Raw genomic sequence first — 576,716 nt, forward strand, 5'->3', positions numbered from 1 at the left:
GCGGTCCGCAGGTTAGATGCATCACGCACTAGCCACGCCCATGCCCAGTTTAGTGAAGGAGGGGGAGTCACGCTATGTCATGTGACAATGTCGTGATAACGCAAATTTGACACCACTGCTTTAGACCATAAACAAATTATCAGAAACAAATTATTTGATATTCAACAAAAGTCAAAAAATAAATAAACATAGAAACATAGAAGATTGACGGAAGAAAAAGAGCTCATGGTCCATCTAGTCTGCCCTTATATTATTTCATGTATTTCATATTAGGATGGATATATGTTTATCCCAGGCAGGTTTAAATTCTGTAAGGTAAGATAGAATAATGTGTGATAAAAGGATTCGCAACTGGCACTCAGCATGTAGTATTTAATGGAATTACATCTACATAGAGGTAGGCATGCAATGGGATACCTCAACATTCTATTGAAGAGCACTGGCCCTTGTGTGCTTTATGTTGCAGCAGAATGAACACATTATATTAAGGATCAATTGGAATATGTTAGAGGGCATCCAAGTAGCTCTTTAATCACACTTAAAACATAGAATCATAGGGCTGGAAGGGACCTCAGAGGTCTTCTAATCCAAACCCCTACTCAAGACAGGGCACCTTATACCAGTGTTGGCGAACTAAAGGCATGGGTTCCTATAGTGGCATGTGGAGCCATATCGGCTGGAACACAAGCTGTTTCCCTAGCTTAACTGCAGGATGCTGGCCAGTTGATTTTCGGATCACGTGTCATGGAGGCTCTGGGAGGGCATTTTTGGCTCCAGAGGACCTCGGGGGAGCAGGGGAGGAAATTTCTGCTCTCCCCAGGCTCGATGGATGCCTCTGGAGCCTGAGAAGAGTGAAAAACGGGCCTAGTTGTCCCACTGGAAGTCAGGAAATGGGCCATTTCCAGCCTCCAAAGGGACTCAAGGGGCCTCGGGAGAAGCCATTTTCACCCTTCCCAGACATTGAATTATAGGTGTGGGTACTTGTGCGTGTGTGATAGCGTGCATGCACCAGCTACCAAAACCTGAGGGGAAAAAAGGTTCACCACCACAACCTTATACCATCCTGATCAAATGGTTGTCCACTCAACTCTCTTAAAAACCTCCAGGGTTGGAGACCCACAGCTGTGGGAGGCAAGCTATTCTATTGATTAATTGTTTTCACTGTTAGGAAATGTATCTTTATTCTAGGTTGCAGCCATCTTCAATGATCTTCCATCCATTGCTTATTGTCATGCCCCCAGGTGCTTTGGAGAATAAATCTCTGTGACAGCCCCTCGATTATTGCAAGGGAGTCATCATGCCCCCCCCCCAATTCTTCTCTTTGATAGGCTAGGCCTATCAAAATGGTGAAACTTTTTTGGCTCAGGTGCCCAAAGGGTACATGCGCACACAAGCCCAGACCCATAATGCAATGCCCTCCCCTGTGCATGCATGCGCACAATCCCCATGCTGCCCCTCCCCACACATGTGCACAGGCCACAATGAAACCTCCAAAGTTCTGGTTGGCCCATTTGGCCATTTTTACCATCCCCAGGCTTCAGGAGACTTTCCTGAATTGTGTGATTATTTTATTATAAGAGTTTTAATTGTATTTTTTAAAATTGGATTTGTACACTGTTTATGTTTGTTTGTTTATTCATTTATTTATTTATTTATTCATTTATTTATTTATTCATTCATTCATTCATTCATTCATTCATTCATTTATTTATTGGATTTGTATACCACCTCTCTCCAGAGACTCGGGGTGGCTAACAACAGTAATAAAACAATGTACAATAATAATCCAATAAATACTAAAAGTGATTAAAAACCCCATTAATATAAAAAACCAAACATACATACAGACATACCACACATGAAATTGTAAAGGCCCAGGGGGAAACAGCATCTCAATTCCCCCATGCCTGGCGGCAGAGGTGGGTTTTAAGGATCTTACGAAAGGCAAGGAGGGTGGGGGCAATTCTAATCTCGGGGGGGAGTTGGTTCCAGAGGGCCGGAGCCGCCACAGAGAAGGCTCTTCCCCTGGGTCCCACCAAGCAGCATTGTTTAGTTGATGGGACCCGGAGAAGACCCACTCTGTGGGACCTAATCGGTCACTGGGTTTCGTGCAGCAGAAGGCAGTCCCTGAGATAATCTGGTCCGGTGCCATGAAGGGCTGTTGTTGTGAGCCACCCTGAGTCTTCGGAAAGGGGCAGCATACAAATCTAATTTATTATTATTATTATTATTATTATTATTATTATTATTATTATTATTATTATTATTATTATTCCTGAACCCTGGAGATGCCAAAATGGCCTGAAGCCCAACCAGAAGTTCATTTCCAAACTTCTGGCTGGCCTGTTGAGCCGTTTTTCGCTCAACGGAGGCTTTCCTGAAGCCTGGCTGAAAAGAAGTCTGAAAACCAGCTGGCCAACATACACATGCATACTGGAGCTGATATAGGGCAATGCCTCACGTGCCTCAGATATGGCTCTGCATACCACCTGTGGCACATGTGCCATAAGTTCACCATCACTGGGCTAGGTATACCTAGCTCCTATTCAAGAGTGTTCCCTTTTTAGAACCAGCCATGATGTTTTAGTTACTACAGTCCTCAGTGAGAGATTAGCCCAAATTCCTTTTTCCACAATAATTTGTTCCTGCAATTCAGATCCAGAAGAAACCACCCAAGATGTGGTGTTATATACTGCTCGTATTATCAAAGCAACTATCAATCTCTTACCTCCCTTGCTGGAACATATGCCAGGTGAATTAAGGAAGCCGTTCTCTTAGCATTACATATAATAAGAAAACTAATATTATTTGTCATGGATATTAAAGCACACAAAACAAATTATTACTGAATTAAATCTGTGCCTAATGAAGAATAAATATTTTTTGCCTGGGTGAGTTATGTTACATGCTATGTCATTAGAATTTTACATACAATTTTAAATCGGTTTTTTTATTATGCAAGTTTTTTTATTGTTCTGATCATTGATCAAATAAATCTGTGTGCCTGAATATAAAATAAATCTGCCACGGGATTCAGTGGAGAGTGTGAATTGCAGTGATCCACTAATAATCTCTCTCTCTCTCCTATTCTTTTTAATATGTTTGTGAGTGACATAGGGGAAGGTTTGGTAGGGAAGGTTTGCCTATTTGCTGATGACTCTAAAGTGTGCAATAGGGTTGATATTCCTGGAGGCGTCTGTAATATGGTAAATGGTTTAGCTTTACTAGATAAATGGTCAAAGCAATGGAAACTGCAGTTTAATGTTTCCAAATGTAAAATAATGAACTTGGGGAAAAGGAATCCTCAATCTGAGTATTGTATTGGCAGTTCTGTGTTAGCAAATACTTCAGAAGAAAAGGATTTAGGGGTAGTGATTTCTGACAGTCTCAAAATGGGTGAACAGTGCAGTCAGGCGGTAGGGAAAGCAAGTAGGATGCTTGGCTGCATAGCTAGAGGTATAACAAGCAGGAAGAGGGAGATTATGATCCCGCTATATAGAATGCTGGTGAGACCACATTTGGAATACTGTGTTCAGTTCTGGAGACCTCACCTACAAAAAGATATTGACAAAATTGAACAGGTCCAAAGATGGGCTACAAGAATGGTGGAAGGTCTTAAGCATAAAACGTATCAGGAAAGACTTAATGAACTCAATCTGTATAGTCTGGAGGACAGAAGGAAAAGGGGGGACATGATCGAAACATTTAAATATATTAAAGGGTTAAATAAGGTCCAGGAGGGAAGTGTTTTTAATAGGAAAGTGAACACAAGAACAAGGGGACACAATCTGAAGTTATTTGGGGGAAAGATCAAAAGCAACATGAGAAAATATTATTTTACTGAAAGAGTAGTAGATCCTTGGAACAAACTTCCAGCAGACGTGGTAAATAAATCCACAGTAACTGAATTTAAACATGCCTGGGATAAACACATATCCATCCTAAGATAAAATACAGAAAATAGTATAAGGGCAGACTAGATGGACCAGGAGGTCTTTTTCTGCCGTCAGACTTCTATGTTTCTATGTTTCTCTCCCTCCCTCTAATTAAATGGCTTATGTTAGCAGAAGCAAATAGAAATGTGCATCAAATCCATCTCAACAGCAAAACCACCCAAAAAGCAGACTTTTGTTAGAGATGTAGAAAATGTTTCAAGATCAAAGCATCCTCTTATTGGAAGCAGTCCAGCTTTGCAACATGGCATGTTGACCTTACTGGAAGAGGCTTTTTCACAGTGGGAGTGGTGTCTTCTAACATCAATAAACTTCAAGTGAATTGAGAACAAAACCTGGAGGGTCAGAATGCTTTGACCTCAATCCTTCATAATCATCTTTAGTTTGGGGAGAGGTGAATTCAAAAAGGCACTACTTTAGGGAAAGTTATGTACAAAAAACAAGAATTTCTGCACTTTTAAAAAAATACAGTATTTCTTATGGACAGACATGTAAAATCTCTGGGAAAAGTGAAATTTTTAGTGAAAATTGTATGTATATGAATGGTTAGGTCCCACAGAGTTGGCCTTCTTCGGGTCCCGTCGACTAAGCAATGTCGTTTGGTGGGACCCAGGAGAAGATTAGATTAGATTAAATTTATTGGATTTATATGCCGCCCCTCTCCGCAAACTCGGGGCGGCTCACAACAATAATAAAAAAGAGTACATAATAAAAATCAAATGCCCACCAATCTAATTACAATTTAAAATTAGTAATTTCATAAAACAATCCCAATATATATATAAAAAACAGGCACACAGTCAATCAATCAACAAAACAACATGGGCAAGGGGGAGGTGTTTTAGTTCCCCCATGCCTGACGGCAGAGGTGGGTCTTAAGGAGTTTATGAAAGGCGGGGAGGGTGGGGGCAATCCTAATCTCGGTGGGGAGCTGGTTCCAGAGGGTCGTGGCCCCCACAGAGAAGGCTCTTCCCCTGGGTCCCGCCAGACGACATTGTTTAGTCGATGGGACCTGAAGAAGGCCGACTCTGTGGGACCTAACCGGTCGCTGGGATTCGTGCGGCAGGAGGCGGTCCCGAAGATATTCTGGTCCGGTGCCATGAAGGGCTTTATAGGTCATAACCAACACTTTGAATTGTGACCGGAAACTGATCGGCAACCAATGCAGACTGCGGAGTGTTGGAGTAATATGGGCATACTTAGAGAAGCCCATAATTGCTCTCGCAGCTGCATTCTGCACGATCTGAAGTTTCCGAACACTTTTCAAAGGTAGCCCCATGTAGAGAGCGTTACAGTAGTTGAGCCTCGAGGTGATGAGGGCATGAGCCTTCTCTGTGGTGCCCGGCCCCCTGGAACCAGCTCCCCCCAGATATCAGATTTGCCCCCACTCTCCTTGCCTTTCGCAAGCTCCTTAAAACCCACCACTGTCATCAGGCATGGGGGAATTGAAATTTCCCTTCCCCCGAGGCTTATAGACTTTATACATGGTATGCTTGTATGTATGAGTGGTTCTTTAAATTGGGGTTTTTTAGATTGTTTTAATATTAGATTTGTTTATATTGTCTTTTTATATTGTTGTTAGCCGCCCTGAGTCTTCGGAGAGGGGCGGCATACAAATCTAATAAATTTATTTATTTTATTTATTTTATTACTTAGATTTGTATGCCGCCCCTCTCCGAAGACTCGGGGCGGCTAGAAATACAAATACAAATACAAATTTGTTGGGATATTGGAAAAGTACATTAAATGTTCTATTTTAGTCCTGAATAACAATAAACAGTCTGACCAAATGAAGCAGATGTCATAAATTTTATAAAAATGGAGGGGCGTGTGAGGGCAGAATGGAAAGGGACACTCCAATAGTAAATCCTCCGTGTGACATTGTGAGTCTTATGACTTCATTTCCTGTGATGTCACTTCCTCTCCCACTTCTCTCAGAAAGATAAATAAATAAATATACAATCTATTCCAGTGATGGCGAACCTTTTCAGCACTGAGTTCCAAAAAGGTCATGGGGAAACATTGCTCCCGCTCGTCGGGACCAAGCTCGGGAAAAGTCAGACTTCCAGGTTCTAGTATGCATGCCTGTGCTCCTCACGATCAGCTGACAGCACACATGCACAGACCAGTTTTTGGCACTGCCGTGTGAGCGAAGGGATTGTGCTCTGGAAAAGTCAAACTTCTGGGTTCTGGTGCACATGAGCATCTGGGTTCTGGTGCACATGAGCACTTGAGTCTACGGAGAGGGGCGGCATACAAATCCAATAAAATAAATAAATAAATCTGACAATCAGCTGGCCAGCATGCATGCACATATAGCTTTTCAGCACTGCCACGCATACAAGGGACAGTTGATTGTCATTAATTAATTAATTAATTAATTAATTAATTCATTCATTCATTAATTCATTTATTTTGTCCAAAGTTTTAGTGGGTATATATATATATATATATATATATATATATATATATATATATATATATATGATGTTCTTGGTATATTCGGGTTTCTTCCCGTGTAGGATTTGGAAATTTCTGGCGACGTTTCGACGAGGTCTCACTCGTCATCTTCAGGCTGGTGTTTCTGTCCTTCTTCTCAGGCGAACACTGCGAAACACCAGCCTGAAGATGACGAGTGAGACCTCGTCGAAACGTCGCCAGAAATTTCCAAATCCTACACGGGAAGAAACCCGAATATACCAAGACCGTCATACCTGTACCCGTGAAAATCTACGAAAACAAATATATATATATATATATATATATATATATATATATATATATATATATATATATATATATATATTTTAGTGGCCGAAATGGTACCATCCTAGTCTCCCTTAATTTTGGTTTTGCCCCGTGTAATATTTTGAGTGTCTATGCGACGTTTCGGTGAAATCACATTCACCATCATCAGGCTGAAGTTTTAAGCTTCGTGTTGCTGTAAATATGGAATGTTTGTAACTGCCATTGTTTGTAACTGAATTGAAAAATATCAAACATCCTAAGGAACCCAAAAGATAAAATCCGACTAGAACACCAAGGAATCTATGAAATCCCTTGCAAAACATGTGCAGCCACATACATTGGACAAACCAATCGAAGAGTGAGCCAACGCATTGCAGAACATGAGAATGCAGTTAAAAAAGAAGAAAAGACTTCCTCCCTTGTCCAGCACATTAAAAAAACAGGGCACGAAATTGACTTTGAAAAAACTAAATTACTTTCCAAAACAGAAAATTTATACAGAAGAATTACTAGAGAAGCTATAGAGATTGAGAAACGCCCCCTATGCATGAATAAAAGAGATGATACGTCCCGCCTACCAGAGATTTGGAAACCAGCCTTAAACAAAAAAACATATCAGAATAATCACCATATCAATCTTTCAAGTAAGTGTGATTCCACCAACCAATCAAATCACTAAAACATAGTCACCCAATCTATTTGCTACATTCAAACCAAATCTCCACCCCCAACACTATATACAAGGAAGAAATGGCAGTTACAAACATTCCATATTTACAGCAACACGAAGCTTAAAACTTCAGCCTGATGATGGTGAATGTGATTTCACCGAAACGTCGCATAGACACTCAAAATATTACATGGGGCAAAACCCGAACTCAGAACAATCTACATACATATACCCGTGAAAATCTACGAAAACAAATATATATATGTATACACACACACACACACACACACACACACACACACACATAGTAAAATACGTGATGAAGGTTATAGAGGAGATACTCATAGTAAAATATATCTAAGAAAGAATAGAAGAGAAGGTATAGGAGTAAAACATCAATGAAAGAATAGAAGAAGAGATATAGGAATAGAAGAAAGTTATAGGAGACATAGGAGAGCAATAGGACAGGGGACGGAAGGCACTCTAGTGCACTTGTACTCGCCCCTCTTAGGAATCTGGATAGGTCAACCGTAGATAATCTAAGGGTAAAGTGTTGGGGGTTTGGGGATGACATTATGGAGTCCAGTAATGAGTTCCACACTTCGACAACTCGGTTACTGAAGTCATATTTTTTACAGTCAAGTTTGGAGCGGTTAATATTAAGTTTAAATCTGTTGTGTGCTCTTGTGTTGTTGTGGTTGAAGCTGAAGTAGTCGCCGACAGGCAGGACATTGCAGCATATGATCTTGTGGACAATACTTAGATCTTGTTTAAGGCGTCTTAGTTCTAGGCTCTCTAGGCCCAGGATTGAAAGTCTAGTCTCGTAGGGTATTCTGTTTTGAGTGGAGGAGTGAAGGGCTCTTCTGGTGAAGTATCTTTGGACGTTTTCAAGGGTGTCATGTATACATGCGTGCCAGAAATCTGGAAGGCAAACAGGTAAAGCTTGACGGGTAAGGTTTATGGAATTCACTTCCAGAAGAGGTCGTGACAGTTGTCAGCCTTGATAGCTTCAAGGCAGGATTAGACAGATTCATGGATGCCAAGTGTATCGGTGGTTATTGAAATGAATGTCTATGTGCCACCTCTATGTTGGTTGAGGCAGGCAGGATTCCCTTGAGTACCATTTGTTGGGGGTCAATGGAAAGGGAGGGTCTTGCCTTCTCTTTTTGCTCAAGATCCCCATGGACAATTTGTGGGCCACTGTGTGACACAGAATGCTGGACTCGATGGGCTTTGGCCTGATTCAACATGGCTCTTCTTATGTTCTTATGTTCTTATGCCACACCTAACAGGGTGACAAGACTTCATGTGCCACTTTGGGCACACATGCCATAGGTCATCATCGCAGATCTATTCTTTGCAATTGCTGTTGCCTGCTTTGCGTTTGAGATGAACAGAATATGACCCAGGGGGTAAGGAATCAAAACAGTCTTTATTCAAAACAGGATAATCCAAAGTTAATTGAATCTTGATTTATTAATTAACCCAATTGCTTAGGTGTGCATAACACACTGCTGTATAATCATGCTGTCTGGTTGTGAGTAATAGCCCAACCATATTTCAGATGGGCATGTTGTGTGAACGAAGGACAAGCAAAGCATTTCAAATTCAAAACAATTCTCTGGAACTCAAACAAGAATGCTGCAATGGTGCAAGCTGTATTTCTAGGCTGAAACAGGCCTTCCTACAAAACAGAGTTCAAAATTCTTATCGAAGTGATTGAAACAAGTCGTTTAGTGTAGATTTTATCCTTGAAACAAACCAAGGTATATTCCCCAGCATAATATGAAGAAAAGTTGGAATAGGACATTTTTGCCCATCAGGTTAGCAAATGGTGCTTGTTTGAATTAGATGCTTTGATACTGAAAATATGCTGAAATGTATCCTTCACATTTTTTTGTTTTCTGTTTATTGTTGTTTCGCAGTTGGAGCATTTAAGGACATATTTACTTTGGAGAAACTATATGCTTTCTTGGGGAGGGAGATACACAATTTATATATCATTTCTAACTTTATAATTCCTTTCTACAAACACTATCCAGATCATATCCAATCAATAGAAGAGGTAATAATAAGTATCCAATACTCTAGTAAAACACATATGACAATAAAACAATTTGTAGAACGTTATATTTGTTTATTGCTTTTTTTAAAAAAAAGGTGGGTAATTTCTGATTTCAAGTCAATAAACTCTGTACCATGCTTGTTTATACAAGAGCATATTTTTTTAAAAAAATGGTAGGCCCCTGTATGGTGCAAAATAATGTAGGGATAACAGTGTGTCCCTTCTTTCATTTCTATTCTGCTGCTATTATGTTTAAAAGATTAAAGTCTATATTCCCTACCCAAAAGATTGTTTCCAGTGGCAATGAAAAGTTCTGTACCTTTCAATAAAATATGTGTATAATAATTGCTTTCTTGTTCAAATCATCTATCCCATTTGGTCAGTTAAATATTGTTGTTGCTTCTGTTGTTGTTTTTTATAAATAAACATCCATCTATCTTTATTTTTGTTACTGAACTGAGTGGTATAAGAGTTTACTCTACTCTGAAATGGAAATTAACTTGAAGCCTGATAGGTGCAAACTAAAACATAATTTTCTTGTCTCTTCCATTTGCTCTTTTTTTGTTGGGACCTACCCATATTGCTTGAATGTTGTTTCTTTTCATATGTTTTAGAATAAATTGAACTTACTCCATTTTCAAAATAACATTAGAAAGAAGAATAGTTCAGAAGATAAGTCATCCACCAACGTGAAAAAGAACTGAGGGGGGAAGAGAGGAGAATTGATGCTCAGGTGTGCTCTTTGTTGAGAAAATTGAAGAACTGTCTAAATCTTTATTGTCACCCATAAAATGACATCATCTATTCCATACAGGGAACCAGAACGATTGGGGGGGGGGGGGGGAGAGACTAGGAACAAGTTATCTACATCGCTTTAAGTCAGATTAAGATGATGTAAAATATAAGTCAAGAAATTTGATTAAAATGAATTAGGACAAAAATTTAAGGAAATAGCAGGATAGACAGAGCAATCTTTTATGGGGGGAACAAGAAGAAGGAGGAGGAGGAGGAGGAGAAGAAGAAGGAGGAGGAGAAGAAGGAGGAGTAGGTGGAGGAGGAGTAGGTGGAGGAGGAGGAAGAGGAAGAGGAAGAAGCAGCACAGCAGCAGCTATAGGCTGTTCCTCATTCCACTGCAATTCCTAAATTCAACTACTCAAGCCAGACCAGACAGGAATAATTTATCCCACTCAAGCAGGAGTCCCTATACGATTTCAAACAAATGGCAGTACAATCTCCCCTTGAAAGTCACAAGTATTGGAGCAGTCACAACCTCCTCAGGCAAGCTGTTGATCGCTCTCACCATCAGAAAGTTTCTACTTTGACCCATTTCTTCCAGTGGCTTATTGGGCATGCAAAGTTCCTTCTTTAGATGGAGGAGGAGGGAGGGAGGGAGGAAGGGAGGGAGAGGACCAGTCCTTAATGGTAGGTGAGATTAAGAAACATATTCCATAAGAGCTGAAGTGGCACAGTGGTTAAAGTGCAGAACTGCAGGCTACTTCAGCTGATTGCTAGCTGCAGTTCGGCAGTTCAAATCTCACGTGCTCAAGGTTGACTCAGCCTTCAATTCTTCCAAGGTCTGTATAATGAGGACTCAGAATGTTGGGGTCAATATGCTGACTCTGTAAAACTGCTTAGAAGGGGCTGTAAAAGCACTATGAAGCAGCATATACCATATTTTTCTGAGTATAAAACGCACCGGAGTATAAGACACATTTAGATTTTAGAGGTGGAAAACAAAGAAAAAAAGTATTCTGAACCAAATGACGTAGTAATATACTATTTAATAAAATACCAATGTAGCAGAATATTTTTACAAACATGTATATTTTTTACAACTATGTACACTTTTTACAAACTTCAAATTTGACAGCTTTAAAACTTATAGACTTCAACTCCCAGAATTCCTCCTCCAGTCATGCTAGCTCGGGAATAGAAGGTGAAGTCCAGAAGACTTAAACTTGTCAATTTTGAATACCCTTGCACCCCAATCCTTAACCCAGGGGTCTTCAAACTTGACAGTTTTAATACTAGTGGACTTCAACTCCCAGAATTCCTCCTCCAGTCATGCTAGATGGGGTAATTAGAAGGCAAGAACAGCCCTGTTTTTGCAAAAACCAGGCTGTTTCCCACCCTTTTCCTCCACAAAAACAGGACCATTTTTGCCATCCCCAGTTCCCAGGAACTCTCTGCAGGCTTCTCAGACCCTCTGTCCAAAAATAGAGGCTTCAGGACAGCAAAAACGGCTGTATTTGGTGTATAAGACACACCAACATTTCCACCCTCTGGGGGGGGGAGGTGTGTCTTCTACTAGGGAAAATACAGTAAGTCTAAGTGCTATTGCTATAAGAATAGATATTAGGATATTTATAGGTATAGGATATATTAATAGAAACTTAAAATTTTATCCAAAATTTTCACTGCCTCCTTTCAAAGTTTAAGGTGGGATTGTTCTGTGTCTCTCATGTTTACTAGTTTCCTTAGTTTCATTCTGCCTTTCCATTTCATTCTCAAGAGTAGAACTACATTCCTCTACACGAGTGTTCCTTAATCTTGGCAATATTTATATGTCTGGACTTCAGCCCCCTGAGTTCCCCAGCCAGCATTTCATACCCAACTGATACAAAACTATTTGTCATCTTCTCTCCTTAATATATGGAGATACTCACCTGCTCTCTCCCTTACTTCTTTTTCTTATTCTTCAGCTCTGCTCTACATTGAATAAGAGTTATTTCTTATTTAGTAGGCATAGAGAAACATTCCATCATGTGAACCCCCATCTAGAATCTAATTCTAGCTTGTTTCTGGTATGGCTTTACTGTGTAATTCTACATCATAAATTGAGGAGAAATGTGGGTTGCCGTGATCTTCTCAAAGACAAAAGGGCATTATCTCAGGGACCGCCTTCTGCTGCACGAATCCCAGCGACCAGTTAGGTCCCACAGAGTGGGTCTTCTCTGGGTCCCGTCAACTAAACAATGCCGCTTGGCGGGACCCAGGGGAAGAGCCTTCTCTGTGGTGGCCCCGGCCCTCTGGAACCAACTCCCCCCAGAAATTAGAATTGCCCCCACCCTCCTTGCCTTTCGTAAGCTACTTAAAACCCACCTCTGCCGCCAGGCATGGGGGAATTGAGATACTCTTTCCCCCTAGGCCTTTACAATTTTATGCATGGTATGTGTGTATGTATGTTTGGTTTTTATATTAATGGGTTTTAAATCGTTTTTAGTATTGGATTATTATTGTACGCTGTCTTGTTATTGCTGTTAGCTGCCCCGAGTCTCTGGAGAGGGGCGGCATACAAATCCAATTAATAATAATAATAATAATAATAATAATAATAATAATAATAATAAGTAAAACTATTCGTGTATTATATACACACATACATGTGTGTATGTATTTGTGTGTGTGTGTGTGTGTGTGTGTGAATAGTCTTAATGTTACAAACTATGTACTGCTTTTCATTCTTTCTTTTGTTCTGCATATAATATGTAAGCCACAGATTCAAATAAGTGATCTATTCACCTTAAGTTCCTGCATAATAAAATTTCAGTACATTTTCTTCTGTTTTCTTTCTTTTCTATAAAACAGAAGAAGGAAGAGACAAAGAATGGTATAAATTAACAAATCATTTTTATTTTATTCCAAGGACAGTTTTCCCCCTGTTCTCCGGAAAAGTTCTCTCAATAAATAAACCCTAGCAAATAATAATACCAATTACTCTTCTAACTCACACAGCATTTGACATAACCTTTCTATGTTTCATATTTGTCAAGGATCCTTTGTATATTCCAGGAAAAGGAATTAAACCCTTGTTCAAAAGAATGACAAAAGTGATAAAACACTAGAATTCTGATGAGAAGAATGGGAAAAGATAGATTTTATGTTTATGTGTGATCGGAATGGCCCATGTGAACTTTGGTCTGAAATTCACCTTGAGCTGTACCAGTTTTCTACCCCAATAAAACTTGTAGGAGCAAGTGATGTAGGGATGATTAGGAGACAGACTCTGTACTTTATGTCTCCTTTCCTTGTCTAAAAGACTTAGTTGGCTATCTGCATAGCATGCTTCCTATTAGTTAGATCTAGGATTTAAATGACTTCTTTATCTCTGAGTTTGTCTCTTTTTTTCTTCCAACTCTGACCTGTGCAATTCAGGTTGTCCTCTTCCTTGCCTCAATAATCAAGAACCAGGGGTGGATTTCTCCCAGTTTTGACTAGTTCGCCCAAACAGGTAGTAACCCCACTGGTAATAAATAGATAGGGAAATTGTATCTCATTGAGGCCCTTGAGGCTAAGAGAGCCAGGCATCCCAACCCTAACCCTAAACTCTTGACGTGAGTGATGTCAAGTTGGCCACGGCCACCCAGTCACATGACCACCCAGCCATATGATCACCAAGCCACCCCCACCCAGTCACATGACTGCCAAACTACTTCCACCCGATCACATGATCATCAAGCCACTCACACAAAATTAAGCCACACGAACAAAATTAAGCCACAGCCACAGAGTGGTAGTAAAAAAAACATTGGACCCACCTCTGAGGTGGATGCACAACAGGCTCTTGGCTACATACAGACTTAAATTAATGTAAGCTTTTATACCAGCAGCGAATCTTTACTTTCTTACACAGAAGCACCAAGCTCAGGTGTATGTGGATGCTTTCAAAGTCCCTAGTGAGGGCTATGTCCTCAAAAGGGCAACCCAGCCGTGTGGGGTCACCCACGAACACTAATCCTAGAAAGAAAAACCTGGACCCATTCTCTCTCTGGGTGAAGTGACATGGTGTAGAGCAGTGATTTTCAACCTTTTTTGAGCCGCGGCACATTTTTTACATTTACGAAACCCTGGGGCACATTGAGCGGGGGGGGGGGGGGGCGACTAAAAAAAGTTTGGACAAAAAAATTCTCTCTCTCTCTTCCTCCCCTTCACTCTATTTCTTTCTCCCTCCCTCTTTCTCTCCCTTCCTTCCTCTTTCTTTCTCTCTCTCCATCCCTCTTTCTCTTCCATCCTTTCTCTTCCTTCCTTCCTCTTTTTTGCTCTTTTTTGCTCTCTTTCTCTCTCCCTCCCTCCCTCTATGTCTTTCTCTCTCTCTCCTTCCCTCCCTCTCTTTCTCTCTCTCTTGCTTTCTTTCTCTCTCTTGCTCTCTCTTTCTCTCTCTCTTTCTCTCTCTTGTTCTCTCTCTCTCTTGCTTGCTTTCTCTCTCTCTTGCTTTCTTTCTCTCTGAGCTTCGCGGCACACCTGACCATGTCTCGCGGCACACTAGTGTGCCATGGCACACTGGTTGAAAAACACTGGTGTAGAGCCATGTACCCCTTTTTATTTAGGAACATAAGGAGTCTTCGGAGAGGGGCGGCATGCAAATCCAAATAATAAAATAAATAAATAAATAAATAAATAAATGGGGTATAATTACATATACATGTCAAATGATACATCCAACAACACAACTTCAAACGTATTTTTTGAGTTCTTCCTTTTCCCATAGATATCAAGAAACAATTTCCTTGAAAACTCTTTCCAAGAGCAGATGTTCCTCACACCTAATTTCTCTGAAGTCTTCTGTCTTATCTTGCTAATCTTCCTTAATCACCCTGTCTTGCTGTTGTATGCTTCAGGCAATGTAAATTCCCCCTTTGATCCTGTGGTGAAAACTTTGTTTATTGTTTATTTGAGCCCTTTTGTTTCCCTGTTGTAATTGCCAGGAATGCAGATTAGGCAGGTTAGTGCCCTTCCTGTCCTGGGTTATAGAATCAGGGTAAGCAGAGTATTTTTATGCTAGAGGTCCAGATTTATAAATCCTATTTCTAACATTTATGCTATACTGCAACAGGTGTATTTTTGATATGTGTTAATATATTTCCTTGTAAACATTTATTTTACACTATCTCCTTTCCAATATCTTCCCTTCTCGTTTTTATTTCCAATAAGGTGATGCTTATCCAACTAAAGACTACATTAACAAATATGGTTGTGCTAAGTTGCAAACATCAAGAAATCGATCTGCACCATTGTGGTCTCGGAAGCCATTACATTAATAGCACCCAGCCACAACAATTAGTGCAGCTAGATGGGCATCAAATCACCATCTACTCTTGGATTGTGGGCAGCAGTGCAGTTGGTTGAATGGAAAATAGAAGCTTCTCCTTTCCTGCAAGTAAAATAGTAAAAAAAAAAAAAGCACCTGTTTTTTTACTGTTAATGGCATCAGGAACCCCTCTCCACCAGTGCTAAAAGCTAAATTTCATCAGTTCCCTCTTTTATAGCTGGAGATGGAATTAACTAGCACAGCTTAAAAATACTATATTGTAGACCTGCAGCAGGGTGGGTGTGGAATCTCTAGGAAAAAAATTGCTTTCTTTACTACTTTTATTTTATCTACAAGTAATCAGCCAGGGCCCTTGATGAAGGTGACCTTCTCTTGGGAAGGGATGAATTTAGGAATCCAAAAATGTGTTGTGTTAGTCAGTTGGATCCATTCAAACTTCGACACAGACTGGATGAGTCACTTTAATTTTACCAAGATTGTTTATCTAGAAAGAACATTTGATCTTGTAAGAAAATGAATACTTGTTACTACTAACCCAAACACTTGAACATTAGATCCAGAAAGTGATACATTTTTGGCTCCATGTGGTGGTAAATGCACACACATTGAGTGTGGTAATTGTTCTGCAGAAGGGAGTCTACTCAGCAATGGTTGCACTTACCTGCATATTGGTGTGCTATGCACACATCCTTCTGATTTGAGCATGCCCCTATGTATGCCCACGCACACGTCCTTCATGCACAGTAAGCAAAAATGCACTAAAATCTCATGAAGGTACACTCTACTGCACACAATTTTGATGATTTTTTGCTCCTGTGCATGCACAGTGTTATGCCGGGCTATTGGCAATTAGTCCCCAGTGAGTTCAGAATAAGTGTCAAACACACACTGTCAAAAGGAATAAAGCAAGTTTATAAAACAGTCTTGAAACACAAGCTCAGAGAGAAGTCAAATTACTCTCACTGGAAAGTCCTTGGATGCAGAAGCGTGCCAAAACAAAGGAGTAGATAAGACAGCTGTAAATCCACACAGCCACACACACCAAAAGTCCTCAAAAGTTCTTTAACCATGAAATATCCAAAGTTCATTAAAAGTCCTTGAATACTACAAGCTGTCCACGCTGTAGCAATCTTCTTTCAAAAGTCTCTCTTTCCTGAATGGATAAATGCCCACAGCCCACACTTCCCAATACCCGTATTTACCACAAACTCATTAACATAATTACCCCTTGAACAGGCGTGCTCACTTATCTTCTGAGATACCTGTGCAACTGTTTCCTTCATGCCACAAGCCTGTGCACACAGGCATCCACAAGTGGGTCCTCCTCCAATTCTGATGGCTCACTAATTGGAGCACTGATTGGGTGGGCTGGCTGCACCCATCTCCCCAACTGTTTCCTCTCCCCCACTGTCTGACCCTGACTGTGAGCCAACTTCACTGTCTGATTCCACTGGCAACAAAACAGATCTCTGATAAACTGAGGATTCCCATAAATCAACATCAAAATTCCCCACTGCAGGAGCTGACCCAGAGCCAACCACAACATGCAGGAAGCAAAAAAGGCCCCAAAATTCAGAAAAAACAATGGTGCCATTTGACAGACTAGTGAAGATAGCACTGGAGCAGTTGCGTGAAAATTGCACGATCTCGCGGCCACTACCGGAATGAAGTCACCTAGCGCACTGGTAGGAACCCACCACTGAGTCTACCCTGGTTTGATCAAGTGAATTTTGTCAAAGTCTTATCCCAATGCGTGAAGGCTGTTTTGGATGGATTGGGAGGAATACATGTAAATGAAAATATTAAGGTGCTATGTGTTTATGAATAGTGTTAGATAGCCAGCCAATTGTTGGCTGAAGAAAGACTCAGAGGGGCTGACCGGACAAGCAGAACATTTATTCAGCACTAAACAACTGTGACAGCAAAAACAACAACCTGAGGTTTGACAGCTCCCTTTTATAGTGAAGCTGTCAAGCCCTGAACCAATGGGAATTGTTTATTCTCCTGTGCTCTGACTACTTGAGCTTCTACGAATCAGGTTGAAGCTGCAGCCAGTGTGGTCGTGAGTCATAGACCAATGAGGTTATAAGTTGAGGACTTGAAGGAGGTTGTATGTCGAGGATTCAACAAAAAGTTTAAGGTGCTGTGTGTTTATGGTTTTCCAGGAATCGTGGAGTTAGTAAGGTAGAATTAGTGTCCAAACTGGAGGTCTTTCTGGATTTAATTCTCCTGTTTAAAAAGCAGGTATCAGTATGGGCCAGAATGACTTAATTCTGTAATGGTAATTGTTCTCCTTAGTACAATTTGTGTTTGGATATTTTGGTATGCAACATGTAGTACAAATTGTAATGTGCAGTGTGCTGTGTATGGGGTGGCTCTTGAAGGTCACTTAGTAGCTGTAGCTGTTTTAGCATATAGTGATGTAGCACCTCTGTACCCAAGAAGTACTGATTACCAGCAAGTGTAATTCAAGGCTAAAAAGCCTTTAATGGCATAAGTCATAATCACTGCCTTTCTGAGAGAATGGTGATGCTACAATTTCCAGATTCTATGAAACCAGATGGAGCTGGCTGGTGTGTTTTCTCTCTTACACAACTTGCTCTTTGGAACAGCTTCTCCCCAGAGGTATGAGTGGCCCCCAAACTTGCAAGTGACTTTAAATGAGTTCTGAAAACTCATTCTGTCTCCCCAAATAGTGGAATAAGGAAAATCAATAGCTTCTGTGGGGTTTTTATGCTGGGCGCATTTTGGCATTATTTTGCTTTTATGGTATTGGATATGTTCTCATTTGTGGGCCCCCACGATCATTAGAAGTATTAATTTATTTAATTTATTTATTTTATTTTCTATTTGTCATACAAGTATAGAATTATAGTTTGTATTAACATAACAAAATATAAAAAGGTGATAAATCCCAGCGACCAGTTAGGTCCCACAGAGTGGGCCTTCTCCAGGTCCCGTCAACTAAACAATGTTGTTTGGCGGGACCCAGGGGAAGAGCCTTCTCTGTGACAGCCCCGACCCTCTGGAACCAACTCCCCCCAGAGATTAGAATAGCCCCCACCCTCCTTGCCTTTTGTAAGCTCCTTAAAACCCACCTCTGTCGTCAGGCATGGGGGAACTGAGATATTCTTTCCCACTAGACTTCTACAATTTGTGCATGGTATGTTTGTATGTATGATTGGTTTTTATAACAAGGGTTTTTAGCTGTTTTACTATTGGATTGTCACATGCTGTTTTTTACCACTGTTGTTAGCCGCCCCAAGTCCACGGAGAGGGGCGGCATACAAATCTAATAAGTAAGTAAGTAAGTAAGTAAGTAAGTAAGTAAGTAAGTAAGTAAGTAAGTAAGTAAGTAAGTAAGTAAGTAAGTAAATAAACAAACAAATAAACAAACAAACAAACAAATAAATAAGATAATAGGACAGAGGGACAGGAACGGTAGGCACAACACGCCCCTTAGAAAAGGGGAGTGGTCAACAGTATGATGTTCTACAGATTTGATTTACAAATATTTACAATATCCCAAGCTATGAAGTCTGCCGTTTTTCTGAAGGCTTGTCAATTTTTTTTCAAAATCAAACTTTTAAAAAAAAAACCTAATCATTAACTAAGAGGCAGCAAAGCAACAAATACAATTTAGAGGGCAAGGCAATGAGCACACACATACTGCCTGAATATTGATAAATATCATTCTTTCTATTGTAGTTTAGAAAATGTGTTAATAACACCCCTGTATTCATTTGAATAATAATATTTATTTATTTTAAAAAAATCTTTTCATTAAGTTTTGCTGGAATCCTGAGGTTCCATGGAACATAATTTGAGCAATCCGATTGTAACCTAAGGAGAATTGTGTATATTCATGTACGAGGTAAAGAAAGGTGCTAGTGTTATGATTCTGATATGGACTTTTATATAGTACCATTGTATTGTACCTAAATTTGGTTTTGAGGGGCTTTTACTAATGGTAGCTGTTATCTAAAAATTCTTTGACATGTACCTTCCTGGCTGCAGGAACTAGGCATGACTAGTTTAATGGAAAGAAGGACTAGGGAGACATGATAGCATTGTTCCAATACCTCAGGGGTTGCCACAAAGAAGGAGTCAACCTATTCGCCAAAGCACCTGAGGGTAGAACAAGAAGCAATGGGTGGAAACTAAACAAGGAGTTAAGTAACTGAGAACTAAGGAGAAATTTCCTGACAGTTAGAGCAATTAATCAGCTTGCCTCCAGAAGTTGTAAATGCTCCAATACTGGATGTTTTTAAGAAGATGTTGGATGAACATCTGTCTGAAGTAGTGTAGAGTTTCCTGCCTAAGCAGGGTGGTGTGGTGGACTAGAAGACCTCCAAGGTTCCTTCCAACTCTATTGTTGTTGTTGTTGTTATTGTTGTTGTTATTATTATTGCTGCTGTTGTTGTTATTATTTATTTATTTATTTATTTATTTTATTTATTTATTTATTGGATTTGTATCTCCGCAGACTCGGGGCGGCTAACAACAATGATAAAAAACAAGATGTAACAATCCAAACAACTAAAAACCCTTATTATAAAAACCAAACATACACACAAACATACCATACATAACTTGTAATGGCCTAGGGGAAGGAATATCCTAACTCCCCCATGCCTGGCGACAAAGGTGGGTCTTGAGTAATTTGCGAAAGGCAAGGAGGGTGGGGGCCGTTCTAATCTCTGGGGGGAGTTGATTCCAGAGGGCCGGGGCCACCACAGAGAAGGCTCTTCCCCTGGGGCCCACCAAAAAACATTGTTTGGTCGACGGGACCCGGAGAAGGCCAACTCTGTGGGACCTTATCGGTCGCTGGGATTCGTGCGGTAGAAGGCGGTTCTGGAAGGCGGTTATTATTATTATTATTATTATTATTATTATTATTATTATTATTATTAACCAAGAACATTGAGAACATTGATATCCTTGCCACAGGCAGGTCTTCTGAGGGAAATGCTTATGAAACGGTCTTATCCTGAGTGAATGTTTGAAGTTCCTTTAAACAGACTTTGTTCATCACAAGATAATATTAAGAAAGAGCCAATTATTTAAACAGAGTTTCTAGAAAAGCTGAAATTCCGACCTATATACAGAAACAAAGGCAATGAACTGGACCCTTTACCAAACATATTCATTTTATGAGGCACTGTGCAAAGATCTGATTAGCTGGCAGCTGGTGAGAGAACATGTTGAAAATAAGCCATAAAGGCCTGACAAAAAAATTCTTATCAGGCCCTCATAAACAAACCCAAACCTTTAATATAATTAATGTATATGAGAAACAGGTGAAGGTTGTATATTTCGTCATTGAATTTACAATTATTTATTTGATTCATTGTCAAATGTTCCTCTGTGTTGCAAAATCTGAAGGGTTGTATATAAACAACTAATTAATTAATGTGACAAAAGAAGGGAAGAGAAGAGAAGGAAGAATTGAGTTTGAAGATAATATCTACAGTTTAAAACATTCCGGGCCCTTTAGAAAGTATTGTATTTAAAAATCATCCAAATATTTGAATGGACGGGTAATTTCTATATATTTGCCATTAGAGACTCCTGAAAAGAAAAAGTAGCATTACGTAATAGAGTATTTCCACATACCAGTCGCCTCTCATAGACAAGCTGATTTGCATTGCATCTAAGCCAGAACAATGTGGAAGCGAGAAGTGAATCAATTTAAAGCAATTTACCATTATGGCTTGCATTCAATTAGAGCTGTAATATTTCTGACAATCACAAAGCCCATAGCATGCAACTGCATCCAAATTTGGGCATTAGACATATACAAAAATGTTTCCTAGAAAATAATAAAACCCAACACATTCAGTTTTAAAATGATAATGTGTTTAAAAGTATATGGGACATTTTTGTCTTTGCAAAAAAGACAATCAAAAGGATTAACATATTTTGTAAATTACCCCTGTAATGCTTCCATTTCAAAAGGATATAATTTGCTGTCCTATTTTTCCATAATGAATGGATACAGGGCTGCGTTGTTATGTTTTGTTTGTTTGCATTCAGTAGCAATATGGAGCATCTTAATCCAAATTGAATCATTAATTCTAACAATGATTTGGAAAATAATCCACCCCTCTTTCTTGCTGTCTACTGTCATCAATGTTTTCTTCAGGTTTTAATGTAGGATTGGTCAAGAGCAATTTCCACCTGGTTGAATATTTTTTTTTTTACAATTGAAGGCTGACTTTAGAGGCACTCAGACATGGTGGTGAGATGACTTCCGGGGTGGAGTCACAACGAGTGGGTAAAAGAGAACAGGGCTCTGCTCCCTGAACTTGAATTTCCGGAGATCGGAAACCCAGACCAGGGCGCATCAATAAGTTTGCTAAACCGAAATGATTCAAATCTCCCTCCCTGCAAGCTGCAAACCATCGCATATTGCTGACTTGAGACTGATCTTTATCTTTCCGTATCTACAGAAAAGATAGTCCATTGCTCACAAGAATATTGATTTAACATTAAAAGATAGTATGATACTGTGGTGCAGAAATATAGGCAAAGAAATTGATTTAGACACATGGGAGAAAGTTTGGAAGTGTAATTGGAAGATGACAAAATCAGTTTCTTTGAAAGAGAATCAAATTAAAATGTTCTATAGATGGCATCTCCCACCAAGTAGAATAGCAAAAATGTTCCCTAAGACATCACCTTTGTGTTGGAAATGTAAGAAAGAAATAGGATCCTACTACCACCAATGGTGGACATGTAATAAAGCCAAAATGTATTGGAAAATGATAGAGAAAATGACAAAAGAGATTACAAAGCAAAAAATAGAAATTACCCCGGAGTTCTGTTTAATAGGAATTACTAACCAAAATTACAAAAAAGAAATCTTGTACTTAATCATACATATTTTTACAGCGGCAAGGATTATTTACGCGCAAAATTGGAAAGGGAAAAATATCCCCAAAGAAGAGGGAGTTATTACAAAAATATTAGACTGCGCGGAGATGGATATGATGACAAGACGCTTGAATGATCAAGAAGAAACGAAATTTTATGAAACATGGAACAATGTTTATGAATGGATAGATAAGAAAAAAAAATAATAATAGAAGATTAATAATAAGTATAGATATTTTGGTTTAAATCTTTCTTTTCTTTTTATTGAGATTAATATTAGATTTAGTTTATATATATAGAATTGACAAAATTGTTTGACTTTATATTAGTTATAACTATTTTTCTTTTTTATAATATCACCTTTTCCTTACTAGATATTTTTGTATTAGTAGTATTGAATTACGCATTTAACCATGTATTCCTTTTTCTGTATCTGCATTTATACTTTTGAGAAAAGCGGGGATGATACATCCCCACATTCTATGTTGAATGTTTGTAAGTCTGTCTGTCATTTTAAGAAAATTAATAAAAAAATATTGAAAAAAAAGAAAAAAAAGAAAAGAAAAGATAGTCCAAGTTGTTATAAATAGTCTACGTAGAACCTATTCAGTTTACTTGTGAATCAGTCTTCAGCTGTAAAGCGAGTGATTGGCCATGCTTGACCTCTTGATGTCATCAGCCATATTGATACTGCCAGCTGGGGAAGGCCCAGGAAAGGCATGCCCAGAGAAAGAGCTAAAGCCACTGGAGCAATTGTGGCACAGCAAAAGCTGTTTGATTGCTTAAAGAGAGAGAATGTGCCAAGTGATGTCAACCTGGCCATACCCACCCATCCAATCACATGACCATGCCCACCCATCCAATCACATGACCAGCAAACAGATTATCTCAGGGACCGCCTTCTGCCGCACGAATCCCAGCGACCAGTTAGGTCCCACAGAGTGGGCCTTCTCCGGGTCCCGTCAACTAAACAATGTCGGTTGGTGGGGCCCAGGGGAAGAGCCTTCTCTGTGGCAGCCCCGACCCTCTGGAACCAACTCCCCCCAGAGATTAGAATAGCCCCCACCCTCCTTGCCTTTCGTAAGCTCCTGAAAACCCACCTCTGCCGTCAGGCATGGGGGAATTAAGATAATCTTTCCCCCTAGGCTTCTACAATTTATGCATGGTATGTTTGTATGTATGATTGGTTTTATAACAAGGGTTTTTAGCTGTTGTAGTACAGTGTTCCCTCGATTTTCGCGGGTTCAAACTTCGCGGAAAGTCTGTACCATGGTTTTTCAAAAATATTAATTAAAAAATGCTTTGTGGTTTTTTTCCCTATACCATGGTTTTTCCCACCCAATGACGTCATATGTCATCGCCAAACTTTCATCTGCCTTTAATAAAATTTTTTTTTTAATAAACTTTAATAAATAAACATGGTGAGTAATAATCTGAATGGTTGCTAAGGGAATGGAAAATTGCAATTTAGGGGTTTAATGTGTTAAGGGAAGGCTTGTGATACTGTTCATAGCCCAAAATAGTGTATTTACTTCCGCATCTCTACTTCGCGGAAATTCAAGTTTCGCGGGCGGTCTCGGAACGCATCCCATGCGAAAAGTGAGGGAACACTATATTGGATTTTTACATTTTGTTTTTTGTCACTGTTGTTAGCCGCCCCGAGTCCACGGAGAGGGGTGGCATACAAATCCAATAAATAAATAAAATAAATAAATTCCCACCAAGCCACACCCACAGAGCTAATAGGGAAAACCCCTGGGTTATTTGGGTTTTTTTCCTTCTCACTTTTTGAATGTTTTCTGGAGAAAAGTATGAAAAAGAATGGTATTCTGTAGAACATCTGCAAGTTTCTGCCATTTTTGCCAAGGTGGCTGCTATGCCTTTCCTGTAATAATTTGGAACCATGTCAAGATAGAGGATTCTGTTAGATTAAAATGTTCTTAGGGGAAAACCAAAAGAAAAGAAGAGGAGAAAGAAGAAAAAAGAGAAAGAAGGGAAAAAATTAAAAAGTAAGCTTTTCTTTCAGCTCCTGCTTGTTGTCCTTTTTCATAGTGGTAGCCGGAGCTGCAATGAACAATCATTTCTCAATTTGTATGGAAAAAGTGTAAGGGTTCCAGAGGGAATCCACATTAATTACAATTCCATTTTAGTTGCCTGTCAGCTTTGGACAAACTCCATAGCAGGGACTGATTCACAAGTAAACTGAATTGACTACGTAGACTATTTATAACAACCCGGACTGTCTTTTCTGTAGATATGGAAAGATAAAGCTCAATCTCTACTAGTTGCATTTATAATAAATCCTATGAGAGAAACTGCTAGATATTTTAATACGAGGCAGATAGATGTTATTTATTATCCCCCTCTCCCCACTCTATTTTATATGATTTTGGAAAAGCATCTTTTTGATGTTCACTGTTTATTGAAACAGTTATTGACCAATGATTACTTCTCATTTATAGTATTTTAAAATATAGTTTCTTCATCTTCACTGACTTACAGTTATATAGACTTGTTTTTTCCAAGTTTAACCACTGAGCTAATGACTGCATACGGCCTTCTTGCTCTTCACCTTGGGTCAGGGAATGCATTATTCCCTGGCTCCGGTCTTGCCTTGGTCCTGCCACCTGATTGCTCATGCCTTAGCTGGGTTGGGGGATGCCTCATTCCTTGGCTCTGGCCTTGTTCCACAGCCACCACCTACTCACCACATGCTCTTCCTTCAGTCACCCCATCTCCCCTCCTTCCTCGTCGCCAGATGTTAAATCCTTGCAGAATGAAGGACTTCATTCATAGGGTAAATAACTGTTCTTTATTAACGAGGAGTAACGGTTACAGAACTATACAAAAGACAACATGGTCGTGCCCGGCAGCTATATATATGCCGGGTTGCCAACCAATAACATTATAGCATTTTCCCGCCCAAGGAATATGGAGCGGGTACAATGCCTAACTGTCCTCTGGACACAACACAGGACCTAGCCCCACTTCTTCCCCCATGATTACCTCATTCTTCAGGCCTACCTTCTTCCTGTGGTGGCTGATGACAGAGGGGAAGGCAAGCCAGGGCTAACCCTTGGCTGCTGGGCACCTTGCCAGCCCGCATCTCACCCACCTTGGCACAAGATGGTGGCCTGCTTCCTCCCCCACCACTTTTTTTGAGCTTACCTTCCTCCCACAGCAGGTGGTCCAGACTCCAGAAGCCAAGCTCTCTTTTTTGGTGCTCGAAGCTTCCTAGTAACATCTCTTTGCTAGCTGTTTTCTGGCAGTGGCAGCTGGCTGAAAGCTTTTTGTACCAAGAACTACCGGAGGTCTTGAACACACCAAAAAAGCCACTACCCTCACTTCTTTGCCATACATCCCATTGACTGCTGCATTGGAGCACAGGGACTTGCACAAATAAGTCCCTTCGGTGCAGCAGACAATGGGGTGTGCATGTATGGGCAGCGCAAAGAATAGAGTGGTGATGGCAATGGCTTTTGCAGCAGAGGCGGAGTAATGACACGGACACAGAGCTGGATTTAAAACTGGGTCATTTTTATTAATTAAATTAGCATAAATTTAATTAAACCTAACAGGGACCCACAGGGTCAAACAATTACTTCCGGGGCGGAAATGACATCAGAAAAACTTCTGGGGGAACATATAGGCATAGCTCCATGCTGATCCAGGTGAAGGGCCACGCCCTCACCTGGATTCCAGCCATGCACCTGCATGTGGGAGGTCTCACCGTCTAACCCCTGAAAGAGGATAGAAATGGGCGAGACCCAAAGGCAGGTTCCCCTCAATTGCTCAGATCGAACTAAAGGCACCATGAGCCCTTGGAGAGAACCTGCCAATCAACCCCAAAGATGGCCAATGGAGAACATGCATTTGCTAAACACCACCCAATTTCCGCCCCTAACCTGCCAACCCAATGACCAAAGGTAAGCCAATTAAACTAATCAGGGAGCGAAGCACCCCCTAACCATCCATCCGTCACCACAGTGTGGAATAGGTGAAAAAACGGTCACAGAAAATACTGAGACCGCCAAAAATTCCCATTCGGCCCCCTAAGGACGACCCACAGTAGCACACTGAAAGATAGGGAGGGCACGCAAGTGTTCGCCTGCTCGTCGTCGGGGCGAAAAGGAGGCCCCAAGCCTGCACAGCCTCCTTTATAGGGCTGGCAGGCTCCGCCCCCCCGACGACATCATCGGACTGGGCCGATGACCCAAAATGGCTGGGATCTCGCAAAATCTCGTGAGATCCCGGGATTCAAAATGGCGGCTACACCGGGAGCCATGTCTCCCTGGCCCTGCCGCAAATCCGGGCCGGGGATGAGTCACCGGCCGCACATTTTGGCACATTCGGTGCAGGAAGCCTTAGCCAGCCACCACTGCCGGGAAGCGGCTGGCAAAGAGGTGCTACTGGGAATCTTCGAGCACTGAAAAAGACAGCTTGCATTCCTGAGTCTAGACAGCCGCCACGGGAGGAAGGTAAGTCTGAAGAAAGAGGTGGTTATGAGGGAGGAAGAGGGACTCCTTCCTCTGAAGGAAGAAAAATGGGGTGACGCATGCGACTGATGAAGGGAGAGCAGGCAGTGAACAGCTGGTGACTATTGGGCAAGGCCAGAGCCAGGGAGTGGGACTGGTGAGGGGAGAGCAAGCATTCAGGAGGAGGCCTTTGATAGATTAGGCCAGGCTTGGGCAGAAAATAGATAAGTAGAAATTCATTTTTTTTTCTTATCGAATTCTGTGGCTGTGGCTGGGTGGAAGGGTCATGTGACTAAGTGGGTATGGCTCTGAGTGATGCTGAGTTGACTATACCCACTCAGTCACATGACCCCTCAAGCCATGCCTACAGAACTGGTAGGGGAAAAATTGAATACCACAAGTAGTACAGTAGTAAACACGCTGGGTTAGAAACCAGGAAACTGTGAGTTTTAGTCCTCTGCACCTGGATAAATTTGAGCTCTCAGATTAAACCCTCTCATAGAGTGGTTGTTGAAGAAAAAATAGGAGGTAGGAGAATTAGTTAAGTATGATGCTTTGAGTTGCACAAAATGAAGGTGGGATACATTACAATTTCCTAGGATAGAAGTTGATGAAGACCCACATAAGTTAAAGACCGGCAGATGTGACTTCATATTTTGTGAATAAATAATAATAAGTCATCAATAATTGTCAATCCAGTTATAGACAAACAACATAATTTTTTTTAGCACAGGTATAGCATTCCAAATTTGGGCTAGAGAAATATGCTACAGTAACAATAAATTGGGGTAAAATCACAAACATTGGTGGAATTGAAATGGTGAATGGCCAAAGCATCAGGAGCCATCTGAATGAAACTTATGAGTATCTGGGCATTTTGTGGTTGGATAATATCAAGCATGGCCAAGTTAAAAATGTGATTAAAAAAGAATACACAAAAAGTGCAAAACTTGATGAAGACAAAAGGAAACAGCGGAAACACCATCAAACCATCAATGTCTGGACCATATCTTAGATGCAATTACTGCAGGAATTATTAACTGGACAAAAGCTGAACCAGTTTGGACCAAAAGCAAGAAAACTGATTACCTTTCACTATGCATTATCTCCCCATTAGTGCAGGGGTGTCAAACTCGGTTTAATTGAGAGCCACATCAGGGTTGTGCTTGACCTCCCTTTTTGGCTGCCATGATTTCATTGCAACCCTCTGGCAATGAAACTAGAGCTTGGAAGTGCCACATGTGGCCCACCTGAGCTCCATTGTCACTGACAGAGGGTTGCAGGAGACCATAGCAGCTGAAAACAGAGCTTGGGAGCCCATTTTCACTAGCAAAAGCATTGTGGGCCAGTCCTTTGCTGTTTCCAGGATAGCCCCTCAGGCCAGATCTAAGTACCCTACGGGCCAGATCCAGTCCCGGGGCCTTGAGTTTGACATTCCTGCCAAAGTGATATTGATTGATTATCCCTCCTTGTGGAGGTATGGAGGCAGAGGTTTACAGTGTTCCCTCAATTTTCGTGGGGGATGCATTCCAAGACTGCCCGCGAAAGTCGAATTTCCGCAAAGTAGAGATGCGGAAGTAAATACACTATTTTTGGCTATGAACAGTATCACTAGCCTTCCCTTAACACTTTAAACCCCTAAATTACAATTTCACATTCCGTTAGCAACCATTTAGATTATTACTCACCATATTTATTTATTAAAGTTTATTAAAAATATATTTATTAAAGGCAGATGACATATGACATCATCGGGCGGGAAAAACCGTGGTATAGGGAAAAAACCCGTGACGTATTTTTTAATTAATATTTTTGAAAAACCGTGGTATAGACTTTTCGCAAAGTTTGAACCCGCGAAAATCGAGGGAACGCTGTACTTTAAATACCACACCAACACAGTATCAATTTGTGCATATTTGAGTCATTATAGAGCACAAATGCACCCAAAGCCCAGTTTTACTTAAATATACTCAAGTCACTCCTTGCAAGCAAAGCTTTGCAAGCCAACTACTGCCTCCATTCCACCAGCTAAAATAGGGGTGTCAAACTCAAGACCTGCAGAACGTATTCAGTCCATAGAGTGCTTAGATCTGGCCCCTGGGACTGCCTATGTTCCGTTTCCCCTGGTCAAGCGCTCGGGACACCACAGGTATCCCCAACATGAGTGATGTCAAGCTGGCCATGCCCCCCCACCCTCTGAGGTCAAACACAACTCTGATGCAGCTCTCAATGAAATCGAATTTGACATCCCTGAGCTAGAATAGACTGTATGCAGTTCAGTGACATCCTTTTAACGTGCTTTGCCTATCGTTCTTTCCTACTTACTCCATCTTTCAGTTGAAATTGTTCTTACATGCAAGGCTATGTTACTTTGGGGGACAGACAGGAATACCTTTCCATAAATCCAAATGCATTAAAATAATTGATGCTGGCCAACTTGTGCAAGCCATATCGAGCATATCGTTTGTCAGGCAAATGACTTTTTAATGATCTAGGATGTACTGAGAATGATTCACTTATACAGAGAAACCACTCTAGAATCTCTAGAATGTGAGACTTACTGTGGGAATCCTAAAGGGGGCAAATCAGAGCATTATGGACTCTAAGGTTGCCTGCATATTTCCATCTATTTTCTAGCATTCATCTCTGACCAGTGAAAAATATGTAAGCAAATTTTCTGAAAATACAGGTAGTCCTTTACGGAAATATCCTTGTAAAACCAGTTGCCAAATCATGTACTGTATTATCACTTCAGGAAAGTTTTCTATGCAGAGTTTAGTCACTTAAATTAATACACTAAAGAAGATAAACGTGTGGCTGAATTTCTCTCTTGATGTTTAAGTGAGAGATTAAAATAAAAAGTCAAATTATTTGTGAATACATGGTGATTCTGGTTTTTCTTTATGTTTTGAAATGCCAGCGTCCCCCTGTACGGCAAAAGCAGAGACTTTGAAAATGAAGGGGCTTTCTATAGCAGTCTGTGCAACATGCTCAGTAACTACAAATACAATATACCATATTTTTTGGAGTATAAGACGTTTTATATAGTTTTAGGGGAGGAAAACAAGGGGGAAAAAATCTGCCTCTGCCTCCCAGCAATTTGCCTCCCAACAAACAGCAAACGGTATGGATGATATACACTGTTTGATGTGTATTTTTCTTCTTTTTTCTTTAATAATCATTTATTTCAGTCATGCTCCTTGAACTATAGGGGGGGGGGAAGAGGGTGGAAATGTTGCTGCGTCTTATACACAAATACAGCCATTTTTGGCATCCTGAAGCTTCACCCCTGCATCCATTTTTTTCTGAAAAATGGGGCACGTAGAGGGTTTGGGAGGCCTGCAGGGTGCTTCTGGGGGCTGGGGAAAGGTAAAAACGCCCCTGTCTTTGTGAAAATGGGCTGTTTCCCCCCCCAAAAAATTAGCCTTCCCCTAGCCTCAGGACATTTTTGCATTCCTCCAGCCTTGAGAAGAACTCTGCAGGCCTTACAAGGACTTTGTGTGCCCTGTTTTTCACAAACATGGGTGAAAAATGGACCCATTTTTGCGAAAAACAGGACTTGCAGAGGATTAGGGGGGCTGCAGAGTACTTCTGGGTGTTGAAAGAAGGAAAAAACAGCCTGGTTTTCCCCAAAATTGGGGCATTTTTGTCTTCTCTCATCCCCCAGAGTCACTCTACAAGCCTCCCAAAGCCTCTGCATGCCCAATTTATTTGCAAAAATGGGCCTGTTTATCACCCTTTTTGCAAAACCATGGGGCACAGAGAGGATTTGGAAGGCCTGTGCTCCTGGGGGCCAGGGAGGAGAAAACCTTTTTTTTTTCCCCTTACTTACCTCTTTGAAATCTCATTGAGATACAATGGTGTATCTTACAGTCTTAAAAATATGGAATATAATCAAAAATCCTACATTAACTTTGAAAATATAAGAGAACTTTATGCGTATAGACATTTCTAACTTAAGAGTAAGGCAAATACATTTTGCAAGTGGTGATTTTACAGGGCGGCATCTTCAAACTTGTTTTTTCCCCCCTTTTATTTCTAATTCCAGTCTGAAACCTATATGTGGAAAGTTATATTGCATAGTTAAGTTTCTAGTAATCTTCCTGGTAAAGGAGGATCATGTTTATACTGAATCAGAGATGATATTCAGCAGGAGAACCTGCTGGAGAACCAGTAGTGGAAATTTTGAGTAATTCAGGGAACCAGTAAATATCAACTCTGACTGGCCTCACCCCCATCTATTCTCTGCTTCCCGTATCCCAGCTGATCGGAATGGAATGGAGATTTTACAGTATCCTTCTCCTGCTATGCCCACCAAGCCACGCCCACCAAGCCACGCCCACCAAGCCACGCCCACCAAGCCACACCACGCCCATTAAACCACACCCACAGAACCAGTAGTATTTTTTTTTAATCCCATGGCTGTTTAACTGAATGTATTGTATATGGTTTTAAATCACCTACATGCTACTTTAAAGATGTCTTCATCTTCAGTTGGTTTAAATGTGAACTTTTGCTATGGTAAAAAGAATCTGTACTATTTGCTTTTCAGTGATATCATGTCAGGGTTATTAATTTCCGCCTTTGCAATAAAAAGCTGAAGAGACAGCATATAACTTTCTTTGTTAATAAAATATTTGTTTTCAAGATTAACATGGAACTATTGTGAACTAATTCTGAATGAAAATGTATTTGCAAATTTCACAAAGGGAAAAGCATGGACACAATCTCACCAAGTTTATGTCTTTAATTAAAAAAAAAAATTGTACCGGACAAATAACACTGGTGAAGCAAGGATATTTTTAGAGAATGTGAGGGACAATAGATTTTAACAGAACAGGAAATGTCTATGGAAGAGGAAAACAATTTTGCCATGAGGTAGAGTAAAGTTCTTTTACTTAGGACATCCTTCTTTAACATGGTGATGCTTACCAAATTTACAGTGTTTTGATCCTCGTAATTCTCAGCCGGCAGTAGCAAAACTGTGTTTCCTTGGAATTGTGAAAATTGAAATCTCATATATCTGCAGCGCTTCAGACTGAGGAAGGCTGATCGAAGATTTCTTGTCTATACTACAGCTTTCCTGCTGTGTGTTTTACAATTGGATGTTTTTCATTATTTAGATTAGTGGTGTTTACTTGTAGCTCTTTTGATAGTTGTTGAATTATAACTTCCAAAAAGTCTCTACCCAAAATGCTAGGAAGGATTTTTGGAATTGTAGTTCAACCATATTTGAGAACTAGGGATTTTCATTCCTGTACATACAATCCATGGTGGGAGAATGAATGGATGGATGAATGGATGAATGGATGGATGAATGGATGAATGGATTAATGGATTAATGGATGAATGGATGAATGGATTAATGGATTAATGGATTAATGGATTAATGGATTAATGGATTAATGGATTAATGGATTAATGAATAAAATGAATTAATGGATTAATGGATTGATGGATTGATGAATTGATGGATTGATGGATTGATGGATTATACATGTATTCTGTTTTAAAAATCTGATATACTGTAGATGCAGGGTCATTTTTCCAATTGATGATATATGTACTTAAACAAACTATTCCATGAGCATGTTTACAAGAGGACTTCACATTTGCTATGATTCTGACTGATTCTTCATATTTTTCATTTATTTCTGTTTTAGTTTAGATTATCTTACTATCTAAAATGGAACAAAGTTCTCACATGCAGCTCTGTTAAATCTGTGGTTGTATCTTTTCTTATTGACAGAAAGAATATCTCTGGTCTTCAGGGAAACCATTATTCTCCCCCTCCACATTAAATGGTGTATTAAATAAATGCAGCACTATTTACATAGCTGAACTCAGGTGGACTATCTTGTTATGGGCTTGGACCCTGATTGGGAACATCCAGATTCAAGTCCAGCCTCAGCTACAGTAATTCAATGGCAATTTAGGGATGGTTATTTTCTTTCATCTTATCTTCCCTTTCAAACTGTTTGAGATAACATGAAGGGTGCTCCCCACGTAAACAATGATGGAAGCTAATAAACATGGAAGAACATTCAGTAAAGATTATAAAGAATATTTCTAACTCACCTAAAGCAAACACATAATGTTACTTTTGTTATCAATTTAAACAGACAAGGTTAATATACAAGCTTTCTTATTTCTGGATTTTTATTCTGTAAACTATTATTTTCCATTTTCACCTTTTTTTCATGCTTTTTTTCCATAACTGCCATCAATAGAAGCAAAACTGAGGAAAAAGGCAGCACATTTTGGAGACATTGTAAGTCTTTCTGCCCTGGAAAGAAGGCATCATAATTTTAGGTGGTAACTCAGAGAATATATGGGTTAACTTTGGCAGATCATTATTTCATACCATTCACCAGGTTTCAAATGCTTCACGTTCAGTAATTTTTGTTGTGGAGTGAGCAGGAAAATTATAAATCTTCCTTGGGATCAGTAACAAGCTGTGAGATATCTGGACCAAGGCCAAAATTTTAAAATGAACTAATAGAAAAAATTCTAAGAAATACATTCAAAAGACTAGAATATTTGATATATTGGAATATAATCAGGGGTGGGCCCCGAGGGGTTTGGCAGGATCCAGGTGATCATCTAACCAAGGATCTCTGGTGTTCAGTGAACCCCCAAATGCCATCCCTGGCTGGCAATGCCCACCCCACCCTGCCCCTCCTACCCCACCCCTCCCTGGTCATCATTCCACGTAAGTGAAGGGGCCACATAGAGAGTCTGGGAGGGCAAAAAACAGGCCTAACAGAGGTTCTAGATGTCCAGAAACTGACCTGTTTCTGGCTTCCAGAGGGCTTCTGGACCCCAGGGGAAGCAGTTTTTGCCCTCATGGAGGCTGGAGGAAAGCCTCTGAGTCTGTCTTCTCTATGCCACAGCGTTCAACATGGTTGCTTCTCTCCTTCTCAGATTCATACACACAAAGCAAACATGAGAAGGAAATGAGAAGCAGCCAGTTGAACACCAGAAGACTTGGTCAAACATTTCTAGTGGGGATGGGGTGGCTTGGTGGAGTGGGATGATGCCAAGTTGGCCATGCCCACTCAGTCACATGATCCCCCAAGCCATGCCTACAGAACCAGTAGGGAAAATTTTGAATGTCACACAAGCACGTAATAGATTCAAACTCAATTTAAACCACTCCAAACTAGACTGGAGAAAATATGACTTCAGCAATAGTGACCAATGCCTGACTCTGTTGTTTCTTCCCCAAACCCCAAAACCTTCAACCTTAGATTGTCTGCAGTTGACCTCTCCCCTTTTCTAAGAGGTTTGTAAGGGGCATGCATTAGCATACCATTGTGCTTACCATCCCTGTCCTACTGCCCTATTGTCTTCTTTTTCATGACTTTCTATGTTACTATCCTATACTACTTACTATCCTATACTTGATTGACAAATAAATAAAATAAATAAAAATAAATAAAATAAATTTACATTAAACTCATGTCATCAGTTGCTAAACTATGCTTACTGAGAGTTATTCTGTGCCTGTATATTTGAAAGCATAAAATATCTATTTTCTACTTCTACATTAGGCTACATCCAGCTGTCATTCAGAAAGGGGAAATGGCTTCAGGAGGATGTAAAACAATTAAGGAGGATAAGAATTGCAGAAGCACAGCTGCTTGACTGTTCTGATAAAGCTTGGCAAAAGTGGTGCGTGTTTTGCTTGTTTCTTGCTAAACATCTTTTAAAAATGAGACTCTCTATGGCCTATTTTCTTTGAATCCATGTACATGAGTTATCAAAATGGCATCAGGTGTTCAAATTTATGTCTCCAAAGAAGATTAATTAAGCTCAACATCTCCACTTCTAAACAATACAGTTGTTAAGTGATGTTTGGCCCATTTTATGACCTTTCTTGGCACACATGTTAAGTGAATCGCTGCGGTTCTTAAGTTTAAAATGGTGGTTAAGTGAATCTGGCTTCTGCATTGACTTTGCTTGTCAGAAGGTCACAAAAGGAGATTAGATGACCCTCGCAGTGATGGGCTCCTATGGGTATGGTCAGGTATGCAGAACTGGTAGAAAAAGTTTGGTCAGGGATGCAGAACCAGTAGAAAAATTTTGAATTTTTTTCTTTTTTTCCATTCTGGGCTCTGGGTATGTTTTTCCTATTGCTATAGTTGAGGTTGAATGTGTATAATTTTAGACTCTGTGTGTATGTACCTACACATACAGTTTATATAGTAGATAATGTATATTTTTGTGTGCCTGTATATAATATGCATGTATACGTATGGCATATACACATAGAATTAAATAGTAAAATATTAAAAACACGATTTGAGTATTGCCCACAAGATCATATGCTGCAACGTCCTACTGGTCAATGACTACTTCAGCTTCAACCGCAACAACACAAGAGCACGCAACAGATTCAAACTTAATACGAACCGCTCCAAACTTGACTGTAAAAAATATGATTTCAACAATCGAGTTATCGAAGTGTGGAACTCATTACTGCACTCAATTGTGTGAACCCCTAACCCCCAACATTTCTCCCTTAGACTCTCCACGATTGACCTCTCCAGGTTCCTAAGAGGCCGGTAAGGGGCGTATATAAGTGCACTGGTGTGCCTTTCGTCCCCTGTCCAATTGTCTTTCCTTTCTCTCACTTATCATATATATTTTCTTTCTTTCACATATCCTCTCCTCTAAGTTCACTTTTACCCTTATATATATTACAACATGTCTATTTTTCTTCCTATGTATTTGTGTATTGTACAAATGAATAAATAAACAAATAAAGTATATTTTGGACATTTAGAAATAGTAAATAGATAGGGAAATTGTATCTCTTTGAGGTGAAGAGAGGCCAGGCACCGTAACCCTAACCCAAACCCTTGACGTGAGTGATATCATGTTGGCCACCTTTAAGCCAGTCACATGAACTTTAAGCCCCCCAGTCACATGATCATCAAGCCACTCCCTCCTGGTCACATTGTCAGCAAGCCACACCCACAAAATAAGCCATGCCCATAGTGTGGTAGTAAAATTTTTTGCAGCCCTTCATTGGACTCTGGGACACTGCAACTGTCATAAATATGAGCCAATTGCCAAGCATCTATGAGAAGCTCACCCCTCCCAGAGAATGAAATGTTTGGGGGAATATGAAGAGGCAGAATACTATGTATATTTCCCCAAAGAAGAAATTGAAAAAAAAAATCTTAAAGGCAGACAGCAGCCCCAACAGCCTCCAGCAGATATCTGGAATCTTTAGAGATGGATATTTTGTGCCCATTAAGAAAGACTGAGCCAATCTATTCATAAACAAAACACATTCAGACCCAGGTGATGGGATTAAGAAGGACAGGACCTTTAGGACATAATAGGATTAACCCAACACCACTGAAATAGCAAGAGACACAAAAGCCCCTTCACTGCACAATCCAAGAACAGTTCAAAGTCACAGAAACCTATAAAGACTCATCCACCCATTCAACCAATGTGTCAGCTGTCCCAGAACTACATGCTGTTGTTGGTTTTGCTCACCAATAAGCAGAGTCCTTCTTTGCAATCAGCCTCCATTTTATTTCTAGCATCTTTCTCCTGGCCTGGAACCAGAATGGATTTTTCCTCCAGCACATCCAAATTTTGATCACGTGACTGGGTTGTTTTCTTCCCCCTCTGCAATGGTCATGTGTGAAAAATGATCATAAGTCAGTTTTTCCCCCATAGCCCCATTGTAACTTCAGATGATCACTGATCAAAAGATTGTAAGTTGACAACAACCTGTGGGGAACTTTTTTCTTAAGTTTGATTCATACTTTTCACCTGCACTACATGTTTCAAAAGGAAATACGTATGGTTTTTTTTAGTTGCCCGCTTAAACAAATCATTCAAATATGTTGCATGCCATCAGACAAATGCACACAACATAAAATAAGGATATGGGCAAGCAGGTAGAAACTCCCTTTATTTCCTTCATTCTTCCCCATGGAGAGAATTTTTATTACTCCTGGAGCTGTCTCAGCTCAGAGAGGGCAATGATTAAATGAATTTCTTTGCTCTTTGTTCTCAGTGTTTTGAGGCAGAAGTAAATATAATCGTAGATTACCTTCAGATGGTTTTTGAGGGATTGTGGTGTGGAATCTAAGGCACTGTAGGAATATTGTGAGTTAAATAGACTAGGAGGATTGAAAAGAAAATATTGAGTTGAAATCTGGTTTCCCTTCTAATCTGTCTGAGCCAATTCAATAAAGAGGAAGTAGAACATTAATATATTTTGCTTTTTTGTTAAGTGACCTTGATAAAAGCAAGTAGGTGAATCCAAAATTAGTTTAATTAGTGGAATTTTAATATCATCTAAGCCATTCAGACCCTTTACCATGCTGACCATTTAAGTCAATTTCACTAATGGACGAGGAGACAGGAAGGTACACAGAACAAAACGGTGTGCAGATGTCTAATTCAATAATTTTCTCTCTCTCTCTCTAAAGCCCCTTTAGCAAATTGCATATCTTGGAACTGAATTGCATATCTTAAAATGGAATTTCATTTAGCATTCTTACAACTGCACCAAAATGCAGGGGTTATTTCTGACCTACTTGCAGAATGAAAACGGCATCCCAAACTCTGTAGCATAGGGATTCAGAAAAGCTGGGTTGGCGAAAGAGCTGTTTGCAAATCTGTGAAGATGTGTAAATGTTTTCTCTTGATGCATCATACAAATAAGCAATGGCAGGCTTCTAGACTCGCGAGGACTCCACATGCCAGCAGTTTGTGAAGGAATCTGAGATATTTTGCTGCCTGACAGAGTGAATTAGAAGCAGTGGTTTTTGCACAACTTCGATTCAACCATTGTGGCTTTCTTTCACTTGGACCTTTTTTGTTTTTGTTTTTTAAATATTTTTATTAATTTTTCATAAAAAGACAAACAAAACAAACAAACATCGAACATATACAGGGGCTACAATTGCCCCGCTCAAAATAGAAGTCTTTCTAATACAGAAAAGAAAACACTAAAATTTGTAAGATCAATACAGAGAATATAAAAAAAGAGAGAAGAAATTTTTAGTAATTTTTCATATATTAAAACTTTTGTAATAGAATCAATTCATATACAGCATTCCCTCAATTTTCGCGGGTTCAAACTTCGCGGAAAGTCTATACCACGGTTTTTCAAAAATATTAATTAAAAATACTTTGCGGGTTTTTTCCCTATACCACGGTTTTTCCCACCCGATGACGTCATATGTCATCGCCAAACTTTCATCTGCCTTTAATGAATTTTTTAAAATAAACTTTAATAAATAAACATGGTGAGTAATAATCTGAATGGTTGCTAAGGGAATGGAAAATTGCAATTTAGGGGTTTAAAGTGTTAAGGGAAGGCCTGTGATACTGTCCATAACCAAAAATAGTGTATTTACTTCCGTATCTCTACTTCGTGGAAATTCAACTTTCGCGGGCGGTCTCGGAACGCATCCCCCGCGAAAAGCGAGAGAACACTGTATATATATTTATTTCTATTCAATTCATTTAGTATTCTTTTTATTCAGCCATATATAAATCCTTTCCCAAATTTTATAAAAATCTGATTCTTCTTGATTATGGTCCTTTTTTGACCATGCCTTGTGATCACCTCTGATCTGAAAGCACCCCTGGCTTCAAAATTGATGATGAAATTGTGTTCCTCGTGATGCTAAAGGCAGCAGATGAGGTTAGACCAGGGGTAGGCAAAGCTGGCTCTTCTATGTCTTGTGGACTTCAACTCCCAGAATTCCTGAGTCAATCATGCTAGTACAGGAAGTCTGGGAGTTGAAGTTCACATGTCATAGAAGAGCCTACTTTGCCTACCCCTGGGTTAGACAGATGCGGCAGTAGAATTCACAGCTTCTTTTTCCATAGAGGAGAAAAGTAGTAGGTTCAACAGCAGCAGGCAATCCTTGCTGTTCTAAAGACCTGCCACTGAGCTTCCTGGTAGATTAACTACCCATAGGTGCAAAGGGAGGTAGATCATATATATCTTATATCACAGCACTATTATGTTCATGCTAAAATTAATGCAGATGTTATCAGTTAGCTTTCACGCTTAAGTATTGATCTGAATCTTCAAAGTGCAAAATAGCTTCCAGTCTATCTGCTGAGAGCTTTCCATTCTTGTTAAGAACATATAAAGAAATCTTAAGAATTGCAGATGAGACTTATGACATTGATTTAATTAATTCAATTTATGTACCTTGTCTATCTCATTTACATGACTCTGGATGGCTCATATACTTAGCAGAGATGACGCAAACTAGAACTAAGGAGAAATTTCCTGTCCATTAGAACAATTAATCAATGGAACAATTTGCCTCCAGAAGTTGTGAATAGTAATAGCAATAGCACTTAGACTTAGATACAGCTTCACAGTGCTTCAAAGCCTTCTCTAATTGGTTTGCAGAGCCAGCATATTGCCCCCAACAATCTGGGTTTACCCACCTCGGAAGGATGGAAGGATGAGTCAACATTGCGCCTGGTGAGATTTGATTTGCCAAACTGGTGACAGCTGGTGATCAGCAGAAATAGTCTGCAGTTCTGCACTCTAACCACTGTGCCACTGTGGCGCTGTGCTCCAACACTGGACATTTTAAAGAAGATGTTGGACAACCATTTGTCTGGAATGATATAGGTTTTCCTGCCTGAACCAACTAGAAGACCTTCAAGGTCCCTTTCAACTCTGTTATTCTAACTCTCATTTTAACAATATGTGGGTCCATTTGTGATTTTAATTATAAGGTTAACTGCTTCTTTTTTTAATTGCTTCTTTTACTTTAATTCAAAGCTAGAACTGTGAGCTGTTGTGATGATTTGGTTATACAGAAATCAGGGGGATGTACAGTTTGTCGAATAGATACCAGGTTTGGAGAGGAGTGGTTATCAGGTGGCCATTGTGTTTAAAACCTTCAGTAAAACACTGTTCTTTTTTCCCATCATACTGTTCACGTGGCAAAAAAAAATTACACATTGCTTAAGGATGCTATGTGAAAAACATACCAGTTCTTCTGTGTCAATATTCATTAAAGGTAACATCCCAAGTCTATTTTATACTGAGATGAATGGATAACTTTCATTATTAATAGAACTGGCCATAAGCATGAAATAATATTGGTGGTGTGAAGACGTTCTGATCGGTAAAGAGTCCAATGACAATATTAAAACAGACAACATTATAGATGCGTAACCAGGATCCAGTTTTAAGAACTAAATCCTACTGAAAACAATTGTGTGTGTGTGTGTGTGTGTTCCAAACTTGCAAAAATCTTCAGTGAGCATGTTACTGGAAACTTTCACCATCTCTTTTGAAACGTTTTTCATAGGATATTCAGACATTCTGGGGTTTTCCTATGTTAACGCTCACTTGCAATATTTCTGGGATGAAAGTAGAGATTGAAATGTATGCAGGGGTGGGCTGCTGCCCGGATGAGGGGGAACGCAGTGGGGTAGTGAAAATGGAGCTCCACCCCAGAGCACCCAATTTGCAGTGAAAGATGTTGAAAGAAAATGCAGAGCGTCATGCATAAGCCACGCCCCACAGTGGGGTAGCAAAGAATTTGGTAACCCTTCACTGATGGTATGGTATGCATGCATGCATGCATGTATGTATGTATGTATGATTTTGTCTGTCTGTCTGTCTGTCTGTCTGTCTGTCTGTCGTCTGTCTCTCTCTCTCTCTCTCTCTCTCTCTCTCTATCTACAGTATCTATCTCTGTCTCTCTCTCTCTCTCTCTCTCTCTATCTATCTATCTATCTACAGTATCTATCTCTGTCTCTCTCTCTCTCTCTCTCTCTCTCTCTCTCTCTCTATCTATCTATCTACAGTATCTATCTACAGTATCTATCTATCTCTGTCTGTCTGTCTGTCTGTCTGTCTGTCTGTCTGTCTGTCTGTCTGTCTATCTATCTATCTATCTATCTATCTATCTATCTATCTATCTATCTATCTATCTACAGTATCTATCTACAGTATCTATCTACAGTATCTATCTATCTATCTATCTATCTATCTATCTATCTATCTATCTATCTATCTATCTATCTATCTATCTATCTATCTATCTATCTACCTACCTACCTACCTACCTACCTACCTATCATATTTCTAAACCACTTAGCTCCCTCCTATCATGTATCTTCCATTGTGCATGTAAGCAGTTTCCGTGTGAGGTATAGCCTTTTAAAGTTTTGTATACCATTTAAGTAAAGGCATTTTTCAACGAGATTGAATAGGATTAGCCCACACAATTCACACTGAAGGCTTAAGAGGAGCTCGCACAGTGGTACTGTCAAAGTTGAAGGGCTGTTGAACAACATGTTTTCTGAGAAGTGCCATCTCTTGCTTAATCCTGTACTACAACTGGATGGATGGGTGGATGGAAGAGAGAGAGATATCTCCTTGGAAGACGAAAGGAGCTGTTGTGTTTTTTTTCTCTCTCTCTCAGCTAGCCTTCATTCTGAAGGAGAATAGAGCAATGTGGAGAAAAAGGGGAGGGAGGAAAGAAGAGCAGTTACTCATCCCAATACTACTACTACTACTACTACTACTACTACTACTACTAATAATAATAATAATAATAATAATAATAATAATAATAATGTATCAGGGATAAAATTGATTAGGCAATTGCTATAGATATTTGTATTTCCATTGTTTGAAAGATAATTGAGTAACTCAAAAGCTTCAAATCCCTAAAGCATGTTAAGCTTTAGCTTAACATGCCTTTGAAGATTTGTTTTGTTTATTATTTGTTTATTTATATGCTGCTCATTTCCCTGTAGCATCAATTCTGCATTTTGAGCAAGCACAAGGGAATCTAGTAGCTATTAAAGGTTTTGGGGGAGGACACAGAGTATGGAATAACTCACAAGCAGCTCTGAAACATTTTACAGGTAAACCCTGGGCCCAAATGTTGCGTGGTGCTCATCAGGGACCATTCCCTCCCTGTAAATCATTCAAAGCCATCCAAATAAAATTTTTGCAAAACCCTTTTCAAGAGGCCAAATATGATGCTCAGAAGCATCAAAAAGTGAGAAACTGAGACCATGGCTGTCAATACTCGCAATATTGGGTACCTTCCCCCATTATCAGGGTAAACTTCATTTGTTCTGACAGATTAGTTATGATCTCCATGGCAACAGGCAATTCTGAGGGACCTTGCCCATTATGGCTTGCAACTTAAGCAACTGCCTCCTTTGGAATTATTATTATTATTTATTAGATTTGTATGCCGCCTCTCTCCGAAGACTCGGGGCGGCTCACAACAGTAATAAAAACAATATAGTAGTGGAACAAATCTAATATTAAAAAACATATAAAACCCTATCATTATTTTTAAAAAAACCAAACAGCACATTCATACCAAACATAAAACAAAGTATAAAAAAGCCTGGGGGGAAAGTGTCTCAACTCCCCCAAGCCTGGCGGTAAAAGTAAGTCTTGAGTAGCTTACGAAAGACAGGGAGGGTGGGGCAGTTCTAATCTCTGGGGGGAGCTGGTTCCAGAGGGCTGGGGCCGCCACAGAGAAGGTTCTTCCCCTGGGGCCCGCCAAACAACATTGTTTAGTCGATGGGACCCAGAGAAGGCCAACTCTGTGGGACCTTATCGGTCGCTGGGATTCGTGCGGTAGCAGGCAGTTCCAGAGGTACACTGCTCCAATGCCATGTAGGGCTTTAAAGGTCATGACCAACACTTTGAATTGTGACTGGAAACTGATCGGCAGTCAATGCAAGCCACGGAGTGTTGAAGAAATGTGGGCGAATCTTGGAAGCCCCACGATGGCTCTCGCGGCTGCGTTCTGCACGATCTGAAGTTTCTGAACACTTTTCAAAGGTAGCCCCATGTAGAGAGCATTGCAGTAATCGAACCTTAAGGTGATGAGGGCATGAGCGACTGTGAGCAATGATTCCCTGTCCAAATAGGGCCGCAACTGGTGCACCAGGCGAATACACCCAGGCTAAAAGAATCATTAGGGGAAAGGTCCTAGATATAGAATTCCAGAATGAGGTCAGTCAAATTCTATCCAAAGTTAAGCACAAACAACTTCTAGGTGAGAAGTGGGTCTCTCCTGCTCAACAAACAGATTTTTGGACTTCATATTTTGACGCTCTTCGGTTCTGAATGGAAAATTTATCGAAGTCCACATGTGGGGAGAAACTTGTCCATGTAACATGAAGGCTGTTGAGATCACCATACATACACTTCTACATTGTTTCTATTACTAGTGTAGTTGATAAACTTTCCTCTTCTTTTATTGACATGTATTATAAGTAGTGATGGGGGAACCCAACAGGGTTCGGGTTCGGCAAGTTCGGACGAACTTTAAGCAAAATTCAGCCGAACCCGAACCGAATCCGAACTGAACCCGAACTTGAACTCGAATGGGGAATCCCTCCCATGGAGAGATTCCAGGGGCGGAGCTTTGACGTCACTGGCAGGTTGCTAAGGATGCCAAAGTGATCACTTCCTGGATTCCATGGAATCCAGGAAGTGATCACCTTGGCATCCTTAGCAACCTGCCGGTGACGTCAAAGCTCCGAATACCGAACACGACCCTGAACTTTGCCTGAAGTTTGAAAAAATTTCGTGTTCGTGTTCGGCATACCGAACAACGCAAAATTCAGTATGGACCCAAATTGTGCGGGTTAGGTTTGCCCTTCACTAATTATAAGGTCACAATGAAAATTTTATTTTTTTATTTTCTTCTCTCAGATAAAGAACCACCTACATAGGTAGACTTTGCCAAGCCGCAATTAAAATTTGCAAGCAGATAATTAAGGATACTGGCATGGGTACTTTTAAAAATCTTTTTTTGTCTAATCTTCACTTGTTTTTATATAATATTGTGGCCTTCAGAAACCTCTTTTCAATTTACTCTTAATACCAAATAAGAAATTTTATAGATATATTTAAATGTTATAAAATGTTAATAAATTTTATAGATATATTAAGTGACTGTTATTGTCTTGTATTAGCAATCCTAGTATTTAGTTATTCTTTATCACTTACAGGTTTAGAATTATTGAATTGAATATAATTTTCCTTGTTTATATTTTATGCTGGTCTGTGATCAAAAATAAACATTTGTTTTTTGTTGTTCATTGATGTATATCTTATGTACAATTTATATTTTAACTGGAATAAAAATATATCACTTCTCATTTTTTTCTAAATATAGTTTTCAGGAGTTTATAAATATAAAGCTATGCAGGTGTTTGTAATTTTTCCCCCTGAAATTTTCTTTTTTCTAGTCCAAAGTTGCCCAGGGTGGCCAAACTGTTACTGTCAGTTATGCCATCTTCATCTTGATGCCTTACTGGCATCCTGCCATCAAAAGCTAGGGTTGAGGGAGCGAGGGAAACAAATGAGCAATAAACATGTATGGAGATGAGATGAGAAATAGGGTAGGGGAATGACAGCTTGACAAAGACCAGGGAAGCTCAGAATTGTTTGTGTCAACCTTCAAGGTCACGTACCCTGAGAATGGAATGTGGATTGCCCCAAACATCTCAGTGATTCTCAAAACATCTATACAAAACATCTATACAAAACATCTACTATATAGCCGTTCCGAGTCTCCGGAGAGGGGCGGCATACAAGTCAAGTCAAGTCAAGTCAAATCAAATCAAATCAATTAAAATAAAATAAAATAAAATAAAATAAAATAAAATAAAATAAAATAAAATAAAATAAAATAAAATAAAATAAAATAAAATAAAATAAAATAAAATAAAATAAAATAAAATAAAATAAAATAAAATAAAATAAAATAAAATAAATAAAATAAAATAAAATAAAATAAAATAAAATAAAATAAAATAAAATAAAATAAAATAAAATAAAATAAAATAAAATAAAATAAAATAAAATAAAATAAAATAAAATAAAATAAAATAAAATAAAATAAAATAAAATAAAATAAAATAAAATAAAATAAAATAAAATAAAATAAAATAAAATAAAATAAAATAAAATAAAATAAAATAAAATAAAATAAAATAAAATAAAATAAAATAAAATAAATATATGGCTCCTTATTGGATGGAGTTGAACTGGTTAAAGTTGGAAGACTGGGATGAAGGGAAAAATCTGTAACCTATTGCATCAGAATCTTAGTTCTAGCCTTACTTTACTGCAACCAGCAAACTTTAGTAAAAGAACCTATCATGTGTCATGGTGGCATAGTGGTTAGAACACAGTACTGCAGGCTACTTCTGCAGTACTGCCTGTAATTTGGCAGTTCAAACCTCATCAGGCTCAAGGTTGACTCAGCCTTCCATCTTTCTGAGCTTGGTAAAATGAGGACCCAGATTGTTGGGGGCAATATACTAATTCTGTAAACAGTTTGGAGAAGGCTGTAAAGCACTATGAAGCAGTATATAAGTTTAAGTGCTATCATTTCACCTAAATGGAGTCAAGAGTCTCCCTTTTCTAAGAGACCTGACAGGCCTGACAGTTACTGAGAAGACTTCATGTCTTGCACATTTACTTCTATGACCTAGATCAGTGATGGCGAACCTATGGCATGAATGCCATAGAGCCATATCTACCGGCACACGAACTGTTGCCCTAGCTCATGTCCAGCACATGTGTGTGCCAGCCAGCTGTTTTTTGGCTAGCATGGAGGTGCTGGAAGGCAATTTTAGTTTTCTGTAGGGCCTCTGAGGGGCCAGGAGAAACCTCTGGAGCTTGTGGTGAAAATCGGGCCTACCGAAAGTGGGAAACAGTCTGTTTCCAGCCTCCAGAGGGCCTCTGTGGGGGGCCATGTTTGCCCTTTCCAGGCATTGAATTATGGGTGTGGGCACTCATATGTGTGCAATAGCAGCATGCATGTGCTTTCGGCACCCAAGGGAAAAATGGTTTGCCATCACTGACCTAGATAGAATTATCTATAAACTCACTCCTTGTCTTTTCTTTGTATGGTAGGGAAATTAGGATTATCCACTCATTTTTAAAGGAAAAAAGTAGGGATGTCCACGGAGTATGGTCAGAAATGGTCAAATGGTGTTCATAGCAGTACAGTACAGTTAAAGCTCTGCCCACTTTTTGTTCTGCCGGGCTTTCTGAGAGGAGCTTCCCAAAAATTCAAGGGTACAAATTTCAGACACACACACATTTGAAAATTCAAAACAATGTTCTTTATCACAAAAGTCAAAATAAACTGAGCACTCTTTGCAAAGAGCACTCTTCCCAAAACAACTGGGTAGTCTGTACAATTTCCCTTAAGCAGTCATTAAGTACTTAGCCAGCAGCTGTGGAGAAACTTCACACCCCTTCTTCTTCCAACGAAGTGAGGCACACACACACGTTGCTCTGCTTTGGTTTCAAAGGTGTGAAAAAGCAACAAAGTCCAGCACACAAGATTCCTGACGAAACTGCTAACAGATACTCTTCCACAATGGCCAAACCCACATGCTGCTATTTATAGCAGCAGCCCTAATTACTGGAGCCACACCCAAACACAGGTGGCCTCCCTTATTTCCTGTAATATGTTCTTACTTGGTCTCTTCTATGCATAATTCTGTGCTTGCGTGGGTCCAAAATGTCATCATCTGAAGCAATAGAAGATAAGGAAGATTGACTGCCTTGGCTGTGTGCCAAGCCCTCCTCTGCCGAGCCACTCCCACTTTCTTCTTCGTCCGAGGAAATTAAACTCTGAACTGATTCTGTCGGCAATAACACAGGCCTGTGACATGTTGGATTTTCCCCTGCATCCACCTCCCCATTCCCTGGGGCAGGAGCTGGGCCAGAGCCAACCACAACACTTTTTATGTGCAGTGCACATAAATTAACTGGCTTTTGGGGGGAGATTACCCATTTTATGTGCTCACCTTTGGACCAGTGTTTAGGGAAGATATCAATCCCACCCCCCATTGCCAAATATTGAAAACTGCAGGCTCAGGTGAGGCAAACGTATCTGCATTTCCTTACAGTCTCTTTACTGAAGACTTGTTAAATTCATATTTTACACCATCACCATTTATATGACATATTACAATATAGCAGGGTGGCAAGCATTAGTATGTCTATGTAATTAACCTCATCCTCATGTAAATAAGATTAATTAGTCATTTTCTCCCCTAATCTGGTGGGAAACATGGATAATTATAGTTGTATTGTTTATGCAAATTTCACTGAAATATGCAGAAGGACAGAACAGGTTGCAAAGTAAAGTTCAGCTAAATGACTAGCCCCGAATATACCTCCAAAAGACAGGTAAGCTAATTAAGTTTTATCATCTGCAAAAAATTGTGTGTGTGTGTGTTTGTGTGTGTGTTTGTGTGTGTGTGTGTGTGTATCTTCCTTAGCATGCTCCCTGCCATTTATTTCCAGCTGTCTAACAGGATACACTAACATTCTGAGGCCACTCACTGAAAATCCGATGTATTTTAGTACTGTATTTAATGCTGACATTTCAGTGACTCATATTGTTAGATAGCTGAGTCTTTACACTGACAGAATTTAGCCGAGGCTTGACTTTTTAAATGGAGAACTTTTATTCTGCCTTTTCCAGCACCACTGCAGCTCAATTTAAATAGAACAGTGACCAGACTTCTGAAAGCTCCATTTATAGCGTGGCTGTCAGACACCCAACCAATCACAATGTTTTAACTTCGCCTTCAAAAGTATTTTTTTGTACTTCAGATATATATATATATATATATATATAGAACCTCTAGTAATTATAAGTTGATACTGGATTAATTAATCGAATGTAGAAAAGAAAGTTTGAATTAAGATTGGCATAATAAAGAGTTTGATATTGTTCATACTGATGTAACGTAATTTTTTTTTAGTGTAAGGTGGGAAAAAGTTTGTGGGTTTTTTTGAGGTTTTCTCATTTGATAATATTATATAAGTTCTATATAACGTTTTTTAATGGAAGAAAGATAAGCCTCCGTTGAATTATTAATAGAAAAAGAAAAAAAATTATATATGTTTTATTTCAAGCATGAGTCTACGGAGAGGGGCGGCATACAAATCTAATAAATAATAATAATAATAATAATAATAATAATAATAATAATCATAATTAGTGGTTATACTTATGTACTGTTGTGGTTAGCTCTGGCCCAGCTCCTGCCCCAAGGACTGTGGATGTGGGGGAGACATCCACATGCTGCAGGCCTGTTTTGCCCCCGGTGGAATCTGCTGATGAAGGCTCCTCTGACCAAGGAGACATGAGTGACAGGGAGGAGGAGAGTGTGGCAGACAGCTCAGAAGGAGATCAATTATCTAGCTCCTGCTTGGATTCAGAACAAGAGTTAATGATACAGCCATGCATGCGGAGAGCGATTCATAGGCAACAACAACTGAGATATTATTATCAAAGAAAATGAGGCCACCTGTGGTTGGGTGGGGCTGTGGTAATTAGTGAGGCTGCTATAAATAGCAGCCTGTGGGTTTGGCCATTGTGGAGGATTATCTGATTATCTGATTATCTGTGTTTCGTGACTGCTTTACTGACTTTGACCTTTTGTGTGCTGATTTTCCCCCGCTTTGAAACTAAACCAGAGCAAAGTGTGTTTCACTTTGTGAAAGAAGAAGGACTGGGAATTGCCTCACAGCTGCAAGCTAAGTATCACAGAACTGATAAGGGACTTGTACAAATTACCAGTTTGTTTGGAGACGAGTGCTCTTTGCTATACAGAAAGAGGGCTTAGTTTAAGTGAATTTTCCTTATAAAGAACATTGTTTTGAATTTTCAAACGTGTGTGTGTCTGAAATTTGTACCTGTGAATTTTTGGGAGGAGTCTACCAGAGAGACCGACAGAACATGTACTGTTTTTTATTCTATGTTGGAGAAAAATAAAATTTGTATTTGGAAAAAAAAAGGCCTCTTGTGCTTAGCCAATCAGGCTTTAGCATCAGTCTTCCTGCCCAGTTGTAAGCCAAAAACTTTGCATTTCTTGCGGGGTGTGTAAGGACTTAACACATATGTCATCTGCTGACACTCCTCCTCACAATGCAGAAGAAAACTAGCTACGATGGGAAGCAGTGACAAACAGCAGATGCTGCAGCTTTCAAGCTGGTTAGTGTTAGAAAGGGTGAATGGAAGAAGCAGGCAGAAGTGGCTCCAAAACAGCCGCTTTTTATTTGGCAACTATTTACAATCCAGCAAACTCAGTAGTTTTATAGGGAGCTACCAGACAGTCTAGCCAATCTTCAGTCAGTATTTTCCCTCCAGAATGGAGGACCTGACTGAAGCCTATGTGCTTCAGACTGAGAATGTAACAGTTAGAAATGTTGAAGGGGAAATGGAAGCCTAAGTTGACTCACCCCTGAATGAATATTTAAGAGGAAGCTACAGGCAAAGAAAGAGAATAAGTCTTTTCTCGTTCATATTTTTTAATTAGTTTATCAAAATAGAATATGTAGAAATATTTTTTAAAAATGAAAATATTGGGATATGGGGAAAGAAAAGGGGAAGAGGAAAAAGTACAGGATAAAGGGGAAAAGAAGAAGAATAGCATTGACTTATTTATTTTATTTATTTATTTATTCATTCATTCATTCATTCATTCATTTATTTATTAGATTTGTATGCCCCCCTCTCCGTAGACTCCCGCTCTTTTTGGTGCAGTAGAATAAGGTAAACATAAAACCTCCACTTTTTACTTTCATATGATAATATACATTAGGTAGGTCTTTAGCAACAAATCTATCTAGTCAGCAAGACCCAAAACCAAAGCTTTATTTTTCCCCTCCTCAAGCACAAAGTCCAAAAATGGTTTCCCAGTAGAAACAAAATTAATTGTGATTTCTTCCCCCGCTTTAATCAAAGCAGTCGCTTCAGCCATCTCTGCTAACTCCATCAACTTTTGCAGATATTTGTCCATTTTTGGACTCGATGTGTCCTTCCATTTTTGGTGCATAAGTCTTTTTCTATGATCATGCATTCAGAAAATGTTTAGGTAAATAGAAGATACAGGGAAAGGTTGGGCAGGAAACTCTTCTGTCCCAATGATACCCCCCATCCCATCCCAGGAAATAGGCCTCCCACACACAGTGATTTTATGAGATTTAAGATTTTACTTCTAACATTTTATGACCAGTGAGGTTTGATTTTAAAAGTTCAGAAAATCAGGAAATAAGTCTGTTTGGTGCCAGCTGCTAATTGACGTTTCCATAAAGGGACAAAGTCCAAGCAGAAACCAGAACAAACATATCATTTATTTGATCACACAGATCTCATTCACGGACTTACTCTGAGTTGGCAGGAAGCCCCAATATAATTAGTCCAACTTGCCAGTTTGTAATTCATCATTGAAACAATAATATCCAAAAGAAAAGTCCAAGCGAATAGCTGGAACAACATGAAAGTTGTCTTCCACAATGAATCATGATGTGACTAAGCCTTAAATAGTCTAAGAGTGTGGTCAATTGTTCTACAGATCTATTCATGCAGAGACCTCCTCTTGCTTAACCATTCCTGCCTTCTAGCAGCTCTGCATGCCCTAGCATCAAGAAGAGGCTCCTCCTCTTCTCCTAAGTCATTCATGCGCACCTCAGGAGATGCAGAGGGCCTTTAACACCACATCCTCTCCAACCTCCTCACTATTGGACTCGAGTGCTAGATGCAGGGCCACAATCTCTCTCAATTGTCGGGATCTCTGACTAGCTGTGCGGGAGGCGGACAGGCCACAGCAGAAACTTCTTTCTTTCATCTTTGAAGGAAGAAAGGAAATAGGAGGGGCTATTTGCAATGAAACAAACAAGAAGGAAGGAACAGGTAGATAAGCATAGATAAATTGATGTGAGGCTGTTGAAAAAGTGCAGAAAGGGATGATAGAAAGATGGAAGAACATAATAATAACAACCAAGGACAGAGTTTAGATCTTTGTATTTTTTTTCTTGTTATGGAGTTTCTCTGATCTTATGGCACCTGGCTGAAGTTGTGTGACAACCTCTCTCCATCCCACTCCAGTTTCTCTTCACTGGCCAGAGAGACATTTGTTCCTTACCCTATCTCTTTAAATGTACCATAGTAAAACAGTAAATTAAAGCTTATTTGCAGAGGAAGACGGGGCCCAGGGGAAAAGCCTTCTCTGTGGTGGCCCCAGCCCTCTGGAATCAACTCCCCCCAGAGATTAGAATTGCCCCCACCCTCCTTGCCTTTCGTAAGCTCCTTAAAACCCACCTCTGCCATCAGGCATGGGGGAATTGAGACATTCTTTCCCCCTAGGTCTTTACAATTTATGCATGGTATGTTTGTTTGTATGGATGTTTAGTTTTATAATAAGGGTTTTTTAGTTGTTTTTAGTATTGGATTTACATGATGTTTTTTATTACTGTTGTTATCTGCCCCGAGTCTACGGAGATACAAATCCAATAAATGAATGAATGAATGAATGAATGAATGAATGAATAAATAAATAAATAAATAAGACCCAATTGTTAAAGAGCTTCCAAAAAAAGTTCTTTGCATCACTGCTACCTGGCTACAACTCCCCTCCTACCTCTCTTCAATAAATTGAGAGCACACTGCATTGATTTTAAAGCAATGCAGAAGGAGTTAATCTACATATGTGACCTACCCATTTTCAGACGGATTTGTCCTACAGAGCTTAATTTCCTGGCAGAATATTAACAAAGAAAATCCTTTAAATTGAAAATCTGTAAACTATTTAATATTTTTTTTAAAAAAAAATATTTCTGAATTAAGTCTAAAATGTAATTATCAACTGAATCTTTTCGTCCACATCTTACAGCGTGATCTTGATTCTGGGCAATAGTTAATATAGCTTATTATGCAGCAATTGGTATTATAACATGACATTCTGAGCAAGATTCCGAAGAACCCCAAGAAATCTAGGATTGAGATAAGAGCAAATTCCTTAAAACATTAATTTTTTAAAAAGTTGCTAGTGCTCTCACTAATGTTAAAGATGATTCACTAAACATTAGAAATCCATGCCTATAAAAATGGATGGAACTTCTCATCAATTGGAATGAAACCAGTAGCAGAACATCTGTAGGCATATATTTAAAAAGTTTAATTTTTTTTCCAAGAATAGCCGTCTGTATGTCTGGTATGGATTTTGTCAGAGTTTGCAGCAAATCCAACCAGCACAAAAGGAAATGAAGTTCAGCAGGATTTAATTATACTGTATATAAGTAACTTCTTTATATACAATACCATACAGCAGAATCCATAAGTGCAGAATTCAGAAGCACAGAAGTAATATTAACAGAAGCAATATAATAGGGGTGCTCATATCTATCTGTCTGTCTGTCTGTCTATTTCAGTGAACTAAGCCATGCCCATAAGTGAAGGGCTGCAAAAATATTTACTACCACACTGTGGGTATGGCTTATTTTGTGGGTGTGGCTTGCTAGCCATGTGGGCATGTGGGAGTGGCTTGATAATCATGTGATTTGGGGGGTGGCTTAAAGATCATGTGACTGGCTTAAAGGTGGCCAACTCGACGTCAACTTCATGTCAAGGGTTTGGGTTAGGGTGCCTGGCCTCTCCTCACCTCAAAGAGATACAATTTCCCTATCTATTTACTATTACTGACTATCCAAAATATACTGTTTAATTCTATGTATATATGCCATATGTGTACATACATATTACACACAGGCACACAAAAATATACATTATCTACTATATAAACTATATGTGTATTTACACACACACATGCACACATAGCTCTTCTAAAATTATGCACATTCAACCTCATTTACTGTGACAGGAAAAAAATTCCCAGAGCTCAGAAGAGAGAAAAAAAACCCCACAATTTTTCTACCGGTTCTATTTAACTGACCCTATCTGTAGGAGCCCATCACTGACACCCCGGCTCTGAGCCATCTGAGTCACCAAACAGTCCCCATTGGCTGATTTGTTACCATGTCTATCCCAGTTCATGAATCCTTATGTTCTGATAGGCTTGCTGTAATTGTCAGATATGATTTGAGGAATGTTGTAAGAGCAGAGTGGTTGTTAAAGGATAATCTCTGCCTTTAGAAACATAGAAGTCTGACGGCAGAAAAAGACCTCATGGTCCATCTAGTCTGCCCTTATACTATTTTCTGTATTTTATCTTAGGATGGATATATGTTTATCCCCGGCATGTTTAAATTCAGTTACTGTGGATTTATCTACCACGTCTGCTGGAAGTTTGTTCCAAGGATCTACTACTCTTTCAGTAAAATAATATTTTCTCATGTTGCTTTTGATCTTTCCCCCAACTAACTTCAGATTGTGTCCCCTTGTTCTTGTGTTCACTTTCCTATTAAAACACTTCCCTCCTGAACCTTATTTAACCCTTTAACATATTTAAATGTTTCTATCATGTCCCCCCTTTTCCTTATGTCATCCAGACTACACAGATTGAGTTCATTAAGTCTTTCCTGATACGTTTTATGTTAAGACCTTCCACCATTCTTGTAGCCCGTCTTTGGACCCGTTCAATTTTGTCAATATCTTTTTGTAGGTGAGGTCTCCAGAACTGAACACAGTATTCCAAATGTGGTCTCACCAGCGCTCTATATAGTGGGATCATAATCTCCCTTTTCCTGCTTGTTATACCTCTAGCTATGCAGCCAAGCATCCTACTTGCTTTCCCTACCGCCTGACTGCACTGTTCACCCATTTTGCTCCTCCATGCTTACCTCCCTTTTTCTTGTCCCAGCCCTCTGAGATTCACACAGGGTTAAATTTTCTTCTTTTCCCTGCTCTTCACTGAGAATGGTCCTAGTGGGAGAGATATCTTCCCCCCACCCCTTCTTTTCCCAGGAGAGGCTCAAACCATCCAGTGTTCTCTTCAGCAGACAGCTCTCAAAGCTCCTAAAAAATTTAAAGGAAGAGCAGGCAGACCTCTTTGCACAGCTCTGGAGAAAATTATACATAAATTAATAAAAACTGGCAAAACTGCATACATAATGCATCGTAAAACATCATGGATTATGTCAAAAACAAGAGGAGGAACTCTTTTCTCGGCGAGAAGACTATATGGAAAGAGTATTTTTCCACCCATTCTTTTTTTTAAAAAATGCAGTGAGGTTGAAAGAGAGGTCTCCGAAGGAAGCATTATAAAAGGAGCAATTTTCATCAGTCCATTGAATAAATAGCCACCATATCCTTCTCAATAAGTGGGAAGGTGCTTAGATCAGGAGAGGTGATCAGTGCTGGAGCTGATCTGTAAGATAAATTAGTTAACACAAGGTGCTTTTTTCAGGAGGCAACTGGACTTTGTTGTTGTTGTTTTTTGAAGACGTTTCGCTTCTTATCCAAGAAGCTTCTTCGGCTCTAACAGAATAGTGGGGAATGAAAGGATTCATATTCCTTCCAGACAGCAGGCTGTTTGCATCCTTTGGGAGAGTTTTGACAGAGCTTATTGCATGAAAATCATTTCCAGAAAGCACATACAAACAAACTGATTCAGCTAAATTCATTAACTTCTTTGTATACATAATATATTGTATGTCTCTGTCCATGGAGAGCGGCGGCATAAAAGTCCAATAAATGAATGAATGAATGAATGAATGAATGAATAAATAAATAAATAAATAAATAACAGAGGAGTATTTCCAATATAACTGGCAGAGTTCTTCTTATTTAGCAGCAGTTACAAGCAGTTCCTAGTTCAGAGTTCTGAGCAGACAGAGTACAGAGTGGGCTGAGCTGTGCCCAGTCTTCTAGCATACGTTTCAGTTTCAATTCTCTGCACAGACTCAGATTAGATTAGATTAGATTAGATTTATTGGATTTATATGCCGCCCCCCTCTGCAAACTCGGGGCGGCTCACAACAATAATAAAAAACAGTACATAATAACAAATCCAATGCCCACCAATCTAATTACAATTTAAAATTCATAAATTCATAAAACAGTCCCAATATATATAAAAAACAGGCATACAGTCAATCAATCAAACGGCAAAACAACATGGGCAAGGGGGAGATGTTTTAGTTCCCCCATGCCTAATGGCAGAGGTGGATCTTAAGGAGTTTACGAAAGGCAGGGAGGGTGGGGGCAATCCTAATCTCAGGGGGAAGCTGGTTCCAGAGGGTCAGGCCCCCCACAGAGAAGGCTCTTCCCCTGGGTCCCGCCAGACGGCATTGTTTAGTCGACGGGACCCGAAGAAGGCCGACTCTGTGGGACCTAACCGGTCGCTGGGATTCGTGCGGCAGGAGGCGGTCCCGAAGATATTCTGGTCCGGTGCCATGAAGGGCTTTATAGGTCATAACCAACACTTTGAATTGTGACCGGAAACTGATCAGCAACCAATGCAGACTGCGGAGTGTTGGAGTAATATGGGCATACTTAGAGAAGCCCATAATTGATATGTTTAGCTCTCATTGGCTGACTTAGTTGCTATGCCTATTCATTGAGTGAGTCAATGGCTCTCCCAGTCATGAATATTCTAACAGTTATTGAGGCCATTTACAGGTTTTTCCTGTGTCCTCAAGGTCACCTGAGTAATACCCATGGTTCTTATAGTCAGTGGTGGGCTGCCGCCGTTGTGAGCGGCTCTATAGAGTGGTTGTAAATTTGAGGATGCATGCACAGCCCCCATGCAAGATTTGGCTTTTGTGCGTGCGCAGAAAGCCAAATCTGACGTAAGGATGCTTGCCCCTGTGAGATTTCAGTGATTTTCACTAATTTTTTTGCTTCCGAGCAAGCACAGAAGCAAAAAAATTGGCAAAAATCACCAAAATCTCATGCGTGAGCATTCTCATGTGTGTGAGTGTCTTTGTGCAAGATTTGGCTTCTGTGCATGTGCAGGAAACTGAATCTCACACCCGGAAATGCGCACGTCCACGCCCACCTCTGGGAGCGCACTGCTAGTGCAAGTGGCGGGAAGCCCTCTGCTGCCTATAGTCCTCTGGAAGTCCATTCCTATTCCTGCACTATTTATACTCAGGTGACCCTGGGGATATAAACCTCCAAGTGCTTCAACAACTAGCTGAAAGGATGCAGCTGACCAGCTGTCTGCAAGGAATATAAATCCTTCCATTCCTCACTACCTGTCAGAGCTGAAGAAGCTTTTTGGATGAGAAGTGAAATGTCTTCAAAAGGAAAAGTAAGAAAGTCCAGTTGCCTTTGAGAGAAGCATGATCAGGATGACTGAGAATCTTTACAGAAAATAGTTATCTGACCTGTACAGTTGTTTGGATTCAAAGGTCAATATGTACTTTTTATATCTATAATTTTTTTAATTGATTTTTATAATAACAGTATAACATTAAAACATTCACCCAATACATAACAGTGTGCTCGGTGCTCAAAGTACCGACCACCAAACAACATTCATACCCCTCCACCAAAATGGGAGCATATTTTCTGTTGTGGTTAGCTCTGGCCCGGCTCCTGCCCCAAGGATTGTGGACGTGGATGTGGGGGAGACATTTACATGCCGCAGGCCTGTTTTGCTCCCAGTAGAATCTGCCGACGAAGTCTCTTCTGACCAAGGAAGCGTGAGTGACAGGGAAGAGGGGAGTTTGGCAGACAGCCCAGGAGGAGATCAGTCATCTGTATCATCCCTGGATTCTGAACAAGAATTAATGACACATCCACACATGTGTAGAGTGATGCATAGGAGACAACAACTGAAGGATTATTACAAGAGAAAATGAGGCCACCTGTGGTTGGGTGGGGCTGTTGTAATTAGTGCTACAGATAAAAGTGCAGCCTGGTGTTTTAACCTCATGGCAGTTTATCTGATTCATTGTTTCATCAAGATCGTGGTTTTTGCTGTTCAGGATTGTGTGCGTGGACTCTCTGGACTTTAGAATTGGACTCAATTCCCCAGTTATTGGGTGAGCAATTGGACTGCATTTAACCTGTGCCTTGTGTGTACCAGAAAATCCCTTTGACATTTAAAAAGGGAGCTGTTTCTGTTTTTCTGTTTATAAAAACTTTTGGGTTTTCCTTTTATCGTATGGTGTGTGTCTTCCTGGACTAATTACCCTGTAATTACGGGCAGTTCAGACATGTCCGCAGAACATTTTCTATATACCATTTTAATTGAGTCCTTGGAGAGGGGTGGCATACAAATCCAATTAAATCTTAAATTAAATCTTAATTTAAGAGCAGTATATCTGTTTACATGTTATAAAGTAATTCTAATTTATTCTTTATATCTTAGTCTTGAATTCTACTAACCACATGTCCTCTTACCTTGTCCCATCATCCCATCAGTTCCCGCAGATTTGTTTCATTGGTCGAATTCATCCTCTTCTCCAAAATCTCAAACTGAATATGATCTACCATGTACCGATCCCGATTTTGTATTGACCATTTTGTCCAGCCTAGGACTATTACTGCCTGAACACTTTCTATCACTGCTTCTTTTATTTCTCTAAATTCTCCCATCTCATTCCTTTTGACTAATACCACCATTTCCTTTGTAATTGTCTATAGTATATTTAACAGGTCAATATGTACATTGGAGCACATGAAGGTGTCACATTACTTCTCTTGGCCATACTGTAATGATGGACTCAGTACGTGTCTGGCAGACAGCAAGTTTAGTGCATTGGTTTTAATGCACCAGGACAGAAACTGGAAATTCTACTTCTGTCTTAGTCACAAAGCTGGGTGGCTGGGCTGTTGTGGTTAGCTCTGCCCCAGCTCCTGCCCCAAGGACTGTGGATGTGGGGGGAGACATCCACATGCTGCAGGCCTGTTTTGCCCCTGGTGGAATCTGCTGATGAAGGCTCCTCTGACCAAGAAGACAGGAGTGACAGGGAAGAGGAGAGTGTGGCAGACAGCTCAGAAGGAGATCAATCATCTAGCTCCTCTTTGGATTCAGAACAAGAGTTAATAATACAGCCACACATGCAGAGAGCGATGCATAGGCAACAACAACTGAGAGATTATTATCAAAGAAAATGAGGCCACCTGTGGTTGGGTGGGGCTGTGGTAATTAGTGAGGCTGCTATAAAGAGCAGCCTGTGGGTTTGGCCATTGTGGAGGATTATCTGATTGTTGTGTTTCGTGACTGCTTTACTGACTTGGAGCTTTTGTGTGCAGATTTCCCCTCACTTTGAAACTAAACCAGGGCAAAGTGTGTTTCACTTTGTGAAAAAAGAAGGACTGTGAATTGCCTCTCAGCTGCAAGCTAAGTATCACAGAACTGATAAGGGACTTGTACAAATTACCAGTTTGTTTCGAGACAGGTGCTCTTTGCTATCCCAAAAGAGGGCTTGGTTTAAGTGAATTTTCATTATAAAGAACATTGTTTTGAATTTTCAAATGTGTGTGTGTCTGAAATTGTATCTGTGCATTTTTGGGAGGATTCTACCAGAGAGCTCAACAGTACATGGGCCAGTCACTTCTTCTTAGCCCTAGGAAGACTAAGACAGTGGAAATCACTTCTGCAAATCTTGCCAAGAAAAGTGCAGGGATTTGTGTAGGCAATTGCCAGTTGTCAAGAATGTCCATAAGAATGTGCACTCACATACAGAGATACACAAAGGTTATTGTATGCTAGAATCACTGTTGCGACACCTTAACTGAGTTAGTAGCTGATTAGATAAGAGTGTAGAGGGAACAGAGCCAAATAGACCCCTTCTGTTGTAGCTTAACGATCACAGTTGCTTTCTACAGTTTCCTAATGTTAGGTAAGTGATTGCAATGGTGAAGACCCTATGATTTTATTACTAAACACATGAAAGCTAGATGTAAATAATGACATTGGGTAGATGTTCCAAGTGTTCCAAGTGCTGGCAAGGAAAGCTGGCTCTTAATTTTGGACATATGTTCTGACCACCTACATAGAGCTGAAGAGTGGATAAAAGCCAGCTTCTTTGGCAACGGGAAATATCAATGAAGAATGTACCTGGCACTGTTTGCATTTGGGCTACAAAGAATCTTTGTGTTACTACAGACACAGAAAATCGTATAAGAACTGCCTTATTTAAAGCGATGGAATCTCAGACCAAAATAATGTGTGAAATAAGTATACTAAATATTTATGTTGGGAATTATTTATAATGCATTTACATGACTGTAGTCCTCAGAGATAACACAATGATTTTCTGTGTATCAGCACAAATGGTTTAATGATGTATGTACATGGGGTTTATTCTGCATTTTTCTATGATGACCTGTTGTGGTTAGCTCTGGCCCAGCTCCTGTCCCAAGGACTGTGGATGTGGGGGAGACATCCACATGCTGCAGGCCTGTTTTGCCCCCGGTGGAATCTGATGATGAAGGCTCCTCTGACCAAGAAGACATGAGTGACAGGGAGCAGGAGAGTGTGGCAGACAGCTCAGAAGGAGATCAATTATCTAGCTCCTCCTTGGATTCAGAACAAGAGTTAATGATACAGCCACGCAGGCGGAGAGCGATGCATAGGCAACATCAACTGAGATATTATTAACAAAGAAAATGAGGCCACCTGTGGTTGGGTGATAATTAGTGGTAATTAGTGAGGCTACTATAAATAGCAGCCTGTGGGTTTGGCCATTGTGGAGGATTATCTAATCGTTGTATTTCGTGACTGCTTTACTGACTTTGACCTTTTGTGTGCTGATGTTTCCCCGCTTTGAAACTAAACCAGAGCAAAGTGTGTTTCACTTTGTGAAAGAAAAAGGACTGTGAAATGCCTCACAGCTACAAGCTAAGTATCACAGAACTGATAAGGGACTTGTACAAATTACCAGTTTGTTTGGAGACGAGTGCTCTTTGCTATACCAAAAGAGGGCTTGGTTTAAGTGAATTTTCATTATAAAGAACATTGTTTTGAATTTTCAAACATGTGTGTGTCTGAAATTTGTACCTGTGAATTGTTGGGAGGAGTCAACCAGAGAGCCCGACAGAACAATGACCTTGGAAAGTGTCTTCTACGACATTTAAGCCAAGTAATGGCAATGTTAAGTGTAGAATTTAACATTTGTATAAATCTTAAGCACTGCTGGAATATACTTTTACCTCATTATATCAACAGCCTTTCAGTCTGAGCCCTCTCTGGGGTATGCAAAATGTCATACAGGTAATCCTCCACTTATAAACACAATTGGGCCTGGAATCTTGGTTGTTGAGTGAAGTGGTTGTTAAGAAAGATGGATGGTGAGTTCTTCATTCTATCCTTGGTCTCCAAATGGTCATTAAATGACTGTGCAGGCCATTAAACTGAGTGCTGGGGATTAATTTGAGTGCTGAGGTGTGTCTTCCAGGCATGGTATGGCTTGGGAAGATCCCAGCCTCCCACCAAATCCTGGAAGCCGGGGCCATCTACCTATTCTACTGGACAGAACGATCATGAGAATGATCATGATGTTTGCTAGCATTCTCAGGTTTGTGATGTGTTCCTCCTAGGTGCCAAGGGATTAGAAAATCTGTTCATATAGCCCTACGTATCAAAACAAACAAAATTTCTAACAAATTATGGCCCCAGATTAGAGGAGAAATGTAAAGTTTAGCATAGGACAGAGGAGTAAATTGTTGAGTGACCATGGTGGAATACATGTTAGAATGTATTCTGTATTGAAACAGAAGTACTCAGCCAGTAGATGGCAGTGTTTGTAAGTTTGCTAGGTACGATCTATGATATCTATGATCTATGAATCCTATCAGGGAAAGCTAGTGTTTTGATCCTTCCAGAAAAATTGTGTTTACTAGTTGTTTCACCAGATTTGAGGTCTGTTATTCCAGTGAACCAAGGGATTTCTTTTTCACTAGATTTGGTGTTAGAAACCAACCCAAAACTTTACTCTTAGACTATCCACTGTTGACCTCTCCTGATTCCTAAGAGGTGAGTAAGGGGCATGCATAGATGCACCAGCGTGCCTTTCGTCCCCTATTCTAAGGTTTCTCTCTTGCTAGTATCAGGTACAATAAGCATTGTTATATCTTTGTATACTACCAATACATATTTGACTAAATAAGTAAGTAAGTAAGTAAGTAAGTAAGTAAGTAAGTAAGTAAGTAAGTAAGTAAGTAAGTAAGTAAGTAAACAAACAAACAAACAAACAAAACAAAACAATAAAATAAAATAAAATAAAATAAAATAAAATAAAATAAATAAAATAAAATAAAATAAAATAAAATAAAATAAAATAAAATAAAATAAAATAAAATAAAATAAAATAAAATAAAATAAAATAAAATAAAATAAAATAAAATAAAATAAAATAAAATAAAATAAAATAAAATAAAATAAAATAAAATAAAACAAAACAAAACAAAACAAAACAAAACAAAACAAAACAAAATAAAATAAAATAAAATAATAATAAAAATTCTATTTATATAGCCCTACAGATCAAGCAACATGTACAATCACCATAGGCCCTGCTGCTTAACTAACTAACTAACAGGAACCTCTCCTCAGAACAAAAAGGCTATATATAATAATAATAATAATTAATAATAATTTATTAGATTTGTATGCCGCCCCTCTCCGAAGACTCGGGGCGGCTCACAACAAATGATAAAACTATATGTATAGGCACAAATCTAATTAAGAAAAAAACCTAAAAATCCTATCATAATTAATTAAAATAGTACAGGGGTGTCCAACCTTGGCAACTGTAAGACTTGTTGTGGACTTCAACTCCCAGAATCCCTCAGCCAGCAGCTGGCTGAGGAATTCTGAGAGTTGAAGTCCACAAGTCTTAAAAGTTGCCAAGTCTGACATACCCTGTATATATTTACAGCATTTCCTGAAGGATTAATAAAATATAAATGCAAATCGGTTGCCAAGTCTGTGAAATGTGATCAAGAAGCTGACACAATGTTTTAAAATGTCCAGAAATCCTTTCTGGGTTGTTAAACATCCATTTTGAGACTGGTGTGTCTGCGAATGGTCATTAAATGGTCATAAACTGAGGACTACCTATACAGTACTCCAAAAAAAGAATGGGTTGGGGGAGGAGGAAGATTTAATTTAATTATAATTTAACCTCTCTTTATCCTCTTTTTTGTCACAAATTCATTTCCTTTGGAGAATAATGATTTGATTTATTATGCTAATTAGCATAAGTATGGGGATTAAAGCCATATCTATGCTTGCATTATATACATAGCATATTTTCATAACCTCAGAAATAATTAAGAAAAGACTATATGCCTTAAATCAGCTGTTTATGATAAAAAATAGTTTTATGGACTGTCAGTATGATCAAGTTACAGTTTATGCTAAAAATAAGTATGCTTAAATGGTATACATATCAATGTCTATAATTTTGGGTTTAATACTTTGAAAAATTTCAAGATTTTATATAGCTTCTTTTTCTTTAAATAAGGATAAATGAATGAAAGATGAATGAAAGAGAAAATGAATGAATGAATGAATGAAAATAAATGAAAGGGGAATACCAAATAAAATGCTAATGAGTCTCTAAATTCAGAATTAAAGACAGTTACATGAAATATTCACATACTTTAATTTGCTTGTAACAAAGTATACATGTTTATACATATAATCTTCATGCAGTGGATGAAAAAGCCATTCCAAATTTTAAAACAAATCAAGGGATCCAAAAGGATGACTACTGGACTACTTGCTTCAAACAATAAATATACTTTAGAATTATTAGGCCAACTCATGACTGTTTTGGTAATGTGTTGGTAATGACCTTTAAAGCCCTTCATGGCATTGGACCAGAATACCTCCAGAACCGCCTTCTACCGCATGAATCCCAGCGGCCGATAAGGTCTCACAGAGTTGGCCTTCTCCGGGTCCCATCGAGCGAACAATGTCATTTGGCGGGCTCCAGGGAAAGAGCCTTCTCTGTGGTGGCACCGGCCCTCTGGAATCAACTCCCCCTGGAGATTATATTGTTTTTTGCAAGTTACTCAAGATCCACCTATATCGCCAGGCATAGGGGAATTAAGACATCTCCCCCAGGCTTTCTTATATTTTATGTTTGGTATGTATGTGCTGTATGGTTTTTAAATTGTTGGGGTTTTTTATATAACTTTATTATTAGATTTGTTCCATTGTTGTACTATTTTTATTACTGTTGTGAGCCTCCCCGAGTCTTCGGAGAGGGGCGGCATACAAATCTAATAAATTGAATTGAATTGAATTGAAGTTTTAAGTCTTTCTTTTAAAAACAAAAAACAAAAAATCTAAAAAAACCCACCCTTTTTTCTATCGTTATAGGATTGTGCAAACAATTTACCTCTTGAATTTTCTTCACAAGACCAGAGCTAAAATGGATTTAGATTGGTGTGATACAAATTAAATATGATCCTAGAATAACATGAAATAAAAAAAGTGATGACATTTGAGGCCCACATGTAACGCTGCATCCAAACACCCCTTTTCATTTGCTTTGAAAAATCCACTTGACATTATTTCTATTTCTGATTACAGAGCCACTGCACCATTGCAACAGGCAGCAATACTTGGAAACTAAGAAAAGTTGGGCCTGTGTAAAACATGGATGGGAGACCCCCAAGAAATCTTGAGGGATAGATTCAACCCCAGAAATGAGATTGAGAACAATGGAACAACTACACCTGCTGTTCCACTGTTAAAAAAACAAAACAAAACCCTGTATGGATGTCTCCATATAGTCACTGCTAGATGAGCTGGATTAAAAATTGTATTTATTATTGTAGATGACTAGACGCCCTAGACATATCTCACAATAAAAGTAAGGCCTCAGATCTTTGCCAAATAAATTGATAAGATGAGACAATATGTAACACTTTGCAAAGATGACAAGACATTAGATCATTGTCTGGATGAACAGCATCCTCCTTTTCTCAAATGATATTTTCCCCAAAAGGCTGACAAAATATTGCTTTTATAAAAGATGCTGGCCCATGATGTCACTTTTTATATTGTCAAGCGGCTGGCTTTGATCTTGCTCCGATAATCTTTGCCATGTAGTTTTAATCAAGTGGCAAGGAAGATGGCATTTAGGATCCACAAGCTAAATTATTCATTGCATTTCAAACATTAAATTGTCATCAAATGCTTTTCACATCAGGTTGAGTATCAGGACTATATTGCCATGGTTGCTAATGTAATAAAACCCTTAAAAGAAGCTTTTCAATCACCACCATATATTTGGAAAGCATCAAATACATTCTTTTGAAGAATAATGCAACTGTGAGGCATCATTCTTTTTTGTGGGTTTGTATATATTCCAGAGAATCATAGAAATAGTGATTAGTCCTAGCTGGTTTTAGATGCAAAAGAATTTGACTCATTGTGAACTAGATAATATTATTTCTAATGAATTGTCAAAAGGGAGGTTTCATCCCCCCAAAGAAAGTTTAGATCATGGGTGTCAAACATCACATGATGTTTCGCGATGTTTAGTTTAAGGTATAAGTATATACATAAGAGCCGGGGTGTGTGCAGCAGATAGAGTGCTGTACTGCAGACCACTGAAGCTGACTGTAAATCTGTAGGTCAGTGGTTCAAATCTCATCACCGTCTCAAGGTTGACTCAGCCTTCCATTCTTCCGAGGTGGGTAAAATGAGGACCCGGATTGTGGGGGCAACATGCTGGCTCTGTTAAAAAGTGCTATTGCTAACATGTTGTAAGTTGCCCTGAGTCTAAGGAGAAGGGTGGCATAAAAAAATGAATGAATGAATGAATGAATGAATGAATGAAGGAAGGAAGGAATGAAGGAAGGAAGGAAGGAATAATAAATGGGAACAGTAGGAAAGGGATGAGAACATAAGAACATAAGAAGACCAATGCTGAATCAGGCCAAAGCCCATCGAGTCCAGCATTCTGTGTCACACAGCGGCCCACCAATTGTCCATAGGGATCTTGAGCAGAGAGAGAAGGCAAAACCCTCCCTTTCCCCTGACCCCCAACAAATGGTACTCAAGGGAATCCTGCCTGCCTCAACCAACATAGAGGCGGCACATGGACAATCATTTCAATAACCACCGATACACTTGGCATCCATTAATTTGTCTAATTCTGCCTTGAAGCTATCAAGGCTGACAGCTGTCATGACCTCATCTGGAAGTGAATTCCATAAACCAACGACCCTCTGGGTGAAGAAATATTTCCCTTGATTTGTCCTCACTTTCTTACCTATGAGTTTTAGGGAGTGACCCCTTGTCCTAGTATTGTGTGATAGAGAAAAGAATTTTTCTCTATCCACCTTTTCTATCCCATGCATGATTTTATACATGTTGATCAAGTACGCCGTCTTTCAAGGCTGAAGAGACCAAGGCATTGCAACCTGGTTTCATAAGGGAGGTGCTCCATTTCCTTGATGGTAGCTCTGCTGGTGCGCTTATGCATGTCCCCTTATGGATCTCTTGGGAATGGGGTGAGGTTCACAGTAGACAGTCTAAGGTTAAAGTTTTGGGGGTTTGAGAATGTAACAACAAAGTCAGGTAGTGCATTTCAACCATTGACCACTCTGTTACTGAAGTTATATTTTCTGCAATCAAGTTTGGAGCAGTTTACTTTGAGTTCGTATCTATTGTTTGCCCGTATATTATTAGGTTTGAAGCTGACACAGTCATTGATACAATGGTTGGTTCCTACCGGTTCGCTCCGGAGCTCTGTTCTGGTAGGGCCCTGAGGATTGTCTAGTTTGCAGGGCTACCAAATTTTTTACTACCGCACTGTGGCCGTGGCTTATGCAGGATGCTCTGCATATTTTTTAGCATCTTTCAGTGCAAATTGGGTTCTCTGGGGTGCGTTTCCCCCCTGTCCGGGCAGTAGCCCACCCCTTATTCTGTTATTCTTTTCCAGTCACATGGTTTTATTACCTTTTGGGTACTTGGCAGTTCTGATAGGACCCTGGTCACACTTTCTCCATCTAAAAAAAAATATGGAGAAAATATCTGCAAATTCAGATGTGAGGGGGTAAAAAAATATTGCCAGAAAAATCCTCCTCATCCATTGCAGGAATTCACCCATATCTTTTCTGTTGAAGAAGTTATTAGAAAAACCAGTATGTGACTCTTGCAATGGAAAATACCCGTATCAGATGAACTGTTTTCTGTTGAAAACAGAAAACTGTTGAAATCAATGGAAATCTGTTGAAAACTGTTGAAATCAATGACACCCCACAATTTCATGTATGATTAAACAAATGGCCCATGGGAGTAGAATTTTCCCATGGGTGCTACTTTTACTATACTTCCAATAAACCACCCAGGTTTGGATGGTTAGTGGCTGCAAGTCTGGGTTTGCTTTTCTGGCAAAATCCAGTTTATTACTCCTGTTATTGCAAATCAGCGACCTTGTGTGATCCCTTGGTTTTAGAATTTGATTTGCATTCTTTTTGATTGTGATCTTTGGTTCACCTGGAGCTGCCTCACTAATGGACTTTTTAGAGCTCTGTAGAAAGAACTGAAGAAAATATGCTCAAAGCAGCCAGAAGATATGGCTGCTTTAAACATACAGTGGTACCTCTTCTTACGAACTTAATTCATTCCGTGACCAAGTTTATAAGTAGAAATGTTCATAAGAAGAAGCAATTATCCCCATAGGAATCAATGAAAAAGCAAATAATGCGTGCAACCCCATCCCAAAAAATCACCCCTTTTGCCTTGCGCCGCTGGGAATTCCCACCTCCAGACTTCTATTGCCACCTGAAGTGCCTGTTATTGTGTTGATGGGATTCCCCTGAGCCTCCCCTCACTGGGAAACCCCACCTCCGCACTTCCGTTGCCAGCCCATTCTTGCGTTGTTGGGATTTCCCTGAGCCTCCCCTCACTGGGATTCAAAGCAGCGTCAGCAAAAATGAAGGGAATCCCAGCAAGGAGAGCCTCAGGGGAATCCCAGCAACAGAAGAACGGGCACTTTGGCTGGAAACGGAAGTCCGGAGGTGGGGTTTCCCAGTGAGGGGAGGCTCAGGGGAATCCCAGTGCTTCAGTTGGCAATGGAAGTCTGGAGGTGGGGCATCCCAGTGGTGTCGGCTCAGGTTCATAAGGTGAAAATAGTTCAGAAGAAGAGGCAAAAAAATCTTAAATACCGGGTTCATTAGTAGAGGCGTTCATAAGAAGAGGTACCACTGTATTTTGCTCTTGTGATCTGGTTCTAAATAGTGGGGTTTTTAAGGTAAGACACTATTATTGTGCAAGTGATGCTAGACACCAGAGAATGCTAGATAGTCAGGCTATGCTTTCCCTTATAAATCTACTAAACATTGCTTGTCTTATAAAAACTAACCAAGGCCTGTCAGAAAGTCATTCAATAGCAGCAGGTTACAAGAACCTGCTCAAGCCCAATGCTTACAACATGTAATTAATGAAAAACTCTCTTACAATTTACCACTTATAGAAACCTGTTCTGAAAAGCAGATGCACTTTATAGATTGTTACAGCTGTACTTGGACTGAAAACCCAGAGAGATCAAAACTGATTGAAGTGCTACTAGCTGTCTTTGTCAATTCCAAAGGAGCAGGTTTCTTAGGTCTTGTTCAATCTGTTCTTTGCTTGCATACTATCACATGCTGTCTGTAGTCTGAAGGAAGAAGTGTATACCAGGTACTGACTAGATGGCTTTGGGTTTTTTGACTGTTGCTGCTTGAATGCACAAAGTGCTTTAATTCATCATTCAAGAGGCTAAAACATATGAAGAACGGTTGCAGGAACTGGGCATGGCTAGTTTGATGAGGAGAAGGATCAGGAGAGACATGATAGCAATGTTCCAGTATCTTGCTAAAAACAAGAAGTCAACCAGTTCCCCAAAGCACCTGAGGGTAGGATAAGAAGCAATGGGTGGAAGCTAAACAAGGAGGGAATTAACTTAGAACTAAGGAGAAATTTCCTGACAGTCAGAACTGTTGATCAGTAGAACAGCTTGCCTCCAGGAGTTATGAAAACTCCAACACTGGAAGTTTTTAAGCAGATGTTGGATAACCATTTGTCTGAAGTAGTGTAGGGTTTCCTGCCTAAGCAGGGGGTTGGACCAGAAGACCTCTAGGGTCTCTTTCAACTCTGTTGTTGTTGTTAATCCTCTTTAGTAGATAACCTTGTTCTTCCCAAAATAAGACGTATCCGGAAAATAAGTCCTGGCATGTTTTACACATGTGCCCAATACAAGCCCTAGCCCCAAAATAGTCTCTGCAAAGAATGTTTTCCAAGCTCTAAGTCTTTGCAGGATTTTTCCCATTGTTCTACTTGCTCTGTATGTTTCTTTCCAGTTGCTAATGATGTTCCCGGCTCTTACTGTCTTGCAAGTTCTTTCATTATTACTCTCTCCGAATAAAGTTTTTTTAAAGCCCTAACCAGGGGATAATATAATGTGCTGAAGGTGATCAGAGATAAGGATGCTAGCCAAATGAATACTGTTCTGTCGGGCTCTCTGGTAGACTCCTCCCAAAAATTCACAGGTACAAATTTCAGACACACACACGTTTGAAAATTCAAAACAATGTTCTTTATAATGAAAATTCCCTCAACCTAAGCCCTCTTTTGGTATAGCAGAGAGCACTGGTCTCCAAACAAACTGGTAATTTGTACAAGTCCCTTATCAGTTCTGTGATACTTAGCTTGCAGCTGTGAGGTAATTCACAGTCCTTCTTCTTTCACAAAGTGAAACACACTTTGCTCTGGTTTAGTTTCAAACCGGGGAAAAAGCAGCACACAAAAGGTCAAAGTCAGTAAAGCAGGCACCAAACACAATGATCAGATAATCCTCCACAATGGCCAAACCCACAGGCTGCTCTTTATAGCAGCCTCACTAATTACCACAGCCCCACCCAAACACAGGTGGCCTCATTTTCTTTGATAATAATCTCTCAGTTGTTGTTGCCTATGCATCGCTCTCGGCATGCGTGGCTGTATCATTAACTCTTGTTCTGAATCCAAGGAGGAGCTAGATAATTGATCTCCTTCTGAGCTGTGTGCCACACTCTCCTCCTCCCTGTCACTCATGTCTTCTTGGTCAGAGGAGCCTTCATCAGCAGATTCCACCGGGGGGGGGGGAGGCAAAACAGGCCTGCAGCATGTGGATGTCTCCTCCACATCCACAGTCCTTGGGGCAGGAGCTGGGCCAGAGCTAACCACAACAAATACCTGGTAAGCAGATTCTTTTCCCTATTTTCCTCCTCAAAAACTAAGGTGTGTCTTATACTCTGGTGCATCTTATACTCTGAAAAATACAGTAGTTCAGCTGCCTTTTCTTGCTACCTTTCCTTGCTCCAAAACAATTTATTATTCTGTACAAGAGAGAGACGGTGGGAGGGGGAGGCTGAGAGGGGGAGAAGATTATTCCTTTACTTGCTGGGTTCTAATACAAAGTACAATTGGCGGTTTCTAAATTCTTGTATTACAAAGTATTCTGCTGTAGGTGACATCTGAAGGTAATCTTTTATTGTAGCTAAAGAGATGTGAATCATGAAACATTTAAGAGCGCCGGTTTTCATGTTACCCAGTTAAGGAATTTAGCTGCAGAATAGATTGCCTTTTGATACCATCAACCTTTGTTGTTGTTTAAAGTTTTAAAAAGAAAATATATCTTCTTTGCGTGGGAGAAAGAAGAGCTGGTGTGCATAATATCTACCCTCTAGTGTATCTTTCTTTTCCATCTGAGTCAGATTCCAGCGAGGCAGACTTCCCCTCCCACTACCAATTCTATGGGAAAGTGTTATTATCCCCTTGGTGAAATTTAGATTTTAAGTGTTAAAATGAGAGGAACTAAAGATCAAGCTTATCTCTGGGATCATTCTAAATCTCCTAGGATTCCTAATTATTCCTTTTGGAGTAACTCCAAAATGCCAGAAAATTAGGCATTTTTTTGGTGTGCATTTTGTTGTGATCTGATGGGAGAAACAGAAAAAAATACTGTATAATCCCCTGGTTTTCACATTTCTTTAAACGATTTAATATAGCTCTCTAGCATATGCACGCATATATATTTCTGTCTGTCTTTCTGTCTGTCATCTTCTACAATCTACAATATCTTTCATCTCTCCCTTCTCTCTTATCTATCTATCTATCTATCTATCTATCTATCTATCTATCTATCTATCTATCTATCTCTGTCTATTTCTATCTATCTATCTATCTATCTATCTATCTATCTATCTCTATCTATCTATCTATCTATCTATCTATCTATCTATCTATCTATCTATCTATCTATCTCTGTCTATTTCTATCTATCTCTATCTATCTATCTATCTACCTATCTATCTATCTATCTATCTATCTATCTATCTATCTATCTATCCCTATCTATCTATCTATCTATCTATCTATCTATCTATCTATCTATTTCTATCTATCTATCTATCTATCTCTGTCTATTTCTATCTCTATCTATCTATCTATCTATCTATCTATCTATCTATCTATCTATCTATCATCTATCTATCTATCTATCTATCTATCTATCTATCTATCTACCTACCTACCTACCTACCTACCTACCTACCTATCTATCTGTCTAGCCCTATCTATCTATCTATCTATCTATCTATCTATCTATCTACCTACCTACCTACCTACCTACCTATCTATCTATCTATCTGTCTAGCCCTATCTATCTATCTATCTATCTATCTATCTATCTATCTATCTATCTATCTATCTCTATCTATCTATCTATCTATCTATCTATCTATCTATCTATCTATCTATCTATCTATCATCTCATCAAGATGTTGGTTATTATCTATAAAGCCCTACATGGCTTAAAGCCTGACTATTTATGGGACTGTCTACTGCCACTTCCAAAAGATACATTAGGTTGCACAGAATCACCCTTTTCTGGGTCCTGTTGAGTAAACAATGTTGGTTGGCGGGACCACGGGGGATGGCCTTTTCTGTTGCTGCCCCAGCTCTATGGAAACACCCCCCCCCCCCCGATGTTTGCACTGCTCCCACTCTACTGGACTTTCGAAAAGCTCTCAAGACCTGACTTTGTTGACAGGACTGTAAGCCTTGCTGTTCTGTTCGAAAAAACTCCCTAATGTTATGTTCCCGGGTCTATTTGACCCGGACTGCAAATTGATCATTTTAGGTACTTATATTTGGTCTTTTTGAAAGCTTTTTTCACCTGGAAACAAGTTTGAACATTTCTGCACACAATGGAATGAAAATTGAACTGAAAAAATTAATCCTTATTGGTTTATTTTGCACATAAATGTGCCTCCCCCCCCGTTTTTGTGAAAGTTTTTTCAATTTATGGATAGTTTTGCTTGCAAAATCCATTCTATTTTACTAAAGTTGGTGTGGGATTGGTAGCTTGTACCTTTCTGAACATAATGATATGAAACTTGAACTGAAAAAAATGATCCTTATTGGTTTATTTTGCTCATAAATGGGCCCCCATGCTTATACTCAAATAGGCTTATACTCGAGTAGGCTTATACTCGAGTATAAAATGATATGGTCTTATATTCAAAAATAAACCAATAAGAATCATTTTTTTTCAGTTCATTTCTATTTTTCTTATGTTTAGGATTGTTCAATTTAGTATATCAAAACTTTTGAGTTTATTGATAATTTTGCCTGCAAAATGCATTCTATTTTACTATTCTATTTTGGTGTGGGATTGGTAGCTTGAACCTTTCTGAACATAATGATATGAAAATTAAACTGAAAAAATGATCCTTATTGGTTTATTTTGCTCATAAATGGGCCCCCATGCTTATACTCAAATAGGCTTATACTCGAGTAGGCTTATACTCGAGTATAAAACAATAAACCAATAAGAGTCATTTTTTTCAGTTCATTTATATTTTTCTTATGTTCAGGATTGTTCAATTTAATATATCAAACCTTTTGGGGGAAAATTCCTTAGGGATTTGTAGCCTTAAAAAATATAAATTGACACGAAATTCAAAAAGGATGGGGGGAGGGGCTTTTTGATCAAAATAAAAATATAAGTCTCAATTTTTCCAGTTCAATTTTCATATCATTATGTTCATAAATGTTCAAACTAGTTTTCCAGTGGAAAAAGTTTTCAAAAAGACCAAATTCAAGTACCTAAAAAAAATCATTTTGATCCGGGTCTATATGACCCGAACAGAGTAAACGTGACTTTTTTTTTGCCAAGAAAATTTTTTTTCCCCCACCCCCACAAATATTTTTTTGATGATCAGCATTGTTAAATTGAGTAAATGAATGCGTAAGATTTTAAAGAATATTTCGGATTTGGAGCATAAAAAAATAAAAAGTGAAAATTGTTGCAAGCAGCCAGGGGGGGGGGGGAGGCCTTATTTCTGATGTTAAAAAAACAGTAAGAATCATTTTTTTCAGTTCCTTTATATTTTTCTTATATTCAGAAATGTTCAAGCTACCAATCCCACACCAACTCCAGTAAAATAGAATGCATTTTGCAAGCAAAACTATCCATAAATTGAAAAAACTTTCACAAAAACGGGGGGGAGGCACATTTATGTGCAAAATAAACCAATAAGGATTAATTTTTTCAGTTCAATTTTCATTCCATTGTGTGCAGAAATGTTCAAACTTGTTTCCAGATGAAAAAAGCTTTCAAAAAGACCAAATATAAGTATCTAAAATGATCAATTTGCAGTCCGGGTCAAATAGACCCGGGAACATAACATTAGGGAGTTTTTTTTGCCCAGCAAAAACTAAGCCCCCCACCCCCCAAAAAAAATTCTCATAGAGAGAACCCCTGAAATGATGAAAAGTCATGAAATTTCAAGTTTCAGATATGCAGGGAAAATGTTTTACAGGGGACTCAAACTTGGTTTCGGGTCACATACGACCCGAACAGAACAGCAGGGTTAAACCTAACATCTGATGCCCAAATTTTGTTTGATTGGTATGTATGTCATTTTAGATTGGATTGAGGGTTCTATGGTTTATTTTAGCGGGGCTGTTAATTGGGGTTTATAATTACTATTGTATTTGACTTCTTTTTATTATTGTATTGTATTGCTTTATTCTTGCAAGCCTCCCTGATTCCTATGGGATTGGGTGGCAGAGGATACCCTTGGGTGCTTCTTTCATGTCCCTGTTAATTGCCCATCAAAGTGGTACCTATTTATCTACTTGATGGTATGGTTGGCTCTGGGCCAGCTCCTGCTCCTAGGACTGTGCTGGTTGGTTTGGGAGTATCCTCATGTTATCAGAGACTGGTTTTACTGCCAACAGCTTCAGGCCGTGAAGATTCTGTGTCACGGGAAGATTCTGGGAGTGAAGCAGGATTGGATGATGAGGGAGTTACAGGCAACCCATTAGCTAATGACCCCATTAGTGAATCATCATTAGATTCGGAGCAAGAGGGATTCATAGATGCTCGCAGGTGCAGTTTTGTGATGAGAAAGGAACAACTGTGCAAGTATTATAGAAGATAAGGGAGAAAACCTGTGGCTGGGGCAATTAGGCTAATGGGGCTGCTGATAAATTGCCAGCGTCGCTGCCTCTTGGTGTGGGAGATTATCCGTTTGGTGAAAGATGAGTGCTGTTCGCTTTTGAACTGCTCTAGGATTTACCAGGACTTTTGGAATAATTCACAGTTAAGTACTGCTTGAGGACTCTTGAAGGGGGGTGGCTGTGACGTCTTCACAGCTGCCCTTATCTGCTCTGCTCTTGTTTTTGCTTTTCACAGCATTTCAGGCTTGTGGTTTGTGGAAGAGCACTTTGGCTGAGTAAAGTGTGTGTGTACAATATTTTTCTGTTGATAAACCGACTCTTTTTTACTTTACAACAGTGCGTGTGTTTGAATTTGTACTTCGGACTTAATTGGAGCTTGTAACAATGAAGCCCGGCATAACATTCATGATTGCTCATTTTTGAACTGCTAGGAAGACAGGACCTAGAGTGAATGACAGGAGATCATCCCATCACCCAGCCACACTCGCATCTCAAGTATGGGCTTATTGATTACCAGCCTAAGGTGCTAACCACATGAGCCACCATGCTCAATGTCTGTCTAGCTAGCTAGTGTCAGGCTGAAGTCAGAATGCTTGGAGGTTTTGGCCTGCCACATTGTGCTATGTTCTTTTGGAATGTTTCTTGATGTGGGAACATGGAGGGACTGGGGAAGGTTGCCTGCCATTACACATTCCTTTTAGGTTCTCAAGATTAGCTTTTGTTCAGCAGCTATCTGGAAGATGCTGGGTGCTAGGTGAAGATACTCTCATAACTTCAGATTCTGATTTCTCCAGTTGTCTTAAATGGTCCTGTTAATAAATTTGAACTATGAAGAAGGTGAAGCCTTGGACTCTGATTTATTTCTCGGATGTGATTTGGAATACTGACATTAACCCGAATCTCTAGCTCTGCCCATCTGTTGTGTCCATTCATCCTAGGAAAAAAATTGCGTATGAATTAAAAAATAAATTAGGCATTGTGCAAAAAACCTTTCATATGTTTCATAAAAATAAATATTTATTTTTTAAAAAATGGATATTTGCAGGAAGTTTTGGATTTTTATGAAATCAGTCTGTCCATAATAAAAAAAAGATGCGAAGAAGAAGAGAATTAATTTGCATTTACCAAAATAGCAAAAATGATGGAAAGTAACCCCAAAGGATTTCTTCACCTTTTATTCTTGCATCTGAAAAGGCATCCAATTGCAGAAAAATGTTCACTCTGCACCTCTGGGGAAAAAAAAGGGCTCTAGTCTTTGAATTGCAACTTTCAAACATACAGTCGGTCCAGGAATCACTATAACAGCCTTAGAATTGGCCAAAGATAAGTGCTAGAGCAGCAATTTAAAAGGCCAAATATTTTAATTTTAGAATTCCAGGTAGGCTTGGAAAGAATCACATCTGAAATTCTGCAGGAGAATTGCCGTTCAGGGTAGGTAATATTGAACTGTACCGACTCATTCATCATATATATTCCTCTGCTCCCTAGCTCAAAATAAAGCTGAAATACAGACTGAGATGATAAAAGCACCACTTCAATATTTAACTCATCCTTTATACCCCAAGTTATGCAGAACTAAATTAAGAGCAACTGCAACTATTATTGTAATACTCTTCCCCACAGTTCAGAATGACACTGGAAGGCATTTTAAGAAAATCATTCCTATATCATTTTTCAGAAATAATAAGCATCAGCTGCAGATACAGTGATCCCCCGGTTATTGCGTTCCCGACCATTGCGAACAGGCTAATTTGCGATTTTTCAACCCGGAAGTCAAAACACCATCTGCGCATGCGTGCCCTTTTTTCTATGGGCACGCATGCGTAGATGGCGCCGGGCAGATCAGCTGCTGGGCGGCTTCCCTGGGTCTTCCCCCTCTTGCTGGCGGGAGGGCGAAGCCCCCCCAGCACCCGCTCGCCCACCGTTCGCCCGGCCACCTGCCGCTCGCCCGCCCTTCGCCCGGCCACCCGCCCTTCGCCCGCCCTTCGCCGCTCGCCCGCCCTTCGCCCTTCGCCCGGGAAGTTCGCCAGGAGTCAGCGGAGAAGCGGCGCGCCTGTTTTAAAACGATCGGAGCCAGCCTGGGGGATCGGAGCCAGCCTGGGGGGATCGGAGCCAGCCTGGGGGGGCTTTCCCTTTCAGGGCGGGTGAGCGGCGGGCGCGGCAGCAGCAAGGAGTTTGCATGGGCGGCGGGGAAACCCCAATCTTCGGCTCCTCGCTGCTGCGGCGGAAGTAAAAACACCATCTGCACATGCGCAGATGGTGTTTTTACTTCCGCAGCGCTACTTCGCGAAAACCCGCTCATTGTGGGGGGTCCTGGAACGGAACCCTCGCAATGATCGGGGGATCACTGTATACCTATGGTAAGATATACTATTCTTTCAATCCTGGGCCTAGAAAGTTTAGAACTAAGACGCCTTAAACAAGATCTAAGCATTGCCCACAAGATCATATCCTGCAATGTCCTGCCTGTCGGCGACTACTTCAGCTTCAACCACAACAACACAAGAGCACACAACAGATTTAAACTTAATATTAACCGCTCCAAAGTTGACTGTAAAAAATATGACTTCAGTAACTGAGTTGTCAAAGCATGGAACTCATTACCGGACTCCATAGTGTCATCCCCTAACCCCCAACAGTTTACCCTTAGATTATCTACGGTTGACCTATCCAGATTCGTAAGAGGTCAGTAAGGGGCGAGTGCAAGTACACTAGAGTGCCTTCCATCCCCTGTCCTATTGCTCTCCTATATCTCCTATACCTTTCTTCTATTCCTATATCTCTTCTTCTATTCTTTCATTGATATGTTCTATTGTTATACCTTCTTTTCTATTATTTCTTAGATATATTTTACTAAGAGTATCTCCTCTATAACCTTCATCATGTATTTTACTATGTGTATAAAGATATATACCCACTAAAACCCTCATTGTGAATTGGAATAAATAAATAAATAAACAAACAAACAAACAAACAAACAAACAAACAAACAAGTTTTATTCCAAAAAAAGTATTCCAGAATGCATAGGAGTCAAATGTAGACCTGGATACAGCTCTTTAAGGTAGGCACATATATTCCCAAGATTGTTTGGCCACTGCACAATCCCAGGAAAGATACGGCTGCTTTAAAGAACTTTAGACAGATGTCCAACAAGCAAGGATAACAGGACTGGTAGTACTTGGAAATCAATCAGAAGAGGTGTTTTGGAGTTCTAGAAACCTCTTAAAATAGTTGTTACAAAATTTTTCATTTCTATTCATTCTGTTTGGGACCAAAGAACATTTAGTTCCATATGGAAGCTGCCTTGAAATAATGGAAGACAATATATGCATCTAACAAACAAGCAAGTACATAAAAATACACCTGATTTTATCTGAATGGTACTCTGACTTCATGGGCTATCTTGAAAAAATTGCCACTAAGGAACAAAGAAACATCCCTTGGATTATTCTGTCTTCTGGGAGACAAAAACAGAGATATTTCTTCAGAAGAAGAAAAACACATATAGCATGATGTAAAAGAGGGAAGATTTCTATTGGCATTTTAGATTATTCTGCATTCCTGATATATTGGTCCACAAAGCTACTTGGCAAGTGAATGCGAAAGAAATGGATATGGCAAAGAGAAGCTGAGAAAATGTAATTCTACAAGAATTAAGGAAATTGATCTCAAATAATCAACAGTTTTAAACAATTTTTCATGAGTCAAAAGGTCCCTCTAAGAGACTTATTAACACTTTTTAAAAATAAAGCATTGGGAATGAAATATCTGGGGAAACGTTATGTTTTTCTGAATATTAACAAAGCTGTAGCATTCTTTTGTGATTTCTTCAAGGAATCACAAGGAGAGATGATTGAAGAGACACCTTTGACCTGAAAGACATTGAAAAGCAAGATTTGTTCCCCCGCCAAAAAACCCTGGTTTCCTGTGAGTATTACCAGAAAAACAATGTGCAGTACTTTGGACCTGGTGGAGATTTGATATTATGAATGAGTATGTCAGGGGTTCTGTATCACCAAATTCATGATATGGTATCTGTGAATGTTCCTGCTTTAGACCAAGGCAAATCTTTATAGAATCGTATATTTTATAAATGGAAGCTTTTAAATCTGAACTCTCAGAAGTTAAAGGTCAGAAGGAAAACCTTTAAAAGGGTTTTTACTATGAGGAAGACCTTACTCAAAAGCAGATCATTACTCAGAAGTTTTGTTTCTCGGTGAACTCTCTTCCCTTAGCCATTAGCTGAGCATATACCGTTTCTTTCCCATACTTCTAAAGTTCTGCAATAGATCAGCTGACAATTTTGCATGAGAGGGAAGCTCTATGCATTTTTAGTTGAAGGCCTTAGAGGATCTTCCCTTAGGAATATTAAGATGAACACAGGGTTTCTAAGACTAATTATTTTCATTCAGATGGTCTATATGTTCCCTGATAATAATCCTCCTGGAACAAAGGGATGGGGAATATAATTTTCCAACCACGCTCAACTGTTGTCTGCTAACATATCAAAAGCAGTGGGGAGATTTACCTTATTTATTTCTCTACTATTATCCATTAAAGAATCAGTGCAGGAGGTTCGACTACTGTAACGCTCTCTACATGGGGCTACCTTTGAAAAGTGTTTGGAAACTTCAGATCGTGCAGAATGCAGCTGCGAGAGCAGTCATGGGCTTCCCCAGGTATGCCCATGTTACACCAACACTTCGCAGTCTGCATTGGTTGCCGATCAATTTCCGGTCACAATTCAAAGTGTTGGTTATGACCTATAATGACCTATTCATGGCATCGGACCAGAATATCTCCGAGATCGCCTTCTGCCGCACGAATCCCAGCGACCGATTAGGTCCCACAAAGTGGCCCTTCTCCGGGTCCCGTCAACTAAACAATGTCGGTTGGCGGGCCCCAGGGAAAGAGCCTTCTCTGTGGGGGGCCTGACTCTCTGGAACCAGCTCCCCCCAGAGATTAGAACTGCCCCTACCCTCCTTGCCTTTTGTAAACTCCTCAAAACCCACCTTAGTCGTCAGGCATGGGGGAACTGAGATATCTCCCCCAGGCCTATACAATTTATGTATGGTATGTTTGTATGTATGTATGCGTAATAATGGGGTTTTTAAAAATATTTTAAACTGTAAATTATTAGATTTTAGATTTGTCATGAACTGTTTTTATTGTGTTGTGAGCCGCCCCGAGTCTACGGAGAGGGGCGGCATACAAATCTAATAAATAATAAAATAATAATAATAACATATTAGCGTTTAGATTAGTTTTGTCTTTCATCCTCTGAAAGACCCTCCCCACCAAAAATGATATCTTGAACACTTGTCAGAAGGTCTTTCCAATCTCGATAGTTGCAACGGCTCTTGCACTGTAAAGTAAATATGCATGTAATATAAATAACTTCAGAACTACTTCCAAATCTTTGAAAGATGAGCATCTCTTCAGACTGCATGCTGATCTTTCAGAACAGGGTCTTCCTTTCTTTAAAGATGACAGATGGACTGGTAAAAGGTCCTCCAAGAGAAAATGGCTTCAATCAGCCTAAAGTTAGGCAGTCTTAGTGACTAAAGAGCTCTTCTAGCAAGATGACAGCTGTCAGTTCTTGCTTCTTAGTCACCTACTTTTCTTTCTGTAAATGCAACATCCTTTTACCAGGCTGGACTGGGAGCAATGCTTTGACCTTCTCATTTTCTCCATAGCTACAAGATCTCTGCTGCAAAATTTCAAATCATTAGATGGCAGCAAAGAGATACAGAAAATGTTTTCAACGTTTTCTTGTCCTCTAGTGATTGTCAAGAGGTTTGCAATGAAGATATGATAGCCCCTATCTTCTTCAGCATCCCAAGTGGATTGTTATTGTTAGTTGTGAAGTTGTGTCAGACCCATCACAACTTCATGCACAATGTTCCTCCAGGGTTTCCTGTCCTCTACTATTCTCTGGAGTCCATTTAAGCTCATTCCTACTGTTTCAGTGACTCCATTCATCCACCTCATTCTCTGTCGTCCTATTGTCCTTTTGCCATCAATCTTTCCCAGCATTAGGTGTCAGAATTCCAATTAACATCTGAGAAATAAATCAGAGTACAAGGCTTGGCCTTCTTCCAAGTTCCAATTTATTAACAGAGTCATATTGGCACAAACTGTAGGCAACCTGAATCTAACTTCCCCTACTGTTCTCCACCCAGTTTAAAGTTCATCCCCTGTCCCCACACCCACAAGTTCATCACATGGACCACTCTGGTTCTCCCAACATCCACGATCCTCCCATTGACTTCTGGCTTGTGCTGAACAAAGGATGACCTTGAATCTCTGGAAAGAATTTGTTGTGGCTAGTATTCTTCCCTCTCAAGCAACCATGCCTCCCAATTTCCCATAGTACTATTGCATACTACATTCTAGCTTGTGACAGGCCAAAGTCTCCAACATAAAACCAATGGCTTCAGCTTGACATTAGGCTCTTCTCCAATGAGTCCTTCCTTCTCATTAGGTAGCCTTTAGGTTGAGTTTCACTTTCAGCATCTGGCCTTCTAAAGAGCAGTCAGAGTTGATCTCCTCTGGGGCTGACCAGTTTGCTCTCCTTGCAGTCCAAGGGACTCGGGGGAGTCTTCTCCGGCACCATAGTTCAAAGGTCTCAATTCTTTGGTGCTCAGATTTCCTTATGGTTCAACTTTCACAGCCATTCATTGCAACAAGGAAAACCATCACCTTGACTATACACACTTTTGTTGGCAGGGTGATGTCTCTGCTTTTTAGTATGTTGTCTAAACTTGCCATAGCTTTTCCACCCAGGAGCAAGCATATTTTAATTTGATCATCTGTGGTGATCTTTGTCTTCATAGAATCCCTGCCCTGGAGATTGTTGGGTGTGAGTCTTTTATCTTGAGGCTGGACACAGGGGTTCAGTTGGCTTGTTGTTAACATACCTGCCTCCCAGCTGCATTACAACAGCCCTGCTAAAGGCGGTATCCAGATTGGTGGTGGAATTCCCTAGTTTTATGGTGCTGGGGGAGTTCAATTTGCCATCACTTGGTGATCTCTCAGATGGAGCTTAGGATTTCATGGCTTCCATGATGACCATTGACCTGACCCAAGTAGTTCAGGGTCTGACTCATGGGACACACACACTTGACATAGCGTTCCTCTCAGGGCAGTGGAGAGATGATCTGGAATTAAGGGGTATAGATTCTTTTCCCTTGTCATGGTCAGATCATTTCCTGCTGAGGTTAGACTTTAAGACGCTACTCCCTCACCGGGAGGGAGGCAGAGCCAATTAAGTGGTTCCACCCCAGACCCCTAATTGACCTGAAGGGGTTCCAAAAGGAGCTTGGGATGATACTGGACTCCCTAGTTCCCAATCCATCTTAGTTTCTGATGTTAGCAATAGCACTTTTTAACAGAGCCAGCATATAACAAAATTAAATTAAATTAAATTAAATTAAATTAAGTTAAGTTAAGTTAAGTTAAGTTAAGTTAAGTTAAATTAAATTAAATTAAATTAAATTAAATTAAATTAAATTATTAAATCTTGGAGCCCAGGGAAATAAAATTTGTCACTACCTCCTTTTCTTCCCACACAAGCAAAGGCTTTAGCCTAGTCAACAAAGCAGCACAATATGTTTTTCTGGAACTCCCTAGCTTTCTCCATGATTTTATTTTATTTTATTTATTTTAATTGGACTTGTATGCCAATATAATCCATCATATGTTGGCAATTTGATGTCTAGTTCCCTGACCTCTTCAAAATCCTGCCTCTACTTAAATGGACCTTTTGCCTTCTAGCTAGTCAACTGCAAGGCAAACATTTTTTTTTTCAGAGAAGCTGGGAAATGCTGGCATCAGAGCATAGTGCTTTTATGAAGACATCAGCCCTGCCTATAATATTGCATGTAATACAAATAACAGGCTCCTACATTGGTTACTCAGTAAAAGCATTCTATTGGATTATTGAGTGTGGAAAATCCTGGGAGGATGCTCATTAATTTTTACTTTCTAGATTCACTGCTATTGATGCTACTCTACCTTCCAAAGATCAGTGAATCAAATTCAAGTTTCATTTGAACAAGAAATTATTACACCAAAGGGATGATTTTAATGGAAATCGTAAGTACCTGAAGCTAAGTCTTTAAAATGTGAAAGACCAATTGCAGACGGATTGTACCGTTATAATTAAATAATGGGTCAAAAAAGCAAGAATGAAGAACACCACAGTAGCTGTCATTTGCAATGAGATAAGTGAAAAATTCCACATGCTATTTCAACCTTCTCATAACTATTTTTGCCCAGGTTCGACTGGTGCACCAGTTGCGGCCCTACTTGGACAGGGAGTCACTGCTCACAGTCGCTCATACCCCCATCACCTTGAGATTTGATTACTGCAATGCTCTCTACGTGGGGCTACCTTTGAAAAGTGTTTGGACACTTCAGATCGTGCAGAATGTGGCCTCGAGAGCTATTGTGGGGCTTCCCAGATTCGCCCATGTTTCTACCACATTCTGTGGCCTGCATTGGCTGCCAATCAGTTTCCAGTCACAATTCAAAGTGTTGGTAATGACTTTTAAAGCCCTACATGGCAGTGGACCAGAATACCTCCGGAACCACCTTCTACCGCACAAATCCCAGTGGCCGATTAGGTCCCACAGAGTTGGCCTTCTCCGGGTCCCATCGACAAAACAATGTCGTTTGGCGGGCCCCAGGGGAAGAGCCTTCTCTGTGGTGGCCCCGGCCCTCTGGAATCAACTCCCCCCGGAGATTAGAACAGCCCCCACCCTCCTTGTCTTTCGCAAATTACTCAAGACCCACCTATATCGCCAGGCATGGGGGAACTGAGACATCTCCCCCAGGCTTTTATATTTTATGTTTGGTATACATGTGTTGTATGCAAAGTTCCCTCTAACCGGAGCAGTGAGCAATCGCTCACTTAAAAATCATCATCAACTCAGAGTTTTCCAAACCTGCCCAGAAGCCGAGATGGAAAGAGTGAGAGGGAAGGAGAGAGAGAGGAAGAGAGGAAGAGAGAGAAACAGAAAAAAGAGAGGAAGGAAAAGAGAAAGAAAAAGAATGGAAGTAAGGAAGAGAGAAAGAAAATCAAAATCTAGTTTGAAACTAGCTCAACTATTTAAGTGGCATTTTGATATTGATAGAGTTGCCCTATTATGAGCTCACTGTTATCGACACACAGTACAGTATTTTATTTTGAAATTCTCTGAGGCAAAACAGGGTGGGTTTCTTATTTATTTGTTTGTTTGTTTGTTTCTTTGTTTGTTTGTTTGTTTGTTTATTTATTTATTTATTTATTTATTTATTTATTTATTATTTCTGTGCCGCCCAGTCCCGAAGGGACTGCCGCTCAGACACTATACTTTTCTGCCCACCCCAAAAAAAAATTAGAGGGAACACTGGTTGTATGGTTTTAATTGTTGTGGTTTTATATATACTTTTTTTAAATATTAGATTTGTATTACTATTATATTGTTTTTCTTATTGTTGTGAGCTGCCCCTAGTCTTCAGAGAGGGGCGGCATACAAATCTTAGAAATTATTATTATAATTATTATTATTTGGTTTATAGATTAGTCATATGGATTTGCTGCAACAGAATCCAACACTCATATGAAATTTTCCAATTCAAAAATGCCTATTAATGAGTTTGATGCACAGGTAGGTTCCTCTCGATTGGGACCAGATCACCTGACATATTAGCAACCTGCTGGTTCGGTGACAATGGTGTCACAGATCTGGTTTGGTTGGTGCCAGGTTGTGGGCGCCACCATCTTTTTTTGGGGGGGGGGGATTTTTGGCAATATCTTTCTGTATTTGGATGGCTTCTCCTCTTCCACTGCTTGAAAAAGAGCCCTGCCACGTGCCCCTGGGTTTATACTGATGTTCACCTTCACCTGACCTTATTTCTTCACCTGAAGAACAGCTGATCAGCTCCTCAGCTGTGTTTCAGGCTGAAACCTGCATGTGTGGAAGTAAACTTGCATGAGGGAACATGTTTATGGGTGCGAGCGTAGCAAGTGTGTGAGCATGAAACTCCACCATGAACTGGTGGAGAAGGTCAGTGGAACCCACCCCTAGTTTGATGTAGTGCAATTCTTTTTTTTCCCAGTAAACTTAATTAATTTTTCATAAAAATTAACATACATACAAACACACATTTAACATAAAATTGGGGTTACAATTCCCCCTCTTATCATAGAAGTCAAAATTCCATACAGAAAAAAGAATACAGTATTAATACCTTACGTCAACATATTAATTTAAATGAAAAGAAGAAATTTTGTTTAACCTGATATAAAAAAAAACCCTTCATATATAAACAAGATAAAACCAAAACAAAATTTAAGTCATAGCAATACTTCTACAGTTCTCACATAAGTTTTATTTTTAATTCTTCTTCTTATTTATCCATATACTGTATATACTTTATTCCAGATCACATAAAATTCTGATTCCTCTTGGTTATTTAACCGTCATGTCATCATATCCATTTCAGCGCAATCTAATATTTTCTTAATTACTTCTTCCTCTTTGGGAATATTTTCCACAGTGATGTAGTGTAATTCTTAAGAAAGGTCTGTTCTAGAGCAATATTTGAATCTTGGTGGATTCCAGTCAGTATTGGGCTGCCAAAATTTTTACTGCCATACTGTGGGCGTGGCTTATTTTTGGGGTGTGTCTTCATGGTCTTGTGACTGGGTAGGAGTGGCTTGCTGGCCATGTGACCAGGTGGGAGTGGCTTGACAATCACAAGACCCAGGATGGCTTAAAGGTCATGTGACTGAGTGGGAGTGGCTTACCGACAAAGATGAGTTTTCTAATAGGTGCTTGCACTTTTTTTCAGTTGATTAGGTCACATTATTTGAATAGCCACAAAAAGGACAAATGAAAGACAGCATTACTTGTTGAGGAGCACAGTAACATTTGAAGGTTTTGCACTGAACCCACAAGGTTCAGTATGATAACAGGTTAGGCAAGTAGCTCAACTTTCTTTAATTGCTATAAAAGTTCATTTCTACATAATGATTAAAATGATTAAAGCGTTTATGGGTAAAAACATACTATTTAATTATATATTATTTTAAAGGTAATTAAGGATCATACTAAGGTACTAGGGAAGAAAGGACAATAAAAAAATTAAGTGTTCAATAAATAGTGCATAAACTTACCATACCCACTGCTCCCCTCACTAGTGATGGGCGAACCCAACGGTATTTGGATTCGGCAAGTTCGGCTGAATTTTACGCAAAATTCGGCTGAATCTGAACCGAACCCAAACTCGAACCTGAATGGGGAATCCCTCCCATGAAGAGATTCCAGGGGCGGAGCTTTGACGTCACCGGCAGGTTGCTAAGGACGCCAAGGTGATCACTTCCTGGATTCCATGGAATCCAGGAAGTGATCACCTTGGCATCCTTAGCAATCTGCCGATGACGTCAAAGCTCCGCCCCTGGAATCTCTTCATGGGAGGGATTCCCCAGCTCCTTCAAAGGGAGGTTTTCACGTAAAAATAAACATGTTTATTTTTATGTGAAAGGACGCAGCAGCAGCACTGCAAGCAAAGGGCGGTCCTTTCACGTAAAAATAAACATGTTTATTTTTACGTGAAAGGACCGCCCTTTGCTTGCAGTGTGGCTGCAGTGTCCTTTTTCGTAAAAATAAAAATGTTTATTTTCCATGGAATCCAGGAAGTGATCACCTTGGCGTCCTTAGCAACCTGCCGGTGACGTCAAAGCTCCGAACGCCGAACGCGACCCCGAACTTTGCCCGAACTTTGGAAAAATTTTGGGTTCATGTTCGGCATACCGAACACCGCAAAATTCGGTACGGACCCGAATTGTGTGGCTTCAGTTCGCCCATCACTACCCCTCACCCATGGGGGCAGGCACCCATTACTGATTCCAGTGCCAAATATGGGTCCTTTTATTCTCTGCCATAATTATGATGGGATGTGCATAGCCATCAAAGATATTGCTTAGACTTTTTTGACTGTCAATTCTCTGCCCTTTTTAAGCTTAGATATTTAGCATCCTTAATATCCTTCTTTGATAGAATGGGCCACTGGGACCTGAATTGTAGACTGTCCTATTTTCTCCTGAGCAAAACTGCTAAATTTATAGTCAAGGCAGTTCACTTAATGTGCTATATCGATCAGGGTCTCATATAAAGGTGATGTATTTATCTGAATATCGATCCTTTGAATATGTATTTTATTACTGCACTTTATTTTTTATCTCTTGTATCCTGGAATTAAAACTTACGTTTTACTTTTGTTTTATTTCCTTTGATATGCTTGTAAGATAAACTATTACTATTATTAATTCATATGCAATTAGGGGTGAAAAACAAGAGAAATGGAAGGTAAGAAGAAGAATGGCTATCAAATTGCCAGCTGTTGATTCTCTAAGGCATCTAATACGAATGTGTGATGAAAGAGCTATAAACTGGCTACATTGAACAATGGGTTGGATCATTTAGCAAATTAGTTCAGGGCAGGCAAGACATCCTAGCTGGAAGCAGATTTTTACACACAACATTTTCAAGAAGCTGAAAGGCCTGGTTTGAGATAGAATAGAATAGAATTCTTTATTGGCCAAGTGTGATTGGATACAGAAGGAATTTGATACGTATTTACATAAATGTCTCCAATCATCAGTCATTCACTGAAAGGAACCTCTTTTGTACAAAGTAACTTGATATAAGCCTTTAGCAAAATAGTTACCCTAGTCTTACTCTTAGTCTATATTTTATATAGAGCAAGGAAGATTGGAAATATTTTAGGTGTCGTCTATATTAAGCAGCATTCAGGGATATTTTAGGGGACTGAGAATAAAAAGCCAAGAGGGTGACTGGGAGAGATCAAAGCTCCGTTTTTTTTTAATGTAAGACATGCATAAACCCTGCCAGTGTCAATTATTGTAACATGAAAACAAAGATTATCTCATCTCCAAAATGCATTTGTTATACCAAAACCTACAGAAGAATATTACATCATATTGGAAAAATAGGGCATACTTTTCATCTTATTGGAATGCAGAGAAGCTAGATAAATATTTAAGATTCCAGCTGATATCTTCCTAATCAGATCTGGCTCCTGTAAAGCCTGGAGGAGTTATTTTATTAGCCTTACAGTAAAGTTAGGAAACCAAGCTTAAATTCTACAAGCATGAGTACACATTTCTGAGTATGGATGAAAAGTTCCCCAGGCTAAAAAGGAGTATCTCGGAAAAAAAGGAGAAAAATCTATAGTTTAGCTTATATCAATGTGCACAAACCAATGTGCATATCAATATGTTCAAATCCTGCACCGTGCCACTCTCAATATTCAGGAATATGAATAAGCAAGCAAGCAAAAAGGCAGACAATATCAACTCAAATCTTTATTAAAGTAATAGAGCAGCATAAGGAGGATGAGATAAAAACAATCAGCATTTTTTTTAAAAAAAAACCTAAAAAAGTATAAAAAGTATAGTGGTACCTCTACCTACAAGCGCCTCTGCTTACAAACTTTTCTAGATAATGTTGTGGTTAGCTCTGGCCCAGTTCCTGCCCCAAGCACTGTGGATGTGGGGGAGACATCCACATGCTGCAGGCCTGTTTTGCCCCCGGTGGGCCAGAAAAGGTGGGGAGAAGCCTCCATGGGGCCTCTCTAGGAATCTCCTGGGAGGAAACAGGGTCTCCACCCTCCCTGTGGTTTCCCCAATTGCACACATTATTTGCTTTTACATTGATTCCTATGGGAAAAATTGTGTCTTCTTACAAACTTTTCTACTTAAGAATCTGGTCACAAAACGAATTAAGTTTGTAAGTAGAGGTACCACTGTATATATCCCAACATAAGGAAGCATATATCTCAACATACCCTTTACTTGAAAGAGTTTCAAGAAACATAAGAGTCCTGTATTAAAGAAGTAACTACATATGATAATTTAGTAGATCAGATGCCAGGTTTTGCTTCTTAATTCCTTTGCTATTACAACCTTTTGTGATTTCAAGATTTTAAACAGTTGTTACTGTTTACTGATCTTTTCAACAGGAACTCATTAGCTTACCATTGTTCTGGGGTGTTTATTTTATCATTGGTTAATAACTACTTTCCCCAATCTGAAATGTTAAATACTCTGTGGAACCTTTGCTTAAGGCGTATGCTACAGATCATTGAATAGTTTAATTAAGACTCACTGTTGGATGAGGTGTGAATGCTGTTTATTGTGTTAAAGTAGAAAAAAAAAAACCTCATCACTGGAATGCAATTTACAGCTCTCAGTGCAGGATAAGATACTATAATCTATGGAACCCAAATATATTGCTTGGAGTTAAACTTTGCCACTGTTTTATCAGTGTAGGAGGGGAAAATAGGAATTTAATGCATTCCAAAAGCCCTCTACCATTCAAGACTTAATTAGATTATAATTTCTAAATGCATGAAGAATTGTATTGCCTAACTCAGATAGAGCAAAAGTGCAAAATCCCACTTTGAAATTGTTGTATCCAAGCAACATTCACTTTATCAAAAACATATGCAGCGTTTTGAAAGAGTTTTCACTATGGATGATTGCTATCTACATTGCTGTAACTATATGAGTCAATGCAAGTGTCATGTGGGAGGCATCCATATGCTTATACTCCTTCACAGAACTGTATTTTCCTGATTTCTGGAGTAGAAATGTTGGGATAGAGGAAGAGGAATTATGAAATGATAATCGCTAACAGAATCTGGATTTTTTTCTTGTTTTCCAGATGGGAATTCGACTGACTTCCCTGGTATGTACTTCACCAAAATAACACTAGATCTTTGCCACAATGAGCTTATAGAACCATCAATAGTTGTTTTCTGCTCTACCGTGTTTCCCCGATAGTAAGACACCCCTGATTGTAAGACATATCGGGGGTTTCAGGGGGGTCGGCTAATATAAGCCGTACCCCGAAAGTAAGACATATGTCTTACTTTCGGGGAAACACGGGGGTATTGCCGGGGGGGAGCCCGATGACGTTGCTTCCAAGCTCCCCGCGCGCCCCTCGCCTTTGCTTCGCCGTGGCGCCACCGCCTCTTCCCCTGCTGAGGCTCGGCTGCAAGCGGCCAGCGAGGCCGACCGGCTCCGAGGCGAGCGGCCGGAGCTGCGCCCTCCCTCACCCGCCTCCTTTCCGGCAGCTCCCTGCGCACCCCTCACCTTCGCCTCGCCGCGGCGCCACCGCCTCTTCCCCTGACGAGGCTCGGCTGCAAGCGGCCGGCGAGGCCGACCGGCTCCGAGGCGAGCGGCCGAAGCTGCGCCCTCCTTCGCCCGCCTCCTTTCCGGCAGCTCCCCGCGCACCCCTCGCCTCCAATGTAAGACATACCCCGAAAGTAAGACGTAGTGGGGCTTTTGGGGGTAAAAAGAAAGTAAGACACTGTCTTACTTTCAGGGAAACACGGTAGTACCCAAAGAGGTTATGATATCTGAAGGCGGTGAAGGGCTGCAGATTTTTTACTACCACCCTATGGGCATGGCTTATTTTGTGGGTGTGGCTTGCTGGTCATGTGAACAGATGGGAGTGGCTTGATAATCAAATGTGCCTGGGGGGTGGCTTAAAAGTCATGTGACTGGAGGATTTGGGTTAGGTTTAGAGTGTCTGACATCTCCTCACCCCAAAGAGATACAAGATATTTACCATTACTGAACATCCAAAATATACTGTTTAATTCTATGTACATATGCCATATGTGCACGTACATATTACATACAGGCGCACAAAAATATACATTATCTACTTCCAGGGGAAGAGCCTTCTCTGTGGCGGCCCCGGCCCTCTGGAACCAACTCCCCCCAGAGATTAGAATTGCCCCCACCCTCCTTGCCTTTCGTAAGCTTCTTAAAACCCACCTCTGCCGCCAGGCATGGGGGAACTGAGATACTCTTTCCCCCTAGGCCTTTACAAGTCTGTGCCCCGAGTCTGCGGAGAGGAGCGGCATACAAATCCAATAAATGAATGAATGAATGAATGAATGAATGAATGAATGAATGAATGAATAAATAAATAAATAAATAAATAAATAAATAAATAAATAAATAAATACATACATTTTATGCATGGTATGTCTGTATGTATGTTTCGGTTTATAATAAGGGTTTTTAACTGCTTTAATATTGGATTGTTATATGCTATTTTTATTACTGTTGTTAGCCGCCCCGAGTCTACGGAGAGGGGTGGCATACAAATCCAATAAATAATAATAATAAATAATCTGTATGTGTATATACACACAGCTCTTCTACAATTATATACATTCCACCTCATTTACTGCAATAGGAAAAACATACTCAGAACCCAGAAAGGGAAAAAAAGATAAAAATTCAAAATTTTTCTATTGGTTCTGCATACCTGACGGTACCTGTAGAAGCCCATCACTGTCTGAAGGTGACTTTTTTACCTTAATAAGTATGCCTCAAGTACATGAGAAGCACATGACTAGAAAGCAAAGTTGACCATTGGATTTTAGATAGGATGACAGTATTTTATTAGGCATTCTTGCTCCATTGTAGCTTGATGTGAGGAGGTGATCTCTGAGCTTGTTTGATTTCTGGAAGTTGTTTCATTACCCAGAAGTACCCTATTTTCCTGAAAATAAGTCACCCCCGAAAGTACGACATGGGAGAGGTTTTGTAGAATTGCCTAATATAAGGCATCCCCTGAAAGTAAGACGTAGGGGATGTTTCATTTCGCAGTATTCCCGAACAGAACATATATAACACTGCTGTCCATAAATTGCAACGCAAAACGCTGTATCAATCAGATTTAAAACACATCCAATACGCATCCAACATGCAGCTGCGTGTTTGGATGCATTTTTGCTGCAGCAGGATACAGGATACAATTCATTGGGAAAAAAAATAAGACATCCCCTGAAAATAAGATGTGGCACATCTTTGGGAGCAAAAATTAATATAAGACGCTGTCTTATTTTCGGGGAAACATGGTACTAGTAAGCAGTGTGATTTATAATCTAATAGCTTGCCCTGCCAGTGATAGGGATTTGTCATGTATTGTCTACAATTTGACTACAATTTCCACAATGCAAAATATGGATCAGAGATATAGAAGACACCCTCACCATAATAAAAAAGGACCAATTACAGATCAGTCAGAGAATCATCAACAATATTTTTAAAGGAAACCAGTTTACTAAAGAAGAGGAAAACAACAGCTTGCTACTCTTCCTGGACAATAGTGAACATCCTGATCAACAGAGACCACAGTGGCAAACCAGAAACACAAGTGTACACAATAACCAGCCATACTAACCGGATGCACCACTATCAAAGCAACAACCCAAACTCCCACAATAGAAGCTGTGTAAAGACTTTATTTAGATGAGCCCAAGTGCATTGCAGCAACCCAGAACAGCAGAAGAAGGAAATGGAGCATCTATATAACACATTCCAACAAAATGAATACTCATGCAACTTTATCAAAGTTATGTCCTAAAGTTCACTTAACTTTGAAGTTAAAGTTAAAAGTCATTTTCATTTTGGATGATGAAATATCTGCAAGGAAACAAGCAAGCTAAGAACCCAGGAACTCTCATTTCAACTGTGAGCTACAAATATTCTCCATCATTAGTAGGTTGGTGTCATTATCAACATTCCTAGGCATCTAGCCATCTCAGCTAGAATTTACAAAATATATGAGTGTTTAAAGGTTTGAAAATAACTTTGCACAAGCCTCCTAGCCTCTGGCACTAAGCTGCCATCTTCACCAGATGCTATTGCCTGCTTATTCACAAGACTCCTAAACATCAAAAATGTCACCCTTGTGAAGCTCAAGTTATTAGCTATTTTTTCTTCGGGTTGCACTTTCAATTCACTCTAGGGATGATGCTGTTGGGAGCGGGATTAATTCTCCAACTTTTGGGGACATGGCTTAATGGAAGTTGTATGGCATGCAAGTCTCTCTATTTCGTCCCATGTATTCATCAACACCTTTATACGGAAATGTGTCAAGAGGAAATGGGATTAAGGAGCTAAAGTAGAACAGTATTTGCCTTGCTGGAGTCTCCCAGCAGCAAGAGAGACCAATTTCGAGGTCAGCAGGGACCTGTGCTGAGCAAGAGAAAAGATTGATATAAAGAGCAACCATGAATTAGTTTGTCAGAGCAAAGCCATCTTTGATATGCAGACTTTGGCCTGCCATACCTTATGCTTTAGAATGTATTCTTGCTGTGGGAACTTGGGAGGGGCTGTAAAGATGTAGCCATAACAAATTCCTTCTAGATTCTCAAGGTCATCCTTTGTTCGGCACCTGCCCGGAAGCTGATGGGAGTAGCAAAAGATGACTGATCAGCAAGATGAACTTGTGGGTGTGGGAGTGAGGGAAAAAACTTTAAACTGGGTGGACAAACCCTTGTGGCTTTAGATCCAGGTTTCTCACACATGTGGCAAAATGGCTCTCAACATTGGAACTTTGAGGAAATCCTTGTCTCGGACTATGATTTGATTTTGGATGCTATTTGGAACTCTGACATAGTTAGTCTTTCTTCCTAGTTGTGGCAAAGGGGTTGCTAAGAGAAACCAGGTATGTGCTACAAATTTTCCTCAATTTTGCTTTGCTTTGCTTTAGAGACCTGCAAAGATCTCAAATGCAAGGACAGGTTGCAAAGTTATTTTTTCATCGCTATTGTACCTGCAAACTGTCACCAAATGAGACATTCAATAAATTAGGATTACCTTAATTCAATCAAATAGAAAAGTATGCATGTTGCCTCCCCATTGCTTGAAAATGTAGCTCTTTATAAAAAGCAAGACTGGAGATTTAAGTGTGCTGATTATCTTTCACCCCAGCAGTTCATTCATCATGTTTGGTGGGATCCGTTTAGCAATTTGCAGCAACCTGGAAGACTGAAATCCATGTCACTTTTATTCCCTTTCTTAAAAAATGACATAGATATGAACATGTCTGGGCATTATTCAGAAAATATTTCCTATGGGTTCATTATTTATCTAATAAATATGCTTAGGATTGTAGACAAATAATTGCTAGTTACAACTAAGCCAGAAAAATCCAATTTTTGATACCTGACTAAGCAACTTCAATGCTTTGTGAGTGCAAAACCTGATTTTGTTGAAATGAAATTTGTGCTAATTAGAATTTCATTAAAACAATTGCACATTAACAATTAATTTACATTTGCCAAATTGCCATGCTAATGAAAACTGCAATTTATTTTTTTTAAAAAAGGTGGATGAAATTAATTTACATTGTTTAGGTTTTCACACCATAAAGAGCATGAAGAAATAAAAAGAAAATCCTGAGCTTACGTGGTAGGCGGAATTATTAATTCATTTTAAATTAATGTAGCACTTAAAATGTCTTCATATCATAATACTATTTCTTCATGGAAGAATAAGTATGTCTTAGATCTGACAGAATAATTTTTGAGTTTCCACTGGTACATCTGGATCCAAGTAGCAATTTCGCTGGGCTGTTTAGTAAATAATAGAACCTAAGTAAATAAAAATGTTTGCATTAACAACTTGAAAACATTATTTACAGATAGTTGCTGGCAAATATTGTTGCAAATATTTCTTCTTACAAATAGCCATTCCGAGGCTAAGTAAAGTCCTGTGAGCCGTACAAAGAACAGCTATGTAGGGAAAATTGGAAATCAAAATTTTATAAATATTCATGGACAGACACTGAAGTAATATACAACAAAAACTAGCATCCAGGGAAAGGTGTCATCAGAAAAGAAATGTCAAAAAGTAATGTATATATTCGGAATGCCATCCTACCAAATCAGTAAGGCCATTTCATCCTTCTTGTTCTTCCTTCTTAGCAGGTTTTTGAATGCAGAAATAAACTATGTATTTCTAGCAATAGTTTAAAGATTGGCTGGCCCTCCGCTATTTCACTCATGGGACAAATGCCATCTCTTGACCCACCATATAGCAATTCTATCTTCCAGACACTGATTTCTGAACTGAATGGAATGGAATAATAAACTGGAAGGATTTGGGAATGTGTGAACATAGGTGCTAAATAGGATTTTAGTAACCGAGTAGTTGATGCATGGAACTCACTACCAGACTCTGTAGTATCATCACCTAACCCCCCCCAAAAAACTTTACCCTTAGACTGTTGACCTCTCCTGATTCCTAAGAGGTCAGTAAGGGGCGTGCATAAGTGCACCAGAGTGCCTTCCATCCCCTGTCCTAATGGTTCTCTTTTACTAGTATCATGAATATAAACATTGTTATATCTTTGCATATCACCAATATGTATTTGACAAAACAAACAAATAAAAATAAATAAATAAAATAAACGGAGAGACAAAGGTGAGGGTAAAAGAGGAGATACTAGACAAATTTCACAGTGTTTATGCTCCTATCTTTGACTGTCAACAAAAGAGACAGGAAAAAAAAGGGGGGGTGAGTAGGTAGGGCAAGACCAGCTAAGCGCTCCCAACTGGGCAGTAGTTCAGAGGGCTTGCTTGGACACTTGAATGATCAGGCCATGCATAGAATTTGTGGAGCGTGCCTTAATGTGTTTCTGAGAGATGGCACTCCAGCATCATGTGCTAATGATAGCCATCTGGTACACAGCAGCTGGCCATACTTGCCAGCCTTCCTAGTGGTACAATTAGATTTCCAGGAGTTCGTAACAAAATCACTCCAGCCTTCTTTTCCCCACAAATATCATTTGTTTTAACTTTTCATTTCGCAACGTTTGGAAGTCTGTGGAAAAAAGATGAGGAGACGTGAAATCTTTTCTTTTTTTGCAGGGAAAGCAACCTTATACAGCATAGGTGTCAATATCAAGACCTATGGGCCAGATCCACCACACAGGCTTCTTAGATTTGTCCCATGGGGTCAGCTTGGAAACAGCAAAGGGCCGTTTGCTTCTGCCAGAGAAAACGGAGGGAGGAAGCTGTGTGTAGCCTTCCCAGAGCTCCATTGTTGCAGGCAAAAGGCTTCAGTTGTGGCTGAAAATGGGGCACAGTGTTCCCCAGGGCTCCATTTTCACTGACAAGGCTAGAAAAACAAACTAAAAGCAAAACAAAAGGAGAAACTTTCCCCTTTTGTGAAGAGTCGGACATGGTTGGTTGGAAGGACGTTTATTTAGATAAACAAGAGAACAGAACAGAACAAACTGCAGGCAAGTTAACTGCTACTTATAGTCCCAGCTGGCTGAGGAGAGAGCCAATAGTACTCTCTAGATTTCCCGCTCACAGTTGGCTCCACCCCTTTTAACTAACCAATCCAGTTAAACGATAGCTCCACCTATTGATATTCATCTCTATGCAAATCCTACTTGTTGTTTATACAGGGACATTACATTTTGCATTTCAGCGTGCAAGAAGGGACAGGAAAGGAGAAAGGAAAAGAGAAAAGACAAAGACAAAGAAGGAAAGATTGGAAGAGAGCAAGGAAGGAAAAATAAGGAAAGAGGGAAAGGAAGAAGAAACGAGAACGAAGAAGGAAGAAGAGTCTGCGGAGAGGGGCGGCATACAAATTCAATAAATAATAATAATAAAAGAAAAGAAAAGAGAGGGAAGGAGAGAGGAAGGGACGGAGGAAGGAAGGAGGAAGGAAGGAAGGAACTAAGACGCCTTAAACAAGATCTAAGTATTGCCCACAAGATCATATGCTGCAACGTCCTGCCTGTCGGCGATTACTTCAGCTTCAACCACAACAACACAAGAGCACACAACAGATTTAAACTTAATATTAACCGCTCCAAACTTGACTGTAAAAAATATGACTTCAGTAACCGAGTTGTCAAAGTTTGGAACTCATTACCGGACTCCATAGTGTCATCCCCAAACCCCCAACACTTTACCCTTAGATTATCCACAGTTGACCTCTCCAGATTCCTAAGAGGTCAGTAAGGGGCGAGTACAAGTGCACTAGAGTGCCTTCCGTCCCCTGTCCTATTGCTCTCCTATATCTCCTATACCTTTCTTCTATTCCTTTATCTCTTCTTCTATTCTTTCATTGATATGTTTTATTCCTATACCTTCTCTTCTATTCTTTCTTAGATATATTTTACTATGAGTATCTCCTCTATAACCTTCATCATGTATTTTACTATGTGTATTTATTTATATATGCCCACTGAAACCCTCATTGTGTATTGGACAAAATAAATAAATAAAATAAAATAAAATAAAAATAAATTATAATGTGAGTGAGTGAGGGTCTCGGGAAAGTCCTGCCATACACACCCAGCCCTCCCTTCTGAGCTGTGGAAATTACCAAGCTCCAGTCGCCTCTTCTTCCAAACATTTCCTGACCTGCTAATTACAAAAATAAATACTGGATAGCCTAATCCTGTATGTTCCAAGTTGTAAATCATAATGACCCCAAGGAAATCCCTTTGATTTTTAGGAGAGTTAATTGGAGCTAGATTTGGCAGGAGGGCATGCACATAATGGCAAGATTGGATCAGTGAAGTGCTGCAAAAAAATTTACTATCACACTGTGGGCGTGGCTTATTTTGTAGGTGTGGCTTGCTGGCCATGTGACCAGTTGGGAGTGGCTTGACAATCATGTGATTGGGGGGTGGCTTAAAGTTCATATGACTGGCTTAAAGGTGGCCAACTTGAAGTCACTCATCAAGGGTTTGGGTTGTTAGGGTTAGGGTGCCTAGCTTCTCCTCGTCTCAAAGAGATACAATTTTCCTATCTATTTACTATTACTGAACATCCAAAATATACTATTTAATTCTATGTATATATATGCCATATGTGTACATACATATTACACACAGGCACACAATAATATACATTATCTACTATATAAATCATATGTGTATATACACACACATGCACAGCTCTTCTAAAATTATACACATTCAACCTCATTTACTGTGATAGTAAAAACATATGCAGAGCCCAGAAATAGAAAAAGAAGAAAAAAAACCCAAATTTTTCTACCGGTTCTGCATACCTGACCAAAATTTTTCCACCAGTCCTGTCTAGCTAACCGTACCTGTAGGAGCCCATCACTCGATCAGATGCATATATGCAATATAGCTGGAGCTGCCATGCCATAATGTCCGAACACATTTTACAAATGGATGTGAAATAACGTAAATGGAAACATGATAATTATAAACAGAAGACTAGAAACATAGAAACATAGAAGATTGACAGCAGAAAAAGAACTCATGGTCCATCTAGTCTGCCCTTATACTATTTACTGTATTTTATCTTAGGATGGATATATGTTTATCCCAAGCATGTTTAAATTCAGTTACTGTGGATTTACCAACCACGTCTGCTGGAAGTTTGTTCCAAGCATCTACTACTCTTTCAGTATAATAATATTTTCTCACGTTACTTCTTGTCATTTCCCCAACTAACTTCAGATTGTGTCCCCTTGTTCTTGTGTTCACTTTCCTATTAAAAACACTTCCCTCCTGAACCTTATTGAACCCTTTAACATATATGTTTCGATCATGCCCCCCCTTTCCCTTCTACAAATTAGTATACTGCGAGTAACTTGTCTGTCGTTCTGGAAGCACAATCCATTAATCTATAAGAAAAAGAAAAACCAGAAACTGCTTGCTGGATTTTCAGGGAAGCTTCTTTTTTTTAACCTAATCTTCTCTTCATTCCTAGTCTTGTGGGATCTTCACAGTAACCATAAGTTATAGCAGGCATTTGGTTACTGCCAGTAGAGCTTCTTCTTGCCTTCTAAATTAATAGCATTACCAATACGCCCCCTGTGTAGTGGTTCACACATAGTCAAGAAGAAAGATAATGTAGCTCCTGCCTAATCAGACTTGACAAGATCATGTGCCACCTAGAACTTGCTGTGTGAGCAGATGTAGCAGGAGCCTTGACTAGTAGATTGCATGTCATGTTTGTGGCAAATCGAAGAATCATTTGACTGCAAAAGAATGTCATTGACTCTGCTATGAAGGCTATGTGAATGAAGCAGCCTTTGTAGAATGCAAGTAGTTTATACCCAAATTTGCCTTTAAGTGTTTGGGTGCTGTTTTCTTCCTAGCCATAGCAAATAACCCTCAGAATTATATACTGCTTCACATTACTTTACAGCCAGTGATGGGCTGCTAAAATTTTACCTGCCACACTGTGGCGGTGGCTTATTTTGTGGATGTGGCTTACTGGTCATGTGACCAGGTGGGAATGGCTTGAAAATCATGGGACCGTTTTTGGCTTAAAGGTCATGTGACTTACCGACCAAGATAAGTTTTCAGATAGGTGCTTGGACTGTTTTTTTCAGTTGATTAAGTCACTATAGCCACCAAAAGGACAAATGATAGACAGCATTATTTGTTGAAGAGCACAGTAACATTTTAAGGTTTTGTACTGAACCCACAAGTTTCAGTATGATAATAGATTAGGCAAGTAGCTCAATTTTCTTTAATTGCTATAAAAGTTCAGGTCTACATAATGATTAAAATAATTAAAGCGTTTATAGGTAAAACATACTATTTAATTTTTCCTATTTTAAAAGTAATTAAGGATTGTATTAAGGTAACAGAAGGACAATTAAAAAACTATTAAGTATAACTAGTGCATAAACTTACTACTCTCATTTGCCCCCCTGTGGGGGCACCATCCCATTATTATTATTATTATTATTATTATTATTATTATTATTATTATTATTATCATCATCATCATCATCATCATCATCATCATCATCATTACTGTTTACAGCCCTCTCTACAGAGTCAGAATGTTGTCCCCAACAATCTAGGTCCTCATTTTATTGTCCTTGGAAGGATGGAAGGATGAGTCAACTTTGAACCCCATCAGGATCGAACTTCAGGCTGTGGGCAGAGATTACCTGAAGTTCTGAAATTTAACTACAGTGTCACCAGGGAGTTCAACTAGAGCAGTGTTTCCCAACCATGGCAACTTGAAGATATTTGGACTTCAACTCCCAGAATTCCCCAGCCAGCATTCGCAACTCCCAGCATCCTGGGAGTTGAAGTCCAAATATCTTCAAGTTGCCACGGTTGGGAAACACTGAACTAGAGGATAGGAAGTTGGCATCCAATTTTGCAAATATGCAGTGTGACAGTGGGTTTATAATAAAGTAGAGTGGCATAGCCAATTCTGCTTTCCCAAATATAATAAAAGAAGAGGAAAGAGAAACGAAGGAGGGAGGAAGAATACATTTTATTCTCTTTGATGAGCTGAGATATATTTTGAGATGGCAGTCCTTTTCCAAAAGTGAAAGGTTTTTTTTCCTGATTATTATAGCATCAGGTTGTATCTTGGAGATATGTGTACATTCTTCTCCTATTTCTTAGCTCTTGCGTAGACAACAGCTGGAGGATGCCCTTGAGGAGAATGAGGCTGTGGGTGGATCTTTCAGTCTTACTTTTTCAAAAAAAGCTTTCTTTTTGATTTCCTGTCCCAGTTTGAAAAGGAACATTTCATGTTTTACAGGGTGGAAGCAGGGGTAGGCAGCAGGCAGGATGGGGTGGAACACAGTTCCACCGGTGGAAATGAAGATGCCTGTGCAGCTCCAGCTGATCAGCGGCTGTCACTTCCTGGATTACTGGCTCTTCTTTTTTTCCCTGCTGCTGTGTCTACGCTCCTTGCTTTTTTCCTCTTTCCTCCTTTCTGAGCTTGGACGAGCTTCCCTCTTTCCTGCCCTGCTCCCCTCCAGCCTCATGCAGCCACCTCCCACCTGAGTTCCAAGCAGAAGGTGTGGGTAGAAGCGGCACTGGCAGCATTTATGCTTCTGGCAGCACCCGTTCGCCTAGCTACCCAGCCTGATGTGGGTGACCCAGGAAGGAGAGCGCAGGAAATGCGAAGCAAATGGTCACCCCAGCGAGCGACGCTGGTAAGCTTGTAAGTCAAGGACTTAACAGTTCACTTGAACAATGATTGTTCAAGCCACTCCCACCTGATCACATGACCAACAAGCCACTCCTGCCTAGTCACATGACCATTAAGCCACACCCACAAAATAAGCCACACCCACATTGTGGCAGTAAAAGTTTTGGCTGTCCATTACTGGGTGGAAGAATATGTGATTTATGTTCATGCTTTTTTTTTTAGGCCGACAAAATGCCAGAATCAGGATGCTTAAAAGTACTCAATGCTTAGGAAACTGAGCTACTCAAATTTAGCTTGGACCTTGCCTCCTTCTCTCATAAAAGTACAGCAGTTCTTTCTGTATTCTGCTAATCGTACTGATTCCACTTACTCTTCTTTGTTGTTGTTAGTTGTGAAGTCATGTCCAATCTATCACAACCTCATGGACAATGCTCCTTCAGGCCTTCCTGTCCTCTACCATCCTCTGGAGTCCATTTAAGATCACTCCAACTGCTTCAGTGACTCTATCAAGCCACGCCATTCATTGTCGTCCCCATCTTCTTTTGCCCTTAATCGTTCCCAACATTAGGCTCTTCTCCAGTGAGTCCTTTCTTCTCATTAGGTGGCCAAAGTATTTGAGTTTCACCTTCAGGATTCAGCCTTCTAAAGAGCAGTCAGGGTTGATCTCCTTTAGGACTGACTGGTTTGATCACCTTGCAGTCCAGGTGACTTGCAAGTTACTCTTACTCTTCTAGTGTTTCACTAATACAGTTCTTTATTTTTAAAATTTTTTAATGTATATTCGACAATCTAACACTAAAAGAAAAAGAACATCATTTGTCTCTTCCACATGAATGGATGCAGAGTAACGCAGGAGGATTAGATAATGTATCAGAATATATATTGTGAAAATTTAATGAACCAGATAAATGATGAAGACACATTTGTATAAAACAGTAGTTTACTCTTCAGTGAAAAATATCTTCAGTCTTCTATTTACAGGAATTCTACATCAGCTATATTTAGCTTACTTACAAGCAGATATTCAACCAATCCAGGTTTCTATTAGTTACTAAACCAATCTAGGGTTTTTTTTGTATCGCTTTCTCAGTTCTACTCAATATTTAACTCACGCTCAAATTGCTCCAGCCAGCTAACTAACAACCACCACCAACAGTAAACGACCACAAGGGAATGGTGAAGTTGATTTGCATCTTATAATGCCCTGGCCCAATGCGGTTGCAGTTCACATTCAATGACTCAGCATTATGAGACCGCCTTCTGCCGCACGAATCCCAGCGACTGGTTAGGTCCCACAGAGTGGGCCTTCTCCGGGTCCCATCAACAAAACAATGTCGTTTGGCGGGGCCCAGCCTTCTCTGTGGCGGCCCCGGCCCTCTGGAACCAACTCCCCCCGGAAATTAGAATTGCCCCCACCCTCCTTGTCTTTCATAAACTCCTTAAAACCCACCTCTGTCGTCAAGCGTGGGGGAACTGAGACATCTCCCCCTGCCTATGTAGTTCTAGTGCATGAGATGACTATATATATGGTTTTTTTATATATTGGGGTTCCTTGGTTTTAGATTTTTTAAATGTACAATTGTTATTTTAGACTTTAATTATTAGATTTGTCAATATATATTGTTTTTATCACTGTTGTGAGCCGCCCCGAGTCTGCGGAGGCGGGCGGCATACAAATCTAATAAATAATAATAATAATAATAATAATAATAATAATAATAATAATAATTAGCATGCTTGCATTCTACCTTTTACTTTATATGGAAATACATTCTACTTTTCACCTTATATGGTACTACAATGAAATATCGCCCAGTATGGCTAAGCCTGACATGCTCATGTTAGTTTCCCTTTCCCCCCACTAACTAAAAGGCTAGTTGGAAACCTCCACCCCCTGGGATGGTTAGGAGCATAGTGCATCTTTGGGCTACTTGGGCATCTATATTCCTGTCTCCATTTGTGGGTGGTTTTCTTTTCTTTTTTAAAAGATTCTGTATTTTTTAAAGCATTAAATAAAAATAGGCATGCTCTGAATACATAAAAAGGGATCTATATTGTTGTCATCATTATCATCATCATCACCATCTTTTAACGACCCCATAATCCCTTGTGGGGTGGAGTCTGGGCAACTGAATGGAGTGTTTTAATCGCCGGATGCCCTTCTGTCACCAATGTGGAGTTTTGTTCAGTAGATATATTTTAATTGTGCCCAGAGAGAGAAATAGCTGCCTCGACCTAGGATCAAACTCACAGCTTTCTGATTGTGAGGCAAGAGCTCCACCTCTAGGCCACTGCACCACCCCTATGTCATTGTTGTCATGATGCATACGAACAACAAGTACAGTTTAAATTACATTGTTGTGACCATCATCTTGACTTTTTTGGACCAACAGGCAGCTCAGACTAGTCACCAGCATCATCATTATTTCCAAAAATGCCTACGTTTTGATATTTAACAAAATTGATTGGGAACAGCAATTAGGTGCTTTTTAAGAGCTCACAATTTCATGTGGCAGCTTTCTGACTTCTAATCTACTTCCTTGTGAGTTTAAACCACTGCTTGTGACTCTGCTTTCTAGAGCCACAAAGAATAAATTCAACTCCTCTTTTTCTGTGACAATTCTTCAGCTACCGGAATAGTGCAAACCTCTCAACTCAATTGCCTCTTCTCTAGCTTAAAAATAAAAGAGATTCTTTAAACCATTCCTATAAGGTGTGTATGTATTTCCCCCTCAAAATAAGACCCTGTCTTATATTTTTTTGAACCCTGAAATAACCACTTGCCCTTATTGCCATGTGCTCAAAAGTCCGATTGGTCAGGGGATGTCTTATTTTGGGGAAAATAGGGTATATATCTGTCTGTCTGTCTGTCTGTCTGTCTGTCTGTCTGTCTGTCTGTCTGTCTGTCTGTCTCTCTCTCTCTCTCTCTCTCTCTCTCTCTCTCTATCTATCTATCTATCTATCTATCTATCTATCTATCTATCTATCTATCTATCTATCTATTTATCTACCAATCATACTTACGAAGAAGTAATAAAGAAATAAAGGGAAACTAGTATGGATCTATTTCAAGCTATTTAGTTCTTATCAGCTAGCCGTACCCTTCTAGTATTTGAACTATGCTCCAGCCATATTTGGATATATACCAGGTAACTCGAAAGGAAAAACATCTCTCTCTCTCTCTCTCTCTCTCTGTCTGTCTGTCTGTCTCTCTGTCTGTCTCTCTCTCCCTCTCCCCCCCTCTCTCTCCCCCCTCTCTCTCCGTATTTGTAGGTGTGTATATGTGTGCATGGATATGGATATGAATATGGATATGTGTATATGGATATATGTAGATTGTTGTGAGTTTGGGTTTTTCCCCGTGTGGAAACCCGAACTCACAACAATCTACATACATATACCTATGAAAACAAATATGAATATGTGTATACACACATACACACACACACATATATAAATATTTCAGAGTGAGCAAATGTACTCATATTTTTGTAACATAATGATACACAGATATGCATTTGTAACATTAGGCTAGAATTTGTATTTATAGTATGTATCAGTTTGCTCCGTTTTTCTCCAATTTATTCAGACGTTTAATGCTATCTGTTACTGCTACTCTGTAAATCCTCTTGTAAGCGGATAGAATTTTGTTCTGTGCCTGTAATAAATGTGTCCCGTCTTCTATTTGTTTGCCGAAGAGGCTTACCTATAAGTTATGCCAAGGAATCTACCAGAAAACTAAAGCATGTGGCCAGATGACTAGGGACTCTGGGTTTGTTTTAGCAAATGCTTTCTCAGTGGTTTAAAGACCCAAATTTACTGTTAGATGTCACCCTTGAAATTGATCCAGGGTGTAAATGATTTTGATTTCTAGTGCTTTTCAGAAAGGAGTGATTATATTTATTCAGTTCTGACGGGCAGAATAAAGGCAGGAAGGCAATTTACAACTTCTTAATACATAGTTCAGGCTGCACGCATACAGAGATACACAGAGGGACATCTTGTAATCCATTCAGGGAGGCTCGGTCAATCATAATACTTCTTCTAGAGGAATTCTCCAACCAGGCCTCCAGTGCACAGCAGAGTGTTGAGATACAAAGAATGTAATTTAAACTAGTTCATTGGTATAGCTGTGATGAAGTCACAAATGCCACCGAGCAGGTGTGAAATTACAGTTATTGACTGCAAAAATCTCTGGCTAAGCACCTTCCCCCCCTTCAAAAGGTTTTCAATGTTTTGAGGCAGCATAGGATAGAATAGAATAGAATTTTATTAGCCAAGTGTGATTGGACACGCAAGGAATTTGTCTTGGTGCATATGCTCTCAGCGTACATAAAATAAAATATACATTTGTCAAGAATCATGTGGTACAACATTTAATGATTGTCATAGGGGTCAAATAAGCAATGAAGAAGCAATATTAATAAAAATCTTAGGATATAAGCAACAAGTTACAGTCATACAGTCAACATGGGAGGAAATGGGTGATAGGAATGATGAGAAAAACTAGTAGAATAGAAGTGCAGATTTAGTAGAAAGTCTGACAGTGTTGAGGGAATTATTTGTTTAGTAGAGTGATGGCATTCGGAAAAAAAACTGTTCTTGTGTCTAGTTGTCTTGGTGTGCAGTGCTCTGTAGCGATGTTTTGAGGGTGGGAGTTGAAACAATTTGTGTCCAGGACGTGAGGGGTCAGTAAATATTTTCCCCACCCTCTTTTTGACTCGTGCAGTATACAGGTCCTCAATGAAAGGCAGTTTGGCAGCAATTGTTTTTTCTGCAGTTCTGATTGTCCTCTGAAGTCTGTGTCGGTCCTGTTGGGTTGCAGCACCAAACCAGACAGTTATAGAGGTGCAGACGACAGACTCAATGATTCCTCTGTAGAACTGTATCAGTAGCTCCTTGGGCAGTTTGAGCTTCCTGAGCTGGCGCAGAAAGAACATTTTTTGTTGCGCTTTTCTGATGATGTTTTTGATGTTAGGTGAACATTTTAGGTCTTGAGATAGTGATGGCAATAATAATTAAATGACATCCATGGTAATGTATTGCTGTCCTTCATAGTTTGGAATACTCCAATGAAAGTGAATAATGTGTTTGTGTGTGTGTGAGTGTTTCCGACCTATATGGTCCTCCTGAGCTTTCTTTTGCCGATTGCGCCCACAATACTTGCTGATGTTGTGGATCCACCTTGTTTCATGGATGCTTTTAATCAAGTAGAATCCATTACAGTAGTCCCTCACCTATCGCTGGTGTTATGTTCCAGACCTGGCCGTGAAATCCGCGATGGGGAATTTATCGACTGATAGTACTTATTTAAGTATTTATATTGTAATTGTTTGGTAAGTTCTCATTGTTTTAAGTGTTTATAAACCCTTCCCACACAGTATTTATTTTAGATACAGTATTTAAATACAGTATTTACAATTTTAGATATATTTTTTTTTGAAAAAATTGCCGATCGAGTTCGGCGGGCTGTTTAAATCTACCGATCGACTTCCTCAGAAACCCGCGAACCAGTGAAGATCCGCGAATGATTTTTCTCATTAATATTTCTTGAAAACCTGCGATGAAGTGAAGCCGCAGTAGGTGAAGCGCGGTATAGCGAGGGACTACTGTATATGAATCCATTGGTCCACCTGCCACCTGTTTTTCTTGCTATGTGACTAGCCCATTTCTATTTCAATTATTTTACTCTTTTGATGGCAATATATATTTTAGTTTGTTCTCTAATCCATACGCGGGTCTTTCTAACTTGTCTTGTGATGCTGGAGGAGCATGTATCTTTCCACGACTCTTTGCACCACTCGCAGCATTTGTATTGATTGTGAGGTTAATGTCCATGTTTTGCCAGCATATATTAGAGCAACAGGACCGACACAGACTTCAGAGGATAATCAGAATTGCAGAAAAAACAATTGCTGCCAATCTGCCTTCCATTGAGGACCTGTATACTGCACGAGTCAAAAAGAGGGCGGGTAAAATATTTACTGACCCCTCACATCCTGGACACAAATTGTTTCAACTCCTACCCTCAAAACGTCGCTACAGAGCACTGCACACCAAGACAACTAGACACAAGAACAGTTTTTTCCCGAACGCCATCACTCTACTAAACAAATAATTCCCTCAACACTGTCAGACTTTCTACTAAATCTGCACTTCTATTCTACTAGTTTTCCTCATCATTCCTATCACCCATTTCCTCCCATGTTGACTGTATGACTGTAACTTGTTGCGTATATCCTAAGATTTTTATTAATATTGCTTCTTCATTGCTTATTTGACCCCTATGACAATCATTAAGTGTTGTACCACATGATTCTTGACAAATGTATATTTTATTTTATGTACGTTGAGAGCATATGCACCAAGACAAATTCCTTGTGTGTCCAATCACACTTGGCCAATAAAAATTCTATTCTATTATATTCTAGGTAGCACAACACTGATCCAAAACCTTTCTCTTTAGGCATAGGGGGAGATGGTTCTTGAAAACTATGCTTAGCTTGCCAAATGCCTGCCAACCACATTTAACAGGCCTTAAGTTGTCTTTTTATTGTATAACCTTCCATTGAGATCCATTAGCCAAGGTATATGTAAAGGTCTATTATTCTAGTTTTTCTCCAGATATTTTTTTCTTTCTTTAGTGAATTTATTAAACATAACCTGACTGTTTTTCAGATTTATTTTTCAGCCAAATAGTTCTCCAGCTTCATGCAGGTCTTGTACACACACACAAACACACACAAAACCACACACTTATTATTATTATTATTATTATTATTATTATTATTATTATTATTATTATTTATTGGATTTGTATGCCGCCCCTCTCCGTAAACTCTTATGCTTATACTTATTCACATACATATGCATTTATGCATGTATGAAATTTATATATATGAACAGGTTGGCCTTTAAGACAGAAAATCATTATTCTGGTTTCCTTTTAAGTGGGAGGGGGAAGGAAACTTAGTTTAAATAAATTTAAAATCTGTGCACCCTTAGCATATCATTGCTATTACCGGCAGTTCTTTGAAATACTGAATCTCAAAGCTCATGGATTTAAAATAGATTGTCTGGCTTTTTTTACTGACACAAGAAAAGGTTTCTTTGACATCATTACAGAAAAGAATATGAAAGATATGAAATTCCTGGCAGACATCCAGAGGAATCAATTACTTATTGGTATAAGCTTTGGGGAGGAGTGATATTTAACTATCTTACTTTCAATGCCACACATGCAACAGAGTTTTATCAGAATTTCTTTACAGGGCTTTATTAGTATCCATAATTCTTTCCAGTATAAAAGAATTGTGTGCTAATTAATTTTAAGTCTAAATTTTGGCAGTCTGGAAGTCAAGAAAGGAGGCGTAGAAGGTGAAAGAAAAGGGAACAATGAAACAGAGAAAAGGAATAAAGGAGAAAAAATGAAACATGAGCAACTACAGTTACTTATTTATTTTAAAATATTTACATGGAGACAGCTAACATTATTCAAAAGAAATGAATAATGACATGCTTAATGGAATGAAGAAGAAAAACCAAACCAGTTAAGCAAAGGAGTCAAAGTGGCAAATGGCCTGGATAAATTCAATCAGAGAAATAAATATATTTTCATTGGGAAGGTCTGGATAGAAGGGGCTGTTCTTTGGGGTATTGAGCACTGACCTTCTAAGGTCAACAGAAGCCCTCTGAAGTGTCCGTATGATTTATTCATTGGGTGGACTTCTGAGCAAATGAGAGAACAACTGGGAGTAAAGGAAATTCTGTTAAAAAATGAAGTAGCCTTCAACCCCACTGTGGTTGGAGGTCACATTCTGCACCAGTCAGTATTGATGGCAAATTTTCCGAAGACAACTCAATGATGATAATGTTGACATCTCCATTTGTAAGCTGGGCATTGTATCACCTGCTTTCAAAATGTTATTGGCCTTCATATCTTATCCTAAAGTCAGGTGCCAGAGGTGGGAGTCCATTACTCAACTTTGCTAATTGAAGATTAGTGATGGGCGAACCCAACGGTGTTCGGGTTCGGCGAGTTCAGCCGAACTTGCCGTGAATTTCGGGTGAGTTCACTGAACCCGAATACTCTGTGATGTCAAAGCTCCGCCCCTGGAATCCCATTGTGGGATTTCCCAGATCCTTTTGCTGAAAGGACCTCCCTTTGTTTGCTTAGAAGAGAGGGCAGAAGCATCATTGGTTCTATAGTGTAATGGTTAGCACTCTGGACTTTGAATCCAATGATCCGGGTTCAAATCTCGGTGGAACCTCCTTTTTAAAATTTATTATTATTATTATTATTATTATTATTATTATTATTATTATTATCATCATCATCATCATCATCATCATGCCTCTTTATATAATAAAAGGGGGTTGGGTCCTTTTAATGCTTTCTTAGTTGGAAAAAAAGAAAGCATTAAAAGGACCCTCCAGCTCTTTGGGGGCAAAAGGGAACCTTCCCGATGTGCCCATGGAGTTAATTAATAAATGATGATGATGATGATGATGATGATGATGATGATGATTACAAGTGGAACACTCAAAAAGGAGACAGAAGGACTAATACTGGCAGCACAAGAACAGGCCATTAGAACAAATGCTCTCAAAGCCAGAATTGAAAAATCAACAGACGATCCAAAGTCCAGACTCTGTAAAGAAACAGATGAAACAATCAACCACATACTCAGCTGCTGCAAAAAGATCGCACAGACTGACTACAAGCATAGACATGATGCTGTGGCACAGATGATCCACTGGAACTTGTGCCGTAACTACCATTTACCAGTGGCAAAGAACTGGTGGGATCAAAAGCCCGAAAAAGTGGTCGAAAATGAGCAAGCAAAACTACTGTGGGACTTCCGACTTCAGACTGACCGAATTCTGAAGCATAACACACCAGACATTGTGATCGTGGAGAAAAAGAAAGTATGGATCATCGACATTGCAATCCCAGGAGACAGCAGAATTGAGGAGAAGCAGCTAGAGAAATTAGTGAAATGCAAAGATCTAAAAATTGAGCTACAACGACTCTGGCATAAGCCAGTGAAAGTAGTCCCAGTGGTATTTGGCACGCTGGGCGCAGTACCAAAGGATCTCAGCGGACATTTGAAAACCATCGGAATTGACAAAATCGCCATCTGTCAATTGCAAAAGTCCGCTTTACTGGGATCGGTAAACATAATTCGCCGCTACATCGCGCAGTCCTAGGTGCTTGGGAAGCGCCCGACTGGTGATGAAATACAAAATCCAGCATAGTGATCTCGTTTGCAGTGTTGTACTGACATAATAATAATAATAATAATAATAATAATAATAATAATAATAATAATAAAAATTTTATGTCATGCCATGTACAGTCTTTTCTTACACGCTAAGGAATCTATCATCATAAAATTATTTGTGAATTGCATGATGAGATTTTTTTCATAACAATGTGTGCTATTCCAAATATTGAAGCTCTGTGGACATTATAGAATATGAGGGACACCTATAGAAAACAATATCTATCTCACTCACCTAGATGAAATTAGCAATGATTAAGGCAAACATTAAAAGATATACAGTAGTTGCATCATTGGCCCAGTGGGAAGAAGAGCAAACTGGTAATGAATGCAGGAAAATTATTTAGGGAAATAAAACCTAATGCCTGGAGAGATGATTTTCTAAAGAATGCACTGCAAATGAGAAAAAAGCAAATAACACTTTCTAAAAAGGAAAACACAGCTATTTGATCCCAATCTGTAAAGATGAAAGCTCTATTTAGTAGAAACCATAGTCTATGCTTTTGATTTCTTATATTCTATTTTTAACTTTTATTAGTGCTTTGAATGTTCTTCACAACACAAAGACATGTTGCATGCTGCATAAAACAAATAAAATACAAGCAACTACTTAACAAACATGTCAAGTATGTTAACATCAAGTTATATGGTACCTTTCTGAAGCTGGATTTTCTGAATACTAAAACTGTACAGGCTGTGAAAATATGATAAAGAGATCTTTTCACTTATAAAGGAATGTGGAGACAGCTACCCTTTATTCAAGTTTAAATCTGAAGTAGATTGCCAGTACCAATTTTAGAATCATAGGATGGAATCATCAAATTCTTGTTTGGTCAAATGTGATTGGACACACAAGGAATTTGTCTCCAGTGCATAAGGTCTCAGTGTATATGCAAGCAACAAGTAATAGGTCATAGATTGTAATAAACAACACTTGATAAATCATAAGAAACCAATAGGAGAAGATAGTAGGAAAGATGAGAGGATGAGAAAAGTTGAGAAATGAAACAGTGCAGTCGGAATTAAATGTTCAGCAGAGTGATGGCACAAGGGAAAAAACTATTGCCATCTGTTAGTACAGGGTACATGGTTGTTAGGGATTGCCAATGTAAACTGCATATTGTACACTTGTACCAAACTTGTTAAGAGTTAATGTGCACTCAAAGAGTTAACTTGAAGAGTTAATATTCAAGGCTGTTTCGTCACTTCCTCATTGAAGCTATAAAAGCTCATTATGTTGCTCAGTCACTTCCTTTTTACTTTTGCCTGAGAAGGGGGAGTTGTGTTTAAGCTTCGTGCTTGTATAAGCTTCGTGCTTATTATCTATATTGTATTTTGCTTTCTGCTTCTATCTTGTGATTGCTCAGTGCTTATTATTCTGTATTCGCTACGTGCTTATTCTGGATTGTTTATATTTTGTTTATATGTAAATAATACTTATTTAACTAAGTTTGTGTCTTGGCTTTATCACACATCCACGCTCTGTTAAAATTCTCTGCTCGGTGTATGTCGAAGGTCTCATACCTTAGCTAAACCGAGACATGCCAACAATCTAGTACAAATTTTCTTTCTTTCTTTCTTTCTTTCTTTCTTTCTTTCTTTCTTTCTTTTTTTCTTCCAACTAGTATACATTTTATATTTAGTACCCTGTTTCCCACAAAATAAAACCTATCCCCAAAGTAAATCTTAACATGTTTTTACGCATGTGCATAATATAAGCCCTAACCCCAAAGTAAGCCCTACCTAAGTGCCTGCACAGCCACTGGTCCACACATTCCATCTGGTTGCTCTGATACTACCAACACGAGGTGAGGCAAGGGGGGATGGAGCTGCCCCATGCATCCTGCACAGGCTTGCCTCAGAGCCCCCACAGCCAGGCCACCCATGCCTCGAAAATTGTCTCATGGCCGCAGCACTGGAATGTCACTCAGCCTTCTACTCTGTTGTGGCCGTGAGTAAGCAGAAGTGAGCCAACAGCTTTGTGGGGTCCTGCTGGACAAGGTTGCCAGAGCCACCATCATGAGGCAAGACAGGTGTTGGAGTGGGGGTGGTTTGGATGTGGGGGCCCTGAGGTAAGCCAGTGTGGGGTGCATGGGACACTTCCATCCCCTGCCTCATGGCAGCAGCACTGACACACCACATGCCCTCCTGCCCCACCATAAACAAGCAGAAGTGGGCCTCCCATACATGGGGGGGGGGGAAATAAGACATCCCATAAAATAAGCCTTAGTGCTTATTTCAGAGCCCAAAAGAAAATAAAACTGGGTCCTCTTTTTAAAGAAACATGGGTATAAATATAAATAAACAAATTCATGTGTGTCCAATCATACTTGCTCAATAAAAGTTATGTTCTTTTCTGTTCCGTTCCGTTCCGTTCCATTCTGCTCTGCTCCCCTCCCCTCCTCTCCATTCCATTCCATTCAGTGAAGGGCTCCACTTACTTTTTCCCACCAATACGGGACTGTGGATGTGGGGGAGACATCCACATGCTGCAGGCCTGTTTTGCCCCCGGTGGAATCTGCTGATGAAGGCTCCTCTGACCAAGAAGACATGAGTGACGGAGGAGGAGAGTGGGGCAGACAGCTCAGAAGGAGATCAATTATCTAGCTCCTCCTTGGATTCAGAACAAGAGTTAATGATACAGCCACGCATGCGGAGAGCGATGCATAGGCAACAACAACTGAGAGATTATTATCAAAGAAAATGAGGCCACCTGTGGTTGGGTGGGGCTGTGGTAATTAGTGAGGCTGCTATAAATAGCAGCCTGTGGGTTTGGCCATTGTGGAGGATTATCTGATCGTTGTGTTTCGTGACTGCTTTACTGACTTTGACCTTTTGTGTGCTGATTTTTCCCCGCTTTGAAACTAAACCAAAGCAAAGTGTGTTTCACTTTGTGAAAGAAGAAGGACTGTGAATTGACTCACAGCTGCAAGCTAAGTATCACAGAACTGATAAGGGACTTGTACAAATTACCAGTTTGTTTGGAGACGAGTGCTCTTTGCTATACCAAAAGAGGGCTTGGTTTAATTGAATTTTCATTATAAAGAACATTGTTTTGAATTTTCAAACGTGTGTGTGTCTGAAATTTGTACCTGTGAATTTTTGGGGAGGATTCTACCAGAGAGCCCGACAGAACAATGCCTGACATGTCTGTGGGCCGCCCATGTGAGACTTCGCTTTTGTGTACGTGGCCGAAGTGATATCTCATGCGAAGATGTTCGCACAGGTGCGATTTCAGCAATTTTTGAGGGCAAAAATTGTTGAAATCTCACCCGCGCAAACGTCCTTGCATGACATTTCTCTTTGGGTGTATGCGCAGAAACAAAATGTCATGCAGTTGTGCACACACACAAGTGGGGCATGCACACGACTGGGCTGGCTTCTGGAACCCATCAAAAACTGCTAACAGATCGCCGATTCCATCTGTACCGGGTGGAGCCCATCACTGATTCCATTCCATTAGTTTTGGCATGTAATGCTCTATATCCTGAGGGGAGAAGTTGAAACAGGTTATCTCCGGGACCGCCTTCTGCCGCACGAATCCCAGCGACCAATTAGGTCCCACAGAGTTGGCCTTCTCCGGGTCCTGTCGACCAAACAATGTCATTTGGCGGGACCCAGGGGAAGAGCCTTCTCTGTGGCGGCCCCGGCCCTCTGGAACCAACTCCCCCCAGAGATTAGAATAGCTCCCACCCTTCTTGCCTTTCGCAAGCTTCTTAAAACCCACTTGTGTCGTCAGGCATGGGGGAATTAAGATATTCTTTCCCCCGCGGCTTCCACAATTTATGTATGGTACGTTTGTATGTATGATTGGTTTGAAATTAAGGGTTTTTAGTTTTTAGTATTGGATTGTCGCACGTTGTTTTTATTACTGTTGTTAGCCGCCCCGAGTCTACGGAGAGGGGCGGCATACAAATCCAATAAAATGAAATGAAATGAATGAAATGAAACAGATTGTGTCCAGGATTTGAGGTGTCTGTAGATATTTTCTCAGCCCTTTTTCATGCAGTATGGAGATCCTCAATGAAAGGCAGCCTGGTTGTGATTGTTTTACACAGCATTGCCAAGCTAGTCCCTTAATTGAAAGTCTTATTTTACAGATAAATTGCTTATATGGAAGCATCCAGCTATTCCTCAGATACTTCCACAGATATTTCAGCCCATTACAAATAGAGCAATACAAATTTTAAGGAATTATTCAGTAATAACCAGAGTTCTAAAAGCATGGGAAAAATTGAAAGGGGAAAAAAAAAAAGAACTAGGCCAGATGTATCCTTTCTTGCTTTGATTTTGAAATATTTATCTTCATGAAAGATAAATACAAAGACATTTGTTCAATGGAGGGACAGTGATTCATATAAATTACAACACTTAATTATTAGTCAGACAAATATGAAATTCTTAGAGATTACAATAGGTAATCAGCTCACTGCTTTCAATAACCTATAAATTCAAAAGGAACACCAAAAGATTGGACTGCGTTAAAAAAACAACCCATCAGCAGCATTCAGATTATTTATTAGGGTTTAAAATATATATTTATTTCTGGTGAATATCATTCAGAACTTGAACAAGTCAAAGTCCATTTTATTAAATGAATATATAATTTAAATTCAGTTGGAGAAAACTCCTTAATCTTATGTTCCCGGGTCTATTTGACCCGGACTGCAAATTGATCATTTTAGGTACTTATATTTGGTCTTTTTGAAAGCTTTTTTCACCTGGAAACAAGTTTGAACATTTCTGCACACAATGGAATGAAAATTGAACTGAAAAAAGTAATCCTTATTGGTTTATTTTGCACATAAATGTGCCTCCCCCCCCGGTTTTTGTGAATTATTTTTAGGTTTATGGATAATTTTGCTTGCAAAATGCATTCTATTTTACTAAGGTTTTTTCAGTTCATTTATATTTTTCTTATGTTCAGGATTGTTCAATTTAGTATATCAAAACTTTTGGGGGAATATTCCTTAGAGATTTGTAGCCTAAAATAATATAAATTGACAAAAAATTCAGAAAACATGGGGGGAGGGGCTTTTTGATAAAAATAAAAATATAAGCCTCAATTGTTTCAGTTCAATTTTCATATCATTGTGTGCAGAAATGTTCAGACTACTTTCCAAGTGAAAAAAGTATTCAAAAAGACCAAATTCAAGTATGCAAGCAAAACTATCCATAAATTGAAAAATATTTCACAAAAATGGGGGGGGGGGGCGGCAATCTATCAGCAAAATAAACCAATAAGAATTACTTTTTTCATTTCGATTTTCATATCATTGTGTGCAGAAATTTTCAGACTACTTTCCAAGTGAAAAAAAGTATTCAAATTGACCAAACATAAGCACTTCAAATGAAGAGTTTTCGGTCCGGGTCAGGGTGACCCGGGAACACAACAAGTGTGACTTTTTGTTTTTCAGCAAGAAAGAAACCCCCCACCTCCTCAAAAAAATTCTCATAGAGAGAACCCCTGAAATGATGAAAAGTCATGAAATTTCAAGTTTCAGATATGCAGGGAAAATATTTTACAGGGACTCAAACTTGGCACCGGGTCACATACGACCCGAACAGAACAGCAGGGTTTTAAACATAACACTTGATAGGCAACAATGAGTATCAATAGATGAAAACTCTAAAATATATGGTTAGAATTTATGCTAATCTGTGACTGTAATTAAGATTTAATTTGATGGTTACTGTTAGAAAAATGATAGAAGATGTTTTATTGATAGTGAGGATTGCAAACAGACAATTCATCATCTATAATAATGACGATGGTGGAGGCTAGACTAGAAGACCTCCAATGTCCCTTCCAGGTCATTCTGTTCTTTAATCAAATGGATGGAAATGGAACAAACAAATTGGATCTTTCTTCATATTGGATGGCAATATTGAAAATGTCCACAATTTTGCAATGTGATACTGAATAGACCCAAACAAATGTTAAATGTGGATTTAAAATTTATTTTTTTCAGTATACTTTTAAAAGAAAAACATTAAGCAATACTAAACATATTTCTCCAAAGAATAGTGAACTAGCTTGTGTATTGAAAAAGCCATTGGAATTATTATTTTTTCTCATTGGAGAATATGAAAAAAAAATCTTCCATAAAAGAAGGGAAAATTAAATTATTTGGAGTGTGTGCTAAACAAAAAAAGTTCATTCTCTGAAAAAAAGTATCTTAGATTGGATTTAAGTCAATACGGAAGCCATTTTTATTAGTCTAATAAACAAGTACCTACAATTGTCAAATATACTTTTTTCTAACTTATGTTTTAAATTTGTAGTTGCTTCTGTTTTGCTACAGTTTCTAAATGTTCCAGATTATGTAGAAATGATGCAACTCCTTTATCTTGCTTTATAATCTATTATTTGGATCACTTGGAGAAAAGATAAAGAGAAAAAAAAGGAAGGAGCTACTTACAACTAGCATATTGAAATTATATAGCCTGATTTACAGGTATCCACAATGATTGAATATGATGCCATTGTTCCTTGGGGAAGAAAACACATCCTTTGGGAAAGAAATGCCGAATATTTTGAAGTATAAAATGTACTTGAGTATAAGACACACCTTAGTTTTGGGGGAGGAAAGTAAGGGGAAAAATCTACCTTTGCCTCTCAGCAATTTGCCTCCTTGAAGTTTTAATTTCACTCCCATATTAGTGCATGGGCTTGCCTGGAGCCTCAATCATCTGCTGGTTGGGAGGCCGATCAATTGCTTGTCCTAATCAGATTCTGCGCTGTTTGCTGCAAGGAGGTAAATTGCTGAGAGGCAGAGGCCAAAGGGTGGGGGTGGCTGGATAGGTCTACATAGAGCTATATAAGATGCACCCAAGTTTTCTCCCTCTTTTGGGGGTTAAAAAGGTACACCTTATTTATTTATTTAATTTATTTATTTATTATTTAGATTTGTATGCCGCCCCTCTCCGCAGACTCGGGGCGGCTCACAACAAAGTGAAAACAATTTACAACAAATCTAAATTACTATTTAAAAATATTTAAAAGACCCCATTTTCTAAACACACATACATACAAACATACCATTCATAAATTGTATATGCCCGGGGGAGATGTCTCAGTTCCCCCATGCCTGACGACAAAGGTGGGTCTTAAGGAGCTTACGAAAGGCAAGGAGGGTAGGGGCAGTTATAATCTCCGGGGGGAGTTGGTTCCAGAGGGTCGGGGCCACCACAGAGAAGGCTCTTCTCCTGGGTCCCACCAAACAACATTGCTTAGTAGATGGGACCCGGAGAAGGCCAACTCTGTGGGACCTAACCGGTCGCTGGGATTCGTGCGGCAGAAGGCAGTCCCGGAGATATTCTGGTACGGTGCCATGAAGGGCTTTATAGGTGATAACCAACACTTTGAATTGTGACTGGAAATTGATCGGCAACCAATGCAGACTGCGGAGTGTTGGTGTAACATGGGCATATCTTGGGAAGCCCATGATTGCTCTCGCATCTGAAGTTTCCAAACACTTTTCAAAGGTAGCCCCATGTAGAGAACATTACAGTAGTCGAACCTTGAGGTGATGAGGTCATGAGTGACTGTGAGCAGTGAGTCCCAGTCCAAATAGGGCCGCAACTGGTGCACCAGGTGAACCTGGGCAAATGCCCCCCTCGCCACAGCTGAAAGATGTTTCTCTAATGTAAGTTTATATTCTGGAAGATATGATAACTAAGTGAATATTTTGCCAGGATTTGGTTTACATGTTTTTTTTAATTGATTGTGTGCCATTAGCTGAGTGTCAAGTCTTAGTGGTCAATAATTCCATAGATGGAATTATTTTACTATATGAAAACTTCCTTACTGAAATGAAACACATGAGATGTTAATAGTTATTCAGATTAAGGCAGTTAAGGAAGCTCACAGCAATCTCCGCAAATATATTTCCAAAGGGTGTGTGTGTGTGTGTGTGTGAAATTCATTGTTTCACCTTAATTGTAGACAAGCCGCTTTTGTCTTAGCATCAACAATCAGTGACCTTTCAAAGTTTGTTAATAAATGGCTCTCTTATAATGTCAAAGCACTTAATCGATACCCACAGTCAAAGCTCTTCGTAAGACAATACCACATTACACACAAAAGCCATCAGTGGGTTTGGGATCTTCTGCATTAGAAACATGAGCTCATGAATCAATTTTCATTTTTAAAAAAAGCCATCAAGTTTCATTTCCTTGCACTTTTCAGTTGCAGATATAAAATCTACAATCTAGGACTGAAAACATGTTTACGGGCTGTATCTACTAGATCATGAATGCTACTTAATCTGTTGAAGTTTGGGCAGATATCATTTCCCCTGTTACCATCTCTATATTTTGTTGTGGTTAGCTCTGGCCCAGCTCCTGCCCCAAGGACTGTGGGTGTGGGGGAGACATCCACATGCTGCAGGCCTGTTTTGCCCCCGGTGGAATCTGCTGATGAAGGCTCCTCTGACCAAGAAGACATGAGTGACAGGGAGGAGGAGAGTGTGGCAGACAGCTCAGAAGGAGATCAATTATCTAGCTCCTCCTTGGATTCAGAACAAGAGTTAATGATACAGCCACGCAAGCGAGAGCGATGCATAGGCAGCAACAACTGAGAGATTATTATCAAAGAAAATGAGGCCACCTGTGGTTGGGTGGGGCTGTGGTAATTAGTGAGGCTGCTATAAATAGCAGCCTGTGGGTTTGGCCATTGTGGAGGATTATCTGATCGTTGTGTTTCATGACTGCTTTACTGACTGACTTTTTGTGTGTGCTGATTTTCCCCCTGCTTTGAAACTAAACCAGAGCAAAGTGTGTTTCACTTTGTGAAAGAAGGACTGTGAATTGCCTCACAGCTGCAAGCTAAGTATCACAGAAATGATAAGGGACTTGTACAAATTACCAGTTTGTTTGGAGACGAGTGCTCTTTGCTATACCAAAAGAGGGCTTAATTTAAGTGAATTTTCATTATAAAGAACATTGTTTTGAATTTTCAAACGTGTGTGTGTCTGAAATTTGTACCTGTGAATTTTTGGGAGGATTCTACCAGAGAGCCTGACAGAACAAAATACCCTCAGGGAGAAACAATGGATAAAACATAAAACAATTTTTTTTAAAAAGGACTGAGAGGGATCTTACTTCTTTGAATTTGATTTAGAAATAAAACGACATTTAATTTTACCAGTTATCAGTATGGAATAGAATTTTACTTCTAGTGATCTAGAGACATTTTGGGAGGTAAGGCTGAACTAGACAGAAGTTCCAATATGTTCTTTGCCTCCTAATAGCTGGAATATTTGGGAATTCAGTCCCAAAATTGGATTGAGAAATCTCAGACTTAAGAGATTTGCTTTGTAAAAGATGTAGGTGATACTTTAAATGAAGTGTAGAAAAAAATTACACAAATGCAGTGTTTGGCTTTGACTGAAAACATATAAAATAAAATACTTTTCTGAACTATGTATGGCTATAAATTTAAGGGCAGGGTGGACATTCATTTCAAAGATTTAATTTCAGGTAGATTTAATTGACTCACTGGATCAATTCATCAAATTGAACTTGATTCAATGATTCCATTGCAGAAGTACCTTTTCAAATTGATTTGAAAAAAAAATCAAATCAAATCAGCTCAATACTATTTTGCAATACTTATACCATGTATGCCTATATATAAACCTGCCCACAGCTATTTTGACTCTTATATAGTGAACATTGATAAACATGAAACATGCAGGTTAGTTTATTTGTGAATGGCACATTTTCATGGTATTTTGGTTAAAAAAATTAGGGTCAGTTTAGCTATGGGTGGTAACCTTACCAACTTCCCAATATAGAGGACCTCCCTAATTACTAAAATCTCATCAACATAAAGTCAAATTTATGAATTAAGTAGTCTTATATATAAACCTTTAAAATAATAATTATAACATTCCAACAATTTCAATAATTATCAATAATTCTTTTCAACCTTAAATCAAATTTATGCAATACTCCTGATTTATCATCTTTTTCATTCTCAATATTTAATTTTAAACCATCATATACCAATCTAATATAAAATTATTAACTTATATAAAGCACCTTTTAACATTATAATTATACAAATTTTATCACAAAATTATTTGATAATACTAATAATTGCACTTACTAAAATATGGCTTAATATCATCACTTTTCATAAGTATTTCATCATATACTACTCTTCCATAATTAATTATACACAATACCATTGATACAAATAAAACTATTAACATATGTTTTATCACCCGCTCTTCCATTCCACTAACCTTCCCTCTTCATCTATTCTCCTTTAGTCTCTTAGAAATTCCACTTCTTGTGAGTTTTTTTCCTTTCCTCCCCTCTTTACTTTTTCTTTTTCTTTCTTTTATTTTTATAGATATAAATTCTGTTCTTTCTGAATTCTGTTTCTTCCTTTTAAGTATGTTATTTGTTGAATTCTCATCACAATTCTGCCTAGTCTCTTCTCCACATTGACTCCTCTGTCTTTTGATTGGTTCTTGTGGAGGTGATACTTCCCCCTTATCTATTGTCTTGTCATTGAAAATCCCAGTTAAATAATTTATTTGTTTGTTTGTTTGCTCTATTTGTATGCTGCCCAACTCCCTAAGGACTGTGGGCAGCTCACAGTCAAAAGGAACAAACGTATTAGTATTAAAATATCTTAAAAAGGAACAATTTAAAAAGACAATTTAAAACCCATAATAAAACCATGCATATCTTTTATGGCGAGATCTATATGATGCATTATTTGATCAACTTGGGCCCCAGGCCTCCTAGAAAAGCCAGGTCTTGACAGCTTTCCAGAAGGCCAGTAGGGTGGGGGCAGTAAGGATCTCAGGAGGTAGTTGCTTCCAGAGAGCTGGACCCACCACAGAGAAGGCCCTCCCCCATTGTCACGGATTGTAAAAGTCTGTTTGAACTTTACACCGCGGAGGTGATGGATTTAAGAGATTCAAGCATGCTATTCAAAACAAGCTTTCTTTTATTATGAAAGTAAAAAATAAAACATTGTCTGGATAGACAAAAGAACAAACCTCACATCATGGAGTCTTAAAGGCAGAGAACAATAAGAGAGCAACAAGACGGAAATGACAAGGCAGGATATTACATAAAATATGGGAGGTGATTAATGACAAGGCACACATGTTAACTCTTTAATTACTGAATGTCTCTGAGGCTGGCAATATTCAGCGTGACACCCATGGCCCTGCCAATTGACATTGTTTAGCTGATGGGACCCGAAGAAGGCCAACCCTGTTGACCCTTATCAGTCACTCGGAGTTATGCGGTAGAAGCCGGTCCCAAAGATAGTCTGGCCCTAAGGCATGTAGGGCTTTATAGATGATAGCCAACACCTTAAATTGCATCTGGAGACTGATTGAGAGCCAGTGCAGCTCACGAAGAGTTAGTGTGATATCATCTTGTTTTTCATTATCAACCCCTTTTTCTTCAATATGCTTTCCTTAGTTTTCATTTTTTGTTTTCCAACCCTGTAGGTTCTATGTATTCCAACTTTGCTATTGCTTTCTTATTGCCTCTAATTTCCAAGAGGTAAGTTTTTATGTCTTCATTTATATATTTTAATAACCCAATTAATTCTTTTGTCACACAGTCTTCCATAATTAAGTCTCTTCTTAATTAAAGTTTAAATCCATATAGTCTCTTTATATTGCACTATTCTGGTATCCACTTTTAATGTATTCCATTCCAGTTCACAATCTTATTATCTTCCATCACTGTATCTCAGCGTACGCGCCTTTCAGATTCTCACAATTTCAAGGTTATCTTTTCTTGTAAGCAAAGTCAAGCTCAAATCTGCCAACCAACTTTTCTTTTTTCCATTTTTTTTCACAAGTTGTTGCAATGTTTCTTCCAACTAGCAGATGGTGTTACCGAATTTCCAATGCAACGAGTTTCACAAAACTCTCCAAAATGCTCTTTAAATCCATACATGGGATATTTTCTTTAAAGTTTTTATTCTTTTTCAGTTTCTTTTATTTCCACCAAGTCCAATTATAAAAACATCCTGAAATTTCTTGGGCATTTATCTATCTATCTATCTATCTATCTATCTATCTATCTATCTATCTATCTATCTATCTATCTATCTATCTATCTATCTATTAGATTTCTCAAAGAGACTCAGGGCGGTGTAAACTCTGTTCCTTTAACTCTCTCTATGGTATTTTCTAATTGCTAGATAGAAGCTAGCTCCAATCTGAAATATCTTTTAGTCTCCTTTTAAACTTCTTCTTTTTATAATGAAATTGAACAAATACTCACCCAGCTTCAATAAGATCTTTTTATTCCTATTGTTCTGATCTTGGCTGTCCCAGCTAATGGTGATAGAGTCCACAGCTGCTGGTCAAGAGGCTGGTGCTAGCTCCCTAGGAGGTTAGCAAGCCCACCCAGATCACCGACCATTGCCTCTTGTCTTCACCATTCCTCCAGGGTGGCTCTGACCCAGTTTTGGTCTGATTCTGGGTCCCCAAGCAGCTGGGATTCGGGGGTTTACATGGAGCTACCGTGGGAGGCACTCATAGCATAGCGACATTGGCCATGCCCCCAACCTGAATAATTTTTTGATATTTATTATTTTTATTTTATTTTTATTAATTAGATTTGTAAGCCGCCCCTTTCCGAAGAGTCGGAGCGGCTCACAACAGCAAAACAATACAAATCCAATAATTAAAACAATTTAAAACCCTTAATATAAAAAGCAACCATACATCTCATATAAACCATACATAAAGTAGAAACGGTCCAGGGGAATCAATTTCCCCATGCCTGATGACAGAGGTGGGTTTTAAGGAGTTTGCAAAAGGCAAGGAGGGTGGGGGCAATCCTAATCTCCGAGGGGAGTTGATTCCAGAGGGCCGGGGCTGCCACAGAGAAGGCTCTTCCCCTGGGTCCCGCCAGACGACATAGTTTTGTTGACGGGATCCAGAGAAAGCCAACTCTGTGGGACCTGACCGGTCACTGGGATTTGTGCGGCAGAAGGTGGTGTCGGAGATATTCTGGTCTGATGCCATAAAGGGCTTTATAGGTCATAACCAACACTTTGAATTGTGACCGGAAACTGATCGGCAACCAATGCAGACTTCAGAGTGTTGATGTATACCTGGGGAAGACCATGATACCTGCATACCTGGGGAACACCATGGTTGCTCTTGCAGCTGCATTCTGCACGATCTGAAGTTTCCGAACACTCTTCAAAGGTAGCCTTCAAAGCTCTTACTGGCTTGCAAGCTCTTTCATTGTTATTCTCTCCAAATAAGGTTTTTTTAAAGCCCTAACCAGGGGATAAAATAATGTGCTGAAGCTCACCAGACTAAGGACACTAGCCAGATGAACATCTGGTAAGCAGATTCTTTTCCCTTTTTTCTCCCCCAAAACTTATACTTTGAAAAATATGGTAAATATTTAACTATGGATTATTGAATTGTGCTTCTTGAATAAAACACATTACTTGGATTTATAGAACATCTTACACCAGAGACTGCAGTCTAAAAAGCATACCCATGCTAAGATAAAACCAAACAAACATCTGAATTCCAGTCACCAAGTTTACATTTCCTCAAGGGTCTTTGATAGTGCTGAGAAGGTAGGAGAGGCAATGAGAAACTCTTCTCCCCATTGAGATTAAACAACTTGAGAGTTAGCATATCTGGCATTATATTCACCATGAGAAATCAATTATTTCACAATTCTTGTAATTTTGTCTTGCAATTCAAATTTAGAAAGAAAAACCCAGGGGAGCTATAGAATTTTCAAATGATATTTTAATTCAGCTGTTAAGATACCCATTCTGCAGGCTGGAGATCCCAAATTTAATATCTACAATCTTTTCAATGATCTCAGCACCGAAACACACATGATTTTATTCAATTCAGGGGGGGGGGATTAATAAGTAGAATGAAGGTCCTTGGCAATAGGAAAATGATATTGGTTGAATCTTTCAGAATGTAAATAGAAAACCAAAGAGCTTAGTTTAATGGTAGACTATTTATTGAGTTTAGGGCACATTTTGACAGCGTGTGATTGGATGAATATCTATGGAGATTCTCAATCATCCAGGTCATGGTTGTCCCAAAGGCAGTTCTCCAAAAGGCAACTGGACTTTCTTGGTTTTTTTTCCCTTGAAAACATTTCACTTTTCATCCAAGAAGCTTCTTCAGTTCTTGATGAACTTCTTAAGAACTTCAAAACATGATGTTTATCCCACATAGAATTAGTTTCAATGGTTATACTTAATTTTGTAGATTACATTGTTTCTTTCATCCTTCTATATTTGGTTCTGGATAATTCCTAGCAGTGCGCGGCTGTGGGTTTATGGGCTCTCATTATTCCCAGGAATTTGAGGATTCTAGTTGTCATTTCCAACACCTCTTTTGTGAACTGTTTTCTTTATTTTTCATCTCAAGTATCCAGATGTTGCTACCCACATGCCCTAGATTGTTTGCCTCTTCTTCTTCTTGTCATTCACCTTTGGAAAACATTACCAATAGGGTGCCGTTTAAGAAATGTATAAGTTCCCGTTACTTGGAAAATTCCACTGTCTAGCATGATCCCCTTCCCTCGCTCCTTCCATTGCATGCCATTATATATAATTAATTTTACGTTATTTTAATTGCAATGCATTCCTTAATGCACTTTGCTTTCTTTGGCTGTACTTTAATGAAATACTGGCAAGCTTCTCAAGGAGCAGAAAAGAAGGAAGAGAAAAGTAACCTTGAACGTATGGCATTCACCTCCTCCACATGAAACACTCTTCGAAGTGTGAAGCCTTTGGGATGAAGCTGAAGTTAGTGCTAAGATGATTTGATTTTTCCTGGATAGAAGAGACACTGAAAAAAGTGGTTTTTTTTAAAGAAACCCATCATTCTCTTCGTCTAAGCTGAAAACAATGTTGGCTATAAATTAACCATTTCTAATTTAATAAATTATTATTATTATTATTATTTATTAGATTTGTATGCCGCCCCTCTCCGTAGACGCGTAGAAATTACCTTCCTCCCAAGATGAGCCTAAAAAAACCACTTTTGCCAGACCCATCCTTGAATACAGTTCATCTGTTTGGAACCCATACCACATCTCAGACATCAACACCCTTGAAAATGTCCAAAGATATTTCACCAGAAGAGCCCTTCACTCCTCCACTCAAAACAGAATACCCTACAAAACTAGACTTACAATCCTGGGTCTAGAAAGCTTAGAACTACATCACCTAAAACACGATCTAAGTATTGCCCACAAGATCATATGCTGCAATGTTCTACCTGTCAATGACTACTTCAGCTTCAAACACAACAACACAAGAGCACACAACAGATTCAAACTTAATATTAACCGCTCCAAACTTGACTGTAAAAAATTTGACTTCAGCAACCGAGTGGTCAAAGTGTGGAACTCATTACCTGACTCAGTAGTGTGTCAACCCCTAACCCCCAACATTTTTCCCTTAGACTATCCATGATTGACCTCTCCAGGTTCCTTAGAGGTCAGTAAGGGGCGTGCATAGTGCACCAGTGTGCCTTCTGTCCATTGTCCAATTGTCTCTCCTTATCTCATTTATCTTTTCTTCCTTTCAAATATGTTCACCTATACTTTTATATCTTTTTTTCTATTCTTTTCTTTATTTATATTATTACATATCTATTCTTTTCAATGTGTATTATGTATTGGACTAACTAACTAACTAACTAACTAACTAAATGAATGAATGAATGAATGAATGAATGAATGAATAAATAAATAAATAAATAAAGATGACCCTTCTCCTTGCCATAAAAGAAAGCAATAAACACCAGAAAATCCTGTATATTGCCCAATTTCTCCACATTGTTGACCTCCATCTAAAATGAATATGGAGAAATCTTTCTGAGAAAATAAATATTGTGTGTGAGTCTGCACATTATATATAGAAGTCATACAAAACAGAAATGTATTAATTGGATTAATAGTTTTATAGGTCAAATGAATGGGCTGTAAGATAGAGTATGCCAATTCCTCTCCATCGGATACCACTATTCTATGACACCCCAGTTATCAATTTATGCATGTAAACTCAAATGAAAATAGATTTACAGAAAATGTCAATTTCACACTTTTTTTCCAATCTTAAGTAGGCAAAACCTGTAGTTATAGAGGAAAAGTGGATTGTAAAGAGCTGCCTACTTGAATCTGGTTATATCAGTTTTACTTTCAATTGCCTTCAGTATTCAAGATTTCTGTCACTATAATTGAATAACCTATTCAATGGCATTTTTCCTCTTGCATGTTTATTTCTTCCCTTGGCTATTGGCTTGGCTCAAAGTAAAGAAAAAGATTCCCTGAACTATCTTGAAAAGCTTCGGAGAAGCAAACATGATGAGGCACATAAGGATTCATTTTTAAATATATATAAAGCCTACTGAGGTAATTGCCTAATTATACAGAAACTTGCTGCCTGGCTGCAATTTGTATTTAATCAGTACTTTAACACAAAATAACTTCCTTTCTGTAGCAATCATTCTAAATAATGTATTTTTTTATTCACAAGCTTATCACAAAGATTGGGTCCTTCCTTCCTTCCTTCCTTCCTTCCTTCCTTCCTTCCTTCCTTCCTTCCTTCCTCCCTCCCTCCTTCCTCCCTTCCTCCCTTCCTCCTTCCTCCTCCCTCCTCCCTCCCTCCCTCCCTTCCTCCCTCCTCCCTCCCTACCTTCCTTCCTCCTTCCCCCCTCCCTCCCTCCCTCCCTTCCTTCTTTCCTCCCTCCCTCCTTCCTTCCTTCTTCCTTCCTTCCTCCCTTCCTTCCTTCCTTCCTCCTCCCTCCCTCCTTCCTCCCTTCCTCCCTCCCTCCTCCCTCCCCCTCCCTCCCTTCTTCCTTCCTTCCTTCCTCCCTCCCTTCCTCCCTCCCTCCCTCCCCCTCCCCCTCCATCCCTCCTCCCTCCCTCCCTTCTTCCTTCCTCCATCCCTCCCTTCCTTCTTCCTTCCCTCCTTCCTTCCTTCCTTCCTACCTACCAACCAACAAAACTGATTTTCCTGTTTTATCTTTTTAAAAAGCTGTTCTACATTGTGGCAACACAGCCATTTATGTTGGATGTGCAAAATTTCCTTTAAAAAGATTGTTTTGCTTCACAGTAACATTATTTCAAGATTAACATCAGAGTTCAATATCACTCTAATTATTCCCTGACTTTTCAGGGGTTAACAAACTTCCATTATACTGAAAATGGTTAGGCCAGTGAGAAAATTCTCAAAAAGCCTCACTGTTTTGACCTCTCTCTTAACGCTCACAGCTTTTTTCTTTTAATTATCCTTTTAAAACCCAGACCCAGGAAGACTCTTATCTTCTAAAACAGGCCAACTCAAAGTCATGTTTGTCGAAAAGAATATATAATAAACAATATGAAGCTGTCAGTTTGTATCAATGTAAGGTAAAGGTAGACTCAGTTAAGACAACAAAGGATACAGAAAGCACATTTTTAATATGAAATTTTACACCATAGTTTCAATCAAAGATAATCAAATGTATTTGTTTATTCTCATAATATGATAAACCTAAATCTTTAATAATGAAAGGTTAGAGTTATCATACTGGGGACTGCAAAAATCATTCAGATCTAGGATGTATTATTTGAGTGTTCCCCCCTCCTTTTTTGAGCAGTTTATATTCTGTATATACAAAATATATACAGAATTATGTGTATATATATTTTACTGGGTTGTCAACTATTTATGATGGCTCATGCAACTATTATATTAAGCACAGAAGTCTTAGTAGGAATGTTATTTGTAGAGCTCCAATCAATCAATAAGCAACTAAACACCATCATTCCATGCAATCAAGATCTTCCTCCCTAAATTATTTGGATCTGTATATCATAACTATTGCAGTAGTCTGAATATTAAAAAAAAAAAACCAACCCTCCAGTAAACTCATCCACCATAAATCTGCACATCAAGTTTTTGTTCCTTCTCGGTGCAATGCTCGTCTAGTATGCTTTGATCAGGATCATAAATTTGTTTGTATAAAATGTCTGAGACATTTGAAAACCAACATCCATCTAATGACTCTCAAATCAGATCTAAAGAGAATTAAATCAAATCAAATAAATAAAGTCAACTCCTAAAATTTTGTTTGTGGTTCCATCTGTCATCGTTTATTGTGATTAAGAATGTAAATCCATGCTGGGCAATGCTGAGGAATTACTAGGCTAGACAAGAGGGATAATATGTGTTCCCGGTAAATTAATGATAGGTTGCAATTCTAAAGAACAAAAATTCAAATCATTAAAAAAGTTAACAAATACCAGATCATACAAAACATTAGGCATGTTTTCACAGATTTTGAACTGTATTTGAATGATTCAAATTATAAATTCAGTTACTAGCACTCCTCCTTGCCTAAGTAACTATGCTCAATAAGTTAGCTTATTTCTTACTTACTAATGGTAATATAGAAAAAGTTCAAAGAATCAAAGGGGAGCTGTGGTTTACTGAAGTGTTGGGCTAGCAGAGTGGTTAAACTGCACTAATTTAAAAAATGAAGCAAGGTGGCAAAGAGAAAATTTGGAAATAAAAATAATGACAAAACCCCCCGCTATGGTGGAGATTCAAACCATCAAGAATTATGTGTATATATTTTTACTGGATTGTCAATTATTTATGATGCTTCATGCAACTATTATATTAAGCACAGAAGTCTTAGTAGGTGTTGTGGTTAGCTCTAGCCCAACTCCTGCCCCAAGGACTGTGGATGTGGGTGAGACATCCATATGCTGCAGACCTGTTTTGCCCCCCCCCCCCGGTGGAATCTGCTGATGAAGGCTCCTCTGAGCAAGAAGACATGAGTGACAGGGAGGAGGAGAGTGTGGCAGACAGCTCAGAAGAAGATCAATTATCTAGCTCCTCCTTGGATTCAGAACAAGAGTTAATGATACAGCCACACATGTGGAGAGCGATGCATAGGCAACAACAACTGAGAGATTATTATCAAAGAAAATGAGGCCACCTGTGGTTGGGTGGGGCTGTGGTCATTAGTGAGGCTGCTATTAATAGCAGCCTGTGGGTTTGGCCATTGTGGAGGATCATCTGATCGTTGTGTTTCGTGAATGCTTTACTGACTTTGACCTTTTGTGTGCTGATTTTTCCCCGCTTTGAAACTAAACCAGAGCAAAGTGTGTTTCACTTTGTGAAAGAAGAAGGACTGTGAATTGCCTCACAGCTGCAAGCTAAGTATCACAGAACTGATAAGGGACTTGTACAAATTACAATCAATAAGCAACCAAACACCATCATTCCATGCAATCAAGTTAGTCTAACTAACTGCTATTATAATTATCTACAATTATCTACAAAAAAGATTTGTTACTTAGTTCAAATGGTTTATATGGCCCACAATGATTTCTGGTGTGTGTGTACAAGAATGAAGATATCAAAACACATTATACAATTTCTGATCTTGAAGGATAGAACAATGACCCCAATGAAGAAAAAAATGCACCCACAGTAGCAGAGGTTCATCCAAACGTGTGAGTCGAAGAGCTAATGTTAACACTGCTCAACAGAAGGGATGTTTCTTTCTCTGCACAGCTGACAATAAGCCGTTGAGATTATCCTGCAGTCGAGCAAAAGTGCTCTCACCCAAATGGACAGGCACGCTTGAGCAGACACAGGGAGGGAAAGTATAGTTATGAAAGAGAGCAGGGACATACAGTGTGGAGCTTGCTTTCGGGTCAGGGGATGATCAGTAGAAGGTGAATCATCCATTTCTGCCCTCCATAAACAGTTTCCAGCCAGTTCTGCTGATGGGGCAAAAGGTTGAGTCTGGATCTGCTTTAAGTCGGTGTCGTGGGAAAATACTAAGAAAGTTTAAAAAAAATAGATGTTCCCATCTTTAATCCAATCTTTGCTTACTTTGGCATGTCCATAATTATCTGCTCCTGTTGAGTTGTGTGGCTTCTTGGCGGTGTTCCAGATTGTACAGGATTCTTCCAATTCCCCCTTCAGGGGTGTGAAATATGGCTCTATGGATATTTACAGGATGATGATGGTTAGTAAGGGTGATGTTACCTACTTTACCTTTCTGAAGTCAGAAATTGAAATGCTGTTGAAAGTTTTCCTGTTCTTTTAAACTATGCTCCTGCTCAGATTTTAGGCCAGTTTTACTGCTTGTCTAAATATATTGTTTCCAAGGGAACTCTTTTAAAAAATAAACAAATAGACAAAATAAACAATAAACAGTGAAATAGAGCATGTACCACATTAAGCTGCTGCCTAAAAGGCTCTGGGTTAGTTTGACTAAAAGGACTTCTCCTTCAAATTATTTTGCTCATCATTTCAGTTATATTTGGACAGGCAATACAAATGTGATCCAAATTGTTTTTTCCCCTTTGATTGCAAGTACTTGTTCACATTTAAGACATTCACATTCAGATTAGTATAATACAAGCCTCATTCAATAGAGCTTGCAATCAACTGAAAGGCGCACTCTAATTAATACTGATTGTAATAATTTTCGAGGCAAGAAGATCATGTGGCCCTATAGCTCCCTACAAGAATTTTCACTGCATTTGTCAAACCATGATGGAACACAATCTTGATCCTCAGAATAGATAAGTTTTGCTGGCTTCTTCCAGCCTGATCTTTTACAAAGTACAGAATGCAGAATACAGACATTGGAAGTCTTCTAGTCCAAATTCTGTTTGAGCAGGAGTCCTTATACCATTCCAGACAATGGTTGCCCAATCTCTTTTTGAAAAACTCCGGTGATCAGTTGTAGTCTACTTTGTCAAATGCCTTACTTAAATTCTAAGTATACCATATCCACAGCATTTCATTGGTCCACTAATTTAGTCACTTTGTGAAAGAATGCTATAAGATTTGTCTGACTTGATCTTCTTGTGTTGGCTTCTAGAAATAGCTTTACTTATTTCTAAATTATTATTATTATTATTATTATTATTATTATTATTATTATTATTATTATTATTATTATTTATTAGATTTGTATGCCCCCCCCCCCTCTGTAGACTTGGGGCGGCTCACAACAATAACAAAGACAATGTAAGAACAAATCTAATAATTTAAAAAACACTAAAACCCCATTATTAAAAGCAAGCATACACACAAACATACCATGTATAAACTGTATAAATGTTGTCATATTCATTGCTGATTATATTCCAGAGTTTTCTTATTGATATTGATGTCAGGCTGATTGGTATATACTTCCCTAAATTCATATTTTTGAGGGTATTTGAAACTTGATTAGAGTTATTGTTGATTTTACTGAAATACTGGAAGCTATAAGAGATAACAAGAGGAGATAAAGGGTGGAAAATGTTTGAAGGTGCTTGAAATCAGGACTTATGTTAGAAAAGTAGACATAAAGACATGTGGAATCCAATTAGGGTTTCTGGCCTTTAAGTTGCTAATTGAATCTCTATCAATTACCATAGATCTGACTAGAATCTTGGGACATGTGGATAAAAGTATAGCTATCAATTACCATTGTTCTGTTTAGATTCTCTGATGCAGTCTTTTTTTTTTTTTTAAAGCAGACCAAGGCAAAGCTATATAAGAGATGGTTCTAAATTTTAATCAACACCTAATCAGAAATTCCCTTTTAAAAATATGGCATGAGGTCAAAAAGAAGAACTACCCCAAAATACCAAGATGGCTTTCAATTATGGAAGAGATAATATACCCAAATCTGATAGACACAACTATAACCTTAAAATATAGTGACATATTAGTCTCAGCCGGAGAACTGAAAAGTGGAGAACAATTGGAGATACAAAAAATTTAAAAACTGACTGGTGGCCTTATTTACAAATAAAATCTAGGTACAAAAAAGACACTGAAGATGTCTAACATACTAACATACAACAATTGGGTAAAATTCTAACAGGCCCAAGTGAAAAAATGATATCAAAATTTTACAAATATTTATTAGAATTATGACAAAATAGAAGAAATAGTTTAAGGAACCTACGATTGCCTGGGCAAAAAAAATGTTAGATATAACATACATCTGTCTAACTGGGAGAGAAGCTGGAACATAAATTATAAAATTACCAAATCAGTTGCATTTAAAGAAAATTACTACAAAATGTTTTACAGATGGTATCTAGCCCATCAAGATTGGTAAAAATATATCAAATTCTAATTCAAATTGCTGGAAATGTAAAAAAGAGTTACGCATCTTCTTCCATATGTAGTGGATGTGCCCCAAAGTGAAGGGCTGTTGGAAAACAGTATACAAATGGCTACAAGGCATAATGGAAACAGAAATAGAATACATCCCAGAATTTTTTCTACTCCGAATAATGAAGAAACAATACTGCAAGAAAATAAAATACATAATAATGCATATTATAACAGCCATGAGGATACCATGAATGCAATATTGGAAAAAGGATTCAATCCCACCAGAAAACTCACTTATAGATAAAATATGCAGGTTAAATAATTCTGATTACTATGAAACTTGGAACAGATGGAACAGATGAGCCGGGGTGGCGCAGCAGGTAGAGTGCTGTACTGCAGGCCACTGAAGCTGACTGTAGATCTGAAGGTCAGCGGTTCAAATCTCATCACTGGCTCAAGGTTGACTCAGCCTTCCATCCTTCCGAGGTGGGTAAAATGAGGACCCAGATTGTGGGGGCAATAGCCTAGCTCTGTTAAAAAGTGCTGTTGCTAACATGTTGTAAGCCGCCCTGAGTCTAAGGAGAAGGGCGGCATAAAAATTGAATAAATAAATAAATTGAATAAATAAGATTGGATTAGGAAAAAAAGAGATGACTGTGAAATAATGTGAAATGATTTGGAAAAAAATAATAAGAATATGAAATATGTAAATACTGTATATGATATAATGTATATCAGAAATATAGATATAATGTAAGAAATATTGTGATGTTCTAAAAATGAAAAACCAATTAAAAATTAAAAAAAGAAAACACAATGTGTCAAACTAGTAAAAATATATACTTTTAAAGCCAAGATTTATTTCAAAAGAAAATATGGTTTGAAATATGGTCATACCCTGTTTCCCCGATAGTAAGGCACCCCCGATTGTAAGACATATCGGGGGTTTCAGGGGGGTCGGCTAATATAAGCCGTACCCCGAAAGTAAGACATATGTTTTCGGAGAGGGGCGGCATACAAATCCAAATAATAAATAAATAAATAAATAAATGTCTTACTTTCGGGGAAACACGGGGGTATTGCCGGGGGGGAGCCCGATGACGTCGCTTCCAAGCTCCCCGCGTGCCCCTCACCTTCGCCTCGCCGCGGCGCCACTGCCTCTTCCCCGGCTTGGCAAAGCGAAGGATGGCGCTGGTCCGAAGCAAGCCGAGCGGGCGGCGGCTTGCAGCGAAGGCGCTCGTCCCAGCAACCGAGTCCTGCCGAGGCTCGGCTGCAAGCGGCCAGCGAGGCCGACCAGCTCCAAGGCGAGCAGCTGGAGCTGCACCCTCCTTCGCCCGCCTCCTTTCCGGCAGGCAGGTGGGGCTGCCCAACTGCGCAGAGCGGCTCCTCCCCTCCAGACACACGCTTCCCCGACACGCGTCTGTGGCTCCACGCGTGCATGCCGCTTGGAGCCCTGAGGTTGAACTTGGAAAAGGGCTCACGAGGCTCCTGTCCCGCGGCTGCCCTTCTGGACTCTGGGGAGATGCCTTCGGGAACGCGACCCTTTCAATTTTTTTCCAATGTAAGACATACCCCGAAAGTAAGACGTAGTGGGGCTTTTGGGGGTGAAAAGAAAGTAAGACACTGTCTTACTTTCGGGGAAACACGGTAAATACCTGTAACTGAAAACTTTCCAACGGATTGTTTGCCTTGAAGAAATTCTGATTTTGGTAGGAAAAGTATGGAACAAACTCTTAGTGAATAGAAGCAAAAGCCACAAGCAGGGAACAAACTAATTCACCCATCTCTACCATTGCAGACCCTAGATTTAATTTTGAGGTGAAACAGCAGCCAACTTTCATTATTCCTTTCAGCCAAACTTCCCTGCCTGGCGCTGTCTTTTGACATTTGTTCTTATGAAATTAACTTTACAAGTTCAATTTGTTTCAAAAACATTAGACAAGAGGAAAAGACAATCTCTTCTCTTAATGATCTTTTCTAAACTGTTTGTGTATCCTCGAAGGAACACATGACGCAGCTATACTGTGTTCATTGAAAGCAATTCTTTGAATTTGCTGGTCTGATCTTCAGCTGCAAATTGGAAATTGGAAGCATTTTTGAAAAACCTTGTGAGGAGCTTACAAACAGTTGCTTTAAAAAAGAAATGCTAAGTTTTCAGTGTTTCCTGAATCGTTCTTACTAGCACGTATTGGAGGCTTGTGGCACTGTATCATGGACTAGTCATGGGAAAAAAAACCAACTACAACCTTTTCTAGGGCTCTTAATGTTGTGCTATCATCTAAGTGTTAGCAGCCATGGGATGGTGTTTAGTTTCCATAATATCTGATGTCACTTTTGCTCCAATGCCTGCATCGTAGCCCAACTATACTAGACAGTGTAAGAAGAGTGTAAGAAGAGTGGGAAACTGAGAAGGAGAGAGAGAGAGAGAGAAAGAGAGAGAGAGAGAGAGAGAGAAGGAAAGAGGGAGGTGACAGCCGGGCTGGGGGGCTTCCCAGCAGCCTCCCGAACCCCGAACCTAGAAGTTTGGCAAAAGTTCGGGGTTCGGGAGGCTGCTGGGAAGCCCCCCAGCCCAGCTGCGACCTTTTAAAACAGCCGGGCGGCTTCCCTTCAGCCTCCCAAAGCCGAACGCCAAACCCGAACTTCCGCGTTCGGCGTTCGGAGGCTGCTGGGAAGCCGCCCGGCTGTTTTAAAAGGTTTGCCTCTTCTTACGAACTTTTTTCGTGTTACGAACGCCAAACCCGAACTTCCAGGTTCGGCGTTCGGAGGCTGCTGGGAAGCACCACCGCCTGGCTGTCACCTTTTAAAACAGCCGGGGGGCTTCCCAGCAGCCTCCCGAACGCCAAACCCGGAAGTTCGGGTTTGGCGTTCGTAACTCGAAAAAAGTTCGTAAGAAGAGGCAATTTTTTTCTGAACCCCGGGTTCGTATCTTGAGTTGTTCGTAAGATGAGGGGTTCGTATCTTGAGGTACCACTGTATTCAGAACAAAGTATATAAGAAAAAATTCAGGACAAAGCAGACCCCTAATGAAAAATGCTGCTATCGGTGAATTTGTCTAAAATACCATTTTCACTTCATAGGCAGTCCTTGACTTACAACAGTTCATTTAGTGACTGTTCAAAGTTACATCAACACTTTAAAAAGTGATTTATGACCATTTTTTCACACTTATGACCATTGCAGCATTCCCATGGTTGCATGATCTAAATTCACGCATTTGGCAACTGATGGTTGCAGTGTTCAGAGCTAACGTAATCCCCTTTTGTGACCTTCCAACAAGCAAAGCCAATGGATAAACTAGTTTCATTTAACAACCATGTTACTAATTCAAGAAGTAGAATGATTCACTTAACAACTGTGGCAAGAAAGTCATAGAATGGGGCAAAACTCACTTAACACATTTCTTACTTAACAACATCAATTTTGAGCACAAATTGTGGTCGTACTTAGAGGATTACCTGTACATCTTTAATCAGTACATGAAAACAATGTATATAAGCAGATATTATGCAATATTAGTTTCGTAGCCATAAAAGTTTGCTAAGAAGTGTACAATAGATACAGTAGATAGAACCAAATACAATACAATAAGGCTCAAACAAATAAAATGAAGTTCAATTTGGAGAGAAAAGTAAAATCCTACAGTTAGGTAAGAAAAACCAAAGACATACATACAAACTGGTTGAAACCACACTCAATAGCAGCGACTGCGAGAGGGATCTTGGAATCTCGGTAGACAACCAACTGAATATGAGCCAGCAATGTGCAGTGGCAGCCAAAAAGGCCAATACAATCCTAAATTGCATTAACAGAGGGATACATTCTAGCACTAGGGAGGTACTAATACCACTCTGTAATGCCCTAGTTGGACCACACTTAGAGTACTGCATTCAGTTTTGGACACCATACCACAAAAAAGACATTGAAATTGTAGAGAAAGTACAGAGAAGATAGCAACCAGGATGATAAGGGGAGTGGAAACTAGAACATATGAAGAGAGGAATTAGGCATGGATAGTCTAGCAGAGAGAAGGACCAGTGGAAATATGCTAGCAGTCTTCCAATACTTGAGGGGCTGCCACAGACAGGAGGGTTTTAGGCTGTTTTCCAAAGCACCAGAAGGCCAGACAAGGAACAATGGATGGAAGCTGACCAAAGAGAGATTCAACCTGGAAATAAGGAGGAACTTTCTGATTGTGAGAGTGATCAACCAGTGGAACTGCTTGCTTGCGGAGGTTGTGAATGTTCCAACACTTGAAACTTTCAAGGGGAGATTGGACTGCCATTTGTCTAGGGTGATATAGGGTCTCCTGCTCAAACAGGGGGTTGGACTACATGACCTACAAGTAGTGATGGGCGAACTGAACCAGCACAATTCAGGTCCATACCGAATTTTGCGGTGTTTGGTATGTCGAACCCGAACCCGAAATTTTTCCAAACTTTGGGCAAAGTTCGGGGTCGTGTTCAGCATTCGGAGCTTTGATGTCACCGGCAGGTTGCTAAGGACGCCAAGGTGACCACTTCTTGGATTCCATGGAATCCAGGAAGTGATCACCTTGGTGTCCTTAGCAACCTGCCGGTGATGTCAAAGCTCCACCCCCGGAATCTCTTCGTGGGAGGGATTCCCCAGCTCCTTCAAAGGGAGGTCTTCACGTAAAAATAAACAGAACTAATATCAGGAGACTTTTGAAATGTGATATTCTTTGGGTCACGTCCCTTAGAAATAAATCCAGTTTTAAAAAACCTCTCTTAACAATTCAGAAAGCATTGTTGGACTCTCAGCCATTCGCCATCTGACAACCTGCAGATGTGTTGGCTCACAACTACCATCATTCTAGCCAGTGTGTCAGTCACATTTGCTGGGGATGATGGAATGTTATCCAAATATGCCAACACGGTAATCTGTTAGAAAAGGCTACATTTATTATCTCCATCTGTTTTTAAAAATAATCATCTGCTTTTGAAATTCGGCACTGAATAATCCAAAGGTCATTTTATTATTTATGATTTTGAGTCCTGAAACCAGATGAAAAATACTTATTCTCCCCATCACAAATCCAAGTAATTACAGCTAAAGATTTTTAAGAGCCCACAGGAAAAATCTTCTAGATCTTTTATGGATTTTAATCACCTGAGCTCTTTGTAGCTTGTATCCTCTTATGATAAATGAATGTTTCATTTAGTCAATACAAACTTCAATTAATCTTCACTATTGAAAGATCCAAGAGCTCTGAAATGAGCAAGACATGCATTAGAAATATAAGTGAGGATTATAGGAAGTTTCAAAGGAATATCCTATGACATAATCTCCTCTTTTGATCTACGCTTTAGTAGTTTGATACATAAGATAAAAAGTTTCCATCCTACATTATTGTATAATTGGTTAACCCCAGCAATATAGCAAATTAAAATCAGAGGATTACCACCTGATTTGTTAACAAGTATCCTTGTTATGCAATGGAAGAAAAAATGGTAATAATAAAGAGTAGTGATGGGCAAACCCAACGGTGTTCGAGTTCGCCTCTCTCATCTACATGAAACCACTGAATGAGATCATCCAATGACACAGGGTGAGATATCAGCAACATGCTGGTGACACCCAGTTATATATCTCCACCACGTGTCAGTTCAGTGAAGCAGTGGATATGATGTATTGGTGCCTGGAGGCTGTGAGGGTTTGGATGGGAGTTAACAGGCTCAGACTTAACCCTGACAAGACTGAATAGCTGTGGGTATTACCTCTGAAAGACTATATCGAATATCCATCCTTGGTTCTGGGGGGGGGGATTTACCCTCCTCAGAATGGGTCTGCAATTTGGGTGTCCTCCTAGACTCACAGCTAAGATTAGTCCAACATCTGACAGCTGTAGCTAGGGGGGACCTTTGCGCTAGTTTGCCTAGTGCACCAATTGTGACCCTCCTTGGATCAGGAGGCTCTTCTCACAGTCACTCATGCCCTTGTCACCTCACAGTTAGATTATTGAAATACGCTCTATATGGGGCTATCCCTGAAGATCGTTCGGAGACTACAGTTGTCCCAGAATGCAGCTGCGCGAGCTGTGGGTGCCCATAGGTACACCCATATTGCACCAATCCTCCATGGACTGCACATTGGTCTTCGGATGCAATTCAAGGTGTTGGTCATTACCTTTAAAGTCCTACATGGCTTAGGGCCAGACTATTTTCAAGACCTCCTTTTACCACAAAGCTCCAGCGATTGTTAAGGGCCCACCAAGTTGGTCTTCTCTAGGTCCTGTCAGCTAAACAGTGTCGGCTGGCAGGTCCCTGGGGGAGGGCCTTCTCTGTGGTTGCTCTGACTCAGTTACCTCCTGAGATCTGGACTACTCCCCCACCCTTTTCTGGCCTTCTGGAAAGCAGTAAAGACCTGGATCTTCCAGCAGGCCTGGGGCTGTTGATCTCATGGTGATATCCATCGAGATCCAGCCATAAATGATATGCATGAGCTTAACTGTTGTATTTAAATTGTTTTTAAACTGTTTTAGAGGTTTTAGTATTATTTGGGTGTTTTATATTTTTGTTTGTGAGCCTCCTAGAGTCCCTAGGGAGTTGAGCCGCATAAAAGGTTAATGAATAAATAGATAAATAGATAAGTAAGTAAGTAAGTAAGTAAGTAAGTAAGTAAGTAAGTAAGTAAGTAAGTAAGTAAGTAAGTACGTACGTACGTACGTAAGTAAGTAAGTAAGTAAGTAAGTAAGTAAGTATGATATATTTGTCATAATTAGGATGATTATGGTGTTACAGCTCATGAAAACCCCAAAGCCACAATCTCTGAAAATTAGAATATTACATGCAATCAATACAACAAAGATTGTACATGCTCAAGTTGCATTACTGAAATAAATGAACTTTTCTAATTTTTTGAGTTTTGCCTTTACACTATCTGGCTAGTGCCCGCCTCTTTCCTTATACTTAATTTGTCCTCATGTTGCTATCAGTTCAAACCAAGAACAACAATAACAAAAAATAGAACTCTATAAGGGAAAAGTTACAAAGCTTTCCCTTTTGCTAATTTTTTTTTTTTAAAGAGTGGGGAGGGGAAAGGAAGGAATAGACCTGAAAGCCAAGAAGCAGAATATACTTTGCCACCCATTGATGATCAGTGTTATCATCATGAAACAGTCGTTGTGGCAATTCCTCCTTCCACAGCTAAACTGGATACTAACCAATGGGACTGCTGAAGGGAGATGATGACATGGAACTCATAGCTCTGTCAGACAAAACAGGGTCCAGGTGGGATATACACATCCCTGCACCCCGTTTTTGGACTGAATGGCCTCCTCCAGCACTTTCCCTGCCAAAATGCACACAGCCCCCTCACCTCCACCCTGGCCAGAAATACAGTGCTGATCTGGCCCTCAAAAAAAAATCTAGTTTGACACAGTGATGGGCTACCAAAATTTTTACTACTGTGGGCGTGGCTTATGCATTTTGTTTCAACATCTTTCAGTGCAAATTGGGTGTTTTGGGGTGGAGCTCCATTTTCGCTAGCCCACTGCGTTCCCTCCCCCATCTGGGCAGTAGTCCACCCCAGATTATCTACTATATACAGTGTATGTACACACATACAGAGAGAGCTCTTCTAAAATTATACACATTCAACCTCATTTACTGCGATAGGAAAAATATACCCAGAGCCCAGAAGGGAAAAAAAGAAGAAAAATCAAAGTTTGTTTGTTTGTTTGTTTGTTTGTTTATTTATTTATTTGTTTGTTTGTTTGTTTGTTTGTTTGTTTGTTTGTTTGTTTATTTATTTATTTATTTATTTGTTTGTTTGTTTGTTTGTTTGTTTGTTTGTTTGTTTATTTATTTATTTATTTATTTATTTATTTATCAATCATTAGAGTTGAAAGGGACCTTACAGGTCATCGAGTTCAACCCCCTGCCTGAGCAGGAAATCCTACATCACCCCAGCCAAATGGCAGTCCAATCTCCTCTTGAAAGTGTCCAAAGTTGGGGAGTCCACAACCTCCGCTGGCAGGCCGTTCCACTGGTTGATCGCTCTCACTGTCAGGAAATTCTTTCTTATCTCCAGGTTGAATCTTTCCTTGGTCAGTTTCCAACCGTTGTTCCTCGTCCGGCCCTCTGGTGCCCTGGAAAACAGTGTGTCCCCCTCCTCTCTGTGGCAACCCCTCAAGTACCTGTATACAGCTATCATGTCCCCCCTAGCCCTTCTTTTTACTAGACTATCCATGCCCAGTTCCAGCAACCTTTCCTCGTATGACTTGGTCTCTAGTCCCTTTATCATTTTAGTTGCTCTTTTCTGCACCTTCTCTAGAGTCTCTATATCTTTTTTGAAGTGTGGTGACCAGAACTGGATGCAATACTCCAGGTGCGGTCTGACCAGGGCCTTATAGAGTGGTATCTTTAAGATGAACCAGCATATGTAATGCTTAAAACACTAGTCTAGAAATAAAGATATGGTGATTTGAAGTCCTGTTTTAAGAATAAAGCTAACTGGATGATTCTGGGCCAGTCACTGCCTCTCAGCCCAAGAAGCAGCCACCGACAAACAACTCCCAAAATTGTGGCCTAGAAAACAGCAGGGTTTTGTCTAGGCAATTGCCATGAATCAATGCTGACTCGAGAGCATAAATCAATATAGGCATAAGTTTTGTTCCTTGGAGCTTTGCACTTGGAAAGAGAAAATGTCTCAGCAGTCGGTGCTGCTCAATAGAAGCCCCATCCTCAAGAATCTTTGCTGAGACACCAGTCCCAGCTGTGCTGATCTTTTATGAAGCTGGTGGGACAAGGGTTGCACCACAGCTGGGAAAGGCTGTCTCCTGGAGTTTGCATAAGCTTTGCAGTAAAACCCTGGTGGACATCTGTAGAAAGATCAATTTTTCACTTAATCTTGAGCTATGTTAATCCTGTTTCTCTCCACAGCTTTTTAGTGTTTAGACAGCAGGGATAAAAAAAAAAGAGAGAACTTAAACAGCAGTTCATTTTTGCTTCAACTAGAACTGAGAGATAGCAAGCATTCAGATTTTGTTCCCCTTATGCTGTTCATCTCTGCCCTTCCGTCTTCCTCTTATTTAAATGCTGGATAGCAAACCATGGGGTTTTTTTGTACTTTAGTTTCGGTTTTATTTTATTTTTTTCCTATGAAGAAAGTCTTAAATCTCTAAACATGTTTGCTTGCTCATAAAACTCACGGGACATTTCTGTTTTCAAAACAAAGTTTGCATTCTAGGAATGGTACCAACAGGAAGCCTATACGAATCAGCTCCTGTTTTGTGCCTTGAACCTATGTTGTTTCCATCCGTAGGGAGCTTTTTATGCAGCAGTTTGCTAATCAGTACAATGAATAGCTAAATTGCACAACCATGCAGATATTTCTTCTGCCTCATGCATCCCAGTGGCTGGTTAGGTCCTGTTGGCCAGACAATGTCATCTGGTGGGAGCCTTCTCTGTGGCGGCCCCAGACATCTGGAATGAATTCCCTCCAGAATTGTGTACCTCCCTTTCCCTCCTAGTCTTTCATAAAGCTCTGGGGACCATGAGCAACAAGATTGTCCCCCGCCAATGTGAATGATTGAATTGGATGAATGCAGATGACTGTACAAGGAGTATTCTTTACTTTGTCTAGTCAATAGTTTCCTGACTAAACTCTAAATGAAGCATGATTCTAAAAAAATCATTACAATTCTAAGGAAAATAAATCTACCATATTTTTCAGAAGTATAAGATACACCTTTTACCCCTAAAAGAGGCTAAAAAGTTGGGTGTGTCTTATACTCTGAATGTAGCTTTTTAAAAGCTTCTTCCCCCAGTCCTCTAGAGGTGCTAATGATCTTCCCAGCTTGCAGGCTTGTTTTCATTGCTACTCCTTCTGAAAAAGGTTTTTTTCAGCCCTAACGAGGTACTATCTCCCCAGCTTGCAGGATTTTTCTGTTCCTACTCCCTCTGAAGAGGTTTTTTCCAGCGGTAAGTCTTTGCAGGCTTGTTTTCATTATTATTATTATTATTATTATTATTATTATTATTATTATTATTATTATTATTATTATTATTAAGATTTGTATGCCGCCCTTCTCCAAAAACTCATTGCTACTCCCTTCAAAGAATTTTTTTTCAGCCCTAACCAGGGGATAAAATAATATGCTGAAGCTCACCAGACTAAGGACGCTAACCTGGTAAGTAGATTCCCCCCCTACTTTCCTCCCCTAAAACTAAGATGCATCTTATACTCAGGTGTGTCTTATACTCAGAAAAATATGGTATATATGCTGTTGATTGTAATGTGTTGCTTTATATGTGATATGCTATTTTATATGAATGGAATAAGCATGTTTTCTGTGCTTTTTAAGTAGTTATGCTTACATATTCTAAATCTTTGCAGGCCTCTTTCTAATGAATAACCCTTAGACTTTGATCAATTATAAAACTACTTAGTTTTATTTATTAGAATATCTGCATAACTGTCTTCTTCCTCCATGCATGCATAATGTAACTAAACTAAATAGAAAAAAACTGTGCATGTGTTAAAACATAAAATAATAGGGATGGGAGGGACTTTGGAGGTCTTTCAGTCCAAACCCTTCTTGAGATGAACAGAGATCTTACACCATTTGAATCAAATGTTTGTCCAATGTCTTCAGTTATTTCATCTAGCACTGTGTGTGTGTGTGTGTGTGTGTGTGTGTGTGTGTGTGTATCAGGTGGGGATATTTGGGGAAAGAAAAAAAAGGCATTGGCTTCCATTGTTCTTTCTGTGTAGAATATCCACTAAGAAGGCACTCGAGGGCCAGTTTGTCCAGTGGTTAAAGGCATTGAGTTAGGAACCAGGAAAGAGCTACTTAGGCATTCTAGACCGGGGAAGGCTTCAAAGATAAGCAAAGACCATCATAGGAGTGAAAGAAGCCAACTTTATTTCCATGAGTGAATCAAGCCGTCAAGCCATCAAGCCGTCAAGAAGCCGCCAAGCCGCCAAGCCGCCAAGCCGCCAAGCCATCAAGCCAAAGTTATTTTCCAGCCAGCTTAGGAATGTTATCTCTATGCAACTTTTAACTATGTACATGCACAATTTACATGATATGGTAATTCATGTACAATGAACAGTATAGCATTCATACTGTTGCAAAATGCAAGGGCAATATCTAGGGAAGTCTTGGCAACAGGCTTTGAGGTGTCAACAAACACACTCCTGTTACATTTTGCTACAAGCTAGAATTTCCCCGGGCTAGCATTTTCCCAGGCCTACCAGAATTCCGTGTTTGCAAAGCCTGAGCAAAGCCCATGCTAACTTATGCTAACAGCATAATGTGAACTGAGCATTCATGCATGGCTTTGTGTCACATCTGGGCTTGCCCAACCATGTGACCTTAGAAACTTATTTATTTATTTATTGAATTTGTATGCCGCCCCTCTCCGGAGACTCAGGGCGGCTAACAGCGACAATAAAACAATAGTACAATAGTACAATAGTAATTTGGTATTAGAAATGATTAAAAACCCATTAATATAAAAACCAAACATACATATATACATACCATGCATAGAATTGTAAAGGCCTAGGGGGAAAGAGGATCTCAATTCCCCCATGCCTGGCGGCAAAGGTGGGTTTTAAGTTGTTTATGAAAGGCAAGGAGGGTGGGGGCAGTTCTAATCTCTGGGGGAAGTTGGTTCCAGAGGGCTGGGGCTGCCACAGAGAAGGCTCTTCCCCTGGGTCCCGCCAGGTGACGTTGCTTAGTTGACAGGACCCAGAGAAGATCCACTCTGTGGGACCTAACTGGTCGCTGGGATTTGTGCAGCAGAAGGCGGTCCCTGAGGTAATCTGGTCCGGTGCCATGAAGTGATACTACAAGGCATGCAGCCAGGTGGGTGGCTTTAGACCAGCCACTTCCTGTCAGCTCTAGGAAGATTGCAATGACAAGCCACTTCTGAAAAATGCTGCCAAAAAAAAAAATGCTGCTATCCAGGCAGTCACTAGGAATCAAGACTGACTCAAAAATCCTCCCTCCACCTGAAAAAAAAATTAGGAAAAAAAGTCATATAAAGAAGCTTCAGTGGAAGATATTAAACTAACTTGAGGAGAAAAGAAATAGTCCATCAGGTAGAGGGGATCCTTAACCAAATACCCAAATCACACCTAATAATGGAGAAACATATTCAGCTGGTCCATGAGGAGATCTAAAAATATTCTGAACACTTTTCCAGTTGCTTTGCTTCCACAAATCCAATCGAGCTCATCTTAAGCCAGTATCAAACAGCCAAAATCCACGGATAATGAATATGTATGAAAAAGATGATGAACAGAAAGGAAGTTTGATCATGACCTAACCTCTTGCTTATCCGTAGCCTGAAAAGAGCTTTAGAAAAGCCCAAGGGATTCTTTTTCTTATAAAGAAAGATTCGAAAATAAATCTAGCAGAAATGGAGAGGATAGAAACTTTGAAATCCCAAATAATCTGTGCGGGACTATTCATAGACGAGACACACAAGAAACCACTTTAATATCCATTTGGATTTAGTTACTCATGAATTTTTCCAAGGCACCGAACAATTTGAAAAGTTTAACTCACAACTACAGAAAATCCACATATTGTGGATTAAATAAGGGTCATTTATTAAATTAACATAAATTTGAATAAATTTGAATACGTAAATTTAAATATTTAAATTCAAAACGAACTAAGGACCTGCAGAGGCGGAAATTCCTACCAGAAAATTCCTTGGCAACATTGGGCAAAAACTCCTTGCTGAACCAGGTGAAGGTACCACCTTCACCTGGATCCAAGCCACACCCCTTCATCGTATGGGAGGAGTTCAGCCTCCAATCCCTGTGGGAAATTGGATCCGGTGATTCCCATGGACATCCTCTCTCCAATCCCCAACGTTGCTCCAACCTCTAGTTCCTGGAGAGAGGCGGTCCATCACCCTTTAAGGATGCCAAAGGAGCATGCGCAGTCGCTTCTAATTGCCCATTTCTGCCCCTAACCTGCCAAACCCCAGTGACCAAAGGGAGGCCTATCTAACATCTAAGTGTGCCGCACCCCCTAACCAATCCAGTCCGCACCGTCACTGTGGAATAGGTGAAAAAACAGCCGCCTCTAAAGGGGAGGCCACAAAAAATTCCTATTCGGCCCCAAGGTGACCTCCTTAGGACACACTGTTGATAGCGGAGGGTGGGCGGGTGTTCGCTTCTTCGCCCATGGAAGCAAGGAGGAGGTCCTATCCAGATCGCCCTTAAATAGGGCGATCTAGGACCTCCCCTGACCAGCAGGCAGCGCACTTTCCTGGCGCGCTGCCAGAAGCCGAACTTCCAGGTTCCAAACGAACCTCGGAAGTTTGGAGCTCTAAAAGAGCTTCATCAGCGTCCCCCCGGTCCCGTAGGCAATTTCGGCCAGCGGTTTAAGCCACCGGTTGTGCATTTACCTCAGGAAATGCTGAAGCTCATATAACATTGCTCCCCGCAACTTATTTTATTGTTATTTGGGATTCGTCAGTGTATCTCATGACTTTAATAAGACATCTGAATCAGGCCAGAAAGAGAGTTAAAGTATACCAGCATGTTGTCCATGAAATCATATAGTTATGAGACACAATGAGTGAAATGATTAAAAAAAAACCCCTCTGTTCTGAGAATTCCCCTCAAAACATACTGAGATTATCATAGATGCCAACTAACCAAGAACCCCCTCTTCAATATTTGTGATTTTCATCATAGCAATTTCTTAAAAGCTGACTGCCCAATTTTTTAAAAAAATTCTAAGATCACAAAATGACACCTTCATGTAGGGTGCAAGAGTAAATTCACGTGGAAACTGAAGCATTAATATCAAGAGATGATTCAAATATAGCCTTTGTTTTTATGGTAGGTACAGGAGCTGTAACAATAAAGCTCAGATTTAATCTCATCTCTAGTTGAATCAAGCAATCAATTCCTATTTATTTCCCCCCATTTCCCCCCATTTTTATCCTATTATAGTGCAACATGTCTTAGTATCTTCCACAAAGTGTAAGGACAGCAAAAAGTTAAAGCATCCAGAATATAATTAAAATTTTAATAAGACAAATCCCCAAATTAAAAACAATAATACAATATAACCAGAACGAAATAAAAAAGACTGTAAATTAAATTTTAAAAATAGTATAGTGCATTAAAATACAGTTAAAATACTTTCCCAAATAATTACGATTTTAGTATCTTTCTGGAAATCAGCTAAAGAGACTAGGCCAGTGTTTTTCAACCAGGGTTCTGCAGAACCCAAGGGTTCCACAAGGGCCAGCCAGGGGCTCCGCAACTTAATAAGAAAAGTTGATTTAAAAAAATAGGGCAAAACCGTATCACACCTAACCTGCGTACCTGCACCATGCTATGCCTGCGCACTATGTGGTTATTAGTTGTTGTACTTGTTTACCTTCATACTATTTCCTTTTCTGTTGTTAAACCGTACGGTGTCGTATGCATTAATTTTCAATATAGTTTAAATCTAATTATATTTTTACCACTAATATGGACTAATTTATTAAAAAATGAAAGTTAGATGAAGCTGATGTTGCTGAGCAATCGCCTGACGTTGCATCCGAATCCACAGAGCTGTCAGTGTAGAAAATTGATGCTGTTAATTCTCGTCGTAAGATTCCTCAGTACAGTAACAATTATTTAGCTGGCATGATCAGTGATCTTTTTTTGCTGTGCAAACCGCACAATTATAGGACCAGTGGCCTAGTTTTCTGAAGTGTGCGAGGAAAAAATTGCAGGCATGAAATATACTATAGCAGAGTATTGACTTTTTTGAAGTCAAAATGGTCTCCAACAGTCCAACTCACCTAGAAACATTTTTAGATAGGGGGCTCACCTTCAAGGGACATAGATGGTAGCGGTACATGGTACAGGTTCTGCCAGAAATCTGATGACACCAAAAGGTTCCCCTGAAGATAAAAGGTTGAAAAACACTGGACTAGGCAGATTTTCATTATACTGGGTCTACTTTGGGCAGGAGTTGCTACTACCTTTGCTACCATTTATTTATTTATTTGTTGGTTGGTTGGTTGGTTGGTTGGTTGGTTGGTTGGTTGGTTGGTTGGTTGGTTGGTTCATTCATTCATTCATTCATTTGTTTATTTATTTAGATTTTTATGCTGCCCTTCTTAGACTCAGGGCGGCTATAGCGCTTTTTAACAGAGCCAGCATATTGCCCCCACAATCCGGGTCCTCATTTTACCCACCATGGAAGGATATAAGGCTGAGTCAACCTTGAGTCGGTGATGAGATTTGAACCGCTGACCTGCCAATCTACAATCAGCTTCAGTGGCCCGCAGTATAGCACTCTACCTGCTGCGTCACCCTGGCTCTGGGTCTTTGGCATGTGCACATGTGCATCCCAGTGAGATTTTGCTTCTGTGCATGCGCAGGAAGCAAAATCTCACAAGGGGACACATGCGCAAGATTTAGGTGGGTTTTTTGTTCCTGCACATGTGCAGAAGCCAAAAATTGCTGAAATCTCACACATGTGTGCATCACCTCACAAGATTTCGCTTTCTGCGCATGGGGCATCCTCATCTACCAAAAACCTTTGGTAGGCCTGTTGGGCCATTTTATCACCCTCCCACATCCTTCAGGAAAGCCTCCTGAAGCCTGGAGAGGGCAAAAATGGCCCAACAGGTCTACTGGAAGTCCAGAGGCTTTAGTGAGGCCTGCCAGCATGCATGCATGGGGGAAGCATGAGAGGGAGTGTGGAGGTTTGTGCAGGCATGCAAGGGACAGAGGGCATTGCATTATGGGTGTGGGCATGTGAACATACGCTATAGCACACATGTGCACCCTTTTGGCACCTGAGCTAAAAAAGGTCCACTATGGCTGGTCTAGTCACTACCAAGAGCTAGTAAACTTGAAATATGTGATTGCCTTCAAGTCCTCCACACTCCATAAACCAAATTGTCATTTCTTGCACTCAGCAATATCAGAGCCAACTCCAAAGTATTTCCAGCACAAGCAGAAGGCCAAAGCGCTACTGTTTTTCCAATGTCCAAAGGTCCATAATACCCATATAATAATCACAAATGCAAAAGGACAAGAAATATGCATGGCAGGGAAACATCACAGGAGGACACACTTCTGTGCATAAGTCACCTTAAAAGATAATAACCATCCTTAGTTTTAATTTTGAAATATCTCTTTCTCTCATTGTGCTAACTGAACTTTTATCACTGGTCTCTCAGCCATGAAAGTGAAGGGTTATATTTTGGTGGTCCTGTTTGGTCTCAGACTCTGCTTCGGGCTTTGTCAGCCTCAGTCCACATACATGAGTTAATCTTGCTGAACTATCCATCCACCTCTCCACAGACACACACAAAAAGGATTTTTAAATGCTCACAGCAAACAATGGAAACAGCAGTTAAGCAATAGCTTTTCTGCAACATAGCCTATGAACCAGTTTACCTCTAATGTTTACCCCACTGTCGATCAACACAGTATTTGTATGCTGTACTATACCTTTGCACTTGGCTGCCTGTGTGAAAAAGAAACAACTGCAAATAGAAAACACACAGGAACAACATTCTCTTATGGCCTGTGTGCTCTCAGTCTGATAAAGTTTTAACTGGCTGCTAGGTATACACACAGCTGCAGATTCCTATATACTTTCCAGTGAACCATAAAGTTATGAAATGAAAGATTTAGAAAGTCTCAAACCTGATGCGCATTGAGATACATTGAGTCCTGGTTCATTGACTAGAATTCTTTTTTTTTAATATAAAGGTTTTTTTTAATTATATACAAATAGACATTACAAACCATACAAACACACATATATAGCAAACAAAGTTCCTATTATACTATAGCTCTAGATCAGTCTATTAGTTTTTCTTGCATTTTTCATTTAGTTTTAACATTTTTTGTACATTTGTGGTTTATTTCAGTTTTCCTCCATATATCTCCAATTTCTGGGTTATTTTTACAACACGTTTATGCGATCCTCGTATTGGATTTTGTGATACACATTTAATTGTCATTTTCTCTTTCTTTGCACATTTTTAGCTGCTTGACAAACTGACTCACATTTATAATGATTGCAGGGTCCCTGCAATCATGGGATCGTCTTTTTGACCTCCCGAAAAGCAAAGTCAGTGAGAAAGCCACAATTCACTTAACAACCGTGTGACTAGACTAGACTAGAGAACTGCAGAACTGCAGAAAAAACAATTGCTGCCAACCTGCCTTCCATTGAGGACCTATATACTGCATGAGTCAAAAAGAGGGTGGTGAAAATATTTACTGACCCCTCGTATCCTGGACACAAACTGTTTCAACTCCTACCCTCAAAACATCACTACAGAGCACTGCACACCAAGACAACTAGACACAAGAACAGTTTTTTCCCGAACGCAATCACTCTACTAAACAAATAATTCCCGCAACACTGTCAAACCTTTTATTAAGTCTGCACTTCTACTTCTACTAATTTTTTCTCATCATTCCTATCATCCTTTTCCTTCCACTTAGGACTGTATGACTGTAACTTGTTGCTTGTATCCTAAGATTTTTATTAATATTGATTGTTTCTTCATTGCTTATTTGACCCCTATGACAATCATTAAGTGTTGTACCACATGATTCTTGACAAACGTATCTTTTTCTTTTATGTACACTGAGAGCATCTGCACCAAGAAAAAAACAGCAACTTTGTATGCCGCCCCGAGTCTGCGGAGAGGGGCAGCATACAAATCTAAATAAATAAATAAATAAATAAAACTTATTGACGTCATATTGATGCAAAAAAAATCCCCTTAGCTTGGTTTGAGATCAGCCATCTTTATCTCTAGTTGGAAAGTTGATAGGATAGTAGTTTAAACATTAATTAATGAGATGTATTTATTATAGTCTGGTGGGGAAAATTTTAATTAATTAAGACTTTTCCCAATAGGCCATAGCGGATATATCTCATTATTAATATTTAAATGACTATCCAAAGTATTTATGCTATTGTCATTGCTAAAGAAGAGTCCTGTGTTTAACAAATTGTTATAAAGTTCTCCCAATCAAAATTGGAGATATTATCCCCACAAAATTGGAGATAGAGTTTTGATAGGCCAGTTTGTGTCCACATCAAGAGAATATGGTATACCAGGAGCTGAGAAGATAATGGCCTTGATTTTCTAGAGAAATTAGCAACATAAATAACATTATCTCAGGGACCGCCTTCTGCTGTACGAATCCCAGCGACTGGTTAGGTCCCACAGAGTGGCTCTTCTCTGGGTCCCGTCAACTAAACAATGCCGCTTGGCGGGACCCAGGGGAAGAGCCTTCTCTGTGGCGGCCCCGGCCCTCTGGAACCAACTCCCCCCAGAGATTAGAACTGCCCCCACCCTCCTTGCCTTTCGTAAGCTCCTTAAAACCCACCTCTGCCACCAGGCATGGGGGAACTGAGATGCTTTTTCCCCCTGGGCCTTTACAATTTCATGTATGGTATGTCTGTATGTATGTTTGGTTTTTTATATTAATGGGTTTTTTAATCATTTTTAGTATTTATTGGATTATTATTGTACATTGTTTTATTACTGTTGTTAGCTGCCCTGAGTCTCCGGAGAGGGACGGCATACAAATCCAATAAATAAATAAATAAATAAAATTAGCTGAAAGATATTTAGGGGAAACCTTCAACCATTCTTATAGTTAAGACACTATGACATGGCAGGAAGATGCAAAATTAAACTAAACTGCAGTTTCAAACTCTATCGTGTACACAAGGGTGTCAAACTCTATTTCATTGAGGGACGCATTGGAGTAGTGTTTGACCTCGGAGGGCTGCAGTTGAGGTGTGGTGTATGTGGCTAGGTGGTGGGCATGATCATGATGGGCATGACCATGGTAGGTGTTTGTCACAGGCTCATGGTGCATTCCCCCAACCCCCCTGGTTCTCTTTATTCTTTCCATACTTCTTTCTTCCAGATATTGCTGGCAAACATTTATTGCTTATTCTTCATACTCCACTAAAAATTTTATTTCTAAATTTATACCCCATTGTTCAATAGTAAATTGTTTTTCCAAGCAGAAAAGATGTCTATGCTATTGTATTTTTATTATTCAACTAATAATAAAACTACAATGGCATAAATAACATGATAATACAAGATCTAATAGGAGAGGTGAATTTCCAGGTTAGTAAATAGAAATGGCTGTCAGTTACAGATTGTTGGTTGTAGATTACATGGATCTGGCCAGGGAGACCAAAAATGAACCTCATGGGGGCCCTGTCCACCTGGAGCCCATTTTAGCCAGCAGTAGCACAGCAGGCTGGTCCTTTGATATTTCCAGGCTGGTCCCATGGGCCTTGAGTTTGATACTTCTATTGTACACTGTTTTGAGTTTATAATGAAGAAATAAATAAATGCATGGACGATTTAACGTCCGCTCAAAATTGTGCTGAGGCCAATTAGGCTGCGATCTTGCGACGTATCTTGAGATCGATGTTGCCTGGCTTTGTGCTCCTGCGCGCTGCCTTTCAAAGATTCGCCTCAGGCATTCTTCCTTCTGCCCTCGGCTCCTGAAGAAGCGGACATCTGCCCTCCCTCCCTATCTTACAGTGTGCCTTGGAGGGGTTGCCCACGGAGGCCGAATAGGATTTTTTTGTGGGCTCAGCATTTTAGCAGCGACCGTTTTTTCGCCTATTTCACACTGGGGAGTGAGGATGGACTGGTTAGGGGGTGTGACACATTTAGTGACAATTTCATAATTGGCTTCCCTTTGGTCACTGGGGTTGGCAGGTTAGGGGTGGTAGCAAGTGTATGTTCTCCTTTAGGGCATCTTTTGAAAGATGATGGGCAACCTCTCACCAGGAGCTCAAGGTACCGTCCGTCTGGGGCAATTGGAGAGGGGGTGCCCTTGGGACTCACCTATCCCAATAACCAGAAGAGGATGGGATGGTAAGTCCTCCCAAAAGCCAAGGCATAGCCAGGACCCAGGTGAAGGCGTGGTACCTTCACCTTGTTCAGCAAGGAGCTACGCCCATATTTGCCCAGGAAGGTTATTCATCAATTATTTCCACCCCAAACTTTTTGGTGGCCTCTACAGGTCCTGGTTATTGATTGATAATCAGTTAAAGTTCATTTAACTTTAATAAAGTGACCCATTTAAACCCAGCTCTTGGTGTCTGTTTTCTTATTCCATCTCCAGTGCAAATGGTTTTTGTTAGATAGATAGTGTGCATGCTATGCGTACAGTTTCCATATCGACTTGAATATAGCTTGAATGTTTTCCCAAATGCCACAAATTTCTCAAGGGCTTCTCACTTTTCCGAAGTGCTGCAAATTGTATTGCTGCACAGGCAGTAAATGATATGTACTTTGTTAGCAATTCATCAAGAAATTACTAAGGAGTTTCTTGCTTTACATTTAAAAATAAGAATATAATTTCTTTAAAAAATGTTTCTAATGTTGTTGTGGTTAGCTCTGGCCCAGCTCCTGCTCCAAGGACTGTGGATGTGGGGGAGACATCCATATGCTGCAGGCCTGTTTTGCCCCCGGTGGAATCTGCTGATGAAGGCTCCTCTGACCAAGAAGACATGAGTGACAGGGAGGAGGAGAGTGTGGCAGACAGCTCAGGAGGAGATCAATTATTTAGCTCCTCCTTGGATTCGGAGCAAGAGTTAATGATACAGCCACGCATGCAGAGAGCGATGCATAGGCAACAACAACTGAGAGATTATTATCAAAGAAAATGAGGCCACCTGTGCTTGGGTGGGGCTGTGGTAATTAGTGAGGCTGCTATAAATAGCAACCTGTGGGTTTGGCCATTGTGGAGGATTATCTGATCATTGTGTTTTGTGCCTGCCTTGCTGACTTCGACCTTTGTGTGCTGATTTTTCCCCGCTTTGAAACTAAACCAGAGCAAAGTGTGTTTCACTTTTTGAAAGAAGAAGGACTGTGAATTGCCTCACAGCTGCAATCTAAGTATCACAGAACTGATAAGGGACTTGTATAAATTACCAGTTTGTTTGGAGACGAGTGCTCTTTGCTATACCAAAAGAGGGCTTGGTTTAAGTGAATTTTCATTGTAAAGAACATTGTTTTGAATTTTCAAACGTGTGTGTGTCTGAAATTTGTACCTGTGAATTTTTGGGAGGAGTCTACCAGAGAGCCCGACAAAACAAATGTACAGAAAACAAATACTCTCCAGTACAAGACATTGTGTGGGAGGGAAGTTATTAGCCATCGGGAAGAATTCTGCTTCCCTTTTCAGTAACTCTGCTGAGAACTTTTAATTTTAATTAATTTTTTAAAAAGAAGAAATACAATCATTGTTGTCATTGCTTTTACAAAGCTAAACTTCTTCCCGGGGTTTCAATCCATTAAAAAAAATTCCCTTGCCCCCAAATCAATTTGGTTTTGAGGACTCTAACATTTCATCATCAGCTTCCGTTTCAAAGCAAACCATAAGGGGAATATTATGCTGGATGAGAGAGACATGATTGACCTCCACAAAGTTTTCTCTGTGGCAGAAATGAAATGGCGTATTCTGTGGAGTTTCACATTTCTCAACAGTTTTTTCCTCCTCTTCCTCCTCCTCCTCCTCCTCCTCCTCCTCCTCCTCCTCCCTCTTCTGTTTAAAAATGTGAAGTTTTTAAACTAATTTTCAGATTTTGCAGAATTAGCAGAAGATCAGTTTCAACGCATCAATCATAGACTAATAAGGAAAGAAAAAAACAAAAAAGGATAAAAATACATATACATTGATACCTCGTCTTACAAACTTTTCGAGATACAAACCCAGGGTTTAAGATTTTTTTGCCTCTTCTTACAAACTATTTTCACCTTACAAACCCACTGCTGCCACTGGGATGCCCCACCTTCGGACTTCCGTTGCCAGTGAAACACCCATTTTTGCGCTGCTGGGATTCTCCTGAGGCTCCCCTCCATGGGAAACCCCACCTCTGGACTTCCGTGTTTTTGTAATGCTGCAGGGGCATCCCAGCAGGGAAATCCCAGTAGCACAAAAACGGGTGCTTCGCTGGCAACGGAAGTCCGGAGGTGGGGTTTTCCAGCAAGGAGAGCCTCAGTGAAATCACAGCATCGCAAAAACACAGAGGTCCAAAGGTGGGGTTTTGAGGACTTTGGTGTTTTTGCGATGTAGTGCAAAAACGGGCGCTTCGGCTAGCAAAAGGGGTGAATTTTGGGCTTGCACGCACTAATCGCTTTTCTATTGATTCCTATGGGAAACATTGTTTCGTCTCACAAACCTTTCACCTTAAGAACCTCGTCCCGGAACCAATTAAGTTTGTAAGACAAGGTATCACTGTATTAGATATGATTTTGGCCATTGAAATAGGTTTGTTTTCAAACTAAAGACCCGTAGAGCTTTGAAATAGAAATATATTTCTATCCTAAGGTCAATTCTGGGGCCCCAATCTATTACTACAGGGGTAGTATCTGACCATATCATAATTGCTACTCACCAGACACATAACACCTACATGCTCCAACAGTACCTATTATGACTTCTTGACCCTTTAGTACAGTAAATGCACAGCTCTGGTGAACTGACTTTAATAGCAACAAGCCACACAGAAGCAGAAACTCAATGTTTTCTAAAAGAATAAGAACACGGTGCTGGAGTAACTGCAGATCTCAATTTGAAGAAAGACGGAGAAAACTGAACTTTTCATACTTTAAGTTCTGCCGAGGTTGCCTACTCATCCATTTCTTCTTCCTTCTTTTTTGTCAGTGAGCTTTCAAGTTTCAAGTTTATTGGATTTATATGCCGCCCCTCTCCGAAAACTCGGGGCGGCTAACAACAATCATGAACAATATACAATAAAATCCAATACTAAAAGCAAATTAAAACCCCTTAATATATAAAACCAAACATACATACAAACATACCATGCATACAGTTGTAACGGCCTAGGGGGAGAAGAAGTCTTAATTCCCCCATGCCTGGCGGCAGAGGTGGGTTTTAAGTAGCTTACGAAAGGCAAGGAGGGTGGGGGCAATTCTAATCTCTGGGGGGAGTTGGTTCCAGAGGGCCAGGGCCGCCACAGAGAAGGCTCTTCCCCTGGATCCCACCAAGTGGCATTGTTTAGTTGACGGGACCCGGAGAAGACCCACTCTGTGGGACCTAACTGGCTGCTGGGATTCGTGCGGCAGAAGGCAGTCCCTGAGGTAATCTGGTCCGGTGCCATGAAGGGCTTTATAGGTCATAACCAACACTTTGAATTGTGACCGGAAACTGATCGGCAACCAATTCAAGCAAAGCTGCAAAGCCTGCCTCACCTTCTCTGAAGAAAGCCGGCAAAAATCAAACAAATGTTCCTTGCCAGGCTCTCGTGCAAACAAACCCACCCCAAATAAGTATTAAATAACCCAGCAGAAAAATAAAGAACCTCTTAGGAGAATGTGTTAGGGGATTGTGTCATGTGTCTAAGCCAAGAAATGACAAGAGGATTAGATATTTTCCTCCTCAGCACTTTTCCTCCCCTGTGGCACGATAAAATTGCCTCATTTAAAAACACTTCTTTGCGATAGCCCGTCTGCTTCCCTCCTTCCTTCATTGCCTTGTTTGTTTTTCGCGTTCAACTGCTTGAAGACTTTTGCCTGATTCTGCTGTTTGCTGAATTAATTTTATTCATTTAATGGGAATTGTTTTTTTTTTTATGTCTATTTTGTTAGTCTCTCTGAGGAGTCCTTTTTCCACGGCTGAAGAAATTATTTATCAGTCAAGCTATAAATAAATAATAAAACATTTACGCGGATGTCACATATGGTTTAAACAGTGAAGAAATTGGAAGTTTGCTCTACAGTCCTACGGGGATAAGGAGGGGAGGTTAAGGGAGACAACTAACAACTGTCAAAGCAACTTCGTTCAAATTCTTTGAGGTTCTGCACATTTTAGAAATGTATTTTACTAATTTGTTAAGAAAAATTATATGGCCACCCAACTCACTCATGGTGATTCAGTGGAGCTTACAGGAATAAAACCTCAATACAAAGCCCAATAACCCCCCATTTTCCTGGAGATAAAAATCAAACCAATAACTTGATGGCTCCATATCATTATGGAGGCCCCTGGCCCATTGGCAAAACCATGCATCCAAGGTCTTTTAAAAGGTTGTTAAAGTGGGGTCAGTCTTATTTCCTTAGGGAAGTATTCCACAGGGAGAGAGCTACCACTCCTTAATAGTTGGGACCCATAACATACTGTTCTGTCGGGCTCTCTGGTAGAATCCTCCCAAAAATTCACAGGTACAAATTTCACACACACACACGTTTGAAAATTCAAAACAATGTTCTTTATAATGAAAATTCACTTAAATTAAGCCCTCTTTTGGTATAGCAAAGAGCACTCATCTCCAAACAAAGTGATAATTTGCACAAGTCCCTTATCAGTTCTGTGATACTTAGCTTGCAGCTGTGAGGCAATTCACAGTCCTTCTTTCACAAAGTGAAACACACTTTGCTCTGGTTTAGTTTCAAAGTGGGGAAAAATCAGCACACAAAAAGTCAAAGTCAGTAAAGCAGTCACGAAACACAACGATCAGATAATCCTCCACAATGGCCAAATCCACAGGCTGCTATTTATAGCAGCCTCACTAATTACCACAGCCCCACCCAACCACAGTGGCCTCATTTTCTTTGATAATAATCTCTCAGTTGTTGTTGCCTATGCATCGCTCTCCGCATGCGTGGCTGTATCATTAACTCTTGTTCTGAATCCAAGGAGGAGCTAGATAATTGATCTCCTTCTGAGCTGTCTGCCACACTCTCCTCTTCCCTGTCACTCATTTCTTCTTGGTCAGAGGAGCCTTCATCAGCAGATTCCACCAGGGGGGGGCAAAACAGGCCTGCAGCATGTGGATGTCTCCCCCACATCCACAGTCCTTGGGGCAGGAGCTGGGCCAGAGCTAACCACAACACATACCCTATTTCTTTTCTCTGGTTGATTGGGTAGATGTAACTGGGAAAAGATGGTTCTTCAAATAGTCTGTGAATAGAAATATTATTATTATTGTTTGAACTCTATCACCATAAATCAACCTTGAACCTGAATTTTCCTCTATCATTGTCCAGTTCTGTTCATGTAATGTTCTTCCATAGGAAGAATATTTTAGACGGCCTGAATCCAAAACTGTTGTTTAAAGAATGATGAACCGACAGCTAGGGAATTAGCAAACTATAGTATAAACAATGCCTGAAACAGAACAATGTATCTACTGATTTTCTAATGAAACAAAACTGTTCTTTGCCTTTATTTGCTGAAATGAAGTATGGATCCACATACAGTATATTTAATTATCCCTAACAGTAACTTTCTTGCCAATCTAAGTCCTTGGGTTGGTAGTCATTTTCTTTGTGTGAACCCTACTAATGGAATTACATTTTGAGAAGAAAAAAACAAGTAAGCATTTTCTCTTATCTGATTCATACTGAGCTATAATCTTGAAGTAGCAAAAGAATAGCTTAAAAAAGTTAAATGAAATATTTTGTGCGTATGATTCATGAAGCTCATTGATATGAGTTCACAAAAGTTCAACTTAACAAAAAGGACATTATTTAGTGACATTAAAGCAGGCATGTCCAACTCATGGCCCAGGAGCCACATGTGGCCCTGGAGAAGTAGTAATGCAGTTCCACAAGATCATAAGCTTTTAACATTATTATGTGATTATGTACTCTATGCATTAACTCTATTTTATATTTTATGTGTGGCCCAAGACAACTCAGAGTGGCCAAGACAAGTGAAAGGTTTCCATTTTAGCTGCACTAATACCATCTGGCTTTTGAGAGCAATTCAAGCGCTGATTGTAATATTTAAAACTTTCTTTAATAATAATAATAATCTCCGAGTCTTTGGAGGGGGGCGGCATACAAATCTAATTAATAATAATAACAATAACAACAACAACAACGATGATGACAATAATAATAATAATAATAATAATAATAATAATAATAATAATAATAATGTATTAGATTTGTATGCTGCCCCTCTCCGAGGATTCGGAGCGGCTCACAACAACAATACTTTTAAATACTTTAAAAGAAAGCTTTTAAACGCCTATCGTCTCCTTCTTTTTGCTCAAACCGGCCTCTTCCCGCGAATCTCGGCTTTAACTTTCCGAGCGAGGCCGAGGCCTCCCTTTTTTTCCCTTCAAAAACCCCCATGGCGGGGCCCTTGCGGCGAGAGCTGGGCCGCCCCTACCCTTTCCCGATGCATCTCGGCAAGTATTATTTTACTGAGAAAGTATTATTTTACTGAAAGAGTAGTAGATCCTTGGAACAAACTTCCAGCAGACGTGGTTGGTAAATCCACAGTAACCGAATTTAAACATGCCTGGGATAAACATATATCCATTGTAAGATAAAATACAGGAAATAGTAAAAGGGCAGACTATATGGACCATGGGGTCTTTTTCTGCCGTCAGTCTTCTATGTTTCTATGTTTCTAATACACAATGTACAAATCTAATGTTAAAAGAATAATTTAAAACCCTTGCTATAAAAACAATCACACAACCTAACAGACCATACATTAAAAACCATAATAGCTAGGGGGTATATCAGTTTCCCCATGCCTGGTGACATAAGTGGGTTTTCAGGAGCTTTCGAAAGGCAAGGAGGGTGGGGGCAGTCCTAATCTCTGGGGGAAGTTGATTCCAGGGGCCACCACAGAGAAGGCTCTTCCCCTGGGTCCCGCCAGACGGCATTGTTTAGTAAACCTGAGTTTGTTTGGGACAACCTGTCCCCTTATAGATTCCTCTGAGTCAAAGACTGAAGGGCTAGATCAGGTTCCCCAAACTCTTCAGCTCATTGATCTCTTCATAGAGTTTCAGATTGTTCATCAACCTTCAGATATTTATTATACAAAAATAATGTAATGAATACTACTTTAACTAATACAACTAGCAATAATAACCACCATCACAACAGGGTAGTCTCTTTGACCAATGGAAATTTATATTAACCACTTTGAGGAATCCTGGGTGAGGTAGATCAGGTTGTCAGCTTCAGAAGTTGGCAAACAACAATCATTAAAGCTGATTCAGTGAAAATATCAGCAGGAGCAAATGCAGGAGGATTCAGGTGATAAGTACATGAGACCAAGGTATCAGATGAACCACTTTATCTCAATGGGACTAACCCACCCTACTCATTCCAATGGAAAGAGCCTGCCATAGATCTTGTCGACCAAATAATTTTAGCCAGTTGGATCTAGCAGAAGAGGTTTTATTGATGCACTTTCCTGCCTCCCTGTCAGAGGTGAGATCCATCCCCATACTCTTGGCCTTTCAGAAGAGCCTAAAACGTGGATCTACTGCTTGTTGTGGGCCTGGACATGGGTTTGCTACATTGGGGTAGGTGATGAGATAGAAAGACTGCCCTTCACCTTGGTGTTTTTTTAAAAAAAAAAACACCTCTAAATGCTTAACTGTTTGTTCTAATTTCAATCATTTTAGCATTTTTTAACTTTTTATATGTATTCATTCATTCATTCATTTATTCATTTATTCGTTCGTTCGTTCGTTCGTTCATTTATCTATCTATCTATCTATCTATCTATCTATCTATCTATCTATCTATCTATCTATTTATTTATTTATTTATTGGATTTATATGCTGCCCCTCTCTGCAGAGTCAATGCATTATTGAAATTTAATCAATCAATCAATAAGGGGAAATTACTGGCAGAGTGCCCCATCCTACATTGTGTCAGACATTTCAGAGACATATAATTAAGCAATACCTGCATCTGGGCTATTTATGAACAGCTGCCAGAGATTGGACTCTGTTGGAAACAACTCACCAACCTTGGATCTGTGTTCTTGTTTCTTGCTCTGCTCTTTGGCTCTTGGCTTACATTTGGACTAGCTGACCAATTAATTAGGTGGGAATGACAGTCATGGACCATGTTTGCTTCTCTGTTGCTACTGCATTCCATTTCCCTGAACATGTGCTTGGTTGACTCCTGCAGCTTGAGTTTGGACCAAACTCTCTGACCACCGGCTACCCGGGAAGATCTAACTTTTCTATATATTTTTGGAGCAGAGAACCATATACTCCCTGGGAGTTCCTAAGCCAAGGGTATGTCATCATTAGGGGTCACGGAGACATGCTTCTATACTGTTTCTCCCCCTTTTTTGGAATAGGTTCAACCTCGTTTTTAAACTGGCACCAACCCTATTGCACTTAGGAAAGCTATTAAGACTTGGCTGTTTCAACCAGCTTGGGACATGATAATGTAACTAAACACTTACAATAAAGATTTGTGTTATTGATTGTAGATTGTTGCTTCTTAATATGGTGTGAGAACTTTTCTTATTTTGTATTTAGATATAGAGCAATAGGTTGAAAAGCACCTTGGAGGTCTTCTAACCAAACATAAAATTGTGTATTATTTTAATATTTTAACTTGTGTGTCTCTGTGTGTGTTACATATTTTTGCTGATAAGTGAAAAGGAAGGGAGCCTGTTATAGATCTATTTCAACTTTGTTCTGGTCTCATCAGACAGACAGTGGGAGGAGATGGGTGATGGGAATGATGAGAAGATTAATAGTGCAGACTTAGTAAATAGTTTGACAGTGTTGATGGAATTATTTGTTTGGCAGAGTGATGGCGTTCGGGGAAAAACTGTTCTTGTGTCTAGTTGTTCTGGTGCACAGTGCTCTATAGCATCATTTTGAGGTTAGGAGTTGAACCAGTTTGTGTCCAGGATGTGAGGTGTCTGTAAATATTTTATGGCCCACTTTTTGACTTGTGCAGTAAACAGGTCCTCAATGGAAGGCAGGTTGGCAGTAATTGTTTTTTCTGCAGTTCTGATTATCCTCTGAAGTCTGTGTCAGTCTTGTTGGGTTGCAAACCAAACCAGACAGTTATAGAGGTGCAGATGACAGACTCAATAATTCCTCTGTAGAACTGTATCAGCAGCTCCTTGGGCAGTTTGAGCTTTCTGAGTTGGCACAGAAAGAACATTCTTTGTTGTACTTTTTTGATCACATTTTTGATGTTATGTGTCCATTTTAGAACTTGCAATATGGTCGAATCTAGAAATTTGAAGGTCTCTACTGTTGATTCCACAAAACATTCCACAACTCTTTTAAAAATTCCACTTATGTTTAGAAAATTTGGTCTGTTATTTGTTTTGAAAACCTGGGCTGTTCTGAAGTGCTGATCATAAAGAAATGCTCATAAATTTGGATGCTTTCCCAGAGATGCATTGCTCATAAAGAGCACAGCTCAACTTTCATAGACTTCCATGGGACTTATTTGGTGGGGAGTGGATGGTCTGAGGAAGATATAAATGCTTTCCAGAGTGAGTGCATTTAACTGGCAGCCAAGAGGGGAAATCATAAACTCATTGGAATACCGCTGATGAGATGAGAAGCTAACAGTTGCGTGTTAATGGAAGGAAGAGAACGATCAATAGGCTTTGAGGGTTTCATAGGAATTCAAAATAAAATGTAACAATGAAAAACTTTATTATGTATCTGTGAATATTCAGTTCAGAATATTTTAATTCAAATAAAATGCTAATTGGAATAAAAACAAATTGAATGTTTTTACTCAAATACAACACACCACCCCCTTCTGCATAAAACATTTCACTAGAACTCAGCCTGACATGATTTTCTAAGCCTGGAACTCTAAGTTTGGAACTCTCAATTATACATTTATTGTTGTAAACCTGCCTTTATTGGGGAAAATTTTGGGGACAAGGAATCCTCAATCTGAGTATTGCATTGGCAGTTCTGTGCTAGCAAAAACTTCAGAAGAAAAGGATTTAGGGGTAGTGATTTCTGACAGTCTCAAAATGGGTGAACAGTGCAGTCTGGTGGTATGGAAAGAAAGTAGGATGCTTGGCTGCATAGCTAGAGGTATAACAAGCAGGAAGAGGGAGATTGTGATCCCGCTATATAGAGTGCTGGTGAGACCACATTTGGAGTACTGTGTTCAGTTCTGGAGACCTCACCTACAAAGCGATATTGACAAAATTGAACGGGTCCAAAGACGGGCTACAAGAATGGTGGAAGGTCTTAAGCATAAAACGTATCAGGAAAGACTTAATGAACTCAATCTGTATAGTCTGGAGGACAGAAGGAAAAGGGGGGACATGATCGAAACATTTAAATATGTTAAAGGGTTAAATAAGGTTCAGGAGGGAAGTGTTTTTAATAGGAAAGTGAACACAAGAACAAGGGGACACAATCTGAAGTTAGTTGGGGGAAAGATCAAAAGCAACATGAGAAAATATTATTTTACTGAAAGAGTAGTAGATCCTTGGAACAAACTTCCAGGAGACATGGTAGATAAATCCACAGTAACTGAATTTAAACATGCCTGGGATAAACATATATCCATCCTAAGATAAAATGCAGAAAACAGCATAAGGGCAGACTAGATGGACCATGAGGTCTTTTTCTGCCGTCAGACTTCTATGTTTCTATGTTTCTATGTTTATTTAGTCTTTCAGTAAAAGAAAAAAAGAATACACTAGACTTCATGACTTTCATGAATCTCACTGCAAGATCTGTAATAAAAACATAAGCATATGAATCAGCAAACTATGATGGGTTGATCACTGAAAAACATTGCTGACATCTGTCTTATGCATCCCAATATTCAATAGTGAAATAGAATGCGCTAGCAGAACGTGCTTCATTCTCCCATCCCCTTTCTATAGTTATACAGCCTCTTAATCGTGCCATCCCATCAGTTTGCAGAATTTTACTAATATGGAGTTTTTACAGTCCATTACACTGGTGCAATCATAATTATTGCTTTAAAGGTCAAAATTAAAGTTAAACGTTGTCATCAGCCTGTTTTCCCACATTTCCGATACTGTGGATAGATAGATGGGATATAAATAAACAACAGCGGGATTCTTTTCTACCTTCCATTTCAACCCGTTCCAAACTACCACTCTCCACTCCCTACCAGGGGATTATTGGTTTTGAGTTTCCTGTATGAGCCCAATTGAGATTATAATCTTTTCTTCCTTGGACCCTTTGTTTATATTTACCTGTTGGGTGACGAAAGGCAGACAACAGGCAGTTCACTTATACTGTAATTTTTTTTTCAGCCCTTCAAAATAGAGCAGACTACAAAACCAAAATTAAGAATGCTAATATTACTTTTATTCCTATGTTATAGTAACTGGCTTCTGCAAGTCTAAATATGCTTCCCATCCTTCCGTTATCTTTGTGAGTCAGATCAGGTTTGAGACATTATTTCAAAGTACATATCTGCCTCCGACTTAAATTTCTTTTATATGACCATTATCTTGGTTCTTTTCTCCTGTACCTCATGGTTACTGCTACTGACCATTACAGTTTTAAATAAAACAAGACTTTCCACTACGGAGGTCTTTCTGTTGCATAAATTTACTCTCCAAATGCAAGAAGGTGGAGAAAAATAGCAGAGGGACCAAAATGAATTCTACCTCTCACACCAAGCTAGCATGTCATTACAATACTGGAGGAAAACTACGGTATTTTTAACATTGATCCCCTGATAGCAGAATCTTTTTTCCTTTCAATTTTTCCATACAGGTAGTCCTCAACTTATGTCCGGTCTCTTATTGACTGTGCAAAGTTACAAGAGACTCTGGAAAGTTACTTATGACCCTGTTCAGAAGTTACAGTGGCTGCAGTACCCACGAGGCAGGTGAGGAACAGTCTGAGTGCTGCAAGTGCCTGAGGTGGCAACATGAGTATTTGGCAAATGCCTACAGGCCATAACTGCCATTTGTATTAGTATAATTGGTGGTATTACATGGGAGGGCCTTCTCTGTGGTGGCTCCAGCTTAGTGGAATCAACTGCCCCCAGAGACTCATACTGCCCCCACCCTCCTAGCCTTCCAAAAGGCTGTGAAAACATGGCTCTGCCAGGCCATTGAGCATGACCAACTAGCCCCGCCCAAAAGTATGAATATTTGTTGAATGATTGTTATACTTCGGGGGTTTTTTAATTGTCTTATATTGCCATTGTTTATTATGTTGTCTATCATTGTTTACATTACTTTTATATATTAATATTTTTATTACTGTACATCACCCAGAGTCCGCAAGGAGTTGGGCGGCTTAAAAGTCATTTAAATCAAATTAAATTAGTAGCTTCTTTAGGGTCCCTGGTGTGACATGGGAGCTGGCTTTGATCTGGGCAATCTCAAAAGACAGGGAGTGGAGCATTGGATGCCTCAGGGGGAAGCCTTTGGAAGCTTGGAGAAGGTGGGCCTGGGTCTGCACTAGGTCCACAAGGGCCTGCCTACTCGTCAGTCACCCAATGTTCCACTTAATGACTTGCACATTTGTTTCATGATTCATTGGGGAGAGCAGGGTTGGGTGTTGTTGTTAGGTTTGACACTGCACTTAATGACTATTGTGACCTACTGTAATGGATGGGTTCCATTACAGTCCAGAATATCCCCAGGACCGCCTTCTTCCACACGAATCACAGTGACCAGTGTAGGTCTCACAGAGTTGGCCTTCTCCGAGTCCCGTCGACTAAACAATGTTGTCTGGCAGGACCCAGGGGAAGAGCCTTCTCTGTGGCGGCCTCGACCCTCTGGAACCAGCTCCCCCCAGAGATTAGAACTGCCCCCACCCTCCTTGCCTTTCGCAAACTCCTTAAAACCCATTGCTGCCATCAGGCATGGGGGAACTGAGACATCCCCCCCAGGCCTATACAGTTTATGCATGGTATGGTTGTGTGTATGTTTGCTTTTAATAATGGGGTTTTTAGTGTTTTTAAATTATTAGATTTGTTGTACATTGTTTTATTGTTGCTGTGAGCCGCCCCGAGTCTGTGGAGAGGGGTGGCATACAAATCTAATAAATAATGATGATAATAATAATAATAATAATAATAATAATAATAATAATAATAACTGCAATGGTTCATTTAATGGATGTGGCAAGAAAAGTTGTAAAATGGGGCAAAACTCACTTAAGAAATTTCTCACTCAGCAACATAAATTCAGGACTCAATCGTAAGTTGAAGACTACTTCTACTGAGTAAATAGGATTGAACCTGGTTAGTGGTGTGATAGGACACCAGAAGATCTCAAATAAATTTATTTTATTCATATTATTAATCAGATTTATATCTCAGGACTGAAATTGCAAAATACTACTACTACTACTACTACTACTACTAATAATAATAATAATTTATTGTTGTTATAATAATAATAATAATTTGTTGTTGTTGTTGTCGTTATTACCTCTACTGAGTAAATAGGATTGAACCTGGTTAGTGGTGTGACGGGACACCAGAAGACCTCAAAGAAATTTATTGTATTTATTTTATTAATTGGATTTATATCTCAGGATTGAGATTGTAAAATACTACTACTGCTGATAATAATAATAATAATAATAATAATAATAATAATAATAATAATTATTATTATTATTATTTATTGTTGTTTATTTATTCATTCATTCATTCATTCATTCATTCATTCATTCATTCAATTTTTATGCCGCCCTTCTCCTTAGACTCAGGGCGGCTTACAACATGTTAGCAATAGCACTTTTTAACAGAGCCAGCATATTGCCCCCACAATATGTCCTCATTTTACCCACCTCAGAAGGATGGAAGGCTGAGTCAACCTTGAGCCGGGGATGAGATTTGAACCGCTGACCTTCAGATCTACAGTCAGCTTCAGTGGTCTGCAGTACAGCACTCTACCTGCTGCGCCACCCCGGCTCTTATTAATAACAACAACAACAATAAATCATCATCATCATCATCATCATCATCATCTCAGAAAATGATTCATATCAAGTCCATGTTACTGTCAAGGAAAAAATATATGGATAGTTTCACAAAGCCCTTAGTCTATTTTTTTTATTGAACTAAATATGTTATATTAATGTCAAACTTTATTGTCCCTAAATATATTATCAAAGATTGAAATCCCCTTTGTTTCTGTTTCTGTTGTTCTTCTTCCCAGTTTTCAATGGTTTTATTTGATTACTTCTAATCTGTTTAAGATTCAGCTTATTATCTGCCAGCTAATGGGACAAAGAAAACAAACACATCTATTGTTAAACAGACTGCCCCACTCAATTCCTCCGTGCTTCGCTTTGCTTCCCTTAAATGTTAGAATGAGCAATGGTTGCTTTCTCCCACAACCCGAGTCTTTCATTTCCACAAAAAATCTTCCTGTTTCTTTCTTTGTTAAATACCTCCCAAATGTGCGTTTGCTCTCTTTATTCATGTCTGCCCAGGTCTTCTCTGAAAAACATATTCTTTGCCTCACCATCAGTCCTTCCAGAAAATCTGGGAGACTATAAGGCCAAGCTTATTTCTCTCCTACCGCTATTATCTTATCCGACCTTCTTTTTAATTCCCTATAATGGCTCTCTTTGCCACTGTACTTTAACAGCAAGCTTTTAGACTCTGTAGTCAGGCATGTCAGCCTTTTTGCTGGCTTCACTGCTGAGCCATTAAGAGGAGTATGTGGGACACAGCATTAGGTAAAGCTTTTCCTAGCACTGACCTTCGCAGATCCAGAGCTTTCTTGAAAAAGAATATTGCAGCGAGAGAGAGTGGGGAACGGAACAACCGTAACTCTGCAAAGAATTAAAATATAAATTGCAGGAGGCTAACATTAAATGTGAATGAATTTAGCATTCAATTTAACATATCTGTCAGATCTGCCATCTTCTGCTGCTTTGCTTTGCTTTGTTGGTATCATGGCATAAATGGAAAGAGGTGGAGAGGAAGGAAATTCGGGGAACTTTGAGTTGGAGAAAAGAAGTCTGATGAAAGCCGGGAGGGAAACATATTGACAGCAAACAGTGGTGTCGAACTGGAATAAGCCAGTCATGTTCGTTTTCCGGTCACAATTCAAAGTGTTGGTTATGACCTATAAAGCCCTTCATGGCATAGGACCAGAATATCTCCGGGACCGTCTTCTGCCGCAGGAATCCCAACGACCAGTTAGGTCCCACAGAGTTGGCCTTCTCCGGGTCCCGTTGACTAAACAATGTCGTTTGGCGGGACCCAGGGGAAGAGCCTTCTCTGTGGCGGCCCTGACCCTTTGGAACCAACTCCCCCCAGATATCAGAGTTGCCCCCACCCTCCTTGCCTTTCGTAAGCTCCTTAAAACCCGCCTCTATTGTCAGGCATGGGGGAATTGAGATATTCCTTCCCCCTAGGCTTATAAAATTTATGCATGGTGTGTCTGTCTGTATGATTGGTTTCTTAAATTGGGCGTTTTTTACATTACTTTTAATATTAGATTTGTTCATATTGTCTTTTTACTGTTGTTAGCCACCCCGAATCTACGGAGAGGGGCGGCATACAAATCCAATAAATAAATAAATAAATAAATGAATGAATAAATGAATAAATAAATAAATAAATAAATGAAGGATGCTTGGCTTGGGAAAGGAATGTGAAACCACTTTGAGGAAGCAGTTCCCAAAACATCACACCAGAATACCATTGAACCAGTGAAGGGCTGGAAAAATGTTTGCTACCACACTGTGGGCATGGCTTATTTTGTGGATGTGGCTTGCTGGCCATGTGACCAGGTGGGAGTGGCTTGATGATCATGTGACTGGGGAGGTGGCTTAAAAGTCATGTAACTTGCTTAAAGATGGCCAACTTGACATCACTCACAACAAGGGTTAGGGTTAGGGTGCCTGGCCTCTCCTCACCTCAAAGAGATACAATTTCCCTATGTATTTACTATTACAGAACATCCAAAATATACTATTTAATTCTATGTATATATGTCATATGTGTACATACATAATGCACACAGGCACACAAAATTATACATTATTTATCTACTATATAAACTGTATGTGTATGTACACACACACACACACACACACACAGAGGTCTTCTAAAATTATACACATTCAACCTCATTTACTGTGATAGGAAAAATATGCCCAGAGCCCAGAAGGGGAAAAAAGAAAAAAAAATCATTTTTTTCCCTACCGGTTCTGCATACCTGATTGTACCCATTGGAGCCCATCACTGCACTGAACCCTGTTGAAATGGTCTAGGGAGAAATGGATAGAGAAAGGGGAAAATTGTAGTTGGCATGGGAATACTCTAGCTTGACTTTCGCTGCAACCACTCATCTTTAGTAAAAAAAAAACCTGTTTCTTCAACCAGATGGAGTCAAGTGTCTTTCCTTCCTAGGGATCCATCTGGGGCAGGTCTAACAATATCACAATTGCTGGAATAATTGTTAGGGACCTCACGTTTGTGCACAGTTCCCTAGGGAATGTACATACTTACTGCATATATTTTATTTTTTTTCTTTTATCCATTCTGTGTCATACTACTAAGTAAAAATATCCCAGGAGAAGGAAGTTGCAAGCCATTTTTGTGTTGCTGTCATGGCATGGCAATGAAATCCCCAGGCATAAAATCTAGCTTTTAAAAAAAGTTACTTTTAAAAAGTTTATTTTTGAATAAATTTCGTTTTCTGCTGGACCACTGGGGTCCTAAAGTTTTAGATGTAAAGCTGTGCATTTAGTTAGAAGGACGGTTCAAATTATAAGATCTGTTTCATTTTATTTTAGATCATTTTACAGAATTGTTGAACTTTTCAGCATTTCCACCAAATACAAAAACATTATCCAACTTAATTACTGATCCAGGAAGCATAATAATTCCCTCAACACTGTCAGACTTTCTACTAAATCTGCACTTCCATTCTACTAGTTTTTCTCATCATTCCTTTCACCCATTTCCTCCCATGTTGACTGTATGACTGTAACTTGTTGCTTATATCCTAAGATTTTTATTAATATTGCTTCTTCGTTGCTTATTTGACCCCTATGACAATCATTAAGTGTTGTACCACATGATTCTTGACAAATGTATATTTTATTTTATGTACGCTGAGAGCATATCCACCAAGACAAATTCCTTGTGTGTCCAATCACACTTGGCCAATAAAAATTCTATTCTATTCTATTCTATACCTTCTCATCGACCTTTAGGGAAGTTTAATAAAGATGCCAAAGAAATATTACCTTTCAGTTTATAGATCACTGAGAAAAAGTAATTATTCAAGATGTGTTACAGTTTTAGGAACCCCCAAAACAAAAAAAGCAAACATTTGCAAAATACAAATTATTTTATAACCCCCCACCCAATTCGACTTTTTAGAATCTACAGTTGGATTTCTAGATTCACAAATTACATTAAGCCACTGGATTCCTTGCTAATCACCTAAGTCAACACAAGAGACTAAAACATATGGACATTTACGCAGATGATACCCATCATAGCTGACAGAGGAAAGCAGCTGGCAGAATTCTCTGGAAAAATTATTACTCCTTTGATGTATTTATGACAAATATGAAGGTTTTCAGTTCTGGTCTGTTATTGTTGTTTTATTAAAAACTGAGGAAAGTGGATTTGAGTTTTGAGATTCATTGAACATTCAGGCAACCAAGGGGTTAGCTTAGAAAGTCCCATCTCCATATTCACTTAACTCAATACAATTTGATTGGGCTGTTTGGACTAGGTGACATTTTTTTTAAAATCAAATATTCTAGTGGGAAGTGTTTTTAATAGGAAAGTGAACACAAGAACAAGGGGACACAATCTGAAGTTAGTTGGGGGAAAGATCAAAAGCAACATGAGAAAATATTATTTTACTGAAAGAGTAGTAGATCCTTGGAACAAACTTCCAGCAGATGTGGTTGGTAAATCCACAGTAACTGAATTTAAACATGTCTGAGATAAAGATAGATCCATCCTAAGATAAAATACAAAAAATAGTATAAGGACAGACTAGATGGATCATGAGGTCTTTTTTCTGCCATCAGTCTTCTATGTTTCTATGTTTCTAGTGACATCTATCTATGTGGTCACTAAGTGTTGGCAATGACTTAATGGCACATAATCAATCAATCAATTTAACAAATATCTCAAGAAATCAGTAGAAATCCGAAGGACCCTCAAGAGGGTTAATATCTTCCAAAGTTTACTGAATAACATATTCGAATATGTTTCCTAATCATTTAGTTTGAATGAACATTTTGATCAGGCTCAAGTCTCTTTCTTCGGTTGCATTTCTTCAAGATGTGGATCAGATAAAATCAGATACAATTTACTGGATTAGCATTTCCAGAGACTGAAAATGACTATATGGAATTATCACAGCAGTAGACAAAGATAGAGGAGAAAAGCTCCTTTCTTCCTTGGAGCTTAGCTAGTTAAATGAAGAATTTTGGTGCAGCTTACTTCTCCTTCACTTTTATCTAAGTTAAGGCTTAACTTTACTTACATAATTACTGACCATTAAACAGTTTCTTTGGGGGGGACGGAGGACCCAAGGAAACTTCTCCTTAAGTTATTGCTATAGGTAGTTCTCAACTTACAATCCTTTGCAAATGAAGGGAAATATGTGTGTTGCAAGATCCAGTCTGATTCGGTCACCGTTTATTCTTTCAGGCTTTGGGACTCATGGTAGAGCTATCCTCAGGTGGAGGGTTTTTATGACAACTCACCATGGCCAACTTGCCAAGGGGCAAGATGTACACTAGTATTGAAGAAACAGTGTATCTAGTATCTGTTCTGTCTGGGTCACTCCAGAAGCCAATACCAACCCAAAAAGAGAAGCCAGACACGCTGGTAAAAGGCAAAGGCAGTTTATATAATTCAAGGAAAACACAGGTAACAGAAAATGTCCTGACAAACAGGAAAAACGCTGGAACTTCAAATATATACACGAAGGGAATAGTCCATGAAGCAATACCAGATTCTTGCTGCCAAGACGAAGCTGTAGATAGCAAACAGATGCCTCCCACGAGTCTTCCAGACTGCGAGGCCACAAGCCAAGATCAGAGATGCTGAGAATCAAAACAGATCATCGCAACTCCAATTGATAACACTCCACATGGCTTCAAGGCCTTGCCTGCCTTTTAAACCCTGCTGATGAGGACCACACCCAAACCCAGCTGTTTCTAATTCAATGGTGATAATATTTCTTTAACTGCTCCTTTCGTTGCTCTGAACATCTCTGTCTCATGTCAATGACAGCTTGTGCGTCATCACCTAATGACTCCAAGCTACTGGCTGGGGAGAGCCCCCCCCCCCCCGGGGCTCTCATGCTGTTCTCCTTCATCCCATTCCTGACTCTTCTCTCCCCTGTCCGACTGTTCAGCCCCCTCCTCTGCACTGTCATCCTCCTCCGGGCATGGAGCCAGCAGAGACACAGCTGGTCCCTGAGCAGCCTCAGGCTGAATCACAACAGTATCATTAAAGAAAGGATGCTAAAGGAAGGATGACATGAAAATTTAACAACAAAAATTAAGATATTTTAAAAATTATGTTAAATAAATTGAATTTTTGAATTGTCCCCCGTGACTTTCAGTAGAGTTGGCAATGGTGAGTTCTCCTGTAGCAAGTTGACCACTGGGGAGTTGGGTGTGGTGAATTGGCTATGTTGCAGATCCCCTCCCCGAGGGAGATACACCTGGTGGGACCTAAAAGAAGGGCCTTCTCCATGGTGGCTCCCTCTTTCTGGAACATCATTCTCTCAGGGATTAGAATGGCCCCCACTCTAAAACTCTTCTGGAAGATGCTGAAGACCTGGTTCTGTCAACGGGCTGGGGAACCCAGAACAGGATATAGCCCATTAAATGGCTCATGTGATCTTGCTGGGGCACAGGGTGTATGTGTGTGATTTTATTATATTTTACTATACTAATTTATTTGATTCTCTTCATTACTTTTATTGTTTTAAATTTGGTTTTATGCGCAGTAAGCTGCCTTGAGTTGACATGGGTGAATGGGTGGTAATATAAAATAAACAAACAAATAAATACAAACACATAAACACATAGAGAAATAAATAAACAAATAATCAAGCAAGCAATAAATAAGGAAAAAAAGAAAGGAAGGAGGGAAGGAATGAGGGAGAGAGAGAAGGAAGGAAGGAAGGAAGGAGGGACGGAAGGAAGGAAGGAAGGAAGGAGGGACGGAAGGAAGGAAGGAAGGAGGGAAGGAAGGAAGGAAGGAGAGCCCTGTTTTAATAAGATCTTCCAGCAGTAAAAGTAAAGATTGTATTGTATTTGGAATTTTTTCTTGAGGATTGGACTTGATAAAGGCTTTCCCTTCCAACAGGTTTCCCTTTTAATGCCCCAGTTTTAATAACACTGCTCGCTTAAAATGAATTGCAGCTCTCTCAAACTTCCTTCCTTAAACAGACAGAGATAAACATTACCAACTGTACTCCAAGGCATCACATTTGCCTGTGGCATTTCCTTAAACTCCATACCAGTATCCTAAGTAAATCAGAAAGTGATTTCTCTGAAAGGATTGTCTTCCCATAAGACCAGTTTGTGCGAAAAAGCAGATTCCTTCTGAAATCTCGGAAATGTTGCCATTCAAACTATCAAGGAACGAAAGTCACTGCCTCCATTAATCAGGACAATCAAGCCCTGCTACAAAAACCTCCTAGTATTTCAGATGTGAAGAGTTTAAGGGCCATTTGACATAAAATATTTTTTTTCCTTCATGGGAATAATTTGCAGGAGAGCTGAGCAAAACAAGTAGCCAATGGAGAAAGGTAGGGGAGATGTTCAATTGAGCTTGGCTTTTACATCTGTCTGCCTTTGGCTGAATTGGTAAAAATAGATGAGGAAAACTCAGCCTAACCTCTTTTCTCATTGGAAACATTATTTTATGACTCTTATGCCCTCGCTAGCTATAATTCCGAATCACAGATATGAAATTCAGAGGCCAGGGACAGTAGAAATAATTGGTGTTGATAATTAAGATCAACAACAGATAGATGTTTAATTCAGTAGGGTTTTCTCCTTTTTAAAATTTCTTCTTATTTATTTATTTTATTTGCATTACAAATAACTGAAGGCAGTGAACATGCCCAACATAACTTTCTTCTGTTTCCTTCACAACAACAACCCTTTGAGGTGAGTTGGACTGAGAAAGTGACAACTTCACAGTCACACAGCCGGCTAGAGCTCCCAGTCTCTGGTTTCTAGCTTGGTGCCTGTTGTGGCCCAGCTCCTGCCCCAAGGAATGTGGAGGTGGATGCAGGGGAAACATCAACATGTCATAGGCCTGTTTTATTGCCGACAGAGGCAGGTAGTGCAGTTTGCTTGGACGAAGAAGAAGGTGGGGTTGACTTGGAAGAGGGGGGCTTGGCACACAGCCCAGGAAGCAATCTCCATTATCTTCGGTTGATTCGGATGAGGAAGTATTAGACCCACGCATGCACAGAATTATGCATAGAAAAGACCAATTGCAGAAATATTACAGGAGATAAGAGAGGCCACCTGTGTTTGGGTGGGGCTCCAGTAATTAGAGCTGCTGATATAAATAGCAGCATGTTGCTTTGGCCATTGTGGAAGATTATCTGATCGTTGTTCTTCAGGACTGTGCCTTGCTGTTTCCAGACTTTGTTTGTTGATTTTTCATGACTTTGAAACCCAAGCAGAGCAAAGTGTGTGCGTGTTTTACTTTGTGGAAGAAGAAGGGCTGTGACGTTTCTTCACAGCTGCTAGCTAAGTACTTAAAGACTGATTAAGGGGATTGTACAGATGACCAGGTTGTTTTGGGACGAGTGCTCTTTGCAATACAAAAAGGGTGCTTTGTTTCTTCTGAATTTTTGTGATAAAGAACCTTGTTTTTGAACTTTCAAACGTGTGTGTCTGAAATTTGTACCCTTGAATTTTTGGGAGACTCTTAGTACAGAGCCCGGCAGAACAGTGACTTAACCACTAAACCAAAGTTGTCAACTCTACAGTTTCTTGTGGGTATATATTTGAGATCCCCATTTCTGAGGAGAGGGGAATAATAATAATAATAATAATAATAATAATAATAATAATAATAATAATTGTTATTATTATTATTATTATTATTACTATTACTATTACTATTAATTGGATTTGTATGCCGCCCCTCTCCGTAGACTCGAATTATGAGAAGGGAGGGGAAAATCTATTTTAAAAAAGGCTGTGCAACCTAAATATTAAAAATATATATTTGAAAGTTCTGAATGGTAATTCTAGGAGGTATATAATGCATATAATATTCTTTATTTTTAGGGCCAGTTCCAAATTTCCATCAATGCATCCAGTACAATAGTAGCTAGAAAGCTTGGGAAATCACATTAGGAGGACCACAAGTTCCCTATAACTCTTTTAAATGGAAAAGGGCAAAAAATATCACAAAAGAAATAACACTGAGAAGTTACCATCAATCACAATTGTGGCCTGATGTACTAGGAAAGCAAAATGATATGGTGAAATAGAGTTGGGATACCAGCTGTTCTGCTGATGTTTTGGCAGACGTTACTAGGCAGGCAAGAAGAATATGTGACTCTTGAGTCACAAGAGGGGTTTTAGATCATTAGGTCATAAAGAGGGGTTTTTCATGACCAGGAGTCTATTTCTTGCTTCTGCTAAGGCTGGGTCAAAACATGGGCTGAGCAACAGATTCTAAGAGATATAGACCCTGGACACACATACAGCCTGGGAGAAACCTCTCTCAGCAGTAGTGACGGCGAAAGAGATCTCGGAGTCTTGGTGGATAATCAACTAAACATGAGCCAACAATGTGCAGCAGCAGCAGCAAAAAAAGCCAATACAATCCTAAGCTGCATCAACAGGGGAATACACTCCAAGACCAGGGAAGTCTTAATACCACTCTACTACGCCCTGGTCAGACCACACCTGGAGTACTGTGTTCAGTTCTGCTCACCACACTTCAAAAAAGACATTGAAACTCTGGAGAAGGTGCAGAAAAGAGCAACCAGAATAATCAGGGGTCTAGAAACCAAGACCTACGAAGAGAGACTGCGGGAACTGGGCATGGATAGCCTAGAGAAAAGGAGGACCAGAGCAGACATGATAGCAGTCTACAGGTATACGAGGGCTTGCCACAGAGAGGAGGGGATCACTTTATTCTCCAGGGCACTGGAGGGCCGGACGAGGAACAACGGCTGGAAGCTGACCAAAGAGAGATTCAACCTGGAAATAAGGAAGAACTTCCTGATGGTCAGAACGATCAACCAGTGGAACGACCGACGTTGTGAACTCCAATACTCTGGACATTTTAAAGAGGAAATTGGACTGCCATTTGGCTAGGATGCTACAGGGTTTCTGCTTAGGCAGGGGGTTGGACTTGATGACCCGCATGGTCCCTTCCAACTCTAAAAATAAATAAGTAAGTAAGTAAGTAAGTAAGTAAGTAAGTAAGTAAGTAAGTAAGTAAACAAACAAACAAACAAACAAACAAATAAATAAATAAATAAATAACAGTGGGTGAACAGTGCAGTCAGGCGGTAGGGAAAGCAAGTAGGATGCTTGGCTGCATAGCTAGAGGTATAACAATCAGGAAGAGGGAGATTATGATCCCGCTATATAGAATGCTGGTGAGACCACATTTGGAATACTGTGTTCAGTTCTGGAGACCTTACCTACAAAAAGATATTGACAAAATTGAACGGGTCCAAAGACGGGCTACAAGAATGGTGGAAGGTCTTAAGCATAAAACATATCAGGAAAGGCTTAATGAACTCAATCTGTATAGTCTGGAGGACAGAAGGAAAAGGGGGGACATGATCGAAACATTTAAATATATTAAAGGGTTAAATAAGGTCCAGGAGGGAAGTGTTTTTAATAGGAAAGTGAACACAAGAACAAGGGGACACAATCTGAAGTTAGTTGGGGGAAAGATCAAAAGCAACATGAGAAAATATTATTTTACTGAAAGATTAGTAGATCCTTGGAACAAACTTCCAGCAGACGTGGTAGATAAATCCACAGTAACTGAATTTAAACATGCCTGGGATAAACATATATCCATCCTAAGATAAAATGCAGAAAATAGTATAAGGGCAGACTAGATGGACCATGAGGTCTTTTTCTGCCGTCAGACTTCTATGTTTCTATAAATAAATAAATAATATATAAACATATAAATATATATTTCAAATCAAATTTCTGTTCCTGGGTAGTTCTTAGTTTGACTATAGCCAGATCTACCAGTCACAACTTTACATGAATAATGTTGATAACATTATCAACACTGCAATATATAGGCCTGCTTTTGAGAACCAATGGACACTTTATTTTGCCAATAATGACTGCTCACTAAGCATGGACAGACCAGATGGTTGCATTGATTTGTTATATGCGGTGGCTGCCGGTCCATTTCTAGCCCAGGTTCAACTTATTTTTACACAGAAACAAGGAGTGTCTCTTTTCATATTCACCTACTAAGAATCCCCAAATTCCCAACTGACCACCTGAAAGAAAAAAAGGCCTTTCTGCTAAATTTTATATCAGGGGTCTCCAACCTTGGGAACTTTAAGACTTCTGGACTTTAACTCCCAGAGTTCCTCAGCCAGCTTTGCTGGTTGAATAAGCTGGCTGAGGAACTCTGGGAGTTGAAGTCCAGAAGTCTTAAAGTTCCCAAGGTTGGAGAACTCTGCTTTATATTATTTGACAAGTCTCCCCTTTCCTTCTCCCCAAGAATTTTCAGAACAACGGTGTTCAAGGATATTGATGCCATTAATATTTTGTGCGACTTACAATGTGCGCGTTGTGACATGAGTCCGTGTTCACAACTATGCCAGCTGGCTTCCCAGAATGAAAATACACACCAGCTTGCCTCACAAAACCAGTATCCAGTGTTCTCAAATCACATTGTCCATGCTTTTAATGTTTTACCCAAGCAATACGTTGAGTTGGTTGAGAAGGGTGACATAGAAGTCTAATAAAAAACAAATAAATATTTGAACACAGGGTTAGCACTTTTTTAAAAAAAGAATGATAAGGGCTTAACTGACATGCTACAGGTGTCAGTGAACACCTCCAAGCTGGCATACCTTTATCTGAACGATCTGACAGGTGGCAAAATCTGCTATTCAAAGCACTTACCTACTCTAACTCAACCCTATACATGAAACATTCAGGAGAGCAATTGATGGCTGTTTTTCTCACTGGAAGGCAATGCTCAATATGAGTGGAAATAAAGCAAGCAAAATCCACCAATCACTTTTCTTATCCTATTAAATATGTTCTCTTTGTTACCCAAAGAGAATAGGATTTTGACTTTTGGGGTACCAAATTTTATGCCAGCATTTTTTTTAATAGTCTTTATTAATTTTCCAATGTTCAAAAAACACAAATGCAAAATACAAATACGAAAAAGGCAAATAAAAATAAATAAATAATAATAATAATAATAATAATATTAATAATACAAAAATCAAATTGAACAAATACAGAATACGTACAAATATCAAGAACACTATACAATATATTTTACAGTACAGTGATACCTCGTCTTACAAACGCCTTGTCATACAAACTTTTCGAGATACAAACCCGGGGTTTAAGATTTTTTTGCCTCTTCTTACAAACTATTTTCACCTTACAAACCCACCGCCACCACTGGGATGCCCCACCTCCGGACTTCCGTGTTTTTGTGATGCTGCAGGGGAATCCCAGCAGCGCAAAAATGGGTGCTTCGCTGGCAAGGGAAGTCCAGAGGTGGGGTTTCCCAGTGAGGGGAGCCTCAGTGAAATTGCAGCATCGCAAAAACACAGAGGTCCAGAGGTGGGGTTTCGAGGACTTCGGTATTTATGCGATGATGCGATTTCACTGATGCTCCCTTCGCTGGGAAACCCCACCTCCGAACTTCCGTTGCCAGCGAAGCACTCGTTTTTGCGATGCTGGGATTCTCCTGCTGGGATTCCCCTGCAGCATCGCAAAAACACAGAAGTCCGGAGGTGGGGTTTCCCATGGAGGGGAGCCTCAGGGGAATCCCAGCAGCATAAAAATGGGCTCTTCGGCTGGCAAAAGGGGTGAATTTTGGGCTTGCATGCATTAATCACTTTTCCATTGATTCCTATGGGAAACATTGTTTCGTCTTACAAACTTTTCACCTTAAGAACCTCGTCCCGGAACCAATTAAGTTTGTAAGACAAGGTATCACTGTATTTCGTGTCAATATATATATGCAGTGGTACTTGTACCTAAGAATGCTTCTACTTACGAACTTTTCTAGATAAGAACCAGGTGTTCAAGATTTTTTTGCCTCTTCTCAAGAACAATTTTCCACTTACAAACCTGAGCTTCCGAAACTGTAACCGGAAAAGGCAGGGAGAAGCTTCCATGGGGCTTCTCTAGAATCTCCTGGGAGGAAACAGGCTGGAAAAGGCAGGGAGAAGCCTCCATGGGCCCTCTCTAGAATCTCCTGGGAGAAAACAGGGCCTCTACCCTCCGTGTGGTTTCCCCAATTGCACGGATTATTTGCTTTTACATTGATTCCTATGGGAAAAATTGCTTCTTCTTACAAACTTTTCTACTTAAGAACCTGGTCGCGGAACGAATTAAGTTAGTAAGTAGAGGTACCACTGTACTTATTTCCTACTTCCCCATTTAAGTTGGTACATGTCTTTTTGCCATTAGTAATTTAACTTATAGTTTTATATATACATGAATAATTTATCATTCAGGTTTTAGTTTTTTCTGTTTCTTACTTTAATTCCTAATTTCTAGCCAACAACAAAATATATTCCAAATTCTATAATAGTCCAATTCCTCTATTTCTTTTAATTTCATCATCATCCTATCCATTTCAGCACATTCTAAAATCTTCCTGATTACCATTTCTTCTGGGGAATTTTGTTTGCTTCCAGTATTGTGCAAAGGTAATTCTGGCCACAGTTAATATGTGAAGTACTGTTTTCAATTTTTGAATCGAATATTCCCAATAAATACAGTTCTGGTTTCATTTGCATTTTATACTGCATCATTTCTCCCAACCATTCCCTAACCTTTTGCCAGAATTTCCTTGCATGTGAACAAGTCCACATGTGGAAAAATATTCCAGATGGCTCAGAAACTATACTTCAATGCGGCCACATACTGGGTTCATTCATTAAAGGATAAGAGTCCTCTTCTATGGGACATATTACATTGCTTAAAGAAAATCACTTGAAGTTAATTGATAATTAACTTAAGTTAATGTTAATAATGCCTGGGAAATCATCAAAAGCACTAAAAAGCGAAAGTTATGGATGTATAATTGGAAAATAACAAAATCAATTTCCTTTAAAGAAAACCAAATTAAGATGTTCTACAGATGGCATCTTCCACCATATAGAATTTCCAAAATGTTTCCGTCTGTATCGCCTATTTGTTGGAAATGTAAAAAAGAAATTGGTACATATTATCATGCGTGGTGGACATGTTCTGAGACAAAAATATTTTGGAACAAAGTAGAGAATTGGATAAATGAAATAACAAAGGAGAAGATAAAAAAATCTCCTGAATTCTTTTTATTGGGTATTTCAAACACAAAGTATAAAAAAGAAACTTATTATCTAATGATACATGTATTGGTTGTGGCTAGAATAGTATTTGCACAGAAATGGAAAGAAAAGACAATATCAAAAGACACTGAAGTATTTTTTTTTTTAAAAAAGCGAAAGTCTCCAAGTCTGCGGAGAGGGGCGGCATACAAATCTAAATAATAAAATAAATAAATAAATTTTGGCACCTGAAAAAATATGCCATACTTCACTTAATCCTCCAGCATAAAGTTGAAGGCAAATGAAGTCGAGGCAAAAGAAGAACATCATAGCAATAGCATTTGGACTTATATGCTGCTTCACAGTGCTTTACAGCCCTCTTTAAGCAATTTACAGAGAGTAAGCATATTGCCCCAAACAATCTGGGTCCTCATTTTACCCACCTTAGAAGAATGGAAGGCTGAGTCAATCATGTCTTCAAAATCTAAGGGATTGGTTCAGACAAAAGTCAGCAACACTACTTTGTGTGGCCGTTGATGAAAATAGGATCGCCAACGTGATCACCAATGTCCAGTGATAGATATGGCAGAAGAAAAAGAAGGAGGAGGAAGAGGAGGAAGAGAAGTTAATGATGGGAAGCACCATGTTGATTCAACTGATTGCTAAGGATGCATTTGACTGTTGAATGGTTTAATATTTAAATGAAATTAGTTCTCTGAGTATCAGGGGAAGAGCAAATGTTTTTTTTAAAAAATATATATATTTATTAATTTTTTCCTTTTTTTTAAAGTACACAGTCATATTTACAGATGAATCTACATCGTATATACATTCCTATCGACATTGTCTTCTAATTACTTTTAGATTTCTTGATGTTTTATTTCAATGCTTCTTTTAAGTTTCTTTTTTTTTGTCCATGGTTTCATAATAGTCCGATTCTTTTCGATTATTAAGTTCCATTGTCAATCTGTCCATCTCTGCACAGTCGTATATTTTCTTGATGATCTCATTGTCTTCAGGTATTTGTGGATTTTTCCAGTTCTGTGCAAATACAATCCTTGCAGCTGTTGTAATATGCAAGCTTAGATATTTTACATTTTTAGAATAGGTACCTCTCATAATACCCAGTAGAAAAAACTCTGGCGTATATTCTATTTTTGTATTTGTTATTTGACACAACCAATTATTTATTTTTTCCCAGTATTTTCTTGTCTCTGGACATAACCACCATAGGTGAAAGAAGGTGCCTTGAGTCTTTTTACATTTCCAACACGTTGGGCTGTAATTTTTGTGCATTTTGGCTAGTCTTTTGGGTGGAAGATGCCAACGGTATAGCATTTTATGTTGGTTTTCTTTATATATCGTGGATTTTGTTAATTTAATATTTCTCAGGAAGAGCAAATATTTTGAGCAATGTATATATTAATTACTCCATTGACATGAAAAATGGCCTTAAAAATCCTACTACATCTTTTTGTTGATTTGAAAATGAACTATTTTATTAAAAGATGGGAGCTTTAAACAACTTGACAAATTCTGCATGTAGTTTCAACTTCCTGGTAGAGATTCCAATAAACAGAAAACTTACCACAGACCATTCGTCTTGCTGAAAGCATATTGGAACGTAATGGATTGTTGCAAAATGGATCAGAAATCTGTCTATAGATCTGTCTAAATTTCTCCCACACACATCCAGCCAGGTGGCATCTATTTATATGCTAGGACCATCCTCTACAAACATGAAACTTTGGAAAAGCTAGAATGCCATATGGCGAACTGAAGATCTGCCTAATAAATCTAGCTAAGCAGACCTTTCCTTCAAGCTGTTGCATATATGTCTAGATTTTTTCTTTTTCCTTTTTTTTATGTAGTCTACTCATTGTTTCAAACATCTGGGCCTCACAATGAGGATACTGCTCATCCCACAAACATATTCCAGTCCTCTATTTTCTGCATCATTGACTTTGAGTGTCTAAAACGGTATTTTGCTGCTGCCTCACAGCTATCTTTATGAGACATGAGAGATATAAAATGGAAAATGGAACGTAAGCATTGAAAAGGTGGCTGTTTTGGCGGGGGGACACTGATTTTTTTCCCCAGTGTTGCAATGAAAGGGGAAATATTTTGATAATAAAACTAAGCATTAAAAAGTAGCAAATGAAGCTGGGTTTGTGAATGAGTGCATAGATATGAACACAAGGAGAGATAGAAATAATTAGGAAGGTGCTTTATATAATTATTTCACATGCCGTTAAAAAAAACCTGCCATGTAAATTGTGTGTATACTATTTGTCCAAAGATATTTTACCAGAAGAGCCCTTCACTCCTCCACTCGAAACAGAATACCCTACGAAAATAGACTATCTATCCTGGGTCTTGAAAGCTTAGAACTGCGGCGCCCACAAGATCATATGCTGCAACGTCCTTCTGGTCAATGACTACTTCAGCTTCAACCGCAACAACACAAGAGCACACAACAGATTCAAACTTAATATTAACCGCTCCAAACTTGACTGTAAAAAATATGACTTTAACAATCGAGTTGTCGAAGCGTGGAACTCATTACCGGACTCAATAGTGTCAACTCCCAACCCCCAACACTTCTCCCTTAGACTCTCCACGATTGACCTCTCCAGGTTCCTAAGAGGCCAGTAAGGGGCGTATATAAGTCCACTGATGTGCCTATCATCCCCTGTCCAATTGTCTTTCCTTATCTCATATATCATATATATTCTCTCCTTATCTATCTATCTATCTATCTATCTATCTATCTATCTATCTATCTATCTATCTATCTATCTATCTATAATATATATATATATCATATATATTCTCTCCTTATCTCTTATATCATATTTATTCTCTCCCTCCCATCTACTTCTCTTCTTTTTTACTTTCTATCATTATATATATTACTTAATGTCTATTCTCTTCCATATGTATTGTATATTGGACAAAGAGAATATATATATATATATATATATATATATATATATATATATATATATATATATATATATGTATATATGTATATATGTATATATGTATATATGTATATATGTATATATGTATATATGTATATGTATATGTATGTATATATATATATATATATATATATATATATATATATATATATATATATATATATATTCTTTGTCCAATATACAATACATATGGAAGAGAATAGATATTAAGTAATATATATAATGATAGAAAGTAATATTCATCATCTTCAGGCTGGTGTTTCTGTCCTTGTTCTAAGGCGAACACAAGGACAGAAACACCAGCCTGAAGATGATGAGTGGGACCTCATCGAAACGTTGCCAGAAATTTCCAAATCCTACACGGGAAGAAACCTGAATATACCAAGACCGTCATACTATATATATATATCCAGAATCAACTGAGAAGAAATTATACAGGCCATGTTCCTCTGTAGATAAGTTCATTTATCTCACTGTGCCCAGATGCAACACCCCTAAACTAAAGACAACTAATTATGGCTTATAGCATTCCCTATTTTATTCCTAAAGTAGGTTTCTATTTGCCCAATGGAATTCTGTACAACATTTCATCGTGCTTTTACAGCCCTCTCTAAACAGCTTACAGAATCAGCATATTGCCTCCAACAATCTGGGTCTTCATTTTACCCACTTCGGAAGGATGGAAGGCTGAGTCAACCTTGAGCCGGTGGTCAGATTTGAACCCCTGAACTAAAGTTAGCAGTTAGCTGAAGTAGTCTGCAGTGCTGCACTCTAACCATTGTGCCATCCCGGCTGATGTTCACTTCATCCTTCTGTTTGGGATACCTATTTCCCTGGAAGGTGTTCCTCCAAATTTCTTTCACTATACCAGTGTCTCCCAACCTTGGCAACTTGAAGATATTTGGACTTCAACTCCCAGAGTTGGCTGGGGAATACTGGGAGTTGAAGTCCAAATATCTTCAAGTTGCCAAAGTTGGGAAACACTGCACTATACCATGGTTGCCTTCGTGCCTCATAGCAATCAGCCCAATTTGCCTGTTTTCTATACTTTCAGTGTCACATTCTGCACGATCTGGAGTTTCTGAACACTCTTCAAAGGTAGCCCCATGTAGAGAACGTTACAGCAGTCGAACTTCAAGGTGATGAGGGCATGAGTGACTTTTCCACCTATAATTGCTGAGATAATCTCAGCCATATTAGAGGCTATTCCTGGTGTCTGGCTTCAGGAATAATAACACAGACATATAATTCGATTTTTTGGGTGCATGTTTCTATGAAAGTAAGCAATATTGTTCATGGTCTTTCATCTTTAAAAGCAAGCATAATGGAAGACATTTGAGGTGGCTAACAAAACTCTTCATTTCAGATCATGTACGGGTCCTTCAAACAGCAGTATAGAAACATAACTTTTATCAGCATCCTGACCCGGTTAATGCATAATTCATTTTTTGTTTGTGTTTGGCTCATTAGATTCCTGTTCGATGCAATAAGTCTCCTTCCAGCTGTTTGAAGAGCTCCTTGAGATTTCTGTTTTAGGAACTGTGTGCGGTGATTTTTTAAAAATACTCTTAACCATATTTCTTCAAGACCTCTTCAACCGAATACCACTGTCAACTAGTCCTTCATCATCCCTCAGAAAATATTTTCCCTGCTTTGTGTTTCTTTGCTTAGTGTTTCAGACCTATAAAAAAAGTAGTAAGGAAGACACAGCCCTTGTGGACTATTACATGGAAATGCCAGATTACAAAACCCATCCTGAATAATAGATCGAAGAAAATTGACAGGATTCCCTTTTACCTTCATTGAGCTTCAACCAGGCTGGTGGGGCTGCCATGACAACTAGAGCTGGCTTTGTCTTCTCTCACTTTAATCAAGCTTTTCAGCAGCCTGAAGCAGGAGGCCAGCCCTTCTGTCAGGTAGGTGAGCAGCTGTTTCAGCTTTATTCTTTTACTGTCCCTTGGAGTCCTGTTCTACTTAGTTTGGAGTGCCTGGTCTACATTATGTCAATAAATTGTCAATTACTCCTTGGGGCAAGACATTGTGGTTGGATTTAATCCTTAGACTGCTTTTACTTCCATCCGCTTTTTTCCCCTTTGATAATGGCTTTGGTTTTGTTTTTTTAATAAAAACACCACAGCATTTTGATGGAATTAATTTCAGGAGGTTCCCCCGCCTGTTATAATGAACAATTAGAAATGTCGTAACATCTTTCTGCTATCCTATGGTGACTTGACCCTTTTTTGTATTCCCTTGGGAATTAAAAGCTCCTGAATTCTGAGGATCTGGTGGCATGATAAGGTGCCAGACACAGAAGTCATCTCCAGAGCAGGCCTGCCGTCAATTCTCACCCTGCTAATGAAATGTGACAGAAAATTTTGTGCCCGTATGAGTTCTACAGATGGCACCTGCCACCGGCTAGACTTGCAAAAATGTATCCAAATTTATCACCACTATGTTGGAAATGTAGGGAAAATCCAGGTACATATTACCACATCTGGTGGACATGTGAAACCACCCAAAAATATTGGCATAAAATCAAAATTATACTAGAACAAATGACCTCCCAGACCATCCATGCAAAACCCGAACTATTTTTATTAGGAACCATAAGACAAAATTTTAACAAAGAAAACAGATATATTATAATTCACATTATTACAGCCGCAAGGATTCTATACGCACAATACTGGAAAAAGGGGAAAAAAACCAACTGTTTTATCTCTTTTGATTAAAATAATGGAATGTGCAGAAATGTCCAAGCTAACAATGGAACTGCAAAACAAGGATGAGACAGATTTCTACAAAGCATGGGACAAATGGTACCTCTGGTTAAAAAAAAGAAATTACTTAAAAATTATACATCAAGAAAAATTTCCAACTAAAACAACGTGTAAAACCAGTAAACAACGACATGAATCATAATACCAAACTGAAACGATAAAATGTAAACATCGATCGACACAAATTTTGAACTACAAAGAATCTGAATGAACAAACTCATAAATCACTGATAAATGATAGCACTAGCAACTACGTCAAATACATATGGATAAAACTTCACGAAAATCTATACCACCTATATGTTTAACCACAGGCCGCAAAACATAGAAGCCCCAGCTCTAACGCTGGCCCTCCACACTCTTCTTACTACTCTTTTCTTGTTCTGTTTTTCTATTCGTCCTCCTCTTGTATTTCTTTCCCTTCTTTCTAAATCCTTTTCCCTTTCTTTCCCTCTCCTTCCCCAATCATGCATGTTATATAAGTAAACTATAATTGCTAGAATGTACATTATATATATTCCCTTTACTTTTCTGTACCCTGTTTTTAATGTATATAACCAATAAACATTTTTTTTTTAAAAAAAGAGTTTGAATCCCATTCTCGTCGCCAATATTATATATTACAGCTCTTTATTGACTTAAACAAAGGAACAACAATACAAGCATGAACATGAACTGAAACTAAAGAACGCCTCAGCCATGCCTTACAGCTCTTTTATAGCAGCTGACAGGCGCGGCAGCCAATCCAGGCTCGAGAAACTCCCACTCCTGGAACTGGCCAATCAGGAGAATCCCTAACTGTTGCTAAGGATGCAACACTAGCCACCTGTGACACATCATGGACAGCCCACAACCTGTTAGATGCCAAGGTCCTCTTTGAACATGATGGACAAACATCGAAAGCTCCTGTCTTGGTTCCAGTTAACACACCCAGTGGAATCAAAACTCCAAGGTAGACATCTTCCTAAAATATAGATTTATTAGGCATCTCATATTGGCATGTCTGAGAGTGTATTACTACATTTCATGCACCCACCCACTACACATGTACACATGTGCATGCATGTCCCCTTGTGCGATTTTGCTTCCGCACATGTGCAGGAAATCTCGTGAGGGAAATCTCGTGAGCAACCTTTTGCTTCTGTGCATGCATGGAACAACAACAACAACAAAAATCGCCAAAATCGTGCACGCACAAGTTTCCTCTCACAAGATTTTGCTTCTGCACATGCGTAGCTAGCAAAAAAAAAAAAAGCCCAAAAATTCTTTTAAAAAAAGATTCAACAGACTGGCAAAGATGTCACCATAGCCATCACTTGCAAATTGTGTAATTGGCAGGCCACTACCACTGAAAATAATAATAATAATAATAATAATAATAATAATAATAATAATAATAATAATAATAATAATTCCCACAGAGTTGGCCTTCTCCGGGTCCCGTCGACTAAGCAATGTCGTTTGGCGGGACCCAGGAGAAGAGCCTTCTCTGTGGCAGCCCCGGCCCTCTGGAACCAGCTCCCCCCAGATATCAGAGTTGCCGCCACCTTCCTTGCCTTTCGCAAGCTCCTTAAAACCCACCTCTGTCGTCAGGCATGGGGGAATTGAAATTTCCCCTTATAGAATTTATACATGGTATGCTTGTATGTATGAATGGTTCTTTAAATTGGGGTTTTTTAGATTGTTTTTAATATTAGATTTGTTTACATTGTCTTTTTTTATTGTTGTTAGCTGCCCCGAGTCTTCGGAGAGGGGCGGCATACAAATCTAATAAATACAAATACAAATACAAATACAAATAATACTAATACAAATACAAATACAAATAATAATAATAATAATAATAATAATAATAATAATAATAATAATAATATTAATTAGATTTGTATGCTGCCCCTCTCCGAAGACTTGATAAAAGAGAATATAATTCATCAGAAATCAGACGTTTGGAAAACATTAAAAAATTAAATGAGTCCTGCCCCCCCCCAGTTTATGTAGATTAGGATTTTTATCCCATGTTTCCCCCAACCCCCCAACCCCACCCCTAATAACAGAGTAGGAAGGGACTTCGGAGGACTTCCAATCCAACCCCTTGCTCAAGCCAAAGAGTTTATATCATTCTGTACATGATATATCAATCTCTTAAAAAACCTCCAGTGATGGAGTACCCACAATTTAATCAGCCATTTCACTGATTAATTGTTCTCACTTTATTGTTGTTCTGAATATTCCCCAAACATATTCTTTAAACATCAAGTTCTCCTCTCCACACCTTTTCAAGCAAACAGGTCGGGATGGGGGATAGCGTTTTCTAAATCAACAAGTTTGCATATGGAAGGTTAACCCTCCAATCTATTTAGTAGTGTTTAAATGTTGAGACATTATTCTTGACAGTTGGACAGAGCAATTAGGAGATTCAGGCTAAGCTGTCTTTAGATGTCCTCTCGCCATGACAGAAACGAGCAGCAAATCTTGCTGATTTCTGGTTTTGTTCTTTTGTATCCTTTTTAAAATTATGCCATTAATCACACTGCAAAAGTTCATACTTCAACCATTCTAACAGTCAAGCTCAATCTGGTGTTAGGTTGGAGGATGGAAGAGCTGAGATGTTTACAGTGAAATATCTTCCTATGGTTACTATAACCTTCTACAGAGCAAGGATGATATGGCTTCAAATTATAACTATTGCATTTCAGAATTCAGAACATGATAGTTCATAGGTACAGCAATCAATCTCTTGCACTTTTCTTTAGCAATGGCTGCTAGTTTACATTCTTTGATTCCTGTTATCTTGTTCAGATAAGATCTGGAATACTCCAGACCAGCAGTCCCCAAACTATGGCCCGCAGGCCGGATGCGGCCCGCTGAGGTCTTTTAACCGGCCCGCGGCAGCACACAAGATTTTACCCATCGATATAATAAGAGGGAGAAATAGAGAGGGAGAGAAAAATGAAGAGGAGAGATAGAAAGGGAGAGAGAGAAAGGGAGAAATAGAGAGGGGGGAAGGAGAGAAAGTGTGAGAGATACAAAGAGGGAGAGTTAGAAAGAGAGTGAGAGAGAGAAAGAGAGAAGAGAGAGAAAGAGAGAGATAGAGAGGGAGAGAGAAAGGAAGAGGGAGAGATGGAAAGAGAGAGAGAGAGAGAAAGAGAAAAACGAGAAAATGATGGAGGGAAAGAACGAGGGAGAGGAGAATGAAACAAATGAGAGAAAAGGAAGAGGGAAGAGAGAAGTGGAGAGGAAGGAGGGAGGGAAGGAGGGAAGGAAGGAAGGAGAAATGGAGTTTGTTGATTTAAGTTTAAATTTACTTGTTAATAAAGAAGTATAAATTACTTTATTACTTAATTATTAGTTTAGTTTAGTTTAGTTTATTTAGATTTGTATGCCACCCCTCTCCAAAGACTCGGGGCGGCTAACAACAATTAAAAAAAATTACTTAATTACTTATTACTTCTTTATTTTAAATATTGTATTTGTTCCCATTTTGTTTTTTACTTTAAATAAGGTATGTGCAATGTGCATAGGGATTTGTTCATAGGGTTTTTTTATAGTCCAGCCCTCCAACAGTCTGAGGGACAGTGAACTGGCCCCCAGTGTAAAAAGTTTGGGGACCCTTGCTCCAGACATTAATTGATCATCGAGAATTATTCCTTTTGATTAGATTCTGATATTTGAATGTTCCAATGTTATAAATAGCCAATTACAGAAACAACAGGGCAACGAAAGGAGACTTTGATATAATACTTCCTCCTTTTCTGATCACAGATGGCAGGACAGAATCTAAATATGGCAAAACCAAAACACATATTCGCATCTATATTTTTGTGAGTAAAATACACGTTTAAATAAACATGATAGAGGACAAAGAAGATTCAAAACTGCCGAATCTCTCTCTTTTTCTGCTACAAATAGTTCATTGGCGTCAAGTACTTGTGGGAACAAATTAGAGAGAAAGGGTGAGGAAGGCAAAGAGCTTCTCAAAACATGGCTCCAGACCAATGTTTTGTCTTAGGCCAAGTGACATTAATTACTTTGTTACAAGGACTTCAGAATTTATGGGTCTTGGGGAACTGGAAGCATCGTGGAGATACTGGCTAGAAAATAGTGAAATTCTGATGAGTTTCGTGAAAATCCAGCCAGATAAACTGCCGTCGGGAGGTCTTCGAACCAGAACCGTTCTGGAAGGACAAGGAAAGAAGAAGAGGCATTTCAGAGGGTTGATATACAGGTAGTTCTTGATTTACGGCCACAATTGAGCCCAACATTTAACATTTTTTAATGACTTTTGCTCCTAGTTTAGGACCTTTCTTAAGAACATAAGAAGATTCATGCTGAATCAGGCCAAAGCCCATCGAGTCCAGCATTCTGTGTTACAAAGTGGCCTACAAGTTGTACATGGGGATCTTGAGCAGAAAGAGAAGGCAAAACCCTCCCTTTCCCTTGACCCCCAAAAAATGGTATCTGAGGGAATCCTGCCTGCCTCAACCAACATAGAGGCAGCATTCAGATATCTGTTTCAATAGCCACTGATACACTAGGCATCCATGAATCTGTCTAATCCTGCCTTGAAAGCTATCCAGGCTGATAGCTGTCACAAACTCTTCTGGAAGTGAATTCCATAAACCAATGACTCCCTGGGTGAAGAAATATTTCCCTTGATTTGTCCTCACTTTCTTACCTATGAGCTTTAGGGAGTGCCCCCTCGTCCTAGTATTGTGTGATAGAGAAAATAATTTTTCTCTATCCACCTTTTCTATCCCATGCATGATTTTATACACTTCGATCAAGTCACCCCTTCAACGGCGTCTTTCAAGGCTGAAGAGACCAAGGTGTTGCAACCTGGTTTCATAAGGGAGGTGCTTCATTTCCTTGATCATACTTGTTGCCCTTTTTTGCACCTTTTCCAGTTCCATTATATCCTACTTGCCACAGATGATGATGATGATGATGATGATGATGATGATGATGATGATAATAATAATAATAATAATAATAATAATAATAATTTATTAGACTTGTATGCCGCCCCTCTCCGAAGACTCAGAGTGGCTCACAACAAAATGCAAAGCAAAAATCTAATATTAAAAACAATTATAAAAACCCATTATAAAAAGTCATACCATACAATTAAACCATACACAAAATGAAACAATTAAGGATCAGTTATGTCTCCCAAGCCTGGCAGCATAGGTGGGTTTTCAGTAGTTTGAGAAAGGCAAGAAGGGTGGGGGCAGTCCTGATCTCCGGGAGGAGTTGATTCCAGAGGGCCGGGGCCACCACAGAGAAGGTTCTTCTCCTGGGCCCCACCAGATGACATTGTTTTGTCGACAGGACCCAGAGAAGGCCAACTCTGTGGGACCTAATCGGTCGCTGGGATTCATGTGGCAGAAGGCGGTCCCGAAGGCTGATAAGTAAATCACTGCAGTTGATAAGTTGGTAACGTGAAGTGAAGGGAATCTAGCTTCCCCTTTGCTTTTGCTTGCCAGAAGGTCACAAAAGGCAATCACGTAATCTTGGGACACAGCAATGGTCATAACTATGAACTAGTTGTCAAGCATCTGAATTTTGATCATATGATCATGGAGATGCTGCAATGGTCAAAAGTGTGAAAAATGCCATTGTAACTTTGAACAGTTACTAAACGAACTGTTGTAAATTGAGAATTACCTCTAATAACATTAATATTGTATTTATTTATTTTAAATCTGGAAAAATATAACTAGGTACTGGTGTCTTCAGATTTCCCAGAAAGGGATACACTGTTTATTTAATAAAGCAACAGGACTGGAGATTGTTCTTTACATGTCTTGCAGCTATTTCCTTAAAATGAGATTACTGAAATTATCCATCTGATCTTCCGACTACCCACTGATAGTTCTAACTGCGCCTGAAAGACCTGCGGTGTAGAAGTAAGATCTATACTTACGCATTAGTTCCTCTTTAAGCTAGTTGGGTTCAATGTTTTTCGTATTTGGCTCAGCAGGCATTTTTGCTTAGCACTCTCTAATCAAAACTCATCTAGCCAATCAGGCTTGTTTACCAAAAGAGAATGAGATCATTAATCAAGAAGGCAGCCATAAGAATATTTCCCTTATACATCCTTTGAACAAGGGGGAGGGGTTGGTCATGGAGAGGGAATAATTTTGAATGATGTTGAATTGTGAAAGAAATTCCTTTCTTTGCTCTCCTCTTCAAAAGCTCAGCAGGAGCAAGTAAAACTTGGCATCTCCTGTAAGTAAGGCTGCCATCTGCTTCTCATTCACCTCCACTGTCTTTAAAAACAGCCTGTCAAACAAAAATTAAGCAGCTTAACATTTTAATTTCCAAGGGGTATGTTAAACATACAAGAGCTGGAGAAATCCCACCCTAATGCTGGAAGATAAGGGGGAAATGTATGATGGGGGAAAAAAGTATGCTTTACTCAGTAAAGGGCTGCCAAAATTTTTACTCTCACACTGTGGGTGTGGCTTATTTTGTGGGTGTGGCTTGATGGTAATGTGACCAGGTGAGAGTAGCTTGATGATCATGTGACTTGACCAAGGATTTTCCAAGAAGCTCAAAACAATACCCATATCAATGGACTCAAAACAAGCAGGTCATCGAATTCATCCAGAGCAGCTATAAAACAGTGAAATGACAGAAACATCTCACTTAGAATTTTGAAAGCACATTTTGAGCATTGTCATAAAGGTGCCTTCATGATTAAAACGGTATTTTATTATGTGTGTGTGTGTGTGTATATATATATATATATATATATATATATATATATATATATATATATATATATATATAAACACAAAGTGGTCCCCCGCTCGTTGCGAGGGTTCCGTTCCAGGACCCCCCGCAACGAGCGGGTTTTCGCGAAGTAGCGCTGCGGAAGTAAAAATACCATCTGCGCATGTGCAGATGGTGTTTTTAACTTCCGCAGCGCTAGCGAGGAGCCGAAGATTGGGGGCGGCGCGGCTGTTTTAAAACGTCGCCGCCGACATGGGGGGCTTGCTAGCACCCCCCTGAACCCCCAACCCGGGTTTGGGGGGGTGCTAGCAAGCCCCCCCATGTCGGCGGCGACGTTTTAAAACACCCGCGCGGCTTTCCAATGAGTCCCGAAGACAAACGCGGACGTTTGATGTTTGTCTTCGGGACTCATTGGAAAGCTCCGATCGTTTTAAAGCAGGTGCGCCATTCTCCTCTGACTCCTGGCGAACTTCCCCGCTTTAGGAGTCAGCGGAGAACGGCGCGCCTGCTTTAAAACGATCGGAGCCAGCTGGCTCCGATCGTTTTAAAACAGGCGCGCCGTTCTCCGCTGACTCCTGGTGAACTTCCCGGGCGAAGGGCGGGCGAGCGGGTGCTGGGGGGGGCTTCGCCCTCCCGCCAGCAAGAGGGGGAAGACCCAGGGAAGCCGCCCAGCAGCTGATCTGCCCGGCGCCATCTACGCATGCGTGCCCATAGAAAAAAAGGGCACGCATGCGCAGATGGTGTTTTGACTTCCGGGTTCAAAAATCTCATTGTGTATTGGACTAACTAACTAACTAACTAACTAACTAACTAACTAACTAACTAACTAAACAAACAAACAAACAAACAAACAAACAAACAAACAAACAAACAAATAATCACTTACTCAAAGGCAACAATCTAAAGTGTTCCTTGCTACTTTCACAGCCTAAGCAATATGCTCCATTTCACATAAAAGTCTTAACCATCCTTCCTGCAGACTACCAAACAAACACAGGGTTTCTGGCAAAACATTAGGTTTTTCAAGCATTATTGATTTTATTTTCTAGAGTGGGGGATCCCCAAACTTGGCAACTTTAAGACTTGTGAATTTCAACTCCTAGCATTCTCCAGTCAGCTATGAAGACAGAAGTCAAGAGAATATTATAGCCATTCAAAAAGGCAGAAAACCAGGTCACATAGAATTAATTCCAGAACTTATTTCCTTATACTTTTCCTAGACACTTTTGTTTGTAGCAGAATCGCCGGCTTTTGGGTTTTTAAACACTTTCAGGAAGAATGCAGAGGACACCTAAAGAGGACACCCTTGATTTTCTTTCAATTTTTTTTATGCAAATTGGCTGCTCTGGGGTGGAGCTTCATTTTTCCTACCACACTGCATTCCCCCCACCCATCCAGGCTGCAGCCCACCCCTGTGTATGCCTCCCTTCACCCCTTGCAAATGCCAGGAGTGCCAAATTGTAGTGGGAAAATGTGCATGCGAGCATGAGCGTGAAATTTGCCACTATGGAGCAACTTCAGATCGTGCAGAATGCAGCTGCGAGAGCTATCGTGGGCGCTCTTAAATACACCCATGTCACACCAACACTCCGCAGTCTGCATTGGTTGCCGATCAGTTTCCGGTCAGAATTCAAAGTGTTGGTTATGACCTATAAAGCCCTTCATGGCACCGGACCAGAATATCTTTGGGACCGCCTCCTGCCGCACGAATCCCAGCGACCGGTTAGATCCCACAGAGTTGGCCTTCTCCGGGTCCCGTCAACTAAACAATGTCGTTTGGCGGGACCCAGGGGAAGAGCCTTCTCTGTGGTGGCCCCGACCCTTTGGAACCAACTCCCCCCGGATATCAGAGTTGCCCCCACCCTCCTAGCCTTTCATAAGCTCCTTAAAATCCACCTCTGTCGTCAGGCATGGGGGAATTGATACTTTCCCTCCCCCTAGGCTTATAAAATGTATGCATGGTATGCTAGTATGTATGATTGGTTTTTAAATTGGGGTTTTAAATTAACTTAAATTTAAATATTAGATTTGTTTACATTGTACTATTATTGCTGTGAGCCGCCCCAAGTCTGCGGAGAGGGGCGGCATATAAATCTGATTAATAAATAAAAATAAATTGCCTTTATTTATTTTATTTTTATTTATTTGCCATGCAAATATAGTATTGTATTGTTTAACGTAATATAAATATTAAGTAGAGATAGAAAAAATAAAAAGACATTAGGACAGGAATGGTAGGCACGAAGGTGCACTTATGCATGCCCCTTACAGACCTCCTAGAAAAGGGGAGAGGTCTATTGTAAATAATGTAAGATTGAAGATTTTGGGATTGTGGGAATCAGTCTAGTTTGGAGCAATTTACATTTAGTTTGTATCTATTGCGTGCTCTTGTGTTGTTGTTGTTGTTAAAGGTTAAGTAGTCACTAACAGGGAGTACAATGTGAACAACAGTTAAATCATTTAGCTGTAAATTTTCTAAACATAGTAATTGAAATCTGGAGGAGTAAGGTAATTTGTTGCGTGAGGAGGAGTGGAGGACTCTTCTTGTGAAGTACTTCTAGACTCCTTCAATTGTATTAATGTCTGTTATGCAGTGTGGATTCCATACAGTGAGATATATTCAAGAATTTGTCTGACAAATGTTTTGTATGCTCTGGTTAGTAGATCGTGTTTCTAGAGAAGAAGCTGCATAGAATTAAGTTTGTGACTCTTAGTGATTTTTTGGCAATGCTGTTGCAGTGGGCTCTGGCACTTAGGTCATTGGAAATGAGTACTCCAAGGTCTTTGACTGAGTGAGGGTCTTCTGCGAGTTCAGATTCTTTTTACCAATGTGTAGGACAGAGCATTTGTTGGATGAGATTTGGAGTTGCCAGTTGTTAGACCATTCAGCTACATGGTCAAGGTCCTTTTGAAGGGTAGAAGTATTATCGGAGGTATTAAATAGCTTAACATCAGCAGCAAAGAGAACACAATTGCTTGTAATATTGTCACAGAGATCATTTATGTAGAGTATAAAGAGAGTAGGTCACGGGACACTGCCTTGGGGAACACCACTGTTAACTGGAGCAGGATTAGATAGGGCATTATCTATTTTGACCACCTGTTGTCTGTTTGACAGGAACGCTGATATCCAATTGTGCAGTGGTCCTGAGATGCCATAAGATTTTAGTTTCATAAGAAGTTTGTCATGAACTACTGAATCAAAGGCTTTGCAAAAGTCTATGTAGATTGCATCAATTGATTTATCCTTGTCAATTTGGGTATCCATATGTTTTTGCAGTGTAAAAGTTGCAGGCCACAGGATAATTTTTTTTCTGAAACCAAATTGTTTATTGGAAAGTAGGTTATTTGTTTCAAAGTGGAGTGTAATGGATTGGTTAATGATAGATTACTTCCTCTTTACAATTGCCCTGAGCTGAGCTGGTGCAGTTCTTTCCCTGGGCAGCCCCAAAGCCTCCATTGATAAAAGACTGCAAGGGAGAAACAGCTTTTTCTGCAAGCTTCATGAAACTCATTCTGTTTATGCAATATTTAAGATTTGGAAAACAAAATCAGAGTATCTCCAAACACCCAGCATTAAATATGTAAATATTCAGAATATGTAAAATATACGATCTGAACAAAAAAGCAAGTTGCATTTTATTTAAAAAAAGTTCTTTTGTTTATTTAGGGAGCAAAATCTTAAAACAAACAAGGCAAGCAAACAATTAAATATAAGCCATCCTTATGTTTGTCTATTCAGAATCAAATCCAGGTTTGGCTTTTGTCTGGGTGACAAAAAAGTTATTATGAGCTTAAATCATTGTTTTTCAGCTGCATTTAAACAAGACGTTTATCCCAATGATTGAATTAACACCCCATTTTTTGTATTTATGCTGTAGGTAGACATTGAATCAGCTAAACATATTGAATCCATGTAAAACAATAAAACACAAAATAAACAGAGGATTAGCCCTAATGGAGTCCAACAAGTTCTGCAGGTTCAGTTATTGGGGTCTATAACTGATCTGGTTATGCTTATTTATGATTTCTGTGTAATAAAATTAGGTGCAAAGTCTTAGGCTGCATTCCCAAGTACCATCAAAGCAAGGATGAAGTACAGGGAAAGGAGACATTTCATGCTGGGCTGGAGAAAAGCAGCAGGTGGGTTAAATTTCTCTGCTTCCTAGAATTTTCTTATGCAAATCCTTCCGTCGCCTATTAAAATCCGGGGTTATGAGACTCAGCAATCCTTGCAGAGATGAAGGGCAATTAAAATGATTTGTCCACGGAGGCCGATGTTTCATGTTCCCCTGAAGGAATTAGAGATGGCCTTTTTCTAGCTCAGGAAGAAATTAGTTTTGGGTTTAGAATATGGCCAGAGGTGGTATTCAGCCGGTTTGGACCAGTAGGGACATGTGGGTGGGCCCACCTCACCACCCCACTGCCCTGCTGCCTAACCCTAACCCTAACCCTAACCCTAACCCTAACCATAACCATAACCCTAACCCTAACCCTAACCCTGCAACTATGCTGTCTAATTTAGGCATGATTGGAAACTTCACACATGCATGCACTCCGCAGTCTGCATTGGTTGACGATCAGTTTCCGGTCACAATTCAAAGTGTCGGTTATGACCTATAAAGCCCTTCATGGCACTGGACCATATTATCTCTGGGACCGCCTTCCGCCGCACGAATCCCAGCGACCAGTTAGGTCCCACAGTGTGGGCCTTCTCCGAGTCCTGTCAACTAAACAATGTCGTTTGGCGGGACCCAGGGGAAGAGCCTTCTCTGTGGCAGCCCCGGCCCTCTGGAACCAGCTCCCCCCAGAGATTAGAATTGCCCCCACCCTCCTCGCCTTTCGTAAGCTCCTTAAAACCCACCTCTGCCGTCAGGCATGGGGGAACTGAGATATTCCTTCCCCCTAGGCCTTTACAATTTAAGCATGGTATGTTTGTGTGTATGTTTGGTTTTATAATAAGGGTTTTTAGTTGTTTTAGTATTGGATTGTTACAAGCTGTTTTTATCATTGTTGTTAGCCGCCCCGAGTCTATGGAGAGGGGCGGCATACAAATCCAATAAACAATAATAATAATAATAATAATAATAATAATAATAATAATAATGCTTGCAAACTCTGGCCATGAGCAAAGCTCATGCGCGGAAAGCTGTGTGCATGCACAGAAGGCTGCAAGCATGTGCAAAAGGCGCACACTCTCACATTTGTAAACCAGTAAGGAAAGTAAGTGAATATGACTCTGACTTGCTGCATTACTTGCATTTAATTATTTTTGGAGTAGATACCTCTGACATCACTGGATTCAATATCCTCTCCCTCAATAAATATGAGGTCATTCACTAGTTTCCTAGGAAACTCTTATTTATGTATTCGTTAGATTTATAACCCATCATCCCTCCCTCCCTGAAGCAAATGTTCATCTATCATGTTCGAGGAGGGCCTTGACATCTAAGGGGGTGTGGCCTGTACGCGGTGTGTCCGCAGGTGGCTGGTAAGGCCTATACGGGCACAAAATGTTCTGCCACACGTTGGTCAAACATGTGTGGGCACCATTGTCACAGCATTTGCATTTGCAGCCCCAGCATTGCGGAGTGCTCACTTCTGCTGCACGAATCCCAGCGGCCGATTAGGTCCCACAGAGTTGGCCTTGTCCAGGTCCTGTTGACTAAACAATAATAATAATAATAATAATAATAATAATAATAATAATAATTTATTAGATTTGTATGCCGCCCCTCTCCGAAGACTCGGGGCGGCTCACAACAAGCGATAAAAACAATATTGTACAGGCACAAATCTAATATTAAGAAAAAACTAAAAAAAACCTATCAATTAAAAACCAAACAACACATACATACCAAACATAAATTATAATAAGCTTGTCAGTTGGTGAGGCCCAGAGGAAGAGCCTTCTCTGTGGCGGCCCCGGCCCTCTGGAATCAACTCCCTCCAGAGATTCAAACATCCCCCACCCTCCTCGCCTTCCGTAAAACATTGAAGACTGATCTTTGTCGCCAAGCGTTGGGATGATTACCCTCCCCCCTTGTTGTTTTTCTGACCTCTGTGATATGATTAATTGGGTTGAGTGTGTACGATTGCGTAGTTGATGATATTATGATACTGACTATGTTATATAAATGTTTTAATTAACTTTTAAAATTTTAATATTAGATTTAGTAATGTATTGTACTATTGCTATGTTGTGAGCCCCCCCCCCCGAGTCTTCGGAGAGGGGTGGCATACAAATCTAATAAATTATTATTATTATTATTGTTATTATTATTATTATTATTATTATTATTATTATCATCATCATCATCATCATCATCATCATCATCATCATTATTATTAGTCTTCGGAGAGGGGCAGCATACAAATCTAAATAAGAATAAGAATAAGAATAAGAATAAGAATAAGAATAAGAATAAGAATAAGAATAAGAATAAGAATAAGAATAAGAATAAGAATAAGAATAAGAATAAGAATAAGAATAAGAATAAGAATAAGAATAAGAATAAGAATAAGAATAAGAATAAGAATAAGAATAAGAATAAGAATAAGAATAAGAATAAAAGAATATTCTCTGTTGTGAGCTGCCCCGAGTTTGCAGAGAGGGGTGGCATATAAATCCAATAAATCTAATCTAAATCTAATCTAATATTCTCTACGGCTCTGAATGCTCTTCTGGTCTCAGATGTCTGGCAGCCTTGGTGAATTATCATGAGCCATGTTGGTTGATGTTGTGCCAGGGTTTCCTAGGAGGATCTGTCAATATTGAAGGACTTGAAGGAGGCTTTCAATGTGTCTTTGTGACACTTCCTTTGTCCCCCATGCAATCGCTTTCCTTTAGATAGCTCACCATAGAGGAGCTGTTGAGTTAAGGTTGCATAAATAGAACCTTCTCCTCCATCATACTGAGAGATGTTGAGTAACCTAATGTCAGCTAAGGGTTTCTGTGGGTAATGGTATCATAGTCATACAGGTCTCATTGGTAAAGAAAGATTTCTGGAAACAAAAAAAAATGTTCTGCCTTAGGGCTGGATGAGAAGACCTCAAAGGTTTTTTCCAACTCTATGATTCTCAAGTACCCATAGCAAGTCTGAACAAATAAATCTCTTTGATATCCCACTAAGTGAAGGTGTTTATGATAGCATGCCCCTTCATCGTACCTGAGATTTGAAGTCAGATCTTCCCAAATCTTCTAAATCTAAAGTTTACTTCTCTGTTGTTAGACATGATATCATCTCATGTTGATTTTATACATATTCTCATTACTGAATTGTTTTGCAGCTGTTTTTAGGTTTAAATGTTGAACAGCATTGTACATTTTAAATTCAGAGCTAATGCTTTTATGAGATGGATTGCGTGAGCTAAAATTGGTAGGAAAAGTGCTTAAATAACTTAATGGATAGGGCTATCAAATAGTAGGAAATATGCTTAATTATCTTGGCTTTATGAAGACTGCAATTATAAAGTCTGTATAGTTTGCATTTATTATCAAATATTTCAAGTCTATTACTATCTCTCCATCAATGAAGGGTTGTTTTTTTTTAAAAAAAATTGCATATACTTAAATAAAAATGTAAAAATGTTTTCAAATTTTTGGTTTCAGTTATTGGAAATAATATCGAAGTGTTTTGGCTCTCTAAAGCAGCCTATAATTGAGGATTTCTAGCTCAGGAAGAAGGAATTAACTCTGGTTCTAGAATAAAACCTTGGCTCTCCTTGAAGTACTAACTTAGCTGCTAAGGAAGCCACAGGGTAAATCTGACCCTAACTATTTCTTGCTTTCATTTTTGACATTTATGTTATCTAGAATTGTAAGTCATATCAGTACAAGCAACAGAAATATTAGACTTATATACCACTTTACAGTGCTTTACAGCCCCCCCTAAACAATTTACAGACTCAGCATATTGCCCCCAACAATCTGGGTCCTCATTTTACCCACCTCGGAAGGATGGAAGGCTTAGTCAACATTGTGCCTGGTGAGATTTGAACTGCCAAATTGCAGGCAGCTGGCAGGTAGCAGAAGTAGCCTGCAGTATTACACTTTAACTACTGCATCACCGTAGAATAGTGGAATAAAGAAAAAAGAATACCAGTAATCTTTTTTTCTCCAAATCTTTCCTATTGCTCGTTCATACACTGCTCGGTGTATGAAGGAGCAGATCGTGCAAATGCGGCCGCAAGAGCCATCGTGGGGCTTCCTAGATTCACCCATGTTTCTGCAACACTCCGCGGCCTGCACTGGCTGCCGATCGGTTTCCGGTCACAATTCAAAGTGTTGATAATGACCTTTAAAGCCCTACATGGCATTGGGCCAGAATACATCCGGAACCGCCTTCTATGGCACGAATCCCAGCGGCCGATAAGGTCCCACAGAGTTGGCCTTCTCCGGGTCCCGTCGACCAAACAATGTCATTTGGCGGGCCCCAGGGGAAGAGCCTTCTCTGTGGTGGCCCCGGCCCTCTGGAATCAACTCCCCCCAGAGATTAGAATGGCCCCCACCCTCCTTGTCTTTCACTAACTACTCAAGACCCACCTTTGTCGCCAAGCATGGGGGAGTTAGGATATTCCTTCCCCTAGGCCATTACAAGTTATGTATGGTATGTTTGTGTGTATGTTTGGTTTTTATAATAAGGGTTTTTAGTTGTTTTATTAAATTGGATTGTTACATGTTGTTTTTTATCATTGTTGTTAGCCGCCCCGAGTCTGCGGAGAGGGGCGGCATACAAATCCAATAAATAAATAAATACACTTTATATACATTTTCTACAAATGCAACGAAAGGACTCGTTTCATTTTCTACCTTAGCCACTTTTACAACTCACATAAGACCGTGTTGACAAATATATGCATTTGCAGGTAAAACTTATATATATATATATATATATATATAAAAATCTATGCCGCGAATATACATAATTTTATTTTTATTAATCTAATTTATTAATGCTAAATAAATCCATTTTAATAAGAGACAAAATCCAAAGTTTTATGAAAATGTGGACTTAAGAAATAACATAAACTTTTAATAAAAGAAATAACATATTTTGTGCTGCCAGCTTCTCTTTGACAATGCACAGATTCGATTTCAGTATTTGGGGTAACATGTTTCCTGCAAGAGCCTATCTGGAAAGTAATTGTTCTTGCATTGTGTGTTTGGAGAACATCCACTATTTAAAGTGCTCTGTTCTTGTAAAAGGAGTCATAAAATTCACCAACCGCATCCCTTTTGCGGCAGCCTTTACATTCATTTGCTTGTGCGTGCTAGGATCTCTTAAAATGAGAACCAGTTACATGGCAGAACTGAATTAGATTGAATAACATATTGCCTTAACCTCTGTAAAGAGAGGCAATGATTTACAGTCGAGGAGAAGAATTAAAGAGAATCTCCCAGGATGAAGATGAAACCCATCAATTAAAAGAGAAGTTAGTAACCCTTAACAGAAGTTTTAATTCCTTCCCAGGGAGCAGTGTTAGACATTTGTGGTATTCAGCAATGGGTCTGTCAGATTTATATCCCAGGGGGAAGGTGTCTCGTCTCTGCATGAAACGGGAAATGAGTTTTGGTTTGAAACAAACAATTCTCGTTCTGGGAGTTTTGCCAACCCGTTCTGGATTGGCCACCGACTGGTAGAAGCAAAAAACCCCAGAATTGTTTTGTCTCACATTTTAATTGAAACAAAAGTCACAGGATTCTGCATGAATGTCTGGCTGTCTCCTCTCTTTCAGAAACAAAGTTAAGTGATGGCAGCATGGTTTCTTCTTCATGAACGCTTCCTAGTATGGCATAATTCAATAGCTCGTGGGTCTCCAGATGTTCTCAATGCCTCCTCTTCTCTCCATTTCTCAACTGTCACTGCCAAGAAACTTGTCTTTTTCCCCCTTTTCATCCCCAACACTTCTGCATAAGAGCCGGAGTGGCACAGTGGTTAGAGTGCAGCACTGCAGGCTACTTCAGCTAACTTCTAGCTGTAATTCAGCAGTTCAAATCTCACCACCAACTCAAGGTTAACTCAGCCTTCCATCTTTCTGAGCTGGGTAAAATGAGGACCCAGATTGTTCGGGGAAATATCCTGATACTGTAAACCCTTTAGAGAGTGTTGTAAAAGCACTATGAATTGGTATATAAGTCTAAATGCTATTGATATTGCATTTTAATCCATGCTTATTGCAAAGCAAGCCTAGTTTGGCTATTGCATTTTAATCCATGTTTATCGCAAAGCAAGCCTGGTTTGGCAGGATATTGACCAACAGCTAGAAGCTGGAATGACAGCTAAAATTCTTTATTGGCCAAGTGTGATTTGACACTCTAGGAATTTGTCTTTGGTGCATATGTGCTCAGTGCACATAAAAGAAATTATACATTTGTCAAGAAATGCACCAAAATGCACATATGCCCTTTGAAACAAGACTCCTTCTGAGATCTGGGTTCCTCCACTCTACTATTTTCAGGTAATGAATTTGAAGATGAATTTAGTTTAAAAAAGCAGAGGACCTAATAATAGCAGCAGAAATTATTTTTAAAAATTGAGGGAAACTATGAAAAACTGGAGAATTCCTGGATGTGATCAGTTGCATGGCTTTGGACTCAAATATCAGTCTAGCTTACATCCAATTATAGTCCAATAGCGAAGCATCGCATAAAAGAGGCATCAGTTTTTGGTTAATAATTGGCAAAATGTATCTGAATAAAAGACCTGATAAAAGGGACAACAGTGGGAAACTATAGCAGGAATCTTTAGAACATTGTTTTGGGGTCCTCTATTTTCATGATGTTTTTGAATCACTTCCAGTTCTGCATCCCTGAATATTTTATTTCTGATAACGTCTCCTTTGATCTGCTAATAATTGTTCAGTGGTATTTGACTCGGATTTATTTATTTTCCAATGTTCTGTATTCCCAAATTGTTGGTTCTGATTCCCCAACTTCCTGATATGGAAGTAGACCATAATGATGCAATTTTCAAACCTAGCATGCCTGTGTATTTTCTGGGGTGGTTATTTTTTCCAATAATTAGGTTGATGAATACACTTAGTCTCATTCTTTTATAAAGACCAGTCTGGCATTGTTGACTCTTCTGATATACCGTCACCAGCATAGCTCTGAACCTGTTACTATTTGTTGCATAGTCAAACACAGATATTTAGACTGGATTTAGCAATTCTATTCACCTATCAAGCCCTTTCCAAGGATGTAGGATAGCTATATGTTGTCACTGTTTATGTTAAAGATATTATCACAGAATATGTTCCAAGTAGAGCCACCTTTTGATAACTGATGGTGATTTTATCCATGTCGTTGGTGCTTAAATGGTGCTCTGGTTGCATCTAAGGTTACTGTTATTATAGGTATTATTTCTGCTTTCTTTTGTCACATTTACTGTATTTTTATTTGCAGGTCTTTGTATTTTGTGATTTTTCTCAAGTTCTTTCTATTATGCTGGCGTTGGTCCACTGTGCTTCATTAAATCCAGGGTCAATGCAACCGTCTTCCAGGAGATTTTGGAGCACTTCATGCTTCTTTCCACAGATGAGCTTTATGGGGATGCTGACTTTATTTTCCAGCAGGACTTGGCACCTGCCCACACTGCCAAAAGCACCAAAACCTGGTTCAATGACCGTGGGATTGCTGTGTTTGATTGGCTAGCAAACTCACCTGACCTGAACCCCATAGAGAATCTATGGAGCATTGCCAAGAGAAGGATTTGCCATGGCCATCTTTCTATGATTAATTTACTTCTGGACAACTTGTTATGGCCAGCTCATTGCAGGACAACTTGCTACAGGTCGAGGTATATGAGGTATATCGATATCAACGAAATAGTGGAATAGAATCATTAAAGAAAGGATACAAAAGGAGGGACAGAATGAAATGTGAATAACAAAAATTTAAATGTTAAATTATCCTGTGGTGACTTGTCCCATGACGAGTTGTCCATTGTGAGTAGAAAAATCAATTCTGCAAATAAATACACAGTAGTTTTATATCAGAAGCAAATGGGGATCTATGACTGTTTCTCAGACATAGAGGTGTTGATTTGGATATGGCTGATGCATTAAAAATATACAGAAAATTTAGTGGGTATTTTTTTAAAAAGTGGGATGTGTGCATCACCTTTAATATGAAATCCAGGAAAGATATGTTTATGTGAAATTCCAGCAGAGCCCAGCTAAGTACTGTTTTCCCAAATTCCAACCGTTTGTATAGCTTTTGCTATTAGCTGGGTGGACACATTTCATATTGCTTGTTGATGGATCTGTAAAATGTAATTATTAGCAATTTTGCTTTATAATTGTGGAACGTCTTACAGAGAGTAAGGGGGAGATTAATTTTTAAAAATCCATATGCAAATAGACTTTACTATTTGTATTTTCCTTCATTTTTCAATGCACTCCCTTCAATCAAAACTGCACTCAGAAAATCGTGCAGAAATATAAAATGTGCATACCAAAACACATCTGTTACTAGGACTGCCAAATGAATCGAATGGTGTTTAATCTCAAGTAAGTTGCTACAGAACAGTAAGTAAATTGCTTTTAGCAGAAGTCATGACCACAGACAACAGATGTCACAACCAGCGGTAGGTAAGCTCTGCTGATTGAAGCTGTCCTCCTTAGAGCAGCGATGAAAAGATGTTTTCTCAGTGGTTGCCTAAAGTAATTGGAAGCCATCTATAGTTTATATTACAGTCCGTCCAACCTCTTAGAGTTATTGCTTTTAAAGTTTGCTTTCCTGAGTTTGAATCCTCAACTTCTATCTAATCAGGTAGACGAAGACGCTAAGACCTACCAAAGAATGACTTCTAAAGCACACAGTCTGCACCTCAAGTCCTTCCTGAGGAGAAAATAATTTCTTAACTGAAAATTAGATCAATTTGAAAAAAGCAATCAAATAACCAGCCAGGCTCAGTAAACACAGGCCCTGAAGAGAGAATGTCATTGGCAGGTCACCTAAAAAGTTTAAAGAGCATTAAACTAAAGCAAAATTTTAAGAAATTTCTACAAAGTACTACTAAGGATACTGTACTACATCTAAGTCCTCTATGCTAGCTGGTGATTCTTAAATGGCTGGTCTACTCTGCAGTTGGCTACTCTGGGTATTAAATAAACATTGTCCTCTTCCAAAGAAAAGTAGAGTTCAAGGGAGAGAAAGTTAGAGATTCTTTATTTCTGGACAGCTTTGGCTGGAAATCTATAAAGAAGCCAATTAGGAATGAAACAGATTTCAGTTGACCAGGTACATAACTCAACCCCATTGCCTGAGATTCCAGTTATGCTAGAAGGCAAAGTATCACATTTATTATATTTTCAGTGCTGCTTTTGCAAAGTTCAATAGCTTTAGCAAACCATGGCTCAGAAATCCAAAATTCTCTTGATAACACCAGTGACTTACTTCTAAGATCCTTTGCTCCTTCATTGGGTGTTGGCCTTCTCTCAGAAGTACAGATGAAAACTATACACCATACACTTTCCCCTTCCTGTCTAGCTGCTCATAGTCCATTGATATTGTTTTTAGGCTCCTTATTGTATCATTTGACCCAACATGAAAGAGGAGAAAGGGAAAATAATTGGTGGACTTGGTTATTTGTATAATGATCAGTCTGCTGGTTTATATTTGTCTGTCTCTTACATCTTTGATTCATATGGACAATAATCTGTCTGTCTCATCGTTGATTTTTTTCCTACAAGGAGACAGCATACCTCCCTTGATAGGTTGTGTGGTCTTAAAATTGTGGATTCTGTTTATTTGGGAAATGAGTCACCAATCATCACCATAGATCTTTTTTTTTCTTTAGGAAATTCAGTGGACTCTTCTTCTTTGTTGAAGAAGCTGGCAAATGTGATCTCAGAACCACTGAACGAAAACCTCCAGAGCTCATGGAGCATGGGTAATTGCCAGAGGCCTAGAATGGAGCTGATATGGTTCCAATCTTCAAAAATGTTTTAAAAAGTGGATCTAGAAAGCTACAGACCAATCAACTTGACATCAATACCAGGGGAAATCCTGTAAAAGATAAGCAGCAGATTTCTGAACAACTAGGAATGAATAACTTGATTGCTAGAAGCCAGCATGGATTTCTTAAAAGCAGGACATGCCAAACAAACCGTATTGTCTTCTTTGATAATTAAATTAATGAATTAAGGAAATGCTGTGGATATAGTATACTTGAACTTCAATAAGGCATTTGATAAAGTTGACCACAGACTACTTGTTGATAAGATAAAACAATATATGGTAGACAGTACCACCATAGAAACATAGAAGACTGATGGCAGAAAAAGACCTCATGGTCCATCTAGTCTGCCCTTATACTATTTCCTGTATTTCATCTTACAATGGATATATGTTTATCCCAGGCATGTTTAAATTCAGTTACTGTGGATTTACCAACCACGTCTGCTGGAAGTTTGTTCCAAGGATCTACCACTCTTTCAGTGAAATAATATTTTCTCACGTTGCCTTTGATCTTTCCCCCAACTAACTTCAGATTGTGTCCCCTTGTTCTTGTGTTCACTTTCCTATTAAAAACACTTCCCTCCTGAACCTTATTTAACCCTTTGACATATTTAAATGTTTCGATCATGTCCCCCCTTTTCCTTCTGTCCTCCAGACTATACAGATTGAGTTCATTCAGTCTTTCCTGATACATTTTATGCTTAAGACCTTCCACCATTCTTGTAGCCCGTCTTTGGACCCGTTCAATTTTGTCAATATATTTTTGTAGGTGAGGTCTCCACCATTTTCTGAGTTTTTCCTTTGTTGCCTTTCTTAAACTAGAATTCTCCCATTCTTGGTTTCTTTGAATTTTCTAATATCTATACTCCAAAGTCATAGGCCACACAACTCTGTTTCAAAGGAGAAAATGAACCATTAATTTAAAATCTTATTCCTGGAGGAGGAAGGCTTTATATTTTGCCTCGTCTAGATGGAGCTCAGATAGAAAGAAAGTTGAAAGACCTGGAAGGCCTCTGTTCATGAATAACATATCTGACGATCCCTGAAGTAGATGCATAATCATAAAGAATTCTATTAGTTTCCCTAAGGATGGGGAGATAGTCAACTTGTGTTTAGTTTGATAAATTTTAAATAAAAATAAATGAAGAGTTATAGCAACAGCTGCTTGAACAATTGAACTGAAAGCTGTATCAATAATTTATTTTCCATTTACAAAAGCTGTCGCTGAACTGGATCTCTGATATTTTGTACACAGAATATGGAATGTACTTTATAATTGTTCTACGTGGTTCAGTATTGTTAGCTAAGCTTAGTCTATAACAATTCCCTCAAATAGTCAGGATTAGAAAATAACAAAAATCCATCCGAAAGAGAAAAACAGAGACCAATATATTGTTTACGCTTTATTACGTTAGAGTTACATTTTCTTTTTAAGATACATAGGCCATTAATTGGTAATTTTCCCTTCTAATATGGCTACAGGACTGTAATGTGATCCTTCGAGCACATAAAAGGTTTCTGGTGATTCTATTTAAAATAGAATTGTTCAGCCATATTCACACTAAAATTGCAAGCATGAAATCAACAAGTGCTCAAAAATATATGCCATAAAGGTATAAGGAGCAAGGAATAGTCATCTCATTAAATGTTCAGTCATGGGCAAAGATGGGTTTATTGCCTTGTAATACATGAAAGGCCTTTGCACTCTGAGTTGTAATAGCAATATTTTGTAGAGTTTTCGACTGTATCCATATCTTCTCTAAATAACCTTAACAAGATTTAGATGTGCTTTAAGCTTCAAAGCATTGCATGGTAAGCACTCCTCGCTTCATGGGGTCATGTAATGGCAGGGAGCACTTAGTAAAGTCACAAGGTAGGGGGGGATATCTTTAAAAGCAAAGAAAGAAGCTTATACAAGACAGGAATCTCTTCAAAAAGGACCACCGCATTACAATCACTGCCTAACGGATTATGAGATGAAGCTTTTGGTCCAAAGCGTGCTTCTTGGAATGAAAATTCAATTGAAATAAATAGAAATAACATCCATGAGAAGGAAAAGGTTACAAAAAGCGACTGTTAACATTGGTTGCCGATCAGTTTCCGGTCACAATTCAAAGTGTTGGTTATCACCTATAAAGCCCTTCATGGCACCGGACCAGGGTATCTACGAGACCGCCTTCTGCCGCACGAATCCCAGCGACCGGTTAGGTCCCACAGAGTGGGCCTTCTCCGGGTCCCGTCAACAAAACAATGTTGTTTGGCGGGGCCCATGGGAAGAGCCTTCTCTGTGGCGGCCCCGGTCCTCTGGAGCCAACTTCCCCCAGAGATTAGAATTGCCCCCACCCTCCTTGCCTTTCGTAAACTCCTTAAAACCCACCTCTGTCCTCAAGCGTGGGGGAACTGAGACATCTCCCCCTACTTATGTAGTTCTAGTGCATGGTATGACTGTATGTATGTTTTTTATATTGGGGTTCCTTGCTTTTAGATTTTTAAATGTGTAATTGTTATCTTAGATTTTAATTATTAGATTTGTCAATATATATTGTTTTTGTCACTGTTGTGAGCCACCCCGAGTCTGCGGAGAGGGGCGGCATACAAATGTAATAAAAATAATAATAATAATAATAATAATAATAATAATAATAATAATAATAAATGCTCAGTGAGGTTTTGAGAAAAAATGTTATGTTTTTTAATATATATGGTCAGGAATTCCCTCCAATTTTATCTGATCAACTCTAGTTTGAATGCTACATTTAGTTCATGCCACCAAGAGAAAGGGATGCAATTTTTTGGCTCAGAACTATCTGAAGAATGATGCAGAGCACAAAAATGGCTTGTTAGGTAATATGCATCCAAATATATATATTGCTTTTATTGTAGTGAGGTTGTTGCAGTCTGCTTGAAGAGATATTATGAAGAAGAAATTTGGAGCTGAAAATGATGCATCTTAAAACAGTGTATTACAAAAAATTTAAAGTGATTAAAGCCAGAATCAAGACCTTTACACTTTTTTTCATAAAATCACAGTAGTTAATAGTACTGGCCACTGCATCTAACCCCAATATTGATGGTACAGTAGTCCCTCGCTATACCGCGCTTCACCTACTGCAGCTTCCCTTCATCGCGGGTTTTCAAAAAATATTAATGAGAAAAATCATTCGCGGATCTTCGCTGGTTCGCGGGTTTCTGAGGAAGTCGATCGGCAGATTTAAACAGCCCGCCGAACTCGATCGGCAGGTTTTTCCAAAAAAATATATATCTAAAATTGTAAATACTGTATTTAAATACTGTATCTAAAATAAATGCTGTGTGGGAAGGGTTTATAAACACTTAAAACAATGAAAACTTACCAAACAATTACAGTATAAATACTTAAATAAGTACTATCAGTCGATAAATTCCACATCGCGGATTTCACCTACCGCGGCCGGGTCTGGAACGTAACACCAGCGATAGGTGAGGGACTACTGTATTACTATATTCATAATCATTTTTGCCAGAACTGGCCCTTAACGTGACTTATTATTCTCCTGGTTCTTTAAATTTTATTCTGTGAACTTCAGCACCTTTTCTAATGCCATCCTCTAATTTAAACTGAAATGTGCCATTATCCACAGTCCACCTCATTATATTCTGAGCAATTACAGCCAATCTCTTTGACAAAATGTTGAGTAACTTTAATTTTAATCTAATGTCTTCTAAGATATTAAAAGAACCCACGAGTTCCAAAAAGATATAACCGGAGCCAAAAATACTTCAATTTCTTTCTTTTTCTTTTTTTAAATTTTCAGTGAATAATTGAGAAAGAGCAATCCTGAACTGAATAAGAAATTGTAGTTAGCACACAATGTGTCTATGTGTGTGAGAAAGAGGTGAGACGAGGATTCATAAGAACATAAGATGAATACGGAAGTATCGGATGAAAGGAAGACTTTTAAAAAAATAAACTATTTATTAAACACCAATGCAGAATAAAGGAAAGAAAGAGAAAAGAAAGAAAAAGATTAAAATCCAGCAAAAGAAGAAAGAAAAGGGAATAAAGGAAGCTTCCAAATTCCTTTGCAGCAAATACCACTACATTTAGGAAGTTACATTTAGGAAGTTACTCTATAGTTAGATAAAAATAGTTCATTTATTTTTTCAATTATCTAATTATTTGTCTAACAAATCATGAGTGTTGTGATTCAGCCTGAGGCTGCTCAGGGACCAGCTGTGTCTCTGCTGGCTCCATGCCCGGAGGAGGATGACAGCGCAGAGGAGGGGGCTGAACAGTCGGACGGGGGAGAGGAAAATCAGGAATGGGATGAAGGAGAACAGCATGAGAGCCCTGGGGGGGGGGGCTCTCCCCAGCCAGTAGCTTGGAGTCATTAGGTGATGATGCACAAGCTGTCATTGACATGAGACAGCGATGTTCAGAGCAACGAAAGGAGCAGTTAAAGAGATATTTTCACCATTGAAGTAGAAACAGCTGGGTTTGGGTGTGGTACTCATCAGCAGGGTTTAAAAGGCAGGCAAGCCCTTTAAGCCATGTGGAGTGTTATCAGCTTGGCGTGGCGTTATCCTGTCTTGTTTCTCGGCGTCTCTGTTCCTGGCTTGTGGCCAGCAGCTTTGGAAGATCTGTGGGAGGTATAGGTCTGCTATCTACAGCTTTGGTTTGGCAGCAAGAATTCTGTATTGCTGCATGGACTTTTGGCCTTCGTGAATATATCTGAAGATACAGCATTTTCCTGTTTGTAAGGATATTTTCTGTTACCTGTGTTTTTCTTGGATTTTATAAAACTGCCTTTGCCTTTTACCAGTGTGTCTAGATTCTCTTTTTGGGTTGGTATTGGCTTCTGGAGTGACCCAGACAGAACACATGAGTAACTTTTCCCACTTCATGCAAACATTCTATAAGGGGCTTCCAGTTAGCCATACATGCAGTGACGAGATTCAAATAATTTAACAACTGGTTTTCGATGGACAACCCAAACCTGGGCAAACCAATTTTTGAATTACCTTCCCAGCTATCAAAGTGGATCTTAGGTGCTGCAATGGAGAAATGGTCAATGGAATGGCTGGCATGAAAGGAGAAGGAGCAGAAGCATGGTGAAGAAAGAGTGTAAGTGGTCTCCTCCTTCCCTCACACAGGCAGCTTGGGTGTCCATTTCTCCATTGCAACGCAGGACCCAGGATCCACTTTGATAGTGGGGCTGGGTGGGCAATTTAACAACCGGTTTGCCTGAACCAGGCAAACCAGCTGAATTCCACCACTGCATAAATGTAGACATCATCTTTTCTTTCTTTTAATCAGGGATATCAATTTAGCCATCCGTGAAAGTTCCATCATCTTCACTAACATTCCTCTGTTGTGGATAGTATCAGAGCTTTCCACTTTTGAGCACATAGTAATCTTGCTGCAGAGATTAAAAGAATTTAGAGGTCAGCTTCTCCCCTTGCATCACGATCAAACAGATGCCTTCATATCAAGGCCAGAGAGCCTTGCTTTTCATACACCCGGTGGCAAAGAGCTTGGATGTAGAGATAACAATTTATCATGGCTAATAACCCTGCCACCTAATTGCTAATGCTTTTCATCCCTAATCTTTCCTTAAAGCTGTCTAAAATCAGTAGAGAACCACATGTGCTGATGATTTTTATACATTAATTAGAGTGCTTAATAAATGTTAAAATGATCAGAGGGATGAAAACTACTTATCTAGCCTTAATCTAATAAACATCAAGCCTAGACATGAAGAACATTTAAAGGAACAAAAATATAAGCGTAAGAAAATGTGGTCATCTAGACTTAGCCAAGGTTATGAATGATGGGACTTTGGGGGGGGGGCAAAGGGTTGAGGGGTCTTGGGGGGGCGATATCCTCCTGGGACTATCCACTTGTATGGAAAGTTAGGTACTTCTATCCAAATGATATATTTCAGGTTAGTGAACAGAAGCTGACACAATCTGTACATGAGATAACATTAAGTACAACTCATTTTTTTGTAAGTATGAATATATACTGTATTATGCCAGATGACAACAAAGAGAAGCCTACAGAGAAAACACGTGATAGGGTATCCCTTTCAGCCTATATACAGTAAATGAACTGTACCACCCATTCTGTGCTGTCTGGTTGCAACTTAATTTTATTTATTTATTTGTCAAACCATGTACAAGATAGCAGGTATTGGTATGAACATAAACAAAAGCAAAATAGGTAGAGGTAGATTTGGACAATGGGACAGTAAGACAGGAATGGTAGGCACAATGGTGCACTTATGCACACCCCTTACAGACACCCTAGTAATGGAGTGAGGTCGACTGTAGAGTTAAAACCCACCTCTGGGTTCTTTCTCTTTTAAAACGCACCTCTGCCATCAAGCGTGGGGGAACTGAAACATCTCCCCCTGCCTATGTAGTTTTTTGTGTATGATGACTGTATGTATGTTTTTATATATTGGGGTTTCTTGTTTTTTAGACTTTTTAAATGTATTATTGTTATTTTAGATTCCAACTATTAGATTTGTTATTATATATTGTTTTTATCATTGCTGTAAGCCGCCCCGAGTCTACGGAGAGGGGCGGCATACAACTCTAATAAATAATAATAATAATAATAATAATAATAATAATAATAATAATAATAATAATAATAACTAATAATGGTTAAAGTTTTTGAGGTTTGGGGAAGAAACTACAGAGTCAGGTAGTACATTCCAGGCATTGATCACTCTGTTGCTGAAGTCGTATTTTCTGCATTGAGTTTCGAGCAGTTTACATTGAGTTTGAATCTATTGTGTGCTTGTATATAGTTGCAGTTGAGGCTGCAGTATTCATTGACAGGTAGGAGATTATGGCAGATGATATTATGAGCTACATTTAGATCAGATCGAAGATGACGTAGCTCTAAGCGATCTAAGCCCAAAATTTCAAGTCTGGTGTAGTAAGGTATTCTGTTGCTAGAATAGGAGTGGAGGACTCTTTTTGTGAAAATATTTCTGGACTTTCTCAATTGTATCGATGTTTGATAAACAGTGTGGGTTCCAGACAGGTGAGCTGTATTTGAGAATTGGTCTAGCAAATGTTTTTTTATGCTCTGGTTAGTAGTGTAAGAAGAAGCTATGCAAGATTACATTAACAACTCTTTGTGCCTTTTTGACAATGTTGTTACAATGGGTTCTGGTCCTTAGTCCATTAGATAAGGGTACTCCAAGGTCCTTGAAAGAGTGAGGGTCGTCTACAAGGTCCTAACCTCCAAGTTTGTATTTTATGTTCTGATTCTTTTTACCGATGTGTAAGACAGAGCATTTGTTGGTTGAGATTTGAAGTTGCCAATTGTCAGACCATTGTGATACATGGTCAAGTTTTTTTTTTAAAGAGTAACAGTATTGTGGGTGGTGTTAAATATTTTAACATCATCAGCAAAGAGAACACAGTTGCTTATAATATGACCACAAAGAAAACGTAGGTATAGTATGAATAGTGTTGGACCTAGAATGCTATCTTGAGGGACACCACTGTTGACAGGTACAGGATTTGATAGGGCACTCCCCATTTGTTGTCTGTTTGACAGGAACACAGTTATGCAATCATGAAGGGGCCAGAGGTGCCATAAGATTTTAGTTTCCAAAGTAGTTTGTCATGTACTACTTAATGAAAAGCTTTACAAAAGTTATGTAGATTGTGTCTATTGGTTTACTGTGATTGAGTTGTGTAGTCCATATGTTTTTGCAGTGTAGGAGTTGCAGGTTACAGGATAATATTTTTTTCTGAAACCAAATTGTTTGTTAGAGAATAGGTTGTTAGTTTCTAGGGGGAGGGTTTAACTTAGCTCATTGCCCAGACAGATGAGCTAAGTTACAGATGAGCAGAAATCTTTATAGATGGAGAGTTTGGGGCCATTAAGAAATTTGTTTTTGCCTTCCCTCAGGAGCACTCTACAGGCCTCCCCATGTTTGCAAAAAATGGGCCTATTTCTTGTAGGTCAAAAATGGCTGTATTTGGTGTGTAAGACATATTGACATTTCCACCCTCTTTTAGGGGAGGAAAAAGTATGTTTTATTCTTGGAAAAATAAAGTAATAGTAACCCAATACTGTTTAGCACAAGCCCTTTCATTGCACAATTCCCAGAACAGTTCAAACTTCAAAGTCACAAAAAACCATAAAGTTCCACCCACTCATTCAACCATTTGGTCAGCTGCCCCAGAACTGCATGCTGCATGTGTGTTTGTTCTGCTCACCAATAATTAATAATAATAATTTGATAATAATTTATTAGATTTGTATGCCACCCCTCTCCGAAGACTCGGGGTGGCTAACAACAGTAATAAAAACAGTATAACAATGGAACAAATCTAATAATAAAATATATAAAAACCTCAACAATTAAAAACCATACAGCACATACACATCAAACATGAAATATAATAAGCCTGGGGGAGATGTCTTAGTTCCCCCATGACTGGGGATATAGGTGGGTCTTAAGTAACTTGTGAAAGACAAGGAGGGTGGGGGCCATTCTAATCTCTGGGGGAAGTTGATTCCAGAGGGCCAGGGCCGCCACAGAGAAGTCTCTTCCCCTGGGGCCCGCCAAAAGACATTGTTTGGTCAACAGGACCCGGAGAAAGCCAACTCTGTGGGACCTTATTGGCCGCTGTGATTCGTGCGGTAGAAGGCATAGTCTTTCTTTCCAATCAACCTCCATTTTATTTCCAGTGTTCTAGAGATTACTCAAGTCAGACGTTGCCCATACAGATTTAAATTTCCAAGGTTATGATGGTAATTGAGATTGGAATTTCCATCACTAATCTATAAAGATGTAAATGCAATGTCACATGACTGCGCCACTTAGAGATGGTAATCCCTACAGTTCCTCATTTCCATAATTAAATGAGAGCGAGCCATAATTAACCTGTGGGTTGTCAAGTGAGGACCTCATATGACCGCGAGTTGTGACTTCTGCAGGCTTCCAACAAACAAAGTCAATGAAGAAGCCATCAGAAAGTCGCAAGTCATGGAAACAAGAAGCCTTTCCTTCTTAGGCAGATTGCAAGCAGAACGGTGGGTGAGAGTCACCTGAAAACCTGCCACCAAAAATCTTGCAAATTAGAGGACATCAGGGGACAGAGATAGTTTCTGATAAGGTATATATCATCCTGAGCCTAAATATTTTTGATCTCGTGAGGTTTCATCAGCCATTTTGTTCTTATGATTTTAGAAAGAGGTTAATCTCCAAAAAGCAAAACTTCCAGTTATCTGTCTATGACAAAAGAGGGGAATAATGGAATAACTGGCAAGTAAAGGAAGCTTTAATTAGGAGTTCTTTCCACCTAGGGAACAATAAATCATCTTTGCTTTATTTATTTTTAAACAATGGGTTGTTGTTTTTTGCATACTCTCCATTTTGTGTATTCTTCCCATTTCATGGTTTTCTGAAGTACATAAATATTTGTGTGAAGTAAAAACCATTAAAAAGCTAAAGAGCTGAAAGCTCTTTAAAAACTGAAAGACCTCCTAGGTGAAACTATTGTAAACTGTAACAAAGGAAGGCCTAATCTCAGTTCCAGCAGGAAAATATTTCATAATTCTTTATATAATAATGGATTTATTAGATCTGGCAAAGGTTTAGAAGATCACTGTTCTAAGTTAGGAAGCAAGATTTATAGACCTGGATATGTGTTCACTTTCTGTTTATGGGCTGGCTCTTTTCCATTGCATTGAAATGAATGATGAACATGCTTTAATGTTGTTAGGTTTAATTATGCACTTCAAAATTAAGGTACATGATTTTGTGTGTGTGTTTTTCTTTTCTTTTTTCTTTTCTTTGTATATTAGAGTAACAGAATTGAAGGGTTAATATTCCTCACTGTCAGAAAATTTTCCCTTAGTTCTAGGTTCTTCTCTTCTTGATTGATCTCCATCCATTGTTTCTTATCCTGCCATTGGATGCTTTGGAAAATAAGTTGACCCCTTCTTCTTTGTGGCAGCCCCTCAAATATTAGAGGGGTTTGCTTCTCAAGATTAGCCATAGCCAGTTCCTGCAACCATTCTTTCTATAATTTAGCCTTCAACCCCCTAATTATCTTTGTTGCTCTTCTCTATGCTCTTTCTAGAGTCTCAACACCTTCTTTTATATTGTGGTGACCAAACCAGATGCAAAATTTAAATGTGGTCTTATTTTAATTATTATATTAATTATTATACAAAGAAGATATTTGAAAAAGGACAGCTTCACAGTCAAGATCCTCAACAGCAAATAGCAAAAATAACAGTTAAGCATATCAGTAATGAAATCTGCTAAGCTTGAAACATATAGTATGCACAAATGCCCGACCGGCGGCTTAAACCGCTGGCCGAAATTGCCCCTGGAGCAGAGGGACGCTGCTGGCGGCTCCATGGAGCCCCAAACTTCCGGTTTCTGGTGAAACCAGAAGTTTGGCTTTTGGCAGCATGCCAGGAAGGCGCACTGCATGTTGGGTGCAAGGGAACAACCGCCCGCCCTCCGCTATTAACAGTGTGTCCTTAGGAGGTCGCTTCGGGGCCGAATAGGAATTTTTTGTGGCCTCCCCTTTAGAGGCGGCCGTTTTTTCGCCTATTCCACACTGATGGTATGGATTGGATTGGTTAGGGGATGCGGCACACATAGATGTCAGCATAGGCCTCCCTTTGGTCACTGGGGTTTGGCAGGTTAGGGGCGGAAATGGGCAATTAGAAGTGACTGTGCATGCTCCTTTGGGCATCCTTTTAAAGGGTGATGGACCACCTCTCTCCAGGAACTAGAGGTTGGAACAACGTCGGGGATTGGAGAGAGGATGTCCATGGAAATCACTGGATCCAATTTCCCACGGGGATTGGAGGGTGAGCTCCTCCCACATGACTAAGGGGCGTGGCTTGGATCCAGGTGAAGGTGGCTAGTTTCACCTGGTTCAGCAAGGAGTTTTTGCCCAATTTTGCCAAGGAAGTTTCTGGTAGGAATTTCCGCCCCATTAGTTTTGGGCTCTGCAGGTCCTTAGTTATGTTGAATTTAAATATTTAAATTTATGTATTTAAAGTTACGTTATTTAAATTCATGTTAATTTAATAAAATGACCCTTTATTTAATCCACAATATGTCTCAGCGTCTTTACTCCGCTTCCGGGGCAATATGAGGCAATGGTTTTTTATGTTATCTGACCCATTCAAGGAACTGGAATTGGACCCAGAAACCATCCAGTAAGGAAGCTGTTATTAGGGATGAAAATGCATTTATTAGAATTGCCATCTATCACCCATAATCCTGGTTTCTGGATCCATAATTCTGGATTATTTGGATATTCCAGAATATTTTCAAAAGATGCCCTTGGAAGAATAGATTATTATAATGCAATTTTATATCACTCAAACATTCATTACTGGCTCCATATTTCTTTCCTTCTTGTTATTGTTATTGTTAGTTCAACACAACACAGCAAACGAGATCACTATGCTGGATTTCATATTTCATCACCAGTCGGGCACTTTCCAAGCACCTAGGACTGCGTGATGCAGCGGCAAATTATGTGTGCCGATCCAGTAAAGCGGCCTTTTCAATTGACAGATGGAGATTTTGTCAATTCTGATGGCTTTCAAATGCCTGCTGAGATCCTTTGGCACTGCGCCCAGCGTGTCAAGTACCACTGGGACCACTTTCACTGGCTTATGCTGGAGTCTTTGCAGCTTGATTTTTAGATCTTCATATTTCACTAATTTCTCTACCTGCTTCTCCTCAACTCTGCTGTCTCCTGGGATTATTATTATTATTATTATTATTATTATTATTATTATTATTATTAGCAGCAGTAGTAGTAGTAGTACTACTACTAGTAGTAGTATGTCTTAAACCAGAAATAGTAGAACAATAATCCAAGCTAACGGCAGTCCATGTTTCAGCAAATGGCTTCTTCAATAATCCTTAATTAGATGTTTTGGGTTTATTTTTTTTATAGTCAGGATGTCATTTCAGATTTTGCTCTGTATTATATATTCAGTGAGTAATAATATCAGTCAAAATTAGCATTGAAGTTCAGCATTGCTACATGCAACAAATATTGACATTGTGGTTATATTGAGCCTGAAAAGGGCTTTATATAAAGCTAAGTCAATATTTATGTAATTAAGTCAATACATATGTGATTCAAAAGGTAAACTTTAATATACTGCAACAGACACATTAAAGGGAAGCACAGTTCTAAGATGACATATTGATTTTAAAGTCTGTATCTTTGCATTTTTTTTCCTTTTCACTTCTTTGGATGTTTAAATTACCTTTCAAAGATGAATAAACATGGATGAGGGAGCACACATACATAAGGTAATGGAAATCTGGTGAATTACTTTGAGATATTGCTTGAGCTCATAGACTTCTCTTTGCACTTGGAAAAGTCTGGTACAATTTCTGACCAATTTGCTAATCTTAAAAAAATATGAAAAACCCACCTCAAGCCTTCACAAAATCTTGAGCACCCTTTCCCAGCTTCCAATCCTTGCAGCTTGCTTCACTGAAAATATATAGCATTGCTAACGATATAAAAGCACCATTTAGAAATCATTTTCTAAATAAATATGTTGTGGTTAGCTCTGGCCCAGCTCCTGCCCCAAGGACTGTGGATGTGGGGGAGACATCCACATGCTGCAGGCCTGTTTTGTTCCCGGTGGAATCTGCTGATGAAGGCTCCTCTGACCAAGAAGACATGAGGGACAGGGAGGAGGAGAGTGTGGCAGACAGCTCAAAAGGAGATCAATTATCTATCTCCTCCTTGGATTCGGAACAAGAGTTAATGATACAGCCACGTATGCGGAGAGCGATGCATAGGCAACAACAACTGAGAGATTATTATCAAAGAAAATGAGGCCACCTGTGGTTGGGTGGGGCTGTGGTAATTAGTGAGGCTGATATAAATAGCAGCCTCTGGGTTTGGCCATTGTGGAGGATTATCTGATCGTTGTGTTTCGTGCCTGCTTTGCTGACTTTGACCTTTTGTGTGCTGATTTTTCCCCGCTTTGAAACCAAACCAGAGCAAAGTGTGTTTCACTTTGTGAAAGAAGAAGGACTGTGAATTGCCTCACAGCTGCAAGCTAAGTATCACAGAACTGATAAGGGACTTGTACAAATTACCAGTTTGTTTGGAGACGAGTGCTCTTTGCTATACAAAAAGAGTGCTTCGTTTATTTGACTTTTCGTTATAAAGAACATTGTTTTGAATTTTCAAATGTGTGTGTGTCTGAAATTTGTACCTGTGAATTTTCAGGAGGATTCTTTTTATTTTTAACATTTTCCTCTCAAATGAGCACGGATAAAGGGTCCCTAAATTGTTCCATTCCCTGGAGCTGAGTTGCAAAGTGCTATTTTTGCTGCTTTCTTTTCCAATCTGAATATCAGTGGCTGTGCTCTCAGATCCTTCTCTGACTTCACATGGCATGGATTCTACGAGAAACTAAGTGCTTTTCAAGTGAGTGGGCTAAGTGTATATCAAGAGGAAGAGCCCCGCCAAGGCCTCTCACTGCAGAGAAAGAGATTAAAGAGTCCTTGACCTAGGTCTTCCCTTGGATAAATGGAGACAAGGTATATGAGAGAAACGGAAGAAGAGCATCTTTTGAATCAGTCCTTTCCCAGCAGCATCTCTCCAGCCCTCTATCACTGTGAAAAATTTAGATAATTGAATCAGGCTGAGCCTTATGCGTGCTGAATAGAGAAATGGACAAAGTGACAGAGCTTTACGTGAAGAGAGGAACGATGTGCACAAAGTTGAAATAGAATTGTTGAAACCTATGGAATATGTTTGGATTAGACTTAGAGTCAGTCCATTCAAATCAGTTCGTCTAAAACAGTCCTGCTCTTGATATTTATGGCTCTATTCCAAATATAACTCAGACTGGACTCATACCATAATATAATCCCCAGCGCATATCCAGGCATACATATTCATTCAAGAGGTTTTATACCAAGTGTTGGTTATGACCTATAAAGCCCTACATGGCATAGGACCAGATTATCTCCGAGACCGCCTTCTGCCGCACGAATCTCAGTGGCCGGTGAGGTCCCACAGAGTTGGTCTCCTTAGGGTCCCGTCAACCAAACAATGTCAGCTGGCGGGACCTAGGGGAAGAGCCTTCTCTGTGGGGGGCCTGGTCCTCTGGAATCAGTTTCCCCCAGAGATTCATACTGCCCCCACCCTCCTTGCCTTCCAAAAAAGTTTAAAAACTCATCTTTGCCGCCAGGCCTGGGGTTCCTTAGACCAGTGTTTCCCTACCTTGGCAACTTGAAGATATCTGGAATTCTGGGAGTTGAAGTCCAAATATCTTCAAGCTGCCAAGGTTGGGAAACACTGCCTTAGACCTTCCAGCCTGGCCGATGAATGCTTAGTTTGCCTGCTGAATGAATGATGTTGAGAGTTTTTAATTAGAATTTTAAGATTGTTTTTTAAGGTATAATTGGATTGTTATTATTGTTTCCTGTTTTTCTGTACATGCTGTGAGCCGCCCCGAGTCCTCGGAGAGGGGCGGCATATAAATCCAATAAAATAAATAAAATAAATAAATAATACATTTTCCAGGTGAATTAGAATGGGCTCTCAGCAGTAATGGGCTGCTGTTCCCATGGGGGAGGGGGGAGCAGTGGGGTTAGTAAGTTTATGTACTATTTATTGAATACTTAATAGGGTTTTTTTGTTGTCCTTCTTTCTCTAGTATCTTAGCATGATCCTTAATTACTTTTAAAATGGGAAATAATTAAATAGTTTGTTTTTATCCATAAATGTTATAAAATCATTTTAATCATTATCTAGAACTGAACTTTTAAAGCAATTAAAGAAAATTGAGCTACTTGCCTAATCTGTTATCATACTGAATCTTGTGGGTTCAGTACAAAACCTTCAAATGTTCCTGTGCTCCTCAACAAATAATGCTGTCTATCATTTGTCCTTTTTGTGGCTATTCAAATAATGTGACATAATCAACTGAAAAAGAGTCCAACCACCTTTTTGAAAACTTATATTGGTCGGTAAGCCATTCTCACCCAGTCACATGACCTTTAAGCCACCCTCGGTCACATGATTGCCGGGACACTCCCACCTGGTCACATGGCTGGCAAGCCACACCCACACAATAAGCCATGCCCACATTGTGGTGGTAAAAATTTTTACAGCCCTTCACTGGGTCTCAGCCAATTCCATGGTACAAATTCACAGTGAAAATTCTACTTCCTAGTGTTCACATATTGTGGTTTATGCCTCTGGTCACAGTGTGGTTCACAAAGATAAAAACAAGTTCAATATTTGCACAAAAATAATAAGGTTGAAGGAAGCTGTTTCAGATACGGTATGTTCTTTTCCTCCCAGATAATAGGTCAGTGGGGTTATAGGATAATGGGGGAAAAATCTCTTGTAGTTTAATCATCATTGGCATGACATTGGACTAGAATATTTATGGGACCACCTTCTGTCGCATGAGTCCCAGCAAACGGTCAGGTCCCACAGAGTCGGCCTTCTCCAGGTCCCGTCAACTAGACAATATTGCTTGGCGGGGCCTAGGGGAAGAGCCTTCTCTGGGGTGGCCCCAGTCCTCTGGAATCAGCTCTCCCCAGAGATTTATACTGCCCCCACCCTCCTTGCCTTCCATAAGAATCTCAAGACTCATTTATGTCACCAAGCTTGGGGCTATTAGACTTCTTCCCCCTGGTCAATGAAAGTTATGCGAGTTAGTGGCCCAGCAATTATCCTTGGGGATCTTGAGCAGAAAGAGAAGGCAAGACCCTCCCTTTCCCCTGACCCCCAACAAATTGTACTCAAGGGAATCCTGCCTGCCTCAACCAACATAGAGGCGGAACATGAACATCCGTTTCAATAACCATCGATACACTTGGCATCCATGAATCTGTCTAATCCTGCCTTGAAGCTATCAAGGCTGACAGCTTCTGGAAGTGAATTCCATAAACCAGAGATCCTCTGGATGAAGAAATATTTCCCTTGATTTGTCCTCACTTTCTTACCTCTGAGCTCTAGGGAGTGCCCCCTCGTTCTAGTACTGTGTGATAGAGAAAATATTTTTTCTCAATCCACCTTTTCTATCCCATGCATGATTTTACACACTTCGATCAAGTCACTCCTTAAACACCATCTTTCAAGGCTGAAGAGACCAAGGCATTGCAACCTGGTATCATAAGGGAGGGGCTCCATTTCCTTGATCATTCCTGTTGCCCTTTTTTGCACCTTTTCCAGCTCCATTATATCTTTCTTCAGGTGCGGTGACCAGAACATTCAGAATGTTATTTGTTTGTTTGTTTGTTTGTTCGTTCATTTGTTTGTTTGTTTATTTCATATGCCACCCCTCTCTGGACTCGGGGCGGCTTAAAACATTTCAATAAAAATTTGATTTAATTTGATTTGATTCATTGGATTTGTATGCCGCCCCTCTCCGGAGACTCGGGGCAGCTAACAACAATAATAAAACAGTATACAAAATAATCCAATAGTAAAAACGATCAAAAACCCATTAATATAAAAACCAAACATACATACAGACATACCATGCATAAAATTTTAAAGGCCTAGGGGGAAAGAGTATCTCAGTTCCCCCATGCCTGACGGCAGAGGTGGGTTTTAAGTAGCTTACGAAAGGCAAGGAGGGTGGGGGCAATTCTAATCTCTGGGGGGAGTTGGTTCCAGAGGGCCGGGGCCACCACAGAGAAGGCTCTCCCCCTGGGTCCCGGCAAGCGGCATTGTTTAGTTGATGGGACCCGGAGAAGACCCACTCTGTGGGACCTAACTGGTCGCTGGGATTCGTGCAGCAGAAGGCGGTCCCGGAGATAATCTGGTCCGGTGCCATGAAGGGCTTTATAGGTCATAACCAACACTTTGAATTGTGACCGGAAACTGATCGGCAACCAATGCAGACTGCGGAGTGTTGGTGTAACATGGGCATATTTGGGAAAGCCCATGATTGCTCTCGCAGCTGCATTCTGCACGGTCTGAAGTTTTCGAACACTTTTCAAAGGTAGCCCCATGTAGAGAGTGTTACAGTAGTCGACCTCGAGGTGATGAGGGCATGAGTGACTGTGAGCAGTGACTCCTGGTCCAAATAGGGTCGCAGCTAGTGCACCAGGCGGACCTGGGCGAACGCTTCTAAATCCAATTAACAGAAATAATTAATTTAAAATATTTTAAAAAGCTAAACATTTAAAAGTCAAACATTCAGAAACATACAACGGCATCCTACACAAATATATTGTCATTTCATATGTTGTAAGCCTCCCCAAGTCCTCGGAGAGGGGCAGCATAAAAGTCCAACTAATAAATAGATAAATAAACCATCTCTTCCAGCAGTCCCTTTTTGAACTTTCTAATAGTTCACCTTACTGATGAATAATTGGCCTAGAGAAAGAGAGCTGGGTGGAAACATAACCATTATTGTAACACTTTGCTAACCCAAGCAAGTGCCTCTTTTTCATAAGGTGCTTCTGGAAAAAGAGCGCTTTTATCGAGTGGTTTCTCAGTTGTATCTGTTTCAAGGACCTTTTTACCATAATTAACAAACACAACTTAAGATCTCAGCAGAACAATCTAGCAGCATTAGGGATTTGGCAGGAGTGTGAGAGAGAAAGAGACGTTTGTGCATCAGTGAGTTAATGACAGGCGGTGTTTAATATGCCACTACTTAATACTCACTTCTAAGAGCTGTTCCCATATATGGAAAATTGATGGATATATTTGACACACATGAGAAGAACTGGCTGACTGTCAGTGGATGTTGTTGCCTAGTCCTGAATTTGATTTATTTCTGTAGGGCAACTGAGGACACAAAAGGATGTAGAGAATTAATCTGAAGTGGCTTAGTAGAGAGGTGGCTAACCTCTTGTAGTCTTGTTCCTTTCTGAAAATGTAAAACATGTGCATGTGGTTTTGGCTTTACTTTTGACAAATGGAAGGGGGAGTTATTCGTTACCATCTTGTTCTTCACCTTTTATATTTTCTCCTAGAGATCTGTAGGGTCAAATGTAGGGACTAGTGATTCCAATATATTCTTTCTTTCTTTCTTTCTTTCTTTCTTTCTTTCTTCCTTCCTTCCTTCCTTCCTTCCTTCCTTCCTTCCTTGCCTCCCTCCCTCCCTCCCTCCCTCCCTCCCTCTTACACTGGAAAAGTCATCCCCACAGAAATTATGGTTTGTGTTAGATTTGCGCAGGAATGAAGAATTGAGATGCTTTTAATGGCTTCCCTGAAAGCCGGCCAACCAGTAACAGCCATTCAAATCTGCCGCCGTTATATTGGCCAATCAGTGGCAGCTATTTATTTATTTATTAGATTTGTATGCCGCCTCTCTCTGTAGACTCCGTAGCTATGCAAATGTAGTCACTACGTAACAGTTTCTATCATGAAAACTTCCTTCACATATAAAAGTTCACTTTACTAATACTTGAATCTTCTTTTATCTAGGAACAGAATAGCATTATTCTCTGTGCCTAAGGGCAGTCTGCTAATGGGTGCCTACACAGCTCTTTTAATCAAAAGCTTAATTTTAATTAATTCCCTTCTTCCCAGCATCTCATTCAACTCAATGGCAGGCAAAAAAACCCTGCCAAACAGACAAAACTGTAACTATGGCAAGGCTGAAAATCTGATATTTAAAAAGAAACACCCAAGAGGACTTCATTTTACAACATGATGTACCATCCCTGTGCTCAGAAAGAAATGAAGAAATTGAACTACTGTTAAATGGAATTGGAACTTCTTTTATTAATGAAGAGCAAATTAAGTAGCTAATCCTCAGAGCCCTGAGAATTCTGAAAAATTCAAGATCTGTTCCAAAGAGGCTTTGGGAATTTGCGCATAGAAGTGACTTTCCTATTTAAGGAGAAAAAAATCAATTAGTGTGTGAAACACAGGGGTTTCACTGTCTAAATTAAATATATTTTTAACACTTTGTGTTTATTCATCATTCATGGCAGCTATGTAAGGTGATATATTGCAATTTGTAAAAGGCAGATTGGAAAAATAAAACCCAAATAGATGTAAATGGGCAGTTGCAACTGATTTGAACACCACAATGTCAGTGGTTGCTTATATGCTTGTCCTGTCTACAACTATAATTACTTTTTATATTATAGGAATGCTTCTTGAGGAAATTTGTTTTATGTTGATATCCCAGAGAAGAATAAGCTGGTTCAGGAAAGCATTGTCTGTGCTATTGCTCCTGTCTGTAAATAGAAATTCAACATTTTTCATTCAGATGCATGGCTTTGCTTCCAGGAGAACAGATGTGCATTTTCACCTGCATTGGGAAACTTCAAAACAACTGTTAGAATTCAGATTTCTAGTTTTTGTTATTACAGAGACCTGGTCAAACAAAGTAGTGATATTTTCTACAATCTCAATAGTCATAGATAATCGAAGATTCCTTGGAATTAATGTCCAGAGCAGAATCAAGGAAAGCTACAGTTCAAAGAAATATTATATTATTTGTGTGTGTGTTTCCTGATATTTCTGTATCCCAATCAATAATAATAATAATAATAATAATAATAATAATAATAATAATTTATTAGATTTGTATGCCGCCCCTCTCCGAAGACTTGGGATGGCTCACAACAATAACAAAAACAATATAATAGTAATACAAATCTAATATTTTTAAAAAAGTTTATATAAAACCCCAACAATTAGGTTTAGGTTTAGGTTTATTGGATTTATATGCTGCCCCTCTCCGCAAACTTGGGGCGGCTCACAACAATAATAAAAAACAGTACAGTACACAATACCAAATCCAATGCCCACCCATCCAGTTCCAGTTTAAATTAATAATCTCATAAAAAACAGTATATATAAAAAACATATATACAGTAATTAAAACCATACCAAACATAAAATATAAAAGCCTGGGGGAGATGTCTCAGTTTCCCCATACCTGGCGATATAGGTGGGTCTTGAGTAATTTGCGAAAGACAAGGAGGGTGGGGGCCATTCTAATCTCCGGGGGGAGTTGATGCCAGAGGGCCGGGGCCGCCACAGAGAAGGCTCTTCTCCTGGGTTCCGCCAAATGACATTGTTTTGTCGACGGGACTCAGAGAAGGCCAACTCTGTGGGACCTAATCAGCCACTGGGATTCATGCGGTAGAAGGCTGTTCCACAGGTATTCTGGTCCACTGCCATGTAGGGCTTTAAAGGTCATTACCAACACTTTGAATTGTGACCGGAAACTGATAGGCAGCCAATGCAGGCCCCGGAGTGTTGTAGAAACGTGGGCGAATCTGGGAAGCCCCACGATAGCTCTCGTGGCCGCATTCTGCACCTCTGAGTGCCATCTGCTGCCAGCATTACCGGTATACTCCCGGCGGTGGGCACATGTGGCCGACTGGCATGTGTGCGCACCCCTAGCCTGAGATTTGGCTTCTGCACATGTGCGCAGAAGTGAAATCTCACACGAGGGTGCTCACATATGCGAGATTTTTGAAATTTTCACCAATTCCTTTACTTCCGTGCATTGAAAAAAAGCCTGAAAATTGCGGGAATCTTGTGCATGTGAGCGTCCTCACACAATATTTTGCTTTCTGCACATGCCCAGCAGCCAAATCTCACTTCGGAGGGCGTCGGGGTCACACAGCTGTGCATGCATCAACGTTTTTACTAACTAATCAGCAATCCCAGCTGTACCAGCTGTGGCCCATTACTGCAGTGGTGGGCTACAAGCCGGAACGCTAAATTGCGTTCACCACCGTGGCTCGTAAGTTCTTGCGGGACAAGCATGATTTTGCTGCTGCACCTGTAGAAGTAGCAAAATCGCACACAAAGCCGCAGGTAAAACCTCGCCGAAACACGTGCGCACCTGTGGCTCTATGCATGATTTTGCTTCCTTCCCAGGTGCAACAGCAAAATCATGCTGGTCCCGCAAGCACTTATGAGCCGCCGCGGAAACCTCAATTTAGCGTTCCAGCTCATAGCCCACCACTGCATTACTGCAACAAACCTGTAGATCATGGGTGGGCAATTAATTTTGCCATGGGGCCACATGAGAAATTGGGATGGTTTTAATATAATTAACTCAGTTGTACCCAATACTGCTGCAGGGGACAGGGGAAGAAGCACGTGGTATCTGTGTACCACTCCTGTATACTCACAATTAGGGGATTTTTTTCAGCACTGACCACTCTAAAGACCCAGACCCTGGCCTGACTTAAACACCCAGACCCACTCTACAGACCCCTAATTGTTTGCTTTACGGCAACACAGTGCACCACAGTCACTGCACTGGAGTGTTTGCGTGGTTTCTGTGCTCGGCTGCTCTCGGTAGGAGGTCGGGGGCCGCTCCAGTGCGAGGATGAAAGAGCTCACCATGTCTTCCGGGACTCCTCCGGTTCCTGCTTTCATCATGATTCATCAGGAAAGCAGGAACCGGAGGAGTCCCGGCAGATGCGGTAAGCTCTTTCATCCTCGCACTAGAGCGGACCCTGACCTCCGTGGACCGGTCAGATAGCAAGCGGGCCGGTCATAGGCAGCAGGTAGGCTGGATGCGGCCCACGGGCTGCCCCTTGCCCAGGTCTGCTGTAGATCATGGGTCCCAAACAGGTAGATGAAATTACTAAATTTTAGGGTTTCCCAAATTTAGTTTCCCAAATGTGTTAGGGTTCCAAATAGCACCAAAAATTAAATCAGAGTCTGAGACGAAGGATTCTTCAAAGTTCCAATTTATTAGCAGAGCCATGTTGGCACATCTGGGAGAAACCCAAATCTGAAGTCCGAGAGGTTTCTCCAACCAGTTGAAAGTTCAATCTCTTGTCCCCACGCCCCCAAGTTCATCACGTTGACCAATCTTCATCTCTCAACTTGACAGCAACTCCCATCTCCTTCTGCATAGGCTTCGGCCTTTCAATGTGGGTAGCTAAATCTCTCCCATAATTTCTAAAGAGGCACCTTAGATTCACTGTAATACTCACACGGTTCTATCAACTGTGGCACAATTTTAAATATGTATATCTAAGACTATCTGCATATAAACAATGTTATGTCACAGCAGAAACATTGTTTTGTCTCAAAAAGCACTGATTTAAAAGAAAACCTATTAAGAAATGTTAATAATTGGATAATTAACAGCAAGATTCCTGGAAAATTGGTAAAACACCCCAGAAAAAGGTAGCAATAAACCACTTATATCAAGAAAATTAATTAAGCTTGACTAGAGGGACACATCACTTTTCATTTTAGTCAGGATGGAATACTATAAAATTATATCATAAATTTTTTTTTTTTACTGTGGCACAATATAGAAAATTCTAATTATAATCAATGATTATTTAATAGGATATTCTTGCTGTGATAGCAATTAGGATTTAGCTAGTGCCATCTTTTGATACTTCGTTTTAGAAAGATTCCTGCTGATGTAATAAGCAATAAAATATGTAGTGCATAAAAAAACACCCAAGTATGATATTTACATTTTAAAGGCAGCATTTGAATTGAAAACTGTTGATTGGATTGTAAAATATTTTTCCAGTTGAGAGGACTAGGCGAAAGTTCTTACTTTGAATAGGCAGAAACATACATTTTATATGGCTAGAATCCTATTCACAGTTAGTTTACCTAAATTGCATGACTGGCAGCCTAACTAAATAAGGTTGTAACACAATATGTTTGTGGCACAAATGCAATTACATTCATAGGTATAAATGTGCAAAGCTTCCATACACATACTTTTGTAGAGAACACTATATTCTTAAGATGTTTCTTGGCTTTCCATCTACTTTATAAAATTCCCTCCAGATGAAGCTTAGTCTGAATTTATCCATGCGCAGTCTACTTTTTATATTGGTTCTCCATCATTTCTTTTAGACCCAGTGTTGTTTCATGTTTGTGTATCTATTGTACATGTCCTAGAACGTATCCTTTGGGAAAAAAAATTCCAAAAATATGTGAGTCAGAGAAACAATACCCTGTGAGACAAAAAATAAATTATACATATATTTTATTCAACACCCAAACTATGCAGTCAAAGAGAAACAAAGATTCTACCCTGATTAGTTTGCAATACATGTAGAATGGAAGGCTCACAGAATCAGTTTTGGTTACATTGTTATAAAAAAGATGTAGAGATGTTGAAAAGAATGCAGGAAAAAAGCAACAAAGATGATTAAAGGACTGAAGACTAAAACTTATGAAGAATAGTTGCAGGAATTGGGTTTGTCTAGTCTATGAAAAAAAGTTTTAGGGGTGACATGATTGCCTTATTCCAGTGTTTGAGGAGCTGTCACAAAGAAGAGGAGAGTCTATTTGCTTTCCTAAGTATTAGAAGGCAAGGGGGAAGAAAAAAACAATGGAGGGAAACTAATAAAAGAGAGAAGTAACATGTGACTAAGGAGAAATTTCCTAAGAGTGAGAACAATCAACCAGTGGAACGCTTGCCTTCAGAAGATGTGGGTGCTACATCACTGGAGACTTTTAAGAATAAATTGATCAGCCATTTTTCTGAAATGGTATAGGGCAGTGATGACGAACCTTTTTTCCCTTGGGTGCTGAAAGAGTGTATGCATGCGCTATTGCTTATGCACGAGTGCCCACAATCATAAATCAATGCTTGGGGAGGGTGAAAACAGCTTCTGCCGCCCCCCCAAAGCCTTGTAGAGGCTGGAAACGGCCTGTTTCCCATCTTCTGGTGGGCCCAGTAGGCTCGTGTTTCACCTTCCCCAGGCTCCAAACGCTTCCCTGGAGCCGAAGGAAGGTAAAAACACCCTCCCTATCCCCCAGGAAGCTCTCTGGAAGCCAAAAACGCCCTCCCAGAGCCTCTGTGTGAGCCAAAAACCAGCTGTCTGGCACACACATGCACATTGGAGCTGAGCTAGGGCAACATCTCGTGTGCAGCAGATATAGCTCCACATGCCACCTGTGGCACCCATGCCATAGGTTCGCTATCCCTGGTATAGGGTCTCGTTCTTGAGCAGGAGACTGGACTAGAAGACCTGCAAGATCCCTTCTGAATAATAATAATAATAATAATAATAATAATAATAATAATAATAATAATAATAATAATAATAATAATAATAATAATTATTATTATTATTATTATTATTATTATTATTTATTAGATTTGTATGCCGCCCCTCTCCATGGACCCAGAGCGGCTCACAACAAATAATACAATCTAACAAATCTAATATTAAAAACATCTAAAACCCCACATTAAAACCATACAACACAATCATTCCATGCATTAACTATATATACCTGGGGGGATCTTAGTTCCCCCATGCCTGGTGACAGAGGTGGGTCTTTAGCAACTTATGAAAGGCAAGGAGGGTGGGGGCGGTTCTAATCTCTGGGGGGGAATTGATTCCAAATGGCCGGGGCCACCACAGAGAAGGCTCTCCCCCTGGGGCCCAACAGCCGACATTGTTTACTTGACGGGACCCAGAGGAAGCCAACTCTGTGGGACCTAATCTGTTGTACAGTTTGGAATTGCATGACTTATTTATTTAGTTATTAGATTTGTATGCCGCCCTTCTCCGAAAACCCGGGGCGACACCAACTTCCTAGATCTTCATTGCTTTTTAACTTAGAACCTCAGTGATGGGCAAAAACTGAATGGGACAAAGAAATAAAATAGTGGACTTCTATATTTCAGTTCCATTCAGTTACAATCAGCTTGGCTGCTTAGAAGGGCTTCTGGGAGTTTTAATCCAGTGATATAAATAAAGCAAGAAGCATACTTTGGATTTTAAAAGGATATGTTAATTCACTGCTTTCTTGCGCAATTTATCTTCAGTTATTCACAGTATTCTCCTAGTTGTTCATTATTTAAAAAGACCATGAACACGGCTGAAGGCTCAAATTTAATAAAACCTGCAGATGCACTCAACATTCAGAGGTAAAGATTGCCTTTCCTATGTCATAGCAATAAGACAAAATGCATTTGTTTATTTACATGGGAGCAATACATCAAGTTTCCCACTACAAGGCAATAAAGGCAATCAGTGGAGCTATATTTATCTATGTAAGTCATTCAATCATTTTTTCTGTGTAAGCTGTTCAATCATGCTTTTTTCTGTAAAACAATTCACAATCTATAGATCTGGTATCAGCAATAGCAAAAGGTTACAATAACATGATGTTCTTTGGAGGATAAAGATAATAACAATATTACTATTAAGAGCAATTGGCCTCAATATAACATCCTGCTCCAAATTGGGGTGGTTGTTTTGCGGGGGGATCGAAGGGGGGATCGGGGTGTGTGTGTTATTTTTGGATGGATGGTTTTTTTTAATAACTACAGAATAAAGAAAGTATCACGGGATTGCTTTTCAGGCATCGTGCTTTCGCACATAGCCTTCACCAGATGGCGGTGTGTCTGGGTGAGCCCCAAAAAGAGGGCTGCACCCAGGCATCCTGCCTATAGCCCCCCCCCCCCCCGGCTCCAGAAGAAGCAGACACTCACCCCGCCCCTCCCTATCTTGCAGTGTGGGGGGAAGCCTCTTTGGGGTCTGTCTAGAATCTCCTGGGAGGAAACAGGGCCTCCACCCTCCCTGTGGTTTCCCCATTCCCCATGCATTATTTGCTTTTTTACATTGATTCCTATGGGAAAAATAGCTTCTTCTTACAAACTTTTCTACTTAAGAACCTGGTCATGGAATGAATTAAGTTTGTAAGTAGAGGTACCACTGTATAGATTATCTCAGGGACCAGATTATCTCCGGGACCGCCTTCTGCTGCACGAATCCCAGCGACCAGTTAGGTCCCACAGAGTGGGTCTTCTCCGGGTCCCGTCAACTAAACAATGCCACTTGGCGGGACCCAGGGGAAGAGCCTTCTTTGTGGCGGCCCCAGCCCTCTGGAACCAAATCCCCCCAGAGATTAGAATTGCCCCCACCCTCCTTGCCTTTCGTAAACTACTTAAAACCCACCTCTGCCACCAGGCATGGGGAAATTGAGATACCCTTTCCCCCTAGGCCTTTACAATTTTATGCATGGTATGTCTGTATGTATGTTTGGTTTTTATTATAATGGGTTTTTAATTGTTTTTAGCATTGGATTATTGTTATATGCTGTCTTATTATTGCTGTTAGCCGCCCCGAGTCTCCGGAGAGGGGCAACATACAAATCCAATAAATAAATAAATAAATAAATAAATAAATAATAAATAGTGTAGTATGTAGTACTATAGTGTATAGTACTGTAATTCAGTCAAGTATTCCAGAAAAATGGTAAACATTTATTATTTTACAAATGAAGGCAAATATATGAGTCAAAACGGTTGCTGGAATTGGGTAGGTCTAGTTTAATGAAAAAAAGGACCAGGGGAGACATGATAGCAGTATTCCAACATCTCAGGGGCTGCCACAAAGAAGAGGGAGTCTAACTATTCTCCAAAGCATCTGAAGGCAGGAAAAGAAGCAATGGATGAACATTAATTTAGAAGAGAAGCAATCTAGAACTAAGAAGAAATTTCCTGACAGTTAGAACAATTAACCAGTGGAACAACTTGCCTCCAGAAGAAGAAATTGGACAACCATTTGTCTGAAATTGTATAAGGTTTCCTACCTGGTGTGTGTGTTGGACTAGAAGACCTCTAAGGTCCCTTCCAACTCTGTTATTCTGTTAATTAAAAAGCCACACAATCAGGCACCACATTTATAAAGGTAAAGGTTCCCTCGCACAGGAGTGCTAGTCATTTCTGGCTCAAGGGGTGGTGTTCTTCTCCATTTCTAAACTGAAGAGTCAGCATTCTCTGAAGATGGCTCTGAGGTCATGACTCAATGCCAAAGGCGCATGGAGCCCCGTTACCTTCTCCCAAAAGTGGTCCCTATTTTTCTACTTGCATTTTTTACGTGCTTTTGAACTGCTAGGTATGTATAGAATAGCCCAAAGCACAGATTCTGGTCAAGAGAAGTTCTCTGAGGATGGGGGGAAATTTCAGCATGTGTTGTCGGGCTCTCTGGTAGACTCCTCCCAAAAATTCACAGGTACAAATTTCAGACACACACATGTTTGAAAAGTCAAAACAATGTTCTTTATAATGAAAATTCACTTAAACTAAGCCCTCTTTTGGTACAGCAAAGAGCACTGTCTCCAACCAGACTGGTAATTTGTACAAGTCCCTTATCAGTTCTGAGATACTTAGCTTGCAGCTGTGAGGCAATTCACAGTCCTTCTTCTTTCACAAAGTGAAACACACTTTGCTCTGGTTTAGTTTCAAAGCAGGGAAAAATCAGCACACAAAGGTCGAAGTCAGCAAGGCAGGCACAAAACACAATGATCAGATAATCCTCCACAATGGCCAAACCCACAGGCTGCTATTTATAGCAGCCTCACTAATTACCAAAGCCCCACTCAACCACAGGTGGCCTCATTTTGTTTGATAATAATCTCTCAGTTGTTGTTGCCTATGCATCGCTTTCCACATGTGTGGCTGTATCATTAACTCTTGTTCTGAATCCAAGGAGGAGCTAGATAATTGATCTCCTTCTGAGCTGTCTGCCACACTCTCCTCCTCCCTGTCACTCATATCTTCTTGGTCAGAGGAGCCTTCATCAGCAGATTCCAAGGGGGGGGAAACAGGCCTGCAGCATGTGGATGTCTCCCCCACATCCACAGTCCTTGGGGCAGGAGCTGGGCCAGAGCTAACCACAACACAGCATGAGTCTGAAATTTCAGAATATTCAACCTCTGGTCCTGCTGACCGACCCAGATTGGATTTATTATTTTATTATCCCATATCTTTGGAATATACTGATTCATTCCTGAATCACAATGTTATAAGTTTTGCTGTAGGGTGAAAAAAGTTAAACTTAAAGTAAACCGCTCTAAACTCGACTGCAGGAAATACGACTTTAGTAACCAAGTAGTTGATGCATGGAACTCAATACCTGACTCTATAGTTTCATCACCTAACCCTCAAAAATTTACCCTTAGACTATCCACTGTTGACCTCTCCCGATTCCTAAGAGGTCAGTAAGGGGCGTGCATAAGTGCCTTCCATCCCCTGTCTTATTGTTTCTCTTTTACTAGTATCATGTATTGTTATATCCTTGTATAACACCAATATGTACTTGACAAAACAAGAAAATAAATTTTAAAAAGTGTGTGTAGCAATGTCTTAGCAATTATACCATTTTTGACCCCCCATCCCACACACTGCAGATGTCCAAAATAATCAATAACAGATGGTTGGATTTGCCTTCTTTGAGTGTCACTGCGTTTGATGTCTACAATGAAGAAAATCTCTGTGTTTGAACTGTTGTCCTATGAAGACTATTTTACACATGCAACTGAACTGCTTGCTGCTGTGCCCACTAAATTAAAATGCATGTATAAATTAAAGCTAAAGAATGGCTCAGAGTCTTAAAACTTTTATGAAGGATATCCATATGGAGGGATGGAAGAAGCAACATTTGGCCCAGAATGACCATCTGGATGACAGCAATTAAAAAAATGAAACTTCTCCCTCTTTGCCATAAAAGTTTCTCTGTGGGCATATTTGCTTTTGATCAGGTGTTGGGTTTTTTATTTTTTATTTTTCATTCCACAAAGATGATATAGAGAATGGGGCAAAATCCACCCCCAGCAGGATTTAATGTCAGAATGGCATTAAATGAACTCAGAAAAAGTTTTAGAAAACAAAGAAGCATTCTTCCCATAAGTTTTAAACATTAAGATTTCTTTTCCAAGACTTTTAACTAGTCCTTCCCTGTGTGAGATTCCTCATAAAAATTGGTTGGACTTTAAAATTGCTAAGCAATCTGCTTCCTCCTGCTTTCTGACAAAATCAGACTTGACAGATTCCAGCGGGGCCTGATCCTGTGGAGATGAGCAAATTTGTGTCGGCCAAGAGTTGCATTTGAATTCATAGGGTTGCATGACAATGCCAAGAAGGACTATAGTGTTTAGGGTGAAAACATAGCACAAGTAAGTGAGCCTGTTTCACACATGTGGGTGGAACATTTTTCCCTTTGGATATGTAGAGTGGACTTTTAAAGATTTTTTTTTTAAACCCTCTTTTAAGTCTAAGCCTGTTTTGAATCATTGTATCACCTAACATCAAAAACATCATAAAAAAAGCACAACAAAGAATGTTCTTTCTGCACCAGCTCAGGAAGCTCAAACTGCCCAAGGAGCTGCTGATACAGTTCTACAGAGGAATCATTGAGTGTGTCATCTGCACCTCTATAACTGTCTGGTTTGGTGCTGCAACCCAACAGGACCGACACAGACTTCAGAGGATAATCAGAACTGCAGAAAAAACAATTGCTGCCAACCTGCCTTCCATTGAGGACCTGTATACTGCACGAGTCAAAAAGAGGGCGGGAAAAATATTTACTGACCCCTCACATCCTGGACACAAATTGTTTCAACTTCTACCCTCAAAACGTCGCTACAGAGCACTGCACACCAAGACAACTAGACACAAGAACAGTTTTTTTCCGAACGCCATCACTCTACTAAACAAATAATTCCCTCAACACTTTCAGACTTTCTACTAAATCTGCACTTCTATTCTACTAGTTTTTCTCATCATTCCTTCACCCATTTCCTCCCATGTTGACTGTATGACTGTAACTAGTTGCTTATATCCTAAGATTTTTATTAATATTGCTTCTTCATTGCTTATTTGACCCCTATGACAGTCATTAAGTGTTGTACCACATGATTCTTGACAAATGTATATTTTATTTTATGTACGCTGAGAGCATATGCACCAAGACAAATTCCTTGTGTGTCCAATCACACTTGGCCAATAAAGAATTCTATTCTATTCTATTCTATTCTATTCTATTCTATTCTAATTTTTCTGTTTTTCCTGACCCCAACCATGAACAACAGACTGTGTGATGGCTCCATCGGTTGCTGACTTAGACAAGGAGGATGAGTCAGAACCGCGGCCATCAGCACAGGAGAGTCTAGAAAGCCCAGGGATGGAAGAAGACACTGTTCTGGGTTTTTCAGGCCTCAGGGGGCTCAATAAACCAGATGGACAGCTGCCTGTCAAGAAGAGGAAGAATCGACTCAGCTGGTGCCAGTTAACAGTGATAATCAGCAACCGGCTGCCTCTAATGAGCAACAGGTGCCACTCCTGCATGGCCTGAAGAGCAGAGAGAGGGAAAATTCTTTTTTTTAATAAAAAATGTTGAAGACTTGTTCATTTATTTATTTATTTTTAATTTTTTAATTGAATTTTTTAAAAAAAACAAGCACAAAACACTAAACAGCAGCAACAACATTAAACTTTCAATAAATTTGTATAAACATTATAAATACTAAGGAAACAAAAACGAAACAGAAAAAGGCAAGACAAAAACGAATAAGAAAAAGAGAAAAAAAACAGACGTTTGGGATATTTACATCCCCTTCTCATTCAGTCAGAGAGACAAACATTTTAACTTATTTTAGTTAACGTATTGCTTTGCATATTTGCATATTTACTTACTTTTCTACAAATTTAAATTTTAATCTTTTAAACTGTCTTTCTGTATAGTTTTGTTTATTGATTTGATTTGATTTGATTTGATTTGATTTGATTTGATTTGATTTGATTTGATTTGATTTGATTTGATTTGATTTGATTTGAATGCCGCCCCTCTCTGAGGACTCTGAGCGGCTCACAACAAGAGCAAAGATGATTGGGAGCTGGAGGCTAAAACATATGAAGAATGGTTGCAGGAAATTGGTAAGTCTAGTCTAATGAAAAAAAGGACTGGAGTGACCTAATACAGTGTTCCAATATTTGAGGGGCTCTTACAAAGATGAAGGGACCAACCAAAGGAACTGGTTGACTCCCTCATCTTTGGGTCAACCAATTTTCCATAGCACCAGAAGGCAGGACAATAGACAATAGATGCTGTCAATTAAGGACAGAACATATCTAGAACGAAGGAGAAATTTCCTGACAGTGAGAACAATTGACCAATGGAATGACTTGCCTTTGGAAGTTATGGGTGCTTCAATATTGTAGGTTTTAAAGAAGAGACTGTACAGCCATTTGCCCAGAATAGTAATGAGCCTTCAGTTTGAGCAGGGAATTAGACTAGAAGACCTCCAAGGCTCCTTCCAATTCTGTTATTTTATTATATTGTTGTCAGGGAAACTACACAAATGTATCAATGCTGTCACAAAAGTTCAGCACAATGGGAAGATCATTTACTGTTTCTTCTACCCTCTAGATATCATATGAAGGAAGGAATTGTATCATTTCCACCAGATTTACAGTATAGATACTTGGCTTGGTTTTTCTTTTGTTCAAGTTATAATTCACTTGCCTGGTCCTTGTACATTGACTCGACAGCTCTACCTTTCACACAGTAATGGGCTGCTGTCCCCCATGGGCGGAGATGCAGTGAAGGGTAGTAAGTTTATGCACTGTTTATTGAATACCTAATAGTTTTTTAATTGTCCTTCCTGCTGTAGTAACTTAGTATGATCCTTAATTACTTTTAAAATATGAAATAATTAAATAGTATGTTTTTTACTTGTAAACGCTTTAATCATTTTATCATTATCTAGAACTGAATTTTTATAGCAATTAAGGAAAATTGAGCTACTTGCCTAATCTGTTATCTTACTATCCCTTGTGGGTTCGGTACAAAACCGTCAAATGTTACTGTGCTCCTCAACAAATAATGCTGTCTATCATTTGTCCTTTTTATGGTTATTCAAATAATGTGACTTAATCAACTGAAAAAGAGTCCAAGCATTTATTTGAAAACCGATCTTGGTTGGTAAGCCACTCCCACCCAGTCGCATGACCTTTAAGCCACTCCCTGGTCACATGATTGTCAAGCCACTCCCATCTGGTTGCATGGCTGGCAAGCCACTCCCACCCAGTCACATGACCATCAAGCCACATCCACACAATAAGCCATATCCATAGTGTGATAGTAAAAACTTTTGCAGCCCTTCACTGCTTTCACGCCACCAGTTCTGCCTCTATTACTGATTAGTCCATTGAGCTGCAAAGTATACAGTTAAAATTTAAATGTAAGCTTGTGGGAAAGAAGAAAAAGACCAGAATTGGTATTGTTTTAAGCATGCAAAGAGAAGAAAATGAAAGTGCTGGAAAAACTTTTGGGTCACCTGGAATTCTAATAAGGTAGAAACATCCATGTACAATAAACAGGATGTGTCTGTTGAGATTTTAGCACCTTTCTTAAACTGCATCTGCAGTTCTCTCCTTGTCATTTAATACCATCTGGGACAAATGCAGAAACAATTCCCTTGTTTTTCAAGGACAAAAAAGGTGTCACATTCATAATGCTTGAAACCAATGACTGATATATAGGTAATGAAGCAAAGATTCTCTCCCTTTCATAGATGTTTGTAAAATGAAGAGGAGGCCTAGCTTATACAATCCTTTTATTATCATCAGGGTGCCTCCCTCCAGGTGTGAACTATTTGGAAACCCATTTCCCAAATTAGATTTCTAAGATCGTAAATAAATATGACGCATTAAAAAAAAACAACCCTCAGTTGTGTATTCTGTATACCTTCTGTGCATTATGTTATCTTGAAAGGAAAAAAGATGCATATGGCTTGTTTATTACATTTTAACCTTACTCAAGTTAAGGAGAGAGGAAGAATGGATGTTGGAAAGGAATACAACATGTACATCATTCTGCAGTGAGCAGACTCTGAACACTATTTTAATTAGCTGTGAAGAATAATTCAAGCGATGGAAATCTTAAATTAAGATCCAAGCTATACCCATTAAGTATGTGATGTGGTTTATCTCAGTCGTGATAATTCTCAATCATCCAGGTCATGATTGTCCCAAAGGCGCTTTTCTTCAGCTAGAAATGGAGGAACTTCTTGGATAAGAAGTTAAACTTTTCCAAAGAAAAACCCAAGAAAGTCCAGTTGCCTTTTGGAAAAGCTCCTTTGAAACATACTATATGCCAGCGGTCATCAACTGGACCGCTAGTGCTCTGTGAGAAAATGTTGGTGGTCTGGAAAGGGGGGCATGGCCAAGCATAGCAGCGAGATGGGTGATTTCCTCAGTATCTCTGAGGGAAACCCTGAAGCTGGACCACTAATGCTCTATGAGAAAATTTAGTAGTTGGAGCTACTGGGAATTTTAAGGCAACTGTATCTGGAAGCCATATTCACTATTCCCAAATCAGGAGATTGTATGCAGAAAACTTCATTCAGCTTAAACCATGTAATAAAGACACTGAAATGGGATTGGTCACTTTGCTAAGTTTGACATTCACATTTTTTAAAAATGCCTGGAACTTATATAATGTTCCTTATGAAGAGGTAAGATTGCATAGCTAGTAATTAATTCAGTTTCCAAAAGATAAGTACATAAATAATATATAATATTGACCAATATAATATAATATAATATAATATAATATAATATAATATAATATAATATAATATGGTATGGTATGGTATGGTATGGTATGGTATGGTATGGTATGGTATGGTATGGTATGGTATGGTATGGTATGGTATGGTGTAATGTAATGTAATGTAATGTAATGTATGATATGATATGATATGATATGATATGATATGATATGATATAATATAATATAATATAATATAATATAATATAATATAATATAATATAATATAATATAATATAATATAATATAATATAATATAATATAATATAATATAATATAATATAATATAATATAATATAATATAATATAATATAATATAATATAATATAATATAATATAATATAATATAATATAATATAATATAATATAATATAATATAATATAATATAATATAATATAATATAATATAATATAATATAATATAATATAATATAATATAATATAATATAATATAATATAATATAATATAATATAATATAATATAATATAATATAATATAATATAATATAATATAATATTGATTCAATATTGATTCAATATAATATTGAGTCCTTGGAGAGGGGCGGCATACAAGTCTAATAAATTATTATTAAATTATTATTATTATTATGAATGACCTTGTTTAGTTCGAAGGAGTCCAAAATCAAATCAAAACCCTGGCAGAGTCTTAGCTAAAGAACTGGAAAAGTGAACAATGCTAGCCAGTTTGGAGTGACCATTTAAAGTGGAATAAATGTTTTTTGTGTGCTGCGGTGAAAGCTCTCAAGAAAAATGCAACTCCGTTGTCTTTTATATCTTTTTATAGTGTTTTATATTCAAGTACTGTTTTTCATAGCATTCTGCTCTCTGCACCAAGAAACGCTCAAGAAAGATATTACTCTTTTTGGGAGGGGGAAATGATTTTTCTAAAGGTGTTTTATTAGTGTCACAGCCTTAAAGCACCACCGAATTATTGAAAACCAGCTTTACAATAGCTGCTGTTTACTGTTCTGTTTATTTATTTACCAGGTTTATTCCTCTAACTACAGTCTACAAGCCATTTGTTCAAAAACACTCCTACAGCTTTCAGCATGAAAATGGTGGGATTCAAATTTTTTACTACAGGTTCTGTGGGTGTGGTTTGTTTGGCATGGCCAGCGGTGGGCTACGAGCCAGAATGCTAAATTGTGTTCGCCGCTGCAGCTCGTAAGTTCTTGCGGGATCAGCACGATTTTGCTGTTGCACCTGTAGAGGGAGCAAAATTGTGCCCATGTTTTGGTGAGGTTTTACCGTTGGCTCCATGCGTGATTTTGCTACCTGCACAGGTGCAGCAGGAAAATTGCGCTGGTCCCACAAGAACTTACGAGCTGCGATTTGTAATGTAGCGCAATTTAGTGTTCCTGCTCGTAGCCCACCACTGGGCATGGCATAGCTTTTTGGTCGTGGCAGGGGAAAGATATTGTAAAATCTCCATTCCCTCCCCAATCCAGGGGAAGATTACTGCAAATCCCCATTTCCCTGAGATCAGCTGGGACTTGGGAGGCAGAGAATAGATGGGGACCAGTCAGAGGTGGTATTTGCCGGTTCTTCAGACTACTGGTTCTTCAGAACTGATCAGAACCTGCTGGGCCTAGAAAGCCTAGAACTACGGCGCCTAAAACACGATTTGAGTATTGCCCACAAGATCATATGCTGCAACGTCCTACCTGTCAATGACTACTTCAGCTTCAACCGCAACAACACAAGAGCACGCAACAGATTCAAACTTAATACGAACCGCTCCAAACTTGACTGTAAAAAATATGATTTCAACAATCGAGTTATCGAAGCGTGGAACTCATTGCCAGACTCAATTGTGTCAACCCCTAACCCCCAACATTTCTCCCTTAGACTCTCCACGATTGACCTCTCCAGGTTCCTAAGAGGCCAGTAAGGGGCGTACATAAGTGCACTGGTGTGCCTTTCGTCCCCTGTCCAATGTTCTTTCCTTTCTCTCACTTATCATATATATTTTCTTTCTTTCATATATCCTCTCCTCTAAGTTCACTTTACCCTTATATATATTATTACATGTCTATTTTTCTTCCTATGTATTTGTGTATTGGACAAATGAATAAATAAGTAAATAAGTAAGTAAGTAAGTAAGTAAGTAAGTAAGTAAGTAAGTAAGTACGGTAAGTAAGTAAGTAAGTAAGTAAGTAAGTAAGTAAGTAAGTCAATCAATCAATCAATCAATCAATCAATCAATCAATCAATCAATCAATCAATCAATCCCACCTCTAAAGAAGGTAGGAGTCCCACTATTTTCCAGCAATACTGTATAGAGCACAAGCGGTAGTAATCTTACTCTCAGTTTGGGAATCTTTTAAATGCATGAGTAGATGTTGAAGATTGAAGTTAGTAAAATTAAATAGGCTATCCTGTTATAAATTTTAATAGCAAAGTCATATAGCAAATGTCAGGTTATGAGTATAGGACTTTTTATTTGTATGTTATTTTTATGGGAATTGTAAATTTATCTTTGTATGTATTGATTTTTGTAGTGTTGAGTATTTTTTTGACTTTTTAAGCACAACTTAATACTGGTTAGGGTAGGACTGGGGTTAGGATATACTTTATTAATATAGTTATTGATCTTTCTTTGCCTCTGAAATTTAGCTGCCTGGTCAATAAGAAAGGGGTGACATTGCAAATGGAAGTGTAAAATTGCTGCAGTATTAGAAATTTCACATTTTTACTAATTTGGGAATGTATTTTTTAACATTGTAATAATTGCAAATCTCTAATAAGGATTACTTACACCCCTTAAAATATTATCTCCGTTTAAGAAGTCTGATCCTTGAAGACTCAGATCTTTCAGTGGGAAGCCTATGTATGTGTAATGTAATGTAAGAACACTAGGTTCTGTCAAGAATATCTCAGATCTATTACAAAATCAATATATTGCCCTTTCAGATGCATTTTGTTACCGCCACAGCTCAACTTCTCCAACTAGAGTGGTCAATAGTGAATAGTGAGAAATGCTGGTAGTTGTAGCTCAAGAATATCTGGAAGACCATTGGTTCCCCATCCCTGATCTAAACTGAATTGTTGAAAACATAGAATAATAGGTTGAAAAAGGGACATTAGAGGTCTTTTTGTTCAACCCCTTGCTTAAGCATGAGACACTATACACATTATTATTATTATTATTATTATTATTATTATTATTATTTTATTAGATTTGTATGCCTCCCCTCTCCGAAGACTCGGAGCGGCTCACAACAACAAAACAGTACAAATCCAATGATTAAAAACAATTTACAACCCTTAATATAAAAACAGTCATACATCTCAGACAAACCATACATAAAATGGAAACGGCCCAAGGGAATCAATTTCCCCATGCCTGACGGCAGAGGCGGATTTTAAGGAGTTTGCGAAAGGCAAGCAGGGTGGGGGCAATCTTAATCTCTGGGGGGAGTTTATTCCAAAGGGTTGGGGCCGCCACAGAGAAGGCTCTTCCCCTGGGTCCTGCGAGACATTGCTTCATCGATGGGACCCGGAGAAGGCCAACTCTGTGGGACCTAATGCTGGGATTCGTGTGGCAGAAGGTGGTCCCGGAGACACATGATGGCAAACCTATGGCATGTGTGCCACAGGTGGCAAACAGAGCTATCTCTGTGGGCACATCAGCTCTGCCCTAGGTCAGTTCCAGTGCATGATTTGTGGCTGGCTCCTGCTTGCCAGGAGTCTCCACATGGCCCATTTTGGATGCCAGGTAAGTACAGGGCTCGCATGGAGACTCTGAGAGGGTAAAAAATGGGCTTCCCAGAAGGCTGGAAACAGCCTGGAGAGGGTAAAAAATGGTCCTATCGGAAGTCCAGAAACAGGCATTTATGGCCTCCAGAGGCTTCAGGGAATCCTGCTAGGCCCAAAATTGGGCACCAGGGTGTGTGTGTGCATGGTGGAGTGTGTGGGAGGAGTCATATGTGCATACATGGGGGACGGGACATGTGGGGGGCCATCACTGCCGTATACCACTTCAGACAAAAGGCTGTCCAGTCTTTTCTTGAAACCCTCCAGCGATGGAACATCTAGAACATCTGGAAGTAAACCATTCTACTTATTCTTTGTTCTCATTGTCAGGAAATTTCTCCTTAGTTCTCGGTTGGATCGCCCTTTAATGATCTTCTACCCATTACTTCTGACCTGGATTCAAGTGCTTTGGGGAACAGGTCAACCCCTTCTTCTCTGTGACAGCCCCTCAAATCAGTGGTGGGCTATGAGACGGAATGCTAAATTGCACTCACTGCCGCGGCTCATAAGTTCTTGCGGGACCAGTGCAATTTTGCTTCTGCACCTGCGGAGGTACCAAAATTGTACACGGAGCCACAGGTGCGCCCGTGTTTCAGCATGCATAGAAGAAAAAAAACCTCACCGAAACACAGACACACCTGTGGCTCCATTCACAATTTTGCTACTTCCACAGATGCAGCAGCAAGATCATGTTTGCCCTGCAAGAACTTACGAGTCGTGGCGGCGAGCACAATTTAGCATTCTGGCTCTTAGCCCACCGATGCCTCAAATCCTGGAGGACTCCTATCATATCTAGTCTTTCTCTTCATTAGATTATACATGCCTAGTTCTTTCAATCATTCATTACATGGTTTAGCCGTAAGACCCTTACCATCTTTGTTGTTGTTCTCTGCATTCTTTCTACAGTGTCCACGTCTTGCTTTGTACCATGGTGTAAACGTCAATTCTTCTGTTTGGATACTTTCAATAAACTTATTTCTATTGGTTTGCATTCACATTTACTAACAGATAGATGTACAGTGGTACCTCTACCTAAGAACGCCTCTACTTACGAACCTTTCTAGATAAGAACTGGGTGTTCAAGATTTTTTTGCCTCTTCTCAAGAACCATTTTTCACTTATAAACCTGAGCTTCCGAAACTGTAAGTGGAAAAGGCAGGGAGAAGCTTCCATGGGGTCTCTCTAGGAATCTCCTGGGAGGAAACAGGGCCGGAAAAGGCATGGAGAAACCTCCATAGGGCCTCTCTAGTAATCTCCTGGGAGGAAACAGGGCCTCCACCCTCCCTGTGGTTTTACACACATTATTTGCTTTTACATTGATTCCTATGGGAAAAATTGCTTCTTCTTGCAAACTATTCTATGTAAGAACCTGGTCATGGAACAAATTAAGTTCATAAGGAGAGGTACCACTGTATGTCTTTATGCATGGTATGTTTGTGTGTGTGCTTGTTAGTAAATCGGGTTCTTTTTTAAACTTTTTAAAATATTTTAAATTTATTTGGATTTGTTACGATTGTTATATTTTGCTGTGAGCCGCCCCAAGTTCGCGGAGAGGGGCGGCATACAAATCTAAATAATAAATAAATAAAATAAAAATAATAAATGTCTGTTAGAATAGATGTACAAAACCCAGTAGAGTTAAGATTGATAATTAATCTTTCTGTAGGCTTAAACCAGTATGACCCAACATGACATGCTTACATTTTTGTATTCTTTCATCCCCTTTGCTATTTCAGACCCTTTCTGGAACATTCAAGTTATAATAGCACTTTGAAAAACCCAGCAGTCTAGGGCAGATAAATGTATGACATTTTAAACACTAGCTTTAGACTTAGAGGTGACCAGTGTGTAAGTATGGCATACAGCTGCTATTTATTTACAATAATGAGGGCCACATGATTTTTCTCATACAGAAACACTATAGGCATATCTTCTCTTTTCTACTTTCTGTGTTGGATGCCAACTGAAGCTATTCTACAGTATATCTAAGGCATTTGAGAAGCTAACAGGAGCTTGCAAGAAGAAAATAGATATCACTGTGTGTACTAAAACTCTAAACAATATTTGAACCAGAAACATTTTTATGGTTTAAATATAGAACTGGGTACTATAAGAGAATGACCATATCCTTTTCACAACCACAGGAATTACTTACACTTCAAAACATTCAAGAAATGTGAAAAGTTTGAATTGAAAAAAGAAACATGCATTTTAACTGGTTTTGTGGTTTGTAAAAACCTTTAAATTCACTTTAATCCATTTCTCAATCAGTTCCCACATTTAAAATAAATTCCCACAAGATTAAATATTCCCTTACTACAAAATTTCTTCCAACATGTATATTTCTGTAAGATTTTTTAAAAATCAAAATGCAATAATGCACTTTCACAAACATTTCTACTTTGTGTTCTTTTTTTGACTAATTTGTGCTTTTTTATTTGTAACTTTAAATAGAATATGGGATTATAAAACTGAAGAAAAGGCAATTACAGAACTTATTTTTTTAAGGTTTTAGCCCATGTATTGGTTTCCCAGTGACTTTAAAGTTTAAAATGACAATTACTTACATTTATAATTAGCTTAATACTTTAGCTTTAAGGTGAAATAAGTGGTCATTTGAAAAGCTTTTTGGAAAGAGTTCAAGAGAAACGGATAGTATCTAATGCACAACAAATGTGTCTAATTGTAGTCTGTGTTTATTAATAAATCTCAAGTAGCATTCAAACCACAAAACTGTCCCAAAGAAAAAAGAATGAGAATGGCTCAAAGCTATAATAATAACAATAACAGAGTTGGAAGGGACCTTGGAGGTCTTCTAGTCCAACCCCCACACTACTCCAAACAAATGGTTATCCAACATCTTTAAAACTTTCAGTGTTGGAGCATTCATAAGGTCTGGAGACAAGCTGTTCCACTGTTCAACTTTTCTAACTGTCAGGAAATTTCTCCTTAGTTCTAGGTTGAATAGCTCTTTAATGATCTTCCACCCATTATTTCTCATCTGCTTCTCTCCTTGTTTGGTTTCCACCCATTGCTTCTTGTTCTACCCTCAGGTCTTTTCTTTGTGGCAACCCCTGAGATATTGGAACATTGCTTTAATGTCTCCCCTAGTCCTTTTTTCCATTAAACTAGACTTACTCAGTTCCTGCAACTGTTCTTCCTATGTTTATCATGAACAGCTGTCATGAAACACTTGTTGTTGGGCAAAACTGCTCAAGATCTGTTGATTCAGCAAATCTGTTTTAAATTGTTTAAAGCAGAGCAAACAAAGAAGATCAAAGGCTTCCACTGGAATAAAAACAAAGCAATATTATATGATTTCAAAGATCTGTTTTTTAAAAATTATTTTTTCAGTATCCCCCAAAGTCCTTTCCTACTTCTTTTTCCAGAGAATAAAAAGCATATATTGTTTGAAGGAAGAATGTGTGGTTTAGAAATCCTGAACCCCTTAATGCAAACTTGGTCAAATCTGAATTATTTTTAATAGGAATATGAAATAAACAGGAAATGAATTATTCCCAAGATTCAATGAATTGTGTTTAATCTCTATATAACTACATCAAAGTCCAAGCAGAATAAGAAAATAACATACAATAAGTGAAAGGGAATTTCATGCAGTTTTCCTGACAGAAATATTATAGAATAAAAGAGTTGGAAGGGATCTTGGAGGTGTTCTAGTCCATTCCTCTGCTCAAGCAGGAGATCCAATACTATTTATAAACATAGAAACACAGGCAATTGATGGCAGAAAAAAACCTGCTGTGTAGAAACTTCCTGGTGAGTCAGTGGAGTAACAATTGGGGTCGTTGATGTAGCTGAGGTATGCTGATTAGTTAATGGTTGTAGATTAGGCGTGATATCCTGAGTAGTTGGAACTTGCAGGCTACTTGATTGTTTTACAGTGTGTGTTCTGAGTCTGGTTTCTATGGCTGAGATACGTTTGAGGGCTGGTTTCCAGATGTCTGGTAAGCAGGAGGTATTATCCCACTTGTTCATCCCCAAAATATGAACAAGCGGGATGATACCTCCCGCTTACCAGACATCTGGAAACCAGCCCTCAAACGTATCCCAGCCATAGAAACCAGACTCAGAACAGACATTGTAAAACAATCAAGTAGCCTGCAAGTTCCAACTACTCAGGATATCACACCTAATCTACAACCATTAACTAATCAGCATACCTCAGCTACATCAACAACCCCAATTGTTACTCCACTGACTCACCAGGAAGTTTCTACGCAGCAGGCAATTGCTGAGCCATCAAACCACACCCAGCCACCAGTATTTATAGAAGGAAGGCAGCTCAGGTCTCGCAGTGTTCGCCTTAGAACAAGGACAGAAACACCAGCCTGAAGATGATGAGTGAGACCTCGTCGAAACGTCGCCAGAAATTTCCAAATCCTACACGGGAAGAAACCCGAATATAGCAAGACCGTCATACCTGTACCCGTGAAAATCTACGAAAACAAATATATGTATGTATATATATATATATATATATATATATATATATATATATATATGTGTGTGTGTGTGTGTGTGTGTGTGTGTGTGTGTGTGTGTGTGTCACATGTTTTTGGCTGAATTTGAAAATTAAGGGAGACTAGGATAGATCTATTTCGGCCTTATTTTGGCCTCAACAGCGAGCCATACCCGCTGGGACTTGAACCTGCAACCTTTGCCTTGTAAGGCAGAAAATTATCCTCTAGGCTACAGTATGCAATCCCTTCAGCTCTGCACCAGGGAAGGGTTACATATTTTTGTGTCGAATCACCCTGGTGTATTGAAGGAACATCACAGCTCCTTATTTGCCTCTCGGCCCAACCCAGGGCCATTTTCCAAGGCAGTTAATTTTATTGATAGCCAACAATTCTATCTGTATGTGTCACATGTTTTTTTGCTGAATTTGAAAATTAAGGGAGACTAGGATAGATCAATTTGGGCCTTGTTTTGGCCTCATCAGCTAGCCATACCCACTGGGACTTGAACCTGCAACCTTTGCCTTGTAAGGCAGAGAATTATCCTCTAGGCTACAGTATCCAATCCCTTCAGCTCTGCACCATATATATATATGCCTGAAGCTTTGGCCAACAAGCTCTCCCTTCACACCCCTATGCTTTGAATTTTGTTGATTTAGAGAGTAGTAATTCCAGTTACAAGAGAGCCAATTATTTTGGCAACGGCAGTTTCAAGAGACTCCAAAATGAGATATACAGTGGTTTTCAACACTCAAACTCACTATGTTAAAATCACTTGCAACCTTGTACTTGTAGTTTTCCATAGCAGGTTGGTAGCTTGAGATTGAAGGCAGCTGAAATGTTTTACGCACTTCAGTTACAATGGAAACAAACAGGAAGTCCTTTGCAAAGTGTTATGATCGCTTCAGTGCCCGTGTTGCAATTTTTGAATAGCTGTAACATATGTTGAAATGTCAAGATGACACTGAAGAATCTAAATGTCATAATGCATTCTTTGATAGCTACATGTGAATGTTACTTTTATACCTGTGCAGGAAGCAGCTGTCTCATTCCTTTTTTCTCCCAACAGGTGCAATGCGACAGATAGTACAATACCTAATTTATTGTATTCCTCAGTTAGTGCATGAAGTACTTTCTGTCAGATCCTTATGTCCTTATGTTCAGAATAAAGAAAGCCTTACAAAAAGTTTAATTTTACTTTGGTTATAACTCTTTCCGTATACAGGTAAAGCCTCTCTGGAATTCAGTAATATTTCCTAGAATTTAACCTTCAATAGATGCTCCCTTTTATTCCATTTTCTGCTTTGTTACATTCACCAATGATTCCTGGATCTTTAAACTATACACATGCCAAAAACTTTTATGCTTAAAGGGATCTTTATTGAGAGTTCAATAATAACTCACATCTTATCAACAAATGTCTTGACCTATAAAATGTACTGGTATAAGGTCAGTGTTTCAAAATAGCCATACTTTTACTGGGCATTGCCTGGGATACATAGCATAAAATATTCTGATGCTTAACCTAATCTTGAGATTACCTGTCTGGAGCCCATTCTAGACATCTCTCATAATGCTACCACAGGTCCTGCTCCTCATTCAGAGTTCGTACAAATGTTTCAAATGTTTATAGAATAACAGAGTTGGAAGGGGCTACCCTTAAAAAGCGTTCGGAGACTACAACTGGTCCAGAACGCAGCTGCGTGAAATGTTGTGGGTGTGCCTAGGTACACCCACATCATACCAACACTCTGTGTGCTGCATTGGCTCCCAATCAGTCTCCGGATGCAATTAAAGGTGTTGGTTATCACCTTTAAAGCCCTGCATGGCTTAGGACCAGGCTATTTATGGGATTGCCTTCTGCCACATACCGCCCAGCAACCAATTAGGGCCCATGGGGTTGGCCTTCTCAGGTCCCATCAGCTAGACAGTGTCAGTTAATGGGACCATGGGGGAAGGGCCTTCTCTGTGGTGGCTCTGTCTCTCTGGAAACAACTGCCTCTGGAGATCCACACTGCCCCCCACCATTCTGTCTTCTGGAAGGCCCTGAAAACTTGGCTTTCTTGCAGGCTCGGGCCATTGAGCAATACCATCTGGCCCCCGCCAAAAATTGTTTTACACTGCCCAGAGTCCAGAAGGAGTAGGGCAGCTTATAAATCAAATGAATGAATAAATAAATAAAATAAGGGGGCATGCAGGTCTTTTTGTCCAATCCCCTGCTCAAGCAGGGGACCCTGCTTTCATTTAATTTAATTTTTAAACAAATGAAATGAGGATGCTGACCTTCTACAAAGTAAAATTCTACTATTCAGAAGGTTATTGATTGATGGATTGAGTGACTTGATTTATAGAGCCATCTATCTTACAACAGTGTCTCCAGGAAATGAACAATTTCCAAATAAAAAGCTAGAGGATCTCCTGGCCTGTGTGTTGGGGAACAGCCAAATCTTCAGAGCAGGGATTTATTGATTGGTTGATTGGTTGGTTGGTTATTTATTTATTTGTTTGTTTGTTTGTTTGTTTGTTTGTTTGTTTGTTTGATTGATTGATTTGTATGCCACTCCTCTCTGTTGTGATTCCGTCTGAGGCCCCTCAGGGAACGGCTGATCCTCTGCCGGCTTCCTGCTCAGAGGGGGAGGATGAGGAACAGGAGGTTCAGGCAGAGGAATCTCAGGCTGAGGGAGAGGGAGGACAGCCAGAGTCCCCCGAGAGGGAGCTCTCCCCAGCAAGCAGTCTGGATTCCTTAGATGAAAATGCACAAGCAATAATCGATCTCCGTCAGAGAAGAGCAACACAACGAAGGGGACAATTAGCCAGGTACTTTCAGCACTAAAGAGGCAACAGCTGGGTTTGGGTGTGGTGCTCTCTGGAAAGGCTGAAAAGGCAGACCCACCCTTCCTGGCTTGTGGAGTATTATCTTTGGGAGTCCTGGGACCTGGCTGTGATCTTTGGCGTCTTGGAATTCTGGTTTGTGACTTTGAATACTGAAACCTTGGGGGGGGAAAGGTGTGGGTCTTATTCTCTACAGTGGTGGGTGTGCCAGCAAGAAGTCTGCTGTATTGTCTGGCCATCAGGACTCTGCTGTGAAGTCTCATAGCCTGCCTGTTGGGAAGAACAGGTTTTTCTCTGTGTTTATTTTTCAAACTATAAAGTGCTTTTGATTTTACCAGCGTGTCTGGCTGCTTTTTCCAGTTGGTGTTGAAGTCTGGGGGCACCCAGACAGAACACTCTCCAAAGACTCAGGGCGGATTACAACATATAATATAAAACAATGAAATACAAAGAAAAATCCAATTAATTAAAACTACATAACCTAAAATCCCAATATTTTAAAAATCAATCATACACATTCAGATCTCAACCATACATCACATTCATTGGCCAGGAGGCCAAGACCTAAGTGGCCCAAGTCTAGTGACATAACTGAGTCTTAAGACTCTTGCGGAAGGTGAGATGTGTAGGGGCAGTGTGAATCCCTGGAGGGAGCTGATTCCAGAGGGCCAAGGCACATTGTCTGGTTGATGGGATCTGGAGAAAGCCAACTCTGTGGGACCTATCCGGTCACTGAGATTCATACGGCAGAAGATGGTCCCACAAGTAATTGGGATGTCAAACTAGCAGCCCATGGGCCAAATCCATCACACACAAGCCATGCCCACCCCAGTTCCGCAATGGGAAAAAACATTGTGAAATTTCATCTGATGGCAACGTGATGCCATGAGTTTGACACCAGTGCTTTAATATCCTAATGAAAAGCCAACAGGATGGGGAACACAGGGCAGGTGTTATAACAGAGAAGGGTCCAACAGGATGGCTTCATTTGATGGAAGGGATTTTCATGCTAAATGTGGCAGCAACAATGAGGGTCAACTGGATTAAAAAGATCCTGGTTTGCACATAAGCTTCATAGATAAACATAGGACTTGGTCTACTAACGTGTCTAGTTGCTCTGAAATAAAATAAAGGTTATTGAGAGGAAGGTTGGTAGCTACAGTACCAACATATATTAATTTTTTTTGAGTGGCCTTTTTCAGTATGGCACCCATTTTATGAGCAAAAAAAGCCATTTTTCTTTGCATGCTTGACAGATATGTAAGATACCTCCAATGCCTTTCTTCACTCCCCCCTTTTAAAGAACATCTTAAATACCAGCACATTGAACTGATTCAAAATATATTAATATCCATAAAGATACTGTCTCCTTGATTAAACATTGCCTTTCCCCTTAAGGGATGTTAAGCTGAACTGCTCAATATTGTGACTAATTCACAAATATACCATAAGCTCTTACTCTCTGATTCAGATAGTCCAAAAGTCTTTGTAGGTAAGCAGATGGAACTGCTGTGTCCATAGCTTCTCCAAAGCACCATTTACCAAAGTCTTAGTTTGTTGGGACCTCATGGAACAATAATGGAACTCCTGCTGTTATATAGGCTCCAATTTAGCTTCTCATTAATGTTGACTGTAGGGTGAGGTGGTAGATTATCCAAGCGTATAAAGCACTGGGGGCTAAAAATTGAGCCAGGGACAATCCAAGCTTATCTTCTCCTTTTCTGCAGGAGGGCATGAAAATAGAGAAGTTGTCCTTGAATGGCCCAGCTGTATTGGGATTGTCAAAATAGCCTTATAACAAGTGCATGGTTAATGGAATGGTAGAAATGCACTTTCCCCCATATCCAAAGTTTTGTGTCTCCACCGAGGTGATTGGTTAAGTCCACCACTATTCCCATTGGCTACACCCTGTCACCAGGCAGTCTATGTTTAGGTGGGATATTTCAGGTTACCTGATTGGCTGTTCTGTCAAGGAGGTATAAAAGTTCTGTCATCTCTGTCAGGTGAAGGTTCCACCGCCATCCGCTATCTTGTTGTTCGGAATAAACTGTTTGGCTCTTGCACCTCCAGCTGTTGTGTCCAACTTAACACTGGTGACAAAGGTTTGGATGTTCTTCCACACTGTCCTCCTGTGTCCTCTATGAGTGAGAAATTCCATGAGTTACAATGTCCACTCAATTAACCTTTCCGCCATTTAATTTTTTTATCTATTTATTGGATTTGTATGCCGCCCATCTCCGAAGACTCTGGGTGGCTAACAACAGTAATAAAACAATGTACAATAATAATCCAATAAATACTAAAAATGATTAAAAAACCCATTAATATAAAAAACCAAACATACATGCAGACATACCACACATGAAATTGTAAAGGCCCAGGGGGAAAGAGCATCTCAATTCCCCCATGCCTGGTGGCAGAGGTGGGTTTTAAGGAGCTTACGAAAGGCAAGGAGGGTGGGGGCAATTCTAATCTCTGGGGGGAGTTGGTTCCAGAGGGCCAGGGCCGCCACAGAGAAGGCTCTTCCCCTGGGTCCAACCAAGCGGCATTGTTTAGTTGATGGGACCCGGAGAAGACCCACTCTGTGGGACCTAACCGGTCGCTGGGATTCATGCAGAAGAAGGCGGTCCCTGAGATATTCTGGTCTGGTGTCATGAAGGGCTTTATAGCTCATAACCAACACTTTGAATTGTGACCGGAAACTGATCGGCAACCAATGCAGACTGCGGAGTGTTGGTGTAACATGGGCATATTTGGGAAAGCCCATGATTGCTCTCGCAGTTGCATTCTGCACAATCTGAAGTTTCCGAACACTTTTCAAAGGTAGCCCCATGTAGAGAGCGTTACAGTAGTCGAACCTCAAGGTGATGAGGGCATGAGTGACTGTGAGCAGTGACTCCGGGTCCAAATAGGGTCGCAACTGGTGCACCAGGCGAACCTGGGCGAACGCCCCCCTCGCCACAGCTGAAAGGTGTTTCTCTAATGTGAGCTGTGGATCGAGGTGGACGCCCAAGTTGTGGATCCTCTCTGAGGGGGTCAATGATTCCCCCCCCAAGGTAATGGACGGACAGATGGAATTGTCCTTGGGAGGCAAGACCCACAGCCACTCTGTCTTGTCTGGGTTGAGTTTGAGTTTGTTGACACCCATCCAGGCCCCAACAGCCTCCAGGCACCGGCACATCACTTCCACTGCTTCGTTGACTGGACATAGGGTGGAGATGTATAACTGGGTATCATTGGCATATTGATGATACCCAGTTAACCCCCATGGGGAGACCTGGGATTCTTACGTTGCCCGTTTTGACTGTTTCCTAATTCTCATTCTGCCCATGTCATACATTTGAATGGTATTGCACTCTGCTATATATCAATTCTCCAAGTTGTTCTTGTGAAGGATCTCATTTCCTTCAGATGCTAGACAAAGATTTAGCCATGAGGAGCTTTTATCATATAGACATGCAGTAACTATGAATAATGAACATTGTAGTAATGCATTTTCAGCTAAGATAACTTGATTCTCACATAGTTCTGTTTGCACTATTGTGTTTGGCATTGACAGAGAAGATGCACCGGTCTGCTAAAATTAGTTTCTTATACTTTCACTATCGGGCAGGTTTTTAAGGCGCCACATGTGAGAGAGGGCTTAATAGGAATGTCAGTATAATGTTACAGAAAGTAGATGAAGACATAATATTGCCAAATTTTGGAAGAGTGCACAATTTTATTTACATATTAAACTTGTTATATCAGCAGGTTATCTTAGGGACATAAAACCAGATATATTGAAGCCAAACAATTAAAAATTGGAAAGTACAATATAGGGCCTTAACATTGTAATGGAAAGAAGAAGAAAGAGACAGAGGTCTATCCACTGAACTCAGAAGGAAACAATTTTTAAAGACTTGGTTTGGCTGCGAAGATGGCATGATCTCAGGTTGCCATGGCAATAGCCCAAAGCAGCTATAGTCTAATTTCCTTTAATGTGGGAAAATCATGAAGAAATAGCCAGACCAAAATTGTAGAGGGTTTTAAAGTAATAAAGTTAATAGTGTATTTAGAACTGGCATAACATGGCTTGTTTAAAGTTTAAACACCAACCTGGTTGATGAGTTCTGAAATCAGTTACACTGGGGACCATAAAGGAACATATTATGATACTGGAAGTAGCTAAGATTTGGTCTGTTATATCTGTTCTTCAAAAATTCAAATAACCACTAGAGGGCAAGAAAGGGATCTCAATACCGCCACCTTATGATCATCTGTATATTTGCAGCTGAGATAAAGGACTAGGTAACCTTTAAGTGTTCACTCAGATTAATTATTTCTCACTTTCATAGAACAACAAGCAATAATCCCAGTGACCGGTTAGGTCCCACAGAGTTGGCCTTCTCCAGGTCCCGTCAACTAAACAATGTCGTTTGGTGGGACCCAGGAGAAGAGCCTTCTCTGTGGTGGCCCCGACCCTTTGGAACCAGCTCCCCCCGGAGATTAGAACTGCCCCCACCCTCCTTGCCTTTTGTAAAACTCTTAAGACCCATCTCTGCTCTTAGGCATGGGGGAACTGAGACATCTCCCCTGGGCCTATACAGTTTATACATGGTATGTTTGTATGTATGTTTTCTTTTAATAATGGGGTTTTTAGCATTTTTTAAATTATTAGATTTGTTCTTACATTGTTCTTGTTATTGTTGTGAGCCGCCCCGAGTCCACGGAGAGGGGCGGCATACAAATCTAATAAATAATAATAATAATAATAATAATAATAATAATAATAATAATAATAATCCACCACCCTAATTGAACAGCAATTAAATTAAATTAATGTGTATTATTTTTATTATTGAGGGGGGGGAATCAGAGACTTTCAGATAAAAAGTAGATATTTTGTAAGTAAAAGAAAACAAGTCACATAAGAAATGAAGCACTATAGTAAATTTAGAAGTCAGCCAACCGTTCCATCAAGTGCACAGATATACTGTATAAAATTGTAATGAGTTACATTAGTAGAATTTATACTAGAAATGCGTTCTTGTAAAGCGGAGCACCACCAATGTTGGTGCTACAACATTGCAAAGAAGGCCCTATTATAGATGTCAAGCCACTTGCTTGGGTTAGGAGGATATACCATATTTTTGGAGTATAAGACACACCCTTTTCCCTCTATAAGAGTGTGAAAATTTGGATGTGTCTTATACACCGAATGTATGACGAAGCGTATCTAGCGCTTGGCTTCACTGTGAATATGTTGGGAGATAAGGAAAGACCAGCATGTTTATGGTGTCTAGAAATGTTGGCATGTAGCCAAATAGCCAAGTGTTGCTTAAACGCATTACACCCCAATTACACTGATAAGCCGCTTGAGATTTTTCAACAAAAGTGTGCTGAATATTGCAAACAATCATCTTGGTGGAAATTTTTTTTTTGGGGGGGGGGGCACAAACTGTTTATTTCTTCCTGGGGGGGCTTAACAGAAAATAATTGAGATACACTGGGTTACAGAGAACAAACTTCTAATTTGGTTGGGAGGGTGGTTTAGCACGTGGGTGTTGCACGAGAGAAATAAAGGTGATGAAAGGCACACAATACAGAGATCCCCCGATTATCGCGAGGGTTCCGTTCCAAGACCCCTCGCGATAATCGATAACTCGCGATGTAGCGGCACGGAAGTAAAAACACCATCTGCGCATGCGTGCCCTTTTTCCATGGCCGCACATGCGCAGATGGTGGAGTTTGCGTGTGGGTGGCGGGGAAGACCCTTCGGCCGCCCAACAGCTGATCTGCTCCACAGCGCGGCAGCAGCGAGGAGCCGAAGATGGGGTTTCCCCGTTGCCCAGGCAACGGGGAAACCCCATCTTTGGCTCCTCGCTGCTGCCGCGCTGCGGAGCAGATCAGCTGTTGGGCGGCCGAAGGAACCTTCCCTGGGTCTTCCCGCCACCCAGGCAAAGGGGAAACCCAAAGATCGCTTGCCGCTTGCCCGTCACCCGATCGCCCGGCCGCTCGCTTGCCGCTTGCCGCTTGCCCATTCGCCCGCCCGGCTGCTCGCTTGCCGCTCGAGAGCAAGAGGGGGAGAGATAGAGAAAGAGAGAGAAGGAAAGAAAGAGATGAGAGAGGGAGGAAGAGAGTGTGAGAGAGGAAGAAGCAAGATAGAGAAAGAGAGAGAGAAAGAAAGATGAGAAAGGAAGGGAGTGACGTCATCGGGTGGAAAAATCGCGATATAGCGATTCGCAATGATCGAGATCGCGAAACTCGGGGGATCACTGTACACAGATTTGACACAAGCTTCATTTTTTGAGTGTTGATCAGTTTGTGCTGGAGAAGCTTAGTAAAACCTGGATGCAAATCAGCATGGGTTGTGCGGTTATTTCTATGGATGCTTATTCCAGAATCTGACACTTATTGGAATTGAATCCAACAAAGAAATATATTTGGCTTCTATCACTTCTTCAGAAGCCAATGCTTTCACCAGTTCACCATTCCAGAGATAGAAAGAGGGAGGGAGGGAGACCTGTGGTCAAAAGTGATTTGAACGAGTGTTGAGTGATTTATTGAAATGTTTATGGCATTCTAGCCTTAATTCTTCCAACATTTTGATTCAGATTTCTGCTACAAATTAAAATACCCAGTGCAATTTCACATTGGAAGGCAAGAAGGTGTTTCAGAGTGTATAGAAGTGCTTGCAGTATCTGTCTGTCCTTAAAGTAACAGTGTCTTTTCCAGTAAATAGTGAACATGTTTGAGTTTGGGAGTTGCAAGTGTTATAAGCCACTAGTGGAAAATACAAGTGTCGTAAGCCACTAGTGGAAAATACTGTTGAACAGTGGGCTAAAAAAAGAGAGAGGGGGATTTAAATAAAACGTTACTGTATTCCAGAAAATCCATGGAAATTGATCACATTTCATTTGGAATTGATATTACTTACAGATAATTGTCCATTAGGTGTGTGTACTGAAATGCAATCTAGTTGTCTATCACTCATTGGGAACTTCAATGCTAATTGTCTCATATAATAGTGAGTGACGGAACACAGTTAATTTTTACAAGGTGAAACTTCTGAATTTGTCTAAAAAAGCATTGATGGTGCTGTTGACCTCAAAGAGGTCGATCTCTTTCTGTTTGCTAGTGGTACTGTTGAAGGAAGAGACTGAGCAGAACTCTCACAAAATACAAAGTCAGAAGAAGGAATTTATAAGTCCAGCGTACAACATGTTTTTAGTATTCTCAGTCACATGCAATTGAATCAATTGACAATGTTTATTGTGAATAGAACACTATTTCCTTTGAAGTTTCGTTTTATTCTAGTTTTGACCTTTATGCTTTTGACCTGAATCTTGACAAGAGTGTTTGGCCATTATTCTCCAGCTTTTCAGGTTGAACATTTTTCTTATCTCCTCAATATTAGTTGAATTAGAGCCTTTTGCACACAAAGCACTGAGCAAACTCTTGAGGTGTTCAGGGTGTTTTCTCAAACTGATCGGCTTAGGACAAACCAGACATACCTGTTGACAAAGGATATAATTGCCTCCAGAAATGTGAAAGTTCAGCTTGTCAGCAAGAAGCTGGTGACACAGTGGTTAGAATACAGTATTTTGGGCAAACTCTGCCAACAGCCTGCAGTTTGATCCCGACAGGGCTCAAGGTTGACTCAGCATTCCATCTTTCCAAGATTGGTAAAAGGAGTGTCCAGATTGTTGGGAGAAATATGCTGGCATTATAAACCACCCAGAGGGTGTTATAAAACACAATGGGGCAGTATAAGTCTAAGTGCTATTGCTAATCAAAGTGCTGTTTTTACATAAACTTCCTTTCTCTTCACCTGCCTAACATTTCTTATCTGTAGGTCTTAAATTCATTGATAGCTTTTTATGGCATGCTTCCCTAGCTGTTTTGCACTCCAGAAAACATCCTTTCTGAGTTTACCTAAAGAATCCTGAATCCCCTTTGAAATTAAAATTCTGAAATAAAAAACTCTTCTACCTTGTTTCCAGTATTAATGAATTGATTAAATTAAAACGAATCACCTTTTCATTAATGCTGGGCTCTTCCTAACCAACTACTTGGGTTAAGCTATTACTCTTTGATTCCAGAGATGAGACTCCCTCCCACATCCATCCAGTCACATAAACATATAATGGACATCATCCCACTTAAACTTACCAATTTCTAGCAGAATGAGTTATTTGACTCAATTGGATAATGCAGTGAGTTATAAATGACCTGGATAGATCTATTATTACAGACAGTTAACTTCCAGTAAATGTCAGATGTATTGTTTCTCACATATTTCTAGTTGAATGCACACTATTAACTGTAATACATTTCTTTTAGAGAGTCCATACTAAAACTTAGTGTATGCCCTTGGATTTTTCTTTCAAGCCTTATACACAACTATGAATGGAAATACAATACAAAAGGGGTGTCTATTTCCAGGACAAAGTTATATCCTTTCACAAATGATGGCAGCTAGCAGGTAGGAGGTGAAGGTCTCGCTCTAAAGTGCCCACCTCATTCTCACAACAATAGGATTGCCGTGAAGCACCGTGAATCTAGGAAAAGTTCCACCACTACAGCCATACCTAATGAGGGTCACCATGGAGCTCCATGAGATTCCATGAGGCTCAGAAAAGATCATCGAAAAAACTGGAGCACTTTATCACCTGGAGACCGGCTTGAGATGTGATGACAGCACCCATGACATAAACTGTTTCAACTCCTTCCCTCAAAATATTGCTACAGATCACTGCGTACCAAGACAACTAGACACAAGAAGTTTTTCCCCAAACGCCGTCACTCTGATAAACTAATAATTTCCTCAAAACTGACAAACTATTTATTAAGTCTGCACTACTATTACTACTAGTTTTTTCTCATCATTCCTATCACCCATTTCCTCCAACGGGTGACTGTATAACTGTAACTTGTTGCTTGTGTTCTTAAGTGTTGTGGTTGGCTCTGGCCCAGCTCCTGCCCCAAGGAATGTGGAGGTGGATGTGGGGAAAACATCCACATGCCACAGGTCTGTTTTGCTCCCGATAGAATCTCCCAACGAAGGCTCCTCTGATGAAGGAAGCGTGAGTAGCAGGGAAGGGGGGAGTTTGGCAGACAGCCCAGGAGGAGATCAATCATCCTTATCATCCCTGGATTCTGAACAAGAACTTATGACAGATCCACGCATGAGTAGAGTGATGCATAGGAGAGAACAACTGAAGGATTATTACAGGAGATAAGTGAGGCCACCTGTGGTTGGGTGGGGCTGTTGTAATTACTGCTACAGATAAAAAGAACAGTGTGCTGGTTTAGCCTTGTGGAAGTTTATCTGGTTCATAGTTCATCAAGATCGTGGTTTTTCTGTTTCCCTGTTCAAAACTGTGTGTGGACTTTCTGGACTTTGGAATTTGGACTCAATATCCCAGTTACTGGGTGAGAAATTGGATTGCATTTAACCTGTGCCTTGTGTGAACCAGAAAATCCCTTTGACATTTAAAAAGGGTGTTTTTTCTGCTTTTCTGTTGATAAAGACTTGGTTTTCCTTCTATCGTGTGGTGTGTGTCTTTCTGGACTAATTACCCTGTAATTACGGGCAGTTAGGACATGCCGGCAGAACATTAAGATTTTTATTAATGTTGATTGTTTCTTCATTGCTTATTTGTACCCTATGACAATCATTAAGTGTTGTACCTCATGATTCCTGACAAATGTATATTTTTCTTTTATGTACACCAAGAGCATATGCACCAAAGACAAATTCCTTGTGTGTCCAATCACACTTGGCCAATAAAGAATTCTATTTTTTTAAATTAGGAAGGTTCATATCCATATTGCCATCGGATTCCCATCACAAATTTCTGCTACTGCCGCTGATTCCTACAAAATAGACAAAGCTGCTACTGCCACTGTCTCACAGATTCCACAAGCCCCTAAGCCCTCACCACTACTACTACAGTTACTTCTAATACTGCTGTCACCGCTGATGCTGTGGTTGCTCCTGATCCCTCAGTTCTATCTATATCTTTAAACTCCTGATCTGAAGTGAGCCAAAGTGCCAGAACACCCCTGATCCAAACTGAGTGTTACAAACAATCATTGAATGAGGAAAAAATCCCTACTATCATCTTAAAACTCCCATAGAAATTGGTGGTTTTTAAAACTTTAAAAACTCCTCCAGTCCTGTCGGATTGGATTTCAATCCTCCATTTTAAATCTATACCGGATCAGAATCCTCCCACTGAAGCCACTCTAACATAACACAAAGGACAGCAGTAACTACAGGTGGAAGTACAGCAGTACTACATGAGGAAGTAAAAGTCAATTACTACAAAAACCTTCCCTTTCATCCTACTATACTACTTTACTTCATCACCCATTGATTAATGCTAATTTTTAAAGATATTAATGAATAATTTATTACTTAAATAGCAATGCTTAATTAATTGATTGTCCAGCTGTTTAATTATTGCCTAGTTAATTAATAGTTAATTAATAGTTTAGATTGACATTAGAATTTAAATTATTAAATAAAATTTATTTTCATTAGTTAGGGTTGCAGTATTTGCTGATCTATTGTAAACAGATTAATTAATTATCATTGATTAAATGATAATTTTAAAGATATTAGTGAAATATTCATTACTTGATTAGCAATGCTTAATTCATTGATTGTCCAGCTGACTAATTATTGTCTAAGTAATTACTTGATCAGCAATACTTAATAAATTGATTGTCCAGTTAATTAATAGTTAATAGTTAATTAATCATACATGTAAATAAATTAACCTCACTGCTAACATAGGCAGCCTCCTGCCCAGACCCCCTTATCTTTCTTGGAAACCTCAATCTTCCTCTCATTAACTGGACCCTAATCAAATGCACAATTAAACCCATCCATACAACCCTATACAATGTTATTACCAATCTGGCACTCAACCAACTAGTAACGAACAATACAACTGCCTCAACCTCATATTCTGCTACAGCAAAAGCACAATTTATGAATTACAAATAAAAGAACTCTTTTCCAACTATGACCACAGCATGATAGACTTCAGCCTCAGTATACACCAGGTGGCACATGAAGCCACATCTGCTGGCACACGAGCCGTTGCCCTATCTCAGTTCCAATGTGCATGTGTGTGCCATCCAGCTGGTTTTTGGCTCACATAGAGGCCCTGGGAGGGCATTTTTGTCTTCCAGAGAGCCTCCAGGGTGATGAGGGAGGGCATTTTTACCCTCCATTGGCTCCAGGGAAGCCTTTGGAGCATAGAGAGAGCGAAACACGAGCCTACTGGGCCCACCAGAAATTGGGAAACAGGCCATTTCTGGCCTCCAGAGGGCATTGAATTATGGGTGTGGGCACTCATGCATGTGTGATAGCGTGCACACACACTCTTTTGGCACCCGAGGGAAAAAAAGGTTCGCTATCACTAATCTACAAGAATCACCTTAATAATGTGACACCAAGTACAACTTTTAAAAAGCCAACTATGAACTCATAGACGCCGACCTCTCAACTCTTGACTGGCAAATTCTATTCTCTGGCTGTGACATACATGTAGACACAATTGAAATTTTAAAAAATTATCTGTGCCACCACCTTGTTGAAATATCATCTGTCTGGAACCCACACCACATCTCAGACATCAACACCCTTGAAAATGTCCAAAGATATTTCACCAGAAGAGCCCTTCACTCCTCCACTCGAAACAGAATATCCAAGAAAATAGACTAACAATCCTGGGCCTAGAAAGCTTAGAACTACGGCGCCTAAAACACAATTTGAGGATTGCCCACAACATCATATGTTGCAACGTCCTACCGGTCAATGACTACTTCAGCTTCAACCGCAATAACACAAGAGCACACAACAGATTCCAACTTAATACGAACCGCTCCAAACTTGACTGTAAAAAATATTTTATTTATTTATTTTATTTTTATTTATTACTTAGATTTGTATGCCGCCCCTCTCCGAAGACTCGATTTCAACAATCGAGTTATCGAAGCATGGAACTCATTACCGGACTCAATTGTGTCAACCCCTAACCCCCAACATTTCTCCCTTAGACTCTCCACGATTGACCTCTCCAGGTTCCTAAGAGGCCAGTAAGGGGCGTACATAAGTGCACTGGAGTGCCTTTCGTCCCCTGTCCAATTGTCTTTCCTTTCTTTCACCTATCATATATATTCTTTTCCTTTCATATATCCTCTCCTCTAAGTTCACTTTTACCCTTATATATATTGCCACATGTCTATTTTTCTTCCTATGTATTTGTGTATTGGACAAATGAATAAATAAAATAAATAAATAAATAGACATTATGTACATGCGCAGAGGGTAAAAGAATCCAAGTGGCAGCATCTAGGCAGGTGGGGAGAGCCTCACACTCTCTCCGATGACCGATAGGCACAAGTGAACTTGGGAGCATTTTACCCCTGTTCATATCTATTAGAACCAGTTTGATGTCTGGTGGAGATACCAATCACTGAGGAATATAGGACAACAACCAGGAGCATTCCCTCCCCCAGATATAAATAACCTTTCATTGAGATCAATTTCAGCTCTTTTGTGAAACTGAGGGGATGCCTTCCAGAGGTGCCCTGATGGGTATCCATCAGCTCAAGTAGTTGCACAGTATAACCTTTCTGATTAAAAGTGGAATGTTTCAATAAGAAATCCAATCAGTTTGCACATATGACGGAGATCAGGAGGCATCAGGTTATGCTTAATATGCACAGAATATTTCTGTCTGATTGCAAATGTGGGGGCCACTTTTTTGCAAGTATCAACTATGTCTCTAATGAGAGAAATGTTATGTCTCCCAGGTCCAGTGGAAAATTGCCATTTCCTTTTTATTCTGTGAATAAAAGCAACGGAAACTGCAGTTTAATGTTTCCAAATGTAAAATAATGCACTTGGGGAAAAGGAATCCTCAATCTAAGTATCGTATTGGCAGTTCTGTGTTAGCAAAAACTTCAGAAGAGAAGGATTTAGGGGTAGTGATTTCTGACAGTCTCAAAATGGGTGAACAGTGCAGTCAGGCGGTAGGGAAAGCAAGTAAGATGCTTGGCTGCATAGCTAGAGGTATAACAAGCAGGAAGAGGGAGATTATGATCCCGCTATATAGAGTGCTGGTGAGACCACATTTGGAATACTGTGTTCAGTTCTGGAGACCTCACCTACAAAAAGATATTGACAAAATTGAACGGGTCCAAAGACGGGCTACAAGAATGGTGGAAGGTCTTAAGCATAAAACATATCAGGAAAGACTTAATGAACTCAATCTGTATAGTCTGGAGGACAGAAGGAAAAGGGGGGGACATGATCGAAACATTTAAATATGTCAAAGGGTTAAGGTCCAGGAGGGTAGTGTTTTTAATAGAAAAGTTAACACAAGAACAAGGGAACACAATCTGAAGTTAGTTGGGGGAAAGATCGAAAGCAACATGAGAAAATATTATTTTACTAAAAGAGTAGTAGATCCTTGGAACAAACTTCCAGCAGACGTGTTTGGTAAATCGACAATAACTGAATTTAAACATGCCTGGGATAAACATATATCCATCCTGTTGTGGTTCAGCCTGAGGCAGATCCAAGACCAGCTGCGTCTCTGCCGGCTCCATGCCCAGAGGAGGCTGACAGTGAAGAGGAGGGGGCTGGGCAGTCGGACGGGGGAGAGTCCAGTCAGGAATGTGATGAGGAAGAACAGCATGGGAGCCCCGGGGAGGGGCTCTCCCCAGCTTGGAGTCTTTGGAGTCATTAGGTGATGAAGCCCAAGCTGTCATTGACATGCGACAGAGACGTTTAGATCAAAGGAAGGATCAATTGAAGAAATATTATCAGCATTGAATAAGGAACATCAGGGCTTGGGTGTGGTCCTCATTAGCAGGGAAGGGTTTATAAGGCAGGCAAGCTCTTGAGGCCATGTGGAGTGTTATCAGTTTGGAGTTGCTGTAACCTGCATTGTTTCTCGGCGTCTCTGTTCCTGGTTTGTGGCCCAGCAGTCTTGAAGACCTGTGGGAGGTGTATATCTGTTATCTACAGCCTCGTCTTGGCAGCAAGAATCCTATTGATTGCATGGACAATTGCCTTCGTGTATATATTTGGAGTTCCAGTGTTTTCCTGCTTTGTAAGGACATTTTCTGTTAGCTTTGTTTCTCTTGAACATTATAAAACTGTATTTGAATTTTACCGGTGCATCTGGCTTATCTTTTTGGGTTGGCCATAGCTCCCGGAGTGACCCAGACAGACCACATCCTAAGATAAAATACAGAAAATAGTATAAGGGCAGACTAGATGGACCATGAGGTCTTTTTCTGCCGTCAATCTTCTATGTTTCTAGGTTTCTGAAAAAAGTTTTGAAACATAAACATTTTCCAGATGTAAACAAAGGAAAAAGCCACAACAGAAAAACTAAGCTCTTGTCATCTGCTAAGCATCTCATCAAAGCAACAGAATCTGACAAGTTTTTTTAATAGTTAGTAATGGGAACCTCTATAAGCCCACCCGAGCATAATCATTTTTAAAATAAAAGCACTATTGGAGAAGTTTCCCAAATCAAACTATTTAAATGAATGGATTGTTTGGAGCATTTCTAAAGGTTTTAAAAGCAAGGGAAGTAAAGATAAAATGATCTATTTTTTCCCTCCATCATACCAATGTATGTGTTTCCACTTATGCCTTGGCAAAAAGAAGCTCCTGTCAGATTTATTTTGTATAGTACAAAATGAATCAGTAAATGCTTCTGTGTGTTTGCTTTTGCCCTAAGTAAAAATCATTTTACATGAAAGAGTAAAGTAAAATAATAAATAAAATAAAAGTGTGAGTTCATTTTGAAGGAAAGGCTGGCTTCTGCCACCGTTTTAAAAGAATACAATGATAAATCCCGCAAGATCAAATTTAACAGTCAGGGACTGTTTTGTTTCAGAGTTATGGGGAATTAGAGGAGGTGATATGCAAGGGAAGGACATTTTCTGATCCTCAATGGGGTCAAGCACAACATTCACTCCCCCATTCACAGAATGCTGAAGCTGGCAAAGATCTGAGTCAATAACTGATGGCTCTCAAAGTTTCATTGATCTAATCCAAGTGAATGACAGCCCTGCTGTACATAACAAATGTAACCTTCTTTGGGATAATGTTTTAAATGAGTAATGCTCAAGTGTATGATCATTTAAAAAGGACAATAGGCTTTCTGCTCCATTCTTCTCTTTCTAAGCACTAATTTTTATTTTTTATTTATTTATTTTTTATTTATTCATTTGTCCAATAGACAATAAATATGGAAGAGAATAGAGATGAAGTAATATATATATAAAGATAATATGTAAAAATAGAGGAGAAGATATATGAAAGGAAGAAAATACAGTGATCCCTCTATTATCGCGAGGGTTCCGTTCCAAGACCCCTCGCGATAATTGATTTTTCGCGATGTAGGGTTGCGGAAGTAAAAACACCATCTGCGCATGCGCGCCCTTTTTTTCTATGGCCACGCATGCGTAGATGGTGGAGTTTGCGTTCCCCGCCACCCACGCAAAGGGGAAACCCGATTCGGCTCCTCGCTGCTGCTGGGCTACTGAGCAGATCAGCTGCTGGGCGGCCGAAGGAACCTTCCCTGGGTCTTCCCCCTCTTGCTGGCGGGCGGGCGAGCGGTGGGCATCAACGAGGAGCCGTGGTTTCCCCTTTCCGTGGGCGGCCGGGAAGACCCAGGTTGGGGGTTCGGGGGGGTGCTGGGAAGCACCCCAGGCCGGCTGCGACCTTTTAAAACAGCCGCGCTGCTTCCCAGCTGACTCCCGAAGCCAAGCGCGGAAGTGGTTTTTTTTTTAATTAATTTTTTTTTAAAATCGCGATATAGCGTTTTGCGAAGATCGAGATCGCAAAACTCGAGGGATCACTTTATATATGATCTATGAGATAAAGGAAAGACAATTGGACAGGGGACGAAAGACACACTAGTGCACTTATGTACGCCCCTTACTGACCTCTTAGGAACCTGGAGAGGTCAATCGTGGATAGTCTAAAGGAGAAATGTTGGGGGTTAGGGGTTGACAATACTGAGTCAGGTAACGAGTTCCACGCTTGGACAACTCAATTGTTAAAGTCATATTTTTAACAATCAAGTTTGGAGCGGTTAATATTAAGTTTGAATCTGTTGCGTGCTGACCACTGCCTGGAAATCATTACAGAAGGAAAGCCAGGTGAAATCAATGCAATCAACTGAGTGTTAGTGATGCAGTGGTCAGAATGCCTTACTGCAGGCTAACTCTGCATTCCACTGCCAGGAGTTCGATCCTGACTGGCTCAAGGTTAACTCAACTTTTCATCTTTCTGAGTTTGGTAAAATGGGGATGCAGATTGTTGGAGGCTGATATGCTGACTCTGGAAACCACTTAGAGAGTGCTGCCAAGCACTATGAGGCAGTATGATATTGCTGTTGCTAAGTCAATATGTTTATTTGTTTCTCTTTAGTTGTATTTTCAACTCATCTCCAAGGAGTTCAGGACTGCATACCAAGTTCTCTTTTCCAACATCATTTTCATCTCTTCATTGGGAGAGGCAGGCTTCCAATGAAGATTAGGATAAGAGATGTACCCTTCAACATGAGTAATGTTGAGTTGGCTATACCCACTCAGTCACATGACCACCCAACCACCCTTACCCAGCTGGTCATTAGGGCAGATAACTGGTTGTTAAATTATTTGAATCCCATTACTGAGCAGCAGGTAGAGTGCTGTACTGCAGGCCACCGAAGCTGACTGTAGATCTGTAGGTCAGCGGTTCAAACCTCATCACCGGCTCAAGGTTGACTCAGCCTTCCATCCTTCCGAGGTGGGTAAAATGTGGACCCGGATTGTGGAGGCAATATGCTGGTTCTGTTAAAAAGTGCTATTGCTAACGTGTTGTAAGCCGCCCTGAGTCTAAGGAGGAGGGCGGCATAAAAATCAAATAGATGATAGATAGATAGATAGATAGATAGACAGACAGACAGACAGACAGACAGACAGACAGACAGACAGACAGACAAACAAACAAACAAATAAATGACCTTTGATTTCTTATTGGTATCTCTGATACCAAAATATGGAATGAGACGACTCTTGACACATGCAGAAACTTCTAGAATATCCTTTTTGAGGTTGCTCAGGATACAAGATGCTGGAAAAGACATTCAAAGTTGACTGCTTCACAAGTCAAATGTATCCAGAAGTTAAAAACTAATAATAAGTCAGTTTGAGCAAGGCTAAGCCCAGAATATGAAAAGTTGGAAAAATGGTTTTCCTTTCCTACAAGCTATTTGGGTTTATATATGCTTATCTTTCTTTCTTATCTTGCTACAGGTCTGGGGATAGTTCCTGCTGACTATAGCCTGGAGAGATACTTAGCATCCTTTTCCCACAAAATAATAATGTGTTTCAAGTTGGGGAAATGCAAAAGAAGAGTATGTGAAAATGGAATGAATTCTATTGCTACTTTCTAGCCTAGCTTCCTAGCTTTTTGAGGTATGTCACTTGAACACCCTTTGGAGTTTAAATCACTCACACCAGAGATAAGTGGGTTTTTTTTTTTAAAAAAGGACTTTAAACAATAACGTGCAAAAACTATCATCCTGAACAGTGTTCCCTCTAATTTTTTTGGGGGGTGGGCGGAAAAGTATAGTGTCTGAGCGGCAATCCCTTCGGGACTGGGCGGCACAGAAATAATAAACAAACAAACAAACAAACAAACAAACAAACAAATAAAAAACCCACCCTGTTTTGCCTCAGAGAATTTCAAAATAAAATACTGTGCTGTGTGTCTATAACAGTGAGCTCATAATAGGGCAACTCTATCAATATCAAAATGCCACATAAATAGTTGAGCTAGTTTCAAACTAGATTTTGATTTTCTTTCTCTCTTCCTTACTCCCATTCTTTTTCTTTCTCTTTTCCTTCCTCTCTTTTTTCTATCTGTTTCTCTCTCTTCCTCTCTTTCTCCTTCCCTCTCACTCTTTCCCTCTCGGCTTCTGGGCAGGTTTGGAAAACTCTGAGTTGATGATGATTTTTAAGTGAGCGATTGCTCACTGCTCAGCTTAGAGGGAACTATGATCCTGAAGGAGATAAAAATGCATTGCTGATAATATTATGGGCAATAACTCGGAGGAAACTATATAAGAAAATACAAAAGTTTCTGAGTGAACTCCGAGGTGATATAGATTTGCTGCTCCTTAGAAGCACTTTGCTGGAGAAAAATTCCAATTTGCATAAAACACAGTCAATGAGCTTGTGCAGAAATATTAAATTCCACCTGCATTTGAAGCTATCTGAGGGAAAACATTAACTGCAATGAACCCAGAAAATCAGGAATAAACATACTGCAATGTTAACTAGACATGTTATGTCTGTCTATCCAAGCAACAATTATTTGAGCCAGATGTAACTTTCTGATTTACTTTTATTTAGTCAGTTTATTTTAGTGGGCCTTGCCTTTTCTTTTTCTGGAAGAAAAGGAAGCATATCTCTATCGGAAGCATATTTTTTTCCACCCTGAGGTAAAAATGTGAATTCAGAATGTTTTGCAGTCAGTGGAACCTATGCAGGGTGGGCCTCAGAAAATAATGCTCACATTGGTTATATACCATAATTGTTCTATCGAGCTCTCTGGTACAATCCTCCCAAAAATGCACAGATACAATTTCAGACACACACACACATTTGAAAATTCAAAACAATGTTCTTTATACCGAAAATGCAAATAAACAGAGCACTCTTTTTTTGTATAGCAAAGAGCACTTGTCTCCAAACAAATTGGTAATTTGTACAAGTCCCTTATCAGTTCTGTGATACTTAGCTTGAATGTGTGGCTGATATACCCATACTTCCTGCCATGTTTTGCCAAAAATAAACAACTTCCATGCTTCGTAGCAAACTGCAGGTTAAGAAGTAGTGGCTGACAGATCATTAAAGAGGGATTCAACCTAGAACAAAGGAAGAAAATTCTGACAGTGAGAACAATCAATGGAATGGCTCACCTTCACAAGTTGTGGGTGCTCCATTATTGGGGTTTTCATGAAGAGATTGAGCAACCATTTGTCTGGAATGATGTAGGGTTTCCTGCTCAAGCAGGGGGTTCACCTTGGAGAAGATCAGCTGCTGTGGCCTAGAGGTGGAACTCTTGCCTCACAATCAGGAGGTTGGGAGTTCGATCCTAGGTAGAGGAAGATGTAGGGTATCCTGCTTGGGCAGGGGGTTGGACTAGATTGATTGATTGATTGATTGATTCATTCATCCATCCATCCATCCATCCATCCATCCATCCATCCATCCATCCATCCATCTATCTATCTATCTATCTATCTATCTATCTATCTATCTATCTATCTATTTATTTATTGGATTTATATGCCGCCCCTCTCTGTAGACTCAGGGCGGCTAATAACAATGATAAAAACAACATGTAACAACCCAATCCAATACTAAAATAACTAAAAAAAACCTTATTATAAAAACCAAACATACATACAGACATACCATGCGTAAATTGTAAAGGCCTAGGGGGAAAGAATATCTCAGTTCCCCCATGCCTGATGGCAGAGGTGGGTTTTAAGAAGCTTACAAAAGGTGTGGAGGGTGGGGGCAATTCTAATCTCTGGTGGGAGTTGGTTCCAAAGAGCCGGGACCACCACAGAGAAGGCTCTTCCCCTGGGTCCTGCCAAACAACATTGTTTAGTTGACGGGACCCGAAGAAGACCCACTCTGTGGGACCTAACTGGTCGCTGGGATTCGTGCAGCAGAAGGCGGTCCCTGAGATAATCTGGTCTAGATGACCTGCAAGGTCTCTTTGAACTCTGTTAATCTGTTAAGACTTCCAAGGTCACTTCCAACCATATTGTTCTATGCTCTTTGCTCCACTGTCAATTGTGGCATAACAGCCAACCATTTAAACCTACATTGTTGCCAAAGAGAGTAAGGGCATTGAGGAAGAAAACAGTGCTGTTTTCATATAGTTCCTAGGACCAGTTCTATATGCTTTGGGTCTCTATCAACAATATGACACCAAGTGACATGCCAACCAGTTAAACATCTTTCTCAAATAACAGTTCAATTTCCCCCCCTTTGCCAATAGAATTTGCACTCTGAATTGGGACATTTTCTCTCAGCATTCACAATGTGTATGCCTTAGTTATCTAATCTGTTGGTAAGCATCAGAAATGGAGTATCATAAACTGTCGAGCACAGCTTCTAAATATCATTAAGCATCATGCACCAAGTGTCGACAGCTGCTAAATATCATAGTCAGCTATTAAACCACAAAGTGCTAAAAAAAAAGCTAGAAAAGGGCAAATATCATTTCGTGGTTTGGATGTTTTTATAATTCAAAAGGTTTTTTTTTTTAAAAAAATATATCTTGTAACATTTGAGGAAAACAGTTAATGTCCGCTATCAAAATCCCACATTGTGTTCTGTCAGGGTCTCTGGTAGACTCCTCCCAAAAATTCACAAGTACAAATTTCAGACACACACACGTTTGAAAATTCAAAACAATGTTCTTTATAATGAAAATTCACTTAAACTAAGCCCTCTTTTTGTATAGCAGAGAGCACTCGTCTCCAAACAAACTGGTAACTTGTACAAGTCCCTTATCAGTTCTGTGATACTTAGCTTGCAGCTGTGAGGCAATTCACAGTCCTTCTTCTTTCACAAAGTGAAACACACTTTGCTCTGGTTTAGTTTCCAAGTGGGGGAAAATCAGCACACAAAAGGTAAAAGTCAGTAAAGCAGTCACGAAACACAACGATCAGATAATCCTCCACAATGGCCTATTTATATCAGCCTCCCTAATTACCACAGTCCCACCCAACCACAGGTGGCCTCATTTTTTTTGATAATAATCTCTCAGTTGTTGTTGCCTATGCATCGCTTTCCGCATGCATGGCTGTATCATTATCTCTTGTTCTGAATCCAAGGAGGAGCTAGATAATTGATCTCCTTCTGAGCTGTCTGCCACACTCTCCTCCTCCCTGTCACTCATGTCTTCTTGGTCAGAGGAGCCTTCATCAGCAGATTCCACCGGGGGGGGGGCAAAACAGGCCTGCAGCATGTGGATGTCTCCCCCACATCCACAGTCCTTGGGGCAGGAGCTGGGCCAGAGCTAACCACAACATATTGTAGGGATTCTTCTGAGGGTTTCATTCTAGGAGAAATGAGTGAAATCTTATCCATAAATATCATTGGATAATATTTATGTATATGTTCATCTGTACATTTATCTGTGAATGCATGTATATATAGATAACAAATGTTTCCTCCTATTTCAGGTACAGTAAATGTCATTTTTCTGCAAATGGCTTCTATATTTCTTCTTCATTCCTCTGGAAGAATATATTCCTCCACCTCTTCTTAGTTGTCCTAGATGGATACTGATATTTATCATTAGAGATAACTTCAGATCTTATTCAGGAGAAAGTCATTGAAATTACTCATCTCTTGGAGGGGGGGGGGGATAGGAAATAGCTTATTTTTCCATCAAATTAAAAGAGAAAAATCATCCCAGTGCCCCTCCCTAAAATCAGAAATAGTTACAATAAATTATGAACTGCATAATTGTGGAATTCATGACAAAATGGTCTGCGTATTAAAGTACTATTCTATTCTTTAATAATCATGTAAATAAACACATAAACACAATCATACTCATAATCACTCCATGATAATACAGAGGATATTAAATATCAAATTCTTCTTCAGTAGATTTATTTACCAACTGTATCATCTGTTCCCAAAGGGGGGGAAATGATTTATTTTATAATTCAACAAAATATACAACAATGTGAACACCAGTTCTCTGCTTGGTGACAGACTGCAACTGTTCCAGAGACAGGTGTTTAGGGGGGGAAATAAGAAGAAAGGTGCTATAAATATTTCAATTTGTTCATAGAAACTTTGGTTACTAAATTTGTATTGCAAAAATCTGGAGAACTATTGGATGTCAGCAAGCCTTTACTATTTGTTATGAATAAGGGGTGCATTTGACCCTAGGCTTGTCAACTTGAAGGTAGTTCAAAATCCCAAGTGCCGCATGATGAGGCGAGATCCTCTTCTATTATAGAATAGAATAGAATAGAATAGAATAGAATTCTTTATTAGTCAAGTGTGGTTGGACACACAAAGAATTTGTCTTTGGTGACTATGCTCTCAGTGTACATAAAAGGAAAAATACAATCATGAGGTACAACACTTAATGATTAGATTAGATTAGATTAGATTTATTGGATTTATATGCCGCCCCTCTCCGCAAACTCGGGGCGGCTCACAACAATAATAAAAAACAGTACATAATAAAAATCCAATGCCCACCAATCTAATTACAATTTAAAATTAGTAATTTCCTAAAACAATGCCAATATCTATATAAAAAACAGGCATACAGTCAATCAATCAACAACACAACATGGGCAAGGGGGAGGTGTTTTAGTTCCCCCATGCCTGACGGCAGAGGTGGGTCTTAAGGAGTTTACGAAAGGCAGGGAGGGTGGGGGCAATCCTAATCTCAGGGGGGAGCTGGTTCCAGAGGGTCGGGGCCCCCACAGAGAAGGCTCTTCCCCTGGGTCCCGCCAGACGACAATGTTTAGTCGACGGGACCCGAAGAAGGCCGACTCTGTGGGATCTAACCGGTCGCTGGGATTCGTGCGGCAGGAGGCGGTCCTGGAGATATTCTGGTCCGGTGCCATGAAGGGCTTTATAGATCATAACCAACACTTTGAATTGTGACCGGAAACTGATCGGCAACCAATGCAGACTGCGGAGTGTTGGAGTAATATGGGCATACTTAGAGAAGCTGATTGTCATAGGCTACAAATAAGCAATCATTCTTGCTCCATCTCCTGCCAAATTAGTGGTTTGAAAGTATACAAATGCAAGTAGATCAATAGATAGGAGAGGCACATGTGCACAGAAGCTTCTTTGGATAATTCTGGCTTCCTTGGCTAGAAAAAGGAGATGAGTACAGTAGGACACAACTCCTTGTTATGTTTTAGTTCTAGTGGCAATCTGGACTGTTGCAGTACAATTATGGTGAACTCAAAATACATATCTATAAATATTTATTTATTTGTTTGTTTGTTTATTTGTTGGATTTGTATGCCGCCCTCTCCGTAGACTCGGGGCGGCTAACAACAGTAATAAAAAATATCATATAAATCCAATATTAAAACAACTAAAAAACCCTTAGTGTAAAACCAAACATACCTACAAACAAACAAACAAACATAACATGCATAAATTGTAAAGGCCTAGGGGAAAAGAATATCTCAATTCCCCCATGCCTGACAGCCGAGGTGGGTTTTAAGGAGCTTACGAAATGCAAGGAGGGTGGGGGCAATTCTAATCTCCGGGGGGAGTTGGTTCCAGAGGGCCGGGGCCACCACAGAGAAGGCTTTTCCCCTGGGCCCCGCCAAATGACATTGTTTTGTTGACGGGACCCGGAGAAGGCCCACTCTGTGGGACCTAGCTGGTCACTGGGATTCATGCGGCAGAAGGCAGTCTCATAGATACCCTGGTCCAGTGTCATGAAGGGTTTTATAGGTGATGACCAAAGCTATGAATTGTGCCCGGAAACTGATCGGCAACCAATGCAGACTGTGGAGAGTTGGTGTTACATGGGCATGATAGCTCTTGCAGCTGCATTCTGCACAATCTGAAGTTTCCGAACACTTTTCAAAGGTAGCCCCATGTAGAGAGCATTACAGTAGTTGACTTATACCTAGATGTAAGCTGTTTAGAAATGGAACTGGTCAGTCTAGAAACCGAAAACCTTTTTATAAAGCTGGCATCAGGATTTTAAAAAAGAAATCTGCAGAATAATTTGCAAAATATTTGTTCTGTAGATTTTTTTTAAAAAATCCTGATGCCATCTCTTGACATTATCTGAATGAATAGCACGGTAATTGAAAAATAAAGAATGAAAAGCTCTCACAACACACATTCTGAAAAAAATCACAACTCTAACACTATAAGGTAAGAAAAATGGTGCAACAGAAATTGTTGGTAAAAATGGAATATATTAATTCAGACTGAAATAGGAAAAAAATCACATTTCTAAGAGATGCTTGAGAAAAATCTTCATTTTATAGAAAGTATTTTCAGGCACTTCTTTTTTATATTGGAAAATTAAAAATAAGAGTCCTCAAGATTCAATCGCCACTTTTCAGTGCACAATGGGCCAGTCCTACTTTGATGACTTTAGAGAGGTTTGTATGATTTTCCCTTCCTTGTACAACTATTATAAAGTGAAGGTGGGAAATGAGTTTTATAGTGGTTTTAAAAATTTGAGAGAAATGTTCCCTTAATTATTTTTTTTTTAGAAAAGTCATTGAGCTATTGATTTTCAATTCCAGCTATTAACTAGATAATCTATTATGGGAAATTTTGAGAGATTAGATGGCTTAATTCAAGGATGAATTCAAGGTCAGATTTCATCGCACCTGAAGTCTGTTGAACCAGTAATTTGAGATACTGCTTGACATAAACTCAGGGGGAGGAGGAGAAACACCTGACCTTAAAACATAAAGTGAGACGTATTGAAAATGAATCAATTTTTAACACATACTGTGGCTATATCATGGTTCTATTGATTTCTTGACCTCCAATTGAAGAGAATTGAAGTGGGAAGATGTAAAGCTTTAGTTCCTTGGTTCAATAACTCATCTATAGTGAGTGATTAATCTCTCTCTCTCTCTCTCTCTCTCTCTCTTCTTCCCTCCCTCCCACCCCCTCACCCCACCCAACCTCCCCTTATTTAACACACATCCTAAAGTGAAGATGTGGACATCAATATTTGTACAGGCATCAACATTTAAAAGACAAAACAATAAAAGCATGCAGCTATTGAACGTAAAAAGGACAAAACCCATAAGAATAGAAAATGTTTGTGCATATTATGTGTGGCTGGTGAATGCTGAATCCAACAATTCAGCATTGTTGAATTTTGTGATCAAAAAGGTTTTGACTTAGTGCTCTTGAAATTTTGTTTCCTTTTGAAATGAGCTTAATGAGACAATGTCTCTTCGGTTGTGGTAGTATTGCAATACAGTATATCTCTTTCTACTACAGGCAGGATAATAGTAAAAAAAAGTGTTTCAGGGACATTTCATTGCTTGTTTGTAATCCAGCCACATTGCTCCTCAGGCATCTGTCATGTGAAGAAGGGATAATAATAATGAGTAATGATTTAATGAATAATACCAAAATAATTAAGGCCCAAACAAGTGATATGAAAGAGGAAGAACAATGGGACATCTAATCAAACTGTTGCAGCTGCAATGAAAGCTCTCTGATAGGGTGAGAAATATAAACATTTTTTTTTAAAAAAGGAACATATAAAAAAGCAGAATATCACAGAATAATCTTAATATGAAAGAATGGATTTATAAAGACTAATACTCTGAATCAGAGACGTGAGATTTATAATGAACACCACTACCACCATCAACAATAGAAGTGTTTTAAGTACGTGCAGAATAAGAGGAAAGTCAAGGAAATGGTTGGTTTTTTGGATGAAGAAGAAGGTGAGATTTTCCATAGGTGCTAGTTTATACTACCCAGTTCTTATTTTGCATCTGTCTTTTTGGTCTTGTTCAAATTAGTAGACAAAGGGCAAAAGTTTTCAAAGAATTGAAAATTGGAAGCCTTATACATATATAAAGTGAAATAATTGCACACAGCCGGGGGGAGGCCCTTTTCTGAGCAAAATAAACAAATAAGCATCAATTTTTGCATTTCAATTTTAATTTCATTGTGTTCAGAAATGTTCAAATTAGTATGCCAATGCCAAAGATGGTCAAAAAAGTCTGATTTTGCAGCCTAATCTAGATAAAAATGAACAAAATTGCACAAAAATGTGTGTGTGTGTGTGCTTTTATAAGCAAAATAAACAAATAAGCATTAATTTTTTCATTTCAATTTTCATTTCATTGTGGTCAGAAATGTTCAAATTAGTATACTAGTGAAAAAAGTATTCAAAAAGGCCATTCCAGTAGCTAGAACCAACCTTTTTATACTCCGGGTCTAAAAGGACCTGGAGGGTAACAAGTGTAACTTTTTTTGCCCAGGAAAAACTAAACACCCCCACCCCACACAAAAAACCCACCACCCTTAGAAAGAATCCCTCAAATGAGACAAAGTCATGGAATTTCAAGTTTCAGATATGCAGGGAAATTTTTTTACAGGGTCTCAAAATTCGTTTCGGGTCTAAAAAGACCCGAGGGGAACAGCAGGGTTAAAGACCAAATCTGCAGAGTTAAAAACACGCTCTTCAAAGCATAGCCTTAACATTTACTGATCAATAAAACAAAATAGTTACCTACTACATGTTTGTATCAGCAATGGGGTAGAAGAATAGGGTGAAAATATCACTGTATTTTAATGTCTTTCTGAAAGGTTCACTGAGGAAAACCTTTGGTATGTATGTGCTGTTTGGTTTTTTAAATTGATAGGGTTTTTAGTTTTTTTCTTAATATTAGATTTGTGCCTGTACAATATTGTTTTATCGCTTGTTGTGAGCCGCCCCGAGTCTTCGGAGAGGGGCGGCATACAAATCTAATAAATTATTATTATTATTATTATTATTATTATTATTATTATTATTATTATTTGGGGAATATTGTGGGGAGGAGGGTATTGGAAATACATACAAAATGGAGGAAATTATATAGACATGTAACATAATTAAGAAGCTCTTCCCTTGAAAATTGGAGTTGAGGAACATATTGGTTTAATTACAAGAACCCAAGTATACTTGTTAGATCTTTCAAACAGTAAACTGCTTTTCTGTTAGCAGACGTCTGATTCCACCAGCTTACATCTGAAGCAATTACCATGGAAAGGTTGTCTTTCTTTTTATTTTCATTTTTAAAATCTACCTAACAAAAAAAGACTGCATCATTTGAAAAATGAGATCAAAATGAGCATCTGAGTGGATCTGAAGTAAACAAGCCCATGAATTGAAGATTCATCCCCTTCAATTTGTTAGCAACAATGAATGCTAATAGGCTTTAGTCAAAGACATGCTACTGTCTGCAAATGTTTAAATTCAATTATTTGCCGCAAATGAAATAGCAGTGGATGGGGGTGGAAGGATCCTTTCAGAGAATCAGATGCTGCTTGGGAGGATATTCAATGACTTGGTCTATCTCTCAATCTTAAATAAGACTGAGTACTGGGCCTGGATTGTATTGATCGCTTTTGGAAAATGAGACCTGAACATTTAACTTGTAAATGATGGCCTTTTAATACAATATGTGGCTACTTGTCAATTCAGGAACTGATGAACATGCTCTTCAACTTAGCATTGCAAACAAATAGATTCCCTGATTAAACAGTTCAAGCAGAATTATTATATAATTCTATTATAAAATAAACTATTGTGTTCAATATGCCAAGAAAAACTCAGCAGCTCCTAGAGACTGGAGTCTGGAATTAACCATAACCATCTACAGTGAAGGAAAAGTGTCATTATGTAATTACATCCAACTATTACATAATTATTGTTAGCTTTGGGGGGGGGGGGTAAGGGAGAATCCATGTTTAACCGGAAGTTCAGCAAACATACAGAACATAAACTATTATTTTACTTGTCTAAGTATGGCCAGTGTTTAACCCTGGGGGAAAATGATTTATTAAATAATTTTCACAGTGGAAACTAGTTCTTTTAAAAAGCAGATAGCGTCTCTTGATGTATTACAAACAGTTTTCCTCCCGAACGCCATCACTTTACTAAACAAATAATTCCCTCAACACTGTCAACTTTTTATTAAGTCTGCACTTCTATTTCTACTAGTTTTTTCTCATCATTTCTATCACCCTTTTCCTCCCACTTAGGACTATATGACTGCAACTTGTTGCTTGTATCCTAAGATTTTTATTCATATTGGTTGTTTCTTCATTACTTATTTGACCCCTATGACAATCATTAAGTGTTGTACCACATGATTCTTGACAAATGTATATTTTCCTTTTATGTATACTGAGAGCATATGCACCATATGTATATTTTCCTTTTATGTACACTAAAAGCATATGCACCAAGACAAATTTCTTGTGTGCCCAATCACACTTGTCCAATAAAGAATTCTATTCTATTCTATTCTATTCTATTCTATTCTATTCTGTTCTGTTCTGTTCTGTTCTATTCCATGGAATGATTTCTAAGCAGTTCTGCAAATTTAAACATGAAGTCTAATTAGATGCACTATTGAATATAACCTAGAAAATGCTGAGATTCTATTCTATTCTATTCTATTCTATTCTGTTCTGTTCTGTTCTATTCCATGGAATGATTTCTAAGCAGTTCTGCAAATTTAAACATGAAGTCTAATTAGATGCACTATTGAATATAACCTAGAAAATGCTGAGATTCTATTCTATCCTATCCTATCCTATTCTATTCTATTCTATTCTATTCTATTCTATTCTATTCTATCCTATTCTATTCTATTACTATACTTAAACTATACTTATACTATACTATATATTATATTATTATATTTATTATATTATATTTATACACTGCATTATATTATTATTGGAGGAAAATATTGGTTACATTCCTCCAATTCATTTACAGAGGACCATATTTACCATAGTAAATGGAACTAAAAATTCAAAAAGAGCCACACTGGTAGAAATCAGTGTTGATAACAATGAATCTAACTGACCTTTTCTAACCTCAAAATTAGATCTTTATCAGTTACATTTCATTGTTCCCTTTTGAAAAGAAGTGCAAAGGGTTTATTGAAGTATGTTCACCCCTAGCATTACAAAGTTATTTTGGGGGTAGTTTCGTAAATTTAATTGCACATTGCTACTTTTAAAACATGAAAATATTTCATGTCCTTGAGACACACCGATTAACAAAGCTGTCTTAGATCTGATTGTGTTTCATATTTAGACAGATTAAGGACAGTATAGGCCACTTATTAGATAAATAAACTAGGTAATTTTTAAAATTAAATTTCTTATTCAAATTGTTCATGGGACATTAAAAACCGTAACAAATTTCCTTTTAGCTAATTATTAATTCTTTTCATGCATAAAATTTTAATAAATAATTTTAGAAGATATGAATCTCTTTGGGAAGAATAAGGACAATGTTTCTGTTTCATCTGCTATTACCACAAAGACTAAGCTGTTGTTCCAAAATTCAAACTTCCTTTATTGACATTTTCAGTTTATGAAATAAAAATGACCTTCCTTGAAAACGATTCTACTTGCTATCTCTCCAAAGCCTTTTCATTTAAAATATCACTTCTGCCACATACAAAATATGTGAATGAAAATCAGAGAGTGATAACTCAGCCATCTTTGGGCTAGTTTTTACTCTTGTCAGGAAATGAAAGGAAACAGAAATAAGTATGCCAACAAAACCCAATTATATGCCTCCTCTCCAAATTATTAGATGTTAGTGATGTTTGTAAGGTGCTGCTATTTACCTGTAGCCAAGGCCATTTTAAGGCAGGGGCTGGGGAGGGATCAAGTCAAGATGTGTTACCCAGGGACCTACTCAAGCTCAATGGTGTCACGCTGAATATTGCCAGCCTCAGAGACATTTAGTAATTTAAATAGTTAACTGTGTGTGCTTTATTAAGTTCCTCCTATTATGATGTAATATCCTGCCACATCTGACACCACTTCCTTCTTCTTCAGTCTAAAGCTTCCATTCTTCTTTCTATCCACCATCATGTAAAGACGTATTTGTTATTTTGTCCACCGGGACATGTTTTATTTTCTACTTTTATAATAAAAGAAATCTTGTTTTGAACAAATGACAATAAGCTTCCATTCCATCGCCTCCGCGATAATTAAGGTTCAAACAGACTTTAATCATTTTCACTATCGCGACAAATGGCAGGCCAAGATTCAACTGAAAATGACTGGTTGGTGGGGGCTCTCAATTGGAAAATACCACACCTGGAATATGGCATCCAGTTTTGGTCACCACATTACAAGAAAGATGTTGAGACTTTGGCAAAAGTGCAAAGAACAACAATAATAACATATGAAGAACAGTTGCAGGAACTGGGTATGGTTAGTCTAGAGAAAAGAAGGACTAGGGGTGACATGATGGCAGTATTTGTAGGACTGCCACAAAGAAGAGGGGCTCAACGTATTTTCCAAAGCACCAGAAGGCAAGACAAGAAACAAAGGATGCAACTTTGAACAGTCACTAAATGAACTGTTGTAAGTCCAGGACTGTCTGTACCTGAGTTGCAATGAATTTGCTATAAGATATTATGTTTTACACCAGCGGTCCCCAAACTACGGCCCGTGGGCCACATGCGGCCCGCTGAGGCCATTTATCCGGCCCACCGGTGATTAACAGGAGCACAGGGAAAAGAGAGCAAGAAAGAAAGAAAAGGGAAAGAGAGGGAGGGAAACAGAAGTGGAGAGGAATGAAGAGGGAAGGAAGGAAGGAAGGAAGGAAGGAAGGAAGGAAGGAGAAGTGGAGGGACAGGGGAAGGAAGGAAGGACTGTTTTTTGGGGGGTAATTTTTTTTATTTTTCTCTTAACATACATTCAAACAATACAGTGTACCATCTAATTTTCCATGAATAAAATGCGGTATTTTGTTAGTAACTAATATCAATAATCAAAAAAGTTGCAAAAGTTTTTTTTCTAATTTTGTCATCCAGTTACATTCATTTTTTAAATTAAATTCCCTCCTTAATGTTCCTTCAAAAAGTACACCAATTATTTTTCTAACTTATTAACCATTATGCCAAAGTGCTTCCTTCTTTCTTTATACATTTTTCTATAAGCCAAGAAAACCTTGTATAGCCAATCAGATGTTAACAAAAGAAAATTAAAACAAAAACATAAACATATATGAATTTCAGACTTCTTCCCCCCTTCTAAATAGTACATTCCCATTTTGTTTTTTACTTTAAGATAAGGTATGTGCAGTGTGCATAGGGATTTGTTCATATGGGTTTTTTTATAGTCTGGCCCTCCAACAGCCCGAGGGACAGTGAACTGGCCCCCTGTGTAAAAAGTTTGGGGACCCCTGGTTTACACCAATGATAGCGAACCTATGGCATGGGTGCCAACAGGTGGCACCGGAACCATATCTGCTGGCATGCAAGTCATTGCCCTAGCTCAGCTCCAACATGCCTGTGTGTGCTGACCAGTTGATTTTTTTTCTCACACAGAGCCTCTGGGAGGGTGTTTTTGGCTTCCACAGAGCCTCCAGAGGGATGGGGAGGGCATTTTTACCCTCTCCCCGACTCCAGGGAAGCCTTTGGAGCCTGGGGATGGAGAAACACGAGTCTACGGAGAGGGGTGGCATACAAATCAAATAAATAAATAGATAAATGGATAAATGGATAAATGGATAAATAGATAAATAGATAAATAGATAAATAGATAAATAGATAAATAGATAAATAGATAAATAGATAAATAGATAAATAGATAAATAGATAAATAGATAAATAGATAAATAGATAAATAGATAAATAGATTAGATAAATAGATAAATAGATAAATAGATAAATAGATAAATAGATAAATAGATAAATAGATAAATAGATAAATAGATAAATAGATAAATAGATAAATAGATAAATAGATAAATAGATAAATAGATAAATAGATAAATAGAAAAATAGATAAATAGATAAATAGATAAATAGATAAATAGATAAATAGATAAATAGATAAATAGATAAACAGATAAACAGATAAATAGATAAATAGATTAGATAAATAGATAAATAGATAAATAGATAAATAGATAAATAGATAAATAGATAAATAGATAAATAGATAAATAGATAAATAGATAAATAGATAAATAGATAAATAGATAAATAGAAAAATAGATAAATAGATAAATAGATAAATAGATAAATAGATAAATAGATAAATAGATAAATAGATAAATAGATAAACAGACAAACAAACAAACAAACAAACAAACAAATAAATAAATAAATACTCGCCCTCCAGAAATTGGGAAACAAGCTGCTTCCAGCCTCCAGAAGGCCTCCAGGAGATGGGGGAAGCTGTTTTTGCCCTGCCCAGGCATTGAATTATGAGTGTTGGCTCATAATTCACTATGCACCATGCACTATAGTACACACGCACACTCTTTTGGCACTCAAAGAAAAAAAGGTTTGCCATCACTGGTTTATACCATAATGAAATTATTGTTAATTTATGCTAATAATATTTATCAGTCAATCTTTTATTATAGTACCAGACCAGAGTTAATAATACTTAGCATTGTGAAACAAAATATTTGAGTTATGGTAAGCTATTTTGTTTACATTGTAAGCCACTTAAAGAACCATTATTGAAATAACGTAAAGTACAAATAAATCAATGTGTTTCCCCTAGCATTAGTAGCTTATTCTCTTGTCCAAAGGGTGGAACTCAGCGCCTTGCAGTGAAGATCAAAGTATGTGGCCATAGAAAGGCAAATAAGCAGCATTAGCCAACGGTGCCTACAGAATTTTTCAGATCATTGGACTAAATGTTTAAAGATCTTTTCCAAATCTCTTTTTACCCCCTGGTTTAATTTACTCATGTAAATGCAAAGGCCTGCATAGAATAATAGTTTTGCGCCTGGACACAGAAAGGGATCCATTCCTTAGAAAAATAATGTTGGCTAACCTACCCAGTAGTTCAATACATGTCTTAAAGAGGGATATTGTATATTCTATTACAGGGGTTATCAAATTAAAGTGTGTCAGCTGGATCCGGCCCATGAGGTGTTTAGATCTCGTGCATGGGATCTTCCTAAAACCAGTGAAGGTCCAGCCTATGGTGCCTCTACCAGCAAAAATGGACCTCAGGATGGCTACACGTGGCCCTCATGAGCTCTGTTTTTGGCCACAATTGCTTCCTGCAGCCCACTGCCAGCAAAACTGGGGATCATGGGGAGGGTATGTTTTCACTGGAAGGAGGCTGTCATAGCCGAAAATTTAGCTTTGCTTAATTTTAGCCCCTGAGTGAAGTCAAACTGGCCACTCTCAACTGGCCACACCCATCCCGTCCCCCTGAGGTCAAATGCTGATGTGGCCCTCAATAAAAGTGACTTTCTCACCCTGTTCTATTATTTTAAACCAGTTTTAACCATGTATAGTGTTGTGGTTGGCTCTGGCCCAGCTCCTGCCCCAGGGAATGTGGAGGTGGATGCAGGGGAAACTTCAACATGTCACAGGCCTGTGTTATTGCCGACAGAATCAGTTCAGAGTTTAGTTTCCTGGGACGAAGAAGAAGGTGGGAGTGACTCGGCAGAAGGGGGCTTGGCACACAGCGCAGGCAATCAATCTCCCTTATCTTACATTGATTCAGATGATGATGTTTTGGACCCATGCAAGCACAGAATTATGCATTGAAGAGACAAAGTAAGAACATATTACAGGAGATAAGTGAGGCCACCTGTGTTTGGGTGGGGCTCCAGTAATTAGGGCTGCTGCTATAAATAGCAGCATGTGGGTTTGGCCATTGTGGAAGAATATCTGATTGCAGTTCATCAGGAATCCTGTGTTTTCTGGACTTGGTTGCTTTTTCACGCCTTTGAAAACAAAGCAGAGCAATGTGTGTGTGTGTGTGTGTCTCACTTCGTTGGAAGAAGAAGGGGTGTGAAGTTTCTTCACAGCTGCTAGCTAAGTACTTAATGACTGCTTAAGGGTAATTGAACAGACTACCCAGTTGTTTTGGGATGAGTGCTCTTTGCAATACAAAAAGAGTGCTTAGTTTATTTTGAATTTTGTGATAAAGAACATTGTTTTGAATTTTCAAATGTGTGTGTGTCTGAAATTTGTACCCTTGAATTTTCAGGAGGCTCCTATCAGAGAGTCCGGCAGAACATATAGTAAGTTTAAAAAAACTAATTTAACATGTAGAAAAGGTCCCTTTGCCCCAAAACAGGGAAAATCCAGCAATCAGAATCCAGCAATCAAAGGACTGTTTTAAAAATGAAAAAAATTACTTATTAAAATGTAGTCATCCTAATCAATAATAACATTAACAATCAATTTCAATTTAAATCTGATTTGTATTGTGCTTTCAAATAGTCCTTACTTTTCATGCGTGTAATTTAAAGGCAAATCTTAAAATGGCATAAAGTCAGGTAATATTTATTTTTACCTCTGTTTAAAACCAAGGAACTAAAAGTCTCTCCATAGAAGTAAGCTTTAGTAAAGTGCCTCTTGCTCAGGCAATATAAAGAGCTGTCACTATAATTATGAATTGTTCTGACTCCTTGTTGTGTATTTTGCTGTGGGATGGTGTTTTGCAGTCGAGAAGATAGCAGATAAGGCTATGTAAATCTTGAGAAGGAAATAAAGTCAGTGCCATCAGAACAGATAATAAAGCTAGGGTTGCCAGGAGATTCTGATGATACCATTAATAACTATTAAATTAAACTCAGACATAGCTTGCTTAGGCCAAATAATGAATGCATAGCAGATCTGCAGTGGGGAATTTTGGATCAATCCCTTTATATATAGACTAAGTTAGATGTTTCATAATCTATAGCAGTGTTTTTCAACCAGTGTGCCATGGCACACTAGTGTGCCATGAGACACAGTCAGGTGTGCCGCGAAGAAGGAAGCTCAGGTTCTGGTCTCACAACTTTTTGCTGAGAGAGAGAGAGAAAGAGAGAAAGAGAGTGAGTGAGAGAGAGAAAGAAAGAGTGAGAGAAAGAGAGAAAGAAAGCAATAAAGAGAAAGAGAGAAGAGAGAGAGAGAAAGAGCGAGAAAGAAAGAGGGAGAGAGAGAAAGAGAGAGAGAGAGAAATCAAGAGGGAGAGAGAGAAAGCAAGAGAAAGAGGGAGAGAGATAGATAGAAAGAAAGCAAGAGAGAGAGAGAAAAAAGGAGAGGAAGCGAGAGAGAGAGAGAAATGAGCAAAGAGGGGAGGAAAAAAGAGAAATGAGGAAATGATTGAGACAGAGAATGAGAGGAAAGAGAGAGAAACAAAAGAGAGAGAGAGAGAGAAGTGACTCTTGATTTAAAACATATGATAAAAAGCACCCAAAAAATAAGAGAGAAAACCCCCCAGCCCTCACCTGTTTTTGGAAATGGTTCAAGAGTATGTATACACACACACACACACACACACAAGAAGGGGAGGAGACAGGGATGGAAAAAGAGAGGAGAGTGTCTTAGAGTGTTGTTTTGTGTCCTTTTGGTTGGTAGTGTGCCCCAGGATTTTGTAAATGTAAAAAATGTGCCGCGGCTCAAAAAAGGTTGAAAATCACTGATCTATAGTACAATCAACATTAAGCATTTGACATTCAGTTCATGTCAACATCTTATAGAAATTGAATACCGTGTTCCTAAATTAAGACTCAAGGTGAAAAAAAAAACACCAGCAACATTAGACCCCAAGAGGTGTCTTCTCTATTTCCAACAATGCCTAGGCAGAAGTTTTTAGCAACCCTGGAAAGTTTTGTTTAACTAGCAGAACTAAGCCGCATCCAGCAGCAGGCATTCCTGAACTCGATCATCAGTTACTGTAAAGCCCCCCCAATTCTAATCAGCCTCTCCCAATCTAATATCTGCCTAATTGATTAATTAATTAATTTCTAATTAATTAAATAATTGGATTTCTAGGCCGCCCTTCTCCTGTGGAATCAGGGCAGCTAATATTGACCCTACTATCTGTTCTGTCTGGGTGCCCCCAGACTTCAACACCAACTGGAAAAAGCAGCCAGACACGCTGGTAAAAGCAAAAGCACTTTATAGTTTGAAAAATAAACACAGAGAAAACCCTGTTCTTCCCAACAGGCAGGCTATGAGACTTCACAGCAGAGTCCTGATGGCCAGACAATACAGCAGACTTCTTGCTGGCACACCCACCACTGTAGAGAATAAGACCCACACCTTTTCCCCCCAAGGTTTCAGTATTCAAAGTCACAAACCAGAATTCCAAGATGCCAAAGATCACAGCCAGGTCCCAGGACTCCCAAAGATAGTACTCCACAAGCCAGGAAGGGTGGGTCTGCCTTTTCAGCCTTTCCAGAGAGCACCACACCCAAACCCAGCTGTTGCCTCTTTAGTGCTGAAAGTACCTGGCTAATTGTCCCCTTCGTTGTGTTGCTCTTCTCTGCCGGAGATCGATGATTGCTTGTGCATTTTCATCTAAGGAATCCAGGCTGCTTGCTGGGGAGAGCTCCCTCTCGGGGGACTCTGGCTGTCCTCCCTCTCCCTCAGCCTGAGATTCCTCCTCCCCGTCTGCCTGAACCTCCTGTTCCTCATCCTCCCCCTCTGAGCAGGAAGCCAGAAGAGGATCAGCCGTTCCCTGAGGGGCCTCAGACGGAATCACAACACTATCTAATAAATATATTCTCTAATACTAAAACTGTAACTCTTAAGTGCTAGATTTCAAAAGCTCAGCATAATCCAAATGAAAGAAGGGAAAATATAGCTCAACCTATTATCCCTACAATACTGATAATTAAAATGCTTAATACATCCATTTGAGACATATGGAGCGCTATAAAACATTGGGATAACAGAACATTTAACTTTATTCCTAGAAATGAATTCTTCCAGTGCATGCTTAAGACATTATCACAAAATTGTTTCATCATTCAGCTAATACCAAAATTCTGTTTTTTAATTCCATGCACTAATAATAGCCCAACATGCTGATCAAAAGCTATTTTTAAAGCCAGTTTCATTGTTTAACTTCTGTAGCTAATATTAAAAGATATAGGGTACCCGAATATGGATATTTTAATTTAGGATTCAGAGTTTATAACTTAGTTTATTGGGGGGGGGGTTAGGGTTAGGGTTAGGTTTCAAATAAACATTGATTGGAATGTAGATTTGGTAAACATGGGATCCTTCATCTAAATGAGTCAAATTGGCTGCACTTATTGTTGCATAAGGAAAACTTTTCTATCTGGGTTGATATACAACAAGATAAAGCCACAAAGATATACAACAAGATTAAAAACTACACAAAGCCACCATAATAAAGCTAATATTCAATTCAATTTATTAGATTTGTATGCCGCCCCTCTCCGAAGACTCGGGGCAGCATACAAATAAATCATCACAACATGATATCAGCCTTTTCCAAACCATGGAAACATTATATTTTTGTTTTGTTTTAAAATCCTGCACAAAATAAAGTGAATGACAATGTTAGATAATATGTCCTGAACAGGTTGTACATTGTTTCAAATATTCTGAAACTTTGCATTTACCTGTTCAGGACATATTAGCTAAAATTCATGTGGCCAGTGTTTTGGTGCCTTCAACTCCTGGAGATTTCCTGGACTAATCTTGCAAGTGTCAGCATTTCTGGAAATGGTTTGTAATTTCCATCTTATTCTTTTGACTGGGAGATAATGACTGGTTCAAATCATTCAAGCCAGTGGTGAAATACAATTTTTTAAACTATAGGTTCCGTGGGCGTGACAGGGGAAGGATACTGCAAAATCCCCATTCCCATCCCATTCCTGGAGGAAGGATATTGTAAAATCTCCATTCCCACCCTACTCTGGGGCCAGCCAGAGATGGTATTTGCCAGTTCTTTGACAAAATTTCTGCTACCGGTTCTCTGGAACTTGTCACAACATGTTGGATTTCACCCCTGATTCAAGCTAGTTTTCTGCCTAGGACAGGATTAGAAGTCACAGTTTCTTGTTTACTAACCTGATGTCCTTCCTAATCACTATGCTACAGCAAGATAGACCTATCCAGTGTTTCAGACTGTTGAATACACATAGTTCCTGATCACATAGAGAAGTTTCAATTTTCAACCCTAAATTCCCAATTCCTATATTACCAAATACAGAAAAATACTAATATTACTCAGGGCATTTAATAATAATAATAATAATAATAATAATAATAATAATTTATTAGATTTGTATGCCGCCCTTCTCCGAAGACTCGAGGCGGCTCACAACAATAATAAAAACAATATTATAGTAGAACAAATCTAATATAAAAAAAACATATAAAACCTTATCATTATTTAAAAAACCAAATAACACATTAATACTAAACATAAAACAAAATATAAAAGAGCCTGGGGGAAAGGTGTCTCAACTCCCCCATGCCTGACGGTATAAGTGAGTCTTGAGTAGTTTACAAAAGACAGGGAGGGTTGGGGCAGTTCTAATCTCCAGGGGGAGTTAATTCCAGAGGGCCGGGGCCACCAAAGAGAAGGCTCTTCCCCTGGGGCCCGCCAAACGACATTGTTTAGTCGACGGGACCTAGAGAAGGCCAACTCTGTGGGACCTTATCGCTGGGATTTCTTATGCCCCTTTAGAATTGAGAGAAAGACAGTTTCCTGTCTAGTCCAAGCATATTCATGGATCGAACTGCAGCAAAACTGGTGACCTTTTAGTTTACCTTCAAATCTTTAAGAAAACACAAATGTTTATACAAATATCAGCCTTTACATTGATCACTTTACATTCTTCATCTCTCTTCCTTCAAAATTTAAAGCCAATATAGTTCCCGCATGGGAAGTCACCATATCTTTCGTTCAATGTGCCAAATGTGTCTCTTTCATATCATACCACTCACTGAGAAAAATCTACCTATGATGGTTTTGAATTGTGTCTGCAGCATAGAGAATTGCAGTAGGAATAATAATAGGATCTTTCGAACATGAGCCGGATCCCAGAGCTAAACACTTGGAGATATGACTCAGGCTATGGACATGTAGCCTGTATTTGTAGCAGATAAATGAACAAAAATGAATGTTTCCATGGATATGGTCAAATTTCCCATATGAGGGTAAGACAGCAACTAACATACGTGCCAACAGCATCCAGTTCTACTTCACCTATTAGCTAGCAATCTCTCGCCTTTCTACTTTGCAATTCAGTGCTGAGCAATACCAAAGTCTGAAGTTTCATTTTATATTACTGGGCATTTATATAAATTTTGAAGCACATCAAGGTTGCAAACCCAATAAGCTATGCCATTCCATCCATTGCAATTAGTACCAATCTGCTTTCATTTCTTAATTTATTTTTTTTCCACTTTCGATCTGGGAAATTGTATGGTGTGCATTAAAATAGCTTAGATAATTGAACGATTCAAAGTGAAATAAAATAATAAAATGTGGAAACATAAAAGAGCCTTTGTATCCAACTAAACCATTTATGTGCTGCTAGACCAATGGCAAACCACCGAGGCTGAGCCTTACATTATAATAATCCACAGCCTCGATTATAAATAGATATGCTTTTGTGAGTATGATACTCTGAAATTGATTTTGAATTATTATGCTTTTTACCTGCAGCATGCAACAGTTTAACTTCATCTTCTAGGCTTCTAGCTATATTTGTGCGAAAAAGAATGGATGCTCACAATTTATGTAGCTTGTATACCACCGAACTACCTAAATATTTAAAGATTCACTTGGGCAGACTCAATGGTATGTATTTTTATCATGCAAATATTGTGCATGCGGCATGGCAGGATGGAAGCAATAATTAGGCAGAAAGTGCAGTGGGATTTTTATAGCCTTTCATCATATTTTTATACACTTTAGCTTGACAGTATAAGCTTTCTGGTTAAAAGCACAGTTTGGATTTCATTTCGAGTTTGAACACAAATTTCCATCTTTCCTAACTTTTAATCCCCAAATGAATTAAGGGCAATTTTCACCACTCGGAAACAGTCAGATTTAGTAAATAGAGGTAGGTCCACCGTAACATTTCTATATAACTTGGGAAAAGTGTTTGTGTGTGTGTGTGTGTGTGTGAGAGAGAGAGAGAGAGAGAGAGAGAGAGAGAGAGAGAGCAATTTTGCTTCTTCAAAGTCCACCTATACAAACATAGAAACATAGAAGTTTGACGGCAGAAAAAGACCTCATGGTCCACCTAGTCTGCCCTTATACTATTTTCTGTATTTTATCTTAGGATGGATATATGTTTATCCCAGGCATGTTTAAATCCAGTTACTGTGGATTTATCAACCACGTCTGCTGGAAGTTTGTTCCAAGGATCTACTACTGTTTCAGTAAAATAATATTTTCTTATGTTGCTTTTGATCTTTCCCCCAACTAACTTCAGATTGTGTCCCCTTGTTCTTGTGTTCACTTTCCTATTAAAACACTTCCCTCCTGGACCTTATTTAACCCTTTAACATATTATAACCCTGCTGTTCTGTTCGGGTCTGTGAGACCCGAAATCAAAGTTTGAGACCCTGTAAAAAATTTTCCCTGCATATCTGAAACTTGAAATTTCATGACTTTTCATCATTTCAGGGATTCTCTCTATGAGAATTTTTTTTGGGGGGTGGGAGGTTTCTTTCTTGCTGAAAAAAAAAAACTCCCTAATGTTATGTTCCCGGGTCTATTTGACCCGGACTGCAAATTGATCATTTTAGGTACTTATATTTGGTCTTTTTGAAAGCTTTTTTCACCTGGAAACATGTTTGAACATTTCTGCACACAATGGAATGAAAATTGAACTGAAAAAATTAATCCTTATTGGTTTATTTTGCACATAAATGTGCCTCCCCCCCGTTTTTGTGAAAGTTTTTTTCAATTTATGGATAGTTTTGCTTGCAAAATGCAGTCTATTTTACTGGAGTTGGTGTGGGAATGGTACCTTGAACATTTCTGAATATAAGAAAAATATAAAGGAACTGAAAAAAATGATTCTTACTGGTTTTTTAACATCAGAAATAAGGCCTCCCCCCCCCCTCGGCTGCTTGCAATCATTTTCACTTTTTATTTTTTTATGCTCCAAATCCAAAATATTCTTTAAAATCTTAGGCATTCATTTACTCAATTTAACAATGCTGATCATCAAAAAATATTTTTGGGGTGGTGGCTAATTGTTTTCTGGGCAAAAAAAATTCATAACTTCGAATCTGTTTCTGTTCGTATATGACCGGACCAAAAATATTTTTTTTAGGTACTTGAATTTGATCTTTTTGAAAACGTTTTCAACTGGAAAACTAGTTTGAACATTTATGAACATAATGATATGAAAATTGAACTGGAAAAATTGAGACTTATATTTTTATTTTGATCAAAAAGCCCCTCCCCCCATCCTTTCTGAATTTCGTGTCAATTTCTATTTTTTAAGGCTACAAATCCCTAAGAAATTTTCCCCCAAAAGGTTTGATATACTAAATTGAACATTTATGAATATAAGAAAAATATAAATGAACTGAAAAAAATGGTTCTTATTGGTTTATTTTTGCCACAAAAGGGACACCCCCCCCCGGCCTTGCTCTGTGCCATTATTGTCACTGTTTATACATATTTGTCTAGAAATATTTGGAATATCCTTTTGAAAATCAACCACATTGTAGCCAGATAACTAATTTTATGAAAGAAATCCATTTTACTAAAAAAAAGTATGTAAGTTTGAAATTAACAGCATAATTTTTATATAAATTGAAATAACTTTATATGCAAAATAAACCAATATGCATCAATTTTTCCACTTCAATTTTCATATCATTATGTTCAGAAATGTTCAAGCTACAAATCCAACACCAACTTTAGCAAAATTGAATGTATTCTGCTAGCAAAACTATACATAAAGTGAAGACTATGTCACAGAAACGGGGGGGAGGCACATTTATGTGCAAAATAAACCAATAAGGGTTAATTTTCTCAGTTCAATTTTCATATCATTGTGTGCAGAAATGTTCAAGCTACCAATCCCACACCAACTTTAGTAAAATAGAATGGATTTTGCAAGCAAAACTATCCATAAATTGAAAAAACTTTCACAAAAACGGGGGGGGAGGCACATTTATGTGCAAAACAAACCAATAAGGATTAATTTTTTCATTTTCATTCCATTGTGTGCAGAAATGTTCAAACATGTTTCCAGGTGAAAAAAGCTTTCAAAAAGACCAAATATAAGTACCTAAAATGATCAATTTGCAGTCCGGGTCAAATAGACCCGGGAACATAATATTAGGCAGTTTTTTCGAACAGCATACAAGGGTTAAATGTTTCAATCATGTCCCCCCCCTTTTCCTTCTGTCCTCCAGACTATACAGATTGAGTTCATTAAGTCTTTCCTGATACGTTTTATACTTAAGACCTTCCACCATTCTTGTAGACCGTCTTTGGACCCGTTCAATTTTGTCAATATATTTTTGTAGGTGAGGTCACCAGAACTGAACACAGTATTCCAAATGTGGTCTCACCAGCACTCTATATAGCAGGATCATAATCTCCCTCTTCCTGCTTGTTATACCTCTAGCTATGCAGCCAAGCATCCTACTTGCTGTCCCTACTGCCTGACTGCACTGTTCACCCATTTTGAGACTGTCAGAAATCACTACCCACTACCTATTGCTTCCTTAGAGCTTTACAGAAAATGTCATTGCAGTAATCCACAGTCACCTGGTGACTTGACCATTGCAATACACTTTACATAAAGCTGTCCTAGAACACTACTTGGAAACTGTTATGTATTAGATATATATGTATTAGGGATTGTTTCTAGGCAAAGTTCGCCTTTTGTTGTTAAGCAGAAGTACTGTTAAATGCTTACCGTTTGCTGATTGGCTGTTGACTTTAGGCGCCAATATCAAGGAGCTGTCAGCCGCCGCTGTTGCTGGGCGAGCTATATAAATAGCGCGGCTCCCTGTCTTACGCGTCTCTTGTTAGTGAAAGCGGCTGAGAGAAAGTGTTACAGCCGCCTGTTATTTCCTATTGAGAATAAAGAGAAATTCATTGGATCTTTGTACTCGCATCTATTACATTGGCGACGAGGGTCTCGAGGTCATTTATTTTTATCAGAAAAATTTATAAAAATACAGAATGTCGACCCCGTCGATCATCCAGCCTCCTGAACTGTTTGACCCTGAGAGGTCTACTTGGACAGCTTATATGGCGAAATTTGACATTTTTCTGGAGGCTGCAGGCATGCATGATGCTGAAGACAGCAGAAAGAGGGCTCTCTTTTTGAATTATTTAGGCGCCAATATCAAGGAGCTGTCAGCCGCCGCTGTTGCTGGGCGAGCTATATAAATAGCGCGGCTCCCTGTCTTACGCGTCTCTTGTTAGTGAAAGCGGCTGAGAGAAAGTGTTACAGCCGCCTGTTATTTCCTATTGAGAATAAAGAGAAATTCATTGGATCTTTGTACTCGCATCTATTACAGAAACATCAAGTAGACCAGAACACAGCAGCACAAATGATGATTGGAAACCTCTATCTCATGTGCTGCTCTGAATTAGAATCAGAATAGTATTAGAAGGGACATTGGAGCTCTTCTAGTCCAACCCCCAAGCAGGATACTCTACACCAGTGATGGCGAACCTATGGCACGAGTGCCACAGGTGGCATGCAGAGCCATATTTACTGGAACATGAGCCATTGCTCTAGCTCAGCTCCTACACGCATGTGCACACCGGCCAGTTGATTTTCGGCTCACATGGAGGTTCTGGGAGAACTTTTTTAGCTTCTGGAGGGCCTCCAGAGGGATGGGGGAGGATGTTTTTGCCTTCCCAGGCTCTCGGGAAGCCTCTGGAGCCTGTGAAGGGTGAAAAACAGGCCTATCAGGCCCACCAGAAGTTGGGAAACAGGTTGTTACTGGTCTCCAGAGGACCTCCTGCTCTCCCCAAGCACTGAATTATGGATGTGGGCAACTCGCGCAGGCATGATAGTGTGTGCACACAAGCTTTCAGCACCAGAGGGGGGAAAAGTTTGCCATAGACAGCTCTACACCATTTCATAGAGTTGACTGTCCAGTTTTTTTCTTAAAAACATCCAATGATGAAGCATCTACATTCATCTGCAAACATGAGGGCGAACCTATGGTACATATGGCAGAGGTGGCATCCTTCCTTCCTTCCTTCCTTCCTTCTTTCCTTCCTTCCTTCCTTCCTGCCTTCCTTCCTGCCTGCCTTCCTTCCTTCCTTCCTTCCTGCCTGCCTGCCTTCCTTCCTTCTTTCCTGTCTTCCTTCCTTCTTTCCTTCCTTCCTTCCTTCCTGCCTTCCTTCCTTCCTTCTTTCCTGCCTGCCTTCCTTCCTTCCTTCTTTCCTGCCTTCCTTCTTTCCTTCCTTCCTTCCTTCCTTCCTTCCTGCCTGCCTGCCTTCCTTCTTTCCTTCCTTCCTTCCTTCCTTCCTTCCTTCTTTCCTTCCTTCCTTCCTTCCTGCCTTCCTTCCTTCCTTCCTTCCTGTCTGCCTTCCTTCCTTCCTTCCTTCCTGCCTGCCTGCCTGCCTTCCTTCTTTCCTGTCTTCCTTCCTTCCTTCTTTCCTGCCTTCCTTCCTTCCTGCCTTCCTTCTTTCCTGCCTGCCTTCCTTCCTTCCTTCCTGCCTTCTTTCCTGCCTTCCTTCCTGCCTGTCTGCCTTCCTTCCTTCCTTCCTTCCTTCCTGGAACACAGCAAATCCTTCATGTCAGGGTCCATTTTTTTTTAGTCTGCAGACTTCGGTAGGATAATGGATTTTTAAAAGATTCTATGAATATTATTATTAGCTGAAGCTTTTAGGTTCTTTTATTTTGTCCTCTTAACTAACCCCCAAAAGAAAATAGATGAAAAGTAAAGGTCTAGTGGCATTTCAGTGGAGGTGGATGTTCCCCTCACCCTTGGATTCTTTTCTGGTAGGAGAAGATGGAGACCCGAGTGCTTATTTCATTTTTCTCTGTGGATGCAGTCAGACTGTGCTTACCTATTAAAAGACCTTGAGAGGAACATTAAGCCTGGTCACCTGTGGAGCATGTCACTACAGTCGCTCTGACGGGTCACTAGTTTACAGGGAGCTTCAGCAGAATAATAATAAATTTTACCTGGCTATTTCAACTGTCAAGCAGGTGCTTGGTACCTCAGTTATTTCAGGAAAAGAGGAAATGCAACTAGGGATCATTTCCAAATGCTGTTCAGAGATGTAGATAGCTCATTTCCATCCATACACAGGCACTCACTGCATTCTTTCCAGTACATGTTATCTGGCTGCTTCAATATTTTTTCCTTGCTTTAAATGTCAGTCACAGCGATGCCACACTTTTTTGTTCCCACCTTCCCCTTTTCATTGCCAAGCAAGTTTTCAAAGTGTCTCCCTCCTCAGCCTGACAGACTAAATCTGAGGGAAGAGATGGAGGAGTATCTTTGTTTTTGCTTTTAGAAATGCTGCATTGTTTGGATAAGGTCTGCTGCTATTGGGGGAGTGAAGTAGTTTTGTCTTTTCTCCGTGTGATAAGTCTCATGACTGCAATCACTAATGGGATTCATTTTTTTTACTACCGGTTTTATGGGCATGGCTTGGTGGTCATGTGAGTGGGTGGGCGTGTCTTGGTGATCATGTGATTGGGTGGGCGTGGCTTGGTGGTCATGTGACTGGGTGGTCATGAGACTGGGTGGGTGTGGCCAACAGCACATCATTCACATTGAAGGGCACCTTGCTTCATCCCAATTGCCTGGTCTCCCAAGCTCTTCTGGTCTTTGTCTATTAATTTGTTTACTACTACAGTGTCTGGTTGATTATCTAAGGCCTGCCTGTCTTTCTGGATATGGAACTCCCACAGATTCTTAGCTCTATTATTCTCCACGATCTTCCACGAATGGAAACTCCTTTTTCCTGGGATTATGCAGCTGCCTTTCTTCCCCAGAAAAGGCCATTTTTATTTATTTATTTGTTTGTTTGTTTATTGCTTGCATTTTTATGCCACTCCTCTCCAAAGACTTTTTTTTTTGTTTTAAAGAAGTGTAAACAACTGCATTCCTATCCACTATATAGCAAAGCACAGCTCTGCGCTTATAATTTTCCCATCTTTTCAAGATAGGTGGACACATTTCTAAACAAAACACTGGCTTCAGATAACTCTCTTTTTCACATTGCAGGAAAGTTCAGAAATGACTCAGGGAGTTAACAACTGACTGGCTGATTTGGAGCCAGTCATTCCCTCTCTCAGCCCAGCATATCTCACAAAACTGTGGTGGGGAAAATAGGAAGAGGAAGAGGGATATTTGGAATGTTTGAATAGAATGAAATGGAATGGAATATAGAATATAGAATATAGAAGAATATAGAAGAATATAGAAGAATGTAGAAGAATGTAGAAGAATGTAGAAGAATGTAGAAGAATATAGAAGAATATAGAAGAATATAGAAGAATATAGAAGAATATAGAAGAATATAGAAGAATATAGAATAGGAGAGAATGGAATGGAATGGAACGCAATGGAACAGAACAGGAATATAGAATATAGAATATAGAATATAGAATATAGAATATAGAATATAGAATATAGAATATAGAATATAGAATATAGAATATAGAATATAGAATATAGAATATAGAATATAGAATATAGAATATAGAATATAGAATATAGAATATAGAATATAGAATATAGAATATAGAATATAGAATATAGAATATAGAATATAGAATATAGAATATAGAATATGAGAGGATGGGATGGGACGGAATGGAAAGGAACAGAACAGAACAGAACAACAGAACAGAAGAGAATGGAATAGAATAGAATTCTTTATCGGTCAAGTGTGATTGGACACACAAGGAATTTGTCTTGGTGCATATTCTCTCAGTGTACATAAAATAAAAGATACATTTGTGGAGAATCATGAGGTACAACACTTAATGATTGTCATAGGGATCAAATAAGCAATGAGGAAACAATCAATATTAATAAAAATCTTAAGGATACAAGCAACAAGTTAGAGTCATACAGTCATAGGTGGGAGGATATGGGTGATAGGAATGATGAGAAAAAACTGGTAGTAATTGCTGCTTTGAATTACGTATAAAAATAATGGGAAATAAATGATTTTTTTCTGGATGATGTTGTTTTGCTTTGTGGCAAGTCAGCCATTCTTTAAAAGTTTGAACGTATTCTGAAAAATATATAAATACATATGGAGTAGATAAATTGCCAAGCAACTATTGAGGTATGTGCAGGCATACATTGGCCCTCTGGGTGGTACAAATGAGGACTGTAGGCCTCAGATAATTGGTAGAGCATATAGATCAGTCATTAAATCAGCATCCCCTGTCTTCTTTTTTAATACTGCAAATCCACCATTTCTCAGAGGACTTTTTGCAAATTCAGAGAGCCTATCAAAATGTTCAACGAGAGCAGTTTGTTTAGCATAGCTAAAAAGACAGATGAGCTTATTTAAATAATTGGAAAATGCAGTACAAAGTAACTGCCGCACGAATCCCAGCGACCGATTAGGTCCCACAGAGTGGGCCTTCTCCGGGTCCCGTCAACTAAACAATGCCGGTTGGCGGGTCCCAGGGGAAGAGCCTTCTCTGTGGCGGCGCCGGCTCTCTGGAACCAACTCCCCCTGGAGATTAGAACTGCCCCTACTCTTCCTGCCTTCCGAAAACTCCTTAAGACTCACCTTTGCCGTCAGGCATGGGGAAACTAAACATCTCCCCTGGGCATGTTAATTTATACATGGTATGCTTGTGTGTGTGTTTGCTATTACATGGGGTTTTTCTTAAATCGTTAAATATTTTAATTAATTGGATTGTAGTGACTGTTTTTACTTGTTGTGAGCCGCCCCGAGGCTTCGGAGAGGGGCGGCATACAAGTCCAACTAATAAATAAATAAATAAATAAACTATGTGGAAACAGGCTCCAATATTTTTACTTTCATAAAGCATTGTCACCATTGTTTTTCAATTCTAAGGTACCTCTAATTCACTACCATTAAATACCTTTTGCTCTCAGTCACTACAAATGAATACTTCATCAAGTTTCCAAGAGCTTAATTCCAACACTTAAAATCTATAGTGTCGGTAGGAGTTGACATATAATCCATTTCAACATCACAAATGTGCAGGGATTTCTCCTCAAAACTCCCTCATACTATTTTCTAATCTACTAAAAAAAATTAATATTCCTTTGAAGCAGGTAAAAGGCAAACAGAAGTGTCAACTCAGGCACCCATTTTCCAAGACTGTGGCAGAAGCAAAACACCAAAAAACAGCATGATGGGCACCGCAGTGCCTCTGAGCATATCTAAAGTGTCATGCACTTTGGTACTTTCCTCCCACCCTGAATGAAGGAAGTGGGGCTCAGTTACAATGGAAAGGACATGATCTGCTTTGAAATGAGCTGAAAAAGAAATTATATGAATGGTCCTTTCTGTTGGAGCAGCCTGTGGGAAACAAGGGGGTGGAGGGTCCCCTCTTCCCTGGAACCTCAAAGTAATGACATCCCGCTTCTGCTAAGTCCTCACTTCACAACTGCACTGGCTGCTGCTTCAATCTGATTGGTTGAGACTCAGGCAGGCAGCAAGTGGTAAAACAAAGTCCCACTATTGGTTCAGGACTTGACAGCTCCACTATACAAGGGAGCTGTCAAACCGCACTTGTTGTTGTCTGCCTCAGCTGTTTAGTGCTAAAATAAAGTTGTCATTCCAGTTCTTCTGCATCTGCCTCACTTCTTCTAATCTTCATACCTTACAATTTAACAGCTTCCTTGGACATACTCACTCTCTGTGATAGCTTCACTTCCCGATTCAGCCAATTGCGCAGAATCCCAGTCGCGGCTGTCAACACCCACAGTTCCGTGCCCTTTCCCTGCGTCCCATCATTATGGCAACCAGCCCTTTTGTTCCAGCATAGCAAAAAAGACACAGTGAAGCATAGCCCACTAAGCAGTACCAGATAGAATGATTTGAGCTTCCAAAGATGAGCCTAATTGGCTCTGCTGAGCCCAGAGAAGTCCTGCTAAGAAGTCAAGGAATGCAGTTTGTGGATGATAACATGCACACTTTAGAAACTTCATTGTAGCACCCCATCCCATCCTCGAGGTTATTTCAAATTGCTTTAGGCAATTTGATGGTGATTTTAATCCCAAAGACACCTTTTAACTCTCGATTAATCCTGCAGTTTCCGCCCTCACCTCCTTTGCTTTGAAATGCTGCTTTCTGTTTCTAGGTTGACTTCTAGGCAAGTATTCTCGTGACACAGAATCACAAATGAACACAAAAGATTAGTGCAATCTTATTTTATAGGCTGTGTTTACTGTTTTTATGGTATGAAAGGTAAACGTACCATTTCCTTCAATTGCTGTTTCCATATGAAATTGGATTCTGCAGTAAAGCTATAAGCATCTTAACTATTCTTATCAAAGCTTTCTGGATAAATTCCTTTGTTTGTGTGGTTCTTGCTGCTGTTAAGGATTAGAATTAAGGAGTTGAACTGAATGGCTGCTTTCACGTGGTAGGTGGCTTTTAAAGCCTTGGGAAGTAGGGTGGAATGGTTCTTTTCAAATTGTTACATGGTATTAGATATTTAAACAAATGAGAAATCAGAAAAACTAAGTTCTAGAGAATAAAGTTTTTTCCAGTCATGTTTATTATGTCTTAAATATATTATTATTAATATTATTATTAATATTAATATTATTATTATTATTATTATTATTATTATTATTATTATTATTATTATTATTATTATTAATTGGATTTGTATGCCGCCCCTCTCCGCAGACTCGGGGCGGCTAACAACAATGATAAAAAACAACATGTAACAATTTAATAAAACAACTAAAATTCCTTATTTTAAAAACCAAACATATACACAAACATACCATACATAACTTGTAATGGCCTGGGGAAGGAATATCCTAACTCCCCCATGCCTGATGACAAAGGCGGGTCTTGAGTAATTTGTGAAATACAAGGAGGGTGGGGGCCGTTCTAATCTCTGGGGGAGAGTTGATTCCAGAGGGCCGGGGCCGCCACAGAGAAGGCTCTTCCCCTGGGGCCCGCCAAACAACATTGTTTGGTCGATGGGACCCAGAGAAGGCCAACTCTGTGGGACTTTATCGGCCACTGGGATTTGTGCGGTAGAAGGCGGTTCCGGATGTATACAGTGGTACCTCTACTTATGAACTTAATTCGTTCCGTGACCAGGTTCTTAAGTTGAAACATTTGTAAGAAGAAGCAATTTTTCCCATAGGAATCAATGTAAAAACAAATAATGTATGCAATTCAGGAAACCACAGGGAGGGTGGAGACCCTGTTTACTCCCATTCCGGACTGATGGAGGCTTCTTCCCACCTTTTCTGGCCCTGTTTCCTCCTAGGAGATCCCTAGAGAGGCCCCATGGAGGCTTCTCCCTGCCTTTTCTTGTTACAGTTTAGGAGGCTTGGGTTTGTAAGTAGAAAATGGTTCTTGAGAAGAGGCAAAAAATCTTGAACACCTGGTTCTTATCTAGAAAAGTTTGTAAGTAGAGGCGTTCTTAGGTAGAGGTACCACTATAGTTGAAACTAACCTTTAGATCAGTGTTTCCCAACCTTGGCAACTTGAAGATTTCTGGGAGTTGAAGTCCAAATATCTTCAAGTTGCCAAGGTTGGGAAACACTGCTTTAGATAACTCTAACTGTTAACTTGGCTGTTTTGGAGGGAAACTCTTTCTAGTATTATGATTGGTTTAGGCCCTGTGTGCCCAAATTACAGGGATTTGCCTGTTGTTATTCAGTTCAGTTCAGTTTGAGTCAATAAATGCTGTTGTGTCTATGCTGGTCTGTTCTTGCCTATTGCAGCCCACTACACATAAATGTGTAGTGGCTGCAATGTTATTAAGAAAGTGTGTCTACATCTTCTGTACTGCCTAGTGACAAAGAGGTTCAAGACCAAATCCACCATCAATTGATGGTGGATTTGGTCTTGAACCACTTTGTCAATAGGCAGTACAGAAGATGTAGACACACTTTCTTAATAACATAACAACAACTCTACTAGGTCAGGCCAAGGCCTAACATGATCTAACATATTTTCTGGCCAGCCATATTCACATAGGACAGGGGTTCTCAATTCCCAGTTTATGTATTGGCACTGTCCTGTGGCATGCCATAAACCAGCTATACAAAGCCCCATCCATGGTGTTCTGCCGGGCTCTCTGGCAGGAGCCTCCTGAAAATTCAAGGGTACAAATTTCAGACACACACATGTTTTAAAATTCAAAACAATGTTCTTTATCCCAAATTTCAAAATAAACTAAGCACTCTTTTTGTATTGCAAAGAGCACTCGTCCCAAAACAACCGGGTAGTCTGTACAATTAACCTTAAGCAGTCATTAAGTACTTAGCTAGCAGCTGTGAAGAAACTTCACACCTCTTATTCTTCCAACGACACACACACACACGTTGCTCTGCTTTGTTTTCAAAGGTGTGAAAAATCAACAAAGTCCAGAAAACAGCAACACACGATTCCTGAAGAACCGCGATCAGATACTCTTTCACAATGGCCAAACCCACACGCTGCTATTTATAGCAGCAGCCCTAATTACTGGAGCCCCACCCAAACACAGGTGGCCTCATTTTCTCTTGTAATAATCCTTTAGTTGTTGTCTCCTATGCATGTGTGGATTTGTCATTAATTCTTGTTCAGAATCCAAAGATGATACAGATGATTGATCTCCTCCTGGGCTGTCTGCCAAACTCCCCTCTTCCCTGTCACTCACGCTGCCTTGGTCAGAGGAGGCTTCATTGGCAGATTCCATCGGGAGCAAAACAGGCCTGCGGCATGTGGATGTCTCCCCCACATCCACCTCCACATTCCTTGGGGCAGGAGCTGGGGCAGAGCTAACCACAACCCATGGGATACAGGTAGCATACTAAATCATGCTTCTTCCAGTCCATGGAAAAGCCTCTTTCCATGGCACCTAGTCCCTAGCGCCCAAAAGGTTGAGGCAGAGGTGGATTTCTCTTACCATTCCTACCAGTTTGGAAATGTGCGCATCGCGGCAGAAGTATTCTAAATCTCATTTCAATCAATTTTATTTGAATGAGTCATAGCTCCAGTATTTTGAGAAAGGGGACAAAACCTTTATTTTATATACTAAATTTTGTTTTTCGTCAGCTACCTGTTTTTGAGCTGGCATCTCAAACATCCTTTCCTTTCCTTGTACAGAAAGTATTTATGTCACCCTCATTTCAATCCCCACTTCTGCACATCTTCCAGGTCTATAATATCTATTTTCAAGTGTGCCAGCCAGAATTTCTTAGATGCAGACCTACCGTGGCTTTGCATAATAGCATTACAATATTGGCAGCTCATTTTTCAGTCAGTTTCATAATTTACTTTTTTTTTTCAACTGCCACACACTACGTTAACATCTTTATTGGGCTATTCCCTATGACTAAAGATCTTTTTACTCTCCAGAACCTGAATTCTATCAATGTAGGAGATTGTAATGAATGGGCAGGCAAACCCCACCCCCTTTTCACTGCCAGTCAGCAGCCTGATGATATCTAAATTAAACTTAGTTCTATGATAGAAATATGTTTCTTTAGCAAAATCTGCAGGAAAATCACCCAAAACATTCCATGTTACAAATGGATGTAAGACAAGAACTATCTGTACTGCCCTTCACTTAGATAATTGTGTTTTTTAAAAATTCTTTTCTATTTTTAAGCAGTCAGCATTCTGGTTAAAAAATGGTCCTCTTGAATAGCTTTTGTAGGTTCATTTGCAAGGGGAAATATATATATATTTAAACTATTATCAAATATAGATAATCCATTATCCTCCTTTATCTGTTCTTGCAATTAGAAAGAAAATGCTTAAAATTAGTGACAGTGACATTTCTCTAGCTCTAGTCAACCATAGGGCTTGTTAATATTTTAAACTATATTAATATACAGTAAGTTGTGTGGCTACATTAATTCTGAAAGCTTTTTTTTTTTCAAAGCTCACAGTTGAAAGGGATAGCAAGTTCATTATAGCAAAACAATGACTCCTAAAAAGTAAGAACTCTTGTAAGATGGTTTTTTTCTCATGTATGTATGTATTTTTCTTTACTTTTCAGAATAACCTCTTTTGGTTTTGTTACGCTCTCAATTTAGCAAATGTCAGCTCAAAATTTCTGGTGTTCTGTTGTCAGAAAATGATCTCCTCTGATCATTTTCAAAGGTGCCTAATAATCAAATGGTTCAGAAGTCTTACTAAATTGGATTTCATGAATAATTCATGCAATCCATCTTTTTCTCCAGATATTTAACATGGGTACAACTAATGCGTTTCGAGGTGGAGCTTTTAAACATGTTATACAGCAATTATTGAGATATAGACCCATAACGAAGGAGAGGGAATTTTCACAAATTAGAGCCATTTATAACCTCTGATGTATATAGGAATACCAAATTTCTTCAGACTTTATAAAAAAAATGTATATGTGTTGTAGAAATTACTAAATACAGAAATCCAATCAGTTCTGTTTTGCTGGACTGGATGTTCAAGTTGGAAAAATGCAGTAAGAAAAATTAAACATGCTCTCTTTCCATTAAAATTATGGAAATGCTATGTACCTCTTTTTGCCACTTCATAAGTATTGCTATGCTCTCAAAAGGAATTTAGCACAACTGGCCTTACAGATTTTAAAATTAATTGTCTCCTAGTGGATTGTTTATGGAAGAAAATTTGTTTGTTTGTTTGTTGATTTCAGAAAATGGTTTTGGTTTTCCTTCCCCCATTCCTTAATTTATATATTTGAAGTGGCAATCTAAGTTAGAATGGAACAGAACTAAATTGAGGTTGTGAATAACAGGAAGTCTAGCAATTATAATTATATCAGATAAGAAATCTGTGTACTGTGTATAGTATGTGTTAGTTTTGATGATTTATAGCAAGGGTCAGGGGGGAAAAAATCAGCAAACAACTTCATTCTGATTAGCTGATTTATGTACTAGTCTTACTGTTCTTTTTGCAAAAAAAAAAGTTTAACTGATTCTTTCGACACATAGTTTTGTTCAGTCTGACACATCCACTTATTATATCACACCTTTAGGTTGCCCCAGCAATTACAAGTTTTGTTATAATGCAGGAAGGGCTCCCTTGTTCCTTTCCTCATGAGAAATCCCTAGGTTAGGCTGGGGAACAAATGAGTAGATATAAAGCCCAAAATGGGTGGTAACATTTTTATTCTAACATATTCTCTTACCTTTTTCTGATATTCCACTTCACCCAACATTTTTTCTCCCCTGAATGCATTACAAGCAAATGACAGAGTGTTCTTATCTAAACTTACCTGATCTTTTATATGGAAAAAAAAACAACCACCATCAACTTTTGAAATTATTGTGTGTTGTGGTTAGCTCTGGCCCTGCTCCTGCCCCAAGGGCTGTGGATGTGGGGGAGACATCCACATGCTGTAGGCCTGTTTTGCCCCCGGTGGAATCTGCTGATGAAGGCTCCTCTGACCAAGAAGACATGAGTGACAGGGAGGAGGAGAGTGTGGCAGACAGCTCAGAAGGAGATCAATTATCTGTCTCCTCCTTGGATTCAGAACAAGAGTTAATGATACAGCCATGCGTGAGGAGAGCAATGCATAGGCAACAACAACTGAGAGATTATTATCAAAGAAAATGAGGCCACCTGTGGTTGGGTGGGGCTGTGGTAATTAGTGAGGCTGCTATAAATAGCAGCCTGTGGGTTTGGCCATTGTGGAGGATTATCTGATCGTTGTGTTTCGTGACTGCTTTACTGACTTTGACTTTTTGTGTGCTGATTTTTCCCCGCTTTGAAACTAAACCAGAGCAAAGTGTGTGTCACTTTGTGAAAGAAGAAGGACTGTGATTTGCCTCACAGCTGCAAGCTAAGTATCACATAACTGATAAGGGACTTGTACAAATTACCAGTTTGCTTGGAGATGAGTGCTCTTTGCTATACCGAAAGAGGGCTTGGTTTAAGTGACTTTTCATGATAAAGAACATTGTTTTGAAGTTTCAAACATGTGTGTGTGTCTGAAATTTGTACCTGTGAATTTTTGGGAGGATTCTACCAGAGAGCCCGACAGAACATTGTGTAGATTATAAGTGGCCTTCTGACTTCAGTTTGCCCATTCACAAACTCTCTGATTTTATTGTCTTTTAAAATTGGCCTAAGATTGAAATTTAACAATATAGTAGTATTTTTTAAAAAGCCAACAACCTTCCAGCAACAACTAACCAACTGCATCAAGATTCAAAGCATCTCGCTGCTGGAAGCTGCTTTATAGATATTAAAGAATCATTTCAGATCAATATAAGACAAGCAGCTTTTCCTAACAGTCTATGAAAATCCAGCTCATTTTATCAGCAATTAAATAGGTATACCTGGTATATTTCCATCATTGATGACATGTGGAGCAGGCAGAAATGTGCAGATGTCCAAAGTGTTATTCAATATCCAGCCGAGATCTATCATGATTAAAGCCTGGATTGCTGATCTTCAAACATCTGCAAGAGAAACAGGATTGAAAAGGCAAGGGCAGCAATTAAGCAACCTCTATCCATCTGATTGCAGAAACAATAGGCACTCATCTTTACAGACAGCAAATTCCACCCAGCAGCCTCCAATTTCTCAAAGGGAGACACTCGTCTCAGCAGCCCTCAGTTGTTTCAATCCTTTTTCGAATTAAAAAAAGTACAGAAAGGAATGAGCCAAAAAATACTGTTCTGTGCTAATTAGTGTAATACTAATCAAACATAATGATCAGCGTTATTGTTAAAAAATTCAAGCACATAATTAGGAATAATGATACCGAATGTAGTCCATGGAACCAAGAGTTGGAAACAATTATATAGGCTATCACATTAAACCTCATATTCAGTTCATTAATCCAAATTGAAGTATTCCTGTTTCAGCCTCTTCAAGTAATATCCTACTCTCTTTTTACAAACCTGTAATCCCTTAATTTGGGGTAGAGTCGGGGGTGACTGGATAGAGGGGAATATTTACTGTCTGGTTGCTCTGCCTGACTCCTACGTGGAGTTCACAGCAGATACTTTTTCTTTGAAACATGTGCCGCTATCTAGGATTGAATGCTCAACCGTCCAAGTGTGAGGTGAGTATATTTACCACTAGGCCACCCTGCCACTCTCTTCAATTAACATCCTAAATTCTCTTATTATTAGAATGTTTTCCTAAGACTGAAATGGAATCTTCTTTCCCGTAACAGGAAAGAAAAACATTATTTTAGGTAAGACCATTCTTTCTCTAGAATGAAAGAAAACACACCATTTTTTTCACTTATTTTGAAATTCACACTATTCCAACATATTTACATATTTTCCTGACTTCATGATATGATCATTTGAGGAAATTGTCCAGCGATTCTTGCCTTATCAGCAGCTTTTCTAAAGGACTAAGCCTTAAAATAGAAAGGGAAAAAGCTATCAGAAGAGGATGAATAGAAAATAATGATTTATTGAAATAGAATATGGGGAAGGTAAAGGAGCTCATTCCCAAATATATTATCTTTATTTTACACTTAATGTCATCAACTTGACACAGCTTTGGAAATTACAAGACAGTAGGTATCTTGAAATGTATATGATTATGGTATTTACCTGAAAAGAAGAAACGTAAGTATTCTTGGAAAGAAAGCTTCTTCAGAAAATAATATAAGTACAGCGTTCCCTCGATTTTCGTGGGAGATGCGTTCCAAGACCACCCGCGAAAGTCGAATTTCCGCAAAGTAGTGATGCGTAAGTAAATATACTATTTTGGCTATGAACAGTATCACAAGCCATCCCTTAACACTTTAAACCCCTAAATTGCAATTTCCCATCCCCTTAGCAACCATTTAGATTATTACTCACCAGGGTTATTTATTAAAGTTTATTTAAAAAAATATTTATTAAATGCGGACATAACTTTGGCGATGACATATGACATCATCAGGCAGGAAAAACCGTGGTATAGGGGAAAAAACCACAGAGTATTTTTTAGTTAATATTTTTGAAAACCCGTGGTATAGACTTTTCGTGAAGTTCAAACCCGCAAAAATCGAGAGAACACTGTACCACCTAGCTTTGCCAATTTGCTCACCTAGAATTCTCAACTTTGGTGGAAACAATCTTAGAGACTTTTTTACTCCAAACTTCTATCTTGGTGTATCTCTATGTAAAGGTTTCACTGTCAGTTGTGTGTGATTCTAGGGCTCCATGTTCATCTCCGTTTCTTGGCTAAGGAGGCCAGCATTGTCCAAAGACAATTTCCATGGTCAAGAGGCCAGCATGGCCATACACTAAAGACATATGGAACATTGTTACCTTCCCACTGAAGTGGTACCTATTAATCTACTAATATCTCCATGCTTTCTAACTGCTAAGTGGGCCAGTAGCTAGGGAAATTCTTCAGGGCAAGAAAGGGCCGGACGAGGAACAACGGCTGGAAGCTGACCAAGGAGAGATTCAACATGGAGATAAGGAGGAACTTCCTGACGGTCAGAACGATCAACCAATGGAACAACCTACCAGAGGACGTTGTGAACTCCAACACTCTGGACATTTTAAAGAGAAGATTGAACTGCCACTTGACTGGTGTACTATAGGGTTCCTGCTTGGACAGGGGGTTGAACTCGATGGCCTTCATGGTCCCTTTCAACTCTAACAATAAATTAATTAATTAATTAATTAACAGGAACTCACTGCACTGCATTAAACTTGGGTCTCGAACCTGGGATGTTAGCTATCCAGCTGACAAGTTCAGCATCTTCACTGAGCCATCGCACCCCCTTTATATGTATGTATCTCTGTATAAAACATGTCTGTATATCTGAAGAAAGGGCATTGCCATTGTAAAGAAATAATATTAATATTAGTTTAATTAATATAAATAGCTTGTGGAAAAAGCATATATTTCCATTATATTCAAACTTAATTGCATACTATTGGAATTACTCACACCTGCAGACTCCATACTTATTCATATAGATCCTAATGGGAGCCATTGTCTACTAATATCTTCTCCTAGAATGTAATTAAAAAATGTGTGAAGTCATTAAGGCTGAAAGCTTGGGAGAGATTATTTATTTATTTAGAATTCCAATTTCTAAATCTTCCTGAGAGGGAAGCTCTGGTTGGTGTTCAATATAATCAATATATAAACAATGTATACAGTGGGCATTAAAAATTAAAATTAATTTAAGATCATTTTGTAAAAAGACATAAAATTATTATATACAATTTGACTATGTTTTTATTATTTTAGTATTGTATTGTAGTATAATAAAAGACAGGATATAGAGGAAGGATGTTTATCTATGTTTGCCACCTTCAGTTATTTATAAAAAATAAGAAAGGTGGGATAAAAAATAAATAAAAATAATAATATCTTATTTATTTTATTTATTTATTTATTTAGATTTGTATGCCGCCCCTCTCCACAGACTCGGGGCGGCTCACAACAAAGTGAAAAAACAGTTTACAACAAATCTGAATTTCTACTAAAAACATTTTTAAAAACCCCATTTTCTAAACACACATACATACACACATACCATTCATAAATTGGATATGCCCGGGGGAGATGTCTCAGTTCCCCCATGCCTGACGACACAGGTGGGTCTTAAGGAGCTTACGAAAGGCAAGGAGAGTAGGGGCAGTTCTAATCTCCGGGGGGAGTTGGTTCCAGAGGGTCGGGGCCGCCACAGAGAAGGCTCTTCTCCTGGGGCCTGCCAACCGACATTGTTTAGTTGACGGGACCCAGAGAAGGCCCACTCTGTGGGACCTAATCGGTCGCTGGGAATCGTGCGGCAGCAGGCGGTCTCAGAGATATTCTGGTCCAGTGCCATGAAGGGCTTTAAAGGTCATAACCAACACTTTGAATTGTGACCGGAAGTTGATCGGCAACCAATGCAGACTGCGGAGTGTTGGTGAAACATGGGCATATCTAGGTAGGCCCATGACTTCTCTCAGCTGCATTCTGCACGATCTGAAGTTTCCGAACACTTTTCAAAGGTAGCCCCATGTAGAGAGCATTACAGTAGTCGAACCTCGAGGTGATGAGGGCTTCAGTGACTGTGAGCAGTGAGTCCCGGTCCAGATAGGGTCGCAACTGGTGCACCAGGCGAACCTGGGCAAACGCCCCCCTCGCCACAGCTGAAAGATGGTTCTCTAATGTGAGCTGTGGATCGAGGCGGACGCCCAAGTTGCGTACCCTCTCCGAGGGGGTCAATAATTCCCCCCCCCCAGGGTAATGGAAGGACAGATGGAATTGTCCTTGGGAGGCAAAACCCACAGCCACTCCGTCTTATAACTTGTACTAAATAAAGCTATTCACTATAAAAAATGTCTGGCTGATTATCTGGGTGTACTCTAAGCATTAAGGATGAACTTCTATTCTGCTTGCAATTATTGATATAATACCCAAAGTCATTTATTCATGAATAATATACTGTAGGATGCTATCTTTATTGAAGGCTTGAAAGACAAAAGAGACTATAGCTTTCACAGGCTAACTGTATTTATTATTTCAATGTCTAGGCTGCCCTTCTGCATGGAAAGACTTTCTTAAACATATGGAACCATGAAACACATCTGCAAAGTATGCTTCTTCCATTGCTTTAGTTTATTTAACAGGAATAATGTAGACTGCTATTCAGCATTTTACAGAACAGTGTTTGTGAGATAAGTGTGGGATTTCTCTTTTCTGTTTTGTGGAGATGAACAATAAAGAAAGTGTGAAAAAATATCCTATGCTGGAAAATGAAGTGCAATATTTGCAATATTTGGAGGTGATGGGGGTTTTTTTTGTTTTTTTTTTTAAATAGATGTTCATCTCATTTATATGATTATTCTGGGCAGCAATATACATCAGAATAATAAATTAATAAATGTCTAAGAAACTTCCAGGAAAAAAATCACCCGTCACCTGGCCTCTTAAATATTGTGTATATGACAGTTTCCAGAGCTCATTAGTATATCAATTATTGTCCATGATTTATGTACAAATAATTTAAGGATACGGTTATACCAAACATCTTTGGGGAGACTCGAAAATTCTGCAACAGTGTTCAGGGAGTGGTGCTATCCATTTGAAATGGCAGTACCACAATCAAGAATTCTTTTGCTTGATGGAGCTGTCCATCAGAATTCTACAGAACTATAAGAAAAATAACTACCAGCACATTCGTTGATATTATTATTATTATTATTATTATTATTATTATTATTATTATTATCAAACCTCGAGGTGATGAGGGCATGAGTGACCATAAGCAGTGACCCCCTGTCGAAGTAGGGCCGCAACTGGTGCACCAGGTGAACCTGGGCAAACGCCCTCCTCGCCACAGCTGAAAGATGGTGCTCTAATGTTAGCTGTGGATCGAGGAGGACGCCCAAGTTGCGGACCCTCTCTGAGGGGGTCAGTAATTCCTCCCCCAGGTAATGGACGGACAGATGAAATTGTCCGTGGGAGGCAAAACCCACAGCCACCCCATCTTGTCAGGGTTGAGTTTGAGCCTGTTTATCAGTCCAGGAAGTTAGGTAGCACTTGGATTGGAGCTGCCTTTAGAACAATAAAAACATAGCTCTTATTTGTAATTTCTAGGTTTCTGGGTGATCTAGTTTGGATGTTTCCAATTCAGAAGACTTGGGAAGGATAGTATGCAGTATGTAGTAGTAAGTAGTATGCATATGAATGTTTTATTTTTTATTTTTAAATGTTTCATTTTTAAGATAATTTTAAAATTAATTATTTCTATTAATTGGATTAGAAGTGTTTTATATATTGTGTTTTTAATTGAAATATTGTAAGCCCTTCCGAGTCCATGGAGAGGGGTGGCATATAAATCCAATAAACAAACAAACAAGCAAATATTTGTCTTTATAAATGCACATTAAAAAGTTTCTCCATATTTGAGTTTTATAGGTTAAACAGTCAAATGACCCCAGAGTTTTTTATTGCTACCAGAAGACAGAAAATAAATGTGTAATTTTTTTAAAAAAAAAACCCATGAAAACATCATGTTACATAGACATGAACTCTGACTGTATTTAAAATAAGGAAATAACCACACATAGTTTTACACAAAACATGCATCTCAGAGTGTTATTCTAAAGCCAGCTGCTCACAGTTCGGTATTAAGACATATTGTAAGCCATACCACCATTTATTACTTCTTTCTGGCTTTTAGTGAATATGTTATGTGTTCCCTGCTTGTTTTGTGCCAAAGACAGAGGATGGAATGCAACAGTCAGCAGGGATCCATCTATATCTGGAAATCCAAGTTTCTCTAAAGGAGTAACATGAATACATTATCAAGCAGAGGTAGGGTTACTTTTTCTTCCCAAAGTTGGAAGCAAATTTAAAGACTTGTTTTGGGGAAAAAAATGTTTTGAGGGAGATTAAACAAAGTTTTTTGGAAGGATTAGCAGAACATATTTTGCAGATCTAAAAAAAATATAGGTCTCTCTCTCTCTTTCTCTCTCTCTTCCTCACCACCACTACCCCTTTCTGAAATTATATAGGAAAGTTACAGTGCTTACTACTTACTGAATCGGGCCATTTCCGAGAGGTAAAAATTGCCCTTAATTCATTTGGGGATTAAAAATTAGGAGAGATGGAACTTTGTGCTCAGAGCAAAGGTCCAAGAAGATCCATTCGGCAACCTTAGAACCTATTACTGTTTGACCATGGCAAGACACCAGAGCTATTATCCGCTATTATCCTTATATCATCTATGTATTTCTTGGAAATACAGAACAATTGCCTGTTATAAGAAATATTAGTCATGTGAATGGGAAAATCCTGTTCAATTTACTGAATGATATCCAGTTTCTATTTGGCTAGAAAATATGGGTTTGTTTTCCAATGCTATTACAAAAGTTACACTCAACCATTATTATTCTTATTCTTCTTATTCTTCTTATTCTTCTTATTCTTCTTATTCTTCTTATTCTTCTTATTCTTCTTATTCTTATTCTTATTCTTATTCTTATTCTTATTTTTATTCTTATTCTTATTCTTATTCTTATTCTTATTCTTATCCTTATCCTTATCCTTATCCTTATCCTTATCCTTATCCTTATCCTTATCCTTATCCTTATCCTTATTCTTATTCTTATTATTATTCTTTTATTATTATTATTATTATTATTATTATTATTATTATTATTGATGATGATAACGATAACAACAACAAAAGTTACACTCAACCATTATTATTATTATTATTATTATTATTATTATTATTATTATTATTATTATTATTATTTATGATGATAATGATAACAACAACAACAATAATAATAATAATAATAATAATAATAATAATAATAATAATTGTTGTTGTTTGTTTGAATTGGAATGGACTTTGTAGATTGTCTAGTCCAACCCCTAGCTCGAGCAGAAGACCTTACACCACCCCAGAAAAATGGCAGTCCAATCTCTTCTTGAAAGTCTCAAGTGTTGGAGCATTCACAACCACTGCAGGCTAGCTGTTCCACTGGTTGATCGCGTTCACTATCAGAAAGTCCCTCCTTATTTCCAGGTTAAATCTCTTTTTAGTCAGCTTCCATCCATTGTTCCTTGTCTGGCCTTCCAGTGCTTTGGAAAATAGCCTGACGCTCTCCTCTCTCTGGCAGCCCCTCAAGTATTGGAAGACTGCTATCATGTCTTCCCTGATTAACTGCTTACTTCACTGTCCATTTAGTAAATAGTTAAGTAGATTCTTATCCAATCATACTAACATTTTCCCCCTGAAAGCAAGTAGATAGTTAGATAGCTAGATAGCTAGAGAGCTAGATAGCTAGATAGCTAGATGATAGATAGATAGATAGATAGATAGATAGATAGATAGGGATAGATAGATAGATAGATAGATAGATAGATAGATAGATAGAGATAGATAGATAGAGATAGATAGATAGATAGATCGATAGATAGGTATAGATGATAGATAGATAGATAGATAGATAGATAGATAGATAGATAGATAGATAGACAGACAGACAGACAGACAGACATACTAGATAGATGATAGATAGATAGATAGATAGATAGATAGATAGATAGATAGATAGATAGAGAGATAGAGAGAGAGATAAGATAGATAGATAGATAGATAGATAGATAGATAGATAGATAGATAGATAGTAGATATGAAGGGATAACGCCCTTAAAAAAGACAACAGTCACATAATTTTGTTACTGAGAATTGGCCCTGCTGGATCATGTTTTTAGGAGAAAAACTTTCAAAATCATCACCTCTTACTTCAAAGCACTGTCCTTTCCTTGGTTGCTGATTGGATGAACAATATGTGCCAGGATACTGAAGGGAAAAAAATGAACAGGATACATGTGGCAAGGTTTATATATGTGTCTTTTATTTCAGCACTGGTTTTACAATGGATCCAGTTCACTTATGGTAAGCCATGCTCAGTTTTCTGTGATTAAATAAAGTCAATTGAATACTACAGCCAGCATGTGTGATAATATTGGCTGTGTTGAAATATGTTTGCGGCAGTCCTGAAATGAAGTACTGTTTCTATAGAGCTGCTGTATAATTGCAATGCATTTATTTCTGCTTGTTCTGCTCTATTTATAGCTGGTTCTAACCCATGATTCTTTCCCATGACTTTCTTCTTTCGTTTTAATAAATATATCAGAGATTAAACTGGGAGCCTGCATTTATTTATTTATTTTACTTCTATAGCCACTCATGTTGTAATTGTCACTGGGGGCAGGAAGCACAAGATTAAAGAACAACATAATCTATCTATCTGTCTATCTATCTATCTATCTATCTATCTATCTATCTATCTATCTATCTATCTTTCTATCTTTCTATCTTTCTATCTTTCTATCTTTCTATCTTTCTATCTTTCTATCTTTCTATCTTTCTATCTTTCTATCTTTCTATCTTTCTATCTTTCTATCTTTCTATCTTTCTATCTTTCTATCTTTCTATCTTTCTATCTTTCTATCTTTCTATCTTTCTATCTTTCTATCTTTCTATCTTTCTATCTTTCTATCTTTCATCTTTCTATCTTTCTATCTTTCTATCTTTCTTTCTATCTATCTATCTAATCCATATATTTCTATATTTCTATATCTCTATGTCTCTATGTCTCTATGTCTATATCTATCTCTCTATCTCTCTATCTCTCTATCTCTCTCTCTCTCTCTCTCTCTCTCTCTCTCTATCTCTCTATCTCTCTATCTCTCTATCTCTCTATCTCTCTATCTCTCTATCTCTCTATCTCTCTATCTCTCTATCTCTCTATCTCTCTATCTCTCCATCTCTCTATCTCTCTATCTCTCTATCTCTATCTCTAATAACAACAAATGTACAATAGCCAGTAGTACTCAAAAACAATCAAACTCTAACCATGGACAAGTAGTGACTCCCTTATCTGCCTGGAATTAGGTCACATTTCCCTCCAGTGGAAGATCTGAGGCTTCAATCCAGGTTTTTCCACTTCCAATACAACTCAGTAATCACCTTCCCTTCATTCATTCATTCATTCATTCATTCATTCATTCATTCATTCATTCATTCATACATACATACATACATACATACATACATACATTTCATTCATTCATTCATTCATTCATTCATTCATTCATTCATTCCACTACACCTATTTCACAAAGAAGACTTCTCATCTTGGCCAAATCCCTGATATACCTATAAAGACAACAACTTGTAGGTACTGTACATCAGTATTCACTACAGAAAAGCTCACATTTTTTTCCTGATGTTTGGAACATGTTCTGATGTAGAAGTGAATCTGCCCTGCATGTATTACTAGAGGATCCATTTAATGTACAATTTTATGGAGGATAGAACTCATAATACTAATTGTTGGAAGTCTTACTTGATCCTCTGAATAGGAGAACCCTAACTCAAATGGTTAATTAATCATTGTTGGCTGCAAAAAATAATAATAATATGGTTTCTACATGGTGCAGTCCTTTACAATTTAAAGTTTCCCTTTCTTTACAATTTTGCTTTATTCAGCCAGAAATATAGACTATAACTTAATCCTGATCATTCTCTGATTCAGACTAAGACCTGCAACCAATTTAGGTAAGAGTTGCTTTGATTTTAGATTCCCATTGCACTTCTTCAAGTTGCAAGTCATGAGTAAGCTGAAACCATTTGTGGCTTATATTAACATTTTCTCCCTTAATTTCTAGTTTTGATCAAGGTATAAATGTAATTTTAAAAAATTAAAAAATAGAGCCCATAAATTTCAGCCACCAAAATCTTCAACCCTTTACTGAGATTAGCCAGGGGGAAGGCTAGGATGTGTAAAAGTGAGAGATAGAAAAGGAACTAAAAACATTTAGAGATTGCTATGCATGCAGAGTAGTTGTTTATAACTTTCATCACCCCCTCATCTTTTACAGAATTAATATTCTTTACCCTAACTTTTATCTTGCTAGCTGCTTTTATTTTTCCTATGTTCTATGAAGTATTGCAAAAACGATGATTTTTGGACTAGTTTTAACTACCATGCTTGATTATTCCTTTTGCAACCTCAAAAGAAAATCAATCACATTGTATTGCAAAGCACACTGAGTGACAACCTCTAGAGTGCTCCAAACCATGTGCATGATGCAAAAAGAATATAAAAGAAAAACCCCTTAAAAGCAAAACCAGATACATGAGATGCTAACTCTGATTTTTTCCAAAGCGAGTGATTTGCTGAATTAGATACAGTCCTCTGAACCATATATTAAATTTCCACTACAGCTTGGGATTCTAATACAAAAGGCAGGCACATTGCCAGAAGCTTGATTTTTCAAATGCTATGAAAATCAAAATTCTTATTTTTGTCCCCTACTTCCTCCCTTTTTAAAAAAGAACTGTTTTATTTATAGGCTTTTAAAAGTAGTGAAGAACCAGATTTTTAGAGAGAAGATAAGTATCTTGCCTGGAAGTATGACTGAATGCCATCTGGATGCTCATCTAATTTTTTTGTATTTATTTTATTATTTTATTTTATTTTATTTTATTTTATTTTATTTTATTTTATTTTATTTTATTTTATTTTATTTTATTTTATTTTATTTTATTTTATTTTATTTTATTTTATTTTATTTTATTTTATTTTATTTTATTTTATTTTATTTTATTTTATTTTATTTTATTTTATTTTATTTTATTTTATTTTATTTTATTTTATTTTATTTTATTTTATTTTATTTTATTTTATTTTATTTTATTTTATTTTATTTTATTTTATTTTATTTTATTTTATTTTATTTTATTTTATTTTATTTTATTTTATTTTATTTTATTTTATTTTATTTTATTTTATTTTATTTTATTTTATTTTATTTTATTTTATTTTATTTTATTTTATTTTATTTTATTTTATTTTATTTTATTTTATTTTATTTTATTTTATTTTATTTTATTTTATTTTATTTTATTTTATTTTATTTTATTTTATTTTATTTTATTTTATTTTATTTTATTTTATTTTATTTTATTTTATTTTATTTTATTTTATTTTATTTTATTTTATTTTATTTTATTTTATTTTATTTATTTTATTTTATTTTATTTTATTTTATTTTATTTTATTTTATTTTATTTTTTGTTTTGTTTTGTTTTATTTTATTTTTTTATTTTTTTAATTTTTTTTATTTTATTATTTCATTTCATTTCATTATTTCATTTCATTTCATTTCATTATTTCATTTCATTTCATTTCATTTCATTATTTTATTTTATTTTATTTTATTTTATTTTATTTTTTGTTTTTTATTTATTTATTTATTTATTTTATTTTATTTTATTTTATTTTATTTTATTTTATTTTATTTTATTTTATTATTTCATTTCATTTCATTTCATTTCACTTCACTTCACTTCACTTCACTTCACTTTACTTTATTCTATTCTATTCTATTTCAATTCATTTCATTTATTTTATTTTGCCATCCCTAATTTTCCCTACTCTTTGTGGGACATCACAAAAGATACTGTGACAGATTAACATCTGGGTATTGCGAGAATAATAGGATTTATTTTGTTTTTACGATGTACGTGTTGCTAAATTCAGGTCCTTTTGAATACTGTCCTACTTTTATACTTCTCTTTAAAAATGCATTCTACTTGTACATAAAATGTATTCTATAACAAATGTTGCCTTTCCCAAGAACATTAGGCATGTAATATTTTTTTAAGGTGGACAGAAAGATGGTTCAAAGCATTATGATGTAAAAGGACTTGTCTATATAGAAGATAGTTTATAATTTTTAATTCAGTTACCATGTGTGTAGTATTCGTCCTTGGGTTAATTACCTAACATTCCTGGTTGCCGAAGAGTGTTTATTTATTTTACTAATACAAAGCATTGGTATTGTAGATAACTACACTGCTCAAAAAAATAAAGGGAACAGTTAAACAACACAATATAACTCCAAGTAAATCAAACTTCTGTGAAATCAAACTGTCCACTTAGGAAGCAACACTGATTGACAATCAATTTCACATGCTTTTGTGCACATTCGGCTTTGTACAGAACGAAGTATCTGATGAGAATATTTCATTCATTCAGATCTAGGTTGTGTTATTTGAGTGTTCCCTTTATTTTTATACCTTCACACTCCCTCCCTGATCATGGAACTCCAAAAATAAGAATTTTAAGCCCGCACAAGATGATTCTAGTGGAAGTTATATTTATAATTTACTGCCTAGAAATCTTTTCATATTTTCTGTGTCAAAAGCAATTAATATGCAACATTAATGAAGAGAACACGGGGTGGGTATCTCAGGTGATTTAAAGGAATTAACTAAATTTTGGACTCCATTCAATTAAGTTAATATTCATAGTGGTCAGCCTGGATTTCTCAAGTCTGCTTAGAAACTACTAAATAAATGAGGTTCAGAATTTTATTCCTGTGGTGCTATCAAACTATCCAGCTCATATCCCACCTGGCTTTTCCCTGGGTTTCTTAAAGGAGATTTTCTCCAAGTCAATTCAATTCAATTCAATTTATTAGATTTGTATGCCGCCCCTCTCCGAAGACTCGGGGTGGCTCACAAAAATAATAAAATATTTAAAATCACATAAACCCCTATCATATTTTAAAAAGAAAACAGCATATACATACCCAAACATAAATATTAAAAAAGCCTGGGGGAAAGGTGTCTCAACTGCCCCATGCCTGGTGGTATAGACGGGTCTTGAGTAATTTACGAAAAACAAGGAGTGTGTGGGTAGTTTTAATCTCCGGGGGGAGTTGATTCCAGAGGGCCGGGGCTGCCACAGAGAAGGCTCTTCCCCTGGGGCCCGCCAAACAACATTGTTTGGTTGACGGGACCTGGAGAAGGCCAACTTTGTGGGACCTTATTGGTCGCTTGGATTCGTGCGGTAGCAGGCAGTTCCGGAGGTACTCTGGTCCAATGCCATGCAGGGCTTTAAAGGTCATAAACAACACTTTGAATTGTGACTGGAAACTGATCGGCAGCCAATGCAGGCCACAGAGTGTTGCAGAAACATGGGCGAATCTAGGAAGCCCCACAATGGCTCTCGTGGCCGCATTTTCAGAGGTAGCCCCAAGTAGAGAGTAATGGAACCTCGAGGTGATGAGAGCATGAGCGACTGTGAGCAGTGTCTCCCTGTCCAAATAGGTCCGTAACTGGTGCACCAGGTGGACCTGGGCAAACGCCCTCCTCGCCACAGCCGAAAGATGATGTTCCAATGTCAGCTGTGGATCGAGGAGGATGCCCAAGTTGCGAACCCTCTCTGAGGGGGGTCAATAGTTCCCTCCCCAGTGCTATCCAAATTACAAATGCATCTTTTTATTTATTTTGTCAAGATGGAGTCATGTGTCAGGTAGCTTGCTCTGCTATACTGAATGCATTAACTTGTTTCTATTCCCGAGCAGTCTAAGTCCAGTTTCTATTGCAAGAAAAGTGCTGATTAAAATACACAGAATGCAGAATTTCACCCACAGAAAGAGGTAGCATCTACTGTCAACAGCTCCCTCTAAAAGACAATTTTTATCTCTTTTTTACCTTTACCTTCTTTTATCAGTTTTATTACCCCTTTCTTACTATTAACTTATTCTTATATATGTTTTTACACCTGCCTTGTAGTCCGTTAGCCAGGCTTAAAAAAAAACAAAACACATTCATTCTACTTTAGCAGAATGATGGTTATTCTTTGTTTGTTTGTTTGTTTGTTTATTTATTTATTTATTTATTGGATTTGTATGCCATTCCTCTCCGTAGACTCGGGGCGGCTAACAACAGTAATAAAAAGCATCATGCAAATCCAATACTAAAAACAACTAAAATACCCTTATTATAAAACTAAACATCCATATAACAAACATACCATGCATAAATTATAAAGGCTTAGGGGAAAAGAATGTCTCAATTCCCCCATGCCTGATGACAGAGGTGGGTTTTAAGGAGCTTACGAAAGGCAAGGAGGGTGGGGGCAATTCTAATCTTTGGGGGGAGTTGATTCCATAGGGTCGGGGCTGCCACAGAGAAGGCTGATGGTTAGACTGCATAGTTTGTTGAAGAATGGATACAACTTATTTTTCAAGGTGATTAAATTGAAGATCAATATATGACTGAATTACATATCAGTTACATCATAGGCCTGAAGAACATTGGGATTGTTTATTTCCTAATACAAGTTACCTCTGGTGTATCAATGCTAAGACATTTTACACAAGTCCCAAACCTAAGGATGATTCAGTCTTTTAGACTTAAGTGGGGTCAATACAACTGATTTTACCTGAGAATTAAATATATATATATTGGGGCTTTTAACAGCATATATATTGCTGATTTTAAAATTAAGGGAGACTAGGATAGATCTATTTCGGCTTTATTTTGGCCTCATCAGCTAGCCATACCCACTGGGACTTGAACCTGCAACCTTTGCCTTGTGAGGTGGAGAATTATCCTCTAGGCTACAGTATCCAATCCCTTCATGGCTACATATATATGTAGCCTTGCTTCTAATATATATATCTATCCTATCTATAATATATAGATCTATCCTAGTCTCCCTTAATTTTCAAATTCAGCAAAAAAACTTGTGACACACACACACATATATATTTATTAGATTTGTATGCCACCCCTCTCCGTAGATATTAGAAGCAAGGCTACATATATATGTAGCCACGAAGGGATTGGATACTGTATATATATATATTGGGGCTTTTAATAGCTTCCTAACAAGAAATGGGTTTACTATGTAGCCTGGGAGGGGGAGGGTTTATTTATTACATTTTGATGTCACATTTCATTTGTAAGACTTCTTGAAGTGAAGAGAAACACAATAGCAGTAAAATCATTAAGGTGTAAACAAAAAAAAATCAGCATTCCATTATATTGTATAATTAGTTATTTTTACATATTGTACAATGTAATTGTGCAACTGACCTTGTCATGAGCATAATTTAAATAGGAGCCCAGATGATATTATATTTCATTGTTAATCATCTCATGGCTTTTCATGGTACAGAATTTTTTTCTTGCATGCCATTTAACTTCTCAACAGTATTGCTGTGGATTGCGAAACCCAACTCAACTTCCCCTAACAGTTACTATCTTAAGAATTCTAAACTTATCTCCACACTTCAACTGGTAAGTGAATACTACAAGGTTATTGTCATGCCCCTTAAACATTAATGCATCCCCCAGAATAATGATTAGTGGGTATATTTTTTCCACCTAGGCTTAACAAATAAGTAAAACTTTGAAAATGCTTCATTAAATTACTATTATGCTAGATCTGGGTACAGAATGATTAAATAAACAACAATATAAAATTACAGCTGGCAGTTTTTTAGCTGGTGTTGGCTTTCATATGCATTGAATTGTTTCCAAGAACTTTAGTTGTTCTATCAGTATAGTATGTGCAAATCCAAACAGTATGGTCTTTTATAATTAACTGGCGGAGATGATATCATTGTGCAGATTTTTTAAGTGCCATCCATTTGATTTGGCGGTACGTCTGATTTATTCCATTATCTTTCAACTTCAGTTTTCACATCTTGAATTATTATTATGGCTAATGACATAGCCAGATGTTTAAAGTGAATTTGGCACTTTTTAAAATCCAACAAATCTGTTGTTTCATGGTATTATTATTATTATTATTATTATTATTATTATTATTATTATTATTATTATTATTTCAATTCCCACCAACCCACGTCATTATTATTGTCAGATATATTGGAGTCCATCAAGAGAGTCACAGATGTTCTGTCCCTAGTCCAGTTTCCAAAATTCATATTTTCAAAGGGTTGAATGGAAAGTATCAGGAAATTGCAAACAGGAGAAGTTCCCTGAAGTCAAAGCCACCATTGACTACAAAGCCTTGCTTCTAATGCATAATAACCAAATGTATATGCTTGACATCAAGGAAACTAGACATTACACAGGTAAGATTAATTGGGATATTTTCTTATGAACTAATACCTTTCAGAAGTTTAAATCACTGGAGGGTAGTAGGAGTGTATTCTAGCTGAATAAAGCATTAAATAGTAATATGGGATGGACGTCCATAGGTAGATAAATACAGTTTATTTCTGTTTCGTATGAATATAAATAATAAACTGTCAGTCAGAGGTCCAGATGCACAAGAAGAAATAAATTAAATAGAATAAAAGAGGATAGGCTAAATAATAAGGGTAAAATATAGCTATAGTCTTCAAACCTGGCTACAGTTGCAGCAATAACAACTGAACCAAAATTTACTTCTTTCCTGAAAATTGCAGTGGCAAGCAAAAATCAAATTGTTTCAGTTTTAGATCATCTTGCACAATGATTAATTCCAAGTGTGTTGGGGGCACTGAAGTAAAACATGACTTCCTGATTTGATTATGGAGTCAGAACTAATGAAGAAACATCCTGCCCATGGGTGGGTTTCTCTTACTTTCTCTACCGGTTCAGTAGTGTGTGCGTCACATCTGGGTACTAACTTTCTGTGCATACACAGAAGACTTTGTACATGCACAGAGGGTTATTTGCCAGCTACTTTCAAGCAGTGGCAACTGGAGAACTAGTTCAGAGGCGTGGTAAGCTGGCCTTCACTACCAGTTCAACAACTAGCCAAATTTCCACCACCGGTTTGCGTGAACTGCTCTGAACTGGTAGCAGAGAGTTGATTTACCCTCTCTTCTATGTGACAACTCCTCAAATATTGGAAGACTGCTGTTCTGTTCCAGTGCCCAGCTCCCCAAAATAAGATCCACACCAATGATTTTAGCATTAAAGATTTTACTGCTAATAAAAGTCTTAGCAGCTGGCCAGAGTACCAAGAATAAGTAAACCCAGTAATCACTAGATTGGAATAATAATCCTTATCTTAGACCTACAGAAGTTGACTGGAAGCCCGGAGCTCATTAAGGAAGCCAAGAATGTGGACCACATTCCACAACACTTTTAAATCACAAGCTGAAAGACAAGAGTGTAGCTGCAATAGCATGTTAGGATGGGATTGATATCTGTATTTCTAACATAAATGCCTTATACACTTTTATTCCATTAGCCAGGACAGGACTGCATGTAGGTCACATACTGAGTCTGCCCTTCTGGTGAAATCTGCTTAAGGAAATGACTTGCCATAAAATGCTTCAAGCAACTCTCCTCAGATAATAAGAATGTGTCAACAGGAAAAGAACTGTGTGATCAAAAGATGCAATTTACATTGCCTGGGGTAAACAGGACGAAGGCTGTGATAAAAGACCTTGCTTTGTGGTAAACAGGAGATAGCTGTGTTAAACAACAAAAGGTCCCAGGAAATTGGCCATGAGAGACATTTGCTCATTAGAAACTAGGTACATGCCATATGGAGATGGGAAGGACTCGGAAGTTGTGTCATCTTTTAGAGTTACGTTATTGGATGTTTGTATATCACTTGACATGTATGTGTAATCATTCCCATTTGCATATTCCCCCAATAAAAGGAGGTGCACAGCTCAATACTGTGTCATTTCACCCAGAGAGAGATGTGTCCAAGTTTTCTTTCTAGGATTGGCATTCGTGAGTGACCCCCCCCATGGCTGGGGTTGCTCTAAGTCCCTTTGAGACAGCGTCCCCCTCAGGGACTTTGCAGCACCCTCACAAGAGCTGAAACTAGATTTCTAGGATGAACTGAGTTGTTCTCTGTGATGAAGCATCACATGACTCACCCTTAAATAGCGTGAAGGGTTGGTCCAATATCCAGCAATGTTGGTTGGTGGGCCCCAGGGGAAGAGCCTTCTCTGTGGCAGCCCCGACTCTCTGGAACTAGCTCCCCCCACAGATTAGAACTGCCCCTACCCTCCTTGCCTTTCGTAAACTCCTTAAAACCCACCTTTGTCGTCAGGCATGGGGGAACTGAAATATCTCCCCTGGGCCTATACAATTTATGTATGGTATGCTTGTATGTATGTCTGCTTAATAATGGGTTTTTTAAAATATCTTAAATTGTAAATTATTAGATTTGTTATGAACTGTTTTTATTGTGTTGTGAGCCGCCACGAATCTACGGAAAGGGGCGGTATACAAATCTAATAAACATAAACATAAACATACTCATGAATAAGTCTGCTCCTGAGTAACCACTCATGCCTCCTAGAGGCCTTGTGAATCCTAGCATCAAGAAGATGCTCCTCCTCTTCTCCTGAGTCACTCATCACAGGAGATGCAGAAGGTTCTTCAGCCTCTGACACCACATTCTCTTCGCTGTCAGTCTTGAGTACCAGGAACACAGGATGCCTGTACCAGGCCTCCACTGTCTCTGAGTCCTCCGAGTCCATTAATAATTGTTCAGGATGCTATCGGTTACAACAACTGCTATCATATCACCCCTACTCTTTTTTCTTCATTATACTAGATATATTCAGTTTGGCAAACCCATGCTGGCTTTTGGTTATAACTTTGCTTGCTTCTCGGTGTTTGCAAACCAGTTGTCTGATTATCTTTTCCAGGATCTTCCAAAGTTGATTTGTCTGTAATTTCCTAAATCCATTTGTGTGTGTGTGTGTGTGTGTGTGTGTGTTTTGAAGGTTGGCACCACACCAGCAATTTTCTAGTGCTTTGCTAGTTGAACCTTGCTAATATGCAGAAAAAACAATTGCTGCCAACCTGCCTTTCATTGAGGACCTGTATACTGCACGAGTCAAAAAGAGGGCGGGGAAAATATTTACTTAAATATTAGATTTGTTTACATTGTATTATTATTGCTGTTAGCCGCCCCGAGTCTGCGGAGAGGGGTGGCATACAAATCTGATTAATAAATAATAAATAAATAAATAATACTGATCCCTCACATCCTGGACACAAATTGTTTCAACTCCTACCCTCAAAATGTTGCTACAGAGCACTGCACACCAAGACAACTAGACACAAGAACAGTTTTTTTCCGAACGCCATCACTCTGCTAAACAAATAATTCCCTCAACACTGTCAGACTTTCTACTAAATCTGCACTTCTATTCTACTAGTTTTTCTCATCATTCCTATCACCCATTTCCTCCCATGTTGACTGTATGACTGTAACTTGTTGCTTATATCCTAAGAGTTTTATTAATATTGCTTCTTCATTGCTTATTTGACCCCTATGACAATCATTAAGTGTTGTACCACATGATTCTTGACAAATGTATATTTTCTTTTATGTACGCTGAGAGCATATGCACCAAGACAAATTCCTTGTGTGTCCAATCACACTTGGCCAATAAAATTCTATTCTATTCTATTCTAATATGAATGCTGTTCTGTAATGTTGCAAATGAAATTATATGGAATACAGATAATCCTTGACTAATAACCATAATGGAGCCTGCCCATCATGGTTTTAAGTTGTGATAGTGGATTACACACGTGACTAGCCTGATTTTTATGACTTTCTTTTACGGCAGTCATTAAGCCAACCAATGGTTTCCTATTGCATTTATTTTGGCCCATAATTTCTCCAAATACAATAAGGCCTTGATTTTAAAGACTCCAACTTATTGGGCTTGGATATAATGGGGGGGGGATTCTTCTAGATATTAACTTAAAATGGATGTATTTTAGATGTACTTTAGATTTACCCAAAGTAGTTCAGACTATTTACATACATTAACATCATTTGTGTAATCTACATCATAATCATGCAAATGATGTCAACTGAGGCAAATAATATAAATGCAGATTTAAGAGACATCTGGGTATAATCGACATTGCATTCACTTGAAGTTTGTCTTGTATATAAGTTTATGTATATAATTTCTGAACCAAGAAATATTTGAAAATGGATGGTAGCATTTGTGTGTGTGTGTGTGTGTGTGTGTGAATTGCCTAGCTATTTTTTACTGTGATGGTGTCTATTTTAATGGATAACTTCATTTTGCTTGATAAGAAATTCATTTCTTCAACTTCTGTGGAGATGAGAACGAAAGAAATTGAGCAGTAAATGTTGATAGAATATTAAATGTTTTACATCTGTGCTTCAATTTACATCTATAAAATGTTTGAAGATGTGATTATCTGTACTGTGGCTGTTGCACATGCATATTGCACAATTGTAAGCTATATGCAATATATAAGACTCATAGCAATTCCAATTTTCTAAGCACAACCTACTATTAAGAGCCCCGGATTACTTCTTTCTACTGTCACTCATTTGCCTAAAACTCTGCTTTTCCTTCTCATTTAATTTTTGTTCCTTAATTGAATGTGTAAGAGACTTGAGAACGGCAGAAACCCAGAGATGTGATCTAATTGGTAGCAGGCTGACTTGTATCAACTGAAATTTCGTGGCAGTATCAGCAGGAGCAAGGAATTCAATGCTGACAATAATCAGGCTTCAAAGAGAGCGGAATCTCTATGATGGTATTTCATTACTTATTCCTAATATAGGAATAAGATTTCTTTTGAGTACCCCAAAAAAATAAAAAAGGGATTCATTAAGAATGAAAGGGAATGTATAAAAGTTAATTTTTAAAGATTTGTTCATGGCGTAAGTTCTTCCTGAAAAGCAAAGTCTAATTTTTCTTTTTTTTTCTTTTTCTTTTTAAAATATTTTATTTTTAAATGCACAATACAAAAACTAAAATCAAAAACAGATATAAAGACATTCAAAGAAAGAGAAAAAAGAAAAGAAAAGAAAATACATAACAGAAGAAAAACAAAAAGAATTTTAGAATTACAAAAATAAAATAAAATAACAATTGGAGAGATATTTGCTCTCTCCTTCCTTCCTTATTTTGTTTTATAAATTTACAATATAATAATATTCAAACTTGTGGATTACCATATTTATATTTCCATGCTTTCCTAAAATATTTATATTTCTTAATATCAAACAAAATGTTATTTCCTATCATTTATTTTAAAATTATAGCAAAAACATATCATAACAAGAAAAAGCAGCTGTAAAGGTATAAAAACAGTGATATCAAAAGAATAACAGAACTAACAAACAATTCTAGTCTGTAAATATTATGGCATGACTCAATTAAGGAAAAATGTCTTTATTTCAATTTTGGTAAAATTCCTTTTGACGATGTAGGAAATAGCTAATTGTTCTCAATTCTTTTTGGTTTTTGTAGCCAATTATACCATTTGTCCCAAAATTTGTAGAAGACTGTATCTTCTCTGTCACAAATTCTTCCTGAAAAGCAAAGTCTGATTTTTCTCTTCAGTTTTTCAAAGTTTACAGAAAATTTTGTAGCAACAGAAATAAAAGATACAGTAATTCACAGTTACATTCTTTTTTGTTAGACATTTTGTGACAAGATGCCCAGAAATTGAAACAAAGAAACTTCTATATTCACATTTATCTAGTCAGGTGGAATGGTAGCACAATTGGTTTTAATGATGCTGAATCTGCCACAAAGAAATTTGGGCACTTTGTCCCAAAGGGACTTTTTTCTAGAGGCAACTAAACTTTATGTTTTTTCCTTGAAGACATTTCACTTCTCATCCAAGAAACTTCTCTAGCTCTGATTGGATGGTGGGGAATGGAAGGATTTAAAGGTTTAAGAGCCTATCTTTGTCAAAATTGAATAGCTTTCTCTCAACAGAGTTGGAAGATTATGACATCATCTATCTCCAATCTACAACACAGTCCTTTCAACAGTTATAACAAGGCTCCACACAAATTTGGACCACTCAAGTGATCCTGATGACAAGATAAACCTCCAGATGACCTTAATGACCCACTAAAAGAATGCAAATGTCCATCTGTCTATACATCCGTCCATTCTCCACCATCCAGTCAGAGGGGAATGACTGAGAATTTCCATAGACATGTGGACACTATGGCGGTTTGAGCCCAGCACCACAGGATGGAGTGAACTGCAATCCTTAGCTCCTGCCCACCTACAATAGCAATTCAAAAGCATATCATCTGTGAGTAGATAAATAGAAACTGCCATTGAATGTTCTTCTGGCCTCAGATGTCTGGCAGATGAGAGCATACATGGCTCATGCTGAGCCACCAGGGCTGCCAAACATTTGAGGCCAGAAGAACATTCAGAACAGTAGAGGAGCAAGCACTCCACCAAACCAGGGCTACAAATGCAAATGCTGTGACAATGGTAACCACACTTGTCTGCCCAACTTGTGGTAGAACATTTCATGCCCATATAGGCCTTACTAGCTGTTCTGACGGTGTGTGCCAACCATCCTTAATTACAGGGTAATTAGTCCAAACACACAAGATAGAAGGCAAATAAATGTTCTTTATCAACAGAAGAGAAGAAAAAACTCCCTTTTAAACTTCAAAGGGATTTCTTGTAGCAATAAGGCACAGTTGAAATACAATACAAGAACGAAGTCCAATTATTAACTCAGCAACTGTGAAATTGGGTCACAGATACTGTTGTCCAAACAGTGATAAACACTCACAATGAAGTATAATTCAAAGTCCAGTAATCCAAACACAGTCTTGAATACAATCAGGAAACAACAATGCACCTTGCCGAACAACGATCAGATAATCTTCCACAATGGCCAAACCAGCACGCTGCTATTTTTATCAGCAGCTCTATTTACTGGAGCCCCACCCAAACATAGGTGGCCTCTCTTATCTCCTGTAATATTTCTTAAATTGTTCTCTCCTATGCATAACTCTACGCATACGTGGATCAGTCATACATTCCTTCTCTGAATCCAAAGAAGATAAGGAAGATTGATCTCCTCCTGGGCTGTCAGCCAAGCCCCCCTCTTCCATCACACACCCACTTCCTTCGTCAGAGGATGCTTCACTGGCAGACTCTGTCTGGAGCAAAACAGGCCTGTGGCATGTGGATGCTTCCCCCACATCCACCTCCACATTCCTTGGGGCAGGAGCTGGGCCAGAGCTAACCACAACACTAGCCTCTTGCGGACACATTGTGTACATCCCACAACCCATTAGATGTCATGGTCCTCCTTGAACATGATGGACCTAACATCAGGTACTGCATTATGGTGATGGAAAATACTAGCTGCTTCTGCATGAGGATCAAGTGTCAGTGATGGGACTTAAGCAATAGAAGATCAGCAAAGGAAAGCCCTGGATTATCCAACTTCCCCAAGAACATTGCTAGTTTGCCCCCCTCCCCCCTCCCCCCATGGTGCATTAATTCACAATAATGCACAATAACAATTGTGAACAGACAGAACTTCTAATGTGTGTAAACATTGTAGACTCTCTGACTATGTATACCATACATCATATAAATAATTTAAAAAACCCACTTTCCTAGCCACTGATAGAGTTCATTAGTAGTTGATTATTAATATTCAGCATTCTTATGGCTCTCATAAAGCAACAACATTAATGCTGGAATGCTATATATCTTTAAGAAATAACAAAAGTAAAGCAATTTTGAACATAGCATGGAAAATTGTTCATGCAGTAAAGCACAGAAACCTGTACAGATAATCTCCCATGATGGGATTATGTAGCATCACCACTGATAAATGCTGTACTGGTTTTTGCTGCACAGATCAGATAATTATTTATAATCAGGTATTTTCACTAGTTGAATACACACAGACACATAGACACACATATACTCACACACCCTAAGAATGATGTCTACATTTTATCACTGTATCATTTGTCTACGAGTCTACAGAGAGGGGCAGCATACAAATCTAATAAATAAATTTGTACATTTCACTCATAACCAGGGGTGGGCTGCTTTCCAGATGGGGGGGAAAGCAGTGGTATGGCGAAAATGGAGCTCCACCACAGAGCACCCAATTTGCACTGAAAGATATTGGGAAAAAATGCAGGGAATCCTGCATAAGCCACGCCCATAGTGTGATAGTAAAAATTTTGGTTTCTTCCCAAACCCCAAAAACTTTAATCTTAGATTGCCTACAATTGACCTCTCCTTGTTTCTAAGAGGTCTGTAAGGGATGTGTATAAGCATACCGCTGTGCCTACCTGATACCCATTGTCATTGGGTCACGTGGTACCATGTCCGAGAATTTCACCAAACACATCAAGAAATTATAGCTTCCTGCAATAACACCAGAGAAACTGCAAAAAACAGTGCTACTCAGAACATCATATATTTTAAGAAGATATGTGGTTGATACCTAGAAAGTAGGCAGCAACCTGTATCAATCATTAGCACCAATCAGTGGTATTCATGTCAATTTTTAAAATATTCAGTTGAATGAGTTTCATGTTTACTAAATAAAAGAGATAACACCACCACCACCACCACCACCACCACCAGATAATAGCTCTGTCTGTCTCTGTCTATCTCCTATCTCTGGAGGATAGCTTCTATTTTTTCCCCAAAACAATGGTAATTTCCCTCTCTTCCTGCATATACAGTGATCCCTCGATTATCGCGAGGGTTCTGTTCCAAGACCCCTTGCGATAATCGATTTTTCGCGATGTAGGGTTGCGGAAGTAAAAACACCATGTGCGCATGCGCACCCTTTTTTTCATGGCCGCGCATGCGCAGATGGTGGAGTTTGCATGGGCGGCGGGGAAGACCCAGGGAAGGTTCCTTCAGCTGCCCAGCAGCTGATCTGCTCGGCAGCGCAGCAGCAGCGAGCAGACAAAGATCGGGGTTTCCCCTTTGCGTGGGTGGCGGGGAAACCCCGATCTTCGTCTGCTTGCTGCTGCTGCGGCTGCCCAGCAGCTGATCTGCTCGGCAGTGCAGCAGCAGCGAGCAGACGAAGATCGGGGTTTCCCCTTTGCGTGGGCGGCGGGGAAACCCGGATCTTCGTCTGCTCGCTGCTGCTGCGGCCGCCCAGCAGATCAGCTGCTGGGCGGCAGAAGGAACCTTCCCTGGGTCTTCCTCGCTGATGCCCCCGCTCGCCCGCTCGCCCGCCCGCCCGCCGCCCGCCAGCAAGAGGGGCAGAGATAGAGAAAGAGAGAGAAGGAAAGAAAGAGATGAGAGAGGGAGGAAGAGAGTGTGAGAGAGGAAGAAGCAAGATAAAGAAAGAGAGAGAGAAAGAAAGATGAGAAAGGAAGGAAGAGAGTGACGTCATCGGGTGGGAAAAATCGCGATATAGCGTTTCGCGAAGAACGAGATCGCGAAAATCGAGGGATCACTGTAGTTGTATTCCAAGTATAAAAACATTGTTTCAGAGTTTAAAATAGCTACTTTAGAGTTTAGATAAGCCATAAAAGCTACTCTCCTATGTTGAATTCATTTCTAAATGAACATATGCACAATTGAATTGTAATTTACTCAATGGCCAGAGATCTTCATAAATTACCGTCTAGTATTGGCCATTATGAAGAGATCTAAGGTCCACATACCTAGAGAATGCCAAAGTCAGTGTATTGGAGATCCAAATCTAATAGCACTGAATCTTCAGTGCACCTAAGAAGAAGTGCAAGAAGTGAATATGATGTAATCAGAAACTTAATTTCCTTCCTTCTTCTTTGCTTATCGCTTTGCCTACTGGTTTACTGAATTTAATAACTTGAGGTCACTTCACTCTGCCTTTCTTCCTGGGCAGAGAAGCATAAAGCACATATATCCTAGTAGGAAGTAGTAAACTAGGTGCTTAGATTTTGTTTTTTTTTCTATATTGTATCTTCTGTTGAGGGAGGGGGAGGAGAATCTCATTCTTGAAAATGTCCAAGGATACTTCACCAGAAGAGCCCTTCACTCCTCCACTCAAAACAGAATACCCTACGAGACTAGACTTTCAATCCTGGGCCTAGAAAGTTTAGAACTAAGACGCCTTAAACAAGATCTAAGTATTGCCCACAAGATCATATGCTGCAACGTCCTGCCTGTCGGCGACTACTTCAGCTTCAACCACAACAACACAAGAGCACACAACAGATTTAAACTTAATATTAACCGCTCCAAACTTAACTGTAAAAAATATGACTTCAGTAACCGAGTTGTCGAAGCGTGGAACTCATTACCGGACTCCATAGTGTCATCCCCAAACCCCCAACACTTTACCCTTAGATTATCTACGGTTGACCTATCCAGATTCCTAAGTAAGGGGCGAGTGCAAGTGCACTAGAGTGCCTTCCGTCCCCTGTCCTATTGCTCTCCTATATCTCCTATACCTTTCTTCTATTCCTATATCTCTTCTTCTATTCTTTCATTGATATGTTCTATTACTATACCTTCTTTTCTATTATTTCTTAGATATATTTTACTATGAGTATCTCCTCTATAACCTTCGTCATGTATTTTACTATGTGTATATAGATATATACCCACTAAAACCCTCATTGTGTATTGGACAATATAAATAAATAAATAAAAAATAAATAAAAATTCTTGATACAGGTAGAATACCTACTCACTCTTCAGATGAGACCCCAGACATTAGAAATGTTCGCAGGCATGTACAAAAAGCTGAACTCTCCTAATCTTTAATCTGATTCTTGGCCTGAATATAGAAATGATAATTCTGTCTCCCATGTAGATACAGTAATTTTAAAAATGTGGAAAAAATCCATAAATTATTATAGGTTGGAACATTTCTGCTTGGTTATATTTCTCTGATATTCCCTCTCTACTGGAAAAGAGACTCTGGGCAGCATTGTCTATAGTCATATTTTTCAGAGTTATGGTTAAAATGACTCACTGGAGCACAGAATAATCTATTTTGTGCAGAATCAGCATCTGGATGAAACATTTTTTGTTGGTGGTAGTCAAATCTTCCTTAGAATGAACTTTTTTTTTCTTTTTTGCATCAGTCCAAATGCATGGAAAATTCCAATATCTTTTTGAAAGGATAAAATGCAGTATGCTTGCTTTTTGGTTTTGTTAATAATTAAAAATCACTTAAACATGGAAATGAGATAGTTTGAAGGAAGACGTTTAAAAGCTCCAATTCTATATGCAGCTTTATTCAAGTCACTCGCTGTTCTTGTTCTAGGAGAACATTATTTTCCATCTTAAGGCAGACTACTTGAATCTTTCTAAAGATAGTAATTATATATCCTCCAATAAGATAAAGAGTTAACACAAGAATCGTTCTAAATATTTCTTATAGAGTCTTTTCTTTTGAATACTGATTGTCAATGCATTTTTTGGCTTAATTGAACAACCTTCTGAATTTTAAGTAGGTCTTTTGAAATGAAAAAAAAATATTTCACTATTCTTTTCAGTCTCTCAATAAAAGCTGAAAGACAGGAATATTTATTTATTTATTTATTTTATTTATTAAATTTGTATGCCGCCCCTCTCCGCAGACTCGGGGCGGCTCACAACAGTAACAGAAAACAATATATAATACAAATTCAATAATTAGAAAGCTAAAAACCCATAGTTTAAAAAACATGCACACAACATACCATACCTAAACAGTATAAGCCTGGGGAAGATATTTCAGTTCCCCCATGCCTGACAGCAGAGGTGGGTTTTAAGGAGTTTGCAGACAGCAAGGAGGATGGGGGCAGTTCTAATCTCAGGGGGGAGCTGGTTCCAGAGGGTCGGGGCCACCACAGAGAAGGCTCTTCCCCTGGGACCCGCCAAACGACATTGTTTAGTCGAAGGGACCCGGAGAAGGCCAACTCTGTGGGACCCAATTGGTCGCTGGTATTTGTGCGGCCGAAGGTGGTCGCGGAGATATTCTGGTCCGATGCCATGAAGGGATTTATAGGTCAAAACCAACACTTTGAATTGAATATCAGAAATAGAGAAACTCTTGGAGGCTCTGTGACTTTCCCATAGCTAAAAGACTAATATTCCAGCATAGGAAAGATAAATATGTGGATCATTTATTCGACAGATTGAAGAGCTAATTGCATTTGTCACTTATGAATGGATTTCCTAATAGATTGGTATCCTTCAGTCTTGAAAGACCATGGTATCATGCTTTGGATTCCCCAGAGCATGAAGATAATAGATGTAAATTTTGTGTAAACAAGTAGAATGAACTATGGAACACATTTATAATGAACAAAGTAGGTTAAAAATTATTTATAAATATAAGAGAAATTTGCCTTTTCTGAATAATATTTGTATTTTGACAGGTAAATATAGAAATTAAGAAGCAGCAATTGTATCATGATATTTTATATTACATTTTTCCCCATTGTCATATTTCTTTCCTCTTTTTTTTTACAGTACTTTTATGTGGTATTTTTTGTTTATTTCTCTTTGATAATTGTATGTATCTTCATTACTATTACAGCCATTTTTTTGGTCTTTTTTGTTACTAATGAAAAAAGCAATAAAATATATACATAACGAAGGTCATATTATATTAACCCCACTTTTTTCAGAACTTTAAGAGATGTAATTCAAATACTCCAGGCTGTACCTTGGACATTCTGTGGACATGTATTTTACCTTAGTGGGGGGAAAAATCCACAAACCCAGTCATCAGCATTGGAGATCTGAAAAAGGAAGGGCTTTAACCACCACTCGGAACAGAATACCCTACGAAACTAGACTTACAATCCTGGGTCTAGAAAGCTTAGAACTACGACGCCTTAAACATGATCTAAGTATTGCCCACAAGATCATATGCTGCAACATCCTGCCTGTCAACAACTACTTCAGCTTCAACCGCAATAACACAAGAGCACGCAACAGGTTCAAACTTAATATCAACCGCTCCAAACTTGACTGTAAAAAATATGACTTTAGCAATTGAGTTGTTGAAGTGTGGAACACATTACCCGACTCTGTGGTGTCAACCCCCAATCCCCAACATTTTCCCCTTAGACTTTCCACGGTTGACCTCTCCAGATTCCTTAGAGGTCAGTAAGGGGCGAGCATAAGTGCACTAGTGTGCCTTCCGTCCCCTGTCCAATTGTCTCTCCTATATTTTATATATCTTTTCTCCCATTCATATATCCTTTCCTCTACTCTTCATTGATGTATTCTATTCTCATATTTCTTCTTCTATCCCTTCCCTGATATTTACTGCTACATGTTTTTATTCTCTTTAACTTTCAATTTGTATTGGACAAAATAAATAAATAAAAATAAAATAAATAAACTTAATACTACGAGACACAGCCATAATATGTGCAATCATGAAAGTCTTTATTTCAGAGTTTAAACCAGGGGTATGGAGAGATGGTGAATAGAAAGAAAGATAATTTCTTGTCATTTGTTGCAATGGGGGAGGGGGGAAAACATTTTTAAAAGAAGATACTAATATAAATGGAAATATCTGATTCTTCATTTTTGTGCTGCAGCTAAAGAATTGCTGTTAATTATAACTATTAACATTATTAGTGAAACTTGTAGCTCTATAATATTTTAGTCCCATAAAAGCTTTCCAAAAGCCAAATAATTTTGAAATCCAATTCTGGGGACTCCTCCATAGAATCTCTCTGGATAATAAGAGCCGGGGTGGCGCAGCAGGTAGAGCGCTGTGCTGCAGGCCACTGAAGCTGACTGTAGATCTGAAGGTCAGTGGTTCAAATCTCATCACCGGCTCAAGGTTGACTCAGCCTTCCATCCTTCTGAGGTGGGTAAAATGAGGACCCGGATTGTGGGTGCAATACGCTGGCTCTGTTAAAAAGTGCTATTGCTAACATGTTGTAAGCCGCCCTGAGTCTAAGGAGAAGGGCGGCATAAAAATTGAATAAATAAATAAAAATAAATAAATAAAATCCAAAATGGTACTTTAAGTAGAAATATACTGAACATCCTTGAAATCTCTTTCAATTTGGGATTTAAATTCTGTGTGCTTTAGCAAACCAAGTTGCCCCCAAGGTTTCTTGCTAAACTTTGGTGCATTTCCAGATGTTTCTGAAATAAGAGACTCCTGCTGACTGTGGAAGATTAAACATATGGTCAACTGTCAGGATGCATCTGGATCAATAGAAGTTGAGAAGAGCAGCTGCAGTTTCTATATCCATGAAGCCCTGTTAGGCCGAATAGGTAGAATGCTAACCTAATTCATTTGACAACCTAACAAGTGCTGATACAAAAAAAAAAAAAAGTCCCATCTCATTAGTAATGAATCAGAATAACATGATATTTGTTTATTGCTTTCTATGCAGATCTTTCTGTGCTGAACAACAGACTCTTATTTTATTTATTTATTTATTTATTGGATTTATATGCCGCCCCTCTCTGAGGACTCTTGAATGATTCGTAATGTAATTTCTAAAATATATAAATTCTGTCCAGGTCTGTATGAGTTGGAAAAAAAGTTATAGGCCATCTAGACCAGTGATGACGAACCTACGGCACAGGTGCTACAGGTGGCACGTGGAGCCATATCTGCTGGTACACAAGCCATTGCCCTAACTGAGCTCCAATGTGCATATGCATGGTGGCCAGTTGAATTTCAGCTCACATGGAAGCTATGAGAGGGCATTTTCACTTACAGAGGGCCTCTGGGGGAATGGGGGAGGGCATTTTTGCCCTCTCCAGGCTCCAGGGAAGCCTCGAGAACCTGGGGAGGGCTACTGGCCCCACCAGAAGTTGAGAAATGGGCCATTTCTCACCTCCAAGGGGAGGGGAAGGCTGTTTTCACCCTCCCCAGGCATTGAATTATTGGGTGTGTCTTATTTTGTGGGTGTGGCTTGATGGTCATGTGACTGGATAGGACTGGCTTGCCAGCCATGTGACTAGGTGGGAGTGGCTTGAACGATCATCATTGTTCAAGTGAACCGTTAAGTCATCGACATACAACCTCACCAGTGTCTCTCTCTGGGGTGACAATTTGCTTCACGTTTCCCCTGCTTTCCTTCCTGGGTCACCCTCTTCCTCAGACTGGGTAGCCAGGTGAATGGGTGTCGATCAGCTGTTGAGAAAATAGGGGGAGGAAATCAGCCTCCTGTCTCCCTGCCGCTTTCCGAGAAGGAGGAAGAGGATGGGAGTGGGGGGGATAGTGAGCTGGGCACACAGCTTCATTTCTGCTGGTAGAACTGTGTTCCACCCCATCCTGCCTGCTGCCCACCCCTCACACATTCAATTCAATTCAATTTATTAGATTTGTATGCCGCCCCTCTCCGAAGACTCGGGGAGGCTCACAACAATAATAAAAACAATATTCCAGCGAAACCAAATCTAATATTAAAAAGCACATAAAACCCTATCATATTTAAAAAAGCAAACAACATATACATGCTGAAACATAAATATTAAAAAGCCTGGGGGAAAGGTGTCTCAACTCCCCCATGCCTGGCGGTGTAGATGGGTCTTGAGTAATTTATGAAAGACAAGGAGTGTGGGGGCAGTTCTAATCTCCGGGGGGGAGTTGATTCCAGAGGGCCGGGGCTGCCACAGAGAAGGCTCTTCCCCTGGGGCCCGCCAAATGACATTGTTTTGTCGACAGGACCCGGAGAAGGCCAACTCTGTGGGACCTTATCAGTCGCTGGGATTCGTGCGGTAGCAGGCGGTTCTGGAGGTACTCTGGTCCAATGCCATGCAGGGCTTTAAAGGTCATAACCAACACTTTGAATTGTGACCGGAAACTGATTGGCAGCCAATGCAGGCCACGGAGTGTTGCAGAAACGTGGGCGAATCTTACATGTGCAGCCAAAGGGTTTTTTTTTTAGTGTAGCCAAAATTTTGGCCCCACACTAGTTCTTGTTGTAAAAGGTACTTATTAAATCGAGATACAATGAAGATAGAAACAGATTGGGATTTCAAAAAATAGGTATTCTAGGTAAAATTCTCTTTGGACCAGACGAAAAATTAATTTCCAAAATATATAAGTACCTTTTACAGCAAGAACTAGTGGCACACATGTGCAATAGAGTGCATATGTGTACTTTTGGCACATGGGAAAAAAGGTTCACCATCACTGATCTAGACCAACCAGTACAGGAATCTCTTACTTGAATCTTTATTCAAGTCCCAAGCTGCTTTTATCACTAGGGAATTGGACTTTGTTTTTGAAAATTTGAAAACATTTTGCTTCTTACCCAAGGGGCTTCTTCAGGGATGGCGGGGCATTCCATACATACCCATCCACCATCCACCCCCCTGTCGTGGAAAGAATCAATTTGGGTCAGCCCGCGTGAGCTGAGCTGAGACTAACCACGGAGGTCAATGGAAATAAGCTGCGAGGAAATCTTCAAAAACGAAGTTACTTTTATTTAGAAAACGTATAAAAAGTAATAATGCCTGCGAGCAGGCTAGAGACACGTCTTACATCGTTAAGACTTCTCAATAGAAGATGGAGTCTTCCATCTCTTCCGGAAGTGAGTAAACAGGTTTACATCATAGAAAGGGAGGAGCTACATTAACATACAAGAGTTAACTATTTAACTATTGAATGTTTCTAGATGTCTCTGGAGGCTGTCAATACACAGCGTGACACTCCCGACCATCCAGTCAGAGATGAAAAAGCTTCTTGGATGAGAAGTGAAACATCTTCAAAGAAAAAACAAGAAAGTCCAGTTGCCCCTTGAAAAAAAACTTTGGCACAACCATGACCTGGATGACTGAGAATCTCCACAGGCTTTTATTCATGTATTTCTCAACTTTGACATTTTGAAGATGTGTGGGCTTCAATTCTCAGCCAGTAATATTCTTGGGCAGTTCTGGGAATTCATGTCTTCAAGCTGCCAAAGTTGAGAACTGTTGTTTTTTAAGCCATTCCCAACAAATGAACATCCAGTCCCACTTGAAAGCATTAAATGCACTTCTTTAAGACTATTATGAATGCTTAACATTTCTTACCATGAGGAAAAGGCTCCTGATATTTGCTCTAAATCTCCTTTCTTTTCGCTCTGTTGGTTTTCATTTTTGCCGTTGGGTTCCATTGTGAATAGGTCCAGCTACTCTTATATATCAGAGCCTTCTAGGTATTTGTTGAGTATCATGTTGTCCTTTGATTTTCTCTTTTTAAAAGACTGAATTGACTAATTTAGATGTTTGCTCATATTTAGCTTCTGATTCACTTGAGCCACTAGATCTTCCCTCAAGCAATGTTATTAAGCTACAGCTCCTCATTCTTATATCTATGTATTTGATTTTGTTTATATTTTCTCTCTGTGTCTCTGTTTCTGTCTCCGTCTCTCTGCCTTTGGATCATTGTTGATGCCTGGCAATTGGCTGGACTAGAACTTGCAGATTCCATGGGAAGTTTTTGGTGGGGTTTGTCTTTGCCTCCTTCCTAAGGCTGGGAAAAAGTGACTGGCCCAAAGTCACCCAAACTGGCTTTATGCCTAAAATAAGATTAGAACTCACCTTCTCCCAGTTTTTAGGCTGATGTTTTAACCACTACACCAGATGGTTCTCATTGTTTTATTTCCTCCACTCAAATATTAAAATTGTGCATTTTTCATTATAGAACACCCTCTGTCTAACATAGCCCAAGCCTCCTAGCATCATTTTGAAACTGATTTTGTCTTTGAAGGTGTCATCTGAAAATCAGATGAACATGCCTTCTATTACTTAAAGGATGCTCCGGGCAATAAATAATGATATCCATTAAGTGCTGGTCTGGGAAAATTCCATGACACTTCCCTCCAGGAGGATGCAGGACCATTTCATATTTGTTCTTCAGTCTGTGGTAAATCTATTAGGCTGCCATTGCCTCTATCCCACTGTGACCACAAGGATATTATTTCAGAGTTTGTTAAATGCTCTACTGAAACCAATGTATTCAACCCCTGAAATATTCCCTTAGTCTACCAAACTTGTCACAGTCACAAAAAGAGTTTACTTTGGTGCAACTTGTTCTTGACAAGCCAATGTTGGTTCTTGGTAACAACAGTGTACTTTTCTAAGTGTATGCAGACATTAAATAAAAGAAGAATGCTTAGTAAGCCCAATAAATCTTATATAATATACACTGCTCAAAAAGATAAAGGGAACACTTAAACAAAACAATATAACTCCAAGTAAATCAAACTGTCCACTTAGGAAGCAACACTGATTGACAATCAATTTCACATGCTGTTGTGCACATACAACTTTGTACAGAACAAAGTATTCAATGAGAATATTTCATTCATTCAGATCTAGGATGTGTTATTTGAGTTTTCTCCTTATTTTTTGAGCAATATATTTTGATATACTTAGGCTAACCCCACTGGATCTTTCATCTTACTTCTATCTCTTCCTTCTTAATTAATTGACAAATTGAAAGCATTTTAAAGCATTTTCATTCCAAATAGCTAGCTTTTTAATATTTTCATTACAAAAACAAAAAAACCCGCCACCAAATCCACAAGACCCTTTCATTTTTGCATTAGAGAATGAGAAATGTGACAAATCATAGCAACCACCATACCTTTTTGTAACAAATGCAAATATATACAAGAAATTGGACCATTTTCCAGAAGATTTTATTTTGGAGATATAATAATGCCACTCCAGTTAGAGAAGACAAACATGCAGATACATGCATGCAAACATTCTTCTTAGACCGCAGTCAATTCTTAACTAATGCCTGTGAAAGATAAAAAATATCCATTCACAAAATAGACAACTGCTTATTCTGCCATTCCCAGAATGAAATTTATTTAAATTAAATAAACTAAAGAGGAATGAGATGAAGAGAGGGGAAAAGAGAAATAATCATAGGGGAATTCGCTTCTTTAGAAAAATGTGTAGGCTTGTGTTCTGCCGGCGTGTCTCAACCACCCATAATTACAGGGTAATTAGTCCAGGAAGACACACACCACACAATAAAAGGAAAACCCAAAAGTTTTTCTAAACAGAAAAACAGAAACAGCTCCCTTTTTAAATGTCAAAGAGATTTTCTGGTACACACAAGGCACAGGTTAAATGCAGTCCAATTGCTCACCCAATACAATAACTGGGAAATTGAGTCCAATTCTAAAGTCCAGAGAGTCCACCCACACAATCCTGAACAGCAAAAACCACGATCTTGACGAAACAATGAATCAGATAAACTGCCATGAGGCTAAAACCCCAGGCTGCACTTTTAACTATAGCACTAATTACAGCAGCCCCACCCAACCACAGGTGTCCTCATTTTCTCTTGTAATAATCCTTCAGTTGTTGTCTCCTATGCATCACTCTACACATGCGTGGATGAGTCATTAATTCTTGTTCAGAATCCAGGGATGATACAGATGACTGATCTCCTCCTGGGCTGTCTGCCAAACTCCCCTCTTCCCTGTCACTCACGCTTCAGAGGAGACTTCGTCGGCAGATTCTACTGGGAGCAAAACAGGCCTGGCGCAGGTGGATGTCTCCCCCACATCCACCTCCACAATCCTTGGGGCAGGAGTTGGGCCAGAGCTAACCACAACAGCTTGTATGTTTCATCTCAGAGTTTTTGTCATGTCCAAACCTATAATCTCCATATAGTGGTTAAAGGGACAAATACCAATTATATTGTTTTGGAACTGGCCCAACCTCTTTACCTATCAGTCCACACTCTCAAACAAGTGCATGCTGGAAAGCCAGACTCTATTTTCCTTTAGCATTTGGAAAAGACAGAAGCATAAAGAAGAATCCATCTTAATTTGTGTCACATGTTTATCCAAGGACAAACCGATATCCCATACACAGAGCATTGCTGGTGAAATTCAGATTACTGAATTTATTGTTATGTCCAGCAGTTATTCAATATGACCTATCTTGTATTTGGTTCTTCTTGCATGTATTCCTCTTTTCCTTAGTGTCACGTGTTTTTTTCAATAAAGCATTCAGATCTACCTACCTAGCCTGTTTTATTGGAGGAAAGGTGGGTTTAGCTCAGTATTGGGTTTCAATTACCTTTGCTACCAGTTTGCTACTGGGAGCATGCGAGGCGCATGCACAGAGACAACTGAACCTGTAGCAACCCACCATTGTTTTATCTGCATGGTATCTGCATCTGCATTGCTTTTTACTAGTACTGCCATTTCCTTAGTGATTGTCCATTGTATATTTAGCATTCTATTGATATCCTCTTTCACTTTTTGCCAAAATTCCTGCACTATCGGGCATTCCCAAAACATATGCATAAACACTCCTTTGTCTTGACACCCATGCCAACAATTCCCCCTGACATTCTGCTGAAAGTGTGCGAATTGAATGGGAGTAAAATACCACTTATGTAATATTTTCTTTCTCATTTCCCTGATTCTTGTATTTTTAATTTTCCTTATATTTTCTACTATATTTTCCATCTCTTGTACCTTTACTTGTATCTCATTTTGCCACCATTTAGTCAATCCATCAATCATATCCCCTTCTGACTGCACTAGCAATTTATATATATTGGTTGCTTGCACCTTTATACCCTCACTTTTTTCTCTTATTATTTTCTCTAACCCTGTCTCCTCCCTCCATAGTACTTCTTTATTCTCCCTTTCATTAAGATATTAAACATATTGCATTTATTTGTAGCCACCTTCCCTTACCTAACCACCATTCTATATGATTTCTACTTGGCCTGCCATCCTTCTCATATAATTGTTCTATCTTAGTTATCCCTCTTCCCTTCAACTCTCCTATAACCCTATTTAAGTTCATTTCATTATCTCTATTTATTACATAAAGCGATGACAGTTTAGATTTATATAATCCTATTTCCCCCTGCCATTTTTTCCAAATTTCCATAGTCCCTTTCATGGTATCTGCATCTGCAAATTATTGATAAAATTGAACGGGTCCAAAGACGGGCTACAAAAATGGTGGAAGGTCTTAAGCATAAAACTTATCAGGAAAGACTTCATGAACTCAATCTGTATAGTCTGGAGGACAGAAGGGAAAGGGGGGACACGATCGAAACATTTAAATATGTTAAAGGGTTAAAAAAGGTTCAGGAGGGAAGTGCTTTTAATAGGAAAGTGAACACAAGAACAAGGGGGCACAATCTGAGGTTAGTTGGGGGAAAGATTAGAAGTAATGTGAGAAAATATTGTTTTACTGAAAGAGTAGTAGATGCTTGGAACAAACTTCCAGCAGACGTGGTCTGTAAATCCACAGTAACTGAATTTAAACATGCCTGGGCTAAACATATATCCATCCTAAGATAAAATACAAGAAATAGTATAAGGGCAGACTAGATGGACCTTGAGGTCTTTTTCTGCCATCAATCTTCTATGTTTCTATGTTTCTCTGTTAAACAGCACACAGAATAATGTGTAGTGAGGACAGAACAGCTTTGAAAATAAGAAAAAGGGAGATGCTGCTATAGTTTTCCTTCTGGCAATTGATTTTAGCAGGTATGTGCTTATGCAAGGACTCAAGATGAAAGGTAAAGGCTAAGAGGCAGGCTATTTTTTTCTTCATGATTTTTTTTTAATTTATTCTTTGTCCAATATACAATACATATGGAATGAAATAGACATTAAGTAGTATATAAAGGGATAGTAAGTAAAAAAGAAGAGGAGTGGATGAGAGGGAGAGAATATATAGGATATATGAGAAAAGGAAAGTTAATTGGACAGGGGACGTTAGGCACATCAGTGCAATTATGTACGCCCCTTACTGGCCTCTTAGGAACCTGGAGAGGTCAATCATGGAGAGTCTAAGGGAGAAATGTTGGGGGTTGGGAGTAGACACTATAGAGTCCGGTAATGAGTTCCACGCATCGACGACTCGATTGTTAAAGTCATATTTTTTACAGTCAAGTTTGGAGCGGTTAATATTAAGTTTGAATCTGTTGCATGCTCTTGTGTTGTTGCGGTTAAAGGTGAAGTAGTCGTTGACCGGAAGGACATTGCAGCATATGATCTTGTGGGCAATACTTAAATCGTGTTTTAGGCGCCGGAATTCTAAGCTTTCAAGATCTAGGATAGTTAGTCTGTTTTCGTAAGGTATTCTGTTTCGAGTGGAGGAGTGAAGGGCTCTTCTGTTGAAATATCTTTGGACGTTTTCGATAGTGTTGATGTCTGAAATGTGGTGTGGGTTCTAGATAGATGAGCTGTATTCAAGGATGGGTCTGGCATAAGTTTTGTAGGCTCTAGTCAGTAGTGTGAGATTGCCAGAGCAGAAGCTACGTAGGATCAGGTTAACAACTCTGGAAGCCTTTTTGGCGATATAGTTGCATTGTTTAAGCAATATTTTGTATTCAGACCCCTATGCTTGTAAAACTAATCAACAGTGATTTATTTCAATCAACCTCTGTGGGTTGACCTTTATTTTCACTTTTCCATTTCTCTTTGGGCCTATGAATGTGGGTTCATGAGGTACATTTAAGGATTTGAAAGATTTGATTCAAAGAGACAGCGAAAAGCAGCATTCCAGGGTTTTGCCACCTCTTAACTGCTGATATAACAATAGCAGAGATAGTTGCATTTCCAGCTAAATTTGATTTGCAGTTACTAATCACCCAACACACTAAAAAGAGGTTTCTTGCCCTGCTCCAGTTAAGATGCTGTTTCAAAGATATAAACATGGGATAATTATTTTCGCGAATTCTCAATTTTCTGCCCTAATCATTGTAAGCATCTATACGTGTGCATACAGATGTAAAATAACACCCCACATCTATTAATAAATGAAATAGAAAATTAACCCCTGAAATGAGCTCGTTACCTTTATTTATCTCTCCACATAATCACCATAATTCAACAGACAATTCTGTCAATGATAGACGTTGTGAGAGAAGAAAATTAGAAAACAATATTGAGAAGGAAAACTAAAAGCTTACATAAAATATTATCCAGTTCCATATAGCAGGGAAAGTGAGAGATTGTTACAGTAAAAAGCTAAATTTCACCTCATCATCCCCTCGAGGCTCGACTACTGTAATGGGGCTACCTTTGAAGAGTGTTTGGAAACTTCAGATCGTGCAGAATGCAGCTGCGAGAGCAATCATGGGCTTCCCTAAGTATGCCCATGTTACTCCAACACTCCGCAATCTGCATTGGCTGCTGATCAGTTTCCGGTCACAATTCAAAGTGTTGGTTATGACCTATAAAGCCCTTCATGGCATCGAACCAGGATATCTGCGAGACCGCCTTCTGCTGCACGATTAGGTCCCACAGAGTTGGCCTTCTCCGGGTCCCGTCGACCAAACAATGCCGTTTGGCGGGACCCAGGGGAAGAGCCTTCTCTGTGGTGGCTCTGACCCTCTGGAACCAGCTCCCCCCAGAGATCATTATTGCCCCCACCCTCCTTGCCTTTCATAAACTTCTTACAACCCACCTCTGCCATCAGGCATGGGGGAATTGAAACATCTCCCCTTTGCCCATGTTGTTTTTTTGTATGATTCGATTGTGTGTTGTTTTTTATATATTGGGGTTTCTTTTTGGACTTTTTAATCTAAAACTATAATCTAGATTTTTAAATATTAGATTTGTTATTATGTACTGTCCTTCACCATTGTTGTGAGCTGCATATAAATCTAATCTAATCTAATCTAATCTAATCTAATCTAATCTAATCTAATCTAATCTAATCTAATCTAATCTAATCTAATCTAATCTAATCTAATCTAATCTAATCTAATCTAATCTAATCTAATCTAATCTAATCTAATCTAATCTAATCTAATCTAATCTAATCTAATCTAATCTAATCTAATCTAATCTAATCTAATCTAATCTAATCTAATCTAATCTAATCTAATCTAATCTAATCTAATCTAATCTAATCTAATCTAATCTAATCTAATCTAATCTAATCTAATCTAATCTAATCTAATCTAATCTAATCTAATCTAAATCTAATTTTATATAGAAAATTGAATTCCTGGTACAAATAACACAGTTGCTTGTCTGTTCAATGGTATTTTGTGTCAATTGGTGGCTGTTTTGACAATTCCTAAAAAAAGGAATTTGGCAAGAGGTTTTCTCAACTCAACAATTAACTTCAAAGAATTACAGTGGGTATTTTTAATTAACATTGTACTTGCATTATTAAGCCTCACATTGATTCCATCAAAGTCAGAGAAGAAAGCTGTTTTTTTCCCCCATTCAATTAGGAAAGTAAAAAAAGGTCCTAGTGAGACACACTATTGATGGAAAGTCTTTGCTACGCTTTCTTGTTTGATTAGTAAATGAAGTGAGGAGGAGCCAGAATCGTTCATGCTTGTATGACTTTTGACTATGGGAAAAGAAGATTATAACGGATAGCATCCTGTTCTGTCGAGCTCTCTGGCAGAATCCTCCTGAAAATTCAGATACAAATTTCAGAAACACACACGTTTGAAAATTCAAAACAATGTTCTTTATACCGAAAATGCAAATAAACGAAGCCCTCTTTTTGTATAGCAAAGAGCACTTGTCTCCAAACAAACTTGTAATTTGTACAAGTCCCTTATCAGTTCTGAGATACTTAACTTGCAGCTGTGAGGCAATTCACAGTCCTTCTTCTTGCACAAAGGAAAACACACTTTGCTCTGGTTTAGTTTCAAAGCGGGGAAAAAGCAGCCCGCAAAGGTCGAAGTCAGCAAGGCAGGCACGAAACACAATGATCAGATAAACCTCCACAATGGCCAAACCCACAGGCTGCTCTTTATAGCTGCCTCACTAATTACCACAGCCCCACCCAACCACAGGTGGCCTCATTTTCTTTGATAATAATCTCTCAGTTGTTGCTGCCTATGCGTCGCTCTCCGCATGCGTGGCTGTATCATTAACTCTTGTTCCGAATCCAAGGAGGAGAGAGATAATTGATCTCCTTCTGAGCTGCCTGCCACACTCTCCTCCTCCCTGTCATTCTTGTCTTCTTGGTCAGAGGAGCCTTCATCAGCAGATTCCACCGGGAGCAAAAGAGGCCTGCAGCATGTGGATGTCTCCCCCACATTCACAGTCCTTGGGGCAGGAGCTGGGCCAGAGCTAACCACAACAGCATCCCAAAACTGAAATTGATCCTTCACAGAAATAGAGTACAGATGAGAGAGAGATCTGACCAGATAGCCAAAAAAAAAGCAAGGGCTCAGAGAGAGTGGTGAAAATGAGGGATGAGCAGAGAGATATGGAAATACTGACTGGATTGTAATAAATACAATGAAAGGAGCCAAAAAGAGTATTTTTGGGGGATCCTCCTTATTTTGCTATTGTTGGATTTGATTTGATTGTAATTGGATTTGTATGCCGCCCCTCTCCATGGACTCGGGGTGGCTCACAGCATGTACAGAAAAAAAACAGGAAACAATAATAACAATTCAATTATACCTTAAAAAACAATCTTAAAATTCTAATTAAAAATTCTAATTAAAAACTATCAATATCATTCATTCAGCAATCAAACTAAGCATTCATCGGTCAGGGGGGAAGGTCTAAGAAACCACAGGCCTGGCGGCAAAGATGAGTTTTTAAAATTTTTCGGAAGGCAAGGAGGGTGGGGGCAGTACGAATCTCTGTGGGAGCTGATTCCAGAGGGCCGGGCCCCCCACAGAGAAGGCTCTTCCCCTAGGTCCCACCAGCTGACATTGTTTGGTCAATGGGACCCTAAGGAGACCAACTCTGTGGGACCACACCGGTCGCTGGGATTCGTGCGGCACAAGGCAGTCTCGGAGATAATCTGGTCCTATGCCATTTAGGGCTTTATAGGTCATAACAAACAATTTGAATTGTGTCCGGAAACAAATTGGTAGCCAATGCAGTCCGCAGAGTGATGGTGAGATATGGGCATTTCTTGGAAGGCACAAGACTGCTCGCGCAGCTGCAGTTTGGATGAGCTGAAGTTTCCGAACACTCTTCAACTGTAGCCCCATGTAGAGAGCATTGCAGTAGTCGAACCTCGAGGTGATAAGGGCATGAGTGACCATTTGCTGAGAGTCAATGGATTACAGTGCACTAGAGATTGGAGATTAGATCGAAGATCAGACGCCAGAGGAGTGAGGTGTGTATGATAGATGACTTGACAGGAGTGTAGAGAATACAGAATTTTACTATAGAATCTGAAGACATCAGGACACTTATAACAAGAATTGAATAACTGAGACTTGTGTAACAGCTACGGACTCTGTATTGTCATAGAGAGAATGATTTTACATTATCCTACCACCTTCCTCCTCCTCCTCTCCCCTGATATCTACTTTTCCTTCTTTTAAATAACTTTTTTTTCTGATAAAATTTCCTTCTCTTTATCCCTTCATAATTTAAAGATAACTTCATGAACTTTTCTCTTATCGTATATATACCAAACTGGATTAATATATTTTTCACTATTAGTATTGATATAATCTCACAATTAATTAAGGAACTATTGTGACATCCAGGGAAGGGAGGGGGAAAAGGAATAATTTATGTTGATTGTATAGGATTGATCATATGTAAAATATATTTGCATTGATATTGATATTATATATTTATATTGTATACTTAAATTTAGACTGGCTAAGAATCTATAGACAAAATGTACAATGATAACACAGATAAATAGATGAAATACTATTGATATACTGTATAATAATTTATAAAACATTCTATATTAATTTATTATATTTATTATCTATATTTAACTTTCAAATTAGGTATATACTTATACATACTTAGAACTATATGTATACTTTTATATTATTATAGAGGAACTTGACTACCGGTAATACCTGAATAACTCAGACATTACTCCTTTTTTTACATTACTTTACTATACATATATTTATATATTTACAAATACTTAAAATTATTATATCATTATAGAGAAATTTGATTGTGGGTATCACTTGAATAGCTTAGATAAATATACAAAAAATATATTAATTGGAACTGATAAGTGACTTAAGGTTAATTGTTAACTGAATATTACAAAATACTCAAATTCTGTATGGTAATCTGGAAGAAGATATTTAGAATATTAGAACAACAAAGTCTGATACTGAAGGAAATGACAAGTACCACAAACACAATAACAAACATGTCTACAAAAGGAGGAAAGAAACTAGCAATTAGCACAGCCACAGGAGCAGCCTCACCAGCTAATCAGCGACAGATAGATGAGATGCTAGCAATAGAGAAGGGAGGATACATCTATGAGCAAAACATGAACAGCACACTAAACACAAGAAGCAATGTTTAAGCTTCCAGAAATAATTAGGCAAAATCATACAGAGCTGAAATCAGACATCTTAAAAATAGAGACAAAAATGGAGACCATACAGGCTGCCATTCAAAAACGTAATAATAATAATAATAATAATAATAATAATAATAATAATAATAATAATAATAATAATAATAATAATTATTATTATTATTATTATTATTATTATTATTAATTTATTTTTTTAAAAAAAGGAGGTTCCACCGAGATTTGAACCAGGATGGCGGAATTCAAAGTCCAGAGTGCTAACCATTATACTATAGAACCAGTGATGCTTTTGCCCTCTCTTCTAAGCAAACAAAGGGAGGTCCTTTCAGCAAAAATATATCATATGCATACTCATTCTGACATTTTTTCCTTTGAAAGAGTGGGTTTTTTAATTTTTATTTCAGAAAACAATGCTCTTTTGAATGCTAAATGCTCACAAATTATTGAATGCTTTAATTCTTATGATGTAACCGGATCAATGGCTTTTGCTTACCCAATCAAAATGCTCTTTGGTACTTTTTAAATAGCAAACTATAAAAGGGAAGAGGACATATGCATATATGTAACATATTTGCTGATAAGGAAAAGGAAGGGAGATTACTATAGATCAATTTTGGGCTTATTTGCCTTCATCAGGTAGCCACACCCTTACTGGGATTTGAACCTAGGGCGTGGCTATACAAACACACACAAAAAATAAAATAAATAAAGGGAACACTTAAATAAAACAATATAATGCCAAGTAAATCAAACTTCTGTGAAATCAAACTGTCAACACTGATTGACAATCAATTTCACATGCTGTTATACACATTCAACTTTGTACGGAACAAAGTATTCAATAAATATATTTCATTCATTCAGATCCAGGATGTGTTATTTGAATGTTCCCTTTATTTTTTTGAGCAAAAATGTGCTTAGTGAACAGCATACTGAGTCAGTTTACATAGCAATATTAAACTCCTAGTTTTTACCTCCATTGTCCAACCATTGATAAAACAAGTCCCAAGTTCAAAAATATTCTGTGTCTTCTTTTTTTATCTTCAGTGTTAGTTGATCCATTTCTGCACAGTCTAATATGTTTTTTTAATTATTTCTTCTTCTGTGGGTGTTTCCTCATTTTTTCAGTACAGTGATCCCTCGAGTTTCGCGATCTCGTTCTTCGCGAAACGCTATATCGCGATTTTTCCACCCGATGACGTCATACGTCATCACCAAGAGTCACTTCTCTGTCTCTTTCTCTTTCTTTCCTGTCATTCTCTGCTTCAATCATTTTCTCATTTCTCTTCCTTCCTTTCTCATCTTTCTTTCTCTCTCTCTTTCTCTATCTTGCTTCTTCCTCTCTCACACTCTCTTCCTCCCTCTCTCATCTCTTTCTTTCCTTCTCTCTCTTTCTCTATCTCTCCCCCTCTTGCTCTCGAGCGGCCGCCTAGCAGCTGATCTGCTCGGCAGCGCAGCACCAGCGAGGAGCCGAAGATCCGGGTTTCCCCACCCGGATCTTCGGCTCCTCGCTGGTCCCCAATTCCGCCAACGTCAGGCTCTCCACACGCCCTTTCGCCGTAACACGAGAGCCTTCCGAAAACTCTTTCTGAGCGCCTCAGAGCAGCACCCCCACCCCTCTTTGATTCCCTCAACCCGCCCGGCCCCTCGCTCCCCTTTTCCACACTCCAACCGAGAGAGGAGTCCGCGCTGCTCCGGCTGCCATGTCTCCTTCTCCCTCCTCCTCCTCTTCTTCCCTGCTCTTCCATCCTCCGCTGCCGAGGTCGCCAGGAAGGGAGAAGAAGAGTCAATGAACGGCGCCAGCTGCCGCCTTGCCCAACGCAAAGCGCAAGAGCCCAGACCCGGAGGCAACCTGCTCGCTGTCCGCGGCGCTTCGAGTTTCTCCTCCCGGAGGTGCGCTCGGCGCTTGCTGCAGCGGGGGAAGACCCAGGGAAGGTTCCTTCGTCCGCTGCCCACGGAAAGGGGAAACCCGGATCTTCGTCTGCAGCGAGCGCCGAGCGCGCCTCCGGGAGGAGAAACTCGAAGTGCCGCGGACAGCGAGCGGGTTGCCTCCAGGTCTGGGCTCTCGCGCTTTGCGTTGGGCGAGGCGGCGGCTGGCGCCGGTCATTGACTCTTCTTCTCCCTTCCTGGCGCTCGCTGTCCGCGGCGCTTCGAGTTTCTCCTCCCGGAGGCGCGCTCAGCACTCGCTGCAGCCGAAGATCCGGGAGGAGAAACTCGAAGCGCCGCGGACAGCGAGCAGGTTGCCTCCGGGTCTGGGCTCTCGCGCTTTGCGTTGGGCGAGGCGGCCGCTGGCGCCGTTCATTGACTCTTCTTCTCCCTTCCTGGCGACCTCGGCGGCGAAGGATGGAAGAGCGGGGAAGAAGAGGAGGAGGAGGGAGAAGGAGACACGGCAGCCGGAGCAGCGCGGACTCCTCTCTCGGTTGGAGTGTGGAAAAGGGGAGTGAGGGGCAGGGCGGGTTGAGGGAATCAAAGAGGGGTGGGGGTGCTGCTCTGAGGCGCTCGGAAAGAGTTTTCGGAAGGCTCTCGTGTTACGGCGAAAGGGCGTGTGGAGAGCCTGATGTTGGCAGAATTGGGGACCAGCGAGGAGCCGAAGATCCGGGTGGGGAAACCCGGATCTTCGGCTCCTCGCTGGTGCTACACTGCTGAGCAGATCAGCTGCTAGGCGGATGAAGGAACCTTCCCTGGGTCTTCCCCCGCCGCCCACGCAAACTCCACCATCTGCGCATGCGCGGCCATGGAAAAAAGGGCGCGCATGCGCAGATGGTGTTTTTACTTCCGGAACCCTACATTGCGAAAAATTGATTATCGCGAGGGGTCTGGGAACGGAACCCTCGCGATAATAGAGGGATCACTGTATTTCGCAAATCGAATCCTTGCTCCTGTCAAAACATATAATATTAAATATATAAACCCTTGATCATATTTCTCTGGTATTATGCCTAACAAAATATGCTGCCTTAACATTTTTTTCTAAACATGTATGTTATTTTGTCCTTTTTTTTTTTGCTTTTGGATATGTCCACCACATGTGATAATATGTGCTCGGAGTTTGACTATATTTCCAACATTTAGCACTCATTTGCCTCTCATTGCAAGAAGATAGTTCCTTTTACAAAAGTCCCCTGAATTGAATACTGTCATAATGCTCCATACAAACATTTTTTTTAAAAAAAATCAGTCCTAACTTATTGCAGCAGAGGCGGAGTAACGACATGGACACAGAGAGCTGGATTTAAAATGGATCATTTTTATTAATTAAATTTGCATAATGTATTCATTAAATTAGCATAAATTTAACTAAACCCTAACAAGGACCCGCAGGGTCAAACAATTGCTTCTGGGGTGGAAAATGATGTCAGAAAAACTTCCGGGGCAATTTATGGGCGTAGCTCCATGCTAATCCAGGTGAGGGGCCCTGCCCTCTCCAGGATCTCAGCCATGCACCTGCATGTGGGAGGTCTCGCCGTCTAACCCCTGCAAGGGGATAGAGATGGGCGGGACCCAAAGACGGGTTCCCCCCAATTGGTCAGATCGAGCTAAAGGCACCATGACCTTTGGAGAGAACCTGTCAATCATCCCCAAAGATGCCCAATGGAGAACACACAGTTGCTAAACACCACTCAGCTTTCCGCCCCTAACCTGCCTACCCAAATGACCAAAGGTAAGTCAATTAGACTAATCAGGGGGGCGAAGCATCCCCTAACCACCATCCGTCACCCCAGTGTGGAATAGGCGAAAAAACGGTCACAGAAAATGCTGGGACAGCCAAAAAAATTCCTATTCGGCCCCCTAAAGGCGACCCTCAGTGGCACACTGAAAGATAGGGAGGGCGGGCGGGTGTTTGCTGCTCGTCGTCAGGGGCGAAAAGGAAGCCCCGAGCCTGCACACCCACTTATATAGGGCTTGCAGGCTCCACCCCTGACAACGTCATCGGTCAAAGCCGATGACAGAAAATGGGCGGGATCTCGTGAAATCTCGCAAGATCCTGGCCTTCAAGATGGCGGCTGTGCCGAGAGCCATGTCTCCCTGGCCCTGCGGCAAATCCAGGCCGGGGTTGACTCACCGGCCGCGCATTCTACCATTCATTCTTCAGTTTGCCCCAGAAGAAGCACCAAAACTTTGATGGTAACAGATTCTTATCATTAGAATCACCTCTTTTTAATTAGTTTTACAGAACTAAAAATTAATTCAGGTGAGCTTAGCTTTGAAGGACAGATGGTGCCTTAAAAAGTCAGGAACGGAGATAATGGGCAATTGATGTAGGAAAAAAACAGCAATATCCTACTTTTTCACATCTGTTGGTAACACCCCAGAGACATTTCCTGTCTATATATGTTTCATCATTGAGACATTTCTTCACCATTACAGATGCAGACAGATTTCATTTCCACATGCTTTCCTCATAACACCACATATCCATATGCTTCTGTGGCTGGGTAGAGATCCCACATTAACCTTCGCCAGTGTGACCAGGGGAATACATGCTCTTGCATAAATATCTCCCCTTTCATTCTGTGAGTGATGTTCTGATAATGTTTCAGAATAGTACAGGCAGGAATCGGTCTAGAAATGAAATGAGTAGCTGCAAAATAATTCTACAAAAATTGGTTAAGAGTAATGAGGATTTAATGATTATGCAATTGATTTTGAAGTTAGTTAATGAGGTCAAACTGCATAACTATTTTCTTTTAAACAAACGCCATAGCATTTAGGTTACTATATGTTCTGTCGAGCTCTCTGGTAGAATCCTCCCGAAAATGCACAGAGACAATTTCAGACACACACACGTTTGAAAATTCAAAACAATGTTCTTTATACCGAAAATGCAAATAAATCAAGCACTCTTTTTGTATAGCAAAGAAAACTCGTCTCCAAACAAACTGGTAATTTGTACAAGTCCCTTATCAGTTCTGTGATACTTAGCTTGCAGCTGTGAGGCAATTCACAGTCCTTCTTCTTTCACAAAGTGAAACACACTTTGCTCTGGTTTTGTTTCAAAGTGGGGGAAAATCAGCACACAAAGGTCAAAGTCAGCAAAGCAGTCATGAACCACAATGATCAGATAATCCTCCACAATGGCCAAATCCACAGGCTGCTATTTATAGCAGCCTCACTAATTACCACAGCCCCACCCAACCACAGGTGGCCTTATTTTGTTTGATAATAATCTCTCAGTTGTTGCTGCCTATGCATCGCTCTCTGCATGTGAGTCTTCGGAGAGGGGCGGCATACAAATCTAAGTAATAAATAAATAAAAAAATAATAAATTAACTCTTGTTCTGAATCCAAGGAGGAGCTAGATAATTGATCTCCTTCTAAGCTGTCTGCCACACTCTCCTCCTCCCTGTCACTCATTTTTTCTTGGTCAGAGGAGCCTTCATCAGCAGATTCCACCGGGAGCAAAACAGGCCTGCAGCATGTGGATGTCTCCCCCACATCCACAGTCCTTGGGGCAGGAGCTGGGCCAGAGCTAACCACAACACTATATGGTACCATAATGCTTTGCAGCATTCTCAGTAAATCTGATAGGTTTACAATATAGAGCATTAACATCATATTGCCCCACAAAATCTCAGTTCTCATTTTACAGACTTCGGAAGGATGGAAGGCTGAGTCAACCTTGATCTCTGTCAGAATTGAACCCCAGGCTGTGGGCAAAGTTTTCCTCCAATACTGTATTTTAACTACTGCACACTATCATATAACTGGTCTGAGATGCCAGTCCATTTCAAATACATAGTTTTAATCACTGAAGATCAATGAGAAATTAGTATCTGATTGGTTGATGCACAAAGATGCTGGCTGTTTGTGCTTTACTGAAGCACAAGTTGAAAAATGTAAGACAGTCAAAGCTACAATCATGTTACTAAAAGCAAAGGTCTGTCAAGGAATAGGGAAGAAGGCAGAAATACACAGAATAATGCATTCCCATAGTGTATTAAAACAGGAGATCTATGCATTGCAAGGCCATTAGAAAGGAATCAGCTCTGTTAGTCATAGATAGAACAAGTCATAAGGTTAAACTAAAACTCTTCCCAGTCAGCTGTGTGGGAGGTTAAACCTCAGCTTTCTGGAGCTCAAAATTTATTTATTTATTTTTATTTATTTATTCATTTGTACAATACACAGATACATAGGAAGAAAAATAGACATGTAATAATATAAAAGAGGGTGAAAGTGAACTTAGATTAGAGGATATATGAAAGGAACAGAATATATAAGATAGGTGAAAGAAAGGAAAGACAATTGGACAGGGGACGAAAGGCACACCAGTGCACTTATGTACGCCCCTTACTGGCCTCTTTGGAACCTGGAGAGGTCAATCGTGGAGAGTCTAAGGGAGAAGTGTTGGGGGTTAGTGGTTGACACAATTGAGTCCGGTAATGAGTTCCACGCTTCGATAACTCAATTGTTGAAATCATATTTTTTACAGTCAAGTTTGGCACTGTTCGTATTAAGTTTGAAATACATGAAATACATAAAATAAAATGAAATGAAATGAAATACATCTCTATATTATTTAGGTTTTAATGGTAACAGAAGTGATAAAATGATCAGACATGGGTGGTAGGTGGGCATATTCCTGCTATCAGGGGGAAATGAGAAAAAAAATGGACAAGGAGAAATAAATTTTTTGAACGTTAGGAAGAATTGTAGAAAGGATCATCAGAAGATATCCACAATTGCATGTTGCTGATTGATGGATTGATTATATGCCACAAATAACTGTTGACTTATAATAGCCAGATAGATAAATTTTCTCCATCTATCCCTAATCTGGTCTTTCGGATATTCCAACTATATATTCTATAATTGTAACTGAGTCAATGCACTTTGCTGATGGTCATCGTCTTCATTTCTTCAACTTTTACTAGTATTAAGGCCTTATCTAGAGATGCTTGATGCTAGTATACAACAATGAACATGACTGATTAGGTTAGGAAATGGTTTTGTTGCTGGAATCAAAAGAATAAGGTTAGTATTTGTAAGTAAACACTTTTTAAATGTATTTACTTCAGAGTTACAGTTTGTCATTCTGCTATAGGCTCACACAAGGAAGTGCAAAGATTGAGAAAAAGGGTAAGTTACTTACTGGCCTAGATACAACCCACAAAATCTTGTGTCTGCTTTTATCAGTGCATTATAGAGTGAAGAAGAGATATGTCAGAAGATTAGGGAGAGATACAAGATTATTATTTTTTGTATAAGGCAAACCTTGTGGTTTTCTGGCCAATATCTATGGAAAATCTGAGCCAGCCACAAGGAACTAAAGAACTAGTGGTTTAACAGCGAGCCCTTGAATTAACTTTCTTCTTGTTTGCAGATTTATATTGGAGTGTAATCCAATATCTGCCATACTCATTGTAGGAAAGCAATGAAATTTAATCTGCACATTTAGGACATAATTTTACTTTTCAGTCTAATGCACAGATTTAATTCTGAGGAACTGGGAGGAATGTAAATCATCTTTTGTGAACGTTCAAAAGTTGTTCTACTTTATAATGAAAGAGTGGACAAATTTAACTGGCGTTTGTGAACAAGACATGATTGAAAATGTTTTTTTTTCCTTTGTAAATGAGCAAAGGGCAGTGGTGTCTACTAATATTATTACTGTTATTATTAATCAATTCTATAGCCCCAAGGAAAGAAGTCAAATGCAATAAATATTCAGTTACAACCCTTCTGAGTTTACCCACCAATCCAACACAATATTGGGGATAAATTATATAAAGGGTTTGTGACTGTATGTTGACTGCAGAATTCTGAGAATATTGTTTATTTATTAAGAATATTTATATAACTATCCTCGCATTCACAATGACTCCAGGTAGCTTACAGAAGTAAACATCAAATATAAACCCAAATGAAACCCTCATCTTTAAAAGTCCATACACTTAAAGTTGTCAAGAATGAGGAACACTAGACAGATGGAATGAAATCATTCCGGCTTTGTCTTCTGTGATCTGGGAGAAGAAGCCAGTGAGGAGGAGGAAGAGGAGGAGAAATGAACTTGAATATGCTCAGATCTGACCATAGCTTGTAGGAATGGAGTGGAGTGGAGTGGAGTGGAGTGGAGTGGAATGGAATGGAGTGGAGTGGAGTGGAGTGGAATGGAGTGGAGTGGAGTGGAACGGAACGGAACGGAACGGAACAGAACAGAATAGAATAGAATACTTGGAAGGGACTAGGAGGTCATCTAGTCCAAAGTACTGCTGGAGAAGGAGAATCTATACAAATGGCTGTCCAGTCTCTACTTGAAAGCCTCCAGTGATGCGGCCCTCCCAGCTTCTGAAGTCAAGCCATTCCACTGGTTGATTGTTCTCATTGTTAGGAAATTTATCCTTAGTTCTAGTCCAAAAAGTGGGACTCTCGTGAAGAAGCTTCTTGGATGAGAAGTAAAATGTCTTCAAGGAAAAAAAACCAAAGTCAAGCTGCTTTTGAAAAAACACTTTTGGGATAATCATAACCTGGATTTTTGAGAATTTCCATAGACATCCTTACTTCTAGGTTGCTTCTCTCCTTGATTATTACCATTCATTGATTCTTGTCTTGCCTTCTAATGCTTTAGAAAATAATTTGCCCCCATCAACTTTGTGTCAATTGCTCAAATACTGTCATATTTCTGAACATTTCATGCTAAACCAGAATTCATTTCATGTTGATCCTTTCATTTTAAACCAGAATTCCTTTCCATCAGGTAATCAAGGAAAAAGTAGATACATTCAGCACTGGATTTCTTAGTGCCTATATATACACTCAAAAATAAGCAGATGTAACATAAGAGAGAAGTAGAGAACACACTCTTCCCTACACACATAGACAACAGTGTGTATCCACCCAGTTTAGATCTTCAATCACATAGATATACACACACAAAGGCAACACTCTCAGTAATTCTTGGGAATACAGTCTGTATATCCAACATATTAATTATATACATTAAAAATGCAAACATTTCTAATATATCCTCTTGTAAAGAGGTTGGAAATCAGTCAAGAAGCCATGCTCTGCATGTTTTCCTTAAAAAACAACAACAGAAACAAATAAGTTAAGATGGCAAAAAGACAATCAATAAAAGCCTTTGTTCAGGGTTCAAGGGATTGATATTGGAAGGAAATTGGAAGCTCAATGTCATTCCATTGAAAACATTCAGGAGGATGTATTTTTGTTGCCATTTTAGAAACTGTTCTGTCTGGGTTCCCCCAGACCTCAACACCAACTGGAAAAAACAGCCAGACACTCTGGTAAAAGCAAAAGTACTTTATAGCTGGAAAAAATAAACACAGAGGAAAACCTGTTCTTCCCAACAGACAGGCTATAATACTTTACAGCAGAGTCCTGATGTCCAGACAATACAGCAAGCTTCTTGCTGGCACACCCACCCCAAGGTTTCAGTAGTCAAAGGCACAAACCAGGATTCCAAGACGCCAAAGTTCACAGCCAGGTCCCAAGACTCTCAAAGATAAAACTCCACAAGCCAGGAAGGGTGGGTCTGCCTTTTAGCCTTTCCAAAGAGCACCACACCCAAACCCAGCTGTTGCCTCTTTAATGCTGAAAGTACCTAGCCAATTGGTCCCTTCGCTGTGTAGCTCTTCTCTGTCGCAGATCAATTATGGCTTGTGCATTTTCCTCTAAGGAATCCAGGCTGCTTGCTGGGGAGAGCTCCCTCTGGGGGGACTTTGGCTGTCCTCCCTCTTCTTCAGCCTGGGATTCCTCCTCCTCGTCTGCCTGCACCTCCTGTTCCTCATCCTCTCCCTCTGAGCTGGAAACCGACAGAAGATCAGCCGTTCCCTGAGGGGCCTCAGACGGAACCACAACAGAAACCAGTACAAAAAAATAACAGAGTTGGAAGGGACTTAAGAGATCATCAATTCCAATCCCTGCAAGATTCCCTACATCACACCAACAAATGACTATCCATGTCTGTTTGAAGTGAGGTAACCTATTCCACTAATTGAAGCAGCTCTTACTGTCAAGTAGTCCTTCTAATATCTAATCTGTAGCGACATCCTTGACGTTTCATCCCTCAGGTATACCCTTACCACTTGGAACAAGAGACAACACGTTTGAGCCCTCCACAATGTGAGTGAACTTCAAATATTTGAAGACAGGTATCATTAGTTACATGACCAGGGAGAGATTCAACTTGGAAATAAGGAAAAACTTTCTGACGGTTAGAGCGATCAACCAGTGGAACAGCCTGCCAGCGGAGGTTGTGAACATCCCATCACTTGACACATTCAAAAGGAAATTGGACTGCCAGCTAGCTGGGGTGGTGTAGGGTTTCCTGCTTGAGCAGTGTTGTGGTTAGCTCTGGCCCTGCTCCTGCCCCAAGGACTGTGGATGTGGGGAAGACATCCACATGCTGCAGGCCTGTTTTGCCCCCCAGTGGAATCTGCTGATGAAGGTTCCTCTGACCAAGAAGACATGAGTGACAGGGAGGAGAGTGTAGCAGACAGCTCAGAAAGAGATCAATTATCTAGCTCCTCCTTGGATTCGGAACAAGAGTTAATGATACAGCCACGCATGCGGAGAGCGATGCATAGGCAGCAACAACAGAGATTATTATCAAAGAAAATGAGGCCACCTGTGGTTGGGTGGGGCTGTGGTAATTAGTGAGGCTGCTATAAATAGCAGCCTATGGGTTTGGCCATTGTGGAGGATTATCTGATCGTTGTGTTTCGTGACTGCTTTACTGACTTTGACTTTTTGTGTGATGATTTTTCCCTGCTTTGACACTAAACCAGAGCAAAGTGTGTGTCACTTTGTGAAAGAAGAAGGACTGTGAACTGCCTCACAGCTGCAAGATAAGTATCACAGAACTAATAAGGGACTTGTACAAATTACCAGTTTGTTTGGAGACGAGTGCTCTTTGCTATACCAAAAGAGGGCTTAGGTTAAGGGAATTTTGATTATAAAGAACATTGTTTTGAATTTTCAAACGTGTGTGTGTCTGAAATTTGTACCTGTGAATTTTTGGGAGGATTCTACCAGAGAGCCCGACAGAACAAGCAGTGGGTTGGACTTGATGACCTGCAAGGTCCCTTTCAACTCTAATAATAAATAAATAAATAAAATTAATATAGCTTCTTATTGCAGTGGAAATCAGTTATTTGGCTTGTTTGATTTAGAGTTCTAGAATGATGCATTTTGGGGCATGAGGGTCTCTGACATACTTCCTACAGCTACCCCAGCCCTTCTAAGTAAAAAAAAGAGGCAAAACATTATACGGTCTTACTGAAACCTTATGGTATGGGGAATCCAGAACATGATACCATGGTCTTTCGAGACTGAAGGATGCCAAAGCAATACATTGTCATTCTAAAATTACATGCCCCAATCTTGCATAAGGCTAGTTTCTGTGTTAGGCTGTTATGTTTGTAAGCTAAATATTACAAAACTGATGAGTAAAAAAACCCCACTGTTTATTAAATTACGTTCACTGTCACACTTAAATGAAATTATTGATGATGTCTACATTTACTAATTGGCTAAAGTAGCATGGGAAAAAAGAAAGGGGAAAAGTCAGTATCACAAAAATAATTTGCTATTTATTATTTCAGCTTCATTTCCATCTTAAAAATATATTTTTTACCCATTCAGTGTTAAACGGTATGAAAAGACAAAATTGAACCACTTTAGTAGGCAATGCTTTGTAACCACTCTGAAATATAGGATAAAGAGAATACAATCTCAGAGGTGATTTAGGTTATCTTGAAATAACTTTGAGAAAGATGCATCAGCCTTTATTATCCATGCAGATTAATCAAAGGTCTCTGGATTTGAGTGACACACAATATTATAAATTTTAAATGCAGAGCTGCAAATGATTCAGGAAGAACAATAAGGATATCACAAGATCTTGAGGCCGTTTATAGCTAGTCAAAAGAGAGTAAATTGGTGTGTTGAAACTACTCTCAGGGCTCTTCACTCGAGTATATTTATTGTAGCCAGAATGATATTTGACTCATAACTACTCTTGTATTCATTCCTCCATAGGGATGTGTAAGTAAAGCTGAAGATTCAATATATTTTTGTTAAATTTTAATAATAAAATGTCACTGTTGTAATGTAAAGCTACTAGTCAATAAATGTATAAATAAATATTCCTTCTGTGAACTTGGATACTGTAGTTCCTATCCTTTAAGGACTGCTCTAGTTCACAGAATGGAATAGCCACAGTATAAAATTGTGTTCTTCACTTGTGAAAGCTAAAGTAAATGCCTAAGTTAAATAATCACATCCCGATTGCCTGTAAATCATAGAAGAAGCAATCCCCAACCTAGCTAAACCTAGCTACAACAAAGAACTATGGGAAGTCTACTTCTGCTCAACAATACTGTCACGATGGCATCATTTGTAAGTAATCAAGAGTTCAGATTACAGATGTTGTGGTTCAGCCTGAGGCAGATCAAAGGCCAGCTGCGTCTCTGCTGGCTCCATGCCTGGAGGAGGCTGACAGCGAAGAGGAGGGGGCTGAGCAGTCGGACGGGGGAGGGTCCAGTCAGGAATGTGACGAGGAAGAACAGGATGGGAGCCCCGGGGAGGGGCCCTCCCCTGCCAGTAGCTTGGAGTCATTAGGTGACGAGGCACAAGCTGTCATTGACATGCGACACAGACGTTTAAATCAAAGGAAGGAGCAATTGAGGAAATATTATCAGCATTGAATAAGGAACACCAGGGCTTGGGTGTGGTCCTCATTAGCAGGGAAGGGTTTATAAGGCAGGCAAGCTATTGAAGCCATGTGGAGCGTTATCATTTTGGAGTTCCTGTAACCTGCATTGTTTCTTGGCATCTCTGTTCCTGGCTTGTGGCCCAGCAGTTTTGAAGAACCGTGGGAGGTGTATGTCTGTTATCTACAGCCTCATCTTGGCAGCAAGAATCCTATATTGATGCATGGACAATTAACTTCATGTATATATTTGGAGTTCCAGTGTTTTCCTGCTTTGTAAGGACATTTTCTGTTAGCTTCGTTTTCCTTGAACATTATAAAACTGTATTTGAATTTTACGGTGTGTCTGGCTTACCTTTTTGGGTTGGTTATAGCTTCCGGAGTGACCCAGACAGAACAACAGAGAGAGATTCTATGGATTGAAGAAGCACTTCTTTTACAAACCTGGTCATTTACAAAAAATTCTGACTATATGTACCGTAAATATAATTTATTCAAAGCAAGGCTATGGGATGACAATTGGTACATGCAAGAAGCATGGAGAAATACTTTTGATAGGCTTCTGCTCTGGCAATCTCACACTACTTACCAGAGCTTACAAAACTTTTGCCAGACCCATCCTCAAATACAGCTCATCTGTTTGGAACCCATATCGCATCTCAGACATTAACACCCTTGAAAATGTCCAAAGATACTTCACCAGAAGAGCCCTTCACTCCTCCACTCGAAACAGAATACCCTACGAGACTAGACTTTCAATCCTGGACCTAGAAAGTTTAGAACTAAGACGCCTTAAACAAGATCTAAGTATTACCCACAAGATCATATTCTGCAACGTCCTGTCTGTCAGTGACTACTTCAACTTCAACCACAACAACACAAGAGCACACAACAGATTTAAACTTAATATTAACTGCTCCAAACTTGACTGTAAAAAATATGACTTCAGTAACCGAGTTGTCGAAGCGTGGAACTCATTACCGGACTCCATAGTGCCATCCCCAAACCCCCAACACTTTACCCTTAGATTATCTATGGTTGACCTATCCAGATTCCTAAGAGGTCAGTAAGGGGCGAGTACAAGTGCACTAGAGTGCCTTCCGTCCCCTGTCCTATTGCTCTCCTATATCTCCTATTCCTTTCTTCTATTCCTATATCTCTTCTTCTATTCTTTCATTGATATGTTCTATTACTATATCTTCTTTTCTATTATTTCTTAGATATATTTTACTATGAGTATCTCCTCTATAACCTTCATCATGTATTTTACTATGTGTATATAGATATATACCCACTAAAACCCTTATTGTGTATTGGACAAAAAAAACCAAAAAACAGAAGTACTTGTCCTATTTTTGGCATAAGGAAGATACAACTGGTTCAGAATACTTTTGCTGTCTGTCCTCAGGTGGTGCTGTGAGACTTGGGACACATTAGATTTAATCTAATGCATCGAGTACTGCATGAAAGAAAAGCTTTGTAGTTGCTTCTCCAAAAGGTGAAGAACCTATTCTCGAAAATGTAGGTATCAGAATATATAGTATACAGAGAGAGATTAATGCATCTCAGCCAGACCAGAGGATATTTAAGAGGTTATTTAATAGAGCTCTATTTGCTACTATTTATTTATTTATGTATTTATATATGTATGTATGTACGTACGTACGTATTATTTGTTTTGTTTTGTTTTGTTTTATTTTATTTTATTTTATTTTATTTTATTTTATTTTATTTTATTTTATTTTATTTTATTTTATTTTATTTTATTTTATTTTATTTTATTTTATTTTATTTTATTTTATTTTATTTTATTTTATTTTATTTTATTTTATTTTATTTTATTTTATTTTATTTTATTTTATTTTATTTTATTTTATTTTATTTTATTTTATTTTATTTTATTTTATTTTATTTTATTTTATTTTATTTTATTTTATTTTATTTTATTTTATTTTATTTTATTTTATTTTATTTTATTTTATTTTATTTTATTTTATTTTATTTTATTTTATTTTATTTATTTTATTTTACTTTACTTTACTTTACTTTACTTTACTTTACTTTACTTTACTTTACTTTACTTTACTTTACTTTACTTTACTTTACTTTACTTTACTTTACTTTACTTTACTTTACTTTACTTTACTTTACTTTACTTTACTTTACTTTACTTTACTTTACTTTACTTTACTTTACTTTACTTTACTTTACTTTACTTTACTTTACTTTACTTTACTTTACTTTACTTTACTTTACTTTATTTTATTTTATTTTATTTTATTTTATTTTATTTTATTTTATTTTATTTTATTTTATTTTATTTTATTTTATTTTATTTTATTTTATTTTAATTTATTTTATTTTATTTTATTTTATTTTATTTTATTTTATTTTATTTTATTTTAATTTATTTTATTTTATTTTATTTTATTTTATTTTATTTTATTTTATTTTATTTTATTTTATTTTATTTTAATTTATTTTATTTTATTTTATTTTATTTTAATTTATTTTATTTTATTTTATTTTAATTTATTTTAATTTATTTTAATTTATTTTAATTTATTTTATCTATTTATCTATCTATCTATCTATCTATCTATCTATCTATCTATCTATCTATTTAAAACCAAAAACCAATTTGGAACCTACCACTGATCAAGATAGATGCTCCTATCTCAGCGCTATTCACTTCATCTTCTTTCAGGTTCGGAATCACGATAGGCAAGGAATCCTAGGAAATCAAAGTATAAATCAACACATCTAGATATTCCCTGTGGCTGTACATCTTAAACCTCAAATAGAAGCCGTGCTTTCTGCCTTATCAGTGATGATCAAATTCCAGATATGACTCTTAGCCTACAGGTAAAGGCAATACATTATTCAAGAGCTCCATTATGAAACAATTTCCCTCGTTGCTGATAATAGTAATCAGAAATGTCTACCTGGCAATTTGCTACTTGTTTTGACATTATCACAAAGGATGGATGTTCTCTGATTGGTTACTTGTAGGAACTTGCATTCTAATATAACAGAGGATATCTGTTAAGCATTTGTTACAGATTAGATCTTTGAGCTGCGTAAGAGCCTTCCATTTATGTCAATATTTATTTGCTATGACTCTGCTAACCAGAGGCAGCAACTGGTCAGACTCATGTTATAAATCTGAAAAAAATAATGTGAATATTTTTAGTTAATAGATCATTCATTAATAGCTAATAAGCAAAACTATGCCACTGGACACTGCAACATTCTTTTTAAAAAAGAATACTCTGGTAAATATGTTTATATGCCTCAATTAAGGAGGGGATTCTCCCCCCCTTCTATTCTAAAATTGTTTCAGCCATTTTCTCTCTCCCTCTTATATTGGACTTTAAAACATCAATTTCTCCTCCCCTCCCAGAAAGCACAATAATTAGCAAAATTTATGAATACGCTGAGATGGACCGGCTAACAATTGACTTGCGAAGCCAGAAAGACTCTAGTGTATTTTGAAATATGGAATAGATGGTACCATTGGATCGAGCATAGAAAAACTAAAGTAAAAATAAAGAGTTAAAATAGAAGCATAACATGTAAACATATGTATAGAAAAGTATAAGTATTTTAGTAATATCAGTACAATATGTCCAAAATATTTAAAATGTGAGTTAACTCAAGAAAAAAAAAGAAGTTGCAATGATGTAACAATGCAGAATTACTTATTGTATTTATTGTATTGTTGTATTATTGTTTTTGCAAAAGAGACTGGAAATTAATAAATTCTATTTTTTTAAAAAAAAACCCTAATAAATAAATAAATTAATTTTAAAAACCATCAATTTCATTCAATTTTTAACTTTTTCTTTTTCAACACAGGATGCTTTCATGAGAAGGGAAAATGAGCAAAAGGAGGGAACAAGTTTTGGTGAAGGGAAATATTTCGTTGTCTGCTATTTAATTATTAAAATACCAAATTGGGAAATATTCTTCAAAATCCAGCAGTGTATTCTAAATAGAGTTCATTGACTTTAAAACCGTGGTCAGTTCGGTGCCCAGAACTAAACTGTAAGAAAAATGGAAGGAAATCTCATTTGAGAGGCATTTATTTTCCTCGAACAATTGCCTTTATAAACATCTTTGACACAGCATTAATGGGTGCCTTACGGCTCCTGTACCCCTATTAATAAAAGTGAAACTAGATTACAGGTTGGCCCATCACCCTTCAAATTTAATTTAAAACAATGTCGTTTGGTGGGCCCCAGGGGAAAAGTCTTTTCTGTGGTGGCCCCTGCCCTCTGGAACCAACTCCCCCCGGAGATTAGAATTGCCCCCACCCTCCCTGTCTTTCGTAAACTACTCAAGACTCATTTATACCACCAGGCATGGGGGAGTTGAGAAATTCCTTCCCCCTAGGCCATTACAAGTTATGCATGGTATGTTTGTGTGTATGTTTGGTTTTATAAATAAGGGTTTTTAGTTCTTTTATTATTGGATTGTCACATGCTGTTTTTATCATTGTTGTTAGCCGCCCTGAGTCTACGGAGAGGGGCGGCATACAAATCCAATAAATTATTATTATTATTATTATTATTATTATTATTATTATTATTAATATTATTAATATTATTAATAGTATTAATAGTATTAATATTATTAATAGTATTAATATTATTAATAGTATTAATATTATTAATAGTATTAATATTATTAATATTATTGTTAATATTAATATTAACCCATTAATAGAAAGAAAGAAAGAAAAAAAGGAAATGATTTCCATTCTCCAAATGCTGATTTGGAGAGTGGAAATCCTGATATTGTGGACCATTTGTTCCTAAAATGCAATTAGGAGAATGATTTCCGGAGTACATCAAGTTCATCAGTGGAACCCTAATAATAAGAGGGGAGCTAATTTGATCATAAATAAAACATTAAGAGACCTAAAATCTTTATCTGTTGTGGTCCGCCAGTGGCTTTCAGAGTTAACAGCAGAGTTGGACAGCAGAGAGGCTGGGCCTCCTGGAGTCTGGAGAAGGCTCTGTGCAGGGACCAGAGATGGAGATTATGCCATCTGAAAGTTCTGGGCTGACTCCAGAGCCTCCAGAAGCTGATATAAGCAAAGCGGGGAAATGGGGGAGCCTGCTACCAATACATGCATATGCAAAGCTGTCAGAAGGCAAGAACAGTTATGGAAGTAACTACTCAGGACTAAGGCTCAAATCCTATGGCATCTCATGATCCCTCCACAGCTGGATTACTGCATTCCTGTCTAACAGGCAACAAGTGGTCAAAATAGGAATCTCCTTATCCACACCTGTCCCTGTTAAAAGTGATGTCCCTCAAGGTAGCGTACTGGGACCTACGCTCTTCATTCTCAACATCAATGACCTTTGCTATCTCATCAATGTGTTCTTTTTGTAGACAATGTAAAACTCCTCAACACCACTGATAACACAACTACTCTACAAAAAGACCTAGACTCAGTTTCTGACTGGTCCAACACATGGCAACTCCAAATCTCAACCAGCAAATGCTCTGTCCTACACATTGGCAAAAAGAAGCAGAATTTCAAATATAAACTGAATAAACAAATTATCACAGAGAATTCCCACTTGGTCAAGGACCTCGGAATAATAACTAAAGATCTAAGTGCCAAAGCCCACTGCAACAACATCGCTAAGAAGGCCTCAAGAGTTGTTAATGTAATCCTATGTAGCTTCTGTTCTGGAAATCTCACACTACTTACCAGAGCTTACAAAACTTTCACCAGACCCATCATACAATACAGCTCATCTGTTTGGAACCCATACCTAATTACTGACATTAACACCCTCGAAAATGTCCAAAGATACTTCACCAGAAGAGCCCTTCACTCCTCTACCCATAACAGAATACCCTACGAAACTAGACTTACAATCCTGGGTGTTGAAAGCTTAGAACTACGACGTGTTAAACATGATCTAAATATTGCCCACAAGATCATATGCTGCAATGTCCTGCCTGTCAAAGACTATTTCAGCTTTAACCACAACAACACAAGAGCACATAACAGATTCAAGCTTAATATTAACCGCTCCAAACTTGACTGTAAAAAATAAGACTTTAGTAATCGAGTTGTCGAAGTGTGGAACTCATTACCGGACTCTGTAGTATCATCCCCTAACTCCCAACATTTACCCTTAGACTATCCACGGTTGACCTCTCCAGATTCCTAAGAGGTCAGTAAGGGGCATACATAAGCGCACTAGAGTGCCTTCCGTCCCCTGTCCTATATCTCCTATATCTTCTCTACTATATCCTCTATAACCTTCATTGTGTATTATTGTGTATTGGACAAAATAAATAAACAAACAAACAAATAAATAAACAAGCAAGCAAGCAAACCAACAAACCAACCAACAAACAAACAAGCAAACAAACAAACAAATAAATAAAATTATTGGCCCCTCACATAAGACATAAGAGAACCAACTGGATGTGCTCATCGCAGGATGCAACTTGGTTCAATTCTGATTGGTGTAACTCAGCAGCTCCCTTCTTCTGACTCTGTGTTCTATTTGGTCTTGCAAAACTTGCCAATTAGGTCTTTGGTAGCATGGCAAGAAAGATAAAGGTTGGTGTTTATCAGCCTTCTTCCCAAAGACGGTGGCAGACGTCTGTCAGACTAATTAACATTGTTTGGGACTTATTATGGCTGGGAATGTACAGAATCCACAGCCTCATAAAAAGAGGTTTTTGGGACTATGCATGTGTTTTATGATTTATCAAGAAGCTTAGGTCAGAACATAATAATAATAATAATAATAATAATAATAATAATAATAATAATAATAATAATAATAATTTATTAGATTTGTATGCCGCCCCTCTCCGAAGACTCGGGGCGGCTCACAAGAATAACAAAAACAATATAATAGTAATACAAATCTATATACTTTAAAAAGTATATATAAAACCCCAACAATTAAAATAACATATGCATACCAAACATAAAATATAAAAGCCTGGGGGAGGTGTCTCAGTTCCCCCATGCCTGGCGATATAGGTGGGTCTTGAGTAATTTGCGAAAGACAAGGAGGGTGGGGGCCGTTCTAATCTCTGGGGGGAGTTGATTCCAGAGGGCTGGGGCAGCCACAGAGAAGGCTCTTCCCCCGGGGCCCACCAAACGACATTGTTTTGTCGACGGGACCCGGAGAAGGCCAACTCTGTGGGACCTAATCGGCCGCTGGGATTCGTGCGGTAGAAGGCGGTTCCGGAGGTATTCTGGTCCACTGCCATGTAGGGCTTATCTATAAAAAGGGTGCATATTGAAGAGCTCTGAAATTTAAATATCCAGGGCTTGTTTTTCATCATTCCAGATCTTAGTAAGCAATAGACCCCTTAGTAAGCAATAGACCCTAGAGAAAGTTCATAGCAATACATGTGTTTTTCTTGGGGGGAAAAAGCCATATGTGCCTGGGGCCTTTAAAGGTAAAGACTTTGTGCATTTGGACATTGGAACCCTCCTTGGCTTATGTTATAATTTATCTCATTCCCAGAGGTATACCTATCCCAATTTCTAAGATGTATTGCTTAGGGTCTAAATTATTCAGAGTTGAGGATAGGATTTTGGCTGTTGTGTTTCATGTGTGATTAGAAGTTAAATTTAGTTTTGGACTTGGTCCTTTTATACAGATGCCTATTAGTATCCATGGAGCTGACATTTAGAATTAAATCTGTGCGCATGGCCATTTAGCCAAATATCTTTTGGCTTAAGAGTTTCATCATGCTAAAACAACGATTAATAAGGAACACCAATGAGTTAAAAAAAACATGTTTGCTTACATTGTCTAAATATCTTTACAATTTTTAACAACTGAGGCAAAGGAAATTGTTAACCCTAGAATTGGGGTGGCACAGTGGTTAGAGTGCAGCACTGCAGGCTACTTCAGCTAACTGCTAGCTGTAGATAAGTAGTTCAAATCTCACCACTAGCTCAAGGTTGACTCAGTTTTCCATCCTTTCAAAGTGGGTAAAATGAGGACCCAGATTGTTGGGGGCTATATGCTGATTCTGTAAACTGCTTAGAGAGGACTATAAAAGCACTGTGAAGTGTTATATAAGTCTAAATGCTAAATGCTATTATTCTATTATTTGTTGAGCCTGATTTTAAGTAGTTCAAATCTAACCACTGGCTCAAGGTTGACTCAGTTTTCCATCCTTTCAAGGTGGGTAAAATGAGGACCCAGATTGTTGGGGGCTATATGCTGTTCTGTAAACTGCTTATAAAGGGCTATAAAAGCACTATGAAGTGGTATATAAGTCTAAATGCTAAATGCTACTATTCTATTATTTGTTGAGACAGATTTTAAAAACTTTAGTTCATATTATACCCAAATGGATTGTACTGCATCAATTTATTTTCTTTTTATGTAAAGGAAATGAAAGGGTACAACAATTCTTATCATTTCCAGCAGGAAAAATGTTCAGAATCTTGTTTCATTTCTGCTCTGATTGTTTCTCAATGCGAGTCCGAATGTATCTTTGAAACCCTCTGTAGGCTTCTTTTAATATTTTCTGTAAATGTAAACCTTGCAAGGAAGAAGCCTGCTAGTCCATTTTATACTTGGCTGCACATTGTTCATTCCTGCAACTTTATAGTGATTGTAAATGTTTCGTTTCATGTTGCTGAAGATCTCCATCATTATCCATTACAAACAGTAGTAGTGAAAGATGGTGCTAACAAGAGATATACCACGTATTTAAGTATTAGCATGCTAGTCAGAACTGCCAGAAGCAGCAGATGCAGAAACAACGTGCTATCTGGTAACAAGCTCCAAACTCATGTAACATTCACTTTGGATGGGCAAAGATCATCAGGGGACATTTATAGAAGAGAATCAACAAGTGGAATATATCCTATTGGAAGTCAGGGGTACATTCAGCCTTATGTAAGAAAAAGCAGCTTTGGAGAAAGGTTTAGTCAGACTCTGTTCCTATGGGGCAGGGATGGGCTACTGCCAGGATGGGAGGTGTTGTCGTTGGCTCTGGCCCGGCTCCTGCCCCAAGGAATGTGGAGGTGGATGCAGGGGAAACATCAACATGTCATATGCCTGTTTTATTGTCGACAGAATCAGGTAGTGCAGTTTCCTCGGACGAAGAAGAAAGTGGGGGTGATTTGGAAGAGGGGGGCTTGGTACACAGCCCAGGAAGCCAATCTCCATTATCTTCGGTCGATTCGGATGAGGAAGTGTAAGACCCACGCATGTGCAGAATTATGCATAGAAGAGATCAATTGAAGAAATATTACAGGAGATAAGAGAGGCCACCTGTGTTTGGATGGGGCTCCAGTAATTAGAGCTGCTGATAGCAGTGTGCTCGCTTGGCCGTTGTAGAAGATTATCTGATCATTGTTCTTCAGGACCGTGCCTTGCTCTTTCCGGACTTTGTTGATTTTTCACGACTTTGAAACCAAAGCAGAGCAAAGTGTGTGTGTTTCACTTCGTGGGAGAATGAGGGCTGTGATGTTCCTTCACAGCTGCTAGCTAAGTATTAAGGACTGATTAAGAAGATTGTACAGACTACCAGGTTGTTTTGGGACGAGTGCTCTTTGCAATACAAAAAGGGTGCTTTGTTTCTTTTGAATTTTTGTGATAAAAAACATTGTTTTTGAACTTTCAAGTGTGTGTGTGTCTGAAATTTGTACCCTTGAATTTTTGGGAGACTCATACCATAGAGCCCGGCAGAACAGTAGGGAACGCAGTGGGGTAGCAAAAATGGAGCCCCACCCCAGAGCACCCAATTTGCACTGAAAAATGTTGAAAAAAAATGCAGGGCCACAGTGTGATAGTAAAAATTTTGGTAGCCCTTCACTGCTCTGGGGATTTTTATCTAACTTCAAGGGCTTCCAGCCTACAGGATATATCATAGCTCAGTGATGGCGAACCTTTCTTGACTCTGGTGCCAAAAGGGTGTGTGCATACACGATAGCGTGCACATGCATTCCCCAACCCATAATGCAATGCTCTCCTCCCGGACATGTGCGCAACCCACACACTGTCCCCAGCCTCATGAAGCCTCTGGACCTCCAGTAGGCCTGTTGGGGCATTTTTCACCAGAAAATACTGTACCTGGGCAATTACAGTTTTCAGGCAAGGTTTTTCAGAAGTGGCTAGCGATTTCCATTTGCCTAGGGTTGTGAGAAAATAAGTGGTACAAAGTAATCCACCTGGTTGTGCCCAAACCTCAACTAGACCTCAAATTCTCTTGCTTTCTAGCCTAATGCCTTAATCACCATACAAAGCTTTAATTTTAAACAAGGCTTTACCTAATTCTTGCCTTCTCTTCTCTTCCCTTCCCTTCCCTTCCCTTCCATTCCATTCCATTCTATTCTATTCTATTCTTTCTCCAAAGAAACTACTCAGTATCAGGCAGTCATAATGCAAGATTTACTCTGTTTATTGTATTAGGAACCCAAAGGTCTCTGAAAAACTGAAGGTAGTATATTTTGTGCAGTCGTATATTATCTTTACAACAGCCCTACACAGATAGTTGAATATTTATTCCTCTGCTCTGAGTTTTATGTTGATTTAGTACTTCGAATTCTGTGCTCTTCTTCTTTCTGCTTTTAAACGGGTATTTTTACTTCACAGTTATGTTTTGATTTGTTATGTTTTATTATAGGTTTTGACTATTTTAACTTGCTTTAGCTTATAAGCCATACAGGTATTTTCTATTATATCTTCTAAATGCATGTATTTATAACTGTGGCCTGTATGCAGTTTTCCAATACACTCAACATGTTGTGGATTTCATTCGAACATCAAATCAAACAATTGCTCTAAGTAGTGACAACTCACAGACAAAACACTGAGCTATGATTTGTGTTGGGCATACTTTATCTAGTCTGTTGTATTAAACAACATACCTTGTAAAAAAAACATGATTGAACTTTTTTTGAAAAATACTATGCATCAATGTAGCATTTGCTCTCTGGGTTTTTGTTTTTTTTTAAAAAAAGCAATTGTTTCTGGACTAGAAATAATTATATCCTAAACAAAGATTTGCACATTGTAGGCGACTACTTCACCTTCAACCACAACAACACAAGAGCACACAACAGATTTAAACTTAATATTAACCGCTCCAAACTTGACTGTAAAAAATATGACTTCAGTAACCGAGTTGTCGAAGCGTGGAACTCATTACCGGATTCCATAGTGTCATCCCCAAACCCCCAACACTTTACCCTTAGATTATCTACGGTTGACCTATCCAGATTCCTAAGAGGTCAGTAAGGGGTGAGTACAAGTGCACTAGAGTGCCTTCTGTCCCCTGTCCTATTGCTCTCCTATATCTTTCTTCTATTCCTATATCTCTTCTTCTATTCTTTCATTGATACGTTCTATTGCTATATCTTCTCTTCTATTATTTCTTAGATATAATTTACTATGAGTTTCTTCTCTATAACCTTCATCATGTATTTTATTATGTATATACCCACTAAAACCCTCATTGTGTATTGGACAAAATAAATAAATAAATAAAATAAATAAATAAACATTCTCGGTGTTGTGGTTGGCTGTGGGCCAGCTCCTGCCCCAAGGACTGTGGAGGTGGATGTGGGTGAATCTTCACAGTGTCAGACAGTGTTACTGCCGTCTGCTGCTGACAGCGACATAGGGAGTGAATGTGAATTGGGATCCTCAGAGAGGGGCCTGGCAGACAGCCAATTAGGGATCAATTCATCCTCCTCCTTATCTTCCCTGGACTCAGATGAAGATGCATTCATTGATGTACGCAGGTGCAGGGCAATGAATAGAAAAGAGCAGCTACTTAGGTATTACAAGAGATAAGAGAGTTCACCTGTGGTTGGGTGTGGTTCAACTAATTAGGGCTGCTGTTAAATGGGCAGGGGGCCGGTTTCTGAGTGTGAAAGATTATCTATTGGGAGAAAGAGGAAGTGGGTTTCGTCTCAAGGACTCTCTTTGCATCGATCCCAGGACTTTGAAATTAAACCATAGTCAAGTGTGTGAGTTGCCAAAAGTTGAAGACGTGACGTTTTCACAGCTGCTTGCTAATTGCTTTGTGTTTCTTTATAGCTTTTCACTGCCTTCAAGTCTATTGTTTTGAAAGTGTGCCCTTTGACTGCAAAAAGGGTGTTTTGCTTTTCTTTTCTTTTCGATAAAAACTGTGTTCATGACTTTTCAAGTGTGCATGTTTGAATTCATACCTTTGCACTTAATTTGGGGCTCATGCTGTTGATCCCGGCAGAACACTCGGATACCCTTACCTCCTCTTTTAAATGTTCAGACTCCTATCAAAAAACTAATTATCTAATCAAATAGTTTTTTACTTTGTATTTCCATTTTGCCCACGTTTCTACAACACTCCGTGGCCTGCACTGGCTGCCGATCGGTTTCCTGTCACAATTCAAAGTGTTGGTAATGACCTTTAAAGCCCTTCATGGCATTGGACCAGAATACCTCCGGGACCGCCTTCTACCGCACAAATCCCAGCAGCCGATAAGATCCCACAGAGTTGGCATTCTCTGGGTCCCGTCGATCAAACAATGTCGTTGGGCGGGCCCCAGGGGAAGAGCCTTCTCTGTGGCAGCCCCGGCCCTCTGGAATCAACACCCCCCGGAGATTAGAACGGCCACCACCCTCCTTGTCTTTCGCAAGTTACTCAAGACCCATCTATATTGCCAGGCATGGGGGAATTAAGACATCTCCCCCAGGCTTTCTTATATTTTATGTTTGGTATGTATGTGTTGTATGGTTTTTAAATTGTTGGGGGTTTTTTAATGTAATTTTATTATTAGATTTGTTCCATTGTTATACTGTTTTTATTATTGTTGTGAGCCGCCCCGAGTCTTCGGAGAGGGGCGGCATACAAATATAATAAATTGAATTGAATTGAATTGAATATAAGCCAATCCAGTTTTAGCATTATAATAGGACAGATAGTTAGGGCTTAGCCTTTCACACAAAACTCTTTATTAAAACTTTTAGAATATGTCATACTCCTTCTACTCTTTAAGTGTAGAGTAGGAGTTAAATAGTTATCAGGCATAAACAATGGCATTGTTAACTATTTTGAATTATCATTGATTTCAGTGGAAGACATTTAAATATGTCCATGAATCCTTCTACAGAAATCTATGAGAGTAAATGCAGCTTCACTTTGAATGGATGTCATTCATTTCTGACAGAAAAGGGAACCAGACAATGCCAGCCTCTTGCATTGGTCTGTATAGCAAGAACGTTTGAAGAAGTGCTTAAATATATAAAAGGCATCCCAAGGCTTAGGATCAGAAGATGCTTTCAAATTGTCTGTCTCTTTGCTTTTTCTTAGTGCTGCTGTTATGTCTGAGATATTCTTTTAAAAGCTTTTTTTTTTTGGCAGGGTTTTATATTATTTTCACTATATGTCCTCTGAAAATCTTTTGTTACCTGTTTTCTAGAATTTTAATAATGAATGAATAAATATTTTCTCCTTGCTGGAGACAAATTCATCCCTTCCAACCCCCTTCCCCCTCCCTCAAACCCTCTTTTTTTTTCTGCTACAGAAACATCAGACAATGCCACTGACTGAGTCCCGCCATGCAAACTAATCTATGTGACAGTAGAATCCCCCATATTTCTCTGCTACCTGACTTGGAATGATTCTGTCTGTCTTAAGAGCCAGAGTGGGGTCATGGTTTAGTTGCTGGACTAGCTTCTTCCTTAGAGATGAAAGCCAACTGGATGACTTTAAGCCAATTACTCTTTCTTGGCCCACGACTAGAGCATTGAAAACAATCCCAGAGGAAGATAATGTCAAAGCACTCCTGTGATGAAAACTGCATAGAGCTGTCCATAAAATGAAGAGGACTGTCTTTCATAAGAAAAAAAAGAAGGAAATGTAGACTGCAGAAGTCTAAATGTCTCTCTTTATTTTTAGTCTCAGCACATGCACTACAAAGCACAGACAAAATAAGAGCTTTAAAAATGATGATAGCTCCCAAGATGATGTACCTATTTCAGGTGCTGTCGGGGGGGTTATCGGTATGTAAGGTTAAAGAGTGGGACAAAAAATTAAATTATTGGATTGAAGAAGATAAGAGACCAAGAATAAGAAAAAAGTGGTTAATTGCGAATGAAAAAGAGGGGGGATGGGGTGTTCCATGTTTGGAGCTGTATAGGGAAGCTTTTCAAATGGAAAGGTTAATGGAGTTGCAATTAAGTGAAAATAAATGGGCGAAATTGGAAAAACAGATAAACGGGATGAATAATAGAGAATTAATTTTTAGGAAGTGGAATAGGAGAGATATAGGAAAATTAATAGGCCCAATGAAAGGGACTATGGAAATTTGGAAAAAATGGCAAGGGAAAATAGGATTATATAAATCTAAACTGTCATCGCTTTATGTAATAAATAGAGAAAACGAAATTAACTTAAACAGGGTTATAGGAGAGTTGAAGGGAAGAGGGATAACTAAGATAGAACAGTTATACGAGAAGGATGGCAGGCCAAGTAGAAATCGCATAGAATGGTGGTTAGGTAAGGGAAGGTGGCTACAAATAAATGCAATATGTAAATATCTAAATGAAAGGGAGAATAAAGAAGTATTATGGCGGGAGGAGACAGGGTTAGAGAAAATAATAAGAGAAAAAAGTGAGGGGATAAAGGCGCAAGCAACTAATATATACAAACTGCTAGTACAGTCAGATGGGGACACGATTGATGGATTGACTAAATGGTGGCAAAATGAGATATTAGTAGAGGTACAAGAAATGGAAAATATAGTAGAAGATATAAGGAAAATTAAAAATACAAGAATTAGGGAAATGAGAAGGAAAATATTACATAAGTGGTATTTTACTCCCGTTCAATTTGCACATTTTCAGCAGAATGTTAGGGGGAATTGTTGGCATGGTTGTCAAGATAAAGGAGTGTTTATGCATATGTTTTGGGAATGCCCGATAGTGCAGGAATTTTGGCAAAAAGTGAAAGAGGATATCAATGGAATGTTAAATATACAATGGACAATCACTAAGGAAATGGCAGTATTAGTAAAAAGCAATGCGATGGGAGAATTTAGAGAAATAAAAAAAGGAGCAATAGAAAGTGCTCAGGCAGTAATAGTTTTGGGTTGGAAGGATGCGACAAAATGGACAATGCAAAATTGGTATAGGTACATGGTGGATCATATTCAATTTGAAATTATGGAAAAAAGGATAAATTTGGATAATGAAACTGATTTGGGACAGCTGATTGGACGGTGGGACAAGGTAAGACGATATATGACGAGCAGAATCCGAGACCAAGCTACAAGAAATAAACTAGAATCACTCTATAATATGTAGACAGATATATTGCTCTTGGGTTAAGTGGATTAAAAAAGAAATACCCCCAATTTGGTGGTGGGGAATGTGTGTATGTCGGGGTGATGGGCACAATTCACATTTCACTATGCACTGTTTTATGTTGTGTGATTTTAAATTGTTAAAAATCAATAAATAAAAATTAAAAAAAAAAAAAACAAAGCACAGACAAAGACTCAGTCTTCACCATTGTTCTGCTCTTAGTCCCCGGTAATTTTTCAAGGCTCAAAACCCCACTTCTTTGAAATAAAACTTTCTTTATTGTTTCACACAAGCATAATATTTTGCAAAGCAAAGTCCAGTAGCAAGAAAAGAACAGAGTTCTATCTCGGCTTTGACTTAGGCTCTGGAAAGTGTGCCAATATTCCAATCCTCTGCAAATTCCTAGATTACAAGGCTAATAAAACAAAGCTTAAATCAAAGGCTCACTGCCAGCTTCAGACATGCAGTTTCGGAACATCTCACGAAGACAAAGTCCCACATGGAATTATGGGTATGGGCATGAAGACCCCCTGTGCCTCCCCTTTTGGCACATGAATCAAAACAGGTTTGCCATCACTGATATAGATCATATTCCAACTTCAACTGCCAAATATATACATGCAGACAATTTTCAGATTTTGGGCATGCAGCTATAGGCATCTCTTTCCAACTGCCTAAGCAAATTTTCAGACTGAATGAACTCCAGTCATCTTAAACTGAACATAAATAGGAGATAACTGAACCTCTTATTTTCCCCCTTCCCATTTCTCGTTATGAGTTTCAAAGTTGCCATTTATGGGTTTTTTTTCCAATTATCAAGGGTCCAACCTTTCATTTAAAATAATGAAGGCTCTTCAAATATGCAATTTCTATTTACTGAATGCCTGTAGAGACTGTCAGGATCTCATTATTTGGTTCATGCCTTGATTGTGTCATGCCTTGGTTACTGTAGCATTGATTGGAATCTATCTCACAATAAAGATACCTTGGAACAGCCAATGTTGGTTTTCAGTGTGGATTCCACAGACTCTTTTCATTTTTTTTTTTTTTATAAAATTTTTATTACAAATATATACACATTTACATACAATATATGTTTTATATTAATACAAGGCTAAATCAACGCGTAACAAATACACGAACAAACAAACATGACAAACAAACAAACAAAAATATTCTTTAAAAAAAGATCTAATTGCTTATTTAAGTACATTAATAACAATAACTATTCACTTAGCATATTTTATAATATTTGTACTTGTATTCCCTTCAGGAGGTAAGTTTTGAATGATTTTTGATTTTAAATTATTTTCTGGTGAAGCATGTTGTGTCCTCAGCGTATACCATTTTCTCTTGTAGGTTGTCACTGTTTTTTAAATCATTTAATTCTTTCTTATCCGCCTTCTTTTATTCATATTCAATTTCTTTAATGTCATACAAATCTTTTTTTTATAAAAAGGTTTTTTGTATATATGTCTTTTGTATATATTTTTTTTCTATGTAATGAAAAGGATATAAAGTATTGTTAATTTGATTTTTTCTTTTGAATTTTATTTCTTTTCTTAAACCAGTTATAAAGATGTATCCAGGTTTTATCGTGTTCGGAATCCTCTTTGTTTTTTAATTTAATTGTTAGTGCGTCAAATTCAGCACAATCTAATATTTTTTTAATTATCAAATCGTCTTCAGGTGGTTCGGGTTGCTTCCAATTTTGAGCTATCATTATTCTAATTGCTGTTAATATATGAATTAATAAGTAGTGTTTGTTTTTTTCAATTTTTTGATCTATAATTCCCAGGAGAAAGGCTTCAGGTTTTTTATTTATCTTCATTTGTAAGATCTCTTCTATCCAATTCTGCATTTTGTTCCAGAATTTTTTTATTTTTGAGCAGGTCCACCAAATGTGGTAATATGTCCCCATTTTTTTGCACCTCCAACATTTTGGGCTTGTTCCTTTATACATTTTGGCTAATGTTGCCGGTGGAAGGTGCCACCTATAATACATTTTGTATATGTTTTCCTTATAAGCTGTAGATTTTGTTAATTTATAGTTCTTGGTCCAAATTGATTCCCACTTATCTAAATTTATGCTATAACCAAAATTTTTGCCCCAACTATGTATACTATTTTTAACGATATGTTCTTCCATTTTATAGTGTAGCATATATTTATATATTTTGGAAATCATTTTTTTTTCTTGGCCTAAAATTATCTTATCTAATTCTATCTCTTTTATTTGTATTTCCTTCCTTTCCCCTTCTTGATATTTTGATTTAATTACGTTATACGCCCACCAGTCGATTTTGATTCCAATTTCTTCTAATTGTTCCCTAGTTTTTAATTCCCCATTTTTTTCTAATGTTTGATAATAATTTAACATTTTGTTTAGTTCTCTTGAGTTTGGATATATCGTCGCCTCTAAGCTTGAGTACCATTTGGGAGTTTGGTGATAGTACATTTTTTTGATTTTTTTCCAAGTTGTGTATAACGAGTTTCTTATTATATGTTGTTTGAAGTAACTATGTGTTTGTTCTTTATTTTCCCACAGGATAGCATGCCACCCTATTCTCATATCGTGTCCTTCCAGTATTAGAAGTCTCTTATTTTCCAATTTAAACCAATCTTTCAACCAATCCATAATTGCTGCAGTATAATATAATTCGAAATCTGGTAGTGCAAATCCTCCTTGTTTGATATTATCTTGTAGATATTGTATTCTAATTCTAGGTTTTTTTCCGGCCCAGACGAATTTTGTAATCATTCTATTTAGTTTTTGAAAAAAGTCTTTTCTTAATATAATTGGAATCGTCCTAAATAGATATAGAATCTTGGGTAAGATAGACATTTTTATTGTTGAGATTCTACCTATGAGCGAAATAGGCAATTTGTTCCATTTTTCTAATTTCTTTTTTATTTCTTTCATCAAAACCGTGTAATTATCTTCCTTTATTGTGATCGCTTTTGCTGTTAATTTTATTCCCAAATACTTAACTGTTTTTACTATTTGTAAGCCTAATCTGTCTTCTAATATTTTCTTCTCTGTATTTGTTAAATTTTTTGTCAGTATTTTGGTTTTTTGTTTATTAATTTTAAGTCCTGCTACTTTTCCGAATTCAGTAATCTCCTTTAATAAAACTTCCCCTGATTCAATTGGATCTTCTATATTGAATACTAGATCATCGGCAAATGCCTGAATTTTGTATTCTTGTCCTTTCAAATTTAATCCTTTAACATTTTTATTTAACCTTATCTGATTTAATAAGGTTTCTATGGCCAAAATAAATATTAATGGGGAAAGGGGGCATCCTTGCCGTACTCCCTTTTCTATTTTTATATTTTGCGTTAATTGGTCGTTTATTATAACTTTTGCCGATTGTGTAGAGTATATCGTCTTGATTGCTTTTATAAATTTTTCTTTAAATTTCATTTTGGTCAGTTGTTTAATGAAGAAGTTCCAATTCAAATTATCGAATGCTTTTTCCGCATCTAAAAATATTAGTGCCAAATTCTTTCCTGGGTTTACCTCATAGTATTCTAAAATATTTATAATGTTTCTCAAATTATTTTTTATATTTCTGTTTGGTAAAAAGCCGTTCTGGTCCGGATGTATGATTTCATTAATTATCCCTTTAAACCTTTCTGCTAATATTGTTGTAAAGATTTTGTAATCTGAGTTTAGTAATGCAATTGGTCTGTATTGTTTTATTAAATATCTTTGTTCCAAATCTTTTGGTATTAGTGTTATTAAACCTTCCTTCCAGGATTCAGGCATTGCTCCTTTGTCTAACACCTCGTTCAACATCTGTAGTAATAATTTTTTGACTGGTTCATATATTTCTTTATAATATTCGGCTGGTATTCCATCTACTCCTGGGGTTTTGTTATTGTTTTGTTTTTTAATTGCTAGCTCTAATTCTGTCATAGTTATAGTTTTATCCATTCTATCAATGTTAGTCTCCGATATTTGGGGTAATTCAATCTCGTTCAAATATTGATCTATTTCTTCCTCTTTTATCTCATCATTCCTATATAGCTGTTCAAAATAGTTTTGTATTATCTTTTTTTTTTCTTCTATATCGATTTGTTTTTTTCCCTTTTCATCTTCCAATTGTTGGATATATTTCTTCTCTTTCTGTTTTTTAATTTTATAGGCAAGCCACCTTCCCGGTTTGTTTGCGTGTTCGAAGTAATTTTGTTTTACACTTTTGATTTTTTGGGCTATTTCTTCCTGTGCTATCAAGTTTATCTTATGTTTAATTACATCTCTTTTTTCTTTTAGTTCGATTTTTTTTGGATCTTTTATCCATTCGGCTTCTATTTGTTCTAATTCTTTTTGATTTTCTCTCATCTCCCTATTTTTATCCTTATTTTTTTTACTAGTGTATGCAATGGTTATCCCCCTTATATAGGCTTTGGTTGTGTCCCATATGTTTTGTATGGTTGTGTCTTCATTCCAATTTTTTTCTAGAAAGATATCTAATTCTTTTTTTGAAAATTCTTTGTATTTATTTTCTTGTATAATTTTTGTATTCATTGTCCATCTATTTTTTTTGGTTTGGTTTCCTCTAATTATAATACTTACTGGGTTGTGGTCTGCCCAAAAGTTGGGTTCTATTTCTGCTGATATTATCTCTTGTTGTAATTCTATATTTGTCCATATCATGTCCAATCTGGACCATGAGTCATGTGGGTGTGAATAATAAGTATACTTACATTCATCTCACCACAGACTCTTTTCACACCTGGTAGATTTTCAGTGTGGATTCCCCAGACTCTTTTCAATCCTGGTAGATTCAAGAGCTTTCCCCTTCATCCTTAAAGCTATTGTAGTAAATTTTGTTATACATAGGTAAATAAAGAACCAGCTTTTTCTTCCCTTTAATCGGATGGCCTTCCTTGTTGAATATTTGGCCTAGAATTAAATCTGAACAGTGAATGGATACTAATTTAGTTTAGACTAATTCTGATTTTCAGCAATTAATTTTTCATAAATATAATTAGTTTTCTTTTTCACTTCTAGCTTTTAAGATCTTTCAAATCTCCTGCTGTTGTTTCTTTTGGTCATATCTATTCTGGTAAATTCCTTGTGCTGGGTTCTGTTGTTCAAACTATAGATAATTTATAAATCCTAGTCTCTAAAACACTAGTCCCCAAAGAAATCTTTAATAATACTTAATTTTTACTCCTTTCATTATGAGCCATTTATCGGCTCAATCCTTAGGAGGACCTCATTTAGGCAAACTGAAGAATATTTAGTAAACAAGTTGATCAATTGCCTTTGGAAAGTCCAAATAAATGATTGTGTTCCTATATCGGCTTTTGTGAGCATCTCAGAGAACTTTAAAATGTTATCAAGGTAGGTCATATTGTGCAGAAGCCATGCCGATTCACCTTTAGTGGGATTAATTCAAAGACTTGATTATTTATCTTTAATAACATTGCACCAAATTTCCCTGAAGGAGTATTAAGGTAACCAACCTGTAAATTCCTGGAAGCTGCTGAAATTGTACCGTAACAAGTTAGCCAATAATGTGATCCAAGAACTAGGAAAGTTTTAAAAGATATAGTGTTGTGGTTAGCTCCTGCCCCAGCTCCTGCCCCAAGGACTGTGGATGTGGGGGAGACATCCACATGCTGCAGGCCTGTTTTGCCCCCGGTGGAATCTGCTGATGAAGGCTCCTCTGACCAAGAAGACATGAGTGACAGGAAGGAGGAGAGTGTGGAAGATAGCTCAGAAGGAGATCAATTATCTAGCTCCTCCTTGGATTCAGAACAAGAGTTAATGATACAGCCACGCATGTGGAGAGCGATGCATAGGCAACAACAACTGAGAGATTATTATCAAAGAAAATAGGCCACCTGTGGTTGGGTGGGGCTGTGGTAATTAGTGAGGTAATTAGTGAGGTAATTAGTGAGAAAATAGGCCACCTGTGGTTGGGTGGGGCTGTGGTAATTAGTGAGGCTGCTATAAATAGCAGCCTGTGGGTTTGGCCATTGTGGAGGATTATCTGATCATTGTGTTTCATGACTGCTTTGCTGACTTTGACCTTTTGTGTGCTGATTTTTTCCCGCTTTGAAACTAAACCAGAGCAAAGTGTGTTTCACTTTGTGAAAGAAGAAGGACTGTGAATTGCCTCACAGCTGCAAGCTAAGTATCACAGAACTGATAAGGGACTTGTACAAATTACCAGTTTGTTTGGAGACCAGTTATCTTTGCTATACCAAAAGAGGTCTTAGTTTATTTGAATTTTCATTATAAAGAACATTGTTTTGAATTTTTAAACGTGTGTGTGTCTGAAATTTGTACCTGTGAATTTTTGGGAGGAGTGTACCAGAGAGCCTGACAGAACATATAGCAAACTCTTTATTCTTTTCCTAGGATTCCAGTGGTGTGTGTGTGTTTGTGAGTGTGTGTGTGCACGCACATGTCTATAAGAGAAAGGTAGAGATAAAAACAGATGAGTCAAGGTAGAATAATTATTTATTTGGTAATTGGTAGAATCAAAATTCAATATAATTTAATAGAAATTAGATAGACATTTCACAATTGCTCCCAATATTCAAAAAACATTATTTAAAAGCTTGTCCTTGACTCAGTTTGTCTTTAATGTTAAGGCATATCTGTTCATTTTTACACACAAGCTTGGTTTTGTCTTCCCTGCCAAATCAAACATCCATTACCTTCTGCATCAGAAATCTTAAGTTACCCAACATAATCAGTACAGGACATCTAGCAAGATAATTTACAATAAGATAAACAACAAATGAATTTATTTCTACACTGAGCTAAAGCCTGGAAACTATTCTTTTTAATTGGCTAGGTCAATAAAATAACTACTTCTACTAATGTTTTCTAGGCTGGAGAGCAGATTACATTAGCACTCAACTGCATAAAAGTTATTCAAGCACATTGTATTAATATGTTTGTCTTTTCATTTCAAGAGTCATCAACAGTGTGCTGAGGACGACATTGTACACTGGCATTATATTAATAGATGTTGAAGCAGGCTAAGCCATGGAGTGTTCTTGTACGGAAAATGTCAGTGAATGCTTCCATACAGAGACAAATCCACATAGTGAAAAATAGCAAATTACATGCTGGAATTCCTGGAATTGATTAGAAATTGCAAGAAATGATTTCTAGGATCACATACTTATTACATATACATATGGCTGCATGATTATTCGCCTAGAAAAAGGCTGCCACAGACAAAATTTGTTACTGCTTCCAGTCTTGGGAAGATCTGGTTATTCAGCTGCTGAGATCTTAATTTTCCAGAAATGCACAACTGATGTATCAGACACATTGATAAGGAGTTCCTTCCATAAAGCCCACTGCAACAATATCGCCAAGAAAACCTCTAGAGTTGTTAACCTGATCCTACGCAGCTTCTGCTCAGGCAATCTCACTCTACTCACAAGAGCCTACAAAACTTTTGCCAGACCCATCCTAGACTACTGCTCATCTGTCTGGAACCCATACCATATCTCAGACATCAACACCCTTGAAAATGTCCAAAGATATTTCACCAGAAGAGCCCTTCACTCCTCCACTCGAAACAGAATATCCTACGAAAATAGACTAACAATCCTGGGCCTAGAGAGCCTAGAACTACGGCGCCTAAAACATGATTTGAGTATTACCCACAAGATCATATGCTGCAATGTCCTACAGGTCAATGACTACTTCAGCTTCAACCACAATAACACAAGAGCACGCAACAGATTCAAACTTAATACGAACCGCTCCAAACTTGACTGTAAAAAATATGATTTCAACAATCGAGTTATCAAAGCATGGAACTCATTACTGGACTCAATTGTGTCAACCCCTAACCCCCAACACTTCTCCCTTAGACTCTCCACAATTGACCTCTCCAGGTTCCTAAGAGGCCAGTAAGGGGCGTACATAAGTGCACTGGTGTGCCTTTCGTCCCCTGTCCAATTGTCTTTCCTTTCTTTCACCTGTCTTATATATTCTCTTTCTTTCATATATCCTCTCTTCTAAGTTCACTTTCACCCTCTTTTATATTATCACATGTCTATTTTTCTTCCTATGTATTTGTGTATTGGACAAACAAACAAACAAACAAATAAATAAATAAATAAATAAATAAATAAATAAGAACATGCAATTGTACATTACAGAGCGTGGCAAGAGCCATGAACTGGATGAAATTGGATATATCAGTGACCTCGTTATAACTGAATATCATTTGTAGGCTGCAAACTTGGGCTTTTTGTATTTTTAAATTTGCTGGTACTCTTGGCTTGTTCGATAATGAAGGTACATTGGAGTTTATTATCTTTAACCTCGGTCTAGTTATCTGTTGCTTACAGGTACTTTGCAAATCTCCAAAAGGCCCCTCTGAACTATTTAAGCAAATCCATGTTTTGGAAGGTCAGGGCAGCTGTTTTTTAAATATTGTTTCTGGTGGTCAATGTGCCTATACAGATAATACTCCAAAAGGGTGCCAGCAAAATACAATGGGAGTGTACGCACATTCATCTGGAAACAGTCTTTGAAACAACTTTGCGAACATCAAAGCTTTGATGCTTTGGAGATACTTCACCTCAACTACATGACCTTCTGGAATCAACATTTGTTTGGTTGTTACATGCAGAGCTTTTGGTGTATATTGTTCTACAAAGAGCAGGCTTTAGAATAGAGTAGAACAGAACAGAATAGTAGAGATGGAAGGAACTTTGGAGTCCATCCCCTGCTTAGACAGAAAACTCTACACTAGTGATGGGTGAACCCAACAATGTTCGGGTTCAGCAAGTTCAGACGAACTTTACACAAAATTCGGCCGAACCCGAACCAAACCCGAACTTGAACCCGAACAGGGAATCCCTCCTACGAAGAGATTCCGGGGGCGGAGCTTTGACATCACTGGCAGGTTGCTAAGGATGCTAAGGTGATGACTTCCTGGATTCCATGGAATCCAGGAAGTGATCACCTTGGCGTCCTTAGCAACCTGCCGGTGACATCAAAACTCCGAACACCGAACATGACCGAAGTTTGAAAAAAATTCAGGTTCGTGTTCGGCATACCGAACACCGCAAAATTCGGTACGGACCCGAATTGTGCGGGTTCGGTTCGCCCATCACTACTCTATACCACTGCAGACAAATGGTTATCTAATCTCTTAAAAACTTCCAGTGTTGGAGCATTTACAACTTCTGGAGGCAAGTTGTTCCACTGATTCATTGTTCTACCTTTCAGGAAATTTCTCCAACAAATGAAGGGGCATAAAAGTGCATTTATCACATTTTTCTTAGAACATTTTAGCTGAACTCTGCCTTGTTTAATTCTCTGTCCACACTGTTCAGTTTAAATGTTTATTTAGAAAATCTGTGACTTTATTTGCTTTAAGTTTTCTTTATTGTTTTTTATACATTTAAAACAAAAAACATTTATTTACAGATCATCGCCCATTATTTTAGGTAGTAAAACCTCATTATTCAAGTTAAATTGCCATGTTGGCACTTTGTGATAAATAAGTGTGTCGTGGGTTGCAGTTTGAGCACTTGATCTCCAGCCATCACTGACCTATGTCAATGTTATTCCTCCCCTCGCTTTTACATTGACCCAAATGCATTCCAGACAGTTTTCATCATTCTTGTGCTCTAGTGCTGTAGAGATGTAGTTATTTCTTATATACAGTATAGTGCAATTCCACCTCCTCTTTTATTTGGTATATTTCTTTTAAATAATTTAAATCCCTCTAGCTGTATGTTCCATTTGTGGGTTTCATCCCACCAAGTCTCTGTAATGGCAACAATATCATATATGCCCTCATTTACTTGAATTTCTAATTCACCCCATTTATTTCTTATATTCTCTGCATTAGTGTACAGACATTTAAGTCCATTTTGACTGAGTCTGTGTTTACTTTCTACATAACCTGTGTTGGCCCTGCTGCCTTACCACCTGTTTGATTAGTGCACATGGTATGGCACTTGCTATTAAATGCTTGTTTTTGCTTGATAGCAACGTTAATATTCTTACCAACCTTAACATCTACAGTATGTAGATGTTAACCCTACTAATTTTAGATTGCTGGGGACAAAAATGTTCTGTATTCATTAATTCTCTGTCCACACTGTTCAGTTTAAATGTTTATTTAGAAAATCTGTGACTTTATTTTCTTTACATTTTCTTTATTGTTTTTTATACATTTAAAACAGAAAACATCTATTTACAGATCATCGCCCATTTTTAGTATACAATTACATTTTCTATTTATTTCTGTAATGAAAAAAAGAATAAGAGGAAAATGAGAAACTTACTTTGATGCAAAAAGAAAGATATTAAGATAGCAAAAGTTGTGAGCATATACATATATTTGCAATAAGCCAATTGAAGAGAAAATTATCAGATTACACCTTTAGTCTGAAATTTACTATCATTCTGTCTGATATCTTTTTTGAATCCACTTGTGCCATTTCTCCCATATTTTAACAGTTTCATTATCTTTTGTGTTATGTCCGAAGTTATTAATAAGAAATTGTAACTAGGTAAATTTCTAATAGTTGTTGTTAAGCAGAAATCATCAAATGTAATGTAAACTGTTTACCTGTTTTCTATTGGCTGTTGTATTTGGCGCCAAGATCGGATAGCTGTCAGCCGCCGCTTGTTGCTGGGCTAAATGTTATAAATAGGACGGCTTCTGGTCTTACGCGACTTCTGCAGAGAGCGCGCCTAAGCGAAAGTGTTGCAGCCGCTTGTTAACCTCCTGCTGTGAATAAAGAAGAAATAGTTATAAATTGTGTATCTCACTTATTACAGTGGCGACGAGGGTCTAGAGGTGATTTTTCTTCCACAAAAAATCATAATGGCGACCCCATCGATCATTCAACCTCCTGAGCTATTTGACCCCGAGAGGTCAACTTGGACTGCCTATATGGCAAAATTCGAAATATTCCTTGAGGCAGCAGGAATGAAGGATGCTGAAGACGGCAGGAAACGAGCTTTGTTTCTTAATTACTGTGGCTCCCAAATTTTTGATTTGGCGGGTACCTTGACTGATCCAGAACCCGCTAACTCCGTGCCATGGGACACTTTGAGGGATAAATTGGCATCTCATTTTAAACCCACAAAACCTGCCAGGGTTTACCGGCATCAGTTCTCGCGTACAGCCCAGGCTGAAGGGGAGTCTATCAACCAATTTGCTACTCGTCTTAGGACAATTTTAGCAAAATGCCAATTCCCTTGTCATCTCTTCCATTTCTGCACATCTGTATAAATCTGTGACTTTAATGATAAGTAACTCAGTCCCTTTCTTTGATGGGTGCTAGCCATCTGTTTTGCACAGTTTTTCATTGGAACAGGTGCAGATATCATGACTAATATAATCAAATTCTTCCCTTCTACACCATTCTTTTAGCCACACATTAAACTCTGGTATACGCTGGCCTTTTCCTTTTTGTTCCTTATATAGTGGTAAAACCTCTGAAAAGGTATGCCTACAGACTATAATACTAAGTTTGTACCCCAAGCTCTGCACAGAAAGTACATCTTTTTGGGACAGATCATTTGTGCCAAAATGTATAATGCCATCAACTTCACAGTTCTTACTGGTATTCTTGATTGACTATATTATCTTGACTCTCTTATTGGCATTCTTAAACTACCTTAATACTACTTGGTTTCCATGCTAATGTGCCATCTTTCGGCTGTGGCGAGGGGGGCGTTTGCCCAGGTTCGCCTGGTGTACCAGTCCTGGATCAGGACTCACTACTCACAGTCACTCATGCCCTCATCACCTCGAGCCTCAACTACTGTAATGCTCTCTACATGGGGCTACCTTTGAAATGTGTTCGGAAACTTCAGATGGTGCAGAATGCAGCTGTGAGAGCAATCATGGGCTTTCCCAAATATGCCCATGTAACACCAACACTCCACAGTCCGCATTGGTTGCTGATCAGTTTCTGTTCACAATTCAAAGTGTTGGTTATGACCTATAAAGCCCTTCATGGCACCGGACCAGATTATCTAAGGGACCGCCTTCTGCTGCACAAATCCCAGCGACCGGTTAGGTCTCACAGAGTGGGCCTTCTCTGGGTCCCGTCAACGAAACAATGTTGTTTGGCGGGGCCCAGGGGAAGAGCCTTCTCTGTGGCAGCCCCGGCCCTCTGGAACCAACTCCCCCCGGAGATTAGAATTGCCCCCACCCTCCTTGCCTTTCATAAGCTCCTTAAAACCCACCTCTGCCATCAGTCAGGGGGGAACTGAGATATTCTTTCCCCCTAGGCCTTTACAATTTATGCATGGTATGTTTGTATGTATGATTGGTTTTACAATAAGGGTTTTTTAGTTGTTTTAGTATTGGATTGTTACATGCTGTTTTTATTACTGTTATTAGCCGCCCCGAGTCCACGGAGAGGATAGGCATACAAATCCAATAAATAAAATAAATAAATATCAATACACATGACATTTCTCACAGGCTGTCGGTGTTTGTACTACAATGGCCAGAATCCCCATCTTGTAGGGTCCTGTGCTTATCCCCCACAAAGGTTGGAAAAGCTGCTGGACAGCAATCAAGGACTGAGAAGTCGAGTAATGGAGATACCTGGGAGAAATAACCTGCCAACTCCTTCTTATGAATTTATCACCAGCAGATCCCATGATGAATCACAGATCTGGACATAAGGTTAATGGAATAGTTTCAGGTTTAAATAGCCTGCCTGCCTGAATTCTGTTCTATATTCATGAACATACAAAAGTTGCCCCCACTGGTTTGGTACTGAATTATTCATTTAACTATTAAGGATACATATTGCTAGGTGGTTGACCTTTATGCCTCAACATATGGAACATAACCTTTGTGTTGGTGTACTTTTCATTAAGGGAGAAGATTGGCAGCCTATTATGCGGGAAAGAATATCTGGATGATGTGTGACAAAGTAAATGAAGTACTAATGCAAATCAGAAAAATTAGCATGGAAAAATCAATGAAGTGTATAGAAATTCTAAATGATATTTAAGATTCCCTTGGAACAGAGAGTTGTGCCATGCACAACAGAGGACACTAATGCACACAATCAAAGAAATATTGATAGAGTATCACAATTAATTCTGCTTTTTAATTGGGCCTTTATGTGATGTATATATCACTCATTAATTGTTAAACCACAGTTTATGATAGCATATTGTGCAAACTCAAGTAAATTATTGTTTACCCGTTAAAACATGATCAGCATAAGGAGCATCTATGTTGATGCCATCCAAATAATTAACCTGAACCACAGTTTTGAATCCATTTGGAAAATAGAATTAATTTTAGATATAGTATGCATCTAAATGTTCTGATCTGATTTTCCAAATCAATTTAGAAAATGTATGTAATTCCAAGTGATCTCAGGCTATGCAATTGCATGTATGTAAAAGCTCTTTGCATTGCATCTAAAATTTCCATTTTTGAAGCATTGGATTCAAGATACAATTTGAAAAGTTGATTCAAAATTGAAACTGAATCTCCAGACTCAGGGTTTGCACAGCTTTAAAGAGCAAGCAAAGCCTGACTTAGAATAACATATGTTTGACTGTATATGATACTTGTCTACATTATGAATAAATAGAATAAATAGTAAGCAGCCTGAATTCATTACTGAAAAATCCTATAAGTACAAGGCAAATAAAATGTTTCTTTGTTTCTTTGTTTCTTTGTTTCTTTGTTTCTTTGTTTATTCGTTCATTCGTTCATTCGTTCATTCGTTCATTCGTTCATTCGTTCATTCGTTCATTCGTTCATTCGTTCATTCGTTCATTCGTTCATTCGTTCATTCGTTCATTCGTTCATTCGTTCATTCGTTCATTCGTTCATTCGTTCATTCGTTCATCCGTTCATCCGTTCATCCGTTCATCCGTTCATCCGTTCATTCGTTCATTCGTTCATTCGTTCATTCGTTCATTCGTTCATTCGTTCATTCATTCGACATTTACAGAGAAGGCTCTTCCCCTAGGCCCCACCAGCCAACATTGTTTGGTTGATGGGGCCCTAAGGAGACCAACTCTGTGGGACCTCACCGGACACTGGGATTCGTGCGGCAGAAGGCGGTCTCGGAGATAATATGGTCCTATTCCATGTAGGGCTTTACCTAACCAACACTTTGAATTGTGTCCAGAAACCAATCAGCAGCCAATGCAGTCCGTGGAGCGATGATGAAATATGGGCATGCCTTGGAAGGCCCATAACCGCTCGCATGGTTGCATTTTGGACGATTTGAAGTTTCTGAACACTTTGAAGGTAGCCCCAGGTAGATTCGTCATGTGCTACCATTTGTAGAAGATGATTACTATTTAATTTTTATTTTACTACTCAAAGCTGGAAAAGACCATTTTTGTAAGTGTCTGAAGTTGCTTTCAACCAATTCACACAGCAGTTCCCCTCAAGGTAAAGGAAGCCATCCCAAGACTCTTTAAATTCCCCGAAGGTAAATTACTTGTAAGCAGCAGCTCAATCCAAATAGCCATACTCAGAACTAAATGGCATATTCCTCTTAAGAAATCCATTTTGCAGGCTATCAATCGGGAAAGCATTTCAAGTGATTGTGGGTAGCAGAAAGGACTGTAAATAAACATGATTCTCACACTGTTTACTAGCAAAAGCTTCATTTTTCTTGATATTCCTGCCCAGGCCATTTAACTTGAAACGATTCTTCTATTTTTGTTTGAAGACAGCAGATGCTTTGGTGGCCTCTCTATTAAGAACTAAGCACAGTGAGGGCAGAATTAGCATTCAAATGCACACTGCTCTTATTCTAGGGTTTTCTAAAGAAGGAGAATTGGGCCATTCTTCCTTCACCACTCAACACTCTCAAAGTGGGAGCTGAAAACATTTCTTACTTCCCAGAAATTTCTGGAGCTGTGTTGGAATACGCAAGAAAATATAGGTACTGTAAACTTGTGGACAAGGTTTTTTTTAGACCAGGCTTAAATTTCGAGGGGATAGATGTTATTTTGTAGAGACTAATCTGTCTTCTTGGATCCAATGCTCACTTTGTTCTGACTTGGTACAAGAATATGCAAACAAAACTGCATAGTTTTTCTGATTACTCCTTTCTACCATGCCTTGTTGCAACCTGAATTAATTTCCCTGATGTTCTGTCGAGCTCTCTGGTAGAATCCTCCCGGAAATGCACAGATACAATTTCAGACACACACACGTTTGAAAATTCAAAACAATGTTCTTTATACCGAAAATGCAAATAAACGAAGCAGTCTATTTGTATAGCAAAGAGCACTTGTCTCCAAACAAACTGGTAATTTGTACAAGTCCCTTATCAGTTCTGTGATACTTAGCTTGCAGCTGTGAGGCAATTCACAGTCCTTCTTCTTTCACAAAGTGAAACACACTTTGCTCTGGTTTAGTTTCAAAGCGGGGGAAAATCAGCACACAAAGGTCAAAGTTAGCAAAGCAGACACGAAACACAATGATCAGATAATCCTCCACAATGGCCAAACCCACAGGCTGCTATTTATAGTAGCCTCACTAATTACCACAGCCCCACCCAACCACAGGTAGCCTCATTTTCTTTGATAATAATCTCTCAGTTGTTGCTGCCTATGCATCGCTCTCCGCATGCGTGGCTGTGTCATTAACTCTTGTTCCGAATCCAAGGAGGAGATAGATCATTGATCTCCTTCTGAGCTGTCTGCCACATTCTCCTCCTCCCTGTCACTCATGTCTTGTTTGTCAGAGGAGCCTTCATCAGCAGATTCCACCGGGAGCAAAACAGGCCTGCAGCATGTGGATGTCTCCCCCACATCCACAGTCCTTGGGGCAGGAGCAGGGCCAGAGCTAACCACAACACCTGAGCCAATTAATTTTTCCCATGTTGTATAGACACCTTCCTGGAGAATTTTATTCCATTGTCCAGAACTGAAACAAAGTCTTAGAGAGGCATCACAGAACAAGCTTTCTGTGACTCTCCATTTCAATGAATTTTAGCATTAGCATCCCCAGGGCTCAAATGGGAAATGTGAGAGAGGATGGTAGCTTTGGGAACGCATATGTACTCCTCTGCACTTGTAGGTACTGGTTCAAAGGACCAGAAGTATGGCCCCTGAATAAATGAAACAAAATCATGCATGTGCTGCTAGCAAAATAAAAACTTGAAAGACAGGTTGGCTGGGTCACATTATATTTATTTTGTCCAATACAAATTGAAAGTTAAAGAGAATAAAAACGTGTAGTAGTAAATATCAGGGAAGGGATGGAAGAAGAGATATGAGAATAGAATACATCAATGAAGAGTAGAGGAAGGATATATGGATGGGACAAAAGATATATAAAATATAGGAGAGACAATTGGACAGGGGGCAGACGGCACACTTGTGCACTTATGCTCGCCCCTTACTGACCTCTAAGGAATCTGGAGAAGTCAACCGTGGAAAGTCTAAAAGAAAAATGTTGGGGGTTGGGGGTTGACACCATGGAGTCTGGTAATGAGTTCCACGCTTCAACAACTCGAATGCTAATGTCATATTTTTTACAGTCAAGTTTGGAGCAGTTGATATTAAATTTGAACCTGTTGCGTGCTCTTGTGTATTTGCGGTTGAAGCTGAAGTAGATGTTGACAGGCAGGAAGTTGCAGCATATGATCTTGTGGGCAATACTTAGATCATGTTTAAGGCGTCGTAGTTCTAAGCTTTCTAGACCCAGGATTGTAAGTCTAGTTTCGTAGGGTATTCTGTTTCGAGTGGAGGAGTGAAGGGCTCTTCTGGTGAAGTATCGTTGGACCTTTTCTAGGGTGTTGATGTCCGAAATTCGGTGTGGGTTCCAGACAGGTGAGCTGTATTCGGGGTTTTGGACATGCCAGCTGCTTCAGGCATTGCATAGTAAATGGCTCAGAGAGCACTTCAGAGTAAATTCTAGGGTGGCAAACTGGTACATTACTGATTAAATGGAGGATTGGAGTAGATAACAACCATTTTCCACTTATAAACCTGAGCCTCCAAAACTGTAACTGGAAAAGGCAGGGAGAAGCCTCCATGGGGCCTCTCTAGGAATCTCCTGAGAGGAAAGAGGACCTCCACCCTTCCTGTGGTTTCCCCAATCACACACATTATTTGCTTTTACATTGATTCCTTTGGGGAAAATTGCTTCTTCTTACAAACTTTTCTAATTAAGAACCTGTTCATAGAATGAATTAAGTTCGTAAGTAGAGGTACCCCTGCATCTGCTATTCTCAGTCGAACCTATGGGCACAAATATTAACTTTAACCACTTGCTTTAGTTAAATGTCCTTGTGGAGTAAAATTAATTTTCAATTTTGGATTTTTCATGAAGCTTGTATTTCAAGAGTAATAGGAACTTAGCTATCATGGAATTGGCAGGACTAATCTTAGATGCCTACATATCAGTATTTGTTTCACATGCTAACTCTCAATATCAAATCAAAGGTAGACCTAAAATCAACAAAAGCAGCATATAAAACAGATCCTGCCCTTGCTTCCCTGTTTTCCGGAAAATAAGTCACCCCCGAAAGTAAGACATAGGAGAGGTTTTGTAGAATTGCTTAATATAAGGCATCCTCCAAAAGTAAGACGTAGGAGAGGTTTTATTTCACAGCATTCCCAAAAAGAACATATATAAAACTGTTGTCCATAAACTGCATCCCAAAACGCTACATCAATCAGATTTAAAACACAACCAATATGTATCCAACACGCGGCTTCATGTTTGGATGCATTTTTGCTCCAGCAGGATACGGGATACAATTCATTAGGAAAAAAATAAGACATCTCCTGAAAATTAGACGTAGCACATCTTTGGGAGCAAAAATTAATATATATTTTTTTTATTTTTGGGAAAACACAGTATATATTTCTCTGCCAGATGTTGCAGGATAAAAAGATGATCTGGGGGAATTAGCTTTTCCTTGCAAGGATTTGTTCTTTTCCTGATCTGTTCAACTATTGTATTTAGGAGGGGGTTTTTTGGCATATAGTCTAATTAATAAAAGAGAAGAGAGAGGGTAATATTGGAGTCCAGTATTTTATCCAGTAATAGTAAAAAAAAAGTGCTGGAAAATGAAAAGAAGAAAGAGCAATCGTTTTTTTTATTTAGCTCTCAAACGAGCTGAAAGATCTGGAAGGATTATTATCCTCTTTGCTTTTCATTCCAAAAATTCCACTTACCATGATAAATGTCAAATATGATATTGAAATGACTATCTTATAATAATGGGACTGAGCTATATTCTTTTGGCTGAATGAACACCAAAACCCTCCCAATAAACAGTTTAAATTCCAAGCTTTTATACTGTCCCCAGGGGAGGGAAAATATCTCCTTTTTTTTTTCTGTGAGAGCTATTGCAGCGTAGACTGATTTTCCTTGGTGTTATATGGAATGTTGAAAAATAACAAAATTATTTTAGATAATGGTGATACATCAATGGGCCATTTCCTCCTGAAAAAAAAAATCTACATTCGATTCCAAAATTGTGTCCATCGGTAGCATGCTGTTTATCCAGATTTTCCAGCTGAGCAACTCTTGTTTCACATGAATCAATCCACAGATTTTTCAATATTTAGTTTAATTTGCTGGGGTTATTTTCTGCATAAATCCAGTCGTTCTGAAAGTTAGCAGATCATGGGATGGGAGAGGGCTCTGAAAGTTGTTGACTTTGGCACTATTTATTTTATTTTACTTTATTTTACTTTACTTTACTTTACTTTACTTTATTTTTATATTTTTATATTTTTATATTTTTATATTTTTATATTTTTATATTTTTATATTTTTATATTTTTATATTTTTATATTTTTATATTTTTATATTTTTATATTTTTATATTTTTATATTTTTATATTTTTATATTTTTATATTTTTATATTTTTATATTTTTATATTTTTATATTTTTATATTTTTATATTTTTATATTTTTATATTTTTATATTTTTATATTTTTATATTTTTATATTTTTATATTTTTATATTTTTATATTTTTATATTTTTATATTTTTATATTTTTATATTTTTATATTTTTATATTTTTATATTTTTATATTTTTATATTTTTATATTTTTATATTTTTATATTTTTATATTTTTATATTTTTATATTTTTATATTTTTATATTTTTATATTTTTATATATTTTTATATATTTTTTTATTTATTGACTTACTTACTTACTTACTTACTTACTTACTTACTTACTTACTTACTTACTTACTTACTTATTTATTTATTCGATTTTTATGCCGCCCTTCTCCTTAGACTCAGGGCGGCTTACAACATGTTAGCAATAGCACTTTTTAAACAGAGCCAGCATATTGCCCCCACAATCCGGGTCCTCATTTTTCCCACCTCGGAAGGATGGAAGGCTGAGTCAACCTTGAGCCGGTGATGAGATTTGAACCGCTGACCTACAGATCTATAGTCAGCTTCAGTGGCCTGCAGTACAGCACTCTACCTGCTGTGCCACCCGGCTGTTTTATAATAAAATAAGAGTGCTAGAAGGGACATTGGAGGTCTTCCCATCCACTCCCTACCCAAAATAGCAGTTCTTGTTCTATCTTGTAAAAATGGTGGTCCAATCAATCAGCAAGCTGTTCCACTGATTAATTGTTCTCACTCTCAGGAAACTCCTCCTTAGGTCCAGGTTGGATTTCCCTCTGAGGCACTTCCACCCTTGCCTTTTGTCCTACCCTCAGGTACTCTGGAGCAGTGATTTTCAACCTTTTTTGTGCCGCGGCATATTTTTTACATTTATAAAATCCTGGGGCACACCACCAATCAAAATGACACTAAATGACACATGAAATCAGGACCATGGGGAGGAGTAGCAGCTTCAATTACTCGCTGTAGCCACACAATGACAAGTGTGGATGAGAGGTGGCCTGCTATTGGTTCATTGCTAGTGCTCGAGATGAATCCTAGAAGGTGATTGGTCAGTGAGCGTTCCCTGTGCCTCCACTCTTCCTGTCGTTGATAGCTGGAGGGATTGTGAGGGGAATGTTTATGTTCGGATGGAGGCAGCTGGCGGCGGGCCAGATAAATGGCCTCCGCGGGCCGTATCTGGCACGCAGGCTATGGTTTGGGGAGCCATGTTTAATTTCCCCACGGCACACCTGACCATGTCTCACGGCACACTAGTGTGCCATGGCACACTGGTTGAAAAACACTGCTCTGGAGAATACATCGACCTCCTCCTCCCTGTGACAGCCCTTCAAGAATTGCAAAACAATGTCACCTATAGTTCTTTTCTATGTTAGTCTAAATCAGTGATGGCAAACCTTTTTTCCCATGGGTGCCGAAAGTGCACATGCGTGAGTGCCCACACCCATAATTCAATGCCTGGGGAGGGTGACAACAGCCTCCCCCTCCCCATGGAGGCCCTCTAAAGGACATAAATGGCCAGTTTTCTAATTTCTGGTGGGTCCGGTAGGCCCATTTTTTGCCCTCCCCAGGCTCTAGAGCAGTGTTTCTCAACCTTGGCGGTTTGAAGATGGGTGGACTTCAACTCCCAGAATTCCACAGCCAGCAATGCTGGCTGTGGAATTCTGGGAGTTGATGTCCACCCATCTTCAAACTGCCAAGGTTGAGAAACACTGCTCTAGAGACTTGCCAGGAGCCTGGAGAGGGCACAAATGCCTTCCCCCATTCCACCGGAGGCCTTCTGTAAGTCGAAAATGCCCTCCCATAGTCTCCGTGTGAGCTGAAAATCAACTAGCCAGCATGCACATGCACATTGGAGCTGAGCTGGGGCATTGGCTTGTGTGCCAGCAGATATGGCTCCGTATGCCACCTGTGGCACCTGTGTCATAGGTTCGTCATCCCTGGTCTAGACATATCTAGTTCCCTTAGCACAGTGCTTTCAAAGAGTGGGGCACTACCCCCTGGAGGGGCATGGAGCAATGCTAGGAGGGCACATGTGACTTCGGAGAACATGCGTGGTCCCTCTTGATCAATTCCCCCAGATGGGGAGTGTTCAAATCTCATCATGGGCTCAAGGTTGATTCAGACTTCCATCCTTCCGTGGTGGGTAAAATGAGGACCCAGATTGTGGGGGCAATATGCTGGCTCTGTTAAAAAGTGCTATTGCTAACATGTTGTAAGCCGCTGTGAATGTAAGGAGAAGGGCGGCATAAAAATAGAATAAATAAATACATACACACACAAAATACGCACACACATATACACAAACATATATTTGCCCCGGAAGCGGAGTAAAGACGCTGAGACATATTGTGGATTAAATAAGGGTCATTTTATTAAATTAGCATAAATTTAAATAACAGAATTTAAATGCGTAAATTTAAATATTTAAATTCAACATAAGGACCTGCAGAGGCCAAAACTAACAAGGTGGAAATTCCTACCAGAAACTTCCTTGGAAACATTGGGCAAAAACTCCTTGCTGAACCAGGTGAAGGTAGCCTTCATCGTGTGGGAGGATTTCACCCTCCAATCCCCATGGGAAATTGGATCCGGTGATTCCCATGGACATCCTCTCTCCAATCCCCGAAGTTGTTCCAACCTCTAGTTCCTGGAGAGAGGCGATCCATCACCCTTTAAAGGATGCCCAAAGGAGTATGCGCAGTCGCTTCTAATTGCCCATTTCCGCCCCTAACCTGCCAAACCCCAAATGACCAGAGGGAGGCCTATACTGACATCTAAGTGCGCCGCACCCCCTAACCAATCCAATCTGTACCGTCAGTGTGGAATAGGTGAAAAAAAGGCTGCCTCTAAGAGGGAGGCCACAAAAAAATCCTATTCGGCCCCAAGGCGACCTCCTTAGGACACATTGCTAATAGCAGAGGGTGGGCGGGTGTTCGCTTCCAGCACCCAACAAGCAAGGAGGAGGTCCTGCTCGGATCACCCTTAAATAGGGCGATCCAGGACCTTCCCCGACTCCTAGGAGGCAGCGCGCTGACCTGGCGCACTGCCAAAAGCCAAACTTCCGGGTTTTCAGGAACCCGGAAGTTCGGGGCTTGAAAGAGCCGTGTGCAGCGTCCCCCTTGCTCCGGGGGCAATTTCGACCGGCGGTTTAAGCTGCCGGTCATGCATATCTCTATCATCTATCTCTATCGCTATCGCTATCGCTATCGCTATCACTTATCTCTCTCTCTCTCTCTCTCTCTATCTATCTATCTCTATCTCTATCTCTATCTCTATCTCTATCTCTATCTCTATCTCTATCTCTATCTCTATCTCTATCTCTATCTCTATCTCTATCTCTATCTCTATCTCTATCTCTATCTCTATCTCTATCTCTATCTCTATCTCTATCTCTATCTCTATCTTTATCTCTGTCCGTCCGTCTGTCCGTCCGTCCGTCCATCCGTCCATCCGTCCATCCGTCCATCCGTCCATCCGTCCGTCCGTCCGTCCGTCCGTCCATCCATCCATCCATCCATCCATCCATCCATCCATCCATCCATCCATCCATCTATCTATCTATCTATCTATCTATCTATCTATCTATCTATCAAACCATTTAAGAAATGGTCAATTTAGGTTTCTGTGATTATATATTGTTCCTTTTATCTTTGACGTTTAATAAGCTGCTCAGCAGCTTCAATAGAAAAATATATTCATAATCATTATTATTCCTGACATGAATCTTTTTAAAGCATTTTTTAATTCAAATTGTTACATGGCAGCACATAAGCCATGAATAATCTTTGCTGAGCAGCTCTGTGCTTCACGGGCCTTGATTTTTTTTATTTTTTTTTGCAAAAGTGGACTTAAATCTACTTGGCAATGATAGGAACCATATGCTATAAATTCCTCCAATGCTGAGACCATAAATTTTGCTTTGTGAAGCTTGCTCCTACCAGTGTTTCACAGCTGCTTCTGCTCTTTCTTTACCGTTCTCAGATATTATTGGCACCAAGAAGGTGAAACAGTCTGACACTTCCTACCTGCTTTCCGTAATATGCAGAACAAATGAAAGAACTGTGAAGAAAAACCCTCTCAGGAAGGGGCTTGAGAAAATGTATTTGGAAAGAGAGCCCTAGCCTTCTGGTGGAAATTATCAGCAAAATGAAGAGGGAACTTGTGGAAAACAAGATAGATTAGTCTTATGATTTGCACAAAAAGTACCCTTGCATTCTGCCTGGGATGGCATCATTGGAAAAAATGGAATTGGTAAATAAGAACATAAGAACATAACTTCAGATCGTGCAGAATGCGGCCGCGAGAGCCATCGTGGGGCTTCCTAGATTCGCCCACGTTTCCGGTCACAATTCAAAGTGTTGATAATGACCTTTAAAGCCCTACATGGCATTGGGCCAGAATACATCCGGAACCGCTTTCTACCGCACGAATCCCAGCGGCCGATAAGGTCCCACAGAGTTGGGCTTCTCCGGGTCCCGTCGACCAAACAATGTCATTTGGCAGGCCCCAGGGGAAGAGCCTTCTCTGTGGTGGCCCCGGCCCTCTGGAACCAACTCCCCCCAGAAATTAGAACGGCCCCTACCCTCCTTGTCTTTCGCAAATTACTTAAGACTTAAGTAATCCTTTCCCCCTAGGCTATTACAAGTTATGCATGGTATGTTTGTGTGTATGTTTGGTTTTTTATAATAAGGGTTTTTTAGTTGTTTTTATTAATTGGATTGTTCATGTTGTTTTACCACTGTTGTTAGCCGCCCCGAGTCTGCGGAGAGGGGCGGCATACAAATACAATAAATAATAATAATAATAATAATAATAATAATAATAATAACAACAACAACAACAACAACAACAACAACAACAACAACAACAAAAGAAGAGCCATGCTGAATCAAGCCAAAGCCCATCGAGTCCAGCATTCTGTGTCACACCGTGGCCCACCAATTGTTTATTTTATTTATTGATTGATTGATTGATTGATTGATTTAGTCCAATACACAATGAGGGTTTCAGTGGGTATACTGTATATCTATATACCCATAGTAAAATGCATGATGAAGGTTATAGAGGAGATACTCAGTAAAATATATTTAAGAAATAATAGAAAAGAAGATATAGTAATAGACCATATCAATGAAAGAATAGAAGAAGAGATATAGGAATAGAAGAAAGGTATAGGAGATATAGGAGAGCAATAGGACAGGGGACAGAAGGCACTCTAGTGCACTTGTACTCGCCCCTTACTGACCTCTTCGGAATCTGGATAGATCAACCGTAGATAATCTAAGGGTCTATGGGGATCTTGAGCAGAAAGAGAAGGCAAGACCCTCCCTTTCCCCTGAACCCCAACAAATGGTACTCAAGGAAATCCTGCCTGCCTCAACCAATATAGAGGCAGCACTTGGACATCTGTTTCAATAACCATCTATATGCTTGGCATCCACGAATCTGTCAAATGTAACAGCAATGGCCTATTACTCCTGATGACACGTGCAGCTCGCAATCTGATCATCACCAATACCATGTTTCGCCTGCCCATTTGCAAAATGGCATCCTGGATGCACCCATGGTCCAAGCACTGGCATGTTATTGATTATGTCATTGTGCAGAGGAAAGACAGACAGGATGTAAGGGTGACGAAGACCACGATGAACGCTGATTGTTGGACTGACCATAGACTCATCATTGGTGTTGGTTATGACCTATAAAGCCCTACATGGCATGGGACCAGATTACTTGTGGCACTGCCTTCTGCCTCATGAATCCCAGTGACCGGTCAGGTCCCACAGAGTCGGCCTTCTCCAGGTCCCGTTAACTAGACAATGTCACTTGGTGGGACCCAGAGGAAGAGACTTCTCTGTGGGAGCCCCAGTCCTCTGCAATCAACTCCCCCCAGAGATTCGCGTTGCCCCACCCACCCCACCTTCCATAAGAGTCTAAAAACTCATTTATGCCACCAAGCTTGGGGTCATTAGATTCTATTCCCTGGCCAATGAATGCATAGTGGGCTTGTTTGGATGGACATGTGTGTTTGCTACTAGGCTTTTTTAGTTTTTTAAATGTAATTCTTAATTTTAATCTTAATTAATCATATCTCGATGTATACTGTTTTTATATGTTGCAAGCCACCCGAGTCTTCAGAGAGGGATGGCATATAAATTTAATAAATAATAATAATAATAATAATAATAATAATAATAATAATAATAATAATTAATAATAATAATAATAATAATAATTTCCAAATTAAGCTTTCAAGCCAAAGAGACATTATCAGGGAAACAAAGCTGCAATGAAATGGATCAGTGTAAGTAAACTAAGGAAACCCCCCCCCCCAAAAAACAGCTTCACTAGCAGAAGATCTTGACAACTCACTCTCAGAGCTGCAATTAGAGGGAAATGCTGAGAAGAACTGGGAACCCTTTTGGGACATTGTGTATTCTTCTGTGTTCTGGCAAGCTCTCTGGTAGAATCCTCCCGAAAATGCACAGATACAATTTCAGAGACACATACGTTTGAAAATTCAAAACAATGTTCTTTATACCGAAAATTCAAATAAACTAAGCACTCTTTTGGTATAGCAAAGAGCACTCATCTCCAAACAAACTGGTAATTTGTACAATTCCCTTATCAGTTCTGTGATACTTAGCTTGTAGCTGTGAGGCAATTCACAGTCCTTCTTCTTTCACAAAGTGAAACACACTTTGCCCTGGTTTAGTTTCAAAGCAGGGAAAATCAGCACACAAAGGTCGAAGTCAGCAAAGCAGGCACGAAACACAACGATCAGATAATCCTCCACAATGGCCAAACCCACAGGCTGCTATTTATAGCAGCCTCACTAATTACCACAGCCCCACCCAACCACAGGTGGCCTCATTTTCTTTGATAATAATCTCTCAGTTGTTGCTGCCTATGCATTGCTCTCCGCATGTGTGGCTGTATCATTAACTCTTGATCCGAATCCAAGGAGGAGCTAGATAATTGCTCTCCTTCTGAGCTGTCTACCACACTCTCCTCCTCCCTGTCACTCATGTCTTCTTGGTCAGAGGAGCCTTCATCATCACATTCCACCAGGAGCAAAACAGGCCTGCAGCATGTGGATGTCTCCCCCACATCCACAGTCCTTGGGGCAGGAGCTGGGCCAGAGCTAACCACAACACTTCTGCATTAAAGGTTCTAGGACCCTCACACAGGAAACCTGCTGAAAAGCACCACCTTCATCCTGCTTATCAGAACAACCTATCATCAACAGCTAAGAAAAATGCCTTCAACAACACTCGCAGGATCATACAGAGCAAGCTTTGTAAGATGCAGGACTCCTGGTTAAGTACCAAAGCAGATGAAATTCAGAAGAGCAAAAGAAACGATTCCCCTTAATGGAATTAATGGTTACAATGGTCTCTAATCTCTTTTAGAATTATCTGTGGCAATAATGTCATAATAATGTAATACTTACAAAACATGGGGTTTGAGTAGATGTTTGACCCCCAGTAGACATCATCATCATCTTTCCCTGGTACTTTTCTCCATCTCATTCATTCTTTATTCAGTCGCTTCAGCCCAGGGGCCAGGTTGCAATGATTCATCACCAGTCTGGTCAATTCCCCCAGCTCCTATGAAGTAGATAATTCTGCCATAATTTAGTTTTCCCAACTGAACTGATCTTTAGCTTCTCACTTACCCAGTTCTACTATCAGCTTCTAAACTGTCTGAAAATCAAACCCTGCTGTGACTGCCTTTAAAACCATCATTAGTGTTCTCTAAATGCTGTGATATTTTAACTCAAATGGCAAACCAAAGCACTTCCAAGACTTTCGCAAACAATACAGGATACGAAAAGAAGGATCCGATAATTGTTGTTCAGAATATTTGGGGAAATTCATAACAAGACAAGGCCATTTAATTAATTCGAAATTACAGTCAAAATCCTATAAAACCTCCATACGACATTAAATAGTAAATCCAAATCAGTTCCTCAAAAATATTATTATTATAAAACATACTAAGGCAGTAATGGCGAAGCTATGGCACCGGTGCCAAGGTGGGACATGGAGCCATATTTGTGAGCACATTGCTAAGTGCTAAGGCAAATTTTGGGCTTCAAGTTTGGATGGTCGTGTAAGTCAAGAATTACTTGTAAATAAATTTAAACAAAAATGAACCAGAAGTGTAGAAGAGGGTAGGGGAGTTGATTAACTTAAAGTTTCAAATGCAACTTTCTTTCTTTCTTTCTTTCTTTCTTTCTTTCTTTCTTTCCTCCCTCCCTCCCTTCCTCCCTTCCTCCCTTCCTTCCTTATTTATTTATTTATTTATTTATTTATTTATTTATTTATTTATTTATTTTCGATTTTTATGCCGCCCTTCTCCTTAGACTCAGGGCGGCTTACAACATGTTAGCAATAGCACTTTTTTAACACAGCCAGCCTATTGCCCCCACAATCTGGGTCCTCATTTTACCCACCTCGGAAGGATGGAAGGCTGAGTCAAACTTGAGCCGGTGATGAGATTTGAACCGCTGACCTTCAGATCTACAAGTCAGCTTCAGTGGCCTGCAGTACAGCACTCTACCTGCTGCGCCACCCTGGCTCAACTTTATGATGGAAAACACAGATTTAGTATTTATATTTCAGATGGCGACAAAGAATTTTATATGGAGAACTCAACAGGCTGAACTCAACGGTGTACAGATCATCCTCGACTTGCAACCACAATGGGGCCCAAACTTTCTGTTGTTAAGTGAGACATTTGCTAAATGAGCTTTGCTCCATTTTATGACCTTTCTCGCCTCCATTGTTAAGCAAATCACTGCAGTTGACAAAGTTAGTAACCCGGTTATTAAATGAACCTGGCTTCTCCATTGACTTTGCTTGTCAGAAGACCACAAAAGGGGATCACATGACCTTGGGACACAGTATGCCAAGCATCTGAATTTTGATCACATGATCATGGGGATGCTGCAGAGGTTGTAACTGTGAAAAATGGTCACAAATAACTTTGGTCAGTGTCCTTATGTAAGAATTAGACACAAATCATGACAGGATGCGAAGATGATGTCTCCCCTACCTCTGCAGGGTTTATTGCTTATATCAAGTTTTCCAAGCAGCAAAAGGTAAAAGTAAGCGACAACATTCTCATTGGTGAATTCCCATTTCACAAATCACTCCCTCACACCAACTTTCCTTTTGTTCAACCTAGATAAGATCATGCAGAATGCAGCTGCGAGAGCAATCCTGAGCTTTCCTAGGTATGCCCATGTTACACCAACACTCCGCAGTCTGCATTGGTTGCCGATCAATTTCCGGTCACAATTCAAAGTGTTGGTTAAGACCTATAAAGCCCGTCATGGCACCGGACCAGAATATCTCCGGGACCGCCTTCTGCCGCACGAATCCCAGCGACTGGTTAGGTCCCACAGAGTTGGCCTTCTCTGGGTCCCATCGACTAAACAATGTCATTTGGCGGGACCCAGGAGAAGAGCCTTCTCTGTGGCGGCCCCGACCCTCTGGAACCAGCTCCCCCCGGAGATCAGAACTGCCCCCACCCTCCTTGCCTTTTGTAAAGTTCTTAAGACTCATCTCTGCCATCAGGCATGGGGGAACTGGGACATCTCTCCCAGACCTATACAGTTTATACCTGGTATGTTTGTGTGCATGCTTGCTTTTAATAATGGGGGTTTTAGTGTTTTTTTAAATTATTAGATTTGTTCTTACATTGTCTTTGTTATTGTTGTGAGCTGCCCCAAGTCTACGGAAAGGGGCGGCATACAAATCTAATAAATAATAATAATAATGTACTAGCCAGAAGAAAGTACCTTAAATGAGTGATGGCCTGCTACCGGAATGGTAAGGTGCTACATTCCTGTAGCGATTTTTGGAATGCGTGCGCATCTGTATGCCTCCGATGTGTGCACACATGCCCCTGTGCAAGATTTGGCTTCTGTGTATGCGCAACAAGTAAATTTTTGCATGAAGATGCTCACATGTGTGAGATTTTGGCATTTTTGCCTATTTAATTCTGCAAAATATCGGCAAAAATTGCCAAAATCTCTCTCTCGCATGCCTCCTCACATGAAATTTTGCTTGCTGCATATGTGCAGAAGCCAAATCTCATACCAATGCATGCGCACACCCACAACAGCCTCAGAGGGTGCCCTACTAGCATGAAAGACGGCAGGCCTTTGCTGCCTTAAATCATTCTGGGCATGTGTGTCAAGTGATCTTATGTCGGCATGAGGATCCCGCTTAGGCAGGGGTGGGCTACTGCCCAGATGGGGGGGACACAGTAGGGTAGCGAACATGGGGGTTCACCCCAGAGCACCCAGTTTGCACTGAAAGATGTTGAAAGAAAATGCAAGGCATCCTGCACAAACCACACCCACAATGTGGTAGTAAAATTTTTGGTAGCCCTTCACTGCACTAAGGGCAGCCCTCTCTCTCTCTCTCTCAAACACACAAATACACACACACAAACACACACTTTCCATAGGCCCTCATCCCTACACCGTTATAACTTTGAACGGTCACTAAATGAACTGTTGTATGTCGAGTTCTACCTGTATATATTTTATGCTATAGGACAATGATGGTGAACCTTTTTTCCCTTGGGTGCTGAAAAAGCATGTATTGCTATGTTTTTTATGTATGTTGTGAGTCACCCTGAGTCCTCGGAGAGGGGTGGCATACAAATAAAATAAAATAAATTAAAAAGTAAGTAAGTAAGTAAATAAGTAAGTAAGTAAGTAAGTAAGTAAGTAAGTAAGAAAGAAAGAAAGAAAGAAAGAAAGAAAGAAAGAAAGAAAGACAGTAGGCCACAGACTGTAGGCACGCTGGTGTGCTTATTCACACTCCTTACTGACCTCTTAGGAATGGGGTAAGGTCAATAGTAGACAGTCTAAGGTAAAGTTCTGGTTATTTAACATATTAACAAAGGCTGTTGTACATGAAAAGTAATTGGCATAGGCAGGGGAGATTGACAATCACACACCAATGGCAAATTGTATGCAGTTATTGATTACTCTCCCTCCTTCCCCTTCCCTTTCATTTACATACCATCAACATCATAAACCATTTTGCATGCAAGTGTTTGATAAATCACATACTTTGTACCCAGTTGGGAAGCTGGGCGAGATGAATGACAAAATTCCTTCACCATTTCTCAAAGTTGGCTGGCTTATTAAATACTAGGATAAATGAATTCTCCCCACATCATCCAAAAATGCTAAGGTCAGTTCGGCTGAAGAAGGTTTTTTTAAAAAAAAAATCTTCTGTAAGAGAAATCCAATGTTTTCCCCCATTTTATATGCAAAGTCTAAAATACAAACCTCAAATGGTCACATGGATGAGGATGCCAGGCTTCATTATTTTACAGCCATCCTACCCAACCCAGGATACAGTAGTACCTCTAGATACGAGCTGCTCCACATGCGAGTATTCCAAGTTACAAGTCACGATGGGAGCAAAATTTCTTTTCGACACCCGAGCTCAAATTCGGGATACGAGCCAAGCTTCCACTAAGTGGCGCAAGAATCCTTGCTTCTGGTTATCTCGGAGGGGAAAAACAAAGTCTAAAGTCATTTGTTCCAGATATGAGTTGTTCGACATACGAGCTCCGTTCTGGAACGAATTAAACTCCTATCTAGAGGTACTACTGTATTTCTGCTCAGAAAATTAGGAACATAGTATGGACTGAATCCTTCATGTGTTTTCACGGTTATTTTTTTCAATCCTCACTCTGATAAATCTGTTTCAGTTTCATCTGTGGCAGCATAGTAACTGTTGGTATGTCTCGGTGTAGCTAGGCTATGAGACCTTCAACATACACCAAGCAGAGAATTTTAACAGAGAGTGTGTGTGTGATAAAGCCAAAGAAACAAAGACACAAACTTAGTTATGCTTAATAAATACTATTTACATATAGACAAAAAATATAAACATTCCATAAGAAGCACTAAGCAAATACAAGATGATAACCACTAAGCAAATACAATTACATACCCACTAAGCAAATACACTCCCCCCATCAAAGCAAAGTAAAAATGACTGAGCAGAAATGAGCGTCACAGCATCATTTAAGGGAAGGACTACTGGCGCCCTCTTATGACGAACCAGCCTAGAATATTTAACAGTTAAAGTGATAGTACAACAGTTAAAGTGATAGTACAAGTTTACAGTGGCAAACCCTAACAAACATGTACCCTATAGTACAGTAATACCTCATGATATTAATTGGTGCAAGGAGGAGGTTCGTAAGATGAAAAGTTCGTAAGACGAAACATTGTTTCCCATAGGAAACAATGTAAAGTCAATTAATCCGTGCAACCAAAAAACCCCCCGCAAAAACCGGCTTTCCAGCTGTTTTAAAAGGTGACAGCCGGCCTGGGGGGCTTCCCAGCATCCCCCGAACCCGGGTTCGGGGTTCGGGGGGTGATGGCAAGCCCCCAGGCCGGCTGCGACCTTTCAAAACACCCGCGCCGCTTCGCAGCTGTCTCCTGAAGCCGAACGCGGAAGTTCGGCTTTGCCGTTCGGCTTCAGGAGACAGCTGCGAAGCGGCACGGCTCTTTTAAAAGGTCGCAGCCGGCCTGGGGGGCTTGCCAGCACCCCTCCGAACCCGAGTTCAGGGTTCGGGGGGGTGCTGGCAAGCCCCCCAGGCTGGCTGCGACCTTTTAAAACACCCGCGCCGCTTCGTAGCTGTCTACTGAAGCCGAACGCTAAAGCCGAACTTCCGCGTTCGGCTTCGGGAGACAGCTGCGAAGCGGCGCAGGTGTTTTAAAAGGTTGCAGCCGGCCTGGGGGGCTTGCCAGCACCCCCCCGAACCCTGAACCCGGGTTTGGGGGGTGCTGGCAAGCCCCCCAGGCCGGCTGCGACCTTTTAAAACACCCGCGCCGCTTCGTAGCTGTCTCCTGAAGTTGAACGCTAAAGCCGAACTTCCGCGTTCGGCTTCAGGAGACAGCTGCGAAGCGGCGCAGGTGTTTTAAAAGGTCGCAGCCGGCCTGGGGGGGCTTGCAAGGCACCTCCCGAACCGAACCCGGGGTTCAGCCAAATTTTGCCTCTTCTTACGAACTTTGTTCGAGTTACGAACCGGCGTTCGGGAGGCTTCTGGGAAGCCCTGCCGCCCGGCTGTTACCTTTTATTTTATTTTTTTTCAATTTTTTTATTATTTTTTCATAAAACAGACATACAGACGTACAAACATTAAACATAAAATGGGGATGTGTTTCCCCGCTTCTTTTGAAAGTATACATTCAAATATAAAAAAGAATACATAATCAAACATTTGTTAAATGTTAAAAAGTCTAGTAAAAAATTTTCAAATCTTAAATGCAATATTAGTACATTATAAGTAAAAATGCTTAATATGTTATTTATGTGTAATATATTCATCTAATCAAACATTCAAACATATCTCATTTACTAAACATACATAAAACAAAATTTTTAATATATCGCTTGTGAGTAAACTACTATATCAAAATCATCAACAAATACATCTAATATTATTATTACCTAAATAAAAACAGATCTATCTCTTATTTTTTCTTATCTAACCATTTATATATGTTGTTCCATGTTTCATAAAATTTTGTATCTTCTTGATCGTTTAATCGTCTTGTCATCATATCCATTTCGGCGCAATCTAATATTTTAGCTATAACTTCTTCTTTCTTGGGGATTTCCTCCCCCTTCCAGTTTTGCGCATATATTATTCTAGCCGCAGTTAATATGTGTATGATTAAGTAAAAAGTTTCCTTCTTATAAGTCTGATTAGTAATTCCTAATAAGTAAAATTCCGGGGTGTTATCTATGTCATATTTTAATATTTCTTTTAATATCTTCTCAATCATCTTCCAATAAGTTTTAGCTTTGCTGCATGTCCACCATTGATGGTAATAAGTTCCTATATCTTTCTTGCATTTCCAACACAGTGGGGATGTTTTAGGAAACATTTTAGCTATCCTGTTTGGTGGAAGGTGCCATCTATAAAACATTTTAATTTGGTTTTCTTTTAATGAAACTGACTTGGTCATTTTCCAATTATTAATCCAGACTTTTTCCCAAGTATCAATATCTATTTCCTTACCTATGTTTCTGCACCATCTTATCATGGTATCTTTTAAAGTCAACTCTATATTTTTGTGAGCGATAAGAAATTTATATATTTTCCCTATCATTTTTACTGAATTATTAATAATTAAATGACTTAGCAAATTCTTACTTTTATTAAAAGTGTAAAGAGTTATATCCTTCTGGTATCTGGATCGAATCTGGGCATAATGCCACCAATCTATTATTATCCCTTCTTCTTGTAGTTTATTCCTAGGCTTTAGCTTCATCTGATCATTTAATAATTCTTTATATCTATAAAATATTTTCGTGTCTTTTATAGATTTTGGATGTGTTATTGCTTCTAGGGGGGCTATCCATTCTGGGACATTTAAGAAGTGATTTTTCTTTATGTCCTTCCAAACCTCTAGTAAATACTTCCTTAATGTGTGTCTTTTAAAATATGAGTGATTTTTTTCCTTATCATACCATATAAATGCATGCCAGCCCAGCATAAGATCATGTCCTTCTAAATTTAATATTCTTTTATTCTCTAAGGTTATCCAATCTTTAATCCATGTTAAAGCAGCGGCCTGATAATATAATTTCCAGTTTGGAAGACCAAATCCTCCTCTTTCTTTAATGTCTTCCAAACAGTTTATTCTTATCCTTGCTTTTTTCCCTTGCCATATAAATTTTTTAACTAAGTTTGTCAAAGTTTTAAAGAAAGTTCCCCCTGGGTTTATTGGAATTACCTGAAAAAGAAATAGAACCTTAGGCAGAATATTCATCTTGATTGTGGCAATTCTTCCTAAAAAAGATATTTTCAGGTTATTCCATGTTTCTAAATCTTTTTTAATTTCTGATAATAATTTTATGTAATTATCATTTTTTAAAGTTATTGTTTTCGCTGTTAAATTTATTCCTAAATATTTTACTTTCTTTACGGTTTTTATTCCAGAAATATTTTCTAATTTAGTTTCTTGTATTTTATTCATATTTTTGGTTAAGAAAGAAGTTTTACTTTTATTTATCTTTAAACCTGCTACCTTTCCGTATTGTTCAATAGTTTGCAATAAAGAAGGAACAGTTGTTATCGGTTCTTCAATTATAAACGTTAAGTCATCTGCAAAAGCTTGAAGTTTGTAAGTTTCGTCTCCTATAGTTAAACCTTTTATTTCGGAATCTGCTCTTATTTTAATTAATAAAGTTTCAAGTGTCATAATAAATAACAATGGTGATATAGGACATCCTTGACGAACTCCCTTGTTTATATCAAGTGCTTGTAATTGGTTATTATTTAGTATTATTTTAGTCGTTTGTTTTGAGTATATAGTATCTATTAAATTAACAAATTTTGAGCCAAATCTCATTTTGTTTAATTGCATTTTTATAAATGTCCAGTTAACGTTGTCAAAGGCCTTTTGAGCATCTAAGAACATTAAGGATGCTGTCTTATCTGGATGTTGTTCATAGTATTCTAATGTGTTTATTACTGTTCTAAGGTTATTTTTAATTTGTCGCCCTGGTAGAAATCCATTTTGGTCTTGATGTATTATTCCATTTATAATTCTTTTAAGTCTATCTGCATAAATGGCAATAAATATTTTATAATCTACATTTAATAAAGATATGGGTCTATAATTTTTGATTTTTAGTGGGTCGGTACCGGATTTGTGTATTAAAGTTGTCAGCGATTCTGACCAAGATTTCGGAATTTTACCCTCAAGTCTACATAGATTAAAAATTTCTAACATATAGTTTCTTACTATTTCATTGTCTATCTTATACCATTCTGCCGGTATAGCATCCGGACCAGTGGCCTTATTGTTTTTCTGCTTTTTAATTATAGTTAGGAGTTCTTCCATTGTTATTGGACCATCCAACATAGTCTGTTGATCTTCTGTTATTTGTGGTAATTTTGAAGCCTGTAAGTAATTAAAAACCTCATCTTCACTAACATTGTCTTTGGCATAAAGATCTTTATAAAAATTATAAACGATGTCCGCCTTTCCTTCTGTATCATATTTTATTGTACCGTCTTTGTCTTCTAATTTTTTTATCAATTTGGATTGACTCTGCTTTCTAAGTTTATATGCTAACCATCTGCCTGGTTTATTTGCATGTTCAAAATAATGTTGTTTTGCTCTTTTGATTTTTTCAGTTATTTGATTTTGTTCTATAATTCTAATTTTATGTTTAATTACATTTATTTCTGTTTTAAAATCTCTGTTCTTGGTGTGTTGCTGCGATGCAAATTCCAATTGTTTTAATTCATTTATTAGTTGTACGTACTTTAATTTATTTTCCTTATTGTATTTTGCTGTATAAGATATTGTTAACCCTCTTATATAAGCTTTGAGTGTATCCCATATATTCTGTGGAGTGGTGTCTGGGGTTTTATTAATTTCAAGAAATGTTTTTAATTCCTTTTCAATCCAATCTTTATATTTCTTATCATTTAATATATTTCTATTCATCCGCCAAATATTCTGTTTGTTGTTCCTTCTTATATAAACCACTATTGGGTTGTGGTCAGCCCATGTATTAACATCTATCTCTACTTCCCTTATTTCTTCTGCAACCATTTTTGATGTCCATACCATGTCTATTCTTGTCCAGATTTTGTGGGGATTAGAATAAAACGTAAATTGTCTTTTATGGGGGTGTCTTTCCCTCCATATATCATTTAGCAATAATTCTGTTTTCATTTTTTGGAAAGTACTTGGTAGTAGATTTCTTTTTGTTTTTTTCCTTTTATTATGACTCCCTCCCCCTGAATGGTCTAATTGCCTATTCACGATAGCATTAAAATCACCTATTATTAATACATTCTCAATAGCTAAATCTATTATCATTTGATGTAAATTTTTATAAAATGTCATTTGGTCTTCATTGGGAGCATAAATAGAAACAACCACTATAGGTCTAGGTTCAATATCAACTTGCACAATCAATATTCTACCATCATTATCCTTATATATCTGTTTGGAATTTATAGAATTCTCTACATACATCACCACACCTCTTTTTTTTTGATCTGCTAATGCAGCATACATTTTTCCAATTTTGGGATTCAACAATAATTTTTGGTTATCTTTTTTGATATGTACTTCTTGTAGTATTGCAATTTGAGCATTTTGATTTCTGATTTTAGAGAAGATTTGTTTCCTTTTCCTTGGTTCATTAAGTCCGTTAACGTTTACCGAAAAGATCTTTAGATCTTTAGTTGTTGTCATTTAGTGGGTTTTTTGGTTTCTCGCTGAGGTTGAACTCTTCTTATGGCACCTTGGTCCTGCTCTATTACTTGAGCTGTGGCCCCCAATAGTTCTTCTTGTTGGATTGCTAGCATCTCTCCTGGTTGCTGTTGTGCTGGTTGTTGTTGAGCCTCTTGTTGTTTATCTGAAAAGTCCATGTGGCTAATGCCACTATTTTCAAAGAAATACCTAGCTTGTTCTACATTTTCCAGCTTGTATCTTGTAGAACGCCATGTCAGAGAAAGACCTTGTGGGATTAACCAACGGTAGGTTATATTTTCTTTGATCAAAATTCTGGTAAGAAACTGGTAATCTCTTCTGCTCTCTCTGACACTTCTTGGAACTTGTTTCAATATTTTTATTTCCACTCCTTGATGTTGGAGTTTGGAGTTTCTTGCCCAATGGAGTATGTCGTCTCGCAAAGTTTTCCTGGTGAATTTGATATGAATCTCTCTTGGAAGATTGTGGCGACGGATGTAACTATTCGAAGTCCTGTAAACTTCATCGCTTTCTTTCACTAGCGCAGCAGGATCCTCCTGGAGTATTCCTCCAATCGTTTCCGCCATAGTCATTTTTAAATCTTCATCTTTTTCCTCTTTCATGTTCTGAAATCGTAGTCCATACGAAGCACGTTGCATCTCCAGCTGAATAATTGATTCATCATGTCTTCTGTGTCTTTCATCAGCTCTCCCTTCGAGATAATCAATTCTTTTTGCGTTTTTGTCGGATTTCTCTTCAACCTTTTTCACTCGATCATCACTTTCTTGTAGTGTTTGTTGGATCACCTTTATCTGGTCTTTGACCTCGCCCATATCAGCTTTCAGTTGGGCCATCTCCTTTTTAAATTCAGCCAAGTCTGCTTTTATAGCTTCCCTTTGTTGTGTTGCATCCTCTTTTATAACCTCTCTTTGTTGGGTGGCATTCTCTAGAGATTTAAAGATAGAGTCCTGCATATTGTTTAAAGTATCTTGTAATGTTGCAAAGTTGGGCTGTGTTGTTTTGTCTTTTTCTTTATCCTTGGAAGACATAGCTGAGGCCTGGTGTGTCGGGGAAGGACGTGGGGACACTTGTGGAGAAGAGATTGTTGCAGTAGGTTGTTTTTTGACTGTTTTAACAACGGTTGAAGAAGTTGACATTATCAATTTTGAATCCGCTATTTAAAATTTGAATTAATTTAAATCAATCTAAATTTATATATAGTGAAAAGGAGAAAATTTCTATAAATTCCAAATCTATTCAATCTGTTTTATTAGCGGTTACACTTAAATTATAACTATTCAATTATCAAGAAAATTCAAAATCCAATATATATTGTTATTAATTATTTTGAAAATTTAAAAGTTTAAAGATATAATAACTCAGTAAACGAATATAAAACTTTTAGGAATAGAAAACCAGTAAAAGTTAAAAATAAATGGTCTAATAAAAAGACAAAATAAATGACAGCAAAAAAAAGAGTAATAACTATTTTAAAAAGGGAGACTTTGAAAAAATACAGAGAAAAAAAAGGAGGAGAAAAAAGACTTAATAAGGCAGCAAGAAGAGGGAGAAAAAGGGAGAGAGAGAAAAGAAATGGGGAGTATTTCAATTCAAATGATTAGAATAGAGCAGGAAACCAAGGTTTGCTAACAATGCATAGTCTTCAATTCAAACTTCTTTTAAAAATAGGAATAAAAAGAGGGAAAATCAGAAGGAGAACAAAAAAAGAGTTAATTAATCAAAAAGAAAACACAATATGTATAGTTATGTTCTTGTTATAAATCAGGAAATTATATTAGATGAATAAAGAGTGTGAATCCCAATGTCAGAAAATACAATTATACTTAATCCCAATTGCAGGTCTCACGAAAAGAAAAAAAAAGTCAAATTAATGATTTTCTTGTAGTTAAAATGGAGTCTATGTTCTTTTCCAAATTCAAGACAAAGGCAAAAAAAATAGATCCCAAAATGGAGTCAGGTTAAAAGTCAGAAGTTCATATGATCAGGCAGATGTGAAAAGGTTCTCAGAAGAAAAAATAATCCCAAGGAAAAAAAACAATCAGCAAGTAATCCAAAGTAGTTCAAAGGCAATCAGCAAGTAATCCAAGTAGGTTAATCCAAAGGTAAATATTCCAAAGAAAAGGTATCAGTTCCTTCTATTTCCCATTTATTTTCAAGTTGTTATATAATGTTATTATGTTGCAAAGACAACAGGATGAGAAAAAAAAATAAGGCAACAAAGTTGTGTTCCTCCGCTGTTAAGATGTCAGCCCGGAACACAATGTTTTGACAGACTATAAAAAAGAAATTTTAGTCATCTTTACTGATTTCTTTTAAGCATTGAAATCTTCTATATAGTCATTTCCAGTTCAAGATCTTTTATTAAAGCATAGGGTAAAAAAAATGCTTTATAGGTTCCAAAATTCAGATACAAAATGGAAACAATGAAAATGAGAGAATTTAGTCTCGGCTGTTATTTGCGGATGAGACTCAAAAAAAAAACTTTCACTTTCGCCTCGTTAAAGAAAGCTTTCCCTTGAGGCTTGCGAACGATCAAATCTTCAGATTTTGGTCTTGAAACAAAGAGGAAATTTTTTACCTTGAGTCCTTTATCGGATGTATTCTTTTTCAGTTAGTTAAATGTAGAACTTTCAATTTAAAGCTTTTTCTCAGCTTCCCGCTGGGTGAGGGGAGAAAGCGCTGGCCGGTCCTCTCAGGCGAAGAGGATCGGTTCTCCCGTCTTCAAAGCTGCGGGGCGAACCGCTGCCTCTGGAGTCTCAGCGATGGCTCCTCGGGCAGAGGGGAGCCCCCTGTTCTGGGATCGGGCCATCCGAGCCCGATCCGATCGCAAATGCGACCTTCGAAGGGGGTAGAAGGGATCGCTTGGCAGAGCCCTGCCAAGGATGTCCCGCCGCGATCCCCGCCAAACCGGAACAGCCGCGCGGCTTCCCAGCTGTCTCCGAACGCAGGTTCGTAACTCGAAAAAAGTTCGTAAGAAGAGGCAAAATTTTGCTGAACCCCGGGTTCGTATCACGAGTTGTTCGTAAGACGAGGGGTTCGTATCTTCAGGTACCACTGTACTAACAGTAACTCTCTATGGTTAGTAAGAGCCAGAGAGATATCTACACAACTTTTTTGTTCTAGCCCCCTGGGGAGCAATTTGATTTTTAATAGAGACAATTGAAACCTTGTTTAAAACCAAGTTAATGGACTTTTAGGCTTCCTCCACATGAGTAGGAGTTCATTTCTTGAATAGTAGGAATTATATGTCAAGAGGGGGGATCAGGATTTTAGAGATGGGCATGGGCAAGGGCAAATAAATGTTGGGGACCACTGGTCTAGCCCCTTCTTTAGACTCACGTTAGTGAAATGCCACCAAAGACCATTTTGTGCATTCCAAGTTATCATAATTTCTGGACAGGAGATGTCAATAGAAAATTATTACCACACTCATGGTGAAAGTTGGTAGAGATTCTCAGCCATCCAGGTCATGGTTGTCCCAAAGGTGCTTTTTCAGGAGACAACAGGGTTTTCTTCTTTTTTCTTTCACTTCCAGAACTGAAGAATGTCTTCGAAGAAAAATGTCTTCGAAGAAAAAAAACAAGGAAGTCCAATTGCTTCCTGAAAAAGCACTTTGGGACATCCTCATAGTATACATACAGTATTCAGCCCAATTAATCAAGCTGTATTTCAATTGTCCCCTCTTTCTCTTGACAAGATTCTCAACTTTATAACCTACAAGTTCGGCAAGTCTTAGGTAAGTGTTATCGAAAGAAAGAGATTTATCTATCTATCTATCTATCTATCTATCTATCTATCTATCTATCTATCTATCTATCTATCTATCTATCTATCTATCTATCTATTTTGTCCAATACACAATGAGGGATTTAGTGGGTATATATGTCACATGGTTTTTTTAGTGGGTATATATGTCACATGGTTTTTTTAGTGGGTATATATGTCACATGGTTTTTGGGTTTTTTTTGCTGAATTTGAAAATTAAGGGAGACTAGGATAGATCTATTTTGGCCTTATTTTGGCCTCATCAGCTAGCCATACCCACTGGGACTTGAACCTGCAACCTTTGCCTTGTAAGGCAGAGAATTATCCTCTAGGCTACAGTATCCAATCCATTCAGCTCTGCACCAGGGAAGGGTTACATATTTTTGTGTCGAATCACCCTGGTGTATTGAAGGAACATCATGTATATATATATACACATAGTAAAATACATGATGAAGGTTATAGAGGAGATACTCATAGTAAAATATATCTAAGAAATAATAGAAAAGAAGATATAGTAATATAACATATCAATGAAAGAATAGAAGAAGAGATATAGGAATAGAAGATTCTTGGATAAGGTCAAACCCATCCTTGGAAGCTAACTCCTCCTACCATGGTGAATGTTTAGGAGTCCAAAGTCTCCCAGCAATTCACCTGGAGATCCCATCACATATATGTTTAGTTTGCTCACTGCAAGGCTTGCTAAGAACTTAATTCTGAGTAATTCTGAATGCTTCTTTTGTACCTCTTCCTTGCATGAATAGAAAGGGACTCTAAATCCTTCTCTTTGAGGGATTGTAAGCCATCTAAAGTTGCTGTGAGTGAGTAGGCGGCTATATAAATTTTTGAAATAAATGAATAAGTAAAATTAATTAATTAATTTTCAACTGTTTGGGGGAATTGTTTTCATTGTAAACTCACTTAAAATTATTTTTGCTATATCCCATCAGTTCCCAAGTCATGAAAACAATAAAAATATTTAATCATAAATGCACTTGTAGATTTTAATAACCACTCCATAAATAACAGAGGAAGCATGCAATTTTTTCAGTACTTAATCTTCTGTACTTTTTCTAACTGTATGGTTATTATTCTAACACTATTCTTGGGGTTTTTTCCCCCTTGTTCTAAATTATAACCATCTGCCCTCCTGTGATGCTTAAAAGCTCAAAGAAGTTGAGGTAGAATTAATGGATTATAGGAAATAAATGAATTGTGACTTTTCAAATGTATCTGCTGGCTGCAATTAGTTTGCATTGCCTTAGACACAGCGTTAGTTCAACTTTACAGCAATTTTAATCATTTTTAATTTACTTTTGTCCCTATTTCTTTTTATAAATAATGCAAGGGGACAAACATACATAATATTCTTTCCTTCTCTTATTTCCCCCAGAATATCAATCCTGTGAGGTAGGTTTGGCTGGGAGAAAGTAACAGGCCCAAAGTCATCCAGCCAGCTTTCAAAAGTGCGACTTGCATTTGCCCCCGGAAGAGGAGGAAAGACACTGAGATGTATTGTGGATTAAATAAGGGTCATTTTATTAAATTAACATAAATTTAAATAAATTTGAATACATAAATTTAAATATTTAAATTCAAACTTAACTAAGGACCTGCAGAGGCCAAAACTAACGGAGCGGAAATTCCTACCAGAAACTTCCTTGGCAACATTGGGCAAAAACTCCTTGCTGAACCAGGTGAAGGTAGCCCCCTTCACCTGGATCCAAGCCACGCCCCTTCGTCATGTGGGAGGAGTTCACCCTCCAATCCCCGTGGGAAATTGGATCCGGTGATTCCCATGGACATCCTCTCTCCAATCCCCGAAGTTGTTCCAACCTCTAGTTCCTGGAGAGAGGCGGTTCATCACCCTTTAAAGGATGCCCAAAAGGAGCATGCGCAGTCGCTTCTAATTGCCCATTTCCGCCCTTAATCTGCCAAACCCCAATGACCAAAGGGAGGCCTATGCTAACAACTAAGTGCGCCGCACCCCCTAACCAATCCAGTCCGTACCGTCAGTGTGGAATAGGCGAAAAAACGGCCGCCTCTAAAGGGGAGGCAGCAAAAAAATTCCTATTCGGCCCCAAGGCGACCTCCTTAGGACACACTGTTAATAGCGGAGGGTGGGCGGGTGATCGCTTTTGGGAGCCAGGAAAGCAAGGAGGTTTAAGCCGCCGGTCGTGCATTTACAGTTTTCTGATTTTTTGCCTGGTGCCTCAATTTCTTAACTAAATTTGACAATGAAAATAAGAGTCTTTAAAGCAGCAAATGAATTATGTCATAAAGTTTTTTCCCCCTTGTCTAACCATGTGTCCGGTTTTAGCTTCAAAGCATCTATTACTAAATCACTAAATTTCCCCTAGGTATTTCATAATGGTAGCCTTTACTTCATTTAATTAATCAAAGCAAATTAATAATGTATCAATATTAAGTCTAAGCTTCTTGGCTAAATCCACCACGTGAACAGCTACAGTGCTAATCCCATTTTGCATAATCTCATTTATTTGTGGGATATGGGAAAGGGTTATTCAGAGAGGCTTTGCCCACAAGATATTAATGTATCTGGAATAAGAATTAAAATAACATAGGAAAAATCTCTTGTCCTTCCTGTCTCTCCTTCTTATTTAGCTTCCATTCCATCAAGTGACTGCTGTTTCAAAATCTAGAGGCAGCAAATAGAGATGTGATATATTTAGAATAATAAATATTGCTCTGTATTTCCAATGAGCACAAACGTGAAAATATAGTTTGCTAATTTTGACAAATATTGCAAAAAATTTCTTTTACCTTGACAATTTTTTAATGCTCAGTAGCAGTTTGTTACTGTAATGAAAGGGCTTAAATTTATGATAGGATATAAGCAGGAGGAGGGAGAAGGATTGCTTGAAAATTCTAATGCCTTTATGACTACATTCCTGCAGGCTAAATTGACAATTATTGTCAGTTAAAGTTAAAAGAGTCAAGACTTTCAGAAAGGTGGTTGGTCTTCAACAGGGCTCCTGGACTCTGGGAAACGTTCCCTTTTATAGCCAACTATGAGAGAGTAAGATTAGAGTTAGATAAAGAGTGCAAGTTTTAGTTTAAGAGTGAGCATTAATTTAGGATAGGTTTTGGGTGATGGTGAGTGTTGGCACTAGGAAGGAAAGCAGAGGGTGAGTAAAGGCTGTAGAGAGGAGAGGCAGATAGAAAGTGCGAGAAGAATTGGGGGGGAAGATGAGGGGAAGGGGACTAGAGAGGACGGGGAAAACTGTGGGTACAGGGAGAGAAGGAGAGGGGATGGAGAAGGAGGGGTTAAGAAAGGACAGGACAGGATGGAATAGACAGAAGAATGATATCCTAGTAATCAAAGGGATGACAGATGTTGCAGCCATATTGGGGGATGATGGGGAAGGAGTGGAAAGGGGAAGGCAAGAGAGGGCAACAATTGTCAGAATGAAGGTATCTTCTAAGTAGCATGTTTGTCTGGAGGTTCCACCAGAGGAGCGCAACTATCGTATACCATTGACCCCTGACTGAAGATTGCTATACTCCTATCTGGGATGGACTCTTCCATTGAGCATGCAGCTTTGGAAGGTCCAGAAATGGTGAACTGGGGGAGGATGGGGACACCCGCCTTAGCCAGGCAAATCAGCCGAATCAATCTTGGCAATCAATGGGGTGACAGAAGTTGCAGGGGATGGTGGGGAAGGAAGGGAGAGGGGAAAGCAAGTGAGGGGGACAATGTTCAGAATGAAGGTCCCTTCAAAGTGGCATGTTTGTCTGGAGGTTCTACCAGAGGAGCGCAGCTATCATATACCCTTGACCTATACACCTATCTGGGATGGACTCTTCCACTAAGATGTAGAAAGCGGAGGAAGAGGAGGAGGAGAAGAGAAAGAAGAGGGGAAGAAGAGGATAAACCAAAATTCCCAATAATAAGGATATTTGGGGACCAATTTGCTTATTCTTGTGTGCAGTATTTTTGCTGCTGTTGTCATTTAATGTCTAAAGCCATGCATACCCAAGTGTAAGTAAGTGTTGAGAGATCTTTTATTTCAGGAACAATAAGTGTTTTGTCACTTTATATGCCTGCAGATGCAGGGGACATCTGAGATAACCTTATAGAAAGTATGTAACAGCTGTCATCGAAAAATGCATGTATTTTTACCATCTGTAGCCAACCTCATCATATCATTCTGCTATTATTGTCAATCTTGATCTGGAGCTCTATTATCGGCTGCAAAAGTCTCCGGGAAAGCCTTGCTGGCTGCAGAAGAAAAGTGAGTGGTAGAGCAGCTTCCTCCCATCCCCCTGGATTAATTTTTACTTGTGCACCTTGGAGTGGATGGGGTCTTAATTAGGGCTTAATTTGGGGGTAGGGCTTATATTGGGTGTATGTGTCCCTGTGCCAATCATTTTAAACAAAGTTCTATGAAGGCCACAGCAAGCTCTAAAATGTTAATTAAACTACTTAGTTATAATCACCCAAGCTTGCTGCTTCCAATTCTAAAGGTCTACAAAGCAAAAACCACACTTGTGTTAACATATGGTGCTGAATTGTGGGGTCTGTTAAAGGCCTCACCACTGGAACAAAACCAAGCATACTTTTTAAGAACTATCTTGGGGACCGATAGCAATACACCTGCAGCAACAGTAAGAGCTGAAATTGGCATCCATTCCACCTACAGTTTAACAGTTATTAAAGTCTTCAACTATTGGTGGAGGATTCTCCCAATGGAACCTGATAGACTACCAAAAATGTGCTTAGAAGAATAGATGGGCACACCTCAAACCACTACATGGATCAATCAACTTTCTCAAGTTACCCTACATTTCGGCTTCTCAATACAACACCTGCTTTCAGCCAGACATCAGGCCAAGCCAATATTTAAACAAAGAGTCTTAGATGTTAATGCATAAACTGATATTGAGGCACTTGCTAAGTGCAGGTCACTGAAATGGCTAGCCAAGAATAAAATATCCTTTCAACTAGAAAAATACCTGACAATGGGTTTGACCCAATACCATAGAACAGCTCTCACTAGAGCAAGATTTGAGCAGTTAGATTCTATGGTTAAATACGGACGATTCCATCAAGTATCATATTTTGAGAGAACATCATCTGCAGTGCCCTAGAAATAGAAGACATTTGTACTCAATTTGCTCAATTGTAAATTATACTCCTCAGTAAGACCTCAGTATTTACAGTCCCTACTTGACAAAATCACACATTGGGACTGTAACAAACAACTATCTTACTTTCTGCAGGGTACAAATATATATGTAGTTTCTAGAACTGTTACGTTTATAGTTGTTCTGCCAGCGTGTTTCAACCGCCTGTAATTACAGGTTAATTAGTCCAGGAAGACACACACCACACAATAAAAGGAAAACCCAAAAGTTTTTATAAACAGAAAAACAGAAACAGCTCCCTTTTTAAATGTCAAAGGGATTTTCTGGTACACACAAGGCACAGGTTAGAAACATAGAAACATAGAAGTCTGATGGCAGAAAAAGACCTCATGGTCCATCTAGTCTGCCCTTATACTATTTTCTGTATTTTATCTTAGGATGGATATATGTTTATCCCAGGCATGTTTAAATTCAGTTACTGTGGATTTATCTACCACGTCTGCTGGAAGTTTGTTCCAAGGATCTACTACTCTTTCAGTAAAATAATATTTTCTCATGTTGCTTTTGATCTTTCCCCCAACTAACTTCAGATTGTGTCCCCTTGTTCTTGTGTTCACTTTCCTATTAAAAACACTTCCCTCCTGGACCTTATTTAACCCTTTAATATATTTAAATGTTTCGATCATGTCCCCCCTTTTCCTTCTGTCCTCCAGACTATACAGATTGAGTTCATTAAGTCTTTCCTGATACGTTTTATGCTTAAGACCTTCCACCATTCTTGTAGCCCGTCTTTGGACCCGTTCAATTTTGTCAATATCTTTTTGTAGGTGAGGTCTCCAGAACTGAACACAGTATTCCAAATGTGGTCTCACCAGCATTCTATATAGTGGGATCATAATCTCCCTCTTCCTGCTTGTTATACCTCTAGCTATGCAGCCAAGCATCCTACTTGCTTTCCCTACCGCCTGACTGCACTGTTCACCCATTTTGAGACTGTCAGAAATCACTACCCCTAAATCCTTTTCTTTTGAAGTATTTGCCAACACAGAACTGCCAATACAATACTCAGATTGAGGATTCCTTTCCCCCAAGTGCATTATTTTACATTTGGAAACATTAAACTGCAGTTTCCATTGCTTAGGTTAAATGCAATCCAATTGCTCACCAATAAATTGGAAATTGAGTCCAATTCTAAAGTCCAGAGTGTCCACACACAATCTTGAGCAGCACAAAAACCATGATCTTGATGAAGCAATGAATCAGATAAACTGCCATGAGGCTAAAACACCAGGTTGCACTTTTATCTGTAGCACTAATTACAGCAGCCCCACCCAACCACAGGTGGCCTCATTTTCTCTTGTAATAATCCTTCAGTTGTTGTCTCCTATGCATCACTCTATGCATGCGTGGATGTGTCATTAATTCTTGTTCAGAATCCAAGGATGATACAGATGATTGATCTCCTCCTGGACTGTCTGCCAAACTCCCCTCTTCCCTGTCACTCACGCTTCCTTGGTCAGAGGAGGCTTCGTCGGCAGATTCCATTGGGAGCAAAATAGGTCTGCGGCATGTGGATGTTTCCCCCACATCCAACTGCACATTCCTTGGGGCAGGAGCTGGGCCAGAGCTAACCACAACAATAGTCAGGGCTGTCCAGATGAGAACACACTTTATAGAACATATTGGACTGGCATGCAAAGGAGATGAATTCACTTAAGAATATTTTATATCAGCATCTTACCTTTGTTTTAATGTAAATCTTTGCATGAGTTATATTTTCATGTTTTACTACTTATTTTTAGCTTATTATATTGCATTCTGACTCATTTATTTAAATTCCCTTTAATTTATCTAATTTTATTGTATTTTAACCAATTTACACTGCTGTATAGTGTTAGTGTTTATGATGAGTCGCAGTTTTATGATGACCAATGTGGTCACTATTTTTCTTTGATGTGGTCGATTGACTAATCAAATAAAATTGAATTGATTGGGTGCATGTGTAAAAATCATACTAGGACTTACTTTTGGGATAGGTCATATTTTCAGGGAAATATAGTGCTTCTAGGTGCATTTGAAGACTGAGGTTAAGGAGAGAGAGAGAGAGAGAGAGAGATCTCCTGATTTAAATGAGGGCAGATGCAGCATCTTACCTAGAGGGATGAGTTTCAACCCAGCTCAAAGGAATTTATCTGTCAAAGTCTTTTGGTTTCGGTTTACTGGCAAGGTCAGATAATTATCAACATCCAATCAGATCACACTAGTGTGGAAATTGGTGTGGTATTTGATTGACTTCAGCAAAACACTGCTTTCATGATTATTAATTCAGGGAATTAAGAAATCTCAAAAGAAGATTCGAAAGGAAATGAATAAATACTCAACATTACTAATCACAGCCCCTGTCTGAAGCACAGGAGATGACACATTAATTATAAAGCACACCATAACCAATATCTACGAACTCAGGAAGAATCTATTTGGAAAGAATTAAAAGTAACTTTCAAACATATTTAGAAATGTTTAACACATATACAAAGAGAGGTTGCTGGAACTGAGCATGGGTAGTCTAGCAAAAAGGAGGGCCAGGAGGGACATGATAGCAGTATAGAATAGAATAGAATAGAATAGAATAGAATTTTTATTGGCCAAGTGTGATTGGACACACAAGGAATTTGTCTTGGTGCATATGCTCTCAACATACATAAAAGAAAAAGATACATTTGTCAAGAATCATATGGTACAACAATGATTGTCATAGGGGTCAAATAAGCAATGAAGAAACAATCAATATTAATAAAAATCTTAGGATACAAGCAACAAGTGACAGTCATACAGTCCTAAGTGGGAAGAAAAGGATGATAGGAATGATGAGAAAAACTAGTAGAATAGAAGTGCAGATTTAGTAAAAAGTCTGACAGTATTGAGGGAATTATTTGTTTAGTACAGTGATGGCGTTTGGGGAAAAACTGTTGTTATGTCTAGTTGTCTTGGTGTGCAGTGATCTGTAGCGATGTTTTGAGGGTAGGAGTTGAAACAGTTTGTGTCCAGGATGTGAGGGTTCAGTAAATATTTTCCCCGCCCTCTTTTTGACTCGTGCAGTATACAGGTCCTCAATGGAAGGCAGGTTGGCAGCAATACATGTATAGAGATATTTGAGGTGTTGCCACAGAGAGGAGGGGGGTCACACTATTTTCCAGTGCACCAGAGGGCCAGACTAGGAGCAATGGATGGAAACTGACCAAAGAGAGATTCAACCTGGAAATAAGGAAGAACTTTCTAACAGTGAGAGCAATCAACCAGTGCAACGGCCTGCCATTGAAGGTTGTGAACACCCCATCACTTGACACATTCAAAAGGAAATTGGACTGCCATCTGGCTGGGGTGGTGTAGGGTTTTCTGCTTGAGCAGGGGGTTGGACTTGATGACCTGCAAGGTCCCTTTCAACTGTAATAATAAATAAAAATAAATATTGTTAAGAAATCCTAGCTGTGAGACAATATGGCTGATCCACTGCAAAGGAATCTTGACCGTAAACAAAAATAGAGAAAATACACCAAGCACAAAATCAGACAGATTGGCAACGAATGGAACTGGTTCTGAAACAAAAATGGGACTCCAATAGATGCTCTGCTTTTTCCCTAGCACAGGAGTGTCAAACTCGCAGTGTCACGTTGTTGTCATGTGACATATTGTGACTTTCCCCACCTCTTGACCAGCATGTGACACATCTGGCCCGGGGCCTGCAAGTTTGACATCCCTACCCTAGCAGTTGTAGGCTTCCCAACCCAAGCATTATACCTGGTCTTAACTATGGGTGATCCTGAAAGACGTGTGTACTATCACTCTTCTACATGGTAGAATGTTTTGGGGTTTTTTTTTTCACTGCTCACCCACCTTCAGCACCCCCTTGCTCTCACTGTTAGAAAGTTCTTCCTTATTCAGTGGGCCAAGGCCAGAGCATGCAAAAAAAGTGAGAAGTCTCTGACAGTTCTTTCTCACATATTATTTCACCTGTTACAGAGAGCAGATAGTCCCAAAGGGGCTATTTCCAAAAAGGCAACTGGACTGCCCAGGCTCTTTTTGAAAATAATACCTTCGGGACAACCATGACCTGGAGAATAGAGAATTTCTACAGACAGAAAGAAGAATAACACATTTCCAAAAAGCATGAACTGTTTTTATTTAATTTGGAAGATTTAGAAAATAGGCTAAAGGCCAAAAGAAATGTCTATGAAAATTCTCAGTCATCCAAGTCATGGTTGTCCGAAAGATGCTTTTTCAAGGGGCAACTGGAATTTCTGGTTTTACTTTGAAAATATTTTGCTTTTCCTCCATGAAGTTTCAGAGCTGAAGAACCTTCTTGGGTGAGAAGTGCAACAGATTCAAAGAGAAAACAGAAAGTCCAGTTGCCTCTTGAAAAAGCGTCTTTAGGATTATAGGAAATTCTCTCTTGAAGTCACAGAAGATCCATTCTTGATATAACTCTAAATACCAAAGACTGGGATCACATCTCTCTCGAGATAAGGAATGCTCCCAAACTCTTGAGTTTAAGCACATTTTTCATCTTCAAGATTTTGAGTACTGATGTTCCTTAATTGTCATATTTTTATTGTATGGTACAGTAAGCCATCTTGATTCCTTTGGGAAATAAGCAATTATTGCTGCTGCTGCTAACTTGCTAAGATGTGCCTAATTCTTTACGATCCTATGAACCTCATGACTAATTGCATGTGTATATTCGTTACTTCACGGTTCATCTTTCACGGATTCGCTATTTCACAGGTTTTCAAAGGGGGCTTAAATCCATTAAATCCATTAAAAAAATTTAATCCATTAAAAATTCATAAAATTCTTCTACAGTACTACTGTACTCTATTAAAGAAACTGGTAGGATATCACATGTAGTTCCATTACAGAATGACTATTTAATGCAAAGGGTGGGTTTTAAAAGCCCCAATATTTATTTATTTATTTATTTATTTATTTATTCATTCATTCATTCATTCATTCATTCATTCATTCATTCATTCATTGGATTCTCCGGAGACTCGAGGCAGCTAACAGCAATAATAAAACAATGTGCAATAATAATCCAATAAATACTAAAAATGATTAAAAACCCATTAATATAAAAAACCAAACATACATACAGACATACCATACATAAAACTGTAAAGGCCTAGGGGGAAAGAACATCTCAATTCCCCCATGCCTGGCGGCAGAGGTGGGTTTTAAGTAGCTTACGAAAGGCAAGGAGGGTGGGGGCAATTCTAATTTCTGGGTGGAGTTGGTTCCAGAGGGCCGGGGCCGCCACAGAGAAGGCTCTTCCCCTGGGTCCCGCCAAGTGGCATTGTTTCGTTGACGGGACCCGGAGAAGACTCACTCTGTGGGACCTAACCGGTCGCTGGGATTCGTGCAGCAGAAGGCGGTCCCTGAGATAGTCTGGTCCTCATTAAATACATAAATACATAAAATACATAAAAAAATATTTTTCCTCTATTTCATGGAAATTTATTTTTCACGGGTGGCCTTGGAACGCATCCCCTGTGAAAAATGAGGGATCACTGTATCGTAAACAATCGTCCTGGTGGAGAGTTGGGGGGGTGCAAAATGTTTATTTCTTCGTAGGGTGTTCTGTCTGGGTTCCCCCAGACCTCAACACCAACTAGAAAAAACAGCCAGACACTCTGGTAAAAGCCAAAAGTATTTTATAACTGGAAAAAATAAGCACAGAGGAAAACCTGTTCTTTCCAACAGACAGGATATAAGATGGTACAGCAGGGTCCTGATGTCCAGACAATACAGCAAGCTTCTTGCTGGCACCCCCCCCCCCCCCCCAAGGTTTCAATAGTCAAAGGCACAAACCAGGATTCCAAGACACCAAAGTTCACAGTCAGGTCCCACGACTCTCAAAGATAAAACTCCACAAGCCAGGAAGGGTGGGTCGGCCTTTTAGCCTTTCCCAAGAGCACCACACCCAAACCCAGCTGCTGCCACTTTAATGCTGAAAGTATTTAGCCAATTGACTCCGTCTCTGATTAGCTCTCCGTTGTCGCAGATCAATTATGGCTTGTGCACTTTCCTCTAAGGAATCCAGGCTGCTTGCTGAGGAGAGCTCCCTCTGGTGGGACTCTGGCTGTCCTCCCTCTTCTTCAGCCTGGGATTCCTCCTCCTCGTCTGTCTGCACCTCCTATTCCTCAGCCTCTTCCTCTGAGCTGGAAACCGACAGAAGGTCAGCCGTTCCCGGAGGGGCCTCAGACGGAACCACAACATAGGGTGTGTGTGTGTAACAGAAAATAATCGAGAAACACTGATATAGCATGAAGAGCATTAAAAAAAAAAACCACCTAACATGCAGAAGTACCTTCCATTTCAGTCATGCTGACAGATGCTCCTCTGAGGAGAGAGATATTGACTTTTTATTAGTCTTTCCTGGCTTTTAGTTTTTCCCATTTCAGCCTCTTCAAATAAATTGTTTCTGTAAAATAAAAAAATAAAAAAAGGTAAAGCAAGAAAAAGAGGGAAAGAGGGCAAAAGCAACAGAGCTGTGTGTCTCAGCACTTTTTATGACAAGGAATAACACTGACTTTAGTCATAAAGTGGAAATTTCAACAGAAAGCGAGTTCACATCAAAGTTCTAAATCCAAAGTGTTTGAAGTTAAAAAAAAAAAAAGGAAAAAAAGGACAAACTGGAAATCAAAGTGGAAATTGTATTAATGTTCCAAATTTACCACCAAGTGGAGCATGTATAATTATGTTTCATCACTAGTGTTCTGACGAGCTCTCTGGTAGAATCCTCCCAAAAATTCACAGATACAATTTCAGACACACACACGTTTAAAAATTCAAAACAATGTTCTTTATACCGAAAAATGCAAATAAACAAAGCACTCTTTTTCTATAGCAAAGAGCACTTCTCTCCAAACAAACTGGTAATTTGTACAAGTCCCTTATTAGTTCTGTGATACTTAGCTTGCAGCTGTGAGGTAATTCACAGTCCTTCTTCTTTCACAAAGTGAAACACACTTTGCCCTGGTTTAGTTTCAAAGCGGGGAAAAATCAGTACACAAAAGGTCAAAGTCAGTAAAGCATTCACGAAACACAACAATCAAATATTCCTCCACAATGGCCAAACCCACAGGCTGCTATTTATAGCAGCCTCACTAATTACCACAGCCCCACCCAACCACAGGTGGCCTCATTTTCTTTGATAATAATCTCTCAGTTGTTGTTGCCTATGCATCGCTCTCCGCATGCGTGGCTGTATCATTAACTCTTGTTCCGAATCCATGGAGGAGCTAGATAATTGATCTCCTTCTGAGCTGTCTGCCACACTCTCCTCCTCCCTGTCACTCATGTCTTCTTGGTCAGAGGAGCCTTCATCAGCAGATTCCACCGGGGGCAAAACAGGCCTGCAGCATGTGGATGTCTCCCCCACATCCACAGTCCTTGGGGCAGGAGCTGGGCCAGAGCTAACCACAAAAATTAGAAGGGCAACAGTTTGGTTTAAGGAAAAATAAACAACCTAAACTATTTTAGACGTTCTTTTTATAATGCTGAATTGTTTAAAACCAGAAGCCTGGTTCAAATGTTTCAGAGATCTAAGCATAAATGGGAGATGGAGACATTAACTTCAGCATTCCCTTTCTCTGGATCACATATCCCATATGTCAAATTCCAAAAGACATCACCATACTTGTGTTCAATTTCCAGCTGCATTCAAGAGGGTTCATGTGTAAGTGCTCCAGATTAACATAGCATTTTAATATGATCTGAAGAATTGAACTCTTCCTTGTACATAAAGCAGTGAAGGGCTACCAACATTTTTACTACTACACTGTGGGCGTGGCTTATGCAGGATGCCCAGCATTTTTGTTTAACATACAGTATTCCCTCGATTTTCGCGGGTTCAAAACCACGATTTTTCAAAAATATTAATTAAAAAATACTTTGCTGTTTCCCCCCCTATACCACGGTTTTTCCCACCCAATGACATCATATGTCATCGCCAAACCTTCGTCCCCCTTTAATAATTTTTTTAAAATAAACTTTAATACATAAACATGTTGAGTAATAATCTAACTGGTTGCTAAGGGAATGGGAAATTGTAATTTAGGGGTTTAAAGTGTTAAGGGAAGGCTTGTGATACTGTTCATAGCCAAAAGTAGTGTATTTACTTCCGCATCTCTACTTCGCGGAAATTCGACTTTCGAAGGCGGTCTTTCGTGGGAATGTCAAGGAAACACTGTATTTCAGTGCAAACTGGGTACTCTGGGGTGGGGCTCTATTTTCGCTACCCCACTGCGCCCCCTCCAATCTGGGCAGGAGCCCACCCCTGACATAAAATTTGATTTTTTTTAACATATGTACAATTGTACATCAGTAGCTGATCTCCTTGACAGCAATAGTGCTGTATACACAAGTGCCTTCAGGAAACGGATGTCATTGGAAAATTAACTGAAACACCTATTTATTTATCATATTTGTATAGATGCATATCATAAATAGTGACTCTGGACAATCGTATATAACAAAACAAAATACATTAGTAAAACATATAAAATTAATAAAACAACAATTTACAGGCTATTAAAACTCTTACCTTTGCAATTTTAATTTGGGTGAAACAATGGTTTCCATTTGCTGAATGGAAGAGTCTCTTCTAAGTAGCTGCTATATAGGATCAAAAAAGAAATGTGGGCTGGAATCAAGTGCCTTCCAGGTGACACCTGCCCCAAGCCTTTAAAGTGCCACAAGATAATGCCTACAGTGATGGTGAACCTATGACATAGGTGCCACAGGTGGCACGTAGAGCCATATCTGCTGGTATGTAAGCCGTTGCCCTAGCTCAGCTCCGATATGCATGTGTGTGCCGGCCAGCTGATTTTTGGCTCACACAGAGGCTCTGGGAGGGTGTTTTTTGGCTTCCAGAGAGCCTCCAGAGGGGGGGGGAGGGCGTTTTTTTTCCTCCCCTGGCTCCAGGGAAGCCTTTGGAGCCTGGGGAGGGCAAAACATGAGCCCACTGTGCCCATCAGAAGTTGGGAAACAGGCCATTTTCGGCCTCCAGAGGGTCTCGGGGGGGAGGCTTTTTTTGTCCTCCCTGTGCAGGGAATTATGGGTGTGGACACTCACACATGAACGATAGCACATGCTCTTTTGGCACCCGAGGGAAAAAAAGGTTCACCATCATTGGTCTATAACATTATTCCAAAAATCTGGTGTTCATCTGTATTTTTGCAGCATATATACAATAGTATAATATAATATTATGTATAATTTCAGAGGCAATGAAATCAAAGCACCATCCAACAGTGTTAATCTTACTGAAATCAATTATTTAGTTGCAAATCAATGAACATTCTAATCTTCATATTTATTCTTTTAAAGGATTTATAACTCCAGTAGCAAATAGTTTGAACCTTTTATTTCATTTTATAGGCAAACCTATGACGGTTCCACTGAAATGAACAACACAGAACAGCAGTGTTTAATTATTGTTTATCTCACCTTAGTCTAAATTTTCAGTCTGCTTTCTTTACTGTTTATTAGAAATAGATGTACCACCATTTATGCAATCTTTCTGACAAGCCAATGGCAAGCCCGCAAGCCCCTCATCCAATGGCAGCCTAGGCTTCTGACTGTTGTGGTTTGCAAGGGACCTGCAGATTTGCAGTATTATAAATGATACTGATATATACCTGTAACTTTTAATTAAACAGGTACATTGAATAAACATAACTTTGAGTTTCAAATAATAACAAATCATTGTTGTCTTGAGTGACATCTGTGAAAAAAATACAGATGCTCAGGCATGAAAATGTGCCACTCAAACACCACGCTATTGTGCACATACTGAAAAAAAAAAAATAGAGTGAACATTGCTACCAAGACTTAAAAACTACTTCGGAGGGAGTAGTAATAAAAAATGCATGCAGCAAGCCAGAAAAATTGTTAGCACCTTGTTAGGGCTGAAAAAACCTTTTTCAAAGGGAGTAGGAATGAAAACAAGCCTGCAAACACTTAGGGCTGGAAAAAAACTTCCTCGGAGAGAGTAGGAAGCCGGGAAGACTGTTAGTGCCTTATTAGGGCTGGGAAAAAGATTTGGAAAAGCTACATTCGGAGTATAAGACGCACCCAAATTTTTAGCTTCTTTAGGGAGAAAAAAGATGCATCTTATACTCTGAAAAATATGGTAATCAAAGAGAGAACCAACTAGAATTAAGAAAAAAACATCCTGACAATGAGAACTATTAATTAGTGGAATGGTTTGCCTCCAGAAGTTATGGGTGCTCCATTGCTGGAGGTTCTCAAGAAAGGATTGTACAACCATTTGTCTGGGATGATGTAAGGTCTGCGCTAGGCGGGAGATTGCACTAGAAGACCTCCAAGGTTCCTTCCAGCCCTATGATGCTCTTCTCTTCTCTCCTCTCCTCTCTTCTCCTCTCCTCTCCTCTTATCTTATCTTAAGAAAGGATTGGACAACCATTTGTCTGGGATGATGTAAGGTCTGCGCTAGGCGGGAGATTGCACTAGAAGACCTCCAAGGTTCCTTCCAGCCCTATGATGCTCTTCTCTTCTCTCCTCTCCTCTCTTCTCCTCTCCTCTCCTCTTATCTTATCTTAAGAAAGGATTGGACAACCATTTGTCTGGGATGATGTAAGGTCTGTGCTAGGCGGGAGATTGCACTAGAAGACCTCCAAGGTTCCTTCCAGCCCTATGATGCTCTTCTCTTCTCTCCTCTCCTCTCCTCTCTTCTCCTCTCCTCTCCTCTTATCTTATCTTAAGAAAGGATTGGACAACCATTTGTCTGGGATGATGTAAGGTCTGCGATAGGCAGGAGATTGCACTAGAAAACCTCCAAGATTCCTATGATGCTCTTCTCTTCTCTTCTCTTCTCTTCTCTACTCTTCTCTACTCTTCTCTACTCTTCTCTACTCTTCTCTCTTCTCCTCTCCTCTCCACTCCTCTCCTCTCATCTTATCTTCCCTTCCCTTCCCCTCCCTTCCCTTTTCTTCTCTTCGCTTCTGTCCTCCTCTCCTCCCCTCCTCTCTTCTCCCTCCTCTCCTCCCTCTTCAATATTAGCTAAGCTTGCTAGTAATTTAAATTGGTCTTTGAATGGCCAGGCTAACTGTGCTGTGTGAATACAGGCATATGGGTAGGACATTGAGCGACTTGACATGCATTGCTCTCCAAACACAGTGCTTTATTTTTCTTGAAAGTGAATGGCAATTACCTAGTTACCAAGCCTCAGGATGAATTCTCCTTCATTTTACTATAAAGTGATAGACTACAAAGGAGGACAGTGGGAACTAGACAGATGGTCAGAATGACTCTGGTTACAAACAAGGCAGGCTGTACAGTTTAAATCAGCCTACTTAATAAAGCTGTCATTTAAGTGTACCTAGCCCAATTTGAAACTGCATTTTCTTTCCTGCTACTTTCTTCCTCCTGCTGCTCTGCTTTAAACCTGGAGATGTTTATATTTGCTAACTCCATCCTTCCTCGCAGGAGAGCAATTTTTATGTTTTATTACTAATTTATCTTATAACATTTCAGTCTGCACAACAGGGCTTAAGTGCTTACCAGATGTCTGGCAGACATGAATCAGCCTTCTTTCTATATTTTAAATGACTTTGTTATAAGTCAACCTCAGTGAAATTCTGATTTGCTCTTCAGTCTTTCTGAAAACTAAGCCATCTATAAAATGCAGTTATGAAATAATTGCTTTTTACTATCTTCTTTGATGAAAACCTATCCCTTATATGGAAAATATGACATTGAATCTTTATGATATTCCTAAAAATGCCTGAAAATAAAATACATTTATAACTTGTTACACACTTAATTTGGAAATAGATTTTGGACATAATGATTTTTTTTCTGCAGAAAAAGCATTGTAATTACTATCTGTGAACTTTCTTTCATATTTTTGTTAGAATAGAATAGAGTAGAGTAGAGTAGAGTAGCATAGAATAGAGTAGCGTAGAGTAGAGTAGAGTAGAGTAGAGTAGAGTAGAATAGAATAGAATAGAATAGAATAGAATAGAATAGAATAGAATAGAATATTTTTGGCCAAGTCTGATTGGACACACAAGGAGTTTGTCTTGGTACAAATACTCTCAGTGTACATAAAGAAAAGATAAATTCATCAAGAATCATAAGGTGCAACACTTAATAATAGTCCGGGCACATACAGTGTAAGCAATCAAATCATACTAGGAACCAGTCAATATAAATTGCAAGGATACAAGCCACAAACTTAGAGTCACAGAGTTATTTGTGGGAGGAGATGGGTGATCTGAATGATGAGTAGATTAATAGTAGTGCAAACTTAGGAATTAGTTTGACAGTATAGAAGGAATTATTTGTTTAGCAGAGTGATGGCATACAGGAAAAAACTGTTCTTGTGTCTAACTAACATAACATGGCACCGGACCAGATTACCTCAGGGACCACCTTCTGCTGCACGAATCCGAGCGACCAGTTAGGTCCCACAGAGTGGGTCTTCTCCAGGTCCCGTCAACCAAACAATGTCATTTGGCGAGACCCAGGGGAAGAGCCTTCTCTGTGGCGGCCCCGGCCCTCTGGAACCAACTCCCCCCAGAGATTAGAATTGCCCCCTCCCTCCTTGCCTTTCGTAAGCTGCTTAAAACCCACCTCTGCCGCCAGGCATGGGGGAACTGAGATACATTTCCCCCCTAGGCCTTTAAAATTTTATGCATGGTATGTCTGTATGTATGATTAGTTTTTATATAATGGGTTTTAACTGTTTTTAGTATTGGATTATACTGTTTTGTTACTGTTGTTAGCCGCCCCGAGTCTGCGGAGAGGGGCGGCATACAAATCCAATAAATAAATAAATAAATAAGGTGAAATGTCAGCTGCAATATTATGCACTATGTATTGTTGTTGTTGTTGTTGTTGTTGTTGTTGTTATTATTATTATTATTATTATTATTATTATTATCCACACAGTCATCCAGACTAGATTTGACATTTTTAACCAGCTGTTATTATTCTCTGATTTGAACACCAACAAAGTCAATATTGGTCCCTTCACTGATACGCACAATACCCACGTTCTTATTTTTATCAGCTTGAAAAATACAATACAAAAAAAAAAGCCACTATAGAATTGTACACTATTAATTCTAATAAACAATGTATTAACCAGTGCCTCGGTGTTACCTTGCCAGCTATTCACCCATCCTCATCATATAGAGTATAAAAGTTAGACTTGCTCCAAGAGTTCAAAGTTACACATCTATAGGCAAAACACTGCAAAACATTTCCAGATGTGCTGGGAGGAGCAGTGTAGAAATTGCTGAAAAATTAGAAAAAATAATAGTAGCATGGACAGATCAGCAAAAACAGCACCAGAGCCATCGCACCACGATTGCACAATCGGCGGGCCACTACTGCAGCGGCTCACCGGTAGTGCATTGTATCATACATCCCACCTCATCCCACTTGACCCCTGAATTTCCCATTTATGAATTTGCAATTTGCATACTTTTGATAACACAATCAGAAAAAGCAATTGACACCTGTAGAGCTCTTGGTGAACTGTGAAGCATTTTGAAACCATCTTGTTTGATTTGTTGCTTCAGGGTTGGCTTCTGCTTTGGTTTGTAAGCCTGCTTCAATGGAACAAGTCTGTCAAAGTTCAGTTGAATCAAAGCACCTCTTCAAAGCTTGTGAGAGCCTTGATGCCTGCCATAGTATAAACTGTATTCAGCATTTCTCAGTAAAGGTAATACCAATTAAAACAATCTACAGTATGTATTAGATACTTTACTTTCAGAGTTTGACAGACAAGCTTTTTTTTAAAAAAAAAACAAAGCTAAAAAAAAATCACAGTGTCCTTTTAAGCATAGGCCTGAGTGTAACCTTTTTAAATATGCTGACAAATGATTAATGATCTTAATAAATATGTAGAACAGGAAAGTTGGAAAGGTTATATGTTAAAATCAATGTTTGCTTGCAAATGCAAATAATACCCTCACCGTAGTGCTGGTTAAGCAACTATGACTGATTCATTAATATTTGCAAATATTTTCAGTAATCATATTCAAAAACCACAATAAGCAATATGTATATGCAGACTGCAGATTATGAGATAGATAACCAGATTATGAGACAGATTGGTGAGTGGGTTGTATTTAGACAACAACAATTCTGGCTGACATTGAAATCCATCATGTGCTGTTGGTTGAATACAGAATAGGCTAGAACAGAATCACACACTCCCATCATCATTCTTGTCCACCAGTGGAACTGCTAAGGCGAAAAGGATCAAAGCATTACAAACCTGTTGGGTTTTTGCTTTTGATATGAAAATATGTCCTCAAATCATGGGAATATAGATGAGTCACCAAAGTAGAAGAAACTTTCCTTCATAAAGTTAGAGACTCTGTTGATGGTAATGAGATCTTATTTTCAGCAGTACAAAACAAAGATACCTTGCAGTTGTTTTGTCCCCTTTGTTTATTTAAGAATAGGTGAGTGGTGCAGTGGTCTAAAAGTAGAGCTCTCACCTCACGATCAGGAAGCCGTGAGTTCGATCCCAGGTAGCGCCAGATATTTCTCTCTCTGGGCACAATGAGTTATTATTTATCTATCTATCTATCTATCTATCTATCTATCTATCTATCTATCTATCTATCTATCTATCTATCTATCTATCTATTAATCAGATTTATATGCCACCCCTCTCCGCAGACTCGGGGCGGCTAACAACAATAAAAAGACAATGTAAACAAATCTAATATTAAAAATAATCTAAAAACCCCAATTTAAAGAACCAATCATACATACAAACATACCATGTATAAATTCTATAAGCCTAGGGGGAAGGGAAAATTTCAATTCCCCCATGCCTGACGACAGAGGTGGGTTTTGAGAAGCTTACGAAAGGCAAGAAGGGTGGGGGCAACTCTGATATCTGGGGGGAGTTGGTTCCAGAGGGCCGGGACCGCCACAGAGAAGGCTCTTCCCCTGGGTCCCGCCAGACGACATTGTTTAGTCGACGGGACCTGGAGAAGGCCCACTCTGTGGGACCTAACTGGTTGCTGGGATTCGTGCGACAGAAGGCGGTCCCGGAGATATTCTGGTCCGATGCCATGAAGGGCTTTATAGGTCATTACCAACACTTTGAATTGTGACCAGAAATTGATTGGCAACCAATGCAGACTGTGGAGTGTTGGTGTAACATGGGCATCTCTGGGGAAGCCCATGATTGCCCTCGCAGCTGCATTCTGCATGATCTGAAGTTTCTAAACACTTTCAAAGGTAGCCCCATTTAGAGAGCATTACAGTAGTCAAGCCTTGAGGTGATGAGGGCATATTTGCTGTAAACTCTGCATTGGTGACAGGAAGGGCATCCAGCCAGTAAACACTCAGCTCTATTCAGCTGCCCTTACTCCACCCAATGGAAGGGATTACGGAGTCATTAAAAGACAAAAAATAAATTTAAGAATAGGTATGAGTCATTCTCTGACCAACAAATATTTATAAATGAAAGCAAATATTCGTGACCCACAATTGCAGATTGCAGGATGCATTGGGACCAGAGATTTTATTTCCCAAGCTTTCAGACTCATGCTGCAGCCCATCCTTAGGGAACTTCTCTCACACCAAAGTGTGTATTGGGCTGTTCTGTGCATAGGATTTATGTGGTGCCTGGTTGTGTGAGTGTGGCTTTTAGTTAATTGGAGTGTTGTTGGTTGTTGTTGTTGTTTCCTTGTGCTGCCACGTCCTTGACTCCTAAGTGTTGTGGTTGGCTCTGGCCCAGCTCCTACCCCAAGGAATGTGGAGGTGGAGGTGGGGGAAACATCCACATGCCACAGGCCTGTTTTGCTCCCGATAGAATCTCCCTACGAAGGCTCTGTGAGTGTCAGGGAAGAGGGGAGGTTGGCAGACAGCCCAAGAGGAGATCAATCATCCTTATCATCCCTGGATTCTGAAAAAGAACTTATGATGGACCCACCCATGCGTAGAAGGATTATTACAGGAGATAAGTGAGGCCACCTGTGGTTGGGTGGGTCTGCTGTAATTAGTGCTACAGATAAAAAGAGCAGCGTGCTGGTTTAGCCTTGTGGAAGTTTATCTGATTGATAGTTTCATCAAGATCATGGTTTTGCTGTTTCCCTGTTTAAGACTGTGTGTGGACTTTCTGGACTTTGGAATTGGACTCAATTTTCCCAGTTACTGGGTGAGAAATTGGATTGCATTTAATCTGTGCCTTGTGTGTACCAGAAAATCCCTTTGACATTTAAAAAGGGTGATTTTTCTGCTTTTCTGTTGATAAAGACTTTTGGTTTTCCTTCTATCGTGTGGTGTGTGTCTTTTTGGACTAATTACCCTGTAATTATGGGTGGTTGGGACACGCCGGCAGAACACTAAGTAGCAATATCAATAGAATAAACTTATATATTGCTTCATAGTGCTTTTATAGCTCTGTCTAAGTTATTTACAGAATCAGCATGTTGCTCCCAACAATCTGGGTCCTCATTTTACCCCCACTGGCTAAGTCAACCTTGAGCCGGTGTTGCGATTCAAACTGCTGAACTACAGCTAACATTTAGCTAAAGTAGCCTGCAATGCTGCACTCTAATCACTGCACCACTCTGGCTCTTAAGTATCTAATAAATACCCAATAAGCTGGTGGTAAATCAGTAATCCTATAGCTGTTTCTAAAAGAGGCATTAAAGTGCTTCTAAAGCTCTTGAAGGAATCAAGACACTTCTGGGAGACATTAGGAAAAACATTGATGGTGATAGTCAAAGTTGACTTCAAACTGTGACAGTTGGGTAAAGGCATGGGCTGTGTAGCTGTTGACCATTTATTCAAATTCTGCGTTGAGTAAAAGATCAGGCCAACTATCCGGTGGAAGTTAATATATCAGCAAACTATTGCTCCAAGGTACCATCTGCCCTCTCAGTTTCCACATCCAGGTGTTGATGGTTGGCTGAGAACAGGTGGAGCTTCATATCCATTAGTTAAAATAAGGCCCAGTAGAAGAGTGCTATATGTGGCAGGTCTCTATTATAAATCAGATAGTTGGGCAAGCTATCAATTGTTTCTGGAAATTTATTTGGAAATTTATTCTGGAAATTTATTCAGTAAATAGACAGTTCATTTCAAGAATGGTGGGGAACAACCAAAACTAATAGAACAAAAGAGTTGTTTTTAAAAATCCAACCTGCTAACTCACAGTGACTTTGTAAAGCATTAAAAACCTACCTCTGTCGGCAGGCATGGGGGCAGTGAGTGATGGGACTCTCTCCGGCCGATCCAAATATGAGGGTGTGTGGGTGTACATAGGGTCTTTTAAAATATTTTTAGTAAATTTTCATAATTTTATAGTTATTTAGATTTCTAAGATTTCTCATATTTAATGTTCTATACCACCCCGAGTCACCTCGAGAAGGACGGGATAGAAATCTAATAAATAGATAGATAGATAGATAGATAGATAGATAGATAGATAGATAGATAGATAGATAGATGATAGATAGATAGATAGATAGACAGACAGACAGACAGACAGACAGACAGACAGACAGACAGACGATGATAGATAGATAGATAGATAGATGATAGATAAATAGATTATAGATAGATAGATAGATAGATAGATAGATAGATAGATAGATAGACAGAGAGAGAGAGAGACAGACAGACAGACAGACTGACAGACAGACAGACAGACAGATAATAGATAGATAGATGATAGATAGATAGATGATAGATAAATAGATGATAGATAGATAGAGAGACAGACAGACAGACAGACAGATGATAGATAGATGATAGATAGAAAATAGATAGATAGATAGATAGATGATAGATAGACAGACAGACAGACAGACAGACAGACAGACAGACAGACAGACAGATGATAGATAGATAGATAGATAGATAGATAGATAGATAGACAGACAGACAGACAGACAGACAGACAGACGATGATAGATAGATAGATAGATAGATAGATAAAATAAATAAATAAATCTGAATCTCTTCCCTCAAGGGAGGAGGCCACAGTGGTGCAGCTTTCTCTGGTTTCTGGAAAACATAGAGGATAACGCTAAATGAGCCTCTCTAATGCAGGGGTATCAAACTCTCAGGCCACAGGTTAGATACGTCACACACTGGCCATGCCACCCCCAGTTTAGTGAAGGGGGAAAAGGTCACAATATGTCACATGATGATGATGTGAGTTTGATACCACTGTTTTAATGCCATGGTCCCATTCAGTGGTGGGTATTGGTATTGTACCGGTTGGCACCGGTTTGGGTGAATTGGTAGCAGCAGTGGCAGGAAGCTCTACCCACCTACCCGGACATCATCATGGATGCTCTGCACATGTGCAGAAGCACTATGCACAAGCGAAACAAGAGCATGCATGCAAATGCTCCCATATCCGAACCAGTAGCAAAGGTAAGTGGGTACTACTCCTGGTCCCATTATTGCTGTTTGTGAATTCGGTTCATTACGGAAATTGCTCTTTCAGTCCAACAGGGGGAAGGAGGCATCAGGTGGATTCCTGAAATTTTCAGGGCTCAGAACAGAATCAGAAGCAAGATAACAAAATACCAGATACATTAGGATCCACTGTTCGAGTAGAGTATGTCAGTAGGAAGTGAAATGCAGTGACTAATTTAATTGCTTTTTCTCCCCAGAAACCTGTGAGAGCAACAAATGTTCTTCATTTCAAAGTGGAAAAAAAAAAATCTCTCCAGCAAGTCCACCAGAGGATATCACTTCCTCCAGCTGGGGACCATTACTAAGAAGGAAATTGAAGCATGATATGCTATCCTTAGGGAATTTGTATTTTAAGTCATCTGCCTCTGCTGAAATGCACCTTTCTGGTTTCTGCTGATCGTTTCCGTTTGTCCTCCTGAAACTTGAATCTTTTCCCCAAAGCTCTTATCTTCATGTCATCTGCAAACTTGATAGTCTGATAGACGTAACTTTTAATTTCTCGTTCGCATTCATTCTAAATATGTGAGATGAAACAAATGATAGAACAGCTTTATTCTATGCCATGTGACATTTCCCCCAGTTTGGAGTGCATTTAAGCAGTGTTCCCTCTAATTTTTTGGGGGGTGGGCGGAAAAGTATAGTGTCTGAACGGCAGTCCCTTCGGGACTGGGCGGCACAGAAATAATAAATAAATAAATAAATAAATAAATAAATAAATAAATAAATAAATAAATAAATAAATAAATAAATAAATAAATAAATAAATAAACAAACAAACAAACAAACAAACAAACAAACAAACAAACAAACAAACAAACAAAAAACCCACCCTGTTTTGCCTCAGAGAATTTCAAAATAAAATACTGTACTGTGTGTCTATAACAGTGAGCTCATAATAGGGCAACTCTATCAATATCAAAATGCCACTTAAATAGTTGAGCTAGTTTCAAACAAGATTTTGATTTTCCTTCTCTCTTCCTTACTCCCATTCTTTTTCTTTTTCTTTTCCTTCCTCTCTTTTTTCTATCTGTTTCTCTCTCTTCCTCTCTTCCTCTCTCTCTCCTTCCCTCTCACTCTTTCCCTCTCGGCTTCTGGGCAGGTTTGGAAAACTCTGAGTTGATTATGATTTTTAAGTGAGCGATTGCTCACTGCTCAGCTTAGAGGGAACTATGCATTTAAGTGTATTTAAGCAACTCTGCTTCCATTTACTGGTAGCATACACACAGCCTGGGTTTTCTCTAATATAACCCCATAAAAGATTGAGTAAAATGTTTTGTTGAAAGTCAAGGCACAGCACACTCACCCCATTCCCATAATCATCTATTTTGGGGTTGGGGGAAGCAACAACAGAGTCAGGTAATGAGTTCCAGGCGGTGACCACTCTATTGCTGAAATCGTATTTTCTGCAGTCAAGTTTGGAGCGATTTACATTCAGTTTGTATCTATTATGTGCTCTTGTGTTGTTGTTGTTAAAGGTGAAGCAGTCACTGACAGGGACACTACTAGCCATTGTAAAATTCTTCAGGATTTAAGGAAGGCACATTTCCTTCCTTCCTTCTTTCCTTCCTTCGTGCCTGCCTGCCTGCCTACCTGCCTGCCTGCCTTCCCTTTCTAGCAGACTAGTAAGTGGCTGCTACTGGGTGGAGGAAGGAGCAAGGTATTGCAAGAGTGTCTTGGAAACTGACACCAAATGTTGAAAATGAAGATCATGGGACTGCAACAGTGGCAGCAGCCCAGCAGCATAGGAAACAACCAGCAGTGCAGAAGCAGCCACAACTTTCCTAAATTATTATTCCCTTGGGAGTCATAAGTCCTGGATTTTAGATACATGTGAATTAGTCAATTTGAGACAACTTGGTCCCAAAAATGTTGCCCTCTGGTGCATCGTTTCACCCAGTTAAAGGTCACAACAAGGAGAGTTTTAGTACTATATAGATTTCTTCGCTTTTTAGACACTGCTGAATCCTAACAAGATTACTATCTAAATTCTATTTTCTAGCAAATGAAGATGGTCAGTACAAATTCAAGATGACACACAAACAGCATTGAACTCTGTAATGATTCTGAAAAGGCCTAATTGTTACACATGAGGGCATAGCCAACTAGTCTTATTAAGTTCTAATGAAAGGTTTTAATGGAATTTGTACTGCTAGGCAAAGGTTTTGTGTTTTTTTAAGGTGCCTGCAAGATCAAACTGGCTGTATTTGTATGACACAAACTATCTAGTCATTTCATCCCTAGAATTCAGACGTCTTGATGATTTAGCCAAGTGTCATGTGGCATCCATCTTTTTAGTCCTCGTAATTGCCCTACAAGTGTCCAATGGAGGGCCTTGAATGTTTTTATTCATGTTTCATTCAAGGAGTCGGATATTTATTCTTATTCTATAGCCCTTCATGGCATTGGACCAGAATACCCCCAGAACTGCATTCTACCGCACGAATCCCAGCGGCCGATAAGGTCCCACAGAGTTGGGTCCCATGGACCAAACAATGTCGTTTGGTGGGCCCCAGGGGAAGAGCCTTCTTTGTGGTGGCCCCGGCCCTCTGGAATCAACTCTCCCCAGAGATTAGAACAGCCCCCGCCCTCCTTGTCTTTCGCAAGTTACTCAAGACCCACCTATATCACCAGGCATGGGGGAATTAAGACATCTCCCCCAGGCTTTCTTATATTTTATGTTTGGTATGTATGTGCTGTATGGTTTTTTAATTGTTGGGGTTTTTTATATAATTTTATTATTAGATTTGTTCCATTGTTATACTGTTTTTATTACTGTTGTGAGCCGCCCTGAGTCTTCGGAGAGGGGCGGCATACAAATCTAATAAATTGAATTGAATTGAATTGAATTCTTGTTATTTTGTTTTGTTTTTAATATTTCCCAGACTTGCAAATATGAACCCAAGATGCTGGAAATGTAAACAGGGACAAACAGTCTGGTTTAATAAAAGGGGCCTCTCTGTCTTGGTTCCCCCTCTTTTGATCTTGACAAAGATCAGACTCCCAAACCAGTCAACAGATATACCAATGACCAAAAAAACCCCTCTGACTGGACCAGACTAATAAGTTTAGAGAGGGACTTGGAGGCTAGCTCCACCCTATGAGAAAGGGCATATCAGGTAGGCCCAATGTCCCTTCTCCATAGTAGGTGGAGCTAACCTCCAAAGATGGGACATACCACACCACTGTGGTCATCATCTTGTGTTTTTAAATTGTAGCCCGTGGATGTCCCTTTGCAGACCCTTTTTCAATATTTTTCTAAACAAATTCTTGGGGAAACATGTCTCCCTGATGCTGGCTTGTAAGCAGATCCTTAGATCAGTGTTTCCCAACCTTGGCCACTTGAAGGTATCTGGACTTCAACTCCCAGAGTTCCCCAGCCAGCATTCGCTGGCTGTGGAATTCTGGGAGTTGAAGTCCAGATACCTTCAAGTGGCCAAGGTTGGGAAACACTGCCTTAGATAATAATGCTGATGATGAGCACTACTTGAACACTATTGGCATTGACAAAATCTTTACCGGTCAATTGCAAAAGAGAACTATACTTGGACACACATTACATTCTGAAATGTAATATGTAATATTTCATAACATCAAGCAACAGTATTTATCCCAGATCCTTCAGAAGAACTTCATAGGTGGAAGCAAAATGCCTAATCTGTCTGTCTGTTTGATCAACGAAAACAATAATGAGATTAATTTTGGATACCTTTTAAAACTGAATTTAGGAAGATAGAGAAATAGAAAAACCTAGACCAACCTGTTTATATAGGACTGCACTTATTTTTCCATATTTTAAATTCATTTGTAGCTTTTCTTCCTCTTAGAAAGTCTTATTTTTATGCTTAAAATTTTCATTCACTCAGTTTGCATTTATTTAGTATAGCAATCTCATCTTTATATTGATCCCTCCTCCCCCCCGAGTGAACTTCATTTTGGAGACTCACGTAGCCACACAGCTGCATAATATTTCTTACATACAAATAGAGCAGACTAGTTGTGATTTGTGACAGCTCTGAAAGAGGTCAGCCATGTCAATTATGGTATATGTGGTGAGTCTCTATTTTTCTTTCAAAGAGAGACCCACGAATGAAAGAAAAACAGTTTATTATAATGTCAACCTCCTTTCCAAAGCAGTGGGCAGAAATAGACTTGAAAGCCAGGAGCTAATTAATGTGAAGACAAGAAAATATAAAGGTCAGTTAAATAAAAAAGGTGACCTTAGTGTTTCTGCTTCAGCGATAGCTGTGACTGTTCTGGGGAATAGGATATTGCTCCAGACAACAGGGCCAGTTGTGTAAATATCAACTAGAGTTGTGTCCAATTGTTCTCTTGCTCATAACACCATCAGATGCTGTGAAATTGGGGCATTGCTGATTTTTTAGGAGATAGTTAGCTGTAACTCCCATCTCTCCTCATAATATATTAGGCTGGATGTTATCATTCAGCAACACCTGGAGAACAAGACCTATCAACAGAAGAAAATATTTATAGCTCAGTGTTCAATTTCTGTTTCCTTTGTTCATGCAATAACTAAATTAGTGGATCAGCAAAATCCTTGGATATAGTATCTTTGGATGCCAGTAAGGCATTTGACAACATAGACCACAACCTACTTCTTGGGAAGATTGAATAATTTAGGATAGATAGCATCGCCACCAGATGGATTTGTAATTGGCTGGCCAATTGCATACAGTGGAATTGTCCTCAATGGAAGAACATCTATATGGAGATCATCAAGCAGTGAGATACTTCGGGGTTCAGTCTTGGATCCAGTACTCTTCAACATTTTTATAAATGATCTAGATGAGGAGATAGAAGGTGAACTCATCAAATTTGCAGATAACACCAAACTAGGGCAAATAGTTAACATTTTAGATGATAGACTCAAGATTCAGAAGGACTTAAGTCCTTCTGATTCTTGAGTCTATCATCTAAAATGTTAATGTTAACAGACTTGAACTCTATTCAACAATTCAATGGTGACAAAATTAATGACCTACATATAGGCAAGGGGAAAATAAACCCAACTGCAAGGGTACAGAATAAGTGGTACCTGACTTAACAGTTATAATTGCAAGAGAGATCTAGGTGTCCACTTAAGCCTTAGTTGGCAGTATACTGCAAGTATCAAAAAAGCCAATGCAGTTATAGTCTACATCAACAGAGGAATAGCATACTCTGAGATGATAACAAGGAGGTAGTACCACTTTACACCTTGCTGGTGAAACCCTACTTGGATCTGCATCTAGTTCTGATAACTATAATACAAAAAAGATTGAGAGCCTGGAATTTGTAGAGAAGAACAACAGATAAAAGGTCTGGAGGTTAAATCATATGACAGTTGAAGGAGCTAGGTATCTCTAACCTGTGGGAGAGAGGAATTAAGGCGTAGATGAAAACTGTCCTTCAGTACTTAAGGGGATGTCACAAAGCAAAGGGGATTGACTTATTCTCTAAGATACTAAAGAGCAGGACAATAGGTAATGAGTGGAAGCTAAGTTCCGCCTAGAAGTAAGGAGACATTTTCTATCAGTGAGAACAATTAATCAATGGGATTGCTTGCCTCCTGGGTTGTGGGTGTCCATTATTATTATTATTATTAGTAGTAGTAGTAGTAGTAGTAGTAGTAGTATTAGTAGTATTAGTATTAGTATTAGTATTAGTATTATTTAGATTTGTATGCCGCCCTTCTCCGGAAACTCGGACTTGGAGTTTTCAAAAAACAAGGACAACCATTTGACTGGGATGACAAGATCTTCTGCCTTGAGCAGAGGGTTGGAGTAGAAGACCTCCAAGATCCCTTCCAACCCTATGATTATATAAACTGTATTGTCAGTGGTGCTCTCTAAGTTGGATTGTTTTCTCGCAGATCTTACATTACTCAACCAGGTGACATCATCAATGCTAGGCAGAGCTATGTAAAGAGTTTTCATAATGAGTGTTCTGTTTTGAAATATCTTTTCTGAAGGACTATACGATCCAATTGTAATTTATATATAATTTTAAGAAAGATCATCAGCCTTCAGGTTGCCTATTGGTACTTTGCACAAAGGTAACAGGGCTTTCCCAAGTATAGTGAGTTATACTGGAATTTCTATTTAATTTATGATAACCAAGTCAAAAGATAAAGATGCCCTTAAATCAAGCTTAGAATGTACAATATTCTTGGTACAAGCAGTAAGAGGAAAAATATTTGCCCCCGGAAGCGGAGTAAAGACGCTGAGACATATTGTGGATTAAATAAGGGTCATTTATTGAATTAACATAAATTTAAATAAATTTGAATACATAAATTTAAATATTTAAATCCAAAATGAACTAAGGACCTGCAGAGGCCAAAACTAATGGGGCGGAAATTCCTGCCAGAAAATTCCTTGGCAACATTGGGCAAAAACTCCTTGCTGAACCAGGAGAAGGTACCACCTTCACCTGGATCCAAGCCACGCCCCTTCGTCATGTGGGAGGAGTTCACCCTCCAATCCCCGTGGGAAATTGAATCCGGTGATTCCCATGGACATCCTCTCTCCAATCCCCGAAGTTGTTCCAACCTGTAGTTCTTGGAGAGAGGCGGTCCATCACCCTTTAAAGAATGCCCAAAAGAGCATGCACAGTCGCTTCTAATTGCCCATTTCTGCCCCTAACCTGCCAAACCCCAGTGACCAAAGGGAGGCCTATACTGACATCTAAGTGCGCCACACCCCCTAACCAATCCAGTCCGCACCGTCAGTGTGGAATAGGCAAAAAACCGGCCACCTCTAAAGGGGAGGCCGCAAAAAATTCCTATTCAGCCCCAAGGCAACCTCCTTAGGACACACTGTTAATAGCGGAGGGTGGGCGGGTGTTCGCTTTAAGAATCAGGGGCAGCAAGGAGGAGGTCCTATCCGGATCGCCCTTAAATAGGGCGATCTAGGACCTCCCCCGGACCAGCAGGCAGCGCGCTACTTCGGCACGCTGCCAGAAGCCAAACTTCCGGGTTCCAAAGGAACCCAGAAGTTTGGAGCTCTAAAAAGAGCTGCTGGCAGTGTCCCCCGGCTCCAGAGGCAATTTCGGCCGGCAGTTTAAGCCGCCGGTCGTGCATTTCTGTCTGCAGGACTTAAAAAATAAAAATTAAAGGAAGACACCAAAACTATTTCAAGATAAAGGTAAAGGTTCCCCTCGCACATAGGTGCTATCCGTTCCCAACTCTAGGAGGCGCTGCTCATTTATGTTTCTACCGAAGACCCAGCATTCTCCGAAGACATCTCCATATGGCCAGCATGACTAAATGTCAAAGGTGCATGGAACATTGTTACCTTCCCACCAAGGTGGCCCTTGTTTTTCTACTTGTATTTTTACATGCTTTTGAACTGCTAGGTTGGCAGAAGCTGGGAGAAGTAATGGAAGCTCACCCTGTTACATGGCACCAGGGATTCAAACCACTGAATTGCTGACTTTTCTGATTGACAAGCTCGTGTCTTAGCCACTGAGCCACTGCATCTCTAGATGTGTTACCACCTCCTAAATGTTTAGAGAACATTTGCCAATTCTTCTCCCCAGATGATATTATTCCCTGTGAAAGAAATAAAAGCAAATATGTTTCGTTTTTTTGAAAGGTGAATTCAAGAAGCAGGATTTGACTCAAGTTACATGGCAACATCTAAAAGTAGGTATCATGGGCTCTTGCTGATGCTATAGATTCCAAAATGTCAATGCACAGGGCCTTAACAACAAATGATGCAGTAAGGGAAATTAGCTGATTTTAATTGACATCTGAATGAGAAACTGCTCAATATTCAGTTATGAGTAAGACGACTGATCATAAAGAAAGAAATATGCACATTGTCTCAATATTTACATAACTGGCAATATTTCCTTAAATTATTGGCAGATAAAAGGTAATTTGTCAGCCACATTTTCTTTTCCTTATAGAGGAACTGGCTCAAATTTTCCTTGCATAAGCCAACCACGTGTTGTATGGATTCATATTTTCAGTGTTTACTATTTTTATTACTTATATATTATAGTCAAATTTCCTTTATTGATCTCAAGATATTGAATTTGCTGCTGCTGCTTCTTCCTTGTGTTTACATAGTAATTTCAATAATTACATTCTATATCATTATTTGTATCTATTTCTGGATACTTTGTTGAAAAAAGTTCTCAATATAGCAAGCCAGTTGGGCGTAATTGTTAAGGCATCAGCCTAGAAACTGTGAGACCATGAATTCTAGTCCTGATTTAAGCATAGGGAATGTGACCCTGGGACAATTCTCCTTATGTACAGTGAGAGCTTATACACCTAAGACAAATTCCTTGTATGTCCAATCACACTTGGCCAATAAATTAATTCTATTCTATTTTATTCAAGTCAGAATAAGGTTCCTTCCAACTTTGTTATTCTCTTCTATTCTATTGTCTTTCTATAAAGTCTTTGCAAGTTTTTTTTCATTGCTCTACTTGTGCCGAACGTTTCTTTCCAGGTGTTAATGATGTTCCCAGCTCTTACCGGCTTGCAAGCTCTTCCATTCTTACTCTCTCCAAATAAGGTTTTTTTAAAGCCCTAACCAGGGAATAAAATAATGTGCTGAAGCTGAACAGACTAAGGACGCTAGCCAGATGAGTAAGCAGATTTATTTATTTATTCATTCATTCATTCATTCATTCATTCATTCATTCATCCATCCATTCATTCATTCATTCATTCATTCATTTATTGGATTTATATGCCGCCCCTCTCCGAAGACCCAGAATGGCTAACAGCAATCATAAAACAGTGTACAATAGTAATCCAATACTAAAAACGAATTAAAAACCCCTTAATATAAAAAACCAAACATACATACAAACATACCATGCATAAAATTGTAAAGGTCTAGGGGGAAAAGGAATCTTAATTCCCCCATGCTTGGCGGCAGAGGTGGGTTTTAAGTAGCTTGCGAAAGGCAAGGAGGGTGGGGGCAATTCTAATCTCTAGGGGGAGTTGGTTCCAGAGGGCCGGGGCCGCCAAAGAGAAGGCTCTTCCCCTGGGTCCCGCCAAGCGGCATTATTTAGTTGACGGGACCCGGAGAAGACCCACTCTGTGGGACCTGACTGGTCGCTGGGATTCGTGCGGCAGAAGGCGGTCCCTGAGGTAATCTGGTCCCTATATTCCTCCCCCAAAACCAAGGAGTATTGGTAATAGAATATTCTCTTCTCTTCTCTTCTCTTCTCTTCTCTTCTCTTCTCTTCTCTGCTATGCTATGCTATGCCATGCCATGCCATGCCATGCCATGCCATGCCATGCCAGTCTAGTCTAGTCTCACTTTCTCACAGCTCTAGGTGGGTGGCAATGGCAAACCACTTCTGAAAAATCTTGACATGAAAAATACCGTGAGTCACTAGACAATCATGAGGAGTCAAGGCAGGCATTAATCCCCTCCTTCTCAATATAGAATGGAAAAGCTATTGCATCGCTTAATGGTTAATGTGGAATGAAATTGTCTTTGATCTTTAAAGCGTGTTAATGAAAGCAACTCATTTTAAAAGCATGTACTGAACATTTCTGACAAACTGAACAGAGCCTCAGAGAAGTTGCCTCGTTGAATGGTTTGAATTTCCAAACTCTGTAAGTAAAACCTTAGATTTTGAAGATTAATTAGAACTAAAGTCACATAGGAGAGAAGCCACTCATTATTTACTAATTTAAACATAAAGTGGTACCTCTACTTATTAACTTAATTCATTCCGTGGCTGGGTTCTTAAGCAGAAAAGTTTGTAAGAAGAAGCAATTTTTCCCATAGGAATCAATGTAAAAGCAAATAATGTGTGTGATTGGGGAAACCACAGGGAGGGCGGAGGCCCTGTTTCCTCCCAGGAGATTCCTAGAAAGGCCCCACGGAGGCTTTTCCCTGCCTTTTCTGGTTACAGTTTCGGAGGCTTGAGTTTGTAAGTGGAAAATGGTTCTTGAGAAGAGGCAAAAAAATCTTGAACACATGGTTCTTATTTAGAAAAGTTCATAAGTAGAGGCATTTGTAGGTACAGGTACCACTTTGCTTTTTTTCCCTTTTTTAGCTAGTAAGACGAATTTTAGGCATGAATCTTAGGCTAAGGTATCAGTTTAGAGATCTTTTTTAAAGATTTAAAATGGCTTATAAAGAACACATTTCCTTCTGGAAAAAGGAAAAAAAGGCAATGTCCGACTTAAAAAATCTATGCATTTACTGTTTCATTTCAAGTCATAACTATTTGCTTTCCTTCTCAGTTGGACAGAGCAGAATTAAAATTAAAATACATAAATGTCTATATGGAAATAGATTACAATTATATTATATCCTCTTTTTCCAAATTCACACAAGTTATTTAAGTAAGTTGCCCAGGCATCAAGAAAGGCTCATATTCTATATATAACTAGACTAGACTAGACCAGACCAGACCAGACCAGACCAGACCAGACCAGACCAGACCAGAATAGACTAGACTAGAATAGAATAGGCTAGGCTAGGCTAGGCTAGACTAGACTAGACTAGACTAGACTAGAATAGACTAGAATAGAATAGAATAGAATAGAATAGAATTCTTTATTGGTCAAGTGTGATTGGAGACACAAAGAATTTATCTTTGGTGCATATGCTCTCAGTGTACATAAAAGAAAATATACATTTGTCAAGAATCATGAGGTACAACACTTAATTATTGTCATAGGGTGCAAATAAGCAAAGCAAGCAAGCAATATTAATATAAACCATAAGGATACAAGCAACAAGTTATAGTCACACAATCATAAATGGGAAGAGATGGGTGATAGCAATGATGAGATATGATAACTTGTATGTACAATGCATTTCAGCATCTATTTTCTTTCTTTGTCATGATGTTTCTTTAAGATGATTAGATTGAAAAGAAATATCTATTGTTATGTTGAATAGGCACAATGGGCCCTAACTACCATTGCACAGAGTGATGCAGTTGCTCTTCAGGCTAGGTGATTTCATCAAGATATTGGGAGACCTTGGTTGTTCATGAGACATTTGCATTCTATAAGGGGTAAAACACACAGTAATGACATGATTTTTCTACTATTTTTGAGATGAAATTTGCGGAGAAGCTCCAGTGATGGGGTTCAAATAATTTAAGAACCGGTTCTCTGCCCTAGTGACTGGCTGGGTAGATATGACTGGGTGAGTGTGGCCAACTTGACATTGCTCATATTGAAGGGCACTTTGCCTCACCCGGCCTCTTGTGGCCAATGGAAATGCTGCAAAGGCCATAAGTGTGGAAAACGATCATATAAGGGCTAATATACACAGCAATGGCAAAATGCTTTTTAAAACCATTTTTGAGATGAAGTTTGCTGTTAGAAAAATGCCGCATACCCTACATTTATCATGACTCATTAGAGAGGCCAGTATATTGCTACCATGTTTTCCCCAAAATAAGACTGAACTACCATATTTGGGGAGTATAAGATGCACCTTTTTCCTCCCTAAAAGAGGCTGATAATCTGGGTGTGTCTTATACTCTGAATGTAGGTTTCCCCCCCCCCAGCCCTAACTTTATTTATTTATTTATTTATTTATTTATTCATTCATTCATTCATTCATTTATTGGATTTGTATGCCGCCCCTCTCCGTAGACTCGGGGCGGCTAACAACAGTAATAAAAAACATCATGTAAATCCAATACTAAAAACAACTAAAAAACCCTTATTGTAAAACTAAACATCCATACAAACAAACATACCATGCATAAATTGTAAAGGCCTAGGGGGAAAGAATATCTCAGTTCCCCCATGCCTGACGGCAGAGGTGGGTTTTAAGGAGATTACGAAAGGCAAGGGGGGTGGGGGCAATTCTGATCCCTGCAGGGAGTTGGTTCCAGAGAGCTGGGGCTGCCACAGAGAAGGCTCTTCCCCTAGGCCCCGCCAAACAACATTGTTTACTTTAGCCAGCAGATTGTGAGTTTTACACCCTTGATGTACAGCATCTGCAAAAATCCCGGAAGCCTGAGGTGTGGCGAGGAAAAGCTGTTTGTTTCCTGAATAGACCAAGTTCATCTGAAGACAACATGGATTCACATCTAACCTACTGCAAAAGGGACTCTCAGAAAATAGTTAATCTCTGAAGGCTTCATCTTTATGTATAGTAGAACATGGGGGACTTGGGGCAAATCACAGGTTAATTAGTACTGAACATAGAAATTCAGCTATAATCTACCTTAAATGAAATAAATACAGAATATTAGAGAAGTGTCTTCTTGTGGAGATAAGCAGGCTGTGTGCAGGAGTGATAAACTAGTTGCCTTTAGTATGGAAAAAGATTGAATCATTCCCACAAAGAAAATTTAAAAATTTATTTTAACCAACTGTTCAACATGGACAAGAGAAACCTTATCTCTGGTTCCTCCTTCCAGTCAAAATAACAATCTTGGTGAACCCTGTGAATAGCAGTTATGATACACAAACCGTATTATCTGCAGGCAAAAGTACCAAGAGTAAAACACAGTATTATTTTGCAGATATAAAATAAGGCAACATGCCATAAAAATGGAAAGAAGAATTCTCTTGCCCGTATTACTCTGCTTTCAATCATGCATATTTTTATTGCTTCACCATCCATGATGTCCTGTCTGCTTGACACTTTTAATACACTCTTGAAGTACCCAGAATATCTTTCCTCTATTTCCTTTACTCTACCAAGAAACAGAAAAAAACCCCAAACTTGTTTCTCCTTAGCTTGGGGGAAGAAGAAATTGTAAACCGTAGTTATATACTACACAACAATATAAAATGAAACATATTGTGCCAATAATGCCAGACCATATCTTCTGGGAATAGTCCTGTCAGCTTTAGTGGGAGTATTACAGAACTGGTGATTTATAAAGAGCAAGTTTTCAGAGCAAGTTCTCATTTTAAATACTTATTTGACCAAGCAGTTGGCCTGAATTTTCTAAGGGTGCTTTAAAACAAAGTAGCTACACTTCTTCCCCCAGCCACTGATAACAAAAAATAGCTAATGTCAAATTGTCAGGACAATGAAATTTGCATATCAAGTTTCCTGATGCATTGACAGTTTAACCAAGTAAGGATCCCTGAAACACACTCTCCAAATATACAATATATAAAAGTGGCTAATTTGTAGATTTTTAAAAGTTGATGAAAGAAAACTAACTCTGCGGAGGAAAAAAAAATAAAAGCACATTTCTCTCAACAATTAAGGGATAATGTATTTCTCTGACCATTTCATTTGTTTAATACAATAGACTAAAGCCCAGAGTCCTTCGGGAGTGGGCGACACACAATTTTAATAAATAAATAAATAAATAAATAAATAAATAAATAAATAAATAAATGAATGAATGAATGAATGAATGAATGAATGAATGAATGAACGAACGAACGAACGAACGAACGAACGAACGAACAAACAAACAAACAAACAAACATGAGAAAATATTATTTTACTGAAAGAGTAGTAGATCCTTGGAACAAACTTCCAGCAGACATGGTAGATAAATCCACAGTAACTGAATTTAAAAATGCCTGGGATAAACATATATCCATCCTAAGATAAAATACAGAAAATAGTATAAGGGCAGACTAGATGGACCATGAGGTTTTTTTCTGCCATCAGACTTCTATGTTTCTGTGTTTCTAAATGAATGAATGAATGAATGAATGAATGAATGAATGAATGAATAAATAAATACATAGATAAATAAATAAATAAATAAAATCTCCTTGATAATAGTAAACCTTAAACTACAAAATCATCCATTATGGCCCAGAAAATATTTCAATACTTTTTTTGTAGTACATCAGCAAGCATTTAGGATTTTTAAATATTGAGCAATCCTGTACTGTCAATCAGTGTTCCCTCTAATTTTTTGGGGGGGTGGGCGGAAAAGTATAGTGTCTGAGCGGCAGTCCCTTCAGGACTGGGCGGCACAGAAATAATAAATAAATAAATAAATAAATAAATAAATAAATAAATAAATAAATAAATAAACGAACGAACGAACGAACGAACGAACGAACAAACAAACAAACAAACAAACAAACAAACAAACAAACAAACAAACAAAAAACCCACCCTGTTTTGCCTCAGAGAATTTCAAAATAAAATACTGTACTGTGTGTCTATAACAGTGAGCTCATAATAGGGCAACTCTATCAATATCAAAATGCCACTTAAATAGTTGAGCTAGTTTCAAACTAGATTTTGATTTTCTTTCTCTCTTCCTTACTCCCATTCTTTTTCTTTCTCTTTTCCTTCCTCTCTTTTTTCTATCTGTTTCTCTCTCTTCCTCTCTTCCTCTCTCTCTCCTTCCCTCTCACTCTTTCCCTCTCGGCTTCTGGGCAGGTTTGGAAAACTCTGAGTTGATGATGATTTTTAAGTGAGCGATTGCTCACTGCTCAGCTTAGAGGGAACTATGCTGTCAATAGTCAAACTTACTCTCACGTGCAAACTCGGAGGAGCAGTCACAAGTACCACTTTGTTCAGTGCTGCTGAAATTTCACTGAATGAATGGTTGTTAAAGAAGCGCTACCTGTAAACGATTCTGCTCAAGAGATAGGATGGAAGCGTGTGTATTAAGCGGAGTGCACATATCAAAAAAAAACAATGTCACACCACTGGAAGGGAAAACTGTATATGAATTTTGATATCACATACCCCAAGAGGGGTGCAGTTTATTGCTTTGTTGATAAAAGCATTGGATCTGTTTCAAAGAAGTTTCATATGTATCTTTACAATTTATATTGACTAGTTCCGAATATGATTTGATTGCTTATTTGTACCTGGACTATCGTTAAGTGTTGTACCTTATGATTCTTGAGGAATGTATCTTTTCCTTTATGTACACTGAGAGCATATGTACCAAAGACTAATTTCTTGTGTGTCCAATCACACTTCGCCCATAAGTAACTCGATTCTATTCTATTCATTTTTTCTCTCATGTTCCTCATGTCCCATTCATTCTTTGGAAATATTTATCTGTATTCTAACACTTTTTCTTTCATATAGGACTTGCACTTCTCTTCCTTTGGTCATTGTATTTATTCATACTTCTTTCCTTTTTTCCCTTCTTTTTCCTATCTTTGCTTTAACTTTGCAGTTGAAACAAATCTTTTTTCCTAAGTACACGCTCATCATTATCATTCATTCCTAATTTCTAATTTTTATTCTTATTCCATTCTTCTCAGCACTTATTTCAGGACATTCCCCTTGCTTTTTATATCTCTCTCCCTCCCTCCCTCCCTCCATGTCTTTCTCTCTCTTTGTCTCTCTGTCTTTCTCCCTCCCTCCCCCTGTGTACATGTGTCTTTCTGTCTGTCTCTCTCCTAGATACCTATAGTTTCTAAATGTCTACAATAAGACTTGCAGAAATCTCCTAACTGTAAGAAATGACACCGAGTTAGAATAGGTCTTCTTCTGTTTGCCTTGCATCAGAAAATAGGAAATTACTTTAAGCATCTGTCTCATTACTATCTAGCCTGTTTCACCTGGAACTTTTTATATTGGGCTTTGGGGGTGGGGCCAGTTAAATTGGAGGAGGAGAAAGGAAAAACCTATGTGGATTGAAATATGAACCTGTGACTCTGCCCTCCCTCTCAGAAATTACTAGGTAAGTGTAAAATTGGTAGATATCTCAATCCTGCATGTACACACACATCTCACTTATGTAAGAGGGTGATAAAACAACTCTAACTTCTTCAAAGGCAGACATGGCCAATTAATGATCCTAAAAGGTTCATCCGTGGATTCACTTCTTAAGGCTTCATAAAGCTTCTATTTTATCACTGCTCTGAGCTTTATATGTTAGGCTCTAACAGTTCCTCATCCTATGTTCTTCTTAGATGTGAAGCTTTAATTACACAGTGACCCTAGCTTTATTATAGATTTGGTACACTGAACAGGGGGGGTCATATTGTCTAGTCATTATTTTTTAAAGAGATTTTATTATTGGTTTCACGCCCAGTACGGAATCCTTTTTTCTTGTTTTTAGTTTTGCTTTGCTTTTAACTAATTTGGAACTTGCTTGCTGTTGTATTTGTGTCTCTTCTACATAAATAAATAACCACCACTGTAGTCTGAGGGAAGATATTTGAGGGGAAAAGTTACTGCAGGTTTAAAAAGGAATACTTTTGCATGCTTGAAGGTAAAAATGAAAGTCCAATGAAAGTGGAAATAATTGAAATCCTTTTTCAATAAATATAATAACAGGGACCTAAATATATATCTAAATATTTTCATCACTCATCGGGCAATATCATGCTCCCAATCTCCCACTTTAAGCAGCATTGGCCGATTAAATCTTCAGTAACTAGACATGAAACATAACAGTACTAAATTAATTAAAGTATTAAGTTTATTAAATGCATCACATTAATATTTAGCAAGTTCATTAAAGTATTAAATTATATCACAGATACTTATATGTGTGTGAAAAAAGCAAGATTAATATAAACAGTGGGAAAATCATACACATTTTTGTGAGGTACACTGCCACTTAACTGGCGAAGTTGTTGTAGTAGTAGTTGTATATTATTATTACTATTACTATTACTATTACTATTACTATTACTATTACTATTACTATTACTATTACTATTATTATGTGAATACAACACAGCAAATGAGATCACTATGCTGGATTTCGTATTTCATCACCAGTCGGGCGCTTCCCAAGCACCTAGGACTGCGTGATGTAGCGGCAAATTATGTTTGCCAATCCCAATAAAGCGGCCTTTAGCAATTGACAGATGGAGATTTTGTCAATTCTGATGGTTTTCAAATGTCCGCTGAGATCCTTTGGCACTGCGCCCAGCATGCCAAGTATCACTGGGACAACTTTCACGGACTTATGCAAGAGTCGTTGCAGCTCGATTTTTAGATCTTCGTATTTCACTAATTTCTCTAGCTGCTTCTCCTCAATTCTGCTGTCCCCTGGGATTGCAATGTCGATGATCCATACTTTCTTTTTCTCCACAATCAGGATGTCTGGTGTGTTATGCTTCAGAATTCGGTCAGTCTGAAGTCGGAAGTCCCACAGTAGTTTTGCTTCTTCATTTTCGACCACTTTTCCGGGCCTGATCCCACCAGTTCTTTGCCACTGGTAAATGGTAGTTCTGGCACAAGTTCCAGTGGGTCATCATGTCTACAACATTATGTCTATGCTTGTAGTCAGTCTGTGTAGACATGATATTATTATTATTATTATTATTATTATTATTATTATTATTATTGTAGCAGAAGAAGAAAAATAAACTCAATCACTCTTGTGATCCCTTTGTGAAATAGAGATTGTAAACCCAATCTGAATGTTTTTGAGTCAAAACTGGCCACAAATCATTTAGATGGATAGACCTATTTTTAGCTAAGCAGGGTGGTTAGACCAATCATTAAATTGTGGTCAATAAGAATGACAAAATTAGTGGCTTTTCCCCCAATTTATCCCAAAGACTGAAAGTTGAATGATAGGAGAAATGGATGGAAAGAATTCATGAAATAGCTTGGGGATCAATGACTATTAATTTAACAGCAGAACATTTTCTAAAATGAAACCGTTTATGTTGCAATGTGGGATAATTACGATTTTCAGTTAACTGACATTTCACACAGCTTGGGGACTGTACTAGACAATAACCCTCAGCTCCTAATTCAACTCTGATGTTAGCTGAGCCTTTTGTCAATAACCCAGTGGTATTATATCAGTAGCAAACCCAACATCCTGCAAGCAATTACTTTCGTTGTCATAAAATTCTAAGAGCCAGAGAAAAGTACGGTTCACCTTAAGTTCACAGAAGACTTGTATCGATGTATAAAATCTGCCATATTGACTTTTCTTTTAATAATACATTTCTGGCGCTAAGAGAAGAGATGCAAAATTGCTAGAGACTCCTTCCATTAACAACTTCTCCTCATGCAGGGTTGATCAGCTTGATGTAGTTTAGGGATTTACCAAATGAAGAATTGCTAAGCCGTAATGTGGTTTGTTTCATTTTGTGTGGCCAATATTTAGTTTGCATATGATGTTATACAAGACACGCAAATCATGAATTAAAGCAATATCTGCACCAAGCTTTAATCAGAAAAATTGTGTGTATACATATAAAGTAATATGCATATAAAACATTTTTTGAAAAAAAGAAAATTAAAAATAATAATATTTATTATATTTAATTAATTATTAAAATTATTAAAAAGGGATTCTGGTAGCCTCTTTCTCTTTCACCTTTCCCTCTTTTTTTCCTGGCCATTGATTGCTGTTTAGTATAAAAATATAAAGCATACTTCTCAAAAAAATAAAGGGAAGATATCCTAGATTTGAATGAATGAAATATTCTCATTGAATACTTTGTTCTGTACAAAGTTGAATGTGCACAACAGCATGTGAAATTGATTGTCAATCAGTGTTGCTTCCTAAGTGGACAGTTTGATTTCACAGAAGTTTCATTTACTTGGAGTTATATTGTGTTGTTTAAGTGTTCCCTTTATTTTTTGGAGCAGTGCATATATTTAGTATATAAATATAAAAATGCTTTTCTTTGGATGTTGTTGCTCATTTCTATTTAGATATGCCAGATCTCATTATGTATTATTTCAGGCCATCACTTTGTTTGACAAGATGAAACAAGACACACTGCTCAATATGTATTTGCTGGTATTGCTTAAAGATATAAACTTAAAGGTTAAGGTTCAAACAAAATATGAGAAAGGAAACATGGTTAGGTCATTTCAATGGCTTTCCCACAGATATCTATTTATTTTATTTATTTATTCAATTTTTTATGCCACCTTTCTCCTTAGACTCAGGGCGGCTTACAACATGTTAGCAATAGCACTGTTTAACAGAGCCAGCATATTGCCCGCACAATCCGGGTCCTCATTTTACCCACCTCGGAAGCAGGAGATGAGATTTGAACCGCCGATCTGCAGATCTAGCAGTCAGCTTTAATGGCCTGCAGTACTACACTCTACCCACCTCGGCTCTTATCAGATATCCTGATAGGTACAAAGAATCAGCATTCGTAAAGTTGCAACACAGAAGATTCATTCAAGCTGATACACATGACACTGGTCAACTAAAGTTTAATATTAAATTGATACTAGATAAGGTTCAATAAAATTCAAGCGGGGTTAGACTTGGATCTCTTGTGGCAATACAAGGACTCTAAACTGATCACAAGTTTAACTTTGCCTCTGCCTAGCTCTCCCTGCTTTTTACCTGCATATCTACAGTATATGGATGAAGTTATGTCTTAGTCCAATATACCTGTATAATCTTTCACCTTGTGGTTGTATAGCTGAAGACAGCTGTGATACAATGTCCCCTGAGCCGATCATAGGCTCAGAATGGATAGAAAAGAAAATATGTGTGTGTTAAGGTGAAAATCTGGGTTTATATGATATACGGGATTATGCTACTTCCTGAAGAAGATGTGGCAGTTTCCATTGATGCAAAACACAGTGCATGCTATCCTTGACTTACAACCACAGTTCAGCCCAAAATTTATGTTGCTAAATGGGCCATTTGTTAAGTAAATATTGCCCCATTTTATGACCATTCTTGCCATAGTTGTTAAATTAGTAGTATAGTTGTAAAGTGAATCTGGCTCTCCCATTGACTTGGTTTGGCAGAAGCTCACAGGACATTGCAACCATTATAAATAAGAGTCAGTTGCCATCTGAATTTTGATCACAACTCTGTGTCTCCTGGAACGGTTGTTGTAAATGTGAAAAACAGTTGTAAGTCACTGTTTTCAGTGCTGTTGTAACTTTGAACTTTCTAAGTGATGTCCAAGAATTACATAGAAATGTTGCCATACCCACTTACAATTAATGCCTGTTCAGTTCCAGCCTCCAGATATTAATTTTCATCTTTAATACCTTGCAGAATCTGGGAATTTCCAACAATTTCCAATTTCTGTTGCAGCTGATTAAAATGATACACATACAAAATAATACTAATACTGAGCACAATATATATTCCCACAAAAACCAATTGTGTTTAAATTGATTGTGGATGATAGATGCTTGACTGCAGGATGCTTTATTCATGAAAGATGCCATTCAATGTTTCAATTACTAATTGATGACCATGTGAAGAAATGTATTGATTTCACAACTCTTGGATGTTTGAATTAGCTGTACTGTACTTTGCTCTTAAGTTGCTTTCCAGAGGCACAGGGTTAAATTTCACAGACCCTGAGGAATACGTATTGTTTAATTCTTGATTATTTCAATTCAAGGTCACAATTCAAGGTGTTGGTTATTACCTATAAAGCCCTACATGGTTTAGGGGCTGACTATTTATGGGATAGTCTCCTGCCACATACCTCCCAGAGACCCATTATATTGCACAGAATCTGTCTTCTCTGCATCCCATTGATTAACAATGTAGGTTGGCAGGACTGCAGGGGAGGGCCTTTTCTGTTGCTGCCCCAGCTCTATGGAACCAACTTCCCTCTCCCCCAATGAAAGACCACTATACTGGTCTTTCTAAAAGTTGTTAAGGCCTGGCTTTCTTTGATTGGATTTAGGGGTTTTTTATGGGGTTATTTTAGTTGGGTTTATTATTGGGGTTTTATAATTATTGTTATATTTGACTTCTTTTTATTAATATACTACTGCGTTGTTTTTTTAATTGTTGTAAAATGCCCTGAGTCCTATGGGATTGGGCAGCATAGAAAATGAATAAATTAAATTAAATTCTGAACTATCTTTGAGAGGATATAAATTGCGCTTTTATTGCATTTTATATTTGGTTTTTGAGGGTCTCCCAGAGATTTATAGATTGAAGGAGTGAGTGAATAAATGGATGAATGAAGCAAATCAGTAGGATCTGAATATTTCCTGATTACGTAAACACAATAGTGGGCAATATTAATTTCCTGTCCCCTACCTCATTTTTCTTTCAATTCTCATTGGTTTTGAACATATCCTATTTTCTCAGGTTTCTTTACCTCACTGCCACAATTCCCTGTTACAGATACAGGTGAGTGTTTCGATTTGAGAGATTGGATAGTTTAACTGAATTTAAATTTCAGTAGGTAATCTCAGACATGTTGTTAAATCAATGACATTTTAATGGATGCATTAAAGCTATAACCAATGCTGATGAAGTTAAATTCAATTTGTAAATTTCACATCCATAGCCCGAGGAAGCCAAATCCTGGAAGCTCAATGCTGACAATTGTCTTTCCACTCTAAGCTAAACTGTCACTTGTAGCAATCTTTTTTTTCGGCTGCCACTTGTAGCAATCTTTTTTTAGGCTGTTTGATATCTATATTAATAAGCAATAAGCAATTGAGAATAGAGGTTTATTTTCTGCTTAAATACTAATCTTGTAAAGGTTGTCATTGTTTGGTCCAAAATAATATTATTCACTTGTTTTTAAATAAACAAATAAGACAAGAAACAGACTTGCTGTTGTTGTTATTAGTTGTGAATTTCTGTCAGACCCATTGTGACCCCCATGGACAACATTCCTCTAGGCCTTCTAGAAAGCTTAGAACTACGTCGCCTAAAACACGATCTAAGTATTGCCCACAAGATCATATGCTGCAACGTTCTACCTGTCAATGACTATTTCAGCTTCCATCGAAACAACACAAGAGCACGCAACAGATTCAAACTTAATATTAACCGCTCCAAACTTGACTGTAAAAAATATAACTTCAGCAACCAAGTTGTCGAAGTGTGGAACTCATTACCTGACTCAGTAGTGTCAACCCCTAACCCCCAACATTTTTCCCTTAGACTATCCATGATTGACTTCTCCAGGTTCCTTAGAGGTCAGTAAGGGGCGTGCATAAGTGCACCAGTGTGCCTTCCGTCCCCTGTCCAATTGTCTCTCCTTAGCTCATTTATCTTTTCTTCCTTTCAAATATGTTCACCTATACTTTTATATCTTTTCTTCTACTATTTTCTTTATTTATATTATTACATATCTATTATCTTCAATGTGTATTATATATTGGACAAAATAAATAAATAAATGAATGAATGAATGAATGAATGAATGAATGAATGAATAAATAAATAAATAAAAAATATATCCTCTACCATCTTCTGAAGTCCATTTAAGCTCGCACCTACTGCCTCGGGGACTCCATCCAGCAACCTCATTCTCTGTTGTCTCCTTCTTCTTTTGCCCTCAGTCTGTCCCAGCATTAGGCACTTCTCCAGTGAGTCCTTCCTTCTCATTAAGTGGCCAAAGTCTTTGAGTTTCATCTTCAGGATCTGACCTTCTAAAGAGCAGTCAGAGTTGATATCCTCTAGGACTGCCCAGTTTAATCACCTTGCAGTCCAAGGGATTTGCAGCAGTCTACTCTACCCAATCAAAGGCCTCAATTCTGTGGTGTTCAGCCTTTCTTATGTTCCAACCTTCACAGCCATACATTGAAACCGGGAAAATCATAGCCTTGACTATATGCACTTTTGTTTTCAGGATGATGTCTCTGCTTTTTACTATGCTGTCTAGATTTGCCATAGCTTTCCTGCCTAGGAACAAGCATGTTTTAATATCTTGGCTGCAGTGCCTTTCTGCGGTGATCTTGGCGCCCAGGAAAATAAAATATGTCACTACTTCCATTTCTTCCCCATCTACAGTGATACCTTGTCTTACAAACTTAATTGGTTCCGGGATGAGGTTCTTAAGGTGAAAAGTTTGTAAGATGAAACTTTCCCATAGGAATCAATGGAAAAGTGATTAATGCGTGCAAGCCCAAAATTCACCCCTTTTGCCAGCCAAAGTGCCCGATTTTGCGCTGCTGGGATTCCCCTGTGGCTCCCCTCCATGGGAAACCCCACCTCTGGACCTCTGTGTTTTTGCGATGCTGTGATTTCACTGAGGCTTCCCTTGCTGGGAAACCCCACCACTGGACGTTTTTGTGCTGCTGGGATTCCCCTGCTGGGATTCCCCTGCAGCATCACAAAACACAGAAGTCCGGAGGTGGGGTTTTCCATGGAGGGGAGCCTCAGGGAAATCCCAGCAGCGCAAAAATGGGTGCTTTGCTGGCAATGGAAGTCCGGAGGCGGGGCATCCCAGCGGCGGTGGTGGGTTTGTAAGGTGAAAATAGTTTGTAAGAAGAGGCAAAAAAATCTTAAACCGCGGGGTTTGTATCTCAAAAAGTTTGTAAGACGAGGTATCACTGTATTTGGGAGAATTGAGAGAATTGCCATGATCTTAGTTTTCTTTATATTGAGTTTCAAGCCAACTTTTGCTCTCTCCTCTTTCACTTGCACCAAAGGGCTCTTTAGTTCCTCTTCACTTTCTACCATTAGAGCAAAAAGTGAAGACTTTTAACAAGTCAGATTATTTGACAGTTAACTGCACTCTATATGCTTCTAATGCCACAGCAGAGATGATATTTTCTTGATTTCTGCTACCTATATCTAACATTCTGGCTGAAAATGGACAGGAAATGAACTGAAACATTCCCCAGGAAAAAACATGGACTCTACCACTTAAGAAGAAGATCCAAATAAGATCCAAATGGAAAAATAAAGAATTACAAGATGGTGATTACAAGCTTCAGCAGATGTCAGTTAGTTCTTCCTACTGTTGCTTTTTTTCCTGAGTTTCATTTGGAATTTCATTTCATTTATTCATTTTATTTATTTATTTATTTATTATTTGGATTTGTATGCCGCCCCTCTCCGAAAACTCGGGGCGGCTTTGTCCAATACACAAATACATAGGAAGAAAAATAGACATGTGATAATATAAAAGAGGGTGAAAGTGAGCTTAGAGGAGAGGATATATGAAAGGAAGAGAATATATAAGATAGGTGAAAGAAAGGAAAGACAATTGGACAGGGGAAGAAAGGCACACCAGTGCACTTATGTACGCCCCTTACTGGCCTCTTAGGAACCTGGAGAGGTCAATCGTGGAGAGTCTAAGGGAGAAGTGTTGGGGGTTAGGGGTTGACACAATTGAGTTCAGTAATGAGTTCCACGCTTCGATAACTGGATTGTTGAAATCATATTTTTTACAGTCAAGTTTGGAGCGGTTCGTATTAAGTTTGAATCTGTTGCATGCTCTTGTGTTATTGCGGTTGAAGCTGAAGTAGTCATTGACCGGTAGGATGTTGCAGCATATGATCTTGTGGGCAATACTCAAATCGTGGTTTAGGCACCGTAGTTCTAGACTTTCTAGGCCCAGGATTGTTAGTCTATTTTTGTAGGATATTCTGTTTCGAGTGGAGGAGTGAAGGGCTCTTCTGGTGAAATATCTTTGGACATTTTCAAGGGTGTTGATGTCTGAGATGTTAATTAAGCCAAGATGTTAATTCAGATCTTAATTAAGATGTTAATTAAACCAAGAATGCTCCTTGGATAGCAAGCAGCCAAAGAATCCCAGAATTCTGGCCTATTTTGAGTACCAACAACAACAAACAAACGAATACCAGTAGACAGTAGAGGCAAAACACATTGCAAGTGTCCATGAAGTCATCAAAAATAAACCCCTGACTTGAACGGGACTTTTATGTTTGTCTTCATTTCCAGCTGAAATGAACCTTATAGACCTTGGAGCCCTGATACTCAGAAGTCTATGTTCATAGCCTTTACTTGACTGTAAAAAATATGACTTCAGCAACCAAGTTGTCGAAGCATGGAACTCATTACCTGACTCAGTAGTGTCAACCCCTAACCCCCAACATTTTTCCCTTACACTATCCACGATTGACCTCTCCAGGTTCCTTAGAGGTCAGTAAGGGGCGTGCAAAAGTGCACCAGTGTGCCTTCCGTCCAATTTGTCTCTCCTTATCTCATTTATCTTTTCTTCCTTTCACATTTGTTCACCTATACTTTTAAAACTTTTCTTCTATTCGTTTCTTTAGTTATATTACTACATATCTATTCTCTTCAATGTGTATTATGTATTGGACTAAATAAATAAATAAAAATAAAATACTTTTCTTTTAATAGATTGCACAGGAGGAGAGAACCCTACTTTCTAGTTTTTAAAAATGCACTACGATAAAGCCATCATAATGGATATATTCACATTCAATACATAGAGACAATCCATATAATGCCATATAAAGAGGTTTCATGCAGATTTTACTGTAAGACATCTGTTGCAGTGGTGGGTTGCTACCAGTTCGCCCTGGATCGGGTGAACCAGTAGCGGCAGTAGCAGGAGGCTCCGCCCATCCACCCAAACGTCTCTGTGCATGCGCCACATTTGAGCTCCCATTAGCGAACTGGTAGCGACGGAATTAGAAACCCACTACTGGTCTGCTGGTCTTCCATTCAGTATCACAACTGATTGAATCTTAAGTAAATGTATACATTAAAATTAAATGAAGCGTTTGGTATTAATGAAAGTCAACCAGTTAATGTGCTAAATTGAACTCTGCCATCATGACGTTGGGAAGTCAAAGGGTTAATAGCTCATATATAAAAAAGGAATCTAATGCAATACTAATAGATAGTATTTAAATAGATGTTTAATTACCACAGTTAAGAGGTAATGACACCAATTAATCAAAATGCATTCACCTTAGGACAGACCCAAACAATTAAATTCTGAAGGAGATTTAAAAAAGAAGAACATCCTGAAATCCAAGTAGAGAACAAAGTTAGATTTTCACCCCTTTCATTATTGAAATTCTTTTTTTTTAAGTTATCTTGACTTCTCCCCGCCCTTCCCTCAATCAATATTATGGACTTTGATTTAGTTTAATTCAATAACATCTCAGATAAAACTGTGTTACAAAAGCAACATTTCTGTATAAGAAATTAAATGTTTTTCAGGAAAAAAAATGGTGGATAAATATTGGTTTCCATATTCAATTGACATAATAACATACAGTAATCAATATTTAGAGCTGATAGATAAATTAGTGAAGATTGGACTTAATCCCTGGATAGTTCAGTGGATTTCAAGCTGGCTGAAGCATAGACATCAGAGAGTTACTGTTAATGGTGAGTATTCTGAGCAGAGACAGGTTACAAGCGGTGTGCCACAAGGGTCTGTTCTGGGTCCTATTCTTTTAATATGTTTGTGAGTGACATAGGGGAAGGTTTGGTAGGGAAGGTTTGCCTATTTGCCGATGACTCTAAAGTGTGCAATAGGGTTGATATTGCTGGAGGGGTCTGTAATATGGGAAATGATTTAGCTTTACTAGATAAATGGTCAAAGCAATGGAAACTGCAGTTTAATGTTTCCAAATGTAAAATAATGCACTTGGGGAAAAGGAATCCTCAATCTGAGTATTGTATTGGCCGTTCTGTGTTAGCAAAAACTTCAGAAGAGAAGGATTTAGGGGTAGTGATTTCTGACAGTCTCAAAATGGGTGAGCAGTGTGGTCGGGCAGTAGGAAAAGCAAGTAGGATGCTTGGCTGCATAGCTAGAGGTATAACAAGCAGGAAGAGGGAGATTGTGATCCCCTTATATAGCGCGCTGGTGAGACCACATTTGGAATACTGTGTTCAGTTCTGGAGACCTCACCTACAAAAAGATATTGACAAAATTGAACGGGTCCAAAGACAGGCTACAAGAATGGTGCAAGGTCTTAAGCATAAAATGTATCAGGAAAGACTTAATGAACTCAATCTGTATAGTCTGGAGGACAGGAGGAAAAGGGGGGACATGATTGAAACATTTAAATATGTTAAAGGGTTAAATAATGTTCAGGAGGGAAGTGTTTTTAATAGGAAAGTGAACACAAGAACAAGAGGACACAATCTGAAGTTAGTTGGGGGAAAGATCAAAAGCAACGTGAGAAAATATTATTTCACTGAAAGAATAGTAGATCCTTGGAACAAACTTCCAGCTGACGTGGTTGGTAAATCCACAGTAACTGAATTTAAACATGCCTGGGATAAACATATATCCATCCTAAGATAAAATACAGGAAATAGTATAAAGGCAGACTAGATGGACCATGAGGTCTTTTTCTGCCATCAGTCTTCTATGTTTCTATTTATCCATAAAGGAAGGGAGGGAGAAAGCTCTTGGATACTTTAAAAACTATAGAAAATTCATTTTTGACTGAAAATTGAAGCAAAGACAATATTCCTCACATCACATACTCACCCTGGGCCCTTTCCCTTCCTAATCCCTTAGAAGCATTTGAAAGAAAACCTATGATTGTATTCCAACATGCTCACTCAAATGACTGAGAATGAGAAACAACAAACCTGTCCTTTCTCAGGTTTCTTGCACTGCAAAAGTCCCTTTTGCAATGCATTATAACCCTTACAAAAAGAAAAGAGAAAAATAAATAAATTGCTTGCACTTTCTTCCTGTCCATGTTCAAACTTGTCTAGTTTTCTGGGGGGGGGGGACCCCCTATAATTTCTTATAAGAGAGAGCTGAAAAAAGGACAAACTTATTTCTACCTGAGAATTTTAAAACTCAGGAGTGTGGGGAGGAAAATCTTATCAATATATGAACCTTAAACTTTATTGGTAAATTATGTGATAGATTTCTGTGTTTGAAGTTCTGTGATTGCCTTTTTAAAAAAAATTTTTAGAAATATTTTATTTACAAATATACAATGAATACATATAATTGCAATTGACAATAAAAACATTTCGGATTACAGAAGACAATAATCATGTCGGATTATAGTCTAAACAATATACTTTGACAATAGATAGTATATAATTGACCATGATCAGAAAGTTTGAAGCAGGAAATTAAGAGAGAAACAGACAGAAAGACAGACAGACAGACAGACAGACAGACAGACAGACAGACAGACAGACAGACAGACAGACAGACATATGAAGATTGGATTTTGTATCCATACAGGAGGATCTCTATCTATGTATCTATGTATCTATGTATCTATGTATCTATGTATCTATGTATCTATGTATCTATGTATCTATGTATCTATGTATCTATGTATCTATGTATCTATGTATCTATGTATCTATGTATCTATGTATCTATGTATCTATGTATCTATCTATGTATCTATCTATCTATCTATCTATCTATCTATCTATCTATCTATCTATCTATGTATCTATGTATCTATCTCTCTATCTCTCTATCTCTCTATCTCTCTATCTCTCTATCTCTCTATCTCTCTATCTCTCTATCTCTCTATCTCTCTATCTCTCTATCTCTCTATCTCTCTATCTCTCTATCTCTCTATCTCTCTCTCTCTCTCTCTCTCTCTCTATCTATCTATCTATCTATCTATCTATCCATATATCTATCTTCAGAGTCTTTGGAGAGGGGCGGCATACAAATCTAAATAATAATAATAATAATAATAATAATAATAATAATAATAATAATAATAATAACAACAACAACAATAATAACTATCTATCTATCTATCTACTGTATCTATCTATCTATCTATCTATCTATCTATCTATCTATCTATCTATCTATCTATCTATCTATCTATCTATCTATATCTTTCATTCATTCATTTATCTATATCTACCATCTATTCTCTATATGGTTATTCAGTTTTTGAGAACTATCCCCAACAGGAAGTGGGGTGGAAAATAGTCAGAGACATTTGAGGGTGTGGTGGATAGTACTTAGACACCTAGAGATTAATGGAAGGGCCTTCCAGGGAGTCAAAAAATTGCAATTCCAATTGTGGCAGTAATTACCATATTGTATATGTGAGGCATTGAGTCCACTTCTGTATACGTGAGATGAGATCCAACCAAATCGTTTTTTCATTTATAAGGAATACACCACTTCAGGTACAAAAGCTGTCTTCTGGTTGAATGGAGAGTATTGCGTTAGGAAACCCTGACAAAACATGGGTTATATTTATATAGTACAAATGTTATGGTATTTATGTTTTGTTGGGAACAATCATTTTAACAGCATTGGGTATTGAACTGAACTGTATGGTTTCGGGATGACCATCTAGATAATTCACAATTTATATTTATCCTTTGTGACATATTAGAATGATATTGTTCAGAGGTGAGATTCAACCGCTTTGGGTGAACCAGTAGTGGTGACCTGTGGGTGGGCCTGCTCACCCAGGCACAATACCGTTGTATATCATTGTGGTTTTGATGTTGCATGCATGCACAGAAGGCACACGTGAACAAATTGCCATGTTGTTGACATTGTACACATGTGCAGATGGTGCGTATGAGCGAATTGCCAGGTTGTTTGACATCACACACATGCGTGGATGGCACATGTACAAGCAAAGCAAGCTTACACGTGCACTCACATTTCTGGTTCTGGACAAATCAGTTGTTACAGTATGTGAAGACTGTTAGGACTTTGTACAGTATGTGAAGACTGTTAGGACTCTGGGTTTGCAATATATAAACAAGCTAACAATGAATGTTTGTATGTACTGAAGTACTATAGCTTTAAGAGGTAGGGTTTCAAATTGCCATAAGGGGGAGCCATAAAGCACAATTTTCTCTCTCTTTGTTCTCCCTGTTCTCTCTGATCTTTCTGATGATTCACTGTGATTGATGTAATAGGCTGTCAATAAATATTTTCCCCGCCCTCTTTTTGACTCGTGCACTATACAGGTCCTCAATGGAAGGCAGATTGGCAGCAATTATTTTTTCTGATTATTCTCTGAAGTCTGTGTCGGTCTTGTCAGGTTGCAGAACCAAACCAGAGGTGCAGATGACAGACTCAATGATTCCTCTGTAGAACTGTATCAGCAGTTCCTTTTTTGATAAGTTTTTGATGTTAGGTGACCATTTTAGGTCTTGAGATGTGATAGAACCTAGAAATTTGAAGGTCTCTACTATTGATACTGTCGATACAGTATCTTCCTAACTATTTCTCCTTAACAATGGGATATGGTTTATGTATCGTTTATATAATTAATCTCATTTCTTTGTGTTACTATTTCTTACCTCTTTTCTGTGCATTGCATATTACTTACTTGTTACTCCCAAACTCCAAACCATGGTTTGACATTTCATATTCACTCACTTGTAGCATTTTTTTTTGGTTTTTATAATGTTAAAAACTGCATTTATGGAACAGATGGTTAAGACATATTCTCCCTATTATTATGATAGCTATCCATTCACTGAGGTAGAAAATTACTGTACATCATTCATTTCCACTGTGCGAAGTCATTTCAAACAGATGGACATTGTAAACCTAAAGTATTACAGCAAAAACAGTTAGTGGGCTTGCGAACCCATATTCTGTAGTATTTTCTACAGAAGTGTTTCATTATATATATTTCAACAGCAAGTATTCAGTTTTTAATACTTCCTTTGGGTGTGAAAAAGGCATGTTTTGGCAGACGTGAATTTGAAACAATGATATCCTTTTTTAAAATAAGATTTTAAAGTGTTTTTCTCCACAATACATCCCTACATATACCTTAATTCATAACAAAATACACAGTTATACATTTCTATTTAATAAAACATAAGCCAATATTCTAATTTGTACCTTTTATACTTTTATTGCCCGCCTGCTTCCCTCTTTATAGCATATCACTCCCCTACCTCTATCTCCCTCTCCTCCTTCTACCACCTTTCTCCTTCTCTCCTACTTTCCTACTTCTCTCCTCTCCTTCCCCTCCTTCTCTACTTCATTTTCTCCCTCTTAATCAGTGAAGGGCTATCAAAAATTTTACTACCACACTGTGGGTGTGACTTATGCAGGACTCCCTGCATTTTCTTTTAACATCTTTCAACAGAAGGCTTTCAGAGGGCGCTTTGGGTTTTACCGGATTCTCTCATACACAGTTTGGCAGAGTTCCTCGCTGTGGCCCGGAACAAGGCTGTGACGGAGGCTCTTGATCGGATTGTTCCGTTGTGACCTTTCTGTGGCACTAGACCCTGGAGAGCTCCTTGGTTTACTGAGGAACTCCAGGTGTTGAAACGCCAGAAGAGAAGTCTAGAGAAGCGGTGGAGGAAAAAGTAAATCTGAGTCTGATCGAACACTTGTAAGAGCTCATATTAAGACTTACAAAGTGGCTCTCAAGGCGACAAGATGCGCATATCATGCCACCTTGATTGCATCAGCAGAGTCCCGACCAGCCACCCTGTTTAGGGTGACCGGCTCCCTTCTAAATCAGGGGTGACCTGCTCCCTTCTAAATCAGGGGGGTTGGGGAGCCGTTGCAGGGTAGTTTTTGTCCATCTGTCTGGAAGGAGTTTGACCTGGTGACATCTGATGTAGTGGACAAGGCCATTGGAGCTGTGAGTTCCACCACCTGTTTGCTCGACCCATGTCCCTCCTGGCTGGTTTCATAATATGCTCTCATATCTTTTTTTATTTCATCATTTCTATATTGCAGATTCCCATTAGTATCTTGCAATTGCTTAATCCATGTTTTTCCTTTTCCTTTTATAAACTAACCATCTCCCTGGTTTATTTGCATATTCAAAAAAGTTTTGTTTAGTCACTTTTATTTTCCTTGCTACTTCTCCATTTTCCATCATATTCATTTTGTGTGTCTTCAAGTCCATTAAATTTTTAATTCTTTTGTTTTGTATATCTTTTTGAAGTTCTTATAGTTGTCTTCTATTTTTTTCTTGGCATACCTTCTTTGTTTATTCCTTTTACTCATATATCTCATCACCAGCCCTCTAACATATGCTTTTGCATATATGTGTTCCATACAATTTCAAGTGAAATATCACTTTTTTATTTTCTTTAAAGAAAAAATAAATACATTTCTTTTTCCATAAGTTATTGGAATTCTTTTTCATTCAATATTACTTAATTTAAAGTCCATCTAGTATTTTCCTTTTGGCCTTTCAAAATAATTGGGTTGTGATCAGCACACATACCAAATTCAATGCTTACATTTTGCACATTTGCAAATAAATCTGTTGACATTCACAACATACCTATTCTTGACCAGGTCATATATCTATTAGAGTAAAATGCATATTGTTTCTTTGATGGGAACTTTCCCCTCCCTGCGTCAAATATATTTAATTCATCTACCATAGTAAAGAACAATTTTGGCAATATCTTCCTTAACTTCTCCCCCCCCCATCATCTTATACAGTGATCCCTCGATTTTCGCGGGGGTTACGTTCCAAGACCTCCCGCGAAAATCGATTTTCTGCGATATAGCGGCGCGGAAGTAAAATACCATCTGCGCATGCGCGGGGAGCGACGAAAGTGCGGAAGCCGACAGATTGCTTTGAATGTCGGCTGCCCCTGCCCCCCAGTGCCTCCGGCGCCCTCGCCGCTACCGCCCGCCCGATCCACCCCTTTCACCGCCGAGTCCTCCTGCAGCAGCGCTTGCCTCCGTTCCCCGTAGGCGCTCGCACGCTCGCCCGATCCACCCCTCTCACCGCCGAGTCCTCCTGCAGCAGCGCTTGCCTCCGTTCCCCATAGGCGCTCGCCCGCTTGCCCGATCCACCCCTCTCACCGCCGAGTCCTCCTGCAGCAGCGCTTGCCTCCGTTCCCCGTAGGCGCTCGCCCGCTCGCCTGCCGCTCGAGAGCAAGAGGGGGAGAGATAGAGAAAGAGAGAGAAGGAAAGAAAGAGATGAGAGAGGGAGGAAGAGAGTGTGAGAGAGGAAGAAGCAAGATAGAGAAAGAGAGAAGGAAAGAAAGATGAGAAAGGAAGGAAGTATTTCTAAAGTATTTTTAAATTATTATTTTTTGAAAAACCGCGGTATAGCGTTTAGCGAAAATCGAGACCGCGAAAATCGAGGGATCACTGTAGTCCAATTCTACCTCTACTATAGCATTAAAGTCTATACACTCAAATGGCTATTGCTTTGGTTTTTGAATACTAGGCGCATACTGATGTCCTTTCAACTCCAAGCACATATATTTTATTTATCATACTTTTAGTCACTAAATTAATTTTTCATTTCATTTATTAAATGAGGTTTAATTAATTTTGCTCTTAATGTTCTATTATATTTTAACTTTGTCTTCACAAAGCATCTTAGGAGCAGTCATTTCTAGGAGGAAAAACATAATGATTATTCCCATTTCAGCTATAGAAACTTGTAGAAGAGGATCTGAATTTCACTTGAATGCTGGCAATGACCAGTAAGTTTTATTATGAGTATCTAAGGGCCATAAACTAGCTCAGGGACCACAGAGCAAACTGTGTGGCATACAGCTCAATTCTTCAATGTCCTCCTATCTTCCATTCTCATTTCCTGAGGCAGCTGTCTCAATTGGTTAATTATAAGACTGGCCTTGCTGCAAACACGATGGCCTCGGGGCTTGATCTCAATTTTTGAAAGCCTCGTCCATAGCTATCACTTTCAAAATAGGCGGCATGATGAATGAACAATCAAGTAAACATCCCCTCGACTTGAACTCGATTCCTAGGAATTACACAGAAATGTCCATGCATTTTCCTTGGCAGTGATGCAGAATTCACCACTGATTCCTTTGGTGGTGGTATTTGCAGCAGAGGCGGAGTAACGACACGGACACAAAGAGATGGATTTAAAATGGGTCGTTTTTATTAATTAAATTTGCATAATTTATTCATTAAATGAGCATAAATTTAACTATAACCCTAAACAAGGACCTGCAGGGTCAAACAATTGCTTCCTGGGCGGAAAATGACATCAGAAAAACTTCCGGGGCAACATATGGGCGTAGCTCCATGCTGACCCAGGTGAAGGGCCCCGCCCTCACCTGGATCTCTGCCATGCACCTGCATGTGGGAGGTCTCGCCATCTAACCCCTACAAGGGGAAAGAAATGGGTGGGACCCAAAGACAGGTTCCCCCCAATTGCTCAGGTCGGCTAGCCACCATGAGCCTTTGGAGAGAACCTGTCAATCATCCCCAAAGATGCCCAACGGAGAACATGCAGTTGCTAAACACCACCCAGTTTTCCGCTCCTAACCTGCCTACCCAAATGACCAAAGGTAAGCCAATCAGCCTAAGCAGGGTGCGAAGCACCCCCTAACCGCACGTCCATCACCGCAGTGTGGAATAGGTGAAAAAACGGTCTCATAAAATACCGAGACCGCCAAAAATTCCTATTCAGCCCCCTAAGGGCGACCCACAGTGACACACTAAAAGATAGGGAGGGCAGGTGGGTGTTCGCTCTGTCGTCATGGGGCGAAAAGGAGGCCGCAAGCCTGCACAGCCCTTTTTATAGGGCTGGCGGGCTCCGCCCCCGACGACGTCATCGGCCATAGCCGATGCATCAGGAAATGACCGAGATCTTGCGAAATCTCGCGAGATCTCGACCCCCAAGATGGCGGCTACGCCGGAGGGCCGTGTCTCCCTGGCCCTGAAGCAAAACAGGCCGGGGAGTGAAGCACCAGCCAGGTATTCTTTTCCCACTTCATCCATTCTGGAAGTCTTCTATGATCTAAGTACTAAGCAGGTCCAACCCTTGCTTAACTCTAACTGAAATCACCAATATCACTTTGTCACTTGTTTGGCCTCATGTCATTTACAATTCATATCTGTGGAATAAAAAGACATCGAAAGTTCTCTCTGTTGAAAAAAAAAGGAGTTTAGAAATGGTTTAACGCTATCCAGAGACTTTGCTTGGAGTGATGTTTGAAGCCAACATCCAGTCTCATTGCTCATTCTGGCTGTATTACAGCAGAGCTTGAGAAGTGGATGATTAAAAAAAAAAGGCAGCATTTGATAAAATGTCTGCCAGTATCGGTGTGGAGCAGAAGTCTTTTGGGAGACATTCTCTGAATGTATGTTGCAAGAATCACAAATTCAAGAGTAGCTTTGGTAAACAAATATTTACGAGGCAAATGTATCCATCAAAGGGTACGATTCAGAGCCCAGGCTTTGAGAGAAACGGACTTATGGGCTCTCAGGTTTAACTGGGAGTAGATGTTGATTTTCATTCTGCATTATTAAAAAAGAGATGCTTGACATATTTGAGAATAGAGATTTATATGTGTTTTGAGCCAAAGGAACGGCGTGAACTATATATCACTGGAATCAATCTGCAAGTTCTTTTCTGTCAGTCTGCAGGGGCAATATTGTTAGAAAATGCAGCTTTACAGTTCGAATGAGGCATTATGAGAAGAGTGATGTGTGGTTCTCCCTGAAAATAATGAGTAATGCTGCCTTCTTTGGGAATTTAAAAAAATCAAAAGGAAAATACTCTATGCTGAATCTGGTGAGCCCAAGTCTTCCGATAATTGACTCAGGCCTGAAAAAAAGCCCCTATCTCATCCTTATAACATGAATTGAACAGACCATTTGTTTGTGAAACATCTGACAGACAAAGTTGTACAGATCCATTCCAAACTAGAATCCAAGTGTGGAATAGGGAGGACTGGGAAATGGTCTTCCTGGTTATTTGGGAATGGTTTGATCCTATTAGACCTGATGACATGAACAGGCTTCTCAATGCTTGCAATGCAATCACCTGTCAATTATATTCATTATTATTTATTTATTTATTTGTTTGTTTGTTTGTTTGTTTATTGGATTTGTATGCCGCCCCTCTCCGTAGACTCAGGGCGGCTAACAACAATAATAAAAAACAGCATGTAAATCCAATACTAAAACAACTAAAAGCCCTTATTTTAAAACCAATCATACATACAAACAAACATACCATGCATAAATTGTAAAGGCCTAGGGGGAAAGAGTATCTCAGTTCCCCCATGCCTGATGGCAGAGGTGGGTTTTAAGGAGCTTACAAAAGGTGAGGAGGGTGGGGGCAATTCTAATCTCCGGAGGGAGTTGGTTCCAGAGGGCCGGGGCCGCCACAGACAAGGCTCTTCCCCTGGGCCCCGCCAAACAACATTGTTTAGTTGACGGGACCCAGAGAAGGCCCACTCTGTGGGACCTAACTGGTCGCTGGGATTTGTACAGCAGAAGGCGGTCCCTGAGATAATCTGGTCCAGTGCCATGGAGGGCTTTTTAGGTCATAACCAACACTTTGAATTGTGACCGGAAACTGTCCTTTCTGGCTGGTGAAAGTCTTTAGGATGGTGACTGCCAGATAGGTAGTGAGTAAATTCTTCCCAGGACCTGTCAGGCAAGGTCAAAAACCCATCTCTTGATCCCATCTTCCTGAACAATTTTCATTCAGTTTCTCACCTTCCCTTTTAAGGAAGGTGGTAGGAAAAAGTGGTGGCATGTCAGCTTCAAAGGGTCTTGGATGGAATTGATTATTGGTGTCTGGTCCCCTTCCACTTTGGTTTAAAACCCAGTTATGGGGCAGAAATAGCATTGGCCACACTTATTGATGATCTCTAGCAAGAGCAGGCTCAGGGAATTGCTTCCATCCTTGACCTCTCTGTGGCCTTCAATACCAACAAATATTGCATTCTGTTGGACTGGCAGTGCAATCTTGTGCTGGCTTCTTTCTCCAAGGCCAGCTCAAATCAGTGTTAATAGGGAGTGAGAGATCCAATCTATGGCGACTCATTTGTGCCATGCTGCGGGGCTTAGTATTCTATTCTATTCTATTCCTGTCCTAGTGCTGACCCCAATAATTAGATGCACACAAATTGTCTAATTAATAAAAGGATTTGATATACACAAAAGTCTCAATATTGAAAAAGTCTTTTAAGCGTCTTTCCAGAGAGAGAAGCAAGCTTGCGAAAGGTTATCGGTTGGTTAAAGTCCCAGAGTGAAGATAACCCAGTAATAATTATCTGCTGTGGCCAGAGTCCTCAGAAGTCCTCAGAAAATAACTGGAAGAGCAAAGTTCATTAGCAAAGCCAAGAATGTAACTTTTAAAATCCAAACAGAATGCAATGGACAAGACAAGATGATTCCTCAATGAACAACGTTGTTTTTCTCAACAAGGCAGAGCATGCTTCACAATTAAATAGTTTGAGGGCATGATCCAGCACTACTGATGAGTGATTCTTCTCCTAGCCAACCAGTCATGTCTTTTCCATGACCTTCACACTTTGGCATTCAGAAGTGGCTCCTCCTATTCCTCTAACTCACCAAGCCCTGGACATGCTAACTCCTTGCTGATAGGAAGTGGTGTTTCATCCCTGACAGGAAGTGCTGTGTCATCTCTGACAGGAAGTGCTGAAGGCCCTAATCCCTCATCATCATCACTGTCACTGTTTGATGCTATAAATACAGGACACCTGCTTCGCCCTTCCACTGACTCTCCGTCCTTGGACTCGGAGTCCATAACTATTTGCGCAGATGCGAGTGAACCATTTCTATTCTATTCTATTCTACTCTACTCTACTCTACTCTACGCTACTCTTCACTATTCTATTCCCTGTGGTGGTGTAGTGGATAGAATGCAGTATTGCAGACTAATTCAGCTCACTGCCAGGAGTTCGATCCTGACTGACTCAAGGTTGACTCAGCCTTCCATCCTACTGGGGTTGGTAAAATGAAAATCTAGATTGTTGGGAGCAATATGCTGACTCTGTAAACTGCTTATAGAGGGCTATAGAGCACTGTGAAGTGGTATATATCTAAGTGCTGTTGTGTTGTGTGTGCTGTGCTATTTCATATTTATATTATTGTATTGTATTATATATTATATTATATTATATTATATTATATTATATTATACTATACTATACTAGACTAGACTAGACTAGACTAGACTAGACTAGACTAGACTAGACTAGACTAGACTAGACTAGACTGCTCAAAAAAATAAAGGGGACACTTAAACAACATAATATAACTCCAAGTAAATCAAACTTCTGTGAAATCAAACTGTCCACTTAGGAAGCAACACTGATTTACAATCAATTTCATTTTGTTGTCACCACAGTCAGCTTTGTACGCAACAAAGTATTCAATGAGAATATTTCATTCATTCAGATCTAGGATGTGTTATTTGACTGTTCCTTTATTTTTTTGAGCAGTGTATTGTTTTTGGAAATGAATATCTCAGTGGGAAAGCATTTGGGGACCACTTCTTTCAAAGGAATCATCTGAAACACAGAGAGAGGCAGAGAGAAAAACTGTGGGCAGCTGCCCAATTAACAGGTGCCCATGTTGCAGTCTATAAAAATGGGACAAAATCTGTCTACAAAAGACTGTGGATACATCACATTTGTCTTCAGGTAACACAGGGTGGGCAATTTGCCAAATTTAGCAAAGAGCAATGGCCATGCACACAATATGATTCATTTGCTTTTTGTCCAACTTTTCTTCGTCCTCTGAAAATTCCATTCCTCATTAAAGGATGTGGACAGAGGAGGAAGAACATCTGATCTGCGCTGAAATCTCATGCATTTTCAAACAGACAAAACACATTTTTTAAAGGATTTGTAAAAGAGCCGCATATCAAGGTTTAGAAAAATTAGGAAAGGCCTGGTTCACTGTATTGGGCTTTTTCAGATTTTTGCATGTCACCAAATCTGCTCAGAGGATCTCTAGGTGAAGCCAATTTTCAACTTACTGTATTCAACAAAAGTGAATGAGAAAAGTGGACGCTGTGGAGTGCTATTCACAGCAGCCAGCAGCAATGTAAACCTTCTAGTTTGAATTCAGAAGCAGCAGGTAAAAATCTTTGCTGGGCGAAATGGATATTTTTTACTTTGTTCTTATTAATACAAGAACAATGTCTACTTCTAGCTTAGTTCAAAGCCTATTTTACTCTTTTTACCTTTTCCATTGAAGCTGGGACAATTATCTACCTACACTGATTTCAATAAAGTAAAATACTTTGTGTTCCATTAAGAGATGTAAAAAGGCCAATACATATAGGCAAGATCTGATTTCACTTATCAAACAAAGACATTCACATATTTTTAGCTGACATTTTAAATCTTGGGTTCTGCTGAGCATGTACAAGTGTTGTAAGGAATAAAAAACCCCTCTTGCTTGGTCTCGTCCCCTGAAAAGAAATATCTAAGAGAAAACAGCAGGCATTCTAAGTTCCAGGGGCCTTCACTTGGAATTGAAATGTCAAAAATGGGACTGTAGTGCAGCATTTATCTGTTGAGACATTTCAGAGTATGAAACCTTAGCGGCGTCCTAAGAATGAGATGTTTTAATGTTTGTCATCACAGAAGCTCATGGACAGCTGATAAATTCCTAAGGCTTGAAAATATCCCACCAGAGCGTCTAAAAATGACCTCTGTGTGTGGTGGTGATAAGGTATCAATCTGTGAAAAAGCATAATGAAATGTTCAAGGTCATAGGTCAGAGAGTGGCAGCCTGTTTTAAATGGAGTGGGCATTTTGTTTGGCTTTGTCTAATTTAAGGGCTTTGTCAGTCCAAAGCTTTTTAGTGAATAGAATAGAATACAATACAATACAATATAATACAATACAATTCTTTTTTGGCAAAATGTGATTGGACACATAACTGTTGGTCATCACCTATAAAGCCCTTCATGGCACCGGACCAGGGTATCTACGAGACCGCCTTCTGCCGCACAAATCCCAGTGACCGGTTAGGTCCCACAGAGTGGGCCTTCTCCAGGTCCCGTCAACAAAACAATGTCGCTTGGCGGGGTCCAGGGGAAAAGCCTTCTCTGTGGCGGCCCCGGCCCTCTGGAATCAACTCCCCCTGGAGATTAGCATTGCCCCCACCCTCCTCGCCTTTCGTAAGCTCTTTAAAACCCACCTCTGCCGTCAGGCATGGGGGAACTGAGATATTCTTTCCCCCTAAGCCTTTACAATTTATGCATGGTATGTTTGTTTGTATGGATGTTTAGTTTTATAAGGGTTTTTTTAGTTGTTTTTAGTATTGGATTTACATGATGTTTTTTATTACTGTTGTTAGCCGCCCCGAGTCTATGGAGAGGGGCAGCATACAAATCCAATAAATGAATGAATGAATGAATGAATGAATGAATGAATGAATGAATGAATAATTTGTCTTTGGTGCATATACTCTCAGTCGACATAAAACGAAATATACATTTGTCAAGAATCATGAGGTACAGCACTTAATGATTGTCATAGTGTTTAAATAAGCAATCAGAAAACAATATTAATATAAATCAATATTAATATAAAACATAATAGTCACAGGGGACGGCAAGAAGTCATCTTCTAGACCTACAGATGTGAAATTTGCTATGTCGCACTGCTGTCACATTATATTTCATGATGGTATTTTTTTTCCTTCACGGAGCTGGGGTGGCCTGTGCATGATGCATCCAGCCCATAGGCCACCAGTTTTACATCCCTGCCCCAGACCAAGAAAACTGAAGGTAGGAAGAAACAGAGTGATTGCACAACAAAGAGATCTTAGAGTAGGGCAGAACATAATTCTGGCACTTTGAGCATGTTTCTCTGACATTCCGTCCCTGTGTAAGACGGTTATATTTCCATTCCACCATCATCTTCTTGGGCAGCAAAGATGACTAACAAGGATGTGCTGGAGCACAAAACATGTCACTAGAAGGCAAAATCACAAACCTCTGTCTCAATTACTTTGACATGCAGGGAAATGCACTGGAGAAAGCAATTGAAAGAGCTAGCAGTGAAGGAAACCAGGCCGTCAAAGAACATGTGACTGGATACCATCAAATCTGACATCAACCAGAGCATAGAAAAAGTCAAAGAAATAGTGCAAAATCAGAAGATGTGGAGAGACCTGATAGAATCTCCAAGAGCCAGGTTCAACTGAATGGATAACATCATCAACTTCTATCATCAGCAAGAGAGATACTACAAGTGGTTAGGATCCTAGCACTAGTTTTAGCGGGACTTAAATAAACAGGCGACACATCTCTGAATAACTTCATGTTCTGGGTCCTATTCTTTTTAATATGTTTGTGAGTGACATAGGGGAAGGTTTGGTAGGGAAGGTTTGCCTATTTGCTGATGACTCTAAAGTGTGCAATAGGGTTGATATTCCTGGAGGGGTCTGTAATATGGTAAATGATTTAGCTTTACTAGATAAATGGTCAAAGCAATGGAAACTGCAGTTTAATGTTTCCAAATGTAAAATAATACACTTGGGGAAAAGGAATCCTCAATCTGAGTATTGCATTGGCAGTTCCGTGTTAGCAAAAACTTCAGAAGAGAAGGATTTAGGGGTAGTGATTTCTGACAGTCTCAAAATGGGTGAGCAGTGTGGTCGGGAAGTAGGAAAAGCAAGTAGGATGCTTGGCTTCATAGCTAGAGGTATAACAAGCAGGAAGAGGGAGATTGTGATCCCCTTATATAGAACGCTGGTGAGACCACATTTGGAATACTGTGTTCAGTTCTGGAGACCTCACCTACAAAAAGATATTGACAAATTTGAATGGGTCCAAAGCGGGCTACAAGAATGGTGGAAGGTCTTAAGCACAAAACGTATCAGGAAAGACTTAATGAACTCAATCTGTATAGTCTGGAGGACAGAAGGAAAAGGGGGGACATGATTGAAACATTTAAATATGTTAAAGGGTTAAATAAGGTTCAGGAGGGAAGTGTTTTTAATAGGAAAGTGAACACAAGAACAAGGGGACACAATCTGAAGTTAGTTGGGGGAAAGATCAAAAGCAACACGAGGAAATATTATTTCAATGAAAGAGTAGTAGATCCTTGGAACAAACTTTCAGCAGACGTGGTTGGTAAATACACAGTAACTGAATTTAAACATGCCTGGGATAAACATATATCCATCCTAAGATAAAATACAGGAAATAGTATAAGGGCAGACTAGATGGACCATGAGGTCTTTTTCTGCTGTCAGTCTTCTATGTTTCTAGGTTTCTATGTGTTATCTCTTTCTTCTTGCCAATTAAAGCATCTGTACTGTTCAATTATGTACTCCCAAAAAGCCCATGCAAGTGAGGTGCACAGATTGAGGCTTATATAAAACATGAATTTTAAGGGGTAATTTGCCTTCAATCTCTTAAAAGCAATGTCTGACTGTGATTGAGGCTAAGATGTCACCGTTAAAAAAGGGGAGAGCTCCAGTGTGAATGAAAAGATTAAGGAGGTTAAGTTTGGAGGGTATTACTGAAACTAAGGAGTATGATGCATACTCAGCTTTAAAATGAAAATCTTGAGTTTAGGGGTGACAAAGGACAAGTCTCTTTTGGCCCATTTTCAGCTGCTGTTCCATGTACAGTTTAGGATAATAAAAATAACTTTTTCTCCCTACAACTGCTTCTTGTGGTTCTCATGTGGCTAGTGTAAAACCTAAATTATTTCAGGCTAATCTGGAACAAATTGCTTTATCTGTCCTTACTTGATCACTATCTAAGCCATTATTTTTCAGATGTTCAGCAAATATACAAAGCAGGAAATTGACTTTTGATGGGTTCTTTAGCAGGCTAATCCATAGCATACAGAAGCAGGAGACAATTACTTGATCAATCTTTAAATGCTGGCTCAGCTATGCACAAATCAATATTATTTTGTTCTTACATTGTTTTTATTATTGTTGTGAGCCGCCCCGAGTTTATGGAGAGGGGCAGCATACAAATCTAATAAACAATAACAATAACAATAACAATAACAATAACAATAACAATAACAATAACAATAACAATAACAATAACAATAACAATAACAATAACAATAACAATAACAATAACAATAACAATAACAATAACAATAACAATAACAATAACAATAACAATAACAATAACAATAACAATAACAATAACAATAACAATAACAATAACAATAACAATAACAATAACAACAACTTGTGCCGGAACTACCATTTACCAGTGGCAAAGAACTGGTGGGATCATAAGCCTGAAAAAGTGGTCAAAAATGAGCAAGCAAAACTACTGTGGTGCTTCCGACTTCAGACTGACCGAATTCTGAAGCATAACACACCAGACATTGTGATCGTGGAGAAAAAGAAAGTATGGATCATCGACATCACAATCCCAGGAGACAGCAGAATTGAGGAGAAGCAGCTAGAGAAATTAGTGAAATACGAAGATCTAAAAATCGAGCTGCAATGACTCTGGAATAAGGCAGTGAAAGTGGTCCCAGTGGTACTTGGCATGCTGGGCGCAGTGCCAAAGGATCTCAGCGGACATTTGAAAACCATCGGAATTGACAAAATCTCCATCTGTCAATTGCAAAAGGCCACTTTACTGGGATCGGCAAACATAATTCGCCGCTACATCACGCAGTCCTAGGTGCTTGGGAAGCGCCCGACTGGTGATGAAATACGAAATCCAGCATAGTGATCTCGTTTGCTGTGTTGCACTGACATAATAATAATAATAATAATCTGTCTTAAATTTCTTTGTACATATACATAGATATACATATACATACGCACACACACATTACTGTTGCTTTAATTTTCAAAATAATGATGATGCTGCAGTGGCCAAGTTGCTCATCTTCCATCATGAACAAAACACCCAAGATTGTTGTATGAAACGTGATGTGCATTATTGCCAAAGAATTCCAGTGTATTTTTATATGTGTTTGTGAATGTTCATCTTTTTATTGTCCCATTCAAAGATTATTATTAAACCGAACAGCAGAACAAAGTAACCCATTTTTTATGACAAACAATGTAATAAAGACAGGGGGAAACAATAGCCATTTTCATCCTTAGAGTGACAGTCAGAAGAGGCATGCATTCAAAAATGGCAATTAGTTAAAGAACAAAGAAAAACATGGCAATATTAGCTCAGATTCAAGAGCAAATCAACATCACAATTTTCCGATATTTTCCTTCAGTGCTGGGCTAGCTGTCCATATCACATATATACATACACACACATTCTTAATGTGAAGGGATTTGATTTTTTTTTCCTCTTAGAACTGGACCCAATTTCAATACGCTTGAAGCAATAAGTTGGTTACGTATCTCGATTAAATAGAGTTTAATCTTTTTAAAATATAGAGAGAGCTTCCTTCGGAACCGCCTGCTACCGCACGAATCCGAGCAACCGATACAGTCCCATAGAGTTGGCCTTCTCAGGGTCCCGTCGACTAAACAATGTCGTTTGGCGAGCCCCGGGGAAGAGCCTTCTCTGTGGTGGCCCCAGCCCTCTAGAATCAACTCCCCCCGGAGATTAGAACAGCCCCCACCCTCCAGTCTTTCGCAAATTACTCAAGACCCACCTATATCACCAGGCATGGGGGAACTGAGACACCTCCCCCAGGCTTTTATATTTTATATTTGGTATGCATGTGCTGTATGGTTTTAATTGTTGGGGTTTTATATATCTTTTCTTTTAATATTAGATTTGTTTACTGTTATGTTCTGTCGGGCTCTCTGGTAGAATCCTCCCAAAAATGCACAGGTACAAATTTCAGACACACACATGTTTGAAAATTCAAAACAATGTTCTTTATAATGAAAATTCACTTAAACCAAGCCCTCTTTTGGTATAGCAAAGAGCACTCGTCTCCAAACAAACTGGTAATTGGTACAAGTCCCTTATCAGTTCTGTGATACTTAGCTTGCAGCTTTGAGGCAATTCACAGTCCTTCTTCTTTCACAAAGTGAAACACACTTTGCTCTGGTTTAGTTTCAAAGCGGGGAAAAATCAGCACACAAAAGGTCAAAGTCAGTAAAGCAGTCATGAAACACAATGATCAGATAATCCTCCACAGTGGCCAAACCCACAGGCTGCTCTTTATAGCAGCGTCACTAATTACCACAGCCCCACCCAACCACAGGTGGCCTCATTTTCTTTGATAATAATCTCTCAGTTGTTGTGGCCTATGCATCGCTCTCCGCATGCGTGGCTGTATCATTAACTCTTGTTCTGAATCCAATGAGGAGCTAGATAATTGATCTCCTTCTGAGCTGTCTGCCACACTCTCCTCCTCCCTGTCACTCATGTCTTCTTGGTCAGAGGAGCCTTCATCAGCAGATTCCACCGGGGGCAAAACAGGCCTGCAGCATGTGGATGTCTCCCCCACATCCACAGTCCTTGGGGCAGGAGCAGGGCCAGAGCTAACCACAACACTGTTATATTGTTTTTATTATTGTTGTGAGCTGCCCCGAGTCTTCGGAGAGGGGCGGCATACAAATCTAATAAATTGAATTAAATTGAATTGAATTCCTCGCTGAATGAGGAAGCCACTTCTGACCGTTCCCTCAGCAACAATCATACGAGAACCCTGGGCCAAAACCAGTCAGCTTGTGTTTTATGCTTGCATTTGTTTACAAATAACACAACCAAAGGGAAGGTACCTTTTGTGATTAATGTGGTAATAGTGCTCCGCCTCCCCTTTTTAAATAACCAAATTAGAATTTTATTCTTGCTTAGAGAAAAGGAGAAATGTCAAAAAGCCTGAAGGGAAATCTCCTTTTCTTTCTTTTCATTTTCATCTTTTTGTTTTACTACAGACTGAGCTGCCTCATCTGAACTCTACCAGAGCTCTTAAGTGTTAAGTAGAAGACTCCATCTTTGCCGGCTGACACTCCTTATTACCATGACATTTTAATTCAGCCTCCCCAGGCCTTTGCTTGCTAGCCCAGCTTTTTCTTAAATTTTATGAAAAGTTTTCTTCTTCTTCCTTTTGTGGAAATCAGGTTAGCCTGTTGTAATATTCCTCCTTGGATTAAAGGCATGGTAGCTGCCCATTGATTTGGATCAGATGGTCAAACTGCAAGAAAACAGCAGCAATCTTCAAGTGAGACACAGTTTCTGAAATAACAATCAGATCTTACATTGGTTTTCTTCCCCTGTAGCTTAAGGAATAAAATAAAACCAATATTTGTTTTGTCCAAATGGTCTAAAGCTTTCATTTTCCATCATCTGGTATGTCACCTCCTCACATCAGAGTTACTAGTAAGTGACATTGTAGGTTATAGAGCAGATGATCTTATTTCAGATTTAGAAACATAGAAACATAGAAGACTGGTGGCAGAAAAAGACCTCATGGTCCATCTAGTCTGCCCTTATACTATTTCCTGTATTTTATCTTACAATGGATATATGTTTATCCCAGGCATGTTTAAATTCAGTTACTGTGGATTTACCAACCACATCTGCTGGAAGTTTGTTCCAAGGATCTACTACTCTTTCAGTAAAATAATATTTTCTCATGTTGCTTTTAATCTTTCCCCCAACTAACTTCAGATTGTGTCCCCTTGTTCTTGTGTTCACTTTCCTATTAAAAACACTTCCCTCTTGAACCTTATTTAACCCTTTAACATATTTAAATGTTTCAATCATGTCCCCCCTTTTCCTTCTGTCCTCCAGACTATACAGATTGAGTTCATTAAGTCTTTCCTGATACGTTTTATGCTTAAGACCTTCCACCATTCTTGTAGCCCGTCTTTGGACCCGTTCAAATTTGTTTTTCCTTAGATTTTTTGCAGGGAGTAAAGCATAGAATCATGGAGGCCACTAGGTTATTCTTCTAATAAACGATTCCTGGTTTCCTTGGCTAAGCTGCAATATTTTTGCCTGCATTATTATGCCAGACCTGGGTATTTTACAGGAAAAAAATAGATTAATAATTAAATTCACTTCCAATAATCCTTATGCTTTTTGAGTTATTTTCTTGCAAATGTTTTGTTGCCAGTGTAGGAAACATCTCCAGTGCTAGAAATGAGTGGGATTTGCTATTGAGTGCATGTATATGTGTCTGATGTATGTATGCAGTCATGGGCTCCTCCCCCGACATGGGGGGATGCTCTCTGGCCAGTGGAAATGGCCCAATAGATTTCAGCATGGGAATGGCATGAAGGCCAGATTCCCAAGCCAAAATTCACCAAAACAATGTTGTTTGGCGGGACCCAGAGGAAGAGCCTTCTCTGTGGCAGCCCCGACTCTCTGGAACCAACTCCCCCCAGAGATTAGAACTGCTCCCATCCTCCTTGCCTTTCGTAAACTCCTTAAAACCCACCTCTATCGTCAGGCATGGGGGAACTGAAACATCTCCCCCTGCCTATGTAGTTCTTTGTGTATGATATGACTCTATGTATTTTTAAAAAATATATATATATATTGGGGTTTCTTGTTTTTTAAACTTTTAAAATGTATTTTTGTTATTTTAGATTCTAACTATTAGATTTGTCATTATATGTTGCTTTTATCATTGCTGCAAGCCGCCCCCAGTCTACCGAGAGGGGCGGCATACAAATCTAATAAATAAATAAATAATAATAATAATAATAATAATAATAATAATAATAATGATTTGTAGGTTTTTAAAAAAAATGGATGGTGTTTGGGGGTGTTTGCCCGGGTCCGTCTGGTGCACCAGTTGCGGCCCTATTTGGACAGGGAGTCTTTGCTCATGGTCACTCATGCCCTTATCACCTCGAGGCTCGACGACTACAATATTCTCTACATGGGGCTACCCTAGAAGAGTGTTTGGAAACTTCAACTCGTCCAAAATGCAGCCATGCAAGTAGTCTTGGGCCTTCCAAGAAATGCCCACATCTTATCATCACTCTGCGGACTGCATTGGCTACCAATCCATTTCTGGGCACAATTCAAAGTGGCATAGGACCAGATTATCTCCGAGACCACCTTCTGCCGCACAAATCCCAGTGACCAGTTAGGTCCCACAGAGTTGGCCTCCCTAGGGTCCCGTCAACCAAACAATGTTGGCTGGTGGGACCTAGGGGAAGAGCCTTCTCTGTGGGAGCCCCGACCTTCTGGAATCAGCTCCCCCCAGAGATTCACACTGCCCCCAGCCTCCTGGCCTTTCAAAAGAGCTTAAAAACTTATCTTGCCACCAGGCTTGGGACTTTTAGATCTCCCCCTTGATCAATGAATGTTTTAAGTATGAGTGTTGAATGATTGGTTTGATAGGTTTTACTTTCTTTTAATTAAATTTAATGGTTGTTTTTAATGTAGTATTAATTGGATTTATATTATTGTTCTGTTTTTGTATATGCTGTGAGCTGCCCCGAGTCCTCAGTAACTGAGCCTCTATACGTGAAAGATATTTGGTGCAATGTGTCTATTCAAAATGGCAACAGAGACAACATACTCAGAAATGAGCAACTTCATCTCTTGAAGAAAAGCCTAACTGATAAATGTATTCATTTATTTGCTGATGCTCTATTGATTTTCTAGCTACTACTGTAGAAATCTATTTTGGATTTCTGAATCCACAGTGAATATAGTAGAAGACAATTGGTTTCACAGGTGCTTTCTGCAGAATGTGCATTGATAACTCTATGGGAAATCCATGTCTTTGGGTCTAGGAAACATGAAATGATAGTATCCCAAACCATCTCTTCTGAGTTATCCATTCCCACGTATTAAGTAGCATGTTATAAAACAATTTCCTTCAACCTTTAATTTGTTTCACCAATTTAAACACAACAAACTTTTTTTTACAATTTTCCATACTTTTTCAGTTTACCACCCATGTTTACTTGATATTATAAATTAACTTAAAAAACCCAGCTAAATGAAAGATTGTAATTCATGAATATTTCTTCTATAATATTAATTTTTTGTATATAATACTACCCAGTGAATATTCGTGATACTGTTTTTTCCCAATGTATCCATGTATACAAGATAGCATGGTTTATTATTTGTTTTATACAATATTTGACCCATACACTGGATTGGTTTATATCCACTTATGCTTAAAAGTTAATGCTAACCAAAGTATTTTATATTGTGCAAATTTCATCTGACAGGACCTTCCTTTTGAGAGACTGTGTGACACATCCATGCTTGAGTTCAAGATTAGCATCACCACTTTTCAAACAGTGAAATCTCAAAGTTTGTTTTGCTATCTGTACTTGTAGGAAAGTATAGATTTATAAAAGCCTAGAGTTGGGAAAGGACCCCTGAAATTTATTTTATTTTTATTTATTTTGTCAAGTACATAATGTAGGAATGTGAAGAAATAATCATATTAATATACATGAATAAAAGATTAGAAGAATGTTAGAGATAATAATATTCATATACATGATGATAGTAAGACATAAAGAGACATTAGGACAGGGGATGGGAGGCACGTTGATGCACTTATGCACACCCCTTACTGACCTCTTAGGAATCTGGAGAGGTCAACAGTAGACAGTCTAGGGGTAAAATTTTGGGGGTTAGGGGATGACACTACAGAGTCTAGTAGTGAGTTCCAAGCTTCAACCACTCGATTACTAAAGTCGTACTTTTTGCAGTCGAGTTTGGAAAGGTTTACATTAAGTTTGAATCTGTTTTGTGCTCATGTGTTGTTGAGTAGTTGTTTTGAAGGTGAAGTAGTCATTGACCGGAAGGACGTTGTAGCATATAATTTTATGGGCTATGCTTAGGCCATACTTAAGGCGATGTAGTTCTAAGCTTTCAAGACCCAGGGTTGTAAGTCTGGTCTCGTAGGGTATTCTGTTGTGAGTGGAGGAGTGAAGGGCTCTTTTGGTAAAATATCTTTGGACATTTTCTAGGGTGTTTATGTCCGAGATGTGATGTGGGTTCCAGACTGATGAGCTGTATTCAAGAATAGGTCTGGCGAAAGTTTTGTAAGCTCTATTTAGTAGTGTGAGATGGCCAGAGCAGAAGCTATGTAGGATTAGGTTAACAACTCTCAAGCATTGTGAAAAATGATCACCCAACACCTCCTCAAAGAACTTCTTTGGAATTTAATGTATCGTGGATTAAAATAAATTTCTCTTAAAATATCAAGTAAACTAATTTTCTCTCCTCTCCAAGGGTAAGAAAAATGGAAAAAACTTTGCAGCAAAAATGGTTACCCTGGATTCTGAACTCGATTGCTACCCCTATCCTCCAGAGATAGTGTAGGCGATGACAGCATTAATTGCTTTCAAGGAAGGGAAAAAAATTGTTTGGCTCTTTTGAACTGTTCACAAAATTCTAGCATAAAATGTCTTCACTTGAAGGGAAACAGGAGCACTGTTTTCTATACATCAATTAAATTAATTATACTGTGCATGTCTGCACAAACATGCACACAAAACCCCCCACACACCATAGCTCTTTAGGCAAGGAGAAGCGTCCCCAAAGATTTTAACTGTGGAATTGATATGAATTTAGACTGGCAAAAAGTAGGGCTGAAAATCAAGAATTTTAAGCATCGCCAAGGAGACGTTTTGAAAAATTAAGTAATGAAACACGAAAAGAAAGCTAGCCGGGTGGTTATTTCATTGTCTGCTGTGAAAATATAAAAAGTGTGTTCTTGAAGCAAAGACCTTTTCCGGCTGGGAGTTTATCTGTCATATCATAATAAAAAGAGGAATCACATTACATTAGTTTTCTTCATGGCAAAGATTGCAACTTTTACTTCTTCCTCTTTCTTAATTGTTCTGTCGAGCTCTCTGGTAGAATCCTCCCAAAAATGCACAGATACAATTTCAGACACACACACACGTTTGAAAATTCAAAACAATGTTCTTTATAATGAAAATTCACTTAAACCAAGCCCTCTTTTGGGATAGCAAAGAGCACTGGTCTCCAAACAAACTGGTAATTTGTACAAGTCCCTTATCAGTTCTGAGATACTTAGCTTGCAGCTGTGAGGCAATTCACAGTCCTTCTTTTTTCACAAAGTGAAACACACTTTGCCCTGGTTTAGTTTCAAAGCATGGAAAAATCAGCACACAAAAGGTCAAAGTCAGTAAAGCAGTCACAAAACACAACGATCAGATAATCCTCCACAATGGCCAAACCCACAGGCTGCTCTTTATAGCAGCCTCACTAATTACCACAGCCCCACCCAACCACAGGTGGCCTCATTTTCTTTGATAATAATCTCTCAGTTGTTGTTGCCTATGCATTGTTCTCCGCATGCGTGGCTGTATCATTAACTCTTGTTCTGAATCCAAGGAGGAGCTAGATAATTGGTCTCCTTCTGAGCTGTCTGCCACACTCTCCTCCTCCCTGTCACTCATGTCTTCTTGGTCAGAGGAGCCTTCATCAGCAGATTCCACCGGGGGCAAAACAGGCATGCAGCATGTGGATGTCTCCCCCACATCCATAGTCCTTGGGGCAGGAGCTGGGCCAGAGCTAACCACAACATTAATTCAGTAGCATAACTTCAAGGATTCGCACAGTAGGTTCTTGACTTTAAACAAACCCACTCATCACACAAAACAACACAAACACAACCCCTGTTCAAGGTTCTGTTTGATCTGAAAACAGACATCATCCCTTTTGGAGTAAAGCTGCTAAAGATAAAGATGCCCCAATTGTAATGCTTTGCTTTATTATACTGTGATGAAATGATGGAATCTCAAAGTTATTATTCCATTCAGCTAAATATATGTTGTTGGCAGGAGAGGGTTACTAAATACTGTACATGTGTACCCTAGCTGGCTAGAGGACCTTCTCCATATTCATACTTCTTTGCAAAAATTTTAGGATACCCTACAGGTGGGTTCCACTTACCTTCGTCACTGGTTTTCATTGTGACATTTTGCATGTGCTCATGTGCAGGTGTTCTCTTGTGCAGTTCTGCTTTGTGCATGCTCAGTAGCTATAATCTGCCCAAAACATAACTGAGGAGCTGATCAGCTTTCGGCGAAGGAATAAAGGTGTGTATAAACCCGAGGATGGGTGGGAGGGCCCTTTTTCAAGCAGCAGCAGAGAAAAAAACATTTAAAAAAAGGGGGGGGGAGATGGCAGCACCCACAAACCAGCACCGACCAAACCAGATGTGTAACGTCATCATGACTTCACCAGTGGATCACTACTAGTTTGGCCAATCTGGTCCGAAGCAGGAGGAACCCACCCCTGGGATAGCCTTTAAAGATTAAATTCAGAAGTCTGTGTCAAAAAGCACCTACAAAGGGAATCAAAGGATGTTTCTGGATTGAAAGGATTTGTTGCTAACAATCCAGTTGCCAAGGGGATGCCCGATTATTAAAAGTAATGCAAATGTCAGGGAGGTTCCCCCAAATTCAGCTTTGAATTTAGTCAATCACAAACTCAATTTGTTGTTTCCTGTGGGTGTGAGTTTAAGTATGAACAAAGTTGTTGAGCCATGAACATCATATCTTATTTTATTATATTTCCAACTGGCTAATGTACTATTTGTAAATGCATGCAATTGGATCAAATTTTCCTCCTCCTCCTCCTCCTCCTTGTTATGCTGGGCTTCATGTTACCAGCCCCCAATTAAGTCCAAAATAGAAATTCAAACACACACGTTTGTAAAGTAAATAAAGTTGGTTTATCAAAAGTAAAATTTATTTATTTACTTACTTACTTACTTACTTACTTACTTACTTACTTACTTACTTACTTATTTATTTATTTATTTGCCGCCCCTCTCCGCAGACTCGAGGCGTCTAACAACAGTAATAAAACAGCATATAATAATAATCCAATACTAAAAACAGTTAAAAACCCATTATTATAAAAACCAGACATACATACAGACATACCATGCATAAAATTGTAGAGGTTATCTACAATAAAAAATACTATCCAAGCGCACTTTTAATCAACCAAAGTGCTCTCCCGCAAACCAAAAGCCTAGAATGCTGTGAAAAACATAAAACAAAAGCAAAGCAGATAAAAGGCAGCTGTAAAGACATCACAGCCACCCCCCTTCAAGAGTCCTCAAGCCAAACTTAACTATGAATTAGTCCAAGAGTCCTGGTAAAATCCTGAAACAGTTCAAAGAGTCCTTGTAAAATCCTGACGTAAACCACAGTTCTCTCTCTCACACACCAAATGGATAAACCCCCATGCCGAGGAGCAACAACGCTGGCAATTTATCAGCAGTCCCATTAGCCTAATTGCCCCAGCCACAGCTGTCCTCCCTTATTTCCTATAATACTTGCGCAGTTGTTCCTTCCTTGACATCAACCTGCGTCTGCGAACATCAATGAATGCCCCCTCTTCAAATCTAACAATGATGATGATGATGATGATGATGGTTCACTAACGGGGTAATTAGATAATGGGCTACCTGTAATTACCTCCTCTGTCGATCCTACTTCACTTCCAGAATCTTCCCCTGACACAGACGCTTCACTGTCGGAAGCTGTTGGCAGTAAAACTGGCCTCTGATAATGTGAGGATTCTCCCACATCAACTCCCACAGTCCTTGGATCAGGAGCTGGCCCAGAGCTAACCACTCCTCCTCCTCCTCCTCCTCCTCCTCCTCCTCCTTTGTGTGTCGAGTGAGATGCAAAGTTCTGGTCCTTGCTCTTCTGGCAGCCTAAGCCATTGTGAATTGATACTGTTTGTAATGTGTCTTTCATATTGTCTGCCAATCTTCTTCTATATCTTTCCCATGTTCTATTACCTTCTTCTCTTTTTGTATATGTCTTTTATAACATGGATTCCCAAGGCATCCACTCCACTTTTTTTGCTGTTTTTGTATGTATGTAGTTTAAATTGGATCGATCCTAATATTTTTCTCTTGTGATCTCATTTCTGATTTTATCTTTTCTGGTCACTTCAGCATTCATTTATTTATTATTCATTTACAGTGGTACCTCTACTTAAGAACTTAATTCGTTCCGTGACCAGGTTGTTAAGTAGAAGCAATTTTTCCATAGGAATCAATGTACAAGCAAATAAGACATGCAAACTCATTAGGAAAGAAATAAAAGCTTGGAATTTGGGTGGGAGGAGGAAGAAGAAGAAGAGGAGGAAGACAGTCACTGCTGAAGAAAGAAGGTGAGGTGAGCGTCCCCTTTTGCCTTTCCGCGCCCAGAGGTTCTGGGAGGCAACCTCGCACCGAGTGTATGGGAGGCAGCGCGAGGGAGTCACCACAGCGAAGTGGTTTATTCCCTCTCCAATGCCCAGAGAAAGGAAAATGCTCCGTTCACTTTGGGCTGCCAAAGCCTCCTTAAGCACCACCAGAAGGCTCCTCTGGTAGCCCAGAAAAGCCCGAGATCACAAGGATTAAAGGGGGAATGGCAGGAAACTGGCCGGGCCTTTGTGCCACTCTCAAATTTCCTGGAAAATTTTTCTGGGTTCTTAAGTAGAAAATGGCTCTTAAGAAGAGGCAAAAAAAATTTGAGCACCCTATTCTTATCTAGAAAAGTTCTTAAGTAGAGGCGTTCTTAAGTAGGCGTACCACTGTATTTGTAAATAATATTTATTTGATAGTGATTATTTTTGTTGTTTTTTTAAATCACTTGACAAAAGTGAATGGATGCGATCTGATACACTCACAACCATAGTTCCCTCTAAGCTGAGCAGTGAGCAATCGCTCACTTAAAAATCATCATCAACTCAGAGTTTTCCAAACCTGCCCAGAAGCCGAGAGGGAAAGAGTGAGAGGGAAGGAGAGAGAGAGGAAGAGAGACAAACAGATAGAAAAAAGAGAGGAAGGAAAAGAGAAAGAAAAAGAATGGGAGTAAGGAAGAGAGAAAGAAAATCAAAATCTAGTTTGAAACTAGCTCAACTATTTAAGTGGCATTTTGATATTGATAGAGTTGCCCTATTATGAGCTCACTGTTATAGATACACAGTACAGTATTTTATTTTGAAATTCTCTGAGGCAAAACAGGGTGGGTTTTTTGTTTGTTTATTTGTTTATTTGTTTATTTGTTTGTTTGTTTGCTTGCTTGCTTGCTTGCTTGTTCGCTCGTTCGTTCGTTCGTTCGTTCGTTCATTCATTCATTCATTCATTCATTCATTCATTCATTTATTTATTTATTATTTCTGTGCCGCCCAGTCCCGAAGGGATTGCCGCTCAGACACTATACTTTTCCGCCCACCCCAAAAAGAAATTAGAGGGAACACTGCTCACAACAAACGCCAACTGGTTTTGGACTGATTATTATTATTATCCTTATTTCCTCCTTATCTTGAATTCTTAGGTGAAACAAAAATAAAGTCTTTCTTTAAAAAAAAAAAGGCTGAAGAAAAAAGAGATAGGGAGGCAAAATGAGTCAGAAAAGTAAAGAAAATAGCATTAGAGAAGAGGGAATGGAAGTCCACAAGCAAAATGACAGGTTTATTCAAGGAGATACGGAAATTCCCTTCGGAGTTTTGTCTAGCCAGTCATAATATGTCATTTGAAGCTGCTCAGCAAAAGGATACAGAATGTTCCCTGGCACATGCATCAGGTGCCTTAAAAAGGAGAAAATGAAGTGAAATAGAATCTCTGCATGAACAGCCCTGGGGAAGCAGGTGAAAAAGGACAGACTCTCAGAATCTACAGTTCTTCAGATAATGTTGATAATAGAGTCAGATTTCATGAATCAAATGTTGATTACGGCGAAAGCAATGCAAGCCATATACTTGCCATTCTGTGATCAGGGCACAACACTTGAACAGTTGAAGGCGGGCCATACTATCAATGAGGTATCCAAAGAGGCAAAGTGGAAATACCTTTTGTGTGCAAAAACAGTTTTGGGAATCAGAAAATAGGTTAATAATTGAATTATCCTCTGTGAAAGTTGGTGAAAAATAGCAAGGCTGCTATCATCCTTTGATGGGCATGATATAAATAGTGAGAAGAGAGGGAGGGAGGGATCCATGAATATCAAATGTTTTTGTGGAACGAATAGTAACTTATTGTAACAAAGTGAAGGATGTATTTAATATTTCCCTATATATCCAATATATGAAAATATAATGGTAATGATAATGATAATGATAATGATAATGATAATCATAATAATAACGACGACGACAACAACAATAACAACAACCTTGAAGGTCTTCTACTCCAACCCCCTGCTAAGGCAGGAAACCCTACACTACTTTAGACAAATGGTTATCTAACATCATTTTGGCCTTCTGCCGCACGAATCCCAGCGACCAGTTAGGTCCCACAGAGTGGGTCTTCTCCGGGTCCCGTCAACTAAACAATGTCACTTGGCGGGACCCAGGGGAAGAGCCTTCTATGTGGCGACCCCGGCCCTCTGGAACCAACTCCCCCCAGAGATTAGAATTGCCCCCACCCTCCTTGCCTTTCATAAGCTACTTAAAACCCACCTCTGCTGCCAGGCATGGGGGAATTAAGATTTCTTCTCCCCCTAGGCCGTTACAATGGTATGCATGGTATGTTTGTATGTGTGTTTGGTTTTGTATATTAAGGGGTTTTAATTTGCTTTTAGTATTGGATTATTATTGTATACTGTCTGTGATTGCTGTTAGCCGCCCCGAGTTTTCGGAGAGGGGCGTCATATAAATCCAATAAAACTTGAAACTAAAATTGAAACTTGAATCATCTTAACAACTTCCAGTGTTGGAGCATTCACAACTTCTGGAGGCAAGCTGTTACACTGATTAATTGTTCTAAATGTCAGGAAATTTTTCCTTAGTTCTAAGTTGCTTCTCTCCTTGTTTAGTTTCCACCCATTTTTTCTTGTCCTACCATCATGTGCTCTGGGAAATAGTTTGATTTCCTCTTCTTTATGGCAACCCTTGAGGTATTGGAATAGTGCTATCGTGTCTCCCTTTAGTCGTTCTTGTCATTAAACTAGACATACCCAGTTCCTGCATCCATTCTTCATATGTTTTAACTTCCAGTCCCCTAGTCATCTTTGTTGCTCTTCCCTGCACTCTTTCTAGAGTCTCAACATCCTTTTTATTTATTTATTTATTATTTATTTATTTATTTATTTATTTATTTATTGGATTTGTATGCCGCCTCTCTCCGCAGACTCGGGGCAGCTAACAACAGTAACAAAACACTATAATCCAATACTAAAAAACAGTTAAAACCCATTATATAAAAACCAATCATACATACAGACATACCATGCATAAAATTTTAAAGGCCTAGGGGGAGAGTGTATCTCAATTCCCCCATGCCTGGCGGCAGAGGTGGGTTTTAGCAGCTTACGAAAGGCAAGGAGGGTGGGGGCAATTCTAATTTCCGGGGGGAGTTGGTTCCAGAGGGCCGGGCTGCCACACAGAAGGCTCTTCCCTGGGTCTTGCCAAACAACATTGTTTGGTTGACGGGACCCAGAGAAGACCCACTCTGTGGGACCTAACTGGTTGCTGGGATTCGTGCAGCAGAAGGCGGTCCCTGAGGTAATCTGGTCCGGTGCCATGAAGGGCTTTATAGGTCATAACCAACACTTTGAATTGTGACCGGAAACTCATCGGCAACCAATGCAGACTGCGGAGTGTTGGTGTGACATGGGCATATTTGGGAAAGCCCATGATTGCTCTCGCAGCTGCATTCTGCACGATCTGAAGTTTCCAAACACTTTTGTAGCATCCAAAAAAGAGCCTTCTGAAGGAAGAACTCCTGCTGTCATGTCTTTATTGGGAAAACTACCTTGTTCCTGGTATCCACCACATTTCCAACACAAATTCAAAATAACTCTGACATGCTGTCTCCAAGTCATTCCAGTCTTTAAAGAAACTAAAACTTCAGGTATGTTTTGCCATTAAGCCTTTCACAACTCAGGGAATGCAGACAGAAAATATATATATACAGATTAAAAATAGCATGGGTTAAAGTAAATGGACACATCATTTTTTTCCAGAAAAAAAAATAACAAAAACAAAAAGGAACGATTGTTCAGCAGAGCTTCCAGGAAATGTAATCATCTTGTTTTGAAAATGTATAAATAATAAAAGTATAATACACATTCCAGCATACTGTAAGAACTTGTGGTAGATTTTAATTGAAAAGAAAGAGCTCGAATGTTCTCCCTTGCTTTCTAAACTGTATAACCGACCATCAGTTAACATCTTTGGCTCCTGGAAAGGAAATTTATTTTATTTATTTATTTTATTTATTAAATTTGTATGCCACCCCTCCCCATAGACTCGGGGCGGCTCACAACAGTAATAGAAAAAACAATGTACAATACAAATCTAATAAAAACTAAAAACCCATAATTTAAAAAAAACATGCACACAACATACCATACATAAACAATATAGGCTTGGGGAAGTTATTTCAGTTCCCCCATGCCTGATGGCAGAGGTGGGTTTTAAGGAGTTTATGAAAGGCAAGGAAGGTGGGGGCAGTTCTAATCTCAGGGGGGAGCTGGTTCCAGAGGGTCAGGGCCGCCACAGAGAAGGCTCTTCCCTTGGGACCCGCCAAACGACATTGTTTAGTCGACGGGACCCGGAGATGGTCAACTCTGTGGGACCTAATTGGTCACTGGGATTCGTGCGGTAGAAGGCGGTAGATATTCTGGTCCGATGCCATGAAGGGCTTTATAGGTCATAACCAACACTTTGAATTGTGACCGGAAATTGATCGGCAACCAATGCAGACTGCGGAGTGTTGGTGTAACATGGGCATACCTTGGGAAGCCCATGATTGCTCTCGCAGCTGCATTCTGCATGATCTGAAGTTTCCGAACACTTTTCAAAGGTAGCCCCATGTAGAGAGCATTACATTAGTAGAATCTTGAGGTGATGAGGGCCTGAGTGACTGGAAAGTATACCGATGAATAGTGTTAGCAAGGCATGATATGTGGAGATGCTTTTGGTTGATCTATCAGTGATTTCAGTACAGTCTGTTTCCAGCAGATTAGACAAAGTATCCTTTGGCCAAGAAATCATTTGCTTTCTCTACTTTGCTGGAACTCTTGTTTTCATTCATCAGCTCCACCACCAAGAGGACTCTGAGTTCAGCGCTCATGTAGGCAAGCTCAGATCTCTTCCATACAAGATAGTCCTTGGCATACGACCACAATTGACCCCCAAATTTCTGTTGCTAAGTAATAAAGCTGTCACATGTGTTTTGCCTTAGTTTGTGACCTTTCATGCTACCACTATTAACTGGATCACTGCAGTTGTTAAGTTAGTAACATGGTTGTTAGCATAACAACATAAGAACATAAGAAGAGCCATGCTGAATCAGGCCAAAGCCTATCAAGTCCAGCATTCAGTCACATGATGTTTTGTGATGTTTAGTTTAAGGTATAAATATATGCATAAGAGCTGGGGTGGTGCAGCAGGTAGAGTGCTGTACTGCAGACCACTGAAGCTGACTGTAAATCTGTAGGTCAGTGGTTCAAATCTCATCACCGGCTCAAGGTTGACTCAGCCTTCCATCCTTCCGAGGTGGGTAAAATGAGGAGCCGGATTGTGGGGGCAACATGCTGGCTCTGTTAAAAAGTGCTATTGCTAACATGTTGTAAGCTGCCCTGAGTCTAAGGAGAAGGGCGGCATTAAAAAAAATGAATGAATGAAGGAATGAAGGAATAAATAAATAAATAAATAATAAATGGGAACAGTAGGACAGGGATGAGAACATAAGAACATAAGAAGAGCCATGCTAAATCAGGCCAAAGCCCATCGAGTCCATCATTCTGTGTCACCAATTGTCCATGGGGATCTTGAGCAGAAAGAGAAGGCAAGACCCTCCCTTTCCCTTGGCCCCCAACAAATGGTACTCAAGGGAATTCTGCCTGCCTCAACCCACATAGAGACGACACATGGACATCCATTTCAATAACCACTGATACACTTGGCATCCATGAATCTGTCTAATTCTGCCTTGAAGCTATCCAGGCTGACAGCTGTCACGACCTCTTCTGGAAGTGAATTCCATAAACCAACGACCCTCTGGGTGAAGAAATATTTCCCTTGATTTGTCCTCACTTTCTTACCTATGAGCTTCAGGGAGTGCCCCCTTGTTCTAGTATTGTGTGATAGAGAAAAGAAATTTTCTCTATCCAACTTTTATATCCCATGCATGATTTTATACACTTCGATCAAGTCACCCCTTAATCACCATCTTTCAAGGCTGAAGAGACCAAGGCATTGCAACGTGGTATCATAAGGGAGGTGCTCCATTTCCTTTATCATTCTTGTTGCCCTTTTTTGCACCTTGTTAAATGAATCTGGCTTTACCATTGGCTTTCATGTTCAGAAGGTCCATAGATGATCACATGGCAACTGGAACACTGCAGCCATCATAAATATGAGTCAGTTACCAAGTGTCTGAATTTTGATCACATGACTGTGGGGTTCCTACAATGGTCATAACTGTTTAAAACGGTCATCAGTCACCTTTTTCAGCACTGTTGTAATTTAAATGGTCACTAAATGAACTGTGTATGTCTAGCAGTACCTGTGTCATTTTTTTCAGTTAGTTTTATGGGGGAGAGAAAATAGCACCGCTTTCATAGTTCCAGAGGCGGGTTTCAATGGGTTCTGACCAGTTCTGGAGAACCGGTAATGGAAATTGTGAGTAGTTCAGAGAACCAGTAAATACTGCCTCTGACTGGCCCGGCTCCCATCTATTCTCTGCCTCCCAAGTCCCAGCTGATCAGGAGGAGATCAGGAGGGGATTTTGCAGTAACCTTCCCCTGGAGTGGGGAAGAAATGGAGATATTACAGTATCCTTCCTCTGCCACATCCACAAAGCCAGTCCCTCAAAGCCAAGCACAGAACTAGTAGCAAAAAAATATCAATCCCACCACTGCATATTGAATTGAATTTATTAGATTAGTATGCCACCTCTCTCCGAAGACTCGGGGTAGCTCACAACAAAGCAGTAATACAGTAAAATAGAAAATCTAAGGTTAAAAATTAAAACTAAATTAAATACATTGTCATAAAAACCCATTAACTACACAATCATACACACTCAGGCCAGCTAATCAATATAGAGGTCAGAGAAGAAGGGGGTGGAGGATAATCCAACCACGCCTGGCGGAAGAGATGGGTCATTAGCATTTTGTGGAAGGCGAGGAGGGTAGGGTCAGTTTGAATCTCCGGGGGGAGTTGATTCCAGAGGGCCGGGGCCACCACATTAAAGGGTCTTCACCTGGGTCCCACCAGATGGCATTGTTTAGTCAACGGGATCCAGAGAAGGCCAACTCTGTGGGACCTTATTGACCACTGGGATTCATGCGGCAGCAGGCGGTCTCGTAGGTATTCTGGTCCAATGTCACATAGGGCTTTATAGGTCATTACCAACACTTTGAATTGTGACCAGCCAGTGCAAGCCGCGGAGTGTTGATGAAACATGGGCATATCTGGGGAAGCCCATCATAGCTCTCGCATTCTGCACAATCTAAAGTTTATGAACACTCTTCAAAGGTAGCCCCATGTAGAGAGCATTGCAGTATTCGAACCTCGAGATGATGAGGGCATATATATCCCAGCGACCAATTAGGTCCCACATAGCTGGCCTTCTCCAGGTCCTATCAGCCAGACAGTACTGTCTGGTGGGGCCTAGGGGAAGAGCCTTCTCTGTGGCAGCCCTGGCCCTCTGGAACCACCCCCCCCCCGAAATTTGCACCACCCCCACCCTCCAAGTCTTTTGCAAAACCCTGAAAACACATCTCTGTCGACAGGCCTGGGGTAACTAATAACTTTAATATCCCGGGCCTATGAATGAAGAATAATTAGGATAAATGTGGATGTCTGTTTCATAAATGTGTAGGGGGCTTTGGAATCAATTTAAATTAGATTTTTATGTTTTTAGTTGTGATTTTTTTTTAGTACATTTAAATATTTAAATATTAGATTTTTTTGTTTATTTTATTCTTTGTTGTGAGCCGTCCTGAGTCCCAGGAGAAGGGGGGCATAGAAATCTGAATGAATGAATGAATGAATGAATGAATGATTGAATGAATAAATAAATAAATACAAACAAATAAATAAATATAAACAAACAAACAAACAAACAAACAAACAAATAGTTCCATTTATATAAAGACATTTAGGATGGTATTTCCTTTGTGGGGTAGAAGAGCTATCCCTCCAGTCTTTTTTTTTTAAGTGAGAAAATGTCCTCCTTCACATAAATGGAACTATTTCTTCCACTCACCAGTTCCCTATTCCACTTTATCATAGCCAGAATCCTATTACGCTACCTGAGAAATCAGAGGGAATTATAGGATTATGCTATTAGCGTATGATAGTATCAGAAGAAGTTTCAACAAGGAGGTCCTCCAAACACCATGGCTATAGCTCCTTCTATTCCAATTTGTCTCATACAATCATGGGCAATATGAATTGAAAATATGAGAAAAAGCTATAGGTCATCAACTAATCTTCCACTCAGTGTAGGAATCCACTACACATCTCCAAAATGTTGGTACTTATCTCCTCTCTACAGTTTTCTCAGAAGGGGAAGTCCACCACTTTTTTTTACCAAGAACTATTTCCCCTCTTAAAAGTCAGGTATTTTTCATAATATTCACCCTCAATTTTCTTCTATTTTAGCCTACTAGCCTTTGCCCTATCTTCATTTTGAGAGAAAATCGAATCAGGTGATTCTAGCACACTCTCCCTTTAAGATCAGTTACAGTAGGGATGTCAAACTCAAGGTCCGGGGCCCAGATCCTGCCCATGGGGTGGTTAGATCTGACCCACGGGACTGCGCTAGAAACAGCGAAGGACCGGCCCTCAATGCCTCTTCCAGCAAAAATAGAGCTCCATTTTCACTGGCACAGTGAAGTAGCAGTAGGCCATCAAAGTTGAAAATGGAGCTTGCAAGTGCTGCAGGTAGAACTCCCAAATTCTGTTTTCACTGACAGAGTGTTGCAGGAGGCCGTCGCAGCCGAAATGGAGTTCGGGAGCCTATTTTCACTGACAGAGCTCTAAGGCCACCACTGGTATTCCTGACACAAGTGACATCAAGCTGGTCATACCCACCATGGTCACACCCACCTTGGCCACACCCCCATGCCCCCCCAAGGTCCAACACAACCCTGATGTGGCCCTCAATGAAATTGAGTTTGACAACCCTGAGTTACAGAATTGCCTAATCGCTTTCTGTGAATCCTTTTCTGGAATGGGAACATGGGAATCAGAAGGACAGTGTTGGGAGAAAACATTATAGAACTTGGAATTCCCATGAATGTCTGTGAATGGGGAGAAAGAGTATCTCTCCATGGGTTTTCTGAGCTTAGAAAACAGTATATCTCACAAATGTGATTTATTCTTCTAGACCTTCAGATGGATATTCATAAATATGTTTTTCCTTGGTTAGGGAATGAAAGAAAAATAAACAGTGTTCTTTCAAGAAAAATACTGCAAAGCAAATGTAGGTTTGAATTTATTAATAATTCTGTAGTATAAAGTCTACTATCCCTATGAGTCATACTTTAGCTTTTAAAAATATAAGTGAATACCACTTACTGTATATCTGCTATTGTCTTTCAAAGCTTATCTCAAATGTTGCAAATATGACAAACTTAACTTATTCAATTTGGTAAGTCATCTTTAGAGATGACAATGTCTATATCCATCCCTATACAAAGGGAATATTTAGATATTATTCCGTAATTATTTATATAGGCAACATGAAAACTTCATATGTCTTCTCATTTTTACATACAGAGATACGCAAACACCAATTTAATACTTAAGTTAAAATTCCAGGAAAGAGATTTGACTGGTTTGAGAACAGCAGTGGTAATTTATAGATCACTACATTCCTACAATTCATTTCATGCTTAATTATTATTCAAATATGAAGGCTGGATTGTTTATTATTATTTTTCTTTTTTTTTAAAGCAAGCCAAAAATGATGAAAGATAGAATATCAGTAAGTGGACAAAACTTCTTAGCATATCACTGATGAAAAATTAACCACAGAAACCAAAACACATTAAGTTATTTTTAACCAGCAGGAAAAGGATTTTAAGGATTGTTTTGAATCTCTGGGCTAAGTGCCAAAGTGTCCACTATTTTCCTATTTAAAGATACCATTAAAAAGAGGAAAAGAACAACAATTAAAAATATATGGGTAAATATTAAGTTTCTAACTTCCTTTTTGTGGTATTCTGTTATAAAATATTTATGAACATTTACAATTTTCATGTAATTCTGACTTTCAGTTCTTTTTACCCTTAAAAACCATACTCTAAATGTTTAAATCTGACTTTCTATATAAGATAAGGCTGAATCACAGATTGAAACACTCTGGTATGCATTATTTTTCTTAGAAAAGGTGAAGAAAAAAAAAGCAGTACAAAGAATATCATTCCAAATGCTGAAAACTGATCATATATCAGAGAAGAAATATTTTAAATCGGGCTCATGGGATAGAGTGAAAAAATATCTCAAGATAATTTAGACTGACATAAATATGTGGAAAGAATGTGCCCCAAACTTCCCTGGTTCAACCCACTAAACTTTTATTGACTTGCTTGGCAGACAAATTTATCTGCGTTATCTGAGTGACAGTCAATCTGTACTTCATTCTTTCAATTTCATCTTTACAACTAATGACATCCAGAGCAGAGGTGGGTTTCAGCAAGTTCTGACCAGTTCTGGAGAACCGGTAACAAAAATTTTGAGTAGTTCGGAGAACCAGCAAATACCACCTCTGACTGGCCTCGCCCCCATCTATTCTCTGCCTCTCAAGTCCCAGCTGATTGGGAAGAAATGGTGATTATGCAGTAACCTTCCCCTGGAGTGGGGTGGGAATGAATATTGTATAGTATCCTTCCCCTGCCATAGCCATCAAGCCAAACCCACAGAACTGGTAGTGATTATTTTTTAATCCTACCACTGATCCAGGTATAGGGTGCAAACTTAATATCAACCGCTCCAAACTTGACTGTAAAAAATATGACTTTAGCAATCGAGTTGTTGAAGCATGGAACTCATTACCAGACTCCGTGGTGTCAACCCCCAACCCCCAACATTTTTCTCTTAGACTTTCCATGGTTGACTTCTCCAGATTCCTTAGAGGTCAGTAAGGGGCGAGCATAAGTGCACTAATGTGCCTTCCATCCCCTGTCCAATTGTCTCTCCTATATTTTATATATATTTTCTCCCATCCATATATCCTTCCTCTACTCTTCATTGATGTATTCTATTCTCATATCTCTTCTTCTATCCCTTCCCCGATATTTACTACTACATGTTTTTATTCTCCTTAACTTTCAATTTGTATTGGACAAAATAAATAAAAATAAATAAATAAATGATGGTGTTGCACATAAAAAAGGGTGAGGATTGCAAGTCATGGCTGCTATCTTGACATCTTTGATACCGTCCCCTGAAAAGGCCCCTATTTACAAGAACTTTATGAGTTTAGTCAAGCCAAGAATTAAAATGGAGATTTCAACATGGTTTTCCATATCATGGCTTAATACATTAACTACAACTGTACATTGGCAATCCCAAACCTTGACTGTTTCCAGGGACTTGGATTTCAATTAGTCCACGGAAAGGGGCGGCATACAAATCTAATAAATAAAAATAAATAAATAAATAAATAAATAAATAAGGAGATGGAGATGGAGATGGAGATGGAGAGAGAGAGAGATAGAGGAGGAAGGAAGGAAGAGAAAGAAAGAAAGAAAGAAAATAATTAAAAGAAAATAAAATAATAAAATAAAATAAGTTTAGGAATGAAAGTTCCTGCATCTTGAGGATGCACAAGTTGAATTTACCCTATGCTGATGACTTCTTGGTATTTTGAAAAGAAGTGGTAATCTTAAAGCAGGGAAGCTCAATGAAGGAATTCAGTTGGTCTTTGAGGTGGTTGCACTCTTGAATTGGAACACTTTTCCCAGTGTGACTTACAGTAAATGAATAAATAAATAGGTTTATTATAATAAATAGTATAATCCCTGCTGAATATGCAAAAACAGCCCAAAGAAAATAACTGGGTAATATTCCATAATGATTTATACAGATTATATCACATTAGGAATTATGTGATTCCAAGGTAAGTGCTTACTTAAGAAGCTTCCTCAGTGACAGCAACATTTGTAGTCAATTTTTATAGCCATGATGCTAGTGATTATTTTCCTAAAATGTCAAAGAAGTCAAGTGGCTGAAGCAGCAAGAGTTGTGACAGAGAAATGCAGGTGCTGAAAAGGCTAGGACTTTATCAGAATAAATTATGGCAATGACACTTCTCATTAGTGAATAGCACATCTCAGCATTTTACTAGACTGAAGAATGCCAAGCTGTAGATATTTGATATGAAATACCATACAAGTTTTAAAAGCACAGCATATTTCCAAAACCTGTAAGTGGAACAGTTCTTCTAAAAACAATTGCTTCCCCTGCCTTCAAATAATCACCGTAGTTTCTTCAGCTATAAAATAGATTGCACTGATATTAAAAGCCCTGGATTAATATTTTAGGAAAATACTAGTGGGCTAGGAGTGTTTCCACTGCTCTTGTTAATTATGCTTACCATTTCTATCTTCAAGTTGTTTGTAGGGAGTCCTGAATCATACAGAAGGCAGAGAATTGCACATGGATAATGGGGACAACAACAACCAGAGAACAGTCACAATATAAGGGCAGTCTGTGTGGTTTTGCTTTTTCCTTTAGTTTTATTTATGGGGGGAAATTATATGGAAAATGGAAGCATCTAACCAATCATGGTTGATTTCTAAAAGTTAAGATAGGTTGAACCTATTAATACCACTAGAACACTATAAAGCCATTCATGGCATCAGACCAGAATACATCTGGGTCCGCCTTCTGCCGCACGAATCCCAGCGATCGGTTAGGTCCCCTAGAGTTGGTCTTCTTCGGGTCCCATCAACTAAACCATGTCGTCTGGTGGGACTCAGGAGAAAAGCCTTCTCTGTGGTGGCCCCGACCCTCTGGAACCAGCTCCCCCTGGAGATCAGAATTGCCCCCACCCTCCTTGCCTTTCGTAAGCTCCTCAAAACCCACCTCTGTCATCAGTCATGGGGGAACTGAACTACACTTTTCCCCCTAGGCCTATACAATTTATGCATGGTATGCTTGTGTGTTTGTTTGGTTTTAATAAGGGTTTTTTAATTATTTTAAACATTAGATTTGTTACATGCTGTTTATTAATGTTGTTAGCCGCCCCGAGTATATGGAGAGGGGCGGCATACAAATCTAATAAATGAATGAACATCCTATGACAGGGATGGTGAGCCTTTTTTGGCTTGGGTGCCAAAAGGGTATGTAAGCGCATGATAGCGTGCATGTATGTGCCCACACCCAAAATACAATGCCCTCTCTCTGTCCATGTGCACCATCTCTGCACTGCACCTGCACATATGCACAACTCCCAACTCCACCACCCCCCGGCGCATGTGCACAGGTCTCACTGAAGCCTCCAGACTTCCAGTAGGCCCACTGGACCGTTTTCCACCATTTCCAGGGTTCAGGAGGGTGACCAGCACACATGGAGCTGACATAAGGCAATGCCTCACGTGCCCTAAAATATTGCTCCATGTGCTACCTTTAGCACCCTTGGCATAGGTTCACCATCATTGTCCTATGAATTTATATCAGGAAATATAGTTTTTTAAAACAATCTTGAAGAAAACGATGCCATACCTATGCCCTTCCTTCCTTCCTTCCTTCCTTCCTTCCTTCCTTCCTTCCTCAATAGTATAGTATTGATAATTGTATGTATCTTCATTGCTATTACCGCCATTTTTTGTTCTTTTTTGTTACTAATGAAAAAGCAATAAAATATATACATAACGAAGGTCATATTATATTAACCCCACTTTTTTCAGAACTTTAAGAGATGTAATTCAAATAATCCAGGCTGTACCTTCGACATTCTGTGGACATGTATTTTATCTTCGTGGAAACAAAAATCCACAAACCCAGTCATCAGCATTGGAGATCTGCAAAAGGAAGGGCTCACCACTCAAAACAGAATACCCTACCAAACTAGACTTACAATCCTGGGTCTAGAAAGCTTAGAACTAAGACGCCTTAACCATGATCTAAGTATTGCCCACAAGATCATATGCTGCAACATCCTGCCTGTCAACAACTACTTCAGCTGCAACCGCAATAACACAAGAGCATGCAACAGGTTCAAGCTTAATATCAACCGCTCCAAACTTGACTGTAAAAAATATGACTTTAGCAATCGAGTTGTTGAAGTGTGGAACTCATTACCAGACTCCGTGGTGTCAGTCTCCAACCCTCAACCTTTTTCCCCCTAGACTTTCCACAGTTGACCTCTCCAGATTCCTTAGAGGTCAGTAAGGGGCGAGCATAAGTGCACTAGTGTGCCTTCCGTCCCCTGTCCAATTGTCTCTCCTATATTTTATATATCTTTTCTCCCATTCATATATCCTTCCTCTACTCTTCATTGATGTATTCGATTCTCATATCTCTTCTTCTATCCCTTCCCTGATATTTACTGCTACACGTTTTTATTCTCCTTAACTTTCAATTTGTATTGGACTAAATAGATAGATAGATAGATAGATAGATAGATAGATAGATAGATAGATAGATAGATAGATAGATAGATAAATAAATAAATGTTGTTTTTTATCATTGTTGTTAGCCGCCCCGAGTCTGCGGAGAGGGGCAGCATACAAATCCAATTAATAATAATAATAATAATAATAATAATAATAATAATAATAATAATAATAATAATAATAATAATAATAATAATAATCCTATGTTGGCAATTATGTAGGAAACCCTACACAAATCTGATAGAAATGTGTAGCAGCTTCTCAATCGTTAAGGGTTTGATTTTTTTTTTAAGGTGACTACCAAAATAATAAAAAAAATTGAAGATGTGAAGATGCCAGGATCGACCACTGCTATGATTCTACAAAACTAAGTTATATTTAGGGACCTAAAATGCAGTCTTTTTGCTATATCAGCAGCAAAAAAATCCTGACTCTAATGGATCAGCACAATTCTATTGCAATCTCCCTCTGGCCTCCCTCCCTGTCTCCCCTAAAGCCATGCGGTGACTTTCATCGCTCGTCTTATCTGTTATATATCTGAATTACATAATTTTGCAGGAACAAAAACAATGCACCTTAAGCAACCAGTAGATTTAAAGCACTACCAAAGCTCAACACTTAGAATCTTCAGGCAGAAATGGATCCTTTTGCAGAAACTCAATTTTAACTACAAAATGGATAGCTAATTCAACACATTTAATACCCATTAGAGATACACATCTAAAGACATGGTGGTTATAAACAACACATTTAAAAGCTATATAAGCAGGGAATGATATATGCCGTATATATATTGGAATCCTTAGGCAGCACATTTGTTTCCTTAAAAAGGCAGTTCATACACCCATCACCCAAGTTCTTTCGTGTTGCTGGCAAATACACAAAGAAATCCTTATCCACATGACTTCAACGTTTCTAGGACTGGAGCTGGTCTGTCCACCCACCCTAATTTTCTGGCATAGAAAAATGATAAAGAGAAATCAGGGGCTCTAAGGGACCAGTCACTTTAAGAAATGCCTACAATGCACTTTCCAAAATTATCATTGTCTTCTGTCTCTCCCCATAGTTTATAGTTTATTAGATTTGTATGCCACCCCTCTCCGAAGACTCGGGGCGGCTCACAGCATAACAGTAATACAATGCATTACAAATCTAATAATAAAAAATTAAATCCATTTAAGAAGGCATTAATAAACTTAATAGAACCCCTAACTATGCAGTTATACACATTCAACCTAATCTACCACACAGTAAGGCCAAAAAGATAATAAAAAAGGGGGAAAGATGGTAATTATCCCCATGCCTGGCGACAAAAGTGGGTCATCAGCATTTTACGGAAGGTGAAGAGGGTGGGGGCTATTTGAATCTCTGGAGGGAGTTGATTCCAGAGGGCCGGGGCTGCCACAGAGAAGGCTCTTCCCCTGGGTCCTGCCAGCTGACATTGTTTGGTCGACGGGACCCGGAGAAAGCCAACACTGTGGGACCTAATTGGCCACTGGGATTCGTGCGGCAGGAGGCGGTCTCAGAGATATTCTGGTCTCATGCCCATCCTACCCCGCCAGCCGCTAAAATTATTAGCTTGCCTATGACCCACCCTGCTTTCCACAGAAGTTTGAGAGCGGAAAACCAAAGATTAATTTAATACTTCAGGATTCAAATCTGTAGAAATGTTGAACTGAACATCTTTAATGGATTTACCACTCCATCACCTTTTATCACTTTTAATCAAAACTCCTCGGTCAGAATATGCCTCTATGATTAAAAGCTTATTGTTTTAACATCCATCCCATTGTCTGCCAGGCTGAATTGTCATAAAATGGTATATGCATATGTTTAAAGGGAAATATTAGAGCTTGTATCACAACTGATGTACGCTCTCTTAACCGATTGCAGTGTAATCACATTTAGACAGGATTAAGTTTAAAAACTGCACATAGTGATTTGTTCCTGAGTCTTGTTAGCAATCCTCAATTTTTTAAACTGAGGGTGCTTTGGGACATATCTTGACAGAATGCTTGGAAGAGCATCTAGAAGTGTCTCTTAACAGGAATGGAGAAAAATGTCATTGAACCTATATATATATAATTTCCCAAGAGCTTAGTGATTGTTTTCATGCTAGGCAGAACTTTGAATTTTTAGAAGATCCCTTTTTTGGAGGTAAAAAGAATATTTGCCAGGGAATATTTGTGAAAACTGAGGAAGAAGGTGTTTTGGAAAGTTGGATAAATCAGCAGGAATTGGAACATGGAGAAGGAAAAAAGAGGGAAAGAGTTGCAGAGGTCTGACAGACAGCATTGGTTATACATGCTATTTGCTGGTGGGTTAGTCAACAAATTGTTTGTGTAGATAGTGAAGGATTCACAGATAAAAACTACTGCCTGTCACAGTTGTGGATGTCATTTGCTGGTGGCATAGTCAACAAATTGTTTACGTAGATAGTGGAGGGTACACAAATAAAGGCTACTGCCTGTCACTGTAATGCCATTGTTACTGCAACCTAAGTTGGGGTACAAGGGTGACTGCTGTCATGGATTACTGCAGTGCTTAAGGATATTTTTGGATACTACTCTTGAGCTGTGGTAGTGCAGTGGTTAGAATGCAGTACTTCAGACTAACTCACTGCTCACTCACTCCACTCAATTCTGAGTGGTTCAAGGTTGACTCAGCGTTCCATCCTCCCAAGGTTGGTAAAATGCAGAGCCAGATCCTTGGAGGCTATGTGCTGACTCTGTAAACAGCTTAAAGAGGGCTGTAAATCCCTGTGAAGTGGTATATAAGTCTAAATGTTATTGTTATTTCTACCCTGTAGTTGGCACAAAAAATAGTTGCTCACATCTTCATGGGTATGTTGCACTTATGGTACACAAGTATGTAATCTTCATCCAGGGCTAAACGTAAGTTTCAACAGATGCAATGATTAGAAAATTGTGAGAAACATGATAGGACAAAACAGAACAAAACTTAATGATAGTAAGATGGAAACAATATTCATTAAGAAAGTATCTGGCTCTGAGTCTACTCCCTATTTACTTAGGATGTTATTTCATTTCAATTGAAGAAATAAATCCAGAACCTGATTCTGGGATTCATGGCTATAGGTTGATCAGGAATTGGACTCTGTGTCTAAGAAGTCTTTGCTTAGCTATAGTTGGAGCTCTTTCTAGTTTGGGAAGTCTTACTTCCTCCGCAAGGTTGGACTATTAGGACTACCTTTGAAGAGTATCCAAAATATGCATTTGGAACAGAATAAAGCCACCTGCTTGTTCCTTTGGCAAAGTAATAGCTATCTTGAGCCAGTGAGTACAATTTAAAATATTAAGAAAGTTTAACAGAGTTGGAAGGGACCTTGCAGATCATCTAGTCCAGGGGTAGGCAAACTTGGCTCTTCTATAACTTGTGGACTTCAACTCCCAGAATTCCTGAGCTAGCATAATAGGCTCAGGAATTCTGGGAGTTGAAGTCACAGAAGAGCCAAGTTTGCCTACCCCTGATCTAGTCCAAACCCCTGCCCAAGCAGGAGACCTTACATCTGCCTCTACTTAGGATCGAACTCACAACCTCCTGACTGTGGGGCGAGAGCTCCACCTCTAGGCCAAAGCAACTGGTTTGATGCATAACTCCTTAGACTAGGAGCCTGAGATTGGAGAATGGCCAAAGAGGGCCACAGAGAAAGACTATTATTTTGTCCAATACCCCATGTACCTTGCGTTGAGTCTTCTCAATAGAACTTCACTGAATGACAGTTTTGAATGGCCAGATTAAATTTTGACAAGGTGCCTAAAGTTTCCAGTTGCTTCAATTATAGTGATACTACTAAAAGAGGGGGAAAAGAAGGTTGGGAACAGATTGTCATGGGAAAATGTGGTTAATATGAGCTGACAATGACTTGATAGCACCTCAACCAATCAATTAGTATGCCACAAGACTGATGGATACCATTGGCTCCTATATTTTTATGTATAGTTTTATTTTCTTTGCACTTATAGTTCAATCAATGAATGAGAGCATATGCACCAAGACAAATTCCTTTTGTGTCCAATCACACTTGGCCAATAAAATTCTATTCTATTCTATTCTATCATTTAACTGTTTCTCAATTTTCATTTCTATAATATCATTGAAACATTCAGTTCACCACATCTTTCATTACTGCTCTTGCTCAGTTCAAATAAACAGTGCTGTATAGCAAATGTAATCCATTAAAAACACCTCACATGAAGTGTAAAAACATCCAAACAATTTATTTTACTTTATGTCTTACATTTTTACACAAATGATTAGAGGGAGCTTTGCAGTACATTGTATTCCCAATAATGTACATGTTTTACACAAGCTCCCAGATCTTAAATCCCACCACAGCAACTCTCTCTCAGAAGTTTAAAAACAAAATCAGAATTTAAATAATTAAAAATAAAATTAGACTATTGAGATATTAAATATATTATTCCTTTGGGACATATTCTGGTATCAAATTTCAGAGACAAACTATGTAATCTATATATCTGTATAACATTTAAAAAAGTTTGCTAAACCCCAGAATGTTTTTTATTGGGAATATTACGTCAAATTTTTTTAAAAAGTCAGATTTATCTGATCCTACACATAACAATGGTGACAACGGTCACACAACACTGAAAAAATGAAAATGTGCCCTCTGAGGAAGATATAATAGAGAAAATAATAGCATGTACAGAGATGGACAAACTAACATTGGAAATAAAAAATAAGGAAGAGTCAAATTCTATAAATGTTGGGGTATGTTCTATTGCTGGCTGGAAAAAAGGATAAAGTAACAAACGTACATTTAATGAATAATAAAAGAGAGCTATTTCTTGGTGATAAATGGGTTAATGTGAAAATAGACATAAGATTAGTTATGTAAAGTAAGATTATTGTTTTAAAACTGGTTTATAATAAATATGTAAAAATAAGTGTGTAATAGAATCTGAGCACAGTACGGGGTGGTGGTGTGAGTGTGCATTTAGGTAACGGTTGGTATGGGTTTTCTTTTGGTAGATAGTGTGTCCTAGGGTTTTTTATAGACCAGTACATCTAGAAAGGGAAGTTGATCATTGATTTCTGTTTCCATAGTAAACTGTATTCACACCACCACCCCGCACAAATCACCTCAGTGGCCAAAACTCTCATCACCAGAACCAAACGCCTAGCTGACCATGAGCACTTGAAAACTGAATTGAACAAACTCAAAGATGTATTAATTTCTAATGGATTCGAAGGGAAAGCAATCACAAACCTAATCAAAAAAGAGACACTCCCCAAAAAACAAGATCAAGAACAGGACAATGGCACCACCATCCTCCCTTACATCAAGGGCACCACAGACAAAATTAGTAAAATTCTGCACAAACATAACATCAAAACTTCATTTTGCACTAACCAAAAAATATCTAATATCCTAAGGAGCCCAAAAGATAAAATCCAATTGGAATATCAAGGAATCTATGAAATTCCTTGCAAAACATGTGCAGCCACATACATTGGACAAACCAATCGAAGAGTAAGTGCACACATTGCAGAACATAAAAATGCAATTAAAAAAGAAGAAAAGACTTCCTCCCTTGTCCAGCACATTAAAAAAACAGGGCACGAAATTGACTTTGAAAAAACTAAATTACTTCACAAAACAGAGAATTTATATAGAAGAATTGCCTTGGAAGGCATAGAGATTGAGAGGAGCCCCCTTTGCATAAATAAAAGAGATTACACGTCCCGCCTACCAGAGATTTGGAAACCAGCCTTAAACAAAAAAACACGTCATAAAAATCACCATGTCAATCCTTCTAATAATTATGATTCCACCAACCAATCAGATCACTAAAACATAATCACCCAATCTATTTGCTACATTCAAACCAAATCTCCACCCCCACACTATATACTAGGAAGAAATGACAGTTGCAAACATTCCATTTTACAACAGCACAAAGCTTGAAACTTCAGCCTGATGATGGTGAATGTGATTTCACCGAAACGTCGCATAGACATGCAAAATATTACACAGGGCAAAACCCGAACTCAGAACAATCTACATACATATACCCGTGAAAATTTACGGAAACAAATATATATATATATATATATATATATATATATATATATATATATATACACACACACACACACACACACACACACACACACACACACACACACATAGTAAAATACATGATACGAGTCTGTGTGTGTGTGTGTGTGTGTATTTATATACACACACACACATACATACATACATACATACATACATATATACATACATACATACACATAGTAAAATACATGATACGAGTCTATGGAGAGGGGCGGCATACAAATCTAATTAATAATAATGATGATGATGATGAAGGTTACAGAGGAGATACTCATAGTAAAATATATCTATGAAAGAATAGAAAAGAAGATATAGTAATAGAACATATCAATGAAAGAATAGAAGAAGAGATATAGAAATAGAAGAAAGGTATAGGAGATATAGGAGAGCAATAGACAGGGGACGGAAGGCACTCTAGTGCACTTGTACTCGCCCCTTACTGACCTCTTAGTAATCTGGATAGGTCAACCATAGATAATCTAAGGGTAAAGTGTTGGGGGTTTGGGGATGACACTATGGAGTCCGGTAATGAGTTCCACGCTTCGACAACTCGGTTTCTGAAGTCATAATTTTTACAGTCAAGTTTGGAGCAGTTAATATTAAGTTTAAATCTGTTGTGTGCTCTTGTGTTGTTGTGGTTGAAGCTGAAGTAGTCGCCGACAGGCAGGACGTTGTAGCATATGATCTTGTGGGCAATACTTAGATCTTGTTTAAGGCATTTTAGTTCTAGGCTTTCTAGGCCCAGGATTGAAAGTCTAGTCTCGTACGGTATTCTATTTTGAGTGGAGGAATGAAGGGCTCTTTTGGTGAAGTATCTTTGGACATTTTCAAAGGTGTTGATGTCTGAGATGCGATATGGGTTCCAAACGGATGAGCTGTATTCGAGGATGGGTCTGGCAAAAGTTTTGTAAGCTCTGGTAAGTAGTGTGAGATTGCCAGAGCAGAAGCTACGTAGGATTAGGTTTACAACTGTTGAAGCCTTCTTGGCTATGTTGTTGCAGTGGGCCTTGGCACTTAAATCTTTTGTTATCAGTATTCCAAAGTCTTTAACCGAGTGGGGATTATCTGTGATAATCTAGGAGCTGGTCCACCTAGTTTAAAGTTATCAGAGTTGAGAAACATTATCTTAGCTTGCAGAGGTATCAAACTGGTGGCCTGCGGGCTGGTTGCGTCATGTGAAGGGCATGCTAATCCCAGTTCCATGAATGGGGAAAATGTGACAAAATATCACATGACAGCAACATGACACTGTGAGTTTGACATTCGTGGTAGAGGGTCAGAAACCATTTCTTTCAAATTCTCTAGCTTTTGAGCCACAATGGCACCATGGTTAGAGTGAAGTACTGTAGGCTACTTCTGCTGACTGCTGGCTGCCTACAATTTGGCAGTTCAAATCTCACCAGGCTCAAGGTTAACTCATCCTTCCATCCTTCTGAGGAAGGTAAAATTAGAACCCAGATTGTTGGGGGTAGTATGTTGACTCAGTAAACCACTTTGTAAAGCAGTATATAAGTCTAAGGGCCAGTGATGGGCTCATACAGGTACGCAGAACTGGTAGAAAAATTTTGATTCCTCCCCCCTTTTTTTCCCTTCTGGGCTCTGGGTATGTTTTTTCTATCAGACTAAATGAAGTTGAATGCGTATAATTTTAGAAGAGCTGTATGTGTGCGTGTACATACACATACACATACAGTTTCTATAGTAGATAATGTATATTTTTGTGTGCCTGTGTATAATATGCATGTACACATATGGCATATATACATAGAATTAAATAGTATGTTTTGGATGTTCAGTAATAGTAAATAGATAGAAAAATGGTATCTCTTTGAGGCAAGGAGAGGCCAAGCATCCTAACCCTCACCCAAACTCTTGGTGTGAGTGACATTGTGTTGGCCACCAGTCACATGACCTTTAAGCCACCCTGGTCACATGATCATTAAGCCACTCCCACCTGGTCACATGGCCAGCAAGCCACACCCACAAAATAAGCCACCCCCACAGAATGGTAGTAAAAAAATTTGCAGCCCTTCACTGCTAAGTGCTATTACAACGAAGCAGTGGAAGTGATGTGCCGGTGTCTGGAGGCTGTTGGGGCCTGGATGAGTGCCAACAGACTCAAACTCAACCCTGATAAGATGGAGTGGCTGTGGGTTCTGCCTCCCAAGGACAATCCCACCTGTCCATCCATCACCCTGGGGGGGGGGATTATTGACCCCCTTGGAGAGGGTCCGCAACTTGGGCGTCCTCCTCAATCCACAGCTCACATTAGAGAACCATCTTTCAGCTGTGGCGAGGGGGGCGTTTGCCCAGGTTCCCCTGGTGCACCAGTTGCGGCCCTATTTGGACCGGGACTCACTGCTCACAGTCAATCATGCACTCATCACCTCGAGGTTCGACTACTGTAATGCTCTCTACATGGGGCTACCTTTGAAAAGTGTTCGGAAACTTCAGATCGTGCAGAATGCAGCTGCGAGAGCAGTCATGGGCTTCCCTAGGTATGCCCATGTTACTCCAACACTCCGCAGTCTGCATTGGTTGCCAATCAATTTCCGGTCACAATTCAAAGTGTTGGTTATGACCTTTAAAGCCCTTCATGGCATTGGACCAGAATATCTCCGAGACCGCCTCCTGCCACACGAATCCCAGCGACCGATTAGGTCCCACAGAGTGGGCCTTCTCCGGGTCCCGTCAACTAAACAATGTTGGTTGGCGGACCCCAGGGGAAGAGCCTTCTCTGTGGCGGCCCCGACTCTCTGGAACCAGCTCCCCCCAGAGATTAGAACTGCTCCTACTCTCCTTGCCTTTCGTAAGCTCCTTAAAACCCACCTTTGTCATCAGGCATGGGGGAACTGAGACATCTCCCCTGGGCATATACAATTTATGCATGGTATGTTTGTATGTATGTGTGCTTAGTAAATGGTTTTTTTAAAATATTTTAAATTATAATTATTAGATTTGTCATGAACTGTTTTATTTTGTTGTGAGCCGCCCCGAGTCTACGGAGAGGGGTGGCATACAAATCTAATAAATAAATAAATAAATAAATATGGCATATATGTACATAGAATTAAATAGTATATTTTGGCTGTTCAGTAATAGTAAATAGATAAGAAAATGGTATCTCTTTGAGGCAAGGAGAGGCCAAGCATCCTAACCCTCACCCAAACTCTTGATGTGAGTGACATTGTGTTGGCCACCAGTCACATGACCTTTAAGCCACCCTGGTCACATGATCATTAAGCCACTCCCACCTGGTCGCATGGCCGGCAAGCCACACCCACAAAATAAGCCACCCCCACAGAGTGGTAGTAAAAAAATTTGCAGCCCTTCACTGCTAAGGGCTATTACTATTTGTATATCTGGTGCTTCCTAACATGCACCCAGAGTGAGCACGTTATCCCTGTTTGGCTGTTGCTAAGCAATAATCAGTAGGGGGAGATGACATTTAGGCTATCAAGAGAAAACTTGTCTCTCAGTTCCTGGGGATTTGATAGGCACATCATCACAGTTTTCTTGGCATTAGTGTTGCCAAGAGCCTGACTGAATGCCAGCTTCCCTAGCGAGATGTACAGTATGTTAAGACTCAAGGGAGAGAGTAGATATGCTAAGAATGAAGATAATTTAGTTCATTGGTCCATGAAGGAGATTTTCTGTCAGCCAAATCTGGAAAGCATAGACAGGGAAGACAATCAAAAAGCATAATCTAATATAACTACTAATAATTAAACATAAGGAGGCTCTTCAGAAGCAGCAAAGGAAATTTAGTTCCCGAACAGCAGTGGGAATAAAATCCCATCATAGAACCAGAAGCCGTGTCATAAACAAATCAAGCATTGGTTTAAGTAATATTAAATCTGAGTTGTTTTGGGTATATTTAAATGATGGGTAGATAGAAACATTCAGATTAATTAAAGGGTCAGGATTTTTTTTTTAATCCCAGGACAGACTTCCAGCTGTAATCAATCAGGCAGAATTAATCAGGCCTTAATAAGTTACTTATCAGAGCACACATGTTTGCCAATTATGCCTGCATTTCAATGAACTCACAGATAAAGAAAACCTAAAATAATAAAACCAGAGACCATATCAATTATAGCAAGTAATTAGTGGGAAGAATTCTAAACAAATTTAACTAGAAGGAAGGGAAACTACATGACATGCTGGCTGAGGAATTCTTGCCTTATTTGGGATTGACAACTCTGGACTTTTCTTGCCTCGTGAGCCCTCTTGTATTGAGGATTTAATTTTACCTGGTGTTGTGGTTAGCTCTGCCCCAGCTCCTGGCCCAAGGACTGTGGATGTAGGGGAGACAACCACATGCTGCAGGCCTGGTTTGCCCCCCCCCCCCCCCCCCCCCCCCCCCCCGTGGAATCTGACCAAGAAGACATGAGTGACATGGAGGAGGAGGAGAGTGTGGCAGACAGCTCAGAAGGAGATCAATTATCTAGCTCCTCCTTGGATTCAGAACAAGAGTTAATGATACAGCCATGCATGTGGAGAGCGATGCATAGGCAACAACAACTGAGAGATTATTATCAAAGAAAATGAGGCCACCTGTGGTTGGGTGGGGCTGTGGTAATTAGTGAGGCTGCTATAAATAGCAGCCTGTGGGTTTGGCCATTGTGGGGGATTATCTGATCGGTGTGCTTCATGACTGCTTTACTGACTGACTTGTTGTGTGCTGATTTTTCCCTGCTTTGAAACTAAATCAGAGCAAAGTGTGTTTCACTTTGTGAAAGAAGGACTGTGAATTGCCTCACAGTTGCAAGCTAAGTATCTCAGAACTGAAAAGGGACTTTTATAAATTACCAGTTTGTTTGGAGACGAGTGCTCTTTGCTATACCAAAAGAGGGCTTAGTTTAAGTGAATTTTCATTATAAAGAACATTGTTTTGAATTTTGAAACGTGTGTGTGTGTCTGAAATTTGTACCTCTGAATTTTTGGGAGGATTCTACCAGGGAGCCCGACAGAACACCTGGTGGGTTTATTTTGATTGGAAAACTTTCAAGTATCTCCAAGCAGGGGTGAAATGTTCTCAGTTCAGGTGTACCAGCCATTCATCAGAAAGCCGGTAGTGATTGCAGCGCAGCTTGGCGCACACCCGCCAGAATGCCACTATTTGGGTTATTTTACCCTTTGCACATGCACCAGGTGTTCTGCAAATGTACAGAAGGTAAAAGAATGCAAATGGCGGCATCCAGAATGGGGGGAGATTGCTGGAGTAATGTTTTGCAGAAGCTAGCCCACCCAGATAGCCAAACCAGCCTGACTCAGACCAGGATATCGGGAACCTTTAGCTTGAAGATAATTGAAGACACATACTGCAGGCATGTGGAAATTGATTCCCCCGGGCCATTTCATTTTATGTATGGTTTGTTTGGGATGCATGACTGTTTTTTTATAATAATGGTTTTAAACTGTTTTTTAACCATTAGATTTGTACTATGTATTGTTGTTGTAAGCCGCTCCGAGTCTCCGGAGAGGGGCGGCATACAAATCTAATTAATAACCATCATCACCATCACCATCATCATCATCATCATCATCTGGTCAACAGATGAAACAATCGATCACATACTCAGCTGCTGCAAAAAGATCACACAGACTGACTGCAAGCATAGACATGATGCTGTGGCACAGATGATCCACTGGAACTTGTGCCGGAAATACCATTTACCAGTGGCAAAGAACTGGTGGGATCATAAGTCTGAAAAAGTGGTCGAAAATGAGCAAGCAAAACTACTGTGGGACTTCCGACTTCCGACTGACCGAATTCTGAGGCATAACACACCAGACATCCTGATTGTGGAGAAAAAGAAAGTATGGATCATCGACATCGCAATCCCAGGGGACAGCAGAATTGAGGAGAAGCAGCTAGAGAAATTAGTGAAATATGAAGATCTAAAAATTGAGCTGCAATGACTCTGGCATAAGCCAGTGAAAGTGATCCCAGTGGTACTTGGCACGCTGGACGCAGTGCCAAAGGATCTCAGTGGATATTTGAAAACCATCGGAATTGACAAAATCTCCATCTGTCAATTGCAAAAGGCCGCTTTACTGGGATCGGCAAACATAATTCGCCGCTATATCACACAGTCCTAGGTGCTTGGGAAGCGCCTGACTGGTGATGAAATTTGAAATCCAGCATAGTGATCTCATTTGCTGTGTTGTACTGATAATAATAATAATAATAATAATAATAATAATAATAATAATAATAATAATAATAATAATAATATTTACTTATTTTGTAGCAAACCTAGACTATTTGCAGTGTAGCTATCTCTCTGGCAGTTACTATACAAAGTATTCACAATTCTCTAACTACTATTCTCAGTTACAATACTCAGCTGCAAGTCTTCAGCCACCACAGGCCACACTAATTCACAAGCCACTCTAAACCATACTAAGCCACAATACCTTCAAGCCAAGCCACCAGCCACACCTATGCAAAGATGCATTATGTAAATATACTTTTGTCAGCCAATCAGATTACATTGCAATTTGTATATTTATCGTGACTAAGCAGTTTTACATACGGTAGTTTATTGTAATTCCTATATCTTTCTTCTAGTCTTTCATTGGTTTAATTTACTATAAGTTTATCCTCTGTAACCTTCATCATGTTTTGGACAAAATAAATAAAATAAAAATAAAAGTAAATAAATAATTTTAAAAAATAAAAAGAATTCTTCTCTCTGCAGTTTGGAATTCAAACTTCACGAAAAGTCTATACAGTACTAAGTTTTTTCAAAAATATTAATTAAAAAATACTTTGTGGGTTTTTCCTGCCCGATGACATCATATGTCATCGCCAAACTTTTGTCTGCCTTTAATAAATATTTTTTTAAATAAACTTTAATAAATAAACATGGTGAGTAATGATCTAAATGGTTGCTAAGGGAATGGGAAATTGCAATTTAGGGGCTTAAAGTGTTCAGGGAAGGCTTGTGATACTGTTCATAGCCAAAAATAGTGTGTTTACTTCCGCATCTCTACTTCGTGGAAATTCAACTTTCGCAGGCAGTCTTGGAACGCATCCCCCGCGAAAATCGAGGGAACACTGTATTGAATCAGGAAAGCTCCGATTACCTGTAAGCTGCAATTGCTACCAGCTCTCTGATGACCGGTAGACATCCCTGAACTGAGAGCATTTCACCTCTGCCTCCAAGTGCTTCAGCGACACACTAAAACAGGGGTGTCAAACTCCCAGTCCGTGGGCCGGATGGTTCACGCACTGGCCATGTCCAGGCCCAATTTAACAAAAGGGGGAAAATTCCTGATACATCATGTGACGACACTGTGATAACACAAGTATGACACCCCTGCTCTGAAAGGATGCAAATTACCAACTGTCTGCAAGGAATAAAAATCCTTCCATTCCCCATTATTCTGTCAGAGCTGAAGAAGCTTCTTGGATGAGAAGTGAAATGTCTTCAAAAGAAAAAACAAGAAAGTCTAGTTGCCTCCTGACAAAGCACCTTTGGGACAACCATGACGGGGATGACTAAGAATCTCTAAAGATTTTAAGTACCTTGTGGGTTCCCTGGCCATTGGTCTGTGGACTAGCATTGATCTGCTTGTGGCTGGACTTAATTGAGACAGTTCTGGGGTTTTGATGAAGGGAGTTATGGGGGATTATTAATAACCCCACTAACCCATAGTATGTGTGTGTGTGTGAGTGGGGCAGCACAATGGCTCATAAATGGCCCAAAGTCCACAAAGTATTTGAAAGCATGTTCCACTAAAGACTCCTGAAGAGGAAGATCAGAGTTTAGATCTATTAATTCAGAAGCCTTTGCAGAGATTGAATATAGTAGCAGAAAAGATCAAAGTTTTATTTGAATAAAACATAGATTAAGGGAAATTGCCAGTTAATCTGCCCAAGACTGAAAGAACGAGAAGGGGAAAATATTTCCACTGATGTCTGCAAGTTCTTGCTTAACTGTAAAATTAAGAAGTGTAGGTACCTTAACTTCCTGCACCTTGAAGATGAAAATAGACTATTGTATACATACGGTATATGAATATTATTGACTAGAGCTGAGTATTATGGACTTAATAGCAAATAAATAATACGGCAATAATTTGTAGTTATGAAACAGTGTCCTACTTGAAGAGAAAGGAAATATTGTTCACAATGGAATATGAAACAATTAGTTGGCTGCAAATCCTACTTAAACCTGAGGCTTTTGCCAGACCCATCCTCGAATACAGCTCATCTGTTTGGAACCCATAGCGCATCTCAGACATTAACACCCTTGAAAATGTCCAAAGATACTTCACCAGAAGAGCCCTTCACTCCTCCACTCGAAATAGAATACCCTACGAGACTAGACTTTCAATCCTGGGCCTAGAAAGCCTAGAACTAAGACGCCTTAAACATGATCTAAGTATTTCCCACAAGATCATATGATGTAACATCCTGCCTGCTGGCAACTACTTCAGCTTCAACCACAACAGCACAAGAGAACACAACAGATTTAAACTTAATATTAACCGCTCCAAACTTGACTGTAAAAAATATGACTTCAGTAACCGAGTTGTCGAAGTGTGGAACTCATTACCGGACTCCATAGTGTCATCCCCAAACCCCCAGCACTTTACCCTTAGATTATCTACGGTTGACCTATCCAGATTCCTAAGAGGTCAGTAAGGGGCGAGTACAAGTGCACTAGAGTGCCTTCCGTCCCCTGTCCTATTGCTCTCCTATATCTCCTATACCTTTCTTCTACAGTATTCCTATATCTCTTCTTCTACTCTTTCATTGATATGTTCTATTACTATACCTTCTTTTCTATTATTTCTTAGATATATTTTACTATGAGTATCTCCTCTATAACCTTCATAATGTATTTTACTATGTGTATATAGATATATACCTACTAAAACCATCATTGTGTATTGGACAAAATAAATAAATAAATAAATAAATATAGTTTTTGCTTTTTCAGTGTTTAAATAATAGTTTGAATAAACTCTTTTTCAAAAACTGTACTTCAGTTTCAGCCAGACCTTTAGACAGGACTCCCTGATAACAGCTCTTCTCTTTAGAATAGAATGGAATGGAATGGAATAGAATAGAATAGAATAGAATAGAACAGAATAGAATATTGGCCAAGTGTGATTGAACACACAAGGAATTTGTCTTTGGTGCATATTCTCTCAGTGTACATAAAAGAAAAGATATCTTTGTCAAGAATCATAAGGTACAACATTCATGATAGTCATAGGGTACAAGTAAGCAATCAAATTATACTTGAAAACAATCAATATAAATTATAAAGATGCAAGCAACAAATTTACATCTTGCAGTCATAAGTGGGAGGAGATAGGTGATAGGAACAATGAGAAGGTTGATGGTAATAGTAATGCAGACTTAGTGAATAGTTTGACAGTGTTGAGGAATTATTTGTTTAGCAGAGTGTGGCATTCCAGAAAAAAATGTTCTTGTGTCTAGTTGTTTTGGTGGGCATATAGCTTTGTTTTAATTTTTATGTTAGCCAGCTGCCCCAAGCCTTCATAAAAGCTGAGTTTAAACTCTCCACATTAAAACTTCAGTTTTGTTTCTGTGTTTTTTTTCCATATGCACACTCTATGGTAACCTTCTCCCTCTTCTTAGTAGCCTTGAGATGAGGTCTCCACACACCTGCCCATTATTGCAATGATGAGCAATTAGTTACAGTTAGAAATGAAAATGGTGCCTTCTCCAAGTGACATTGGAGCTAATGACTTTTGTACTTCTCTATTAATGTATTTCAATATTTAATCATATCCTTTCTGTTACCTATAGCAAGAGGCACTGTAAGTTATTCATAATTTTTGGCCCATGGTATCTTAGATAATTTAACAGACCTGCACTGTTGGTCTGCTGTTTGTATCAGTTAATTCATCACAGTTGTGTTTCATCTGTGTATGATTCTTCAAAAATGGTCTTCTAGAATATTGCATTTCCAAACCTTAGCAATGTGGAGCCAATGGCACCGGGATGTCAACACCAGGGTCCATAAACTTTCAACTGCAGTTCTGTGTTTTTCCAGCCACAATCGCAATAACCATATTCCTGCTGCAACTGAAAATGTTCATCACTAAGGTCATTAGCCACCTGCTGTGTGATAAGCAGACCTGTTTAAGTGACTTAATCTTTGTAGGGGGAGCCCAGCTTAAATTTTTGAAACCTGTACTGTGAGTTTCTGACTGCACATCAAATTCTCTCCTGAGACTGGAGTCTGGTCGAAGTTCCATAAAGACTCCTTCGTGAATTTGTCACTTAAAGGATTGGATTAAATTGCTTGAATTTGTGGGACAACTTTATGGTCTCATGGAAAACATATACTGTGTAATCTCTCCCCCACTCACTGGGGCCAAAATGGGAATTGATGCTGACATTTTAAATTTGGTTTGGAACCTCAGTTGCATACATTTATTTATTTATTTATTGGATTTGTATGCCGCCCCTCTCCGGAGACTCGGGGCGGCTAACAACAGTAATAAAACAATGTACAATAATAATCCAATAAATACTAAAAATAATTAAAAAACCCATTAATATAAAAAACCAAACATACATACAGACATACCACACATGAAATTGTAAAGGCCCAGGGGGGAAGAGGATCTCAATTCCCCCATGCCTGGCGGCAGAGGGGGGTTTTAAGGAGCTTACAAAAGGCAAGGAGGGTGGGGGCAATTCTAATCTCTGGGGGGAGTTGGTTCCAGAGGGCCGGGGCTGGCACAGAGAAGGCTCTTCCTCTGGGTCCCACCAACCAGCATTGTTTAGTTGACGGGACCCGGAGAAGACCCACTCTGTGGGACCTAACCGGTCGCTGGGATTCGTGCATATAATAATAATAATAATAATAATAATAATAATAATAATAATAATAACAACAACAACAACAACAACAATAATTAACAATAAGGCATGGGTAAAACCACTGAAAGCATGGGCATAAACATGGCTAATGATCAAGCAATAAAGTATCATCAGCCAGAGACCTATAAATTCTTAAGCATGCTACAACTGGAGAACATCAAACAGGGGCATGTGAAAAGCGTGGCAGAGAATTATTTGCTATTTCTATGGGCCAGACGGAAAATATTAGTATTAGTATTAGTATTAGTATTAGTATTAGTATTAGCATTAGCATTAGCGCTAGCACTAGCACTAGTATTAGTATTAGTATTAGTATTTATTGGATTTATATGCTGCCCCTCTCCAAGGATTCGGGGCAGCTTACAGCATATAAAAAGAACAATATAAAATATCTGAAATCTAACATTAAACTAAAACTAACAATCTAAAACCCCAATTTAGTTAAAAACCCAGTCACTTCTAACAAACCAAACATACATTCCATTCCATTCATGACTAATGTCCCCAGTGCATCTTCAGACTCTTGTGGAAGGCGAGGAGGTGGGCGCAGTGCGAATCTCTGGGGGGAGCTGATTCAGGTCAACCCAAAGGTTTGATAAATAAAATTATTAAACCTTGGAACCAGGGACTTGCAGGAACATTGATAAGACCCAACTCATATTTCTATTTAATATTTTAGACAGTTCCATTTTTTATTTAAAGATAAGATTCTTTTGAAATGAGCAAAAAATAATGAAAGAGTATGGTCAGGAAGAATAGTGGAGGGTTGAAACATAGATTTTTTGCACTCTCTATGTGCACTTATCAGAAGTAAATAATTAAGAAGTACATAGTGGAAGGATGGAAGACTTAACATAAAGAATGCTTATTTTGCCTCTCTTTGAAATTATTTGGGAAAGCAGGCGGTTCTGAGATGATGCTTGGCCATGGAAACTTGCTTGAACTTGTGCACTAGGTGAATGCTCTAAGAAAAACTCCTTCCTTCCTTCCTTCCTTCCTTCCTTCCTTCCTTCCTTCCTCCCTCCCTCCCTCCCTCCCTCCCTCCCTCTTTTTAACAAGATTTATTTTTAATATTTAGGAAAAATAGACAAGGTGCCTTTGAGGTTTTCCCAACTTTTGGTGAGTACACTAATTAATATATCGTAAATTTCTGGAAAGCAATACAAAAATGATTGAGATGTCATCTATGGGATTATTTTTTTATAGCACCTGTGATCCTAGAATTTCCTAGTGATCTCTCCTCAAACTACTAATCAAGAGCAATCTTATTTAGCTTACCTAAGTTGGACCAGATTCTGTTAGCAGCAAAAGCATATTTGAGAAAATTCTTTTTAATCCTGCTATGTATAATTCCACATGGCAATTTCAAATGGAGTGGCTGAGTTGAATCTTTTTTTTTAAATAGCAAGAAGAGATCATCCTCCACTGCAGACAGCAAATTAACAAATATGGTTAGGTTCCTGAAAAATTGTGGGACTTTTTGCTACCACCTATTTGATCCCTTGAGGCAGCTCCGCAAATAATTCACGATACTTTCTCACAGATCGCTCTTTGTTTCATGTAATTGTCAGTTCTGCTTAACCTTAAAGATGAATTTTGTTTAAACATTTATGGCCAACTGAATGATAATGAAGAGCCAACCCACTGCAAGACTAGGAAACTGCCCAAAATTGTAAGGAAAGATGTTTGAATATGAAAGATAGACCATTTTGCAGAGGTGGTTAGAAAAAAATAATAAAAATGGCAGCTCTGCCTAAAAAATTGACACCCCACCCTGCTTTGCATTCATCCTATGAAAAGCATGTATAAATGTAGTGGGGCTTTGGTTGCATATCTGTGGCTGCCATCTTGATTTTTTTTTAAACCCCTTCATGGAGCCCCATGAATATAATGTCGCTAGACTGACCATCAATTTCAGAATTTTTTATTCTTGTTAAGAAGTTATTTTCAGTTTTTTTAAAAAACACACAACTGTAAACAGAATGGTCAGGGGCCTAAACCATAGAGCAGTGTTTCTTAAACAGTGAGCCCCCTCTGTGGGGGGCACGGAGCAATGCCAGGGGGTGTGTGACCCGGGGGAATGTGATTTTTTTTGCCAAAGGGAGTAGGGAGGTTTTTTGTACTGAACAATAGCACACAGCACAGGGTGGGAGATGTGACATGCATATAACAAACCTTAAGAGGTACCATGGAGAAATATTTAACAGGGATGAAAAGAAAGGAGGAGAGAGATGGAGATAATGAGACAAACGTAAGTCACCCGAAAGCTAAGATGAGGAAATATGATGAAGTGTATGTAGTGATTGGCTTCACTGTGACAATGGTGGGAGACAAGAAAAACCAGTATGTTTACTCTATCTAAAAATATTGGCAGCAGACAGCATGAAACCAATTAAGGCGTCACATTACACCCCAATCATGCTGATAAACCGCTTGAGTTTTTACAACGAAAATGTGCTGATTATTGCAAACAATTGTTCTGGCGGAGAGTTGGGGGGGAAAATGTTTGCTTCTTCCTGGGGGGGTTATTTCAATGCCCTCACTTTCAATGCCCTCACATCATCATCATCATCATCATCATCATCATTATTATTATTATTATTATTATTATTATTATTATTATTATTATTATTATTATTATTATTATTTAGATTTGTATGCCGCGCCTCTCTAAAGACTCGGGGCGTCTCACAGCAAATAATATAAAGCAGTAAATACAAAGACAAATCTAATTAATTAAAAAAGAACTACATAAATAAAAACCTGATATATTAAAAATCAATCAAACAAATTGAAATCACAGTCATACATCACATATATTGGCCAGGGGGCCAAGGTCTAATTACCCCAAGCCTGGTGACATAAGTGAGTCTTAAGATTCTTGGGAAAGGGAGGAAGGTGGGGGAAATGCGAATCTCAAGGGGAGCTGATTCCAGAGGGCCGGGGCCTTCACAGAGAAGGCTCTTCCCCTAGGTCCCGCCAAACAACATTGTCTGGTTGATGAGACCTGGAGAAGGCCAACTCTGTGGGACCTAACTGGTCGCTGGGATTCGTACATAGTTGTTCCAAAGGTGCTTTTATTTTAAAGGAAACTTAACTTTCAGATTTTTTTTGTGTTTTAAGGTTTTTCTTATGTTAAGGAATTACTTTCAGTTTGTTAAAACATAACTGTAAACAGACTGGCCAAGGGGCCTAAACCATAGAGGAATATATTTATGTAAAAGAAAACAGACTCCAAATAAATAACAAGTATTTTTAGCTAGTTGTTTAACACTGTAGGCTCAATCCATCTATAGTTAAGAACAGCCGTATGATATCAGCAGGAGGAAAGAGCAAATGCTTAATTGTTCTCCATTAAAGCTGCTGCAGCATTATAGTTTTAATAGATTATTTTCCCCACCACGCACATTTAACAGTTTGGATTTATTCATCCAATCCAGTCTTGGCCTCCTAAGAGAGCCGATGATTCCTAGCTCGATTACATAGCATAAACCAAGGCTGAGTTTTTTTATGTGTGAGGTGTTCTGTCTAGCAACTGAGCAAATATTTTGTCTGTGTATGTGGTGGTTAGTTTTGAAGTCATGTCCAACCCATCATGATCCCATGGACAACAATTTTCCAGGCCTTCCTGTCTCCCATCTCATGGAGTCCATTTAAACTCACCCTGACAGCTTCAGTGACTCAATCCAGCCATCTCATCCTCTTTCATCTCTTTCTTCTTTTTCCTGCAATCTGTCCCATTATTAGGTTCTTCTTCTTCTCTCTCTCTCTTTAATTAATCTTTATTGACTTTTCTGGTTAAAAACAACATACACACATATAAACAAGACATGCAAAAAATACAAAAATACATAAAAAGCAAACGAACATGGTAAAAGATAACCACTTTTGCAGCTATTTCATTTCCAAATATATTTACATTTCATAATATTACTATTTTAATTTAAGCAATCACTATTAAATATGTCCATGTTACACTAACACTCCGCAGTCTGCATTGGTTGCCGATCAGTTTCCGGTCACAATTCAAAGTGTGGGTTATGACCTATAAAGCCCTTCATGGCACCGGAGCAGATTATCTCAGGGACCGCCTTCTGCTGCACGAATCCCAGCGACCAGTTAGGTCCCACAGAGTGGGCCTTCTCCAGGTCCCATCAACTAAACAATGTCACTTGGCAGGACCCAGGGGAAGAGCCTTTTCTGTGGCGGCCCTGGCCCTTTGGAACCAACTCCCCCCAGAGATTAGAATTGCCCCCACCCTCCTTGCCTTTCGTAAGCTTCTTAAAACCCACCTATGCCATCAGGCATGGGGGAACTGAGATATTCTTTCCCCCTAGGCCTTACAATTTACGAATGGTATGTTTGTATGTATGTATGTTTGGTTTTATAATAAGGGGTTTTTTAGTTGTGTAGTATTGGATTATTACATGCTGTTTTTTATCACTGTTGTTAGCCGCCCCGAATCTGCATAGAGGGGCGGCATACAAATCCAATAGATAGATAGATAGATAGATAGATAGATAGATAGATAGATAGATAGATAGATAGATAGATAGATAGATATTTATCCAGGTCTATATTTAATGGATTGAATCTCCTGCTATATATTAAACATCTATGCCTTCCATTTTAGTTATATGAACCTCTACGTCTCTACACAGGACATGTGAGTAAGAACATTTACAGCTTGTTGTTGTTAGTTGTAAAGTTGTGTCCTACCCATTGTGACCCCATGGACAACATACTTCTAGGGCTTCCTGTCCTCTACCATCCTCTGGAGTCCATTTAAACTCAGTGACTCCATCCAACCACCTAATTCTCTGTTGTCCCCTTCTTGTTTTGCCATCAATTTTTCCCAGCATTAGGCTCTTCTCTAATGAGTCCTTCCTTCTTATTAGGTGGCCAAAGTATTTGAGTTTCATCTTCAGGATCTGGCCTTCTAAAGAGCAGTCAGGGTTGATGTCCTAGGACTGACCGGTTTAATCGCCTTGCAGTCCGAGGGACTTGCAGGAGTCTTCTGCAGCACCATTGTTCAAAGGCCTCAATTCTTTGGCATTCAGCCTTTGTTGTCACCCAACTTTCACATCCATACATTGCAACTGGGAAAACCATAGCGAGGTCTGTATATGAGGGAATGATTATTCCTCAGTCTTTCTCATAAGAAAAAAAAATGTTTTCAAGACATAAAACTCAACGGAAGGTCTACATTTATATTTGGTGGCAAAACAGATTTTTGCCTCCTTGGTGTTCTCTAGAAATTTATGGATGTACAGGAAAGCTTTAGACCATTTTATATTTGTTAGCTTTTAAGGCAAACCTGGGCATTTTACAGCCTGAAGACCACATCTGCCCATTTGACTGTCCCTGTTTGGTCTTTTTGTAGGAGGGAAGACAATGGCAGCAGAGGCAGTGGGACCATCCATAATAGTCTCAGTTTCTCAAGTAGCCATTTAGGAAAATCAATTGCCCAAAGGGGATATAAGCTTCCTTGGACAGCTATTTTGGTGGGTTCTTTGTTGTTGCTCTTGTTTTCTTTTGCTGCTGAAGAAACTAACCTACCTACCTCCTTGAAAATAAATATGTACTTAATTTCTTAGAAATAACAACTTTTTAATGGGGAATCATGTGAAAATGCTTTTCAGTCTAAGTGGGAACCCTAATAGCTCCACCTAAAAATATCTGTAGTTAATGGCAATTGCTAATTGTACAAATCCAGGTTCATTTGGAAAAGTAAGAGAATCCTTTGGATCCCTCAGCTTTGTGCATTTGCGATCGAACACCAGAGTCCCAGCTTTTCAACCCAGCGGTGTCTGACAAGCGATGTTCATTTCCTCGAGGCAGGGATTAAACCACCCACAAGGCTTACCGTGCTAAAATTTGCTCTGAAGTGCTGAGAGATAGCTTTTAACCACATCTCTACAGAGATTTCTCTGACTGTGAGAAAAAGGAAGTGGGACGACAGGTTGCCACCCCACCCCAAATAGAGCTCATTGAAAGCTGATGATATTGTAATAATAATAATAATAATAATAATAATAATAATAATAATAACAACAATAATAATAATAATAATAATAATAATAATAATAATAATAATAATAATAATAATAATATATTATATTTGTATGCCGCCCCTCTCCAAAGACTCGAGGCGGCTCACAACAATAATAAAAACAATATAACAGTGAAACAAATCTAAATATTAAAAGAAAGATATCTAAAACCCCAACAATTAAAACCATACAACACATACATACCAAACATAAAATATAAAAGCCTGGGGGAGGTGTCTTAGTTACCCCATGCCTGGTGATATAGGTGGGTTTTGAGTAATTTGTGAATGACAAGGAGGGTGGGGGCCGTTCTAATCTCTGGGGGGAGTTGATTCCAGAGGGCCGGGGCTGCCACAGAGAAGGCTCTTCCCCTGGGGCCCGCCAAATGACATTGTTTGGTCAACGGGACCCGGAGAAGGCCAACTCTGTGGGACCTTATCGGCCGCTGGGATTCGTAATGCCTATTTAGTCTTCATATTGATAGCCACTGGATAGTTAATTGGACCCAAAGAGTTGAAGAAAATGTAATGGAAACAATGCCAGCACTCCTGATGTGAAGTATTCACTAAACGTAATTTTTCTCTATCTATTTATTTATTTAACGTATGGCAATGGTACAATTAGCTAAGAGGCTACAGTGATAATATAAAGTAATTATTTGGCTGCCAAAGAGTGTTAGTCCATTTAGTTCACACACTCATGTGTTTATGCAGAATAAACCACAGGGGGCAAAGTAGGCGTGCACCAGAAAGAAGTGTGCAGTGGTGAGCTCCTATGGGTACAGTCAGGTACGCAGTACTGGTAGCAAAATTTTGATTTTTTTTCTTTTTTTTCCTTCTGGGCTTTGGGTATGTTTTTCCTATCACAGTAAATGAGGTTGACTGTGTATAATTTTAGAAGCGCTGTGCATGCATGTCTGTGTGTACATAAACTTTATATGGTAGATAATCAGGGGGTGGGCTACTGCCCAGACGGGGAGGGGAACGCAGTGGGGTAGTGAAAATGGAGCTCCATCCCAGAACACCCAATTTGCACTGAAAGATGTTGAAACAAAATGCATAAGCCACACACACAGTGTGGTAGTAAAAATTTTGGTAGCCCATCACTGGAAGAGTGGCATCCTGTGGTGTCATCTAGGGCCTTTTCTCATCACCAATGTCACCTCGCAGTTGACTGCTACATCTGGATAGGTCCAACACCAGCAGGGGTCTGACATCACTGTTGAAAAGCCACTCTGTCTAGATGGCTCAATGGCTAAGATACTGAGCTTCTTGATCAGAAAGGTCGGCAGTTTCCCTAGGAATCCCTAGGATAGGTCTACTGCGTGAGCAGGGGGTTGGACTAGATCAGTGAAGGGCTGCAAAAAAATTTACTACCATGCTATGGGTGTGGTTTATTGTGTGGGGTGTGGCTTGATGGTCATGTGACCAGGTAGGAGTGGCTTGCCGGCATGTGACCAGGTGGGAGTGGCTTGAAAATAATGTGACCAGTGGGGTTTAAAGGTCATGGGACTGAGTGGGAGTGGCTTACTGAGCAAGACATGTTTTCAAATAGCTGCATGGACTCTTTTTCAGTTGATTAATTAAGTCACATTATTTGAATAGCCACAAAAAGGACAAATGATAGACAGCACTGTTTGTGGAGGAGCACAGTAACACTTTAAGGTTTTGTACTGAACCCACAAAGTTCACTTTAACAACAGGTTAGGCAAGTAGCTCAATTTTCTTTAATTGCTATAAATGTTCAGTTCTAGACAATGATTAAAATGACTAAAGCATTTATGGGTAAAAACACACTATTTAATTATTTCCTATTTTAACAGTAATTAAGGATCATACTAAGGTACAAGAGAAGGAAGGAAAATAAAAAACTATTAAGTATTCAATAAATAGTGCATAAACTTACCACCCCATTGTGTCCTTCCTTCATGGGGACAGCAGCCCATCACTAGACTAGAGGACCTCCAAGGTCCCATCCAATTCTGTTACTGGATGTTTCCCACCAAAGGTGGTGTCTATTCACCTACTCACATGCAATTCCTTCTGGCCTTCATGGCACTGGACCAGAATATCTCCGAGACTGCCTTCTGCCGCACGAATCCCAGCGACCGATTAGGTCCCACAGAGTGGGCCTTCTCCGGGTCCCGTCAACTAAACAATGTCGGTTGGCGGGCCCCAGGGGAAGAGCCTTCTCTGTGGCGGCCCCGACTCTCTGGAACCAACTCCCCCCAGAGATTAGAACTGCCCCTACTCTCCTTGCCTTTCGTAAGCTCCTTAAAACCCACCTTTGTCATCAGGCATGGGGGAACTGAGACATCTCCCCCGGGCATATACAATTTATGCATGGTATGTTTGTGTGTATCTTTGCTTAGTAAATGGGATTTTTTAAATATTTTAAACTATAATTTAGATTTGTCATGAATTGTTGTATTCTGTTGTGAGCCGCCCCGAGTCTGCGGAGAGGGGCGGCATACAAATCTAAATAATAAATAAATAAATAAATGTGCTATCAAATGTTGTGGTTCAGTCTGGGACCCCTCCGGGAATGGCTGACCTTCTGTCGGTTTCCAGCTCAGAGGGAGAGGCTGAGGAACAGGAGGTGCAGACTGACGAGGAATCCCAGGCTGAAGAAGAAGGACAGCCAGAGTCCCACCAGGGGGAGCTCTCCCCAGCAAGCAGCCTGGATTCCTTAGGGGAAAATGCTCAAGACATCATAGATATGCGACAAAGGAGAGCTAATCAGAGACGGACTCAATTGGCTAAGTATTTCCAGCATTAGAGGTCACAGCTGGGTTTGGGTGTGGTGCTCTTGGGAAAGGATAAAAGGCGGACCCACCCTTCCTGGCTTGTGGAGTTTTATCTTGGAGATTCGTGAGACCTGTCTGTGAACTTTGGTGGCTTACAATCCTGGTTTGTGCCTTGGACTATTGAAACCTTGGGGGTGTGTGCCAGCAAGAAGCTTGTGGTATTGACTGGACATCAGGACCCTGCTGTAACGTATTATAGCCTGTCTGTTGTGAAGACAGGTTTTCCTTTGTGCTTATTTTTTCCAGCTATAAAATACTTTTGGCTTTTACCAGAGTGTCTGGCTGTTTTTTCAGTTGGTGTTGAGGTTTGGGAAAACCCAGACAGAACATCAAATTGCTAATTGTCTGTGGAGTTTCATAGTAATTCAAATCATGGTTATCCCAAAGATGTTTTTTCAAGAGGCAACTGGACTTTTTGTTTTTTCTTTGAAGATGTTTCAATTCTCATCCAATAAGCAGCTTCTCAGAAGAAGCTTCTTGGATAAGAAGTGAAACATTTTCAAAGAAGAACCAGAAAGTCCAGTTGCCTCTTGAAAAAGCACCTTTGGGATATCAGATTGCTGGGTGGGCAGAAGCCGAGGCAACTGATAGGAGCATATTCTGTCATACATTGCTAGGATTTGAAGCACTGGCATAAAGACCATCTCCAGTATCTTTAAGCTATTGAGCCACTACACCTCTTTTCTTTATCTATAACTCTGTTTTACAGTACTGAGATGTGATCACAATTTAGTCTAGTCTTTCTCAGTCTTGCTAAACCTTCCTTACACTGACTGGGGAGTTTGGGGAATTGGAGCCAGATGTCTTGAAGTTGCTGAGGTTGTGAAACATTCACCTTAGCTTAAAAGAAACACAATAACCATATAAGTGAGCAGCTTTTTTAAAAAAAATAAATCACCATATATTTACTAACCAAATCCTCAGGAGATCCTGAATTCATAACACTGAAAAAGCACCACCGCTTTATGTACATTGCTCTCTTTCAAAATCCACAAGCAGAAATAATCACAGGATATGGTTATGTCTATAAAAAAAAGTCAAGATGGCAAACATCAAAACCAGGCAGAGCTTTGCTTGCATTGTCACTGCTGCCAACATAACCTTTTCTAAATCACATCCTCAGATATCTCCTAACTTTGAATTTCTCCTAACTTGTTTTTTTCCCCCTTTTTCTTCCAGTTCAAATGCCTTTTTTGTGAGAGCAAGAGTATGTCAGGGTCTAAAGCTGACGATTTTCATGAATATATTTATATCTCCAGTTTTTGTTTGTTATTTGGAAAGACAGGCTGAGAACTTTGTAGAGCTGCTTAGGAGGTGATGTAAACATACTCTTGCCCTTATATTTAGCTGACTCTACTCTACTCTAGTACAGTATCTAATACTCTATGACAGGTAAAGGAAATGGAGCACCTCCCTTATGATACCAAGTTGTAACACCTTGGTCTCTTCAGCCTTGAAAGACAGCGTTTAAGGGGTGACTTGATTGAAGTGTATAAAGTCATGCACGGGATAGAAAAGGTGGATAGAGAAAAATTATTTTCTCTATCACACAATACTAGGATGAGGTGACACTCCCTAAAGCTCATAGGTAATAAAGTGAGGACAAATAAAGGGAAATATTTCTTCACCCAGAGGGTCATTGGTTTATGGAATTCACTTCCACAAGAGGTCATGACAGCTGTCAGCCTTGATAGCTTCAAGGCAGGTTTAGACAGATTCATGGATGCCAAGTGTATCGGTGGTTATTGAAATGGATGTTCATGTGCCGCCTCTATGTTGGTTGAGGCAGGCAGGATTTCCTTACCATTTGTTGGGGGTCAAGGGAAAGGGAGGTTTTTGCCTTCTCTTTCTGCTCAAGATCCCCATGGACAATTGGTGGGCCACTGTGTGACACAGAATACTGGACTCGATGGGCATTGGCCTGATTCAGCATGGCTCTTCTTATGTTCTTATGTTCTTAGTATCATATGCAAACTTTGGTTTGCCTTCCCAAACATTAGAGTTGGAGAAAACCTCTGAACTCTGAAACTGATGTTTGAGCTGTGACTAAGTTCAAAATCTGCCTCAGATTTAACAACACTATTTTCTTAGTTGAAAAGATATGAGAGATGTGGGAGGCGGCTTGCTCTAAATCAGTGTTTCCAAACCTTGGCAACTTGAAGATATCTGGACTTCAACTCCCAGAATTCCCCAGCCGGCATTCGCTGGCTGGGGAATTTTGGGAGTCGAAGTCCAAATATCTTTAAGTTGCCACTGTTGGGAAATACTGTTCTAAATCATATGCCAGATGGTACAGTCACCAGAATTAAACAATTGTATATTGTTTAGATGTAATGTTACGTCTGTTTTTTTTACTGTTTTTAATGTTTATATGTAAATAAAAATTATTTGAAAAATAAAAAATAAACAAAAAAACTTATCCTACAGCATATCATTTTTTAAGCAACCTATTTTTTTTTAAAGGATCTGATTCCATATCTGGTATTTCATTTAAAACACCCAAGGAGGAATTTTTGCACCAGCACACTTGTTTGGCACGCCATTCCATTATTACTGCACATTTTCTCCATTGTGCTTTTATACATTTCAGTAGTTAATATTCAAGAGCTCAATGGAGATGCTTATGATTATGAGGAGAAAATAATGACCTTTACCAGATGTAAAGGATTATATAAAAGGAAGAGGGGGGGGAAAAAGAATGGTTTTGTTTTCAAAGAGATTTTGCCTTGTGCCTATTCATGTCATTACAGCAAAGAGGGGATTTTTTTTTGGGGGGGGGTGGAAATAAATGAGTGATGGCAGAGGTGGATTCCACTTATCTGCACCACTGGTTCACATAATGACAATTTGCACATGCGTGCGCCACTTGCATGCACGCACATGTCTCCTCAGGCAATTTCACTTCTGCGCATACTCTACCTTCTGTCGCACAAATCCCAGCGACCAATCAGGTCCCACAGAGTTGGTGTTCTCCGGGTCCCATCGACAAAACAATGTCATCTGGCAGGCCCCAGGGGAAGAGCCTTCTCTGTGGTGGCCCCGGCCCTCTGGAATCAGCTCCCCCCAGAGATTAGGACTGCCCCCACCCTCCTTGCCTTTCGCAAATTACTGAAAACCCACCTATGCCACCAGGCTTGGGGGACATAACTGACCCTTATCTGTTTCATTTTATATATGGTTTAATTGAATGGTATGACTGTTTTTTTATAATGGGTTTTTATAATTGCTTTTAATATTAGACTTGTGCTTTGTATTTTGTTGTGTTCAGTTCTGGAGACCTCACCTACAAAAAGATATTGACAAAATTGAACGGGTCCAAAGATGGGCTACAAGAATGGTGGAAGGTGTTAAGCATAAAACGTATCAGCAAAGACTTAATGAACTCAATCAGTATAGTCTGGAGGACAGAAGGAAAAGGGGGGACATGATCGAAACATTTAAATATGTTAAAGGGTTAAATAAGGTCCAGAAGGGAAGTGTTTTTAATAGGAAAGTGAACACAAGAACAAGGGGACACAATCTGAAGTTAGTTGGGGGAAAGATCAAAAGCAACAAACTTCCAGCAGACATGGTTGGTAAATCCACAGTAACTGAATTTAAACATGCCTGGGATAAACATATATCCATCCTAAGATAAAATACAGAAAATAGTATAAGGGCAGACTAGATGGATCATGAGGTCTTTTTCTGCCATCAGTCTTCTATGTTTCTATGTTTCTATGTTTGTTACGTGTAAAATAATAATAATAAAAATTAAAATGGTGGCTTCAGATCAAGAAAGTCAAGACAACAGTAGTTATGGGCTATGTGGTTGCTATGATCACATTGGTCTCCATCATATAATCTACAATGGTGAAATTGCTGAGTTGGCTGAAAGAATTACTCTCTGATGCATCAGGTTAGGGGTGGAAAGTAGGCAGATGGTATGGCCAGGAACTCACTTCACTGACCAGAGAGCCTGTACAATGCCATGCAGGCTTTGAATGTATCCTAGTTTTCTTTAACAACAGTGTTAGTATATCACCCATCCCATTGATAAAATCTGTCTTCCTTAGTCAGAAATGATTTAATCAATTAATGGATTATCCTAAACTTTTGTTCTGCAGCATGCACAGAATATTGACGGCATTTAGTCTAGAGGGATTTAGGATTCTACGTACAACATATCAACCAGGCATGAGTCCCAGGTTGCATCTGCTCCCCCAGATGCAACCTGGGACTCGCGTCCACGTTTCCTCAACACTCCGTGGCATGCATTGGCTGCCTATCAGTTTACAGTCACAATTCAAAGTGTTGGTCATGACCTTTAAAGCCCTACATGGCATTGGACCAGATTACCTCCGGAACCGCCTGCTACCGCACGAATCCCAGTGACCGATAAGGTCCCACAGAGTTGACCTTCTCTGGGTCCCGTCGACTAAACAATGTCATTTGGCGGGGCCCAGGGGAAGAGCCTTCTCTGTGGTGGCCCCGGCCCTCTGGAACCAACTCCCCCTGGAGATTAGAGTTGCCCCCACCCTCCCTGTCTTTCGTAAACTATTCAAGACTCATTTATACCGCCAAGCATGGGGGAATTGAGATATTCCTTCCTCCTAGGCCATTACAACTTATGCATGGTATGTTTGTATGTATGTTTGGTTTTATAATAAGGGTTTTTAGTTGTTTTATTATTGGATTGTCACATGCTGTTTTTATCATTGTTGTTAGCCACCCCAAGTCTACGGAGATAGATAGATAGATAGATAGATAGATAGATAGATAGATAGATAGATAGATAGATAGATAGATAGATAGATAGACAGACAGACAGACAGACAGACAGACAGACAGACAGACAGACAGACAGACAGACAAATAAATAAATAAATAAATGTAGGTTACCATATATGCCGCAGGTTTATCACCTACCATAGGCTTATCACCTACAATGTCCCACAAAGTTTCAGTTCTCTCCTCTACTATTTAATACATACATGAACTTGCTTGATGATGATACTGAACTTTCTTGTCCCTTACCATCAGCCCTTCACTGCACAGAAGAATTATAGTGAACCATACAGACCTTTTCCATCCATCCCAAAATGCAACTATTTATTTATTTTATTTATTTATTAGATTTGTATGCCGCCCCTCTCCGAAGACTTGGAGCAGCTAACACCAACAATACACAATACAAATCCAATGTTTAAAAAGAACAGTGAAAACCCTTAATATAGAAACAGTTATACACCCAAACAAACTATACATAAAACGGGACGGCCGGGGGGAATCAATTTCCCCATGCCTGGCGGCAGAGATGGGTTTTTAGGAGTTTGCGAAAGGCAAGGAGGGTGGGGGCAGTCCTGATCTCCGGGGGGAGTTGATTCCAGAGGGTCAGGGCCACCACAAAGAAGGCTCTTCCCCTGGGTCCTGCCAGACGGCATTGTATTGGTCTTCCTTAAAAAAAAAAACAGAACCTGGGTTCAGTATTTGGGTAGGAAGAAAGAAGATAGATAACGGTAACACATGCTTTGCAAATTCAGAATGAAGACTGTGATTGTGGCTCACAGATTATTGAACTTTAAGTTTAAAATGAGCGTAGGCGTCTGTGAAATTTGAACCCCGCAGCCAACAATTTATGTGACATTGTGTTAAGAAGGGAAGAAAGCTTTGACGTGCAAATTCCAGATCTTACATTGCACCAGAGCCACTAACCTTGGGAACAACCTTCACACACACACACACACAACTCCACAAAACCAGCCACATGTAGCCCTGCACTCTTGTGCCTGTTGCCTCCCATACGGATTATTCCTCGTCTCCCCTTTCTAATTAAATAGGCAGGACTTCTTCCTTCATTTTCCACCACCACTGATAAAAACCTAGGCAAGGCTTGTTATTAACCTCCCACATACTTTTATCATTCATATTTTTCTCCTTTGAGATAAGCGGCTCCATTGTGTGAACTGAGCTTTGCAAACAGGATGTTATTATGCATGCACACAAGCTTCCACGCACACCCGCGCACACATGCACACACTCTCACACAGAGAGAGACACATCGATGATATTGCAAATGTCAGCCTATTACTGATTCATTAAAGTCAGGTCATGATATTTCCAAATTTGATGTTATTAACCTTCTGTAGAGTTAACCGTCATAGATTAGACATTTATTCATTTCCAGATTCCTGTTTATTCTTCGGTATAGGCTTATATACTCATAAAAGTGTGGTTACATTAGATAAACTTTGCACTTAGTATTAACAAGGGTAAAGCAGTCAGATCAAAAATATCTCCTGGGAGGAAAAAGAATTTTAAACAACTACTATGCTTTTAAAAGTTGGTGATTACCAATGGAAAGAAAATGGCAGACATAATTGATGGCAAGTGTCTATTACCCGAAAGAATAATAATTAATAATAATAATAATTTATTGGATTTGTATTCCGCCCCTCTCTGCAGACTTGGGGCGGCTAACAACAATAATAAACACAACATGTACAATCCAATAATAAAAAACAACTAAAAACCCCTATTATAAAACCAAACATACACACAAACATGCCATGCATGACTTGTAATGGCCTAGAGGGAAGAGCTATCTCAACTCCCCCATGCCTGGCGGTATAAATGAGTCTTGATGAAAGAGCATCTGTTATATAATTATTCAATTTTTAAAAACTCTCCAAAGATTATTTTTAGATCGCAACATAAATAATATCACAAGGGTTGCATTAAATATATTTTCCTACAGACTGTGACAATGAGCCACACTGGCACAGTGGTTAGAGTAATACTACAGGCTGCTTTTGCTGCCTGTTGGCTGCCTGCAGTTCAGCAGTTCAAATCTCGCCAAGCTCAAGGTTTGACTCAGCCTTCCAGCCTTCTGAGATGGATAAAATCTCACCACACTTAAACAGAGACATAGAAACCTGGAGTATTGCATCCAGTTCTTGTCACCACACTTCAAAAAAGATATAGAGACTCTAGAGAGGGTGCAGAAAACAGGAACTAAAATGATAAAGGGACTAGAGACCAAGTCATACGAGGAAAGGTTGCTGGAACTGGGCATGGATAGTCTAGTAAAAAGAAGGGCTAGGGGGGACATGATAGCTGTATACAGGTACTTAAGGGGTTGCCACAGAGAGGAGGGGGACACACTGTTTTCCAGGGCACCAGAGGGCCGGACGAGGAACAATGGTTGGAAACTGACCAAGGAAAGATTCAACCTGGAGATAAGAAAGAATTTCCTGACAGTGAGAGCGATCAACCAATGGAACGGCCTGCCAGCGGAGGTGGTGGACTCCCCAACTTTGGACACTTTCAAGAGGAGATTGGACTGCCATTTGGCTGGGGTGATGTAGGATTTCCTGCTCAGGCAAGGGGTTGAACTTGATGACCTGTAAGATCCCTTTCAACTCAATCAATCAATCAATCAATCAATCAATCAACCAACAAACCAACAAACCAACAAACCAACCAACAAACAAACAAACAAACAAACAAACAAACAAACAAACTCTGGAAAAGGTGCAGAAAAGAGCAACCAAAATGATTAGGGGACTAGAAACCAAGACTTACGAAGAGAGAGATTGCTGGAACTGGGCATGGGTAGTCTAGAGAAAAGAAGGGCCAGGGGGGACAGGATAGCAGTCTACAGGTACTTGAGGGGTTGCTACAGAGAAGAGGGGGGTCACACTCTTTTCCAGGGCACCAGAGGGCCAGACAAGGAACAATGGTTGAAAGTTGACCAAGGAAAGATTCAACCTAGAAATAAGGAAGAACTTCCTGATGGTCAGAGCGACCAACCAGTGGAACAGCCTGCCAGCGGAGGTTGTGAACTCCCCAACTTTGGACATTTTCAAGAGGAGATTGGACTATCATTTGGCTGGGGTGCTGTAGGATTTCCTGCTTAAGCAGGGGGCTGGACTTGATGACCTGCAAGGTCCCTTTCAACTCTAATAAATAAATAAAAATGAGGACCAAAATAGTTGGGGACAATATGCTGACTCTGTAAACTAATTACAGCAGGGGTGAAATGCTCCCAATTCACTTATTTGCCAGTCACAAAGAAAATACAAGGCTCCACCCACCCACCAGATGCCACCAGTTGGGTTCTTTTACCCTCTGTGCATGCACAGAATGTTTTGCACATGTGCAGAGAGTAAAAGGGCCAAAATGGTGGCATTAGGGTGGGCGGGCAGAGCCCAACAGTGGTTTGACATAGATTAATTTAAGATGGTCTATGTTGGGGCAGGGGAAGGAATGGACATTTGTTTAATTGTTTGTTTGTTTTCATTCTATTTTTTAAAAAATTATTGAATATAAAACAGTAAAAAGGAACATTTAAAACATTAAAATGCGAACTTTGAACAAAACCATACAATCCAAAACAAACAAAAACGTAGAAAAAGATAAGAAAAACAACAACAAAAACAATACATTAAACCTTTAAACCCCTTTTTTACAGTAGATATGGTAGATATGTCATACAGTATTTCCATTAGTATATTTGCAAGTTAAACTGTATTCCCTGTACAGTTTTCAATTCTCAATATCCATAACTTGTGGGACCGCTTTCTGCTGTATGAGTCCCAGCGACCGATTAGGTCCCACAGAGTTGCCCTTCTCCAGGTCCCATCAGCCAGACAACGTCACTTGGCAAGGCCTAGGGGAAGAGCCTTCTCTGTGGGGGGCCCGGCCCTCTGGAATCAGCTCTCCCTGGAGATTCGTGCTGCCCCCAACCCTCCTTGCCTTCTGTAAGAGTCTTAAGACTCACCTATGTCGCCAGGCTTCGGGCAATTAGTCTCAGCCCCCTGGCCAACGAAATGAGATATATGTTGTATGATTGAACTGGTATGATTGATTTTAAATATTGGATTTTTAGATTGCAATTTTAAATTTAATTAGATTTGCCATTGTACTGTATTGTTATATGCTGTTAGCCGCCCCGAGTCCTCAGAGAAGAGCGGCATACAAATCTAATAAATGGATGGATGGATGGATGGATGGATGGATGGATGGATGGATGGATGGATGGATGGATAGATAGATAGATAGATAGATAGATAGATAGATAGATAGATAGATAGATAGATAGATAGATAAACAAATAAATATTATTGGTGTCAATTGTTATCATAAATATTACTTATATTCTTTATGCAATCAATAGATCTTTGTTTATATGTTTATTCACCATTTTCTGATTTTTATTTTTCCTTATATTTATAACTATATATATTGTATATATACTATATATACTTTATATACCCTCTTTTCCCTCTGATTTCTTTTTCTCTATCCATTGATAAAACATGTTGCTAAGTTCATAAAATTCTGAATTTTCTTTATCATTTAATTCATATGTCAATTTGTCTAATTCCGCACATTCTAATATTTTTTCTGATAATAAATTTGTCATTTGGTATTTTATCCTGTTTCCAGTGTTGGGCCAATATTATTCTTGTTGCTGTTAGTGTATGTGAAATGATATATTGATATTTCTTTTCCATTTTTCCATCGAATATACCTAATAAGGAGGTTTCCATTTTTAAAATTTGTCGGCTTTTTTTATATGCCACCCATCTCACTATCCATTGTGGTTAGCTCTGGCCCAGCTCCTGCCCCAAGGACTGTGGATGTGGGGGAGACATCCACATGCTGCAGGCCTGTTTTGCCCCCGGTGGAATCTGCTGATGAAGGCTCCTCTGACCAAGAAGATGTGAGTGACAGGGAGGAGGAGAGTGTGGCAGACAGCTCAGAAGGAGATCAATTATCTAGCTCCTCCTTGGATTCAGAACAAGAGTTAATGATACAGCCACGTATGCGGAGAGCGATACATAGGCAACAACAACTGAGAGATTATTATCAAAGAAAATGAGGCCACCTGTGGTTGGGTGGGGCTGTGGTGATTAGTGGGGCTGCTATAAATAGCAGCCTGTGGGTTTGGCCATTGTGGAGGATTATCTGATCGTTGTGTTTCGTGACTGCTTTACTGACTTTGACCTTTTGTGTGCTGATTTTTCCCCGCTTTGAAACTAAACCAGAGCAAAGTGTGTTTTGCTTTGTGAAAGAAGAAGGACTGTGAATTGCCTCACAGCTGCAATCTAAGTATCACAGAACTGATAAGGGACTTGTACAAATTACCAGTTTGTTTGGAGACGAGTGCTCTTTGCTATACCAAAAGAGGGCTTGGTTTAAGTGACTTTTCATTATAAAGAACATTGTTTTGAATTTTCAAACGTGTGCGTGTGTGAAATTAGTACCTGTGAATATTTGGGAGGAGTCTACCAGAGAGCCCGACAGAACACTATGCAAACTGACTCAGAACAATATATCTATGGACAAGGACTGCTTATCTAACCAGTGAACAGAATAAAGAAATCCAGGTTCCCAGCTTATCTCATTGCAGTATAGACCTGTTGTCTTAGTCAGGATTTCATGCTTGTTTTCACTTGCTTCAATATTGTTAAGAAGAGCTTGGAAGTGAGCCAGAAGCTGTCACCTTGAAGGTGTGTGAATGAATGTGATAAGCACAATTAGGGCTGAATAAGTTTATTCAGAACAAGTCATCATGAGTTCTTGTTTCCACAATTTGTTATTAATGCTAATAGGTTTCTTTTCCTAAACTAACATGTATGTCTGAAAGATAGTGAGAAATTACAACAAGGTGCAAATCTTAGCACTCCCAGCCCTGATACTGCATGAGATAAGACCTGCTCTTGCAATTGTCTACTGCCACCAGGGAAGTCCAATAGAAAATAAATAGAGAAACTGTGGATTTACAGATATTGTTAAATTATAGCTCTGGCATCTGTGTTAGGGGATATTGCAAGAAAATTAAATTCAGCAAGAGTTTCTCAGTCCAAATCTAATTCTTCCAAGATGGCTAATACTATCAACTTCTTCTCAGTTAAGGCCCATGCCAGCTATGAAAAAATAGAATGGAATGGAAATAGGCAAAGCCATTGTGTGTACACATATTGGCAAAAACTAAGAAATCTGTTATCATCTTTTCCAATTAACAAATTTGAGTGAAACCTATATGTTTGTGTCTTTTCTTAAAATTTGTTGATTGTCAAGGTACTACCAGACTCCTTCCAATGATAAAAGTCTTTGTCAGAACTTGCATGTAACTTTTAAGATGATGATGATGATGATGATGATGATCCATCCGAGTCCCGCACAGCTGGTCATGGATCCCAACGATCAAGAGACGGTTGTGGCCTGGTACCCTAGGCCCATGTACCCGAGTCTGAGAGTGAGGAAGTCAGAAAGGATGTGGTGCTAGAGGCTGAAAGTCAACCACGACCTTCTGCACCTCGTAGGGGACTCAGGAGTAAAGAAGGAGCCTCTTCTTGATGCTAGGGTATGCAGAGTTGCCAGTAGGCATGAGTGGCTAATCAAGAGGAGGTCTCTACATGTGAATAAACATCTAGAAGGCAAAATTAGCCTATTTAAGGTTGAACCAAGTGATGCTTCAGTGTGGAAATCAACTTTCATTATATTCCAGATGTCCATTCGGATTTATTTCTTGGGATATTATTATTTCAATGATGAATTATGAACTGGGATCATTATCTCCGGGCTTCCTGCCAATTGAGAGTGAGACAATTAATGAGAGCTTGTGTGATCAAAGAAAATATCTGTGAGTTTTGATTTCTGTTTTGGACTCTAATTAGCAGCTGTCAATAAACAGACTTATTTCTTGCTTTGTTGCTGGATTTCTAAATCCAAACCTCCCTGCTCCTAAAATATTAGAATCACATGCTTAATTCCTGTAAAATCAGTGAGTGTGGGCCTATTTTGGGAGGGGGGCTTGTCACTGGGACAGAACACTCTCTCCCAAACTTTTGCAATCCAGGGTTATGTCATAAATTAATACAATCCTATAATGTATTCAAAAGCACAATCCTTTGCCTAATTATTCTGAAAGGAGCCCCATTTCATTCAGTGAGGTTCACTTGAAACCAATGAGGTTAACACACTTTAAGCACTCTAGTATGTTATATGAATGTTAAGTATTTATCAATTACAATAGCTAGAACAAGAGTCACACAAGTTGATGAATTCCATTTATCAATGTACATATTTTGCAATCTCCTCTCTGCTCAGTGAATATATTACAAAATATATATTATGTTCCATGTACATTCATTAATTTGTACATAGGCCGTGGCTGTCCTCAAAGATCCTTTTATTTTAAAGGTAACTAGACTGTCTGATTTTTTTTAAAAAGACGTTTCACTTCTCATCTAAGAAGGGTATTCAGTTCTATCCAATTGATGAGGAATGGAAAGGATTTATTCTCAGGTTGATTACAGAGAGTAGACATCCCTTCCATTCCCCACCAATTAGTTAGTACTGAAGAAGCTTTTTGGATGAGAAATGAAAATCTAGATCCTGAAGATGAAATTCAAATATTTTGGCCACCTAGTCAGAAGGAAGGACTCACTGGAGAAGAGCCTAATTCTGGGAAAGATTGAGGGCAAAAGAAGAAGAGGACAACAGAGAATGGGGTGGCTGTATGGAGTCACTGAAGCTGTAGGTGTGAGCTTAAATTGACTCCAGGTGATGGTCCATGGGATCGTGATGGCTCGGAAATGACTTTGCAACTAACAACAGCATACACAGACAAAATATTTGCTCAGTTGCTAGACAAAACACATCACACATACAAAAAACAGCCTTGGTTTTTGCTATGTAATCGAGCTAGGAATCATCGGCTCTCTTAGGAGGCCAAGGCTGGATTGGATGAATAAATCCAAACTGTTAAATGTTTGGGGAAAATAATCTATTAAAACTATAATGTTGCAGCAGCTTTAATGGAGAACAATTAAGCATTTGCTCTTTCCTCCTGCTGATATCATACGGCTGTTCTTAACTATAGATGGATTGGACCTACAGTGTTAAACACCAGCTAAAAATACTTGTTATTTATTTGGAGTCTGTTTTCTTATACATAAATATATTCCTCTATGGTTTAGGCCCCTTGGCCAGTCTGTTTACAGATATGTTTTAACAAACTGAAAGTAATTCCTTAACATAAGAAAAACCTTAAAACAAAAAAATAATCAGAAAGTTAAGTTTCATTTAAAATAAAAGCACCTTTGGAACAACTACGTACGAATCCCAGCGACCGGTTAGGTCCCACAGAGTTGGCCTTCTCCAGGTCCCATCAACAAGACAATGTCATTTGGTGGGACCTAGGGGAAGAGCCTTCTCTATGAAGGCCCCGGTCCTCTGGAATCAGCTCCCTTTGGAGATTTGCATTGCCCCCACCCTCCTTGCCTTTCCCAAGAATCTTAAGACTCACTTATGTCACCAGGCTTGGGGTAACTGACCTTGGCACCCTGGCCAATATATGTGATGTATGACTGATTTGAATTTGTTTGATTGATTTTTAATATATCAGGTTTTTACTTATGTAGGTTTTTTAAATTACCAGTAATTAGATTTGTCTTTGTATTTACTGCTTTATATTATATGCTGTGAGCTGCCTCGAGTCTTCAGAGAGGCGTGGCACACAAATCTTAATAATAATAATAATAATAATAATAATAATAATAATAATAATAATAATAATAATTCTGTAAAGAAACAGATGAAACAATCGATCACATACTCAGCTGCTGCAAAAAGATCACACAGACTGACTACAAGCATATTGTTTTTGTATTTACTGCTTTATATTATATGCTGTAAGCTGCCTCGAGTCTTCAGAGAGGCGCGGCATACAAATCTTAATAATAATAATAATAATAATAATAATAATAATAATAATAATAATAATAATAATTCTGTAAAGAAACAGATGAAACAATTGATCACATACTCAGCTGCTACAAAAAGATCGCACAGACTGACTACAAGCATAGACATGATGCTGTGGCACAGATGATCCACTGGAACTTGTGCCGGAACTACCATTTACCAGTGGCAAAGAACTGGTGGCATCATAAGCCCGAAAAAGTGGTCAAAAATGAGCAAGCAAAACTACTGTGGGACTTCTGACTTCAGACTGACCGAATTCTGAAACATAAAACACCAGACATCCTGATTGTGGAGAAAAAGAAAGTGTGGGTCATCGACATCGCAATCCCAGGGGACAGCAGAATTGAGGAGAAGCAGCTAGAGAAATTTGTGAAATACGAAGATCTAAAAATCGAGCTGCAACGACTCTGGCATAAGCCAGTGAAAGTGGTCCCAGTGGTACTTGGCACGCTGGGCGCAGTACCAAAGGATCTCAGCGGACATTTGAAAACCATCGGAATTGAGAAAATCTCCATCTATCAATTGCAAAAGGCCACTTTACTGGGATCAGCAAACATAATTCGCCGCTACATCACGCAGTCCTAGGTGCTTGGGAAGCCTGGTGATGAAATACGAAATCCAGCATAGTGATCTCGTTTGCTGTGTTGTATTCACATAATAATAATAATAATAATAATAATAATAATAATAATAATAATAATAATAATAATAATAGTAATAATTTCTTGAGGAAGCTCCTTCACCCCCAGTATTCCCATCCTGGAAGCAGGGGGAAAAAAACCTTCCAGGGCCACAAATGATAAATCCAGATATCAAGCAAGTTCATACAGGAGACAGGAGGCTGCTCAAAAGATTTCTTTCTTTCTTTTTTTAAGCATTACAGTTCTCACATCCTCTTTTCATTATTACCTAAATGCCAAACAAGGATAGGTCCAAGCAAAAGTTCATGTGGAGTCAGATGTATTTTTTAAAAAAATCCACTAACCTTTTGTTCTGGCTATCCGTTCCCTGCAATTTGAAGGTCATATTTTCCAGCTAAGCCCCCATGCTATTCTTTTCATGTTTATATTTGTACTACACATTGATTCTGTAAAAACCAACCTGGAAATCTCTAGACAGCACGCGTCATGTGTGCTATGCAGCCTTAGCAGCTTGTGCTAACTGTGAAGTCGGAAGCAAAAATGGCTTGTCTCCTGGGAGAGTGCTTTGGAAGTTGATTGTAGCACCGGTGATATTCCGAAAAGCAAAGCTGTCATGAGTTTGTGTCCTATGTGCCACTCCTGATAACAAAGAGAATGGCTGCAAGGAGGAAGGTTGGAGAGGGGAAGAGAGTGTGGGGGGGGGGGGAATGCATTAAAATACTGTACATCAGCACCCAAAAAATGATAAATGACTTGCAATTTGGTGTAATGGAAGAGAGTAATTCACCTACCAGGAATATGGTGTATTACAACTAAATTGCAGGTAATACCCTAAATTACAAGTAAATGTCCAGCAGGAAACTTGTCAAAGGTGAAACGCAAACTATTTTTCGTAATTACATTGGGATTACATTGTGCATCTCCTCCACATTACTATTATCTTTGGGATATTTTTAGTGTCATAGAGAATAACGCCGGCTGACTTACCGGCCCCACGGCGATGTTGCTGAAGGGCCGGGCAGACTCGGACCCTTCAGATGGCGGCCGCCATCTTGTTTTCGGCCGAAATCTCGCGAGACGAGATTTCGGCCGGGAATGCCCTGCCCACGTGGCTGGGCATGATGTCAGGTCTGGGCGGGGCCTGCTGGCCCTATTTAAGGGGCAGCAGGCCGGGAAACAGCCTTTTCGCCCGGACCTGGCTTCGTGAGCAGACACTCCTTGGTGCTGCTCGGCCGCCATTTTGTGTCTCCCTCGTGTTGCGGCCGCCATTTTGTGGCCTACCGAGGGGGCGAAAAGTGCATTGGAAGACTTCTTGCCTTTCCTCCTTCACCGGAGCTGTTTGCAGCGATCCCCCTCGGGCCCGAGGGGGACTGGTAACCTCCTCCCGGCTGGGAGGAGGGCGCGGTGGGGGTGTTGGGTTTGGGCCCCCGGTCTTGGGGCGGGGGGTGTTCCTGGATTGCAGGCCTTTGAGGCCTGCCTGAGCAGGGAGGTTTGCCATCATAATAATACATTGCTTAATAACTACTGGTCATTATATCCATATATAATTGTACTGTTATACCCAATTCAGGGGTTAATAGGGGTAGCAGGGGCTCCCAGGCCCTAGGTAGGGCCCTGTGGTTGGAGTTGGGCCTGCCATTCGTGCTGTTGGTTTCGGCCTAGGCGGTTTTAGTGACTTATTGCTTACCTAAGGGGACAGTGTGATGGCTCCTAAGAAGAGGCCTGCCACTGCTCCTCTGGCTCCGCCAGCAGCGCGCCCCAGGAGGGCCCTTAGGCCTTCTGCCCGAGCTCGGGCCAGCAGGGAGGGGACTGCTGGGGTGGTCCCTGAACAGGGGGGGTGGTCTCGGTGCCTCCTGCCCCTCAACCTGATTTTTCTCCCGCTATGTCTTGGGCCAGGGTGTTGGAGAGGCTCGACGAGCTCGAGCAGTGGAGGAGCGGTGCGGTCCCCGGAGTGTCCAGCGATCAAGTGCCTGCGGCATTGGGGAGAGATCCGGCGGCGGCCCAGGCTGGGCAGCCGGCTCCGTTCGGACGGCAGGCTCCTGCAGGGCCGATGGCGGCTTTCCCGGGCCCCACACCATTGGGCCCCCCGTGGATGTCTTCGACCCCGTACGGGGCAGGTGAGGCTGCACCACACACCACATCTCTGTCTTTTCTTCCTCCCCCCGCCCCGGGTTTTCCCCCGGCGGGGGTCGGGAGTGGGTCCAGCTTTTTGGGGTCCCCCGCGGGCACCTGCGGGCAGGTGTGGGCTCCGCCGGTTCCTCCTCCGGGGCCGCCGGCGGCCGGCGCTGCTCCATTGCCTGGGACGGGTTCTGCGGGGACACCAGCGGTGCCTGGGGCAGGGGGGTGGGTTCCTCCAGCCCCTCCTGTCATGCCCCCGCTCCCGGTTTTCCCCTACCCCCATGGGGCGGGTGTTTTTGGTGTGGCGGCCAACTCGGTGTGGGACCCCTTCGCTTGTATTAAAGCGGGGGCCATACCGTGCGGGCTGCCGTCCACCCCTCTAGGATGCCACCTTCACCCGTCGGTCAAGGAGGCTATTTGGCGGGGCGAATACGTCGATCTTTTTTCGCTTTTGAACCGCGAGGTTCCCAAGCAGGAGAAAGAGATTGTCCCGGGGGAGAAAACAAAGAAGACCAAGGTAACGAAATGCTTCAGCTCTTGGCTGTATGCCTTTCTTACCTATGGGTCGGTAGTGATCCAACGGCAGCCGGCTATGGCCTCTGCCATGTTTAAGTATATAGACTTAATTGCCAGAGCCCATTTTGAATACAAGGGCACCATCTGGCGCCATTATGATAAGGGTTTCCGCATGAGGATGTCTGTGGAACCCAACTTGCCGTGGGATATGGTGGTCCCGGATCTCTGGTTCCGGGCCACGCATATGTCCGGGAAGGAAGGGTGTGAGCGCACTGATAGTGTGCATTTTATGGAGGAGGAGCCCGGCGCGGCTTCGCCGGCCAAGGCGACTCCGGGTGTGGCTGGCAAGGGGGCCTCGCCCGCTTGTCATGAGTTTGCTGCAAAAGGGGCGTGTTTTCGTCCCTTTTGTAAGTACAAGCATGCCTGCGGGAATTGTGGGGGGTCCCATGCAGCTTCAGTCTGTCCCCGCCCCAAGAAAGGGGCGGAGAAGAAGGGCGGGGGTCCAGGTAAACCTCCCCCACCAGCTGGGGGAAAAGGGGCCCAGCCCAATTAATGTTTCTGTGCTTGAGGGTTGGTTGATCGACTACCACCCTCGCCCGAGAGCCGAGTTGCTCTTGAGGGGCTTCTCCGAGGGATTTAGGATCCCTTATGTGGGTATTAGGAGGGCCTTCATGTCCGACAACCTCAGGTCGGTTGTTGGACATGAAGACATCGTGCGGGCTAAGATTCGAAAGGAGGTGGCTGAGGGCAGGGTCCTTGGGCCCTTCCCGGAGCCGCCCTTTCCGAATCTTCGTGTGTCCCCCTTAGGTGTGGTCCCCAAAAAGGCGAGTGGTGAATTTAGGTTGATTCACCATTTGTCTTTTCCAAAAGGGGAGTCAGTGAATGACTTCATTCCTGACGAGCTTTGTTCCGTCCGGTACGCATCCTTTGATGCGGCCGTGGCTATGGTTAGGGAGTGTGGGGTGGGAGCCCTTATGGGTAAATGCGACATTAAGTCGGCATTTCGGCTCCTCCCCATTCACCCAGGCGACTTCGAGCTGCTGGGCTTCCATTTCGAAGGTGGGTTTTATGTGGATAGGGCATTGCCGATGGGCTGCTCTATTTCCTGCTCCCTCTTTGAGAGCTTTAGTACCTTCCTCGAGTGGGTGCTCAGGAGGCGGAGTGGCCTGGGGTCTGTCGTTCATTACCTTGATGATTTCTTGGTGGCCGGGCCTGCGCAATCGGAGCAATGCTTTGCTTTGATGCGGGACTTCGAAGCCCTTTGTGCTCAATTGGGGGTGCCTTTGGCCTCCGAGAAGACCGAAGGCCCTGCCACCAGGATTACCTTCCTGGGTATTGAATTGGATTCAGTGGAGCAATCTTCCAGATTGCCCCTGGATAAGTTGATTAAGATCAGGTCCAAACTTGAGGCGGTCCTGGGCTGCAGGAAGGTTACTCTTCGGCAGCTCCAGGAGTTGGCTGGGATTCTTAATTTTGCCTGTCGGGTAGTGGTGCCTGGTAGGGCTTTTTCTCGCCGGTTGTATGATGCGATGAAGGGGCTGAGTTTGCCCCACCATCGTACCCGCTTATGTGCAGGGGTCAGGGCTGACCTCTGCGTGTGGCGGGAGTTTTTGGAACGTTTTAATGGGTTGTCGTTTTGGCGGCAGGAGCTTCTTTTGGAAGCGGAGCTGCAGCTGTGTTCCGACGCCGCAGGGACTTGCGGTTTTGGGGTAGTGTTAGGTGACCAGTGGTGCTGGTCGGCATGGCCTCCGGAATGGAGTGCCTGTTCGTTGGTTAAGGACTTAACCTTTTTGGAGCTTTTCCCCTTAATAGTGGCCTTAGAGCTCTGGGGGGAGCAGTTCAGGGATAAGACTGTGCATTTTTGGTGTGACAATCTAGCGGTTGTCCATGTTGTGAACGCCCTGTCCTCTAAGAGTGACAGGGTGATGCGGCTTGTCCGCCATTTTGTGCACAGGTCCTTGTCTTTGAACGCCTTGTTTTTGGCTAGGCACGTCCCTGGTTTAGATAACGGGGTGGCTGACGCCTTGTCCCGTGGTCAGTTGTCCAGGTTTCGGACCCTGGCCCCGTGGGCCCGAGAGTCGCCGGAGGTGTTTCCAGCCCACCTGTGGAGCCTGGGCGGGCTCTCGAGAGCTGGAGAGACGAGGCCTCCAGGGCGATCGCCTTATCGGTAGCTCCTAGTACCCTGCGAGCTTATCAGCGTGCAGGTAAGGAGTTTGGGGATTTCAGGCTGGGTAAGGGTTACCCCCATTGCTGGTCTGCCCCGGTGGAGCACCTAGCTGAATTCTGTGTCCTGCTGAAGGGGCGTGGCCTTTCAGTGAGGACTATCAGGGCTAGGTTAGCCGGCCTCGCCTTTCTGTCCAAGGCGGGGGGGTTTGGTGATTTTACGGGTGATTTTCGCATCCGGAGGATGCTGGAAGGTTGGGTGAGGGAGCGACAGGGGTTTCCCGCTGACGCTCGTCGGGCCCTGACGGTTCAGCAGCTGTCTCTGATTAATCAGACATTTGGCAGTCTGTGCGCCTCTCCTTACGAGGCTCGGCTGTTCAGGGCAGCGACTTGCGTTATGTTTTTCGGGGCCCTCAGGGTCAGCGAGGCAATGGCCTCCTCGCAGTCTGACTTGTCGCTCCGCGCCTTCCAGCTCGCTGATCTGTCCTTTAGACAGGGGGGTGTCTCTCTTTTGGTGAGACGCTCCAAGACAGATCAGTTACACAGAGGGGTTAGACTTGAACTTAGTGCAGCCACCGATAAGTCTGTTTGCCCGGTGGCTGCTTTGCAGCAATTTTGTGTCTTGCGTGGGTCAGGGCGTGGGTACCTTTTTATACACCAGGATGGTTCCCCCCTGACCCGGTATCAATTCTGGGCGATAGTGTCTAAGGCTATGTCTCAGGTAGGCATGGATCCCGCCGGCTATGGAACGCATTCGTTCCGTATCGGCGCCGCCACTAGCGCGGCACTTTCTGGTCTCCCGGCCCAACGGATTCAGGAGATCGGCCGCTGGCGGTCAGCGGCATATTTGGGTTATGTCAGGCCCGCTGAGGATCCGGGGCAGGGTTTAGGCTAGGTAACCTCTCTGTGTGTGTCCTCTTCCAGGTTCCCAGTCCAGGCAGAAACCGACGGCGCTGCTGTGTGGCCACAGCATGGTCTTCTGGGCCGGCCGCTCAGCAGCCAGAAGTGCCATCGGGACCCAGCTGTCGTTGGGACGGTGGGTCAATGTTGTTTGGATGGGCCGGAGGGGTATGCGGTGGGAGGGCCTCCTACCGACGCTGCTGGGTACGCAGCATCTCAGGGCGGTACCCGGCGCTGCTGGGCGGGCGGCTACCCAGGGTCGCGCCCAGATGGGACTGGGTGGTCGGCAGCCCATAGCCGCACCCAGATGGCTGGTCTTGCACCTCGGTGGCAATGACCTATGCCTGCTTGGCGGTCTACCGTTGATCGTCCAGGCGCGCGAAGACCTGCGGCGGCTTCGCACGGTATGGCCCACCACGCAAGTGGTGTGGTCAGAGATCCTCCCACGGATCGTTTGGAGGGACGCCATTTCCCTTAGGGCCATCCACCGGGTTAGACGTAGGGTGAATAAGGCCGTGGGAAAGACTGTCAAAGAATTAGGGGGGATTGTAGTTGCCCATCCCCTCATCACTGTAGATCGGCCGTGGCTTTACCGGGCCGATGGCGTTCACCTGTCAGAACAGGGGAACGCCATTTTCTTACAGGACCTGCAGAGGTCTCTGCGTGAGCTGGCGCAGATAGAGGGGGGAGTCGGGGGGCCAAGATAGAGATCTGACCCCCGCTCCGTGGCAGGTTAGGGGCGGAAATCTGGGTGGTTTCAGCAACTGCGCGTTCTCCCTTGGGCATCTTTGGGGATGATTGACAGGTTCTCTCCAAGACCATGGTGGGTGCTACCTGCGCACTTGGGGGGAACCTGTCTTTGGGTCCCGCTATTGAAGTCCCAGGGTAGGGGTGAGCCGGCGGGACCCCCCTCATGCGAGTGTATGGCAGGGTCTCAGGTGAGGGAGAGGTCCCTCACCTGGACCAGCATCGATTACGCCCATAGTTGCCCAGGAATGTTGACCTTATACGTCATTTCCGCCCCGGAAGTATTTGTTTGACCCTGCAGGTCCATTTGGTTCCGGGTCATAGTTGAGTATGTTGATTATGCAAATTTATGCTAATTCATGCTAATTTAATTAATAAATTATGCAAATTTATTATAATAAAAATGACCCAAGTTTAAATCCAGCTCTTGTGTCCGAGTCGTTACTCCGTCTCTTCTGCAATAACGCCGGCTGACTTACCGGCCCCACGGCGATGTTGCTGAAGGGCCGGGCAGACTCGGACCCTTCAGATGGCGGCCGCCATCTTGTTTTCGGCCGAAATCTCGCGAGACGAGATTTCGGCCGGGAATGCCCTGCCCACGTGGCTGGGCATGATGTCAGGTCTGGGCGGGGCCTGCTGGCCCTATTTAAGGGGCAGCAGGCCGGGAAACAGCCTTTTCGCCCGGACCTGGCTTCGTGAGCAGACACCCACCCGCCCTTCCCTATTTTGCAGTGTGCCTAGGGGTCGCCTGCGGGGGCCGAATGGGAATTTTTTGCAGCTTCGCCCATTAGGCCAGGTTGTTTTTTCGCCCATTCCACACTGGGGAGATGGATGTGCGGTTAGGGGGTGTTTGCATTTAATTAGGTTAATTGGCTTACCTCTGGTCATTGGGTAGGCAGGTTAGGGGCGGAAATCTGGGTGGTTTCAGCAACTGCGCGTTCTCCCTTGGGCATCTTTGGGGATGATTGACAGGTTCTCTCCAAGACCATGGTGGGTGCTACCTGCGCACTTGGGGGGAACCTGTCTTTGGGTCCCGCTATTGAAGTCCCAGGGTAGGGGTGAGCCGGCGGGACCCCCCTCATGCGAGTGTATGGCAGGGTCTCAGGTGAGGGAGAGGTCCCTCACCTGGACCAGCATCGATTACGCCCATAGTTGCCCAGGAATGTTGACCTTATACGTCATTTCCGCCCCGGAAGTATTTGTTTGACCCTGCAGGTCCATTTGGTTCCGGGTCATAGTTGAGTATGTTGATTATGCAAATTTATGCTAATTCATGCTAATTTAATTAATAAATTATGCAAATTTATTATAATAAAAATGACCCAAGTTTAAATCCAGCTCTTGTGTCCGAGTCGTTACTCCGTCTCTTCTGCAATATTGTATGTGTTTGAGAGAGAGAGGTGGGGGAAAGAGAGAGAGAGAGATTTTGATTTGTGATGGCACTCAAATTTCGATATGAAGTTTATTGTTTTATTATTGAATATAAAGAATCAACTTCAGATAAACCCACAAAACTATGTTCTTAGGCAAATGGACTTGGGAATAAGGCTTTAGATATGTCTTCATCAGGGGTCTCAAAATTTGGCAATTTGACAAGAATTCTGGGAGTTGAAGTCCACAGACCTTAAAGTTGCCAAGTTAGGAGACCCTGTTCTTCATAAACAAGTTACCAAAACTTCAGCTATGCTTGATTAAAAAAAATATTGGCAGAGACTTCGAAATCAAATTATTTAGATTATTATGCTTCTTTCCCTGAAGCAGATAACATTTTAATTGGGGGAAGACAATGGAAGAACTTTGGCAAATGTAACCAAGTCACAAATAGTAAGTTGTCGATACTGTATGTTTTTTCCTTGTTTTCCCTAGTTTTTTTTTAAAAAAAGAATATCCTAGAGAATTCAGTGTTTACCCACTATATAAAACTGGAATTCCATAATTTCTCTTCAACGCATTCTTTGTCCTGAAGCTTGAAGCTAATTCTAGCATCCTGCAGTTTTTATAATACATAACTATTGTGTCATGGATCCCCTTGAAGTAGAGAGTTCTGACTTTTTGGTTACAAAAAAAGAGAGCCATTTTTGTTTGTCAATTTACAGATAAGGAGAAATGTGCTATTGGTGAACAAGAGCTTTAAATAATAAAAAAAAAAATTCTTTTCTTGCAAGTCATAATGTTTTCTTGATATATCTGAAATATTGGAAAGCACATTTGCATTGGAAAGTGCTGTTAAGTGTTCATGTTGGAAGACACTCCTGTTAAACAGAATTATTTCTGCATGTGTTTGTAACTTGACATATTTTGAAAATGGGTTTCTTTTTTAAAAATTGTCACAAACAGCTAAAGGTTCAGCTGAACGTTGCTTTAGTGAATATTGCATCCAATTTTGGTTGCCATAATATAAAAAATATGTTAAGACTCTGGAAAGAGTGCAGAGAAGACAAAAATACCATTATAATTAGGGGCCTGGAGGCTAAAATATATGAAGAATTGTTGCAGGAATTAGGTATGTCTAGTTTAGAGAAAAGAAGGACTAGGGGTAACATAATAGCATTCTTCCAATATTTGAGCGACTGTCACAAAGAAGAGAGGAGTTAACTTATTTTTCAAAGCATCAAAAGACAGAACAGGAAGCAATGAATGGAAACTAATCAAGGAGAGAAGCAACCTAGGAGAAATTTCCTTAACCAGTAGAACAAATTGCTTCAGTAGTTGTGGGTGCTCCATCACTGGAAGCTGTTAAGGGATTGGCTAGCCAGTTGTCTGAAGTGGTATCACTTGAGCAGGGGCTTAGACTCAAATGGTCCCTTCAAACTCTGTTATTCTGTTCTGTTCTATTCTTTTTTATTCTTTTCTGTTTTTGAAGGGCAATAATTTTATACACATAATATGAGTGCCCTTTCAACATCAATGTATTTCCAATTTCAAATCTGGGAAGTCAATGTTGCTTCTGCTCTGGCAATCTCACTCTACTCACAAGAGCCTACAAAACTTTTGCCAGACCCATCCTTGACTACTGCTCATCTGTCTGGAACCCATATCACATCTCAGACATCAACACCCTTGAAAATGTCCAAAGATATTTCACCAGAAGAGCCCTTCAGTCCTCCACTCGAAACAGAATATCCTACGAAAATAGACTAACAATCCTGGGCCTTGAAAGTTTAGAACTACGGCGCCTAAAACACGATTTGAGTATTGCCCACAAGATCATATGCTGCAACGTCCTACCAGTCAATGACTACTTCAGCTTCAACCGCAATAATACAAGAGCACGCAACAGATTCAAACTTAATACGAACCGCACCAAACTTGACTGTAAAAAATATGATTTCAACAATCGAGTTATCAAAGCATGGAACTCATTACCGGACTCAATTGTGTCAACCCCTAACCCCCAAAACTTCTCCCTTAGACTCTCCACGATTGATTGACCTCTCCAGGTTCCTAAGAGGCCAGTAATGGGCGTAAATAAGCGCACTGGAGTGCCTTTCATCCCCTGTCCAATTATCTTTCCTTTCTTTCACCTATCTTATATATTCTCTTCCTTTCATATATCCTCTCCTCTAAGTTCACTTTTACCCTCTTTTATATTATCACATGTCTATTTTTCTTCCTATGTATTTGTATATTGGACAAGTGAATAAATAAATAAAAATAAATCCTTTTTCTCTTACAGATAGATTATCTGGAGCCATCAAGCATAGCAAAGAATCTTAAGAAACCATAAAACGTTTGTTACAATGTCTAGTCCAAACAGCAACATTTCAATTTTTCTGAAATACAAAGCAGAAATAGGAGCACTGATATCTTCAGGGAATAGAATAATTTTTTTCCCCCAGTGCAAATTGCTTCTTATAGGATTCTTGGTGGTTTTAAAAATTGTGCTGGCAAGTGGTATTAAAATTGTGTGACTGTGCTGAATGTTTTTATGTGTGCATGTATGTGTGAGTGTGTATAAATATCTGCACAGTATTTTGACTGTGATTCAAAGTGCAGTCAATTCCCCTGCTAAGAAATGGAATAGGTGAGACTCTCAGTGTCTCTTTTCCCCACTTACAAAACTTTCCCCCAAATATTTATTATTATTATTGCTTATTTATTGTTTTACTCATACTACATTAAATTTTAACTTGCTCCTGTCCCCTTGGACTCCAGACAAACAATAGCAAAATCAAGGGAAATATTAAATTTCTACTCTCCGCTAATACATTCAATTCCTATTAAATATTATGTAAGCCATTAAATAATATGTATTGAATAAAATCCTCCCATTCATTCATTTTTAAGCACTTTTGCTAGTATTAGGAGGTAACAAGTTGTTGACATTTAAAATTTTATCTGTTAGAAGTCTTTACCTCTCAGGGGAAAGCCCATAATACATTATTTCTTAAATGTTGGTTTGAGCCTGTGGGCAACATATCCAGCCAAGGATGAAATAATTTCATTTCTATACTGTTTTTATTCTTCTGCACATTCAGGGCCAAACTCTGGAGTCAGCTACACAGATTTCATTGTGAATTATTCATCAGCAATTCCTGATGAAATTGGTATAGGCAATCCACATGGTTGGGTCCACAGAAGTTATAGTTTATGATGTTACAAGCATTAACAGGGATAGCATTCAAGATCACATTAGTACCACTTTATAAGGCCGTGATAAGCTCACTACATTCGGTTTTGGTCACCACGATATTTTTTTAAAAAAAGATGTTAGTTGAGAGTTCTATTAAATTCTGTAGCACTTATATATCGGCTTGCAGGTTGTGACAGTCCAGTTTTCTAGGACAACTTTAGGACTGAGGAACATGACTTCTGGGGATCAGGGAGCTAGTTTTGGGTACCTAAAGTATTCTCAAGAACCTTCACAATTAGAAAGCTGTGTAGTGAAAGGGAGAAATAATGCAATTAAAAGCAGAAAAAAAGAAGGGAGAAAGGATTTCCCTGGCTCTAACCAAGAGGTGGTATTCAACAGGTTCTGATTAGTTCTGGAGAACAAATAGCATTGTTCAGTCAATGAAGCAGTGGAAGTGATGTGCCGGTGCCTAGAGGCTGTTGGGGCCTGGATGGGTGTCAACAAACTCAAACTCAACCCAGACAAGATGGAGTGGCTGTGGGTCTTGCCTCCCAAGGACAATTCCATCTGTCCATCCATTACCCTGGGGGGAGAATCATTGACCCCCTCAGAGAGGGTTCGCAACCTGGGCATCCTCCTCGATCCACAGCTCACATCTTTCAGCTGTGGCGAGGGGGCCCTTCGCCCAGGTTCGCCTGGTGCACTGGTGCACTAGTTGCAACCCTATTTGGACCGGGAGTCACTGCTCACAGTCACTCATGCCCTCATTCCCTCGAGGTTCGACTACTGTAATGCTCTCTACATGGGGCTACCTTTGAAAAGTGTTCGGAAACTTCAGATCGTGCAGAATGCAGCTGCAAGAGCAATCATGGGCTCTCCCAAATATGCCCATGTTACACCAACACTCCGCAGTCTGCATTGGTTGCCGATCAGTTTCTGGTCACAATTCAAAATGTTGGTTATGACCTATAAAGCCCTTCATGGCACTGGACCAGATTATCTCAGGGACCGCCTTCTGCTGCACGAATCCCAGCGACCAGTTAGGTCCCACAGAGTGGGTCTTCTCCGGGTCCCATCAACTAAACAATGTCGCTTGGCGGGACCCAGGGGAAGAGCCTTCTCTGTGGTGGCCCCGCCCCTCTGGAACCAACTTCCCCCAGAGATTAGAATTGTTCCCACTCTCCTTGCCTTTCGTAAGCTGCTTATAACCCACCTCTGCCGCCAGGCATGGGGGAATTGAGATACTCTTTCCCCCTAGGCCTTTACAATTTTATACATGGTATGTCTGTTTGTATGTTTGGTTTTTATAATAATGGGTTTTTAACTGTTTTTAGTATTGGATTATTATTATATGCTGTTTTATTATTGCTGTTAGCCGCCCCGAATATCCGGAGAGGGGCGGCATACAAATCCAATAAATACAAATACAAATACAAATAAATTTTGAGTAGTTCAGAGAACCAGTAAATACTATCTCTGACTGGCCCCACCCCATCTATTATCTGTCTCCCGAGTCCCAGCTGATCGGGACAAAATGGCTGGAGGATTATGAGACTTGGTCCACACATCTTCACATTCTGATGATTGTAATCTTCAAGGCCTTACATTCTATTTTAAAAACCTCCATAAATTCTTCATGATCTTTGCAGTCCTAAACCAGCATGCAAAGAAAATTCAGGAAAGTGGACTACTTAACAGTTGATTGTCTTGGTTCAATAATTTCAGGGGAAAACCCATATAATTTGTTGGTAAAAATGTTGAAGCCTTTCAGTTTTTCTGAGGGTTCTGACATTTTTTGAACAAGATTTACTTACATATATTATGATAACAGAGGCGAGGCTTGGGTGCTATTGTGTTAGCTTGGATATTATTTATAACCTTGGCTTTCAGAATGTGACAATTCAGTTTCAATGAATTCTGGTTCACAAGAATTACATTTTAAAAACCAGCTTACAAAAAAAAAAAGCATTGAAGAAAAAGAATTGTTGAAATAGCAACCTTGCCACTTCACTTTATAAAATATGTTCAGTAACCTAGTATAGGAGAATTGTAAAGAATTCCAAGATTTAAACTGTACAGTGTTTTATATCTGAAATCTATTGGCAAAATTACAATACCAGATTATCTAAAGAAATACATATACATATAAATATGTATGTATATAATGCCATCCTCTGACCTGCCAACACAATTGATTCAATGGCATAGTGCTGAAATTATGTTCTAGGAAACACTTTTGCCTTTATCAAAAGTTTTTCAATGCGTTCCAATTAAGTCAGTTAAAAGTAAAATGTATTAAAATGGTACAAAAGCTTTCTATCAACTGATCAGCTTTCATAACCATCAATGATGGTGTGTGGACACACCCACACACAAACACACACACACACACACACGTCCTATTGCCATCACTTTGCAGGTGAGAATGAGGACCAATAATGTCATCAAGAATCCTAAAATAAATCCATTATTATCTGAAATATAGTTCTCTCAGTTTTTGCTTCATTGAGACCAAGTTCTTTGCTTCTTCCTCCTTAGACAGTCCATATCATGAATGAAATTTCAGTTCTATTAGGAAAAAACCCCCAAAATATCACAGATTCTTCCAGTGTTTACATACAATGCTCATCGGCTTATTTTAATATAAATTATCAATGCATTTTTAATTACCTTTCATCACACTTTCAATTACTTAATAGCCTTTCTAACTGTTGCTGCTGTTAGTATGCATTTAGTTTCAGCCATTTATTTTTCTTTCTTTTTATTCAATAATTTTATTAGGTCAGCCCTGTAATGTTCATACGTTTAGTGGGATGGAGAGCTGATCCAGAGCCATACAACTTTAGGATCTCACTTCCAGGACAAGATTTACATTTGCTATGTGTTTTGAGCTTGTTACGGCTGAGGAGGAGGCGTCAATGGTGGGATTCAACTAATTTAACATCCTGTTCTTCCTAATGACTGGGTGGGTGTAGCTAGAGGGGTCATGTGACTGAGTGGGCATGGCTGGCTCATTGTCACCCAAGGCAAGGAGGGGCAGTGCAGCCAGGCCAAAGTGGTGGTGGCAATGGAAGGAGCCTCAGACCTACATTTGTGCATCAATAGCAATGGCAATTCTCCAAAGCCTCATCTCTTGCTGGGTTTCACTGCCCAGGATTTTCTAAAAGATTTTTGCAGCAGGAAATGGCAGGTGACTACTTCCAGCTGGGCATGACTCCAACCCAAGGAGCTAACCTGCTGCTGCTGATTATGCCTGTCAGGCCAAAGCTATCATGTGGAGTTAGAGACTTTTCCCTGCCACTGTAGAATAGTATTAGGGAAACTGGAAGGGGTAGCTGCATGAGAGGGAAACTTACTAGCCGCAACAAATTCCTTTCTTAGAGTCCAAGGTCATCTTTTGTTCTGCATCAACCGAAGTAAAGAGGAAGTCAATGAAATCCCTGCACTTGGACCGGTCCTCGTGATGAACTTGTGCATGTGGGGATGTGTGATGAACCTTAATCTGGGTGGGGTACTGGAAGGAAGTTAGTATCAGGATGGCAATGGCATGACCAATATGGCTCTGATAATAAATCAAACCTTGGATGAGAGAATTGGACTGGAATCTGATTTATTGCTCAGATGCTATTTGGGGTGCAGACACTGCCTCTTTGCCGGCATGAATGGCTTGCAGCTGCTATTTCTTGGGTCATGTGGGAGGCAGGGCAGAATAGCAAAGGAAAGTTCAGCAGAGAGCCAGGCCACGTGGGAGGCTGGGGCAAGGGCAAGCAAGTGAGCTGGATCATGGGGATCATGTGGTCAAGGCAAGTGAGCCAGCGAGTGAGGGAGCCAGAGAGCAGCAGCTATTATGCCATAGCCAAGCTGGGCAAGGCAAGATATGGAGTGACTTGGAAGGATGGGGTGGGAGGGGCCAGCCTGCGGTGCAATTAGTGTGTCCTCCGAACTGTGCAAAAATTTAACAACTGGTTCACCTGAACCGGTCTGAACCGGCTGAAATCTGTTCCCCTGTTGCGAAAGGTAGTGTGAACAAAAGAAACCATCACAAACAGCGGCTGAGAATATTAAGTGAAACAGACAATTTTAGTTGAGCACTGATTAAAAACAGCACACAGTGGTATTTTTCTCTTGTACGAGTTAGTAAAATAACCAGCCATTAAGACTAAAAACAGAAATAGGCTAAATTAATGGGTCTGCGAAAGGTTAGAGCCGAGCAGGAAGAGCATCTGATGACTTGGTACATTAGGCAGATGCAAACAAAGCAAGAAAAAGACCAGGCTCAGCTCTGCAAAGTTCAGAGTCTCTTAAGTCATATCTCAGGCAAGATGGTTCGGGCAAATAAAAATCCTCTCCTTAGATCCAGAAGAAGAAAGACTCCCCCACCCACCCATAAAATTAAATTCTATGTGTTTTCAACATCGAATCGTATGACCAAGCTTTCGTTTGAAAGAACAAGACAAGCACATATAATCTTACACTTTACAAAGGACAAGGTCAGCACCAGTTTTCCAAACCTTTAAACATATAACAATAAGGAACGATAACATATATGCATGCTGTCTCATTCATCTCTAGTCACCAGAGTTATTTCAATCGCAGAAACCTACATTGGAGAATGATATGGGAACAAGCCAGTGGTGGGCTCCTGCAGGTACGCTAACTGCAGCTCTGGTGCATGAATGCGGGATCGAGTGCAATTTTGCTTCCTGCAGTAAACCACACACATTTGTGTGCACATTTCAGCATGATTGTTTTTGCTTCCCTGCATGCACGGAATCAAAAAACCTCACCCAAACATGCGCGCCCTGCGAGATTTTGCTTCCTGCACAGATATGAGAAGCAAAATTGTGCTCGATCCCACATTTGTGCGCCAGAACCGTGGATCTGTGTGCAATTAGCCATACCCAAAGGAGCCCACCACTGGAACAAGATGATTTCTAAAAGGGGGAATTCATTGTTAATCAACGACTAGTAGAAAAATGTCTAAAGCAGTGCTTCTCAATTATTTTTTGTTACACCTTCTCTAGAAAGAAGTAAACATTTCATGCTGCCTCCCTCCCCAACTCTCCGATCTGGGTTCCAATGGAAGTTTAGTGTTAATTTTTATTATTTTACTTATTATAAGCTGCAAGCAAGCTATTGGCTGGGGAAGGCTCCTCTTGCCTGGGAGTAACTGAATTCAGTGGAGTCTGTTTTCGGTTAAGCAGACAAGGGATACCATGGTTAGGGCCCTCTTTTAACATGGGGCCAGGCCAGCTTAGTCAAGCAAATGTTTTGGGGTCACTGGTCTAGCCCATAAGTGCTGCTTCTGCCAGATGTTCACAGTGAATGGAGTGGAATGGGGCTTTAGGGTGCTGTTTGCAGCCTTTATCCAGCTACAGAGTCTGCTCCTCCTTGACCACAAGTCTCATGGGTACCATGGTGCCCACCAAGAACAAGAACACATTTATCCACCCCAACCCAACTGGCCATCTTCTCTTCCGGTCTTGGAGCAGCGTGCAACCGGAAAAACACTCACCATCCAGGGAAATTGATTGAGAGGGACCACACATGTTTCCTGAGGGTCAAATGCACCCTCCCTGGCATTGCTCCATGCCCCCCCCAGGGTAGGGTGCCCCTACGTTTGAAAAACACTGGTCTAAAGTATAAGAGACACTTTTCCTAAACCAAGGCAGCATATTATTTGATTCTAAGACTTAGATTCTGCAGGTAGCTCTCTGCCTTTCCTATTGAGTTACACTTGTTATTGGTGATTAAATTATATATGAAAACAATGTTCTGGAGGTTGTGCACTTGTCACCTATAATCTCTGCTAACAACAGGGTGAAACAGAGTTGTGTTCTGCACTCCCTTTTCAAGTCACTGGGTCAAGTACTGAGCAATCACTGGCTACACCCAACTATGACTATTCCGGGTTTTTTTTAAATTAATAATAACAGGGGTTTTTTAAATTAATAATAACAAATAGGTGTGTTTTATTGTTGTGCTTTCTGGCTGTAATAAGATTTTGATTTGATTTGATTCCTGGACAGGCTAGGCTGGACACAATGATTCAAGTTTTACTGTTGTGATTCTGTCTGAGGCTCCTCAGGGAACGGCTGAACCTCTGCCGGCTCCATGCTCAGAGGGGGAGGATGAGGAACAGGAGGAGGAGGAGGAGGCCCAGGCAGACGGGGAGGAGGAATATCAGGCCGAGGGAGAGGGAGAAGAGCCTGAGTCCCCCGGGGTGGAGCTCTCCCCAGCAAGCAGCCTGGAGTCCTTAGATGAAAATGCACAAGCCATCATCGATCTCAGGCAGAGAAGAGCAGCACAACGAAGGGGACAATTAGCCAGGTATTTCCAGCCCTAAATAGGCAACAGCTGGGTTTGGGTTTGGTTCTCCCCAGTAAGGCTGAAAAGGCAGACCCACCCTTCCTGTCTTGTGGAGTATTATCTTTGGGAGTCCTGGGACCTGGCTGTGATCTTTGGCGTCTCTGATTCTGGCTTGTGGCCTTGAAGGCTGAAACCTTGGGGGGAAAGGCGTGGGTCTTATTCTCTACAGGGGTGTGTGTGCCAGCAAGAAGTCTGCTGTATTGTCTGGCCGTCAGGACTCTGCTGTGAAGCCTCATAGCCTGCATGTTGGGAAGAACAGGTTTTTCTCTGTGTTTATTTTTCAAACTATAAAGTGCCTTTGCTTTTACCAGCGTGTCTGGCTGTTTTTTCCAGTTGGTGTTGAAGTCTGGGGGCACCCAGACAGAACATTTACCAACCTATTTTTTATTTAATTTAATTTTTTTTTAATAATGAAAACAAAACAAAACAGAAATAAACATACAAACATACAAACATACTTACAAACATAAAACAAACACAAGGTCAATTCTGTTACAATTCTGTTTTCAATGATTCCTTCTTTTTCTTAGACATTAATTGATTCTTTTTTCTTTTCTATCCAACTATATAGTTTTCCCCAAACTGTGTAATAGTCTTTATTTTGCTTATTCTGTAATTCATATGAATTTACCAACATATTTAGATTGCGGGAACTAATCCTATATGGGTGAGGACAATTTGGAAGTTGCAGCTACAGTACTGCAGAATGTGGTAGAGAGGCTGTTATCAGGAATTCATTACGAGACTTTATTGGTCAAAAATCGGGCTATGAAATGGAAAGCCCTCGCATTTTCAGATGTTGATATTTAAAGGAACACAGTATTAATGCTAAGAGTTCCGTGCCCCATGAATGGAAATTGGGTTGCTATAACTTTGGAATGTTGCTTTTTAAAGGCCAGACTGGTATCAAAGTTATCTAGTTGTTTAGCACCATAATGATTGCATAGAAATCTCTCTTTTTTATTATTTATATACAAAAGTAGCTTATACCAAGTGGCATTCCACAGGCAAAGATTCTTTCCAGATATCAGCCAATGCTCTGTCTAACAGGGATGCACAATATCTTCAATAGGTTTCATCATATATTGTCAGTGGGAGGATAATCTGGTCTTCTCCACACAGTTTGCTGTGAATTTGACTTCTGTTCAATTGCTATACCTTTATATTCAGAAAGACATACAGTAATCAGCTCAGAGTCAGTCTGAATGAACTAGGAATACATGAAAAAATGCTGCACTGCTTGGTTCTGCACGTATACTTTGAAAATACATTATGACATCCTAGGCTCCTAGTAATCAGTGCCAAATCCAGCGAAACAACTGGCCGCTGTGATACAATTGGGATGATGATGATGATGATGATGATGATGATGACAACAACAACAACAATATCCTGATTAAGCTGGGCTAGAATAGAATAGAATAGAATGGAATGGAATGGAATAGAATAGAATAGAATAGAATAGAATTTTATTGACCAAGTGTGATTGGACACACAAGGAATTTGTCTTGGTGCATATGCTCTCAGCGTACATAAAAGAAAAAGATACATTTGTCAAGAAGAATTGCCTGCTTTCAAAACTTTAGAAGAATAAGGGACAGAAAACTAATCCCTTACAGCTGTTTTCTAAGAACACAGTATTCTGGAGGTACTAATTATGCACAGGAATTAGTGCTAAGCCACCTTGAAAAACCGTTGTTTTAGAGTTCTTTCACTCACACCTTTCTCAGAAATAAACTTCAGTTGCAAAAAACCCCAGCCACAAATATACAAAACTTGCTATTCTCTGTCCTAATTCCCTTAGTAAAAGGGATAATTTCTTTGGTTCTGCCTTCAGGGTATAAGCAGCTGTAAAATAAATCTCCCAATCAGAAACGCCAAATTGCATGATGCTTAGCACTCCACGCGTGAATGGTGGAGGTTTTTCCTGCTACTTTAAAAACACGGAAGAATTTAAAAACAACAGGGGGAGGAAAAGACCAGCAAAATAAAGCTAGTCAAGAAGAAAACAAGGATCGACTATTTTGTCAATTCTTCTCACAGTTCAATTAATGTATGTTAATCATAGAAATTAAGGTTCTATTAATTTGTTCCCTAGGCAAGTAAAGTCTAAAATATGAAACAGCTGTTCCCTTTTGAAAAAGTACTTTACATAGTAAATATCCCGCAGGCAGTCCACAGGGCAATGGTGTAAAAAGCCTAGAAGAACCTGACTGTGTTTTTGCATTAAGAAAGAGAATGAGAAATTCATGCATCCCTTTATAGAAACAAAAATGTTTGCGTGCTAAGAAAATATATATATTTGAGACCTTTATGTGCTGCATTTATTAGATTTGGATTTAATACTTTCTAACTCATTTATCTCTCCTCTATGTTGGCACAACAGTTTGGCAGTCTTCTCCCTCTTACTCTTAGTTCATCCCTGTAGGTGAATATTCCTAATTTAAAGGGCATGTTCAGAGATACAAAGTCACAGACTCACATACCCAGGAGTAGCCTCTTTGCACAATATGTTTTCTCTTTTATCCTCTCCATTCAATACCTGAGGTCATGATCTCTGTTTAAAAGAGGCAATGCCTGGGTTTGTGAGGTATGGGGCATTGTCACGTAATGTTCTACTAAAATCTGCTTTGTTGTCTTATTTTTTCTACTTGCTACTTAAAGTGGTTTATATAATTTCTTTGAAAAAGAAGTTGGAAAATAAATGTTGCCTCTCCATCCCTTTCCCCCCCACCCCATCTGAAAACGTCCTTAATAGACAACAAGTGGTCAAAATGGGAAGTGCCACTTCTCTTCCTGCTCCTGTTAACAGTGGTGTCCCTCAAGGCAGTGTTTTAGAACCCACACTATTCATACTATACATAAACAATCTTTGCGATTGCATCACTAGCAATTGCATTCTCTTTGCAGATGATGTCAAACTATTTAATACCACCAACAATGCTGCTACCCTTCAAAAAGACCTTGACCACGTAGCAGAATGGTCTAAAACCTGGCAACTTCAAATCTCCACCACTAAATGCTCTGTCTTACACATTGGTAAAAATAATCAGAATGTTAAATATAAACTTGGAGGAATTGAACTTATTGATAACTCTCAATCTGTCAAAGACCTTGGAGTACTTGTATCCAATGACCTAAGTCCTAGAGCCCACTGCAACAACATTGCCAAAATGGCTTTAAGAGTTGTTAACCTAATCCTTCGCAGCTTCTTCTCTGGTAATTTTGAACTGCTAACAAGAGCTTACAAAACATTTGTCAGACCAATCCTAGAATACAGCTCATCTGTATGGAACCCACATTGCATATCTGACATCAACACAATTGAGAGAGTCCAGAAATATTTGACAAGAAGAGTCCTTCATTCCTCACCTCACAACAAAATACCTTACTCCGCCAGACTTGAAATTCTTGGTTTAGACAATGTACAACTCCGTCGTCCCCGTTCCGACTTAATTATAGTTCATAAAATCATATACCAAAATGTCCTACCTGTTAACGACTACTTCGCCTTCAACCGCAACAACACATGAGCATGAAATCAATTTAAACTAAATGTCAACCACTCCAAACTTGACTGCAAAAAATACGACTTCAGCAACAGAGTAAACAACGCCTGGAATGCACTACCTGATTCTGTGGTTTCTACTCCTAACCCCAAAACCTTTAACCTTAGACTATCTACAATTGACCTCTCCCCCTTTCTAAGAGGTCTGTAAGGGGCGTGCATAAGCGCACCACTGTGCCTACCGTCCCTGTCCTATTGTCTACTTTTGTTACTTTTTATCATTACTTATCTAATGTTTTATTTGTACAAATTATCACCCTATAATTGTTTGACAAAATAAATAAAATAAAATAAATAAAATTAATAGAAGATTAAGCAAGGATTCTGCCTTCTTCTCATCACTCACCACTTTCTGTTCACAACCCCCTGCCCCCCAGGAAACAGTAGCAGAGTAACAAGAGACGAAGTTACTCATTTCTAAGTATGTTGTTTATGTTGCCATTTTTAATAGACATGTTGCACCAAACATTTTCCACTTATAGGGAAACCCCTTAGCTAGTGAGGGAACAAAAGGATATTTAGTAAGCCCAGATCAAAATAATAGAATAACAGAGTTGGAAGGGACCTTGGAGGTCTTCTAGTTCAACCTCCTGTTCAAGCAGATGACTCTATAACCGAGGTGCCAAATTGGCAGCTTGTGGGCTGGATGTGTCACATGTACCCCACAACTACCTGAGCTCCATGGATGGAAAAAATGACAGGGAAACATCACATGATGGCAACGTGTCAAACATTGACACATATGACAGCCTGTCAAATATTGGAATACAGCTATCATTCACTAGCCAAGCCAGACCTAGTTCCTCCAACCAGTTTTTATATATTTTAGCCTCCAGGATCTTAATCATCTTTGTTTCTCTTCTCCACACTCTTTCTATACTCTCAACACCTTTTTTTAAAATAGTGTAGTGACCAAAACTGGATGCAGCATTTCAAGTGTGGCTTTACTAAAGCTTTATAAGCTAATATTAGTACCTCACAAGATTACAACAGATCTGTGTTTGGCATCTCTTACAAGCGTCATCTTATCCTGGCTTTAAGTCTTTCTGATAGTTTACTATGGCTTTATTTTTGTTCTTTAGTTCCTTCTGTAAAAAGATATACCATTTTCTTGTTTCTGGAGACAACATATATTTATGTATTTATTAACTTCCCCCCTTTCCATTTGTTACACATATGCTTTCTTTCTTTTTATTATTTAGAAGTCTGCATATATCTTTGGTTTCTCCCATAATTTCCTTTCCTTGCAAGTGTACCTTCAGCATTTCTTCTATAGGATTCCCCATTATTCCCTTTTCTCTTTTAAGAAACATGGATCTGAGCCCATCTTTCTTTAGAGTTCACCAAATTGTGCCTTTCTAAAGTCCAAGATGAAAGTTCTTCCTTTGATTAACACAAAATTAACAATAACATGTATTGATAACCTTCTTCAATTACTTCTTCACTGTTGGTGAGATTTAATTTTATAGCATGTAAAGTAATTGCCAGAACATCATGGAATCCCATTATCATGTCCCTGATTTGTATAATTTGGGAAGGGGCTAATTTTTCAAAAAAGAAATAAAAGATATAAAGTCAGGTCTATTTTCCCCAAGGAAAAACATTTTTCTCTTCTCATTGCATTAACAGGTCAATAGAACTGGCTGTTTTTCCTTGAAAATCTTATTTCTATTGGAATTCAATTATACCATTTTATTAGCTCCTGTTCTATTTTTATTTTTCTAATGGGATCATGTCTACAAGCTGTTGCTTTATTATCTGCATCTGCAAGACTTTATTATATCCTTATGGTTCCATTTTGATATGTTGATAGTTTGTCTTCTTATGTTAATTGTGGTTAGCAACTTGGGCCGCTTAGTGAAGATAAAGCAGGGTATAAATTGCTTGCATGGGACAGCCATTATTTATTTGGCTTTAGAAAGACAAGAAAACTAGAATAATTATCTGAATTTTAGCAGATATTTCACTAGATAAAAGCATCTTGGTTTAGTTGGCTGAAACTAATTGCAGTAATGTAATGAAATTAGATCACCAGGAATAACAAGTGACAACTAAAATAAAAATAAATATAATTGGGATTCCCATGAGCACTCATGTGCTCAGATGTGTCTTTCAAGTGCCTTGCCCTCTCCTCTCTCCCTCTCTCTTTGTGTGTGTGTGTGTCTGCACATGTGCGTGCTGTCTTTTGCTATGGATAATTTCCAACCCCTTGAAAGCAAAGCAAAGCAAAACAGAACAGAACAAAACTTTATTCAGTTAGATCCAGGATAAAAAAGCATTGACTTAAGAAATGGTATAAGGAAGTTTAGATGTATCTTCCTTTTTCTTTATTGACATCATTGTAAGCAAACAAACAAAAAAAACAAATGTAAGATGAAGAACTTTCAAGAGCATATTTCCTGAATTCCCTGAAATCTTTTTTCTAATGTGAAAAGAACAATGTTCATTTTAAGAAGGGAAAGAAGGTACTTCCTAGCCATTTCATATGTTATTGATGGAAGTCTTTCTTTCTTCTGCCAGACAAGAAAGAAAGAAAGAAAGAAAGAAAGAAAGAAAGAAAGAAAGAAAGAAAGAAAGAGAAAGGAAGGAGGGAGGGAGGTAAGGAAGTAGGCAGTAGAAAAATAGCAATCAATTTAACACAAATCAATGCAGAAGAATAACCAAATAAAATAATTAAAACAATGCAATACAAAGGTGGTGGGTGAAGGGAAGAGGTACCACACATGACAAATTCACAATGCATGTTGGTCTCCTGCAACACAATGAAGAAAGAATCAGCCCTCCAAATCTTAAAGAAGTTGTTCCACAGAGCAGGTCCCGTGACAAAGAAGGCACAACACCTCAGTCCTGCAAGAGGTCACTTTTTAAGAGATGGCAACTGAAGCATATCCAGGTTATCAGTTCTGATGGACTGGGCAGAAGACCTTAGAGATAGGAGATCCTATGAATAACCAGGTCTTATGTCATGCAGGGCTATAATAGTGATAAATCAGCACTTTGAATTGCATCTACAAACATACCAGAAGCCAATGTAGGTTCAGTATCAGCAGTGTCATAAGAAAACCTTTGACAGTACCAGTCACTTTGTCCTAGAAGATATTGAGGAAGTTTGAAAGAAACAGGAGGAATTCTAGACATAAACAGCCAACATGTGGGAGGGATGTTTATAGCATCCCTCATAAATAAAGTATCAGCCCAGGCTGCAAAAATAAATAAATAAAAATCCAGGGAAAAGAGATTTCAAATTTTTCAGAGTCTCTAATTTAACAAACTCATCTCCGTACCCCTCAATTCTTGCATTAAAATTTCTTACTGAAGTTTTATTAATCTTCCCTATGAAAATGATAGACAGACAGACAGACAGACAGACAGACAGACAGACAGACAGACAGACAGACAGACAGACAGACAGAGAGACAGACAGACAGACAGACAGACAGACGAGAATTGTACAGCACTTACTGGGACTGTGCAGATTTTCCCTGTTTAAACTGTTTTTATCTTTTTTAATCTATTATCTCTGTCTAATGATTTCAGTGATGTCATGCCAAAATGCTGATATTATCCAGATCTATTTTATGCCATCTAGATGAAATTACATGGCAATTTGTGCCTTGGATGCTGTTGCTCTCTTTTTGTAGCAAGTTTCCAATAAAAGCATTACAGTAAATCACCCGAATTCTAAAAAAAACAAGAAGCAAGACTACTTCCCTAGGAAAAAAAGATACAATGTTACCAGTGAATTTTGACAGAATATTCTAGTTGTGTATCTGAAATATTCTTTGAACTAGCATGCTTTAAAAAAAGAAGAGGGAGTAGAGGTCAGCAAATACTTAGAACAGAATAGAATGAACTGAGCAAAGACACTTTTCGAACAACAGATGAAAGTGAAAATATATGCATGATAAAATTTAAAATTGGAATCAAATAGCTTAGTTTATTAATTTGTATGCCTGGTCAATTGACATTTGAAATTTCCCCTGATATGACATAACCATAATACAGTAAGAATTTGCATTGTCAAGGCTACTTTTCTATATAAAATAATAGAATTTATTGGCCAAATGTGATTGGACACACAAGGAATTTGTCTTGGTGCTATGCTGTTGGTGTACGTAAAAGAAAAAGATACATTTGTCAAGAATCATGTGGTACAACACTTAATGATTATAGGGGTCAAATAAGCAATGAGGAGACAATCAATATTAATAAAAATCTTAAGGATACAAGCAACAAGTTACAGTCATACAGTCATTAGTGGGAGGAAATGGTGATATGAATGATGAGAAAAAAACTAGTAATAATAGTAGTGCAGATTTAGTAAATAGTTTGACAGCGTTGAAGGAATTATTTGTTTAGCAGAGCGATGCCATTTGGGAAAAAACTGTTCTTGTGTCTAGTTGTCTTGGTGTGCAGTGCTCTGTAGCGACATTTGAGGGTAGAAGCTTCTAGAATGGGGGTTGGATGGGGATATAGTTATTGCATGAAATGATCTTTAATCACTACTAATGAACTGGTTTAATAGTGTTCTCACACAAATAAATCAAACTTTTATTGAAAAAAGTTTTTGTTATCATTTTCTCTTCAGCTCCTATGCTTGTTGAAATCTGTATTGTGATAAATCATTTTTGTACCTAGATTTAATTTGCAGGTAATGGCATCAATCTATTTTTATTCCAACCAATGTTAAATCCTCAATTGATTTAAGATTATTTTGTTCATCCAATAGATCTTTATAGGTCACTTTCTTATCCATGTCTAAAATGTTTGGGTAGATTATTGCTTCCATGTACTTGTTGCTTGATATCCATTTAGGGGTTTTGATATACGTAGTATTTTTTTTCTTAATCTCCGTCCAGTCCTCTAATAGTGCTCCCCTCACATGATGTCTCTGAAAATACTTAGAAGATTTGTGTTTTCCTTCTCATATGAAATTGTGCCAGCCTGTCTACAAATAATGGTCTAAAATAAAATAAAATATTCTTTTATTACTTTTATTACTAAAGAATATCCATTCCCTTAGCCATGTTATCACTGCTGCCTGGTGGTATAGTTCCCAGTCTGGTAGTCCAAAACCATTTTTTTCTTTTATCCTGTAACATTTTTATTTTTACCCTGGCCTTCTTCCCATTCCAAATAAATTTCATTTTTTTAAAAAAAATTAAATCTGTATAATTTTTTTCCTTACTCTTATTGGAGCAGTTTGAAATAAATGAAGAATTTTTGGCAGTATGCATTCATTTTTATAGTGGCTATTCTCCCAATTAAAGAAATTTGTAATTTAGTCCAATTTTCCAAATATTTTTTGAATTTTTTTGTTTCAATTTCATATAATTGTCATATTTTATTTTGCTGTCATCCAAACATTTGCCTTTTTTTGCTACCTGAATTCCCAATAGTTTTTCCAATTCCGTATCTTCTTGTTGTATGAGATTTTCTATTATTATTTTTGTTTTGTCTTTGTTTATCTTTCTACTGTCTACATTAAGGTTGATACTATCAGTATCTACTGAAATACTAAAGAGTATTTTTACACATTCAATATATTCTGTAAGTATTGTTTATTGCATCTAAAATTGGAATATGGTAGAAAAGTTCTGTTCTATTAAATGATATGTAATTTTGCTCCGATCTCCTGTTGCCATATTTCTAAGCATCTAATGCTTGAGCAAGCCAACTCTTGCAATACTTTCTTGTTGCTCAATTGCAGATAGCTCCAATGAGTTATCTTTGCTCCAGTACCCACTGGATGGCATGCCACCGACTCACATCTGCCAGCTCAAGCAGAAGAAACTTCTTACTTTCTCTCTTGACTTATTGGAAGGGACAAGAGGTATGCATGCGTCTACTGACCTAGATTGTTGAAAATAATCTAACCTTAAAATTTGTACTCTGTAGAAAAACTAGAAAACTCTGTCTTTGATCATGTACTGTTGAAGACATAAATCTGACAGATTGTTATAAACTCAGAAGTATCCTTTTCTTTGTCTTTTGCAACTCTATCAATACCCTTTTTTGAAGTGTATCAACCACAGCGGTGAGCTAAGAGCCGGAACATTAAATTGCTCTCACCGCCGCAGCTCGTAAGTTCTTGCGGGACCAGTGCAATTTTGCTGCTGCACCTGTGGAGATAGCAAAATCATGCACGGAGCCGCAGGTGTGCCCGTGTTTCGGCATGCACAGAAGCAAAAAAACCTCAACGAAACATGGGCACACCTGCGGCTCTGTGCGCGATTTTGCTACTTCCACAGGTGCAGCAGCAAAATCATGTTGGCCCCGCAAGAACTTATGAGCCACAGCGGCGAGCACAATTTAGTGTTCTGGCTCGTAGCCCACCACTGATCAACCATAGTCATACACAGTATTTATTTATTTATTTTGTCCAATACACAGTACATAGAAGAGAATAGACATGAGGTAATATATATAAAGAAAAATATAAAATAGAGGAGAGGATATATGAAAGGAAGAAAATATATATGATATATGAGATAAAGGAAAGACAATTGGACAAGGGACGAAAGGCACACTGGTGCACTTATCTACGCCCCTTACTGGCCTCTTAGGAACCTGGAGAGGTCAATTGTGGATAGTCTAAGGGAAAAATGTTGGGGGTTAGGGGTTGACACTATTGAGTCCAGTAATGAGTTCCACGCTTCGATGACTCGATTGTTAAAGTCATATTTTTTACAGTCAAGTTTGTAGCCGTTAATATTAATTTTGAATCTGTTGCGTGCTCTTGTGTTGTTGCGGTTGAAGCTGAAATAGTCATTGACAGGTAGGACGTTGCAGCATGTGATCTTGTGGGCAATACTTAAATCGTGTTTTAGGCATCGTAGTTCTAAGCTTTCTAGACCCAGGATTGTTAGTCTATTTTCGTAGGCTATTCTGTTTCGAGTGGAGGAGTGAAGAGCTCTTCTGGTGAAATATTTTTGGACATTTTCAAGGGTGTTGATGTCCGAGATGTGGTATGGGTTCCAGACAGATGATCTGTATTCTAGGATGGGTCTGGCAAAAGTTTTGTAGGCTCTGGTGAGTAGTGTGAGATTGCCAGAGCAGAAGCTACATAGGATCAGGTTAACAACTCTGGAAGCCTTTTTGGCTGTATTCCAGGTATGAATGAACCAGCAGTTTGTATAAGAAAACAACAACAACACTGGTTGTTTTACTGTCATCCCCAACCAAAAATTTGTTCTTTTTTTGCAGTCAACTTATCATTTAGTATTTCCTTCCTTGGTTAGTATATTGTGTCAGGCTGAGGCCATGGCTCTGTCAATAAATTGAATCTTGGAGGAAGGCCAAGGTTTGGACTCTGATTTATTTCTCAGATGTTATTTGGAACACTGACATACTGTATATATGTTAAATTGGGATTCTTGCCCTCTCAGAGTCCATCACAATTATACATGAGTTTTCCTTTATATTTCAGTTGTGATGTCAGAAATTAGCACGCTGGTAATTGTCAGCTCTTTTTCTATAAACATTATTAGAAGAAAAAGCTTTCCTGCTAGAGGGGCAATTAAGTCCTTGAATTCATGAGGTCTAGAAGCCGAGCATCCTTTCCAAAATGAGCAGACCTAGTAGACATACAGCAGTTTCCTTGTTTGAACAAACAGAATAAAGGTGACTTCTTGAAATCTGGCAAAATGTGAGGAAGGAAAAAGGTTTAGACTGCAGTCATATTTCTGGTGTTGGAGACAGATGAGAAATTGCACATCCCCATTCTTAGAGAATTCAATAATACATACATAATGTGTGTACGTGTGTACGTGTGTATGTGTGTGTGCAAGTGCGCACAAACATAACCATATATGTGTGTATGTATGTATGTATACATAAATATGAGAGAGAGAAAGAGAGAGAGAGAGAGAGATTGCTGTATTGTTGAAGTCTCTAAGAATGGGGATTTGGAATATCTATCTATTGTATGCATGTATATATGTATAGATAACTAGATTGTGTGTGTGTGTGTATGTATGTATGTATATATATATATGTCAAATGTTTGGGTTTTTTTAAGCTGGAATTTTAAAATTAAGGGAGACTAGTCTCCCTTAATTTTAAAATTCCAGCTAAAAAAACCCCAAAAACAACATTTGACACATACAGAATATAGTTGTCAGCTATGAACAAATTAACTGCCTTGAAATGGTCCTGGGTTGGGCCTAGAGGCAAAAAGGAACTGTGACGTTCCTTCAATATGCCAGGGTGATCTGACATTAAAAAAAAACATATATACAAGGTAAAGATTGCAGGTTCAAGTCCCAGTGAGGCTATGGCTAGCTGATGAGGCCAAAATAAGGCCGAAATAGATCTAGTCTCCCTTAATTTTCAAATTCAGCAAAAAACATGTCACACACACACGCACACACACACACACACACACACACACACACACACTGTAGATATAGCTAGATATAGATAATATATTCCCATTCTTAGTCATAACATTTTGAGAACTTTATATTGTAGATCTAGTTTAGGATTTTTAATACAACAGTATTGTGTGTGTATATTGAGAGGGGCGGCATAAAATTCCAATTAATAAATATGTATTGATATGCTCCTATGCTTTACTTCATGAGCTGGACTTGTGTGTAGGAGGCTGTGTCTGTTAATGGTAGGTTTATTTATTATTTATTTATTTATTTATTAATTAGATTTGTATGCCGCCCCTCTCTGTAGACTCGGGGCAGCTAACAACAGTAAAAAGACAATATGAACAAATCTAATATTAAAAGTAATGTAAAAAACCCCAATTTAAAAAACCAATCATACATACAGACAATTCCCCCATGCCTGACGACAGAGGTGGGTTTTAAGGAGCTTACGAAAGGCAAGGAGGGTGGGGGCAACTCTGATATTTGGGGGGAGTTGGTTCCAGAGGGTCAGGGCCGCCACAGAGAAGGCTCTTCCCCTGGGTCCCACCAAACGACATTGTTTAGTCGACAGGACCCGGAGAAGTCCAACTCTGTGGGACCTAACTGGTCGCTGGGATTTCTGTGGCAGAAACTGGAAGAACTGTTCTATGAGCTTGCACGCTGGCCATCTGATCGGTGTGTGCTGATGCACGGCAGGAACCAGAAGACTTCCTGGCTGGTGTGCATGTGTGCGCCATAAACCAGAAGTACATTTTTGGCACATGGACAACTCCTCTTCCTGCAGATGAGTGCATGCACAAAGTGCTCCCTTTTTCCTTCCCTCGGTACAAAAGGTTCATCACTATTATGGGGCATTGTAGGATAGTTTAAAAGGCATACATCTTGAAATTTTCGCATGTGTGTCAATGCTCATTCCAAGTCGGAGCGCAATGGTTTAAATTTTAATAAAATAATAAAATAATATTTAATAAAATAATAAAATAATAAAAGATTTACAAATTATTAATTGCATTTGGCCTATAGAAAAGTAGAGTTTCAAAAATGCAGTTGCACTTGGACAAAAGAACTACACGAATACATTTTGTTCAATGTACAAAGCAGCCAAGCAACCTACTTGCTAGGGAAAGCAGGTAGGATGCTTGGCTGCATAGCTAGATGTATAACAAGCAGGAAGAGGGAGATTGTGATCCCCTTATATAGAGCGCTGGTGAGACCACATTTGGAATACTGTGTTCAGTTCTGGAGACCTGACCTACAAAAAGATATTGACAAAATTGAATGGGTCCAAAGACGGGCTACAAGAATGGTGGAAGGTCTTAAGCATAAAACGTATCAGGAAAGACTTAATGAACTCAATCTGTATAGTCTGGAGGACAGAATAAAAAGGGGGGACATGACTGAAACATTTAAATATGTTAAAGGGTTAAATAAGGTCCAGGAGGGAAGTGTTTTTAATAGGAAAGTGAACACAAGAACAAGGGGACACAATCTGAAGTTAGTTGGGGGAAAGATCAAAAGCAACGTGAGAAAATATTATTTTACTGAAAGAGTAGTAGATCCTTGGAACAAACTCCCAGCAGACGTGGTTGGTAAATCCACAGTAACTGAATTTAAACATGCCTGGGATAAACATAGATCCATCCTAAGATAAAATACAGAAAATGGTATAAGGACAGACTAGATGGACCATGAGGTCTTTTTCTGCCGTCAGTCTTCTATGTTTCTATGAAAAGTTATCTCGGGATATGCCAAATCAATATTTCCCCTCCCGAGAC

General features: G+C 39.3%; 1 non-coding gene across 1 annotated transcript; it reads left to right on the forward strand.

Annotated features, from left to right (window-relative positions):
- Window positions 1-107,020: 107,020 nt before the first annotated feature.
- On the forward strand, window positions 107,021-107,092 carry TRNAQ-UUG (transfer RNA glutamine (anticodon UUG)). Its single transcript has one exon. It is a non-coding gene; the product is annotated as a tRNA-Gln (tRNA).
- Window positions 107,093-576,716: the final 469,624 nt, after the last annotated feature.

Source organism: Erythrolamprus reginae, chromosome 4 (assembly GCF_031021105.1).
Source record: "Erythrolamprus reginae isolate rEryReg1 chromosome 4, rEryReg1.hap1, whole genome shotgun sequence".
In the NCBI taxonomy this organism is placed as follows: Eukaryota; Metazoa; Chordata; class Lepidosauria; order Squamata; family Dipsadidae; genus Erythrolamprus; species Erythrolamprus reginae.